The following is a 576,716-nucleotide window of genomic DNA, read 5'->3' as shown; positions in this document are numbered from 1 at the left end:
ACCTTTCCTCTCTCCATTCATTTTCCCCTTGATCTCACCCTCCTCTCCCAAAAATATATGTTCTAGCTTCCTGGAATTTATTTATTTAAAAGTCATCAAAGAGACAGGGGTCCCAGGCTAGATCCAGAAGTTAATGGCTCTTTCTCTCCCTCAAGCTTCTTAGATGATTCTTAACAGCAAAGTGAACAAAAATGGCATAGTATATTTCATTGAAAAGTAGCTAATGAGGATTTACAGAGGCCAGCTAATTTAGTTGGATAAAATCTTATCAGGACATATAAGCAGAACAGTCAGAGGAAAACCTTGAGTTCACATTGTCAATCCCCAAACCTCTTACTTCCTTGCACTCATAGGCTCTAGCTGAAACCCCAATGACTTTAAGTGAACTCCAGTAAACCACTAATCCTTCCTCCTCCACTAATCCATTCTGCATTCCAGCTCTCTATTACAGAGGAAAGGAAAGAGAAAATAAATGTTCCCCTAGCAATTGCAACGATGATCCTACAAAGCATTTTACTGTCTCTGCATTCTCCTATCTGCACTCATTTGTTTATGTATTGGATATTTGATGTGTGTTGCGCATATATTTTATGCAAGGACCTAGACTAAGAAATGGATCTGTAAGGACAGAAAAGGGAGAACATTCGGGTGGTAGAATCCAATCTGAACAAATAGGGCAGAACTGCAGCTTTCACACTGAACACTTGCCATGTATCTGAGTACTGCTTGTAAGAGCCAGGAAATATGATTTAAGGTTAAAAATGATCTTACAACATCATAAGAAATACCATACAAATGTTAACTAAGAACTTTTCGATGAGTTCACCTCTGAATTTTTACTAGTGAGCTATTCCATGGAGGATAAGCAGTGAAGAGATTGATTTATATTTAGAGGCAACTTGGTTTTTGTTTTGTCTTGTTTTGTTTTGTTGTCAGTTGTAGGGCTTGAACTCTGGGCCTGGGTGTTTTCCCTCAGCTCCATAGCTCAAGGCTAGCACTCTACCACTTGAGCCACAGTGCCACTTCTGGTTATCTAATGGTTTATAAGAGTTTCATGGACTTTCCTGCCTGAGCTGGCTTTGAACTGTGATCCTCAAATCTTAGCCTCCTGAGTAGTTAGGATTACAGGCATGAGCCCCCAGTGCCCGGCTAGAGGCCACTTTGAATATAAAACACAAATCTTCAAACAGCAAAATATTAATCAATGTGGGTAAATTCCCATGGAATAAAAGTCACATTAGAGCATATTCCAACTTAGCATAAATATTCTCTAAGGGGAATGAGCTACAGAGAATCAGCAGATTATGTTGTTTTATATTAAGCTTTCTTCTCTTTTGGCTATGCCTGAATAGCCCATATTGAATGCCTAATTAAAACTGGAAGTTAATGTGTCTTAGACACTGCATATACTTTTCTAACCTTCAAAATGGATGTGTGAGATTTACATTACTATTTCAGTTTTAGAGATCAACAAGGAGGAGTATAGATGTTACATTCCTTAACCAAGGTCCACACAAGTAAGCTAACTTGCTCAGTTGCTGGTTCTGTTTTGATAACTCCAGACACCTAAGCATAGCCAAAAGAGACAAGGAAGAGCTCTGGGCCAGACATCCAAAGCTCTCAAGCTTTCTCAGACTTCAGCTTTTAATCCATAAGAGAGTACCTATTAGCTTGGGGCAATTTGGTATCACAGAAAAACGAGCATCTTCCAAGAGAGAGATAACAGGATGTCAGTATGTAGCAGAGATTAGGCACAAACCAAATAACAGACACCTGCCTACGAGCAGGATCACTGATAATGGGAAGCACTTAGAATCCCATGTCATTGCTCAAATCAAAAGATAAAGCAAACTCACTTCAGCCATTTTCTGCTGGCACCAGGCTTTCTCCACATACACCTAGCCAATCATACCCCTGGCACACAATCATAGTTCCCACAAGGCCCAGGGGACCCCACACTCAGTTGTGGTTGATACAAAACCATTGGATAATTTGAGGGTTTCCTAATAAAAGAACTATTCTTCAAGATGTGGCAGGATATAGGGAACCATAATGGATCCCAGAATCTGAGAAATCTAGTGATAGAAGTAGAATTGTTCCCTCGAAGCATAAGACCAGGGGGGGAAATGTGAAGGAGGAAGTGGCACTGTGGGTCAAAGTGGTAGAGGGTTAACCTTGAGCAAAAGAGCTCAGGGACAGCACCTAGGCCCTAAGATCAAGACCCATAACTGACAAAAAAAAAAGCCATACCAAATAAAATGCTGAGAGCTTTACTGGCAATAGGCTTGGTTACATGGCCAGATGGGACCAACCCATGCAACCGAGTAAAGAGGAACAGCAGAGCCAATGTTGGCGGAATTATCTTCACTCATAGGCCATTCTCTTGAAAGTTTTCCTTTAACAGCCCCAGTGGAGATCCAAAGCCAGGAAAATTGTTGGTAAAGCCCATGATACCCAATCTTCTGAGACACCGAATCTGGAGGGCCAACTCCAAGTTGCCCAGCACAATTCTCTGTAGATAGTAACTTTTGTTACTATTATCAATGTCAGTGGTAGCTTACTTATCTTCATATTCCACTGAATATGCATATCACTTCATAAATAATCAATGAAAACAATAGTATTTTTACCTGCCTTTCTTCTCTACTTTTCTGCATTCCAAGACCCCATCCTAAAGTGAGGATGGCTTTTATAGCCCGTGGATCACTGGTGATTGTCTAGTAAAGGAAAATGTTGTTTCTGTCTCTACCCCTCCCCACAATTTGGGTGGTCTTAGTGGAGAATATTCTAGAACAAGATACTTCCAGTAAAGACTACACGTTCTCTACCCCTTTTCCATTGGTCTGAAAGCTGGGAATGGGAGAGTGCATTTATTTTCTCGGGGATGCTTCCAACTCTTTGTGTAGAGCATCAGCAACTTTAATGTGAGTCAGGAACCCAGCTAAGCTATTTAGGGAATTTCTTTACAAGATGTTGGGGGTTGGGGACCAACTACCATTTATTTTAAGGGACTAAAATTGTCAGAAACACTCCAGAGTTGAATCATATTTATGACTAAACGTGGCTGCTCTTTCAATTAGTACTTATTCACTGGCTTTCCCTTACCCTTGTACCATAAAGAATCAGCTGAAGAGGACATTTAGAAAGTGTTAGACACTAGTTTAAAGGCTGACACCAAGAACGTTTTTTCTCCTCATGTTCCCATCCTCACATCTAGCATCTCAAAAAACAGGTCTTTTGTGCTCTGAGGAGGTCATTTTTCTCTTGTTGGAGTATTTGTTTCTGACAAACCTCTCATATGGTTATTGATGGTCTTTTAACCACTAGCAGCTGGGATTCTACTTTTCATTAAAATTTCTCTGGGCATGTTTGCACAAGAAAAAGATGTGCTATGGAGTCTTCAGGCTGGACGGTCATAGGGAGGTCATCTGGTTTGTACCCTGTCCTTTTGTGCTCAGGTTTCCCCATACTAATGGATAACAATCTTCCAGAGAGTGAGGGCCCCAAAGAAGAGAAATTACCCTCTCTTCTAATTTGCCTTGTCTCTCTGTAAGAAAGCAAGCTGCTCTTTTTTGAATCTTGCCTGTTCAGAATTAAAAATGGAAAGTACAATAGTTTAATACATTTTATGACCTTCATGTTTTATTAAATTTCATAAAAGCATTCCATTCAAAAGAGGGTCAGATTTTAAATTAAGGCTCTACAACAAATATTTAAACTCAGATTTAATAAAAAAGTTATTGTGTATTCATGCAATTGCAATTGATTATAGAAGACTTAGGTATTGAAATTTTTAAAGGGTAATAGATATTGTAAATGGATAATAATGTTTAACAGGATACTGAATTTGGTATTTATTTGGCCTATTTTATGTACATTTTGAAAATTTATGGGACAATGGTAATTGTTTTTTACATACAAGTGCTTCACAACTAGAAGGGGCATAATAAATATTGATTGAAAGAATGCATGGATTATGTGAGTAAAAATATCTGCAAACTTTATGCTCTCTTGTGTTATGAGGACTGATACGCTTTAATTAATTCAATGTAACAAAATTTCATAAGGAGTACAATCTGTTCTAACATTAAAACAAGCCGTGAAGGAGCTATATGAAATATTTGTGAGACAACATGTATCCATTCAGGATCTGAGCATTGGGAGCAAGAGATAGGATCTCCACTGACCTAAACCATGGAGAGGCTAACTAAAGACGCCCTACCTCCGTTCCATCTCTAAGAGGAGCTAGATAATTAGATATGACTCAACAAAGTAAGTGAAACTGAAGCATATCTGGAGAAGAACTTCCAACGGAACATATTATATATTCTCTCATTTTAATTATAGCCAGTTTTTAAAGATTGTTAAAAAATTTTTGCCAAATATTCCCAGCAAAGCAATATGCAGACTATTTAAAGGAATTAAACTTAAAGAAATAAACTGCCTCCTTCATGCCCACCTTTCTTTGGGAGAAAAATGTTCCATTGGTTTTGTTTCTAGAAGTTTGACTCCGCAGTATTTAAATAATAGCATTTATGTACTTCCCAGTTATGATTTAATGAGCTCCTTGAATCAATGGATTGGTGTAATTCATATATGCTTTAGAGAATTTTTGACCTTCACTTCTTCACTTCTATTTATTTTATTTTTGGGGGTGTGTTTTTTTTTCTTCATGAAACAGAGCTGGAAAGCCTTTATTAATTTCAATCAAATAAGACTTCAGAGCAAGAACAATAATCACAAATTAAGAGAAATCATAATAAAAATAATAATTTGTGTACATATGTATGCAAGAAAATGTAAAAGGCTTTAATTCCCATGTGCCAGTAAACTACCAAATGTGTGGACAAAACAAATTTTGTCTTATTTTCAAGGAAAGTAATAACATACCCAGTGAAGGTTTAGGAATACATGAATGAGGAAATGTGTTATAGTATAAAGAAACCAAATCTTCTCCAATAGTCAATACCAGGTAGGCAAATATTAATGAAGACTTTACCCTTCAATAACGTGTGAATGGAGAAGGTCGTATGTTGAATGTGCTCACTTACAGCTACAATATATCAATGCACGGCACAAAACTTTGCAGACACATCATTTCTGTCAAAGACATCAGCACTGCACTTCAAAATTCTATCACAAAGAATTTGGCCTTTATGGCAATGCTGGAGAAAGTATTCTAGTGAAGTATGCACTTTGAATTTCTGTAGAAGCAGATGAAATTAAGACTCACGGGGTTGATGGTTTGCATAGAAATAGAAAGCAGAAGTTAGTTCTTTTAAATCCCTTCCCTTGGACAGCCCTGGCATCCTAGCAGTAGACAGGTTAGAATGAAGCTTTTGACACAATTGTTAGGTGTTTCTTGGGTACCTAGTAGCAAAGGTTGACACCTAAGCTATGTACATATTCTAAGTAGTACCCTTGACTTCTGCTGATTTCTGATAAACAGAAAATGCCAGCAAGAAACATAATGACAACTGGCTGCTATGGGCTAGTCTGCGTTGTGTTTCACCTTTCAGCATGTGCACTGTTCCAATCAAGTATATCATCAAGAGGGATGACGGGCAGTCAGGTCACAAATAGAACACAAATGAAAACTGACAAAAGTTTTGCCATTGATTTAAATAGGCTCTAATATGGAACTTAGTTAAAACACTTGGAACTCCTGAACATATTTGGAGAAATACTGTCAATTTACTCTCATGTTTCAAGTCTCTATTTGAAGCACAGTGGGATTTGAGAAACAAGTGATAATACCAGCAGTTTTATGATAAACTAGGATTTTGTGATACAAAAACTTTATCATTTATAAAGAAGTTCATGATTTGCCTACTGAGTTCTTAGTGTCTAAGGAATGTCATTAGACATAATTATCCAGCAGCCATCAAATCATTCTTAATTTTAAAAATGGTATTAGCATAAAGAAATTGTACAAAGGGATTTCAATGGGATATTTACAACACAAATATAATTGACATTGATCAAAAATTAAAAAATATTATTCTTTTTTGACATATATGTTTGATATATGTCACATATATATCATATATATTGTCCATGTCTTGTACACACCATGTACATGTCACACGCACCATGCATATGTCATACATGTGACAAATGGCATGTATGTCACTTATATGCAACCCATGTCCTCATATGTCAAATAGACCATTTATGTCATCTATGTCATGTGTCATGCATGTTTCATATATGCTTAATTTTCATGTCATGTATGCTTCATTTTCACATATGTCCTTTAGTCATTTATGTCATGGATGTCATTTTATATCATATGCGTCATGTATGCCATGTGTCATTTATGCCATGTATGCCATTGATTTCTCATATGTCACATACGCCATTTGTGTCACATTTCATTCATGTCCTGATGCCATGTGTGTTAAGTGAGACATGTATGTCACTTGTGCCTGGTATGTAATTTGTGTTATGTGTGTCATGTATGGGATAGGTCAAATATACAATTTATAGCATGTGTCATATATGTCTTGATGGCATTTGTGTCATATATGTTATATGTGCCATTATGTTATATGTGCCATTTATGTTGTGTGTTTCATGGCATGTGTCACTTATGTCATGAATTCCATATATTCCATGTGTGTGACATGTGACATGTAGGGCATTTCTGTCATGTGCTGCATGTGTCATGTGTCATGTGTATTATTTGCATCATGCAGGCAACATGTGTAATATGTGTCATGAATGCTTCACATATCATGTGTGTTGTCTCAGTTATGGCATGCATTTCATTTATGTCATATATGTTATGTATGTCATACATATCATGTGTGCTGTGTATCATGTATGATATACATAATGCACGACACATGCCATGCATGTCATTTGGTACAAATAACAAATGTCACACATGACATGAATAACACATGTGACATGTGACCCATACACACTACACAAATGACAAACATGACGTACATACACACAACACATATGACATACCTGACACAAATGACAAACATGCCATAACTGGCATGGCATAAATGACAGGCATGCAGTACGTGGTACACCATGACATACAAAACATATATAACATAAATGATATCAATAACATGCACAACACACATGGCATGCCTAGCACACATGTGACACACATGACATAAATGACATAATGGCACAAATGGTATGTGTAACAGAGATGACATACATAAGACAAATGATATATGTGACATGATATACATGTCACGCATGATGCACAACACACATGATGTGTATATAATACATATTATATGCTGCACATGTGACCTAAATCACACATATATGATAGACATGTCATATATATGACATGTCTATATCATGCATGATGTACACAAGCCTTTATTAACTAAAATATAGTCCTTTTATATTTAGGTTTCTGAAGGCTATTATAGAAAATGGCTATTGGCTTTGCAAATATTTCCTCTGAATCTATTATTGTATGATTTTTACTCTCTGTGCTATTTATATTCTTTATTACTTTTATTGATTTGCAGGTGATGAGCTATGCTTGTAATCGTGGAATGATTCCAACTTGATCATTGCATATGATCAGTTAATGTGTCATACAGTTGAGTTTACAAATACCAATCAAGAATTTTGCATCTGTGTTCATCAATATTATTGGTTTGTAATTTTCTACTTTCATTTCATCCTTTTCTAGTTTGATATCAGAGTTAAACAATGTTGAAGGAGTCCTAGTTAAATTCCTTTTTAAAATTTTCTACTTTCTGATATAGTTTGAAGAAGACAGGTATTATTTCTTCCAAATTTGATCAAATACAGCAGTCAATCCATCTAAGTCTGAGTTCTATTTATTGGGATTCTTGTTATTAAAGTTTTAATTTCATTCTTCATTATCAATTTGTTTTAGATTTTAACTCAATTTAGGCAGATAAGTGTTACCTTAGACTCATCGGAATTTGATACATGTTTGTATGATGCTTCATTTTTAATCTTCAGTTGTATTATTATGGTTCTTTTCCTTTCTTCTTTGGTTAGTGAGCTTAAAGCTTGGTCAAAATTTCAAAATGACAATTTTTTGTTCCATTGATTCTTTGAATTTTTTTAGTCTCAATTGAAGCCTTTTCTGCCATATTTTTTTCTAACTACTAAATTAGTTGTTTTATTAATAGCCTTAGGTACATTATAACACTCTTTATTTGAGATCTATCTGATTTCTTAATGTAAGGACTAATTGTCATAAACTTTCTTCTTATCACTCCCTTTACTATGTCTCAAAGGTACTATTATGTAGATTTCCATCTTAATTTAATTGTAAAATTTCTTCTGTTTTCAACAATGAATGACTCATCATTTAGCAAAGTATTATTCATTTTATATGTTTGAATACTCTCTGTGATTTTTTCATATTGATTACTAGTTTTATTCCATTGGGCCTGATAAATTATAAGAAATTCATTATATTCACTTAAAGTTTGTTAACTTTTTGTCTGATAAAATGATTTGTTTTAGAGAAAATTCTATAAGCTGTTGAGGAACATGTATAATTCACAACGGTTTCATAAAATATTCTACAGTCATATATTAAGTCCATTTGACCTAGAGTGTTATTAAGTTCTGAGGTCTTTTAAGTTCTGAGGTCTTTTTTGTTTTGTTTATTTATCTAAATAACCTGTCTACTTGTGAGAATTTGAAATTGCCCAGTATTATTGCCTTAGGGCATATTTCTAGTCTTACATCAAATATGTTTGGTTTATGACATTGGGTACAGTATTTTGCCCATTAATATTTACACTTGTTACATGATATTATTTCATGCCTTCTGGATAATTTCACTTTGAAGTCCTTCTGTATTGTTAGATATTAGCAAAGATTACACCTGCTTGTTTGTGGCTGTGTGTTTTTGAGAAATCTTCTATAATTCTATTACCTTAAGGTTATTTTTATCTTTTTTTAAATTTTAATTTATTGTAAAGATGCTGTACAGAGGGGTTACAGTTACATGAATAAGGTAATGAGTACATTCCTTGTCAAACATTGCTATTCCTTCCTTTGTATTTTGCTAATATCCCTTCCTTCCTCCCCACTCACTCCTCCCCACCAAAGTTGTAAAGTTCATTTCCAAAATAGTGTCTTGTGAGTATCATTGTTACAATGGGTCAGCCTGTGTCCCCTTTCAGTATTTTGTTATTCCCTTCCCCTCCCCCAATTAGATAAATGTATATACAAAATGGAGAGTATACCAAAATCAAATACAGTGATAACAGTGGATATACACTAGGGGGAAGAACATACAAAGAAACAAAAAAAAATCACATAGTACATTAAAAACAACAACAAAGGAAAACCTCTTGTGTCCATATCTTGGGATTCATCTCACTTAGTATCATCTTATATGGTCATATGTACATAGGGAAATAAGAATGGCCAACAGACACATGAAGAAATGCTCAACTTCTCTGGCCATAAATGAAAATCAAAACAGCATTGAGATTCCACCTCACCCCAGTTAGAATGTCTAGAGTCAAGAAATACAACAACAACAGATGCTGGAGGGGATGTGGCCAAAAGGAAATGCTGCTGTACTGTTGGTGGGAGTGGAAACTTGTTCAGCCACTTGGAAGCAGTATGGAGGTTCCTGAAAAGACTCCACATAGAGCTCCCCTATGACCCAGCAATCACACTTCTGGGCATTTACCCAGAAACAAGGCCACACTAAAGCTACCAGCACAACTATGTTTATTGCAGCATTATTCACCATAACTAACATATGGAATCAACCCAGATGCCTTTCAGTAGATGAATGGATCAAGAAAATGTGGTATATATACACAATGGAATTCTATGCCTCCATCAGAGGGCATACCGCCCCATTGTTAGGAAATGGAAAGACTTGGAAAAAATTATATAAAGTGAAGTGAGCCAGACCCAAAGAAATATAGGTCCCATGTTTTCCCTTATTTGCAATAAGTAATATAAATCTAGGATATTTTTTATCTATTTTTCAGTACAAAAATTTTCCTGTAGGCAATAAGTGGTTGTGTCAGGATTTTGAATGCATATGTGATTGCCAGCTTGAACTTTGAATCTAGGCGCTGTCTCTAAGGGTGTTTTGTTTGGTTTTTAATTGCTCATGGCTACCACTTGAGCCACAAATTCTTTTCTGGCTTTAGGGTAGGTAACTGGAGTTAAGAGTCTCAGGAATTTTCCTGTGTGGGCTCCAATCTTCAGCCTCATATCTCAGCCTCTGAAATAGGTAGGATTACGCATGTAAGTCACTGGCACCAGGCCTTGCATCATGATTTTAAATCCAGCTATTCAATCTATGACATTTTATTGGAGAACTGAGACTCCTCACATCTATAGTCACTATTGAAAAGTATGCATTAGACGATTGAAATATAGCATCTGTACTACTGAAGTGTAACATCTGTACTATTGAAATGTATGCATCGCTGCTATTGAAATGTATACATCTCTTCTATTGAAATGTAACATCTGTTACTTTCCAATTTTGCTTTCAATTTATCTAGTGAGATTCATTCTTACTGACATTTTTCTGGTTGTGTTTATTTTCCTCTCACGTTTGTAGAATCTCCTTGTTTGTGTCCTTTGGGTTGAAATCCATGAGTAGCCTTCGTAGTATGCCTCAATTTTGCTTGAGACTAGAAGAAACAAACAGAGGGGCATCTGGGTTGCTTTCATATCTTAGCTATGGTAAATAATGCTGCAATGAGCATAGCTGTGCTGATAGCTTTAGTGTGGCCTTATTCATGATCATTTGAGTAAATGCCCAGGAATGGGGTTGCCAGGTCAGAGAGCAGCTCTATGTTTACTCTTTTGAGGAACTTCCATACTGCTTTCCAGAGTGGTTGAACCAACAGGGTAGTAGCATTCCCTTTTGGCCGCATCCCTGCCTGCATCTACTATTATTTGTTTTCTTCATAAAGGCCATTCTAACTGGAGTGAGGTGGAATCTCAATGTAATTTTGATTTGCATTTCTTTTATGGACAGAGTTGTTGAATATTTCTTTATATGTTTATTGACTATTCTTATCCCCTCTCCAGAGAAGTCTCTTTTTAATTCTTTAGGCCACTTATGAATGGGGTGATTGTTTCTTGGAACATTTGTTTTTTGAGGGTATAATATTTTAAGCTCTAGGTATATTTTTGATATAAGGTCTATTTATTTTCTATTCTTTCTCTTATCCTTTTGAATTGCAACTATATATGCAGCCAATAGTCAAATGCTCTCACATATTTCTTTCTGTTTTATTCATTTTACTTTGTCATCATCTTTTGGTTTGGGTATTTTCTTACATCCTACTTAGGGTACTGTAATCACGTTTCTTGTGCCCAGTCTGCTTTTACATGTAATCACTGTTATATATTAGATTTTGTACTTCTAAAATGTGCATCTAAATTTATTTATTTATTTATTTATTTAGGTACTTAGGTATTTAGTCAGTTAGTTAGTTAGTTAGTTAGCTAGCTAACTAGTTAGTTAGCCTATAATGGGGCTTGAACTTGGCCTGGACACTATCCTGAGCTCCTTTGCTCAAGGATAGCACTCTACTACTTGAACCACAGTGCCAATTCCAGCTTTTTCTGTAATTAATTGGAGATAAGAGTCTCACAGACTTTACTGCCTGCTCTGGCTTCAATGGAATGAGATCCTTAGTTCTCAGCCTCCTGAATAGCTAGGATTACAGGAGTGAAGCACCAGCACTTGGCAACATCTAATTATTTTTAAGCAGATTTTAATACTATGTTTAAATGTTTCATCTTTTTACCTCCTCTATCCATTTTTAAATGTTTTCTTTAGCTTAGTTTTTGTAGATCTTGTCTAATAACTTTAACATCAGTATTATCTTCTAAGAGTGCTTTATCTTCATTGTGAATTATTTTTTCTATTTTATGTCTACTAAGTTTTGCTGGTAGGCTTGACATTTTAAAAATGGTTTGCAGAGTTTGGGAATTTTCATCACCTTGTAAAGTACGTTATATTATTCTAGCAGGTAGGAAGTTGCTGATGAACATGTGTGATTCTTTTCAGGCCTGGTACAAGTTTGGTTAAGGCAAATCTATTTCTATGACTGTTGCTTTGTAACATTGTAACATTTGTAACATATTACTACAGTATGGCCCTTTTAGGATACCTAAGGGTCCAATGTGCTGCTCAAGATACCTCCACTCTGGCTTCCTTTTGTGAGACTTCCATAATCTTTGGCCAGCTCCAAGCCTTAGTATCTGCAGCTATCTGTTCTCCTGTAGTCTCATGATCCATGTTTACAGGAGTTAGTTGGTTTAGGGCCTGTGTGATAGATCCACACAGATATCTTTAGATTCCTCTTCTCTGGCACACCTCCAAAATAACAGTTAATTTTGTAATCTTAAATTCTAATTCTGCTTCCTTTCGCCATTAAGATCACTATTCAACAAAAAGCATCAGAGTCTAGAAAACATTCCAGGAGAAAAGTCTAAGAAATGTGGCTAACATCTCTTACATCTGCCTTCTCTTGAAAAGCACATTTTCTTTGGTTCTTCTCCAATATCTGCAGATAATGACTTGAAACAATTTATATAGGATTCTAGTACCAGTTACTCTGCCATTGCTATGTCTCCTTTTTAAAGGTAAGTTTAAATATATACACCTGGGGTGGAGGGGCGGGGAAGGGGATGGGAAGGGGAAACAAAGGAGGAGGCAACAATGCTTGATAAGAAATGCACTCATTACCTTGCCCATGTAATTGTAACCCCTCTGTACAGTATTTTCACAATAAAAAATAATAAATATATACATTCATAGCATGTATGCTAACTTGCATACTCATGCATATATGTGTGTATGACAGTGGATATAAGCATACAGTCTTGTTTATGTGTATGTGTACATGAATCTGAAAATATACTTATTAATATATACAAGGATGAATGCAACTGTGAACACACATGGATATACAGAGTTACCATCTAATTTATGTTGTTAGGGTTGGCATTGTGTTGTTAGAAGGTGGATGTTTGCATCTCCACTGGTAGATAATTTCTTAGCAACTATGCAAAAAATATACTCTTTATTAACTTGCTACTGTGAATTTCCTGAAATTGACACTTTTAGCAAGATCTTTTAAGGGCAAATTCTAGATCTGACATTAAAGCAGCTATCCATGTCCCAGTCAATGTTCCTTGCATTATATCAAATTGTCTCTCTTCAGCGGGGATTGTCTCTCTCTGCTATTCTTTACTCCATGGCTCCTTTCTGCATAAAATTAGTATTGGCTACTAATTGAGACATTCCAGGAGCCTCTCTGGAGATTGGCTTCCATTCCTTTTCCTTGATTCCAGGCATAAGCTTTTTGAAAGCTTTCCTTTAATTCTTTCTCAAAATAAAAGAGGCTATCATTCACTCAAGCAGGGGGAAGAATAAAAAGAAAAAAAAAACACCATAATGTTCAAATAAGAAAAGGCCAGAATAAATCAGAAAATGAGTGTCATCTCTGCACACATTATTAGTTCAGAGGCCTTCATTTTTCATTCACCCTGTTCTCAATGTACAGTCCCTTCCCAGTCATGGTAGTGTCCAGAGTACCTTGATGCTTTCTTATTCTTGTCTCTTAACTGTGAATTTCTAGTATAATCTCAATTTGAGGTGACAGTGACCCATGACAAGCTAGAAGCTACTCTCCCAAGAGATACTTTTATTTTAACAAGGGATATAAACTTTGAACTACAAAACTCAACATTCCAAAAGAGATGTTTCTAGCATTAGAGAACACGTGGGGATGGACTGAGCCAGAGTGTATGACAAGGCAGGAAAGTCTCTCTTTTTTTTTTTTTTGGGTCCGGTCATGGGGCCTGAACTCTGGGCCTGGGCGCTATCCCTCAGCTCTTCAGCTCAAAGCTAGCGCTCTACCACCTGAGACACAGCGCCACTTCCGGCTTTTTTTCTTTTTGCTTATGTGGTGCTGAGGAATGGAACCCAGGGCCTCAGGCATGCAAGGCAAGCGCTCTACCACTGAGCCACCTTCCCAGCCCAGAAAGTCTCTTTTTTTTGTACCCTGATTTGGTACTAATTTACCATAGTTGAATCTTTAAGGCTTGAAAATACAAGACGGCTATGATTCTGAGATTCTCTCTGAATCCACGTGCACTGCAGATGATACTATTACAAAGTTTAGTTCAACAAAACTGGCTTCTATACTTGGTCGCCAAAGCCATCATTCAGGTAGCAATCAAACTTACCTTTTAAACATATAAGTCACAGTATGTCTCTTCACAGCTAAGTCTCTGGTATCTTCCCTTCTATAAGACTGGACCAGATACGGTTCACTTAAGAGGAGAGGCACTGGATGGGAGCAGGCTGGGCTCTGCTTGTTGTTTTCCCTCTCCCTCTTCAAGCTTGAGTCATGCTTTGTCTGTTGTGCAGAGGTCCAGTTTGCCATACCAGAGGACCATCTGAACACTCCTCCCCTCAGAAGACTGCTTTGTCCTGTCACTCAAGACTCAGTTCCAATATCATCTCCGAGGCTTCCATGAACCACACCACCCCCCTGCATTCCCAGGTTGCATTTCCCTTGGCATGGATTTTGTGTGTGTGGGGGGGGGGGGGAAACTGTAGTCTGAGCCTTCTGTTTCCTATGAGATATCCTCTTTCAGGTTAGTGACCTTTTGTGTTCTATTTCTTTTTGTATGCTAAACAGTAATGAGCATAGACTTATGATTCCAATACAGTGTGTAGAACTCAGAGTTCATGTATCAGTGGACAAATAATATATATATATATATATCTTATATATATATATATATATATATATATATATATAAGAACGACACAGATTTCATAAAATGCCTAAACAGAAAGCCTTGTTTCATTTTCTCTTAGTAGACCTCTTCCACTCCAAAAGTTGCTCTGCTTAAAACAATTTCTTACAACATACGTCCCATGGTTTCCCTTATCTGCAATAACTAGTATACCTCTAGGACAAACAGAAAAGGTCCAAAGCCAGGTACATATGACTATGTAAGATGAGGCTAAGTGAAATGAACCCCAAGATATGGACATAAAAGGTTTCATCTTTGTTACTGTTGTTTTTAATGTACTATGTGATTTTTTTTGTATGTTCTTCCCCCATGGTATAACCTGTTTTCACTGTATTTGATTCTGGTGCCCTGCATCTTGTATATACATTTTTCTAATTTGGGGAGGGGAAGGGAAATAACAAAATGCTGAAACTAAGATACATGTTGACCCATTGTGGCAATGAGATGTACAAGACACTATACTGAAAATGAACTTTACAACTTCAGGGGGGGAGGAGTTGAGGAGGGGGGGAGGGAAGGGATGGTAGGGGAAAATCAAAGGTAACAGTGCTTGATAGGAAATGTGCACATTACCTTACTCATGTAACTGTAACCCCTCTGGACAGTATTTTTACAATAAAAACATAAATAATAAAAATAATCATAATAAAAAATCAATTTCTTACAACAACCTATTTTACTCAGGACAACCATTTTAGTCCTAATTTACTATATTAACTCTCACTTATGCACAGTTTTAACATATTTCTTAGCATATTCTTTTATGGCAAAGATTAGAAGAAGGGGACTCAGAGATGAGAGAAAAGCAGGGCATTTCATAGTTGAAATCGGAGAAAGATAAAGTCTTTTACAAACTCAAAGCTTAGAAGCTTTGCCCATTTAGCTAGGGAAAATGTTGGAGATACAGTTGATTATCTGAAGAACATCATAAAGTTTTATAGAAGAGGTAAATAACTGTAAGAGTCAGATTCATGTTTATATTATTAGAGTCATCTTAGATAACAGGATTATTGCAAACTCCAGATTTCTCAATTGTACCTGACAGAAATAGTCTTCATCTGGGAGACTGTGGGAGTTGATAATCTATGTATAACACATAGTCTTCTCTACCAACACAGAGTAAGTCTTCAGTAAATGTGAGCTACTGTTATAATGATGATAATTTTCATTGTGATGTCCTTGTTTTATAAATAAAAGGATACATTTTATGCAGTAAGTTCTGTGTGTATGCCGCACTATTACTCTTTCTAAGTTTTAATGTAAAATAAAATGTCAAATACCCAAACAATCTGACACAATTCCTATGAATACTAATATGTTTTATTTTTATAACATCTCATATTTTATAAACCCCTTTCCTACTCCCATTTGAGGAGTCACAGCTGCTCACTCACTGGGTAATGTAAAGCTTGAGCAATAGTTTGTAATAAGACTTACCTGTATTCCAGTTCAAGGACTAGCTGCCCCTCTTCAGTCTTAGTGTTTTGTTTGGTCAAATCAGATTTCCTCTGCCAGAAACTACAGCCCCAATTTGTCGTTATAAAAGCTCAAATATTAAAGGTAGGGAAGCCAAGTCTTCATCTTCAAAAGGCAGCTTGAGGTGTCAGTTAAATTTGCTTCCACACACAGATGCTTAACTTGGAGAAATCAAAAATAATGGAGGATTAAAGATTAGGCGCCTACAGTAATTTTGCAAAATGAAGGAATCCCTCAGGTAGAAACATGATCCATGAGCCCAAAACTTTTCAAGTTACAGTCTATAAATATTTGACGTCTTTAAGTTCTAAAGAGGCAAAGGAATTATTCAACCCAGCATGAGGAAAGGTGATGAGGAATAATGGGATGACATTACCAAAGTGAATGCTTCCTCAGTAGGGAGAACAGATAATGCAAGGCTTCACTGAGCATGGAGACTCCTTAGCTTAAAGAGGTGAAACAAAAGGCACTTTGTGGTTACAACTGCTAGCCAAGTTCCTTTGGCTAGTGACCTGCTCAGAGTCCACTGAGTGATTTTAATGGTTCATTCAGCACCTTTTAAATTGATTTTGGTCCGACTGGTCTAAAGACAAATCAGAAATGTGGATGACTTCCTGGCATGTTGACGTCCGCTTCTGCTGTATTTTTCTTATTCATGAATATACCAAATGAATATACCCCATGTATCACTGTTTCTTGTTCTCCTTATGGCTCCTAGAGATGGCTACACAAGGCTATCATATAGCTCTTGGTATTTGTTGTTGTTGTTTTTGTATATATTTCTTATTGTAAAAATACTGTACAGAAGGGTTACAGTTACTTGAGTAAGGTAATGAGTACATTTCTTATCGAACATTGTTACCTCCTCCATTTTTCCTCTACCATCCCTTCCCTCCCCATCTCCCCAACTCCTCCCTCCCTGTTTTTTGTTTTTTGTTTTTTGTTTTTTTTTTTTTTTAACTTTTTGGCAGTCATGGGCTTGAACTCTGGGTCTGGGCGCTGTCCCTCAGCTCTTCAGCTTAAGGCTAGCACTCTACCACTTGAACCACAGTACCATTTCCAGTTTTCTGAGTGTCTTTTTGGAGATAAGAGCCTCACAGACTTTCCTGCCTGGGCTGGCTTCGAACCGTGATCCTCAGATCTCAGCCTCTGGAGTAGCTAGGATTACAGGTGTGAGCCACCAGCGCCCGGCTATCATGCACTTCTTTTTTTTTTTTTTTTTTTTTTTTTTTGGGTCCGGTCGTGGGGCCTGAACTCTGGGCCTGGACGCTGTCCCTCAGCTCTTCAGCTCAAGGCTAGCGCTCTACCACTTGAGCCATAGCGCCACTTTCCGGCTTTTTTCTTTTTGCTTATGTGGTGCTGAGGAATCGAACCCAGGGCCTCGAGCATGCAAGGCAAGCGCTCTACCACTGAGCCACCTTCCCAGCCCTATCATGCACTTCTTAATGAATGTGAACATCACTCCATACAATGGGCCACTGTTCTTGTTAGTACAAGTATGTTTCTTTCTGTTTCCCTTTGCTGACTCTTTACCAATATGTCTTTGTTTTATATTATTAAACACCAAGGACTGCTATTGACTCAGTACCAAACACCAAACTTTGTCTCTTATCCCAGAAACAAAGGTTGCATGATTTCCCTCATTTGTGATAGCTAGAATTTACCTAAAACTCTGTAAGTAAACCCACTAGGTGCTATACAAGTAGTTCCAAATGAGTTAACTAAAGTACAATAGACTCTATGGAGACCTTAGTATAATTCTTTAGAAAGACTACATCAAAGCCCAACAAAATAAGTACCAGGAAATGGGTACTTGCAAAAGGGGGAGTGGGGCCAAGGAGAAAGGAGGGAACCAAGGAAGGGGGAAGCGAGGAGAATGAAATAAAAAATTATTGTATATATCACAAAATTAAGAAAAATAAGGGAAAGAGTAAGTCAAAGGAAGGGGATGAAAATGTTGAAGCGATTATACAGACCAAGGTACATTATACACACAAACTGCTTTGTTAAATGGCAAAAAAAAAAAATCCATAAATATTCTACAGAATTAAGAAAAGTGAAAAAAGGGTTGGGTTGGAGGAGTGGGTGAGAATGTTGAAAGGAATGATATTTATCAAAATGTACTGTATTCATAAACTGCTTTCTCAAATGGCAACTCCTTTGTGCAACTACTTAAAGATAATAGAAGTGTTTTTTTCTTTAAAAAGACACCAAGGAAAGAAGACAAAATTATAAAGAATAACAGGACTAAAGTTAAGACAATTTTGTTGATCAACATTTTATTGATCAACTTTTATTGATCAACATTGAAATTGATGGGGTTATAAACATTAAATGATCCAAAAGAAGCTTTAAAATTTTTCTATATAATTTGCCTTACATGAAGTTCAGAGAATAGGCAAATTCACAGACAAGCAAAGAAGTTACCTAGAGCCAGATGAAGAGAGTAGTGGGAAGTCAATTTGTAATAAGTATGGAAGAGTTTTTTTGGTGTTTTAGTTTTTGAATGATGAAGTTCTGAAGATAAATGATGATGATGATTGTACAACATTTGTGAGTGTACTTACAACTAATATATATATTTCAAGTCATTTAAATGGCCAATTTTATACTTTTGTCTTACCACAGTATAAAGAAGTCATTCCTTGAGGGTTAACCCTAAAAGCAAAGGATTAATTTTCTAGCTACAGATATGTGTTCAATGGAAATTTATTTTCAAATGCCCTCAATATACAACTCATCCTCTAAAATTTATCTAAATTTTATCCAAATTATCTAAAACTTAACAAAGTCTTAGAAGTTATACTCTAATACTTATTAACATTATATATTGGTTTTGGCTTTGTGGTATATATTGTTATGACAAGATAAAATCTACTCATTTGCTAAATCATGCAACTAATACTTTTGGTCATTGACTGGTCAAGAATTGATTTAGATCATGGAAAAGGTGAGGAGGGTAGAAAGAAAGACTTGTGATGTTTGCTTCCATTTTTAGCAAGCTTGCTTGGGAAATAGATGGCATGTCTGCCATCTAGAATGTCCCTTTAAAGCCTGTGTGCTGAAAACTTGGTTGCTAGCTTGGCACCAGTGAGAGGTAATGAAATACTGAGGAGGTGGGTTTAGGAAGGAAAATCCTTCTTAAGAGAGAAGTTAAGCTACTGGAATTAGACCTTTGCAGGAACTCCAGGCCCTCTTCTTGTTTTCATTGCTTCTTGGTCCACATGAGAGAGATGGATTTCTTTGCAACACTTCTACCACAACCAACCACATGCCCCAAACAATGGGATCAAGAGGCCATGAAAGGAAACCTCTGCCTCTGAATCCATAGCCCAAATAAATATTTCTATCTCACACTATGTCTCTGTCTCTGTCTCTCTCTTTCCTTATCAGTTATGGGGCTTGAACTCAGGGCCTTGGCACTGTCCCTGAGATCTTCTCCTCAAGGGTATCTTGAGTACCACTTTGAGCCACAGCTACATTTCTGGTTTCTGGTGGTTAATTGGAGATAAAAGTCTCACGGATTTCCCGCCCTGGCTGGCTTTAAACCACAAAACCCAGATCTCAACCTCCTGAATAGCTAGGATTACAGGCTTGAGCCACCAGCGACTGGCTTCTTCTTTTTTTAAAAAAAATCTCATTTAACTCAACTATTTTGTCTCACTGACAGAAAACTAACATCAACAACAGAAAGAAGTGTTTAAGTGACTATGTGTTGAAGATACCATTGCCATATTTAAGTTGGATCTTGTATTCGAATAGTTTCATAGTTTGGAAAACCTGTTTGCATAAAAGAAGGAAGGCTTTTTTTTTTTTACAAGGATTCTTCATGAGGACTGAACTTTCACAGAAAATAACAGCATATTTACTCTGATTTTATAAATTATATAGACTTTACACAGCTATGTGTGTTAACCATTTTTCATCATTGTGACAAAGTATCTGTGACAAAGCTACTCAAAGGAGGTTTATTTTAGACTAGAGTTTTCTGCTCACAGTCAGTTGGCTTCATTGCTTTGAAGCCTGCAGCAAAGCAAAAACATCATGACTGAGGACTGGGGTGGAGGAAGAAAACTGCTCTCCTCACAGCAGCCAAAACATAGAGGAAGAGGAAAAGGCCAGGTACCATACAGTCTCTTTAAAAACGTACATCTAAGGACTTCTCTCCTCCCACCAGACCCTACCCCTAACAGCCCATTCAATAGGACGTCATCAATAGGATAAACTATTGATGAAGTTTGAGCTTTGGTAATCTAATCACCTCTCAGCATTTCCATTAGCTGAGGACCAAGCTGTCTTTGGGACAGATACTTCATATTCAAACTATCACATTACCCATAATTTAACAGTTTACAAGTGCTATTGATACTATAGTTCTAAAAGGAGATGTAGGATTCTGAGCTTCAGACCTAGAGAACTTCTCAATCTACCGATTATGATCGGTAGATTGTGATCAGGATCAAGTTACTTAATATGTTAAAAAAAATCTCAGTGCTGTCTTCCATAATAGGCAAGAGATACAATAGTCTCTGTGATAGCATATGAAGAACAGTGAGATACAACATCTGCTCAATAAATACTCATTGTCTTCTCTAGCTGTGGTGTATGTAGCTTAGATTGTTATGACATAATGCTGACTGAACCTGTGATTTACTTGGTGTGATCCCTGGTTCTGGCATACCAGTCACCATTACACCACCATTCCTATCTGAAAATAGAAGCTGGCTCTCTGAGATCTGTGTTTGATAATCTTTGTGGTATGGTTTCCAGTAACATGGTTTGATGAAAAGTAAAAGACTGTCTTACATAAAAATGTGTGTGAATATATATAACCATGAAGAAAAGAGGTATTTGCACCATTTTTGAATACTTGAAGTAGTATAAGCTAGTGTCTAACAAAGTGTTAGAGAACAGGGCTCCTACCAGATGTGTGTGAATGACTGGCTATCAATCATTTGTAATTAGTACGCTGTATGTAAATTTATGCAACTTAAGTGCTTGAAAACAATTTATTCTTGTAAGTAGATTAAATTGTCCCTTTTACAATCCTGTTTACATTGGTAATTTATTTAACAGACCTTCAGTTCATTGATGGTAAACTTTACCTCTGCCCAAATTCAAATTCTCTGAGTTTGGCTAAGTGCCATCTGAATTCAGGACGTTATATTGTACTAAGGGAAAAAAGTAGAGTACCAAATTCCATCAATCAAGTGTTGGCTGTCAGTGACAGGAAATTGGCACAGGCACAAGGACCTCTGACCAGATGGTAGACATCTGTGCTTTTCCCATCAACAAGGCCAGGTCAACCAGCCATTCTCTGCCAATAGGCCTCACAAACCAGGGTCTCATATGTGGACTGCTCCTCAGGACTATTAAAATATTTTGGTTATAAACAGCAAAAAGAAAACTGACTCCTTGGGATGCCTTGAGATTTTCTTTTTTTTAAGAAAAAAAAAAAAAGAATCACATCATAGAACATGGGACCAGAGCCAACTCGGATTCCTTGAACATGTTCAAGGCTGGGTTAGTGCCTATGTCTTTGGAGTATAAGGAGATCCATAGGATTCATCTTCCATCAGGTCACTCAAGAAGGTATCCTGGGATGACATCTGTGGATGACGTCCAATTTCTCATGTGAGAACTTGGGTTAATTAAAATATTGGAACTCTCAGCTCCTCTGCAAAATCAGACATATGTTCTTTGGTCCCATTGACTTCCAGGGAAGTTTTGGGGACCCCATGAACCTGAAAAATGAGAATGCACTTCTTGGGCCATAAGAGATCAAGAGCAAGCAGTCTACCACAGATTACTCTACTGGCTTAAGTCCTTGAACTTTCCTGGACAAGAGTAAGTGCTCTGTTGCCCGTGAGCATCATTTCTGTCCTTGCAACCAAAGTCAGGCTTTCCAAATCTGAAATGCTAAAGCCTACGGTATCTAACAGGGTCTTGTTCTGTTCTGGATTTTACACTGCAGCGAGAAGGAATTTGAGCACCAGAGCCATGTCTTCTCATCTTCTTTCACAGGAAGATGCTAAATAAAAATGTGTCAACTGATTCATAGCTCTGACATTTCCACTCCTATTCACAGCCCACTAGGCTGCAGTACTTTTCCCTCAAATCCTCTGGCTGAAATCCTGTTAAAAGGACAAGCAGGATATTTCTATTTTCAGGGCTTGTCAGTAAGCACCAGCTCTGCCAATGCCCACAGATGAATCCTTGCTTTTTTTCTTTTTGGTCTGTGAAAGTGAGGGGACTCCATCACCAGCCTCTCTTACTTAGAGAAAGTCATCATAAAGATTCCAAAACACTTGTAAATCTGACTCTTTCTTTAAAGATGGTTGGTAATGAATTTTGATCACCGAGGTCACAGCAAAAACAGCATCTGAGCAACACAGGGAACAGACAGAGATAAATAAACAGCAATGGAAGAGATCTTACTTATGATTGACATGATAGAAAAGACATGAACATTTAGAGACTTGAGATCTAATTCTACCTCTGCTTATAACTAGCTTTGCAACTTTAAGCAAGTCATTTTATGAAGCATATCCTGTTTCCTTTTTTTCTGGACTAGATCTCTAATGACCCTTCTCAGAGTACCCTCTAGTGATTCCAAGAAGAGAAGATCATGGGTAGAATTCATAAGTTCTCAGAGGGGGGAGTGGCTAGGGGAAGCATGTCAACCAACCTCCAAGTCTTACACACTTTTCTGAAAACCTTTTGAACAAATAAGTTAAAAAATCTGAGTAATTATTCATATTTTAACAGAATCAACTCTGGTATGACAAGCCTCAAAATTCTACCCTGACAAAGCCAAAACTTTAAAGGATGAGCAGGACTCACTAATATATTTGCTTATGCATTCATTCATCTATATATTTGCATATTCACTCTGTCCTTTGACAGATATTTGTTGAGCATCTAGTGTATACTATGAACTCATAGGCACTAAAGCCACAGTCATATACAAAAAGATTTTAAAATCTTGACTTTAATTGACCACAGACCAGCATTCTAATTATTAGATAGATTAGCAGATGATAGATAAGATGAAACTGAAAATCTGAAAAAAGAATAAAATATGAAAAGGATCTAGATGTCCCTAAGTGGAGGAAGGGATCAAGAAATTGTGGTATATATGCACAATGGAAATTTACGCATCCATGAGAAAGAATAATATTGTACCATTTGTAAAAAATGGAAAGACCTGGGGGAAAATTATGTCAAGTGAAGTAAGTCAGGCATAGAGAGACAAAGGATCCATGTTTTCCCTCCTGTGTGGACATTAGATTGAGCTTACAAATTCCTAAGTAAATTGGGTGGTATGCAATTGTATACAAATATATTAACTAAGTGAGACATCAAATAGTATAATTCCTTAGAAAGCCAAAATCGGAGTTCAGCAAAGTAAAACATCGTGAAGTGAGTAGTCAAAAGAGGTGAGGTGGGGTCAAAGGGCAAGGGGTAGAAGAATGAGGATGAGGGAAATGCCAAGAAGAAACCAGTGTATATCCTTCAAAATTAAGAAGAATGAGGGAAGGGGAAGATAGAGGAAGGATGGATAAGAATTTTGAAACAGGTGACACGGATCAGGATATATTTTATTAGTGTATTAATAAACTGCTTTTAAACGGCAACTCTTTTGTACACCTACTTAAAATAATAAAAAAATTTTTTTCTAAAAAGAGAAAAGGATGTAGAGTAAGGAATAAGAAGGTACTGTTTTTGACAGAGAGTCCGGGACGAAGGAGCCAGACGCAGCGGCCGAGCGGATTCTACTCAACACCAGCAAGAACCAACAAAGAGCGGACATCTTCACCCTGCAGCTTGCAGACCAGAGATGACCCAGGATCCAAGACTCGGCACCTGAGACGACCCAGGACCCAAGACTCGGCGTGAGTACAAGCCCGACATCCTCACTCCTCAGGGAGCAGAGGAAGGAAGGCCACCCCTCCCCCCCAGCACCGGTGATCTCCATCTTGGATACCGACAAAGCTCGGAGTTGCTGCTAGCTTCAGCTCAGGCCTTGGAATAAAATGAGTCATTTAGCAGGTCACAAGAACTTAACGCCGAAGTGACCTGCCAGACTCAGCTCCATCCAGGGAAAAGTCACCCAGCTCAGGCGCCAGCCTAGCCTCACTGGGTAACCAGAGCCAGAGGCTGCCCCTCCCTCTAGCAGCCACCACAATCAATTGAAAAACAGAAACCCTGAGAATGGCTCCAGGCTGGGCGCTGTGAGTTATCACAAAATAGCCCCAGGGAAAAGCTACGGTTTGCTGAAAGGCCTCAACTCCACCCAGAACCTAGCCTCATCACCACATCCGCCTCTTTTGTGACTCTCAAAGCAGACCACCATCCCAGAAAACTAACCTGGGAGGGGGATCTCAAAATCTTGGGTAAAGCAGAGCATTTTTCTGCCTCTTCCAACCAACCGACTTAAGAAACCAATCAAGCCACAGGACCTCAAGCTGACCAGAGACTCCAAGAGACTGGTTGCAGACAAAAGGGAAATACAGGATTCTTCCCACTCCTCCCCCCCCCCCAAAAAAAAAAAATCAAAAGACTTTTTTTTTTTTTTCTTCTTTTTTTTTTTTTTTTTTTTTCTTTTTTTTTTTTTTCTCTTTTTTTCTTCTTCTTTTCTTTTTTTTTGCTTGTTTTTTGTTTTTTGTTACCTTATATATATATATATGTATATGTATATAAATTTTTTTCCCTTCTAAAACTTTTATCAATCTTTAATTTTTGCCTCTTCTGAAAAAATAATTGTTTTCCAGTAACTTTTTTTTTCTCATCTTATAATTTTTATTTCAGAATTACGTGAATGAGAGTTTTCCTTTCTTTTCTTGTCTTCTTTCTCTTTTTCTTTCTTTCTTAATTATCTTTTTGTTTTTTATCTAGCTCTACTGAACTTCTGATCTTTTCTTCTCCCTTAAAGCTTTTCACATCTCCTCAATGTCCCTCCCCTTCTCTGAACATACTCACATTCCTCTCTAAATAGACGGTCTTTTAACCTCTATAATAACATTAATTTTTACGTTTCTATTCTTTTTCTGGTCTCTCTTTATTCCCCTTTCCGTCTCTTCTTTCTCTCTCTCTCTCTACTTGCACCCTACCCAACCCATTTCCTGCACTGTGAGTAGGACATAGTTAACTCTCCTTGTGCCTCCCCACACCAATCTATTCCTATTTTTTACCCACATCTCTCACTAATCCTAATAATTTCTGGTTTTCCAAATTCTTTTCTGCGGTTCGAAGTCCTTTAACATATAGTCGTTTGATGTTGAATAGATGTATCTGTTGAACTAGATTGTATCTGTAGACTATTGACTGTACAAATGCAAACTTTGGTTGATGGTTGCCTTAAGATAGTGTTCTAGCACAAAACTGGTGCAATCTTTATCTCAAATGGGCCGAGTAAGCCGGAAAAACACAAGAAAAATGGCAAATTCGGGTATCTCAATTCCCAACCTTGATAATCAGGGATTAGAACAGATAAAGAATAACCCAGAGGAGAGTTCCCAAATAGCTCTACAAACACTAATAGCAAACATGATAAATGAGAGGTTTGACAATGTACAAAGGACTCTGTATGAGCGTGATAGGGAGAGAGAGGAGGCATCCCAGAAGTTTATACAGGAATATCATAAGCGTGAGGAAGCTTCTCAAAAACTGATACAGGATTTGCATGAACAACTTGAGAATACTCAAAGAGAAAGGGAGGAATGGCGTGAGCAGGCAGAGAACACTCAAAGAGAACTGCAGGAATCCCACAGAAGGGAGGAAACTAATCAAAGAGTAATTCACGAATTAAGAGACCAGGTAGAGAATACACAAAGATCACTAAAGACATTCATGGAATCCATTAACAAAGAGCTGAAGGAAGTCAGGGAGACCACAAAGGGAATGTTGAATGGAACCCAACAGAAGGAATGGGAGTCCAAAGAAACCATAACCAATCAACTAAGTGATTTGAGAACAAACACTGAACACCAAATTAAGGAAGTAAAGAAATTCATACAAGACCTAAAACAGAGCTTCAACAAAGAACTTGAAGCCATCAAAGCTGACCAATTAGAAGGAAAAGAGATAAAAAACAAAGTAGAGAGTCTTGACAGCAGGTTAGACCATGCAGAAGATCGAATCTCAGGGATTGAAGACAGCCTAGATATTATAGAGAAAGAACATACAACCATCCAAGACAAGTCCAAGAAATATGATAGGTCTATCCAACACCTGGAGGACACCATCAGAAGGCCCAATTTAAGGATAATGGGTGTAGAGGAGCACCTAGAAACAGAAGTTAATGGTCTAGGAAATTTGTTTAACAGGATCCTAGCAGAGAACTTCCCAAACATACAAAAAGATAGGCCTATTCAGATACAAGAAGCTTTTAGAACCCCAAATAGACCAGACCAGAATAGGACATCCCACCGTCACATTATAATCCACACAGGATCAACCCAGACCAAGGAAAAGATCCTTAAAGCTGTCAAGGAGAAAAGGTTAATCACCTATAAAGGGAAACCAATTAGAATTACCTCAGATTTCTCAGCAGAGACAATCAAAGCAAGAAGAGCCTGGAATGACGTATGCCATGCCCTAAAAACAAACAACTATCAACCAAGAATACTGTACCCAGCTAAACTCTCCTTCATAACTGAAGGCCAAATAAAAACCTTCCATAGCAAAGAAAAATTGAAACAATACATCTCCACCAAACCAGCCCTGCAAAAGATTCTTAAAGATGTCCTACACATAGAAAACCAACAAGAACGCAACAAAGGCCAAGAAACTGCACACAAACTGAGAATCCAAGAACCTTAGGAAGAACCCAGTTTTCACAGCCCCCAAGAAGGTGGATAATATGGCAGGAACTCCCAAATACCTCTCAGTCCTATCTCTTAACGTTAACGGACTGAACTCTCCAATTAAGCGACATAGACTGTCTAGTTGGATTAAAAAACAAGACCCTTCTATCTGCTGCCTGCAGGAGTCACATCTTGCCCGTAAAAACAAACATATTTTCAAGGTTAAAGGCTGGAACAAAATCTACCAAGCAAACGGCCCTCATAAACAGGCGGGAGTTGCAATCCTAATATCAGATAAAATAGACTTCAAATTAAAATTCGTGAGAAGAGATAAAGAAGGTCGCTACATACTAATTAAAGGATCTCTCCTTCAGGAGGATATTACAATTCTAAATATCTATTCGCCAAACAATGGAGCACCCAAATTTATCAAAGAAACACTACTTTCCCTCAAATCCCAGATAGATCCAAAGACATTAATCGTTGGGGATTTTAACACACCACTCTCCCCACTAGATAGATCAACTCGGCAAAAACTCAACAGAGAAACCGCAGATCTAAACAGCTGCATAGATCAACTAGACTTAACAGACATTTACCGAACATTTCACCCAGCAGCATCAGAATACACGTTCTTCTCAGCAGCACATGGAACGTTTTCTAAAATAGACCACATTTTAGGCCACAAAGCAAACTTGTCTAAATTCAGAAACATTGAAGTTATACCTTGCATTCTCTCTGACCACAAGGGAATAAAATTAGAACTCAACACCAAAAGCCACCAAAGAAAGTCCGGTATCACATGGAGGCTGAACAACACACTGCTGAATCATGAGTGGGTCATGGAAGAGATTAGAAAGGAAATTCAAATGTTCATGCTATTCAACAAAAATGAACACACAAATTACCAGCTCCTCTGGGACACAGCAAAGGCAGTACTCAGAGGAAAGTTTATAGCTCTGAGCTCCTACATCAACAAATTGGAGAGATCGGAAACTAACAATTTAATGACACATCTAAACCTCCTTGAAAAAGAGCAGCAAGATAAACCCCAATCCAGTAGACGGAAAGAAATAATCAAAATTAAATCAGAATTAAATGAATTAGAATCCAAAAAAACTATAGAAAGAATCAACAAAACAAAGAGTTGGTTCTTCGAAAAACTTAACAAAATTGACAGACCCTTAGCAAACCTTATCAGAAAAAGGAGAGAGCACACCCAAATTAATAAACTCAGAGATGAGAATGGAAACATCACCACGGAAACAACCAAGATTCAGAACATTATAAGGGAATACTTCTCAAAACTTTATGCTAATAAGTTTGAGAACTTGACAGAAATGGACCTTTTCCTAGCAAATATTGACATGCCAAAACTAAACCAAGATGAGTTAAACCAGCTTAACAGGCCCATATCAAGCATTGAAATAGAAACAGCAATAAGAGACCTCCCAGCTAAGAAAAGTCCAGGACCAGATGGTTTTACAGCGGAATTTTACAAGGCCTTCAAAGCAGAGCTCACACCAATACTCCTCCAACTCTTCAATGAAATTGAAAGAGAAAGCTCACTACCAAACACATTCTATGAAGCCATCATAACCCTCATCCCAAAACCAGGCAGGGACTCATCAAAGAAAGAAAACTATAGACCCATTTCTTTGATGAACATTGATGCAAAACTTCTCAACAAAATTTTGGCCAATCGACTTCAACAATTCATCCAAAAAATCATACACCATGATCAAACAGGATTCATTTCAGGGATGCAAAGCTGGTTCAATATACGCAAATCAATTAATATTATTCATCACATCAACAGGAGCAAGAATAAGAACCACATGGTTATCTCAATAGATGCAGAAAAAGCATTTGACAAGATCCAACACCCCTTTATGATGAAGGTTCTGGAAAAATTAGGAATCCATGGAACATTCCTCAATACAATAAAGGCTGTATATGACAAACCTACAGCCAGCATTATACTCAATGGTGAAAAACTAAAGCCATTTCCTCTTAACTCAGGAACAAGACAAGGATGCCCACTCTCTCCACTTCTCTTCAATCTAGTATTAGAATGCCTAGCTACAGCAATAAGGCAAGATGCAGACATAAAGGGGATCCAAATAGGGAAAGAAGAAATAAAACTCTCCCTCTTTGCAGATGACATGATCTTGTATTTAAAGAATCCCATAGACTCCACTCCCAAATTACTCAAGCTGATTCAAAACTTTGGCAAAGTAGCAGGTTATAAAATTAACCCCCAAAAATCAATGGCTTTTCTATATGCCAACAATGAGAAAAGTGTGGCTGAAATTAGGAAAGCAACTCCATTTGTAATAGCCCCACAAAAAATAAAATACCTAAGAATTAACTTAACCAAAGAAGTGAAGGACCTCTATGATGAAAACTTTAAAATCTTGAAAAAGGAAATCAACACAGAACTTAAAAAATGGCAAAACCTCCCATGCTCCTGGATTGGCAAGATTAACATCGTGAAAATGGCAATACTTCCCAAGGCTATCTACAAATTCAACGCGATACCTATCAAAATTCCACCCTCATTCTTCAAGGAAATAGAGGAGGCAATCCAAAAATTCATATGGAACAATAAAAGACCCCGAATAGCAAAAACGCTCCTCAACGGAAAGAACACTGCTGGAGGAATTTCAATACCAAATTTCAAACTCTACTATAAAGCCATAGTAATCAAAACAGCTTGGTATTGGCATAAGAACAGACCTCAGGACCAATGGAATAGAATTGAAAACCCAGAAATGAACCTACAGACCTATAGCCATCTAATCTTCGATAAGGAAGCTAAAACAATAGAATGGAAGAAAGACAGCCTCTTCAGTAAATGGTGCTGGCAAAATTGGTTAACTACATGTAGAAAACTAAAGCTAGATCCTTATATATCACCCTGCACCAGAATCAACTCCAAATGGATCAAAGACCTTGAACTCAAAGCAGACACTCTGAAAACATTACAGGATGGAATAGGAGAAACCCTAGGTCTCCTTGGCTCAGGTCGAAATTTTCTGAATAGAGACCCGGAAGCACAACAAATCAAAGAAAGGTTGGACAAATGGGATTGCATAAGATTGCAGAGCTTCTGCAGGGCAAATGACATAGCTGGCAAGATCAATAGAAAGCCCACCGATTGGGAGAAGATCTTTACTAGCCATACAACGGACAAAGGTCTCATATCTAAAATATACTTGGAACTCAAAAAATTAAACCACCCAACAACAAATCCTCAAAGAAACAACTGCCCAATAAATAAGTGGGCGAAAGACTTAAAGAGAAGCTTCTCTGAAGAAGAAAGAAGGATGGCCAATAGACACATGAAGAAATGTTCAACATCCCTAGCCATAAAAGAAATGCAAATCAAAACAACATTGAGATATCACCTCACTCCAGTTAGAACAGCAAAAATCAAGAACTCTAATAACAACAGATGCTGGAGGGGATGTGGACAGAAAGGAACCTTACTTCATTGTTGGTGGGAATGTAAACTTGTTCAACCACTTTGGAAAGCAGTATGGAGGTTCCTCAAAAGACTTCACATAGATCTCCCCTATGATCCAGCAATCCCACTTTTGGGCATTTACCCAAATGTTTACAAACAAAACCACACTAAAGCTACCAGCACAACTATGTTTATTGCAGCATTATTTACCATAGCTAAGATATGGAACCAACCCAGATGCCCCTCAGTAGATGAATGGATCAAGAAAATGTGGTATATATACACAATGGAATTCTATGCCTCCATCAGAAAGAATGACATTTCCCCATTTGTTAGGAAATGGAAAGGCTTGGAAAAAATTATATTAAGTGAAGTAAGCCAGGCCCAAAGAAGCATAGGTCCCATGGTCTCCCTTATTTGCAATATCTAGTATAGGTATGAGTCAAGCGGAAAAGGCCAGATAATGTGATGTTAGGAAAATGAACCCTTAAATATGTATTTTAATGTTTTCGTTTCTTTCATGCATGTGTTTCTAATGCATTTATAAGATTATTTCTTTGTTGCTTTGTATGTCCCTCCCCCACAGTGTAACCCCCGCTTTCACTATATTTGATGTCAGTATATCATGTGGAGGAGATGGGGACAAACAAGTCGTTTAAGGATTCAGGTGGACCTGTTGCAACAATGAGAAGTACAAAATGTCATGTCAAAACCAGCTTTACAATGTCGGTGTGGGGGGGGGGGGGAGGGGGGTATAATTGGGTGGGGGGAGGGGGGTAAAATGGGTGGGGGGAGGGGGGAGGCAGGGAAGGGAAGTGAAGGGTAAACAAAGGAGGAGGCTGCAATGCTTGGTAAGAAATGTATGCATTATTCTGCCCATGTAATTGTAGCCCCTCTGTACAATATGTTCTCAAATAAAATAAAATACAATTTAAAAAAAAAAAAAAAAAAAAAAAAAAAAAAGAAGGTACTGTTTTTTGTGTTCCTGATGCGCTTGAGGAACAAGTAAGAAATCAAGTGGCTGGTGTAAGTATGTCCTCCTCCATTTTGACTGAACAACCGCCATCTTAATCCCTTACTCTGAAATCCTGTGGACAGACCAGGCCTGGCCACAATTGCTAACTCCCACCCTTGACCTAGATAGCCTCCAGATGCAGCAGCCGAATATGCCCTTCACCCAGACCTAACTACAACTGTTGCAGTCAGTAAACCCTGCCCTGCATACGTGCTATCTTTGGCCCCAGCTACAACTGCAGAGTACTCCTCACCTCTAATATAAGATGGCCACTTTGCACAAAGACAGGCCTTGTGTCCAGCCCAAAAGTCACAGCCTTATCAGTTTGTTGACAATAAACTTAGCTGTGCATGACTTGGTGTCTGTCTGGTCCTCTGGGCTGGAGCTTTTAATGGGAGTTGAGAGAACCGTGAGGAACGTGGGGAATTGATGTCTGAGCTTTGATAGAGTGACATCTTACAGTGTCTGGTAGGAAAATGGATGTTCGAGCTTTTACTGAGTGAAATGGAAAGTGCCATAGGGTTCTGGGTGGAGGAGCATCATGATCTGATTTACATCTTAGAAGGATCCCTCTGCTGCGCTTGTGAATAAACTGTGTGAAGGCAAGGAAAGGAGCAGAGAGGCAGTTTGGAAGAAATGTAAATAATTCAGAAGAAAATGAATGACTGACATCAACTTATCTGACCTTTTCTGCTTGTCTCAGACATATACTAGTTATTGCAAATAAGGGAAACCATGGGACCTATGTTTCTTTGGGCCTGGCTTACTTCACTTAATATAATTTTTTCCAAGCCTTTCCATTTCCTAACAAATGGGGCAATGTCATTCTTTCTGATGGAGGCATAAAATTCCATTGTGTATGTATACCACATTTTCTTGATCCATTGATCTACTGAGGGGCATCTGGGTTGGTTCCATATCTTAGCTATGGTAAATAATGCTGCAATAAATATAGTTGTGCAGATAAGTTGATGTTAGGTGAAATGAACCCCAAGATAAGTATTCAAATGTTTTTTTTCTTGCGATTGTTTCTAACATAAGATGATTTCTTTGTTGCTTTGTATGACCCTCCTCCATGGTATAAACCCTGCTTTCACTGTATTTGATGTTGGTATAATTTGTGGAGGGGAAGGGCAAAAACAAACTGTTTAAATAGGGACACAGGTGGACCCATTGCAACAATGATATGTACAAGTCGTTTTGTCAAAAAACAAACTTTACAACTTTGGCTGGAGGGGGCGGTGGAGATGGGAAGGGATGGAAAGGGGAAACAATGGAGGAGGCAACAATGCTTGACATGTACTCATTACCTTGCTCATGTAATTGTAACCCTTCTGTACGGTATTTTCACAATAAAAATAAAAAAATAATAAAGAAAAGAAAATGAATGACTGTCAAGCTAGGGAGTCAGCCATGATGAGAAGTGGTCTGGAATCTAGTTATATTTCCATGCTCAAGCTGACTGGTGTTGTTCATGGATTGTGTATGTAGGAAGGATGACTCATAGTATGGAGATTTTGTTTTTTGTAATCTGAGCCTCTGACAGGTGGAGTGGACTTGCCACTTGTGGGTGAGAACATAGGACTTGGGTGGACAGATTCAAACCAAGTGTCTTGTTTCAAATATGTAAAGCTAGAGCTAGGGATAACAGTCTGATTTCCAAACCGGAGTGAGAAGTAGGAAGTTTCAGCTATCTATGTGACGCTCAGAGAGGTCAAATATAAGAATATAAATTTGAGCCTATCAGTATGTAGATAGTATTTTAAAAATTTAGCATTAAAATTCCACAGACAAGAGAAAGCAAATGGAAACAACGATGAAGAAATGAGCCCTGGATCTGGAACATTTAGATGTCAGGACGGTGAGAAGCGAGCAGAACTACCAGATATTTCTAGTTAAGTCCAGACAGAAGAGAAGTTTAACAGAGAATTCCCACTTGTGACACAGGCAACTTTTTCTTCCTTATATGCATTTGTGAATGTCCACCAATAATTTTTCTTACTTTATTGAACATAAGAAATAACTACCCAAATGAAACCAAGCCTAAGTCTATAACTTTCATAAAGACTCAAGGATAGCTTTACTTGGCATCTGTGTGTGTGTGTGTGTGTGTGTGTGTGTGTGTGTGCATATGTGTGTTTGTGTGTGCATATGTGTGTGTGTATATGTGTAAATGAGACAGGCAGAGAGAGAGAGACAGACACATTAGGGGCAAAAGCAGGACAGAATTAACATTTCTAGCTTTAAGGTGCTTTCTCTAGAAAGAAAGGAAAAAGAAGCACTAGTAAGTTATAATAATACACCAAAATAAGTGCAGGAAATGAAAATGGAAAGATTATGTAAGTAGGCAGGTGCTGTGTAGCTGGATAGATCTATAAGGATTGAAAATTAGTGTGACTGTCTTTGGGAATGCTAAGGAATTAATTTATCTTCAAGATACCATGCCCCAGAGACAATTCTTCAGCTATACAAGTACATTCCAGTTTTTTTTTTTTGTTTAAAAATATCCAAGAGTGTTCTATTCTTCAGGATAATCTTTCCCTGGGGCTTTGGCTAGCAATCAAGGTAAAAATGCATCCAGTTCTCCTAATCATTTCACTCATAGCCAGTTCTCTCTTCAAACTCTTAGCTCGTTCATTATCAACCTACCTTTCTTACATAGGATTTTATGTTTTGTCCTTCTGCAATTATGCACTTTATCTGGTCAGATTGTAAGCTATAGGAGAAATTAGACTTGTTTTCACTTTTTCTTCTTGTCCACTACCACAGGAATTTTATGAAATGAATGCTTACCATGCTACCTTAATGGATGCACTACCATCAAATGTTTCTTTATCTGCCATTTCTAGTATTTAACCAGATGGAATACAACTACGAAAAAGTGCAGAGGCACACTCTGCTGTTGTATTTTCTGCTTTGCTGTTGGATGGGATCAAGTAAACCAGCAGCTGACAAGTTGATGTGTCAATTTATGTTCAGAAAATTTTATGAAACTTTCCTCAAAACTGCACCTGCCTCTCAATTTATTCATGAGTAATGACGAATGTCACTAACAAAAAGAGGAAAACAAAGACTCAAGACCTTAGAATGACCATAGAGTTTCTCATCTAGGAAATGATAATGTGGAGAGGGAAAGGGAAAGCTCATAAGATTTATGATAAATGAATGTAAAACAAGACTGACTTGGCTACCCTTTGTGGCTCATGAAGTCTTCGGAAAATTGAGAAATTACATATGTGTATGTGTGTGTGTTTTCTTTCTCCAGAAAAATTTTGCCATATATTTTAGTGTTTTATCCCTATCTACTGATCTAAATCACTGACCATCATGGTCTACATTACCTCTATCTGAGCATGTTGCTGCATTAGCAAGCCCACAAGTCCACAGTAAAGAACAAATATAGTGTTCAAAAGTCCACAAATAAAACCACACAAATAACAATATTTATTACTTACTGTCACAGAAACATGCTATCAACTGAGATATTTGGAAACTTTATTTCTCCAGAAAGCAAGAACAAACCCCCTACATTCTAAAGTTAGCATTTTAAACATTTAATATATTCCCAATTTAGAAAAAAATTACTTAACTTTTTTTATTTATAAAATCATAGTCATTACTTTGGAAATATATCGCAATTTTGAGTGCATTCAAAGTATTCTTCAACTGTGAATCCTTGGAGTCCTTCAACTTCCTCCACCCCAGAGGTGAAGTCAGTCAACTTGTGAGCTATAATATTTGAAGGAGCTTAGTTGCTATCCCACATTGTGCCAGTAGGGAGCAGTGAAATATTCTAGGCATCTCCAGGAAAAGAATTCTCTATATAATGTGCATGTGTGCGTGTATGTGATTTTTCAAAACTATAACAATATCATCATGCAATATGATGACCTTCTCTTTGCTCATTCTGTCCCTTCAGTTTGCTAATTATAGTGAGCAGTGAATAAAGGGATGTTTGATAAGACATTCTGCTAAAGTACTGTCAATATGTGTCCTAAAAAATGGTTATTATTCTATGCATGTGCTCGTATTTATTTATTTGGGCCGGCTTTTGCGGCTCAAGAGCTATCTTAACTACAAATTAAAAAAAAATCTGCTGGGGGGCCGATGGCTTACACCTGTAATCCTAGCTACTCAGGAGGCTGAGATTTGAGGATCATGATTTGAAGACAGCCTGGGCAGAAAAGTCCATGAGACTATGATTAATCACAGAAAAAGCCAAAGTGGAACTGTGGCTCAAGTGGTAGAGTACTAGCCTTGAGCAAAAGAAGTTTAGGCACAGTGCCCAGGCCCAGAGTTCAAGCCTCAGGACCTGCAAAAAAACAAAAACAAAAACAAAAAAACCCCAAAACAACAACAAAAAACCCTACAGTTTACAGGTTTATTGTAGAGCACTTGAAAAATGAATTGAAAGATGTTTGTGTCTGTCTATAATTTCAACATCTACAGACAACCAGAAATAATATATGTCCATATTTTTCTATTTATTTTCCCATTTATAATATATATGCAAAAGTTTGAAGAACAATAAGTAACATTAATATTCATTTATTTGAATTTTTCAGTTCACATATAAGCATACGCATTTCTACAATCTGGAACTTAGAATCATATAGCATCTTTTTTAAAATAAGTTTTTTATTGTAAAGTGGGATCACATGAGCAACTTATGAGTACATTTCTTAACAAGCACTGTTGCCTCCTCCTTTGTTTTTCCCCCTACCATCCCTGCCCTCCCATATCCACGACTACTCCCCCCCAAAGTTGTAAAGTTTGTTTTTCAACATAGCACCTTGTACATCTCATTGTATCTTAAAAGCCCTTCTTTTTAAAATTTTGTTGTCAAGGTAATATACAGAGGGGTTATAGTTACATAAGTAAGGTGGTGTCTAACTTGTTAATCCTTCCCTCATTTTTCTCCCTCTTTCCCTTTCCCAATCCCCACCCCAAGTTGTACAGATCATTTCTAACATATTGTCTTGTAAGTATCGCTGTTGCATAGGTTCCTCTTTTGTCTTTTGTCTCACCATTTTGTTGTTCCCTTTCCCTTCCCCAGTTTAGATAAACATGTAAACAATACCCAGGGTACCCAAATCAAATGTAGTGACAACAAGAGTTTAAACCATAGGGGGAAAGCACAAAAGAAAAAAAGAAAAAGAAAAAGCACAAAAAGAAAAAAGAAATCATTTAGTACATTGAGAACAACAACAACAAACCATTAAAATGAAACTGCAAATGAATAAATTAAGACATTATATCCATCTTTTGGTTGTTACATTAACAACAAGGCTGTAATCCTAACTACTCTGGAGGCTGAGATCTGAGAATCTTAGAAACCAGCTAGGGCAGTAAAGTCCTTGAGACTCTTATCTCCAATTAACTACCAGAAAACCGGAAGTGGTGCTGTGGCTTACAGTGGTAGACCACTAAGCTTAGGTGAAAAAGCTCAGGGACAGTGCCCAGGCCCTGAGTTCAAGCCCCACAATAGACCAAAAAAAAAAAAAAAATACAGACTTTACTGATCAAATTTTTGCTTAACATGTACAATGCTCTGGATTCCACTTCCAGCACTGCAAAAAGAAAAATACACAAAAAGCCAATATCTTTAGCAGGTAAATGTCATAATTGATGTATAATCTCAAATTTAGTTATTAGTTAACAATTCAACGAACATGAGTAGATCAGTTAACTACAAATGCACTTTTATGAATAATACTTGAGAAATAAAGAATTTTCTTATATTTAATCTCTAGAATATGGATAATACTATTATTATGATTCCCATTTTAGATACTAAGAGAATTGAGGTTCAGACTCATCAATCAACATGTCAAAATCACTTAAGAACTAAATAGTTGAGCTGAAATGTGAAATTAAATGTTCTGATTCCAAACTCTTTGTTGCTTTTTAATGTAATGGTACAATCTAGACATTAAACTTCATAAAGAAGATCTACTGTTAAGTGTTCTTATAGTTTTCCTGAAGGTACAAGTTATGTTCATCAGATTAAGCATACAACAACAAAAAAAACATCAGAAATTATTTGAAGATTCAATAGGAACCAGATACTATGCTAAAGGATTTTCATGATCTCCTCCCAGATAGAAGTTGTAGTTTCTTCCATTTTACATGTAAATAAATTGAGGTTCAGAAAGGTCAAATGATAAACTAACTGAGAAAATAGCATCTGCTTTCAGGAAGTCAGGCCACAGGGTCATAATGCTGAATAATGATCCAAATATAACAAACCTTCTTTTCTGAACAATTCAGTAAAGTCTCTGTCATTAAACCTTACATCATCCAGAATATTGGAGGCATCGGAAGAAGAATTATAGAAATTATAACATGTTAGATTATTGATGGTCAAATAGAGACTTCTACTAGACTTTGAATAGACACACAGCTGGATTGATAGTGAAAACAGAACTGTTGTTATACAGATATGAGCAAGAGCAAAATAATAAAGATAGGAAGAAAGAACAATGGGATATTTCTAGGATAATAAGGAAGTACATAGAATTCTGAGACCACAGCTGGAGCAAGTGTTTGAAGCCAGATCATAAAAGCCTAGGAACACCCAGACATTGCTTCTAAACAACATAGAACCACTGATGATCTCTGAGTCTGAGGGTCTCACAATGGTGTGCCACAGAGCTGGAAAAGGGAGGATGTCTAGGTTACTATAATTGGCATTGAGCAGGAGCAGCTGTCAAGAGCTACAACTTAAAAGATCATCTTTGGTTTTGACTACAGAGTGAAGGAAAAGAATCATTGCTGTCCATGGTTCTATTGCAACTATAGCCTGGGGCAAGGTTGGGAGAAAAAAATATAAATGTCAGTCTGATTTCTTCTGTTGAGAAGCAAAAAGGAGAGCATAAACTCTGTTCTGCTTTAAGCAGTGTGAATTTTAGGATTTCCATTTCAATGGCTCTCAAGCCTGGTTGAATGTAAAAGTTACCTGGGACATTGCTCATGAGGATGTGTATGACTCCCCACATCTGGAAACACTGATTCAGTTTCCTTGGGGAGGAGCTTAAACGGGAATTTGATAGGCCCTCTGTTACTCTAATGTTCATGGATAAGTGAAGTTATTCCTTCATCAGAGTATGTTAAAACAAAATCTCCTTCCCAAATTGTTGCTTAAACATAAACTGCTCAACCTCTTCTACCCAGAATTTTTTTGGTTTGTTTTCATTTTTTTGCAGGAGCAGGAGGGAAAGACTTACTCATCTCTTACCTATGCTAAATGTTGAATGAATAGGGAATATTAGTGGAGGAAAATCAGATGAGCCATTAAAGTAGGTCTGGATAGGAAATTTAAACAGATGATCAACTTCCTCCTCTTGTATTTGAGATGTAAGACAAACCAAATCAGGATTTTAAAAAAATCTGAGAGGTGAATTAAAAACTTTTACTCCTTCTCTTGGCTTCTGCAGGAAAATGAAAATAAAAAAATACCGAAGGTGCTGAGTAGAAAAGCACTTTGAGCACTTTAAGTTTCAACAACAATGTGGGAAGGAGAGTTTGTTTTTTTTCTTTAGGTAGTTTTACAAAGGAGCTGCCCTTCAACAGAGCAGTTTATGAATATAGTGCCTTTTGATCAATGTGACCATTTTCAACATTCTCATCACCACCTTTCCACCCACTTTCCTTAATTTTTAGGTTGTATATTAAATTGTTTTTGCCTTTTAATAAAACAATTTATGTATATAATACATCTTGATCTGTGTCGTCCCTTCAGCATCTTTACCCTCCCTCCTTCCATCCATTCTTTTCTCAATTCTGTGGCATATATAATGCATTCTTGCCTATACTCTATTCATTTGCCATGTTCAATCTTCTCCTGGTCTCCTCTTAAGCCGCCTCCTTCTCCCTTCAAGTACCCATTCCCTAGTACTCATTTTGTTAGGCTTTGACGTAGTCATTATAAAGAATTATACTATTGGTGTTTTCTATAGATTCTATTGTACTTTAGCTAATTCATTTATAACCACTTGGGTGCCTCTCAGTGTGCTTAATTCTAGATTTATAGGGACATTCTAGTTTTCACTAATTAAGGAAATCATGCAACTTGTTTCTCTAGGTCTGGCTTACTTCACTTAACATAATCTCTCTGTCTTTCCATTTCCTCATGAATAGTTCAATATCATTCTTTCTGATGGATGAATAGAATTCCATTGTGTATATATACCACATTCTATTTATCATATGTTTTCTTTGATGCACTCCAGCCTTCTAGAAAACATAGACTTTGCTTTTTTTTTCTATCCATCTTTCAAGAACTTCTAATACTCCCATATTCTATTTGGTTGTTCAACACATTGTTGTTGAGTGGTTGTCTTGTATCTCCTAGCTTAGACTATATATAATAGAACTTGACATCAATTTATTCAAGTAGAGACCTCCTAATATACAAGCTGTCACTTCCAGCTTTCCAGCTGAAAGACAAGATGGTTGACAACTATACCAAGGCATTTTATCACCAGTTTTTCAAGGTAGGAAATAGGGATGGAAAATAAGCCAAAGATAATAAGTAATCAGGTCTTGATTCATTCTCTTAATTTCTTTGTGTAATTACTAGAAGAGGCCCTAAAAATTACTGACCAATCCAATCATTTAATCATAGAGGGAGAATGAATAAAAGCCATCCAATTCTTTCATTTGTATAAATTGCACCACAGGCCAGGCTAAATGTTTCCCTAAGATCCTAAAGACCTCTTGTCTTGGTTCCTTGTCAGAAGACTGGAGCAAAACATCAGTGAGTGGAATTTTACATGGTTGCTATAAATGCTGCTTAGAGGAATTGTCTAGATTAACTGTTGGTTTATTGGCAATGTACTATACCGTGGATAAAATTGATAGGGTTAAGTCTGGGCCTTTCTTTCAAAATGCTCCTTTTTCACCATCTAGGTTATTTTAGTCTATATCGTGACCATAATTTTATAAATTGTATATAGAAAAATAATAATAGTTAAACAATTTATGCTAAAAGGCTGATATTCTTGAGATCCAGTCAAATTTATAAAACCATGTTTTATGCATAATCACATACACACACATTTAGCAAGACTAGCTTATGCTGTTAACGATAGCCAAATTCTGATGAGTAGTAGAACTGAGCAAAGAAGAAAGAATAAATTCTTCTGAACTGAATATTGATATTTGAGACCCATAACTTCTTTGAATGAACTGGATTAAATAATTACATGAAGATTATAAGATGCAATTTTCTTTTGATTTTTATAAATTTGCTTTACAGATTTCTTTTCACTCATTCAACAATAATTTATTGAGTACTCATGATATGTCAGGCAAAATGCCAAGTTCCTGACACTAAGATGCTCTCAATCTAGTGAGACAGCATGTAAATACAAAAGATTTTTGAATGATAGGCTTCAATACAAATCATAATAGAAGCCTTGTCAGATGACATAATTCAAACTGATATTTTCTATTTGAGGAAGTTAAGGAAAAGAATTTTTTAATGCTAATGTCATAACTCCTATATATTTAGCTACAAATGATCATGAATTTTTTAATATGAAGACTGGGACTTTATTGCATTGGAGTTTTTTTTACAAGATCTCATATTTGTATTGTTTTATACTATTGCTAGTTTTCTTAGACTTCTTGTTTTCAGAAAAAGTGAAATGTTAAAAATAATTACATCAAAACAGCTTGGTACTGGCACAAGAACAGACCTCAGGACCAATGGAATAGAATTGAAAACCCAGAAATGAACCTACAGACCTATAGCCATCTAATCTTCAATAAGGGAGCTAAAAAAATAGAATGGAAGAAAGACAGCCTCTTCAGTAAATGGTGCTGGCAAAATTGGTTAACTACTTGTAGAAAACTAAAGCTAGATCCTTATATATCACCCAGACCCAGAATCAACTCCAAATGGATCAAAGACCTCAGAGTCAAAGCATACACTCTGAAAACATTACAGGATGGAATAGGAGAAACCCTAGGTCTCCTTGGCACAGGCCAAAATTTTCTTAATAGAGACCCAGAAACACAACAAATCAATGAAATGTTGGACAAATGGAATTGCATGAAATTACAGAGCTTTGGCATTGCAAAGGACATAGCTAGCAAGATTAATAGAAAGCCTACGGGTTGGGAGAAGATCTTCAGTAGCCCTACAATGGGCAAGGGTCTCATATCTAAAATAAACGTGGAACTCAAAAAATTAAATCCCCCAACAATAAATCTTCAAAGAAACAACTGCCCAATAAATAAGTGGGCTAATGACTTAAAGAGAAACTTCTCTGAAGAGGAAAGAAGGATGGCCAATAGACACATGAAGAAATGCTCAACCTCTCTAGCCATAAAAGAAATGCAAATCAAAACAACATTGAGATGCCACCTCACCCCAGTTAGAATGGCTATAATCAAGAACTCTAATAACAACAGATGCTGGAGGGGATGTGGACAAAAGGGAACCTTACTCCATTGTCGGTGGGAGTGTAAACTTGTTCAACCACTTTGGAAAGTAGTATGGAGGTTCCTCAAAAGACTCCACATAGAGCTCCCCTATGACCCAGCAATCCCAGTTTTGAGAATTTACCCAAATGTTCACAAACAAGACCACACTAAAGCTACCAGCACAACCATGTTTATTGAAGCCTTATTTACCATAGCTAAGATATGGAACCAACCCAGATGCCCCTCAGTACATGAATGGATCAAGAAAATGTGGTATATATACACAATGGAATTCTATGCCTCCATCAGAAAGAATGACATTGCCCCATTTGTTAGAAAATGGAAAGACTTGGAAAAAATTATATTAAGTGAAGTAAGCCAGGCGCAACGAAACATAGGTCCCATGGTTTCCCTTATTTGCAATAATAACTAGTATATGTCTGAGTCAAGCAGAAAAGGTCAGTTAAATTGATGTTAGGGAAATGAACCCTAAGATATGTATTCAAATGTTTTTTTCTTTCATGCGATTGTTTCTAACACATTTATAAGATTATTTCTTTGTTGCTTTGAATGTCCCTCCCCCATGGTATAACCCCTGCTTTCACTGAATTTGATGTTGGTATAATTTGTGGAGGGGAAGGGAAAAACAAATTGTTTAACTAGGGATACAGGTGGACCCATTGCAACAATGAGACATACAAGTCGTTATGTCGAAAATGAACTTTACAACTTTGGCGGGGGGGGGGGAGGATGGTTAGGTGGGGGTTGGAGGGCAGATGGGATGGGAAGGGGAAACAAAGGAAGAGGCTACAATGCTTGATAAGAAATGTACTCATTATCTTGCCCATGTAATTGTAACCCCTCTGTACAGTATTTTCACAATAAAAAATAGAATGTTCCAATAAAAATATTACATCAAAACAATTGTAACTTTAGAAATGTCTACCAATTGACTCCAAACTTAGAACTCAGGTGACCCAAGAGAGATTATATTCAGAAGAGAAAGGAAGGAAGGAAAGAAGGAAAGAAGGAAGGAAGGAAGGAAGGAAGGAAGGAAGGAAGGAAGGAAGGAAGGAAGGAAGGAAGGAAGGAAGGAAGGAGAAAGAAAAGCATTGGAAACCATAGAGAGGAGGGCAGAAAATAATAGAGTAACAAGACAACATAGGAAAGCAATATTTAGGTTTTTGGGGTTTTTTTTGCCAGTCCTGGAGCTTGACCTCAAGGCCTGGCACTGTCCTTGAGCCTTTCTGTGCTCAAGGCTAGTGCTCTACCACTTGAGCCACTGTACCACTTCCAGCTTTTTCTGTTTATATGGTACTGAGGAATTGAACCCAGGGCTTCATGCATGCTAGGCAAGCACTCTACCACTAAGACACATTCCCAGCCCTTTTAGTTCTTTTTTAAAATTTAATTTTATTGTCAAGGTGATATACAGGGGAATTACAGTTACATACGTACTGTAATAAGTACATTTCTTGTTGAACTTGTTACCCTTCCCTCATTTTTCTCCCTCTTTCCCTCCCCCTGCAAGTTGTACAGTTCATTTCCAACACATTGTCTGTGAGTATCACTGTTGCATTGGTTCACCCTTTGTCCTTTGTCTCACCATTTTATTGTTCCCTTTCCCTTCCCCAAATCAGATAATCGTGTATATACAAGACACAGGGCACCAAAATCACATACAGTGACAACAGGGGATAAATGAAAGGGGGAAAAAAATGAAAGAGAAAAATAACTTCACACAGTACATAAAAAAGCCTTTTCCTTGCTCCCTTAAGGGCATAGGAAAGCTGAAGACACCATCACAAGGTGAAACACTCAGCTGTTGTGACAGACTGCCAACCTTAGCTGTAAGATAAGCCCACAACTCCCACCAGCCCTAAACCCAGTGTGGAAATTCATGTGACAGTAACTGCTCTTGTGTGCAAGGCTAGCTATAGTGAAGAACCACCTTCTGCCATTTCTCTTATCTTGAAGGGCAATAACAAGGTATCATCTTGAGAGAGGACTACTGTTTTAACTACAAGATGTTCTGGGGGCCTGAAAACAAAACGAAACAAAAAACCCTCTTAGCTTAGCGAGTCTTGAGGCATCCTGTCACAAAGTCTGGGTGGGAAATGGTCATGAGAAGAGAACAAGGAGAGAAATATTATCTAATGTGGCTAGACAGATGGTTCAAGCTGTGGAAGCTATGCTGACAGCATGGGAGACAAGGCAGCGGGAAGCTTTCTGCCTGGCTCGTAGTGATTCCAGTCACCTGAAGCCTGAGCATAACAAGATGACATAAAACCTATGGCTGGCTTAGTAGTTGTCTCCAAAGTTAGCTTCCTGGCTGTCTGTGTTGACTGCTGGGTAGGTCAGAGCCTGCTGGCCAGATCTTCCTAATCAAGTGCAGTATCTACAGTCCCATCCTCCTCCCTATGGTCAACTGCCAGAAAAGGCCTGAAAGTACTAAACGCTTCCCTTGGAAGCTTCAAGCTGGTGTGTGTTTGTGCAGACTCAGGACTGAGGGATCCCACATCCAAACCCTCTGAACCATAGAACTCTCACAGACTCCTCTTCCACAAGAGGAGGTAAACTACTGGATGGATAAACATCGATATTAGCAGGTACAGAGAATGTGCCCTCTCCGTTTCTGATAGCCATCGCTGAACGTGGTACTCTGACTGCTCCCCTGAATTTCTGATACATTTGGAGATCACCCTGATTGGATTCTTGTTGCCTCTGAGCACACAAAATGAAGGAGGAGGAGATGTATGAAAAAAATGGGAGTCTGTTCAGGTAGAAAGCTCCATGCAGCCAACAGAAGCTTCCAGTATACAGACACACAAAAGGGAAACCTTTATACTGGAAGCATGTTTCAAAATTGACGATTGACCCTCTCCAAAGGACTCCAGCTAGTTTACCTTGATCTGAGCAGTGTTGAAGATCAGGCCCAGTACCTTGAACATGAGGCAAATGCTTCACTACTGAGCCATATAGCTGTCTAGTGGTGAGAAATAGCAACTCAAAGCAGCCACTGCATTGTTCTGCATGAATACTGAGACTATTTCAACGAACAGACTACAGGTGATTAAAATTTCCAGCAAATGATGTGGCCTCAGATGTATAAATTCCAACATAAAAATGCAAGTAATATAAAATGGCAAAGCAAGGTGTCTCTTACAAAATTCATTTCCACCATAGTGAAGCTGATGAAATCTCAAACAATAAACTAAAAAGAACAATGATAAACATGATCAAAAAATTGATGAGACCCTGTATAAAAATTTGAATACATTCAAAAATGATACAAGTGAACAGATGAATGAATTCAAGGAGAATCCAAATTAATTGTTGGCACAAAACAAGAAAGGAAATACAGGATATGAAAGAGCAATTTAAGAAAGGTAGAAATCCTGTTTAAAAAATCAAATTAAAGTTCTAGAAATGAAAAGCTCAATAACTTAAATTTTAAAAACTCAATTGAATCCCACTACTGGAATGGAAAAAAATGGAAGTATTGTATCAGGGCCTGATGGTGAAGTAGAGGAATTAGATCAGCAAAAGACAAAATAAAAATAACAAGAATTTGAACAGAACATGAAAAGCTTGGCATGGTACCAAAAGACCAACCCTACAAATCAAGAGTAGATAAGAGGGAGAAGAGATACAAGCAAAGACATAGAAAACACTCAACAGTAGGTGGGAATGTAACTCAAATAAACACTATGGAAATCAGTATAGAGATACTTCAGAAACTAAGACCAGAACTCCCTAGTGACCTGCTATACTACTCTTGGGCATATATCCAAAGAAGTATAAACCAACACACAAACATTATTTATAATAGCCAAACTATGGAATCAGCCTAGGTTTTCAACAACTGAAAATTGGTATTGTGAATGTGAATATTAATCTGCCATAAGGAAGGAAGAAATTGTATCATTTGCAGTAAATGGAGATCTTCATATTGCACGAGAGAATCCAAGCTCAAAAAGCCAAATATTAGCTGGGTGTACTGCATCATACCTATAATCTTAGCTATTCAGCCATCTGAGATGAGGATTGGGGCTCAAAGCCAGCTCAGGCATAAAATTGATGATGCCTGTCCTTAACAAATAGCTTTAGGCAGTGGTACATGTCTATCAGCTCAGTTTCAGAAGGAAGCACAAAACAGAAGGAATTGGTCCAGAAATTAGCATAGGCAAAGGGCAAAAGTATCTCAAAATGACAAATACAAAAAGGTACTGAATATTTAACCCAACAGTAGAGCACCTGCCTACACACTCAAAGTCCTACAAATTCTAGTAGGCCAAACCGCCCCCCCCCAAAAAAAATATTGTTTTCACTCATATGTGCAATCTATACCTAAAATGATGATGATAATAATAACAATAGGACCTAAATATTTAAAAAATGAACAATCTGGGAGAGTGTTAAAATCAAAAGTTAACAGGAGGAAAAATTGGGGGCAAGGATATAAAGAAACTAGTTCCTGCATAGATAACTGGTAGGAACATAAATTACTACTGTTACTTTGGAATAGTTTGGAAGTATCTTCAAAAACCAAAATAATCTTTATGATCTAGAAATGCCAGCCTTTAGTGCTTGTTTCAAAAAAAAGAAGCCTTGTTTTTATATGGAAACCTGTGCATAAATGTTCACAGCTGCTTTATTTGTAATAACCCTAGACTGGAAACACATTCTTCAATTAATGTATACTTAAATAAACAGTGGTTATCCATACCTTTGAATATCATTCAGTAAGAAAAAGGAACAAATTATTGATACGTATAGTTTCAGCCTAATAACACCCCATCTGAACTATTACAGCTATCTGAACACACACTTAAGTGAACCTCAAGGAAATTAATCTGAGTGAAAAGCCAAAGCTGATCACAAAAGGGATACATGGTTTTATTAGGCAATTTTCATATAATAACATAAAGATGGAGACGAGGTTAATAGTTTGCGGGAGTTAGGGACACTGGAGAGAGTAAGGAAAGCGGCAGCAGAAAATTTTGAGGTAGCGGTACTGTTGCATAGCTTAGCAGAGGTTATGCAAAGCAATCTTGTGATAATATTTCAGAGATCTATGCAATATATTCCCCTCACACATAAAACTGAATGCACTGATGAAATTTGAATAAACCCTATACATTATATCCCTGTTGCTATATTATATTCCTGATGTTATATTTCTGGTTTTAGTATTGGACTAGAGTTGTGTAAAGTATTAACAATGGGGGAATCTAGGAGAAAAGGTTGTACTGGATGTCCCTGCTAATTGCTTTCTAGCCTCCTGTGATCTTCACAGCTGCCTACACAGCTAGAGTTATTTCCTAATAAAAAGTTTTATAAACCTTTGTGAATGTGTTACAGTTTCAGTATACTGGATTCATTGTGCCAAGTATCCATGTTCAGCCATGTCTGTCATTGGTGGCAGCCTCTGTGGTGCTAATATTTTGCTAGAATGTAGAAAATCTAGGAAGGATCAACTTAAAATCCAAAGCCACAACACATGTAATGGATACATGTGTCATCCTCAACGGCTGTAAGTGATAGACTTTGTGATACTGCTTCGCAACTCCCTATACACCTTGAGTAGAATGAGTTTTGGCAGGATAAAAGTGTTCATGGTAGATACAAATTGATTATAGTGAGTGATATCTGCCATATGTTCAACCTTAATGTATTAATGCAGCTTTTCTTTAGGGGTGGGTAGTATATATAGCCTATATTGAAATGTGGCATATAGCACATTCCAAAATTAACTACAACCCAAATAGTATCAACAAATATGTTTTTATGTCTAATGCAATGATGAGGGAAAATAGAATTTAAGAAAGTTTTAAAGTCATTCCTAAAGAGTTCACTCCACATTGACAGTTTAAAATAACCTATGTATAGGTAGGGTGGGCAGGATTTGAAGATGGTCATGAAGATGTGGTTTCAGCCAAACTTTCCATCACTGTGACCAACACTTCAGAGAAACAATTTCAAAATAAGAAGGATATAATTTGGTTCAGAGTCTCAGAGGTTTGAGTCCATGGGCCATTGGTTATGTGATTCTGGGTTTGTAGTGGTATGTTGTGGTGGCAGAAGGAAGTGTCAGAGAGTGTCATCCCTTGGTGTTTAGGATGGAGAGAGAAAAACAGAGACAGAGACACAGAGACAGAGAGAGACAGACAGAGACAGAGGCAGAGAGAGGGAGAGAGGGAGAGGAGAGTAGGGAAGGGAGATGAGGATAAAAATTAGAATAGGGTTAAAGATAGTCTCCCAGTGGTCTAGTTCCTCTAACCAGTGCCTTCTCCTAACATTTCCATCACCAGTTTATAAAATCATCACAGTTTGAATTCCTCAGTGGATCGATTTATTCACTAAAGTCCTTACTATCTGATCATTTCCCAAAGTCCACACTTTGAAACATGGCTTACTTCAGGCACCAGGCCTTTAATATATAAACTTTTGGGGAGATACATTTCATGTTCAAAACAAATGCTGTCTTTTACTCATCTCTTCCCTAATGCCTAAACTCCTGTGACCAGAGGATTATTCTCTTCTTTTTATTTGCATAACTCTTTACATACCACAGATTCCCTCATAGGGGAACTTCAAATTAATGACTTCAATTTCCCTGGACAATACAATGACATAGGGCACATCAATGATCACAGGTTTGATTAATACATGGTTAATCTTGATTGTTAACTTGATTGCACTGAGAAGTACCTGAGGGATTAGTAAAGCACACCTACATCTCTCTCTCTCTCTCTTCCTCTCTCTCTCTTCCCCCCCCTCTCTCTCCCTCCCCCCTCTGTTTCCACAGAGAATTAAATGAAGGTAAAGACCCACCCCTATTCCATGGGTTGGGAATAGGATTGAACAAAAACTAAGATGGAGTAGGAAGGTACTCCATGCAGGTCTGCTCCCCTCTTTGCTTTTAGCCAGCTTCAGATGACAGCTCTGCTCCACCACTTCTTTTCATTATAATGTTCCATCTCAGCTCAAGTCCAGAAACATGGAGCCAGTCAACCATAGACTAAAATCCCTGAGTCTGTGAATTGGAATAAATCTTTCATCTTTAAAAAAAATTGTTTTTCTCAAAAACTTGTTACAGTGATGAGAACTAACAAAATTAGGAAGGCCAAAGGTCACCCAGAAAGATGTCAAGGGCAATGCCCTGTGAAAGAAGTAGTAGTCATGCAGATAGGAGATAGAGGGATGACTTACAGAAAACTACATATAGACTAGTGGGTTGAACATGAAAGGTTATGGTGCCTTGTTTCCTCCTTTTAGAACAGGTATGTTTTTGTTAACTCTACCTGTAGTACCAATGGGGGTGGGGGGTAGTAACAATGGGGGGGTGGGGGGAGGGAAGAAGCCCCAGGCTGGACTCATGAAGTGGGGCAGGCCCTCAACCAATGATCCCCATTGATGATGCTGATGATAAACTCGGGAATGTCAAACCCCAACACGGTATGTTTTTCTCCTGTCCTTTATGCATTTTCTGCCTTGGCTTTTAGACATGGGAAGGAACTATTATAAATTTCAGACCCTGGGCTCCTACAAGTTTCATATTCAACCAAGAAAGATAGAATTCTTTTCATGATGGAAAACATCTCTCTAACTCTGTTATAATTCCCTGAAAAACAATAACCTCCTCTTTTTGTTTTCTGTGTCTGACAGGGTTTAGTGTGCTCCTCACAGCAACTGATCAATAAACACTGGTTGACAGTCATGAAGGAAGTAGATTATCATCGTAAGGGTCACTTGCATGCATGAAAACCATTTAGGAACAAAGAGAAGGAAGAGGAGGAGGAGGAGGAGGAGGAGGAGGAGGAGGAGGAGGAGGAGGAGGAGGAGGAGGAGGAGGAGGGGGGGGGAGGAGGAGGAGGAGGAGGAGGAGGAGGAGGAGGAGGAGGAGGAGGAGGAGGAGGAGGAGGAGGAGGAGGAGGAGGAGGAGGAGGAGGAGGAGGAGGAGGAGGGGGGAAAGGATGCTGGATTACAATGGCATAAAACACTATTGCAGCTATGTAGTGAGTTTTATGCTTAGGACTCAGCTTCTTTCTATACCTCTACAGAAGCTTTGGCCTCTCTTTTCTGCATTAGAACATCTTCTGCAAGGCTTTTAGGCTCTCTCCCCATAATGTTGGCCCGAATGTGGCTTTGAGGTCCTGGCACCAACTCCACTTTAGAGCAGTTCTGGCTCTACTGCCTGACACTCTTTGTTTCATTGTCCACATTTCAGTTCCCTTCTCGACGGGGAATGAATATGGAGATCTGGATGGAGCTGAATTTAATGATCCACCACAGCCACACAGTAACCTCTGAGTCTAAAGACTGTTTGGTTAGGGTGGTGTGTTTTGGGAGATTCTTCCCCTGTTTGGAGAAGCGGCTTCTCCATAAGAAAGGATAGGCAGAAGGGACATGGTGGACATCTCCAGAATATGAAAACAATTTTTCCCAGAAATAAATATTGAAGGAATTGTTTAAGTTGCGCATGAAAGGAAATTGCTAAATAACTTTTAGGATATGACTTGAGGCTTGAGGCTCAGGGTTTGAGAACTGCCTTCTATATTCTGTGAGTGCCAGCTTGGCAAGAAAAGACTCTGCTTCAAAAGAACTTGACCTTAAGCCCAGCCCATTGTTCATGGGTGATCCAAGCGCTATGCTTTTGCTCCTTTAATCCCAACTAGGAAGTGGAGGTGGATTTTCCTTGCCACTGGCTCAGGACCCAGATCTTCCAACTGAGATATCAAGGCAAAGAAGCCAGGTAAGTGGCTGCTGCAGCCCTGATGCCCCACACTACTGTTGATCCTGATCTCTTCATCTATTCCCCTCATCCTTGTTGTCTTGGTCCCTGGTGCCTCAGCTGCTCTCTGCACCACATTAAAGACTTGCTGTCTCTATTAACCACCAATAATGCACTAATACATTCATTCTCCTATTACCTCGGACACTAATTTGGTAGTATTGGATAGTGACAGCACATTGATGTTGTTGAAGTTAATGACCCAGCAATTTACAAGATAAGTCACATTAGTAGTCAAATTGATTGTAATCATTGTTTCACTGGAGAGAATCTGCATTAAGTACAGTAGTCTGTGCTCTGTCCTTCACCACCCCATTAACAGAAAGAGACAATCAGAATCTGTGCCCATTAGACCTTCTCTTGCGTTTTTTGCAATGAATATGTTGAGACTTCCACAACTTCCTTAGACAGATGCAAAGCATTTATGAGAAACAATGGAATTTAAGTTTTGGCACTATGAATTCAACTAGGTGACTTGATTAGTTATGATTATTCATTTCTTCCTTTATTGGGGTTTCTATAGATTTCTTGATTTTACCATTATGATTCAAGTAAGAATCATACATCCGATGAGAAGACAGTAGAAATCTGTGGAAATCCTAATGAGTAGAACAACATTTTAGGGCAGGGAGAGGCCAAACTAGACAGAGACAATGTCATAATGTCAATAGAATTGCAAATGGGCATTAAAATACTTGTAATATGTTGATAAATATCAGTGTTCAACTCTTTATCCCTTAATTCATAGTTAGAAAACATAATTTAAAGTATACTTTCCCTTGCAGTTGTGAAATGTAGGCAAATTATTAAACCTTGTTTATTTCCTCCTACATGGAGCTAGCATTGCTGGTCTCACATGTCTTTAATATTATGAGAATAATGAAAGAGGACATAAATGAAACTTACCGGAAGAATGTTCACATATAGTAGGCATTTCAAATAAAAGCTATTTGATTCTGTATCTGATTTAATTTTTAAACAAAATTAAAAGCCATTTGGAGCAAAGATGGAAATAAGGTGAATGGTCAGACTTAGAAATATCATCTGGGTTATAAATAAACAAAGATGTATTCCTGAAATTACTGTCTCATCTTCAGGGTTAGTGTGTGTGTGTGTGTGTGTGTGTGTGTGTGTGTGTGTGTGTGTGTGTGTGTGTGTGTGTGTGTGTGTGTGTGTGTGTGTGTATGCACACATAGGTATGCATATAGCCATGAATGTAAATTAGATCTAAATAAAAGGTAAAGAAGAGAGGTTTTAGAACTTTTTGAGAATGAAGAGACAGCATGGTAGCACATATTAGAAGAGATGGAGCTGAGAACCTGTGGTATAAATGAAGATACTATAAGCTGAAGAGGGAAGGAAGAATTTTATTGCTTTGTGACATGTAGTTGAGTAAGCCTGGATTGGATCTCAGAGGAACTAACTCTTAGAAAAAAATCTTTTTTTCCACCATTTCAACTTTCTAATTTGTCTCCTGGGAAGAATAGCATTTGTTAGACATTCTGGACTCCTTTCTAGGTGCTTAAATTCATTTCTTTGCCTTCATGCAACCTACAAATAACTCTCCTCAGATTACTCAGATTTATTCTTATTCTTCCATCTCCCTGAAACACAGAACCATACCAAATCCTAGTTTCTGCAAATTTGAGACAGCAGCTCTTACTTGGCCTGATACTTAGGCTGTCAGCTGACTTGATGACAACAGATGTGTGTGCTGTCATGGACTGCAAAACATGCCACTAGATTTGGGCCCTTGTGTGACTTCCTACCTGATGTCCTTATGGATAAAACAATGGCATTTGGCATTCCTTCACTCAAACTCTTGCTTTTGTGTTGCCAGAGAGCCTTTGGCTTTCATCATGCCTTACCTGTGACCAAGATGTCTGCTTAATCTACTAGCGTAAGACCCTTTAACAAATGCCAATAGGACAGTTCAAAGCAAAGGCCGATAAAAGCCATTATCAGTAATAATAATAACAATAAATTGGTTCTTTCCAGGCTAAAGAAGTCAGAGGAAAGGGCCTATCAGAACTTGGTGCTTGACTGGAGTGGGAAAGCAACCATGTCTTCTCGAACAACGGCACATATCAATTACAAATAAGATACATGCTTCAGTACCTGCCACTAGTGTAGTCTGGGAAAAATACTTTTCTACTTTTCTATTTTCTCATCATAATTTAAAATGGTTGGGATGCAGTGTTTCTCCTAATTCCTTTTGGTCTCCTTAGTGTATTTGTGGTCAAGAGTCACATGGTTAGGTCTGGTTACTGTACTACAGTGGTGATGTAGGCCACAGAGAACCAGTGCCATCAGGTACACAGATGCAGGCAATAGGGAATGATGTGCAAGGGCAGGTTGTCACAGTTATGGGAGGACTGGTAAAATTTGCTCCTAGGAAGGGTATCAAGTTATAGGTTTTGTTACAGTAGAGTGAAAGAGTGATTCCTACCTGTATTAGTAATAAGCAGGCTCAGTATCTTGAGAGGCTGACAAATGAGTGATGGCAGATCAGGGACCCAGGACTCTTCAGAATCATTGAGATTTTGAAGGTAGACTTCAGAAGTGGCAGAGGACCAGAGATGGTTCACAGAGAACAGGGTAGATGCCAAGCCAGGTATGCTAAGGAATGACATGCTAAAAATGTAAAGAGTGGACACCAAGATTAACCACTATCTGCCCATAGCCTGTCCTACTGTTTTCTTTTTAACCTCCATTTTTTTGGTAGGGTTATGAGGACAGATATAGGGTACATGTGTTCCATCCACACTGGGATCAAAATGCTTAGAAAAGTAGAATACTATTTGCATTTATCAATTTACTCAATATTTTGTCTGCTAGAATTTCTGAAATACTTGCCATGTGATTACTTATTATTTCTTTTTCTGTGACTGTAAGAAGTAAAGCCAAGAGGACTAGAATATGACCTTTACCCCGAAGGATCTTCCAACAAATCATAGCCAATTACAAAGCAGATGATTACAATTTAGTATTGGAGTGGAGATAGCATAGGTGCAATGTCTGTGTATTTTCCATTTCGGGAGTGTGATGCTTGACATGTATCATGGGTTTTGATTGTATTATTTAACATCATATATTGTTTACTATCTAATGTATTGTTATGGAAAGAGGCTGAAATATTCCACTGTAAGGACGTATTGTCAGTTTTTCCTTATGATACCTGCAAAATTTTGCTTTATGTATTTTCAGGGTGTATTTTTGAACACATAGGGATTTAGAATTTTTCTACCTTCCTGTAGGACTGAGTATTTTTGGTATGATTAATGTTACTTTTAATAATTCCCTGTCTTGGACTCTTGTACAGACTGACAATACGGTTACACACTGGCTTTCTTTAGGTCAGTAACTGCCTGACAAATCTTCTTTCCTCTTCTATCATTTTTCAATTTCTCTACATCTGTACTACTGTATATTCTCATAAGTATACTCTCATTTAATTTATTCTGGAGGTATGGAGTTTGGACTCAGGACCTTGTACTTTTCAGGTGCTCTATCACTTGAATGACATCTCTAATCCTTATATTCAATATAAGCATTCTGATCAGTTGTTTTCCTACTTATTATTGGTTTACTGCAGGCTTCAAATTCTTCCAGAATTACCTCATACATGACAGCAGGACTGGTTTTGTTAGAATTGCTTTTTTTCTGTATAGGAGAGACAGAAGTATAGAATTCAGATGAGTTTTTTTTTTCTTTTCCTCTAGCTGTTGCTGTTTTTCTGTTCTAGGATCAAAGCAATAAGATGCTTTCTCTCACCTCTCACTTTGCCCCCGTGTTTCTGGTGCGGGGCCAGTGTGGTTCATGTAAAAATGCTGGAAAAGTAGATAGTAATTTCCTCTTGTCTATGACTCCTGGTGCTTCGGTCTCCTCATACTATTATTCTCCAGCAATTTTTTTTATCTTTTAACAATAATGACATATAATAGCTGAGTGTTTCTTATATTAGCTTGTAGAGCGCTCAGTATCAGCCCCAGATAAGCAAGTGGGACAGAGCACTGTCATTCCTGCTTTCCGTACATCACAAGCTAGTTAGTGTCGTGCACTTCAGTTTCCCCTTGACTTCATGAAAAGTTAGAATTTCATAGCTTACTCATTTCATCGTGCTTTAAGCGTGAAACTATACCTTTTTATTTTTAGCTATTTCCATCTTGAATAAAAGTCAGCTGTCTGTTTTTGTTATTGTTTAATTTGCCAACCTGTTTTTTGTTGTTGTTCTCCTTCTCCCTGAAGATATATTCTTCGGGAGGTTTTTAATATTTTTAGATGTAGATGTAGTAAACATAGTTGATAGTATTGTGTGATATTTATACAACATGAAATCTTTGTGAGTAGATTCTTGCTGTTTGTTGTTTCTGCCAGTGTGCAAATATGTTTGTTTATGTGTGTCATATTTATATTTACTGTGGGTGGGTCATTTCCTTTGGAAATGTAGTTGCATCAGTTCCTCAAATTTTAAGATGAACACATTTTCCTTTAATAAAAGTTTTATTTTTGTTTTTGTATTGTATAAGTTACTAGGACTTCAACCCAGGAGCTTAAGTTTACTGAGTAGTTTTTTTTTGTTGTTTTGTTTTGACACAGCTGTGGCACTTAAGACTTGAGCCATGCCTTCAGGTATGGGTTTTTGCTGGTTAATTGGCAAAAAGAGTCTTGAATATTTGTCTTTCCAGGATGCGTATGAATCCTAATCCTTCATGAGTAGCTAAGATTATAGGTGTTAGCCACCAGCTCAGACAATTTTTCATTTCTTTTCCTGGATTTCCTTTGGGGAACTTGTGGCATAGCTTACTTCAAATCAATTCTAGTATGGTTTGAAGTTTCTTTGATTATCTTGAGATTCAAAAGTGAGATATACACATACACACCTGCCTTTTTAAAACTGGACTCTCTTCATCTATCTCTGTCTCACATTCCTTTTCCTTCCTTCTCCATTTTCATTTTTTTTAATAATGAGGAAATTCTTCCCTACTTCTAGGAGGAGAGCTGTTAGGATAAAAAATTCTAGAGAGATTTTTTTTTCCAGCGCTGAGGACCAAACCCAGGGCCTTGCGCACGTCAGGCGGGAGCCCTTCCACTGGGCTAAACCCCCAGCCCCTCTAGAGAGATTTACTCACACAGAAACCTAAGGACACAGGAAGACAGAAACACTTGAAACCAGGGTTCAAAGAATCAATCCCTTATGATAAATATTATCTCCTTACTGAAGATTATTAGAGAAGATAGACTGTGGCAAGATAGGAAGGCAAGCAGAACTCTTCTAGAGGACCCTCCAATCCCATCTATTAACTAACAAACAAATAACAACTGACCTAGAAGGCTAGCTTGCTTCCAGGTAGGTTGTAAGCAGAAGATTCAGTCATTCACTTGATAGATGGTCTAAGCAATGGAGAGTAGAAACCTAGGCAGAGACAGCAGGATCCTGTCGTCTGGGGACTTGGCTGGGAGTTTCAACTGAGAGGAATGTATTCTATATTATCCAGAGAAGGGTCACTGAGATCTGGCCTGGTTCCATTGCCCATAGCCAATCAGTAGTTCTATGAGCTTGTCTGCATGCTGGTCACTGAAACCTTTTATTCAATAATCTTGTTCCCCATATCCTCCATAGGCCTTCAGCAAAGAACAAATGTTGATCCTACAAATTTTTATGACATAAAAATCTATACCTCTATGACTCTCCCTGAAGCAAGACAGAGTTCAGAGTTTATGAAAATCAATAAAGTTCAAGAAAAGGAATATCACTATAGCATGGTAAATCAGGAACATAAAGAGGGTCAGTTTTCCCCATTTCTTATCTTCTCTTAGTAGTTGAGAACTTCAAGGCTTGAAATGATCTCTCATTAATTCCAGAATTGACCTTTGGAATTCATTACCTTGGCCTTGTTTCAATTGTTCTGATCATGACATAAAAGAAGAGCTTTGCTCTTTCATTCCTTCTGGGGACTCTACTTACATTTGTCACCACTTATAGAACAATAAACCAGCCAAATATTTTCCAGGGACTCCAACAGTAATGAGAACCTAGACTCATGCTAGCCAGTGCAACAGGCTTAGAGAATTAAAGAGCAGTATCAATATTATTTTATTTATTTCAATCTATAAGTAGCTTATATAAAAGATAGAAGGATGGCAAAATGAAGAGAAAGGAAGGGAGGAAAGAAGAGTTGAAAAGGAGAGAAAGGAAGAGGTATTTTAGGATATTTGGTATGCAAATATACTTCCTATGAATTGGCTACAATTTGGTTAAAAGATATAACTTAATTCCCCTTAACAAGAACAAAATTGATAAGTTATGCAAATTATACAGTGTTTTATCAGTTTAAAAATAGGTAAAATACTCCCTCAGAGGACCCAGCACTTTCTTAACACTAACACATCTAAGAACGTCTAACATTTACCATCAAAAAGAGCGTCCCCAGGAAAAGAATAAACACCATTCTTAATGAAATTGATTGAGTAATGACATAGCAAATATTCTTCAGAGACATTTCTGCATTATACAAATGTATAATCTATGGAGGAACGAATAGTACACAATGGGAACACTAGACATGAGAGTGTATGACAGTTCAGGGAAATCACACATGAATTCATGGAAGGAGGGCATGTTTTCCAAGACAAAGGAAATGATGTCACAAGGCAATGCCTTATATACATATTTCAAGTCTTTTAAATGCTTGTAATAAGTACAGAAGGGATACAGGAGCAAAGTGCGTTTTGCTTACTTTACATACCTTTAGGAACAATGTGTTTAAAACTTTGTATCTTTAACTCAGTGGCTAGATAATTGTAAATGCTCATTAAATGGCAGTGATTGAAGTTAGAAAAATATAAGAAAGAAATGTACGTGCTTAGCACTTTGAAGAGTAAAACCAGCTTAACTGAAAAAAAGACTCTCGAATAAAAGAGTTCAAACATCTCCCCAATAGGAGAGCTCTTTTCAAACTCCAACACTAGCAGTGAACAGTCACCTTTTTGAAAGCCCACTTCCTTATTCAACGAGAAGGATAACAATATTTTCTGTACGTCACTCCCAAGAACTTCAAGATTCACACCCTGGTAATGGTACTCTATAGTAGTAGAAAAGCAATAAATATTTGTCAAAATGTATACATGAGATAATGACTATTGCCTTATGAGACAAATGTATAGGTCTCAGGGATTATCATCATAAAAACTACAATTATGTTGTGCCATTCAATTTTGGAACTTCTATCACACACACAAAAGCCATTTTTGTTTATATCTTGGGGCTTGCTGGAAAGCAGTTAGCTTTGAGTCAAGGACAAAGGATATGGTGAGGAAGAAATAAAGATTTTAATCCTTCAGCTCTGGGCATTTGGGGGGTGGGCTATGTCTACAGAGTTTGGTTATTTCTGTAGAAAGTTCTGGGTTTCATAGTATTTGCCAGAGGCTTCTGTGTCAACAGCTGGAATTGATGTGTGTCTAATTTTAACTCAAGTGGTGCAGATATTTATTTTGGGAAGACATGGTCCTTTTGAGAATGGCTGCAATTGCTGGTGGAGTCAAAGCTAAGTTTTTTTTTTCTTTTTTGATGATTTTCCTTAGCTGGTAGGGAAGATTTTTATTAAATGTTTAGCTGTCCAGGATATGGTATTTCTCCTAACATTTTAAAGGATAAATCTGAGAATTTATTTTTAACTCTTAAAGATGCCTTACCTGCTGCATTCCTTCTAAAGTCTGTCTGGTTTAGCCCTCATACATTGCTGAAGGAATGTTAAAACAGTAACCTTTGATTGCATTTAGGGGACCATAGTCTTCTCACTCTCCAAAGAAGGCCAGCTGTGATGAGAAGCAACAGCACTGGACAGATGATCAGAGCAGGAATCCATTCCTAGGTCCTTTACTTAGTAGCATAACTCAGGTACCTCAGAGATACAATCTGATAGGAGCCTCCACTTATTACTGCATCAATTATAAACACACACATACAAATACATTTATATAAAATAATATTGCTTTCCTGACTCTCTCTCTTTATATATATATATGTGTGTGTGTGTGTATGTGTGTGTGTGTGTGTGTGTGTGTGTGTGTGTGTGTGTGTGTGTGTGTGTGTGTGTGTGTGTGTTTTCATGGAGCTTATAGCTCTTACCTCTGAATCTTTTAAGACATGCCTAAGATATTACTCTTGGAATCTATAAGGCCTGATACCATAATAGTTCTTCATACCTCCTTATACTGCTTTAAAGAAGGAAGTGAGCATGGTAAAAACCAAAGAAGAAGAAAGAAAGAAAATGATTAAGTTCCAAAGGATGTTTTCGAGGTAAGGATACTTCCATATAGAAGACAGCAAGCACAATGAAGACCCTAAGTAGGATAACATTACTTCTTGGGAGGGGACTGGCCACCATTTTCTTCCAGAGGGATGAGACTGGTGCATTCACAAAATCTTGAAGGAGTGACTTACTCATAACTAAGTGCTGTGCAGAGGTACCTATGGAGCAACTTTATTGTAAGCACACTCATGTTCAGGATCATTCATTGTAGTCTTTGTTATGTCTAGGGATAAGGCACATGATGCTTTCAACCAAACTAAACCATTTTTAAATTTTCTTTGTCATTATGATAATTTTTACTTCATTAAAATTCCACTTCACAGGAGCACTACTAGTCACATTACAAGAGCATAATAGTCATAGAAAGGTAATGGTTCCATATAGAAGCACACAGCAATAGAATATTTGCATCATCATAGACATTTCTGTTGGACAAGCAGAATTTGTCCTCATAAATATATGTATTCATATTTATAGGTCTATACATGATTTTGCACCTAATGATGAGTTGATTGAGAAAAACATAATGAATATGGCTAGTGAGCTACCAATAATGTCATTCTTTACTATACTAATGCTATTTGTTTAAAGCCTTTAGTAACAAGAGTAAGCTATGAGTTCTTCACTGTTAGTTTCATTCAGAGTAGTACCATCTCTTGTAGTCTAGTAGAACTTCTTGTCCTGATAGAGCAGGAACTTTGACTGACCAGAGTAATGAGTAAGACCTACAAAGTCTACCTTTCAGCAGTAGTAGCAACAATTATAGCAACAATTATACCTCTAGGCATCTATTTTGTTTGAATAAGAAACAACTTTTATAATGATATAGTCTTTAACAGAACAAAATAGATGCAATAGCTTCAGCAATACAAACGTATTTCCTCTTGGTTTGAGGGCTGGAAGTCCTCAAAGATCATTATGCAGGCAGGGTTGGTTTTCCCAGAGGCCTTTCTCCTTGGCTTGAAATGAACTGTCTTCTGCTCACCCATCATGTGGTCTCTTCTCACAGTGGTGAATCTCTAGTGCTCCTTTATGTGTTCACATCTCTAATTTTTATAAGGACAGTAGCCAGATAGAGTTAGAGCTCAACCCAGTGTCCTCATTTTTGCTGTTTTAAAAATCCTTATTATCTGAGTAGAGGTGCATTCTCAAATACTAGGATTTCATATTAGGTGTGAAGAGAACATAGCTTAGCCCATAACAAATATTATCTATAACAGTGGTGAACAAAAATGTACTCATCCCTGATATACCACAAGACTTGGAGTTTTCCTAACAAATTTGTTTTTTATGTGATTGGAGGTCAAATAGAAAAAAAAATCCCAATGGTTTCAGCATTTTATTTCCCTGTACCTGAAGTTTGTTAGGTGTCAGTAGTCATTTTTCCTCACTAAGGATGTTTCAAGCCTAAGCCAAAACATTCTTTCTAAAATCATGAAGATTACAGAAGAAAGTCATCTTGATATTCTCATTCAACATCTTTTCAGTCTCAGGGTCCTTCCCTACAAGATAGAAATAATTACATCTACTTGGTATTTTCAGAGTAATGCCTGTAAATTATCCATCACAAGCCCTACTTTGCAGTCTGTATCCTATGAATCTCTGTTGTAAAAAGAGAAAGCTGGGTCTGAACTAATTTCCTGACATTTTACATTTAAAAAACTTCTTTTTTAAAGAATATTTTCCTTTCACTTTTCTGTTAAGATCCAAAGGCTCAGTCAGTACAGTAAGAGTAATGAAATTAAACATTTTAGTTAGAAGAACACTGGCTTACTTAAGTTTAATGAAAAGCTCAGGAGAATTAGGGTGCAACAATAGGAGACAAAAGATTAATGGTGACCCCTGCTTCGCTAGCTGAGCATGAGTTTGAGGAATCTTCTAGTTAGAAATGACTGTTTCTCTTGGGAGAATTACAGTATTCTTATAATCCATTTGGAAATCCCTGGAGGTGTTTGTCCCGTTATGTGTCTTTCCATTAATTATATCATTCTAAGGAATAACCGAAAAAAGAACACAAATACTTTCTAATTGGAAGGGAGTCTAATCCTAGTTTCCACCCAATGATGACACCTTCCTCCTGCCCCTCAGGAATACAGAATATCAACTCATTATGTGATAAGACATTTTCCCCTTCTAGGAACCATTTATTAAAAATGTCTACCATACATTCAGATAAGCATCTCCCTTCCATCATTTCCAATCCTGGAAGCAATCACCACATCCCCTCACACAGCCTGAAGAATAATTTTGTAAAGCCACAATATGTCCCAGAAAGAGAACAAATTCACTGATTTCATGACAGCATTCATGTTCCATTGGCAGTACTTTTAAAGTGCTGTCCCGAGGCCCATTCTGCAGTTCAAGTTTGCCTATTGTGAATTGAGTCATTCTAGGTGTGTGGGTGAGTCAGATGATGCCAACAGCATGAAGAAGTGGCTGAGTGATTAATGGCCTTGGCTTCTGATTTTAGAGGTTCCCATTAATTACAAGGGATTGAGTCTTTTTCATGAGGCTTCTGTGATAGCTTCTCCTGTCACTTCCTTACTTCCTTTTAAAGTGAATAAGGTGAGCATTTTTAATTTTAAAGCATGGAAATCATTTCTTGTCATTTCCTCTTGGAGCTTTCTGAATGAAATCACATTAAGACACATTTCTTAATCCTGTGTTGGTTGGACAACCCTGAAACAAGAAGGTAAAAAAATGATTAAAATGCCAATGAATGTACTTCTGCAGCTTGGTCTTTGGAGCTGTCTCTATCTTGAAGAATTTTAGGGACAACCTTTAAAAAGGTCTTACCAAAATAAGAATTCCAGCATTGTTGCAATATTAAAGCAATATTGAAGAAATATTAAACTACTGAAGAAAGCTATAGTTGCCACCACCATCATCTTTCTACCATGTAAAGATAATCACATGACAAAAGATAATAGCAGATGTGAACCAGCCCCCAAATGTGAGCAGGATATCTGGGTTCAGATGCTGATTGTACATAAGATTGATTAGCCTCAGTTTTCTTATAAGAAATGAGAATGAAGATTATACAAAGAAGATGAGCAAATATGTATAAATATTAGATTCTCATCTAACTGTTATTCACGTTTCGCTTTGCAATTATGTGTGTGTATGTGTGTGGTGTGCGTGTATCCTAGACATTAGTTATTCTGTAAAAAATTGAGGTCATTTGTTTAGATAAAATTTGTATGGTCAGCAACCAGCTGACCATGGAGTAACATGGTGAGAGGAAAGGATTTGAAACCAGGTATTTCTAGGCTCAACCTCTCACTTTATTTACCAATGTAATCTTGAGTAAACTACTTCACTTCTTAATTTAGTAATGATATTTATTTCATTATATTATGATGAGAATAGAAAAGATTATACAGTACTTACATACATATACATATATGTATATATTAACTACACAATGCTCAGCATTTACTGTTATGAATGTATAAACATTCTCATCCCTCTTACCTCCACCTTCTTTCTCCCTTCCTCCCTCCTTCTTTCCTTCCTTCCCTCCCTCCCTCCTCCCCTCCCTCCCTCCCTTCCTCCCCTCCCTCCCTCCTTTCCTCCCCTCTTTCCCTCCCTTCCTCCATTTTTTTCCTTCCTTCCTGCCTGCCTGCCTGCCTTCCTGCCTTCCTTCCTTCCTTCCTTCCTTCCTTCCTTCCTTCCTTCCTTCCTTCCTTCCTTCCTTCCTTCCTTCCTTCCTGCCTGCCTGCCTGCCTGCCTTCCTTCCTTCCTTCTTTCCTTCTTCTGTAAAACACATTCACTCACTAATGAGCCAGGGTAGAATATATGGTGAGAGATAAAAGAATTGGATTGCAGATTCAGATACAGCCAGAGAACTGCCAGGATAGAAAAATCTATTATGACCTTTCCCATTGGTTAAGCAAAAGGACTTCTGTGGAGAATTTATAATCTCCTTTGATCACACATACCCTCAGGGATTCTCCCTACAGTACAGTGGAGGAGTGGAAGAAACCATAAAGAAGGATCCTTAGCATTCCAGGTTCCCACAATCGCTCTCCTACAACATCTCATCTTCCAGACCAAGACACCCAAAGGAAAATAAACCATTAAGCATTCTGAGCTACTTGAAAAAAAAGATGCCGAGAGTTTTCATTAGACTTGTAAATCACACAGCTAATGAGAGAATTTCAGATTTGGTTTGCCTGAAATCAAAGGGCTCCATGCTTCTCAAGGTAACTGTACTTTGACTTCTTTCTGCTAATATTTCTCTAGCATGGGTATATTTTAAACTACTTAGGAAATTTTGGTCAAATGAGTGAACCAAAACCAAATTGGGTCTTGGTGACTATTCATCTCAGAAGCCATTATAAGTGGACTGGGTAAATAGACACACACCTGGAAAACTCAGATCACACGGGAAGCAGCCCAGGGTTAAGTTGAAGAGCTCTGTAATACAATTTCAGAGGAATGCTACCAGTCTAGACTCCAACAGGACTTGTTGGGGATCTCCAGCAGGTCTTTCTGTGAGGCTTCAAGGCCTCCATTCATTGTCCTTAAAATGTGGATAATGATCATTATACCCTTTTGCTTCACAATGGTATGGTGAAGATTAACACAGATGATAGGTGATTACAACTGTGAACGTGTTACATAAAGACAAAACACTATTATTATCTTCAGTAATGGTATTCTGAAGTCCTGCCATAACTCTCCTAGAGCTCTAATCTACGGGACTACTTCATAATGAGGTCTTTGGGAATTTTACTAACCAAATTTCCTTGGATTCCATTCAAATAGCATCAGAATCATGTTATTAGACAGTGTGAAAAGCTGGAAGCAATCACAATGTGTCTTCTTGCAGAGGGAGGAAAGGGAGTAAAGACGGAGAAGATCCTGCTTCAGATCACCCAGCTACAAAGTAGAAGAGATGACATAGGCACCTATTATAGAAACTGTATTCTGCTGGTATACAAAAGGTTTGTAAACCAAATCCCCATCATGACCACAGCTGCAGATCAACAGCACCCCTCCTTTTATCCTCACCTTAGTGACTAAAGTTCAACTGAAGATTATGTAATTCTGCTATAACAGGCTTGCAGTATAAGCCTGTTTGAAACACACACACACACACACACACACACACACACACACACACACACACACACACACACACACACACACACACACACACACACACACACCATTTCAAAGCATATGAACTTTAACCTGCAGATATCCAGATTCATCATTCTTTGGCAGGAGACTGATGCATATTCTAACTTTTCTTCCCTCTGCTGCAAGCCCTCTTTCCCCACTTTCTCATATGGTAAGTCCCTTCCAGTCACTCCTCATGCAACCTGCTCTCCCCATCCTTGTGCCCTAGTTATAGATGCTTTCTTCTTTACAGTTACATCTTTATTATGACATCTCTACACTATGCAAGTTGGGAGAGGGAGATTGGACTTGACATAACTGACCTTTAATTAAAGTCAATGCCAATCTGAATGTCTACCACATTGTGAAATCATTGAAGAATAAAGCTTCAGGGAAGACTTTCATATAGCAGGAGGAATATGGGAGATATAAGAGATTAGGCAAAGGAGAAGACAATGTTAATTTTTGCTTGTTTGTATGTTGTTTTATGAGACATACAAACCTGTCAACCCTCTTAGGTCATGAAGTTTGTGACAGGAGAGTTCCTGTGTAGTTTTTGGTCCTTGTTTCCATGTTCCTGTGTCTTGGGCACAAACAGGATTCTGTAGGCTGAGGTGTGATGATACCATTAGGTATATTTGTTTTGCAATAGGCACACAGAGAAATTGTTTCTATGTCACTTTTGCTGAATCAAATTATTCCATCTGTCATCTTTCAGTTCCTCTTTCCCCCCCCCCTTTCTCTCTTCCTTCCCATCCTTCTATTGAAGGTAATATCACAGAAGACTATGAGGAAAGTTTGAAGAGGAAAGCTTCAGGTTATTCAGAAGGAACTAAGCAGTTTCTAGAGAAACACTATTTCATCCTAAAGTAAGTAAAGAAAACACTCCTAAAAACAGAGTTCAGAAATACCATAGCCTTGCAAATCTGTCACGTCTACAATATTCTATCAGATATCATAAGATCTATGATAATATGTCTAGGAAAACTGAGGCTAAAGAAGTTTCTATTACATGCATAATTGAACATTCCAGTATTGGAAATTAGGGCGCTCATTGCCTTATTTATGATCACCAGGACCAATGTGCTGCCACAAATGGAGAGAGCCTGGACCTCATTCATATGCTCCTATAGTCACCCATTTGGTGAGGGAAAGAGCCTTAACGGATATGATACTAGATGAAGGAACATGTGACACCTTGACATTATACAGAGTTGAGATAGACAGCAATTTACTAATCATACATACTCATGGTCCAGAGCCTGAGTAAAGGAAAAGGTGTCTTATGGGGGTGTACTCAGCCTAGAGTAACTAAGCCGGGTGGGGGGTGGCAGAGAAGTTCTGTCATTACCAGAAGGGAAAGCGGTCCCTAGGTTCCCTCTGCAGGGTGTAATTGGTTTGTGTGAATAATTCTGCAGGCTGGAGGTGAGGTGAGACACAGGTCAAAAATAAGAAGGTGTGCTGCTATTTCTGGGAACAGACCTAGCCAGGTAAGAAGCCTTTGTGCTGGGTACAGGGACAGCTTTATAGTGTGAGAGGGGCTCACAGGTAGGCCCGTGTGGCCCCCGGAGACTCAAAGGTGTCGGCGTAGTACATGAAAGACTAAACCTTTAATATAACTCCTTCCCTGGGCACACTACATCTGTCTTGCAGAAAATGCTCTAATTCATTGGAACATCCCATTGGGTTTTTGCTCAGATTTTTCTCTCTCACGCAAATAACTGTTCATAAAAGAATCCTGTCAAGGAGCCGGTCTGTCCCTTGATGGGCTGGTAGATAAGGAGACCTGATGTTAATTTATTTGCCTAATGAATAAAATGGTAAAGTCTTAGCTTGGTAAGTGCACCACTTACACCAAGGTCTTTCATTCACATTCTGCTTCATACAATGGACATCGCTGTAGAAACCAATTGAAACTTGTTGGTGTCTGGGATAATGAACTATGTCAGTGCTTCAGAGATGAAAGAATCACAGCAAGGGGAAGTGGCAGCAGAAGAGATGATCTGAGCCAGGCTTACTGGAGATATAGGTCAAAGGAGGTCACCATGGTGCCTCTGTAGGACTGTGTTCCCCAGCGACTGCTACGCTCCAGGTTTTGTTTCCTTTCTATAAGCTTGTAACCTCTGCATCTTGAGATTTTTTAATAAGTTTTTTATTGTGAAAATACTGTACAGAGGGGTTCCCATTACATGAGCAAGGTAATGAGTCCATTTCTTATCCAGCATTGGTGCCTCCTCCTTTGTTTTTCCCCTACCATCCCATCCCTCCCACCTCCTCAACTACACCCTGAATCTTGAGATCTTATTGAAAGCATTTGATTTCTAAAAAATTTTTCATGGTATAACAACTTACAAGACTAGAGATTTAGCTGGATTTCCTAATAGATTTCATGTTATTAGGTTATATTTTTATCTTAATCCCAAACTTTTAATGATTACTGAGATGTACTAAGTGGGAACTTGAGTCTATGAGGAAAAACTGAGTCTGTGTCCTCTCTCGCTATGGATATTGTTTCTTTACCTAAAGTTGCCCACTGGGGTCTTTTAGTGGTCCCATAAACTGTTACCTGGGGACTAAATGATCTCCTCTTTTATATAACTCATTGTATGGGAAAATACAACTTGGGATTTATGTAGCAATAGGAAAGGCCCAAGCTTTAATATATATATATATATATATATATATATATATATATATATATACATACATATATATGTATATATATATACACACATTTACATATACATATAAATGTGTAATATACATACATACATACATACATACATACATACATATAATTGTTATTGTAAAGGTGATGTACAGAGGGTTTATAGTTATATAAGTCAGTAATGAGTACATTTCTTTTTTGTTGTTGTTGGTTGTAGGGCTTGAACTCTGGGTGTGGGCGCTATCCCTCAGCTCTTAAGCTCAAGACAAGCACACAGCGCCACTTTAGGTTTTCTGTGTGGCTTATTGGAGATAAGAGTCTCACGGAGTTTCCTGCCCAGGCTGGCTTTGAACCGTGATCCTCAGATCTCAGCCTCCTGAGTAGCTAGGATTACAGGCGTGAGCCACCGACGCCCGGCTGAGTACATTCCTTTTTGCACAATGTCACTCCTTCCCTCAGTCTCTCCCACTTTTTCACTCCCATCCTCACCTACAGGCTGTATGATTCATTTGCAACATAGTATCTAGTGAGTGTCACGGCTGCGTTTGCTCACCCTCGTCTCACCATTTCTGTGCTTCTCCTTACACTACCAAAGACAGTTACATGAACAAACAAGAAAAAACACAGCAAAGAAAAATATAGACAACTATTGTTTCCATTACTTGGAATTCATTTTGATAAATACCATTTTATCTGATCAAATGTACATAGTTATTGATCCTTCGAGATCCTCTCCTCAGAGTGTCCTCCTTTGGTCTCACTGGATAAATGTCGACAGGCTTGTATACTTATGTCCTAATGTCTTTTTTGTCTTTTAACGTTCAGTGTGCTTATTTGTAGATTTATAGGCTCATTCTAGTTATAGCAAATGAAGGAAACTATGCAGCCCATGTATCTTTGGGTCTGACTTTCTTCACTTAACATAATTTTTCCAAGTCTTTCCATTTCCTAGTGAATAGTACAATATCATTCTTTCTGGTGGAAGAGTAGAATTCTATTGTGCAAAACACCATATTTTCTTGATCCGTTCATCCAGTGAGGGGTGTCTGTGTTGATTCCATTTTTTGACTATGGTAAGCAATGCTACAATGAACATGGGTCTGCTGTTAGTGTTACTATGGCCTTGTTTGTGGTCTATTGGATACGTTTCCAGGAGTGGAATTGCTAGGTCATAGGGAAGCTCCATACTGCTTTCCAGAGGGGTTGAACAAGTTTACATTCCCAACAACACTGTAATAAGTTTCTTTTTCACCACATCTCCTCCAGCATCTGTTATTATTACTTCTTTTAATAATGAACATTCTAACTGGGGTGAAATGGAATCTCAATGTAGTTCTGATTTGCATTTCTTTTATGGCCAGAGATGTTGAATATTTCTTCATGTGTCTATTGGCCATTCTTACTTCTTCTTCTGAGAAATCTCTAAGTCTTTAGCCCATTTTCATTAATTGGGTTGTGGCTTGAGGGTTTATTTGAGGGGGGTATAATTTTTTTAAGGTCTATGTATGTTTTAGATATGAGGCTCTTGGAATGTGGAGGTAGAGCTAACGGGAAAATAGGTAAAATTTTCACCCATTCTGTGGTCTTTTTATTTATCTTGTTAGTTATGTCTAAGCACATATACATAGTAATAAAAACAGCTTGGTTCTGGCATAGGCCTGAGGACCAATAGAACAGAAGACCCAGAAATGAACCCACAGACTTATAGCCACCTAGTATTTCATTAGAGAACCCAAAACACAGGTTGGAAGAATGACAGCCTCTTCAATAAATGGTGGTGCTAAATTGGCTGTCCAAATTCAGAAAATGAAGCTAGATCCTCATATATCAACTTGTACCAGAATCAATTCAAAATAGTTCAAAGATCTCAATGTAAGGCCAGATACCATGAATCTAGTACAGGAAAGGGGGAGGGGAAACACTAGGGCTCCTAGACATAGGTCAGTACTTCCTAAGTACAGATTCAGAATTACAACAAATCAAATAAAGAATAGATACATGAGATTGCATCAAACTGAAGAGTTTCTGTGTGGCAAAAGACATAGCTACCAAGTCTTAATTTCTAATTAAATGCTTCTCAATCCTTCTTGTGAATGAGAATCATTTGTGACTTTTCTTTTGTTTTTCCTTTACATCGGTATCTGTCTTCCTCCTGTTTGAACTGAATCAAAATTTCTAAGGCAGAAAATAGCTGACCTCATGTGTGATTCTCTTACATAGCCAGAGATGAGAATCCTTGATATTTTTTTGCACAGGAAATGTTGGGCAGTGTATGCAATGCTGTGGTAAGCCAGTAAGTTTAAATCAGGGGCCACATGATATCCAGGAGAGTGGATGAATTTAGAAAGGAAAAGAAAAGGTTGCCAAAAGTTGCCCAGAGATTTCAATGGTCCTATCACAAAGAATGCTATATGACTAAGGCAAAAGACATTCCAACTACTCTGATCCGATCCATGTGCCTTGTAGACATGTTTCAGATTGTCACACTGCACTCTATAACTATGTACAGTAATTAGATATCAAATACAAATTAGAAAGTCTCATCATGTTGCCCAGAAAATAAATAAAATAAGCAATAAAGGAGATGGTAGAATAAGGAAGAGGATGGGAATGGACCATTACTCTAAGTAAGACCTATTTTCCCTTTAGCTCTACCTCCACATTCCAAGTGGTAACTGAATTGAGGCTCACAGAAGTCAGTCTGCAGTGGTGTCTGCAGTGGAAGGATGCAGGGCTAAACGGATTCTGAATCCAAGAAAGCTCTAGAGTGAAAGCAATGGTGAATTGAACTAGTCATAATATGTGCCATAGTGTAAGAAATAGATTCTACATAAATTAAATGTACAAATCAATGAATGCTGTGTGTATATATAATACATTATATAGGATATATAACATATATATTGTATATACATATTATACATACAATATTTATCCTACCAATTGCTTTTATTAATAAGTATTAATAAGTAACAATTTAAATTTCACTTGAGGGGTATGAAGAAGTAAAAAATTACTGTTTTCAGTGAATTTTAAAACTCTAGTTTTGGAGCCAAGATTTCATCCCTATATTAGAGTGAGGAGGAATCAAGACATTAGGGTGAGTTAAGTTTATCTCTTCTTGGGTCTTCACATATGTGTTCCTTCCCTCTAGAGATGCCACAGTACGTCTTATTTCCTAACTTCATACCTTCTTTCCTTTTCCCTTTCTCATTAACCCCAATTCCTCAATTACCCTACAGTGCCTGCTTCATTAATGATCCAAGTTCAGTAGCATTTAATTTTTATTTTCCTGACTTTATTTGTCCTCAGAGATTTGTCATCTTATCATTTGCAAATTTACCTTCTGTCTTTAGTGGAATCTTTTGGCTCCCACACTAGATTAGGTCATGTCTTTCCTGTTGCCCATGGATGTCTTCTCCATGCTACTTAACTTGTTTTGATGTACAGAGTTCAACTCATAAGTAGCATAAGTGATGAGAATTGTCAAGGCCACTTCCCAGTCAATAATGAAGAAAAAATAGGATTGGAATGAATAAATACCAGATAAATAACTTTTACTACATTCAGCTCTTGAAGTAGGGCCCTAGATTATCTTACTCTTGTAAAGGCAAATATCTTCACATGATGATTTTCTGATTTTAATTTATGTAATATTTATTGAGTGTTCCCACTGTGTCAGGAAATGTCCTAGGCATCTTACATATACTAAACTATTTTATCCATACAAGCTTTCTGTGATGTAGATCCTTTTGAAACTGTAAGGGCAGAGACTCAAAACAAGATGTATTATATTTACAAAATGGCATGTTGAACTGAAACCCTTTTTACAACTACTTAAGAATAATAATAAAATGAATAAATAGCTAAAAAAACCAAAACAAATGAGCTTAAACCAAATAATCTGGTTTCATAACCTTCAAACACATGTAACCATTATACTATGCTTATGTTGACCAATTATCCTGGTCTTCCTAGACAGGAGTAGGTTCTAGGGATACAAGAATTTTAGTGTTAAAATTGGGAAAAGCATTTGACAAACTGTTAATTTGGTTATTCCAGCTATACCCCAGGATCAGAGTGACTGAAGTGTGGTCTTCAGAGTCACATTTTTCTCTCTTGTTAGGCTCCCACACGAGACTGCCACAACTTGGATGGACTTGAAAAAAGAAAAGTATAAGATACTATTAGAGACTTGAGGGCTGAAATCAAGCTGTAGATGAAGTTAGGGCTTTTTTTCCCTGAAGGCTTTAAGAGAAGCCTTATTTCCTTGTCTGGTAGATGTCTATCTTCATGTTTATATGGAATTCCATATATATGTATATGTATATATATACACACATGTATATATATATTTATACACACATATATGGAATACATATATGCTTCAAATGTTCTCTGATACCTGATGGTATCAGTCATACTAGACTAGAGTTCAATGTATATTAAGTGTATTTCTGTTATTATAATCAAATATCTCAGATTATCAATTTAAAGAAGAAAGTGTATTTGGGTTCCCAGTTTTTAAGGTTTTATTCCTTAGTTGGTTGGCCACATCATAGTGAAAGTGTGTCAGAGGCCCATGTACCTCACAGTCGAGAAAGAAGAGAAAATAAGAGGAAGGGGGATAATTCCTTTTTGAGTCCCCTTTCAGGACACATTCTCAATGATCAGAAGATCTATTAAGCTCCACTTCTTAAATATTTCATTACCTCCAGTTGTACCCAGCTGGAGACCAAGCCTGTTCAATACAAGTATTTTTAGAACACATTTAAGATCCAAACTAAGGTAACCTTAGGTATTTCATTTTAATTTGAACTTTTTCAAGACTTATTTCTAAATAACTTGTGCTATTGTGGGAGGGAAAGTGTTAGAAGTTCAGCCTATAAAATTTGGGAGATAGAATCCAACTTAGAGCAAGGACTATCTGACATCAGGTGTATCTCATGTTCTCCATTTTATTGACTATTTTTTTTAAAGCTAAACTATATTCAGACTCCAGACCAAAACAATTAAACTCACAATTTTGAGCATGGGCCCAAGCATTAGAAAATTCCTTAAAGCTCCCTTTATTATGCAAATATTGAGTCAGGAATGAGCACCAATGTTGTAACTGGGCCAAAGACTTTACAAATGGCAACATCAAGAGGAATAAAGTTGGAGTAAAGAAAAAAGACAAAAAAGTAGAAGGGAAAGTTACTGCCATGTCCTCAGTAGTATGGCCCCCAATAGGGCAGGAGACAGGATCAAGCAAGGAAGTAATTGACAAAAGCAGACTGCTGACTTGGGTCCACCAATCATGGAAGGAGTGTTTTCCGCAGTAGATAATGGAAAGCAGTTCATGAGTGGCTAAGTCCAGGAACTAGATGTAGTCTAGTGTCTGATTGGGAGAATCCTGCAGCCCTCTGCTGCTATCTTTTGTATACATCACAGGTTCAACCAGCCTGCAGCTACCTTCTGTTTAGGAGAAACACTGAGGATGATTCAACAGTGGAAATGTGCGGGCTCCCACAACCCACTTTCAACAGATATGGATTGTTTGAAAACCCAAATTTGTAAAATGGATACATTAGGGAATATTTACTCCACCAAATGATCCACAGTGGGAATCTTTTAAATAGTCTGCTTCCCTTGGGCCAACTGATTTTATTTGCCAGGAACCATTTCACACAATTGTTTTCCATAAGCCCATCTGGCAGGAAGAATTGTGAGCTAACCTTCAGGAAACAATAACTTGTTTATTCTGAGATGAGTTTTGAACTTCACCACATTAAACATACCCTTGTACACTTAGCTGTTTTGTTTTTCACATACAGAATGAGAATCAAACTGGTCCTAACTATTTCAACATTTCATAGTAATGAAATAATATGTGGAAGTGATTAGAAAATTCTAAAATGTTTTAACAAGATACAGTTAAGGAGATCATTAATTGTAGTAATGTGACTTGAGATCTCATGATTCCATTGACATTTAGCTCATAAAATTGGATGTGATAGGGTAGAGATGTTTGTTTAATCAAATGACCTCAAGATGATGTTTAGCAGTATGTGCTCTGATCCAAACTAGGAGACATTCCCCATTTTCACCCCGAAAAATGAGAAAGGCCTTCAGAGAGAGAATACCAGTAGAAGAGAGTGCTGAAAATGGGGTAGGAATTGCAGATGCAACAATGTCCTTCTATAATAGTAAGCAAAGCCAGTAATTGTCCTTTTGTACAATATCGGGAGGCAAACCAGGCCTCCTGGCAGAAGCACATGGAAGTTTGGGCATTCATGAATGGAAAGAATAAAATAAAATTACTAATGAAGACCTTGGAATGGAAGACAATTAGCCCAGCAAAAAAAGGCTAGGATGAATCTGCACAAGTGGGGTACGACAGAAGGGTCCCTAGAGGCTGTTCCAGAACACAGGACAGTGTTGTTGATGACCTTAGGAGAATGTTACCACCAGTCTTTTACTGGTGCTATCCTAGGAACTGATATTTAAATTTCTTCCTACATGGAATTTATAGCTAATTAGTCATAAGGTTATTTTGTGATTAAATATATAACTCATTAAAAATTCACTTTAATCATTCTTTTTGTCTGAATCATAGTCATAAATAATCTCTGGGTCCTGTTACATTGAGAATAGCATTGCCTAACTCTGTGAAGCATGCTGCTAATGCTACAGAGGATACAACTAACTAAGGACCACCATTTCTTACAAAATGCTATTGGATAGAGAGGGATTTGGATCTGTTTAACCTGCAGGGTGCACACCACAGACAGTTCCCACAGCCCTGTCTCAAATGTACCTCTTGTCACTTGTATGGGAAGTTGTAAACTGAGGTCTGGGCAGATCTTCAGGAACCTCTTTTTTTTCCAGCTTAGTGACAGCAGATGAATGCAGGAGTAGATCCCAGAAACAGAGGAGGTCAAACAGATGTGAAGTAGAAATAAAGCATGTGGGAGGTATGACAGGCCAGCTTGCATCTGAAGAATTTATATTTTATGCCAAGCAAGTTGGGAATGAATTTCTTGTAAAGAAGAGGAAGCGAATGAAAATGAGAAGCATTTGTCTGAGAGACAACGCTGAAGGTTTTGAAGAAGGCTTATCAGCTGGCTTGCTTGGAAGCTGTCTCTTCATTTTTTTTTCTGTATCTGTATTTTTAAAGAACTCTCCAGAGATACAACAGGACTGAGTCACATCTGTGAATTTGAGTGGTAAACTGACTTCTCTCAGTGAGTTGCATGAAGGAGAAAATAGGCAATCCAGGGTGTTGAGAGCAACACCCTTCAAATTCCTGAAACCATCACGCATGCTGAACAGTTGCTATCTAGAATCATCTTTTGGATCAGCTGGGAAAATGTCTTTTAAAATAGGGAGCATTTGATGATACATGTGTCTAAACATTATTCTCAGAGTCTGAATTGTCAGACTAATTCCACCTGTTTCTTCAAGCAGGAGAGAGTATGTGTTTTGATGAGCTTGTCTAAAATGTTCTTGATTCTTTTTTGGTCATGGGGCTTGAACTCTGGGACTTGGTGCTGACCCTGAGCTCCTTTTGCTCAAGGCTAGTGATCTACCATTCATGCTACAGATGCACTTCTGGCTTTTTCTCTGATTAATTCGAGATAAGAGTCTCATGGACTTTCCTACCTGGTTAGCTTCTAACCACAATCCTCAGATTTCAGCCTCTTAACTAGCTAAGATTACAAGTATAAGCCACTAGTGTCTGGCTTTACAAGCTTTTAAAAGTAAATTTAGAATGGCCAACTATAGCTTATGTCTACTCTTGCCAGCATTGGACCCTACTATGTACAGAAGGATGGAAAATTATGACTGAAGAGAAGGTTTTCCTGGATATAAAGGTTCTAGGATTTATTATCTGATTCAGATTATATGACTTGGTGTTTTATAGCTTCTTTCTTTCTTTTTTGGTAAACTGTGATATAACCCAAATATTGTTCTACATAAGCACAGTATCCACCAAGACTTAACCCTGACTCAGGATCTATTTTAAATTTAATTGGCTGGGTTTGATATAGATGCTCATCTGCTCTAATAGTCACAGAGTTCAAATTCCAGTCTCACTACTCACCAGGCAGGCTTGCAGTATTTAGCAGTTCACATGAGCTCCCAGCACTATTGGCTGTGTTGGCTATGAGAATCACAATGCCAACATGCCAAAATCCTATAACCATTGGGAGGAACAAACATGCCAATGCTTAAGGACATCATGCAGAGACTCGTTCATAACACTTTCATTATATGCTACTCCTACTATCTCTAGACTAGATGTGGTTACTTTCTCTCTGTTTCAAGGCCTGGAAACATTGGCCCTTCCCTGAGCCGGTTTGCTGAAGGCCCAAAGAGGGCAGCACTAGCCTGTTGGACACTGTGACATCTGTCACTTGCTAGTTTGACCTCCTCACCCTCTTGTGATTAATTAGGCTTGTGTCAGGAACTTAGGGTTACCCATCAGGTTCCTCAGGGAATGTTATGGTCAGCAAGGAAAAGTTATCTAGCTCTATCTGCCTCTGCATTGTGACCATTGACCAGTGAACATCCTTATCTTGCTTCTTAACACTACAAAGAGAGATTTGTCTTTTGGGTTGTGGAACTTGAACTCAGGGCCTGGATGCTGCCCCTTAGCTTTTATGCACAGGGCTAGCACTCTACCGCTTTGACCCACAGTGCCACTTCCATTTTTATGGTGCTTAATTGGAGATAGGAGTCTCAGACCTGTCCTTCCTGGACTGGCTTTGAACTGAGATTTTCAGATCTCAGCCACCTGAGTGGCTAGGATTACATCAAAGAGAGATTATTGCTTTAGTCACTGGAAATATTTTATGTTGATAGTGTGGGATGTACTGACTTCTAAACATATTGACAGTTTCTTTCTTTTCTTTTTTTTTTTTTTACTATGCATCATATACTACTGAAGGACACCATGATTCTTGCTGCTTTTTATGTGTAGTGGGTAGCTCTGGATGCCAGCTCTGCCCTGCACCAAGCATATGTTTCAACAGTAATTCACCACAACCACAGAGAAGGTGAAATAAGCACCTAGAGCCAAAGTTTTCCTGTAATAAACACAAAGGGGAAGGCACAGAGGAAACAGAAGTGACAAAATTTATTACCCTCAAATGATGCCGAATATTGGGTGTCCTAACTGGCTTGAATTGTAACTGCTCTTCTAACCACATATATAGAAGTAGATGACATTTTCATATATAAGTCTGTAATTGCCACCTTTCAAGGTATACCAGTCTGAGTGAACACTCAAGGAGTGGTTTTTGCTTTGAAAACTCTCCATTGAAGTGTAAGAGACCATCTCTTCTTAAGTCTCACCTTTGTATCAAAGTGTCCCAGGAAACCAACATACCTACTGACTGACAGTCATCCAACCTTGCCATGATTTCATAAGGTTCTTATCCTCAGATGTTTTCTTCGTTTGTAATCAGATAAGATGATCTTTGAACTCTCTGCATGGTAAACCAATGAAACTGTACAAAAGACGGAAGCATTGTCATTTCCCTGTTAAATTCTTTTGCTGTAGGTCATGGCTGGCTTGAGCATCTATGTTCTGTTCAGGCTTCTTTTATATACAGGCTTCTTCTATATACTATGTGCTACTTTGTCATTTGTGTAGCTACTTGCAGGTCTGATTGGTGCATCACTGAGGGTCCACTTGTAATCTGCATGGCCAGCTCAGTAACCAGCAAGTTTTTGGACAGCTTAATACAGAGTTCATCGTCTTGATATGACTATACATCAGTGACTTCATACTTATTTTGTGTACTCAGGTATTTTGTGAAGGTATCATCTTTGTCAAGCTTTGTCTTTTTTTTTCTCTCTCTCTCTTTTTTGCAACTTTCTTTTAAGGTAACATAGAATGGTAGATACAATTTGCTATAAATTACCCCCTTTTAATTTTATTACCCAAATTTCTCTAGAGGAATTAAAAAATAATATTATTTCATTCTGAAATATGATTTCAGAAATCATATTTATTTTGCAGAAATTTTAGTAGTTTATTGAATTCTGGGGAAATCCTGACACATTTCAGGAGTTCCCCATCTTAACTCATGAGTAATCTTCCCTTCCACTGAAGTTTGTCCATAACACAAACTATCCAAACCCCAGGGACATGACACATTCTGGAAACCCAACCCCCAGCCCCAGCATGGGGCTTTATCTTTTCTTTGTAATAAAAGCTCTTCCATTCCTTAAAAAAAAAGAAATTTTAGTAGTTTATATAGACAATAGTATATTAGTTCTGGAAGAAACAAGTAGACTTACATATTGGCTAATTATGTATTAGTTTTGTGTCTATGAACAATTTGTTAACCTTTCTGGGCCTCAGTTTCCTCATATGTATTGAAATTGAAATAACAAAAGTGCTGTGTACCTCTTAAAATTTTGTGTTCATTAAATTCAGATAGTTCCAGATAGGATATGACAGATTTTAGTAATATTTTTTTCTTTTTTTTTTAATTTTATTTTATTTGTGAACATACTGTACAGAGGGGTTACAATTACATGGGCAAAATAATGCATACATTTCTTACCAAGCATTGCAGCCTCCTCCTTTGTTTACCCTTCACCTCCCTTCCCAGCCTCCCCCCTCCCCCCCCAATTCTCCCCCCCCTTTAGTAATATTTTTTAGATGTACTTATATTTTAAAGCATATAATTTACTTGCATAAGCCCTTATGTCTTGGTAAAAAGAGATTTGCCTTTGAAAATTTACCATATTGTAATCTAAGTGGTTTGAATATGGCTGATCACAAGAAATCTTCCTCTTTTGATGAAGCATTCAAATCAGGACATTGTTTTGGTAGCGAAGGGTTCCATCCGTGCCTTCAATGATGCTTGTATCTGATGATGGAATTGTAAAATGGGTTTTCAGCAAGAAACCTGCTGCTACACAATTTGTTAAAACACATTAGACATGTAATTCCTGTGCTGCATGGTGTTTAAAAGGTGTTACAGTCTTGGATCAGGACAGTAAGTTTAATGAGGACAGAGGTCCTGTGTGTTTCATTTACCGTTGCGTTGGGGCTCAGCTGGGCACCTGACACACGGTAGAAGCCACAGAACTGTTTGATGACTCAGTACATTATCATTGAAGACAAAAAGTCTGGGAGTCTGACTCATGGAGAAATTAACCATGAACCACTGTTGTCTTTATATGCATTTATTATTTTAACATTTGAGTAGAAAAAAAGCTAAGCTTTGAAAGAAAATGGAGTTGATAAACATCTGTGTCCTTTAGGGTATATGATCAGCTGCGAGACAGGTTGTTGGTGATGAACTTCCTATATGAAATACAGTTTTACCTCATAATTGTTGAAGGTCAATCATCACTGATAGGAAACTTTTGTGGACACTGTTTCTGAAGTGATTCATGCTAAAATTCAGAACTCTGGCTGCCATATGTCACGACCTTGCTCACTAGCATACTCTATCATGGATCCGATGGGTCAACATTGCCAGCGCTGGCTGCCACTCAGCCACTCTCTCTTCCCTGATTCCTCTTTCTTTTGATATTGTTCTTGCTGGTATCAACTCCAAAGCAGTCTGATAAGGCTTTAATCATAGAATCACAGCTGTATTTATTTTTTACAGAATGTCCCTAAGCTTGATAGTTGTTCCATGTATCTCTCTTATTCAGTTTATGACAACTCTTTACAACAAGACATGATGAAGTTCTGCTCAAGACCCTGTTTTCCCTACTACACTTACCTCATGAGATTGGAATAAGTCAAGAATTCCTTTTCCTATAGGTGCTTCTTTATTCTGAACGCCGATCAGAGAAGAGTTATAGGCAGTTATAAGTCCTTGCTTACCAAAAGCACTAGCCAGGGGATTCAGCTATTGGCCAATACCATCTACTAGTGATTCTTCCCAGAAGAAACATCAGGCTGTTAGGAAAACAATACTCAAGGGCCCACCTAGTCTTCTTCCTTGTAGCACAGGGAATAGTTTTCTCTTGGAATCTTGCCATCAATAAAAATACAACCTAAAAAGGACTACATACCACGAGAGAGCTATATGTGAACCATTAGGGTTAAAGGGGTTGGAGAAAAAGGCTCTGGCTCAAATGATAAGTGTCTCAAATAGAGACAGCCACTGAAGTTGATTCTTGCAGCAAGATCATGGAAAGAGAACTAATAAAAAACTAAAGGGTTATCTCACTGTACTGCAGAGTATTTTAAAACAGATCTAAGATTCATCATTTCTTCATATTTAAAGTGAGTATCAGGCCAGATCCTCAGATCTACATGTTCATAAAGCCAGCAGTCATGAATAGGTAAGATTTAGAGAAGGCAAGGTGAGGGACGTGAAAGATAGAAGCTGAAGAACAAAACTTTGAGACATGTTTAGGAAAGGATGAGTGATGAATGAAAGGAGCTAAGAATTAAAAAAGGAAGAATAAACTCCATATACTATGGAAATTTAAGGACTTCATTTTCAGGAGAAAAGTGGTAGATGTACTCAGGGATGCACAGCATTAAATGTTTATACAAGAAACTCACTAACTTATAAGACTTCAAATATATGAGGGATCCTTAGGAGACTCTAGGTTATAAGGTAGCTAGGACTAAATTAACAAGCTAGGTGGTATTCAGTCCTGTAATTGACCTTCTAGTACTTTTTAATTCACTAGAAGTAATTACATTTGTATTTTTATCGTTGCTGTTAGCACTGATGCCAAATATTAAATTTTCCTCAAGTCCAATTTTATTTTCTTGTGGTCTAGGCAAATGTGACATGATTATGTTATCTGAATCTGCTTCAGGAGGCAGTGGCCTGTGTTTTAGTAATTGGGAACAGGTAATAATTACTTGTGAAGGAGTCCTGGAGGAATCTATTGATAAAAGGCATTGCTTTCAGTAGAAGGAGAGGTAAAATGTGAAATACCCAGTAGTTTTTCTCATAGGATTTGTGATGCAGTTATGAACATCAGATTGGCTTATACATTTATAACCAAGAATAAAAACATCATCAGGTACTGGTAACTCATACCTGTAATCCGAACTTCTCATTTGAAGTTTAATGTTTGAAGCTAGTTCAGACAGAAAAGTCCGTGAGATTCTTAGCTCTAATTAACAAGCAAAAAGCTGGAACTGGATCACATGGTAGAGCACCAGGCTTGAGCAAAGAAAGCCAAGATAGGGTAAGAGACTCCGAGTTCAAACCCTAGCACAAACACACATACTCAAAAAGAACAGAAATATTAAGTGTACATCAAATGACTAAAAGGAGATCTTTAGCACTTTGGGAGTGGGAGGGAGAATTCTGGTCAAAGATAGAAGTTTCCATTAGAGTTAGCAAATCAAGATATAGTATTCCCAGATAGATTTGAATTTTGATGAAATAACAAATGATTTTTCACCACAAATTGTTGATGTACCCATGAGACATTCTTAATTCTTAAAACATTTTGTTTATCTGAAATTCAATTTTATGTGAATACTTTACAAATTATCTGAAAACTATAATCAAGGGGAATTTTATTTAAAAAAACAATTAAAACTCACCAGATGCCAGTGGCTCACACCTATATTCCTAGCTAGACACGAAGCTGAGATCTAAGGATCATGAAACCAACACAGGCAGGAAAATCTGTGGGACTCCAATTAATGACCAACAAACAGAAGTGGAGCTGTGACTCAAGTGATAGAGCACTAGCCTTGAGCAAAAAGAAGCTCAGGGATAGCACCTAGGCCCTGCGTTCAAACCCCAGGACCCATGCACAAAGCAAAAAACAATAACAAATAACCTCTACTTTATAGCTTCATAGATGGGAAAATGTTTAGAAGAAAGTGGAAACTTTAGAAGAAAGAAGAAAGCTAGCAAACAGTATGTGAGAGAAGGCTACCATTTACAATGGGATTGGTGCGTAAAGTACACTCCCAAGATTGGAGAACTCACATGGAAGAAAAAGTTGGTTATTAGGAATTCACCATTTAATTACATGGAAATTTGAAACTGATAGGTGCAGTGACCTCTGGGTTGAAGATATGAAAGCTAAGTAGATAAAATCTTTATGAAATTTCATGGACAATTAATGTTGGAAGAAATCTGAACAATCATCATTCCTCTCATTTACAAATGAAGAAAGTGAAAGCATACTCCAAAGTCACAGAGCTTTGATCTCCCAATTCTCAGGCCAATGTTCTTTCCGCTTCATTATGCTGGTTATATTTTTCTTATTTCTCAAACTAGTAGTCCCAAACCAACAATGAGCCAAACCAATAATCTATTGGGACCTGGTGGTGAAAACTAAATCATGAAGTTCTTTGCTAAATTCTATCATGAGTCATTCAGATTACCTCAAACAACTTTGGAAATCTTCCGTGGGTGTTCAGATTTCTCTGAGGCCCAACTTCTTTCATTAGCCCTCCATGGGACAAATTGCTACTGACGTCCTACAAAGTCTAGGGAGACAGTTTTCCTTAAGAGTCTTGCAGTTGTTATTTTCCACAGACAACTAAATTCTCCATACACAGATTTGTGCCAGAAAATAATTTTCCATTTGTATTAATGCCTTAAGAAAGGACTGTCCTAAGTTGAGCACAGAAAGCAGATTTGACTTTGTTGGTAGTGTTATTGTGCCAGTTACTTCACACTCCCACCCCAACCTATCTTATACCACCCTCAAAGACTCTCCCACAAGCCCAGCAGGCACAAGGCATCACGTGACTACCAGGAGTAGCCTACTTTATATCTTTTACTTCCCTTCCTTCCTTCCCTTCCTCCTTCTTTCCTTCCTCCCTCCCTTCTTTCTTTCCTTCCTTCCCTCCTTTCCTCCCTTCTTTCCTTCCCCTCCCTTCTTTCTTTCCTTCCTTCCCTTCCCTCTTTCCTCCCTTCTTTCCTTCCCCTCCCTCCCACCCTTCCTCTCTCCCTTCCTTCCTTCCTTCCCTTCCCCTCCTCCTTCCTCCTTCCTCCTTCCTTCCTTCCTTCCTTACTCCCTCCCTTACTTCCTTTCTTCCTTCCTTTCTTCCTTCTTTTTTATTGGTGCCATTCCCAGGGCTTGAACTTAGGGCCTGGACACTGTCCCTGAGCTTCTTTTTGCTCAAGCCTACCTCTTCCACTTGAGCTACAGCTTTACTTCTACCTTCTTGGTAGTGTATTGGAGATAAGAGTCTCACAGATTTTACTGCTCAGGCAGGCTTTAAATCATGATCTTCACATTGCAGCTTCTTGAGTAGCTAGAATTACATGTGTGAGCACTTGTGGCTACACGACCTACTCAATTTCTTAAGCTAACCAATAGCCATAGCCATCATAAGATCAATTTATTGAAAAGAGTGCAGTAATCATAAGGCTAATTCTGTGTTCCCCTTCCAGATGGGAGAATGTTTACTTGGAAGTAGTATCATTAATGCAATGAAATAATATCCAGTCTAAATGGAAATTCCATCTCAAAAATTATCAGGAAATTGGAAATCGTGTTTTATCTCAGTGTTCACGGATATTGGTAATCAGATTTTGCTGGGTCTCTCTTGCCTGTCCACATATATTTGGTCATATAAATCCATTTCTAATTCATATTTTAAATTAGTGGTTTTGATATCTTTCATTAGCAAATACTATCATGGACTCTAAAAGTTCTAGCTGGGGAAGATTGTTATTAAGAAATTGTGTAATCTCTTCCCTTGATTTTATTCATTAGGAAGCCGAGAACCAGAAAAAACAATCTCAAATACAAAAATCTCAAAAGTTAAAAGCTTCGGAGCCAGGCTGTGACAAAAATCTCATTTCTCCTGTCTTCCAATCCTGCCTTATCCACAGATTGCCTCAACATTGACTAAAATGACTTAATAAAACGTCATCATTAGAATTGTATCACCAACACAAAACAGCTACTAAAGATTACAGCTGGTATTTGGCATTTGTACTATTAAATAAACATTAAATTGGACTATCAACAGTCAAATGCTTTCTCCCAATTTCAGATGAGTAAAGTTACAAAGAGTACTGGATTAATCATACTGCTTTTCAAAGATGAAATGGGAAGCCAGAAACTGCCATTGTTACAATACTCATGTGACTAGCTGCCTGTGCCTGTGAGGTAGAGCCTTTTGTTAGCATCAGAGTTTAACGACTAGATGGTTATTAGGCAGGGATGCTGCATGAGGAATTTTGGAACAGTTGAGAAAGAGAGAGGGAAGGATGGATTTTTCTGTTTCTTCCACTTCTAAAATTTTATAATGATACTTAAATACCAAGGAAAACTTCGTAGTTGGCTGTTTCCATTTAGACAATGACCAAAACAGTAATATCTTGGCATTAGCTAAGGTACCAAACCTTAGTACTCTCTCAAATAAGGAAGACTAGTATCAATTTAGTTTTCCTCACCATGAAGTTTCAAGAGTAAAGGAGATCACCTGAAGAAGGGTATGCAATAGAATGGAGAAACCAGCATACAAATTGATAGTTAGGAATGGGAATTTGATTCAGTAAATGTCCTGGGAGAGATGAATCTGCTATGAGCCCATGTTAATGGGTACTGGAGGGCTGTAAAAGGGACCTAGGCCTTCCAGGCAGTGACAACTATGAAGGTTTAGGACTTACCTTCAACTTGAAGCATGCGTGGAGAATCATATATCATGTTCAATTATTTTCCATTGGTGAAAAGTCCTATTTACATGTAAATCTTTCTTTATTTGAAAATTAAATGTATGTCCTATTTGACATTTGTTTGGTTCTGTGATGCTATAGAGAATCATAGTCTATGTGTCTTCAAAGGCTCTCTCAAGTGGACAGCAGAAAAAAACAAACTGAACCCAAAAGTAGTTCAACCACTTGTCTCTGGAGACAGAGTTAATAAGTGACAGAGCTTTTCACTTAAAAATCAAGGTCTCCTGGCATTATTTCAATTGGGTTATTGTTGGTCACATTTGAAATCATTTGCTGGGTTTCATGTTGAAGGATGTTATGAAGTAAGTCATTGTCTCATGTGAGCATGTGTTTCCAGGACAATGTTTGCATTTGATTCTACTTTTTTCCCACGCCAGTGCAGCCCTGCCCTGGACTGGCAATTTCTATTTTTAAAGCACAGGGTGGATCAGCTATGTACACCTAGGGAATGAGTTTTCTCACTGGCAGGGAGCATGTCACAGTGGATCTCTTCCACCATGTCAGCATCTCTATTAAGAATGACACTCAGTCTACTTTCCCCCTAGCGATGACAGACTCCTGGCCATTTTTCTTCTGTGTCAATAGATTTCCAGGTGACTGACAGGTGGTTGTAAAGGTAATTCCTTCTTGACAATTTCCCCTAAGTCCTCTCCCTTGCTCTTACCATTTTCTTAACCACTCTCTTAAGAGTAATTGTTCTAGAGGGACCATTCTAGAGAGGCTGCACGTTTTCTCTCATTTGCACATTGCTTTCAGAACTGGAAAGAAATGAAACTTCACTAACGTAGAGTCTGCAAGAATCACATCTGGAAAAAAAAGGTAGAACCTAAATGTCAGTCATAAGTTACATACCTCTCTGCTTCTTTCCACTAACAATAGTAACCTCATGTACCTTTTCTCCATGTACAGGTGCTTGTATGTTTATCAATAGGAAATTAAAACAAGAGTAGGTTCTGAGCAAACCCACAGGGTTGGGTCCTAGGACAGAATATGAAAGTTGTATGGAAAAGGGCCATTTAGGTTTAAGATGCATGAGAAAGTATTCCAGAGGTGGATGGGTCATGCTTATGAACAGTTAACAGACAAAAGAAAACATGCAAAAGGCTCTTAAACGAAAAGATGCACATGCTTATATATAATAAGAGAAATGGAAATTAAAATTATACTGCAGTCCTATTTTTTAACTTATCAGATTGGCAAAAGTCCACAAGATCAAAGCATACTCTGGTGTTATGGCTGGAGGAAGCATACATTGCTGGTGGGAATTCAAATTAATACAACTCTTACAAAGGGCAATTTGGTGATATCTCTCAAAATTACAAATGTAAATACCATTTGGCCTACTAATCTTGTTTCTGGAATTTATCCCATAGATAAGCTTACACAGGTGCAAAATGATATACCTACAAGATTGTTCATGGCAGCCTGGTTTGTAATATCAAAACATTGAATACAAACTAGAAGTCTGTTAATAGGGTCTCTAAAATGTATTAAATGGCCTTTTAAAATTTATATAATGAAATAATATATAGCTTTTAAAAGAAAGTCCCCAAGATCCATTAAGAATTACAAAAATGAAGGTGGAATTACCAAGGTCACAATATATTTGGTGATTTGAAAAAATGGAGGGGAGGGGAGAATTTAGAAAAACCTCTGAGAAAGGGTAGGAGGTTTGTTGTGTGTGACCATGTGTAGGCCTTTGTAGGAAGTGAGCAACTGGAGAAAGGGAGTGAGTCTCTTCATTCCTTACATTGTTTGACTTTGTGACTTGAGTTATGAAGGGCTTGTGTTCCACAGAAAATAAGACCACAGACATAAGTTCTTGAATAAGCTGTTTTCTAAGTTGACAGGCAAGAAGGAATAAGACTTGAGTTCAGCAAGTCACACCACCAACTGTTCATGGTGACAGGTTACAACACTGCAGAATATTCTTTGGTGTTGACTTATGATGGGGCCATGGGTTTAGCCACCTTGAAGAGCCTGCTGTGAAGGGTGCTGACAGCTTACTCTTGAAAGGGGTCACACTGTTTGTTCAGAAGAGTAAAACGTGAGGATCTTATCAGTTTTCGCAGCCCTTAATTGGCAGTCTGGGTGACAGGTAACCCTGTCTATTGTGAGGAGCTGATTTTATCTTCAAGTACTTGGTCAAATAAATAGAACTTACTATTGCAGTAGTCTCTAGTGCATAACTTCTTGTTAGCGTCTTATAAAACTCAAGGGAAGAAATAGACTAGATAGTATATCTTTGCAAGTTGGTGAAATTGTGCCAATGAGCAGAGTGCGCAGGAAGTTGGATGGCTGTCTAAGTGGGTTGTCCACTTCTGTCACTCCTAGAGAAGGGATGAGCTCATTCACTGCAAGGAATACTCACAGCTAGTATACTATGCACTGTCAGGAATATTTGTATATGTTAATTCATTGAATTTTCATAGCTACAGTGTGGGATAAATAAGACTTTCATTCAAATCTCTTTTTAAAAAAATAATACTTTATTTTATTGTAAAGGTAATACACAAAGGGGTTACAGTTATATAAGTAAGGTAATGAGTACATTTCTTTTTTGGGGAGTGGGGGGTGGGGAGGTGTCCGGTTGTGGGCCTGAACTCTGGGCCTGGGTGCTGTCCCTCAGCTCTTCAGCTCAAGGCTAGCGCTCTACCACTTGAGCCACAGCACCACTTCTGGCTTTTTCTGCTTATGTGGTGCTGAGGAATCGAACCTAGGGCCTCATGCATGCAAGGCAAGCGCTCTACCACTGAGCCACCTTCCCAGCCCCATGAGTACATTTCTTGTCAAACAGTATTAGCGCCTCCTTTGTTTCTCCCACTTTCCCTCCCCCTGACTTCCTGTCACACACACCCCCTCCAAGTTGTAAAGTTCATTTCCAACATAGTGTCTCGTAAGTATCGCTGTTGCATTGGTTTACCCTTGTCTCTTGTCTCACCATTTTGCTGTTCCTCTTCCTATTGCCAAATCAGATAAACATATATACAAGATACAGGGTATCAAAATCCAAAACAGTGACAACAGGGGATAAACCAAAGGAAAAACATGAAAGAAAAAAGAAATAACTTCACACAGTACATTAAAACAAAACAAAACCCTCTTGTTACCATATATTGGAGTTCATTTTGATTAGCTACATTTTATATGAGCATATGTACATAGCTATTGAGCAATTGTGATCCTCTGCTAGGACTCCTAGACATATACTAATTATTACAAATGAAGGAGATCATGTTTCTTTGGATCTGATTTGCTTCTTAATATGATTTTTTCCAAGTCTTTGCATTTCTTTATGAATGAAGTGATGTCATTCTTTCTGATGGAACCATAGAATTCCATTGTGTACAGATACCACATTTTCTTGATCTGTTCATCTACTGAGGGGCATTTGGGTTGGTTCATATCTTAGCTATAGTAAATAATGCTTTAGTGAATTTAATTGTACTGGTAGCTTTAGTGTGACCTTGTTTGTGATCCTTTGAGTAAATACTCAGGAGTGGGATTGCTGGATCATAGGGAATCTCTCTGTTTAGTCTTTTTTTTTTTTAATTGTGAAAATACCTTAAAGAGGGGTTACAATTACATGGGCAAGATAATGAGTACATTTCTTATCAAGCATTGTTACCCCTTCCCATCCCTTCCCATCTCCCACTCCCTCACTCTTCCACCCCCCAGCCAAAGTTGTATAGTTCGTCTTTTGACGTAATGACAGGTGCAATGGGTCCACCTGTATCCCTATTTAAATGATTTTTTCCCCTTCCCCTCCAAAAATTATTCCAACATCTGAGAAACCTCAATACTGCTTTCCACAGTGGTTGAACCAGTTTACATTCCACCAACAATGTAGTAGCATTCTCTTTTGGTCACATCTCCTCCAGCATCTGTTATTATTTGTTTTCTAGATAATGGTCATTCTAATTAGGGTAAGGTGGATTCTCGGTGTAGTTTTGATTTACTTTTTTTTTTTGGTCAGTTGTGGGGCTTGAATTCTGGGCCTGGGTGCTGTCCCTTAGCTCTTCAGCTCAAGGTGAGCACTCTACCATTTAAACCACAGCACCACTTCCAGTTTTCTGTGAGTAACTAGAGATAAGAGTCTCATGGACTTTCCTGCCAGGGCTGGCTTTGAACCATGATCTCAGATCTCAGCCTCCTGAATAGCTAGAAATACAGGCATAAGGCACCAGCGCCCAGCTTGATTTATATTTCTTTTATGGCCAGAGATGTTGAACATTTCTTTGTATGTCTATTGGCTATTCTTATTTCCTCTCTAGAGAAGTCTCTTTTTAATTCTTTAGCCCACTTCTAAATGGGGTAGTTGTTTCTTTGAGGATTTGTTATTAGAAGATTTAATTTTTTGAACTCCAGGTATATTTTTTATATATGAGGCCCTTGTCTGTGTGTAGCTAGTGAAGATCTTCTCCCAATCTGCAGGCTTTCTATCTTCCTGCTAGCTATGTCCTTTGCCATTAAGAAGCTCTGCAGTTTAATGTGATCCCACTTATCCAGCCTTTCTTTGATTTGTTGTGTTTCTGGATTTTTATTTAAGAAGTTTTTACCTGTGCCAAGAAGTCCTAGCATATCCCCTATCTTTCCTGTAATATTTTCAAGGTATCTGCTCTTAACTTGAGGTCTTTTATCAATTTGGAGCTCATTTTGGTACATGGTATATAAGGATCTAATTTCAGTTTTGTACACATGTATAGCCAATTCTGCCAGCATCATTTGTTGAAGAGGCTGTCTTTCTTCCATCTGATGATTTTGGTTCCTTTATCAAAGATTAGGGGGCCATAGGTCAGTGGAATATTTGCCCTTCAATTATCAGCTTAAATGGCAGTGCCAGAGAAGTCTTCCTTCAGCACTTCCGGATTGAACTTGTGTGTGTCCTGCAGGACTTTAGCCCTCCTCCTCACATTTATACTTTCTCCACTTAGAATACATAGTTGACAACTATGTATTTCTGGGGTTATTTGCATGTGCTTCTTAATTGATATATTTTGCAAGTAATTTATCCTTAGCATAGAGTAGATATGAAATTCATAGTTATTAAATGCTTATCTTCCTGAATGGTTAAATGAGGATGACTAAAGATTATAGATAAAGACAGAATAAGAACACTTGTAGCGATATATCCTGTTTTCACATGAACTTCATCCATTCATACGATCAGAGCTCACTTTAAAAGGGATGCACCATGTTAGAAAAACAAAGGCCTTTAAAGGACTTCCAGTTTGATCCACACCCAAGATAGTAGAAAGAGGAGCTACAGGCAAACAACAAGGCCTGCTGTGAGATAGCTCCAAGATTAGGCTCCACTTCTTTTCTTTCAGGAAGAGGAAGCAATTCAGATATTATTGACATCCATAAACACTTCAGCAAAGCACTTAGAGCCATGGCAAAATTGCATATCAAAATAGAATAAAAGTGAATAGCTATGAAAAATCATTTAATATGGAAACCAGGAAAAAAAAGAGAAAGCATTTCTGCATTCTTAATAAGAAGCAACAGGATCCAGTCTCCACAAAAGAGTAATTGACAATCATATCGGGAAGGAAAGTGATAAGATGAAAACATGAGTAGATGAGGTGAGAGAGAGGTAAGATAACAACTTCAAGAAACACAATAGCAGAAATAAATCACACATTATTAGTATTAAAGAACAAGCAAGATATAATAGAAAATTAAAGTAGTGATGTACAGGACAAAGCTGGGAAGTTTTATCATAATAGGGAACAAAGGCAAATTAAATTATGGAAAATTAGGAGAGAGATAAATGCCTCTGGAAAAGAAATAATGAGAGAATTACTGGCATTCTGGAGGAATGAGAGAGAATAACTAGAATAAAATAAATGACCAAATACGCAACAAAAATAATAGCCAGCTTTTCTCAAGTCTTATTTTTGTGCAGATAGATACTAAAGCCATTTTATATCACAGCCCATTAACTGATCCGTTCCAGCAATGCAGATAAGTGCAATGTTTGTCTCTGTTGTATGAAAGAGGACATTAAGGCACTGATACATGATACATTTACACAGGTTCTGAGGTTCATATTTGGGAGAACCTTTAAGAATATCCTGGATATTTGACCTCAGGGCTGTGGTCTTAATGATCATGATTAATTCAGAAAAAAAAAACATTTATGAGCTGAAGAATGTCTTTGTTTATATAGATGGAGGGGATTAATCACTTTCCCAAGAAAACTGATCACTAGAATGTCCCAAAAAGCTTCCCTCCCGAGAAATTTGTGAAGCAGGTGTAGGCTAGAGTCTTTCATCTCTGACAGATCTTGGTGAATTGTGTTTTATCTTCAATTTTTTTTTCCTAAGACTGATAAAGCCTTCTGAAGAGATGTGTGAGAAGTTCCTGGAAGGCTGGCTTCTACTCAGCCTCTTTGCTTATGTCCTCTACCTTCCCAGCACCATCCATTCCACCTTTATCAATCTATATGGATACTCAACTCACACCCTCAGCTTCCACATGTGATAACAGTGATACATTACATATCCATCCCCATGGCTTTGACACTGGTCAAGTCCTGAGGGCCATTGTAGAGCAGAATGGAGGATGACGGCATCTTACTAACCCTGCTTTCCTCTCTCTTTTCCTGGTCCTCACATCTCTCTTCTTCATTTCCACCAAAGAACTCATGTAGACTAATCTAACACTGTTTTCCAAGGGAACCTGTCTTTGGAATTTTGCCTTCTAGCCCTAGCAATTCATTAATGTACTGTTAAAAAAAACAAATACATAAAACAGAAACAAAGCATAAGGTTTTTCCTGAAAAGTAATTCTGTATTATTCCCACCCTAAGAACATTTTTTTTAAAAAATCTAATGATATGACTTCTAATTTGGTGACATCAAATCTCTGCACATGAAGTCCTAATTTTTTTCTAGTTGGACAATGTTCCCCAGGATAAGTTAAACATGGCTGCCTTGGATTTCAAAAAGGAAAAGAATATAGAATTTTTAGGCAAGCATAGAAGGGCTCAAAAATACATTACTCAAGTATTGCTTTTGAAAAAACCATATTGCTATGACTTACAGATAGATTAATTAAAATAATCACTTATAAATAAGAGGAAATACAATAAATCTACCATTATAAGTAGGGACAAAGTCATGTTGGGTTGTAAATTTTTTTTGTCTAGGTTCTGCATGTGAGCAAAAACATGATATTTGACTTTTTAAGTTTAGCTTAACATGGAACTCTTCAGTTCCATTCAGTCTCCTGCAAGCAACAGAATTTTATTTTTCTTTATGGCTGAACTTATTTGTACAGATGTACAAATGAACATCTGCTTGGAGGATCAGTGAGTGGGAGAGGGGGAAGGAGGTGATGAATGGCTAAATATTATAGAAGCATGTTACTTTACATATGTGTACGTTTATGTATAACACATACATACACACATATAAACACACACGTACATATATGTATATGTGTGTCCATGTATACTATACTTGCATATGCATAAAATATAATGAAACCCACAAACAACTGTTAAAAGGAAAGAGAAAGGGAGCGAAAGGAGGGAGGGAGTTAAGAATTAAGATGGGTGGGGCAAGTTTGATCAAAGTATTTTAAGTGCAAATCCCAAATATCACAATGAACCCCCTTTGTACAGTTAATTTATGCTAACAAAGAAACATTTTAAAATGTGAAAATAATCCCTAGTTGCATGAATTTCAAATCCTGATTCTGTTGTAAGCCAGGCACATGACTGGAGGCATTTTTTTTCTCCCTGTGACTTTGCCCATTGTAGAATGGGGATAATTTTAGCGCTATCTCTTGGAGTCACTATGAGGATCAAGTGGGTCATTATTCTAATTTTTGTAGAATTCTTGGTACCCATGAATATGCAGGTATTGGTTAATTATAAGGAATGTAGATGTTGAAGTATGGAAGGTTGAAAAAGTAACATTGAATTATCTGCTTAAATGTAATTAATACTGAGTAAATTTGTAAACAGTTTGTTTAAAATAACAACCTTGTTAAATAATTTGAATAGTGGACTGTAAAAGTATCAGTTTATATTTTAAAGGATAAAAGAGTCCCAAGGAAAGGCAATAGACGATGCTAAGCCCTGTCTCCTGCCCAGACAGGCCTTATTCCATACTTGATTTTAGTAGTTATAGAAGTATTAACTTGGACTGGGTATAAATCAATTAGAACTTAGTGAAATAATAATTATGAAAAATGAAAGGACATTGCCTAATGATACTGAAAACCGAATATCATTTTTCCAAGCCCCTGGGTCATATAAACTCAGACATTTACTTAGCACAATCCTGACAAGAAAGGAAAGAGTACAGAAGTGTAAATGATAGGCAGAGGGAAGCGATGTGTCTGTGTGGGCTTCAATTTACACATTCCGGCCACTCTAGGATCTCTAGGATGAGGAGACAGGAGTTCATGGAAGGACAGATGCCCGCCCAGTGGATCCAGTGGAGATGTGAATGCCATTCAGGTGCCTCATTCCCCAGCCTCAACATGACTCTGGCTCTCACGTCATCTCTCACACTGCCAAGCATCCACTGTCTACCTCTCAGTGACTAATGCCCTAAATGCCACCAACCCACTGCTGTTTCCTCTCCTTCTCTCCTCCTGAGGATGTAGGCAGTTGGCTTTTGTGTCCTTGTGGGCTGTGTATTCATCTCCTGAGCTCTGAGTCTTTATGTCTTGCTTTCAAACTCTGTCAGATGAGGGCATGATTGGGTGTGTTAGTCACAACTCCTCTGGGTGGCGCTACATGAGTCCTCTGGTCCAGCCATTTTATAAGATCTCCTTGGAATGGGTATGACTTACTGGGCAGAGTGGCAGAGGTACTAAGCCTCAGAAAGGGAGTATGGCTGGGGCAAGCACTGTAGCTTGTCGCATATGTCTAAATCATGAGATTCATGGAATCATGATGTGATCTTTTCAACTACCTCAAAGACAGTGCCCCAAGATGGTACTGAAATTGAAAGTAAGTCCCTCTGAACTTTTTGTTAAATTATTCTCAATTCAGAAAATACCAACATAAATACAGACTAGCATAACATAAACTTCAGTATGAGAAAATAAAAATGACCATATTAATTTCAGGTCAAACAAAACTAAGAGAATTGTTGAAATAAGACATGGGATTTTACTTTTAATTGTGAAAATACCGTTCAGAGGGGTTACAATTACATGGGCAAGATAATGAGTACATTTCTTATCAAGCATTGCTGCCTCCTCCTTTGTTTCCCCTTCTCATTCCTTCCCAACTCCCCCCCCCCCCCCCCGCCCTGCCAAAGTTGTAAAGTTTGTTTTTCAACATAATGACTTGTACATCTCATTGTTGCAATGTTTCTGTTTTAGAGGGGATCTACTAAATTGGCCTTGAACATAGTCTTCCTACCTTAGCCTCCAGATTCCTAGGACTGCATACATGAAGCACCATCCCTTCCTATATAAGGCTTGGTCTTTTTTAATTTTTTTTTTTTTTTTTTTTTTTTGTCGGTCGTGGGGCTTGAACTCTGGGCCTGGGCGCTGTTCCTCAGCTCTTCAGCTCAAAGCGAGCACTCTACCACTTGAGCTACAGCGCCACTTCCATGGCTTGGTCTTTTTTGTTCTGTTTTGTTCTTATTTGGGGGACAGTTCTCACTATGTAAATCGGGCCTCTGTCACTTTCCAAGTGCTGAGATTACAAACATGTGCCACCACAATTGATTGGAAGACCCATTTGCTAGTTGATAAAATATGTCATCTGAAACAGAGATTTACATACTAATAACTTCAAAGTGCTTTTTATTTTGATAGGTCAAAGGGCTTGAATTCAGCTTAGGAGCTATTTCTGAGCATTTTTTTTTTCTGTTTTTTATTGTGAAAATACTGTACAGAGGGGTTACAGTTACATGAGTAAGGTAATGAGTACATTTCTTTTCAATCATTGTTGCCTCCTCCTTTGTTTTTCTCCTATCATCCCTTCCCTCCCACCATCACAACTACCGCCCCCCATCTCACCTAAATTGTAAAGTTTGTTTTTCAACATAGTGTCTTGTACATCTCATTGTTACAATGGGTCAACCTGTATCCCTATTTAAACATTTTGTTTTGTCCTTCCCCTCCTCAAATTACAAATACAGTGAAAACAAGGGTTATACCGTGGGGGAGCAACATACAAAGCAACAAAAAAATCACATGGTACCTTATAAATACATTAGAAACAATAGCAAGAAAGAAATGGAAAGACTTGGAAAAAATTATATTAAGTGAAGTAAGCCAGGCCCAAAGATGCACAGGTCCCATGGTTTCCCTTATTTGCAATAACTAGTATATTTCTGGGACAAGTAGAAAAAGTCAAAACCTATGTACATATAACCAGATAAGATGAAGTTAAGTGAAATGAACCCCAAGATAGGGACACAAGTGGTTGTTTTCTTTCTTGCTATTGTTTCTGAGCATTTTCAGTCAAGGCTAGCAGTGCTCTGCCACTCTGAGCCACAGAACCACTTCTAGTTTTTAGTGGTTAATTGGAGATAAGAGTCTCAGGCCTTTCCTGCCTGGGCTTGCTTTGAACCTCGATCTTCAGATCTCAGCCTCCTGAGTAGCTAAGATTATAGGCATGAGCCACCAGCACCCAGCTTCAAAAGAATTTTAAAAGCCAGACACCGGTGGCTCATGCCTGCAGCCCTAGCCACTCAGGAGGCTGAGATCTGAGGATCACGGTTCAAAGCCAGCCGGGGCAGGAAAGTCCCTGAGACTCTTATCTCCAATAAAAAAAAAAAAAAAAAAACACTAGAAAACTGGAAGTGGTGCTGTGGCTCAATGGGTAGAGGCCTTGAGCTGAAGAGCACAGGGACAGCGCCCAGGCCCAGAGTTCAAACCCCATGACCGACCAAAAAACACAAACAAACAATTTTAAACTCTAGGAGTATATAAGAAAATTTGCTGAAAACAAGATATTTTAATGCATTTATATGACTGGATTGTATAGAGATTAAAAGAACTACAATATAATAATAAATGAAATTAAACAAGAATTTATTTTTCAATATAATTTTTCTAAATTTTTGTTGGTTTAAGAGGAAATCACAAACTGATTGGAAATTACCCAAACTTACTTTAATGATTCTCAAAATATACAGTTTCTGTTTAAAAAATGGAAATTTTGCACAATTAGGTTTTAAAAATTAAGTAATACAAAATGAAAGACCTGAGCTTCTATCTTAATCCAGTTACACTGACCAACATCAGAAATTTGAACACCTAATGTTGGCAGGACGTGAAGAAAAAGGAACTCGACTACATTGTTGGTGGGAATGTAAACTAGTACAACTACTTGGAGCTTCCTCAAAAACACTAAACTTAGACCTTCCATATGACCCAGACAGACCACTCTGGGCATCAACTCAAAACATCATAAGCCAGGATATTGTAAAGACACTAGCACACCCATGCTGATTGTTGTACTCTTCACAATAGCCAAGTTATGGAAACAGCCAGGGTTCCCTGTAATAGATAAGTGGATCCAAAAAATGTGGTACTTATTCACAGTGGAATTTTACACAACCATTAGAATGAATACTACATCATTTGCAGGAAAATGTACAGACCTGGCATCATGTTAAGTTATGTAAACCAAGCTCAGCTCAGAGAGACAAAAGGCTCATGTTTTCTCTCATATGCAGAAGATACATCTAAAATACACTGGGGCATGATAAAGGAGGATACTCTTAGGAGAGGAACACAAAGGCACAATGCCTATGTGCCTCTGATCATATAAAATAATATTTAGAGAAATAAAAAAGAAATGGAAGAAATAAATCAAGTACCCAAGTCAATGAGCTTTAGAAAATTAACACACTAAGCACCAAAAGGAATGAACAATATACAATATAAAAATTAATGAATTATGAAGAAGGAAAATTGGAAAAATAGACCTCAAAAATAATTTCTGGTTCATTAGAAAAAGAAAATCACAGTCAAATAAATGACCCCTGGAAAATCTAATCAAGGAAAAAGATAGCATGGGAATTAAAGGGCAAAATAAAAATAGACACCGCTTTTTAAGCAGCCTAATACTTACTAAAACCCTGTGGTGATAAATTCAAAGAAATGAGTGGTCTTCTTGGAAAAATATACTTTTTGATACTGACTTAAAAAGAAGAAAAAAATAATTGAAAAATTCCCCCAAAGACTCCAGCTGATTTGAAAAATGTGTTATTTCAAACTCTGAAAGGATAAATAGTTCTCCTTATACAGAACACAAAAAAGATGAAAAGTATTTAGTAAGAAGATCAGCTTTAAAACTACTGGAGCCAATATGACTATTTTATAATTATAGAAAAGATATATAGTAATCATAAGCTTTCCTAATCAGAAGCAAATGCAAAATATTTTTAAAAATCCTTTAAAAATTAATACAAATACATTCAAAATGTGTAAAGTGATAATATATATATATATATATATGTAGTAGCCAAACATAAAATGTGTTTTTCTCATGTAAAAAGTCACAACATTTGACTGAAAGGCATCCAATAAGGTTTAATATATGAGAATATGTTGTACTTGCATATAAGAAAACAGACATTATGATAGTTCTTTCCATTGTAAAGTATAGGTAAATTCAATCTGAAGTGATTCTAGAATTTATCTGGAAGAATAGAGGCTATAGATTGCCAAGAGATTTAAAAAAAAAATAAAAATCCTGAGAAAATAATTAAAACAGTAGAGTATTGGTGCTAGACTTGACAGATTGGTGACTTAGAACAGTATAAATGGCCAAAAACAGAGCCTAGTATAGATAAGAATTATGAATACTTAGAGTTGGAAATGTAGCTCCTAGGTCCATCTGTTCATGAGCCCCATGTGATTAAGAGGGTAATGTTTGGACTAGCTCTCATTTCCCCCTCCACCCCCTTGACACATATACCCCACCCATTGTGACTGAAGTGGCCTTTCAGTGCGGCACACATCATTCTGCCCTCTGCCCATACTAATGCAACACTCATGCTTTGCCAACCATAGCTGTGGCATGGAGGCTGATAGTACCCTTCATGTTAGACAGCTCCCTCCTTGAAGATTTCTACACCCCGCCCAGCATTTCGACTTGCTGATTTGAATGAGTTCAGAAGGGGTGGATCAACAATCTTCTCTCATCACCTACAGCTTAATAATTTTATTCACTTTTAAAAAAATTATATCGTTATTAACTTTAAGTAGTTGTACAAAGGAATTATTAGCCAGCAAATTCGTTGTAAGTACAATGAATCTTTTTTTATCTAAAAAATGTATTTTAAATGAAGATGTAGTTATTTTATTATTGTTGTTAATTAGGGGGTTACAATTCTGTAAATCAGGTTATGAGGACAATGTTTCTTGGTCAATCATTCTCCCCATCCCAACCAACCCAAACTCTCCCCTCAATCTCCTGAATTTTACAAGGTATGCATTGAATATTTCATTTTTTTCAATGACCATGTATTAATAATATAAGGGAGTTGTATTCTGATAATTCTATACATGCATTTAGAGTTCTTTGAACATATTCATTCCCCCTACTCTCCATTATGTTACCAATCCTCCCCTCTTTCCTCCTCCCTTTTTCAAAGTGTTTGGAATTTTATTATTCTATTCCTCTTTTTCTTTCTTTCTCTCAAAATGCAAATACTCTACACATATATTCATATACACTCATCTATGTATGTGTATGTATCATAATTAATTTTTATTTATGGCTGAATAGTGTATGTATCATGTTTTCTTTATTTATTCATTAGCTGTTGGGTACCTCAGCTGATTTGCTATTTTGGCTACTTGGAACAGAGCTATAATAAAGATGGGCATCTTTTTTTTTTTTTTTTTTTTTGGTCAGTCGTGGGGCTTGAACTCTGGGCTTGGGCGCTGTCTCTGTGCTCTACCGCTTGAGCCACAGCACCACTTCCAGTTTTCTAGTGGTTTATTGGAGATAAGAGTCTCAGGGACTTTCCTGCCAGGGCTGGCTTTGAACCACGATCCTCAGATCTCAACCTCCTGAGTAGCTAGGATTACAAGTGTGAGCCACCTTCTTGTATTTTGATTTGTACATCTGCAGCTACATGCCCAAGGTATGGTCTACTCATATGGTTGATCTGTTTTTAGCATTTAAAAGAAACTCCATATAGATTTCCGTAGTGGTTGCACTAGTTTCCATTCCCATCAACAAATCCTTACCAGCATTTGTTGTTTAGCCAGAAGATTCTACACTGTATAGCTTGTATGACTAAGTTTTGTCCATCAGAATCACATCTAGTTGCTGAATGCATTCATTTCACAGATGCATGAAATATTTGCCACTTTCTGAGTACTTCAATTATCTATAATGTTCTATTTTAACTACTGCTTAAAATTATCTCTATTTTTATTTCTATCATCATCTTACTATATTGACACTGCTGTGGCATATGCCTGAAATGGTGGCAGTTAATATTGCAAAATAGTTCAAACTTAGTATGGAGAAATTATACACACACACACACACACACACACACACACAAACACATATATATATATATATGAATCAACAGCACCACTGGTGACCATAGTCCTACCTCTTGCTACCAGATGTAGTGGACATAGCATTGCTCTGGAATCTGTCTTGATTCATATGTAAGTTCTTTAACAGAGAAGATTCAACCAAAATAATAAGCTGTCAGAAATCAGAGGAAAAATAAAGGATGAAGGATTGGCTTGTGCTGATGAAAGCAAATAATTACTTAGAATGAGGATAAAGTTAGATATTTATCTTATACAATGTACACAATACAATTCCACATAGAGCATTTTAATTAAATACACTGAAATAAGGGGAAAATAGATACTTATTTCACCTTGCAACAGAAAGCCACTTTTAAAATAAAACAACAGTAGAAGCAGTCGTATATAATAAATGAAATGCTAACTAGGAATAGTTAGTATACTTTCAATTGTGAGTCAAGGATAATTCAAATACTTTCATGTCTTAAACAATATAAATTGTATTGCTTAACAAAACTGGAAACCAGAGGTACAGTAGGTTCTATAGTATTTTCATCCACTGTGTTCAACTTTTTTTTTCCTTTTGTGATGAGTTTCATTCATCACCTTCAACAATTTTGCCTTTCATGTTGGCAAAGTAAATACAATGGGTGTAGGTTTCAAGTGTGCTTGCTATCTTAGCTTGGATTATCCAGAGACTAAAGGCTTTTACTAATACTTTACTAGAAGTAGAATTTTAACTATAATTTAAGGAAAGCAAAAGTAAGGAAAATTGAGACTGAAACAGAAATGTAGGGAGGGACAGAAGAAGCTGGCCTCCACTTGGTAAAAGTTTTCACTGTATCCCTTTGTCTCAAGCTACAGAAATACCTTTGTCGTAGGATAGACCTCAGGAGGGAGAAAAAAATGATTTATTTGCTGTTTGTTACCTGAGCCAAACAACTGCTTCACATAGAGATGTTTTCTTTGAGTTTCCAAGTTGTTCCCATGTGTCATTTCACCACTCCCTTAACATTTCTTGCTTCAATATCAACACAGAAGACCTTGTCCATAAGACAAAAGCTATGCTGTACATAACTCTCAGGTGGTGGCCCCTTGAGGCTGCTCAGACTCTCGATAGGCATGGTTACTTCTGAGGACTCTCGTATGGAAATAACAGTCTTTGCCCTAGAATGAGGAAGAATAGAAGTAAAGATTTCTCAATCTCATAACAGAAATCTGCACCTAATATAGTACTTATTGACCCAATAATTTCTCGTTGAAAGAATATAAATTGTTCTAAAAGCTAACCATCTAGTAATGTACCACATTCACTTTGATCTTACAATGTTTAGTCTACTTCAGCAATGATGAGAAATAAGAAAAAAAAACAATGACCTGAATACACCAATCGTGGTAGACCACAGAATATTTGGGATCATTTGTGGTTAGCTGGGTAGACAGAAAACCTTAAAGTTCAGATGGAACCTTCCAATTCTTGGGACCATGTATGCAAACCCAATCTTAAAGACAATTTTTGGGAAAGAGGTAGAAAAAGAGTGGCCAACTGAGTAAAGTTGAGAATCCTCCTTTATATCACCTTGCTTCTTTTATGTCTCCTTAAAACTATATTCTTGGTGGACCAACACTGATTTTCCATCTCATGTCTGATTTAAAAGGATCCTTAGAATATAACCACATTGAATTATTTTGCAGTACCCTTCCACAGGGAAAGCTGATATTGTCAGGACTTGTAAACATTCTGTAAAATCTGACTGGATTCTCATGTTATCCATTGAGACTCTCTTATGGTTCACTTGACACAAGAAAGAACCCTGGTGTGAAATAACTGCCTTCAAAACAGTCCTGCCTTTGATAGTCAATGTCCTCTATCAGCACCGTTTCTAAGTAACTACAGAAGTCTTAACATACCATTGTAACAGAAAAAAAACCAGTCTATACTCTAAGAAACTTTGCATATGTTATAATACCCACTAAGTTACCTATGCCAATACCCACAGATAAGAAATCACTTGCAATATCTAGTATATGTCTGAGTCAAGCAGAAAAGGTCAGATAAGGTGATGTTGGGGAAATGAACCCTAAGATATGTATTCAAATGCGTTTTTTTTCATGCAACTGTTTCTAACACATTTATAAGATTATTTCTTTGTTGCTTTGTATGTCCCTCCCCCACATTATAACCCCTGCTTTCACTGTATTTGATGTCGGTATAATTTGTGGAGGGGAAGGGAAAAACAAATCATTTAACTAGGGATACAGGTGGACCCATTGCAACAATGAGATGTACAAGTCATTATGTCGAAAACGAACCTTGCAACTTTCGTGCGGGGGAGGGGGGGAGCGGGGACCAGGAGGATTGGGTAGGGGGGCAGGGGGAGGATGGGAAGGGATGGGAAGGGGAAACAAAGGAGGAGGCTACAACGCTTGATAAGAAATGTACTCATTATCTTGCCCATGTAATTGTAACCCCTCTGTACAGTATTTTCACAATAAAAAAAGAAAAAAAAAAGAAATCACTGATTCTTTGCACCTGCTCAGTGATGGTTATCACTAATTCAGCCTGGCCACTGGTCTTGATATGGTTTATACTTTGTCATTTTGCTGAGTACCATTTTTTCCTCTTTGTCTAGTTCTTTGTTTTGATAACTTGCATACAAACCATGTAATCACTGGGACTCTAATCTAGCATGTTCTTGAATTTTTGTCCTTGTCCCTGTATTCTAGCTACTTTTTTCCACAGACCTTGGATGCAGTCTGTCTAGACTGGTATTATCCATAATAGGATTTCCCAGATCCCAAATACCTCCCAACTGAATATTTTTCCTTTTATACCCTCCCAGATTTTTCCACTCCAAAGAACTGTCCCAACCTGCCTCACTGTCCAATCCCTGGTCTCCCTGGAATTGAAATTTCTTTTTCTTGCCCAACCCATTCTGCCTGGGATAACATTCTAGGGGAGGCCAGAATGTGGAATAAGACCCAGAGCTCAAAAGTCATTTGGATATCACCTCCTGGCCCCAGAAGATTCCCAAAAGAAGGAAAGTAGGGGTGATGGCTTTAATTTCTACAGGCACACAGCCACTAACTGGGTCCTAAGCTGGCATTTTCTATACTCCACATTTGAACTTTGCAAAAAAGTTTTACAGGTGCAATAAGAATAATTTATAATTAGCACATTCCCTGTTTAGCAACATCATTTGCATACAAAGTGTTTTTATAATTACTTGAGAATCCTTTGTTGACCTTTTTTCTTGAGCAGTAGGATAAACATTTTCCTGTTTATAGAATAATTTTTCTCTCCAAACTCTTCCTTTTTGATCTTTCTTGAAGAAGCAGCAGATTGACTACAAAAGTCTCCAATCTCTTTGTGCAGGCCAGACAAATAAGTGTTGGCATTTAATCTGACAGATCTCAAAGGGAAACACCATTTTCAACAGTTACTTTAGACTCTTAGGTAGATCTTAAAAATATAGGTTTTTTGCTCCTATCCTACCTGGATGTAATCGAATCTCTGAGTAAAGTCTAATGGTTAAATTCTGAAGAGATGTCCTAGATTGTGGGAACAGCTAGATTTAAATATCACCAGTTTCAGGTTGCTCCTTGTAGAATGTGTACCACTGAGTCAATAACAAAATTAGTCAATGGATCCAACTCATGACTTGTAATGAAGATGGGCTATGGCATTACCATGAAGCTCACCACAAATCCATGTCTCCAGTAGGCCACGCTTCTTGCGGTCATGGAGCTGTGATACTGTATGGGGGGGTCACATTCATTCCAGTTCCACTCTGTTTTCCCACCCCAAAGCAATATTTTCTGCTTCACACTTACACAGAGTAAAGACTTCCTGTGTGAAAGTCTAAGTAAAATGGAAGACTATGAATTAAGTGACTTAAATATATTCTCATCAGACATGATCCAACATAAAGCATCTCTTGACCCATCAACCTTCCCAGGGATCTCAGAAAAATACAGACACTCCAAGTGGAAATTTCACCCATGTACACATCCATGCACAATAACTTCAGAATACCTTGCTCAGAGAGTGGTGTTAAAGTCATACCCCAATGGAAATAACATGTATTTTAGTTCACCAATTTATCTTCAGCTCCTATCTGGCTAATGTTTCTTGGGGACCTCAGTCGGAGCATTCCTTTTTGTCTCTGCCAATTAGGATCTTTAAGGTGCAATTCCGGGCCTTTGCCCAAATGCATATGATCTTTTGTCTTGGCACAGTGATTCTGGGAGCTTGGGAGCTTGTCCTCATTGGTCACATGAGAACTGGGTGTGTCAGGCATAACACATGAAATCACCTGCGTGAGCCAGGTTCTCCACACTGTGACAAACTACCTGAAATGATCTTAAAAGGAAATTTATTTGGGCTCACAGACTCAAAGGTTTCAGTCCATACTTGACTGACTACATTGCTGTGGGTCTGTGATGGAGGGGAACCTCAAGGTGGAAAGGTGTGGCAGACAAAGATGCTCTCCTGCCATGACTGGAAGACAGAGGGAGAGAGAGAGAGACAGAAACACAAAGAGAGACAGAGAAAGAGAAAGGAAAAGAAGTGCTTGAACTAGAAATAACCCCCAAGATCACATTCCCCCATCAACCTATTTCCTCTAATTAGGCCCTCGTAATGGCACAAGCTGGCAAACAAGCCCTCAATATGTGAGTCTTTGAAAGACATTCAAGATGAAAAGTGCAACACCATTTTCTAACCTCACTAGGAAATTTATGTCATAATTAGGAGTGACCAAGTAGAAATAAGATGAAAAGGCGTTGCATAGATCTTGAAACTCTATCTTGCCCCTTCAGAATTGAGGGATGTTTATTCTGGCAAGAAGAGACCTAAGAAACACAAAGCAGCTGCCTGGGGTATTCAATGGACTGTCACTGGGAAGAAGGAATAGCCCCAAAGGAGGAATCATAATATAAATGTGTAAGTAAACTTGGCTATTGAAAAATTCCAACTCCTGAGGATGTTTATATGCTGAACCACGCGTTTTTCTTGTCTCTGCTTCCAACTGTATTTCACTAGATCCTTGTCCCATATCCCTGGACCCCAGTCCCATTTAACTTGACGTCTGTCCTTATTTCACTGGACCCCTGTCCATTTCACTGGATTCCTGTCTCATTCAAAGGAGTAGCAGGTTTCTCCTAATTCTAAAGTTGTCTTATCACTTTCAGCTAACACTCACTCTACTACAGTTCTTTTTTTTTATTATTTTCCTCTTTGTTGTTACTGCACCTGAAGTTGTGGCATCAGAAATATTCTTAGATATTATTCTTTCAGTTTTAATGAAGTATAATTGACATTCTGCCTAGTCTTGAAAGTGTATCTTGAAAATAAGCACTAACTAATTCTCCTTCTTTTTTCTCTGCCACAGTTGCTCTAGTTCTTCGCCTTTCCATAGGAATTTTAAAAATCAGTGTGCCAATTCCTAGAAAAGTGCCTCTGGAGTTTGCAGTAAGTATGGAAGTGAATCCATAGAGATCAACATGTAAACAATATCAAGCCTTGTATTCTACAGATACAGTATCTTTGTCTATTTGGTCAGGACTCATGATATCAGATGCACTATCAATAGTACTTAGTTTACTATGACTCTGGTTCTTATTCCCTCTCTCATTTAATCAGGTGACTACACTAGGTTGAAATATAACATGTTTTTCTTACTGTGGCACACAACTAAAAACTATGAAGCTTCTGAGCTAAAGGATTTCCACACTGCGAAGCTCTGATTCTCTGAAGGAGTAGAAGAATATATTCAGTTATGTCAGTATGTTTATAGCTATTTCTGCAAGTTCCTTAGGTTCCCTTATTAAGTCAAATCTGCTTTGGGTTCCCCAACCTCAGGTAATATTGAGAGAAAATTCTTAGCACAGATTGCTCTGCATGCAGCACACAAGGAAGCCTCATTGTAGACCATGTGAGATTGCTCTGGGACATAACTCAATCCACCAACTTTGTGGCTTTGAAGAAAGCCCAATTCAGAGGACTGACACTAGTGTCTGCTCAACAGCGGTCAGTCAACACAGTTACTTCTCCAGTGCCTTGTACATTGTCAGCAATCTTCTCAAACTGCATTTCATACCCTGAACTTGCTTACCAGCAGCTCATCCATTTGCTTGTTAAGTAAATGTCCTTGAAATAATTCACAGACCAAGACAACATAGGAATCAAAGCTACCTATGCCGACAGTATCAGGGTAATCTAAACTAAAAAAGAGTCCAGAAACAACAGGGAAGGGGTGAGCTGATGGAGAAGACTTCTCTGAGATAGGCTTGGACTAATGTTGAAGGATAAATTGGTTTCAGAGACCGACAGAAAATGGTAAGAGCATTTCAGAGTCAAAAGGCTCATGAATTTCAATGTACCAAACTCATTTTTATCTTCCACTATATATACATTCCAGAAAGTTTAAAAATACCCCAACAAAAACCAGCTTAGTATCTGCTCCAATAGAATCTCTCGAACCGGGGGGTGAGTTCAGAGCCACCAAGAAAGAGTTTTCATCATATCTGAATGCATCGCCATATTTGTAGATCATCAATAACCCTTCTCACTCAACTATTCCATCTCGAAAGCCTGGGGTATACAACAACCACAGGGTTCTACAAGGAACTACATGATAAATAAGACTTTAGACTTTACCTAGCATCTTTTTTTTTTCTAGTTGCTGAGAAAAAGTGTGAGCCAGTAAGAGAAATAAAAGCCCATCAGTTGATAATAGGCAACTTCATAAACAAGGAGTCAGAGCTATATAAAGAAGGAAAACATTCAGGGTCAATAAGAGGTCAGAACAGAACGAGCAGTAATAGAATCAGGGAAGGCATTCTGGAAGAGGCTGATATTTGTGGCTTCTTGTCAAGGATCCTATCATGTTTGACTTCCCTCATTAGTGACTCAGCAAACTTGATTTCAGAGGCTGCCTCTAGGCAGACACTTCCCACTGATAGGCTGTAAATGAAAGTGCTGACGCACTTCCAAGTGGAGTCACGGCTGTTGAACAGCTCTGCAGAGATGAGTGCGTCATTTCCCCCTGAACAATACACCACATTCATGGCTTCGAGTGTGACCATTCATGTTGAAAATGAAATTCCACAGAGTGATCTGCCAGGGGAGGGGGGGGGCAGGAATTATTCAAAGCTACTCACTTAAAGATCTCACTATCTTTTGTGGTTCTCAAGGCTCACAAGAACCTCTCCAGGGTAAATTGGTGTCAATCCAGGCACTGAGAGTTAAAGAAAAATAATGATGAAACCCCCAAAGCTTGCAGGGACATTCTAAAGGCTTCTCTAAAGACCCCAGCTAACATTGATTATAATTAGAACAATTAAATATTAGTGTAAAGGAAAGAACAATGAACTTTATGTTAGAAATGTTGGTGCATTCCTGGTCTTGTCTGTAGTTACTATACTAGATACTTTTTGGTAATTCAGAGATATATATGTATTAGACATGGAGGAAATAATCTGGCCCAAATAAAGTATTTTGGTTAAAAATACAAAAAACATACAAAGAAAAATTCAACAATCACCAGGTTTAGCTCACTCTTAATTAATTAGCAAAGAGATTATTCTATTTAGATTTGTTCTAAATTACAAAATTGAAGTCTTCTTGGACCTTCCTGACTCAATGTTCAATCATCGTCATGATTTTAATGAGCTAGAATCTTCTGGTTTATTTAAAGAATTCTGTGTTATTGGTCATAAATATATAGTTTCTGTGTATTGGAATTGCCATGTTAGGAATAATTTATATGATATTCATCAGTGCTAGATACAAAGTATTATTCTTAAACCTGTTTCTTTCTTATGCTGTTTATTTCTACCATAGTTTTGTGCTTGCTTTACTTCGTTTTTCCTTTATCTAGTAGTCCTTATTCAGTTGATATGATTTTCTTTCTTCTGTTCCTTTCCCTCTTAAATTCATTTGTATGCTATGCTTTTTACTTCTACTCTTTTAATAATTGTTCTTAAATTCTAATATATATATATATATATATATATATATATATATATATATTGCTCTGACTATGATAAAGAGTTACCATGAAACTCCAGTCAATAACTTCTCAATTGTTTTAATTTCATGTGGAAAAAGAATCTCAGATTACATATTAAGAAATATGGGAGCAAATAAAATAGTATGAATGTAAAAAATCTAATATACTCATGCCATGACTAATTTTCTAACAAAATGTATGTATATTTCCATACTTCTTAGAGCTTCTCACTCCCAATGTTCATGCTACTGCTGTCTGGAATTTCAATGCCAATATTTTAGGAGGCGGTACTACAGTTTAAACACAGGGCTAAGCAGGAGCCATGCTCCTATCAATTTTCCCCAAGTAAGGTCTTACATTTCAAGTACGGTCTTACCTTTATGCCCACTCTAGCCTGGACCATGATCCACTTATTTATACTTTCTGCATGAATAGGAACATAGCACTGCATCTAGCATTTTTAATTGTTTGAGATATGGGTCTCTTTTTTAGTCAGGGTTAGCATTATACCACCATCTTCCCAATCCCCACCTCCCAACAAACCTGAATTATACACATGAACCACTCTGCCCAAAACTTTCAAGATAATATAAACAAAAACCAGGTGTTGGTGGTTCACACCTGTAATAATAGATACTAAGATGGCAAGATTTGGAAGATTGTGGTTGAAGGCCTGTTTAGGTCCTATCTCCATAGCCAGCAAAAATCCAGGATAGAGGCATAATTCAAGTTGTAAATTACCAACTTACTTGTAACAAGCACAAGGTTCTGAATTCAAATCTCAGTACCACTAGAAAGGAAGGAAAAGAAAAGAAAAAAAGAAGGGAGAGAAGGAAGGAGGGAGGGAGTGAGGAAGGAAGGAAGGAAGGTAGGAAGGAAGGAAAGAAGTAAAGAAGGAAGGAAGGAAGATGGAAGGAAGGAAGAAAAGAAGGAAGGAAAAGAGAGAGGAAGGGAGGGAAGCATATGTTAATTTACTGTAAATATCTATTTTTATCATCACACATCAATTGCTTTTTAAGTCAATATTTTTTAATCTTACTCCTTAATTTTGAATTTGTTTCTTTTTGTGATGCATTGTATCCTTCAGTAGTCTGTGCACTGAGGATCTCAAATGCTACTCTGATACTTTGAAGGTCTAGAGATGTCTTCATTTTATACTTCTTTGAAGTTACAACAATCTACAGGCACACTCATTTTCCTACAAAATTTGAACAAGCTCTTTTACCAGTGAAGACTGAATCGCTACCCTGACAGTTCTTTATAAGAAACTGTCTCTCCAGGTGCCAGTTGCTTATGCCTGTAAATGTTTGCCTGGGTATGGCCTTGCGTCACTGCTCTGGTTCCTCTACAGTCAGCCTCCAGAGTTGGTAGGATTACAGTTACGAGCCAACAACGCCCAGCTCAAAGATGCTAACTTTCAAACATCAAACTATTTCTATTTCTTTTAATGACAATGTTTCCAGCTCTTTAATTTATTCACTACTTGGGGCATTTTCTCCTGTTCACTTCTGGAAGTCTTTCTTATGATCACTTCATCCATGTCTGCTGTCTCTCTGGATGGAGAGGAGGCCTTTCATTAGCAGGTGAGCTGAAGTCTTCCTTTCTCAGAAAAGTGGCAACTCTATTCTCATTACTTATACCTAATTCCCATTGCCTGGGAAGTAGCCTCTATTGAGAATCTTGACTTTGGTGCTTTGAGCAGACAACAGAGGATGTCCCAATCTATATAAAGTACAAGCTGAGTCATGACTGGAGCACATTATGCTCCCATTTGACACTCCCAAATGGACCATTTGTTCATAAGTGGTCTCACCTCCTTGGAGACTAGAGGAACTAGTCTCAGCCCATGCTCATAGAGTTACTTTCTCTTATTATTCTTGTTTTGTTCTTAATATTTAGTACAGAATTTTAATTAAGATATAAATGAATTTACTGTATTCTCTGTATTCAGTGTTGGGAGAGTACTGTACATGAACTTCATCTGTAAAGGAAAACTCATTTTTCCTGCAGGAAAATGATATTCCAGAGAACTGTAAAGAGCTTACCCAAGCCACAGTCTAATTCTTTCCAATATGCAGATTTCAAAGATGTTCTCCACCTCCAACAAATTTTACCTATGTCACTTTACCTCAAGATTTGATGTTCAAAATGGAGAAAGTGGTACCTGCTTTCCCTGTCTCAGTACATCAGTCTAATAATTGATATCACAAATAATTGTGAATGCATTTTAAAGTTAATATTTAGTTCTCATTGTTATGACCATTTTAATATTCTGATGTGGTGAGTAATATAGATATCTATTTTTTATTGCTAAGAAACTATTTCCTATGTTTTTCTACTGTGAAGTTCACATTGTTCATATGCCATTTCTGTTAGTAAAGCCACTTTTTGCACTAAATAAAAGGAGTGAGATTGTAGCTCCGTGGTAGAGAATTTAGTCCTATGTATAAGGCCTTGAGTTCAAGTTTCAGTACTATAATAGATAGGTAGATAGACAGACAGATAGAAGAGAACTTTGGATGGAAGGTTATATATTAGGATAAACTCAGAAATATAAGAAACAAATTTTAGTTTTTTAATTTGCCATATGGTCTTTTGCATTTAGATTTTGTCTGGGATGTATTTTATAGATTTTATTTTCTTAATAAAACCTTTATATTTCATAAGAAGTTTAAGTTTACATAAAATATTAAACATTATTTCTCAATCAATACCAATTTTCCATGTTCTTAACATCTTAAATCACTCTGTGCCTCTATTCCAATCAATATAAAAATGTTATTCTGAAAAAAAAAATGTTATTCTGCTCAGGTTCAGATATCCATAGCTTCTACCATTTTCTCCTTTAGTATCCCATCTCATCCAGGACATTGTATTACATTGTATCATTACCTCATGTCTCCTTGGGCTCCTCTTGACTCTTTTAGCTTCATATATATATATATAATACCGGACAGAGGAGTTACAGTTACATGAGCAAGGTAATGAATACATTTTTTATTAAGCATTGTTGCCTCCTCCTTGTTTTTCCTCTACCATCCCTTTCCTCCCCACCTCTACAACTACACTTACCCCCCCCCACCTCCTCCACCTAAATTGTAAAGTTTGTTTTTCAACATAGTGTCTTGTACATCTCAATGGGTCAACCTGGGTCTCTATTTAAACATTTTGTTTTTTCTCTTCACCTCCCCAAATTATACTGACATCAAATACAGTAAAAAACAGGGGTTATACCATGGGGGAGGAACATACAAAGCAACAAAAAAATCCTATGGTACCTTAGAACTTAGAAAGTGGAAAAAACACATATGCTTCTGGATTGGAAGGATAAACATCATGAATATGGCAGTACTTCCCAAGGCTATCTACAAATTCAATGCAACACCTATCAATATTCTAACCTCATTCTTCAAGGAAATAGAAGAGGCAATCCAAAAATTCATATGGAACAAGAAAAGATGCCAAATAGCAAAAATGATCCTTAACAGAAAGAACAGTGCTGGAGGAATATCAATACCAAATTTCAAACTCTACTACAAAGCCACTGTAATCAAAACAGCTTGGTACTGTCACAAGAACAGACCTTAGGACCAATGGAATAGCATCAAAAACTCAGAAATGAACACAGACCTATATCCACCTAATCTTCAATAAGGGAGCTAAAGAATAGAATGGAAGAAAGACATCCTCTTCAGTAAATGGTTCTGGCAAAATTTGTTAATCACCTGTAAAAAAAACTAAAGCTAGACCTTATGTATCACCCTGCACCAGACTCAACTCCAAATGGATCGAAGACCTCAGAGTCAAAGCAGACACTCTGAAAACATTACAGAATGGAATAGGATAAACCCTAGGTGTCCTTGGCACAGGCCAAAATTTTTAAAAAAAAAATTTTTTTATTGTGAAAATACTGCACAGAGGGATTACAATTACATAAGCAAGGTAATGAGTACATTTCTTATCAAGCATTGTTGCCTCCTCTTTTGTTTCCCCTTCCCATTCCTTCCAATCTCCCCTGCCACTCCCCAACCCCTTCCCCCCTCCCGCCCCCCCCTGCCCAGACCAAAGTTGTAAAGTTCATTTTTCAATGTAACGACTTTAATAGAGACCCAGAAACACAATCTTTTAGCTTCTGAGCTTTACTATTTATTGTTGAGTTCAACAACTTTGAAGAGTACAAGTTAGGTATCTGTAGATTTGTCTGGTGTTTTAATCTTGATTTGAGTGTAGGACTATAGATTTTAAAAGAAGATCACAGAGATAAACTATCATTCTTTTTTTTTTTCAGTTGTGGGGCTTGAACTCTGGGCCTGGGCACTGTTGCTGAGCTTTTAACTCAAGGCTAGCACTCTACTACTTGAGCCACAGCACCAGTTCTGTTTTTTTGGTGGTTAATTGGAGATAAGAGTATCACTGATGTTCCTGCTCGAGCTAATTTTGAACTGAGAACCTCAGATCTCAGCCTCCCGAGTAGCTAGGATTATAGGCGTGAGCCACCAGCACCTAGCACAAACTTTCATTCTTTAGATCAGTGGTACAAAATGAGGACGCCATTGTTGATGTGTCCACCATCAAGGAAACTTTGCTGAGTTTCTCCAATGTATAGTCACTCACTTTTCCCTGCCTATGCCTTGTACAACGCCCATTTGAAGAAAGCCATCATAAACAGTCCACTTATAGACAAGGGAGTTGTGTTTCTTCTTCTTAAGGGCAGAGAATCTGTAGACATAATTCAGATTTTTTCTGAATGGGAAATTTGTCTATTCTCCCTATTTGTTGATTTGATTATTTTCTTATATAAATGTGGACCCATAGATATTCATTTTATTTTAATATTTAATTTATTTGGCTGCTTAAATTATTCTGACTTAGGCTATTGGAGACTTTCATAATTCTCTGAAACACCTTGTGTGTGTGTGTGTGTGTGTGTGTGTGTGTGTGTGTGTGTGTGTGTGTGTGTGTGTGTGTGTATGTGTGTGTGTGTAAATACTTTCTTCTCTTCTGGCAGTGTGAAATGTGAAATTCTCTTGGCACATTGTGTACATTTCCTATCCCAGACTCCAAATGTGTCCTTTCTCCAAACAGCCAAGATTCCTTTTAGTAAGTGGATTATTGACCAAAAGATAATGTATTGAATTCAACATCAGTAGACATTATTTTCTTTATTTATGTTGCTTATTAAACATATGATATTTTTCTCTGTCAATCTCACAGGGATGTTGAAAAATGATGAGAGGCATGACAAAGACATTTTGATTTCTTTGAAAGAAGAGACTTTTAAAATAAAGAATTGTAATTCCTGGGGGGGAGGTGAATTAGGAAATTTTACAAAGGTAACAATGATTGCCACCTTTCATTGCAAGTTGAGACCACACATGTCTTCTAAAGGTAGGTTTAATATTTAACCATCAAATGGAAAGTTCTGAATATAATAAATTTCAAGAAATAGACTTCTTTTTACTAAAACCAAGGGCACCACCTCAGTAGCTATTAATAAGCCATCTACTGGTTTAAACAAAGAATCTAAACTGTTTATTGTTGCAATATATCTTACATGTGACCAGACTCCAAAGCTTGGTTTTATTTGTAAGGTTCCACAACAGAGTAGTTGCTATAGATATAGCAAAAGCCCAAAGGACAGCATGCTGAGCCTTTGGAAAAACTATGCCATTTCCAAAGGCAAGGAATAGATATTGAAGCTTAAAGGGAGTTGATCCTTAGGATAAAGTCATAGCAAAGGGAAGGTTTTTAGAATACAATCTAAGATTTCACAGAAATCTAGGGACCAATTATGTGATGTTCAAAGGAAACAGTGAATACAATGAGTCTTAGTTTCTACCCTGTGCTTAAGGCAAATATGTGCAAGTCATTCTACACAATGCTGGAAAGTAATGGATGCTCTGTGTGTGTGTGTGTGTGTGTGTGTGTGTGTGTGTGTGTGTGTGTGTGTGTGTGCACGTGTGTGTGTGTGTGTGTGTGTGTGTGCGTGCATGTGTGTGAAAGAGATAATGATAACAAAGAGTTAGAGGGGCTGGGGCTCCAGCTTTCTAATTTTAAGTTGCTTCAGTATGGAAATAATTATAATCTATAACTAACTTGACTTGTCTAACCCACTCTCAAAGAGAAAAGACTAGATCTTCTGGGAAGGATTGATTATGGCCTTTTCTTTCATTGTCTTTCCTACGTGAATTTGGTGATAAACTGTGCTCATGCACCGAACACTTGAGACAACCAATGGAGTTTTCCATCTGCGAAGGCCAGGTGTATGAGCTCTCCTTATCTTCTATCAGCTTGATGACAAAAATGTCTTACGAATATAAGATTTGTAAAAATTTAACCTCTCAGTAATGTGTAAAGAAAGAAAGGGAGGGGGAAAAAAGGAGGAAACAATGTGGCAGAGGGGAGATCAAGCAGAACGAGATAGTCACAGGAAGAATGATCTTCCAATAGTTCTGTCTGAGGCCCCTGAGATGGGTTGTCCGGCTATTTAATAAGAAGCAAATTCTCCAATAAGAAAGCAACCTGGTCCTTCCTCACATATCATTTGACCATCGAGGGAGAGCAGGATGCTAATGAGATTCGCCCTTCAAAAGCAAGTCACCTAGAATGGCAGATGCACTGTAGTGCTTAGGAATCTGAACAGAAAGAGCCAGGAAAGACCCAGTAAGTGAGGATAGCAGACCTCTGGTTATTCAAGCCTCGTCCAAGCTCACCATGGTCTTTGCGTTGACTGCCTGAGAAGAACTCCAAATTCATATGCAGTGTGCTCTCCGTGGTAGTACTGGCAACTCTCCTCAAAGTCATTATTCCAAATCTCAGGAAGAGCTGGCAGGTAAGACACAGCTCTTTCTGACTCTGTCCTTTCTTGCTAACAGTTAGGAAACCTTTTCTACTTGCTCATGGGAGAAATGATTGGCTTCCGAGTCTTTTTCTTTTTCTCTCCAGTCACTACAATAAAAATACATTCGTGTTATATGTGTGGTGTATATATAATAATTTTACTTTTATTAAAATGTTTCAAGTTCTTGTTATTAAACAATATAGAGAATGTGCACATTTTTTTTGAAAATGAAATACTACTTTTGGTGGTGTGCAATGCTGTAGCTGTTACTTCACATACAGCATCTTTCAATTTGTTTGCACTCGAATCCCCTCTGTCCCTCATTTCTACATTAATTTATTTTATAATGTTTAAAAGTTTATCATAACAAAGAGCCATGTACAAGGAAATTGTCTAATTACTCAACCTTATTGCATCAGCTTGAGAAATTATGTAGTTTTGCCCAGAGTATTTTTACCTGAGAGAATGAGTGTGTAAAACACTATGTAGTATGAAAACCCCCACCAGTGGAGGTGCCACAGCATCGAGTATTTACTGCCATGACTGAAGTTAGTTTCTCAAACCTCCAAAAATGACCAACAGTAATTCAGATTTCTTCTTGTGAAAGTTGAGAATATGTGTTATCGTTTGAGGTTTGTCCGTGCTTAGAATATGTGATAATTTTTTATGTTCAATAATACTCCAGCAATGGGCGTGCTATCACCTAATTATTTGTGCATTATTCCAGAGTGTCAGTGAAATCTCTGAAGAGTTAAAAATGAGTTCATTTGGGATACTTAAAGATCAACTTTTCAAGGCTGCTGTCAGTAGAACAAGAGATTATAGTTATAGCTACCTTTGTGCACTAGAAAGTTCTTTAAAAAACTATTCCCATTGCTCAGGCTTTTAAAGAGAAATTTTCTATTCTGCCTGATTGTTTGCTTCCCTTTCACCATAGTGTGATTTTTGAGCTGCTGTGTATGGTTTGCTGCAGACAGTGGAAACATCTGACTGATTTAATTGAGAGTTGAGGCTTGATGACCACTGAGAACATGATACAGTGATGTGTTTAAATTTGGTACAGCTATGGCCTTAAAAGCAGGTGTATTTTTATTTTGTCCTATGAACAACATTCTCAAGAGTAAAGCAGATATTATAAATTTATTATAGCTACAAAGTTGAATGCTAAGTAGCATCAGCAATAAAGGATTGTTAACACATCATTGCCTTATATTCAGGTTAACTGGCTGATGTCAAGGGAAATTTTATTTGGACATGTAAGCCATGATTTTTATATCACTGAGTCAAATTCAATCTATGCATTTTTATGAATAAAGCAACATCCAAATTTTAAGCCTACTTCATGTGTAAAAATGAATGTTTTCTAAGGAAAGTACTTACCCGGCCTTACCAGAAATCACTCTCTGCCTTTTATACTACTAATTTTGCACGAAGAGGTAAGGTCAGGAAGCCAAGTAGAATTGGGTCGGCAAAGAATTGGCTGAGTGAGAAGCTACCTGCCTTGGGTAGCAAGTCCTGAGCTTTGTACAAAAGACTGGTAGGAGATTTAAGAACTGAGGCACATTTGTAGTCCTGTCTATGATCAGAACTAGGTTCCACTTCATGCTGAGCTGGGGGTTAGTCTGTGTTGAAAAGTTTTCCACCTGCATCCCAGCATCCCTAAGAGCAATGGAGGCCATGAAACTCCCCCAAGCAGGACTTCTGCCAGACAGTCTAGAAAGCCAGAGATCAGCATTACCACTCATCCACTGATGGATGATATCCTCACATTAGCAGGCCAAAGGTGATTTAGGTATGATTTGTACAAGTATGGGTTGCATGAACTTTGAGCCAGTGAATGCAAAGGACGGGCTAGACTGTTCTTTTATCAATTACCTGACAGAGGATCTATAATGACTTCATGCTGTAAGTTGCAAAACATTTTATTAGAGTCAACTCTCAATTATCTGGGGACGGAAGGGGCAGAAAGAGCTGGACATCCACATTTGTTGAACAGAGCAATATAATGAGGACTGTTGGGGGTTAAACACAGAAGTAGGGAAAAGGTCATTGCTGTTGTGGTGCTTATGAGCTCTTGATGGAAAAATAGATCGAGCAGGTGCAATTCAAAGATATACCACTCAAGACTTCACTGCTTGCATCCAGGCTAACATCTCATCAGTACAGAACCAATCTGATAGATTTAGAAATCTTTGCAATCTTTCACATATAAAAATGTAAAGATCCTTTGGAAAATGGAGTGCTTCAGGGAGCACGGCCTTACAGAGTAAGCACTTGGCTGGATCAATCCTGGAAAATATACTCACACTTCTCAGTAAGTATGGAGTGAGCACTGCACATGTACAGATCCTGGGGATTCCTGTAAAGGAATCTGCTGCAGGTCTCTCCATACAGTGCAAGAGGACAGAGTATAGGCTAAGAAGAGGAAATTCTGAAGCATGAGCAAGGTAAGAGGGAGAATAATGGTTGAGATCACTAGTCCCATTTGGAGGGCAGTGTTAAAGAGAAAGGTCACCATTAGAGCAGGCATTGGCAAGATGATCCGCAGAAGCTGAGGGGGACATAGAAATAGAGAAGCATCTGTATAGGTGAGATACTGGCCGTTCAAAATAGAATCACTCTTTACAACAAACTAGAAATGATTGTTCCAGTAGATAAGAGGCAAATTCTCATCCACCTTCAATCTATCCACCATATATTCTGTGTCAGCCATTGGGGATGAACAAGGTGCCTTTTTATTTGTGAACTCTTTTCTTATTTTCTTATGACGTGAGTGTATTTGATTAAATAAGTGCTAACTAACAATGTTGATTCAGGAAAATCAGTAATACACACACACACACACACACACACACACACATACACACATATACACATACACCATGTGTACTTGATTTTAAAAGGAGTCTTGCCTTTAATCCACCCAGGTTATCTTTAATGTTCAATAACCTGCAAAATAATTTTATTGTATTCCATTCCGGTTTGGAAATTCTGTGATTATATTTTATAAGCTTTTTTCTTATTTATAATTGGGCATCTATGGTAATTCACTTAGTTCCTAGGGGATATTACTTTCCCTGACTTTGTATGTTTCAAGGAAAGCTGAAATATTACATTTTAAATACAAAAATAATTTGAGCAGTTGAGACCATAGCAGCTGCTGTGCAGATGCTAGTTTGAGGAGCTCCTGACAGAGGCATGCACACACAAGAAGCTAAAGATACCCAAAGGATGCTGAGTTGATACATCATCAGATCAATAATCTGCAAACTGTGAATATGCAGGAAACCAAAGTGTGGTGGTCTTTCAATCCACTATGGAAATAGGGCCTTTATGTGGACTCCAAGAGCATTCTAGCCCAGTGAGTCAATAATTCCCATCACATAATAGAAAAAAATATCACTCATAGGCAATGGAATGCCTAGGGAGTATTCTTCAGTAATCAAGTATCTGGCACAGTAGATTATGCCTTAACTTTACATTCTGTTCTGGGAGCTAATTGGTGAATAACATACAGTTAGGTACATTTACCTACTAGAGTTTATCTCTGCAGCAAATGGAGGGGCTTTACAAGCATTTTAGACTGCAGCAGAGAGAGAAGTAAAACAGGTCACTAGTCAAAGATTCATGTGTCATTTTCTGATGTGATTATTTCTAAACTCTTGTTGGAAAAAAGCAAGCCGTGGAAGCATGGAGAAGAAAAGAGGAAGGTAGAAAGATGATTGGAAAGAATACAGAAACCAGGAATAAAGAAATGAAGGAGGAAGGGAAGAATGGGTAGAAAAAAGAGAAAAAAAAAGAAAGGAAGAGAGGGGAAATATAGACCTAATAGTGTGTGTGTGTGTGTGTGTGTGTGTGTGTGTGTGTGTGTGTGTGTGTGTGTGTGTGTGTGTGTGTGTGTGTGTGTGTGTGTGGTTGGATTTCCATGTCTAGAATTAGCTTCTGAAATGAACATTTAACCCATAGTACTTAATTGTATTTCTAATAGCAACTTCAGCATCAGCTTTCAAACACTAAAAAAAGAAGAATTCTTTGTTAAGAAATGATTTCTAAGCCAGGCTTTAGTGGCTCACACCTATAATCCTACTACTCCACAGGCTGAGACCAGGAGGATCACAGTTCAAAGACAATCTGGGCAGCAAAGTCCAAGCTGAGTGAGTGAAGGAAAGTCTGCACTACGAGAGAGAGAGAGAGAGAGAGAGAGAGAGAGAGAGAGAGAGAGAGAGAGAGAGAGAGAGAGAGAGAGAGAGAGAGAGAGAGAGAGAGAGAGACTGTTTTCTGTTGGCTGCCAATACATAGGACATCCCTGGGGCATAGGGCAGTCATGTGACCTAATGAGTCCTTCATTTCACAATGTATTATTTAGACTAGAAACACCTATACTAGTGCACAGGAAAAGTGGGGAGCTACCTATGTTTCCTTCATTGTAGCTAACATTTGCAGAAATTTTCATAATTTACAGGGCATTTGCAGCAATTACTACAGTTAATTCCCATAATAGTATGATCTTAAATATTAGACTTTCCATTTTTTCAGAGGAGGGAACTACTTTCCAAGCAGGTTAAATAGCCTTTCTTAAGACTGTTCACGTGTCAGCTGTAAAAATGGGACCCAGGGCCAGACCCTTTGACTCTAGATCACCTTCCTCTATCTGGCTTCATCTCCACTGAGCCTTCTGTAGTTACTTCTATAAAGCAGAGAGAGACATGAGTGCCTGAAGGACAAAGCATGCACTTAGAATGTTCTGGGTCATGACTGGCCTCCTTCAATTACTCCAGAGCCAACAAAAATCCTGGTCTTGATGATCTAGATTTACAGTAATTATTTTTAATATAAAATATGCACTATTCTTTCCCTTCCCACCCCCAAACGCAATTCTTTTAAGCATTTCTAACTTCCATAAAGAGACAGCCTTGTCACTGAAACAGAATTTCATATTCATTGCTGAGTGTCAGATCATCAAAAGTGACCCTCCTTATGGATGGTTTTTTTTGAGAGGCACAAGATGGGAGACGTGCAGAACAGGTGGCCAGCTGTGCTTGTTGTAACATCCCTGGTACAAGATGTGGACCAGGTGCTGTGAGGGAGGCAATGAGGAGCAGGTAGTGACCTTACTTGTCAGAGTAATCCACATCTGTTGTGAAACACACTGGCACGTGTTATGGGGAGAGGGAAAGGGGGACTGTAAAGGCAGAGGAAATAGGAGGGCGTGTCCCCCATTTGGAGATCAGAGAGTAAGTTCAATCAAAGGACTTACTTGGGAAATAGTAGATAACGTGTATAAAGAAGAGAGACATAGCAGTGTGGGGGAGAGAGATTGGATTTTCTTCTAAGAAGAATGAGTGTCATGGATGGATGAATGGCAGAGGTAGAAGAGAACTAGGAGTGGAGTTAGACAAATTCAGGAGAGATACGAAAAGTCAGTCAGCATAGGAAGTTGAGGATTGAGAAGACCCGTTACAAGGATCTGGTAGTATTCCAAAGTGCGATAGCATGAATCTTACACATGAAGGAAAATTATTATCATAATGATTTCTACCATTATTGTTAATAAGGAGAACCTGTAATTTTTTTCTAAATGATTTTGAGATGTGTGATTTCAAATGTATTTTGAATAAGTGGTTCTAGATTTTAAAAGGTTTTGAAAAAGTTTAAAAAAGTAATAGAACAAAAATTAAGGAGTTAGTCAAACTACACAAAAGTTATGGGGAGGGAAGTGCATATGGCAGACACCTGAATTTATTCCAAGTAGGTATAAGCATGGATGGAAATATCACAATGAAAATCCTTCATGGTGCCTGAGTGCCAGTGATAATGACTATAAACTTAGCTACTCAGGAGGCTGTGATCTAAGGATCTCAGTTGAAAGCCAGCCCAAGCAAGAAAGCTCATGAGACACTTACCTCCATTTAACCACCAGAAAACTAGAAGTAGAGTTATGGCTCAAGTGGTAGAGCACTAGCCTCAAGCAAAAAGTCCAGGCACAGCACCCAGGCTCTGAGTTCAAGCCCTAGTACTGGCACAAAAAAAGTATATGAACTCAAAAATAAAAGAAAGACAGAAAGACAGGAAGGAAGGAAGGAAGGAAGGAAGGAAGGAAGGAAGGAAGGAAGGAAGGAAGGAAGGAAGGAAGGAAGGAAGGAGAGAGAGAAGAAAGAAAGAAAGAAAGAAAGAAAGAAAGAAAGAAAGAAAGAAAGAAAGAAAGAAAGAAAGAAGGAAAGAAGGAAAGAAGGAAGGAAAGAAGGAAAGAAAGAAAGAAAAGAAAGAAAGAAAGAAAGAAAGAAAGAAAGAAAGAAAGAAAGAAAGAAAGAAAGAAAGAAAGAAAGAATAGTTGAAGAAAGGAATAAAGAATAATGTTCATTGATATATAGCAATTGTCATGGGGTACAGTGGTATTTTGATACATGCATACGATGTATAATGACAAAGTCTATTATCACAAACATTTATCTTCTTTTTTGTGTGTTGGGAGCATTCAAAACCCTTTCTTCCAGCTAATATGAAAGCTTCAATAAATTATTATTTAGAAAAAGTACATAACAGACTTTGTGAGATTTTAATGTGCAAATTATACATTTTCAGTTTCTGAAAGGATAAATGTTGCATTACCTATGTATTTAACCCCTTTTTCTCTCAGCCACGCACCTTTCAGAATTTACAGTCATGACTTTAATCAAAGATTATTTCTGAGCAGTACATAAACAACCTAGATTCAAGTTCAATTAGATGTAATGGCAAATGTTAGACATACATTGACCTCTCTTCTTCACCTTTCTATGTAGTTTGGGGTTTAGAAGATTAAAAGAAACTGTGGGGAAATTTTGGGGTTCTTCATTCATCTGCTATAGAGTTCTGGGCATGTCTTCTCTCAGGCACTACAAGTGAATGGCTACTATGTATTGAATTGTATGTTGTTGTATTGATACGATTTGTTACTGTCCTTTTATAACAGGAAATTATATGCTGGAGAGATGATCAAATGAGAATTTTCTCTACTTTTAACACCTTATATAGGACCTTTAATTACATAATTATAAATGTGTAAGGATGGAATGGGAAAAATAACACTCAATTGAGTAAGAGGTCTTCCTTCTGGCCAGTGTGTGTCTTAAATATTCGTTCAAACAGCTCTCACCCATTGACCCTCTACCCAGGATTTTGTGCACTCAGGTAATGATACTAAAGGAAGAATTTTAAAGTTTGGCAAACAATAACATGTCATACTCCCAAAATTTGTACAGATGAAAATAGAACATCTTCCCCTGAAAGATGTAAAAAATCCAATGGCAATACTGTACTGTTTTGCAAAAAGCAAAGGTTATGATCAAAATGAACTCCAAGAAATGGAAAGAAGTGGTTTTGCCCTTCATTTTTGTTTTTTGTTTTCTTTTCTTTTTGTCTTGTTTGTTCATGTATCTATCTTTGGAATGGTAAGGAGAGGCACAGAAATGGAAGGGCAAAGGGCGAACAAATTTAGCAGTGGTACTCAATAGACATTATGTTGAAAATGAATGATACAATTTGTTGTAACCCCTCTGTACATCACCTTTGTAATAACAATAAAAAAGCAAAGGTGAGATTATAACATACCTACTATGTTTAGATCCTAACCAAGGCATTGTGAACATTATCTCTGAGCATAGAATGGTGGACCCCAGAAAGGGCTCTGGCTTCAGCCAACCCTTGGTTTGACTTTTAGCTCTACTATCTACTAGTAATGAAATTATTTAGATTCTCCAAGTCCCAAATTTTTTGTCTAATTTAACATCCACTTTATAAAGCAGTGTTGACTTAAAGCATGTCATGCATATGGTAAGTGCTCAATAAGTACAGACTTTATTATTACTGCCACATTTTATTATCATTTTAATTTCCCATGTTCTCCAACACACACAAAAAAGATTAAAGCCTGAAATCACACATGTAAACACACACACACACACACACACACACACACACACACACACACATCTACTTAGGAAATTTTGTAAGTAAATTGTTACTTTCAAAGGAACAGAGAATATTTTTTTTTCTAGCTCTGCATAGACCATGACCTCTGCTGTCAGGCAATGCCCATAAGAAATGCTAGAGAAAAATGCTTTAATTTTTTTCTTTGACTTCCACATCTTCCATTTGTTTTTGGAGTTTTAAGTTTGTTTTGCGACCCAAAACAAAAGATGTATAAACAGTATGACCAGCATCTTTTCTATTGCCCGTAGCACAACTCATAGAACGCTGCTTGTCTTTTGCTTCCTTTTCAATCCCACAATTTCTGGCAAGGGTTCTGTTTTCCACAGTGTTTAGTCTACAGAAAAGTAACTAATTTCAGATAAGCAGGAGAAAACACACAAGTCTAAGATGAAGAGTAGAGTAATTTGCAAAGTTCAGGGTAGGTATTCAAAACTGTATGGTTGAAGATGGGTTTGTGACCTTCCAGGAGAAATGTTGACACTAGGCGAAGAACTGCAAGTCATGCCATTGCTCCTTTATTATTCCCATGATTCCACCTACCTCCTGCTCTCCTTGATGTCTTCCTGCCCTTCTGTATCTTTCCTTCCCATCTTCCCTCTTTTCATCCTCTTCTCTCAGCATTCTCTCTGTATCCTCTCTTTTCTTCTTTGTGGGTCATCCTAAACGATGACCCATCTTTGTTGGTCATCATAAATGACATTTGTGACTTTTATTTAGCATTTACTATTGGCCAGACATTGTGCTAATGCCTTATATATGCTACATTTGTATTGCCACATGAAAGTCCAACTTATAGAGCAATACATTTTCTACATAAGGGTGGGACAAGAAAGGAGGAAGGAAGGAAGGAAGGAAGGAAGGAAGGGAGGGAGGGAGAGAGGGAGGGAGGAATGGAGGGAAGGCTGTCAGACGGATTCCTTACAAAGTTTTCAGAGTCTGGTTCATTGGGTGAACTCATCCATCTCACTAGAAATGCCTCTTCTACTATAATAAAAAAAAGCGACATAAATTCACTATGGTGTTACCTTAATGCAATGTATTTTGAGGCATACAGTGAATGGCTTCAATTATGTATGCATGTGGATTTGATATATTAACTTGAAAATAAGCTTCATAGTCTTTTAAATGACATTTTTATTGAATTATACATTGAATTTGCTACAATGGGCGGGACAGTAGAATATTTTACTTATTTATACATTATGTATAATTACAGCCATATAGATAAAACTTGTTTCTATGCTATTTTCACTTTGTGTAATACATGTGTTAGCATTTTTTTGTGCAAACCTACCAAAAACCTTATTCTCAAATTGCAAGAAACTGTAGCAAGGTCTGTGTGAGGTGAGCATGACTATATTATGGTTTTGAAGACTACATTATTGGTTTGAAGCTCAGAAGGACAATGTTACTCCAGAACTGGTTAATCCAGAACCCATAACTTCCCACCTGTATGGCCTTAGACAAAGGCTTTCACCTGTTATGAAGTCCATCAAATTTCCCCTTTGGTAAACATGGGATAGTGACAGTTACCAGCAAGAACTTATCTCTTTCCTCTATCATGATTTCCACTTATTATAATAATGGCTCCCAGTCTATATCGATGCCAATATTGACCCATATCTATATAATTGACTTATGTATGTGTGTTTGTGGTAGTCATACTCACATGTGTCCTACTCATAATCATGCTCATGAGAACACCCATTTATGCCTGACCTTTGAGGTAGCATCAAACCTAAGGGGTATGACATGCTTACATATATTCATTTGAATCTATGTGATACACCATAATGATCTTTTCCTGCTGAGTTATGGAAACTCATTGCATCCCTTTGCTCTGTCTTGGTAACACACCCCATAGATACCACAGATGTACCCTACTGCCATCTAGTGGGGAAGCCCACTTTCCACCCCACAAAGCCCCATCCCAGTTCTAGCCTTCGTTCTGCTAATCATTTTCATCTTATTCAATTTATTTTTATTGTAAATGTGACAGAAGGGTTATAGTGACATAGGTCCAATAATGAGTACATTTCTCTTTGAACAGTGTCACCTCTTTCCTGCTAATCATTTTGAGGCTGCCTCCATCATCATCCAAAATGGCCACCCTGAATTAACTGCTCTGTATCTCTCTTTAGAGTCTTTCCAGTTTTCTTCCTGACTGTTTCTGGATGTGAGCACATCCCACTGGAATATTCCCACCTCCAGAACAAGGAAAAAGCTTGAAGGACTTCAACCTACTGTGCCAACAGGACCTGAATGACTGTAAGTAAAGTATCATTGCTAAGTCCATATCCTCAGAGCCTAGAAGGAAACCTTTTTATCCTGTAAAGTTAGCTTCTCAGGTTCTCTACATTTCGGAATACTTTTTCTCTGTAAAAATACATTTGTTCTTTCCATGAGAATTTTGACATACAAAGAGATGCCATAGGCCAATTGTTTCAAAGAAAGGATACAGCATTGGTCTTCCTCGAACTATAAAGGAATCTAGGTTAGTTGTAGAAATTGTCATTGGTATTAACTGATTAACCCATGAAATATAATCTTTGTTTCCTTTGGGTAGTGGATTTTATGCATCAAAAGGATTAATAGAAGAAAACCAGGTCCTTAGAGATGTGTCTATATTGATAATTTATTATGCGCCTTTCTTATTCCATTTAAAACGTTGAAAGTGATTGAAATGTCATATAGATAAGGTGGAGAATACATATACTAATACTTATCTTGTTATTGGTTAATTAGGCCAAAGAATTAATAAAATGTTATTGAAAAACAGTTACATGATTATCACTGTTCCAAAGTAATGACAAGATAAATTACTTATCCTGTCCAGGTTTCTCACGTAACAAAAGGGCATATGCTAAGTAAGGGGGGAAAGTCAGTCTGCACCCCCCACTCTTTCATCCCTTACTCCAGACATCCTCCAGGACCAAGGACACTACCACTGATCTGATCAATTGCTTTATTGTTTCACATGAGTCATTCCTATACTGGTGATAATTATGCTTTCTGTACCTTTAATAAAAATGATCAGAGCTTTCTACCTAAGAGTCTCCTACATTTTAAGACAAAAGTTAGGATACAAATAGAGAAAGGATAAATGAGAGAAAAGGAGAAGACAGCGTTGATCACTAAATTGGATTTGAGACCAACTTTTTTATTGCAATTTAAGCCAAACCTTGTGGAAGAAGATAGGCATTTAGACCAGAAATAGAGTGTTCTGCCCTCTCTAGATGCACATAGATTAGAAGTGTGTGAATTTGCTCAACAAGACTCATATTATAAATGTTACTCACTTAAAAGCATTGTGTTTGTTTTGGCAAGAGTCAAAACAAGTATGCCCTCCTATTCCTTTGTTTGAAGGGCAAGTATTGGGCATTCCATTTCATTGTTGGAAATCAGAATGTGAGACTCTTGGCAGGGGAGACGCTGAAAGAGGTTTTGAAAGTGCCATGCTTCCATTACTCTGGAAGCAAATGATTTGCAATAAGATTGTTCATCAGTAGAATATATCTGCTCCTCTGAGTCTGACCTCTCATGTCTGTAGCTTTTGTTGGAGTGTTATATTCTGTATCTAATATTTCTTGCTACCACTTGGAAATCATTGTGACTACATTGGTCCTTATTGATAATTTTATGTAGCATAATCCATCACCATGTTGGATATTGGGCAGAGAGCAGGTATTACTTTGTCTTTTACTTGGTGTTCAGACAGCTCTCATTGATTTCTTGGCTTGCATGTTTGTTACATGATGATTTGCACTTTTCCTGTATTGTGTTTATCCAGATTATGTTTCAGGCGAGTCTACAACCTATCATCATTAACAACAAACATTTATTGAACATTTATGGTGTGTGGATCAGGATCCAGGTTAGGTACGGAGGATAATAAGAGGAATTTAATGTGATCCTTACCCTAGAGGATTTTATTATCTATTGGGCTATGCTTGCTCCCTAACACCTCATGCTGAGTGAATACTACAGGTAATAAATAGTCTTGGAGTTCAGAGAAGGCAGTAAATGATGAGGGCTGGATAATCATAAAGGCTTTAGAATTAGATGAAATTTGAGTGATTTTCTAAAGGTATGAAGGCTCTTTTTATAGGATGCTAAATATGAGTTCCTGAATACCGCTGTGTCAGAAAAAGAAGTCATGCCTGTATCTTTAAACTACAGTTGCCTTATTAAGTATTTATAAGCTTAAGACTAAGAGTCAATATTCACCTGCTTTTGAAGTGCTTCTTACAGAGTCCTACGGTGATTATTCTTGTGTATTTCATCTTGCACACCAAGGAAAAGCCAACCAGTCCGATAACTTTATCATGAAACTCCCCTGGCCTATTTGTCAACATTTACGATTGTCTTTTACTTTATCTAAAATTTGCCTTAGTCCCTCCCTTCCTCCCCCGCCCCTACTCAGAAAAATGATCATTCAATGAAGTCTTAAACCACAGTATTTTCAAGGTAAGACTTGGAGTAGAATAAAAGCATGCCTTCTTTGTGCATGCTGCTTCAGAGTGAGAAGGAGAACTTGAGCTTGACCCGGGAGAGTATATTAGTACCCCAAGGGAAATATCCACTTATGAGAAGTTCCAGGCTTTTTCATCTATAAGGAAGAGATGTGCAAACATTTTTGAAGATTGAAAACTTCACTTATTACTTCCATGGGACCCCACTGGTCCAGACAGATATTTGCCTCCGCTTATTGATGGGAATTATCTCAGGAAGAGTGTCTGTGGCAGGATTATCAATGGTCTCAGGACCAAGCCCAAGACTTGTCTAATACCAATTCCTGATTCTTTTTCCATGAGTTTTTCTGTGATTTCTCCTATGTTATTCTTTCTTGAAAAAAAATCTATCATTTACTTTGGATTTGGTGAAATGAGAGTCAGGGAAAAAGTTAAGTCTGTAGTTTCTTCTTTTCATTTCTTCTTGTAGCTTATATTTGGGGACATCTATTACAAACAGCAGGAAGTGTATCCTAAATCTCCAGTAGATTCCAGCCAATTATTAGACATGTGACAAGAGACCAACATGCACATATTCTATGTTAAATGAATCCAATACCAATAGAACATACTTTATAAATGTTCACCTCATTTCCTGTAAGGAGCAGTAGAGTAGCTTGAATTTTCAGTTAAAGATAATTCGAGCTTAGATGTAAGATGATCTAATTTGTGCAAATATTTAGTGAGTTGAAAGTGCAATAGTTCAATAGGAATATTTCCTCTGTCGCAAGCAGCACTTCTGTGTGCCCTCCAAAGCTGGCTCCAGATATGCAGGAAAGTGAACTAGTTTTTCAGAAATTAGGCACTACCCTCCATGTGGTTCTGTCTTGTCTGATTCCTGAACACGTGCTGCCAGTACTTGCTCATTTTGGCAAATGTTACCTATTTGTCTTGTTGGTTGGTTGTTTAGTTGTGTGTGTGTGTGTGTGTGCGTGTGTGTGTGTGTGTGTGTGTGTGTGTGTGTGTGTGTGTGTGTGTGTGTGTGATATTTTCCTCAGACCCTGGAAACTACCATTCCACTTTCAGTCTTTGATAGCTCTGAATACTTGTTACACATGAAACCACAAAACTTTTTTTTGTATCTGTTCCTTTTTTTCTTACTTATTTGACTTAACAAAATAGCTTCATATTTCATCTATATTATAGCACAAGTCAGAATTTCCTTCCTTTTTACACCTAAATAATGTTGATGGGCAGGCATCTACCACATTATGTTTATGTATCATATCAGAATTTGGAGAACAGTAAAATTATCTTTACAACTCCATGGACATCAACATACATATCTGGGTATTTTGGAGTGTCTTAATTTTTCTTATATTATGAACTATCTGATCATTTGACTTAAGGTCTAGAATATGTTTCTTCAAAAGAATATTCCATGTGATCTCAACCAGAAATAGTATGTCTTCTGAAGCAGTTACTAGTTCTAAGGTCAAGTAAAATAATAGCTTAGATTTTTTTTTAAAAAATCAAAACTTTTTTAAGTCTTTAAACTTTAATTCTTCTATAAGGCTTTGAAGTAGCTAGAGACATTCAACCAGTATTCCCCAGGGTGTTAAATCCTAAAAGATGTTCTCCACTAAAGGAGCACCAGAGGTCAAAGAAATTTGTGAGTGTTGCTTCCGGGACCATATACATCCTAGGTTCTCAGGGGATACAGCATTGAAAATTCTCTGAGAATTTTTGCTGCTTTAAAACAAGCAAAAAAAAAAAAGCTTGATTTGTTTTCTTCACCATTTTCCAAGTACATCATCACCCCAAATCATTTCTATGTTATAAACATGCCTTTGAAATATCCTGTATGAAAACAAGGTAAATTTTAAGGGGACAACAAAGAACAGAACAGCTGAGAAAGGGAACAGGTGAGTTCTCTGGAAACTCTGAGCTGAGTGGATTGTGATCTTTAGTTTTCCTATCATTGAGACAAACCACTTATGTTCATAGCCAAATTTCACTGGTGATTCTCTTTAGAATCCTTTAGCTAAACTCAAGAGGTTTATTATTATTATTATTTAGCGAAGGAGGATCTACATAAAAAATTAAAAAGTAAAAACAAAACCACAGTGGCAAATTGATGTAGTAAACAATTTTGTCTAAATTTTTGTGGAAGACGTAACAATGCTATTTAAATAATTTTGTTTGAATAGGATGTTGTTTAAATAAAATATCTCTCATAATCTTTTTTTTAATTTAATTTTATTTGTGAACATACTGTACAGAGGAGTTACAATTACATGGGCAGGATAATGCGTACATTTCTTACCAAGTATTGCAGCCTCCTCCTTTGTTTACCCTTCACATCCCTTCCCAGCTCCCCCTACCCCCAATCCCAATCCTTCTCTTCCCCCCCCCCCCCAGCACCGACGTTGTAAAGCTCGTTTTGGACATGACAACTTGTACTTCTCATTGTTGCAACAGGTCCACCTGTATCCTTAAACAACTGGTTTTTCCCCATCTCCTCCACAAGTTATACTGACATCAAATATAGTGAAAGCAGGGGTTATACTGTGGGGGAGGGACATACAAAGCAACAAAGAGATAATCTTATAAATGCGTTAGAAACACATGCATGAAAGAAAAAAAAACATTAAAATACATATCTAAGGGTTCATTTTCCTGACATCACATTATCTGACCTTTTCTGCTTGATTCATACATATACTAGATATTACAAATAAGGGGAAACCATGGGACCTATGTTTCTTTGGGCCTGGCTTACTTCACTTAATATAATTTTTTCCAAGTTTTTCCATTTCCTAACAAATGGGGCAATGTCATTCTTTCTGATGGAGGCATAGAATTCCATTGTGTATATATACCACATTTTCTTGATCCATTCATCTACTGAGGGGCATCTGGGTTGGTTCCATATCTTAGCTATGGTAAATAATGCTACAATAAACATAGTTGTGCTGGTAGCTTTAGTGTGGTCTTGTTTGTAAACATTTGGGTAAATGCCCAAAAGTGGGATTGCTGGGTCATAGGGGAGTTCTATGTGAAGTCTTTTGAGGAACCTCCAGTTCGAACGGCAAAAATCAAGAACTCTAACAACAACAGATGCTGGAGGGGATGTGGACAGAAAGGAACCTTACTTCATTGTTGGTGGGAATGTAAACTTGTTCAACCACTCTCATAATCTTTTGCTTGTGAAAGAAAAAAACTTATGAATGCAGTTAAGCCCCATCTAGACTTACGTTCACTGCAGAGGACTGCTTATTAGCTATGAGTTCCCCACCTGGGAAAATCAAATGGCGATGAGAAAGAGTTTAAAAGGTGGAAGGAGTTTATCAAAGCCACGAGTAAGATATTCAATTGGAGAAAGATGTATTTTTAAAAAAGCCAAGAGTAAAAACAAAGCCAACCAAACAACAATTTCTCCTTCCCATGATTCTGAAAACCTAAATACCAGTTACTAAATAAAGACTCTTCGTAACTTATTAAATTCCTCATTATTTGTTTTTTATATCTATTTTCCAAATTTTCCAGAATAAACACCTTTAGTTTTCCTTTAAACAAGATATGGGGTTTTGGAGGGGACTAGGAGGCAGGAAATACATTCTCAAACTATATTACATGAAGGCGAGAATCTTACAATGGATGGAAGTGAGCAGACACTATTGACTAACACTGCAGAGGTAGAAAAACAACCAATAAGCAAAGTCATGGACCATGAAGCTCTTCAAAAAGATGGAGTCTTGAAGACTGATGTTTGAAGAATTTTAAGGACTTTGAATCTTAGTTCAGTGATGGACTTTGTGCAGGAAGCTAAGTTCATGTAGTTAGGCATCTTTGTTTTCTGATGGATGGCAGAACACAGTAGCTATTTGGTGAATGTCCAGCTTACATAACATTATTAGATGAGAAAATGAATGATACTGATTCTTTACCCAGTAAAATCTGTCATAATACATTAAGAGGACTTACTTGTTTCTGGTAGTGAGCAAGTAGCTGATTTGGAAGTTGGAAAAATGTAATCTAGTCCTGTTCAAAGTAAGTCATCTGCTCTTAGGTAACTGGTCAAATGCACTGGGTATATCTTACAGGAGACAGTGTCTGAGGAAAACACCATCTAGAAAGAATTGTCAAGCTTCTCCCCCCCCCAATGCAATTATTCAGACTATTTTTATTCACAAACTAAAAGTCATGTTGTTGTTACTCCGTCCTACATATCTGGGTTCTGCTAAGGGGAAAAGTTGTTTAGCAAACAGAATGGTTTTTGTTTGCCATAAATTCTGGAAGTGGCATCTACTAATTCATCAAACTGAGTCAGAGTTTGTAACTTATCTGATTCAGACTTGACCCTGGTCCATAAATGGCTCACAAAGGAACATGTTTATCTCTCTATTGTCATAGGCAGTGGATTTCAGGACAGGACAAGACGCTGTTTGGAATATAGTCACTGTCAACCAGCTGCAGAGAGCTGATAGCCTGCAATTGTGGCCTTTGATTGCTGAACTCAGAGTCGATCTTAAGCTAATTTGAACAAGTTAGGGGATGTAGAGAATTGTGTTATTGCTAGGACTTCCCTCAAAGTGGCACTGATGAAGTGACTTAAGCAAAAGAAATTTGTTTTCTCACAGACCTGGAGAATATAAGGTAGGTCAGGTTTGTTTTCTCCTGATTCCTCATTGTCTGGCTTGCCAATGTCCACTCTTATTCTGTGTCTTCAAATGATCTTTTCTCAGTGTATACGCATCCTTAGTATCTTTTTTGTATGCCTAAACATCTTCTCATAGGCCATCTTAGTGGCCTCACTCTAACATAAAGCCTGTCTCCAAGTACAGTCACATTCTGAGGTCCAGGGCATTATATGTTGAGGTACTGAGGATTCACTATATGCATTTTGGAACAAGACAGTTTAACACAGAACATAGTCATGTGATCAAGCAATTTATTTTTGTACAGTTGACGTTAGATTGGGAAATTCTCTTTTAGATGCCATCTTTGTCCTTTTCTCTCATTCTGCTCCATTGTTCCAGAGTTATCATTCCAGTAGGAGGGAACTATGGCTTTTCACATCTGCTGATTCCACATAGTTAGTGTGTTAAAGTAAAGAAGCACCTTTCATCAGCTGGAATTTGAAAATTCCAGAGGAGTTTCCAACTGGCCTACCTTCTATCAGTTGGTTTTCCATGGACCAATCAGGGTAACAATGGCACTTGCTGAGTTCAGGGTCTTTGGGGGATGAACGATAGATGTTCCTGAAAAAATTTCAAGAATGTGTGAGGTAGGAAAAAGAAGAATTCTTCCAAAGAAGAAAATTCCAGAAGTGTGACCCAAACACTATGTGTTACTAGGGACCTAAAATAATAAAGCCAGTAAAAAGATCCCAGTACAATATAATGAGGACTCTGGATAATGATCGACTCTAACTCTTGGCAGAGCAAATGTGCTTAGTGGGAACACTTGACAGTTTTAGCAAGAGGCGAGGAGGATAAGGGTCAGCAAAGACTTCGCACGGATGATGACTTTAAATACAAGGGAGTGATGAGTAGTCAAGGAAAGTGAGGAATGGAAAAGACATTCAAAGGCTTAAGTGGGAGCTTTAAGGGTGACTGCAGAAATTTCAGCACAGTGGAGAGGAGTGTTACACTGAACCCAATGAATACACATCCTCAAAATAGGCGAACTTGAGAGGCTCACAGTGGATCCAAGGAGAACATACATTTTTGGCTGCTTTCCTGATGAAACAACAATGCTCAGAATTTTCCTAAGATAAAGATGTGAAGAGGGAAAGAGATGGGAAATATGGAAAGTCACATTGGATTTCAGTCCTCTTAGGAAACCTAACATTTCCCATGGCCTGAGTACAGCACCCCTAATCTGTCTCTGGCTGTAACCGAGATGCTGAGCTAGAAACATTCCCACTATGATTCTCAGTTTACTCATTTATTTCAGTTGAAAGAATTTAGACTATATGGACTTTTAGGACCTTGCTGGGTCAGTTGGTTGCTTATCTTTCTGTCCAACAAGTATGTAGCTTGAAAACTGGTTATCGGCTCCATCTGGCCTCAGTACTGACCTGCTTCGGGAATGCAAGAATCCTTATTTGGCTCAGGTCCTATCCATGAAGAACTGCAGACTAGTCATCAGGGCTTAAATGTGAACAATGGAATATAAGTGCAAGATCACCATACTGAGACTGACATGTGAGAAATACAGACAGTTCCAAGGTAAGGACTCCAGGAAAGAGCCACATTTGGATTACAGTAGAGAGAAAAGCTTCACAGAGAAAGTGGGTTGTAGGATGATTCTGATTAGCACAGACAAAGTTAGGAAGGGAGATTATGGAGAAGGAGAGTTGGGCTCCCGCTGAAAGGACAGAAACAAGAAAGTAAAGGAGGCAAAAGACAAAGCTTATTCAAAAGAGAGGCAGTCAGGTACAGTAAAGTCACCAACTGCCCTTCTGATGTCACTGCACACTGTCCTTTCTTAAAACATCCCGGGTCATTTTTGTCCCATCGTTTGACATGTCACTTACGGGGAATCAACTCCTTACAAATTGCTCTTTCTTACACAGAAGTTCTCCCTGTCTGGTATTCCGTAATTCCCATCTAACGCTGAGCTAGTGCCACTGAACACTATTTACTTCTTGTTCAGTCCTAGTCAAGGCTTCAACCAACCTGTGAAGGCTGATAAGGAGCATATGGAAATAACATTTCTAACACTCAAACTTCATTATGGACCCTCATGGCCAGCAGGAGGACATACCACTCACTGTGTCCTTAAGTCTTTGAATGCTCTTAGTGGCCTTATGGGGTGGGGTTTTAATAAAATATTTGTTTGGTGACTATCCTGGAATAGTGTAAATGTTCAAAGATTTAGGGTAGAGTTAGTTTCTAAAGAAAATCTAAAAACATTTTTCTAACTATTAGTAGAAGAAGTTGTTGCTATAGACCAAGCATGACATGCACTTTATAATGAAAAGATGAGGCAAAACTGGCTAGAAGAAGGCAGGAAGCCATAGAAGATTCACAGATTTGGAGCAAGAAAAGAGCAAGGTTCCAACCTTGACCTTATCAAATCCACGGACAAGTTACAATTCCTCTGTACTGCAGTTTGCTTACCGGTAAAGTGAGACTATTGGAAGGACTGTGATAAATATTATACTTCAAAAATATGTCAAGTTCTGGATTGGGGTACAGCTGAATTATAGAGTACTTGTCTAGTATGTGCAGAAACTTGAGTTAACACAGTTCCAATTCAATAAAATATTGTTTTCATGTTTGAGGAGTGAAAACCTATTCCAGCTCTTTTTCCTCCGGCACAGAGTGACTACTTCCATCCACAAAGTTTGACTTACTATGCATTTTAAGTTATCTAGTTAATTTTTCATTTCACTTGTGACCTTCTTTCATTGAAGAACACATACTTAACTCCCATCATATATCAGGCTCAGTGAAGCACAATGAGGCACAGGTGCTATACTCTTTTGCATCCCATATAGAGTAAAACCAGAGAAAAAGTCCTTTATTTCTCCCCTGTATGTTATGGACACTTGGCAAAAACCAGTCAGAAATCCTAGTGTCTGCTAATGGATAGTTGAGAGGAAGTTCAACCCCAGACAGGTTATTCTTTCCAACCGCTATTTCCATTTCAGTGTGTGTGTGTGTGTGTGAGAGAGAGAGAGAGAGAGAGAGAGAGAGAGAGAGAGAGAGAGAGAGAGAGAGAGAGAGAGAGAGAGAGAGAGACAGACAGACAGACAGACAGACAGACAGACAGACAGACAGACAGACAGACAGACAGACAGATAGACAGACAGAGACAGAGAGACAGAGAGACAGAGAGACAGAGACAGAGACAGAGACAGAGAGACAGAGAGAGAAAGAGACAGAGAGACAGAGACAGAGAGACAGAGAGACGGCAGAGAGACAGAGAGACAGAGAGAGACAGAGAGACAGAGAGAGAGAGAAGGTATATTGGGAAGTATATATCCCTTCTCCAACTCCTTATCCAAGATGAATTTCCATTAGAAATCATTACATGAAAGACAGCCACTCTTCCAATGGCCAATGGAAACAGATAGATGCCTTCTTCCAGATCTCTTAATGGCTCTGAGATTCAGCCAGCCCTGCCTGCTGGAGGCAGAGGTCAGCCACCTTGGACAGTCCCTAGGCTGAAGACCCACTTTACCCCCAACCAAGGCTCTAGGCTCTTGTGTGTTGTAGCTGAACTCCGTGGGGGTAACTCTAGGGAAACAGGGCCTTTGTGAACTGTGCCTTTGATGAGAAGCATAATATAAATACAAATTGCTATTCTGTCAGCTTCTGAGGAGCCACTTCAATCCGTTTGGGCACCTTTGATTTTGTTCTCTCTAATTCCATTTCTCCTTTAAAAAATTTAATAAGAGCATGTTTTCATCTGGCCTCAAGGGAGTAATTTATTTATTTAAAGTAATAATAAAGTTTCAGCATAATCCCTAGTTCCCAAGGGGGTAAGGAGACTCTTTGAACAATTTATTTTTCCCATCCTTGAAGTGTGAGGGAGACTGAGAGGCTGCCTTGTGGGGTCCCAGGCCCCACTGCCATGGTAACGGCCAGAGCCTCTGGGCTTCCTGGCCATCAGCCGCTGGGAAGCAGGGAATTGAAAGATGGACTTCTCGCTCTCCCTTTAAGAAACTGGTGAGTAAACTGGCAGCCCACACTTATAGTCCTACTACCTAGGAGGCTAAGATCTGAGGATTGTGGTTCAAAGCCAGGCCGAGTAGGAAAATCTGTGGAACTCTTATTTTTAATTAACCAGAAAATGATAGAAGTAGAGGTGTAGCTCAAGTGGGAGGGCACCAGCCTTGAGAGAAAAAGCTAAGGGACAGTGCCTCGGTTCTAAGTTCAAGTCCCAGTACCAGCACAAAGAGAAAGACAGAGAGACAGAGATGGAGAAGAGGAAGGAAGGAAGGAAAGAAGGAAGGAAGGAAGGAAGGAAGGAAGGAAGGAAGGAAGGAAAGAAGGAAGGAAGGAAGGAAGGAAGGAAGGAAGGAAGGAAGGAAGGAAGGAGGGAGGGAGAGAGGGAGGGAGGGAGGGAGGGAAGGAAGAGCCTGGAGAAGGGAGGGAGGGTTCCAACTCAGTCATGGGATTAGTAACTATAAAATGCTTTATGACCAAGTGGACTCAACGTCCAGAGTGGAAGCTCATATGAAGGAAATCATGAAATCAGATGGGTAGCTGACTGCCTGTGTTTCTTGTTAATACTATAGAATCAGAGCTTGGGCCTCCAAGAGCTAGATGAGTGGACCCAGCTTTGAGAAACAGGAAGAATTCAGAAATCTTGGTCTTTAGTGGGGGATGGAGAGATATGGAAACTACTTCTACTAGAAAAAAAAATTCATCTGCCAGCCAGTGTTTGGACTAGTTGATATGCTTGATGCCACTTACTATTTATTAAAGGAAGGATGCAAAAGAAAAAGAAAGAAGGTTATGTTGGCCCATCTGTCACATCTATATTCAAGGCAAAAGAATGGAGAGTTTGACAGTATCTAATAGAAAACGCTTTTCAGAACCAACCTCTTCCCAACAAAAGCATATTCCTCCAACTCAGGTGAAAAGGGAAGGTAAGCTGAGAAAAGCAGGAATCTGTCTTTCATACTCTGCAGTGCAAGGACAGAATGACTTACACACAAGATGGACATTATTAAGTGTTCAGAAAGAAGAAGAAGATCCTGAAGAGGAGATTTCAGGTACAAAGATGTTTTATCGGCCTGTGGCAGTATACCCCAGACTGTAGAATGAACAGACATTGATCTCTCACAGCTCTGGAGGCTGGGAAGTCCAAGACCAAGCCACCAACATTCAGTCCATTGAAAAGTTTTGTACTGCATCTTCATACAAGAGAAGGTAGCTAGTCAAATAGGAGAAGGCAGCCTCTTTTACAAGGGGCTGAGCCCCCTCAGAGAATGAGGCGTGCTCATGGACTATCTCTTAAAGGTCCTGCCTCTTTTACCCTCCCATGAGCAACACCTGAACTTTAGAAGGGCCACATTCAAACTACAGCAGATGGTACCGCTTGGCAAGGTATGGATCGCCCAAAGTTTGGTGGAGGACTGGTGGGAAAATATACTCCAAAGCCAACTGGGCTTGGATGAGAGCAAAACGAAGGCGCCAAGCTTCGTCTGTACAGGCATGCACTGTTGTTTCCATACCCCTGTCAGCCACATTCTCTGGCTCATAGCTCTAACAAGATGCATATGTTACTTACTTTAATTTGCTAAATTTCAAAGAACTTGTCCCAAGCCTCAGGGCTGGATTCCATTGCAGGAAAAAGGTTCTAGGTTTATATATGCAAGGCTTTGTACTCCATTTTAAGTAGATTGTATCACTGTAAATAGATCATAGAAGAATTCTTCCTTTTCTATTTCTATTTTCTCATTGAGAATGTCTTTTCTATAAGACAAAAGGGGATCTGTCATTGATTAAAGGGGTTAAGAATAAGACCAAGGACAATGGGGGTTGTGCGAGTGACAGGATATAGGGTGATTTATTACAAGTATTGCAACAGTTTCTTTAAAGTGGAACTGTATTTCGGTTAAGAAGAGGAGGAAAAATAGTTCAGGTCATTGGCAAATAATGGTCTAGTTACCATGACAGCGGTGAATCTTAATGAATGTAATGGTCAGAAACCTTTCTAGAGATGGAGGTATTTCCAGCAGGCTTGAGGGAGCACCATGGAAGCCCTTGATGCGGTGATACCTTGCCTTCATTGGTAATTCCCAGTGCTGCCAGATGAGATCCTTTTTGGGTATTGGGTTCATCCAGAATCTCTGCAGGGGATTCTAGTCTTTTGGTGACCTATCATAGATGATGTGCAGATCACTGCCAGTAAGTCAGGACATCGGTCTTCAGTGTTCTTCTGTGACAGAATTATTTTTCCTGAGATGTCTCTGAGCGTGTCCCTTCTCTTCTCAGCTGGAGAACAGATAACATACCCTTTTGTATTCTGCAGACGAGCCAAGAGTCTTTTGTTTCTCACAAGATCTTCTCTTGAACTCATTCCTGGTGTCTGACTGCTTTCTCCACCCTCACTAGACCTAGTTGTGAAATGCCATGCTACACCATTTGACCTAAGAAATCTAGCATCCTTGATCCCCCTGGAACTTCAACAACTTGAGGATGCTTTACACAGGTTGCAAGAAAACAGCCCAGTGGGTGTGACTTAGGCTCTGGCCATCTTGCTGGATGTCACAGTCCTTAGATGTCATTTCTTCAACATATAATGCTCCTCTCCTGTGTGACCATGTCTATTGTCACACAGCCACTAGGAATCTAGCATTGTCCACTCTCCAATGGTCTGGTTAGCCTTTATAGCTCATTCTTCCCTTAATACCATCAATCACTACCTCTCCCAGGAAAGACATCATACAAACTGTTTCAGATTGGACCGTCACCAAACCATGTTTGGTTTGGAAGGTGTGTCATTCCTTTAGTTTGCACTGTGCATCATAAGCCTGTTGTCTTTCAGGAAATAGACAAAGCACAAAATTCAATTTTAAAAGTTTAAGAGTGTATGATGTGACTCACATTTGTTTACCGAGGTTTTCTCTAGTTAACCCTTGTGCTGAATTAGGCCCCAAGGTAGGTGCTCAAATGCACACAAATGCAAGCCAAGTCCTGCCTTTTAGAAAGTTACAAGTTGGGAGTTAATAACTAAGCTTCTAATATGCCACTTGAGAGGCACACCCACAAAACCACAAAGGGATAATGTAATTAAAAATATAATCAAGTAACAGGCTGCATGGCACAGGCTGCTAAGGTTATGTTGAGCCAAGAAGAAGCTGTAAGAAGAGGCTACCGGTTGATTTCCTGCACCCAATAAAATGCCCACATGACATTTTTGCACAGTTCTTGGTTAAAGTATTTTCTTCTTCTCACAATTGTTATCTTTACAGTGGAAAATGACTGACTCCCTTAGCTTCACATTAAGGAACAACTTTTTACCACTGAGACTTGACCAGCAATGGTGGTAAACTCAGGTTGCTGGAACTGCTTATGTAGAATCTAGGTGAGCATCGTTTTTCAGGATTGCAGGATTCCTGTGCTGATAAAGAGATTCCACAAATCAACCATATAAGGTTAGCATTTTTCTAATCTAAATCCACAGACTAACAAAAACACATGATTGGAATGCTGTACTTGCTCAGGGTGAGTTAACCCCACAATCAAAGCTCTTGCTATACAGATTACACAATTCTTTGCCTTTAATAGATGAGTTGTCTTTTTCTTTCTTTTTGTTCTTTTTTTTTCCCCCTGGGTGGGGCTAATGTCTAGAAAGGGAACACGCACTGAACACTGAGGAGCACTGTTAGAAACCAAACACAAAATTTCCATAATTCATGGTCTTGCTTAGAATAAATTTTGAACACGGACATGAAATTTTATACCAAGAAAGGACAGTCCTTGGGGCTCCATAGAGAAACAAAGTTGACCTATGATTGGACTTTGTGTTCAATGTGACTCACTCAGCTCACAGTTTCCTTTGGCTTTCTGGGTTGATTTTTTTTAAGTGCCTCTTGATCTTACTACCTCCCAAGGGTGTCTATCTCTGTGTTCATTTCTCAGGGCTCTTCCCTTCCCACCCCTCCCATGGGCCCAACCATAGCATGTACCAGTGGTCACAGTGGCTTCATGTTCCTACGTGAAGAGACAACAAATGCAATTTGTCTTATCTTCATGCACTGGTCTTCACTTTTATGGATGTTAGTGGAGACTTCAGAGTTCTCTGCCAGAAAAGTAAGGGATTAACTTATTAGAAGAATGATGGCTTACTATTAAATCATGAAAGACCACCTCAACTATTCATTGTGTCCAGAAAACTCTTGTCCTTCAAGGTATTATCAGAAGCCATAGTCAATGGTTGTATATTGAAAATGTAGAATAACTAATACTGATTATTAAATTCCTTTATCTTCCCATCACTATCAGATTATTAAGAATCCCAATAGAATTGTAGATGCAATCCTGGGCTGAGAATATAGCAACTTAGCCACTAAAAATTAGTGCCTAAAATATCTCCAAAAGTCTCATATTGCAGTTGTAAGGTAGAGAAGTATCTGTTACTCTGTTACAAATTTCAGATTCCCATTTATTCCCGACTGTACACAATCTCAGGGAATTCAAATACATGTGCTTATTGGACATCTGATAAGTCTTTCTTCTGCCAAGAATTTTATGACTAAAATAAATTCTAAAAACACCTATTTTAATCTAACTCCTCTATTTTCACATTTAGGATCTGAAATCTCCAAATAGTTAATTGACTTCTAAAACATCATACATATTTTTGGAGATAAAGCTAGAAGAATTGCAGTCATTTAGACAGAATATGGTTAAGTGGGATATAAATTAGAACCACTGCCATAATTATTTTATTTCAGCCATTATAGTCTTCTGGTTTCGACTTTCTGTTTCTAACACAGATCAAGCATTGTCCATCCTAGGCCTGCTTTTTGTGAAGTCCTACCTGACTAGGTGTCACCCATGAGTAACTATTTTCCGTGGTATGAATCATTGATGAGGCAATTCTTATTTTTTATTATTAGCTTTTTTATTTTCAGGAATGTATGTATGTCTGTGTTCAATACTTTATTTAATTCTCTCAACACCCAATGAGTTAGATGAAGAATGTGTTACTAAAGCTCATTATATGGACATCAAATATAGGTAAATATTAACTAATTTTTAATGAGAAAATTTGTCTACTGGTTTCTTTTCTATCAGAGCACAGAAAGATACTTTAGACCCCTTCAAATTTGCTTTGTTTCTGCTCTAGCAAGTGAGTACTCTTTTTGTATGTGTGTGCTGGTGCTGGAGCTTGAACTTGGAGCCTGGGCACTGTCCTTTACCTTTTGGCTCAAGGCTGATGCTCTACCACTGGAGCCACATGTATGAGGTGGCCACCCTTAATTGGCATCCTGTAAAATGCTCAGGTGGAAGCATAAAGAAAAGTAAATGTGTAAAGTGCAAAGGTGTCCACTGGGAGGCAAGGAAAACTCAACTCTGTACGTCATCTGATGGATATGATAGCTTCAGTTATTTTCCATTGATGTCTATTTGGGAAGAAGAATTATGAAGACGGAAAAAATACAGAAGTGTGCACCTTAGTGTAATCACTGAGAGCTATGAGTAAGAAAACGGTTGCACATGAGAATACTAATGCAACCAATACCAGGAATGGGAAGAGAAAGACATCAAGAGAACATAGGAGACTGTGTTGTGTAAGACTATTTTCATCAGCAATGCCTCTGGTAACAACACAAATGCAGAAACAAAGGCAGCTCCATTGGAGAACCACTAATGGACTCCAGCTCTGTGGGAGATGATCGCTTAAGCAAGTTCCATTAGCTCAAATTGTCCTAGTTCCACTAGGACCTCGGTTTCCTCCTTCCTAGAATTTGGAAAAAGAGTTTTAGCCTCTGTTACAAAAATTCTTGAATTAGAAGATGAAGCCTCAGAAGGAAGACTCTCGCCCCTTTGCTAACATGAACACAGAAGAGCCACAGGAGGTGTCTCTGGTTCCTGGAGGCTTGGTTGAGATTCTACAGAAGAGTTTAAGGTTCACAGTGAGGCCAAACCCAGGGGTCCCCACTTCCTTTCCTAGTACCTTGCTCATTTTCCGGTCCACACAGCATGCTCTACTCACTCCTAAAGACTCTGCCTTAACCACATGTTGACTGTCTAATTCTTCATATTTTTAGGGACAGTTCTTAGAAATCATCATCTAAGGGCTCATAGGCATAGCTTTGGAATGCTAGAGTTCCTGCCCTCATTGTAGGAACCTAGAGGTAACAGATGATTTTCCTTCTCCAGACCCTTTCCTGAGAGGCCGGCAGTGAGACCAGGGCTACCTTAGGTTCTAGCGGAGTCTGCAGGGCCCCTGAGCCGGCATTGTCTTGGCTTCTGCAGACTTCCATTGTGGTTAGTAGTATGCATGATAATGGCAGTATAGTTCTTTTCCCTTGAAGATAGCTTTTAAATTTGCTCTGTTGGCCTCTTGATGAAATAGCTTCATGCATATTAATGACATCTTTTATTTACCGAGCAGCACCATTAAGCACTTTGAAATACCAGATTCCATCCAAGGTCTCCAGGGAGACAGGCCAATATCTCTAGACTTACTGGATGAATGGGAAACTGAGGAAACAAAAGCAGCTCAGTAACTTCCTGAAAGCAACACAGAGAGTCCCTGAACTACATATGGTGTCTGCTTAGCAGATGGTCCAGGTCTTGACTGGGCAGAATTATACTGGGCTTTCTGCATGTCCATTCATTCCTATGACAGACTTTTATTGAGCACTTGCCATGTGTACAGCACCAGACAGGGCCCTGAATGGGAAGGGAAATGAAGACAAGACTCACACATGGAAAGGCAGACTGTGTTCCAGGAACCATCAAATCTCTGCCTACCTGACAGAGAGATTAGAGTAAGTCCTAAAGCTGTAACAGCATCACACGATTTAAGATCTTGAAGGATAACGATCTCTAAATGCTCATGTGTCCTGACCCAACATCTCCACTTCTAGAAGAGTCGCCATTGGTAAAATAGGTTGTCTTAGAAAAGATGTCCGTGATACAGTATACCATGGGGCAATGTTATCATTGTTATAGATTGTGTGCATGATCAGAGGATTGAATATATATGTTATGTGTGCTGCTAAAAGATAGGAGTAGACAGGCAGATAGATAGAAGATGACAGACAACTAGAGAAATGTGATTTCCAAAAAATTACACATTGAATTGGTATGTGGGGAGGGATAGAAAGGGAAATATTCTTATTTTTTTAATTTCACATCATTTTTAACTCAGAGTAGCAGCAGTTTTTGTTTGTGTTTCAATATTTAAAAATAAGCTGTTCAGTCCAGGCACTGGTGGCTCACGCTTGTAATCCTAGCTACTCAGGCTGAGATCTGAGGATCACGGTTCAAAGTCAGCCCAGGCAGGAAAGTCCATGAGACTCTGATCACCAATAAAACACCAGAAAACCAGAAGTGGTCCTGGGGTAGAGTGGTAGAGTGCTCGCCTTGAGCTGAAGACCTCAAGGACAGCACCCAGGACCAGAGTTCAAGCCCCATGACCAAAATTTTTTTTAAAGAAAAAGATAAGTAAGCTCAATAGGAAATGGACTCATTACTCATGTAAATGTAACCCCTCTGTACAGTATCTTTACAATAAAAAATATATATTAAAAAATTAAATACCTAAAAAGCGTTGTCCATGCCTTAAAGGTCTTACAAGTTGGGCACAGAAGCTCAAGCCTGTAGTTTTAGCTGTTTGGGAGGCAGAGATCAGGGGATTGTAATCCAAAGCCAGACCAAGCCATAAACAAACAAAAACAATGGTCACAAGGCTTCATCTCAATCAACAGCTAGGAGCAGTGGTGTGCATCTGTGAGCCCAGCTACCAAGGAAGGACAATACCTAGGAACAGTGGCATGTGCTTGCTATCCCCAACACTGGGAAGCAAAAATAAGAAGACTTCAACCCAGGCATGAATATATCTTGAAAATAACCAATTCAAAAAGAGACCAGGAGACATAGCTCAAGCGGTAGAGAACCTACCTAGCAAGAGCCAGGTTCTGAGTTCAGACTCCATTAAAAAAAATCTTACATACAAAGATAAAAGACAATAAAGTGTTGACTATGTTAGCAGGAAGAAGAAAATAAAAGATACTACTAGTCCATGAAGGGCGTTTTCTTGAGAAGACGTGTATGAGTTAAAAAGGCCGCATGCTGAGAGAAAGCGTCACATCAGGAATATGGACCACTGACTTCACGCCTCCTATGGAGCCCTAGCTGTGGTAAAGTTTCTCTCTTACCTCTGGAGCAGCTCCTCTAGGCTCCACTTAACTCAGGAAGAAACCACAAGCCAGTCCTACACCCCCTAAGATAGGAAAGTGTCAGAACAATCCTTCTAGGCTCTGTTCCAAGCCCACTACTACTGCATATAGCATGTAAGGGCTGATGCTAGGAAAGATTTGGCTACCTTGGCTGATGTGAGGGTTCTCCCTCTGAATTGCAGGTGGCACAGTAGAAATTAACTTTGTACTGTGCTCTTGGTGCATGTGTGTGTGTGCAATACCCACTGTGGTCTTGCCACTAACTAAATGCAAACCCTTCTAGTAGAGGAGTAAAAGTGCTGAGTATAAAGCATATGTGGAAGTTGGAGAGGGCTGAGAAGCAGCCTCATTCTAATCTGGAAGCTAGGATGGTTTCATTGGAGAGAAAACACTTGTCCTGAACATGAAAGGAATAGATTTTAAACAGCAGAGAAGGTGGGAAGTGTTATCTAAAAGGAAAGAGTGCAGAATAGTCTAACTCAAATAGCATCTCACACTTCACTAGTTCTTACTCTGCCAGCTACTGTTCTTTTGTGTAGTAGTTTTTAAAAATTATTATTATTTTTATTGGACAGGTGATATATAGAGGGGTTCCGGCTACTGTTCATGCACACACTGAAGGAATCTTCATAGTAATCCAATGAGACAGGTTCTGCTATACTAGTATACAGATGAGGAAACTAAGGCAAGGAGTAGTTAAGTTGTTGTCCTAAGGTCTAAGAGGGAAGAAATGAGGATGTAAGGATTCAAACTTTGGGAGTCTAGCTCCAGTCATGATGTTACTCTCAGAACTTCTAGCTCATGGGCCATAGGAAAGGAGAGGTGAAGAATATCAAAGGCAGAAGGAGCAGGTGCACAGGACAGTGATGGCCCTGTTATGACTATAATCTGGACAGTCACCCCTGGATGGTAAGCAGAGCTGGCCTGGGGTCGCCCTTGGGTGCTGAGTAAAGGCCTCAGAACTAAACTAGAAGGAGTTGGGGGCCATGGACAAGTTTTTGGCAAAGAAGCAATGTGGTCTGTTTGTTGTCTTAGAACAGTACATTTAGCAAAGACTGGAAAGACTAAATTTAGGAAGTGAGAAAATGAAGATTTAGAAGGAGGCACTGAGGACTCAATTAAAATACATCTTGGCAACAAATGGCCCTTTGAGGGGAGAGGCCACCTTCTCCTTGTTTCTGCTTCACTTGCTGTTATGGTGGCTCTGGTGGGAGTGCTTGGGGAAGCCGAATGTGTCTGATCAAGGATAGGTCATAACCAGCCAGAGCTGTCATCTTCAAGACCTTAGTCTCTTCCTGATGTACCCTAGTTTCAAAACCATCCTGCTCCATCAGTTGAGTTGAGACCCTCCCGGTATCAGCTTGAAAATGATTCTAAGTGCCTAAGGCAGTGTTTCAGAGCTCCTTGGGACACAGCAAAACCAAAGCCACCAGCAGTGTTGGCGTCTCCTGCTTGGAATTCTGGGGAAGGGGGTGGGGACAACTGCTGAGGGTCTGGAGGCAAACAGCCTGGCCCACTTTGCTCTGCTCCATTCGTAGTTCCCTTACACTGTAAATCGCAGACATTATAGCCAAGCACTTTCTTTATGGCTTACTTTCATCTTGAAATGTTCCCGTGTTACATTTTCATGTAACTTATGCACCTCGAATGTTGTAAAAACTGCCGTAAAAGTCAATATAAATGCAATAATGTCACGTCAGTCAAAGGCAGCAGAGCAGCCCTTTTGAGCAAACAATTGGGAAACTAGAGGGAAAACTCAATTGCTCCATGTTGCAAATTGATTAAAGATATGAATCAGAAAATTAAAGGGCTTTTGGAGTTTAGGTTATTACTAACTGCTTTACTTTATGGAGCAATTACTTTGATTCTATCTCGAGTCCAGTAAAGTGACTGCCAGCATATGGAGAGATGGCGCCCTGTGTCTTTCTTTATTAATGTGAATTGCTCGAGAAAGAGGCTGAATGAATGCATATGTGCATCTCAGCCACGTGAATTCAGTTCTTAAGCATCTTACGTTAAGCTGTAATATGTAATAGTTTACAGTAAGGGTCACACTTGGATCACCCTAAGCCTGCATTGTCTTCTCATCAGCCAAGAAGGGCAATACTACTTTTCAAGAATAGGGTGTTTCTTTGCATGAGTGTATGTACATGCATATGTATACATATACCATGCATATGTGTGGTATAAACTAGATTGTTCATACATACATATATGTACATATATACCATGCATGTATCTGTATGATATGTGCAGAGAAGGATGATATATTGTTCACATGAACTGATTTGTATTGCCAGTACATACCATACTAAGTACTGGTATGCCATTCTCATTTGATTGTCTCAGCATCTGAAAGCCCATAATTAGATAGCCATTCCTTTGGAGCTTAAACCCTTTTGTCCTGAGTCCCCTTGAATAAGTATCATAGGATCGACTAAACTTGAGCTCAGAGAAAACCTTAGCAATAATTAATTTGGCCCTTTGGGCCCTGGCAGCCAGGAAGCTAAGAGCTAAATTTAATATTCAGTGATAGTAATTACCCTGTGCTGTATCCCTATCCTAGCATGGGGCTGCGCACATTCAGTGGGTGCTCAGGGAAGAAAAGCTGAATAGAGGAATGAGAGATAATGAATAATAGTCACTTTTATTATTGCTTACTGTGAGTGAGAGCTTGCCCGTGTGCCAAGTGTTTCACAAACATTACCATAATTAACCCTAACAATAGCTCTCTCAAGCTATTTTCAAGATCATTTCACAGAAGAGGAAGCAGGCTCAGAGAAGTTAAGTGACTGGCCCATGATTGCCCAGCTTGAACTTCTGCACCAGCACTCTCAAAAAAAAAAAAAAAAAGGAAAGAAAATGAACAAACACCTAGGGTCAGGGGGAGATACACCCAGATAGGGTGCCAAAAGCGACCCCAAGTTAGAAAGTAGTGTTTCCCTTGAGAGTTACTTTGGAAATGCATGGTGCATTGGAATAGATATTAGCTGGCTTCTTCTAGAAAGCAACTTGTCTAAACAAGCAGGACTTAATTGTAAGTGGATCAGAAATTTCAAGTTATCTTTAGGAAAAAAAAATGAATCACACAGAAGCAGTCTTGTTTGGCAACAGAATCACAGGCCAAAATAACCTTAAATATCATGCTGAATGCCCACTTGGTAGTGTCCAAGAGTCAGGGCACCAGAGCATGGGCTTTGTAAGGCGTAGCAGTCCTGCTGACATATGAATCAAAGAGCCACGAATGGTTAGAATTCCCTTGTGCTGACCCCATCTTCACCAGGTAGCCTTCGGGTTTGCTTTGGGCATTTCAGCTATGTCTGCCACATGCAATTTGCTACCCATGTGCAATCTGACTGGTGCAGGAGTTACAATATTTGGGATAAATTAGTGCATAATCACTCTGAGTTATATCAGGTTTCTAAGGTTAACCACTCTTGGCCAGACTACTTCTGTTTGCATGCTGACCAATCTGGTCCCTGGTTCTGCAAGACTGAAAGCACATTCTGGAGAAAAGAGTTCACCAAGTTTTGTCCAGTAAGCCTTGAAGGCCTCAGCAATCTGACTCCTACTTAGTATATGCCTGTCTGAATAACATTTAAATCAGCAAGCTAATTGATAGCGATAGAAGGAGAAAGATGAAACAGGACCTTGGATGACCAGAGGCTGAAGGAATAACATGCTGGCAAGTTATGGAGGAAAGAAGCAGGAATAATCAAAAATTCAATTCTAAATTCTCTACAATATTAGCCAAAGGAAGGCCCTCATCTTTCATTCCAACTAGGACTAAGAGTCATTTTTGTACTATGCATTTTTGACCATGGCAGTGTGGGGAGAAGGTAGCAATGGTACATGCAATGAAATTCAACCTTTTTCTTACTGAATGCTTGACATCTGGGCCATGTCCAGACATATTCAGCACATAGGTATATAAAGGGCATGTTGGGTGCCCTACACATCACTATTCAAAACTTTTTATCAAACTCCTGTGACTCCTTATATCCTAACCTTTTCCACAGGGAGTCCAAGCAAACTATTACAAGCAGAAAAATAAACTTTTACAAGGGAAAGAAACAGTCTACCTGGATTATGTGACTTTCCCAAGTTTCTCTGTTAGAATCAAAACTGAAAAGTGAACTATTGAAATTACAAAGAACTGTCTTCATTCCTGAAATGACAGAATCACACATATGATGCAACCTAAAGATGGTTTTCAGGAAATCAAATAAACAGAACATCACATTTGATGTGTAAATGTTTAACATCTAACCCATCTCCTTCAAGTGTAAGTAGGCCCAATGGAATACCTATACCCAAACATAAGGTAAATTCTAAAGCTATTTCAATATTTTAAGCAAAATTATCTCTTTATTTCAAAGGTTGTTTAAACATTTAACTTCTCAATACACTTAAAATTTGATTGCCTCTTTAGTAAAATTGACTTACACATTTTCCCCATAAACTCATCCATGTATAAGGAAATATAACTGTACTAGAATTAAACCAACAGCTGAAGAGATACTGATGGGAACATAATGGGCCATGGCCTCCTTCAATGGATTGTAGAGAACTAGAATCTGTGGCCTACATAATTTCCAACTGTGGCCAGTTATTTGTCTGTCTTAAGGTTGAAATAACATTGTCTATTCTGTCTTTCTCCCAGAAATACTCTTCTCTTCTGCCTTGGTAGTTCAGATAGAATCATGGCCCCTGAGCAAGTTGGATTCATTCTAGAATCTCACTCTGCTGATCTCACTTGATTGTTCTGCTAATGTGTATCTGACTTAGGTTAACATAATCAAAACACTTATTCAGCATTTTTAAACTTTGGCTTCAATGCAGGAGACATTCTCTAACAATGTGTGTGATGCAAAGCAGTGACCCAGTGTGCAAATATTCTATGATAGGAAAGGACAGAGCTGACACAGGCAGAAATGGAAGAGTGAGAGAAAGAAGGAAGTGGTGGAATTATAATTCCTGACTCCAAGGATCCCTGAGGCTTTTTCCTGCATCTGGACCAACTAATATGTTTTTGGGGGTACCTAGACTAGCTCAGGTACAAATTTTCAATTGTGAGGAATAGATCTCTTCTGATCAATAAGAGTCCATTGACATATCCAATAATTCCTTGTATAGCTGATCACGTGATAGTCTAGATTTAAGCAGTAAATTCCTAGTTGATGAGGCTTACTACATAGAAAAAGAACAGGAGGTAGGGCAAGGGCAAAAGCCTAACATCTTCGACCAGTTTTCATAAGGATAAACTTCACCCCAGATTAAAAACAAAGAAACAAATAAAAAACCTCTTCCAACACTGAAAAAATAAAGTCTCTGTCAGATCAATCCCATTTTGCCCTACCACAGTAAATTTGGGATGCTGTGATTCCATCTTTATTATGTATCTTTATGAAAGTGTGAAGCCCTTGAAAGGTCCTAGACTTTGCAGTAAGGGTCTGATCTGTAAGAGAAAGGGATATGAACTTTATCATTTCTATCCCAGAGAAAAACTAGAGAACTCACCCAGATCCAACCCAGAGTCCTAAGCCCTCACAAGACTCCTGGTGAGCAGAATGCGGAGCTAGAGAAAATAATTGAGCTGATACAAAGTTTCAATTTCCTGACAAGCATTTGAAACTTGGGGTTATATGTTGAGGTAGACTTCAGACTCTCTTAATGGCATTCAGAGACATGGTTCTCCAACCAATTGGAATTCAGGAAATGTTTATCAATGCTGACAGCCACAAGTTCCACCCTGGCCAATTTTAGCTTCTATGACTGGAAATGACTTAGATGTTTGAAATTCTGTAAAACACAGGCTAGTTTTGAAATGGAGCCACAGAATTACAATGGTATTCTGGCTTAGCTCTTAGGCAATTTAGGTCAAAAATCCTTTCACATCCTTTCACTTCCGAAATGGAGAAAGTTTCCCCGAATGTATGAGTGATAACTTCAATACATCTGCTGAGTGGCGGGAAATGAAAGAAGAATTTTTTTAATGATTTATGAATCCGATGGAAATGATATTTTCATTGCTGTTCACTTTCCATAATTTTTCTCTTTTCAATTCCCTTTAGAATCTTTGCAAGGAAATAGAAGAAAGGACCCAGCATCCTCTGGGGGATGCCTCCATGAAAGCAAACACAACCCATGGTCATGTGTCTGTCTGTTTACATGGGTAGGCAACTTTGCTTGGAAGCATCCAATAACTTTTTATAAGTGTACTTGTCTAAGCATCAATAAGAACGAGACTTTACCCACAAACATTTTTGAGGTGTTTTCTTTTGTAAAGAATTTTTATTTTTTTTAAATCTTTGCACAGTATGTAAAATACAGAGAAGTAACATTCGTTGATTCATTTGCTCCTTTTGTTCATAGTTCTATTTAATTATAGTGAGACTTGACTAAACCTCTGTACTATCCCAACAAGGACACTAAGGCTGCGATCAGGGCTGAGGCTTAGTTTCTCTTTGCCCTTAGTGGATATGCAAGGGATGGAATATTGTTAGCTGAATGTACATATGTGAGTGTTTATGTATGTTAATGACTTAATGCTCATTATGAATCAGCTTCAGGCTTGTGATATTTGCCTTCCAAGCATTGTTTTTTTTTTATTTTTAATGTTAACAAAGTCGAAAATACTAAAATACTCATTTGGAAGACAAAATCTAGTCTCAGGGAGGTGAAGTAATTGGCTCCAGTCCCAGTGATTGGGTGGTCACTAGAAGACCATGTGACCTCTCTGGAATTTGTCTCTTATTCTGTCCACTGAACAATCTCTCATCTTCCAGCTGTGACAATTGGCAACAATGACCTTTTTAACTAGTTTCGAAAATGGTGAGGTCATTCTGTGAATCAGAGTTATTGACTAGGTAGCAACAGGCCTAATAGCCCACTGCAGAAAACAAGAATCCTCACGAAGGCCAGATCTGGGATTTGAAACAAAATACAATGGAATGCAAGTTCCATGGAAATTCAAGATTTGCTAATAAGCACTTACAATTACTGAAAGGGCAGTCAAAGAGCATTGGGGATTTAAATCAGGAGCCATCACATACTCTTGCATGTATACAATTTTGAGAGCACATTCTTACAATTCATTTGTGTGTGTGTGTGTGTGTGTGTGTGTGTGAGAGAGAGAGAGAGAGAGAGAGAGAGAGAGAGAGAGAGAGAGAGAGAGAGAGAGAGAGAGAGAGAGAGAGAGAGAGAGAGAGAGAGAGAGCATCTCCAGTACACAGTTTTGAACCCAGGGCCTTGTGTTTGAGGCAGGGATTTTTCTACCTATCTTTCCTTTATAACTGGAAGAACAGGTGCACTCAATTACTCCAAGCTTGTTTGTTGGGATAGGATCTTGCTAACTTTCTTGCCCAGGCCAGCTTCAAATTGCAATCTTCCCAATCTCTGCCTTCTGAGTATCCAAGATTACACATATAAGCCACCACAACCAGCTGAATGAGTACTTACTTATTATTTTAATCCTGCTTTTTTTATCCCATAAACACTTTAACATGCTTGATTATCATATATGGCATACCTCTTTCTTTCCTCCTTTATTCATTAGTTTTCTTAATTTTCTACTTTTTCTTCCTTCTTTTCTTTTGCTTTACTTTTTCTATAATTCTTAGTTTTTCTCTTGCCTTGAGTTTTTCTTCTCCATATTTGTGGTACTCATTTTCTCTTCTAGCTTTTTAACATCTTTCCATTTCTCTTGCCTTCAAAGCACAAACTAGGCTATGACTTTGGTCATTGATGTTGTTGACCTGAACTTGAAAAACAGCCCTGGAGGTCAAAACAGCCAATTTACTTCTGTACTTGTCACAGAAAAACCTTGTCCTACAACTAATTCTTCTGATTTGTTGGGTTTAGGGTTTTGTTTTGTTTTGTTGCTCTGACAAATCTTGAGGGAAGAAAGAAGTGCTATCTTTATAAGTCTGTTTTCCTGAGTTGAAAGCCAGTTGTGAACATTACTGGAAACTTTGAAGATGAGATGCCCGAGGCTAGTTAACTGGGAATAGTTGCAGATCCTAGCAGAAATAGGATTCACATTCATGGCTCTTCTGAAAGATACAATAGAGGCTGTAGAGACCAGCTGAATAGAAAGCTCAAGGAGATTGAGTGAAATAAGGTATACCTTTAAGAGCTGAGCTTTCCTTTCTTTTTTCTATCTCTTTCTCTCATTTCTCTCTCTGTGTGTCTCTAACACACTCTCACAAATACATGTAGCTTATTTTAAAACATCTCATCTCATGCTTCTGCGATACTGTCATGATATAGAACCACTGTCCTTAACCCAAATCCTTCCACATAGCAAGCACCTTGTTCGTGGTAACAGTTGAGACATCCATGCAGAACAATATTCAAAGTCAGAGGTTGCTGGAGGTGTGGCTTAAGTGTAACATGCCTACCTAGGAAGTTCAAAGCCCTGAGTTCATATCCTAGTACCAACAAAAAATTCAAAACCAAAACCAAAGTAAGCTTGATATGATGAAGGCCCTAGGACAGGGGTCAGGAATTTGGATAAAGTTCTGGCTAACTAACCAGCAAGCAAAACAAAAATGCTTAATCTTCATGAACTTAACTTTTCATTCTATAAATAGAAGATGGGCAAGGCAGGTAAAAACCAGATGATCTCTTACCATCAATCTGGGAATGAGTGTTTGTGATTGTGAACATGCAAAATTAACATAATAGGTTAAGATTAGGTTCGTGAAACCCTCATTATTCAGTCACAGGCACTTTCCTGTCGGAAAGATGCACTCTTATTTACTAGATACAAAATGTATTTGTTTCCTAGGATTGGTTTAAGAAAACCCAACATTCTGGGTAGCTTAAACCATATATATTCATCCCACTAATGCTTGAAGTTAGAAGTCTAAGAACAAAGTGTTAACGGGCTTATTTCTTTTGAGGTTTCTCTTCATATTTTTTGCAGATAATCTGTCTTCAGGTATCTCCCATGTCTTCATATTGTCTTCCTTCTATAGGTGTATTCAAATTTCCTCTTCTTATAAAGACATAGCCATGTTCCAGTATAGAGACACACCCTAAAGACATCATTTTAACTTAATTTCCCTTTCAGATGCTCTGCCTTATATGATGAGAGTACAAGGTCACTAGAAGCTAATGCTTCAACACATTGGAAAGACATTTGGGAGAGGCACAATTCAATCCAGAACAGGTAGTGAATACAACGTGAATACAAATAGCAGCCTCTCGTTGACAATGGTGATAGAGTCTCTCCTGATCTGGAGTTTGAAGAAATAGGAAGGCATTAGCTGTAGACTATTAAAAATTATGATGGAGGAAACTTGTCATTCTTCAGAAGAATCTCTGGTCAAATCTATTCTAAAATAATAAACCTTTAGTCTCCATTACAGCAGAGATGTGCTGAATCTTGTGTCAAGCTCTGGATAGGCTAGACTTAGCCCTGGGAGTGTCTGGACAGAACCATAGACTTATTTTGTTCATGGAAAAAAAACACTAAAAATTGATGGTGTCATAAGAGCTGAGATGAAACCTATTTTCACCTAAGCTTGAGACAGTAAAGATGAAGATGAGAGTAGGGGGTTTTGAAAGCATATAGAAACCTTAGAAATTATCTGTAGCTGTGTTTCCTAGAATTTTGCATTTTGCTACCATAATTTTTAAATGAGGTTTTCCAATTTTTGCTTTGCTAAATATCATTAAAATAAACATAGAGAACATATGAGCAACAAGAAGTTTGAAGGATAGAATCCAGAGCCAAAAGTCATTTAAGTTGAATACTTGGTTTTAACAAGCAAACAAAAGTGAAAAATAAAAGCAAAACTTTTCTCCTTCATGCAAATGATGCAAATCTGTGTCATTCTGAAAAGAACATATTTGTGGATCAGGTGCATCTATAGACTGATCTTGATGATCTTTGCTGTTCTAAATCAATGTTCAAATTTCAAAAAATTCAGATTCTTCACAAACCCAATGAGTGGAATGTTTGATAAACATTACAATCAAATGAAATGCTTTGACTTCAAGTTTTGTCTTAGTGTCAACACATTGTGGTAACACAGAGCACTTTCTAAAGGCAAGAGATCTCAGTGGAGACATGTCAAAGGGATGAGGAAGTATGATTGAGCTGGGATACAGAAAAAGTCAGAGAAAGCATCTTATTTAAACACTTAATTTGAACGTGCTACTATAAAAAGCCATTCAAATAGGATAGAAGTTGGGGGTGATCCGGGAAGGAACCAGTAACTGATAAGCAAACAAGCAAAAATATATCTTGAGACCTTCTACCTTTTAGTCTTTTCATGCTTTCCTTCCAAGTCCCTTCCTTTAAGACCTCATTTCCTAGGCTTGACCAACAGGTTCAACTGGAAGACATGTTAAAATGAGACGGTTGGCCTCTACATGCAGAATTTCTGATTCCATTGGTCAAGGTAGGGCCCCTGCACTTACACTGCTACTGTGTTCCCATCGGGGGCTAATGTGACTGGCTTTAAGACCCCACAATGGCAAACTTGGCTCTAGTGCAGTCTGGTAAGGGGAACATCTCCATGCCAGTCTGAGAGGCAGAGGAGATCCTGGGTGGAAATCAGCGGCATAGACTGCAGACCAACAAGCAGCTTCATGAGAGTTCAGAGATCCATGTGGGAAATGAGCAGATTACTTTTACATAATACTTCTTAAAATAGTTGCTGCCTGCATTATGCTGGATGCTTTGAAAAACAGACATTCATTATAACTTTAAAAGTCAAATGACTACAAAAAAAAATCTTAATTTGAAAGCACAGAGCCCAGGCCCTTTAAAATTTGGTGAGCATGTATGATTTTTCCATTAGCAGCTGTTAGGAGGATAATTAAGGATTAAATTTTTATTTAATCACTTTCAGATATGAATATACTTTCCTGCTCCTCTACTCCCACCCCAAGTCATTTGAAAGATGGAATTGAATCTCAGGCTCCAAGTATTATCTTTAGAGAACAAATAGATTTACTTCAATTTTGTAAACTCATTAAAGTGATTTAAGAAATATTTAATTTAATTCCTATTTCCTAAATTAAATTTTCATAGTGAATAGTTTGTGAGTTTTTTTTTTAAAACCGTAGCATTCTTCTCACATACCTGAATGGGCAAGAAAAATTCTACTCCATGTCTAAAAAGAAATCTGAGCAAATAATACCTTCTTTGAATCCAAGACTGGCTTTGTAATTGGTTGAAAGGGCACTATGGGGAATTGAGAACATTTTACAGCAAAATCACAAAATGCTAGAAAGGGCCCTAGATGTCCTCTAATTCCATGGCATTAAGATGAGAAATCCAATGTCCTGAAAGTCATTCATGAGCCTAAGTTCACACAGCCAGGCAGTGTACTACCTGGAATAAATATAAACCATGTTGACCTAGGTGCAGCTCAGATATTCTTTCCAATTAGCCATGTTGCCTCCTCGAAGAACAAATACAAGTCTGGTTTTGTTAGCTGGGTACATTATCATGTCTTTACCATGGTTTTGACTCAAAGTCCTGGGACTCTGCAGAGACATATCGAAACACAGAAGAGTTTGCACGCAACCTGACTGTAGGCACTGGGCATGTGTCACTCCCTTAATATCTCATGCTCAGGAATGATGGATCTAATATGTTGGAAGTTACAGCATATTTTAATCAAATGAGTTGAGATGCTTTAAATCTGGAAAAGAGCCCCCGAGGAGAGGAGGAGAGGGGTGCAAATAGAAACCATTCGACTGTATATTGGGGGAAGATTTTGCTTGCATAAACTATGAAATATTGGACTCCTATTTTAATGTTTTGAAGGCTTAAGAGGCAAAGGATTCTGCTCTTTGGGCAGCATCTGTACTCTTTGCCTTGCATGTGAGGAGAAAAGTACCTCTATTTGAGTGTTTATACCAGGCTTCTCAGTGAAAATAAGGGCCTGGCTTTCAGTCTGCAGCAGGCTGGAGTGGGTCACATGCTTCTCCCTCTCCTCTGCCGCCCCAAGGAGGCCAGCAGTGTCAGCAGGTCCCAGCCAAGCCCTGCTAAACCAGAGGGAAGGGCTTCCCACTGATCCCTCATTGCCCTCACTAGGCAGGCCTGGGCAGCCACCCCAATTGATTCCAGCTGTGCACATCTGGCTGGCCAAGCTGCCTGCATTCACAGCACTATCTGAAAGAGAAGGAGCACAACACTGCTCATCCTCTGCCTCTGTGGTAGCCATTTTTGATGTCACTTTCATAATTGTTTCCTTTCCCAACTTGTGGACTTCTGTCGCCTTTTCCCATGTCCTCATTCGGTCCTCATTCAAATTTCCTTCTGTGTAAACCATTTTCCTTCTCCTTGCTGCAACTTTTTCAGCTGCCCCTTTAGTCCCATCTAATATCTCTCTGGGTCTGTCTCTGGGTCTGTCTCTGTCTCTCTGGGTCTGTCTCTGTGTCTGTCTCTGGGTTTGTCTCTGTCTGTCTCTCTCTCTCTCTGTCTCTCTGTATCGCTCTGGCTCTCTCTGTCTCTCTTTCTGTCTCAATCTATTTTTCTCTCTCTCCTTTTTCTTTTCTCTCTCCTCTAGCTCTCTGATGTTTTTCCTTCCCATCCCTGGCTCACATCCCCACTAGCATCACACCAGAGTTAAGTGGTCATTTGTGTTCCTTTAAAATGGAGAGATCTTGATTTTGCACAGCTGCAAACAGGATTGAGCAAGCCAGTACTTAACAGCTTGGTCTTTTGTGGCCAAAAAAATGGAAGAGTGCATTTGTGTGTGTGTAGCTGCTTTGTCCTGGGTTTCATTGTCCAGCATTCAAGAGCAGATCCTTAATTTGCTGGAGAATCATAGACGAATAGTCCATTTTCTCTAAAAGACTCTTGATTTAAGCCTTCTGAGAGCACTACCTCTGGTCGTGGTTTTGGAAAGTGATTGCCTGTCATCTCCACGATTAGAGTAAACAGCCAGTCTGCTCAGCATCACATGTTTATTTTCCACAGTGGCATTTGTTAGGTCACGTGGTACTCATTTAATTTCCATGACTGACATTCCACAGGTCTGAGATTTCATTCCTTTGGGAGTATTTCAAATACTTGTGGTTTTAACTAGGAAGAATATATATATATATATATATATATATATATATATACACATACATATACGTATATATGTATATACATATATATACATATACGTATGTATGTGTGTATGTGTGTGGAGATATATATATATCCCTGCTGCAAAGGAAGCACTTACACCAGCTGCCCCAACATCCTTTTCAATGACATCTTTGACAGAATTTTGTGATCAACTCCTTTTGCTCTTAATTCTCAAGTTCCTTGAAGACACAGGGATCTCAGACAGTAGGGAAAAGACACAAACATAGGCTTTCCAGATATCTTAAGAGACTTTGACCACCATTGCATCCATGCATTGTTCATTGCATTTTACTTTTGATTTTGATGCATCTTACTTAGTCAATCACTTTACTTTTGATTCCTGATATGTAATTTGGTCTTATCAGCTGAAGTGCTGGAAGATGGTTCTCTGCTAGATTTGGAGACTCGCCATATTGGAGGAACTTGCCTCAATGACCCCAATCTCCCAGAGTCCTGGAGTTTTTTTCTTTTCTTGATGATGAAACTGGTGGTACTCTCCATTTAAAATCCCCTAAATATTAGAGTGTACAAAGGAGAGGAGAATTTTTTTATTGAAGGACTTGGATTATTGATGTCTCACTGGAAGTTAAGTGAAGAAATAGAAATAAACAATGGCTGCTAATTAGGAGTGAAGGATCAGTGTCAGGACCAACCCAAAGCCAAATCAAAAGAAATAGATTACTGTATATCATCTCCATTTCAACCACCCCATCACCTCTTTGAATTCCAATGGAACATGATGGCTTTTCTATGATCTTCTGATTAGAGAATTCCTGATGGGTGTGTCCTAGAAGGGCCAAGAATGGCTTTCTGCATCCTGCCTCTCTCTGTGTGACTCTAACAAACCCAAAGTCTCCCTCCCCACTGGATTATTCTCTGCTAAGGAAGGTAAACTCAATTACATGAAGGCATCTTAACTAATCATGTTTTTGTTTTGCTCTTCTGATGTAGTAATTTCATTTTAACAAAGGCCAAGTTATTAATTATATTCACTATCATTTTGACAGATCCTGGAACCTTCAAGCCCAATAGGAAACTGTCTATCCATAGTTGATGACTGACCTAAGAATCTAATGATTTGCAGCTTTTAGGGCCACAAAGGAAGAAGGGTTAAATTTCAGGACTACTATGTATTAGGGTTTTGGAATGTAGCACTGGAAATGTCCTGCAAGGTCAACTATACACCATATATACACCACAGAGTCTCTCAAACCCTGAGATCCCAGAAGATTACTTCCATTGGTTCAGTCCAAGGAATGGCTTTTCATCATACTTTTCCATGACCTTTGGTTGCTCTTGTCTTTAGATCATGTTCAAATGTGGGGAAGTTATATTTGATTTTATCTCGAAACAAGATCAGAAATCAAATTTTGTTAGACCATGATACTTTTGCCTTCTTTCTTGACACCTTTTCAATTTTTCTGATGGGCTCATCTTTAGTAAAGTGATAATAATTGTGGTAGGTCTCCACCGAAGCTACTGATGGGATATATTGTCAAACAGATGGAAAGTGAACACATAGCTGGTGACTGCCTCTGTTATGATGACCCTAATTTATGAAGTGGCAATTAGATGTATGAAATTATTTGTTCCAGAGTTGATAGAGGCTCTTGAGTTTTAGATAAATTCACATGTCACGGATGAAGTTAAGTTTTGTAGGGAGTTATTCCTAGCTTTTGTGTTTGCCAGTGAGTAACACATGTGTTTTTCAATGCATTCCTGTGGCTATGGTGTCGTTACTGAGACTTTGTACTCCAAATCTTAACTGCTTTCTCTCTGAGTTTAATAAAACTGCTGGTCATCTATTGGCTAAAAAAAGTCAATATTTCAGTCAATTTTAATTTATCGAATAAAGAGCTAATGATTAAATGAAATTATGCAAACCATTCATTTGACAAGTTTAAAAAATAACTTACAATACAGCAATATTATTTTCAATTGGCTTTCTTACTTCTGTGGAGCCCCGACTGAGATTAAAATATTTATAATTTAGAGATTTTCTTCATTTTATTTTTATAGCATGGAACAGATTTCTCCACTTGTGCTCTGTGGAGGAGATCTAAAATCATTGGTATTGTGTAGGAAACAAGACTCACGTTTAAGTATGTTTAGATCATCTACTTTGATTAAAGTCACCAACTTTAAGGATATCTCCCTGTTTTGATATTCATGTGTACTTTTACCTGTGAAGTGAGGGAATTACAAATTTGACCCACAGTACCCTCTCTGAAAGGAATATTATGTAGCATAGATATTAGGAAGGGCCAGGAGGGAACTCCAGAATAAAACACTTTGAAATACATGTTGAAAAACACTATACTAATAATAGAAGCAGCAACAGAAGCAATGATAGTGGTTACAACTATAGCTAGTATTGTGTAAGGACTGGCTAGATGTCAGGCTCTGTCTTTAGCACTTGGCATGTACGGGACACCTATTTCATCCACACCACTATCTTGCAAGACTCTCAAGTCATGAAAAGCATAAAAAACTCATCCAAAGTCATCAGCTCTCCCATTTGGGAAATAGGACTTGAATAATGCAACCTAAATTACATCATGAGCCCCTGTCATTCTGACATTGTGGCTCCATTCCTCTGATCTTGACAGGAAGGTGTCTATCTAGCCAGAAGTAAAGCAGAAAATCAAACAAAGAGCAATTTGGACAATTTCAATACTAGAGTGTCATTCTTTTTTCCCCCTTTTTCAGGGCATAGGGAAGAACAAAATAGGAGGAAATATTATGTTGATGAGGAAATACATACCTCATTCTAGAGTGGGAGATAAAGGTAGCATTTAGATCATTTTTTATAGCACAGTCATAGCCCTCTGCAAAAATTAAAGGATTTGTCATTGTGTTTGAAGTCTATGGGACTTCATTTCATAAAATGGCACCAATGGAATGAGAATAATGATTGCTACAAACTCAGGATTCCAACATGCCTATCTTGTGCTTGGTCAGAAATAATTTAGAACTATGTAACTAGAGAAAATACAAAGAGAAGGAAAGGTAAAGAGTAAAGATAAGGGTGATTCATAAATTGGAGAGATGGCATTTTTCTATGAAATCATACATTTAATAAAGAAGCAAGTTCATCTTTAAGGGCACCAAAAGAGCACTGTATTGTAGATATTGAAAGTGGAGACACCCAGAGGAATATGGCCAAAATGCTTAACAAAGAGGGTAATATTTTATTTCTTTGGTAATTTTCAAACATTGAAGTTCAAGTTGACTCTGAGGATGTATTCTTGAAAGCATACAAAAGAATACAAAGAAATAATCTGAGATAGTGGGTGGAATGACTATTTTTGTCCTCCAGACAGGAAAAATCAGACGGGCAGAGCATAAAGGTTGAAAATGGGACTTGTTATTTCCAAGTCTGCCTTTTCTTATATGGTGCTGACAGGGACTTTTTGGTAGAAGAAGGGTAGGATGGAGGAATGTAAAAAAAAAAACCCAAACAAACAACTAACAACACTCATAGTAACCTCTGGTGGAGTTTAGAAGGAAAAAAACAACTTTCTTGCAGTACGGATCCACACTTTTCCAACTTGGGTTAAATATAGACAGATGGAAAGTTTGCCTAAAGCTAAGTTGTGAAGTAGCACATTGGCTTTAGGATTTTGTGACTCTAGCAATCGCTAGATTCATTCTTTCCTTCTTTTATTATTTTTTATTTATTTCAGAGCTGGGAATGGATCCCAGGGCCTTGGCTCCTGAACTACACCCCTAGTTTTATTGATTGTCCATGTCATTGAGAGGGTCTTGCACTTCAAAACACAGATGTACAGAGCATAGGCCTCTTATTTTTGTGCCACCTTTAGGCTAGCTGAAAAGGTATATGATTTTATACTCAGCAAGGTTAAATATTCTTCTGAATAGTTTTAAGTATTTCAATGCAATTAAAATATTGGAGTATTGGAGAAACCAAGCGATCTTAACCTAAAGCCTGGGCTGTAGGCCATTGCAAATACCAACTTTTATAAACCTACTGCTCACAACAAAAGTGTCAATGCATTAGTCAATAATTATAGTGGGGATTACGAGTCATCCCATTGGTTCTGTCAGCCTTACAAAAAGCTTGTAAAGAAGGGAGGCTAAATCACTTTTGTTCCCAGTTCTGCAACAGAAACAATTAAATAGATGATCTCAAAGTTTTCCCACCAAAAATGATTTGATGAAGTCATACCTAGAATGGCCTCCACCCAGCTGGTCAGACAGCGGCTCCACCTCTGGAAGGATATGCCTCTTTGTAGTCTAAGCAAACAGCCCTGTGAGACCATGTGTAAGCAGACCTGGCCAATACACTAAGAAAGGAAGTAACCATATTTTTGTGGGTTAGACCACATAATTCGAATCTAAAAAATCTGAATATCAGTCACAACAAATCAAGTTACCAAGCAAGTCATACGGGTCCTTAAAAAGGAGAAAAGGCTATTAGCCAAGCCAGGCTAACTGTAAGGCTCTTTCCCATCACGGGCTTCATTCAGGTATATGGCTCCTTTCATTTGCATTGTAGATTAAGCTCACTAAAACTTGATCAAAACATTATTTTTGAGGACACTTCAACCAAAAGTCCTTTATTGTGTAGGCATGCTCACATACACATGCGTGTACACACACACACACACACACACACACACACACACACACACTTCAATATATTAAATGAGAATGTGTTCATACATTTTTGTATCCTTTAATGGCCTTTGAACTGTTTTTAAGGCTCACTGGAAAGTGGAAATTATCTTCATGTAGGTGGTTATTCTCTGAGTACCAAATACCTGTCTCAGGCAGGTGGAAACCTTATACGTACAAGTTACATATACATTAACTTTATTGCAACTGAGAATGCATGATTTTATAGCTCTAGCTATCAGGCTGAAAGTTGAACTGAGTGATTTGAGAACTTCTTGCTGTAATTCAGGGGGAAAATATGTAGTTTATGATCAAACAAACAACAGATTCACATCCTGTATTTTTTGTCACATGTAAGAACATTACCTTATGACTTAATAAGAGAGTGGGGTTACCAGTCTTTTTAAATGAGACACTTATTTGAAGGATGACAAGACAAACAATGTGTACATTTAGATGGTTTTTTGGGCACTGCAAGATTGTTCACCTCTACTAGTGATTGTGTTCTTTTCATTGACAACTTGTCTAGGAACATTTAGTACTTCGTGTTCTGCCAAAAATTCTCACTTTTTACAATATAGACAAGCACAAACTATTCCTGTAAGGTCACTTTGTGACAGACAAGATTGGTACACATTTTTTATAGGAGGTTTATTGACATTCGGTCCTATTCATGGTTTGAACTCTGTCTCACAGCTCAGACCTCTTTTCCATATTCTGTCATCTCCTTTCTTGCCTTTATGATATTTAGCTAACACTCTTCTCTTGTTATCTTCTCTTCTTTGTTTTTCTCAGCTCCTGTATCATGAAGATATAGTACTTCATTCCCCTTTGGTATCTTCCCTTTTAGACTCACTGGTGCCATTGCTGGGAACAGGAGACACTTATAGTAGTATGAGCCTGTATCCAGCAATCATCATTAAGCAGCTACTAGATGCTGGTGCTAAGCACATACCATTAACTAAAATGTTCTAACATCAAAGAATAACAGACTTGTTGTTGCCAAAGTACTCTTGATCTTGTGACTCATGCTCTTCCTTGTCATTTATTTCGTGTGGAGGACACTTGTGACAGGGATATGATCTTTGTTGTTGCAAGGAAAATGAGATATTTATGGAATGTTGTGGGGCAGCTATAATAAGGATCAGGAAAATAAAAGCTGCTAGTAGTTGTGACTTGAGAAATGATTAAATTAAACTGCAAAAAGCACTATGAACTATAACAATAAAAACTGAGCACTGGAGAAAGTGACCTAAGACCAAGAACATTTTGATGATAAAGGTGTTTCTTAGTAACTGTGATGGAAACTGGATCCTTAGCAACATTCAAGACTAGACTTAACAGAATTCTAAAGAGATAAGTTATAGGAGCAGTGTGGCAGGGACTAAAGGATGGTCCTGTTTGGTATATTTCCATCTCAAGTATATGAATATATAAACTCTTTTCCATTATGTAATTTTCTTTTTGTTTTTGTTTTGCAAACTGAGTCTGTTATCTACTATGTAGTACTTGGTTATAAAATGTCCTTACTTTATTTCTGTTTGTTTCATACATATTGGTCGTATTTCCCCCTCCCACTAAGTATAATCTCCATGGAAGGGAGAATAGTGTAAATATTCTTCTATGAATTCCTAGTAGCAGGAATAAAGTTGGCAAATATCTACATGTAAGGATTAATCTTAATGTTAGTTCGAATGGTGAACCTTAATAACAATATGAAAGAAATCAAAAAACATATCTGATGATACAAAATAGCACAAAAATATGGTTTCATATGATATGCATAACATTGTAAATTCACTGTTTAGTACGTAGTTGAAGTAAAAGATATAAGATTTTGCTTTATCTGATATGAAAAGTAATGCTCTTGGATTCCTTGTTTCCTCCTTTTCCCATTTTCTCTTGGGATAACCACACAATTATGTAAAATTTAAATGTGTGATTTGTGACAGATTTGGAAGCATGTAAACACAATTATGGACAGCACAGGCCATCCTTGAGGGCGGTGGACAGATGGTAACAGGCCCTGACTTCTGGCATTTCATCTGGTTGGATAGACATGGGTAGGGAACTGTTACCTACTATGCTTCAGGCTGGCCACAGACCAAGCTTCACAAGAAAAGTGAGGTATGCACCCTAAGAATGATTAGAAGGATCCAGGATCCATCCAGTTAAAAGAGCAAGGATAAAAGAGCAAAATCAGAGGCTTCAAAGGAAGTTCTCTTCGAGGCGGTGGCTTTGCCTCTGACTTTTTTATACTGTTGTTAGTGGTGGCGATATTAGTAATGTGTGTGTGTGTGTGTGTGTGTGTGTGTGTGTGTGTGTGTGTGTGTGTGTGTGTGTGTGTGTGTGTGTGTGTCTGTATACTCCTACTCCCACTGGATGGAAGGAGGCTTGGGTCACTTGTAATGATCATGACAGAAGAAAAGAAAGAAAGGAAAAGCAGTCTTACTTTCAGAGGCAATCTAAATGCTTTCCACTGTCAGATCAAAAAGGGGAAATTATACTTTTGGCTCTTTTTGCCATTTTGTTGATGTCTGATTCCAGTAACTAACTAGTGCCTCCATAAAGGCTACACAGATGAGATCTACAGTATTCTAAATATTTGGTTCAATAACTTTATGTTATAGTTCAGGCACTGAGTCTGAGAAGCTACAAGCACTCATCCTAAGCTGCTTCTAGACAGCTGGAGACAAGACTTGGACTAGAACCCAGGTTTTCTCAGATCCTTCATTATGTATAGTTCTACAGAAAGAACATGGTCATTGCATCAGTAACAAGTATGACATGAGATATTGTCACCAAAAACTGAAATGAGCAATTGTTTAATCTATGCCCTATTCATTCTTAGATCTTTCTGTTAGGGCCTAGGAATAGACAAGCCCAGAGCCTGCAAAAGGAAATCATATGCAGATAATGGTATCATTAATAATACAGTGTACTAAACTAAGAAATGCAATTTCTGGACTTTAGCCCAGGCTAGGTTCATAACCAGACTTTGGGCTTCACTCACTGAAATGAACAAATTCTAAGAGAAGGTAAGAAAACCAAAAGAAATAAACCTTATTGGTTTTAAGCAGATGGAAATTAGCGTTCAACAGGAACTACCATAATTAATTTATAGTAGAAGTGTTTTCCTTTGTGTGTGTATGCATGGATAAGGTAAAACAATTTATAGCAATTTCCTGCTCTGCTTTTCACACATTTACTCATCCTGCAGCTCAGATGGTAGATATTTCCAGGCAAAGAGCACTGGTGATGCTTTGATTGAAAATCAAGCTGCAGATGCAGGGTACAACCTAGCTACAAGAGAAAACAGAAAAGTAGTCTTTATCAGTACTTCATTCTACAATGACATTGAAGAGAAATTAGATTAGCTAACCACTGAGATTTCAGTATGTTTTATATGTATGTAATGAACTACTTAACTTGAATAATTTCAAGACAGGATTTAAACTAGTAGGTGCAAGAAAATGTAATACAAAGTACTGATGCTTCCTCCCCTCTTTAGATTCTGTTGGATTCCACTGTTAATGATTATCAGAAATCCATTGCATTAGTGATGATGCAGCCTACCTTGACAAATGATGACATTTGACAATCAGATCTTCTGAATAGTGCATGGGTGGGAGAGAGGCTGAGGAAAATTAATCAGTTATAATTTGGCTAGATTCTTTTATTCAATGGGTCAATTCAGCAAGATGTGTGTTACTCTAGTTAAATGAAGTCAAACAGACTTTTAAAAAAGAAATTTGAGTCTGTTATAAGAATAACTAGCAGAATACGTTGTTTACATTGTTAATTTCCTTTTATTTCTACTTGTGGGGGAGATGGTTAAATGATACCTTAACTATTATTTGCTAAAGCTAGGACCCAAACGTAGACCTTTTGTTACCTTTTTATAGTTACAGTCTAAGTTTGCACAAGGCTAGGTTTTTTCCCAAATGTTTAATTTTCTACAGTTGTGAATGAAATGTTTTGTTAAGATGATTTTGCTCCTTGTTACCCAAAGAATAGGAAATTGATGTCTCAGTCATTTGTATTTTTTCAGCACAAGATCTGCCAGTCATTAGATATCTGAGTTGGTATTTTTTATTTACTTTTATTGTAAAGATGGCATACAAAGGGGTTGCAGTTACATAATTCAGGTAATGAATACAATTCTTTTTGAACAGTGTCACCTCCTCCCTTATTTTCTCCCAGTTTTTGCTTTCCTAATACCCCTTTCCTTCCCCAAGTTGTATGGTTCATTTCCAACATAGTGTCTAGTGAATATCATTGTTGAATTAGTTCACCCTTTATCCTACTATTTCTGTGCTTCACCTTCTTCTCTTAAAAGTTGGTATTTTTATACCCCAAGTAGTAGAGGGGTTGTCCTCAGATTCAAATTTATAGTTACCTCTTTAGTGGCATTTTAGGCTTTGCCCAAGGATGTCTGACTCACTTAATTCTCTATGATTTCTTGGTAACTCACTTGTCCTCACAAACATCACTGACTCCTCAGTGAACACATCTGAGGCTCTCTTGAGAGTGCTATTTATGGTGTGTGTTTCTTAAGCACAGTGCTTTCCAGAGCACTTTTTCCAGACTTGATTTCTCTGTGATGACTGCATTTGAAGATGTCTACTAGAGAGAAGCAATAAAGTGTAAATTCTCTTCTTAAAAATCTCTCTTTATGATCTTTCCTTTTCTTAGCTTAAAATTGTTGCCCTAAAATACTAACCCCCAAAAAGTATTAATGAACCTACAACCTAGAAGAGTGGTAATAAGCAGAGAAAAGGACCTGCTATTTGGGGGGCTTCGCAGATTATGGGGTGATTTTGACTTTGTTGCTGGATGAAAATGAGTGATAATGAAAAGTATAGGAAAGAAGAAACAAATCTCATTTTTGTAGATTGTTTTATAGATAGATAATAGACAAACAGATACATAAAGGAATATGAGAGATGAAGATCATAGATACATACATGCATGCACACATCACACATTCATAAACATGTAGATAGATCTGTAATCTTAAGGGTAGAAAAGGTCACATATGCTTGATGTCCATAAGACAAATAGTTGTATGTACATCTTATAATAGAAATGTGTAGAATAAACTTGTTAATTACTTACTGAATTGCTGAATAAAGAGGAAGATTTTCAAATCAGCCCTGCTCATTCTTATTTTTCCCTCACATTGCTCCTCTCTCCTGCACAAGATAATGTAAAGACAGTAGGGTATAAAAATGCCTGTAAATCTGTAAGCCACACTGGGGTAGAATGCAACTGGTTATACATCAAGTATCTGACTCTATGAAGAGCTCAAATAGTATAAATCAAAAAGTGTAAGTCAAAGCCCAACAAAATAAGTACCAGGGAATGGGTACTTGCAAGGGGGGGGGTGGCCAAGGCAAGAGGGGGTAGATGAATTGGGGGTGGGAAGGGTGAATAATGCAGTCAAGAATTCATTGTGTCTACCACAAAATTGAGAAAAAATAAGGGAAGGAGTGGGTCAAAGGAGGTTGAAAATTTGAAGGGATGACATAGATCAAGACGCATTGTATATATAAGCTGCTTCATTAAACGGCAACAAAAATTCAACACGTATCCTGATAATTAAGAAAAGTGAGGGAAGGGATGGGTTGGGGGGTGAGAAGGTTGATGGGGTGACATTGATCAAGACACACTATTCATAAACTGCTGTGTTGAATGGCAACTCCTTTGTACAACTATTTAAAGACGATAAATGTATTCCCTGAAAATGTTCATGGAATCTGAAGTACCACAGTGATTAGCTCATTTTAAATTGGTGGTAATATTACTTATTTGTTAGGGCAAATGAAGAGATAACATGGATCAAAGACTTAAAATGGAACATGGCTGTTTCAGTGCTTCCATAAAAGTGAATTCCCTGAGAGGTTTTATTCCTGCAGTTTTATCTCTGTCATCAGGAGGAAGTAGTCTCATTAAAGATAATAATATAATCATTTATTTTTTTACTAATTGAGTGATTGTTTGTTTATTATTTGCAGATAACAATCCCCACCTTCATTGAGTTCAGATTTCAGTGGAAGAGGTCAAGACCATTTTAATAAACAAATACAGAACATGTAGGGTGTTATGTGCTTAGTTTAAAGGCTTTAAAAGGTTTACAAGTGCTAATAAAGCTGATAAGAACAGAAAGACTGAGGAAGAAAGGTGCCTTTTTTTGACAATATGGCCAAGGAAAATGTCTTGGCAAAGATGACATTGAAACAGAGATGTACATCAAAAGAAGAAATAAATCAAGACTTTTCTCTGAGGACAGAGAGCTCCAGACAGTTCTAACAGCTAGTATGAAGGCTTTGAGGTCAGGTGGTTGGGGACAATGGGTCTGATGAGAGTGAATATAGCTAGACAGCTGGGGACGTGGGATGGTCTGGGAAGCTGGGAGAGATCACAGCTTGCAGGTCATGGTAAGAAGCTATTTCACCAGGGTATACTTATGTACTCATCATCTCTCTTGCAAGCTCTCTCCTATGTCTGACCAAGCTGCTTTGCTGATAAAAACTGGGCTGAAGTATAGCCAGGTATAAAATGTTCTGTGTAGTCACCTGATTTTTATTAAAGGTCTATGCACATAATGAGGAGGAAGAACTAAAGGAGGAACTCTGAAGGCTGAAGAAATTAAGCATGGCTTCAGAACATTGGTTTCAGAAGTGCCATTTGAATAGCAGTCTTCTAGATGTACCATGAGATGGAGAACAAATGAAGCAGAATACCAATACTGTGCCAAGTAGCAGCCATAAGATAACAGAAAGCATGGCATATTCAGGAACATTCTTGATGTCTGATTTTTTAAGCCTTCATTTAAGCACATAATTCTCTTTTTAAAAAGTGTTCTACCAAACACATATGAATTAGGTATTGCCTGCTTATATTAGCATTGATTTGGAATGCCATTTGGAACAAGTTAAAAATAAATTTTATCCCTAAACACAGGATGCTGTCATTCGGGACAAGTGAGTTGTCATCAAGCACTTCTCAGTCAAAGTTTCTTTTATTGGTCTGTAACCTCTCATACAAGGCAGAATCACTGCACCAGGGTCCAGGAAAGTCAAGAGCATAAGGATCGAAGTCCAGACCTGGCTTGCACTCTGGCCATGGCTAGCTGCTATAATTCTGCTGTTAATTTCTTGTCTTCTCTATTAGTCTTGTGTCTAATCTTTTCATCTTAATGTGAGTGAGAGTACTCTCATGTCTTTGGCCTTTATTTTCTTGATATTTTCCCTCATTGGTTTAAAACTGTTCCTCAAGTCTACATTATCATAAGCATATCAATTATCTTAGTCTTTCACTGAAGCCAGGCAGTCATTTCAACTCAACTGACACATCTCATCTTGAATTTCCTTGCTGGATTGGCAAAATAATACATAGCATCCCACAATTTCCAGGTGTATCATACATGTGATCCTGGACAAGTGACCACATTTTATGAGTCTAAGAAGTCAAGGACTAAAGGATACATTCTTACTTCAGATATGTATATAAGAAAAAGAAAATGTCAACACTGGCCAAGTGCTGATGGTTTACTCCTGTAATCTTCACTAGTCAGAAGGCTGAAATCTGAGGATCATGGTTCAAACCCAGCCTGAGCAGGAAAGCCCATGAGATTCTTATGTCCAAGTAACTACCAGAAAACTGGAAGTGGCGCTGTGGCTCAAAGTGATAGAGTGCTAGCTTTGAGCAAAAATGCTTAGGGATAGCACCCAGGCCCTAAGTTCAAGCTCCACAACTGACAGAAAAAAAGTAAGTAAGAAAAAAGCCAGCACTGATTATAAAATGCTATGCATTTTAATACACTAATAATTCTGACCCTAGTCAGTTCTACAGATCCTGTGGATAGCCTTCTCCTCAGCAGCTAGAAACCAGCCCCACAGTGGACCACGCTCTGTGCCGGGCACCAAGAAAGCAAAAGGAAGCTGAGAATAGCAGTAAAACCAGAGCAACAATAACAATCTGACATATTTTAGGATAATTACAAAGTAGCATTAGAAAGACCCACAAATTTGTCCACAGTATTTTCCAGTCTAAACAGGTCACTTGAAACATTTCTGATGGATTTATGTTCACAGGTGATGTTTCCTCACACCAGCCAGGCCCCTCTCATATATCACTTTGATGCCTTGCAGTTTAAAAAAAGGGATAAATTCAGTTTAACAGCTTTTCTTTTGCTGTCAACCTGTCAGGAAACAAAATTGACTACATGTTTGTCTTCTGAACTATTTTTGAATGACATGGTGTGGATTTAGTATCTTTTGAGAATTTCATGGGGTGTAGGAGAGCCTACTCTATGCTTTGTTTTAATTCTGTCTTGCTCCATGACGAGGTGAACCATCAGCAGAGAAACAAATTTATCCTTTAGCCATGAGAGTCAGTGTCTCTTCTATGATTCCTTTTATCAAAAAGTTGATAATTTTCAGGGATTTTTATTCTCAGCCCTTACCTGTCTTCAGGATACTTACAGCTATCCCAAGTTACACACACACACACACACACACACACACACACACACACACACACACACACACACACACACACACACACACACACACACTGAAGCAGCTCATGATAATAATAGCTATCACTGATAAAGAATTCAATCTGCAAGCCAGGAAGAGAGGTACAAGCCCATAATCTTAGCTACTAGCTACTTGGGAGGCAGAAATTGAGGGATGACAGCTCATGGCCAGCCAGGATGTAAAAGTTCAAGACATTCCACTTCAAGCAATGGATGAGTCATGCCTGTCATCCCAGTGACAATGGGAAATATGAATAGAAGGATTTCGGTCTGTGTTGGCCTCACATAAAGTAAGAAAACAACCAATACAAAGAAGAACTAATGGAATGGCTCAAGTGGTAGAACACCTGTCTAGCAAATAAATAAATCATTATCAATCTACTTTGCCCAAAACAGTAAATAACCTGAACATGAGCCCTGGTAACATTTTGGTCATGGAAGTTATACTGGGCATTTAAGATATTTAGCAGCAACATAATTAAATATCCCTTAAGCTCTGAAACTTCTTCTTTTTTTTTTTTTTTTTTTTTTTGGTCTGGTCATGGGGCCTGAACTCTGGGCCTGGGCGCTGTCCCTCAGCTCTTCAGCTCAAGGCTAGCGCTCTACCACTTGAGCCACAGCACCACTTCCGGTTTTTTTTTTTGTGGTGTTGAAGAATCGAACCCAGGGCCTCAGGCATGCAAGGCAAGCGCTCTACCACTGAGCCAACTTCCCAGCCCAAGCTCTGAAACTTCTGTAACCAAAAATGTCTCTAGAGATCGCCAAACATAACCTGGGTGAGAATCACTGAGCTTTGTACAATGAACTTTCTACTTATGTGATCCATAACATTTATGCTCAAAACCAGAATAGTACCTTCAAGGGTACATGGCTAATGAGGGTAGAGGTAAGATTTGAGTGAAGCTTTTGTTGTTGTTGTTGTTTTCGTTATTGGTCATAGGGGCTTGAACTCAGGGCCTGGGTGCATCCCTGCGGTTTATGTGTTTGTTTGTTTTCTTGTTGTTGTTCTATTTTTCTCAAAGGTAGTACTATACCACTTTGAGCTACAACTCCATTTCCAGTTTTCTGGCGGTTAATTGGAGATGAGTGTCATGGACTTTCTTGCTTGGGCTGGCAGCTAACTGAGATCCTCAGATCTCAGCCAGCCGAGTAGCTAGAATTACAGGCATGAGCCATCAGCCCCTGACTAAAATGAAGGCTTCTTACATCAATTGTGGTCACACCCTGTGGGTGGCTGGAGCCCAAGTGTTCTACATTTGAACAATGAGAACCATGTATGAGCCTCCCCAGGTCAGGCAGGGCAGGAGATGTCTCTGGGTGTGCAGATGATGGGGGTCAGAGAAACAGTGGATGGCTCAGACTCAGGGGCATAAGGAGAACTGAAAGAGGCATAAGGAAGCGGATAAAGGAAGAGCTGGCACCACACAGTCAGAGAGGGACATTTCCACCACTACCCTGGGGTCTCCGGCCTAGAAGGCCACAGTTTACCCAGCTTTCTATCCCGCCCACACACTAGAATCCATTCTGGGTGACATTTGAACAGGTCCTGGAAGACATTTTCTTTCTGTATGGCTGCCTCTGGCTGAGTTCTCCTGACCCTCAGCCCCTCGGGAGGCATTTGTCATTGAGTTTTCTCTCCTGGAGCACTAAGCAAGCCTGACATGCCACAAACTACAAAGAAAAATAAAGTGCGAGGAAGTGGTGCTTAGCTCCCAATGTCTGCCTTTTGGCCTCTGCTTCTTCCTCTTTTATAATCCCCAAGAGGAAAACCTGGTAAATGCAGCTCTGTCCCTTTCCCCTCAGTTACCACCAGCATCCCAGAATCCCAGTCTTATTGTGCCTTTCTCTTCACTTCACCCTGCCCCACCACCTCCCCCTATTTTGAACAGAATTCCTGTGCATGGTTGTCAATCTGTCACGGAGACCTCCAGGCTCCCTCCTTCCCTCCCCTTGGGCCAAGCTCCACCAACCAACCAGCGCCTCGTTGGCTCTGTCCTGAACATCAGTCTAAACAGTCATTCTGTGTCTGTCAAAATACTGACAGTGCTTCTCCCTGCTCGGAGAGCATCAGATCCCATCTGTATCGCAAACAGTCTTCCAGGTTTATTTTGCCTATCACTTCTGAACACTTGCTATTTAAATTCCAAATTGTATTTCCGGGGTTTAACAGTGTGGCCCTGCTATTTCTTGGAGTTTATTCACTGTATCTCCATTTCAGCTCCCTTATTGGTAGGCTGCTAGGGTCATACACATACATCCACACTGTACATGTGTACACATGCACAGGCATGTCATTAAGGTCTCAGGTCCCAGCGACACCACCATAAATATTAGGAAAGGGTGTCTGTAGCCCCCTAGTTACATGAACAATGATGTGCTTGAGATCATCCCTACATTTGAGTTATTGGGGGGGGGTAGGAGGATAAAATACGGAATAAGTTTAGATTTTTGTTTGTTTTGTCAGGCCCTTTCTAATCAAAATTTAATTATGTGACTTTGCCAGTTGAAATTGAGAATGCTTGTCATCAATCTCTACTCTCTTAGAGGCGGGGGTGAGGGGGTGGGAGGGGGGAGACTGGTAAATAAAACATGCCTATCACTTTATCAGCAGAAACAAGGCTTATTTGATGGCTAAGGAGGTGAAGCGATTCTGCCTATGGCAAGGGGCAGGTCTTCCTTAGGTGACTGACACTTGTCTGCTGATGTGTGACACTTCCAAATTCAACAAGGGTGATGTGCAATGGGGAGAATGAAAATAGAGAAGAAGCAAACAGATTAGGGTCATCTGTTTATCAGAGCTGCAGGGCTCTACTCTGAGATGCCTCTTCTGATTTCTGACCCTCACCCCTGCTCCTTTCCTAGACAGCTGAACTCTTATCTAGACTCTTACCTGAACAGCCTTCTTCTGAGTATGGGTCTAGACCCGTGAATCTTCATCAGTTCTATGTTGGCATAGTTCAGTCCCCTGTGGCAGGGGCCCTCTGTCTAAGGGTTGGCACCCCTGCATTGAGGCAGACCAAAAGATCTGCTGAGCCATGGCTTACCATGCCTGACTGTTGCAAGCTGGCAACAGCACCAGAAGAGAAAAGCTCACCTGAAAGCTTGTCATCTGGGCTGGCCTGGAAAGTCCTATTGGGAATCCACTGTCAGTGAGGAGTGACCAGCAGCTGGGCTGCCTCTGGGGAGAGAGAGAGGGTAAGCCTAAGAGTTACATGGGCAACTTAAGTCTATGACTTGTTTCCTTGTCTGAAGTTATTCCAAGAGTCAGAGCAAAGTCCCTATTCTGAGTGAAGCTAGTGCTGGCATAGGTAATACCTTCCACCATAACATTGCTGGCCCAAATATATATATATATATACACTTTCTTGTCTTCTCATAAAAGCCAATCCATGGGTCTGCCTTCAAAGAGTTAACTCATTGAGGATACAGCATTATTAAAATGTAATAAGTGTTCTGACAGAGGGAAATACCCAGATGAAGTCTTAACCATTCTGGAACACATCTGCACATCTAAGAGACACAGCCCTGGGTGTGTGAACAGGGCAGCTGGTTAAACCACAGAGATGGGATTTCGAGATATGAGGCATCTCCAGGTTAGCATGCGCTGGGCAAAGGCCACTAGATGAGTTGTGTATTTTACTTTTCTTGTTCATTCACTGTTGCTTCCTTTCCTGCCTCATTTACCCGCTCCCCTCTCTATCCTTCTGATCTTTCCTTTTTATCTTTTTACTTACCTTTTGTGCATTTGTTCAAGTGCCACATATAAGATTATTAAAGGTCTAAATATCATAAAAATACTAAAGAAATGTTATGTAGAACGTGAAGAGTAGGAATATAATCAGAGGCCCGTCATTAAGTACACAGGACATGGCTGTATCTCAAAGCTCAGGTCTCATTCTCATTCTCCTCTTCCATCATAGTTAATCAGTACCCCTACTGTATTTGCCTGATCGGTGAGATTCATAATCTATGTAAACTTCTGTAACCCCCAAACTCCTAGAAACCTGCTCTAAGAAAACTCTTCTACCTTTTCTTCAGAAGATCACATGAAGGAAGTTTCTGAACATTTCCAATCTCATTTGTAGTAAAAGCCAAAAATGACTAAAATCTGATACATCACCATCAGGTAGTCAGTCAAACAAACAAACAAACCTACACATCAATAACACAACTCATGATTCTGAAGCTGCTTAATACATGTCAAATTGTCTTCAATAGTATTAAAGTTGACTTATATAGCACTGTATTTCCCAATCTTCTATGGTCTAAGTCCATGGGTTTCTGGTGTGTGCGTGCGTGCGTGCGTGCGTGCGTGCGTGCGTGTGTGTGTGTGTGTGTGTGTGTGTGTGTGTGTGTGTGTGTTTAAGTTTTTCTTTATGTTCTAAATTCAAAAGGAATTGGTTGAAGTGTTGGTTTTTGTGGCGTCACAGATATGGAGAAGTGTTCCACAGGGGGAGGTTCTTTTCTGACCTTGAGAATCTTACATCCTTGCAAAAGTTAAAGCATATGAAATCATTTGGGCCTCTAAAAGCTTTGCTCTCAGACATCTCTAGCCTCCTGTGAACACGGAGCTCTTGAAATGTTTGAACTCAGAAGTGTTGTAGTATAAAACAAACACTAGAATGCAAACCCTTAATATAAAACGTATAATATCACTCATTAAACCTGGTCATATTATTATACACTAAAATCACATTCTTGTACATATTGGGTGAAATTGAATATACTATTAAAATTTATGGCACTTCTTATTTATGTTTTTAATGTGGCCATGAGAAAATTTAAAATAACATATGGTTCATATTTCATGGCTTGCATTATTTTCCATTGGATAATCTATTAGTCAAGGTTTTTGTTACTGTAATGAAGTTCTTGAGGCAGACTACTGTATGAAGAAAATGGGTGTATTTGGTCCACAGTTCTGAAGGTTCAAAGACATAGGACCACCATCAGCTCAGCTCTGGTAAGGGCCCAATAGTAAGAGTGTATAGAAGTACATACAGGAGTGTATACAAGAAGAGGTCCTATTCCAAATAGGAAACCAGGGCTTAGACTCAGGCTTATATAAAGACTGGCTCTCACTAGGTCTGGCATGATTCCACAAGAACTACTTCAGTCCTTGCTGAGGGCATGATCTCAAGGCACAGAGGACCTTCCACTGTCCCTACATTGGTCCTAGAAGGGATGAATTCAAATCATACCCAAACCATAGCAGATAGTTCTCTCTTGGGAATATCAAACAAGATAGGACACAATCAGGCATCACATAATGTAATAACAGTTGCAGGGAAGTGTATATTTGGAGCCTTTTGACCCAGACATATTCCACATCATCTACCCTCTTCGCTCTGTATCATAATGGGGCGGATTCCTTTATATTATGTCCTGGCTTCCATGAGATTTGGTTTTTGTCTGAGTTTGGCCAATGGAAAACTGGAATAGTAGAAGGTAGGAAGAAAGGAAAATCCAGTATCTCTCCTCTTCACATGTTAAAAGGAGGGTTGATAATAGATCTAAATGCTCTTCTTTGTAATTCAGGAATTATTCTACTAGCCACTGCACTGTTTGGGTGCACATTGTGTTTCCCATCTGGCAACAGGGAGCAGAGTCAGAGTTTTATGGATGACATTTCTCAGTGCCTGGGAAGCTCTCTTCTTTGGGCCCATGTTGGACCATGAATTGAGAGATCCTGCTGCTACCCCAGGTTGCCTCAATCTCAGCTTCTAGAGTCACTGGGAAGCTTGGAAAGAGCTAGTTTCTGTGCCCAGTTCTCATCTAACTGGGCTAGTTGGGAGCCAGGCCATAGGCATCATTAAAAAGATCCCTCCATGCCAGGCACTGAGGCTCATGACTAATCTCGACTACTCAGGACACCAAGTTGAAGTTCTTATCTGAGAACTTCCCATTCATTTTTGTTACTTGTTAGCACACAATTGAACATCTCCTTTATCATGGCCCATTAGATCTCTCTTTGTTCATACAATCACATGGCCTTAAGTGGATGTTCAAAGATGTTTAGATTTAGTAATGCATGAACATTTCAAATGTGGTCTTTGAAGTCTTCTCAATTGGCGCCACTTGGTATGGCCCACATGCATGCATTAACAGCTTCCCCAGCACCGTGGCCTCTCTTTTCTGCTTTATTAAAGTTGAACTCACAATGTTTGATTTATACTGTTTTAAGTTGTAGAGTCTGAGATGAAATTCTGAGATAGTGATGTAGATAATAAGAGATTATGTTTACTCTCAATTCATAGAAGACGAGGGAGAATGCTCTCATTTTTGGCTGAATGCTGCCTTCACTTGTCTCATACTGTTTACTCACAGAAAGATGAGGGATTGGAGTTTCTTTTAATTGGCATTCATGGTTCTCATGTATGCCTAACTCAGATGTGCATGTGCACATGTGGTCTGGAGTCTCCAATACATGGTACCTGTAAAATGCTCGTCGATGTTGTAGAAACAATGAAGGGTCTGTGTCTTACCTTGCAAATATGGAGCATGCATTATTCTAAGACTTTGGTTTTCCAAATTGGAACCTGTTATAATAAGTGATAGATTTATGTACATATATTCCACAGGCCACCAAGCCTCAGTGTGAAATCAGGGTGACAATAGAATACATCACTGTTGCCAACAGCCAGCCGGGTATACTTGTTTCCCAGTGGAAAAACGGGCCAGCAGAACTCCTGTCTCATTTGCACACTGTCTCATTTAAAACAAACCAAGCCCACAGAGACTTTTTCCTGAATAGCCTCTGGAAGGTGCCCTGTGTTTCTCCTGTTTGCCTCTATTAGTTGTGGCTGAGGGATGACTGCACACGTGCTCAGGAGAGGGGATTGTTTCCTTGAGGGAGGAGGGATTACCTGACAGCATTAGTTAGAAAGAGGTAGAATCTTATAAATGTTTTGGGAGATATGAGTACAGCTTACATGAACAGCATATTGATTGTTACCATATCACCTCAGAGAAACAAAGGGACTGATGGTTGTATTGGGTGTGGGAGGCCCCTAGGAGCAGCATGCTGTTCAAGGCCATCCTATGCCATGTGGGGAGCAGCAGCTCATGGCCCCACAGAAAGGGCGGTTCCCCATCACAGCATCCTAGCATTGTGGGATTAAGGAAGGAAGCTGAGACCACAGAGTGGCCATAGGACTCAACAATCTCACTTCATCCTCACTTCGCCAGTTCCTGACTCATAGTCTTTCTAGTCTCCTCCTCCCCTTGGCCCTCCTAGCTCTTCTGAGACATTTGGAATATCACTCCTCACCCTTTGCATTGACCTTTTCTCAGGTATCATCAAGTCCTGTCTTTCTGACCTGATGTGGGGCTCTGTGGATAAAATGTGATCTTTATAGGACCTACACTGGCACAGGCAGCTGTGGACATTCTTGACCTTAAGGCTCACTAGAGAGCTACAAATTGCCATCTTTCATGCTCTTGAGTTCTGCCGGGAGCCGGTGAAGTGTTCTCCAGATCTTCTTTTGTCTTTGAAACACTTGTTTCAGCCTTCCATGCTTCCATTTCTCTTCTATGAACAGGGGAAACTCGGGGAGAACCTCACAAAATATTTCCTTCACAGGTCTCCTTTTAACATCATTTAAATCATTTCTATCAAAGTAAGAGGCAAGATCTGAAACTCTTGAGATGATCACTCAGTGGCTTGCTATGTAAGTAGTTTACGTGGAGAGACACAAGTACAAAACCTTGGTCAGGGCCTTCCTGGTTAACAAAATAGAGAAAATGAATTTGTGATAACTTTGATGGAACTATAGCTGCCAAGATCCCATCTGTGGCTGATCACCTCTCCCCCTTTCAACAGTTTCAGTTATACTATTTTAAGCCCATATTGTTAAAAGCCATTTTTCAGAGGCTTTGTGTGACCAGAACATTTTCAGAGGCATGCTGGGATCAGCTCACGGATAAGGCTGCAGGAAACAGAAATAGCAAAGGAGGATGAGCATGGTAGAAACAGTTTACTTTCCTGCTCGTGTAGTGGAAATAATATCAGCTTTAGGTTAGGACATACGGATTCTGTTCCTGGCTCTGCTACTAACTACTAATGTTATCTTATCCCCCTGTTGTCCAACACAGAAGCTACTGGCCACATGTAGCGACAGAGCATTTGAAATGTGGTCAGTCCCAAGTGAGATCTGCTCTAGTATAACACACACACTGGGTTTCAAAGACAAGGGAAAAAAATAAACAACTAAGCAATCTCGTTAAGAATGTTCATATTGGCTACTTGTTTTAATAATATTTTGATATATTGGCTTTTTTAACCTAATCGTTTTAACCTAATTATTCTGTGTTAATACTATGCATTTATGTAAGGATTTAATCATTTTAAATGTTACAATATTATCTATGCTTTTATTTTTTTTCTTTTGCACTGGTGTTGTGGCTTGAGGTCAGGGTCTAGGTGCCACCTCGTGTTTTGAGCTCAAGGCCAGTGCTCTACCACTTGAACCACAGCTCCACTTCCAGTGTTTTGCTTGTTAATTAGAGGTAGGAGTCTCACAGACATTCCTGCTGGGCTGATTTTGAACCACAATCTTTAGATCTCACCCTCTTGAGTAGTTAGGATAGGGCGTGAGTCACTGGCAACCAGCTAAGCTTCTACCTTTTTTTTTTTTTTAAGATACTATACATTGAACTTAAAGCTGTACATTTGCAAATACTGTTTCATTTGAGCTATGCCTCAGCCCTTTTGTTTTTATTTTTGGTCTTTAAATGCAGTCTCACAGACTTTGTCCTGGCTGGCCTTGAACTTCAGATCCTCCTGCTTCTGCTTCCCAAGTCACCAAGACTCAGGGCATATATTATCACACACCTGGCTTGTTTTAGTTTCTTTCTTATTGTGGCTACTAGAGAATTTAAGTTTCACATATGGCTTGCAGTATACTTCTACACAGCACTGCCTTGAACAAACTTGTACAGTTTCCCCAATTTGGAAAATGAAATGCATTAGTGACCCTCTTTGACAAATAGTAACATCCTTACACGAACCACAGCCTCCAAGTTTCATTGACTTACTGGATATTTTCTAAATGATTTCCAGCATTATCAACAAATGTGAAAAGGCAAAACCTTGCAAGTATAAATGGGAAGAGGAGGGAAGAGGGAGGGAACCACAGGGAGTAGAGAGAAGATGGGACAGGGATAAAAGGATCAATCAAATTACACTTTTTGTGTGTATGAAAATGACACAAGGAAACTCATTGTTTTAGGCCATTAATATATGCTTATAAAAGTATATAAGAAATGGTTTCCAGCATAATCCATGAATGTTAAAGACTGGAATAGAGAACATCTGCTGTGAGGTTTTGTGTTAGCATACATGCCCTACACAGATACAAAATCACATTTGCTGCTTCCTGCCCTCAAGTAGCAAATACTGAGGCTGGGGGGGAAGGGAATGCAGTGAACACATAAGATGTCGAAACACTAACCAGCTGTGAAGAATATACATCCATGTGTGAGCAACCATCCCATTAGTTGTTCTCACTCACCATTGAGAATGTACAGGCTTTCGTAGGTCCAGAGCACTTCAGATTGGAAGATTATTTCCAGAAAGTAGTACAAGAGAGGAGAGAAGCAAAGATAAGAAAACCATTGCCCTTTCTCCAGTAGATAATTACATGATGCTTGAGGATTGGGTGTGGATTAGTTAAGTGGTGTCAGAATATACCATCCAGCACATTATCTTTCTCTTGAGAACACTCCCTTTATTTATTTTTCCCCCAGCAAGATTGGGAATTTCAAGAAGTGATGCACATTGCTCCTGGCTGCTCAGAAGCTTAGACATTTTTCTTCTAACTCTCAAGTGTGGGAAACAAGAGATGTTGGCACCTTCCACAGCAACAGAGAATTATGATAGAAAATCCTGGTAGCGAAGAACAGCAAAAGCACGCAGCGTGTGACTCTCTTCAGGGAGAGAAAAAAAAGCAGTAGTTGAAACCCCTCCTTGGCATGCTGGGGATATTCCCAATCAGCTTTGTGAATTTCCATTCCTCCCTGCTCAAGGACAAATACCCCTTCAGCAGAGGCAGCATCGAATCCAAGCTTATATAGAAGTTGCAGTGATGAATCAATTCAACTGTCATTGTGCTATGCTGGGTTCCTCCAGAGAGGGAGGAAATAAACCTTTGGAGAAAACCATGAACTGGCCAATATTCTCTCTCTCCTTGGAAGTTCTCCTCCCAGATAATTCAGGAAATAACATCTCAGAAGTTCCCTTCTTGGTGTGTGTGGTGTTTTTAAATCCTTTCTAATGGCTAAGAAGGTAATTCCTTTCAGTCATTTGCTATGTGCAGCCCTCCCTTTTCCTGGCAGAGACAGTGTATGCACTCTATTAGAGCATTTTTTCCTTCATATAATGGCACCAATTAAATTACCTTGCAGCCCGACCTTAATCTGGCAGGAATGATTATTCCATGAAACAGTTAGGGCTCTAATTGACATGAAGTGCCTGCAAAATATGTCTTTTGCAGCAACCCCTGTCAAAGTCACATTGATATGCTAATCCCTATAGCTGGCAGAATCACTTCATAAAGAGAGACATTGAAAATTGAATTATTTCAATTTCAGTACCTAGGAATCTAGTGATCTGTCTGTATATGTAACTAAGTAGGTGCAATACTTTATATGGGTAAACAGCTGTACTAGGGCGTTGCCATGGAAACTGCTTGACTCATGGCAGTTGTGTTAGTGATGAAGTCATTAGCAGTGTGAAATGTACTTTGAGGTTGTCAAGTGTAACACTCCAGGAATATTTCAGTGGTATTAGTGGAGCCTTTTCATTTACATAATTTAGGCTTTCACACATGATCTCATTATGGTCTAAGAAAGGAGTGGATTGTGGGGGCAATTGTACCCAGACCAGATGAATCCCCATTATGCCATTCAATTATTATTCTTTCTCCTTAAATAGGGTCCCCTAAATAAATCTTATGGGAAATTGATAACTCCCTTGGAACAATGAAACTCTGTTGGTATAGGACAGGCCAGACTGGCCCACACACTGCCTATGCAGTTAGAAACCAGCTACTTCTGTTTTGGCGTTTCACTGACCCTGTGAGCTAAGAAATAAAACCTGGAGACATTGGTTTTAATTGATGTGCAATGAAATATTGTCCCCCTTCATGCACATCTCTAGTGGCTCTTTAAGGAATCCCTACTGAGGATGTGATATGCAAATACTTCAAGTTTAGAAAATGTCCTCTGTGTCTAATAACAAGCATTCTTGCTATTCCCACACACTAACACATGCCTCAGTTTTCTCCAGCTTTCCAGATTCAGTTCTGAATTATTTCTGTTTTGTGAAATCATACCAACCTGAATCAGACCCCAAGGAACCTTTGAGAAAAGGGACTGGAGACATGTGTAGACAGTAATGCCATCATTTAGAGTAAGGAGACATTGTCTCACCTTTTAGACATACTAGACATTCCTATGTGCACATAGGTAGATGAGCTTCTAACGTCATCTCAGTGTTTACTTTGATGTTATACTTTTAATTAATTTGTTCATGTATTTACCCAACAAATTCTTGTTGATTCTCTGTAAAGTAAAGGTGTTCTCAGTGCTTGCTTGGGATAAAATAGAAATTGTAATGGACACAGACCCTTGTCTTCATGAAACTCAGTTTCGTGGGGAAGAAGACATGCATTGGAATGTATGTGTATGGTGAGTGATAAGAACCAGAAACAATGAAACCCTGCCCACCCAACTATCCACAATGTGCCATTTCAGCTGAGAACTGGGGAAGGAAGGGCTCAGCCAGAGGAAGCAGAAGGAACCACTTTTCACAGGAGACATTGACATGATGATGGTCTGGCCAGAGGAGTTTGATGAGACCAAGGTGAGGTCAAGGGAAGAGTTCATTTAGGCCTCACCCTGGCAAGGAAAATAGATTCCTTGTTAAAAGGGTCAGTGTGCTTATTGTGCTGATCATTCAGATAAGCGGTGATTTAGCAGAGATGCCATCCACACAGGATGAGAATTCTCACATGCACAAATAAAAACACAATGTCAGAAATCTCCAATGGCATAAATCTCAAATAGTACAACTTATGTACACACACACACACACACACACACACACACACATCTCTCTACATGTAATCCAGACTGAAATTGTGGATCACCTCTCTGTTTCTATAGTGAATTTGTAAAAGAACCATCACATACTGCAAAATTTAAGAATGTTCAAGTTGCCTATCAAGTTCCTTCTATTTAAAAGAGATTAATATTCATAATACTTTAAATTACCTCTAGATTACTTATACTTAATATATGATACATTCTTTATAAATAATTGTTACATTGTGTTAAGGGGATAATAACAAGAAAAAAGAGTTCATGCATGTTCAGTACAGATAAATTTTTTCCCAAATATTTTTAATTTGGAATTAGTTTAATCCATTGATGCAGAGCCTATTGTAACAGAGAGCTGAAAAAAGTATGTGTGTGTGTATATATATATATGTACATCTATAAGATATATACATATATATACATAATACACACATATAAGATATATACATATATATATACATAATACACACATATATAATCCTCATGTATCTGCTGTTAGATATTACTCAGGGGTTGGAGGTATGGCTCAGATGGTAGAAAGCCAGTCAATGAGCAAAAGTGTCAGATATGGAGTTCAAGTCCCAGTCTCGGACAAAACCAAGTAGATATTTCACTCAATAAAGGGACTTTCCGTCTACTCCCATAGAACCTAGAGTCATTTATTTTTCTTCCCTTAACTTCCAGATATAGTTTATTTGAAAAGAAAATACCCCATACTTTGCATGTGCTTTGTCAATCTGAGCTGTGAACTAATATTAGCTACTGTTAATACTTGAATACTCACTCCTGTTTCAGCTTTAAAGAGCAAGGACAGCTGTTATTTGTTTTGCATACCTCAGCTATCTTTGAGACATGCTCTATAGATATTATAGAAGTTTCTGCAAGGAACATATGTGAAATATAACTAATAGAAATCATGGTATGAATCAATCCAAAAAATTCTTAAGTGCCCATTAAGCTTAACTTTTTCTACAGGGGAGTTTTGAAAATGCTAATAGCTATGACCTGAAAATTATTCCCATATTCAAAGATATTAATCAAATATATATAACACACTTGTGAAATCACGCAATGCATGTCCATATCTTAGAGTCCTGCTTCAAAGATCAAACTTGAATTTGTGTAACTCTAAATTCCTAAGCTCAGTTGATCATAGATCTCTCTCCAAAATCCATGCCATTTTTTTTTATCAAAGATTTCTCGACACCTAGGAAACACAGCTTGAGAAACTGCAGTCATTTCTAAGCATTTATTGTCGGTACTAGAGTCTGAACTCAGGGCTACTTGAGCCACTCTCTCAAACTTAAAAAAAAAAATCTAAATCGTGCTTATTTGCTCTCCACTTTTTGAAAGCAGGATACCTTCTTTAAAGTAAATCCTTAATGAGCCATCATCGTTTTCATTCCATTCCATTACTCATTCATGAAGCACATATCGATTATCTCCAGTGGGCAGGTAGTATACTGGGAATCTATAGTTCAAAGGAAGTAGCGGATAAGAGAGCCCATACTTGCATGGTAATAGGGTGGATGCTGATGGAGTTGTGTCCTGAGACCACCTTGGCGCCTGACTCAGAGATACGAGCACATCCAATTCTGTTTTGAACCAGTGGTAGACTATGATATATACATCAATAATAGGTGATTTTTCAACTTTGTATGTTGTTCTGCATCATTCTTCAAGTCTCGGTTCCCTGTAAGTGTAGTTCATATACATTTTTAAAGTGTCTTTTCGGGGAATTGAACAGCGCCCACAGAAAGGCAGCCACTTACAACACTGAGTACTTCATTGGTGCCTGTGATCATGACGCGCGTTGTTCTGAGTTATCATACAACTGCCCGTGGTGATTGTCAAAGAAGTATCCCTCCTCTACCAGTTTCCTATATCTGAAAAAAGAGAACCGGGCAAGAGCCCATTACGGTTTCCTAGATGTGCTTCTTTAGAAAAGGTCACAGCACAGCCACTACTGGATAAGAATCAGCACATTTCTCGGAAGCAATCCCAATCCGTTCCATCAGTCCTCCCAGCGAGGCATGTCATGTTCTTCCCATTTTTGCAGCCTTATCTAGCCACAGCCTGCCTTTTTGCCTCGATAACTGATTTCTGCTCCATCAATTGCATTGGCTGTGGAAACTATCTGAAGGACGGCAGGAATGGGTAAAAGATCAGATTTATACATTTCTTCTTTGGTGTCTTTTTTTTATCCTGAAAACACCTAGTTAGATGCTGCCTTTAATGATTTGGCCACAAGCTACTAAGTTAACCTCTAAGTTAACTATCTGCCAAATGGGAATAACAACTAATACTGGTCTCAAGGGGTTACTGTGAACATAAATGAAATAACAGAGCACACTTTGGCAGGGGGGAATCTAGCGAGGAGAAAACACTCAAGAATGTGAGCTATATTTTCACGCATTGTCCAGGCAAGTTTAGAATTCATTTGAGAAGTCTTACTATCCACTTTGAGTTAAATAAGGATTTAGTGCACGGCAGACATGTAATTAAGCAAATATTTGTTAACTACCATGGTTTTTCAAGGCTTTGCACAGAGCTCTGGAGAAATAAAAGTAAACAGATAGCAATCCTGTCTCCATAGGAAAGCATCAATGAATAAATGACCTCAGAGTTGAATCCTGGGCTGGGTCCTGAGACGGAATGGAATAGATACAAATGAACAGAAAAATATTCATCTTTCAAGGTAACTTTGTTGCTGGGTATACATTGCAACTTTTTTTGTACCAGGCTAGAACTTGGACTCAGGGCCTGAATGCAGTTCTTTAGTTTTGTCTCTCAAGGCTGGCACTCTACCACTTGAGCCATAGCTCTACTTAGGTTTTTTTGTGGTTAAGATATGAGTCTCATAGGCTTTTCTGCCCACGTTGCTTTGAACCACAATCCTCAGAAATCAGTCTCCTAAAACACTAGGGTTACAAGTGTAAACAACCAATGCCCAGCCATATAACAGCTTTTGATTCAAGAAAATGTTAGGATAGCTATCTGGTGACAAAAGTGTTTTTGTAGCATTAAATAGGGAAGCTAAATGTGAAAACTACCTGTCTACATCTACCACTCGGGAGTCAGTTGTCTGTTTTGGATCAGCTAAGCCAGTATCTTGGTCCTTTATACCTTCTGTGTAATCAAAACTGCATCCTGGGATCTGGCAGTCAACCTTCCATCTGGAATTTTCTGCTGAGCCTATTCATTACAAGTAATTGCTTTCTCCTCCAATCAACACTCCAGGCCCATGGATGAAAGTAGATAGGTCCCTGGCTCTGTTTTCTAGGGATACAAGAGAGGAGTGGTTTCTGGCAAGAGGTAGTCTTCACTTTTCTAGTTCAGGGAGAAATGTTAAGACAACTTCTTTTCTGAATGTACTTTTCCCAGGGCAGCCATCATAAAAGTGTCAGTCTCTGCTGGCTGTGGTATTTTTCTCCTTTTCAAATATCCTATTGTTCTTTTCACATTTATGGTTTCCTTTATGCCTCTTTGATAGCTTCTTTTTGAAGCCATGTAAGATATTTTGATACTGAGTTAGGAAGCCAGATGTGAGACCCTCTATTATTCTGCCTCTTATTTTGATTTAAAGTTACATGCTTCCCTAAGGAAGAAAACAATAAAGATACATTGCTGGGAGAAGGAAAAAATGTAGGAAGATGAAAAGGAACCTATTTCACTAGAGAATGAGAGAAGAAGGATATTGAGTATGAACAATCAATACAAGAGATCATGAGTGACAACATAGGTAGTCTATTAACCCAAGAATGCCTTGTTAGATGACTGTATTTCTTCAAGGTGCAGCAAGTATTGGAAGACAGTCTAAAAAATGTGATTTCTCATGATATGTTGTCTAATTCAGTGTAATCATCATCTTTTATGTATTAATTATAGCTTAGTCTCACATTTTGAATAAAGGAAGAGCTGACATCTTATCAGGACAGATTTGATGAGCATTCTCTGACAAGATTCATATCTGGAATGGCATTTTGAATATTGCATCGTCTATGGACAAATGTGGGTAGAAGTATTTACGTGGTAATTGTGAACACGTGCATGTTAGTCCCAGACCCTTTATGTGGGAATTTGCCAACAATGATGCAGGCAGCAGGAACCAAAGAAGCACTAATGCTAATCTCTGTTCATGCTAGCTGTGAATTTAGGAAAAATTCTCTTATCCATTCTGCATCTCAGTCACTTCATCTTTGCAATGAGAGTAAAGCTAGCCACTGTTGGCCTTCAGGTTTATTTTGGAGGATTTTGGGGGATGAGGTATGAGAAAGCAGGTTTATAAATTTAATGGTTAAACAATGTGTGCCAATCTCTAAGACACAAGGGAGACCATTCCTTTGCTGAACAAGTAGATCCATCATGGCCCCGACTTCCTCAAGGTCTAGGCAAGGCATTTCTGTGCATATCAGGCACTCAACCCATGGGACTGACCAAATGGCCTGACTGCCTGGTACAGACATCACCCTGAAGGAGAGACTTTACAATCCTATTTAGGAGACAGATAAAATGTGACAAGCCACTCACTCAAAAGGTCAAAATAAGTTCACTATAAAGACAAAGAGACATTATATGCCTGTCTCTCCATTTAGAAGTAGAAAAATTCTTTAAAGACAAATTTGCTTAAGCCACCATTGGAGCTATATAAAACCTAGAATCATAACATAATATTTTCTGTATGTATATTGCTTTCAACTAGACACAAGCATTTCTTTTTTAAATTCCTGACATTCTGTAAAGTAGCAAAGGAGATAACTTAAGATTTGGAAAATGTGTTCCTGCACCATTTGTCTGAAGAGACGATCCAGTAATTGGTAGAGTCACATCAGGAAAGCAGGTCACTCAGGGCAATGACTATTGCTGTTATTTAGAGTAAAGGCTAATGAAATACTCATTTAGTTAAAGTGGATTGTTTGCTTTGTTTTCCCCATGATGCTGACTTAACCAGGTAGCATGCAAAAATTTACTAGGATTCCAGGCTACTGTACACCTATCCAAGGGCAATATCAGAGAAAACCATGGTGCTCAGGCCTGCCTTTTCTGTCCTGATCAGATCCTTTCCTGATGCATCTTCTTCTTCCACAGCCCATGACCCTTGTAGGCTGAATTTTTCTTCCTTTCACTTAAATTGGTAAACCTTATTAAAGACCACCTGTCTACTGATTCCAATTAAGGTTAAGGTACATCAGAGTGTGATTAATGTTTGATTACATATTGACATCAATTTAAACTAATTTAATTATAAAAAATTAAGTAGATATACTCTATATACTCTATGAAATAGATGTACTGTCTCCTAAAGTCAACCTCTTATGTGATTCTCTAGGTGAGAAGAAAGGGAGATTTCTCTGATCAAATTGCATAGGAGGAATGAGAGATTTAATGCCACCCTCCCGCCAAAAACCTGGCTTGATTCTTTTCTTTTTTCAGATGACAATGACATCTTTTACATTCTCAAGAGGGAAGTTATTCTGGAAAGCATTTGTATTGTCAATGACACGATCTAGAGCTACGTGACCCATCAATTGAAAAGCCATTGCTTAACTGTAAGAAAATCCACATGTGCATGCACACACACACACACACACACACACACACACACACACACACACACACACACACACACACACACACACACACAGATAAACCTCATTGTGAACCTGTTGGCCAAAACCCAGTTTCATCTTGGAAATTAGATTATTTGATATTTTAGGAATTTATGGAAGAGCTACAGTTCAGTCTGAGTCCAGAGTAGCTCAGCTCCCAATAAAGAAACCATTGAGGTATATTCTAATAAGGCAGGTCAAGTTAAGCTGCCATTGGAAATAAGAACTCATTTTTTTTTCTAGTGACTATCAGTATTTGAACATTAGCAAGTTTCTGTGTTCTAATCACAAGAAACTAGGTACCAAAGCTTCTCATGCCAGGATGCCTGTTGTCTTTTTTTGAGATCCTTGCTGTTGTTATTTGATATAAATTTGATATAAATGAGATCTGAAGAAAATCTAGGAGAATGGCATTTGTAGAATACTTGGGAGCCAGAGGTGATCTCATTTGTTTGATTTGCTATTTCCTTGCAGCTATTAATATAGGGGCACTGACCATATATTTTGTCATTTGTAGTTCTTTTAAGAAGTATATATTCAGATTATTTGTTCATTTTTTAGTTGGCTTCTTGGTTTTTTATTGTCAATTTTTTGAGGTTTTTTTTTTTTTATAAATTCTGGTTATTATTCTTTTACCAGATGAATAGTTGGCAATAATTTTCTCTCCTTCACTCTGTTGCTTATTTCTTTTGGATAGAAACTTTTTTAGTTTTATATAATCCCGTTAGTCTATTTTTGCTTGTTTCCTGTGCTTTGGGGATCATATGTAAAATATCATTGTCTGAATGTTTCCCTATGCTTTCTCCTATGGATTTCATGGTTTCAAATCTTGCACTTAGGTTTTTGATTGATTTTGATTGATTTTTTTTTCTGTACATGGTTGGAGACAAGGATCAGATTACAATAACCAGTTTTCCCAGCAGTGTTCATTGAAAAGGCTGGCTTTTACTCTGCTGTATGGCTTTGGCATTTTTGTTTAGAGTCGATTGACTATAGACAAATAAGTTTGTTTCTGGGATCTCTGACTGTACTATTGATATGTGTGTATACTTTTATGCTGTACCATGCTGTTCTCACTACTATGGCTCCTAAATCAGGAATTGTGATATCTCTATGTTCTTCTTATTCAATTACTTTGGCTATTTGGATCTCTTGTGTTTCTGTATGAAATTTAGGCTTGTTTTTATCTAGCTCTATGAAAAATTTTATTGGTATCTTTTTATTATTATCTTTAAGTAGTTGTATAAATTAGTTGTCCATTTATTAGTATAAGGCATCTTGTTCAATGTCACCCTGATTAAAGATACTGTGTACAGAGGGATTACAGCTACATGAGCAAGGTAATGAGTACATTTCCTATTGATCATTGTTACCCTTCCTTTGTTTTTCCCCTAACATCCCTTCCCTTCCCTCCTCCCCAATTCCTCCCTTCCCCCCACCAAAGTTGTAAAGTTCATTTTCAACAACATAGTGTCTTGTCCATCTCATTGTTACAATGGGCCAACCTGTACCCTTATTTCAGCATTTTATTATTTCCCTTCCCCTCCCCAAAGTAGAAAAATGTATATATAAGAAACCAGAATCAAATACAGTGAAAACACATAGTACATTCTAAGTACATTAAAAACAACAGCAAGAAAGATAAAACTTCTTCTGCCCTTATCTTGGAGTTCATTTCACTTAGCATCATCTTATATGGTCATATGTACCTAGCTTTTGACCTTTACTGCTTGTCCTAGACAAATACTAGTTATTGCAAATAAAAGATACCACCGGAGCTATTTCTTTGGACCTGGCTTACTTCACTTAATATAATTTTCATTCCTTAGCAGAAAGAACAGTGCTAGAGGAATATCAATACCAAATTTCAAACTCTACTACAAAGCCATAGTAATCAAAACAGCTTGGTACTAGAACAAGAACAGACTTGAGGACCAATGGAATAGAATTGAAAACCCAGAAATGAACCCACAGACCTGTAGTCACCTAATCTTTGATAAGGGAGCTAAAAAAATAGAATGGAAGAAAGCCTCTTCAGTAAATAGTGCTAGCAAAATTGGTTAAACACCTGTAGAAAACTAAAGCTAGATCCTTATATATCACCCTGCACTAGAATCAACTCCAAATGGATCAAAGACCTCAAAGTCAAAGAGGACATCCTTGAAAACATTACAGGAAGGAACAGGAGAAACTCTAGGGCTGTTTGGCACAGGCCAAAATTTTCTTAATAAAGACCCAGAAATACAACAAATCAAAGAAAGGCTGGACAAATGGGATTGCATGAAATTGCAGAGATTCTGCATGACAAAGGACATAGCTAGCAAGATCAATAGCAAGCTCACAGATTGGGAGAAGATCTTTACTAGCCATACAAAGGACAAGGGTGTCTCATATCTAAAATATACTTAGAATTCAAAAAATTTAATCCTCTAACAACAAATCCTCAAAAAAAGCAACTGCCTGATTAATAAGTGGGCTAAAGACTTAAAGAGAGACTTTTCTGAAGAGGAAATAAGAATGGTCAACACACATGAAGAAATGCTCAACTTCTCTAGCCATAAAAGAAATGCAAATCAAAACAATATTGAGGGCTGGGAAGGTGGCTCAGTGGTACAGTGCTTGCCTTGCATGAATGAGGCCTTGGGTTTGATTCCTCAGCACCACATAAGCAGAAAAAGCCAGAAATGGTGCTGTGGCTCGAGTTGTAGGGTGCTAGACTTGAGCTGAAGAGCTGTGGGACAGCACCCAGTCCCAGAGTTCAGGCCCCACAACCAGCAAAAAAAGAAAAAAAAAAAGAACAAAAATTGAGATTCCACCTCAACCCAGTTAGAAAGGCTATAATTAAGAAATCTAATAACAACAACAGATACTGGAGGGGATGTGGCCAAAAGGGAATGCTACTATACTGTTGGTAAGACTGCAAACTTGTTCAGCCACTTTGTAAAGCAGTATGGAGGTTCCTCAAAAAACTCCACATAGAGCTCCCTATGGCCCAGCAATCCCACTTTGGGGCATTTACCCCAATGATCGCAAATAAGGCCATACTAAAGCTACCAGCACAACTATGTTTATCGCAGCATTATTCACCATAGCTAAGATATGAACCAACCCAGATGCCCCTCAGTAGATGAATGGATCAAGAAAATGTGGTATATATGATACCACCCCATTTGTTAAGGAAATGGAAAGATCTGGAAAAAAGTATATTAAGTGAAGTAAGCCAGGCCCCAAAAAACATAGGTCTCATGTTTTCTCTTATCTACAATAATTAGTTTATGTCTAGGACAAACAGAAAAGGTCAAAAGCTAGGTACATATGACCATTTAAGCTGATGCTAAGCAAAATGAACCCCAAGATAGGGACACAAGAGATTTTATCTTTCTTGCTGTTGTTTTTATTGTACTTATAATGTACTATGTGATTTTTTTTGTTTCTTTGTATGTTCTTCCCCCATGGTATAACCCCTATTGTCACTGTACTTGATGCCGGTGCCCTGCATCTTATATATACATTTTTCTAATTTGGGGAAGGGAAGAGAAATAGCAAAATGCTGAAATAAGAATACAGGATGACCCACTGTAACAATGAGATGTACAAGACACTATGTTGAAAATGGACTTTACAACTTTAGGGCAAGTGAGGAGTTGGAGAGGTGGGGAGAAAAGGGGTGGTAGGGGAAAAACAAAGTAGGGGGTAACAATGCTCAATAGGAAATGGACTCATTACCTTGCTCATGTAACAGTAACCCCTCTGTACAGTATCTTTACAATAATATATATATATATATATATATAAAATTAGAAAAAGAAATGCAAATCAAGACAACATTGAGATTCCACCTCTCCCCAGTTAGAAAGGCTATAATTAAGAAATCTAACAACAACAGATGCTGGAGGGGATGTGGCCAAAAGGGAACCCTATTGTATTGTCGGTGGAAATGTAAACTTGTTCAACAACTTTGGAAAGCAATATGGAGGTTCCTCAAAAGATTCCACATAGAGCTCCCCTATGGCCCAGCAATCCCACTTTGAGGCATTTACCCAAATGATCACAAACAAGGCCATACTGAAGCTAGCAGCACAACTATGTTTATTACAGCATTATTTACCATAGTTAAGATATGGAACCAACCCATGCTCCTCAGTAGATGAATGGATCAAGAAAATGTGATATATATATGGATATATATATATATATAATGGAATTCTATGCCTCCATTATTGATATCTTAATGAAGAATTCATTGAATCTATAAACTGCTTTGGGTGCTAGACACACTTTTTGAAACAGTAAGTCTCTAGTCCACAAACAGAAAAGTTTTGTCTATCTTCCTGTCTTCAATTTCTTTCAATGCAATTTAATTTTTTTCATTGTATATCTCTTTCACTTCTACTTCCCTGTAAGAAATCATTTGAAAGGCAGAAACCTGAGTGTGTGTGGTCAAATATAAAATAAATACTTTCCCCCTGATCTGTGACCTGGTATGGAAATGGAGTGAATCCTGATAGGAAGAATTGGTGGTATTATAGGGTGGGAGCAGTACAATATCTAGGCAAAAGGTAGGGCAGAAAAAATTACTCTTTGGGAAATAAGCAGCAGCCCTAAATAGAAGTATATATAAAGGATGGAGTCTTAGGTCTCTAATGCTCTTTTAAGACACCTAGGAGCAAATCAAACCAATAAGCTGTTGGTTCATAGGACTTTGAAATTTGAATCTTGAATTGTACTTGGATATTATCAAGTTCAATATCTTCACCTTGGGAGTCTAGACCGAATCTTCTATTTGAGATATTCTAGCAACCAAGCACATTGTTTCCTGAGGTTCCTGTTTGTTTCTAATGGGTTTTGCTGTTAGGACTTCTCTCCTCCTCACTATACGAAAACTTTTGTTCTTCCTTCCTTCTACCTCAATCCTCTCCCTCCAACTCACTATGCTTTGCTCTAGCCCCATCTGACCATCACATTTCCAGCCACTACTGGAAACGCAACTCTTATTTAGGCTTACTATCTTCCTAAGTTACCAGCTTGCTGGTTCTTTATATTAATTGCCATGTATAGCAAAGACATTTTTTTGCTCTTTGCCAGATTTCTCCTCAGCCTTATTATTGTTCAGAAACCATAAAACTGAAAACTGTATTTTTATGACTCCAAGTGACCTTCAGAATTCTAGACACGACTGACTCCTGCTTGGCTATAATATTTTGGCTCATTAATTTCAGAGAAGATATTCTGATGTATAATTTTATTAAGTTTCTGAGGATTTTTAATACTGTGTTTCTAAATATGATGAACTTCCCTCCACCAAATTTTAATTAGGGAGCATATTAAATCCTCAATTAATGCATGCAGTAATGCATATTTAATATCCAATAACATTTGATCAAATTCCTTCCAGAGGGAGGGACAGAGATATTATGGCTCCTTGGTTCTCAATGACCAAAAGAAGAGCCACATCTGCTTTTCAATCTTCCCTTGCCAGTCGAGGAGAACCTACTATAAGTTATTGGTCAGGAACACAATTAACACTCTCATTATTAGCTTCCCCACTGGAGTGAGAGGCGAGTTCTGCCTTTGGGGTGTATAAGAGGAACAGCAAAGATTTTCTGAACAAGCCACTCCTAAACATAGGAAGGAACTTTTTTAACTATGTGCTGTAAAGATTCCTCTTTCTACCTCTGTTCCATTGCCTTCTGCATGAAATCATGTTTTCTGCAAACTTTTTCTCTAAAGATCCCTGAACTAAATATTTTACCCTGTGAGGGCCATCCATCTCTGTCAGAATTAAACAACTCTGCCATTGAAATATGACGGTAACAATAAACAAGATATAAATAAATGAAAATGGTTATATTCTGATAACACTATATTGGTGAACACTGAATTTTGACTTTCATATTTTTATACATTACAAAACTTTCTCCTTTTATTTCTCCAACCACTAAAGAAAGCAAAAATGACTGAGTGCTGGTGACTCACATCTATAGTCCCATATACTCACGAGGCTGAAATCTGTAAGTTGGCAGTTTGAAGCTAGCCAGAGCGAAAAAGTCATGAGACTCCATTTTCAAAACAACCACCAAAAAGCCAGATTGTAAGCATGGCTCAGGTGGCAGAGAATTAGCTGGGCAAGCAAACAACACAAGAGTAATACTCTAAGTTCAAACCCCAGTACTGGAAAAAAAAATGTTAAATTTAAACATGTAAAAATCATTCCTAATTCAGTCAATAGCCATAGTTTTCTAATTCCAGACTGAGTACAAAGAATTTGGAAACCTGAGAAGTTATTCATTTAAACTGTGTCACTAGGGCCACCAAGAGGAAAAGCACTGCATTATCTTAGGGACCAGTTTCTTTACTTATAAAATGAGAGTTTGCGTTGGATGGCAATCAAGATCTTGTTCTAAAGATGAGTGATTTCTTCCCCATGAGTAACTTGTGCTTCATGAGAAACTCTTTCTAGAGGCCATAAGAGCCATCTTGTTCTCATTTCTCTTTTCCTCTTAAGGCAATCCTTTCTTGCTATTGTCAGAAGACTAATTAGAAGTAGGGAAAGTAGCTAGGCAAGCTCAGAAGTGCTGGTGGCTCATGGCCTGCCAGGTGGGAGAAGAGCTTCATTCTTTTCTTGTCTGCCACAGGAAAGAATGCTTCCTCTGGCCTCTGGAACCTCCATTCTCCTGAGAGCTTCTGAATCTTTGTCCAGAAAACTTACCCAGGGATATTAAGCCTACAAAAATCAGAGACAAATAGCATGATTATAAGATAACAAATACACTTCTATCAATAGCTGGCTCCCATGATTAAAGAAGCCAAAGGTGAAGGAACTCAGTCCATCACCTCTTTGGTTCTCTGTCCTGGACATAGCTAGGTTTCTCCCAACATGCTTTTCTTCCTGTCAAAACCTATCTTCAGGATAAGGACATGCTGGCGAATCATGTTAAGAAGCGCTGTTGAAAACGTATAACTCCAGAGAAAGCTAGTTGAATTAGGCCTTGATAACTATTAGAAACAACCAACATTTGATTAGATGCTTATTGCATGCTAAGTTCTGTACATATGTGCTCATGTGTGCATGCGTGCGCCCACAACATGTGCATATTTTCACCCTAAAATCTTCATTTTGCAAATTCACAAGATAAAGAATCTTAGAAATGTGCTCACCACCTAGGAAGCAGCAGAATAGCTTGAATCCAACTAAGCAATCTGTCTCCATAGGGCAAGCCATTAGCCATTATATCATCATGCCTCTTGAATCACAGAATGTGGAGAGTCAAGACAAAGATGAAGATGCTTATGTGAAAGAGCTCAACTGACACACTTGTATCCCTCATCCTCTGCTGATGCTCCCTGTGTCTCTGTGTGAGGCTGTCTCTCCAGTCATATGCTTCTGCTTCCTTCCCTTAGTCACAGTTCCCTCAGAAAAGGACCCTTGTGTTGTGGATTCCAGAAAGTGATGCAGATTTTCCTTAGAGATGTTGATTCTGCCTCTTTCCCTTCCTGTCAGGTTGCCTGCCCATCCTTTGCAGTGTGAATTTATCCAGATGGCCAAATAATAACTTCATTGTAAAAATAATTGGTTAACTAAAGCTAATATTTATGATTTCTACCCGAGATTCTCTTCCCCCCTGTTCTGAACATAACCAAAACACAACACTTTAAAATGCCACTACAGCCATCTGTTATTTTATATCGGTTCTTGACGTCATTTGAGTGGCTTGGATATTTTGGAATTTCCATAACTGAGATAGCACAAGAAGCATTTTAGAAAATGTGACGACCATTGAACAAAAGCTCTGACTGCAAAAGGCTCCATTTCTCTCCATTCTTCCCATCGTTATTCTCCACATCTCATTTCTAAGAATGTCTGATAGGTGAACTTTCAGCTGGTGTTTTGTAGATTCTTGGCCCAGTGATTGAAAGACTCATTTGTTAGATTTATTTGTCTCTCTTTCTAATAATGAATTTCTCCTCAAATTCTGCCCTCTGGAATTGCACAGAAGAGGGGCGGGGCATGTTGCAAACCTTTAAAATAATAAACATATCTCTGCAGAGACTTCCTTATCCTGTAGCTAGCAATCTTCACAGGCTTCTCATTGATTACACAATTTTTGTTCATCTTTCTCCCAACACACCTATTAGGTTGTCATATCATTTAACCTTCAGAACTTCTTGTGAATAGAAAGGACATTATGATTCCCATTTTACAGATGAGGAAACTGACACTAAGATAGATGAATTGTGTTCAAATCAATCCCTGGCTTCCTTGCAGTACAGTAGAAAGTCATTCTTTGTTCACTGTTTCTGTGTACTGTTACCTGCTTATAGCATAGGACCATGTGATAAAGTTACTCCAAGTTGTAGTTTTCATTTTCTTGTTTATATTTTCTTTTTATTTTGCTCTCTGGATTTTTACCTTTCTACAAGAACTATGATATAATCAAAGCAATAGCTGTGCAGAGCTAGACTGCTTGGGTTCAAACCTCAGTTCTGACACTTAATATGTGGTGACCTTGAACAAGTTACTCATATTCTTTGTCTCAATTTCTTCATCTGCAAAATGCACATTTTATGCTTTTTTTAATAAGCTATGGCCACATCGTTCCCTGAGCTGTTCTTCGGAGCCTAATAGCAACATCCGAAAGGCTGCACGGGGCTTTCTCTTCACCCATACTCAGTTCAATCCCACTTTGCCAGCCTAATAAACATAGCATTATTTTGTGCAAAAATAAATAAATAAGCACACTCAAAACATTATTGTTTCTAATTTATGTTAGAGTGCTGAACACTAAGGTTCGTTAAAGCTAACAACTTGAACAAGCCACACAGTCCACCCTTGGATGCCAAGTCTTGGCCAGGAGTTTAAATTTGGTCCACTACCATCAGCCATTAGCTATTAATTGCTACACATTGGCTCATGAAGAAGGCACCATGAGATATTCATGAGAAAAACATTTGCATTTGTTAATGTTGGTAGAGCTAAGGGACAAGGAACTAGGCTTAGAGTTTGGAATTTTGACACCTTAGGGTGTATAATGGTCATGTGCAACATGTCAGTCTCCATCACAGCAAGACATAATCATGTAGTACTTTGGAGAGAGTCTACTCCACACCCTCAATTTGCCTGCCATAAATAAGGGAGCATTTGAAGACCATAGCCACATCCCAGGGGGGAGGCCAAAGAATCTTGTCAGAGCCTAAATTGTAGAAGTAGAAAGTCAACTGTATTCTAAAAATGAGTTCAAAGAGATAAATCTTGCCAGCCTAAAAAAAAAGGAATGGATGTATCCTAGGCAGGAATAAAAAGATTTCCTGGCCAATGAGGATTAGGTAGATGTTGAAAGTCAAGGTAGATCAGCTAATATAGAAAAAAAAAAGAAAAAAGAAACTGGTGGGGCCCAGCAGGCTGAATGTCAATAAGACTGCTAGGATGATTCCTTGACATACACAGGCTAGAGAAGGTCATGGCATTTCTGTTAGTGCTGCTTATTGGTTTAGGGGGGACCCAAGATGGTGGTTTCTAATCAGTTCTAGAAGACAGAGGTTGCAGACAGGGCTTGTCTATGTTTTATTGTAGGTCTCCCAGCTTCAGACTCTAGAAGTGCTGAAGAAGAAGGTATAAGATTTAGTCCTTGCTTCAGACTTTGTAGCTAATTAGAGAATAAGAACATGTATGAGAAAAGGCATCATATAGAAAAAGGCTTTATATACACAGGGCCTAGGTAGACAAAATGAGAGAGACAGAGTCAAAGACAGAGACAGAAAGAATATTTGGTATGGAGTCCATGGTTGGAATGCAGTGGGACGCTGAGCAAATTGGCTGCATCTCATCTATAAGCTATATCAGCACACTTCTACAGTACTGCTATATCTTAGGTACTAACACTCTTATCTAACAACTCTGTACTTTGGTCAGATCATTATAAATGAATATAATCATAGAATCTACATTATTTGGAGATTAACATAGCTATAAACTTTAGAGTAGGGTTTCCTTATAACACATACCCAATAAATGTGAGTTTTATTAATTTTATTACTAGGTTAGGGAAATTGGGTATGTGAGTACTGTGAAAGGCAAGAAACTAAGATCTGGGGTGGGAGATGTTTCTTGTTTTCTTAAATGCAGCAAGATCTCTGATCCTTCTATGGGTTACCTTCAGAATGGAAAAAAAACACTGCTTTTCCCAAAATGACAGCTTCATTTTCAATGAAAATGATGCTAATTACTGGGTATTGACCCAAGATGAATTTGTCTTTGATGAACTACACACTGCTCTTCTGAAAACCTCGCCAAATCATCTCAAATACCAGGAAGTATGGGGTAATGCAGCAAATGGGGGGAAAATGTGTATCAGGAAAAATTATTGCTACAAAAATATTTTCAGTAAGTTTGTTCCCTTCATAAGTAGTGTGAATGGAATGGCTCAGCAATCAGCTGAAAGCTCGATCTTCGCTGTGGGCTAATTGCTCGTCTGGTTAGTGCAGAATTTAATTTGTGCTATTGTGCAGGCAAGGCTGAGAGTGTGAAATAAACAATGTGTGTTAATTTCACGTTTTCCAGTCTACTTAGCCAGAGAGAGCTTGGGCTCCTCTCAGGCCTCAGCTACCCCTCCTCTGCTTTCCTCTCCAAGCATTCAGGCCACCAAGTGGTAGGGTTCTTGACACAGAACCAGAGGCTCAGGCAAGTTGCTGGCCTGAGCAGTGATACTGACCATACATCCTAGTCATCTCATGTGTAAGGTTGAGATAATTCTTCAATGGACTTCTTGCTCTCAAGTTTGTTGAGGCCCTTAGTGGCTTTCACTACAGGCAAATGAAGAGCTACCATTTTGGAGAACATCCCAGTCAAATGAATTGATGCATTAAGGTGATTCTACTTTGTGGATACCTCTAATACAGCAGAGGTTTCATTAGAAAAAGGGAGAAAAATGTTACTTTTAGGAAGAAACTTGGAGGCCTCCTTTTCTGTTTCCCCAAGGATTTAGAGCCAGACCGGCAATGAGATGTTCTTGCTGTCTCCCTTAAGACTGAAGGGCTTGAGAACTAACAGAAGACATCTGTTCGGGGTCATAGAGCTTGACCAGGCCTAGAACTTAAGACCTACATTTTTTTTTACCAGGCCTGGAAAGTAAGCTAGATGATCTGTGCTTTTTTATATGTGTGTGTGCTGGTCCTGGGGCTTAAACTTGGGGCCTAGGTACTGTCCCTGAGCCCGTTTGCCTAAGGTCAGCCCTCTATCACTTAATGTCACAGCTCCACATTCAACTTTTTTGGAGTAGTTTATCTGTAGCCTTTTGGACTTTTCTGCCTGGGTTGGCTTCAAACAGAGATCCTCAACGTGTAGAAAAGGTCAAAAGCTATGTACATATGATCATATAAGATGATGTTAAGCAAACTGAACCCCAAGATAAGGACACAAATATTTTTTCTGTCTTGCTATTGTTTCTAACATATGTATAATGTACCATGTGATTTTTTTGTTTCTTTATATGTTCTTCTCCCATGGTATAACACCTGTTTTCACTGTATTTGATGTTGGTGCCCTGCATCTTGTATATACATTTCTCTAATTCAGGGGAAGGCAAAAAACAAAATCCTTAAATAGGGATACAGGTTGACCCATTGTAACAATGAGATGTACAAAACACTATGTTGAAAACAAACTTTACAACTTTGGGGGGAGGTCGTTGTGGAGGTGGGAGGAAAGGGATGATAGGGGAAAAAACAAAGGAGGAGGCAACAATGCTCAATAAGAAATGTACTCATTACCTTGCTTATGTAACTGTAACCCCTCTGTTCAGTATTTTTACAATATAAAAACATACAGAAAAAGAAAAAGAAAAAGGAGATCCTCAGATCTCAGCCTCCTGAGTAGCTGGAATTACAGGTGTGCGCCATTGATGACTGACTCAAATGAGATGAGATGTTCAATAGCCAGTTTGTCCACAGAAAACATAAATCACATCCTCCAAATAATATTGTATACGATTGCCTAAGCTACTTACCTCCCACTGCCTCAGTTTCTACATGTATAAAATGGGGATAACGGTATATAGTCCTCCAGGTTACTGTAATTCACAGAGATAACACAAAGTCTAGTTCACAGACATAGCACACCTAGAACAGTGCCAGACATAAAGTCCCCAGTAAACACTAGCTATGAATGGTATTATCGTTCAGGACATCCTAAATCTCCAAACTATTCTTACCATAAGACTGTTTTTGTACATGTAATCTGATACTCTTTTTCCCCCAGAAAGAGGACTTCTGTTGCCTTCCCTCCAGTTTTTCACTTCATCCTGATTTTATGATTGAAATTATGAGGAACATTCCAATCTCAGCAAAATACCTGAGGTCCTCTTTCAATTGAGAGTAGAACAGAAGATCTACCATCATGGATGCAAGCCTTGCCATGACAGAGAGCTTGCTTGATTTGTCCCCCATCTCCCTAGTGAGCAGCACAGGTATCACACCTGCCCTAAAGCACCAGAGCCCACAGGGAGAGGCTGTGCCACACAGGAATCCGTGGCTTCAAGGCTTCAGAGGCCAAGAAGCAAGTGTAGAAATACCTCCTTGCCCTTTGAGCTTCCCTTCTTCATGACAATGACTTTTGTTGGTTGTTACTATTTTCCAAGAAGGAAGCTCCAGACAGCCAACACCAATATTTGTGCACCCCTCAATCAAGGAGTGTTCACTCACAGGCCCTGCAAGAAGCAAGATTTCCTCCTGTATACCCACAGCAAAACTGAGAAATAGGTACTCCTCTCATTGGCTAGAGACAAAACTGAGATACAAAGAAATTGAGGAATCTGAACAAGGATTTGAATGGTCCCAAACTGTCTTAGATCATAACATATCCTACTAAGGTTCTGCGGGACTATAAACATAAAAGAACTTGTAATATAGATAGAGCATTGAAACAGTTAAGACACACTCTACCTGTCCACATACGGTGTCAAAGTAGCAGCTGGTGTTTATTGAGGTATGTACTGGACATAGCACTGCTTTGAAAAACCTCAGGAGACCTCAGTTTGTATAGTCCACCAGTAGGAGTTAGCTCTTAAACAAAGACATTTGCAAATGGCTGAATAGTTTACAGTGTAAAATGTTTGGAAGAAAGGGTTCTATGTGCTGTGAGAGGGTCTAACAGAGGGACTTATTATAAGTGAGAACATCAAACATATCCCTTCCAAAGTGTCATTTTAGCTGAGATTTCAAAGGTGAGATGAGCAAGAGCTGACAAATGTAAAAAAGACTGGAATCTAGAGAATGAGGATTTCTGGTCAATCAGGAAGAAATTGGAGCTGTAGAGAAACACCCCTAACTGAAGCAGCCAGCTGAGTGCCTCCGGCTTTCCTCATTCTTTTGGGGGGCTTTCTGGAGCCTCTGGGCCCCACACTTGGGATACTCTGGGCTGAGCAGATGGCGCCCCTTCCGTCCCCACCCCTGGCTTATTGTGAATGACGTTTTCCACAGCTTTATGTGAACTCAGCCTCTTGCTTTGCCCACTTCCTTCTTTTCATCATCATGGGGGTCCCTGGACCACATGAGTAGCATGCTCTGGTTCACATGCTTGTCTGAACCCCATCTCCATTTGGATCTTTCATTTGGATCTCCCCCTCCCCATCCTCCACAGACGCTAGGACCTGAGAAAGACTGTAAATTGTATACATTATTTCCTTTTTGATTAGGTGAATAAATAACTTGATTGAGACGGGCTTGTTTGGAGGGCGCTGCTGGCAGGCTTCCAGGAGAGGGAGGCAGCTGGCTCCCAAGCACAGGGGGACCGCAACAAAGGCACAGGGGACGGACACATGCAGGGAGGCTTGGGACCCAGCCTGGCTCCAGCAGGGCACTGGCTAGACACATTTTGGGGAACATGCTTTACCTTTTCCTTGGGAGATTCAGATTTGGACTCATAGAATCAGCACGGGGGACAGTGGACCCAGCTCTTGCTCTCATGCAGGACAAGCTTCAGCTGGGAGGAAGTGGTCACAGGTTCAGGACAGCTGCAGGGGGTAGACAACGCAAGTGAGAACATTTGGGGCCTATGATGAACTGGTGAGCAGTTCTCCACATAGGAGAACAGTGAGTTTTAGAAAAGGCCCTTTGCAGGGGGAGTGTGCAGGTATATAAGAGAATTGTGTATGGAACACATTTGCTTGACCCGAAGCCTCCTCATCCCTCCTCATTTTCTAAATGTAAGCTGGGATGTTTGCACTCCTCTCTAAGAGACACTGTTGAACACATATGCTAACTGGGTGGAAAACGTCATGGTCTTTCCCACAATGGTTGGCTGTGTGTTCTCGGAGCCCCTACTATTACCCTACTTACACCTTTAGCATGGTAGGGACTGTGTATCTGTGTGTCCCATGGAGTAGCCTAGCAGCAGAACTGGAACCAGGACCCTCTTGTCAATCAGTCTGGCACCTACGAGGTGTTTCACACCTAGGAAGTATAAATACATACTGTTGAGCAAATGAACAAGTCAGTCTGGGATTCTGAAAAATGATCCCAGTTGTAGACTTTCCCTGGGTCCTATACTTTTTCCAACAAATACTTTATTCTTATTCTTACCATCCAGATCCCCAGATCTGTAGCTGCCAACATTCACCAAAGCATCAAACTGCGCTCATCTCAATCACTGACCTGGGGGGTGGGAAGGCGGGTTGCTGAAGGTAAATCACTCCAGAAGGATATATGTCTCCTGCTCCCACAGTGCTGGGTTTTCTCCTTTGCACTAGTACAAACAGAACACCAGCAACGAATCAGCTTTTCTCCTGCTATTTGTAAGGAGAGAGGAGGAAGTTACACTTGTTTTAAAGGAGGAAGGATTTATTTTGGTGCTGGGTTTCAGGTGGTTCAGTCCATGGTCACTTGGATCCATATTTTTTGGCCCATACTGAAACGAAATATCATGGTGGAGGGATTATATAGCAAAGGAACTTCCTCATCCATGGCAGGTAGGTAGGGAGGAGAGAGACAGAGACACATAGAAAGGTACAGAGAGAGAGAGACAGACAGACAGACAGATAGACAGAGACAGAGAGACGGACAGAGACAGAGAAACAGAAGAAACAGAGGCATAGATAGATAAAAACACACAGAGAGAGAAACAGAGATAGAGACAGGCCCTGGCAATTACCCAATCCCCCCATGGATATGCCTCTATTGTCACCTTCAACTAAGTCTCACCTCCACAAATGTCCAGAACCTGCTGAAACAGTGCCACCAGCTGTGGACCCAAGCATTAACACTGGAGCCTGTGCAGCACACTTCACATTCAACCCATAACATTCAGAGACAGTTTATCTTATGGAAGGCTTGGTACCTTGGCAAAACAGAATTCCATGTGCTATGATCCAGTAAACGTTTTTCTTTTCCCCCAACAGTCAAGACCAGACTCTATCATTACATTTCTGTGAGACCTCAGGCAGATTCATTAAAATGACCTGAATGTTTCCAGTTTATTTAATAATGATTGCAAGAATATTGAACATTGCTTCCACAAATATAGCCCTTTAAATATTTACAGAACTTATCATATAGTTTATCTCTCCAAGGTAAGTAGAGTAGTAGAGTAGTTGAATCACACTTAAATGAACTCTAGATTAGTTACTTTCTCATTTTTGTTATGTAGCTTTCAGTTTCTAAGAGGTGTGAGTTCAAACTTTTGTAACCTTTAAACCTTGTGTAAGGTATCTTAAGTAGGTAGGTTTCATTAGGTAGCTGGTGAAGAGAGTACCACGCAATATTCAGGCCAGAAAAGAAGTGAACGGCTGTAGCCCCTCGCCGCAGCCCCCTCCCCCCACCCCTGCCATGCAGGGTGGACCTACATTGCTTTGGGCCTGGCTTTCTGGTGCCCTACAACTTGTATATACACTTTTCTAATTTGGGGAGGGGAAGGGAAAAAACAAAATGCTTAAATAGGGATACAGGTTGACCCATTGTAACAATGAGATGCACAAAACACTATGTTGAAAACAAACTTTACAACTTGGGGGTGAGGGAGGGAGGGAGGAGTTGGGGAGGCAGGGAGGGAAGAAATGATAGGGGAAAAACAAAGGAGGAGGTAACAATGCTCAATAGGAAATGCACTCATTACCTTACTCATGAAACTGTAACCCCTCTGTACACTATTTTTACAATAAAAAGTATTAAAAAAAAAACAAAATAGATTGAATTCATTCACAAAGATGATAAAAAAGAAAATCCAAAGTAATTTATCCTTCAAAGACAGAACTACCTGATGTAGAAACTTCTCAGTTATGGTGGTATGGAGGTTTTAGTTTTAGTTTTTTTTAATTCTGAAAATACCGCACAGAGGGGTTATAATTACATGGGCAAGGTAATGAGTACATTTCTTATCAAGCATTGTTGCCTCCTTCTTTGTTTCCTCTTCCCATCCCTTCCCATCTTCCCCCCTCCCCCTTTCTCCCCTGACCCCCCCAGCCAAAGTTGTAAAGTTTGTTTTTCCACAATGTCATTCTTTCTGATGGAGGCATAGAATTTCATTGTGTACATATACCACATTTTCTTGATCCATTCATCTACTGAAGGGCATCTGGGTTGGTTCCATATCTTAGCTATGGTAAATAATGTTTCAATAAACATAGTTGTGCTGGTAGCTTTAGTATGGTCTTGTTTGTGATCATTTGGGTAAATGACCAAAAGGGGGATTGCTGGATCATACAGGAACTCTATGTGGAGTCTTTTGAGGAACCTCCATAGTACTTTCCAAAGTGGTTAAACAAGTTTACAATGCAGTAAGGTTCCCTTCTGTCCACATCCCCTCCAGCATCTGTAGTTATTAGAGTTCTTGATTATAGCCATTCTAACTGGGATGAGGTGGTATCTCAAGGTTGTTTTGGTTTGCATTTCTTTTATGGCTAGGGAGGTTGAGCATTTCTTCATGTGTCTACTGGCCATCTTTCTTTCCTCTTCAGAGAAGTTCTCTTTAAGTCTTTAGCCCACTTATTTATTGGGCAGTTGTTCTGACAAAGTGTCTTCTTATCAGCTAAACGTCATGGAACAGGGCTGCTAATCACTTTCATTGTGTCAGGCTGACCTTGCCATGTGTAGTAGCCCTAACACAGGGTCTTTTGAACATGGTAGGAATCCTGAACGTATCAATGCTGGACACATACTTGAGTCTCAATTAAGGACAGAGCTCAAGTACTTGCAGCCATGTTACATAAACTGCTATGTAATATGGTAAGACCGAAATCCTGGTTTTGTATATTATTTGGAAATATGAGGCTTACAGAGGAAGAGCCATTTGCTCAGGGAACACACAGAGTTCAATTGTCAGGACATGTGGCTACACCAGCCACTCTCTGTAGGAAGGGAAGCTGACTTCCCATTTGAATTGCCTTTAAACTTTGACTAGGTTGGCATCTGAATGTTTGTTATATCATCAGTGTTTGTGGGCTTGAACTGAGTGGAAACCTTATGATTTCACATGGAAAGAATTCTGGGCAAGAAGACAGTGTAGCAGGGTACTAGATATAATCCCTAGTGAGGGAATTTCTTCCATAATCTGGGCCTGCTTCCTCACTTTCACTCCAAAGAATTGGTTGGGAAAGTGGTTCTCACTGTTTGGTCCAAGGACCAACTACATCCAAATCTCCTAAGTCTGTGTTTATACAGTGAATCCTTGAGTTTTCCCAAGATCTAGTGAATCAGAATATTATGGCTTGAGAGATAAAAGCCAGCTCATGAAGAAATCTTAGCAAGTGATTGTTCTGTATACTAAGACTCAACAAATACAATCCCAGAAACAGATGATCTCTCAGCTTTTGCCCAGTATCATCTTCTGATGTTATGGATATAATTACTACAAGGTCCACAAGGAACAATAGCTAGGAACAAAACACATTCAGCCTTTTTATTTTTATTCCTCATTCATCTGTCTCAGTGCTGCATAGGAAGGGGATACACTTTAGTCCATTCTATGGGGTACTTCAGTTGTAGATTCATCTTGAAGTTCAGAGACAAAGCAACAGGGAGAGAGACACAGAGAAAGAGAAAGAAAGAGAGAGAGAGAGCCTATAAACAGCAGTACCAGAATTATCCTCCAGCGCCCGCATTATTATAAAGAAGAGCTGACACAGCAGAGTCCGGGGGATGCTATGTGTCTACAGTGCACTAATCACGGAGGCAGGCAGGCTAAATGCAAAGAGAACATTTGCACAAACAGCACCTGTACTGAGCAGTCATCTGCTATTTTTAGAGTTGCTGCAAAGAACAGAGGGACATTTGGAGAGGCTCCCAAAGGGCACAGTCAGTAGGAGGGTGGAGAGGTTTGGGCACAGTCCACGTAGCTGACTCTCTAATGCCCTGTCAAACTGAGTCATTGAAAACCTGGGCAGTCTGACATTTTCAATTGGGTTTGTGTTTTGGCTGAGATGGATACAGAGCTGGGAGAACAGGAACAAAAGAGTTATTCTAATTGATCAGTGATGGGTTTGATTGTAGAGCACATTCTTAAAAGTTTAGATGATTTTGAGACCAGAAAATGAAAGAACAGCTTGTTCTCCAGAGTTTATTCTGGAGCAGACCGAAGTGGGAATAAATGGCAAAAAAAAATTATCTCATTCATTTTATCCAGCTGCAACCATGTGGCCTTAGTTGAGACTCTTGTTCCTTACATTCATGAATAGCATAAATCATACAATGTAGTGGTGGATAAATGTTGAGTAGATCAGGATAGTCAGAACCTACAGGTTGGATGTGTTGGACATTTAAAAAGAGCACTGACTCACAACATCAATTCTTATTTTCAAATAAAGAATGACAATGAACACTAATTGAAGGCTTAAAGAAACATTGTCACAAATGGGTCTACCGACAGTTGTCTGAAGGTATGAACTCCATACAGAAAGGTAACATGGACGTTCCCCGCATTCTGACACAGGAATTCCCCATCAAAGTGAGCACATTGATTTTTATAAATGTTACACATTTGTTTGACCTTTCAGGTAGATCCAAAACACATCAGGTCAGCAAAGGTCATTTTTTGATCTTCCTCCTCCCCTTGTTCCACTTGCAATTAAGAAATTCTCCTCTTCTCAAGAAATCTTGGATTGAACTCTAATTAGGCCCTCAATTTCACCTAGTCAATTGTGAATTAGTAAAAGAGTCTTCCTTAAGCCTAAAGCTCTAGCCTGCACTGCTATCTCTTCACACAGTTGACTTTGAACCCTGAATACCTGCCTCTAAACTCTGAGCTTTCTCTACTATATCAGAGACTCTGAGGCTTCTGCAGTTAGAGGGACCTTCATGTTAATGAGCATAACCTGTTATTCTCATTGCTTGAATTGGTAAACTGGACATAGCAAGAATCTTTTTCTATTAACCTTTTTGAAGTATAAAATTAAACTATAAAGAGGATTCCAAATTGAAACAATTGTCTTTAAATAATGCTTGTCAATAAAACACACAAAAATACCTGCTGACACCCCACTTTTGGGCATTTACCCAAATTATCATAAACAAGGCCACACGAAAGCTACCAGCATGACTATGTTAATTGCAGCATTATTTACCATAGCTAAGATATGGAACCAACCAAGATGCCCCTCAGTAGATGAATGGATCAAGAAAATGTGGTATATATACACAATGGAATTCTATGCTTCCATCAGAAAGAATGACATTGCCCCATTTGTTAGAAAATGGAAAGACTTGAAAACAATTATATTAAATGAAGTAAGCAAGGCCCAAAGAAACATAGGTCCCATGGTTTCCCTTATTTGCAATAATTAGTATGTCTGAGTCAAGCAGAAAAGGTCAGATAAGTTGATGTTAGGGAAATGAAACCTAAGATATGTATTCAAATGTTTTTTTTTCTTTCAGGTGATTGTTTCTAACATATTTATAAGATGATATCTTTGTTGCTTTGTATGTCCCTCCCCCATGGTATAACCCCTGCTTTCACTGTATTTGATGTTGGTATAATTTGTGGAGGGGAAGGGAAAAAACAAATCGTTTAAATAGGGATACAGGTGGATCCATTGGAACAATGAGATATACAAGTCGTTATGTGGAAAAATGAACTTTACATCTTTGGTGGGGGGGGAGGATTGGGTGGGGGGACAGAGGGAGGATGGGAAGGGATGAGAAGGGGAAACAAAGGAGGAGGCTACAATGCTTGATAAGCAATGTACTCATTATCTTGCCCATGTAATTGTAACCCCTCTATATAGTATTTTCATAATAAAAAAAATATCTGCTGGCTGTATGCTAACCGGAAGTAGTGTTGAAGTATGTAAGTCAGAACTTGTGGCCCTCACAAAGCTATTTGCAGAGAGTAAACAAGTTGTGATGGAAATCCACCTAAGATTCTGCTTCATTAATTCCATATATGTTCATTAGTGCATTGTAATGAATGCAAACACTTGATCCTGTTAGAATAGCAATATCTATTGAACTAACTATTCACAGAACTGTGAAACAACAAGACTTGTCTCCTATAATACTCACCCTGTTCCCAATTTCTTTCTCTACTGCTTCTCGCTTGGATCAGGCCTTTCCCCAGACAGCCAGCACTGTATGAAACACTTCCTTTAGAGTCTTGCTCTCCACCAGCTGCTGTATTCCCCCTTAACATACTTGCCCATAATGATTTAATAAGTTCGGTGAGGGCATAGAGGAAAAGGAGGAAAGGGAGGTTTAAGCAGATCTATCTTCCTACATCTAGCCACATTTTTCTCTCCTTATGATTATTTTTGCTTCCATTGTGGCTCTTTCAAATTCTACTTTATATTAGTTTGAACCCTATAAAACTGTAATTTCTGAAGGTCAAAAGCAGTCAAATATTGGCAATTTAATAGGGCTCAACATAATGGCATTGAGTCTACGTGTTCTGGAACTTGATGATGTACCATGGGATCTAGGTATTTCTTAGATAGTCATCCAAATAAATTCAGGTCCTTGTCTCAAAGTGCTTGCTTGCCAAAACAAGTTTCAAATACCTGTATATGCCTTGACTCTTTTCCTTACCTCCAAACACAATGGTTTCTGAGGCTTTTGCACTAATAAATGTTGAGAAGTAGCAGGTTTTTCTTTCCATTTTCATTGCCCTTCCCAGAGCTGACTGGTGAACTATACTTAGCACTCTGTGTAAAACACATGCACTAAGGATCTCAAGTTTAATGGCAATGGGTAGAGAGCAAAAGACCAAGTGCAGAAAAAAAAATTATTATTGAATAGTAAAAAAAAAAAAAAAGATACTGTGCTTAGTGGTTAGGAGGATGTATGACCATTGTGAAATTAGATATTTACCTTTGCATACCCTGCATTCATTAGGAAATGCTCATTGTGTTGAACATTCTAGCTGTTCCATAAGTATTCATTGAATCAAACTAGAGCTGGGGTCCTTTTTAAAGGACCCCAGTAGTAAAGCCATAATGGTGGATGCCAGACCCCCCTTCTCCAAGCTATTTTTGAAACACAATATGGAGGCAGCCGGTGAATCTTGGTATTTGCCAAACAAACTTTCATCCAAGAATTTTCAATGTTTTTCCTCTGCTCCGCACCCAAGTAATCTCCAACAATTATTTTAAGCAAGATTCACATTTTTGTCTTTTTTTTTAATTCCTCACTTAAGAACTCCAAAAGCAAAGTAAACAAGAAGTCAAAAAGTTGGAGCCTTTGAACAGCATCCTGGCTTCACCCCATGAATTCGCACACTTCCAGTTTTTGCAAGACAGGGCTCAGCTCCCCTTCTAGTACCCCACCGCCATCCCCTCCTTCCAGAAGCTGTTACCCTATCCCAAGAAATTCCAGCAAGTCCCTCGGAACAAAGACTGGCAGTCAACTAAATTCCCAGTCTGGACTGCGAATAGGATGTAATTAGTGAGAGAGGTTTGTGAAATTCATTTCTGAATACTACGAATATTTTTATCTTTTAACCCTCACCTCCATGACAACCTCCTTCTGGCCACCCCTCCCCCAAATGCCTCCACACAATCTCTTTGCAAAGTCAAGTCTGACCTTTAGATTGAGATGTTCTCTGTTGCAATGTGTTGGAATATGTTTCAACACGGTAACTCCAGATCTATTTACTAAACTGTTTGGCACATTCAGCACATCCTGGGGGAATTGTTGGCAGGACCTGCAGTGTGTTTTCCACTCCTCCCTGATGCATTACCAGACATAAGGTCATCCCAGTCTAGCAGAGATGGGTGCTGCACGGGGCTCATTACCTCACAGCAAGCCAGCCAGATGAGGCCGTGGGATGTTTTCTCTTCATCATTCAAGCTTGAAAGGAAACTGTCAGCCTCCACTTGCTCTTAAAACAATGAAAATTTAGGTGACAGTATTCTCATTAGCTCAATGGAAATGAAGGATTCTGGGCAATGACATCCCCCCCTTTTGTAACCATACTAACTACTCTACCTCTAGCATCATTCTAGAAACTAAGACACCAGATGGGCCACAGCATCTGGGGAAAGGGTTGTGAACATAGCAGTGACCATACTTCTTCAGATGACCAGACACTTCTAGGACACACAGATTTGGAGCTAAGGAAAATGGGTTGTTTTATTTTGTTCAGTCTCTTTTTGATAGATAATAGGTTTTTCACTGTCTCTTCTTTGCTGGAAGTGGATACATGTATAGAATTGTCCTCTTGTGACCTATATGCATTCACACCATCTGAAACTAGGCAAAGGTATCATTACATTGACAAATCCTCTTCCCAGAAGAAACTCAAGCAAAAGCAACAAGTACAGATCCAATTCCTTAACTTACATTGCAGAATTCTAATTTATGAGGGTTTGGTGACTATTTGATGAACCACTGGGATAATGGGCAGAATTATCATAGCCCTGGTAGTTTCTTACATTTTTTATAGCACAATATAGCACACTATCTCCTTATCTGAGCCTTCTAAGTAGTCTTGTTTAATGGTCATGGGAGGTAGTTGATCTCTCTCCCTTTAAAAAAAATAAAATCATAGGAATTCTAGTACAAGGCTAACCAGTAAAGGCTAACCGAGGATGTATAGGAACATATCAAGACTCTTGTTTTGAAAATGTATTCACCTGGCCACTCTCTTAACTCCCTGGCTTCTTGGTGTCCCCCTACCTCCACATACAGAATCTGAATAAGTAAGGTTAAGACTCCAAGGTCAAATATTTTCAAGAAAACACTCTACATGTATCTGAGACACCCTCTGATTTATAATACTGCTCCAGAATAAAGCTAATGCTTTAAATAGTGACATCACCAACTAGAGCCATGAACAATGGCAGGGCCTGAATCAGATCCAGATCCTTGTGGAACCCAGTGGAACCTTCCTTCACACTTCCCATCATTTTTTCTGAATTAATGAGGGAATTGTCAAGGTGATGATATTTACTTTTTACCCATATGTTCAATTTCCTAGGGAAAAAAGAACCAATAAGAGATGCTCAGTCCACACCTAATAAAAGATACCCATAAAGCTCCAATACCACAATCTTCTCTTGTAAGCATTTCTACTCAAATGCATGTTCTCAACAGGTTTACTCTCAATCTCAAAATTCAACTCAGATTCCCATCAACAAGGGTTCCCTCTTTCTCTTAAGGACACTTCTTTTTGATTCTCTGCCAACTATAAAAATATTCCATTGAATATTCATATTGTCAATAACCTAAAATATGTCAGCAAGTGCTGGCAAAGAAGAGTAAGATTTCCAGGCTGTACAAAAGTGATGTTGAAAGAAGAGCAAACAAATCTCCTCCCACACCTCTCTGTCCCTTCAACCATCATCTTCCTTTGTGTAATTCTTCTGCTCCTCTCACACCAGCATAAAAGAAGGCCAGGGATTGCTCACCATCATAGAATCCCATTGTACAAGAGGGTAGCGTGAGGGGCTGGGAAGGTGGCTCAGTGGTAGAATGCTTGCCTTGCATGCATGAGGCCCTGGGTTCGATTCCTCAGCACCACATAAGCAAAAAGAAAAAAAACCAGAAGTGGCGCTATGGCTCAAGTGGTAGAGTGCTAGCCTTGAGCTGAAGAGCTGAGGGACAGTGCCCAAGCCCAGAGTTCAGGCTCCATGACCAGACCCCCCCCCAAAAAAAAGAACATGAAGAGAAGGAGGGAAGGGGTAGCATTGTCTAAAAGTAAATGTACTCTTTACCTGACTTATGTAACTCTAACCCCTCTGTATAACACCTTTATAATAACAATATAAAAAAGGAAAGAAAAATCAAGTGGAAAGTAAGAAAACAGTTTCATAAGTATTTTTTTTCCTGAAAATCATTGAACTCTATGCTCTGCATCCTCATTTTCTCTTCTTTCCAAGCCTGAATAATGAGGCTTTAATTCTTGCTGCTTCTGTGAAAGCAAGTAAGTATCTTTGCTTCCTGGAGCTGATTTTGTCTGCATAGCAAGACGAGTGTGGTCCTAGACACCTTGTGAGGAGCATCCCAGGAGAAACAGATTGTGGCCTACATAGGACGTCTGTATCATTCTTAATACTAACCACAGGCCAGAAACAAGGATGATGGACAAAGTCAAAAAAAAGCAGCACTGAACAAAAGCCAGCCCTGTCAGGATCTTTACAAGGCTTTAGTTGCTCTGAGGTTATGCCCTTATGCAGCTCTTGGGTTCATATAAGACAACTGAGTTCAGAGCCCCCTCGGGGGCTGTGCCAACTTCTTGGAGGGCTATTTGGGCATCACAACGTTGGTAACATAACAAAAAGATTAAATTTGTGATTGGTCTAGAATAAATCCCAAGGAAATCTCTCCTCTTTTCTTATTATGTAAGAAGCACATTCTTAGCACTTGAAATGGGAGCTACTAAGGGTGATGGTGGAAAATTTGGGGGGAGGGTCCAAGTGGTTTTTATGAAAAGCAAAGGAATTATGGAAAGCACATTGCAAGTCTTGTTATTTTTTTATAATATGTTCCAAACCCAAACAAAGTCGAAAAAAAAATAAGTGTGCAAAAGCAAACCTTAAACCATTTTGCGAATCCCTCCCTAAGTTTCACATTTCTCCAGTGAGGCTCGCATTCCTTTATTCAGATTCCAAAAGTAGAGATAATTTGTTCCAAATGTTTCCAAAGCCAACCAGCAGAAAGGCCTAACGATTTTTCCAGAACTGGAGAAAACTGTGAAATCTTCTGCACGCTAATGGAGCATTCAAAAAGGAAAGGAAAAGGGAGGCAAGTGAGGGGAAAGAAAAAAAATGTTTTGATGCTCTGTTTGTTTATTCTGTGATAGTTACAGCTCTTTGACAAGGTCTACAAAGTCATGTTGATTGCACGTGCCTTATTTCCTCTGCAAAGGTGGAATTTCTTTTCTGATAGGGGAGCAGATTGTGATGAGGAAAATGGTCATGTAATTACATATTTTTTGAAAGATGATGAGGAAGCTCATTTCAAAGAGACTCAACCTGGGGTTGCTGGAGAAGAATGAATGTGCATACGTGTCAGCTGAGGCACACCCAGCCTCAGCCACAAACCCTTCTCCCTCCTTAACACCTCTTCAGAAATCCATTGATTTGCAAATTATAATTCCCTTTGCTAATAGAAAAGACTGTCTCCCAATAAGGCCTCCATAGAAGTGTGCATGGGACCCTTGGGATTGACAACATAGGCAAATTCTAAGGAGAAAGCAAAATTACATGAAAGTTATAAAAAAAAAAAAGGTTGTTTTTGTTTATGTTTTGGGGCTTTGTTGTTGTTGTTTGCTAGACTGTTACCAGACAGTGATGCTATCCAGTAGTTTAAACACGTGTGTCTCATCTATACTGTGAGATTCTGTGTTGCTGCAAGTCTGAAAGTGCATCTTCCTCATCTTCACAACTCTCAGCATAGTGATTGGTCAACAGTAAATGTGTATTTGGGGGAGGGAGGAAAGAGAATGGGCAAGTTAATGTATATTAGCCCATTCTATTGGCATGGATCTAAAGAAAGCTTAGTCAAATTCAACTAAGAAGATAGCTAGTTCAGATTTCAAGCTATTATGGTTTGTGAAGTTATATGTGCAAAATTTAGGACTTATTATTATTATTATTATTATTATTATTATTTATCACATTCATCATTTGCTGAAGTTGTAATTATGTGCTATGTACAGTGACAAGTGTTGTTCATTCATATCTCTCTTCCGAACAACTCTGCAAATAGGAAATGAATATCTCATTTTTCAAAAAAGGAAACTGAGGCTTAATGAATTCATATCCTTGTACTTCAGTGACTAAATCTGAGTCAGAACCAGCTTAATTGATCATCTGAGACTTGAAAATATGCAGAGGTGTTCTCATAGCCAGTGCATTCAATGGCACTAGGATTGTGACTCTGTATGTTTGCATCACCTCAAGACAGATTTCCGTTCTTGACTTCTATCCATGCCCCTAAGTCTGATCTGCAGGACTTGAATTTATGGTTAGAGGCAAAAGACTATAGATACCTCAGAGACATCCATCACTAGTCTTGAGGCTGCATTGCAGAGTATGTGGGCTTCTGCTAGAAGACTAGATAAACATTTCTCTGCATGAGTGTTGATAGGGCATGATTGCTATGATATGAGAAAGAACAGCTGTGAAGTCATAGATGTGCTGCAATCGGGTGATTCTTTACTGTCCCAACCATAATCATCATTTATCACTCAACCTCACACACATAAGATCCTCTTCTCCCTTCCCCCAAGTCGTCTCCAGTTACAGGAAGATCCTTGGTAGAATCTTTCATTGCTGTTCACTAACTAGAGGACCTCTCTTTGTGAGTCTCCATTTCTTGACCCAAGTTTAGAATAACCTCTGTCTTCCTGAAGTTTTGTGATTATCATAACAACGAAAGTACTTAAATAACACACCACAAGTGTACAGGTGGTTCATGCATAATCAGAAAGCATATGGTATAAATTATAACTTGTCATAAATACATAATCAAATAAGATAAACATAATTGGTTTTGTCCAAAATTTTGTTATGTATTTTGATAAAAGAATTAGAAGTCTATATGATATAGCTTTTACTATTAAACAGAGTAGGTAAAACTAATGAGCAAAATTGATTTTTTACAGCTAGATGGAATAGGATAAAGACAGGAACCAAATTAATTTTCTTCTTTTTTTTTTTTTGTCCGGGTCGTGGGGCCTGAACTCTGGGGGCCTGGGCACTGTCCCTCAGCTCTTCAGCTCACGGCTAGCGCTCTACCACTTGAGCCACAGTGCCATTTCCGGCTTTTTTCTTTTTGCTTATGTGGTGCTGGGAATCGAACCCAGGGCCTCAGGCATGCAAGGCAAGCGCTCTACCACTGAGCCACCTTTCCAGCCCCTTAATTTTCTTCTTATTATTGCCTTTCTCCATCTTTAGTGATATTTGAAAGTTTACATCTTTCCATGTTACTTTTAGATTTTAATAAACAATTTCATTCCCAATATTAGTGTGACTACTAAATATTTTCCCCATTCTAGCAGAACTCAAGATGAAGAAGGATATACAATCTATCTTTATACTTTTCCTTATATCCCCTCCTTCTTAAGAAAAATCTCAATGAGAAAAAAGTCACTTCTCCTCTACCTTCTTTCTCATAAAGTCTCATTTTACCTGGTCCAAGAAAGAGCAACCAGTGACAGGCAGTAGAGTCAAGATTAGCCACTGCTTTAGCTTCCTAGAGCTGTCAATGAAGTGCTACAAGAACAAAAATCTATTTTCTCACAATTCTGGAGGCTGAAAGTCTGAGATCAAGATATTGATTGACAGGGTTGGTTCTTGTGGCTGCTCTGAGGGACAATCTATTCTCAGACTCTCTCTTAGCTTCTGGTGGTTGCCAGAAACCCTTGCTATTCCTTGGCTTGTTAATGCATCGCACTATCTCCCCCTGACTTTGAATGGCTGGCTGTCCTCTATATGTCTCTTTGTGTGTCCTCTGACCTTTTTTTAAATAAGGACATTAGGCATTGGACTTAGAATCCTTTAGAATCCAGTAATCTACCCAAGCTGTCACTTGGTCATATCTACAAGATCCCATTTACAAATGAGCTCATATAAATAGCAGCTATTCAGAATTTAGAATTAGAATTAGAATTCGTAATAGCAGAATTTCAACATATGTACTTTATGTACAAGGTTTGAGACAAAGGCATACAATTCATCCCAGAACAACCATCCTCTTAACATGTCCTGCGTAGATGTTCAGGTAGCCTTTCTAGACTATATGGATACCTGTCAAGTGTCATGGCACATTCCTCTGATCCCTACATTCCAGAGACTTTGCATTAGATTTTACTGCCAAATCTGTAGACAAATGGAATTATGTGTATTCTTTTTTGTTTTTCTTTGCTTTTAAGACAGGGGTTCATCTCTTTTGTAATGTGTGCTAACATAGTAAAGTCTCTTATAAAAAAAATCTCCCTATACAGATGCAATAGTGTTCTAAAAGTGCATCAAAATTCTAACAAATTCCTCTTTCTTTTCTCACTCAGTCAGATCAAAGAACAACTCTCTCATATTTTTATTATTTGCTTCTCTTAATATTTGCTATTTCATATATTCATAGATTATGGTACCTCCGTGTACCCCTATGCATATAATCTTTAATGTTCTAACCTTTTTCATCTCTTTCTTCATTTTAACATTCTTCATTCTTGATATATTTAGTTTCCTATACCAGCAACACAAAAACAAACAAATCCTTGTTTTTCTGAATATTTCATACATATTCCAGACATCATAACTTTACTTATAAATAAGAAGTGACCTCCTTTAATAACCATATTTGGACCTTACCTGGATGAGATTAAAGTGAGAACATCAGCTCTATCCAGAGATGGCAGTGATGTGTGCTGAAGAACTTAGCTATTTGAAACTGATAAATACAGACCCCTTCAAAAATCTATCTCTAATCTCTCTTCTAAAACATCTCCTTGTGAAAGTTAAGATAAAATATCCCACTCTGCTAATATGGTGGATTGATCCATTTTCATTTGCCTGGAATTCCCCTTGACCATAAATTTTGTGCTTCAAATACTTAGTAAGTACTCACTAATGATGTAGGATACAAGTGGATGTTGTAGAAATGTCTTTCTAAAGGATTCTAAGATAGAGTGCTTGCCTAGCATTCATGAGGCCATGGGTTCAATTTCTCAGCACCACATAAATAGAAAAAGGCTGAAAGTGGTATTATGGCTCAAGTGGTAGAGTGCTCTCCTTGAACAAAAGCAGCTCAGGGACAGCACACAGGCCCTGACTTCAAGCCCCAGGATCGGCAAAAAAAAAAAAGGCTTCCAAGATTTAAAAAAAGGGGGGGCAGGAAATAAGACATATTCCTAATTCAATGATAACTAAAAACCCAAAGAAGTATTAAAAACTTTCAGAGTTGACAAACACTTCTCCAAACTGACAACTAGCATTCTGGCTTGAAGAGAAATTTAAGAAACTATGTTTCTACACTAAATCACACAGCTTAAACTGGAATAAAAGTCCTGGCAGCCAATTAGATGATGCATTTTTACTTGACGAGAAGAGTAGAACAGCGTAAAGGAACTGGGCCTATGGACATGTACACAATGAATTTCACAGCCATGTTGTTCAAGACTCACGCCACCTTTGGGAGCAAATGCAGCCATTCAAATCCTGAGTATGAGGCTTTCCGTTTCAAAGTTCTTTCCTCAAGAATTCATAAAAATGCAGCTGGGTGAATGGGCTAAAACTATAGAAGGTCTGGCAATTTATCATCCAGCCAGGCTTTTCTCCAACTCAATTCAGCTGTTTTCTTTTTGTTAATAATTGAGTGTTTAGGGCAGCTTGTGGTTTCAGGTTATCTCCTTCCTCAGCCAAATTATACTCCCAAATGTATCGATATCTTCCGGAGGATCATATCCATTGACAGAAGAAATTATTTGCCTTCTCAGAGGATCAAGCAGAGTGGTCTGGAACTGAGAGATGAAAATATTTAGATAGAGACAAAAAAATCCTTATTTATAGTAATGGCTACATAATAAAACAGAGCCATGACTGACCTGTCTCCAAGAGTGAATCTGTTGGACTTGGGGCAGTCAGAAAGAGGTAGGGCAGGAATAAGGCATAATGCAGGAAGTCATAGCTAAATAGCACTTTATGAGAATATTTTTGAAATCCATAGTGTTGGATTATAATGGCATTTGTTTCATAATGACAGTGGAATTCATATTCTATAGTATACATAGAAATTGGTCTTGAAAAGAATTGTGGAATCAATGACTTACGTTTACTTAATCCATGAATCTTTGTTGAAGGCTCAGGAAGAACATGACTCCATCCTGAGCGTAATGAAAAACATAAAGGTGTAAATCCTTGCTCTGCACCTAAAAAGATATGCCATCCATAACCCACCAGCCCTCAACACACCTTCTCAGAAGGAATAGCAGAGTATCATGTGACTGGCTGATTGTGCTCATTCCGGGCAATGAGATCTTGACTCCATTCATTAATTTAGTAAGTGTTTATTGGGTGTCAAATACTGAGCTATGGACTAAGCCCACCCAATATCCACACCTATTAAAAAATAATATTTGGGATCGTTGTATAACTTAATAGAGTGTCAGTTGAGATCAACTGAGTCCAATTATAAAATGAGAACTATGTGTAGTTTATGGGCCCTACTGGTATACAATACACTAAAAAGACACCTAACTGGTCTGGCACTGGTCTCAGTTTGCTCTTACCACTAATAATTTAAGGAAAAGGGATTATTTTCTGGATTGTACTGCATGCTAATCTACATAGCCCACCTTGCTTTATTGCCTTGGTCACTGCTGATTATTTACATTCATCTGGGCTTCTCATAGCACAGGGCACGTATACCACTCCCATGCCACCTGCTAATTGTGGGGTCTGCTTGGAAACCGAGTTCTACCCATTTCCCTCCACCTTTTATCCCAATAAGTGCTCACTTTTTGACTTTTACACAAGTGTCTCACACTTAACATACACAATTTAAATTTGGACAGATACACCCTTACACCCTGTCCATGATCAAAATAGTGAACAACCTACATCCCGTGAAAGTTACCCCTCCCCTTAGTAATCCCTCCACTCTATATTTTTGCCCTTCTTCCCCTACTGCTGTGACAGGTAACTGCCACTCTACCTGCTTTCTGCCACCGCAGATAAATTCGCATCCTTAGAGTTTTCTTTGTATAATCAGAATCACATTGTGTGAATCCGTTTTCCTCCTCCTCTGCCTCCTCCTCCTCTGCCTCCACCTCCCCTTCCTCTTCCTTCTCCCTCTCTTCCCCCTCTCTCTTTTTCTCTCTCTCCCCACCCTTAATTTTTTCATCTAGTTTCATTTGCTCAGCATAATGGCATTAAGATTCACCTAAAATGAATGATACAGATATATTCATTTGAGGACATCATTTAAAAAGTAGAGAGCCTTTGATTACTGCGGAGGAAAGAGGCATAAAATGAGACCATATTCAGATGTTCTGGGTATAATCTCCAGACTTGCATGATAATATCATCCATTTAAGCCAGTAGAATTGATGTCATTAATAGTTGGTAATAACGAAAGAAAGAATCATAATCAAGAAAAGGTCAATTTGTGGTGTTTATTTTCTAATTAGGAAGACATGGAAATGCAGAAACGTCTTCCAGAATAGCTAGAATTGTTTTGAATACTGAAGCCCATAGAAGGCTTCCTCGATTGTCTGGAAAACTTGCGGTGCCAGATGAATCCTTCCCAAAGGGTTCCGAGTAGCCAAGGTTTTGTTGTGTTCCCCTTAAGGGGTTCCTGCTCCCAGCCAAGAGAGAGGAGTTGCTTCTCCCTGACTCATTGGATAAATGGCTCCTTTTAGAGAAAGGTGCTAAACACTGGCTGGTTCCCTGGCCAGAACAGGTAGATGAATCTCTGGGTGTCCACAGCATCTTTGCAAGCTTAATGGGGCAATAACGAGGAGAAAATGGCTTAATCTGTGTTTTGGCTTCCTTCTAGCCACGCTGGTTGGAGTACAGAGAAACTGTAACTTTAGAAAATCAAGTCATAAAATGGGTGTGGTTTTTATTCTTTTTAATATGGCTGGTTTTGGCAAGAGTAAAAGAGATCCTAAAGGAAGGAGCCAATGCCTGCCAGCATTAGCTCTGAAAATGGTCTACTTAATTAGAAGTGAGAGGTAAGAAGGACATACAGCATATGCCACCTGGACACCTTGCTTTTATTTTGCCTTATTTGTAAGGAAAACATTTTTTAAGTGAATCCAAAAGAAACAAAAAGGTACTTAAACAGGGGAGAATGTCCTCTGGGTGGTAGCCTAACTGAATATAAAAGGTGAGGGAGAGAGCTGAAAGAAAGGAGCAGGCAGCAGAGCTCCTTATTAACATTAGTCTGCCATGGTTAATAATCCTGCATTGGGCAGGAGGCGAGATGATCTCTAAGGGCCTTTTCTCACTCAGAGATTCCAAGATGCTGATATTTATGGCGCAATATTTAGAACCTATAAATCAACTGCTCTCTGAAGGTGTGCCTTATAATGTCTCTTTTATTTCATCAGTTTTCCCTCTGGATTTTGCCTCCTTCCCTGTTACCTCATTGCCAACAGAGCAGGAAGAGTGCAATTCATAGATCCCTGAATAACATCTGGAGGATATGTGTTGGCCTCAAGCTCTAAACAGATGTTCTGGGACTATTCCTTTGGCCCTATGTTTCACATGGAAACGTAACAATAACTGCCTATGATGGCTCCCACTGTCCTCAAACATCATAGTCTGGATGGAATTCAGCATCCTTCATCAGCTGGCCTCTAATGGTTGCACAGTCCAACTGCACAAATGCTCAAGGTCAAGTCCTTAAATCAGTTGATTGTCCAATAAGCATTTTCTGACCATATAATATGTATTTACCTTTTTGTCAGGCATTGAAGGGGTTCCAAGGAAAAGAGAATATATTTTTTGTTAGTCCTGGGGCTTGAACTCAGGGCCTGGGCACTGTCCCTGAAGCCCATAGAAGGCTTCCTCAACACTTGAACCACAGTACTACTTCTAGCCTTTTCTGTGTATGTGGTACTGAGGAATCAAACCCAGGGCTTCATGCGCACTAGGCAAGCATTCTACCACTAAGCCACATTCTCAGCCCATGAGAATACATTTTTTAATTTAATTTTTTGGCAAAGCACTGTACAGAAGGGTTAGCTACATATGTAAGGTCATGGGGACATTTCTTGTCAAACATTGTTACCCACCTCCCTCATTTTTCTCCCACTTTCCCTTCTCCACCAATCCTCCCCGTCCCCCTACCGCCTGCAAGTTGTAAAGTTCATTTCCAACATATTGTCTTATACGTATTGCTATTGCATTACATTTTTATACTCAAGATATTTGTAGGCAATTTTTAAAAGTACATTAGACTATATGCTCTTAGGCTATCTAACCATATACTAGGGTGAGTACATCCAGCTCAACATGGTATAGGAGTTTACAACAGGAATTCCAAAAGACATAAGTATTCAAGAGCACTTTTGGTATAGTCCTACACTTGGACTGGACTGTGAAGGATGGGAATTGAATGAGGGTCATGAAGAAGAAACAATCCAGCAAGAGGCATAGAATTCTTTGCCAACTGCTGATCTAGTTATTTTGAGCAGGTAGTGATAACTTCCAAAGTTAGAGGTGGGAGCAATCCATAGGTCCATTTTCCTACTAATTTGTTTACAGGTGTCAGAATTGTGAGCTAATATCTAATTCTGAATGCATACACAATTTTATCAGCAGCCCCGTATGAGAACAATCACACAAGACAATGTGAGTACCTGCCCTGCTCCTTTGTCCTTGGATGAAAACATGCCCCGGGGCAGGTGCAGCAGTGTTCTCCTGGCAGGGTTCCATAACTCCCTCTCCAACTGACCAGTGAAGACAGCATGGCAATACCATTCCAAAGTGAGGAGAAAACCTGTCTCACTTGGCCCTACAACCTCATTTACCTACCTGTACTATCCTGTAATCCAATAACAAAAGACAAAAGTTATCTAACCTCTTTAATTAACAAAGCCATTGGTCATAACCCAAAGTAAGGACAATGGAAGGCTCAGTAGGTGCCTCTGGTTTTATGCGTGCTGACTAAGGTCTTGTAAATACTGAGCAAATACATTCATATCTTCTTGATGAAGAAACTACAAATAGTGTTGCCTCTAGAGGAAAGATTAAAATACACACACACACACACACACACACACACACACACACATACACACACACATTATACTGTCTGTGTCAGTGCATCTTGAAGTCTGTGACTAGACAAAGAAGAGCATGATTAGAACAAGGGGAAAGGGAAAGACCATCGGTTGAGCAATGGAGGATGTTAAGAGAGGAAATAATAGGTTATATAGATAGAGAGATAATTTTGGCAGTTTGGTTACAGTTTGAGCAGGCTTAATGTGTTAGCCTATGTTCAGGATGACAATATGATTTATTGTCCAATGAGGGTATTAAGCACAGTAAAAGGGAGCACTGTTCATAATAACACCAGAACCTGGATAGAAACTGTTCCTATCCCAAACAAACTAAGCAATAATGCATGGAAGAAGACATAGGAATCTGCATTAATGAAGAGTCACCCATTGAACACCAGAGTATAGCCTGTATTCTGGTTTACCTAGGCTCAGCAAAGGTTGCTTTGGGTAGCATGATAGGTCACATAAGCTGCCTGGGAGGGAAACTATCTTTGATATACTTTAATTATCTGAGACTTCTTGGCCTGCAGCTCATTTGGAATCCTACCTTTCTTGGAATCTTTTGAATGTATTCCACTTACATCCCCCAACTTTGCCTTGTTTATCACAGGAAGAAAACTACATCCTCTTTGTTAACATGACCTTGGGGAATTACCTCTCTGGCCTTAAGATTCAGCAACTACTGTGTGCTTGTGGAAAGTTTCCCCTGTGTTGTATTATTCCTCATATGAAGTACAGGACTTGCCCATCTACCAAATAAAGAGTTGACTACTTATCTTACTTTTATCACAGAGTTTATAAAAATAAATAAGATGAGAAAAAAAATCCCTGATAAGTCAGAGAATTGGTGATACTGCTTTTGAGACTGAAGAAACTTCAAAAGAAGCACAGTCAAGCCAGGGCTCTTGAGGTACACTGTTGGACGTGAAATCTGAGTCTTTCCAATAGAGATAATGCAAAAACTATTTCAGAACTTTTGGGTTCCAAACTTACACTTCCTTGTTCTTGGGGAAGATAGAGATTCTGAGGCTTAAACTAAGATCTGAGAGATAAGAGAAAGAGAAGTAGAGAATGAGTTCTGGGGAAGGCAGGGAGGTGGCAGAACTAGCCAGGGAACCCTCTGAAATAAGGGAGACAATGGGTACATGTCGCTGGGTGGAGAATGAAGGAGAATGTAGTTGGGAGACATACACAAGAGCCATTCCATGCTGGGCCCTGTGGAATTTTAATTGTAGAAAAGGGCAGGTCAGGTTTACATTGGGAGGTATCATGTCAGCTTTGGAGAAATGTACAGAGCAATCAGAGTGAATACAAGGACCTGAGAGAGTATGACTAGGGTTCTGTAGGAATATGGTATAGGTATACGGGTATGTCTGTGTGTGTCTGATTCTTGCTGACTCAAATGGAGAGACACAATGATTGAAGAGGTCTGTAAGGAAGAAATTTGGCCAGGACTTGGTGATGAACTCAGCATAACAAAGTAATCATGATCTGGCCCTCATTTCAGAGACCTACTCATGACAAGGCCTTCCAGGGTAGAGAGCCTCTGAAACTCAAGCTTTGTACCTAAGACCTAAAGATTTTCAACCTTCTTGGGTAGTCATTAAATCAAACCTTCCCTCATTCTTTCTCTGCTACTTGCGTCATCTAATCTGCTTCAGGGTATGGTTTTACCCGCCTCTTACCCACATTAATTCTCTAGGGTACTTCCTTTCAGTACTGTGGGAAATGTTCAATTCATTTCTATAAGTGAAGCCCTGACTCCACTCCAAGGGAAGTCTCCAGGGCTACCTTTATTTACTGCAGATTTCTTCAAGACCTGCCTATCTCCCTGCTCTGGGGATCCACATTCGAAATGAGTGAACAGAAGAGGCGGGTCTTATTTGTTTGGGTTGCATTCTGCCTGTCAAGTGTGTTGGTTCAAGTCAGCTAAAGGTAATCAATAATGTTAGGGGTCAAGGTGCTGCCTGAATGGGGCTCCTTATTGATTAGGGTCTATTTTCTCTTGTGTCATCTTACTACTTCTGCCTCTTGTGATGCCCACAGCACAGAGCTGGTCCTGTGATTCAGCGTCCCTGCCATCCAATTAAAATGCTTTACTATCTTCTGTTTTTATCTTGCCTTTGTAATTGGATTCCTAGTTTCTCAATTTTCATGGCAGCAAAGGGAGGGGGGAATGAGAGCAACTATCTGATAAAAATAAAACGGTATGATTTAATTTCTGCTGAAGGGATGCTCGCTTGCCTTTATGAGGCCTTTGAAAGGGTTCTCAAGTCCCTGGCTCAGTCAGATGGTGGCTCCATGGTTCCTTCTGGGTAATCAGAGGGTCTTAGAAATAGCAAATGCCATAAGATCAGAAACATTGAAAATCATCAAATACATGGAGGATCCAGGAGGGACAATTTGTGAGGTGATGACAGGAATAGATTTTGTGTGACAGCAATAGCTGTTTATGTGAGACCCCCCCAGCATCCTATAACTATAGTCCCAGGGGACATAGGGGAGAGGAAAGAAAGCACAGTGGAGAAGATCCTACAAGGCTACCTTTTCCTAAGAAAGCAAACAATCGTGATACAATTTGTATATAAAAAGCTATGATTAGCTGGCCAGTTAGGTTTCATAAACTGTAATATTCCAATTTTGGTTTAACGATGCAAAGGGGCAACATATAAGAAAGCTTTCCATGTAATCTTCTAGTTCAAACCTGTCACAATCATTATCATCATCATATTATTACTTTTTCTAGGATTCACTGTGCCTGACAGTCTCCTATACACATCATTTACCAATTAAATAAGTAAATAGCTGTATATTATCAATTCAGTGGGCAATTACTCAACTTCTGTACATTGCAACACTAATTCCCCACTACTAACTGGGTCCTTGGCTAGTACTGGAACTACCTGCTAAGAAATGTTGACCCCAAAAGCTAAGGGCTAAGTCCCACAAGACTATCTTACTTCCTTTTTTTTTTTTTTTTTTGTCAGTCATGGGGCCTGAAATCAGGGCCTGGGTGCTTTCCCTTAGCAATATCAGCTCAAGGCTAGCACTCTACCACTTGAGCCACAGCACCACTTCTGGCTTTTTCTGCTTATATGGTGTTGAGGAATCGAACCCAGGACCTCATGCATTCAAGGCAAGCATTCTACCACTGAGCCACCTTCCCAGCCCCATCTTACTTCTTACATTACCTCTGACTCCTAAGTAGCTTCAAATACCTTTTGCTGGTTGACTACAAATTCAGGACTTCCTCCAACGTTCTCAGGATTCCATAATTCACTAAAACAATTGCAGACCTCAAGAAAGCTCTATATTTTCAAACATAGCTTACTTTAAAAGGTATAAATGAACAGCCAGATTAAGCAGCATTACAGTGAGGTCTAGAAGAATCTGAACACAAGATACTTTACTGTGGAAAGTGACCAATGCCAGAGGAGTAGTCAAAAGAACAGGGTCAGTAAGCAGTTTTCCTGTGCAACAAGCCCAGAGTGTGAAAATACAGAAAGACATTCGCAAGAAGCAAATGCAATGAGAAGAGCCTCAGAACCATTCTGAATCCACTCTGTGCTTCTTATTATGAAGGAAGACAGAATTGGATGTTTCCATTATTCACTCACTTTCAAGTATATATGTGTGTGTGTGTGTGTGTGTGTGTGTGTGTGTGTGTGTGTGTGTGTGTGTGTGTGTGTGTGTGTGTGTATACATATATATATTATTGAGATCTCTTCTATGCTAGGAACTCAACAGGTGTCAGAAAGGCAGAGAATTTTTTAAAGGCTCTCCTTTCCCTCTAACAATGACACTGAAACCACATGATAAACATGTATTCAGCAGAGAGGCCTATACATGCACATCCATGCACTTAGTGCTCTGCTAACACTGCCCTACAAAACAACAGCTCTAACTGCTTTCCCTTTGGTTTATTACCCTGTTATTTCTAATTCTCAGGCAAGCCTCTCTCATCAGTTAGTCCCTCTGGACTTAATTTATGAACTTGGTCCATGTGCACTGATCCTTATCCATTGTAGGGCCATTTTGCTCAACCCTCTTTGACAGATTTGTGAGTTCTGACCATTTTTACATTATGCAATGGCTCATATGCACGTCATCCTACCTCCCTGTGAGAGTTAAGGTAGGGAAAACACTCAGAAGAGCTGCAGGAATATAAAATACTGCAACTTCAAACTTACTAGAAAATGCCAAACTTCTTGCCAAACAGAAGTATCAGTTTGCATGATCATGAACTGGAGTGAGAACTCCCATCACCCTATCTTTGCAGACACTTGGAATTGTCAGACTTTTAAGTGTTTGCCAATATGATATGCAAGAAATTATTTCACTGTAGAAGTATACATATTTTGTGTGCACCAGTACTGGGACTAAGGCTTTTTGCTCAAGGATACTGTCCAACCACTTGAGTCATACCTCCACTTATGCCATTTGCTGGTTAACTAGAGTTAAGAGTGTCTCAGATTTAGGTGCTCAATCTGACTTTGAATTCTAATCCTCAGATCTCAGCCCCCCTCAATAGCTGGTATAACATGCATGAGCCACCAGTACCAGGAATTTCTCGCTGTTCTTTAATTTATAGTCAAGGATTTCACCTTCTATTTAGACATTTGTTGGTTATTTGTATTTTCTTTCTGTGAATTGTCTATTTTTACACATTTCTCGGTATCAAAAAAAATCTCACCTACCTTAATTCATAATGACAATTTCTTTCTTTTTTCTTGGTGTATTTAAGTCTTTAATCTTCCCAACATTAATTCACATTCATGGCATGAAGAAGGTACCTAATGTCCATTTCCATACCAAAACTGGGACAACTTGGCCTTCATCTTTGAATATGTCAGGCCACCTCTCTCAGCATTCCAGAAAAACACAAGAGTCTGCTTCTGTTCTCCATTTATCTCCATGCTAATACAGTTTCATGAGTATATCAGTTACCTTTCAGTCACTACAACAAAATACCTGAAACCATTAGCCAATAGAGAGAAAATATTCATTTTAGGGAACATATTTTGGTTGACAGATGGCAATGACATAGAGTGTTTGGTAGAACAAATTGCTTACTTACATCATGGTCCAGAGAAAAAGAGGAAGAAGTGAGGACCGAGCCTGGAATATTATGTCTGTGATTCAAGTTATTTGGGAGGCAGAAATAGGAGTATCACAGTTTCAGGCTACTTGAAGCAAAAGAAATTAGTTTTAAAAAGAAACTCTATCTCACAAAACATTAAATCAGCTGTAGGAGTACATACCTATAATCTCAGTTACACAAGAGGTAGAGGTAGGAGTATTGCCATCTGAGACCAGGCTAGGCAAAGAACATGTGACCCTATCTGAATTATAACTAAAGCAAATAGGTCTGGAGGCATGACTAAAGCAGTAGAGCACTTGTCTAGCAAACACAAGGCCCTGAGTTCAAACCTCATTACTGAGAAGAAAAAAAAGAGTCAGTCAACCACACACCCTTAATGGCCTAAGAACTTCCCAATGGCTCTGCTTCTCCACCACCGAAGAATGTAAGACTCAACCAAATCATTTTCTATTCTAAAATGCTCTAATTATATATGCTTCCTAAGCAACCTGGGTATGATAGCAATGATTTGTTAAAATTAATAAATAAGGATACAGAAGCTCGGAGAAGTCAAGTGGCTTGGCCAGGATTACACTATAGGAAAATTAAAAAGCAAAGCTTGGTAATTCAGGTTATAAAAATCCAACTCAAGCATCCCTTTCCTGTATCATCCTGTCTCCTATTTCTTTGCACTCAGAGCAGTCGTGTGGCTCTGCCTTTCTTTCTGCATGACTAGTCATGGGAAAGATGAAGCCCCTTCCAGAATTCAGCAGCCGTGGTAGGAGCTCTAGTGGCAGAAGTTTGGGCTTGCTTCAGACTCCCACTGGCCTCTTATGTTGGTGACAAACCTTTAGATAACCCAAGAGAAAGGGTGGGGTATGTAATACAATCCATGTTTAATCTATGCTTAATCTAGTTTATGATGGGGTTTCCATGTGTTCTGCCCAGTTACTCTCTGCTCATTTTGATTTCTTGTTGTTAAAAGGTGCTTTGTGTTCCTTGTCTATTTGGACACAGCAAATCATATTTGGAAGGACTATCAGTTCATCAAGAAGCAACACTTGATCAACAACACATGGTCAGCCTAGGAATTATGTCAAGTGGAAGAGACATTGCATAATGAGGAGTGCATAGAGAGGTTCTAAGGCTGGCCAGTTTTTCTTTGCAGCCACATAAAGTATTTTCAGTCTAAAAAGTGACATGTTGCAAGGGTAGAGGCATGGTTCAATTGGTAGAGCATCAGTCAATGAGTGAAAAGATCAGGTACCAAGTTTTAATTCTGATCTCAAGCAAAAAGGAAAAAAAGTGGCATGTTCAGCCCACCAACTGCTGCATGCAGTTAGTTCCTGCCTGTAATCCTAGCTATTAAGGAGGCTGGTATCTGAGGACCACAGTTTGAAGCTAGCCCAGGGCAGACAAATCTGAGCAACTCTTATTTCCAACTAAACAGGGGGAAATGCCAGAGGTAGTAAGTGGCTCAAGTGATGGAGCTGAGCCAAAAAGCTAAGAGGGAGCACCCAGGCTCTGAGTGCAAGCCTCATTAAAAAGAAGAGAAACAGAGACATATAAGAAGGAAGGAGGGAAGGAAGAAAAGAAGAAAGGAGGGAAGGAAGGAAGGAAGGAGGGAAGGAAGGAAGGAAAAAAGAAAGCAAGGAAGCAAGAAAGCAAGGAAGCAAGAAGAAAGAAAGAAAGAAAGAAAGAAAGAAAAGAAAGAAAGAAAGAAAGAAAGAAAGAAAGAAAGAAAGAAAGAAAGAAAGAAAGAAAGAAAGAAAGAAAGAAAGAAAGAAAGGCGGAAGGAAGGAAAGGGGGTTCTGTTTAAGAAAAGTCTGCTAGCACGCCTTTTTCCCTGCCCCATATGTTGATTGGATGGCCATGTTCCAGCCCCCTCCTGGGGATAGAATAGATATCAAAGGGCCTCCTAGGCAGTAGACAAGCACATCCGTTCCAGAACACAGCAAAGGTCAAGCAGAGACAGGCAGCAACAGTTGTCCATGGGTTGCACTGGGCATTTCAATTCTGGCACGTGGTGCACTGAATTCAGCAATTATGAGAAACCTGCACAAACATAACCCATGTTGGTTACAGCATTCTTGTCTCCTGGGCATTTCCCCAAATGTTTTCGTTGAATTATCCAAGGTACTGTCATCTCTAGATTGTAAAAAATTAAAAGGCAAGGAAGTGGAACATGGAGGAAGATTAAGAGAAGGAAGTAGGCATAACTAAGCTGAAAAGAAATATCAAGAGGCCTGAAAGCCTTCCCTTTTTCTATGCCAGGTAACTTGTCAGAAAGACAACATTGAAATGCACTAATGGTGAGAAAATGATGGCTTAAAATAGTGTGACTACTCGAAAGAATCAGTATTCTCAACTTTTTGTTCATCAGATACTCTGTGTCTAGCCCAACTCTGAAAAGGACTGAAGACAAAAAGAAAATAAGTTAGTACAGCTTTCACACTTAGGACAATAGAGATAAAAAAGACAAGACATCTCTAGAACAGTTTGATGAGACTAGTGATATGCTCTAAGAATTCAGGGAAGGGAGCATTTCCTATGATCTAAAGTAACCAAACAGCCAGAGAATGAGTGAGAAATGGATTTAGAATATTTTCTCCAAAGTGAATAAATGTCACTAAAAAAAAAATGAATCAAGCCCTCCAGATCATAATGTGTTGCTGAGATGCACTAAACAAATCAAACAAATGAGCTCAAAGCTCAAGGTCACAAGAATACACATTCGTCTTGGGGGGCAGGGAGAGGAATTCCTCAGAAAGAGGCTCAGGCCTTTTTCCTGGTGTGTGCCTGATAATTAAGAATCTTAGTGAAATGCCCAGTATCTGGGGAATGATCAATAGTGGGGGCCCAAGGAGTGTGTAGCTGGACTGGTTAATGTCACTGGTTACACATTAGGTACCTAATTGATGTGGCTTCTCAGGATGTGTTAATGTCACTGATGCACACCACTTTCCTATAACTGAGCTTAATGGTTCATCTTTTGATTTCTGCTTCACTCCCACACAATGTTATTTAAATAAGACCCTATTAGGAGATTTATTTATCACAAGAAAGAGATTTATCCAGGAAAAAAAATCCATTGAGACATAGCAGTTCCCTTTTTCGGAGATACCATAATAAAGAAGACAATAGCAATATTTTTACTGTTTAGGTCGATACAATTATAGGATGGGAGAAAGCAAGAAGCAAAAAATATAAATTTCACACTCAGTGACCTAGTAATTTGTCAGTCATTATCTGCATTAAACCTAATGCATCCTCTGGGAATAGAACAGAGGATATCAGAAAAAATGTCAACATTTCTGTCCTGGTCATACCCCTCACTCCACCCCATCTTCTTCTGTATTCTTTCTCCATTTTTTTCTGCTGTGTTTAATTGTCTTTGTCTTCTCAATTTCTGTGCTGTTCTGATGAGTGTGTGATTTTTTTTTGTCATTTATTCTGATACCAAGTGCTCAAACATAATCTCTTTTTTTCTTTCCCAATGATTGTTCTGTATTTTCTGAAAGAACTGGAAGAAATGGGCCAGTAGATAGTGGCAGAAAAATCTTGATCAGTTGAATTTTTATACTGTGGGAGAAGAAGGAAACTCTATCTTCCCTGGGCATAAATAGCATAAAAGTTTCCTTTTTTTCCCTTCCATGCTAGTTTATTCCACTCCTCTGATTCACCCTTAATTCTGCAAATCCATAGTGCCTACTATATTTTTAGCCAAGTATTGACCTTGAAAAGCCTATGAAATAGGAAAAGAAGAAAAAAGAAAATTGTTCTTTCCAGGAATTTGCAATGTAAATGAAGAGATGGGGTATATGAAAAAAAGAAGTAAGAAAGACTCTGTGTTAGCATTATCCCCACCTCTGGCCCTCGACTCCACCCAAACCTGAGCTCCTCCCTGCCCTAGAGTTCCTGCCATATAGCTGATCACTCCCTCTCTTCCCCCAGACCTATCTGAACAAGCCACTAGCCCCAGAGCTACCCACCTGGATGAGGGCAGAGCCATATTGCTCCTTCTCCAGAGGGATATATGGCCCCTCTAATAAACCTTATAATAATCTTTCTCCTGTGCCTGCCCACCTCCATGTGGCTCCCCAGGATGGTTGTGATGTATCCTAACACACACTGTGGAGTTAGATTGGGCTGAGATGTGAGAAAGGGAGCAGGGGTAACTATTGTATCCAAGTATCAGGAGGCATGAACACATTGGAGGACTTGCCGAGAGGGAGCAAGGCATAAGATGATCAGAGGGGAGGTATATGAGGTCAATGTCAAAACTTTCACAGTCTGTTGAACAGAGTAATCTGACAAAAAGCGATAGCCACAAAACCTCATGGACTGTGGCGGGAAGTGGTAGAGATTGCTATACCAGTGAGTTATGAGATTGGCCCATTCAAACCCCACATTCTCTAGTGTGATAGTAGATGCTTTAGGAGTCTTCAGAAGATAGCATTCATGAGTGCTTCACTACCAGAAGGCTTCAAGGTAAAACCAAGTTGGATCCTGTTTAAGCACCTCTCTGCAGAGCAGACATGGGGCATGGCATTCTAGCGAGGAAACCACACATGCAGAAAACCAGTCACCCTCCCAAACACCCCTACACTTACATGCATGTAACTGCCATTCTTTCTTCTTACATTCTGTCTGGGGAAAAAAAAGTTGTTCTGTTCTAGGCAGAGAAAAAATAGCCTTCATGACCTGTTCACCCATCACCCAAAGAACAAAAGGAAGCCAAGGTGGAAGACTAAATTTGAAAATGTATTCCTTTATTGTTTTTCTCTTTTGTCTTCTCATTTTGTTCTTTAATCTTCCAGAAGACTTAGGCACTGGAAATAAGATCCATAATGAGATGCAAAGATAGGTACAGTCTTTGTCTTCAGAGAACTTATATTCTATCAGAGAAGATTGACATTTGCCAAATAACATCACAAATATATACTTATAAGTGACATCAAATGAAATACTAGCAGGTAAAAGAAAGTCCAGTGCTAGATTGTGGTAAAGAAAGGCAAGGCAGGCTTCCCTGAGCAAGTTGAGCTCAGATCAAAGGCTGAGTTGGTAAAGAGATAAGAGAGGTAGCAATAAAGATAATGAAGAAAGGAGAAGAAGAAAATATTAAATAATATTCTAGAAAGAGAAAGTAACATATACAAAAGGAGTTGGACAATAGCATCAGCAAGGAATTGGGGGAGAGGGGAGAAATGTTTAGGTAACACCAGCAATCATTCATCTTCATGATGATAGAAAAATATTGAGCCAGATTTATGATTCATGACCAGACATACAAGAGAGAAATTGTTACAAACTAAAGAAATATGAAAGCCTTGTATGTCAATGCATATTTTGTCTTGAATTTATACAATTCTTGGAAAAGATATGAAAGTTTATGTTCATCTGGTAGGCCAATTGGGTTCAAGTCATATTTATGACTTGGGTCATCTGACCTGGTATAACACAAGTTTCTGGAGACCCAGGCAGAAACTAAACATTAAAATTACCATTATCCATGTGCTGGTGGCTCACACCTATAATTCTAGCTACTCAGGAGGCTGAGATCTAAGGATTGTGGCTCAAAGCCAGCCCAGGCAGAAAAATCCAGAGACACTCTTATCTCCAATTGACCACCAGAAAAACCTAAAGTGATGCTATGGCTCAAAGTGGTAGTATACTAACCTTGAGTGAAAAAGCTCAGGGGAAGAGCCCAGGCCCCCAAGTCCAAGCCTTACAACTGACAAAATAAATAAATAAATAAAATTTCAGTCATCTATTTATTATTCAAACATGCATTACCTCTAGTGACCTGGGCCCATAAATTGGTTCCCTTTCTACCACACCTTTAAGACTAAACTGAACTGGAGGAACAAATTTCAAGTAGGGAAGAATACTAGATTGGATAGGGAAATGATGGATATATTTATGAAAACCTGAGTATAATAAGCATTTGTAACTAGTAGGCTACTAGTTTTCTTCTTACTACGTACCAAGACTATATGTAGGCACCTGGTTTATCCAGTCCTTTATATTAGTCTAACTATGATTGGTTTTGGCTGGTTTTATTATAAGAGCTTAGAACTTTACCTTAACTAGAGAGATAAGATGGGTTTCTAGTTGTTTGGTCATTTCTGGGATTAAAAAGGGGATTGGATGAGAACTCTTCAAAGAATACAATGGTAAAGATGTTGGGAAGTGTTTATGACTGAGTAATCTGCTATTATGAGAAAGTGGCAAAACTCAAGTTCCTTTCTAAAATATTGAAAGTGGATGGAGGTAATTTCTTTGAAGGAGTAGAGTGGAGGTAAGCTGTAAAACAAATGACTAATTGTCCTCTTTCACATCAATACTAAGTAAATATAAAGACAAATTACCCACAGTATAACCACTAGAAGTCGCTGATTTAAGCTTATCTAAGCTATTGATGTTCCCTGGATCGCCAGTCCAACTTGTTAGCATTTTATTTACCAAATCGATAGGTTTCAAGAATTCCCAGTGAATCAATCATCAAAGCATGTAGACATTGGAAACAGATTTCTGAGGAAAGTTGAAAAATAGATGGGGTCAGGATGCATTGGCTTCTGAATTACTGATGGTAGCAAAGGTAGCTGTGACTTATTATTCTACTTCCAACATCAATCCTTCTTGAGTCAGATCTACCATGTCATGTGATTGACACACACAAAAAAAAGCTTCAGGGAGAGTCTGACTTGTAGAGGCCCCCAGTTCAGAAGAATAAACATGTAAGCATGTTCTCAGGCACCAAGGGCCCCTGATCTCTATCTGGTGAAGCCAGTAGCCATTCCACAGCTGGTCATCCCTAGTTATATAGCAGAGCCTGTTCTCAGTGCTTAGGTAAACTCATGACTTTGGTAATGGCCAGAAGAAATAAAAGACCAACCCAGAGAAGATGTTTTCAGAATTGCAGGCCTTATAGGTCTATTGCTCAGTGACTCAACCTCCAAATCACCTCTGTGATTTCCTCCTATTAACATCTCAGGATTTTCACCCAAGTGTACTGCGAAGAACAAAGAAAATTCCCTTAAGGGTGTTAGTAACTAACAACTTCATATTGCTAAGAAGTATGATATCTTAAATGAAGTATACATGGATGGCACTGAGGTGTTGCAACTTCTAGAAGAACCACTAGAAGTTGACCTACCTTTGAGATGAGGAAAGGAGCTCCTTGACCTCCTAGATCTATGACTAGGGGCAGAGTTGCTCATTTTAGTCTCTTTGTGTCCAAATGTCCTTGCGTATAAAATGGTAAGGCCCACACCCTACTCTTGTGGGGAGATAACGGAAGCAAAGGATAGGTTTTGGCTCATGTTTGCTCAGTAACAACGTTCATGACTCAGGTCACGATTCTAACCCCACACAGATATAAAACCATTTTTTTCTCTGGCTACCAAGGAAGGTGGGAGAGAGGACATAATTGGGGATAGGGAGCATACATGTTTGCCCACACTCACATAACCAGGGCCTATATAAATCTTCCTGTACTGTACATTCAGACAGATCATTTGGATACAAACAACCCAACTAAACATTATGGTCAGAAACTCTCCTCCTGTCTGAGTCGAGGGTGGCCTGACCAGTGAGCCTGGTCAGGTTTAGTGCTAGAAACCAGTTGAGGCCCAAGGGGAGATTGGGAGCCCAGAGTGGGGCAAGGAAAGATGCAAGGAAAGAGCTGAGCGGAGGAGACAAGAGAAGAAAGGCAAAAGAAGCCCAGACAGTGGTGCTGAGACATAGCTAATCTGGAATCGCTGTGAACACCTGAGGCTCTGGGGATAGCTCTGGCGGGGAAGCGGGGAGGCCTTTGTGGACATGACAAGTTTCTGACTACATTATGAGATAGCAAAACCCAAGTTCTGCTCAGCATACTATGACTTCTGGTGCATGAAAATCTCAAAGGATGGTTTCTGTGGAGCCCTAGGCTTGTCCTCTACCTTCTCCTAGCCTTAGTTTATAGTGTATGCATTAGGCTTAGTTAAATATATGGGTATAAAACTAGTTTGTTTTCTGTGATAGCTTACTATTGTGGTGACAGTGATTATATTTGTAAAATATGATAATGAATAATAGCAAAGCCCAGACAATAAAATTTTGCTTGATTTACAGAATGTCCCTACGGTACAATTGAATCCCATTTGTAGATGCCATAGAAAAAAACTTACACCTCAGCATAGGTGGTAACAAATTGGACTTATAGGATATGGGTTAGAGAGTAGAAAGATACAGGAAAAACTCAAATCCAGACCTGAAAGCTAACTTTCCTTAAAGTCATGGCAAGAGGAAATAAAAATGTGGTTTACGTGGTTGGTATGACCATCTAGATCTGGAAAGCAGAAGTCTATATCAGGTCTTAAGTCCAGATTTGAGAAGCCATTTGTCCTGAAAGATCAAGGGCCAGGGATCTGGTACTTAGCTGAGTTGCCATGGTGACATGATGGGTAGAAGGATGGTGGGACAGGGTACTCCCATGGTACTCCTATGGATTTTGCTTATTCATTTAATTGAACTTATATGCATTCTAGAACTGCAGGACCTTCTGTAAGATGCTGGCTCTGGGTATGAGGAGAAGGAAAGAAACAGAGATAAGAAAGGAACCAGGAGCAGTAGCTGAGGGTCAGTACTGAACAGAGGTTCCGCTTCCAATATTCCCTCTCATGTTCTCTGACACAGTAACCTTGGGGTATATGTTTTTTCTTGTCCTTGAAGCTATCTGACAGATTAAGAAATCAGATCAATGCCCAGGAGTGGCTGGCATTGCTAGGTCCCTGGAAGCTCTATATTTAGTCTTTTGAGGAATCTCCATATTGCTTTCCAGAGTGGTTGAACAAGTTTACATTCCCACCAACAGTGTAGTAGTGTTCCCTTTTGGCCACATATTCATCAGCATTTGTTGTTAGATTTCTTGATAATGGCCATTCTAACTGGGATGAGGAATTCCAATGTTGTTCTGATTTGCATTTCTTTTATGGCCAGAGATGTTGAACATTTCTTCATGTGTCATTAGCCATTCTTATTTCTTTTTCTGAGAAGTCTGTCTTGGAGCCTTTAGCTCATTTATTAATTGGGTTGTGTTTCAATGAACAACTTGTGGGTGGGGAGGGAAGGGAAAATTGGGAGAGATTGAGGGAAAGAGTGGCACTGTTCAAAAAGAAATGTACTTAATACTTGAAGTATGCAACTGTAACCCCTCTCCATATCACATTTACAATAATAATATATATGATAGATAGATAGATAGATAGATAGATAGATAGATAGATAGATAGATAGATAGATAGATAGATAGATAGATAGGAAATTAGAGAGGGAAAATAGGGATGGAATTAGAAGGAAAAAGAGAAAAATAAGAGCCAGACTGTAGATCCAGGTCTTCTGAAGCTACTATGGGAGATGTGAGGAGAAACCCACATGGCCCTGCAAAAGCTCTGTCCTAGTGGACTCTGTCCTCAGGTTGTCAAGGGAGAGTAGCAGGAAGGGGCTAGAGGAAAGGTTAAGGCTTCCACCTCTTGGTGAAAGTCTAGGATCCTTGCCATAGCTCAAGAAAACCCAGAAAGCCCCAGGCTCTGTGACATGAAACTTTTGGAAAACACAAATGTTAATAAAAAGAAAAAAAAATCTCTTTGGATACATGATAAAGATCCCGAATCAGTACAGATGAGAAGGCAGGGGCCATGTAATCTCCCCAATCAAGGTGGTTTAATTGTGCTTATCTTCAGTTTAAGAAAAAAAATAAATTCTGCAGAGAGAGAGGGGAGGGAGGGAGGAAAGTACAGAGGGAGGGAGGAAGAGCGGGAGGGAGGAAGGGATGGAGGGAGGAATAGAGAAAGATAGGAGATTTTGGTTGTCTACCCTTTGTTCTCAGTAAAGTATCCAAATGAGAGTTTCACTTTTGGATACTTTAAAATCTCCAAAACTTTGCCAGAGGGTGAATGGCATGCTCAGAATAGAAGCAGTACAAGCCTGCTTTGTTTCCCTGGTCAAAGCCTGTTTACCACGTGCATCGATTACTTTTGCAGCCACACTCCCTAATGAGGTTATGTGGCCAGTGATTAATGATGCTTGGACTTCCGCCCAATGGTATTGTTATGACAGATGATGCTTCACCCACTCTACATTGCTATTGGCACTTATTCTTACCAAGAACAAGGCCCCAAGGCCACTCACTGGTTCTTCAAGCCGCTGGGTTTGGACCCTTCTTGGTGTTAGCAGTATTTCCTTGGCCTCAGCTAAAACTGTGAAGCTGGAATCATGTTTTTGAGATGTGTATGCCAATACTGGGGCTTATACTCAGGGCTTCATGCTCTCCCCTGGCTTTTTTCACTCAGTCTTGAGTGAATCATCTAGCATTTTGCTGGTTAATTTGAGATAAGCGTCTTGTGGGCTTTTCTGCCCAAGCTGGCTTCAAATCTCCATCCTCAGATTTCAGCCTCCTGAGTTGCCAGGATTATAGGCATGACCCACCAATGTCCCATGGAAATGGGAATCTTAATAAGAATTCCCAGCACCCCAGAGCCCACCAGAGAAAAATAATGAAACACTGAGTCGTAAGGTGTGACTAAGATCAAGACACTTTTCCTTCTCCATAATTAAATGTATAGCGTGTGAGCAACATGTCACAATGCAGAGAAAACAACATCACCTTTGAGCAACAATGTCAAGCCTGATTTCTCACTCTTCCGGGTATGTGGCCTTGGGCAAGTTAATGGACATTTACAAAACAGAAGCAAAGATCCCTACCTGCACCTCACACGTAGCTTTCTCTCAGTTGCCCTGAATCTTCCTTCATGTTGATAGCTACAGTTGGATGTATCAAGAAGATAAGATTTGAGGTGAAAAGTATTCAGAAGTAGTTGGCTAATTCAGGAGACTTGACACGGGATTCTAGGCATACGTTAAAATGAAGGACTTTGCACAGGGCCAACATGGCATATGGAAAGAGATGGAAGATGAACTAGGAAGACAGGTCCAATCAGATAGAAGAGAGAAAAGGACCTACAAACCCTCACACCTCGCACTTCTTCCAAGGTGTCCCCAGGTCAGTAGCTTCTGCTTCTCCTCTTCTCTGCCTTCTCTGCCCTTCTGTAAAGCCAATTAACCTCTAGCCCTGTGGGACCGGTACCTGTGGGCAGAAGGCCCTGGAGCCTGGAACAGTTTTCTCTAGCTAGGCGATAAGGAATGTCCTCCCAGACAGGCCCAGGCTGCACACTTCAAAGCACCAGGCTGGGCCTCTGTGATCAGGTGCTTATCTCCAGGTGTTCACTGGAGGGGAGGTCATGAAAAATCAACACCAATCAGGGCAGTTTCCTTGGAAGCTGAAATTATCTTACAGGCATCTCGGAGCAGGTGCAGGGCTATTTTGGGCCAGCAATCACTGCGTGCAGAGGAGGGAGCATCGCTTCTGCTCTTGAACCAGGCAGCAGCCTGGAAAGCACCAATTACTGCAAACCGCTTCCAGCTCATTATGTCTGTGCTGCTGCAAAACAGAGCAGCCCCTGGCAGGGTCTGCTCTGGACCACCAGTAAGGGCTTCTATCCAACTGATGAATGATAGGGACTCAGATTGCTGGTCTGCAAAAGAGCTTTCCTTGCCGACAGAATAGAATTCACATCTTTTCGTTTGGAAGATAAGGCCCCTATGTGTCCAAACTCTATTCAGCTTCTGCTCTAAATCTTGGCCCAAATTCCTGGTTGGACCTAGCTTCTCCAGTCCAGACCCTGTACATCTGTTAGGAGATGGCTTCATTATAGCCTAGTTCAGCTGACCTACAGCCTGAGCTACCCTTCTCGTGGTCCTGCCTTTTCAGATCTGTCTTTTCACTTCCCCAGGATTTCCTTCTTCATAGAGGACACTTCCTTCCCTCGTAACCATCCCAGACCCACACAATCTCCCTTGGTCGCTCTTTCCTGCCATTGTTGCAACCGCAGAAGTCAGTAATGCATCCATGTAGACTCTCCATTGGCAACAATACCTTCCCCAAGGGTCTCATCATCTCTTCCCGAATGGCAGTTATATACTTCTTTGAATTAGAGTATTCAGACATTCAATGAGCAGTAAGTAACATATAGTTGTAAAAAAATGCCACTAAAGACAATTTTGAACAAGTATTAACCACAGAGTTTAACTCTTGGAATGTAACATGGTGCCACATTCTAAACTTGGTCCCTCAAATGAGTTTAGAATGGAAAGTGACTCTCTTGGTCTACATTCTCATGCTTTCATAAGCTCTCAGATTAAAGCCTAGGCACCATAAGTATTAATTCTCTTCCTTTTTCTCTTAACACTAGGTCATCTCTTCCTACCTTTCAAATAGCTAGTCATTCAAACCACTGATGCCAGTTATATACATAGGATAATGGCTTCTGGAAGCTCATACTGTCTCCCCAGACAGTCTGTTTCAGAGGACAAGCCCTGCCTTATTCATGGATCCATCCCTAGACAGCTTAGAAAGTGGGTGCTTGGTATGTGTTCTGTTTGCCGGAAGGCTCTCCAGCTGGTGGTCTGGTTTCCAAGGAAGGGAAACACGGAGTTGATAAATCAAGTTGTTAGAATAGGTGTCCACCATTCCTGCCTTTGAGAAAGCAGCAATCTAAAAATATACCACAGAGAGAAAGGGCAATTGAAAAGACAAGAACAAAGAGTAGACCAGTATTTAAAAATAGCACACAGAACAGGAAAGTGAGTTCTTGTAGTGTCACACGCTGAAAGTTGGTCTAAAGAAGTCTCCCCTCATTTCTCCCTCAGTGGCATCCCTAATTCCTTTCTTTTATCTATTCACTTATTCCCTTCTGATAATTAAGCCTTAAAAATTAAAAAGAATCCAGTGGTCAGCATTCATGTCCAACACTTTTTCTGTCCCTTGAAACTGTGTAACACATTGTGGGTTTTCCACAAATCTGAAAGTCCCTTCTCTTTCCTCTGAAACAGGAGACCAGATAGCAATCTGGGTTCTTCTGTTAAAACACTGATGAAGTTACCTGCATTGTAGTCAGTGTGTGTGTGTGTGTGTGTGTGTGTGTGTGTGTGTGTGTGTGTGTGTGTGTGTGTGTGTGTGTGTGTGTGTGTGTGTACGTTAGAGTACAAAGCCCTCAGTAAAGGAGACTGCACTGCATTCATCCCCTAACAACCACAGGATACTGTGTGATGCTCTTGGAATAAGAGGGTGGCCTTTTGCTGAAGGAATGAGCTAGCTATTATTTGATCCTCTCTGGGCTTGCAAGCCTGTGGAAACACTGATATTAATAACTATGTTTTGGTCCCACGTAATTGTCACCTACACACCCAGACTGCCTGCCAAACAATAACTATCAGAATTAGGAAGGAAGCAAAGGGGCACCTTGGCAATTTTATTGAATGGAGTCTCAAAGAGAGCCTTAATATATAAAACAGGTGAGGCAGTTTAAAACTTGGAGGATTGGCAGGCCTGGCTCTGGTACCTGGAGAGGACTTGGAAAAACTCTGAGGGCCCCCAGAGCTCATGCTTGGAAACAAGAGGCGATCTGTGGCACCATAGCCCGAGTGAACAGATTGCAACCTCAGAAACATACTGCCTGTTCACCTGGGTTGCTTTCTGCTCTCTAATTCATAGTCTGAGATTCTATGTAGGATTGTGCTTGGAATAAAACATCTTTCAACATTTACAAAAAAGCTGGAAAACCGCTAGATCACAACGAAGTTTAAACCTCATTGATCAGTAGAATGAAGTACCACCATGTCACATCCCATCTTTTCCCCAGGAGCTTCCTTTTACCACCGCTCCTAGAGTGGCTCTTGACTATGTATTAGTAAGAAATAGAACCTGAGCTAGGTGATGTGGCTGCCAGCTGACCTCCTCCACTAAGCAGTGGGAGGAAGCTCCCTCAGGTTTCACTGGCTGAATGTGATTGCGAGCTGAGATCTTAACATCTGGACCAACTTCCTAGTATGATAGATGAAGAGATTCCCTATAGATTACACACCGCCAAGTGATTTACCCAAGAGCCAGACACTTTTACTCTGTAGTCTTTGCATGCCTAACAAATGTAAAGAGGCAATCTTACACTAAAAGAAACAGTAAAATAAAAAAAAATGTGGAACATTAGCCACTTCCAGGGAAGGTCATGCTCTGTTCCAAGAAGGGAGAGAGGAAATCAGTTTCTTCCAAAGTCCAGGCTTGGGGGACAGGTCAACCTTCTCTGTACCTATACACAAATCAGTGCTTGAGTCATTCTTTTTTCTGATGAACTTCTAATAGTTTCAGCCAAAAGACAGGGGTCATGAACTTCAAGCCAAATATATAACTCCCACCTGTCCAGGTTACCTGCCCCTGATGAGTGCTGGATGGGTTGGTGCTGGGTGGAGCTGCTCTCCACAGTTTGAGCTCCATGGGAGCTCTCTGTGGGATGCCAGCCTCACAGTGTCCAGTGAAATAGAATCCACCCCATGCAGGCACTTTTCTGCCTGCTCACATCCATTCCCATCTGCCCTTTGCCTGCCCTCCTGGATACCGTCGCCCCCACCAAATCAACAGTGCTGTATTTCCCAAACCCTATTCCACAGCTATATTATTTGATGCAGCCCCCTCCGAAATACCTTGAATGGTCCCCCTTTTTTATCATTCCCATTTTCTGCAAACTCCAGCTGCTCCTCTGAAACCATCCAAATCTAATTAACCACAGAAGCTGGAGTTAGAGAGAGTGGCTCCCTTTCAGGTCCTTAGCATACCCATTCAGGCCTTCTTTCAATATGGGCACAAAACCAGGAATTTCTAATAATTGTATCTATGGGGCTGGAAGGGAGAAAAAAAGAAAAGAAAAGAAAAGGAAAGAAAGCTGCTAATAAGTAGGTCTGTGAAAGGAGGGAGATCAGCCCCTCATATGAACTTGGCAGCCTGGCCCCGAGGAACTTGGACACAATGCCATAGGGGATCTCAAAGCTTAGCCCCCTGACTCAAATCTTGTGAGAACATACCCAGGCTGTGAATAGAAGCTGGAGTTTCAGCTCTAAATTGTCCCAGCTCAGACTCATTGAAATGTCTTCTCACAGAATTAAAAGAGAAGAGGGCCGGGAAAGTTTGCTGAATATCAATGAGGCTGTGCTTAGAAGTGCAAGATGGAGAAACCCAGATTTTATTCCTGAATGACATGGATTAAGACAAAAGAACACATTGGGTCTCTGCCAGGTGGCCCTGATGGGAAAGGATTGGGCTCCTCAGGAAGCTGTCCAGGATGGAACTTACCTAGCTGAACACTATTTCCTGGAATGTCCCACAGGTTATAGGGGTTTGGGAAACCACCCACTGAGTGCTCACAACTCCTTCAGCAGATGAGCAGAGGCTCTGAGAGAACTGAAAGCTTTGGCACACTCTTTCTTCTTTCCTGCCTCCCTGCCACCTCCTCAGAATGGCTATGAAGATTTTTCAAATGCTTTGTTGTAAAGAGATGATGTACAAATAAATAACCATACCCATCCCTCCTCACCTGTTTCAAGCCCAATGTCTCTGCAAAACCCCTCCATCTCAGTCAACCTCTTGCTCTGCCCTATTGCTCTTGGTGCCACTTTCCCTGTGGGTCAGCTGGGCTCTGGCTGTGTTTGGATATTTTATTCCCTGCACTGGATGGTCAAGTCCAAGGGCCCAGAGATTGCCTCTTTAACTTCTGCTATTCCCTACAATTCCTTAGGCTTATAAGGTCTTTAATAAATATCATCTGAGGAGAAAAATGACTGCTGCAAGCTGAAACTGAAGTCAGCTCTTTTAATTTTGAGAACAATTAAACAGTTCATTACAAGACACTTAAAGGCTCATTTCAGTGTTTGGCTTCTTATTTTGATCATTGCTGGGGTGAAAGTGCAAACTTAAGAGGTTTCTCTTTGCAGTTTCTCTTGTCAGAGGTGGGAAAATCCTAAAAATAATCAATCTGTTACTTTATGTTATACACAAATGTATATATACTAGGAAAGGTAGCAGATATGAGAAGCCACTGCAAGAAAAAAAAATCTGTTATTGTTTGGAAAAATGTTGGTGGTCTCATAAAGAAAAAGAACTGCAGGGTATTGCATTGCTTGTCTGCAGCATAAACTAGGCAAACAAGCAATGCTTTAAATGGTGCTGGACAGTTAGCAAGTATGACATTCCAGGCTCATTTTTGTGATGGGTGTTCTACTGAATTCTCTTTCCAGGAGTGGAAGAGTGTTCTCTCTTTCAGAAGAAATCTGGTCACAAGACCACACTACTGAGTTTTTACTGAAAAATTCTACTGTACCTTTCACTCTTGGTCACATCTTTCTCTATGTAACAGTGCTATGAAGTCCAAGGGACAGTTCCTGATAGAATGAGTGACAGAAATGGAACAAAATGAATCATAAGCTTGGGAAAATGTATAGAATCCTCTTCGTATAGCATCTCCAGAAGGTAAATAAGAACAATGGACTCTCACTGAGTGAGGAATACAGGGCTCTTCTTTCCCTGTTCTCTGCTCTGTGTCCTCTCACCAACTCTCAGACCCTAGGCCATGAACTTCCTAAGCCCCCTATAGCTCAAAAGAGACCATACAATATCTTCTCTTTCTTCCAGCATCTCACCTTTGGAGTTCTAGTCAACAATTCTGGCCGCGGATTCTTTCTTTTTCTAGTTCTTTGGCCTTGTGAGATCATTCCCGGTACTTGTTTTTATGATCTTATCTGAGAAATGGACACTCTAGGAAGTTTTTACTTTATATACCTTACAGTCCAGTTATGAAGCCCAGTGAGATCATATGTATTAAGTGTTTTATTGATCCATTATTCCACTTATTTATTTGATATTTTGTTCAACACTTACTATGTGCTAGGCACTAGCTACCTGGAAAAGAGCAAAACAGGTGCACAGCTCTGCTTTTGTGGAAATAGAAGGACACCAAACTCAAAACAAAATATATAACCATATGATTCCTAAGGTCTGGTGGTCTTTGCTACCTTATTATTTAGAGAAGCTATTGAGGATAAGAGGAGAGAGTTCTTTTTTAATCAGGCGCAAGGTCACAGAAATTGAAGGTCACCTATAGCTCTTGCCTCAGTGCTCTTCCTCTGTCCCACTTGGGTGAAATTTTGACAAGTAGGAGACACTAGTGTGGTGGTTATAATCACATGTGAATTGCAAGGCCTAGATTCAAATCACAACTCCACTACCTAGCCAATTGCAAGCACCTTATGAATTACCTTTTATTAGTATTACTATTGTTAGGGGTGATTTTTTTTTTCCAGGCCAGTGAATGGTCTTTCTCTTACATACTCAGGGCACATAAATTGTCTAATTAGCCAGTGTATGGTGGCATCTGGGGCTGGATAATCCCAGAGGCAGACTAAGCACATGGACCTAAATAAAGCAAAAAGAACCACAGAGTGGGAAAACAAGTCTACTTCAGAAAACTTTGTTTTATAAACAAAAAGGTTCTCCAACATGGACAGAGTAAGCATCATTTTTGGTTTTGTTTTCTCTCCTATGGGATGTATAATGAAGCAGAAAATCACTGCCTCCCTTATCAGGTATCTAAACCAAAAATCCTGGCTTCCACAGCCAGGCTCCTAATTTAGCTCCCTGTCTACTTAACCATAGCCATAACCATCACCATGCTGAGTGCTCTGCTTCTTCCAGGGCCTCTTTCCTGGCTCCTTCTACCATTGGTCTGCTCCCCTTGGCTCTCCCCAGTGTGAACTAGTTGGCTCAGCTCAAGAAAGGTTTATGATGAGGTGAAACTATGGGTTCTTTATAGCCAACTGCTAGACCAAAGTGGGAAAGCCATGCCTAAGCATTGATAAAAGCAAAGGTATTAATGCAGCTCATGCTGGGTACACTATTTCCGCACTAGCTAAAGCATACCATTTGAAATACATAAGGTGGAGTCCTAGCACACTCTGAACTGGAGAACTCTCTATCACTTTTTTACCACCTTGCTCAGGGTCTTTCTTCTTCTACTGTTTTCTCCTCTCCCATCACCTAGGAGCTTCCAACTAGCTGCCTTTTGACTGCCTGGGGAAACTACTTGTCAGGATAAACCTGTTATCTCCAAACATGTGTTTGAATCTTTCTCTTCCTTCCTTACCTCCACTTTTTGCTGGTGTGCATCTCCCATGACTGTAGCTAAACTATCTTCAGTGCCATATTTGTGGACATGAAAGCATTCATGACTGGCCAGGCATTGGTGGCTCACTCCTGTGTCCTAGCAACTCAGGACACTGAGATGTGAGGATCTCAGTGATTTGAAGCCAGCCCAGCAGAAAAGCCCATGAGACTCTTATCCCCAATTAACCAGCAGAAAACTGGAAGTGGTGCCATGGCTTCAAGGGGTAGAGCACTAGCCTTGAGCAAAAGAGTTCAAGCTTCTGAGTTCAAGCCCCATGACTGACAAAAAATAAAAAACCAAACACTTCATGGCTGAAAGATTTGATCTGTATCATCCTATACACTTAAGAATGGCAAAGAGCTTATATGTAGAGGTAGTCTAAAAGGACAAGTAATAGAACAAACCAGTGTGAGAGCAGTTTAAGAACAAGGTCTGAAACTAGCTCTTATCTTTCTTGTTGCTGTTCAGGTTGGTTGTGGGGCCTGAAATCTGGGCCTAGGCACTGTCCCTCAGCTCTTCAGCTCAAGGCTAGTGCCCTACCACTTGAGCCGCGGCACCACTTTCAGCTTTTTTCTGCTTATGTGGTGGGTGATGAGGAATCAAACACAGGGCCTCATGTATTCAAGGCAAGCACTCTACCCTGAGCCACCTTCCTATATCCTGCTCTTATCTTTTTAAATCACACAGCAGGCCAAAGCCACGCATAAGAGAGAAATAAAATTTATCAGATCCACAGTTCCATTTAGCCGTATGGCAGACAACCAGTTATTCACCAGTATGTAAACAAAGAAAAAAGGTCACTTTGGGAATTTTCACTTGTGTTTTGTATTGTGGATCAGTAGCTTTCAGAGTTTCAGTTTGGGATAAGAGGAGGAATTCTGCCCTCTATCCTGTCCATCTTATCATCATGAAAAACATCTGCCAAGAAGGCAAACGGACTTGACCAAAATTCCACTAGTTCCCTAGTTTGGGATTTCTGATTGTCACAGCAAGATTGGAGCTGTGTGTTTGGGTGAAACTACTAAGATTTCAAATTTGTAAGATGAATGAGGTTTCCTATAGATTGTGGGAACAATGAGAACCCTTGGCTTCAATAACTTTGTCTATGGTTTGGGGGGCTGTCAGAAACAAGCTAAATCTATGCCCAAGAACCAAAGCAAACTTCTTGAAAAAGTCTTTGGTGTATATAAACAATTACCACCTTCTCATTTGAATAACACATTGACTAAATGAGAAAGCAGGCTGGGATGTTGTCAACTTGTGGTCTTAACTTAGCAGTGAGTGACATCATATCCTTGCCAAGGTCACTTTCTCCCACTGATGCTTTGAAACTGGCTTATACTAACACAACTATATGCATCTTTTCCCAACTTCTATTTCAATAATTTCATGTTGGTAGCATGAAATAAATCCTCATGCAAGTATATACACCTTGAAAATCTGCAAAGGCTGCAAATCAGAGATTGTTGTTGAGCTGGTGTACCAGCGCTATTCCTTCCCAGGGACTAAATTTATTCTGCTATCAGAAGCTATCTGGTCCAACCTACTTCTGGCTTCCAAGTTTTAATCAGAGCAAAGTGCTAGTTCTTTATCTAGAAAAAGAGGTACGGAAGACTTGAGGCTCTTTTTGATGAAGAAAAGCAGCATCTTGAGTTCCTGGTTACTACCTTGGATTGGAAACAGCAAGGTCTGAGTAGCTGTGACCTTTCACATTCCTATGCTTCTCTGAGCATTTATTTCTTATCCTTTCTGTGCAGATCCAGGAGAAGACAGATCTTCTGAACATATGTAGCTTGGGAGAGAGGCAGGGACATAGACCAATGTTTTCTCATTGACCTGAAGATTTTTTGTAGGATTTAAGATCAGTGTTAATGAGAATCCACTGAAAGAGGCTCATGTTTCCTTTGACTACGTACTTCAGTTTGTTGCTGTTGAGTTTCATGATATTAGAATTTATACAGAAGGAAGCATGAATTGAGCACATGAGAGTACAGGAGGGAAAACAGAATATTCAAAATAACATCCATATCCTTGTATCCCAAGAACCAAGAAATCATGGTCCCTTTGAGGCATCTTTAGCTTTTCCCTGGGCACAAGAGCCAGAGACTGATATATGGGTAGAGTTGATGATCACTTTCATGACAAGATTTAAGGAAAAACCCGTAGAATATTTCCTGCCACATTAGGCACATGGCTTTATAATGTCGTTTCCCTTGTTAAGCATTTGGGAAGTCGGATTTATTATCTCTGCTTAACAATCCATGAAACTTTGCAAATGTCAAAGCTAGAAAGGTTTGAGGCCTCCAGTGTTGAGGTCAGTGAGGAAGAGTCATAGAGACAAAGAAGATATTAAAAAAAAAAGAGCTAGTGAAGATGAAAGGAATTGAAACAAATCTCAACTTCCCCCAAATTCTTTTTTATTGGCTTGGCTTAACTCTTTGTTCCTCTCACACCAATCAGAAATTGGTGTTTATTAGATATCACAAGTAATTCTTAATGGCCAATAACCACAAAATATCCAAATTGAAGGAACTCTTTTTCTACAACTTTTGGCCTTGGAACAGTGGAATGTCAGTGGAATGGCAGGTTTAAGAAGCAGTACATTTTCAACATCTTCAGTTAAGCTGAGCAGCAACTTGGTTTGTTAGGGCTGTTACAATGAGAGCTCTTCAATTAAGAGGATGTTTACAAAGGAAAAGCTGAGATTCTGCTTTTAGTGAAAGAAATGATTGTCTATGTCTCAGTCAATATATAAAAAGCAGCAATGAAAAAAAAAAACCACCGGCTGGGAAGGTGGCTCAGTGGTAGAGTGCTTGCCTTGCATGCCTGAGGCCCTGGGTTCGATTCCTCAGCACCACATAAGCAAAAAGAAAAAAGCCGGAAGTGGCGTTGTGGCTAAAGTGGTATAGCACTAGCCTTGAGCTGAAGAGCTGAGGGGCAGAGTCCAAGCCCAGAGTTCAGGCCCCACTAACGGACCCAAAAAAAAAGAAAGAAAAAAACCCACTATTGCTCATCTTTTCCTTGCTAAAATGCCACCATTGAAAAGAGCAGAGAGAAAAAATGGCATTGCCACTCAAGCTTGATGAACAAGATTTGGTCTCTAGTTTTTATCTTTCACTGTCTTTCTACTGAACAAAGAGTGTTCCTTGGTTTCTTCTATCTTTTTTTTAGGAAAGTCATTTTTCAAACTAATTCACAAACATGATTTAACATGATGCCCAACAGAGATGCCTTGGCATTTTAAGCAAGATCGGTAGACTAGATATGATGGCACACATCTGTAATCCCAGCACTCCAGAGGATGATATGAGAAGATTATGAATTTGAGGTTATTCTAGACTACATAATGAATTGGAAGCCAGCCTGCATCACTTATTTGTTTGTTTAAACAAGTAAACAACAACAAAATGTTATTAGGAAAATGTGTGGCTGGATCCAAGGAAATGTATACTTATTGGTGAAATCCCAAATATTGGACATAGGGCTATTATACAAGGATAGATTGATTTAAGGGTAGTACTCAAAGAGAAGGTAAACTGAAATTAATTTTAAATACATACAAGTTTTATGCTAGGATCATTGTCATATTATTTTTGTTCAATCAATAATAAAAGCAAAGCTTGGCAAAAGGTGTGGCATTTTTTCATACTTCACAAATGTGATTTAATAGGTGTGTATTAAAAAAATTAAATATATGCTTTTGATCCAGAATGTTTCCATTTGTAATTACCTGCTATATACCAGGCATAGTGCTAATCTCTGAGGAAACTATGGGAAACTAAACAGCCATGGTAACTGTACAGCTCAATTCAGTGCACACAACCTTCCAGTGCATACAGTATGCACTGTACTCTCATAATGAGCACAGAATTATTGCTACAGTGTTAGAGTTGATTCTCAAGGAAGGATAAGAAAATAGCAAAATGAAAACGGTTACCAGCCTTATTCAGGAGGTTGAGATCTGAGGATCATAGTTCAAAACTAGCCTAGACAGACATTTTAGAGTCTCTTATCTCCAATTAAGCAGCAAAAAGCCAGAAGTGGAGAAGAGCAGAAAGCTATGAGTTCAAGACCCAGAAGCAGCATGAAATGGAAAAACCCGCAAAAGTATTATTGGAAGACACTCTTAGTTCCAATTGGATTCTTGGTGCAACTATAGACAAGAATTAATACTTTAGCCTCTCTAGAAAAAGTCTTCTGATCATGAGCACTTGAGAATCAAGTTGAGCCTTTCTCCACCTTTTCCTTTCTTGTTCCCAGCATGACTATAAGGAAGCACAAAAAAATAACAGCAATGATATTAATCTCCTTCTTGGAAAAGGGATATAAAGGCTAACACACAGGAGAAGCTTAGCTTCCATTATTCTGTCCCTTTGTGTAAAGGATCCTCCATAAGCCCCAAGGAGTATCAGCCACAGGGAAAAATTCCGACAGGCCTGAGGAAAAAGTGCTGGCAAGGAAGTGAATCAGGCAACTCTATCATCTGCTCCGTGGGAGAAGAGACTGGTGAGCTCAGAGCCCTGTTTTTCCCTTAACAGATGTAAGAAAGGAGCCGGAAAAGGTCAGAGATAAATACAGCCCTCACTTTGTTCTGCATATTCAAAAGAACCTCTCTAAAGAAAGACTTAAAATATATGTGTATTCACTCAACCTTTTCTTGTGGGGTGGGCATAGGGTTCCAGATACAGCCATGAAAGGGTCACTGAGGAAATCTTTACAGGTTTGTAAAACAACAGAGCTTGTAAGCAGAGACACCCCTCCCCATAAAAGTATACTTCACTAGACACCCATCTATTCCGTTGCGGGGGACGCGGGGTGGGGAGGGAGATGTAGAAAAGCTTGGAAATAGCACACTATCTTGAGAAATCACTCCCAGAAGGGAGCCTGAAATTCATAGGGAGACTGGAACATTGTCATCTGAGGCGGCTGGAATTGGAAACAGTCCAATATGTTATCATGGCTGACATCCCCGAGCATAATCAGAAATTCCTTTGAATTATGTGGGGGAAGTCTTTCTGTATTGTCAGCCCAGATCCCCCCGTGAAGAAATAGCATGAAATGAGTCACAGGGAAATGTCAGCGTTGGAGCAGCCTCCCATCACCAATGACTTGGATAGAGAAAGACAGGCCAAAGAGATGGTGGGTGAGCTTACCTGTTGTCCACTCAGACCAACACCTTTGGTAAACCCAAAGCAAAACCTCCCAAAGCAAAGGGGCCCCACACCCTAGAGAAGATCCTCATTTCTTCAACATAGGTCAAAAGGGGAAATCTTGTAACATAAGACTTCTACCTCGTTTCTAAAAAACAGACTCCACTTGCCTTTTTTAACCATAATCTTATGTCCTTCTGTCCAACAAACTGGACTGTCTTCCATTCTCAAAATCATATTATACTTCAAGAACCACTTCAAATTCCACCTGAGCACAGGGTATTCAGCTACAGTGAGTGAGCTCTTGTCTTACGATTCTTTTCATGCTCATAATATCGTCCCATACTGTATCAGTAGTAACTAATAATAGTAATAACAAAAATCTCTAACATCAAACTAAACTAATATAATTATGCAATCTATTGAGTGAATAAACAGCATATTATTTAATCCTTTTCAGAGAGGAATAGACTGAGGCCTGTCTGCATAAAATTAACATACCTAAGATTACATAGAGAGAGCTGAGATACACATTTCAGTCCTTTAGGATCCACATTCTATTCTCCTACCCTATGCCTTTCTGTTTCCCTTCCTGTTTGCTTACGATCTGCTTCCAAAGAAAGAATTGATATATGCTCCTTGTTCACATCTGAACTAAAGACAAAGTTCAAAAAGCCAGTTGTGAAGGCTGGTTACCTCTGTGTCTGACCATTTTCTTTATTCAATGCCTGTATTCCAAATACTAAGATGTTCCCTACTTTCTTTACAAGTAACTTCATTATTGAGTAGGAATGTGAGAATGAACTTTAAAAGAGGACCTAACAGAACTATCAATATTCTTGAGTAGAACTAGAAGAATATTATCTTCTTAGATGAGATGTTGGTTGGGAATTAGAGTCTAAAATTAAATGTTATGGTGAGTAATTCTATCAGATAACAAAAGTTTCTAAATTATAATCACAGAGTCATTGCCTATTAGGCAGAACTGGAGATGACTAAAAGAGCAGATTGCTTAGCTCTCTTTGTTATAGATGGGAAATCTGAGATTAAAACACCATGTGCTTGGCTATTCAGAGGGTCACAGCCAGATTGGTATAGTTTTAGTAGAAATGGGTAAAGTATCAACCCATAAAGGAAACATGGAGAGTTTAAAGCTTCTCCAATATTAGTGTGTGTGCAGATCCTTTGGGATCACGTCAACATGTAAATTCTAATTCAATAGGCCCAGGGTGGGGCCTGGGATTCAGCATTCCTAACAAGTTCCCATATGATAGTCTATAGATGGCTCATAAGGTAGCCAAGATCTAAACCAGCACCATCTTATAGAAACACAAGGTGAACCTCAGCCAAGATCTAAACCAGCACCATCTTACAGAAACACAAGGTGAACCTCCTACCTACTTCTAAATATTCTAGTAGCCACATTTTTAAAGTTTAAGGGGAAATTTCTTATGTTTTTTATTGTAAAAATACTGTACAGAGGGGTTACAGTTACATGAGCAAGGTAATGAGTACATTTCCTATCAAGCATTGTTACCTCCTCTTTTGTTTTTCCCCTACCATCCCTTCCCTCCCACCTCCACATATTATTCCTTTAAAACATATTACTATAACATGTGATTAGCATAGGATATAATTAAATATTTTACATTCTTTTTATATTTTTTATTGTAAAGATACTGTATAGAGGGGTTACAGTTACATGAGTAATTAGTACATTTATTATTGAGCATTGTTACCTCCTTTGTTCGTTTTCAACATAGTGTCTTGTACATCTCATTGTTACAATGGGTCAACCTGTATCCTTGTTTCAGCATTTTGTTATTTCCCCTTCTCCTCCCAAAATTAGAAAGAAATGTATAAAAACAATAGCAAGAAAGAAAAAAACCACTGTGTCCCTATCTTAGGGTTCATTTTGCTTAATATCATTTTATATGGTCATATGGACATAACATTTGACCTTTTCCATTTGTCCTAGAAATATACTAGTTATTGCAAATAAGGGAAACCATGGGACCTATGTTTCTTTGGGCCTGGCTTCACTTAATATTTTTTTTTCAAGTCTTTCCATTTCCTAACAAATGAGGTGAAGTCATTCTTTCTGATGGAGATATAGAATTCCATTGTATAACCCGTTTTCACTGTATTTGATTTCAGTGCCCTGCATCTTGTATATACACATTTTTCTAATTTGGGGAGGGGAAGGGAAATAACAAAATGTTTAAATAAGGATACAGGTTGACTCATTGTAACAATGAAATGTACAAGACACTATGTTAAAAACGAACTCTACAACTTTGGTGGAGGGGGAAGGAGGAGGAGTTGGGGAGGTGGGGATGGAAGGGATGGTAGGGGGGAAACAAAGGAGGAGGTAATAATGCTCAATAGGAAATGTACTCATTACCTTACTCATGTAACTGTAACCCCTCTGTACAGTATTTTTACAATAAAAACATATATTAAAACTTTTAATGTATTTACAAGATACAGGGCACTGGAATTAAATACAGTGAAAACAGGGGTTATACCATGAGGAAGAACATACAAAAGAAACCAAAAAAATAATCACATGGTACATTAAAAACAACAGTGACAAAGATAAAACCTCTTGTGTCCCTATCTTGGGGTTCATTTCACTTAGCATCATCTAATAAGGTCATATGTACATAGCTCTTGACCTTTTCTGCTTTAAATATTTTACATTCATTTGTGACATTAAAAGTCTTTGACATCTCTTTAAAATTTCAATATAATGTCGATTAGTCCATTTCAATTGTCTTGTAGCAAAAGGCCATTAGACACAAGTATCCTGTCTCCTAGAGTCTTTTTCACTTGGGAGTTTTGAAACCCAAATAGACCAACTCCTTCCTAAGAACAGGGCTGGCTACTCTGCTTGTACCATGGCACTATGGCCAGTTTTGATCACAAAAGGAACAGATAGCCCAGGAAGTTTGATTGATTAATTATTTCCTGCCCTTCCCTTTTAAGGGAGGACATCTCCTTTCCCCATTAATTTCCCACATATACATTATTCAATGCAGGGCTCTGCATTAAGTATGGTTCTAGATTAGAAGCTCCCAAACTTCTTTTTCCAAGAACCTATGGTTTTTATTCCCTCCTGTATTTACTGAACTTATTTCCCAAAATATTCTGTTTCCTTTCTTCTTCATTTCTGAAGCCTTCCCTCATTTCCCCTTTTAAAACCCCATTAATCACCTCCACACTCTGGAGTCACCTTCAGACTCCTTTCAGATGGAGAATCCCGAGAGAAACACCAGAACCCAGTGAAGGAAAACTGAGAGCACTATCTCCCATGTTTCCATTTGGACATACCCACAGAATCCATATTTATGTTTATGCACATCCCTGAGAAAAATAGCCCATGGCCAAAGTATTAAGTTTCTAAGGAAGAGTGTAGTATGGCAGATTAGGTTCTAAGATTAAACAGTCTATGATCAAACATCAGCTTAGCATGTGAGTGGTATGTAAATTCTCCAAGCTTCAGGCTCTGTCTCCTAATAGCAAAGAGGTGAAATGGGACAATCTAAGTAAAGAACTTATGATATTATTCCTACATAGTGCCAATCAGTTGCAAGTTACTAACAAGTCTAAACTTCAGGCTTTGCCTCCTAATGTCAATCATGTGAAATGATATAATCCAAGTCAATACTTTATGGTAATATTCTATATAATGTCAATCAGTTGTAAATTACTAATAAGTTGGTAATTTTTGAACTGTAAGGAAAAGGCTTGAACTTCACAGTAGGGCTCAGCCAGAAGGAAGGCTTGGACTCACTTTGGACTCTGCTGCATTTGGAACAAAACCATTTTTCTTTCACATTAGACATCTAATCATGCTAACCTCTAGATCTTCTGGTTATGTGTTTTCTTATGCCTATCTCTGATGTTCCTCTCCTACCTCCACTGCCCTGTACTCTCTGTTCTCTTGTTTCTTTAAGCATCTGTCTAGGCACAAGTCTTTACTGAGAACCCCACAAAGGGATCTGCTGAGTAAGGAGTTTATCTCTATGCTTCCCGAAGTCACTCTTGTGCAGTTTGCAAATAAACTTCTCCACTGGAAGAAGAACAAATAATTCATAATTGGCAATCTGCATAATGAGTGATGCATCTATGCAAATATAACATTTGGAATAATCTATTAATATCTCAACTGTGATGTCTGTGGGCCACCACTTCCCATGCTAAAGAGTCAGAGCCAAATATTTTTGACTCCTCTTTAGGTGAGGAGAGAGAATGACAAGCTGCTGTCTTCTTAGGGCTCCAATTAGCAATCTGGAGACCACCAGAGTTGGAAGGAATCCCAAGAACTGTTGTAGCCCCTCTCCTACCCTGAGTTTTCACATTAAGAAGGCAAAGTCAGAACAACCAAGTGGAAGATCCTCTCTACCTCAGAGATATTCATAGGAAGGCAGAACCAAGGTGCAGACTTTTATGCCTATTTCCTCCCTGAGATGCCAGGAGGTTTCCCCTGCTGATGAGCTTTGACTATTGCAGACTTCCATGTGGAATTGTCACTAGCTCTACTTCCTGCCTTCTATCCCTCTGGGTTGAGCTTCTTGTGCTAATCTACACTTCTAATATATGGAGCCAAATCCTTTGATGGCAAAACCAAAGGAATGGAGAACCCAAGTCAAAAGCATCTGATCCCCAAAATAGTGACTATTTATGAATTCAGGTAATGATAACTTGGGTTGGTCTGAGCCCTTTTTCTCTGGAAGTAGTAGAAGTAGTCTCTATCTCCCTCTCCATCTATCCCTCTTTCTCTCACTCCATCTCCATCTCTTTCTTTCTCTCACACACACACACTCTCTCTCCCCTCTCTCTCTCTCTCTCTCTCTCTCTCTCTCTCTCTCTCTCTCTCTCTCTCTCTCTCTCTCTCTCTCTCTCTCTCTCTCTCTCTCTCTCTCTCTCTCTTCTCTTGAATTAAAATCTTCAGAGTTACAAAAAGTAACATTACCAGCACTGAGAAACTGGGAGTCAAACCCTGTGAGCACCCATTACTATTTTCTCCCAATCCCTTCTTGTTTTATTGTAAAGATGCTGTACAGAGGGGTTACAGTTACATGAGTAAGGCAATGAGTACATTTCTTGTCAAGCATTGTTACCCCCTCCCAATCCCTTCTATCATTCTTTTCTCTCCAGGAATCCTTAGTAGCCTTGCCACTTCAATAATGCTCCTCCCCTTCCCCAGATAGTGATTTTCTCTGTCTCCCAAATGTCTCACATATCTACATACCTCCTGACAAGGTAGAGAGAGGAACTCTGGTGAGGGCCAGAACCATCAATGGCTCTATCAAATAATTAGCCATTGTCCAAGTTGCAAGAGTAGAATGCAGATGAATGGGCTTCACCATGACATGAACACTTATAAGCTATCCACAGTCTTTTATCTTTCTTTAAGGTACAAGGCAAAGGGTTCTTCCTCACTGATGCTTTCCTGAATGTGAGCTCACTTCTCAGGAAGTGAATTAACAATATCTACTTCTACTCTAGCTTGTGCAGGCCACCATTTTGCTTGACACAGTTTGTACTGTGCTGAGCTGTTTACATTTCTCTTCCACAATAGATTGTAAATCTCTTTGTCTCCTTGAGCACCTTTAACAGTGTCTGCCCCTCAAATAAATGTTCTTACTACTCATGGACAAATGACAGCATCAGTAAGTTAAACCTCTTAAGACTTCAATTCCTGCATCAGAAAAATGCGATGCTTGGTTGGACATTCCTAACTTAATTGTATTGTATTTTTCTCCTAAATTTAATTTTATGATTCCAAAACAATGCTTGCTACCGGCTATGTATCCAGCTTCTTCAAAACTTTATTGAGAATTAAGGAATATAAGAGTCCTGCCCAAGCTCCTAGAGGCTAGAATTAAAAACAAATACTTAGAAGAGCCGCATTCTAGGATAGTCGGGGTAAGCTATAACTCGTGTGCAACAGATGAAATACAGCAAGCTGGGCATTTGAAGGTGGTTCTGAATGTCAGTGTGATGGGTGCAGGGTGGGAACATACTGAGAGGAGGTGACTACGTGAGCCAAAGTGTGGCTTCGGGGCTAGCACAAATAACCTCCTATCTATGAAAGAAGCACGGCAGCGTCTGGAGCTGTGTATCCTGAATTCTGACTGTTGATTCATTAAGAGACATTGACAGCTAGAGTTTGGGTTCTTTCCTCTTACTCATATGTTTTGCATCTCACATTCTACCCACTCTTTCCTAAAATAGATTCTGTCTCTCCCATCTTACTGAAACATGTTGTCACCCTTGCTGTCCTCTCAGAATGTTCCTTTACTTCCTGTTTCCTTTAGAACATGGCTCATCTCACTACCTCTATTGCCCAAACAGCCCACTATGATCTAGTGTATCTCTTCTGTCAGGCAATGATGATACTTTCTGAAGTTCACCAAGACATCTATGTCAAAAACCAAAGTCGCTGCTCACTTCCAGTCCTCCTTGACCTGTGATGCTATTGGATCTATGGGTCACCAGCCCACCTCTCTTCAATGTCTCCTCTAGTTTCTAGAGCCTATTCAATGAAGACTTTGTCAGAAATACCTATTTCGGTCTTATATATTGTTTTCTTCTCTTCATTTATTCCTAAACACAATTACTTCCATTCACTAAGAATCTCTACACTCGTCTCTTGACAAATACATCTTTTCCTATGAGATTGGTATACGAAACAAGCATATTTCTGGATGATTTGTAAATTGTGGTATAAACTTGAACTTATATCTCAGTTTAAGACGTTGACTTCCAACTGCCAAATACATAAGCTCTCAGCCTGGTGTCCTAACAGCACCTAAAATCAGTATCTAAAACCAGCTTCGCTTATTTCCTCTCTACCAAGCTCTTCTTCCCTGTCCCTTTCCCTTACTTTTCACTCAACCTCCTTGATCATCCTTATTCCAGATCTTAAGTCTCATAGGTTTTCCCTTTTCAGCCTCAAAATAGGTCTATTGACTTTATTTGCCCACCCTTTGGCTTGGGTATTCTCTACATCCCAAACTCCTGACTTGTCACACCCACTCCCAATCCACTCAAAACTGGCAGGGGCACCTTTCCTATGCTATGGCTATGATTATCCCTCTTCTCTCAATTCCTGTCTTCTATCATTCTCTGTTACCTAATGAACTTCAGTTCTTAGTCTGGCCTATCCAACTCTTACTCAATGCCCTCATCTTAAACTGCCTCCAATACTTACTCAGTCTCCCAAGTACAAGGATCTTTACTACTTCCCGAAGGCTTCTACACACTCTCATTTCTGCAGCTTAATCATCTGTTTTCCTGGAGGATCCTGTTCTCTATTATCGCCATAAAAATACACACACATCTTTCAAATTTCCTGAAACATTGCATTTGCTTCTTGAACTCAGAAACAGTATAATCCTTATCTCTTTATTTCTTCTCTAAGGCACTTAGATATTTTGACTTTGAATTTATAGTTATTTATCTATACATTCCCAACTAGACAGTAAGGCTAGAGGCTCAGTCTCATGAATTTCTGAATTCTCTGGAGTATTTAGTATAACGTCTTAAAGGCTTCTATTAAGATATGAATTGAGTTGAACTGAACTGAATTGAATTATTGGTAAAGAGATCTGATGGCAACAACTTTATTCCAGGTCTCTAGAGTAAAATCTTTGGAGAACTATTTCTTGAGAAGAATCTATGAGCTATTATAGCACACTTAACATTTAGAATTGAACTTGGATGGCCATCCTCTATCTCTAGTGAAAACTGATTTCAAAGGATTCTGGAAGTACTTTTTACAACTCTGAGATAACATGAGAGGAGCGAATTATTCATTAGAAAGTGTCTTGTGCTGGACATCAATTTTGCTGAATTCTAATTTCCTCATGCAGCCATGTTAATGGCTGGACAGTTTACTAATGCTTTGTGTGAGGTTAAAAATTAGATTATAATATAATTCCTATTCTCATGTTTAAGATCTTGATAGAATTCCAAGGAAGGAGCTATGTCTTTTTTATGTACCAAATTATCCACAGAGATAAGAACACCTAAGTTCTTCATAAATTTTTATCAAATGAACCAAAGAGCAAACTAAATTAAAATCCAAGTTAATGAATAATCAAATATTAAAAAGGAAACACATAAAAGGGGCATTATCTTATTCGCCCTTGATTTCCCACATTCCATGCCAAAGCCTAACACAGTGCCTGAAAAGACCTAAATGTGAATGTTAGAGATGGAACACAGATATCATGAGGCACAAACTTCACCTGGATCTGCTTTCAAGTGTCCTCCATAAAATGTCTCCCAGGTTACTTAAATTCCCTCCAGAATAGTAAGCTTACATTGTTGGATAGATTTCCATGTTAAAAAGACAATTCCTATATTGAGCCCAAAGTTGGCTGCTTATAAATTCCACCCACTGGTCCTAATTCTGCCTCCAAAGCAACATTGTGAAAGTCTATTTTCTCTTCCGTGTGATGGCCTTTCCCATGTCTGGCAACAACTATCACATTTCACCATGTGGAACTTTTCTTTAAGCTAACTGCCCTCCTCCCCTTTCCCTTAACCTTTTTCTTTCCACCTGGTTTTGAAACCACTTTTCAGTTACTACCTCTTTTATCCAAGTGCATTCCATTGATCCTCTTTAAAAAAAAAAAAGTACACAGATCTGCGCAAAATACCTGTATAGTTAGTTACTTTCTACAGTCAGAGTCAATTCACCACTTAATGAAGTCTAAGATAACATCAAGCATCAATTGTTTTCAGTACTCATGTTTGCATACAGGGCATCATGCTTGATAGGTAGGCTGAACCATGTATCCAGACCTGAATGGATCAAACGTTATTGAAGATGCATTATTGTATGTTCCTTCTAAGTGTCTGCTTATGTTAAATCTAGAATGGGTAATTCTAGATAAAAATCCTTTTCTACTCTGATTTTACAGTTATTATAGATTTGCTCATAATCCAAACAAGTGCCATTCATGTTCTACATTTCACTCATGGACCTGTATGGTATTTAAGAACAGGGCACGTCACTAACCAGCATAGGAACCATAGGTAAACCACTTGTCATCTCACCGGCCAATGGAAGAGTCATGCTCAGCCTACCATCCTCATTGAAGTAATATAAGGCTCAATTGAAGTCATTTCATTTAAAAGGTTATGTGATAAGTTAAAATAGAGATTCAAATAGAAAATAGCTCCTTAAACCCAAGTGTCTTTCACTACCACCTGATGGCTGTACTATACTATGTGCCTTTCTCTTGTGCTGGTAGTGGGTTTTCTTGTATTGATGGCCTGTGAAGGGTAAGACCAACCCTTACTAACTATGTGATTTTGGAAATTCACTTAAGCTTTAGAAAACCATCAATGCTCTCCAACCAAAGACCAACAGGAACACACCTACAGTTGAACTAGATAGAATTACCATTCTTGGTAGCCAAGAACACACATCACAAGAACCATGGGGCCTGTTGGTAATAGTGTTAGACACAAACTATATGATGAGAGTCTTCGTTGATTTTGTTCAATATTAGATGCTATAAGAAGTAGAGAAAAGTAATATATTTGTGCTGAAAATAAAGATCCATCTTCAACTAGTAAAGAAGAAGTCACCAGTTCTACTCAAGAGAGAAGGAGGTTTGTTTGGTATTTTATGAGTGGCACAGTGGACTTGTTTTGACAAAATTATGAAGTATCCTTGATTTGTCTCGCTTTCTCGTGTTCTCAGAGTAACTTCACATGAAGGTGTATTCTCTGAGGCTGTTTATGGCAATAGGAAAATAATACTTACAAGAAAAATCAATAGGACAAAAAAAGCACTCAGAGTGCTTTTGGAGATCAGGAGCTGCTCCTTTTTCTTTCTCAAAATCAGTTTAACTATATTTTGAACTTGAATCTCAACTACTTCATCTAGACAATACAGAAATAATAACCCTCAACCTGTTGTTACAAAGCAAATGGCCATACTTATAAAAAAATGTTTGATCAACCCCAAAATTGATTGATCAGCATGTGCTGCCTTGTCTAGCTCTTGATCTCCAAGATCTGGGCCTCATAGACTTTTGGGGGGATTTCCTGGGATATGATGCTAGGATATTATCCCACAATTTATAGCTTCACAGCTTGAGTTCTCTGAGAAAGCTGCTCTAGAACCCTCCTAATAAACCTCTCTTCATAATTGAAGTTAGCCAGAACTCTACTCTTGTTAAACTATGTAATACTGAGTTCTCTGGAAAGATAAAACCTGGAAGGCCCAAATCCATCTTCTTACATAATGCAGCTGGAGAGTAATTATTGGCATACATCTGGTTAAACAATTACAGACTCTTTAAATTTGATTTGGAAAATATGAAATATATACTTGAGCACACCTTTTTTTATGTGAAAGAATTAAGGACCAGAGATAGGTGTATCTCCTGAACTCAGTTTCTATGATTTTTTTAACCACAATCACACTAAAATACATAAACTACAAGACATAGACTGAGTCTTTGCTTCTAGAACCCAACTTCAAATAATGGAAGATTTTTGAACTTAAGTCAATATTTCCTCTTTCTTCTTTGTCTTACGCATAGTTCTTGTCATGTCAATTATATGGAATAAAAGCTCCTTATGAGACAGACTGACTGGAGACATTTGTATCTCAGTTTAAGTAACATTTGACTCTACTTGATGTGAGGATATATACAGAAATTAAATACAAGCTCTATTTTGAAATAGCATGTATTTTTTTTACAGAAAGATAATTCATACCCCTAACTACCATGCTCATAGACAGATGCTCCTTGCCTTATTAAGGCTTTGACTCCTTGTAAATAATTTATATCTTTGTTTTTAAGTTTTTTTTCATTATTATTGCCCTTAACTAATTGTATGAAGGAATAGACATTTAACAAAGCAGTTTGTGATTATAATGCACCATGACCAATGTCACCCTTTCAATGTTTTACCCATACCTCCCCAACATACCCCTTCCCTTGCTCTGGGTTTTTCTTTTTCTTCTTTTTTTTTTTTTTACTTTTCTTTTTGTCTGAGATTGGAACTCGAACTCAGTACCTGATGCTTTCACACATTGGCTGGCACTCTACCAAGTCATGCCTCCAACCCCTCTTCTCTCTTCCTTTTCTCCTCTTCATTCATCTACCTCTTTTTTTGGGGGGGGGGTCTGGTCATGGGGCCTGAACTCTGGGCCTGGACGCTGTCCCTCAGCTCTTCAGCTTAAGGCTAACGCTCTACCACTTGAGCCACAGCACCACTTCCAGCTTTTTTCTTTTTTCTTATGTGGTGCTGAGGAATCGAACCCAGGGCCTCATGTATGCAAGGCAAGCGCTCTACCACTGAGCCACCTTCCCAGCCCCGATCATCTATCTCTTTCTCTTGATCCCACCCTACCCTTGCAAAGATCTACTCCCTGGTGTTTACATTGTTGAACTTTGGAATTCTGTTCTAAGGACAATGCTATTTGAGTTCTCTCTTAAATCTACTATATTTCAGTTAATACATTTATTTACACTTGTGTACCACTGGTTAATTCTAGTTTTCACATATAAGGAAAAACATTTAACATTTGTCTCTTTTGGGGCCTAACCTACTTCAATTTCTTTAAATTTTTTCCAAGTCTTTCCATTTCTTTATAAATGGTACAATATCATTCTTTCTAATTGATGAATAAAATTCCATTGTGCATATATACCATATTTTCTTGGTCCATTCATTTGAAATATAGTAAGTTAAAAATACAATTTAAAAAATTCAGGCTCATGCCTGTAATCCTGGCTACTTAGGAGCCTGAGATTAGGGGATCATGGTTCAAAGCCAGCCCTGGCAAGAAAGTTCATGAGACTCTTATCTCTAATAAACTACTAGGAAAAAGCTGGAAGTGGTGCTGTGGCTCAAGTGGTAGAGTACTAGCAGTAAGCACAGAGAGGCTCAAGGATACAGTCCAAGCCCTGAGTTCAAACCCCAGGATTGGCAAAAAGAAAAGGGAAAAAAAATCGTTAGGTAGTACAATGGGATTGCTGCACTATGGGATTTCATTTGATCTGAAGGTATAGAGAAGACTTCCTATAAAACAGATACTTTTGCTGGCTCTGACATCTACATGGCTTGGTCTGTAATAATAGCTCACCAGCATACAGATTCTACATAGCATTTAACTCCTCACTGGTACTTGGAGACTCAGGGACTCTATGAGTTATAAGAAGTATCCAGGTATGAAGATGAATGCCTGTAATTCAGATATTTGGTTGAAGCAGGAGAATCACATTTTTAAAGCAGGAGAATCACATTTTAAGACTGGGCAAAGCAAGTGAGACCTATCTCAAGAACAAAATCAAAATAAGGTGTCTGGATGTATAGATTCACTTATAGAGCACTGGCCTAGCAAATGGGAGGCTCTGCTTCATTTTTCCATACTGAAAGAAAAAGGAGAGGGAAGACAGGAACAAACAAAGGAACAAACGAAGGAAAATACAAAGGAAGGAACAAAGGAATTATGCACATATAATTACTCTGTGTAACTGTAATGTTTGAAGACACAGTATTCAATTAATTATAATCTTGTGTTAAACAATTTTGTCTAACTGTTCTCTAACATGGGTGTTCTGAGCACATCTAAGGTAGGATGGGTTAAGCTGTGATGCTCAGGTACACTTACGAATTGATTTTAAATTTATAATATTTTCAGCTCAGCATCAGTTTATTGGGACTAAACCTTATCATATGCCAAGAAGCATTTATATTTATGGCCATGACCATCAAGATAATATATAGCAAAGGAGGAGCTGACTTTAGAAGTGCAAATGACCTTTAGAAGTGTCTAGTCCTGTGATGGAAAACAGTTTTGGACTCTAGAAAAAGCCCTTTAGTCAGATGTGGTCATGCACACCTGTAATGCCTGTTACTCATGAGCTGATGTATGAGGATCTTCAGTTTGAGGCTAGCCTGGGATACATAGTGAGACTGTCCAAGAACAAAACAAAACAAAAATCTCTTAGGCTGATTGATAAAGGCTGACTCAAATGCACTAGTAAGAATTCTGAGTCAAGTTTAGTAAAGAGAAGGCCATGATCTCATAGCAATTTCTACTATGAACACAGACTGCTGGCCTTCATTTGTGATATACTCTTCCCTCTTTGATATATTATAAACCACTGGTTTGACAAGGCAAGTGACTTATCCAAGATAACACATGATTGATTAATGAGAAAAGTATGCTCACTACCCAGGTCTCCTGATTCCAAGCTGTGCTTTCCCAAAGTCCTATGTGGCTTCTAGAAGCACCTGGGAAACTCTATGCAACTTGTATGTGGAAAATTGAGAAAATTGGCCCATTGAATATGAAAACAACTCAGCTGCAGGTGGAAAATATAGTGGCCATATGGAATCTCCTTCAGTCAAAAGCATTTCAAATCTTCATCCAGCTCAAAAAATGCCAGAGGCTGAGCATAAAAGGCTGGCTATGATTTTACTCCAAGCCTTCACCCAGCTGGTACAGGAGTCTCTTCTATAGCTTCCCTGATGGCTCTCAACAAAAATTTTGATAGGCAAGATTTATATTTATTAGATTCTCACCTCTCTGGCTTTTTCTATTTCTACCTTACTTCTTTTTTTTTTAATTGTGAAAATACCATTCAGAGGGGTTACAATTACATGGGCATGCTTCTTGAGGCTCTTCTTCTTGGCCTCCAGGTGTCCATATCCCTCATGATAGTCTGGATCCAATTTAGATCTGCCACCCAGCCTTAATCTTTCTCCAAGTGGTTTCATGACCCCCCCCAAATTCCACATTATCTCAGCTGGATGTTACAGGAAGGCAACCTGAAAAATAGTTTTCAGTGACTGCCACGGACTCTGATTTCTCAGGATTCTTTTGTTTCCTTCACTTTTGAAACCATCAATTCCCTTTTCTTTTTCCTCCTGAAGACCTCAAGGGAGCCCTGAGCACAACATGGAGTGAGACAGATAAATGAGGTTAATCTGAGATTCGTTTGCAGGACAGATATCCAGAGAGGGACCAAGATCAAGGGCACATCCCCAGAAAATGAACCAGTTCAGAGAGCAAGGAAAGTCTCTGGGCTGAGCAAGGAGAAAGAGAACCACTTTTAGCAGGTCATGCTAGCACAAGAAATATTCAGGGAAATGGAGATCGGAGATAAATTGCACTTATTTGAAAGTAGAAGAGCTGGGACTAGAAGCCTTTGCACTTTCTCTTAACCCATTAGAAACTAACACTGTGCCTTCAATGAGGACATAAAGCATGGCCCAGCCACATAGGCCCACCCCTCTCCTGGATGCTACCTGTTGCTCTCACCTCTAGCAGTTGATGACTTTACCTTCAAAATGAAGGAATAGCCCCGTTGAGCAGATTCTCTTCTTGTAAAATGAATGGATCAGACCATTGTTCTCTAATCGGCTTACTAATTCTAGAATTCTCTGTTCCTCGATAGAAATCAGCTTACCAACTCCCTAAAGGAAACACTCCATACTATCTTAGAGCTTCAATGGCTGCCCCATAAGTCACCCCCCAAACTTGCTTTAGCCTATTTATGAATAAAGGGAGGGATTTGAGATCCACTGTTAGCCGCTGCTGCCCTCTGCTGGGTGGTATGTAGCCAACTACCCCACAAGGTGTTCTGTCCCTCCCACCCCTTACCTTCTGTTGCCCAACAGCTGCCTTGGTTTGCCCTGATGGTGACCTGTCTTGCATGTCTTACTGCAAGTGGAAAATCACAAAGAACCTAAGGACTTAGGAGGGTGTGTTCGTGTGCAAGTTTTCCCAAGAGCTAGGCATGTGATCATAAACCCAAATGACAGTTGTCCCTATTAGATAAAAGGACCTTCAGCCAGACCACACCGTTGAAAACCTTACCTAGGTTCTCAGCATAGTGGCCCCATCAAGCCAGCCTCAAGCTTCTCCTGCCTTTTATTATTAATGAGCTAAAATGCAGAAGCAAAATGGGCATAAGTGGATGGCAGGAGAACATCAGGATCTTGTAATTGTTCCCCTCAGAGATGAAAACGGAAGCTGAAAAACATCTGCACACTGAAATCTGCTCCCATGTACTAAGTGGGCCAAGAAAACCTGTAACCACGAAGTGGGGCTAATTTACTGCTGTAATCACCAGCATCCAATCTGAAGCCAGACATTATCTTAAAGTACACACCAGTTCCAGGTGGTGCACAGTAAATGTTTGATTAGCGCTACCAAATTCCCAGCAACTTGATAAGCTTGAAAGTGTAGGAATCATAGCCTGAACACCGGTAGAGTTAGGCTGCTGCTAGCTCCACAGCAAAGTGCTTACCTTTGGGCCACAATCTTCCCAGAAACACCTCTTCCCCAGGTGCTGAAATGCTACGTTTACATAAGTGGACAAAGAAACTCAGCAGGGATGAGGGCAAGTCCATTGAGAGGGTAAGGAAGGAAATGGTGTCTAAACAAAATAGAGCATGAGTCGGGGTTTAGGAAAACCTACATAATATTTATCTGCTGGATGTATTTTGAATCAGTCCTCATGTGCCAGGACATGATTGCCATCATTCGCTCCCCATTTTTCAGGTGATAGAGCAGAGGTTAAAGTGACTGTCTCATCATGTTTTAGCTTTAAAAAATGTAGAGTCATGAGTTGAACCCTGGACTGACTCAAAAGCCCTCCACAGACATGGTTCAGAAGGAATCAAGGTTTAAATAACACACAACAGATGTTGCTGTGTTCTAGAAGTTACATAGGACATTGGCATCAGAAAACATGGGACAATGCAGACTTGAACCACCAACACCTTCACTTAGCCTCTTCAGCCATTCCCCCAGAACAAAATTAAGTCTTGAGGGTAAAGCAGAAAGCACAAAGCCTTTCCTGAAGAAGCTATGGTCTCCTTGAAGGAGAGGAGACTGTTCAGGGTGAGCAGTGAGAAAGGGTTCGGGACCCAGAGCTGCATTTGACACACAAGAATGATTTGGTAAGTTAGAAAAGGAGGTCCTGGATGAGAAGCCACATCTGTCCAGCTGGAGTTGGTTCAAAAATTGCAAACTAGGGACTGGGAAGGTGGCTCAGTGGTAGAGCACTTGCTTTGCATGCTCGAGGCCCTGGATTCAATTCCTCAGCACCACATAAGAAAAAAGCCAGAAGTGGCACTGTGGCTCAAGTGGTAGAGTGCTAGCCTTGAGCTGAAGAGCTGAGGGACAACCCCATGCCCAGAGTTCCGGCCCCACGACAGGACCCCCCCAAAAAAATTGCAAACTACTTTTTGGCTAGCTTTTAAAATTCAAAGTGAAAGGTCAAATGTCTCATGGAAATTTCATACCCCAAGCCCATAGATTGAAGAAGAAAGAGCATTAAAATTGGGGAAGGAGGGACGTGGAACAGATTGGTGACAAGGAAATAAGGTTTGGTAACTTCCACAGTTGGAGGTTTATTTCCTTCACTGTCTTCTGGATTCAAGGACCTCAGGAGGGTCTTGGAAAACCAGATCTAACTCCAAGCTTGCAGTCAAAAGGTGCATAGCACCCCCTAATGGAGCCAAGCCTTCCCTGTGTCCCTGGCTTCTGTTCCAGGATAGCTCACCTTGGCTGGGTTCTAGCCCCCAAAGACCTGCTTCGGGGCAGGGGGCATATCTTCATGAACAGGTGAGCTAAATGCTGATAATACATATCCCAGACTCTTCTTTCACTCAACAGCTGCCAAGACTCCTGCTCCAGAAGTAGAACAACCTCCCTACTGACAAGCAAGGGTTGTGGACCAGGATGGGATTTCAGCCTTTGTAAAGACATTAACTGGTGGTAGGACCTTGAACCCATGACTCCACATCATCTTTGGGGTTGATAATACTGATCTCCCTGAGAGTGATGGTGACAGTTCCTACAGTCCTTTTGACATAAAACCAGACATCCTGGCGACAAGTCGGAAGAGATGATCTGGGGGTACAGGAGAAAGCTGACTTTACTACATATTTTATGTTTTTAAAATAAAGAAATTTATATGAATTTTGTCCAGTCAATAACTAACAAAATAATTTACACCACACATGAAATAACTGAAGGGAGGGCAATCCAAGGTTACTACTTGTAAGAAGTGTATAAAATCAGGTACATGTTTTGTCCATAGGAGAAACAGAAAAATAGTGGAATCCCTCATGAGGTCAAATTCTACGTGAGGAGGACATTTTTGACCTGATTTTTAAAATCAGTATATGACTTGGAAAGGCTCAAAGAGAGAGGATGTCTTGGATAATCTAAAGTACGCCTTGCTTCTGTGTTACAGAAACCATGAGCCTGAAATGAAGCCTTCCTTTACCACCGCTGGAGAAGAGTTTCGTTTCTCAGGGCTTGACAGCAAGAGCTGTCAGAATTATTAGAATAGACAGGGCATGGCTTCATAGCATATTCTATTCCTTTCTGGCAGCTGAGCTACTCTAAGCCAGTTCCCTTCAGTGTTCCAAGATTGGGACTAGCTGGGGTTGGAGACATTCAGATACTGAGACCCAGACCCTCTTGCCCTTCTTGGTCATCCATCCTCCTTTCCATCCCCCAAGAGAACATTTAAGAATAGGAATTCTACCCCATGCTTTTCATGCCAGACAGAAGAGCATCTTGGCACTTTCATGGAAGAGAGGTACAAGACACAACCTCCTCTGTGTGCGCTGGGAATACAGAGGGCTAGCAGAGGCCACAGGTGCATAAAAGTACATCCTTGTGAGTGATAGGATGGGAAAGCAAAAGGAATTGTTTGCATCCAAATTGTTGCTCCTTCAGAGAAGGCCTGTCACTGTGCTAGTGGCATATAATGAAGATTTTAAAATATTGAATAAATAATTAAGAGGAGACAGAAGTAAAATATTCATATATAAATATGTGCATATAAATAGAGAGTGTAATTTAGCATGGATAGTATTAAAGTTAACTCTTTGAGAAACAATAATAAAACCTTTAGATTTTCCCATTGTTTCTGGGTGTTAAAGGTTGAATTGGCAAATAATAACGTTGTTTGTATCAGGTATGATGTGATGTTTTAATATATTTGCACATTATAGAGTGACCAAAACAAAGTAATTGACATATCCAGTACCCCAAACGTTTGCTATTTTGTAGGGATAAGGACATTTAAAATGACTGCTTAGAGTTATCTTGAAATACACAGTGCACTTTTATTAACTATAGAAATCTTACCATGCGATAAACACCAGAACTTAATCTCCCTAACTATAACCTGGAACATCTGGAGCAAGGACTTCCTGTGCACAATCCACCCCTACCAACCTCATGTCTTAAACACCCTCTGGTGATGATTTTCTGCTCTCCCATTACTTTGTCCTTCTTTTAAGCATCCACATATAAGCATGCAAATGAGATCATACAATATTGATCTCTCTGAGCCTGGCTTATTTAATTTATCATCATGTATTCATGATCCATCTGTGTGGCTGCAGATGATAGAATGTCTCTCTTTCTTTTTGTTTTTTCACGTTTTTAAATTATCTTTAAGTAGTTGAACAAAGCCGTTTATGAATACAACATATTTTGATCCATGTCATTCCTTTCAAGATTCTCTCCCATCCCTACCCTACACACCTCTTTCCTCTCTCTTCTTAATTTCATAGGATGTACGTTGAACTCTTGACTGCTTTTCTCCCCTTCATTCTTCTACCCTTTTCCCCTTGGCCCCACCCCATCCCTTTCAAGTCCCTGCTTCCCAGTGTTTATTTTGTTGAACTTTGACTTTTCCTTTTCTAAAGAATTACACTATTTGAGTTCCTCCTTGAATCTACTATGATTTAGATAATACATCTGTATACACTTCCATACTGCACAGTATATTTACTTGCAAGTTAAGCTAAGTCTAGCTTCCACATGTAAGAAAACACATGCACCATTGTGTCTCTGGACCTGAATTACTTCACTTAACATGACTTCCCCAAGTCTTCTCCTTTGTAAGGCTGGATGACAGTCCACTTCATTTACATATCAGATTGTAAAAATCAATTTTTCCATTGATAGACATTTAAGCTGTCTTCATATTTTGGCAATTGTGAATTAAGTTGCAATGAACAAGAGAGTAAAAGAGCCTCTGACCTATGGATTTTAATGCTATTATATGTGATAAGTAGTGGTATTTCTTTTTTTCTTTTTTTAAAATTATTTTTATTGTGAACATACTGTACAGAGGGGTTACAATTACATGGGCAAGATAATGAGTACATTTCTTATCAAGCATTGTTGCCTCCTCCTTTGTTTCCCCTTCCCATCCCTTCCCATCTTCCCCCACACACACACCCCCAAATCCCCCCCCACCAGGCCAAAATTGTAAAGTTTGTTTTTTGACATAACGTCTTGTACCTCTCATTGTTCCAATGGGTCCACCTGTATCCCTATTTAAATAATTGGTTTTTTCCCTTCCCCTCCACAAATTATACCAACATCAAACACAGTGAAACAGGGGTTATACTGTGGGGGAGGGACATACAAAGCAACAAAGATATCATCTTATAAATATGTTAGAAACAATTGCAAGAAAGAAAAAACATTTGACTCCTTATCTTGGGGGTCATTTTGCCTAACATCAACTTATCTGATCGTTTCTGCTTGTCTCAGACATATACTAGTAATTGCAAATAAGGGAAACCATGGGACCTATGTTTCTTTGGGCCTGGCTTACTTCACTTAATATAATTTTTTCCCAAGTCTTTCCATTTCCTAACAAATGGGGCAATGTCATTCTTTCTCATGGAGGCATAGAATTCCATTGTTATATATACCACATTTTCTTGATCCATTCATCTACTGAGGGGCATCTGGGTTGGTTCCATATCTTAGCTATGGTAAATAATGCTGCAATAAACATAGTTGTGCTCATAGCTTTAGTGTGGCCTTGTTTGTGATCATTTCTGTAAATGCCCAAAAGTGGGATTGCTGGGTCATAGGGGAGCTCTATGTGGAGTCTTTTGAGGAAACTCCATATTGCCTTCCAAAGTGGTTGAACAAGTTTACACTCCCACCAACAATGAAGTAAGGTTCCCTTCTGTCCACATCTCCTCCAGCATCTGTTGTTACTAGATTTCTTGATTACAGCCATTCTAACTGGGATGAGGTGGTATCTCAAGGTTGTTTTGATTTGCATTTCTTTTATGGCTAGAGAGGTTGAGCATTTCTTCATGTGTCTATTGGCCATCCTTCTTTCCTCTTCAGAGAAGTTTCTCTTTAAGTTTTAGCCCACTTATTTATTGGGCAATTGTTTCTTTGAAGATTTGTTGTTGGGGGATTTAATTTTTTGAGTTCCAGGTATATTTTAGATATGAGACCCTTGTCTGTTGTATGGCTAGTGAAGATCTTCTCCCAATCCATGGGCTTTCTATTGATCTTTCTAGCTATGTCCTTTGTCCTGCAGAAGCTCTGCAATTTCATGCAATCCCATTTGTCCAACTTTTCTTTGATTTGTTGTGTTTCTGGGTCTCTATGAAGAAAATTTCGGCCTGTGCCAAGGAGACCTAGGGTTTCTCCTATTACATCCTATAATGTTTTCAGGGTGTCTGCTTTGACTCCCAGATCTTTGATCCATTTGGAATTGATTCTGGTGCAGGGTGATATATAAGGATCTAGCTTTAATTTTCTGCAAGTAGTTAACCAATTTTACCAGCACCATTTACTGAAGAGGCTGTCTTTCTTCCATTCTATTTTTTTTAGCTCTCTTATCGAAAATTAGATGGCTATATATCTGTGGGTTCATTTCTGGGTTTTCAATTCTATTCCATTGGTCCTGAGGTCTGTTCTTGTGCCAGTACCATGCTGTTTTGATTACTATGGCTTTGTAGTAGAGTTTGAAATTTGGTATTGATATTCCTCCAGCACTGTTCTTTCTGTTGAGGATCATTTTAGCTATTCAGTGTCTTTTATTGTTCCATATGAATTTTTGGATTGCCTCTTCTATTTCCTTGAAGAATGAGGATGGAATATTGATAGGTATTGCGTTGAATTTGTAGATGGCCTTGGGAAGTATTGCGATTTTCACGATGTTGATCCTTCCAATCCAAGAGCATGGGAGGTTTTTCCACTTTCTAAGTTCTGTTTTGATTTCCTTTTTCAGGTTTTTAAAGTTTTCATCATAGAGGTCCTTCACTTCTTTGGTTAAGTTAATGCCTAGGTATTTTATTTTTTGTGGGGCTATTACGAATGGAGTTGCTTTCCTGATTTCAGCCACGCTTTTCTCGTTGTTGGTTTACAGAAAAGCCATTGCTTTTTGATGATTAATTTTATACCCTGCTACTTTGCCAAAGTTTTGAATCAGCTTGAGTAAGTTGGGAGTGGAGTCCATGGGATTCTTTAAATACAAGACCATGTCATCTGCACAGAGGGAGAGTTTTACTTCATCTTTCCCTATTTGGATCCCTTTTATGTCTGCATCTTGTCTTATTGCTATAGCTAGGCATTCTAATACTAAATTGAAGAGAAGTAGAGATAGTGGACATCCTTGTCTCATTCCTGAGTAAGGGGAAATGGCTTTAGTTTTTCACTATTAAGTATAATGCTGGCTGTAGGTTTGTCATATACAGCCTTTATTGTATTGAGGAATGTTCCCTGGATTCCTAATTTTTCCAGAACCTTCATCATAAAGGGGTGTTGGATCTTGCCAAATGCTTTTTCTGCATCTTTTGAGATAACCATGTGGTTCTTTTATTTATTTATTTATTTTTTATTTTTTATTTTTTGGATCTGGTCGTGGGGTCTGAACTCTGGGCCTGGGCGCAATCCTTCAGCTCTTCAGCTCAAGGCTAGCGTTCTACCACTTGAGCCACAGTGCCACTTCCAGCTTTTTTCTTTTTGCTTATGTGGTGCTGAGGAATCGAACCCATGGCCTCATGCATGCAAGGCAAGTGCTCTACTACTGAGCCACCTTCCCAGCCCCAACCATGTGGTTCTTATCCTTGCTTTTTTTGATGTGATGAATTATATTAATTGATTTGTGTATATTGAACCAGCTTTGCATCCCTGAAATGAATCCTATTTGATCGTGGTGTATGAATTTTTGGATGAATTGTTGAAGTCTATGGGCCAAAATTTTGTTGAGAAGTTTTGCATCATGTTCATCAAAGAAATGGGTCTATAGTTCTCTTTCTTTGACGAGAAGTAGTGGTATTTCTGAAGCACAGACTAGTTCTATTTTTAGTGTCTGGAGAAGGCTTCATATTATTCATCCAAAATGACTAATATTTTGTAAAACCACCACTAATGTATAATGGTCCCATTGTTCACATCCTATCCCTTGTATTCTTTCACTTTTCCACCAGTCTAACAGGTGTGAGGTGACATCTCATTGTGGTTTTGATTTGTATTTCGCTGGTGGTTAGGTTGAGAAGTCTTTCATTTATCCATTGGCCAGTTGTATTTTATCTTTTGAGAGATGTCTATTTAATTCATTTGCCCATTTTTAATAAATTTCCTTGTTTTCTTGTAATTCCGTGGTTTGAATTCCTTGGGTGTTTTGGATATTAGGCCTTGACAGAATATTTGTAGTTACAATATTTTCTCTCAATCCATGGGCTGTGCCTTTACTTTGTCATTGTTTCTTTTGCTATGAAGAAGCTCCTCAGTTTGATACCCTCATACTTGTTTATTTTTGTTCCCCCTGCTTGTCATTTGGGGGTCATATCCAAGAAGTCTCTGCCCAAGACAATATCCAGGAATTTTGTTCCACATTTTTTCTGGTCTTACATATAAGTCTTGAATGCATGTTTAATTGATTTTTGCATACGAATAACAAAATGAAAGACCAAAATACATCATATGATCACCAAAGCAGAGGCAGAAAAAAGCATATGACAAAATTTAGTCTCACTCCATGACAAAAACTCTCAACACAGGGGTATAGAAAGACTATTCCTCAACCCAATAAAGGCTATATGACAATTCCACAGCTACTTTCATACTTCAGGGGAGAAAAGTTGAATTCTTTATTTTAAATTAGGAACAAATCAAGGATGCCACTCTAACCATTTCTATTCAATACATTTTGATGAAAATCTTTCTAAAACATGTCACATCTATGTGGGCCTTGATCAGTGTGAGTCAGAAAAAACTATTTGATGGAAATCGTTTTTCTTACCAGTCATGAGGCTGCCTGTGGAAACGCATAGCCTGACTCGAGGAATGGAATCTGTGTATTAATTGCAGGATTGGCTTTCAACTCGCTTTTTAAAATAAATTTAATTATTGGCTTGATGGCTTCTAATTTTTCTTTCTCATAAATATTGATGACAGTTTTCACCCACATGATTTCTTGAACCATATAATATAGCTCTCTTTCCTCAAAAGTAATGGTCAACTTAGGGGCTGAATGATACTTTTCCAAAACAATTATCTCACTCTTCATTAAATCTGTTTATCAAATACTGCTCCTTATATTAAAATAGTGGACATTTTTGCAGTACAAATGAGTTTCCAGAATAAATGTACCATTCCTGCATTGATATTCAGAGTCTTGAATAGATTTAAAATTATCATTCTATCTTCTTTGGATTAAATTAATTGATATACAGCAAAAACTGTAACTATTAGGATGTTGCTACCAAAGGTGTTTTAAATAGCTGAGCAACTAAAGAACTAAAATATGCTTTCGTTCTAAGCAGGGGTTGGTGTACCCAGGTGGCCCTAATAGAAAGTCTTAGTCTGTCCTGCTTCCTTGTCAGTAGACTTCTCAAGATGTCCACTGAACAAATGGTTACACTATCACTGCCTCAAGTGCACATAGGTAGGGCTCCAACAATGGTAAATGAAGACCTCTGACAGCCACTAAACTTTATGATAAAAATGACTCCATTGTGTAGTTTCTCAGAACTGTCTGCCCCACATACTTGTCAGTAAATTCACTTATTCATTTATTTATTCACCATTAGGATAAATCTACATTGAGCAGCTGCTAAATGTCAGGCATTGCTCTGAACAAAGAGACAAAAATTCTATCTTGAAGAAGCTGCAAGAGACAATGAAGGATACTGCATACATAAAAAAAGAGTTTATACAAAATGTCAGGGAAGGAGTTAGGAGGTTAGTGGGAGAGGGGAAGGGACTAGTTTTAAGAGGGACAGACAGTTCTGAAAGATCTAAAGGAAATGATAACAATGAGTACCTTTTATTGAACGGCCACTAGGACCAGGACCAGCATCACTAAGTGAGAGTCTGTTATATTCTGTTATATATAACACTTCTGTTATATTCATTCCACACATGAGGTAAGCACTATGCAAAATGGTTTTTTTAATGTGCTAAGATGGGGCTGGGAAGGTGGCTCAGTGGTAGAGCGCTTGCCTTGCATGCATGAGGCTCTGGGTTCGATTCCTCAGTACTACATAAGCAGAAAAAGCCAGAAGTGGCACTGTGGCTCAAGTGGTAGAGTGCTAGCCTTGAGCTGAAGGGCTGAGGGACAGCGCCCAGGCCCAGAGTTCAGGCCCCACAACCGACACAAAAAAAAACTGTCCTCTGATCTGAACCCCAGGATTCTCACCACTTCATTGTCTCACCTTCTTGGAATGAGTAAAACCACATATAGGGCCCCTCAGGAAACTTGGGGGAACTATGTGTCTTTGCCAACACTGACAGCCATCATAAGCACACATACACATCCTCTGCCTGTGTTTGTCTGGGTTTTGTTCTTTTGTCTAGGGTTTACTTCTATGTTGATATATGAGTTCTCATGGCTAAATATTTAGGAGGGGAATTGAAAACACAGTCAAATGAGCTCTCATAGACTTAGTGTGTTTCTTCTTAGCAAAGCTTGGTAATCGTGCATAATGTTGACCCCGAGTTCATCATAAAATGTCAGATTACATTTAGTAGCTCTGTTTAAAATGGCTCAATGTAAAATATTTTAAGGGTATTTTCGACCAAAATGGCTATTTGCTATAAGCAATATATAGTATACTGACATAAAGAATTACTTTATGGCTTTCAATTTCACTTCAAAATAAAAACAATCAGGAATTCCATTCTTTAAGTTTTTGGATTAAACTTGTTTTCTTTTAAGAGCAGATTTGTTTTTCAGGGTTCGTAATTTCAAGGCCAGCTTGTGTTCTATAACAAGACTCTGTCTCAAAAATAATACAAATCACAAACCTTTAGAAGAGAAATAATCAGAATTGAGCCCACAAACTGAGAGTCCTGTCCTTACCAATGCTGAGATTGCCACCTCTTTCTCTCTCTTCCTCTAAGTCACCTGGGAGGAACTCAAGAGCCCAAGATGGACTCTTCAGATCTGGAGTTGGAAAGGAATGCAACCAAAGACATTGAGTCAAATCTACTAGTGGATGGGAGGAAATATCACTCAAACCATCTTGACCACTAGTCATCTGACTTCTGCCTGAATAAGAAGATGAAATGCTCAGTCAGTGTTGGCAGTAGAGATCTTTCTATTATAGAATGAAACTGCCCATATCTGCAATAACTAGTATATGTCTAAGACAAGCAGAAGAAGTCAAAAGCTATGTACATATGACCATATAACCTGATGCTAAGCAAAATGAACCCCAAGATAGGGACACAAGAGGTTCTATCTTTGTTGCTGTTCTTCTTAATATACTTATAATGTGATTTCTTGTTTCTTTTGTATATTCTTCCCACATGGTACAATCCCTGTTGTCACTGTACTTGATTCTGGTGCCCTGCATCTTGTATATACATTTTTCTAATTTGGGGAGGGGAAGGGAAATAACAAAATGCTGAAATAAGGATACAGAATGACCCATTGTAGCAATGAGATGTACAAGACAGTATGTAGACAGTATGTTGAAAACGAACTTTACAACTTTGTGAGGGAGGGGGAGGGGCAGGAGGAGTTGGGGTGGTGGGGAAATGGGGAGGAAAGGGATGGTAGGAGAAATATAAAGGAGGGTGTAACAATGCTCCATAGGAAATGGACTCTTACCTTGCTCATGTAACTGTAAACCCTCTGCACAGTATCTTTACAATAAAAACATATATTAAAATGAGAAAAAGAATAAAAACTGTTTTTAGCAAATTATTCCTTACATGAAATTACAGTCTGACCCTTACATCTTTCATGCATTTCTTCTGGTTTGCTTAACGGATTGGCAAGGAAGAAATTACTTATTTCTATATAGGAGGATGCCTTTCAAGTATTCGATGGTGATGATGATGATGAAGATGATGATATAAATCACCTACCTGCTGGTTTATATAATTTTAAACATTAATCCTAAAGAGGTTTAGGAAGTTTTGTGTATTGAGTGATTATTTCATGCCAATAGCTTACAAAAACAATCTTGTTCTTTTTTAATTAAGTTTTTTATTGTGAAAATATTGTACAGAGGGGTTACAGTTATATGAGCAAGGTAATGAGTACATTTCTTATCCAGCATTGTTGCCTCCTCCTTTGTTTTTCCCCTACCATTCCTTCCCTCCCTCCTCAGCTACATATCTCCAACCCCCCAACTCCCCACCCCTGCCTAAATAGTAAAGTTTGTTTTACAACATAGTGTCTTGTACATCTCATTGTTGCAATGGGTCCACCTGTATCCCTATTTAAACAATTTGTTTTTTCCTATCCCCTCCCCAATTATACCAACATCAAATACAGTGAAAACAAGGGTTATACCGTGGGGGAGGGACATACAAAGCACCAAAAAAAATTACATAGTACCTTATAAATACGTTAGAAACAATAGCAAGTTAGAAAAAAAAAAAAAAAACACTTGTGTCCCTATCTTGGAGTTCATTTTGCTTCACATCATCGTATCTAACCTGTTCTACTTGTCCCAGACATATAGTAGTTATTGCAAATAAGGGAAACCATGGGACCTATGTTTCTTTGGGCCTGGCTTACCTCACATAATATAATTTTTTCCAAGTCTTTCCATTTCCTAACAAATGGGGCAATGTCATTCTTTCTGATGGGAGTCATACAATTCCATTGTGTATATACACCACATGTTATTGATCCATTCATCTACTGAGGGGCATCTGGGTTGGTTCTATATCTTAGCTATGGTAAATAATGCTGCAATAAACATAGTTGTGCTGGTAGCTTTAGTATGGTCTTGTTTGTGATCATTCGGGTAAATGCCCAAATCTTGTTTTAAAAAGCAAGAGGCCACTGAGGTGAAATGGACAGGGTGAAACCTACATAATTTGAAAATAGCAGAACCAGAATTCTAATAGATCCCCATCAACTTCTCTTCTTCCTACTACTCTAAAGGGAATATGTAATTAACTTTAAGGATGGATGATAATTTCTTATCTAAATTAGAACATAAGTCAAGACCCTGGGGAAAAAAACAAGACAGGATGGACAGGTCACTTTCAGACTGTTTCAAGGACAAAATACCATTAATTATTGGGCATAGTTTCAGAAAAAAAATAGTAAAGACAAAAGAATGGAAAGCAGGGATTGGTAAAGATATTGGTACAACAAGAGAAGTACTATTCACAATAGCTAAAAAGTAGAAATAACCCAATGTCAATTAATGGATCAACAGATAAACAAAATACTTTATATAAAGACAATGGAATATTATTCTACTATAAAAAGCATGAAATTTTGACATGCTATAGCATGAATGAACCCTGAGGATGTTATGAAAAGTTAATATGCCAGTCATACTAGGACAAATGCAGAGTGATTCCACTTGTATAATGTTTTCTGAGAAGCTGAAGGATAGTTGTCAGACATTAGGGGAAGTAAGAATGAATAGTTGTGTTCAATGTATGCAAGGTTGTAATTTGGTGTGATGGTTATACAACAATTGGAATGCGCTTACTGCAACTGATTAGATATTTGAAATGGTTAAAATGATAAATTTTATGTTGAATGTATTTTATCATAATAAAAGTAATATAATTAAATAACCAAAAGATAATATAATTGCACTTACTAGATGCTGTGACTCATATCACTTTTTTGGGGGGGGGTTCATTTTGCTTTACATTACATTCTCTTTTTTTTTATTGTGAAAATACTGTACAGAAGGGTTATAAATACATGGGCAAGACAATGAGTACATTTCTTATCAAGATTTGTAGCTTCCTCCTTTGTTTCCCCATCCCTTCCCATCCTCTCCCCACCACCCCATCCAGTACTCCTTCCCCCCTCCACCAAAGTTGTAAAGTTCATTTTCGACATAACAACTTGTATGTCTCATTGTTGCAATGGATCCACCTGTATCCCTATTTAAGCAATTTGTTTTTCCCTTCCCCTCCACAAATTATACCAACCTTAAATACAGTGAAAGCAGGGGTTATACCGTGGGGGAGGCACATACAAAGCAACAAAGAAATAATCTTATAAATGTGTTAGAAGCAATCACCTGAAAGAAAAAAAACATTTGAATACATATCTTAGGGTTCATTTCCCTAAAATCTACTTATGTGACCTTTTCTGCTTGAGTCAGATATATACTAGTTATTGCAAATAAGGGAAACCATGGGACCTATGTTTCGTTGGGCCTGGCTTACTTCACTTAATATAATTTTTTCCAAGTCTTTCCATTTCCTAACAAATGGGGCAATGTCATTCTTTCTCATGGAGGCATAGAATTCCATCGTGTATACATACCACATTTTCTTGATCCATTCATCTACTGAGGGGCATCTGGGTTGGTTCCATATCTTAGTTATGGTAAATAATGCTGCAATAAACATAGTTGTGCTGGTAGCTTTAGGGTGGCCTTGTTTGTGATCATTTGGGTAAATGCCCAAAAGTGGGATTGCTGGGTCATAGGGGAGCTCTATGTGGAGTCTTTTGAGGAAACTCCATACTGCTTTCCAAAGTGGTAGAACAAGTTTACACTCCCACCAACAATGAAGTAAGGTTCCCTTCTGTCCACATCCCCTCCAACATCTGTAGTTATTAGAGTTCTTGATTATAGCCATTCTATCTGGGGTGAGGTAGTATCTCAAGGTTGTTTTGATTTGCATTTCTTTTATGGCTAGAGAGATTGAGCATTTCTTCATGTGTCTATTGGCCATTCTTCTTTCCTCTTCAGAGAAGTTTCTCTTTAAGCTTTAGCCCACTTATTTATTGGGCAATTGTTTCTTTGAAGATTTGTTGTTGGGGGATTTAATTTTTTGAGTTCCAGGTATATTTTAGATATGAGACCTTTGTCTGTTGTATGGCTAGTGAAGATCTTCTCCAATCCATAGGCTTTCTATTGATCTTGCTAGCTATGTCCTTTGTCATGCAGAATCCCTGCAATTTCATGCAATCCCATTTGTCCAACCTTTCTTTGATTTGTTGTGTTTCTGGGTCTCTATTAAGAAAATTTCGGCCTGCGCCAAGGAGACCTAGGGTTTCTCCTATTACATCCTGTAATCTTTTCAGAGTGTCTGCTTTGAGTCCGAGGTCTTTGATCCATTTGGAGTGGATTCTGGTGCAGGGTGATATATAAAGATCTAGCTTTAATTTTCTGCAAGTAGTTAACCAATTTTACCAGCACCATTTACTGAAAAGGCTGTCTTTCTTCCATTCTATTTTTTAGCTCTCTTATCGAAAACTAGATGGCTATATATCTGTGGGTTCATTTCTGGGTTTTCAATTCTATTCCATTGGTCCTGAGGTCTGTTCTTGTGCCAGTACCAAGCTGTTTTGATTACTATGGCTTTGTAGTAGAGTTTGAAATTTGGTATTGATATTCCTCCAGCACTGTTCTTTCTGTTGAGGATCGTTTTAGCTATTCAGTGTCTTTTATTGTTCCATATGAATTTTTGGATTGCCTCTTCTATTTCCTTGAAGAATGAGGATGGAATATTGATAGGTATCGCATTGAATTTGTAGATAGCCTTGGAAAGTATTGCCATTGTCACGATGCTGATCTTTCCAGTCCAGGAGCATGGGAGGTTTTGCACTCATAGCACTTAATCATCATAAGTGATCCCAACAAGTATGTCCCATTCTTACCCTCAGTTTTTGGAGTAAGATCTCTAGGCAGAAAGGAGGTAAGAAATCTACATGTGCATGTTCACAAAACCCAGGACTGGAGTCAGAACTTGAACCCAGGAAGTCTGGTTTTTTTTATGATCTTATATTATACTTGGCTAAAGCCATTCGGACACTTCAGGAAGTAAGGTGCATTCCTGGGGTCAGTGTGGAAGGCCTCGAAAAAGAAGATTTGCAGCCCAGAGTCTGAGCTGTTCAGACGATGAGCTCTTGAGTCTGCACAAGAGCCTAATGGCTGACCCAGCCTTTGACATGTCAGCCACATTTCCCAGCTAGGCAGTGTTTAGAGTTTGCCTCTAGTTCTAAACACTTTGCCAGAGTCTCATAAATATACCAGATGTGGAGATCCAGCTGGAGTCCATTGACAAGAAGGCCATGTGGGTGAAATGCCACATCCTTGGCTTTGGCTGTTGTTTGGCACAGAAGAAGTTGGGAAGTTTCCTAGGGGTACGTGATATTTTTTTATTTTTGTGTTTTTACTTCCTACTATTATTCTGTTTAGTGGAATCATGGGAAGGGGAGAAAGAATATACATTATTATAAGACTTGGGATTCTTTTGGGCATTTACCCAAATGTTTACAAACAAGACCACACTAAAGCTACCAGCACAACTATGTTTATTGCAGCATTATTTACCCTAGCTAAGATATGGAACCAACCCAGATTCCCCTCAGTAGATGAATGGATCAAGAAAATGTGGTATATATACACAATGAAATTCTATGCCTCCATCAGAAAGAATGACATTGCCCCATTTGTTAGGAAATGGAAAGGTTTGGAAAAAATTATATTAAGTGAAGTAAGCCAAGCCCAAAGAAACATAGGTCCCATGGTTTCCCTTATTTGCAATATCTAGTATATGTATGAGTCAAGCAGGAAAGGTCAGATAATGTGATGTTAGGAAAATGAACCCTTAGATATGTATTTAAATGTTTTTTTTCTTTCATGCATTTGTTTCTAACTCATTTATAAGATTATTTCTTTGTAGCTTTGTATGTCCCTCCCCCACAGTATAACCCCTGCTTTCACTATATTTGATGTCGGTGTAATTTGTGGAGGAGATGGGGAAAAACAAGTCGTTTAAGGATACAGGTGGACCCGATGCAACTATGAGAAGTACAAGTTGTCATGTCAAAAACGAACTTTACAACTTTGGTGTGTGGGGGGGGGGGTAAGAGATTGGGTAGGAGGGTGGGGGGAGGCTGGGAAGGGGTGTGAAGGGTAAATAAAAGAGGAAGCTGCAATGCTTGATAAGAAATGTACTCATTATCTTGCCCATGTAATTGTAACCCCTCTGTATAGTATGTTCACAAAAAATAAAAATAAAAAAAAGACTTGGGATTTTTCCATTTGATCTATTTTCCCCCACTTTTCAGGTTTTTCTTCTATTGGCTGCCACCCACACTCTACCAACCACACAGGAAGACAACTGGCAAAATTATGTTTGGAGTTAGAAGGTTCCGCTTATGCTACTATTCCTTGGGAGGGATTTGCAAATTAGAGTTTCATACCAAGAGCCAAGTGACAGAGCTGCACTCTCAACATTGTCTTTTTGCTTCTCTTCCTGTTCATAGCTAGAGGTCATAGTTCATTAGAGTTGTCTACAACCCCAAAGGTCCACAGATCCAAGGCAACTGTGTAATCATCATTTGTAGACATATCACAGTCAGCTATAATTCAAGTTCTGAGTAGCTTTTTGCTACCAAGAGTTGAAGTATGGAAGTTTAGGAAAAGAAAAATCTTAATAAGATCTGAAACAAATTCAGATTTACCAGAAAGTTGCTAGAATTGTGTGTCTAGCATACTGTTTATGCCAGCTCCAATCAAAGGACTTCTCATGGGCTAGTGATGTCATTTATAGCAAAAGTGACTAATCCAGAATTGGGAGCTACACTTAGATCTGGAATTGCCCTTTCTTTCTATCCTTCAGTGTCTTGTTCTTGATGGCTTCCTCAATTATTAAGCAGTCACCTTGTAGACTATTCTTTAACTTGAGTTATTCTATAGATTACTCCTGATTAGACCCAGGTTTGACCTTGAGGGTAGAAATATCCCAGAAGTAGCAATCCTTCTTCTCTTAGACATTATCTCAGGTGATGTCAGCGTTAACTGGTCCCATTCCCATTGATTATGCTTTGACCACTTGATGAAGGTGGTGTTTTCCAGACATTTTGACTACATTTTTCCGCCTTGCACTTAAGTATTTCATATGGAGATACTTTAAGACCTCTTTAATTATCCCATTATGACTACTAATTTTAATCCCATTGATACCTTTTACCAGAGTTAGTTATTATTATAAATGGTTGCCAACTGGTCATTTACCAATTCCATCAATTCTTTCACAGTTTATTGGTTGGCATTTTGCTTTAAGAAAGCTTCGTTCTCTCAGGATGTTCTTAATAGATTTTTTTTTTCAAATTTATATCAATGTTGGCTTATGGATTTCTTTTTTTCTATCTATCTTGTTTTATTTTCATTTGTTTGTTACTCAGATTTTCCGGTACTGAGTGAACTCAGAGACTCTTGCCTTTTAGACAGGTGCTCTATCACTTAAACTATACCTCCAGTCCTTTCATTCACTGGTTATTTTTGAGCAAAGGTTTTGCTTTATATCCAGGCCAGCCTAGTCTGCAATCCTACTTGCACACTTCCCCCATAGCCAGGATAACAACCATTGATTGATTTTCATTGGCTCTAAATCAACCATTTTTTGTTCTTCCCCTCCCAACTAGGATCACAGGCCGGAGCCAGAGTTCCTGGCTTAAATATTTCTTATATATTTACATTTTATGTCCCCTCCCCAAATAAATAACATAGACATTTCAGGCTATTAAAACAGAAATCCTTGTCCTCACTAATAAATTTAAAGACATATAGCAATTACCTAAGAAAAAAAGTCAAAGGAGATTATGTATTATGGCCTTAGGCTTAAGAAACTTACAGTCAGGAAGGAAATGGCAGGAGACTAAAGCTGGTGGCTGTGGTCAGGAGAATAGTGAAAATGACAGAACTTTGTAGTCCAGCCAAAAGCTCAGCGCATTTCATTCTGATAATAACCATCTCTATCAGGTTTTAAATACAAAAATGACTGGCCTATCTTCTATTGTTCAAAGATCACACTGGTTATAGAATGAAGAAATAATTTTGCATTTGAGAATTTTAGCAGTAATCCTTATACTGAGGTTATTTTGAGGGAGAGAAAAAGAGAGTGAGAGATGGCTTAATGATTTTGAAGATATTTTGGGGATAGATGTCATGGGGTAAGGGGTAAGGAATATCAGGACAGATTCTCAGGTTATTGTTTTTAGGGAATTGGTGCTGAACCTATCTGGCTTCAAATCCACTCTTAAAAGGCTTTGGTATCCCTACATGGCCAGAGACTAAGAATAAGGCTTTGGAGTGAATATGGACTTAGAGTTACTTTATAAAATCTGTCTACCTGTCCCAGCCTACTAGCAACCCAAATCCCCTTCAGCAAAACCCCCTTGACACCCAAGACAAAGGCTGACAATGCCTGTGGAGGTTTTAGCAGGGGTGCTCCCACAAAAGCTCAGGAATGAGAATCACATTCAGCCTCTCATTCAACACCCCTCCCTTCCTTTCCTCCCACAAAAATGTTTCTTTTTGTAATTGTCTATAAAAGATTATTGTCTGCATTTTATTTAATTATTCTGTATGAAGTAATTATGAGAGAATAATCAGCCAGTTCCCTGATAATAGGCATTTCATAAAAGAACACAAAAGACACTAATAAAGGCAGAGCCAGCCCTCATCGCTGTCATTATTAGTTTCTCTACATCTTTAATTTTCCTACATTTTTATTGTTTGCCTGAAATTAATTGTCCATTTCTTTCCCCAATCAGGTTTATTGCAAGTGGGCTGCTTCTAGATAGTTATACCATTTGTGTGTTTATCTGGCAAATGGCCCAATAGATCTTGTCAGCACTGAACTATCTACGTAGGAGCCTAGAAGGAAAAGAATCATAAAAGACATTCTGTCTTAGGACTCATAAAGACCTTGCAAGAATTCACAAGTCTCTACCATGACACTCCTATCTGCTATCTTTGTTTTACAAGTGAGGAATCTGAGCCACTGGGAAGTATTTCCACAGCTTGTTAGTGACAGGGAACTTACATTTCCTACATAAATCCAGAATGGTGAAAATACAGCATGACTTAACTGTCCTGCACTGACGTTTAGCTTCTGATCCTAGGCATGAGCCATTTCACAGACTGCTGTCTGCGGCTTGTTCACCAATCTTGTTGCATATTACTAGGAAAGGTTCACCTTTAATTCTTTGTTCCTTAAAAACAGAATCTTATTATGAATCAGTGACTTCAGTATCATCACAGAACCTATTAGTTAACTTAGGATACTATACAAAGTACCATGGACTGAATGGCTTAAATAACAAAAACACATTTGCTCACAGTTTTGGAATCTTGAAGTCTAAGCTCAAGATACTGGCAGGGTTGATTTCCCGTGAGGCCTCTTTCCTTTTCACTCAGGTGGCTGCCTTCTCAGTTTGTCTTCACATAGGGTTTCCTCTCTGCAAGATCATAATGTGCATTCCTTTTCTTATTGGTTTACCAGCCCTATCAGATTAAGACTCATTTGTATAGCTTCAAGTAACTTTAATCCCCAACTTAAAGTCTCCATCTCCAAATATGGTAGCATTAGTAGCTCAGGCTTTTGATGGGGATTTTAGGAGGCCACAAATTCATCTTCTGACAGCAGAATAATCAAATTCTATCATAAAACCTTTGATGTTGTTGATTTTTTAAATGGAAACAATTCATTGGAGGATACAATGGTATGTAATAGCAGTGGGTCACAGACCCGAGGATGTTTTCCAAGCTCTGAAGTCTGGTTGTCCTGAGCAATCTGCATGTCTAGACCTTCTTCCTCAGCTGGCTGGGAGACTGTATGGTCAGTTCAGATGAGGCATAGCAGGGAAACGTACACTTCACAAGCTGGTTCATGATCTCAGCCTCCTTCATCAGCTCTCTGGGATGAGAGCGCATTACAGAAACAGATTCTCTGGTACAGGGCACCTGCTCAATCAGAGATGAATGAATAAATGAATGAATGAATGATCTACAGATTAGATTTGATCCCCTAGATTCCCTGCTTAAAAGACCTTAGCAAGTACACTTTACCTTGTGGGGTAAGGTGGGCTATTTAGTCGTGACTTTTCTGGCTAACCTCTGCAAGCCATGGTGCTTCACACTCAGACAATGGTACCTTTCTCCAAGAAAAAAAAAGCAGAAGGATATCTGAGACCAACTCTGAGATACAAAGTATGGAGGGAAAGATGTGGGGGAACAGAGCCAGTCAACACGCCAAAGTCAAGGGAGATACAGTCGGCACAGAGTTGACCCTGAGAGAGAAGCAAGACCCCCGTGCACATCAGCCAGAAATAGAACAGTGCCAAGTACTGAGCCAGAGGGCAAAATCAATTTGTCCTTTCTAATTCTTCATAATGGAGGCATTTGAACGCAGTCTACAGTACAGACTTATTTCTTCATACTGAGTTTTTTTTAATTATTGTTATTCTAAAGCTGATGTACAGAGCATACGGACTGAGTTATGGTTTGGAGCTGGTCTTTCCTTCCACCTCACAATCTTCTGACTTCCCCTGACAGGGAGCAGACTAACTCAAGTCCTAAGAAGAAAACTCCTGGAAGGTTAGGTGAAGGAAGAGACCTTCTAGAGCCCGATGGCAGTGTTTCTTTCCCTCCTCACTCCAAAGAGTTCCATCACTGAATCTCTACCATTCCTCAACCACTGGGTACAAAGCAAGACATTCCACCTCACTTAGAACAACAACAGAGTTACTGATCAGATATCAACTTTAAAAATCTGGTGCAGGACATAGTCGCAGCCCTGACATATATAGTCACTCAATGCCATGAGACCTGAAGCCACATATGGTATGCCTCTGGTGACTTCCCAAAATGATGACTTCCAGATCTAGTCTATGGTATGAACATCTCCACTACTATTTGCTTTATTATTGCTTATGTCAAGTTAAGATACATCTAGTAGAAATGGAACTGTCTTTCTTGGGGATAAAACACAAATGTTTTAATCTTCACAGTTAATATCATTGCTAAGGAAGTCAAGTTGGCATATGTTTTCAATAACCACTAAGATCATATCTCTCCTTGTCTCTCTCTTTCAGTAATTCTAGGAGAGGAAAGCATTCAAAATATTGTATTTTCCATCCTCAAGCCTATTGATGTCATGTAGCACCTACAATTAATGAGTAGTACTTATGAGGATCTGAGTCATTACAGCAAAAGCATTTAATTCTATTCTTCTCCAACATAGTGATTTAATCCACCCTGAGTTAAGCCAGAGCTGTAGCACACCTTTGCTGAATAGAGTACCATGAGATAACATGGTTTGTCCGAATGACAGCAATTTTGCATATGTACATAGCAGTTTCCAGGCTCAGATCTCCAAGAGTTGATTCTCACATGGTAATTGATGGTACCTCTAAGCGTTACATTAAACATTTAATTGAACAGTTAAATGTGGATTAATGAGGCCATTAATTAATACAGCAGGGAAGGCTGCAATTCTTATCTGTGGGCCACAGAGAGGATTTCCTCACACCATGTATTTGAAAGTTCAAAATTGAGAAGCTGTTGGGAGTGGGTAAAAAAAAAACCTAAAAGAATGTGATATGAGTAGAAATAACATATGGCTGGCAGGAAGAAGATCCAGAATTTGGAAATATGAGTTGGAAGGCTTACTGCTAATCTTGGTCTAACTTTGAATAAGTCACTTTATCTCTCAGGCTTTGATTTTCTTATCTGAAGATACATGTGTGTATATACATTATACATATATATTATTGTCCCTAATATTTTTGTGTTTAAACAGGGCTCTAAACCTATGACTTTAATCCAGTTGATTCTGCAAGTGGCCCAGTTAGTTATTCATTCAAGTATATGTGTTGGGCTTTTCTCATCAAACTTTTAGTTCAAAGCTCCAGCTCTGCAAGTTGTAGAAAGAAATGGGAGACCCACAGTATAACCCCTGCTTTCACTGTATTTGATGTCGGTATAATTTGTGGAGGGGAAGGGGAAAAACAAGTCGTTTAAATAAGGATACAGGTGTACCCGTTGCAACAATGAGAAGTACAAGTTGTCATGTCGAAAACGAACTTTACAACTTTGGTGGGGGTGGGGGGAGGATTGGATGGGGGGGGAAGGCTTGGAAGGGATGGGAAGGGGAAACAAAGGAGGAGGCTACAATGCTTGATAAGAAATGTACTCATTATCTTGCCCATGTAATTGTAACCTCTCTGTACAGTTTTTTCACAATAAAAAAAAAAAGAAATGGGAGAAACGCAAGAGCACAGGACTTGATTCACACGTGCAATCTCCTACGCTAGAACTCCTTCCACTTCCTTCTATAGAGAAGAATTGTTATGAGAATTAAATGAAGTTTAACACTTCAAAATAATTCTATAACACAAGCATAGTGAAGGGGGTATTGTGTTGCATTTTGTGATTATAAACTAAGTTTACAGCTCCATAGCACACAGATTCAGTTTCCCAAACCATGCCACCTCTAACTTCTCTCATTACCATCCACTCAGCAATATACCTTGACCCAGAGTAAATTAAGTCCCAGAGTTTTACACCAAAAACAGAGATGAAAGTTCTCATGGAACAGTAATTTGTGTGTGATGGGCTAGTAGGGTGCTATGGGAAGAACACTGAGGGCAACTCAGTCTAGAATGCAGAGTGAATGTCAATGAAGGTCAACCATCTGCCAGCTAGCGCTGAGGGAATCCCTGTGTGAAGGGGTTTGCTGCTACTCACACCCACACACAAGAATTTGAGGCCAGTGTCAACAAATGTAATTTTTAATAGATAACAAAAATTGGACATGACATCAAGTTTACTTTTCATAGAATGTAATTTCTTAAAACCAGAAACCTATTCTTAGTTTGTTCAGGTTTTTGTGGTTGTTGCTATCCTAAATGTCTTTTGTAAATAATTAGGGAACAGATAAACAGAACTTTGTGCCTATCCTAAAGAAGATTAAGGTCCAGTGGGAAAGCTAACACTCTGCGTTAAAAAAAAATCATCATCAAAATCCACAGCCCTAATATAATGAAATCATGTCATTTGTAGGAAAAACAAATACAACAGGACAACATTATATTCAGTGAAACAAGACAAGCTCAAAAAGAAATATATATAAATATATATAAATATATATTTCTCAAAAAGAAATATATATATGAATACATATATATGAATACATATATGAATATGGATGAATACATATATGAATATATATATGAATTCATCTATATTCATATATATATATATATTCATTCATGTGGGGAAACTAGACCTAAAAGACATATACATTCATGAACATGCATGTAAGTACATATACATAATTACTTTTATGGATAAACTTAGGTTCATGTTTAAGAAGAAAAGAAGGGAAATGGGGAGAGAAAAGAGGGGGAACAGTTATGATGTAATACATTCAAAGTATATATGATGACAACATAAAACTCAATGAAAGCTATTCATGCAGAGAAGGGTGATGTAGAAAAAGAAAATATTCTTTGAAACAAAATAAAGAAAGAAAAAAAGAAATTACTGCAAACAGTATACAAAAAAAAAACTCTTGTTCCCTGTTGTTACTATTTCTTTTTAATTTCTGTACCCTTTGTCTTATGGATAAGTTTCTCTAATTTGGGGAAGGGAAGGGAATCACAGAAATGGTGGGACAAAAGGTGGACAAATGCAACAGTGATACTAGATACTATGTTGGAAATGAACGTTACAACTTGGGGGGGAAGGGGAATCAGGAAGGGCGGAAAATGGGTGAAAATGAGGGAGGGGGTAACACTGCTCAAAAAGAAATGTACTCATGACCTTTCTTATGTAACCATAACCCCTCTGTACATCACCTTTAGAATAAAAAAAATTTTAATATTCTTTGTCAGGGGTAGTGGTGGAAGGGGATTGGGCAAACAAAGGACAATGGAGACATTGAATGCTGCCAAAATAGATTCTTTGCAAATCTGAAAATGTGACAATGAGACCTGTTGAAAAAGCTTTAGAAGGGGTGGAAGGGGGATATGAGGAGTGATAGAAGGGATGAGATTGATTCAAATACATGTACATACGTGTGAAAATGTAACCTTGGGCTATAAATGATGTCGATCAACAAATCAGTGGTAGTGTTTCATGGGCATTTTGTGAGGGTGAATGGGACTATGTAATCTTATAGCCATGAAAAACCCTGTGGCTATCCTAACAGAGAATGAGAAGCATATGTAGGTCTGTACATAAAGAGCAGAGACCTGTGCCTGGAACAAAGAAGGATTCAATGAAATGGAATGAATATCCTTATTACTAAATAGAGACGAAAGCCGGGCACCGGTGGCTCACACCTGTAATCCTAGCTACTCAGGTGGCTGAGATCTGAGGATCATGGTTCAAAGCCAGCCTGGGCAGGAAAGTCCATGAGACTCTTATCTCCAATAATCCACTAGAAAACTGGAAGTGGTGCTGTGACTCAAGCGGTAGAGCACTCACCTTGAGCTGAAGAACACAGAGACAGCACCCAAGCCCAGAGTTCAAACCCCACGACCGACTAAATAAATAAATAAATAGAGACATAAAAACTTGCTTGTTTGCTGTGCATGTAACAAGTCAATCATGGCAAGCCCCAATTTATTGTGTAGATGGTAGGTGAGCTATGACTTGATCAAAGAAGTGTGTTTGGGTTTTATGTCTAACATTCAGTGTGTATCATTGTAAAACCCAATGGAGAGATGAATTGGGGTCTAATCCCACACCTTTCCTTGGAAGGTACTTGGTTGAAAAATAGCCTTAATTCAATAAGAAACAATGCCATATTCAGAATTGTCCAAGATTTTTGGAATTCTAAAATAATGAGTGGCTTGGGGACAGAGGAGTCTTCTGAGTATATCAAATACATGAAGAAAGAAACTCTTCTCTTATTGCTTCTCTCATCATTTTCTTCTCTCTTCCTATCCATCCAATCATGTATCCAGTGGGGTCTGAATCAGAACATTTGGGAGCACATTGCAATCCCTTTTCTCACAGAGAAGTTAGTCCTCAGAATCAGATCACCATGGAAACCATGGACCTTTCTAGATCCCAGGAACTGTGCAATAAAATAAGGATATAAATGTTGAGAAATACATCCTATACCTTCAAGGATCTCATAGTCTCAGAAGCAAGCTTTCTTTACAAAGCCCTAGCCTTCCTCTGACTCCATTTCAGGCTATCTCCTATTCAGAGTGTCCAATTTGTTAACTTTCTCTCAGGAAAGAGGCTGACCAACTTCTTTCTACTAACGGCTTCATGTTTAACTTCTCCAACCACAGGGGTGCCTGTTTTTTTAAAAGGAGATGGAAAAGCAAAAGCAAAACAGGTGATCTCAAGAAGTTTTAGACATTCTTGAAAAGATGGGTGGAGCAAATTTTAATAAATAAATTTGGTGACCCCAAAATAAACTAGAAGCATGGCTATCAAATAGAACTTGATCAAGACACCTGTTAACCCACTTCATAGTTTTACAGAAAGGCCTTATTTTTTGAAATTACTTTTTATCAAAGGCTAATGGCGAAGTAAAATGTTACTTCAGAACAGAATCGAAGCTCAGGGGAGGAGATATGTTTCTCTCGGTCTTTCTGATTTTAGATCACTCAGTCCTTCTGGTGGAATTCCCCCATATTCTGGGATATGATCACATACTGAATTTGTCCATCAAAGTTCACTAATTGAGCCATTTATACTGTTAGACAGTATATGTCAAACATTATTTTTAATTTGAGTGGAACCATCAACCCATTAGATGTTTCTGTCATTCTAGATAACTGCAGAGGCAATGGCCCTCTCAGATTTCCAAGTGGTAAAGGATTGCCACTTCAAACAGTTCAAATCTTTCCCAATTTTTATTTAGAAAACTGATAATGGTTGAAATAAGCCACAGGGGGTCAAAGAGTCAGGTGGCAAGGGAGCTTATACCCGAGATGAGAAAACCTTTGCTACCTGCTGGTTTAATAGGCTGTCCTTATTTCTAATGGGACTTGAGTGGAGCTGAAAACGAGGCAGAGACACCATATCAGAGCGATCTTAACATTGAACCATCTGACATGGGGTCTGTGGGGGATATTTCATCATTGTCTTCTTGACCTTTGGCCCCTGAGACTTACAGCCCATCATTTCCAGGAAGCAGCAACTAAAAAAGCCATTTGTTCCCATCGAATGTACCTGTCCTGATGTGCTGTCAACAGCTCTTTGCATTGCTAACTGTGCCAAGGGAAAACAATTGATGCCAGCAAACTCAGATTTCTAACCACCTCTTTTATTTTTGTCACTCCTGGTGCTAATGATGACCTATATTCTCTACCATAATGATTATCTTAAAAGTCTTTTTGGCTTTGAAGAGAGCGTTTGAGTCCTAAGTGCCTGTATTGTGAAGGAATATAATATGGAGAGGTCTATTATCTTAGAATTCATTCCCCTATTTTTTTCTTTTTTCAGGCAGTGCTGTAAATTAAACCGCTTGAGTTAGCTTTGTAGGTTTCTTTTTTCTTTCCTTTTTTTTTTTTTTTTTTTGCATACACAGCAAGGATAACTACACCTCAGATTTATGAGCATTGTGAACAGGTTGCCATAGCAACCACTCTGGCTGCTCTACACCAAATAACCTTGTCATGTGAGCGTTTATCACAGGAACATCAAGGACTGGATTGCACTGTACGCTCTTTGGCTAAACAGCAGGATTTTTCTGAATAATAATTGGTCATGGCCTTTTATTCCACCAGTCAGAGTTAATCATCCTCGGAATCTGAAATTAACCATAATGCATTCAACGCACAGAAGTGCAGCCATTCAAAAATTCCTCTTTGGAGGAAGAAAACTTTCCAGTGATCTTTGCTCTTTGTTATCTGTGATCATTGTTGTTATTGTTATTGTCATTATTATTAGAAAGGCTTAATAAGAGAAGGGAAAGGATTTGAGAATGAAATATAGAACTCATTAATATGATATAAGTAAAGTGAGCATGTTAAACTAGCCTATTATTTACTAGAAATAAAAGATAATTTAAACTCTCAGCAAAACCAGCAGGTTTTTTTTCTTTCAAATTACCTTTCTAGGACATTTGATCATTTGAATGGATTTTATTAGGCTAATTTATTTTCCATAGATTCATGTGCTAACGCACACTCAGAAATCTCAATGTACCTTTGATGTATCATCTTAGAAGCAAAAATGAGTAGGGTGTAAAAGATCAGCAAGATCCCAGCACCTACATACCATATGGGTATGTAGTGTGCCTGAGACACTTGTGTGCGTGCCCACAAACCCACAGGACAGACTTTAGAAAGAGCATAATTATATCACATGGTTACAGCTGACTCCCTATCACAGGGAATTATTTCAGAGCTGGGGGTAGATAGGCTAAAAAGTAGACAGTATTTTATGCCTTAGAAGAGTAGTTCTCTGGCCTCTTCAAGGATGCCTCATCAGATTTTAAGGGTGGTCCCAAACTTCAGCAACTTTGCCAATTCATGGCTTTTTTGTGCATCTTCTTTTCTTAAAACAGTATTTATTTTACTGTAAAGGTTATGTACAGAGGGGTTACACTTATGTAACTCAGGTAAAAGACTATATTTCTTTTTTGAGTACATTTGTCTTCTTGTTTTCCCCTTCTGTTTCCACTCACAATTTTTTTAAGTTTATTGTAAAAGTTGAGGTACAGAGAGGTTACAGCTACATAAGTCAGAGAGTGAGTACATTTCTTTTTCTTTTTTTTCACTTATTTTTTTTATTGTGAAAATACCATACAGAGGGGTTACAATTACATGAGCAAGGTAATGAGTACATTTCCTATCAAGCATTGTTGCCTCCTCCTTTGTTTCCCTTTACCATCCCTTCTCATCCACCCCACACCTCCACCCCACTCCAAAGTTGTAAAGTTTGTTTTTCAACATAACGACTTGTACATCTCATTGTTGCAATGGGTCCACCTGTGTCCCTATTTAAACAATTTGTTTTTTTTCCCTTCCCCTCCCCAAATTATACCAACATCAAATAGAGTGAAAACAGGGGTTAGACCGTGGGGGAGGGACATACAAAGCAACAAGGAAATCATCTTATAAATATGTTAGGAACAATAGCAAGAAAGAAAAACCATTTGAGTCCTTATCTCAGGGTTCATGTTGCCTAACATCAACTTATTTGACCATTTCTGCTTGTCTTAGACATATTCTAGTTATTGCAAATAAGGAAAACCATGGGACCTATGTTTCTTTGGGCCTGGTTTACTTTACTTAATATAATTTTTTCCAAGTCTTTCCATTTCCTAACAAATAGGGCAGTGTCATTCTTTCTGATGGAGGCATAGAATTCCAGTGTGTATATATACCACATTATTTTTTTGATCCATTCATCGACTGAGGGGCATCTGGGTTGGTTCCATATACATTTCTTTTTAAAGTGTTTACCCCACTCTTTCATTTTCTCCCAACTTTTCTCCTCCAGACTTCCCTTCCTCCCCCCGCAACTTGTACTATTCATTTCAACATAGTGTTTAATGAGCATCACTGCTGCATTTTTCACCTTGTACCACCATTTCTGTGCCCTCCTTAACCCTCCCAAAGACAGATAAATGATCAAACAAGACAAAAGGAAGAGAAAACATGAACAGCAATAAAGACAATAAAAGCCCTCTTGCTTCCATTTCCTGGAGTTCATTTTGATAAATATTATTTTATATGATGGGCTGCACATAGCTATTGTGCCTTTGTGACCCTCTCCTAAGAATATCCTCCCTTGATCTTACTTTGTGTGAATACCTAGAAACCTGTATGATTTATCATGTTTGTTTAGGCATCATAACACTTCCTCTTTTTGCAAAAGTTCTCTTTTATCTCTTCTTTTTCACATTTTCCTAAGTCTTATTTCTTACAGACCTCCCGTGATCATTATTGTTGATGATGATTGTCATGCCTTACCTCTGCTGGAAATCTCCCAGGGAAGAATTTCATAAATCAAAAAAGAATACTTTCAAAAGATTGATTGAAAGAGGATAAGATTTCTTTTAAGCTCTCATCCAGTCATACCTTCAAGGGTGCTACCACTTCACCAACTTCCGAGACTGTCTTTTATGAGAAAGAGCTGCAGTAAATTCAGTGAAATGAAGCTAAATGATTAGATTTGGGAAGCTTTGGAATGCAGCTATTTACGGAAATAGCACCATTCATCTCATGTCATTTTCCTGCTATTGTCTTTGCTGTTGTACTTTTTAAAAATCAATTTCCATGGAGGCAAGCAGTAAGCTAAGTTTTGGGAAAAGCAAGAAAACTAACAAGCAGTGGGGATACCTTCATTAATTTATTTATCTACTCTATATTAATATCTTTCAAAAATGCCAACTATAATACTGGATGCTATGGGTAAAACAGCAGTGAAGGTGACCTGATTCTCATCCTCTGGCTACTGCTCACTTAGGGGTGGACAGTCTTTTTGTTTTTGTCGGTCGTGGGGCTTGAACTCTGGGCCTGGGCGCTGTCCCTCAGCTCTTTAGCTCAAGGCAAGCACTCTACCACTTGAGCCACAGCACCACTTCTGTTTTTCTGGTGGTTTATTGGAGATAAGAGTCTCAGGGACTTTCATGCCTGGGCTGGCCTTGAAGCATGATCCTCAGATCTCAGCCTCCTGAGTAGCTAGGATTACAGGCATGAGCCACTGACACCTAGCAGGGGTGGACAGTCTTCATGGAATTGTGTGTGAAGTCCATAACTCAGAGTGCACACCTTGACCAGTGATGCCAAGGGCTCTTTGGTCCTGATAGCAAAGTACAGTATGTGTAGATGAGGTTTGAAACAGTAATAGAAAGGAAGATGATTCTCTCTTCGATGCTCCTTAACTCTTCTATATTCTTGAACATCAAATTACAGAGAAAATTTTTATTATAATTGTGTTATTGGGTTATGATTCTGGAATCTGTTAAAATATACATATACATACATATATATATATATATATATATATATATATATATATATATATATATATATACTTATTTATTTTCCGGGGCTGGGAAGGTTTCTCAGTGGTAGAGTGCTTGCCTTGCAAGCATGAGGCCAGGATTCAATTTCTCAGCACCACATAAGCAGAAATAGCCAAAAGTAGTGCTGTGGCTCAAGTGGTAGAGCACTACCCTTGAGCTGAAGAGCTGAGGGACAGCGCCCAGGCCCAGAATTCAGGCCCCACAACCGACCAAAAAAAAAAATCCAACTTCCCTCCTTTATTAATGTAAGACGTATGAGGACAAAAAGTCATGTGTCCTGTGTACTTCCAGTAGAGTGAGCATTCTTTTTGCTATGGATTCTTAATTTCTCCTAAGTAGAACAAGTGCCTCTGTCTGAGTAATTTTGTATTATTTAAAGCTGCATAATAAATTATTTCAAAACATAATGGCTTCATCAGTGATAATTTAATATTTCTTAAGATTTCTATTAGTCATAAATCCAGTGCAAGAAAGTTCTAGTGTAAAATCTCGTAAGAGTCTGCAGACAGACCTCCTTGGGACTAATGTCAACTGAAAATTGAAGATTCACTCCCAAAATGGTTCATTTAAATGGCTGTCAAAGTGACGCTGGCTATTGGTGGGCATCCTCTGTTCTTCAGTACCTGAGTATCTCCACTTGAATGTCCTTATAACAGAGGGGCTGACACCAAACTGGAAGCTTTTATGAGCCATCCTTGAAAAATCATTCCCTACCACTTCCGGCATAGTCCACTCATCATGTATGATACTCTATTTCAGTGAGGGAAGGAGTTACACAAGGAGTGAACTCCAGGATCCATGGAGTAGTTATGAGTGTCTTGGGGACTAGATATCATAGTAGTACTATAGCTTTTAGCTCATATATGGATGTGTGAGTTTCTGGTATACAGAAGAAAGACTCCTTGTTTTTTTCTCAAAAACTAGATATTTTCTTTTTTTATTGTGAAAATACTGTACAGAGGGGTTACAATTACATGGGCAAGACAATGAGTACATTACTTATCAAGCATTGTAGCCTCCTCCTTTGTTTCCCCTTCCCATCCCTTCCCATGCTCCTCCCACCCCCTATCCAAGCTTCCTCCTCCCCCCCACCAAAGTTGTAAAGTTCGTTTGTCCACATAACAACTTGTACCTCTCATTGTTGCAATGGGTCCACCTGTATCCCTATTTAAACGATTTGTTTTTTCCCTTCCCCTCCACAAATTATACAGATATCAAATACAGTGAAAGCAGGGGTTATACTGTGGGGGAGGGACATACAAAGCAACAAAGAAATAATCTTATAAATGTGTTAGAAAAAGCACCTGAAAGAAAAAAATATTTGAATACATATCTTAGGGTTCATTTCCCTAAAATCTACTAATCTGACCTTTTCTGCTTGACTCAGACATACACTAATTATTGCAAATAAGGGAAACCATGGGACCTAAGTTTCTTTGGGCCTGGCTTACTTCACTTAATATAATTTTTTTCAAGTCTTTCCATTTCCTAACAAATGGGGCAATGTCATTCTTTCTCATGGAGGATAGAATTCCATTGTGTATACATACCACATTTTCTTGATCCATTCATCTATTGAGGGGCATCTGGGTTGGTTCCATATCTTAGCTATGGTAAATAATGCTGCAATAAACATAGTTGTGCTGGTAGCTATAGTACAGTCTTGTTTGTGATCATATGGATGAATGCCCAAAAGTGGACTTGCTGGTCATAGGGGACCTCTATGTGGAGTCTTTTGAGGAACCTCCATACTGCCTTCCAAAGTGGTTGAACAAGTTTACACTCCCACCAACAATGAAGTAAGGTTCCCTTCTGGCCACATCCCCTCCAGCATCTGTTGTTATTAGAGTTCTTGATTATAGCCATTCTAACTGGGGTGAGGTGGTATCTCAATGTTGTTTTGATTTGCATTTCTTTTATGGCTAGAGAGGTTGAGCATTTCTTCATGTGTCTATTGGCCATCCTTCTTTCCTCTTCAGAGTAGTTTCTCTTTAAGTCTTTAGCCTACTTATTTATTGGGCAATTGTTTCTTTGAAGATTTATTGTTGGGGGATTTAATTTTTTGAGTTCCAGGTATATTTTAGATATGAGACCCTTGTCTGTTGTATGGCTAGTGAAGATCTTCTCCCAATCCGTGGGCTTTCTATTGATCTTGCTAGCTATGTCCTTTGTCATGCAGAATCTCTGCAATTTCATGCAATCTCATTTGTCCAGCCTTTCTTTGATTTGTTGTATTTCTGGGTCTTTATTAAGAAAATTTCGGCCTGTGCCAAGGAGACCTAGGGTTTCTCCTATTCCATCCAGTAATGTTTTCAGGGTGTCTGCTTTGACTCCCAGGTCTTTGATCCATTTGGAGTTGATTCTGGTGTAGGGTGATATATAAAGATCTAGCTTTAAAACTAGATATTTTCTATCTATATCCATATGTACTTAGTAGAGAATTCTTTTGACACAATCTAGAATAATAGTTACAATAGAGCATGGTGGTCAAGCTATTTTAAGCATGCATAAAAACATTCCATTTTCTATTTTAGCTTAAACTTATCTGGGTGTTTACTTGCAAATCTTTTGATGTAAGATCAATGAATTTTTAAATAAGGATATTCCACATTATGTTTTCTATAGTACCATTTATTTAGCCTAGTTCTAGCTCTTTTAAAATATGTCAATAACATAAAGTGGATTTTCTGAGCTATCTAAATGCAGAATTCATCAAGACCCTATAATTTCTAGCTAAAGTCTTAGAGTTGTCACACACACTCAATTCAACATCAATTCTTTTTTTTATCAACTTCACATTTACTGACTCTTTCCAAAGCAATCAACTTAGTTTTTATAGAAACAACAACCTTCTTTGCATTCATATTTCATAATTTTGCATAATATTTAAATATATTACATAACTTATAATTACAACCAGCATAGAAGGTTTGAGAACAAACAATTGATTCTTAGAAAGCACTTAACAGGTAAGAATGCATGATATCAGATTCCTAGAGAGGAGTAAGGTAGTCTAAAAGATACATAAGGATATATTGAAGATGAAATGGTAGAATTACTTAAAATTAGGTCATGTGTTAAGGCAAAGTTATGGTAATTTGTACTTAATTTACATGTCTATAAAATGTGGATTAAAATGACTGGACTTGTATTAATTTCCCTAAAATTAAAACTCTGTACAAATAACTGCATTGGCCATGTAGTTTACCAGGCTAGCACAGATTACCAATGAGCCCACAATACTCTTACTAATAATGCAGGACATATCTGAGGTCAATGAAGAACCTGAAGACTAAGTAGGTAAATGCTTAAGAGTTAATTATGCTTGATCTCAAAATTTAGGGTGATGATGTAGAACAATCTTCAATCCAAAGCTGAATGACAAACATTAAGCATGTCAATACCAGTCTCCGTGAGCAATGTAGGTTTCATGGAAGAAAGTAAATTGACTTGGATTTTGAGCAGCATCTGAAATGTTCAGCAGGATGGGAGGTTATACCATGGGTGTAAGAATTAGTGAGGAAGACAGGAATGTTTGTGGAATAGCCAGGATAACATGGAAAAGGAAAGCTGGAGATATGACCACTTGCAGAAGACAGGTCGAGGAGGCCCAGCAGTTTGGGTTCACTGTTTTAAGACATGAGAGTTTTCTACACAGAGAAGTACTGTGAATGACAAGACGTTTGAGAACTATCAACCTGGCAAGAGGCATATGGACAGATTTAAGTAGATTCAGGGCCAGTTTTCAGGATGTTAGAGTGATTGGATTTGAGATTTAGAAACTTCCTGTTAGAGGTAGAATCTGTGAAAATAGAGATCTCAGTAGAAAGATAAAAAACTAAAGTTAAGGCCAAAGATGGGAAAAATGATGATATAGTGATATCAATCAAGATGTATTGTGCTTACAAACTGATTTGTTCAATGGAAACCACTTTGTACAACTCCTTTAAAAATAATAAAAACAGAATAATACAAAAGGAACCAAAGACAGAGGATGCAAGGTTATGAATCAGCTATGAAAGTTTAAGTCTAGGTAAATAGGAGAAGAAATAGGTTCCACCAACATGATATGAACACTTGTGAAGGGGAGCCAGTATGCATGAAGGAGTGAAGAATACAAAGTTAGACAGAATATGAAGTGAGAGTTGCAGAAAACAATGTTTTCTCTCTTAAGGGACCAGATCCTCCATCTTTCCTTTATGAATATCTATTTAGGCAAGAGGCACTTAGGCCTTATATAAGTATGTGCTTACTTCAGTCTAGTTTTTATTTTGCCCTCACATGTAAATTCAGCCTGGCTCCCTCAATCTCCTATTTCTGCTTTTTCCTCCTAACTTTTCTACCCATCCCATTACCTTACATTTCCCCCTCATTAAGGATGGCAGGCCCTCCATTAGGATTCACACTCTGCGGTGTCATACATCGTTTAAATATCTTTATCATTTTCCCATTGGGAAAAATAGTAATTGATGGTTCTTCCATTTATCTTCTCTCTCTCTCTCTATGCTCCGTTTGGGGAAAAGATGACAGTTTCAAATAGCTCATTATTTATTTTCCACTCAGGTTCAAGTTGGATTCCAGCACCATCCTTCTAGGGACCCAGACTTCTCACAATCCCATAATGTTTTATGAGCGGTTTTACAATCCAGACGCTGTTTTATCATGTCCTTCTGAAAGGTGGTTATGTGGATTGTCAGGAAACAGGAGCTGAAAGACAGAGTAATCTGTGACAGCTTGACAGTTGCTTCACAACCCTGGCCTGGTGAGAGTTTTTTTTTTTTTTTTTGCTCAGGAGTGCCTGTGTGGCAGTCACTGAGGTGAGAGGCAATGAACACACATGTTCTAAAATGCTCTTGAATTTAATAACAGAAGTTGCATTAGAACATACTAATAGACGATTCCTCTATGAGTATCTAGACTATTTTATTTTATCAATAAAAACTTAAACTCAATATGGAATGTGCTCAGCCAAGGAGATACACCACACACATACAGAGAGAGAAAGAGAGAGAGAGAGAGAGAGAGAGAGAGAGAGAGAGAGAGAGAGAGAGAGAATGAGATAATGAGAGAGAGAGAGAGAGAGAGAGAGAGAGAGAGAGAGAGAGAGAGAGAGAGAGAGAGAGAGAGAGAGAGAACAGCCATCCTTTGGGCTGGAAACCCAGAGAATAAAAAAGACATCCTCTTTAAAAAATCACAAATTATGACATCCAGCCTGTCTTTTCAATGGCCCTAAAAAGAATAACAGCAACAAAAATATTTCCAGAGATGATGGGGTACAGTATTTCTCACTTTATGGGTTTTTGTTGTTGTTGTTGTTGAGAAAACAAAGTAAACAGAAGTCCTGGTAATTAATGTGCCATCATTGCATCCTTAGTGTTGCTGCTTAAGTGTTCCATATTTGATTTACCTAGTCAGATTGCATCATTTTGTCCACAATTTACTGAGTCAATGTGCAGGATTTTTTTCCCATCTTTTATTTATTTCTTGTTGGTTTTCCTACAAGAGCGAGGAGTAGCTTTATTCCACTGCATTTAAGGTATGCCACACTTGGGGGTGGTTTCGGGAGAAATCTCTCAGACAAGCAGGGAAAGGGGAGGGGAAAGAACTCTGGGCAGATGGGATTTCCTGTAATAAAATGGGGTTAGGGAGTACAGTGTTTAAATGGCATGAGGTGAAACACAATAAAAAGACCTCTGAACCTGGACCTGGGATCTGATTCTGATTTTGCTACCAAATTGACCTTTATGAGCCTTCATGTTTTGGTGTGTGTGTGAGTTGGTTATGTAGAATCAGAGACCCCACTTTGCTCTTATATCCTAGGATCGTGGGGAAACTTTGGACCTGGGAGATGGTGAACAATGAATGTTGAGAACATGGGTAGAAGGGGAATGCGAAAAAGAGGCTAATGGGAAACATATGGTGGACAACTAGCAGCAGGAAGAAAGGGGGTCGGGTCAGTGGGCTCTGAGGGTCCCCAGGAAGGTTTCCAGAAGAAAACTGTTCCAATCCTACAACTGAGCAGCAGCGCAAAAAGTTCAACACCTAAAACTTACCTTTTCATTGCTGTTCAGAGAGGAGCAATTCATTATCAGCTATGACCACTGACTTTTCAAAACACCTTTGTGAAGTAGGCGGATTCTAATAATAAGTGTTTACAAATGAGGTAACTGAGGTGGTAGGGAAGTAAGAGGCTTCCCAGAATTTATGGCTTATGGTTTGTTGGGACAAGACCCAAAGTTTCTTACATCCTAGTCATATGTCCATTCCAACTCAGTTTGCTAAAGAAACCACTCATATTTCTATAGTTTTTTTTAATGTGTTATAAAACCATTACTTCATTAATCCCTTTCAGCTGGGAATTGAATGAGCTATTTCTTCTGTTTTAGAGATGAGGAAACTGAGGCCTAGGGAAATTAAATGAATGTCCCTGAGTCTCCTATTCATTCAACAATTCTCGTTGCATGACCATGCCCCAAGTACTTCCCAGATGCAGCTCCAATAGCAAAGTCAAATTTGATCTCCAAGTGTCTTAACGGTGTATCAGTGCTTTAACTGTTATGTTTTTTAGGTACAAGTAAAAATTCTCAAAAAGGAGCTTCTAAATATGACAGGGACAAAATGACCCTGACAATGCTAATAATGGCACTCAAGTGCTGGTTCTCCATTGCTCACTGCTAGCTCCAGAATTAAAGACTTAACTGACCTGAAACAATTTTAAGTAATAGGAGAAGGCAAACCTAGCATGTGATAGGGGAATCTGGTGTTCGGGCTTCAAGTTCAACATAAAATAGGCAGAGCTTGTATAAATGTTGTTCAAACTCCTATGGCCTTTCCCCCTCTCAGCACCATGGTTCCATAGCCTCCTTGTCTCTCAAGCTGTACCCTTGATTCAGTCCCAGTAAGTTGCTCATCAGTGGGTCATCAGTACATTGAAGGAACAGAACATCACAAGGACAGAGGCTGGGTGGTTTTAATGCTGTCTATCAAACACCTGCCATGGAAGAGACTATTAACTCAATGGAACTGAAATTCTACCTCTAAGAACACACCCAAAAACATGCTCACTAACCTGCCTTATGTAACTGTAACCCTTCTTTCGCCACCCTTATAATGACAATAAAAAATATAAATATTCTTAGGGAAAATACCCACATTTTTGAGTACCTTTCAAATAACATGACGTACCTTGCAGTATGGTCCCCTGTTGTCCAGAGCTTTCTAGTTTACAAACAGTGAATTAAGTTTTCACTAGCCTCGAAGCAATCCATTCCCACATTTCCTGTAGGTCAATAACATAGCCCTAGTATATTATTTTTTTAAAAAAAAGAGGAGATGATTTTCATTTGTCTGAAAACTATCTGCTATCCTACACCGCAGAAATGGTGCTTCTCATGCGTCTCATTCATTATCACCCAGGACACTCTTTGAGCAACTGGACATGAAAGCAAATTTGTTCAGAGCCACCCACACTCCCTTCTCTAGTTCCTTCATGATTAAAGAGACAGCAAACCCTTGGGCACAAAGGGAAGTCTGTGCCCAGGAAAGTAAGCCATGCCAACTCTCAGCTGCCTCCCCCGCCCCCCGTATCTCTCTTCTTGCCTTGGGCACCTTCTTCCTGGACTCTCCTCTTAAACTTCAGCAACACATGAGTCTGACTCCAAATCAAGTCCTCTTCCTCTTCTGGCCCTTCTGAGACCATCCCAGTGCTGCTCTTCAGCCTCTTCCTTCCTTGGCTATCACAGTAAATCTTTCTATTCCTGACTGAGAGTTATCTATTGCCATTATTTACCTTGAATTGCTACCTAACTTGACATGAGTATAATTGTAACTTGTTACCTGGAATGTAGGCTCTATGAAGTCAGATGACACCCCCACCCCATTACTTTTCTTCTCTATGCTTTATATTAGCTGACAAAATTTGGCTTCAAAATGAACTTCCAAAATGAGCATACCCTTATTTCAACATTTAGAGCTGCATGTGCTAAGTACCTATGTATTCAATGGAATAACAGCTCTCAAGAAAAAAATTGGACATTTTCTGAGGAAAACAGAGCACTGTGCCAAAGTCTTGGCTGTGCCCTAGGGAACACGCATTGGTCACACATGCTGTATGAAGAAGTACCTTCTTTGCAGATTGTGGACCACCCATCACAGCAGCAGGAAATCCAGTCATCTGCTGTCTTCCTCAGGGGATAACTACATCACAACCATCTCCGTTCACCTCTTAAGATGCCAAATGTATTCATTCTTCCTTCAACATGGAGCTAGGGAAATATTTATATTGGCTGAGACAAGATGGTGGGTCATTTTACTCAGTTAATTGTGGCCACATCATTCCAAAATACTTGCCTGAGGGACTTAAGGAGCAGAAAAGTGGATGCCCCCAGCACCCTTCACTGGAAGAATATGGAAGTGATCTTTGTATTTGTCATAGAAGAAACCAAATCCCTGATCTGACATTCACTTAATTTTTCTTTATGGGGAAAGCTGTTGACTTCTCTCATTAGTAGGCTGGGCGGGGAGAGAGGGAAGGGCATTGGCCTGAAAATCAAGAGGTCTGGCTCTCACGCTGGCCCTGTGCCCACTCCATTCCATTCTTTCCATTGGGACCACACCACATGCACACCTGCTGGTCACCTAATGCCAAGCAATGGGTTCATCTAGATGGCAGCACTTCACTTGAAGACCACCCTGAAGTTTCTGCTGTCACTAATGCTTTCTCCTTAAAAGTATTGGCACCAAGAAGTCAACATCTAAGATACATGGAGTATGTGCAGAAAGGGTCAGGGTACCACCCAGAGGCCTTGAAACTCAGTTCTGTCACACGCTGTCCACAGAGCTAGATGTGGCTGGGAAAGTCTTTTAAGTCTTTGTTTCTTTGTCCATAAGAAATAATGACTCAGATAACCCTGACCTGCCTCTTGTGAGTATCATATGAGATTAGAAATGTGACCATATTTTAGAAGTGATATGAAGAAACAGATAGGTGTCAGCACATCATCATGCAAAACAACAACAACAAAAAACCCAACATGACCCAGCAACCCACTTCTGGGCATTTACCCAAATGATCACAAACAAGGTCATAATAAAGCTACCAGCACAACTATGTTTATCACAGCATTATTCACCATAGCTAAGATATGGAACCAACCCAGATGCCCCTCAGCAAATGAATGAATCAAGAGAAAATCTGGTGTGTGTGTGTGTGTGTGTGTGTGTGTGTGTGTGTGTGTGTGTGTGTGTGTGTGTGTGTGTGTGTGTGTGTGTGTGTGTGTGTAAGAATTATATGTTTCCATCAGAAAGAATGATACCACCCCATTTGTTAGGAATTGGAAAGACTTAGAAAAAAATCATATTAAGTAAGGTAAGACAGACCCAAAGAAATATTGGTCCCATGGTTTCCCTTATTTGCAATAATATCTTGAATAATCTTATCAGATGAACTGAAAAGCTTAAAAGCTATGTAGATCTGACCATATAAGATGATGCTGTATGTTCTTCTCCCTATGGTATATCCCCCATAGTCACCATATATGATTTTGGTGTCCTGCATTTATCTAATTTGGGAAGGGGAAGAGGAATAACAAAATGCTGAAACAAGGCTAAAGGATGACCCATTGCAACAATGATACTCACAAGACACTATGTTGGAAAGGAACTTTTCAACTTGGGGCAGGGGAGGAGCAGGGAAGGTAGGGAAGGGAAGAGATAGTAGGGAAGAAAACAAAGGAGGGGTAACAATGCTCAACAAGAAATATACTTATTACCTTACTCATGTAACCCTAACTCCTCGTATAGCATCTTTACAATAAAATAAAATTTAAAAAGCAAAAACAGAGCTACCTGAGACATGATGTCTGGTTCTAGCGTGGCTACCAGCGTGTGATCTCAGGTGAGCCATAATGTCTCTTCAGATTTCCCCTGTCCTCATCTGTCAAATTTAGATTGAAATCTTTCCCACAAGGGTGCAGTGAAGATCTGAGACAGTGTAGATGGAACAGCACTGATGAGAATACAACACTGTATTCAAGGAGATTTTTTTTTAAAGTTCAGTTTTGAGCAAGTCTATCTTGATTGAAGGCCCTTCATTCTGTGTAAAATACTCAACCTCCTAAAAGAGAGTTCCAGAGGGACAGATTCTATGTAAATTACCCCACCACTGCACCTGCCTTACCTCTGAAACTTGCACCTTCTAATGCAAAGAGCACCAGCTTGGGGATTAAGGACGGAAGCTAGACACTTTCAGGGAAAACTCACAACACAATCTCCCAGAGATGGCATATATTTTAGCAATATCGTATCTAATTCAAATAAAACAACACCTCTCAAGGACATGGTGTCACTCTTCAGGTTGTTAGATAGAAATGATCCATGTTTAAGAAGCTATAAAATAGCAACCACAGACCATAACTTTAAAATAAAAAAAACTGTACCATGGAATTGTAACAGGAAACATAAAGTATGCATTGTTGGAAGTATGGAGTAGAGATGGTATTAGTAAGAATATAAAGTGGTAGACAGTACCAACAAGCAAGAAGCATAGATGTCAGAGAAAGAGTTTATGGGAACCTCTCAGATACATACCTGTGAAGTTGGTCCTAGACCAGGAATTGTAATTAGGAAGAAGGGAATCGTGCTAAGGTGAGATGATGACCTGGATAGGAAGGTAAGAAGGGAAAAGAAGAATCAGTCAAATGCTAAGACTGAACTTATAAAAGAACACCATCTCTTTGACCAGGCACCAATGGCACACCGGTAATCTCAGCTACTCAGGAGTCTGAGATCTGAGGATCATGGTGTGAAAGCAGCCCAGGCAAGAAAATCCATGAAATCCTAATCTCCAATAAACCAACACAGAGCCACAAACAGAGGTTTGGCTCAAGTGGTAGAGCAAAATTCCTAGAGCAAAATTCCTCAGGAATGGTGCCCAGACCAGCACACGCACACAAGCACACACGCGCGCGCGCGCGCGCGCGCGCACACACACACACACACACACACACACACGATCCCATCCTATTTACCACCAAGTCCAAAGAAGAAAAACTAAATAAAATTTCTATCGGGGTTCTAACAACCACAGAATACATAGAAATTCAATTTCTCCCAAGGCATTCATCATCAGTAAATGGTAAAGCCTGAAGAGAAAAAGTTTAATCTATAACTTAATTCTCACTAATCAAGTCTTTCATATTATGGACTGCAAGCAGCTTCTAGGACACCCATTTAAAGCCAGAGAGGCCTCTCTGGCCTTGCCAATACCAGAGTCAAATTAGCATGCATTTTAGTATGCATTTTAGTATACACATCAGCCTTACAAATTGTGTCTGGTCTTTGACAACAGTCCTGAATAAGATGGCAGAAGAGTTTGACTTTGATGCCACTGGGTCCTCTGGAAATCTCCCTCTCTGGCTCCCTGAAGTAAAGTATCCCTCATATTCAGGAAAGAGTTATAGTGAAGGAACAGAATGAACATGATTCCTTTTGTGAAGGTTATTTTTGTCACTCCCTAAAGAATCAGAGGCACTCACTTAAAAAGGAACAAGTTGCTGTGGCCTAATTATGTTTTAAGACTTATAGAAGCTCAATAATTGGCCTTAATTAACTGCACTATCTCTTGCTTCTCCATTCATCTATTTTCATCTCAGCCTCCATTCTCAGAACACACAGATTAAGCAATTCCTATTCGGAATGGGTCTTTCTCTACAACTCCATCTCTCTTCCAAAGTTTAATCCATTCAGGAAAGCAGAGTGGTAGCTTTAGCAAAAGTCTTAGAACCTTTTGCTTAAGAATTGCTCAAAAATCATGATTTTTACAGATTCCCCAAATCACATGGCAGGTTGGCAGCTGAACTAGAACAAGACCAATTTCCAAATTACAAATGTCCATTCTATAGATTTAATTTTTTTTTTGCCGGTCCTGGGGCTTGAACTCAGGGACTCTGCACTGTCCTTGAGCCTCTCTGTGCTCAAAGCAAGCATTCTACCATTTGAGCCATGACACCACTTCCAACTTTTTCTGTTTATATGGTACTGAAGAATTGAACCCAACGTTTCCTGCATGCAAGGCAAGCACTCTACCACTAAGCCACTTTCCCAACCCTATAGGATTTTTAAAATTACTATCTTTAAGTAGTTGTACAAAGGAATTTCATCTAATAAAGCAACCTGAACATTTCACATTTGTTAAGTATTTGCTTCAAAGGAATAAGGGAAAAGCATACAACATGGTTTTTACCCCATTGGCTATAATTCAAGTTGGATAAACAAAATATACACAAGGGAAGTGTAAGGGATACGGTGATCACTCATACAGCATTCACTAAGGATTCCACAGAAGGAGAGACTGACTCCTCTGGGGAACAGGAGGACAAAAACAGAAGATTGAAAAAGCCAGTTGTCAGCAGAGTAGAATCCAGACACAGAAAGTGTGCAGAGGTGGGAGCTTCCTGAGGTGGTAAGAAGGAAATCTGTTTAATGCTCTCAGTGGATCAATGGGGCCAACATGTATCATATGCCCCCTAAGAGATATTTTAGCCCTTTTCCAGTGTGAGCCCATGTCTAATAAGATTTCTGCAGTTGGCTGTGGATGAGTGTTTCATTAGAAGAGAAAGTAAATAATCCAGGAAGAGTGTTTAGAACCCAGGCATGGGATAAATATTTAGAGATGGATGATGAAGTGGGGAGAAGATCTTATATAATCTACCTGAGATCTCTGACTTTTCACTTGGAAGCAATTACATACCATTTCATTTGGATTGGCAACTAGACAAGGTTCAGGCTGATGGGGCAGAAGGCAGAGCTCTCTACATGGGAATCTTTGTATTGAAGCTTGAGAGGGACCACTAGACCCTCTTCTCAAAGGATTTATGGGTATTGTATGTTTTGAAAGAATTAAGGCGCCATGTAAAATAGAAAAATGTATTCTACATCTAGCAAGGGAATGAGATGTGTGTGTGCGTGTGTGTGTGCGTGTGTGTGTGTGTGTGTGTGTGTGCACTGTCTGATTAAGGAATGGACCCTATGTTAGTAGTTAGCTAAGCCTCTATATCTTAGTTTATTTATGGTGAAATAAAGATAGACGCATGGTAAGTTCTATCCAGCTGTGTTATCAAAAATAAATAAATAAAAGTAAATAAGATTTTAAAAAAAGTGTTCACATAGTGTTCAGCACACCATTTGTACACAGCATTTCAGCATTCTTTTCCTATTTTCTGTTGCTAGGGAGTAGAATTTTGGGAGGGAACTGGACATGGAAGCAAAGTGGGCAGAAAGGAAAGCCTGGCCTCAGCCTGAAGAGATAACACAGATAGAACTTGGCAGTTCCGTGTGCAAGAATACATGTGCTGTGCGCTGTAGGCAGTGGGAATCAACTGTACTCACAGGTCGGAGAGCATGGTGCAGAACTTACGGTTTTTCCATCATCGTCCATTGCTTAGTCCCAAGCACTGGGCTTTGAAAGGGGTCAGGGTACTCAGCATGAGACAGTGCACTCAATAAGAGGTAGGAAGTAGGAAGAATAAATTGGGAAGAAGGGGAAACACAGCCCTGATTAGAACTCTTGGCCTTTCGAGGGTCTTTATTCTGCCAACAGAGCCTCTTTTGGTTAGATGACTTGACAATGGAAGAAAGTACAAAGCCAGTCACTGAGAACACACCACTGTGGTTTACACAGTCAAAGAGAGAGAGGAAAATGAAGCACAAAGCTTCGCTGTTGAGTATCATCCCCTCAGCGAGACAATGCCTTGTTTGAATATTTGTTGTTACTCACTATTTGTTTTTGTTCCAAGCAGCCATTAACCTCCTACGATTCTCCATCTTTTATAATAAAAATAGCAGTGTTAGAAGGGATAACAACACTCCCAGCACGGGACCCTCCTCGTGCAGTGTTCTGCATGGCAATGAAGGAATGAAAATGACAAGCCACTCCTGTGCAGAATGATAAGGCCACAGGGGCAGGCAGGAGGCAGGTGACTAAAGCAAGCTTCCGGCGCAGATTTGGAGAAATTGTCATTAAAATAGCATTCTCCAAAAAGAAGTATTTGGAAGAATAAAGGGGTGATTAATTAACAAGTGCTGTAGAATACTCAGTTGTTGATGAGACCTTGCTCACACAGTACACAGCTTGCAATTAGAGCAGTCCACTGGTGTACATTGTAACCCAGAAGTTCAGTGCATCTGGGAAACAGCCAGAGTGACTCCTAGTCAGAGATGCAGGGCTGAGAGGAAGTCACCAACTCCAGCCTTGGTCACAACCCTGCGTCGCAGACTCCAATCTTTCATCCTGAATGCCATCTTGGAAGTTAAGAGTGATAGCCTGATTGCAGTGAGGTCCCCTTCATAGATCCATTTGGCCTTTAGCCAGCCTTTTATATTTATCCTGAGTTTTATGGATGCTTAGGACAGCCCAACAGGAGACATCTGATCCCAAGATCAGAGACAATGGCCCATTGACTGAGACTAAGCTAAGTGTCTGTGGTGTGTGACCCTAGGCTATCCAAGGGCTAAGATTTTTTTAAGTGGATCTTGATTCTCACATATTAGCAAATTAATCTGTCATGTATATTTTTTCTCAAAATAAATGAATACATGAAAAGATACATGAGAGACTAACAGTCTCTTCTGTTGCCACAGCAGATTTTCAAAATGGTTTCTTCTTTTCCTCTACTCCTCTAGCCCCTCCGCACTCCTCACTCTGGAGTGGGCTCTGTCCACTTTTCCCTTATCTCTCCTCACCATAAATCTTCACCTTGATGAACTATATTCTTAGTGTGGATTCTATAGACAACGTTCCCCCACCCATGATTAACTGAGGGTAGTAGACCACCTCCTTAGCTTACCACAGCCTCACTTTCTCCCTTATATTCCCATAATTCTTCTATGATGAATACGTGAATCCTAAACATTTTTAAGCCTCTTCTCAAATCCTTTCCACCTTCTCTAATTCTCCAAATGGGTATGCAAAAGTCAGGTTCCGCTCTAATTGTGCAAAACCTTTTTTTTCTACTATGCTCCTCCAACTTGTACCTGCTACTAGTAATATAAATCGCTCAGCACCTGATATGAAATGAATGCATGTTTGTTAGATCACATTATCTTAAAGTTTCCTGATATCTAGATTTCGAGTTGGGAAGAAGTTTAAGTTAACCTGATTCAAACCAAGATGATGTGGATGTTATTTAAAGTCACAGGAAAAATCAAACCCTGAGTGATGACAATAAGCCTGTGGAATAGCATAGTGGTCCTTAGGGAAGACTGAAGATGGCAATAGCTTACATAGTTCTGTGGGTGTGGGAGGGGGTACTCAGGGCCTGGGCACTCTCCCTGAGCTTTTTTGCTCAAGTCTAACACTCTATCACTTAAGCCAAAGCTCTACTTCCAGATTTTTGGTAGTTTGTTGCAGATAAAAGTCTCACAGACTTTTCTGCCTGGGCTGGCTTCAAACCATAATCCTCAGATCACAGTGTCTTGAGTTGCTAGGATTATAGGCATGAACCACCCTTGTTAGCTCTTAAATAGCTATTAGGAAGAAAAGAAAAGATAGCTTTGTTCCTGTGAGAGAGGGAAAGTGGACTGTGATGGGACAGAGGTCATTCTAGACAACTTCTCACTTGCTTCAGTTCACTTGAGGATCTTAGTCTTTATTCCCCCTGCATCTTTGCTCAACATCAGTTAGTCTTCTCTTACTCATAGATCTTCTTCCCCATTTCTGTGGTTCTTCCCCTGAACTTGGAAGAATACTCCCTCTACCCCTTAATCCTTCCAGTTCTGAGTCACTGAGGACCTCATGATCTGAACACTTCCCTCTGACTTTGTAGATTGCCTTCTATGTTTTCGCACCTAATGCATGACCCTTGGAAACAGATACAGGACCTTCCTTTCCTTTATTTGTTCTGTTCCAGCCACAGACACAGTTCTTAAGTAGCATTTGTTCCAAGACTGGTGAATTGAGAGTTACTCTTACAATTGAAGGTGATCCTCCAATGCTATGGAGAGATTCCAGTCTGACAACTCTGAGATGTCACAACAAAAAAAAATCCTGTTCGGTCAAGGAATGAATTATAAGCCTTCTATTGTGTATAATTGAAAGGCTAGCAGGTTAACTCAAGCACATTTTCAGAGCTTTGCTGTTGATATTTTGTACAATTTTAGATCATTTAAGTCCATTAAACTATTTCATACATGTAGATTGAACTAGTGGAGATCTGGGATTTCTTGGGCAGATCCAAATGCAGGGAACACCCAAAAGCCAAGGCAGTCCTGGGAATTGCTGTGTTGTTAGCAGGTTTACTAACTGGCAGCCTGGAGGCAATCTATTTTATTAAGAGATTGAAAAATAGTTTAAAAAACCAGCATGTGAAGATTTCAATCAGAAACAGATGGGCACTTTTTAAACTGCAATTGGTTTCTAAAGAATGGGCAAGATAAGAATTGATAGAGGTGAATAGCTATCAAAACGTGGGATGAAAAAAAAAAGAAGAAGCAAATTGCCACCTACTTGAAGTGAATAGCACTTGTAATGTAATGGGTTTTAAACTTTAAAATTGTTTTGTACTATGACATACATAACAGTGGAAGTCAGGATTGAGAGTGTCTATTGGGTTATTTTTTCCAATGGAAGATTGCCTGTTTGGTATTTGAATAATAATCTCCATATAAAAATATGGTAATGTAATTATGCTAACTAGTATTTTCTATAATTCAAGACTCTGTTTATAATAATATATCATATTTTGCAGTCAGGTAGGAATCCATTTGTGCCCTCCACCTGGGCCCATAGATAGAGAAAGGAACCTTAATATACAGTTCTCTGCAATCTGGTCCTCTCTGGAGTTAAGAGTTTCCTAGAAGGTAATGCAGTAAATCTTACCAGAAATACCTTCATTTACCAGAAGCTGTCAAGAGATGACTCTGATTCCTTTAAAATTTTACAGATAAACTTGCTTTGACAAAACACTCAGATAAAAATATGTTGGCATAAAGATATTAGCCAAACCCAATGGCAAAGGAAGTTAAGAGAGAGTTTTAAATTACTTTTGAGAAAATACAGAGGATGGGTCAATTACATGTTATTACCAGTATGTTGTTGGAAAGTTTATGTGTGAAAAATGACAGCTATACTGTCAACTGCATCACATACACCAAAAAGCACAAATTGATAAGTTGTACAAGGATTTACGGTCAATATATTCTCTCTTAAATTGGAATTGTGCTTCAAAAAAATTGACAAGACAAATCTGCTGTTTTTTTTTTATACTAAGAACATCAGCAATGGTGGATCTTCTAGGACTTTCCTGCCTATGACTGGTACATGAAATTCCAAATTATCAATGAACGAAAAAAAGTAGTCCATTGTGATACTGCTTTATCCCAGGACTTTGTAACTTACTAACTACAGTAGACAAGAGCCTTAAACTAAGATACAAAAGGCTACAATTTAAGTGATAAATGTATCACTTAAATCTATCATAAATATAGGAAATATATTTTAATTCAAACTGGTTTCCATAACTAATAAAATGAACCAAATTTAACCTTACAGCATAAATTCCTAGGTTGAAATAAATTCCTATGTTCAATTTCTAAAAAAATAATCATAGTTAAGGAAGTACATAACAGGGAAGATGTGTCTAAAAGCAGCATACAACATCCCACAGGAGCTTTGAAAGCATTTGAGTTCTATTAATAGTAATACCATAACACTGAACTTAACACACTTGAAGTTTCGTGTTAGTATGGGGTGGCCTCTTTTCCATAAACAAGTTGATAAATTGAAGTACAATGTCCAGAATGGTGAGAGAAGTATATCTATAGGAAAGAAGTTTTTTTCATGTTGAAACATCTTAGGGAGAATCAGATAAATGAGAAAATGGATTTATTCTGGATGACTTTAGAGAGTAGATATAGTACTAAGTAACAGCCTGACCTTCATCTCCATTCTCCAATGATCGCAAAGCCAGGTGAATCTCTTAACTAGGCCAAGCAATGACAATAGGCCCTCCATGGAGGAAAACATCAAAAGGGAGAGAATTTAAGGAAAAAAGAAAAACAAAACATCAGAGGACAATTCTTTCAGAATTAGAGACAAAACCCTTCTGAATGTCTCAGAGGACAATTCTTTCAGAATTAGAGACAAAACCCTTCTGAATGTCTTCCTTCTCTTACATTCTATCACTTTTCCCCCTCTTCCCTTATTTAAGAGCTTCCTTTATAATTTTCTTTTTCTTCCCATGGGTGTCTTGGAAATAATGATTTGACCAGAAGTGTGTTGGCTCAAGCCTCCTGCAGCCCCTGCTTACCTATCTATTTTTGTTCCACCATGGTGACAGGTGATTTGAGGTGATGATAAATCCATGCATTTAAAGTCTTGATTGCTTGAATAAATAGATTGGATAGCTTCAGTAATTAGGTAATTAAAGCAAAATGGAGACACCAGTGGAGCTGGAGGCTGAGAAAGGTTTACTAGACCTTTCATTTTGCAAAAGCCAAAACCAAATCTACAGGAATGCCAAAAAAAAAAAAAACATTATATAGTGACAGTGAAGTTGTATACAAGGTAGAGAAGACTTGGAACTCTTATGGAACTGAGATGTAAAAATAAAAACCAAAATACTCTTGAACTTCTTTGTTTTCCAAAGCATATTGGTTACTCCTTAGGATTCCAGGTGGACCAAAAAAGAGACAAAAGTCCCCTTCTTAAAAAAGTGCTTTCCACTGCCCTGCCCACCCTTTTGCTTTCACGCATGCACACACAGACATGGCCCTCTGCTTTGTCCTTGCTTCTCATCTTCTTTCCAGTTCCCTCTCATGCTTAGCTCCATTACACATGGTCCTTGAGGGTTACAGTGATACTCTAAAATATGTTAAAAATGTAAACTGTATTAAAGAACCACCAGGGAAGGATGAAGAGATATAGACACTGCTGTTAGCACCAAACCCCAAGAAAGCAGAAGACAGTAGGGCCACAATGCAGGCACGCCTTTGTTTCTAGGTGGCAAAATCTACCTTGTGGAGAAATTTATTTATTTAGGACCCAGTTAGGCTCCTCGCCAAGAAGAGACAGGTATACCTACCATATAAAGAGCCCTGGAAAGGTCCAACCCCACTCAAGCTCCCCACCTAAGAGCTGGTACATTCAGCCCCCCTGCCACCCCCCATTTTATGTAGCTCCATCTGTCACCCCTACCTACTACCATCAGCCTGGAAAGAAGTTGTTAAGTGATGAGCAGAGAAAACATAACCCCCACCACCACCACCACTTCAGCAACAGTACAGAGGTTGCTATCATCATACGAGTCTTCCCGTGGTTGACACTGTGAGAATCACATCGTTTCATCTGAGCCCTGAAAGATCACCCATTGTTTTTCATTTTTTTGATGAGGAAATGGGTACTGCAGAGGATGAGTAACTTCTTGGCAGATAATATCTCTCAAAAGGAAGATTAGCACTCATACTCTGAGAAAAACATACTCGTAATGTAGCTTGACTTCCTATCACCCTCCAACCTGCAATATTATACATCCAGCCAGACATTCCTAGGGCATTTACTACATACAAGCGACTGTGCTAAGAAAACGATAGACGTGAACAGTAATATGGTGTCTGCAAGGACATTATGAGACAAAAATAAAGACATCCAGTAAGTACAAAGTATAGTGATTTTGTTGCATGTGGCAAGTACCTAGCAATTATTTGTTGAATTTGATTAAATAAAATCACTTGAGCTAAACCTCTAAATCATGCCTTTGAGAGCAAGCCACAAATCAGCATTTCCCTGCAGGATTGGCTTAGGCGGGGGGGGGGGGGGGGTGGAAGAGGCAGAGTATATATAGTGTTCCTATTGCAACCACAGGCCTACCTGAAAAACAAAAAGAAATGTGTGTGCTAGTCCTGGAGATTGAGCTCCTGGTCTGGGTGCTGTCCCTGAGCTTTTTTGCTCAAAACTAGCATTGTACCACTTGAGCCACAGTTCCATTTCTGAATGTGTGTGTGTGTGTGTGTGTGTGAGAGAGAGAGAGAGAGAGAGAGAGAGAGAGAGAGAGAGAGAGAGAGAGAGAGAGAGATTAATTGGAGATAAAAGTCTCAGACTTTCCTGCCTGGGCTGACTTCAAACCATGATCTTTTGCTCTCAGCCTCCTGTGTAGCTTGAATACAGACATGAACCACTGGCATCCAGCTAAAATATTTTTTACTCCAAAACTAAGAGAATTTACTTTCTGTTATCTGTATCCACATACACTTGTTTGAGAAAGTTCCAGAGAAATTTTAAAGAAAGGCTGTGTGTGCGTGTGTGTGTGTTCATTCCCATGTGTGTACAAGAAAAAGTAAGTGAGAAATCTTTTATTAGACTGGCTGCTTAAGATGATTTTTGGTAGCCAAAGCAACTGGGGTTTTTTTAGGAAAGAAAAAACACCCTATCCTGCTGGAGGCATCCTTCTGGAGGCTAAGCAATACCATTGCCACACAAACAAGCTGTGAATGAATCTTGTCCCTCAGATTAGAAAGTAGGAGTAAAAATATTCCAGTGATATAGCCAGAAAATGAAAAGTTCACATTGATCCTAGGAAATGGATGGGAAAACCGGCTTTTGATGCCAAGAGGGGTAATCTGGTGCTTAATTGTTCATCAGGGAGCTAGGGGCCACACAGGTGGGGTTCATTATCTCCCACATCAGACACTGGGCACTCTGCACAATATCATCTTTGCTTTGCCCAATATAGGAGCAGCATGGAGCTACCAGAAGACAGGGTCTAAAACCCTCAGCCTTCTATCACACATCAAATTCTCAAACTGGGACACCTATAACCATGGTCCCAGAATTATCAACTATGTCTGGCAAATTAGCCTTGTGAAAACTCATTTTGTCACCCATAAAGCAAGGTGAATAATAGAATCCATATCCAAGATAAAGCCCTTGGAGCCACTCAGAACACAGACATTGTGCCCGTAAAGGAAAACAATTGGTGTTATTGTCACTTGGAGTCATAGGTGAGAATCTGCCAGGAATGAAGAACAGTGAGCAACTTGAGTCCTTGAGCCTCTGGCCGGGGTTAAGTCTCCAGGCTCTGGAGTCGATTCCTGAGCCAAACAAAGAGCTTCCTGTCTGAGGACTGCCAAGGCTGCCCTGTTGGTGCTGTATTACGTTCTGATCTGGTTTTGATCTGGTATTGACCTTCTTCATTTATGGCCACCTGGTTTTTCCTGACCTCTGAGCTGGACTATTGGCTTGGAACTGCCTGCCCCCATGATTACCTGTTTCTGATTCTCTTCTTGTAGACATCTATGTCCTTGCCTTTTCTACAAGGTTCTTTGACTGCCTCCTAACCTGTTATGTTCCTGCCTGGTTTAGAAGAGAACAAAGCCTTTTTGTCCAAAGATAATTTTACATCTTTTTTTTTTAGTTTGGCAAAAGCTGATATGCTAAGGATAACTCTGAAATGGCCTCCTGGGGAAGGACATGAAAATTAAGTGATTTCTAACTGAAATCACACCCAAACCCCCAGCCATTTTACAGACCTGAGGACCCCCCATCCCCACTTTTGTCCACCCAACAAAAACCCTGAAACAAGAGCACCATAGGCTTTGAGGCATGACCCCCATATATGTACTTGGCTTCAGAATAGAAAGAGGCTGGCAAAGATTGAAACCAGTGGTCCTCTTACCACAGAGATCAGAACTGAGAGGATGTTTCAGTTTTAAACTCGACTTATTTTCCTATATCTAAAATGTTCAAAAATACACCCTCTCAAAAACAATATGAAAGCATGCATTGCATTTGGACTCTTCAAATGCCTTCCCTGGGCTAAACAAATAGAATAAAATGAATTGAGAAGACTGAAGTAGGAAATTTTATTTTTCTAATGTCAGTCCTTGGCATTTGACTTGGTTCTGCTGACTGCTAGAGGAGGAGAAACACAGAAGAAATAGAAGCCAGACCTCAAGATGAGACTGAGGCCTAGGAGTTCAGCTACTCTGTCCCAGGAGACAACTTGCATTATGCCTGGTTTGCCATGAGGAAATATTTGGCCCTTTCTATTTCACCAGCATAGCATCCTAGGTATACACAACAGAACATGCAGAACAGTGACCAAATATAAGAAAATACTGTTTCTTACCAGCTCTGTGACTTTGAGCAAGTTCTTTAGACTCTCTGGACTTTAGTTTCCTGGTGACAAATGAGGATAACAGGGTTCAAAGATGTTGGATTGGTATTTTAGGCTGCCATACTCAAATGGTTTAAGTAACAGTAATTTATGTCTTAGAGTTCTATAAGCTAGACATAGTAATCAAGGTTCTGGTGAGATGAGTTTCTTCTTAGACTATAAGGATGATTCTATGCATGCCTCACCCATAGCTCCCAGTAGAGTCTGGGTATCTGTGGCATTCCTTGACATCATTATCCTTTGCCTTCATTTCCATATGGAATATGTGCTTGTCTCCCTCTGTACCTGTCTTTGTGTTCAAATTTCTTCTTTTTATGAACATCTGATACTGGATCATGGGCTCACCTTATTACATACCTTAAACTAATTGTATTTGCAATGTTCCTCTTTCCAGATAAAAATAAACATATTCTGATACCCTGGAGACTTGGGTTTTGATCTATGAATGATGAGAAGACACAATCAACCCATAATGGGCTCATTGTAAAAATTAGAAAGTGAGACATAGATAAAGCTTTTTTTAACTCAGTCCTCATTACAAAGTAAGTAATCAATAAATGAAGTTAATACTATTAAGTCCTCCTTTGCCAAAAATGCATTTTAACTAGGCTAGATAGTTAGAAAAACAGTACCTGATATATGTCAGCCATCCATCTAAGTGACCCAGGTTATGTGTAGATATGTTGGAGCCAAGGGAAATAATATCTTTGAGAACTTTTAGGTTGTGTCTATACAATGCTGACACTCAGACTACTGGACTGGCATGTGTATAGTGATATATGAATATGTTTTGAAAAAGAATTGGGAAAGCTTCTTTAATCTAAAATCTATCCTCTCTGAAATTTAACCATGGTATTTATCCTTAACTTAAATTAAGAGCCTCCCCAATGTATTCATTTCCAGGTACTCTCATCTCATCCTGAATGAGTGTACAAGGCATTACATTTCTTTGAAACACAGTTATGGACAGCAGAATACAGGGGGCTTTGAAAGGGAAGGAAGAAAGCTGGTCACTAGTGGCTCATGCCTGTAGTCCTACCTGCTTAGGAGGCTGAGATCTGAGGATTACAGTTCAAAGCCATTCCGGGCAGAAAAGTACATGAGACTCTTATCTCCAATTAACCTTCCCAAGACCAGGCTGGGGCTCAAAGTGGTAGAGCACTAGCCTTAAGCACAAAAGCTCAGGAACAGTGCCAAGCCATGTGTTTAAGCCCATGACCACCAAAAAAAATAAAATAAAATAATAAAACAGGAAAGAAGGAAGGGAGGGAGGAAGGAAGGAAGGAAGGAAGGAAGGAAGGAAGGAAGGAAGGAAGGAAGGAAGGAAGGAAGGAAGGAAGGAAGGAAGGCTTAGACCCAGTATAGAAAAAATAGGCTGGATTTGAAACATGAAATTACTGAAGAGTACACCTGGAAAGGGGCTACTAGATGTTAGACACTCAGAGAGAGGAAGTGAAATAGTGAAATTCACCAACTTTGCAAATGTGCCTCTATCATAAACAAAGAAGGCTGAAGTCCTCCATGAAACTGTCAGTTGTATTTGGAAGTCAGATTTTGTCCATCAGTGGAAAACCTAAATCCTTGGTCTAGGGTTTCTGAGATACTGACAGCACTTGTGGACTTAAGCTAAATTAGTGTGGGCCTGTGAGTCTGGAGACAGAGGCTCTGCACCCTGCTCTGAAGCACCTTTGGTGGATGAGCATAAGCAAATTTCCTTCCTTGGGCTGTGGTAACTTCATCTGCATAATGAGTGGCTGGACTACTTTCTCCCTATGGATCCTGCTGTCTCTGACAGTTGCATCCCATCCTGGCTTAGGCCAACCCCCAAATCAGTTAGGAATGTTGGTGGATTTTAAGTAGCAGGACAGACAATGATGTCTTCAGCCTAGGTTTCTTCCTGCCTGGGATATGGGTGCACTTGGTTGTTTGTCTGCAGCTGGCTTTTGGAAGGGAGAAAAAGAGGAAAGAGAAACTGCCTTTGTAAGAAAGGAACTAGAGCAAGGTGCCATCTGATGATATCAGACTTACTCATGTCTTGTCTTTGCAGCGTGGAAAGGAGATTGTGTTGAACAGTGTGAGTGAATCTGATGAATTAAAGCAATATGATTAAAAGGATGAAACTAGAGGCTCAGCTTCCTCTATTTTATTTTGTCTGGTTTTTTGTTTGTTTGTTTTTGGCAATACTGGAGTTTGAATTCAGGTCCGTGTACATAGCAGGCAGGCATTCTTACAACTAAGCCATTCCTCCAGCCCTTAAAAAATAAAGGGGGGAGGTGTCTCACTGCTTGAGTGTGTGCACGGACTGTAATCCATCCATTGTAAGCTTACCCTTAGGGCTACAAGATGTACATATCACTATATCCAGATCGTCATTAGGAAGGGGTTTCGTAAATTTTTCCTGCCTAGAATGGCCTTCAACCACAATCATCTCAGTTTCATTCTCAGACTTATTCTCCCATTGCTGAGATGAACTATTTTGTTTTTGTGGGTTTATTTTTTTTTCTCTTAGAATTTTGTATTGCATAAATCCAAATTTTTAAAACTAGAAAGAAATAAATTAGGACTGATAAGAACAACTGCCCCAGGAGCAGGCTTGCTAGTACACTTGTAGTTTGGCAAGGTCCTAACATAGCACAGAAAAGTTCCACTCCCAGCGCTACTAAATACTCTCCAGCCACCCAAACCTCTCCTCTGACACGCACAAGGCAGCAGTTTGCCAACCAGTCTGCCTCAGCTCATCCCCAATAGTTTCAGCCTCTTCATAAACAACTCAAGATTAACAAGCTAGCTGGTGAACTCCATAACTATAACTATATATGAAGTTTTAAAATATTCTTTCTGCCTGCCAAAGGTGTAACTCTTTAATATAAGACAGGAAACTACTACCAAGCCAAAAACATACCTTTCCAAACCAAAATCCCCCTCCCCCGCCCCCGATGTCTTGTTGGCCCCTCCCTGTAGTCTTACTTTAGATCTTGGTAAAGAGGACCCTTATCCTAAAACTAGAGCAGGGGGACGAAGATAGGAGATAAAAGAAAAGAAAAAAACAGTCAGTACTGGTTTAGAATCAAATACTAAACCTACCAGAAGCTGGAAAGCAGTGTTACATGAGAATGTTGGTACCTGATGATACCAGAAATCATATCATGCTCTCTTTAAAAGTGGTGGCCAAGGAAGATGCCATACCTACAATCCTAGCTCCTTGGGAAGTGGAAATTGATTGGATTGTAGTTCAAGGCCAGTGCCAGCAAAAAAAAAAAAATTGTGAGACTCCATCTTTGCCAATGGCTAAGTGCAGTGGCAAGTACTTGCCATACCAACTATAGGGGAAACACACTGACTGGGTGTGGTGGTGCATGCCACCACAGTGATGCTTGGAAGCACAAATAGAAAGATCACAGTCCAGGCTGGCAGGGCATAAAGTGAGATCCCCATCTCAAGAACAGCCAATACAAAAAGGTCTTGCCAAATAACTAGCTTAAGTTGTAGAATACCTGCCTTGTAAGCAAAATGCCTTGAGTCCAAATCCCAGGACTGCACCTATCCCATTAAAAAAAATGCCCAGTGGTAAGGTTTGTGAGGGCTGTGATCCTACAACTCTCTTAAAACATTTCATGTCTTGAGACTATGAAAGTAGAGGGCTCACTGATAAGGCATCCATCAGCCCCACGTAATTGGATCACTTAGTCAACTCAGTTAACAGTCCATGTCCTTTAGTGAATTCATATTAGAGAGCCAGTACCTAGTAAAATAGCTGGTACTAAGTATGTGCTTCAGAAATATTTGTTAAGTGAATTAATCAATGAATAAATGGATAAATGAAGCAGTGAATAAATGGAATCATGAGAGAAGACATGAATAATTCGATAAGAACCTGGAAGATCAGAAAGGTACAGATAAAGTATCAGCTCTTCATGCCAAATTGACCTAGTTTTTAAGAGGCAGTAGATGTTTTTGATGAAGTATCCAACTGTTTATTCCATACAGGCAAACCAAAGATGCCTGTGCTTTGATCTTTCCATCATTTGCTAGGTCAACTGAGGGAGGTTCCTGAACCCCTTTATGCTTCAGTATTTTTTTCATCTTCAGAACAATTTTAATTCTAGCAACCACTGAACTCCAATGAATAGTGGGAAAATGGAATGAGAGAACACAGGAACATTTGTTGCAGTTAATAGCATATAAGATGAGGCTGGATGAGAATAGAGTTGATTCTCACACATCAAAGATGTAACAGAAAGTTACCTTGATGGAATCATTTCAAGAAGTAGAATGAGGCCCTTCTTTTTTAAATATTATCTCTCTGACCTGAAGTGTGCCTAAAATTCTTACTGTTAGAATTTTCTTTGGGCTAAAGAAAATATCCAGAGATGGCCCAGTGGTGACATGTGTAGGAGAACACATTCAGCCATTAGCCACTGGTTACTTGGCAAATTTCAACCCCCTTCAAAGGATAAAGCAATATGCATGGTCATTAAAACTTTGACTTGAATCCCTGGATTCAAAATTACATTATATAATTTACTAGCTGTGTGGCCTTAGGCAAATTAGTTAATTTTTCTGTCGCTTCATGTTACAACTTCTAAAGAGTTAATATTACTGTCCTTTTGGTGTTACCATGGGGATAACATGAGTTAATGTGTGTGAAACTGCTTGCTACCTGGTTTATGTTCAGTCATAGGAAGTGATCATTATTAATATGATTTTCTTCTCCTTGAAGATGTTCATTAGAACATTGTTATGGACAGAATAGTTTTCTTACTGGAAAATTTCATACATTGAAGCCCTAACCTTTAATCTGTTGGTTTTAGGGAACAGGGTTCTTGGGAAGTGATTGTATTTAGGTGAGGTCATTAGTAAGGCTACTCGAGGCAATCAGCATACTTTTAATCATCTTCATAAGACAATGGATCTCTTTCTCTATCAGGTAAGGACAGAGTGAGAAAATGGCTACCTGGAAGCTAGGAAGAGGGCTCTAATTAGAACCCAAACATGCTGCCATCTGGTCCCACTCTTCAGCCTTTAGAGTAGTGAGAAATAACTGCCTTTTGGGGGAGGGGATCCGGTCGTGGGGCCTGAACTCTGGGCCTGGGCGCTGTCCCTCAGCTCTTCAGCTCAAGGCTAGCACTCTACCACTTGAGCCACAGCGCCACTTGCAGGTTTTTTTCTTTTTCTGCTTATGTGGTGCTGAGGAATCGAACCCAGGGCCTCATACATGCAAGGCAAGCACTCTACCACTGAGCCACCTTCCCAGCCACAGAAATAACTGCCTTTTAAAAGCTATTTTTAAGTGATAGATGCTTGAGTTGACGTGAAAGCTAATTCTCAAAATTTTTCAACAGTTTTGGAACAACAGCAGTATTGTTGAAACAAGTTCCAGCAACTCAAAGTGACTGCTTTGGAAGGATGTGGATCTCTTCCACCCCACACAAATTAATGCAGTATTCAGTTGGTTCTACTACAGGGAAGGCTAGAATGAACAGAAGTGTAGGGTAGGTCACTTGAAAGAGGTAGTCTCAAAATGAGATTCATAGAGATGAATAAGATGAGAAGGGAAATGGGGAGAGTTATTTCTACAGCCTATGGCTGTCACCATTTTCATGTTCCTGTGGCTACCTACCTACCTCTCCCTCCTCACTCCTCAGCCTCCACCTATAATGAAGGTAAGGAAGGGAGATTTCTAATCCTCTAGAAATCTGTTTGCAGTTTATTAACTTATAGAATTTACAGTTGGAGATACTAGAAGACTGCTTGATATGTTTTGTTTCCTAGCTATAGCTTCTGGAATCAGTAACTTCTCCTGGAAGGTATCCAGACCCAAACCCCAAGCTAGAGGATGTAAGGGCCCATAGACTCTATTCTTTCTCTGTTTTTAGAACTCATATTTCTCACCAGGCGCTGGTGGCTCACATCTGTAATCCTAACTACTCAGGAAGTTGAGATATGAGGATCAAAGCCAGCCTGGGGAGAAAAGTCCACATGAGTCTCTTATCTCTAATTAACTACACAAAAACTGAAATGGAGCTGTGGCTCAAAGTGGTAACACTAACCTTGAGCAAAAAAACCCAGGAGCAATGCCCAGGCTATGAGTTCAAGCCCCACAACAGAAAGAAAGAAAGAAAGAAAGAAAGAAAGAAAGAAAGAAAGAAAGAGAGAAAGGAAAGAAAGAAAGAAAGAAAGAAAGAAAGAAAGAAAGAAAGAAAGAAAGAAAGAAAGAAAGAAAGAAAGAAAGAAAGAAAGAGAAAAAGAAAGAAAGAGAAAAAGAAAGGAAGGAAGGAAGGAAGGAAGGAAGGAAGGAAGGAAGGAAGGAAGGAAGGAAGGAAGGAAGGAAGGAAGGAAGGAAGGCAGACAGGCAGGCAGGCAGGCAGGCAGGCAGGCAGGCAGGCAAGACAGATTTTTTTCTCTTTGCTCTGAAACCTTGCCTGGCTTCTTTGCCTGAAGATAGGATCAAAGTCACTGTAGTCCACCTCAAGATATCCAGATAATCTACTTTCATTTTCCAAAAGAAGAATGGAGGTGGGAGAGAAGTGGAGGAAGAGACACATGGAAAACAATTTAAAACAATATCATATTTGGGTTGCAGCAGAAAAAAGGGTTAAATGGAGATTTTCTTCTCATATCTTATTGAGATCATTTTATGGCTCCAATCTCAAGGGAAATGAGGAGTTTGCACATTTGCTGTTTCCTATCAGCAGACCATCTGTAAGCACCACCTTTCACAAAGAGCTTATGCCTTAACTGGTCACTTTATCATTGTAATATATGTCTGGGAAATCAAAAACCAGCTGTTATAAAGCTATAAACTGGAGACTTTATTATGCATTGTTTATCATCACTTTAGTATCTGGAGATCATAATGCATGGACTTTGAGATCTATCTGTATTGCCAAGGAGGCCAAAGTTTATTTCCCTAATAATATGCAAATGGAGCCTTTATACCAGATAATGAATAATCACTTTAGATTAAAGGCTGAATTTCCTTTTAGTGGTACTGGCAGTGCAGCCTTTTGCATGAAGTTAATAATTAATTTAAAGAATTACCACTTCAGTGAGCCCTGCTTACATTATTTATTAAGTGTAATTAAAGTATTTATTAGTCATATAATAAATGAGGGACAACCCCCAACACCTTCGCAATGTTGGAAAATAATCAGAGACTATGTTTATCTGTAAAAACAAGGCTGAATATGGCTCAAGTGTGTTAACAGATTATTTGCAATCATTCAGGGTATTATCAGTATATACCAGCAATGGGTATATGTCTAGCATGCCCACCAGCTTCCACAAATAGGAAAACAGATGCTTTGGTGTTTTCTCACTGTTAATTTGGGTTTCTTGACTTAGGAACTAAAAGGGATTTCTTAGTTCAAGGGAATACTGGCCCCCCAGTCTTTTAAGTTGCTTGCTACACAAAATAGTTGGTCTAACATGGTATCTTGGAATTTTTGAAAGATTGCATCATCCATAATTAAAATGATCATATACCTCACAATCTTAAGAACAGAAGATGTTTTTCTTGATTGTGGTAGGTAAACTGAAGGGTTGTAGGTCAATAAGGTCTAAATCTCCAAAAGTTAAAATGGCTTTCTTAATCCACCTAGCTGGGTTGCCTGTAACAATGAAAGATATACAATGACATTGAAAACAATCAAATACATGAGAATCAGCTTCCATTGTTGACTGCTGCTCAACCCATACGATTGTAGATAAAACCTAGACCCCTGCCCTTCCTCAATTTATAGCAAATTAGACTATACAGTCTTTTCTACTAGACTCTCTCCATCCAGAAATGACAGCTCCCTTCTCTGATTACCACTTGGCTCACACCTCTCTTGGGTCACATCTCCCTGACTCTCAATATCTTCATTCATGGATTTATTTTTTAACTCCAGTCCATAAAGAAAATTTAAACTCCTTAAAGAAAGAGACTGTACTTGCTGGGTTTGTGGGATTTTTTATTTAAATTTCTTCCAACATTCTTACCCAGAATCTTGCTAAAAGTAGGTACCCTATAAATATTTACTAAATATATTTATAGTTGGAAAGTAATATGTCTTATCTTTTGGATGAAGGTGAGAGTGTGAAATCTCAATCCAGGATCACTGACCAGAATCTGCTACTGAGCAGCAGATGGGCCTGTGGAGTGGACATAAGTGTTAGGAGAATGTGATCAGCAGGCAGCCATCCCAGGAGCCATTTAGGTCAGCCATGGGAATCACATAAGTGTGGGATGAACTAGTCAATCAATGCACAACATCTCCAGGCCCATTTCAGACAGGTTAGCACTTCCTTAGTCTTACAGTGCCACACTCAGTCTTTTGAACCTTTTATCTGGACTTTCCTGACAAAACAGAATAAACACCACTGAAATGTATATAGGTCAAGACTTTCCCAAGGTTACTCAGCTGGTTAACGGTCCCCTTGCAAATCCCACTTCACCAGCTATCTTTTCTCTAACCACCTCTCTCATTGTGAACACTCATCTTGTCCATGCCTCTCCTCTCATCTTGACCCTTTGCTTCCAATGCAGAAATGTCCTGCTCTCCCAGGAAAGGGGATTGCATTCTTTTCTTCCTACCTGTTCCAGGAGCTGGGCACACAGTCAGGATTCAGCCAACTGATCTCACTCAGTTGTCCCTGACCTTTTTGCTCCTCTCTGTCTGCTTCACTCACCGCTTTTGCCCAGCGCCCCCCTCACCAAATCACATCTGAAGAGTACATTGTGACTTATCAACTTATCAGAACAAACCATTGTATTATAAAACAAGAAAGGCATTGAGATAAGGTCAGAGTGAAAAAGGGTTAAGTGGAATCTGAAGGAGGAAGAAAACAAAAACAAGAATCAAATTTCACATTTAAATAACAGCCAATACTACCTGACCCAGACTTGTGGTCTTCCAAATTGATTTGTCTTTGGGCCCCTTTCCAGAGCTGTTTCTAGGCGACCGACAGGTTGGCCGTATATCATGTGCACCTCAGCCTCGTGCTGTGGCAGCCTCCTCCTAACCTCTTAATCAAACCAAGAGCTGGGGCATGGAGACAAGATACACGATCACTTACAGAAACACCCAGTTGGCGTCGGTCCCACAAACCATCTGCCCGTCTCACTATGGTCAGGCTGTCTGCTAATGCCCCCTTCTCCCATGAGCCATTTATACATTTCCACATTCTTTTCTTTTTAAAAAAAAGTAGAAAACAAATAGTTGTTATTGGACGTGCTCTGCTTGGCAGCAGCTGTGAATCACAAAGTAGGAAATTAGTCCAAGATGGAGTCAGACAGCACCTTCTCTGCTTGGTGGACAGAGGCCCAAATTGCTGATCTAGCTTCATTTGATCCTGACTCTTTTATTCATCTATAAATTTGACACAGCCTTGTTAGGAAACATCTTGCTGTTGTGCATTTTCCCATTCTTTTTGTGCTCCCAAAGGGTAAGGCCTTTGCTTCAGTCATAACCCAGGGTCAACATTTCTTCTTGGCCTTGTCAGAAGATAATCAGTCTGAAGACATTACAACTTGAGAGTGATCTACAATTTAGTAGCAGCAGGGATGGGAGGGGGATAATAGAGGTTTGACATGATTCCCTTTAGCTTGTCACTATTTACCAAAGTCAGTAATAGATCACAGATACAGACTAGTGAACAGAAGCAGATGAACTTGGGGTGAGACTTTTGCCCATCATTTGTCATTCCATTCAATAGAACGTGGGAGATAACATCATACTCTCTGAAGACGAAATACACTATCACTGTGTCTGCAAGACAGCACTCTGACAATCCAATCCTTATATAATCAACAAGTTGGTATTGACTAAATCCTCTCTGCCTCAATTGGAATCCCTCTACCAGATCTATAGCAGAATCTGAGATAAAGATTTGATGACAAACTGTTTACTCAAAAATTGTAGTATGGAGGTTCCTAAAAAAACTACACATATAACTATCTTGTTCCTAAAAAAACTACACATATAACTATCTTATAATCTAGCAACACCATTCCTCAGCATTTGTCCAAAAGATGACAAATTAAAATGCAACAAAACCACTAGCACAACCATGTTCATTGCAGCATTATTCATCATAACCAAGGTATAGAAACAGCCCAGATGTCCCTCAATGGATGAATAGATTGAGAAAATGTGAGCTATATGTATATATGTATATGTATATATGTATGTATATGTGTGTATATATGTATACATAATGAAATTTTACTCATCCATCAGAAAGAATGATATTGTATCATTTGTAAAGAAATGAAAATATCTGAGTACGTGTAGCTGTGGCTCAAGTAGTAGAGCACTAGCCTTAAGCTGAAGTGCTCAGGGACAGTGCCCAAGCCCAGAGTTCAAGCCCCATGACTGACAAAAAAACACACACACACAAACAAAAATATCTGGAAAAATTGTTAAGTGAAGTAAGATGGACCCAAAGAGAAAAAAAGATACATTTTCCCCTCATATGTAGAAGCTGGAACTAGTTTATAAACATTTAAGTAAATATGTTGGGTACTATGCAAGTATATACAAATGTATTAACTGAAATATGGCCAATTCAAGGGAGAATTTAGCATAATTCTTTAGAAAAAGTCAAAGTTCAACAAAATAAACACTAGGAAGCAGGTACTTGAAAGGAGTGGGGTGTGGTGAAGAAAAAAAGAGAGTAAATGAATGAAGAAGAGAAGAGGAGGAGAATGCAGTCAAGAATTCAATGCATATCCTACAAAATTAAGAAGAGAGGGTAAAGTGTTGGGTTGGGAGGGGTGAATGAGAATGTAGGATCGAAGCATTGTATTTATAAATTGCTTTGTTAAATGACAACTCCTTTGTACAACTACTTACAGATAATTTTTTAAAAAATTACAGGTAACACCAGACAAGAGTTAGGGAAAGCAATAGAGGGAGAGAAGTCTGTAATAGAGGATCTGGCATCTATCCAGCTATAGGGTCTCTGGAGCTGAACTCTCAGGGAAACTCTGGGAATTCTGGTAATGCCAAACACACAGCTCAGAAACATTTCAAGAGGTAAAGGAGCTGTGTTGCTTGTGCACCAGCTCTCATGAATCAACTGTCAACTGTTGGAGGGCTGTTATAGGAAGTGGGAATTATCTGAAACTCTGTTCTTCCATATACATTGACAGCAAGTTTTCATCATTTATGTTTGGAGAAGAGCCCGTAAGCAGAGGGAAGCAGACATTGGCAGTTGTTAAATTATCTACTCTGTACAAAATTTTCCATGAATATGGGCATGGCCCTGAAAGTACCTGCTACAAAGGCTATCTTTAAGAAAGGAGCCTCTGAAGCCAGGTGTCAGTGGCTCGTGCCTATAATCCTAGCTACTCAAAAGACTGAGATCTGGAAGTTTGTAGCTCAAAGCCAGCTGGAACAGAAAAGCTCATGAAACTTTATCTCCAAATAACCAGCTAAATGCTGGACTGGAAGCATAGTTCAAGTGGTAGAATACCATCCACAAGCAAAGAAAGTACACATGCGCAAGGCCCTGAGTTTAAGTCCCAGTACTTCAAAAAAAGGAAGAGGAGGAAGAGGAAGAGAAGGAGGAAGAAGGGCGGACTAGGAGGAGGAAAAGGAAGAGAAGGAAGAAAGAGACTCTGGGATAGCAAGAATTTCAAGATACATATTCTAGGTTCTTTACACAGTCAAGTCAAAATAATATAACTATCAAAAATCAATCCAATGATCAAAACCAAATATCACAGTAAAATAAAAAACATCTAGAAGTTTGAGAGAAGGAAAAAATAACTATGCATCAGCTGCAGGGGGGGGAGAGGGAGGATGGAAATCAATTCGAATCTGAAGCATGAGTAAAGATAAAACCATAAAATCCATTCTAAATATTGGTTATGAAGATCAAATAAGTAAATTAGAAAATTGAGATTTACCAATTTGAGATAGATTATCACCTAAGTGATAGTTTATCCGTATTCACAATTTTATTCCAGTAAGTCATTCTTCGTTTAATTCTTCATATCGTAACTCAATTGTCAAAGATACTTGGATCAGATGACATTTCCTCTTGGGAGTATGGCTCAGGTGGTAAATTGATTTCCTTTCTTACCTGAAAGTTTTAACTTATTTATTGTTAGCTCAAAATAATTGTACAAGGAGATTTCAATGTAACATGTTCATTTATTTATACAACACATTTTGACGAGCGTCACTCCTTCCATTGTTCTTCTTCTTCTCACCTATACCTTTCCCTACCAGTTTCATCAAGTTCCCTAGTCCTAACTAAAATTTTCAAGAATCATTAGTCATTCATTAACGAACTACTCAAAGGCCCACATACACTCTACTTAGAAGAGTGTTTTGCTGGTTACATGAATTTACTGCTTCTTGATCTGACATTCCTTCAAGCCACATCTTAGTTAGCAGTGACACTTTAGGACTTGGTAGATACTCATGGAAAGGGTGGTGCAGCCGGGGCCAAGTCTGCTACTGTCTCTGTGATTGAAGACCAAATGCCTGTGTAAGAGATATTCTTGGCTCCTAATTTGACCTGGATGGGAGTCAAGTCAATAGCGAAGGGGTTTAATCAAGAGCTTGGACTTAGAGAAGCCTGCATATGAAACCTTTGTCTTCCACTTGAGGAAACTTGACCCCTACCAGCCGCAGTGGAGATACATGTTATTCCATTGCTATATTCTCAAGATTAATATCAAAAGGAAGAGTGACTTTTAAAGTATGTACAACAAAACATGAAACACTAAAAATGCAATGATGATTTTTGAAAAATGAAATGCACTTGTGCATTGTGCTATCGTGTGTGTATGTGTGCATGTGTGCATGCTTCAAATTCACTCACCACTAGTACCTCCTCCAGTTCCCCTCCTCCCTACCATTGACTTCTCTCCCACCAGTTCCTTTTACACTCATGTCTCATTATTATTCTAAATGCAACAAAACAAAAATTGAACTTTAGGTTAATGTCATAGAAATTAGGGTTTAAAAATATGACATTTTATGTGTTTACTACTTTTCTTGTCATTTGTATTTTTTTCTCCAATGTCACAAACCTGAACAACACTGTAATTCTTTATGAGAGCTGCTTCTGGAATAACCACTCTCTGATTCTGGCAGTAGGTCATAAGTCAAGACCATGAGGGGCTAAGATGCTGGCAAGAAAAGGGCAAGGTCAGACATGTAAAAATGGCTACAGGGAAATGTCTAAAAGCTGGGGAGTTTAGTTAAGGTCCAGAGTAGTTTCTGAGGAGTTCTTCCAGCAGCATCAGAGATCAGCAAAGAATAGGACTCAACCTGGGGCAATATATGATCAAGAAAGCACATATTGCCTGGACAACAACTTGACCTAGAACTAGTGACCATGCACTTATTCTTAACTCTTGCTGCCTTAGTAACAGTAAACAGCCTGTTTATAATTACATTGAGACAGCTGTGTAGCCCAATACTTACCAGGATTGGGCTCATACTGGCTGTGAGTAGTGTTCTTTTTTTTTTTCACTTAAAAATTCAAACTTGGAGGCATGGCTCAGGTGGTAGAGTGTCAGCCAATGAGTGAAAGGGTCAGTACTGAGTTTGAGCACTAGTCTCAGACAATAGGAAGGAAGGAAGGAAGGAAGGAAAATCAACCCTTAAAAAAATTAAAACCTGCTTGGTGCTGGTGGCTCATGCCTGTAATCCCAGCTATTCAGGAGGCTGAGATCTGAGGATCACAGTTCAAAGCCAACCCAGGCAGGAAACCCCATGAGACTTGTCTCCAAATAACTACCAGAAAACTGGAAGTGACACTGTGGCTCAAGTGGTAGAGCACTCTCCTTGAACTGAAGCGCTGAGGACAGCGCCCAGGCCCAGAGTTCAAGCCCCACGACCAACAAAAAAGAAATGAAAATTAAAATTGTTTAATAAAAAATTAAAGCCTATCTACTCAATCTATCTGCTTAAGAAAACCCACCTAAAGTGTTTCCTTCTACCCTGTTTCTCTTCCAAAGCAAGGAAGAATGGCCAAAAGCTTTCCTTCCCGTCTGAACCTGGTCTCTGGCACCAACCTATCCAGAATTTAGAATGAGGAACTTTCGCTCTTTTCTAGCACATAATGAGCTTGGCAGAGGCTTCACAAACACCTTGGTTCTCAAGACAAATCAGATCACAATACAACATTTTTATGGTACTGAGATTTGAGCTCCCTCACACTTGCTTACCTAACATATACAGGGCTCCAGATGTAACCTCAGCACCAAAAACAAAAACAAAATCCATCATGTGCAAAATACCAAAATTTTCAATAACAAGAATATTTGGAGAGGTGCTGTGTCAAACCAGACTGGAGCCTAGAATGGAAGGAAAAACCAATAAAGAGCTTAACTTTAGGTAGAATTCTCATGTTCCATTCATTTTGAATTTTTAATTAATTTCCATGTTTTAAAAACATTGCATTAAAATATTATTTATCTTGATTCCTGAGTGTTGTGGCACCATCTTAAATCCTGTGCCTCAGGCTAGTGCTATTCTAAATGAATAACAGCAGCTGCACATATTATATTCTCATAAGATAGGGACTAAAGTGGACGACACACCATATGTTCACAGGTACACAGAACTATCCTTCCTTTCCCTCGTCCCAATACAATCAAAGATGCTTAGAGCTGAAAACATCCATTGAAATACACTAGTCTCCAATTTTCTTTTTATGTGAGAATCAAAATACATCCTAGAGTTGGTGAGTACACCATCCACACAGTGATTTGGAGCTAGCTTTCACTCATTCATTACTTACCAAATTTGGAGGGAAGATGTTATTTTTGTATGGGTGGTGGGGACTGAACCTCAGGCCTATCACATGCTAAGAGCTTGCTCTATCAGTAAGCACCACACATAGCCATTAACTTAGCAAATGTTTCTTGACCATCTCTATTTCCTCCTCCTCCTCAATGCTGGGAATAGTGTAAATGAACAAGAGAGACAATGTGCATGCTTTTGTACAATAGCCACTCTAGTGGCTAGGAAACAGGAAATAGCCAATTAAGTGCATATATTCAAGTACATATGTCAGATAAGGAAGAGCTATGAAAAAGTTGAAGCAAGGTGAAAAAGGGAAAGTGATGGAGTAATGAAGAGATTATTTTGTGTTTTGTGGTTACTTTACATAAGACACTCATGTAGGACTTTTCTGGAAATATAGCTCTAAGAAAGCATGTAAATAAAGTACAGAATGGAGAAAGCATGCAAGGGAGGGAGGGGAAGCTGGTCCTATGGCATATTAGGCTAGATGCTTCTTTAGGGAGAAGGGCTGAGCTGTGCATTATGAGAGGTTTTAGAAGCTCCTTAACCCCTAATCTGCTGCAAGACAATGCAGTTATAACAACAGAAAGGGTTTCTAAGCCCTGACAAGTATGCATGAAGGGTAAAATTGTCTCCAGTTCAGAACTATGAACCAGAAGAGGAAGAGGAACTGCAAAGACCTGAAATAGACCAAGCTTCTCACAGCTCGGAGCCATCTGAAGCCATCAATTCTACCTGGACTTGATTGCCATGGCTCTGCAGGTGACACCACTACACACACTGCCTGAATATAGTTCCCATTGTCGTGGGTCCCCATCCACCCACAAGAGTAGAAAGCTCCCTGGGTACAGATATCTAGCCTCACAGTTCTGTATTTTAAAAGCCTGGGATCCTCCCTACAATAAATGGACACCTTTCCCCCTGCTTACTCCTTCTGAGTAGAGATGCTTTCTCCCAGAGCCTGAGCTGTGGAGAGATATGTTTCCAAGCTACAGCCCAACCCAACCCATGTCCCTTGTGAATTCTCTGCTGTAGGTACTAAAGGGTGTACAGCTTTCTCAAAGGGACAGCGTGTGACAAAAGTTCACCTTCCACTCAATTAACCTTGAGAGAGAAGGTTTCCTCTTTTTTTTTTCCTTTACTCTCCCAAGAGACTTTTTTTCCTATGACCTTTTTGAAGCATCTTATTTTCTGGGCAAAAAGCCAAATGATACACTCTCTTCCCAGCTGCAGGGCTGTGGCAGATTTTCAAAGCTGAGGTAAAGACAGCCTTTGGAATAAATGCAAGGTGGGCAGTGGAATTGTGGGAGCGTGAGACATGCTTTATTATTCCAGTCCAGATGTGCCTGGAGAGACAGGGCCTTTGCAGAGGATATGCCTGAAGGACCCAAGAGATGCAGGAACCTAGAGACCTCAGGGCTGCCGGGCACTTCCCCCAATTAGGAAGCACACATGAATACAAATTTCAAAAAAAATCAATTCCACTTTGGGTGAAAGTTGAATATTAATAAGTCGTAGCAAAGCACATCTTGCATAGTACTTTGCAATAGATGAAGAGCTTTTTTAATGTTTAATATCATCAAGTTTCAGATTCAGCTATCAAATGAGATTGAATTTCAGTTAAGGGTGGATCAATAGAGTACAATAAATAGAGGTAGCCCTTTCCAACCAGTCTGTATGGCAATGCTATCCCAAAGCCTTCTACTCATCTTAGCTGCTCAGCATCTCTCATTGGGTAGATCCCTGGTGGTGTGTTCACAGAGGAACCGCATGCAAAGGTCTCCAAAGGCAATTTCCTATATTGCAAAGGAATAAATCAAGGGAAGAATGCAAACTAGCCCCATTTTCTTGTGACACTCTGCCGTTGCCAGCAGAGATGCTTTTGGGAAATGGACTAGGCTTCCTGTGTGCCACAGTTTTGCTTCATGTTTCTGAAGGCTAGAAGCAACTGAGTTCTAGAATCCTATACATATTGTTTGAAAATAACATACTACAGAAGGTCTCCAGGTGGTGGCATTTGATGGGAGGGGGATAAGGAGGATGGAGGAGTGAGGATAGGGGTGGGGAGACCAAAGAGTTATGATGGGAAGTCAGGGATGTTCTGTGGATTAAAGAAGCCAGGCAAGCCACAGTCACAAATACAGAATCAGGAGCTGGATTGCCCAGATTCCAATTCCAGCTTTCCGTTTGTGTAACCTTAGACAAGTCACTTGATCTCACTAGGTACCTGTTTTCTTGTTTATAAAATGCAAACAATGAAAGCAGCTACTCTTCGTGGGCATGGGTGGAAGAATTCTGAACTCAGAATCTGGAGTCAGGTGCTGTCCAATAAAAATATCCACCTGAGAGACGTGACAGGGTTGCCATGTGTGGGTCATCCTAGGAGAAGAGCATGGAGAGAAATATTGATGTGATCCCTCCACACTTAAGGGATCAAGAAAGAGCCTAGACTGGGGGCTTTTAGCTTTATCTCTGAAGGAAGACAAATGTAAAAGACATTCCTGCCACCCTCCTGAAGCCCCTAGAGTGAACTGAGCAGCACAGAGGAACATTCTAGAGACATTTGCTACAATGGACATTAATATAAAAGCCTCTTTTAGTCCTAGTTCTTATCATTAGTTTCTTTTTGCTGTCATAAGGTCAAGGACCAGTGATTTGTCTTCCATGAAAATGTTTTTCTTGGACCATTAGGAGATGGAAATTGTCATCATTGCAAAATCCAAGGAACCCTAGCAGCTTCTGGGGAGGTTTTCTACACTCAGGCAGTGAAAACCTTCCCCAGTCTCTCCATTCTCCTGCCTAAGAGCTTCCTTTTCTTCCTGACTGTGCTTGGAAGAATGAACGCATGATGCACTGGATTTTATTAGACATCTCTACTGAAAGTTGAATATTAGCCCTTTCCACCTCAATGAATTAGGGAAGTTTAGATTGAATCTTGTTTTTCCCCTCATCTTGCAACATAAGGACCTAAAATTTAGAGAGGCATTTAGCCTACCAAGCACATTGACTAGTCATGTGACCCTAAGTACCAGTCTCCTTATGTTTGTGGAGCTGTGTGGGAGAAACTAAGGATAGAGCCCCTTGTCAAGATAAGTCTGGGTAACCATCCCTCGTGATCTTTCTCAGTCTCAGCAATACAAAGAAACCCACAAAATTTTTGGTATTGTGAGTATACAAAAAGCTATCCTTTCAGGTACAGTAATAGGTGAGACAGAATAATGGTTATGAGATACAATCAGTACTCCGGGTACTGGGGCAAGATCTGAAATGGACAGACTACATGGCCATCAGCTCTAGGTGAAGGTTGGCGTGTGAAGATCTTTTAATCAGCATAACACATCTGCTGAGTGATTTTTTGAAATCAATCATTAAATCCTCATTTTTCTCACACAGTTGCAAAGGGTACTGTCTCTGGAGAAGCTTCCATACTTTTCCTCTCCCAAGGGCACCCCTCTCCTAAGATGCAAGGAAATTATTGTCTTCAGGTATAGACGATGTAGTTGTAAAGCAAAGGTGCTCTGCTTCTGGAGACTTCTCTGAGTTCCATTAGTTTCCTCACAGACTCTCATTTTTTCTACTTTGTTTCCAGGTGATTTATCAGGAACATTTCATCCTTGTAGTATCTTTCTTGACTTCTTTGTTTATCTGTGTGTGCTTGTCGGGGAGGGGGAGTGTACTGGGGCAATTTTTGAATAGTAGCCCTTTCCACCTCAATGAATTAGGGAAGTTTAGATTGAATCTTGTTTTTCCCTCATCTTGCAACATAAGGACGTAAAATTTAGAGAGACATTTAGCCTACCAAGCACATTGACTAGTCATGTGACCCTAAGTACCAGTCTCATTGTTGCTCAAGGCTGATACTCTACCACTTGAACCACAGCTCTACACTTTTCAGAAAGCCTCCCATATGATCACACCAGGGACCATTGTGATGCTACATAAGTGTCTGCTGTGTCTGCTGTGTCTGCTGTGTCTCCTGTATGACCTACAGAACATCTCCTAGTTACACCTCAGGGCCCTTACCAGAGCAACACATGGAAAACACATGGTGGGCAGTCCTCTCTGTGTTAGTCAGCCTTCTCATTGCTGTGCCAAAATATCTGACATGTCAAATTAAGGGAAGAAAGATTTATTTTAGCACAAGTTTCAGAGGCTTCTGCCCACTATCCTCGGCTCTGTTGATTCTGAGCCCCTGGGCCCATAATGAGGCAGAATATTGTGGTGGCTGGAGCATATGCCATGGCAGAGGCTGGTCACCTCATGGTGGACAGGAAGTACTAAAAAAGGACTGGGGGAGAGGGAAAGTAGGGAAAAATGAGAGAGGGGTAACAAGTTGGGCAAGAAATTTACACACTACTACCTTGTTTGTGTAACTGTAACCCCTCTGTACATCACCTTCACAATAAAATCAAAAATAAATTTTGAAAAGGAACTGATGATGCAAAATAAACCCCCTACGACAAGCCCTACCTCCTACCTTTTAACCCCTTCTCAATAATGCCATCATACTATGAATCCATCAAAGGATTAATCCATTGATTGTGTAAGAACTGTCAAGATTCAGTCAGTTCCCCAAAGCCCAACAGCTGGCAACCAAGCCCCAAATACATGAACCTGTCAGGGTAGAAAACATTTTTCATTGTCTTTGTGTAGTTGATACACAGAGGGATTACAGTTACATGAATCAGGTACAATCAGCACAATTGTTTTTGAACCATGTCTCCCTTCCATCACTCTCTCCTATTCTTTCCCTCCTGTCCCCACCCATAAGATATGCAGATCATTTTCCTCATGGTGCCTAGTGAGCATCACTGTTGTATTTGTTCATCCTGTTCCACCTTTTATGTGCCCTCCTTGTCCCTCCCAAATGCAAACAAACTAACAAAAGGGAAAGAAAACAAAAACAAAACACAGCAACAGTAGCTACTCAAGAATGTCTCTTGTTTCCTTTTCTTGGAGTTCATATCATAAAATATTATTTTATATGATCATCTGTAAATAGTTATTGAGCCTTTGCCCACCATCCTAAACATAGCCTCCTTTGGCCTCTGTATGTTAATGACTAGAATCCTGCACAATTTATCCTGCCCTAGTGTTATTTATTTATTTTAGTCATTCAATATGTTTCCCCGTAGATTTATAGGCACATTCTAGTTACCACAAATGATGGAAACCACACAGCCTGTGTTTCTTTGTCTCTGGTTTACTTAGCGTAATACAATAGTGTTCAAGTCTTTCTATTTCCTTACAAATGGTACAATATCATTCTTACTGATGGATGGGTAGAATTTCATATATACATATTTATTTATATATATATATTTATATATATATATATATATATGCCACATTTTCTTGATCCATTCATCCACTGAGGGACATCTAGGTTGATTCCATATCTTGGCTATGGCAAACAATGCTGCAAGAAACTTGTTTATGCTAGTGACTTTAGTTTGGCCTGATTTGTCATCCATTAGATAAATGGAAAAATATCCCATGCTTTGGGTTGGAAAGAATTAACATAGTAGAAATGGTAATTCTGCCCAGAGCAATATGCAAATTCAATGCAAAAACATCAAAATCCCAACTTTCTTCAAAGAAATAGAGAAATCAATCCAAACATTCATATGGAAGAATAAAAGACCCGGAATATCGAAAAAACAACCTTTAGCATGAAGAACAGCACTGGAAGAATATCAATACCAAATTTCAAGCAAAGCCATAGTAACAAAAACAGGTTGGTACTGGCACAAGAGTAGCAGGCATTTTATATTCAAATCAAAGCACCCTTTTTAACACATATTCTTAGTCCTTAGTCATTACCCACCAACTATCCAAGTCTAATGTTGGTCCTACCCAAATCTACTCTTGTTTAGGACTCTGGACTTCTTAGATTTTCTTAATATTCAACATTTCTCTCTAAGACAGAGCCATGGGGTTCTGAGGTATTGAGAGACCACTATCATAAAGGTATGGGTAATCTATTTCATTCTCAAGCATAGTACCACCTAAGAGGGATTACTAATGACTTGTCTCAGGGATGGTTTTACCATGGTTCCATGCCAAGCAACCACCACAATGAGGTAGAGAGAACATAAAGGGTAAGAGTATTTACCAATGGCACTCTACAAATCATTCAGTGACTTCTGACCTGGTCTTCTCACCACCACCTCCATGCTTCCACTTCTAACAAAGACTTCCAATGAAAGTGCTGTCTCTGTGTGCCCTCACCAGGAGCACCGACTGAACAATGTAGGGCTAGGCCAGAATTTGTAATTTGGGGACCTTTTTGACTACTCTTGAACACCCTCCATCATAGAAGTGTCCTTTGTGAAAATTCCAACTTAAGAAAACAATGGTGGGAGGTCTGGGTTATAAGAGAAACTACAAAAGCACTATTAAAGTTCATGAAACCAAACAATAAAGGCTATGCATTAAATGAAAAAAAACTTTGCACATATCTTAAATTAGTAATAATGGGTACTAATAAGTTCTTCACTATTAATTCCATTTACCATTTCCTTCTCTCTGGAAACTTCACATTTGCCCTCCCCCACAGTTTTAATGAGATACTTGTAAACCTATTTTGCTTTGTTGCAGAAAATATTCACCCTAAGAAACATTTGGAATAAGTAGGCTTGGACCTTGGGTATCTTTAAGATTTTATTGTCTTCTGCCTTATGGGTCTTGCTGTGTGACTTGGACACTGGAAAGAGAAAAGCTTTAGTGTGCTCTTATTTAACTTACTTGGCCAAGCTGAATGGGTACTTCTCATATCTTTGCTCCTATCTAGTGTAACTACACCATGTAACTACACCAATCCTTCTATCAAGATTTCAATGTCAGTCCTATTCACAGAGGTCATGTGAAACCAAGACTGTGTCCTCCAGTTTACTTTCATTGTTCCCCAAAAAGCTCAACTATGTCTTCCCCTCCTTTATTCCTATTTGCTACCTTTATTTTGTATCATTGCCATGAATGATACTTGCAGGTCACAGTGGGTCTAGATAACTGAGCATATGGGCAGAGGTCAAACTGAGTGGACTAGAAGGTAGTGTTGTGCTGAAGGAACTTAGCAAGGAAAGGCACTGTGATCTCAAAGATCATCCTATGTATTGAGAACCAGAAGGCCAGGTGAGGATGAATCCAAGTGACAGGTCATCTCCAGGATTCACTTAAACTGAGCTTAAGTGTTCAACTCATTAATGAGCATTGCATTTGTCTTTCTCCTCCCCTGTCAGGAACAATGTTCTGAGACATCCTTGGGTAGCAGCAGACTAATTAATCTCCTTTTATTAGGGCCTCATCTAATTTATGGAGCAAAACTCTGGGATGTATTTTTTTAAATCTGCTAGGATACCTCATACAATTTTTGAGATCAAAATGTCTAGAATAAATTTAGCTCTGCAAACAGGTAGTTCTAAAACAAACTGTGCAGCCACAGCCAGCCCTCACATGTAGACAGAACTCATCAATGCCCATGTGATACGATGTGAAGGGCAAATAAAAAAAAAAACCTTATATTGCACACAAGTGTCTAAAATTACACCATTTGAGAGTAATCACATATTTGGGTTAAGGAGCATTATGCATCTTCAGCATTTTTTTAAAGACAAAAAAATCCAAAAGAGATTGCAACCCGTCAATTCTTCATAATTACTGTGAATTAATAGTAGATTGTTTTCCTTCCAAGGGAAGGCTGAAGTGACATGCGCCCTAGGATCATTGCAGGTGGGAATTAAAAAGGAAAGACAGGGTGGGAGGAAAGCTGAGCACAGAGTAGAAAGTGTAAGAAAAGAACCTAACATTTTTCCCAGCTGTCAGTCTTCCTGCAAGAAACTTGGCCTTCTCCGAACCCCAGAAGACATCAAGTTATCATTAAAAGAGTGACAAACTCCAAGCAAAACAAATCAATGTTTCTGTTTTCATAAATCCGTAGAAAACAACATTTCCTTTTCCCTCTTCAGCAGTTTCAAACACAGGACAAATATTTTCCTATGACTCCATAAATCTAGAGTCTGTTGAGCTACAGGGAATTTCTTCTTCAACCGTCCCCCATAACAACCTGGAAAAGGGAAATAAAACCTCAGTACCAAAGGCATAGACTTTTAGAGCATGCTGACTTACTGGAGCCAAGCCCTGGTTTCCATGGAGAGACCACAGGTCGGAGTTCTGCATTCCAAGCAAGCGAGGGACCTGTACACCTTCTGGCAGGGCCCATAAATTCCCCAGCTTTAGGGCCCCTTTGTCAGGCTGCCAGGCAGGAGGTATATATTGTCCACTAGAGTCTGAGGGTTCCAGGATATGTGATTTGAAATGTTGTCCCGGAAGAATATAGTTGGGAGGTTGTTCTGCTTCAGCGACTCTTCCAGGTAATTGAAATGTAGCCCTTTAAGTACCTGGACAATTCTGAAGTTTTAATTATTTAGGTGGAAAGTATTCTAAGCGCTAGTGAATACTCCTTGAGAGGCCTGTGGTAGAAAAATGCTTTGAAAGCAGGTGGACTGATGTCTGATTCCCAGTTCTACCCTGAAAATGTGAATCAATCTGTAAAGGTTTTGCCCAAGTTTTATTTTGTTTGGTTTGGTTTTAACATCTTTGCAACTTTATTTCCTTGCTGACAACAAAAAAATAAGATAATGCCTAATTTGTATGTTTTTGTGACATTATCAATGAAGCAATTAGCAAACTGCCAAGCATTTAATAATATATGGCCTCTGCTGTGGATGTGAGCATCATTAGGCCTAGTCCTCCCCTTTCAAAACAAAACATGGGTGAACTCGAGTTAATTTTTGTTTTCCTTGTGATAACTGATGATCACCTTTTATAATGTACTCTGAAACAGAATGCTTTTGGAGGTCCACAAACTGGATAGGTAGGATCAACCCCAAATAAACAGTCCGATCTGTTATGAAGTGAGGCACCTCTCTCTCCCTATGCAAACCCTTGCATCTTTAACTGCCTGAGTTCTTGTAAATGAGAAGTCGTTGGGTAGAGTGGTGAAGTGTAGAGATGGACTTTGTCACTACTAGTCTGGATTCAAATACAGCAGTGATATTCACTAGACACTATGTTGACAATGAACTAGACAACTTGTGGAGGAGAGGGGTCTGAAGGGAAAAATAAAACTGGGAGAAAACCAGGGAAAAGGTGACGCTGCTCAAAAATAAATGCACTCATTATCTGACTTATGCAACCCCTCTGTACATCACCTTTACCATATAACAATTTTTTTTAAGTCTGAATTCAAAGTCAGGTGCCAGTGGCTCAGACCTGTGATTCTAGCCAGTCATGATGCTGGGATCAGAAGGCCCAAGCTTGCTGAGTCGTTTAGAGTAAATCAGCCTCTCAAATTTCAAATTTCCAACATGAAGAATTTGGAATGAGTAACTTCACAAGTCTCCATCAGCCCCCAAATCCTATCAACTAGAGGAAGAGGAGAGAGACAGAGACAGTGACAGAGACAGAGACAGGGACAGAGACAGAGACAGAAAGATAGACAGAAAAAAGCTGTGACTGTTTACAGAACTCATCAGTATCTTAAATGTCAGCTCTCAGCCTGTACCAGACAAATGATCTTCTTATAAAGAAGTCTCACTGGTGAACTCGTTACAATACTTCAAAGAAGGTAGACAAACCACCTTTAAAAAAAAAAATAGAAGAAGGAAAGAAGGGAGAAAGGAAGGAAGATGGAGAGTGGAATGGTGGGTGGCACGTGTCAAGGTGTGTGCAGGAGGCGTGGTGCGGTGTGCAATTTTTATTTGTATTTTGTGCTGCTCTGTCTTCCCTTGTGGGAACTGCCGGAAGTCTGGAGGGCCGTGTGCAAATCTGCGCCATGTCAGTTTCACTCTCGGAGCAGTCCATCTTCTCCGGAGTGTGTGTGACCTTTGCAGGTTGTCACATCCCGGGCACGGCACCAAGCGATCCTCCGCAGGGGCTGGCGTGGGGGAGCGGGCCCCGAGCCGCGGGGCGGGGCGCACGGCAGTTTCCGGGCCCTGTGCCAACCTCCAGATAATTGCAGGCAGCGGGAGAGAGGTGGTCGAGGTTGGCGGAGCCTGTCTCTGATGGATAGATTGTCCCTTTCTCGCCGAGACAGCATCATGGCAGCGAGAGGGGCAGGGAGGAGGGGAGCGGGAAGAAGGCCACGGGGAAGCAAGGCAGCATCGGTGAGAGACAGGAACAGACAATGGATGATAGCTACAGAGCGAGCAGGAAAGAGGAGACGCGATGCAGGTACCAGAGGAGAGCGAGACAGGCAGAAGAGGCTCAGGGACAGAGGAACAAATGCCACCTGCACAAAAAGCAAAGAGGAAGGGAAGGCAAGCTCCGTGATACATGGACATCCTTGATCAACCCTGGGTATATCTGGGGGTTCTACAGGAAGGCCGGGCTGCCAATGTCAACAGCCAACAGAGGAAGGAGGAGGAAATAAAGGCAAGCTACCCCACTCCACCCCACCCCCAATACACACAACCACACTGTGCTGTTGGCAGCTCTGGTGTCAGGAAAGCAGCCAGGCTTGCCTTCCAGACTACGTGTCTTCGAACTCCAAGGTCAGGGCAGTGACAAGGCTGAGCTGGAGTCCACAGCAGGCTGATCTCTCCTTTCCTCTGCTGGTGGTCACCCATGGCAGCACATTCAAGAGCAGATATTGCTTCCCTTCCTCCCTGTTTGCCTCCCTTCCTCCATCCATCCTTTCCTTCTCTCCCTTCCTCTGAACCCTACCTGAGGAAAACCATAAAGGCCCATCTGGACAGTGGGCGGCCAGGTTTGGCCAGCCAGGTGGGAGCTATATTGCTAAATATAGCTGTCAGGTTGTAAATGTGACAACTGCACAGGAAATGTTAAGGAAAGTGTCTTCTTGGCTAAAACATGAGGAGGGGTGGATAATTCCTATTTAAACCATAGCATTAGGAAAGCTCCCACTGAGCTACACTTTCACCTCTTTTTCTTTCTTACTTTGAAACAAGGGTCTCACTAAGTTGCAAACTTGCAGTCCTCCCATCTCAAGTCCCCTCAGAGTTGACATTAAGGCATGTGCCACCAGATCTAGCCAGTGGCTCTTTGAACAAATATAGTATGGTTTTAAGAGACAAAGCTAGACAAGTGGATGGAAGCTGAGTGAAAGAGTGGGTGAAATTCAGGATGTAGTAAGCAGTGACTGCAGATGTTTGAGGAGAAAAGGAGGTGACCCAGTCCCTTGCACAACTCTGTAAATGAATGAATTCTTACTGATTCTTCTGTGAGCAAATATTCATTGTGTGTCCACTGTGACCCTTGTCTTAGCTAGACAGATGACAGACACATTGATGAACAAAGCCGACTGAGACTCCTGCCCTGGTGGAGCTCCAGTTTGTGCTGGGATGTATGCATTTTACCTCTCATTGACTGATGAAGGGACAGTCCATATGGCTGGGAATTTCAGGGTTCCAAGTGAGCTAGCAATCTACCTATATGGAGCCCAGAGGACTGCTATGTACAGACACCTAGTCAGCACACAGTGTAAAGGCAGCTCAGACTTGTGATAGGAGAAGTCACCAACAGAAGGGATTTTATTAGCCATAATTCTCTTGGATACAATGAGCAAATCAAAGCGACTTAAGCAGTGAAAGGTAACTTAAAGACTCCTATAGACAAACTCCTGAAAACCCAGGGGTGGGAAATGGTCTGGTGACTAACTAGAATTTAATACTACCCACTCCTCAATCCCTGTTTATGTTTTTCTTTGGATGTTATACCATTTCCTCCGTTTGGCCGTTGTTGAGAATTTGGTACCACCTTCTCCAATCCCATAGTCTCATGGTGGGCTTTCTCACTTTGACACTCCCAGAAAAGGACCCAATGACCCCCTTTGACCTCTCTTGCTCACCAGTTGGGCAAATGTCATAGCCAGAGAGATAAGGTTCTATGTTGCACCCAGGCTGGGTTACTGGACTCCTTTATAGTTGGTGGGAAAGCAGGAGGAAGTAGGGAAACTAATAGCTAGCCACTACTAGAATTTAAGCAACTAAAATTCACTTCACCTATAGGCACTGATGGCTTATACCTGTAATCCTAGCTACTGAGGAAGCTGAGGTATGAGAATCACCGTTCAAAGCCAGCCCTGTCAGGGAAGTCCATGAGACTCTTATCCCCAAATTAGCCACCATTTTAAAATGCCAGAGGCAGAGCTGTGGTGCAAATGGTAGAGTGTTAGCCTTGAGCTAAAAAGCTCAGGGACAGCACCAGGCACTGATTAAGCCCCAGGACTAGTGTGCTAGTGTGCTCTCCCTCTCTTTCTCTCTTTCCCCCACCCTCTCTCTCTCCTGCTCCCCTTTTCTTCCCCCTCTCTCCCTCTCTTTCTCTCTCCTCCCCCTGCCCCCCTCTCTCTCTCTCTTTCTCTTTCTCCCATTTTACCTAAAAGACAACTATGCTGAACAATGACCTTAGCATTTCATTCAACTGGGATAGAAATGTTACTTTATTTCTTTTGGCAGAAATTATAAAGTGATACCATTGAACAATTTAGAGAAAGTTAAAACCCTCTCTAATAAGCTCTCCGGGAGGAAGCTATAGTGTGGAGGTATGAGGGGCAAGGTCAATTAACACAAAACGACACACAAGCAAGTTCCAGGGCTCAAAGAGAGCCACACAGATGACCTCTGCCTGTCTTTGCAGATCAGAAAAGCAAAGCTACCAGCCCCTCTGCCACCAGCCTCCACCCTCTCTTCCCAGCAGGACAGGAAACTTGGTCAGAAGCAGTGCCTTCAGTTGGAGGCTCTTCATTAGCTGAGAAGGCCAGCCCTGCAGGAATCCCCAAGCTAAGGAACAAGAACAATTTGAAAGGATGCAGGAGGCATTAAGCCAGAATGGTTCTCCTGGGGGTGGCAGAGCTAAGTGGAAATGCAGGCAGAGAACCAAGGAGGGAAGGAGTGGGGCCATCACTCAGAGAAGAAAACAAATGCTTACCATCAGGGAAGAAGGCAATATCTTCACCAAGAAGACGAAATCAAAACAAAATGAAGAGAAATTTGAGCCAAATCAAGGCTTTAAAAGCATACATTCGCACTTTAGAGAGAATTTCTAGGAGGTTAGGGAAGTGTCACAGTTTGCACCAAAGTAAAGAATATTGAACCAGAAGCAGAAGCTGGAAGGGTGGGGTGGGTCTTGGCCTGTGTGGTTTTGGACTCTTGACTTTATTTCCACATTGATGAAATGAATTGACAACCTTCACTTTGCCCAGTTTCATACCAGGGTCCACTGAGATGATGGGGAGAAAACAGTTTTTAAAATATTATGAATCTCCATTAAATTTAATTAGGGTAGGTGATTAATTAGAAAATGACAGTCTGAAATTGGGTCAGTCTAACCAAGCAAAGGAGGAGGAAGCTGTTGAAGGCTTAATACTCAGGTGAGCTGGTATCCTGCTAAATGACAAGGGCAGAAGCAATAGATTCTATGTTTTTTAAAAAGAGCATGTAGCTGCTGAATATCTACTATATTTTCAGTCCCTTGCAAGATGACAACGATGGTGTAGAAGACTCACATAATCTAATCCCTGATCCTTACTATCTGATGAAATAAAACATGCACAAATAAAGTGCAACTCACACCATGAATTAAGAGGGAAAACCAGGCAGAGGTATTGATAATACATGTCAGACAGCTCTAAGAGAGATCTGCAGGCTGATGAGCCTTATCTTGAAGGGGGATTTGGATAGGTAGGTAGAAGAATGTGGTAAAATCATTAAGGTGCAGGTCACAAAAGCCATGGAGATGATACAGATATTTGGCATGACTGGCAGGATATTTGGTGTGGATAAAAACTGTAGGTGACAGTAATGGACAATCATTTTTGAAAGGGCACCATGTCTAGTTTGTAGAAAAATTGATTGCTAAAAAAGTAACTCGTTAGAGGACACAGAAGCTGGTTTGACTAACTGGTAAATGAATGTGGAGACAGACTCCTGAACCAACAGGGGAGGTGAGGATGGTAGGAAAATACTCAAGAGAAAGAAGCTCAGGGATTCAGGAGGTAAAGGTCAAGTGGTAGCAGAGGAAAGACATAATAATAGGAGATATTCAGCAGGCTTTGATAGCTAATTATACATAAGGAATGAAGAAAATGAGGTATTGTGATTGCCTCAGTGTTGAACAAATGTATTAATTATGATGCTGTGTGAGTGTGTACTAATTGTGTCTTATGTCTGGTGGGGGCTGGAGGAAAAGAGACCTTCTTGGAGGAAGTGAGATGTTCATGAGATCTTAAAGGTTATATTCACTTGCTTTTAGCACGAATAAAAGCCTTCAGGAAAGGGAAACATCATGGGCCAAGACAAAGGCAAAGAGAGGTACAAAACAGAGCCTCCAATGTGGGAGATGTATCTGAACAAATGAAAGGTAGGAGAAGGCTAGAGAGCTACTAGGCAGTGTCAGATTATTAAGGAACCTGGGTTTACACCACAGATAGAGAGACCTCTAGGGAAAATATGTAAAAGAACAAAGGGAAATCCTCAGATTTTCTTATTGCTGTTTGTAGAAGTATAGGGAATTGAAATTTATAATGATCTACTAATTAAACATAATGTGACTACTAAAGCATCCTGTGATAATGGTATCTATCTCTTACTGGTCACACATTGCTGCCCATTACCTTTCCATGTAATTCCTTTTAGCTCAGTCAAGGTGTTCTGATATTGTTTGGTGCCTCAGTCTTCATAATTTTTTTTTCAGTCTTCAGAATGTTTAGAGGATCATTGTAGGCTGTAATAATGTTTTTACCTTTGGGTGATATACAGTTTGGGATCCTGAACTCAATTTTGTCTGTTTGGCTTTGCCTAGCAGGTCTTTGTCCATTCTTGCATTTTTAACTTTCCAGTTGAATTTTAATTTTATCTCTTGGTAACAGCATATAATTGTTTGCTTTGTAATAATTTTTACAGGTTTTCTTTTACTATCATGGATATCCTTGGTCTTAGTCTTAACATCACATATTTTCTATTTATATTGTTGCCTTTTAAAAAATTTACATATGGTCTGTGGTTTGCTTTAATGTGGGCTGCATGTGGATATATAAGATATATCAAAATGTTTTTAAGATGCTTTGTTATCCTTAATTGGTTATCTTTATAATAAGATATAATATACATAATCTTTTGTGTCCTCTGTAATTATTGATAGTTTTATAAGATCATGAAGCTTTCTTACATTCCTCTCCAGCTTCATTCCTTCTCCACTAAATAATGGTGATGATGAAGATGATGAAGATGATGATGACATTTCTACTAATTTTAACTTATACCTTTTTAAAAATTTTTTATAAATCTTTAAATGGTTGCACAGGGCAATACAATCTAATGTGCAGATTCATGTGCATCTTTATCAGAGTCAGCCCTTCCATCACTCTCCCCCATCTACCCTATCCCTTCCTCTTGAGTTATACCAAGTTTCCTACTTCTTTTTTCACTTATGTATATTGACTATTATGATGATATTCATCCCCCGTCCCTCTTTCCACGCATTTACTTCTCTCCTATTAGCCCCTGTCTAATTTTTAATACAGATTTCCTTCCACTACTTTATTAGCCTTAAGTGTAGTGACTTTTCATATTTTGCTGCTTGAGAATTTCTTTCTTTCCCTCACTTAAATTTGTTAGCTTCAGTGTTTTAAATGTTATTGTTCATTCATTATTCTCTGACCAAAATCAACAGTTTATTTTTCAACTTAATCCTATACTAAAGTCATTAAAATGCATCTCCAGTTTCTGCCATTACCTCTTCATTCTCAACTGATGGTTGAAAATCAACCTCTAGTGTCTTTAAGACAGCTCCAGTTGCCTCATTTCTCTGGGTCATATGAGTTTTTTGTAGCAGTTGTAATTGAACAATAGTTTGAACATAAATAATTTTTGTGCATGTTTCATTCCTTAGAAGTTTTGTAGACATTACATTGCTATGAAAAGCCTTGGAACTAACTTAATTTTGTCCTGTTGGAAACACGTTTTTCATTTGCTTTTGCTTTATTTTGTTTGTATTAGGTTTTGTTTGTTTGGATGGCCAAAGAATCTCTCATCAAATTTAGGGTTGGTATTTGGGGATTAATTTTTCCCATAGTTTATGTTTCATTGCTTGTTGTGTTTTTCTTTACTTTGGATTTAAATTTATTTTTTTTACTTCTGAAAAGGTTTTTTGTTATCATATTCTTTTAAATACATTTTCTGTTCTATTTTTTTATGTTCTTTTCTGAAGTTCTTTGTTAGTACACAACCATAGATATATTGGGATCCATTTTATCTTTCATGTCTATCAGATTCTTTATTAATCTTTTTATCCTTTTTTTTTTTAGTTTTTTTCTTCAGTACTAAGAACCAAAGTCAGGTCCTTGTACCTGTTAGGCATGCACTCTTCCACTGAATTAAATTCCCAACCCTTCTCAATCCTTTTAAACTGTACATTACCATCATTATGGGCTTACTTCATTCTGTCTTTGTAGTAACAGCAGTATCCAGTATCATTTTTGTTGTTTCTATTGTGTCCCCAACTTTGGGGACAATTTTTTGTTTATCCTATACCTCTTTCCTGAGCTAGCTTTCAGGTAACTCATTGCTTTATCTCTTTCACTGGAGGTTATATTTTATAAGTAGTTTTCTTAAGAATTTTTTTCTTTGTTGGTTCTGTAATGATTTTGTTGACATAGCTCCTTTTTGCTTGATGACCACACAATATGGTATGTGCTCTTTGTCTATTTGTTTCCTCTGATTATTGTCTTCTATAATATCTTTGTCAAGTTCTTCCGTTAGTTTGATTTTTGATTCTGCTCTATTTCTGAACCAGCCATTTTGCTGCTTTATGGTGGGAAGAGCTAACCTATACAACAATCAACACTGTCTCTATGCTTTTAGAGCTAAATTTTATAGATGTAGGGTCATTTCTGTGTATATGTGCACATGTTAATTTTCCAGAAGAAAGAAGAGACTTGACAATGAGAATGTTGATTAATATAGTATCATTTTTCTCCAATATACTTGCTTACAGAGCATGTCTGTTTTGTCTTCTTTATTCAACTTCCCCTAATTCCAATGGAGTCAAAGAGGTACAGCCACCCATTTGCTTAGAAAGTGTTCCTTCTCTCCTCTCACAATTGTGGCATCTGCCAGCTTTGTCTTTAGCAGCAGACGTCTTCCAGCAAAACTCCCTACCCAGATTGAGATTTTATTTCTTTTTTTTTTTTTTGGCAACCCTTTTTCTTTTATTTTTTTTTATTGTGAAAATACTGTACAGAGAGGTTACAATTACTTGGGCAAGATAATGAGTACATTTCTTATCAAGCATTGTTGCCTCCTCCTTTGTTTCCCCTTCCCATCCTTTCCCATCCTCCCCCCACTCCCCACCCAATCCCCCCCGTACCAAAGTTGTAAAGTTCATTTTCAATATTTTATTGTGATAATACTGTACAGAGGAGTTACAGTTACATGAGCAAGGTAATGAGTACATTTCTTATCCTGTTTTCCCTAGTGTTTTGGACTGAACTCGAAGTTAAGTAGGCAGGTCTATTTAAACACTACTGTCTTAAAAGTAGAAGTCCCTTTTAAGAGACTGTGCATCCCTCCATGGCATCTCTGAACCTCCAGCATCTGGTACTATATCCAGGAAAGACGTTTCACGTCTCTTCAACAGAGCCTCAACAAAGAATCTTCCTTATTCTTCCCTATGATGGTACAGGAAGGCATAATTCCCAGTGCTTTTTATTTGGTTTAGATATTTCTGACATCCCCCACAGCCTTTGTTGTATCTTCTTAACATCTTGCTCTTTCTGTCTAAGCCAAGTCAGAGTACCTTGCACAGAGGAAACAATAAATTCTACAGAAGTACTTCATATAGTGTGTGCTTTCTTTTTAACACTAATCTGGTAGCAAGTCTCCGTTTTTATGGATGTATAAAAGTGGACACTTATCTCAGTCCTTGTGAATTCCACGGAACTCTCCTGACTGGGTGTAAAGTTGTGGACACCCTCCATAAGAAAGGATCAGTACAGATCTGTCAGTAGAAAAAGCAGAGATCAGATTTCTCTATGTTTGTTTTTGGGAGAGAGGACTTTGACTCAAAGAACTATCCCTCAGATCCTTTGAGAACAGCTCTTTGCTTTGTTATTCTTTCTGTGTGTTCTTTTTTGGCGGGGGGACTCTAACTCATTTAATTCTGATTTAATTTTAATTATTTGTTGCCATATATTAGGTTAGGATTTGGCTTGTTGTCCTTTTCAAGGAGATTAAAGTACATCCTTACATTGTTGGTTTGAGATTTCTCCAATTTGTTGATGTAGGTACTCAGAGCTATAAATTTTCCTCTGAGTACGGCCTTTGCTGTGTCCCAGAGGAGCTGGTATTTTGTGTGTTCATTTTTGTTAAGTACCATAAACATTTGAATTTCTGTTTTGATCTCTCCAATGACCCACTGGTGACTCAATAATGTGTTGTTCAATCACTATGCATTACAGGATTTTCTATGGTGGTTTTTGGTGATGACCTCTAATTTTATTCCACTGTTGTGGGATAGAATACAGAGAATTATTTCAATATTTCTGAGTTTGCACAGATATTCTTTGTGTCCTAAAATGTGATCTATTTTGGAGAATGATCCATGTATATTCTGATGTTACTAGATGAAATATTCTGTAGATGCCTGTTAAATCTAGTTCATCTATGCAATTGTTTAGTTCTGAAATTCCTCTCTTGAGTTTTTGCCATGTTGATCTATCCGGAGGAGACCGTGGTATGTTAATGTCACCAATAATCAATGTGTTTGGATCTATGTGTGTTTTTAGGGTAGATAGTGTTTGTTTGATGAAGTTGAGTGCTCTGGTATTTAATGTATAGACATTTAGGATTGTTATGTCCTCCTGTAGGACAGATCCCTTTATTAATATGTAACAACTTTCTTTGTCTCTTCTCACTAATTTTAATTGAAGTCTATTTTATCTGATATTAGGATTGCAACTCCACCCTGTTTATGGTGGCCATGTACTTGGTAGATTTTACTGCAGCCTTTCACCTTCAGAGTATGTTTGGTTTTGTGGGAAAGATGTGTCCCTTGAAGACAGAAGATAGATCTTGCCTTTTGATCCAACTAGTCAGTCTGTATCATTTAATTGGAGAGTTAAGTCCATTAATGTTGAGCTCCCTCATTATTTAAAGCTTAACTTTCAAAATTCAGTGTGAGTAAAACAAAAAAAATCCTCTAGCAATAAGCAAAGTTCTCTTCTTCCCTTTCTTAGAGAAAGATTTAGACTCACCAAGAGAACAAGGCAGACAGACCCAAAGCCCAAACACCCGAACCACCAGAAGCTGGTGGTTGGGAAATAGTTGAAGACACAGGCACTAGCTGAATTGCCAGAATGGCTCCAAGAAGTTTTGTGTGAGACTTGAAGGAAGAACTCATTCCAAAACTCAAGAGGAAAGGAAAAATCAGACCCAGGCTCACAGGAAATGTTTTATAATAATGCAATCTCCAGGGCAAGAAGATGAGGACTTAGGGAGAGTAGGCAAACTGTGTAGCTCTTTTACCTCCCCCTGTGCTTGTGCATTGTGGCCAATGAGGCACTAGTAATTTCTCTTAGTTATTTCATTTATGGCAAGGACTTTGGGTCTATGTCTGGTCATAATGGTGATCTATGTATGCCATCTACAGTGGGCATGGTTAATGAATCCTATTTTATTTCTTAATTAAGAATTTGAAATGACCTCAAATTACCACAATTAACATGGATTTTTCTTCCTCATTTATTTACTTATTTAGATGCATGAAATTGCACCCTTAGCTTAAACCAACCACAGCATTCAGAGCCTGTTAAAATATATAGCATTCATTAAAATATTTATTCCTTACCAGTGATCTGGAGATGGTGGTGGTATTTATGTATACAAAAATGCTTTTTCAAAGACTATCCATTGAATTCAGTCCATCCAGCTTGGTAGCATAAAATTTCACTTTATTGACAGACCTTTCTATTACTTAAATACACTTAATATTTTCAAAGTAGACTGTTATGCTGACTTAACTTGCAGTATTATGAGGTTTCCTTTCAAAGACTTCAAAACTATAAGCATCATCACATTTTCAGAATGTCAATGTTCACTAAAAGATAAGAATAACCATTTTAAGGTGGAATTTATCAGACTGGTTTAAAAACAAAAATGCTTTGAATACTGTTTAGCATCAAATTATGTATTAGTTTCCAAGATTTGACCTTACTTTTCATTCTTGGGTTTTTGCTTTAAGTTTTGATTTCTAACTAGTTTATATGGAGTCAAAGCTCAAAAAGGGATGATTGGATTCATTCAAAACTACACTTCAGTACAGCATCCTTACAATAAAGTGAATTAAAAAAAAATACTTCAAACTATACCCAGCAGGAACATAAATGTGTACAACCCAACAAGAAAGCAATTAAGAAGCAGTTTATTTATTTATTCATTTTTTTGTCGGTAATGGATCTTGAACACTGGGCTTGGGCGCTATCCCTCAGCTCTTCAGCTCAAGGCAAGCGCTCTACCTTTGAATCACAGAGCCACTTCCAGTTTTCTAGTGGTTTATTGGAGATAAGAGTCTGATGGACTTTTCTGACTGGGCTGGCTTAGAACAATGATCCTCAGATCTCAGCCTCCTGAGTAGCTAGGATTACAGGCGTGAGGAGCTGGTGCCGGGCTTAAGAAGCAGTTTATTAAAAGTCTTAAAAGATGTATATCTTTTGAAATCCAGATAGTCCACCTCAAGGAATTTATCCTTAGGATAAAACAAGAATACATGTTAGATTTAGCTACAATTATATTTATAATATCCTTGATAATAATAGAAAAAAAATGTGCAACAAGAAAAAATTAGGTGTATTATGGCAAACCTTATATTGGAATGTTAAATAATTGCTTTAAAAAAAACTATGTTGTTTATGCTTGTTCTGCATAGTTGTATCGTATTTATCACCATTTCTGCAGATCAGGGACATGGGCATAACATTCCTGGGTGATCTCACTTGGACCTTTCACCAAACTGCAATGAGGATCTTTAGGATCATAGTCTTCTCCAAGTTTAACTTAGATGTTGTCTACTTTCAAGCTCATTGGAGTGGTGGTTGACAGGATTTAGTTACTCCTGGGCTGTCAGTCAGAAGTATCCCTTAGTTCCTTGAATTATAGGCATTTCTACAGAGCAGTTCATGACATGACAGATGACTTTCTCACAGCCAGCAAGCCAAAGAACAAGACAGGATGAACAAGCTAGAAGACAAAGTCTTTTTGCTACCAGATCTCAGAAATGACATCTTTACCCTTTGCCCTACTCTTACTAGCAAGAAGCCAAAGGTCCAGCCCACATTCATGGGCATTGGATTGCATGATTACACAACAAGGTGAACAACAGGGTAACCAGATCATTGGGAACAATTTGAGATACTGCTGCCACACAGTTAAAGTTTATGGGCAAAGGAATTCATGACATCGTATTCAATTAGACAAATTATATCACAAAACAGTATGCATAGTTCAACCTCTGTGTTTAGAATAAAATCAATTTGTTCGTGTATACATAAATATTTATAAAAAACAATCTTAAGTGTTTCATGGATTAGTAGTAGTTATATCTGGATAGTGAGATGACAAATGAGTTGTGGTCCTGATTCTTAATCTGTGTTTTTTCTAAAATAAACTTATTGCTTATAATTTTTAAAGTAAAACCAGTTAAATATTCCAGTGTTTCTGACCTCCACTATCTTTACAGGGATATTTCTTGCTTACTACTACTTGAAAACAACTAAATAGAAACTTGCAAGACTACAGTGGCCAACGATACTGTGAAATTGTGAGTAATGTTCTAGAACTTGTTGCTGTGTTTGTGGCTTCTAAAACATCTGCTATTATCAATAATGCTACAATGAGAAATTAAAATTACTTTTACTTTCTTTTATTTTTTGTCGGTTGTGGGGCTTGAACTCTGGGCTTGGGTGCTGTCCCTGCGCTCTTCAGCTCAAGGCGAGAGTCTACCGTTTGAGCCACAGCGCTCAAGCGGTTTTCTAGTGGTTTATTGGAGATAAAGAGTCTCACGGACTTTCATGCCAGGGCTGGCTTTGAACTGTGACCCTCACATCTCAGCCTCCTGAGTAGCTAGGATTACAGGCATGAGCCACCGGCTCACGGCTACTTTTATCTTCTTAAATCCCTGAGATCACTTGGGACCACAAGTCAATTGACTTGGGAGAGGGGTAGCCTTATGAAGATCTTTTTCCCCTTGAGCCAGTGTTTTTTCCTTCTTAATTCTTGTTGCTTCCAGAAATGAGCTACCATAATCATGTAGCCATCTCCTCTGCAAAATTCCAAAGAGATTGATCCTCTTTATATGTCAAAACTAGATGAACAGATCTGACACTGCTGAACATAATTATAAGTTTGGAAAGGGAGAAGGGATGAGGGAGAGAGAAAATGGAACCATTAATAATCTTCACACTTCATTAGTTTTCCTGCCTCATGCCACCAGGAGGGCCTGCATTGGGATGCCACTATTCAGGTTTGGAATGACTTCTTCAGCAATGTAAATGTTATCTTAAGGTCACTTACTGATGAAAACTACTATATTGCCAAGCACAGATTTCTTGGTTGTTTGACAAGCAGACCAGCTGCTTTATACCTGTACAGAGCACAAATGAAACTACTCAGTATGGGCAAGATAGGTGTGGGAGATGAGGAAGGAAAGTAATAGTCCCAAAGATGAAGGGAGATTAGCACCAAGTCTAAATATTAGTGGACTTCTTTCTATTGGGATCTATAATAAAATAGCTATTAAAAATGACATCCAGATCTTGGATCCTTTTCCCTCAAGTAAAGTCCAAATTAACACTTATCCAAGTGGTGATTCAGAAACCTATATGACTCCTGTCTGTGGTTTGACCATCTTCTAAGACCTCTGAGATTGATTTTGGATCCTCTACATCTCACTGGTTGTCAGAGAAGAAAGTGAAGATGATACAGTAACTCCTCTCTGCCTACTTGACACATTCTAGTTACATGGGCCCTCTTTCATGTAAGAGGCCTTGAGGTAGTCCCTGGATGGCAATTCCTTTCCAATGACTCCACTCTGTGAAAGGGAAACATACCCATAGACCCTGACCTGAAAAACTGCAGAGGTAGAAAGTCCCCACTTCCCTGTAAATTTAGTGGAAATTCATACATTGTACTTACAATGACTCATTGGATAGTGAATAATTCTTCCCCACATAAGAGAACTTCCCATACCAACCATACCTCCTTTTCATGATTAAGACAAGTAACTCGTATAAGGTTCTAAGAAGTCAAGGCTGTTCTCTACGGGAAGCTATAGGAATATATGCCAATGCTTGGAGCCAATAGAATTCCATGGAAGCCATCAAACACTACCAGTATTCACATAACCTCAGAGTAGAAGGATAAACAGTGGTGTTGGTCAGAGTAGAAGGATAAACAGTGGTGTTGGTGTTGAGTAGAGACCAGCCCTTCAGCCCTAGATCTGCCACTGACTGCTGCAATAACGAAAGCAATTTAAGCTGGGCATGGTCACTCCAGCCTATTGTTCTAGCTACTTGGAATATTGAGATCTGTGGATCACAGTTCAAGACAAGCCAGGCATAGACATTCACAAGACTCCATCTCAATCAATGTTGCATATCTGTCATCTCAGTGACAAAAGGAAGCACAAATAAGAGGATGGAATTCTAGGATAGTCCAAGAATAATAGTGAGATCATATCTTGAAATAATCAGTGCAAAAGAGGTGATAAGTGTGGTTCAAATGGACGAGTTCCTGCTTAGCAAATGTGAGGACCTAAATTCAATCTACAGCACCACCAAAAACAAAAACTAAAGAGTGACTTCATTTTCTAATATGTCAAATGAAGTAGATGTTTCTGGAAATGACAGGTGTATGCCACTGCATCCACTCATCATTCATTTTTTTATAGCTAAGATAACAGGAATGGACTGGGAAGGTGGCTCAGTGGTAGAGAGCTTGCCTTGCATGCCTGAGGCCCTGGGTTCAATTCCTCAGCACCACATAAGCAAAAAGAAAAAAGCCGGAAGTGGTGCTGTGGCTCAAGTGGTAGAGTGCTAGCCTTGAGCTGAAGAGCTGAGGGACAGCACCCAGGCCCAGCGTTCAGGACCCATGACCAGACCCCCCCCCAAAAAAAGATAACAGGCAGGCACCACTGCATCCAGCCATTGAATGAGATGAAGTCTCATGCACTTAAAGTATAAAGGAGTCAAATAAGGCTCTATTTTTATTCTAGTGATCTTTTGAGAGGCTCCTTTAATCCCTTGGTCTCCTCCTCCATCTTCAAAATGGTGTCAACATTATATCTCTCAGACTATTCTTGTATAGTCATATTTCTGGCCAAGTTTGGGAATTTTCCACTTTGAAGGACTCACATAATTAGACTGAATTCAGAAATTTTAGTCACATCTGCAAAGCCTCTTTTGCTATGTAAGGCAATGTGCATGAGTTCCTGGGGGTTGAAGGCCAGCACATCTTTGAGAAAGAATATCATTATTCTGTCTACCATGTAGAGTGAAAAAGGAAGATAGTCAATCAAGAGTTGGTTGATTGAAAAAGAAATAGCTATGACATTCCAGGCCCAGAGGAATCAGTCTCTGCGATGGAGGGTTGTGTGTTACAAGTAAAACTGGTCTCAGGGTCAACTTCTACAAGGAAAGAAAAGGATAAGAGACAGCAATGTGCGGAGGAAAAAGTAGGTTTTAGCTCATCACAGGTCCCATTTAACTCTATGAAGATTACCAGAATGGGATGACCCTTCAGAATTCTCATAAAGATCTGGGTCTTTAAGATCTTTTTCTTCTGGTTGCTAAGACCATGTCAAATAATCACAGTCCATGGGCTTTCCTGTGCAGAAAAGGTGTGACAAATCAGCTTTCCTCTGCCAAGGATAACTCCCAATAGCTAAAATAACATGTCCTTCATTCTAAGCAAGCAATCACAGTTACATTATAGCTTTCTTAAACTTCCTGTTTCCATGTGGAACCAATTAAGAGAGTTGGTCGTGGTATGTTTTGGAACAAAACTTGACTGACATATCTCACAGAATGAAATCCTAGATGTAGAACTTTCAAATCAGAAAGAAAGGAGTCATGTGTTTCATGTGTACCTTATGGTACACATGAAGAAGAAGAGTGGGAGGCCTTTAAGGTTGCGTGAACAAGGAATCAGGAGCAAACATGGATAGCATGGGGATAGGAGAATGGGATTGGTTCACAAATAGTATTGATTCTAGCATTTAAAACAATTTGACAATATATTCTGGGTACTAAGATCCAGAGCCAATTCAGAAATGTAGGCCTCCATCCAAAACACAGCAAATAAGAGGTCCTTAGAAGAGACTAAGGGCAGTCTAAGTCATATAGATAATGGCTTAGCATCTTGAAATTTTCCATGAGGTACTGGTCCAGAGAATAGAGCCTGAGATCAGCCGGGGGGATAGCTGGAAAGTAAATAAGAAATCTGGTTTTGGCAAAACTAAGATAAAGCAAGAACTTGATTACCAAGGAAAAGGGCATTCTGTGTTAGATTAAGTGAGTGGGCTGCACGTAGTATCATCTGGCCCATGAATGCCATTTGGCCCGAGCCCAAGTCTGATCCTGGCACAGGAGTAAGAGATACATCCGTTTGTCTGAGTAGCAAGGGTTAGAAAGATGTGGGGCAGAGGCGTATGCTCCCTCCAGGGGAGGTGCTTTTCACGGGACATCCAGGCTGACTTCAGTATTCATTATAATTGAGTGGTGTCTGCACTAAGCAAGGAGGGACAAAGACAAATTTGTTCCCATCCCCAAATCCCCAAGATTCTCACTCTCTCCGGCATGCGCTGAGCTCAGTGTGCATAAAGGCAGGTCAGTGGCCACTTTGTTGTAGACCTGCTCAACCACCTCCACCTCTCTTCTGTCTTGTTGCCAATCTAAAGGAACTAGTATTTAAGAAAAAGATTTATAAGCACAGGTGGTAGTTCAAGCCTATGATCTAGCTTCTTGGAGAAAGGTTGAGGAACCATGGGAAACCATTGAGCTAACCTGGGAAAAATTAAGTTTGTGAGAGTCCATCTTACTCAGTGGCTGGGCACGATGGCGCGTGTCTATCATCCGCAGCACGAGTAGGAGAGTCTCAGCCCAGGCCAGTCTGGGAATGAAGCATGACTATACTTCAGAAATAACCAATGATACAGATGCAAGAAGGGTCTGGGGACATAACTCAAGTGGTAAAATACCTGTTTTGCAAGCATGACATTCTACATTCAATCCCTAGTACCACAAACAAAGAGAGAGAGAGACTTCCAACCAGATGATGCTACATACATCTATAATGCTAGCACTCAGGAGGCTAAAACAAGAGAAACATGAGTTAAATACTAGCATGAGCTACATTTTTAATTAAAAAATAAATAGGAAGGAAGGCAGGAAGGCAGGCAGGAAGAAAGGAAGGAAGGCAGGAAGGCAGGAAGGAAGGAGGGAAGGAAAGAAGGAAGGAAGGAAGGAAGGAAGGAAGGAAGGAAGGAAGGAAGGAAGGAAGGAAGGAAGGAGTGTATCTCAGTGGTAGCATCCCACCTAGCATTCACAAGGCCCTGGGTTCCATCCCAGTACCATTAGAAAGATTTTTCAAAATGCTGACATGCCATTTACACAAACATAACACACAAAACCATGTTCTCAATTATCCTTGGATTCAAATATGTGCATGCACAGGGAAAGAGCAAAAGGCACAGCAAAAGATGCAAACAAGTTCAGGAAAATAATTTACCAGAAGAAAGAGCAAAATAAGTGCAAGAAAGATATTATGAGGGTTCCCTAAAATTTTCTTTAACTAAATTAAAATGAAAATAAAATCATTGATGTGTTTGCATTATAATATTCGGAGACATAGACACTTAGTGTTTGATAGTAAACAATGCAGAAAGGAAACGTTCATCATCAACTGCCTTGCCTTCCTCTGGTGGAAATGAGAAGACAGTGGGGAACAGAGTCTGCAGGAGAGCCAGACTGACAGCTTTAAAAATTAGTTTGGCTTCGGATTTCTGCTCGTGCACATGCCGTGAGACAGCTATACGTGCAAGAGCATCAAGGGCATGGAAGCAGTCCTACCAAGCAAGGTGGTCTAGAAGCACCAGGGACCTGGCCAGACCCAGCGTAGCCAGGCATCCAGTGGTGAGGAGCGATGCCCAGAAATACCAAATGGCATAAATATGACATGATTGTGTTTTTCTCACGTAAAATATGTTCAGGCAAACAAACTGACTAAAGGAAGGTATAACCCAGAAGTCTAAAGGTGTAACCCCTCTGAACTACTAAGGGAATTTTTTAAACAAAATTAGTACTAGGAAGTGAAACATGTCTGGAACAGAGAGCAAGAGATGTACAGGAATAGAGGGAGGAAAGATAAGTAAATGCAGTCATTATAGTCGACGTGCATTATGTGACATTTGAACTGCAGAACTTGAGGGTCGGGATGGGAGGTGGGAAAATGGAGGGTGAACAATGGAAGGGGTGACATTGATTAAGATGGACTGTACTCATAACCTGACTAATGAGATTGTACAACTTTTTGTACCACTACCTGATAATAAAATTTTTAAGAAGGAACAAACCAAAGACGTGCAGAGGTCAGCGCTACAAGGCTGGAGTGGTCCCCGAGACTCAAGTACTTCCTACTTGGCCATGGGGTCCCTCTGGCTCTCCATGGGGGACTTTCTGATTCAACTCAGCAGTTGCATGTCCAAGTTATCCAAAACAGAAAGAAGGGGGAGTGTGGAGGCTGAAATGGTTTCTATTGGCTCTCTATACTCCTCTAAAAATTCCTGCCTGGAAGTCTTTCATCAGGGTAGGCTAAGAAAGATCATCTTTAATTCAACCAGTGAATGGATCCAGATGAAAAGTTGATGTTTCTATTGCTCAGGAAGAAGTCTTCACACTGCCTTCCTGATCGCAAGCCTTCTGTCCTTTCTGTGAGCCAACAGTTCGCAGTGACTACAGCAGTCAGTAACTCAGGTTTCCATGGAGCAGAGGTTGCTTCCTCTGGTCAAGACTATTCCAGTCCATGCAAGAAAGAGCCTTGTGATGCTTTCCCCAGAGCAGCCAATCAGCTTTACTAATCATTGCTTCACATTTCAGACTTGGAACAATTACACTTGATGCCTTTGTCTACCTATTCACCTATCACAGAGAAAATGAGTCAGTGACTTGGGACTTTGAGGAGGCTGCCTATGCGGTGTGGTTTGGCCTCTGAAAACCTCCAGAACATCTTCTAGTAGAAAGGCAAGTCAGAGAATTATAGGGGAGAGGATTGCTTCATATGTGCTGTGAGATCTCTTTGAACCTGAACACATTCCCTTAGTTCTAGAGGTTATATCTCTGGGAAAGGCATTAAAATTAAATTGTAAGAAAACTGTGCCTCAGAAATACCATAAAAGTTCATTCTTGTTCAAGACCCACACAAAAAAAGCTTAAACAACAGAAATTGTCAATACAATCTTCTTTGTAATTATAACATGATATATCTATCTGTATACAATGTAGTGCAGGCTTTCTAAAAGACTTAGCAATTCAATAAATCAACAACAAAGAAAACAATTGCCCAAATACATTTCTAAATGTACTACCAAGATTACTTCCAGGAGGATTTCATAAGACTAGAGACTCAGGGGACAGCTAGAAGACCAGTGTCTGGTACTGAGAAAGAGAACCAGCTGGGAAGGGCAGAGAGAGCTACCAGATGCCCAGAGGTAAGAAGGCTGGTCCTGAATGCAAAGGATAGCAGCACTGAGTGGGTGGCATGGCTGTCTTCCTGTTGCAAGCACTTTAAGTTCTATGGAGACAGAATTGGCAGGAAACATGCAAGAAGCTCACACTTTTCCCTGTATCTTTGCCTCTTCCTCCCATCTCCATTCCTGCACCAGCACAGTCTCAAATCTACCCTGATATCAACACTCCAGCATCTACCCACTCCTGTCTCCTAATTAGGCTCTCTCTCTCACCTTCTCTCCACCTGCTCTCTCCCTTTCAATTAGATGCTAGCAACGAGCACATTATCTCCTATTTTTAAGGACAAGAGAAAAGAGAGAGAAAACTTTCCTTAGTCTCATTCGTCTCTGCCCCCATCAAACTAGCATTCTCCCTAATTGCCAGATTTTAAAGAAGTATTCCAAACTCATTCTCTCTTTCCCCTCCTTTATCACCCCACAGTCTGCTTCCACAATTCCACAAATATCTCTTTGACTTCATGGTATGCCAAGTTGTCTATGCCCTTAGCCTCAATAGTAATGTCTCCATTTAACCATTGCCTAGATCCAAGGCCCTGTCCTTTTAGTCTCCTCACAAGCCTTGACACTGCCTTCCTGATCTCAAGCCTTCTGTCCCCGGAAGCAGCCTTTTGTACAAAGTGAAACTGCGATATCATGTGACAGTTTTATGTTGCTTTTTAACCACATGTTTCTGACAAGTCCTTGGCCTCCAAGGATGCTATAATGCATTGAAGAATTTTGTCAGACACCAGAGCCCATATTTCTTATACCAGTGTCCATGACATAGTGTGATCTTGGGCAAGTCATCTCTTTAAGCCAAAGTTACTTCCCCTCTAAAACTATTTTAAATTCTTCTCTGTCTCATGGGCTTGTTGTAAAGGTCTAATCAAATCAGGAATCTGAGCCACTTTGCAAATACCAAAGTACAAATGTCCCGACCTTCCCTGCCTTATGATTTTTCAATTTTAAAATGGTGTGAAAGCAATACACACTCAGTAGAAACCACGCTTTGGATTTTGATTTTTCTCTGGGCCAGCAATATGCTGTACAATTCTCTCTGCAATGCTAAGTAGTGGCAGCAAGCCACAGCTCCCAATCACAAGTGATCATGAGAGGAAACAACTGATACTCTACCGTGTACTGGGTTGCTAGGCTGTGGCACCTAACTGCATTTTCAACTTACATTATTTTCAATTTACGATAAGATTATCTGGATGCAACTTAATCATAAGTCAAGGAGCAGCTACCCTATACAGAAATGATTGATATTTTTAAAAAGTCACTAGTCAATAACCTTGGAGGTAGTCTCTGTTAGGGAGAGAGACTAGTAAGATGTCCATTTGTTTTTATCCTATCTTGAGCAAATCTGGTTATGATTTGACCTGGGTCCATTTTCTAGACTGGAGATGATAACAGCTATTCTAGCCACTTCTTACAGCTAGCATTAATACCAAATGAAATAATGAATGTGGAGGGATGTTGCCACTCAGCAAATCTGCAATGCTCGCCATTCTCATCTTTTCCTTTGTTCCTCTCCAAATGCATTAATTAAGCACCCTGCGCCCAGCAGAAGGCTGTACTCCCAAGAATCCCATGGTGCCCAATGATGGAACTTTCCTACCAACTACCTCCAGAATCAATTAGTGAGTTAATCATGGATAATGCAATAATAAGAAGTAGCCAATAATAAATTGATGATATTTGGCTATGTTTTAATTTTATAAGGGGAAAATGGCGATAAGACTACAATGGATGAAAGAGAGATTATCTTTTGAAGAAATGATCACTCCTCCTGGCCATTTGCCCTATATTTGAACCCACTCCAAGTCTCATTGGTGTCTCTCTGGCGTCTAGGAGTATTACAAGATGCTTTGTGACTTGAAATCCTGGCTTTTACTCTGATGCAGAGTGTCTACAATCTCTAATAGATGTGCCTAAGTTTCCAGGTCCCCATGGCATCTGGAACCATCACTTATTTCTTGATCTCAGCTACTATTCGTAAGGAGAAGCTAGGTTACTGCCAGAATCAGATACCGAGCAAGAAGCGTTTTTATAAATCTCCTGAACCTCCATTGCAGAGGTGAGATGAGATGAAATCAGAGGTTAGGCAATGTGTGCAAGGAAAGAGAGAATAAAGAAGGGAAGAGAAGCTGACAATTGTTGATCCACGGACATGAGCTGTATTTTTATAATCAAGCATATCCTAAGATAAAACAATACCCTGTGGTATGAGTTTATAGTCCTATTAACCAACAAAGGACGCAAGGGCAAAACATTTCCCAGGATCACAAGGAGGTAAGAAACAGAAGAGATTCCAAATGCTGAGCCAATTCTACTTGGGGAAGCTAACTCATCAAAGGTGTCAAAGTTTATTCTACATGCCAGACACACACAGAAAAATATACACTGACTATCCATGTATGTCCTGTCCATGAACATTCCACCACCCTAAGAAATTTTATTTTTATGGTACTATTGTTGAGTTAAAAGACCTCAATCTGAGACTGAGTTTTACCAGCTTTGTGAACTCATCTACAAAATAAGCCTCTTGTCTCTGTGAGAAATGTATACATGTCTATATAGGTCCAATGTTTTTTGTGAAAAATGTCTACACTATGACACATTGTTAAGGAAGGGTGCCATTATCTCTGAAGGGTATTTCCCTGGCACTATAGAGGTCCCTGGCACTACATAAAAATGGAATGATGTCCAGAACACAGCCAATGTCTGATGCTGAATTTCAACTATGGGGTTGTTTAATAACTTCCTATGATTCTAGTTGTCCCAGAGATGTGGGTAGAGCTAAGTTTCCCTAAGTTGGTAGCCTGTCTGTGCCCTAGAATAAAGTACCAGAGTAGGAGGAAGCCTGCAGGTCTTGAGTAAAGAAAAACCATCCTGAGAGGTGAACTTCAACTCTGCTTTTTCACCCCTTCTCCCTGGATGTGACATCCTGGTTTTATGGACTCCTCCCCCCAAAAGAGTATAACTCCTAAGATCCTAAACATGAATAAACTCAGTATTGGATGTGACTAGATTTTCTATACACCTATAGAATCACAGAGTTCCAATAAGTCATCCATAAAGTCAGGGCAGCATCCTCCTGTGAGTTCCCATAGCTAATTTCCCATCATGAGCCTTAATATCAGACAGAAGATCTATGGGTTTTTAGACAGTTTCCCCTTGGAAGATTGAGATTTAGGAATAGGAGTAGGGAAGAAATGTACCTTTATGACAAACTCCCTGCTTGTTTCCAATGTATATGATCCTTGGAAAATGAAACAAAACTTTGAAAATTGTTTTACAATTATACACTAGAATTAACCTGCTTATATGCCTAAGTCACCCTCAGAATGGAAGTTTCTCTAGGGCTGGAGCTTATTTCTGTCTCCTCCTTGTACCCCTAGAACCTGGCAGAACACATGGCACCCTGGATGTTCAATTAGGCTCAGCAGACTAAGAAGGCCATAAAATATACCTTGTTCTCATAGTAACAGTTGCATATGTAGAGTTTATGTTGTTGACAAAGGGTGTGTCATAAACACAGGCAATGTTACTGAGTCATGGGCACCATCTTCAACAAACCAAAAGATACCCAGATCTAGTCCTGGCCATTTATAGTGTCTCTAGCAACATTTGAATTAGCAAAACCACGTAGAAATCATTTCTGCACAGCTCAGCTAGTCAACATAATGAAGTTCTCCATATACTCCTTGTGTTGAGGAAGGGAAGAATAAGGATTAACTGTAATAATCCAGGTTTTGTGATTCATCCATATTGATCCCAGAATCCAGACCAAAGTCTCCAAATTTTGTAGGCAGGGTATCTTCCAAGTTACAAGATTCTGAGAACTAGCTGTGCTTCTTATTTTGTTTGTAAAGATCCGTCAATGCTTTCTTTCTTTTCAATGGTGTGTCTGCTTGCTGACAAGAAAAATCTTGTCAGGAAGCATCATTTTAAAGTTCCCTGCACAACTCTTTTCAGAGACCTGGCCCATGGAAAGTCTTCCCTAGACCTCCTAAAACTCATAAGAGTTGATTAGATATGTGTTCGCTATTGAAGTATGCTAATCATGTCTCCTTCAGGTCAAATTAATGAAGCAGGAGAGTAGTTGTATTTGTGACAGTTACTTCTGGGGTTTTTTTGTTGTTGTTTGTTTGTTGGAGGGACTAGAACCCTTGCCTCTGCCCTGGAATTACGATACTTGGAGGTGGACTTTATAGACTTGGGGGAACGGGCTGCAGTGAATTTCAAGGAAGAAACTCTACAAAGTAGAGTTCCTCCACAATTGTGTACATTAACCAAGATGAAATTGTTCTGTGCTCTACACTCCCTGAGCCTGGTTCTCTTTAGCAATGCCACAGCCCTTCCCAGATAAATGCTTAGCAAATCACACTAATCTAAACTAACCTTGTGTTTTGTTTTTATTTTTCCCTCTTCCTTTCTCTGTTTCTTCTATTTTGGATTGTTTGCCATTGTAACTCTCCTGTTTCAATTTTTTCTGCCTCTTCAGACATTCCAACTACTCTATTAGGCTTTGGTTTTGGTGAAAAAAATGTTCCACTTCCATTTTTATGTTTCATGCAAAGTCCCATGCTCACTTTCTTGACAACTCTAGTCAGAATGATAAATGACAGACCCTAATGGGCAGACAACAGTGGATCCCAATAACGGGCTGCACCCCTTTTCTCCCTTGCCCACCTATGCCAATAAGCTGGAAATGAATCTCTCTGATGGTTTACATGATGATTTGCTTTGGCCTATCTGGTGTCATGGATTCAGGATAATTTCCCCCAGTAAAAATAGCTCTCTCATAATGCTACCACACCATAGAAGTAGATAAGACAAAGAATTCTATTTTTCAGGCTTGAATCTTAAGTATTTAAGATCAGACTGACTTAACTAAGTAAGTTAGCAACGGATCCCTTTCTTGGCTTCCTGTCTCTTGATCTAATGGTCTTTAGTCCTTAGTTCCTCCTGATTGCACTTCTTTTGGGGTTATCAAGCATTCATAAGGAGGCTGATGTGTCCTTAGTAGGATGGAAGGAAAGGAGAAAGAAATCTCTGTTTTGATCTTCTGGAATGTTCCAATAGTTCCAGCTGTGGCTACAGTTCATGACTATGGGGATATTTCTTTTGCTTATTTATTTTTCTTTTGAAAGATTCTATCTAGATTCCAGCAAACTTTCCAGCAAACATTATTTTGAGGCAGCTGAGGAAGGAATGGCTATTCTTTTCCCCATCATATGTCCCTAAAATAACAGGAGGGAAGAGGGGATGCAAAGCCTTCGGGGTCCCCTTGAACTACTGAGGATAGCGTAATGAATTGGCTAGTCATAAACGATTTGCTCCTGAGTTCCAAGTGATATGGTAATGAATTGCCAACGAGCCATTAGCCAGACTGCAGCCATATGGTAAGGGATAGGACCCTGACACATTGTAGCCATACTGTGGGTTTGTCTTTGTAATTGTTCCCATCCAGAACCTTCCCAACTCTATGGCTGCTAATTAACATCCTGTTTAAGCTTCTGTTGTCAAAACTAATCATGTGTTATTTTTATGCAGTAAGGTCTTTCTCTTATCTGATTAGTAATAGTGACCGTTAAGAAATGAAAATGTGTTTGAGCTAACATAAAAACATTGGAGTTTCACATCTTGCATTATCCAGTGGGCACTCAAGCTGAGCAGCACTGGACTATAGTAGTAACTCAATCCAGGAGCTTATTAAAACCAACAAATTATCATCTTCCCCACAGATACACAAATGAGGATTCAGTCCATTAGTTTCACCATTGTTCTTCCTTTGTGTGGACATTAGTCTAGTTAGATCTTTCACAAAAATATATGGATTTTATTATAATTGTGATGATAATTTTAAAAACTAGGATAAGGAGATTCATTTCTTAGAATAAGGTATGCTTTTAAATATCTACCAGATCCCTGTTAGTTTGATGACATGGTGAGATTTTGGAAAGAATAGTGTTTCTCCTTCCTTCCTTCCTTCCTTCCTTCCTTCCTTCCTTCCTTCCTTCCTTCCTTCCTTCCTTCCTTCCTTTCTCTTTTTCTTTCTTTCTGTTTCATTCTTTCAGCTTATCTCCCATTTCCTTACTTCCTTCATTGGTTTCCTTAGTAGTTACCCAATCAGAGCTAGAGAAAAGAAAAAGTTTTGAGGAAAAAGTAGAGGTGTCCTAGGAAGAAAGGGGAATGAAGAATTACTAGGAGTAAATAAGAAAATGTAAAAGGAAAAAATTTATAAAGAATTTATCATGGGGCATACAAGAGGAAATGTCCAATGTTCATATAATCCAGGGAAAATCTAGTCTTAAGCTTCCTCACCACTAAGGTGTAGGGGAGAGAAGAGAATCCCTTTATTTTCACCACCACCCCCCGCCCCACCCACACACAGCTTCTAGTAGCCTTTCTCACTACAACTGACCATCATTCATGTAAACTGAGTTCCCTTTCCTAACAGTTAACAATATGGGAAGGAGGAGGCCAAGGAGAGAATACATAGAGGTGAGGAAGTCCACAGAGTCATAGTCCCTTTGTGTGCTCCTGGTGTCTCACATCCTATAAGACTCAGTGGGAACATCCACTATGTTTCACAACTTTCTGATTTCTCCCTGCATCAAAGTACAGCACCCCAGAAACAGCCAATGTGTTAATTGCAAGGTCAGGCCAGTGTCTTCCATGGCATCTGCGACATGGTATAATGCAAACAGATTTCCATATGTGATCCCTTCCAGTAGTCCTCGGCCCCCGAGCACCCATATCACGTGAGAAAACGGCTTCTCGGGAGATGCTGACATTTTAATTGGAAGCATCTGTCGCCTTTTCTGTTATTTTTGGCCAGGTTTGGTTTATTTGTATGAGCCGATGTTTGTGTACAGGCCCGCCTACATGGTTCACAAAGCCTAGTGTTGCCTCCCCTCTCATTTTCTTCTCAAGTAGCCAATCGGGATGTGTGACAGAGCTATTTGCCTTCACCCCCAACTGTCCTGATGTGTATTTCTCTCAGGAGAATCAGATGGGGAGGGCCAAGCTGAGACAGAAAAGCACCTTCCTGGATAATCTGTTTTGGGAAAAGAGGCCTACTTACTGCTTACTGTGAAGAGTCTCTTAGGCATGCACAGGAGCTCCAAGCTGTGAGATGCCAAGCCCAGACTGAAATTCTCCCAACTCTGGTTCAAACACTACCTGAGGCCTCCATTCCCAGGACTCATCAGAACTTTCCTCCCAGAAGCCTCTAGGACCATGCCTTCTATATCTCTCCTTTTTCATAAAACCCAACTTTCTTAACTCTGTTCACCCCAGTCACCTTCCAAAACTGTCCTATAGAGTCTTGTGGCCAGATCATACATCAGCAGTGCTCAGCAACCTAGGTGTGCACGTGCGCGCACACACACACACACACACACACACAGATATAGACACACACACACACATCCTAGGATATATCCTTCTGGAACCTCAGAATATGAAATGATTTTGAATAAGGGTGTATGAGGTAACAACCTCAAGATAAAATCATCCGAGATAGGATGAGCCTTAACCCTAAATCCAATGATTGAAGAGAAAGAAAATGAAGTGGCAAAGAGAAACAAAAGGGTTTGTGAAGACAGAAACAAAGACTACAGTGATTGGCCATGAGCTAAGAAATGTCAGGAGCCATGAGAAGCCTGAAAAGGCAAAATGATCTTTCCCTAGTCTACAGAAGGAGCATGATTTGGGACTTCTAGTCCCCTGGAACTGGTAAGAGAATACATTTCTGTTATTTTAGGTCACTGAGTTTATTAATCATTTTTCGCAGCAGTCCTTGGGCTAGTGTTAGTTATATGGTAACAAAATTCTAAGGATGAAGGAGAATTAGAATCTGCCCTGGATTTGAAGTAGAGGCTCTGACTTTCCTCCCTGGTCTGCCACACAGCTGTGTCCCCTTAGGGAGACCATTTGATTATCCAACCTCAAATCCTAGCCAGTACATTGAAGGAAGAGGTGTCATGTCTGTGATCCCTTGCAGCTAACTGTTGTCTATTTCAAGTTACAACCACTTAAGATGATGACACTGTAACCTGATGGAGCTGAATCTCCACTCTGACATGTGGCATGAAAGGGACATCACAGATCAGTGGAAAGGAAGGGACAAGGACCACTGCAGAGGAGGTGGTTTCTGAGCCCAATAGCAGGTGGATAAAACACAGGAGTAGAGAGCATGAGAGACAGAAGTCAGAGGAGCAGATGATTCAGTGATTGGATGAGTGAGTAACCATGAGGACACAAGCTGGGTCCCAGCATGAAAGCAAGTTCTTTGCTTTGTACCTCAAAGGCTCTCACCCCTAGATGGCCTGGGTTGTTCTCATAGAGGGGTGCCAGGGCTGAAGACTTTCAGAAGTTCCATTGGGATGAACTCTTGGTACATGTATCTGACCTGAGCCCACACAGCTGCTTCTTTATGGGATACAAGCTTTTATGCATGTAGGCTGATATCCACTGCAAGACAGAGAAGGAGCAATGCTAATTCAGTGTTTGGATCGGAAAGGCTCTCTAGTCCTAGGAGAGATCTCCCTCCTCTTCTGAACAGATGCAGAAACTTATGCCTAAAAGGAGGGAGTTGCCCCAAATCCCATAGCTGGTAAAGGGCACAGCTAAGCCGAGACTATATTTCTCGGACACCTCCTCACGATATTTCTCAGGTTCCTATCTCAGCTCTGTCATTTATGGGTGATATAGGGTGAGACACTTAGCTTCTTTGAGCCTTGAAACTAGAAAACTGGAGCCATAAGGGCAAGTAATTTTTAGGGCTCACAGTATACTGTTTACATTCATTCTTGTGTTTAAACCTGACATTGTCAGGTTCTGTGTTTTAGAGTTGGAGTCACTAGAACTTCTTTGTTGTAGGAGAGAAAAATGAGTTTCCATATGATCAAATAACTGCCTTGTGGCCGAGTGCTGGTGGCTTATGCCTGTAATCCTAGCTACTCAGGAGGCTGAGATCTAAGGTTAGCAGTTCAAAACCAGCCTGGGAAAGAAAGTCCATGAGGCACTTATCTCCAATTAGCCACCAGAAAACCAGAAGTAGCGCTGTGGCTCAACTGTAGAGTGCTAGCCTTGAGCTGAAGAGCTGAGGGACAGTACCCAGTCCCAACAAAATAAATAAATGCCTTGTGATCACATGTGCCTGGCTTATCCTATGCACATCCTCTCCTTCCCCATCCCAGCTGTGCTCAGCATAGGCCTGAAGGAATGAGAAAGAAGATGAACTGAGGAGCAAGCTTCCCACTATCAGGCACCTTCAAAGGTGTCTCTAATCCCCATATACCACCAAAGGAGTACAGAAGTGCATCGCTGTGCCTGCAGGAAGTTGCCTGCCTACTCCTTTATGAGATGTCACAATGTCACATTTCCCCCTGGCTCTGAAATGACTCAGACCAATGCCCCTGCTAGCTGCAAGTCCATTCAGCACTCCACCAAGAAAGAAGCATTAAGATTACCAGAGCCCATCTCAGTATAGAGAGCTGAACCCTGGAAATCAGAGAAGCAGCTTACTGGGAGAGGTGACAGCTCATTAGCTTGTTCTTGTCCCACTTGCCCAGCAGAGCAGTATCTCCAGCTGACATTTGCAAAGGCCATTCCCCTCACTTTGCATTCAGGATACTTCTCCACCAGCCAGAGCTCCAAGCAGGCTGCACTGTTAGATATGTCTGTGGATACACACTCATTCATACATGCACATCAAGATCTGTTGTTTAAAATAAGACTTCTTAATTCTGTTCCTTCTCTCATGGAAATCAATAGAGTCATGCATAGGGCAGAAGCCAAGAAAGCAGACATCCACACCATATGATTTTGCAATCATCAGAAAGGTCCCTTTTCTTAGCTCCTGTATTAACTGCCCTTTCATTGTTTCTGGGTCACCTCCTGCCAAGTGCCTTCCTCTTCTCCCCAGCCTCCTGCAGGGGGGTGTTACCTAGACCTGACATTTTGGCACTGACCTATCCTTGGCATTTATTTCTATCCAAAGTAGCACTTTGTCATATCTAGTCTTGCATTATATTTAAGTGTTTACAATGTGAGGAAATTTGCTTCCCAGAGAAGGAATTAACTTTCTGGAGGCAGTGGATCTCTGGAATATAGTACTTAATCTATCCCTTTTTCAGACTCTCTTATATACTCAAAGGTAGATCTTCTCAGCATAACCTTTTCCTAGAAGACCTTTGCCCACTATGTAGACCCCTGTCTTCAAAGACCCACTTCAAATACGTAATTTTTTACATCAGTAGCCCCATCCCCTACTCTAGGCAGAACAAGTCACCCTGTGCTTGCTTCTGCAGCCCTTTGCATTCAATTTTGTTTTTGCCTCTCATAGTCATTCAAATGGCCCTTACTTGAAGATAAGTACTAAATGTGTAGGTCCTCTAACCAAGACGAGTCTGCAGATCAAGCTTGGATTTCAAGTGCATACACTTTACAAGGAAGGAAAGAGGAGCTAGAGAGATAAGGAAGGGGAAAGTAACACAAATTTAGTTCAAATTCTACCAAAAAGCTGGATGCTGGTGGCTCATGCCTGTAATCCTAGCTACGTGGGTGGCTGAGATCTGAGGATCATGGTTCAAAGCCAGCGTATCTCCAATTAACCACCAAAAAACCAGAAGTTGTACTGTAGCTCAAAGTGGTAAACTGCTAGTCTTTAGTGAAAAAGCTCAGGGACAACACCCAGACCCTGAATTCAAGCCCCACGACAGATAGGTGGAAAAAAATTCTCCCCAAAATTCTCCCATTTGTATACTACCACCTGAAAAGAATCACATTAAAAAGCTTCCCCTTGAGAAGAAGAAAACAGATCCAATACAATGTCTAGATACCAGGGATTCGCTTTGGTAGGCTAAGTACTATGGCAGGAAAATGCTCAGTGGATAAGTCATATTTGAAACAAGTAAGTAGAAGTATTGAGACCTTAAGTCATCAGTGTATTCATGGCAGGGCCTAGTAGCAGAAAGAAGAAAGTTCAAGACACTGTTTCAAACCCAAAAGAGAATGAGGAACCTGGTCAGGTAAACTGAGGCAGGAGCCCAGAGGTATGTGTAAGAGCACATTTCAAGGTAAAAAAGAAATGACTGGGGACTGAATGCCAGTGTCTGATGGATACCCCCTGAGCAACAGACTGATTCCAATCCCCATCCAATGACAGAAGTTATTTCTTGAGTTCAGTGAGTCCCTGTTCTCATCATGTGTGGCTCAAGAATTTAGGTAAACTTGCCTAGCATGGAAGGAATGGAAAATTAGGAGGCAAATCCTGGTAGGTAGTTACCTAGACCAAGGAGAAGAGACCTTTCTCAATCTTACATCTCCTAGACCCAGCAAATTGCTTCACCCAAATTAAATAGGAAAAGGTTGTCCAAGTGCAGGTTATAGGAGAGAAAGGCTTCCAGATGCCTTTCCATCTTTTTGGCAGGTAACTCGGAGCTTTCCTGGCCAAGCCTTGTTTACTGGAACCCTTTAGTTCAGCGCCATGGAGAAAGTACAATTCCCTTCCTTGCACTGTTGCTCATTACCAAGAAAAATGACGGCTTGATGGTCTTCCAGCAAGAGAGAACAATCTGTTTCACTTGAAAGTTTGGTAATTGATTAGGGCAATAGATTTTCTTCAGGGCAGCCTCTCTGGGAGAGTCTGGCTAGGGCACAAGATTTACATACATCAGCCTCACTCTGCTTTGCAAGTTTGTCTTAGAGGATGAGATCACAAGGCCATTAGTGGAATGAGGGGTGGGCTGGGAGGGTGGGAAGGCAGAGTGGAATTCCCAGACATCATTTCTCAACAAGGAGGGCCATGACTAGTTCAGAATGCTTTCAAGTACTTTTATGTCAGTGACTTTTAGGTAAATCCCGCAAGGTCCTCAATCAGAGAAGTATTCAATGATGGTTAAACTATTCCATGGCTGCACCCCCACTCAGCAAAGTGACATCCGGAGCATTTGTATCATAGGCTCTATAAAGGCTAGCTTTTAGCAAACACTAACTAGCTACTTCAGACATCATCTGGGGCACAGCCTGATCTTATTCTACCTGCTCAACCCAAACTCTGTTTCTCACTTTCTCCATGTGTCTCTGAATTTTTCCAACCTGTCATTGATCCCAATAGGGAAAAAATCATATTATCTTTTTCTCAGGGGATGTTTCACTTGAAGCTTCATCACCAATTCTCTGACAAAGAAATTCCCAGCAATGTTGAGTTGGGGGTGGTAGAAAGAAAGTATGCCAAGGGTAAAGATGCAGCATTGAAATGGTGTTGCACACTCCATTGTACAATGGGACTCCCTTTCTTTGATCATGACCTCACCCTTGCGTGTTTAGACTTTACCTTCATATAAGTAAAATTTGGTGGGCTCCAGATATCTGAGCATCTCCAGTAAGAGTCCACACTGTGACCTCATAACAGTAGGGTGACAAAGATCTGTCTCCAGGGTGGCCTAATGAAATGAAATACTTAGCATCGTTCTTGCTGTCTCTAGTCAAGTTCATGATAGAAAAACTTTCTCCCTTGACCAGATGAAATGGACCAAATTTCTACAATGACCCAAAGACAACAGAACAGCATCCCTCACCCCACCACTATCCCACACAGAATCGGGGAGTGGGGGAGAGGGGATCTGAAACCTTTTACACCCCTCCTAGGGAATAGATCCTACTGGTTCTACCCTACAGTTCTCAGTCTTATCTCTGGAATTTAAAATTTAGATCTAATCTGACTACTGGCACCAACCAGAAAATGGACAAACAAATACTTTCTCCAAAGATGATACCACAGAGATAGAGAGATTTGAGAAGATGTAAAGCTGACTTTGTAGATGGGCATGCTTTATTAGAAAAGTGCTGCAGATGTCTGGCGAATATTCTAAGCTAGACCTGATCTGTGTTACATGTGCACAAGGTGGCATTGAGAAGCATATCCATCAGCTAGCAGACTTTGTTGAGCATCTATAACATACAAGGCTTAATTCTATGTGGTACACAAAGATGAATAAGGCCCAATTCATGTCTTTCAAATGCAGGTGGAAAAAGATCCCTGGAGTAACTGTGGTAAAATTCCTACTGCTTACACAGCAAGGAAGTACCTATTAACATGTCACTGCTGTCCATTAAAATGTTGAGTGACATATTAATAAACAGATTTATTCCTACCCATTGTGAGTCTGAACACAGCAATGATTTTTTTTAAATCAATGGAGAGACCAGCGTGGAAGGAGAAAAAAATAAGAGATGGATTTCCAGATCTCTCTGCTCAAACAGCAAGAGCTATTATCTTTAATATCTTCTGTTTTAGATGGAAAGCAGACTCCATAATAGTTCATTTGAAAGTGAATAAAAGATCCTTTTGGCTGCTTATGAGCAAAACATCAGAAATCCACTGGACTAGCTGATATTGAAGGTCTTTCTGCACTCTGGGGTGGTTGTTTTGTTACTGTCTATATTGAGTTTCTGTCATGTTCAGGACATTATATTCCATGCAGCAAAGTAGATAGACATGTAAGGCAGAGTCCACAGCTTCAAGCAGCTTATCCAGCTCCAAGATTAGCCATGAGGTCAAGTAAGTATTTGGAAAAGCCTGAGAAGGAAGAGATCAGAAAGGGTTGCTGGGAGCAGAGAACACCCAGAGGAATGGAACTCCAGCCATGAAAGGTGAACAGGGAAAAGAAAGAGAGGAGGAGGTGAACTACAGAAATAGCACTTTTTCTTCTTTCCGTAGCTTCTCTCACAGTGTTATCTGTGAACTGAGCCACAGACACACAGAGGGAAATACAATTGGGATGGTACTTGCTTTCCTGGTACATCATACAATTGGATGTGACATGCGCAGCTCACCAAAAGCCACAGTGGACTTAGAGCCCAGATCCACTTGGTGGGCTCACAAGAGAGGAGCAAGCTTTTCCCATGAATTCATGTGAGTCTAGTTAGCATGGGGAAGTCTGCCCAAGTCAGCAGCAGGGCAGACAAAATGACCTTCTGAAGCAACTTCTCATGAGACGCAGTCATGGCTGACTGGGCTTGGCTGGAATTCCGAGACATTCCAGTATTGGCACAGAGCAGGCCCTCACCCCAGTCAGGCTGACCTCAGCTTTCCCCCTCCCAACAATTACGCCTTCTGGTCTCCAAAGCAAGCCCTGTTGTGGGTAACCCTTGGAAGTGACATGCCGCTTTCTGATGGGAATAAAAGAGTCTAAAGTGGCCAACAGGCTTCTCAGCAGGAGGGTTTGTTATTCTTTTAATTGTGGCATTAAACCTCAGCTAGCATTACATAAACATGCATGCTAGTATCCAACTTGCAGAAGTAGCTTCTTTTAACAGACTTCATCATGGTCAGGCCTGGTCTCTTCAGTGGTGAAGGCAGCTACCAGTACTTGGCTATGAGCTGTAAATCCTGGAACTCCATTATTCCCACCCTGCCTTCCCAGAGCTTTCTCACCTGATACTCGAAAGGCTACCTTTGGGATTTGGGGCATTCTATTGAAAACTGTAATTGCTTTCCATGGGAAGGAATACTACTAAGTTCAGAGAAGCACAAAAAAAAAGTCCCTGATTTCAGAAAAGAATTAATAAATAAGCAGCTTCCTCAAAAGGGCAACCATTATAAGACTAATGTACTTTCTTACTACTGTTGAAGAACATTGAACTAAGTGTTCAAAATAATGTTTTGACACTGGGTGCTGGTGGCTTATGCTTGTAATCCTCACTACTCAGGAGGCTGAAATCTGAAGACCATGGTTCAAAGCCAACCCAGCTAGACAAATCCAAGAGACTCTTACCTCCAACTAATCACAAAAAGCCATAATTAGATGTATGGCTTGAGTGGTAGAGCCACACCTTGAATTCAAAAAGTTAAGCATGCGTACAGGGCCCTGAGTACCAATATAAATGTTTTGAAAAATATTTTGAATAATGTTCAAACTAATTCCATATCCTAACTTTGACATCTTAAAATCTAAATCTTAACATTAAAACAAGGAACAATAGTAATGAGTACAACACGATTTATTCTGTTTATATTCTATCTTATAGAATAAGAATTAGGATATCTAATATATCCTTCCAGCTGCAATCCCATTTTTTAAAGAACTTGTTACCCATTACATCACACAGCTCTTGCTTATGCCAAGACGTCTGAAACATGTTTGTGACGGTTCATCTCACTACATAGCTAAGGCAAGCAGAGTCCCCATCCTCCGTGTCCTCCACACTTTAACTTGTAGACTTTATTAAAAGGCTGTGAGTTTTGCTAGGTGCTAGTATCTCACACCTGTAATGCTAGCTACTCTATAGGCTGAGATCTGAAAATCACCGATCCAATCACTGATCCCGCCATGCAGGAATGTCCAGCAGACTCATATCTCCATTAACCACTAAAAAGCTAGAAGTAGAGCTGTGGCTCCACTTTGTAGAGCAAAAAAGCTAAGGGAGAGCACCCAGACCCGGAATTCAAGCCAGAGTACTTACACATAAAAGAACACTGTGAAAAGGCCAAGGGACTAGCCCCCCCCCCAAAAAAAAGAATATTGATGAAACAATGATAGCTATGATGAAAATCCTTTCAAATGTATGCTAATTTATGTACTTCTTATATACTTCCTAATGCAGAATTGGAACACATGATTTGAATATAGAGCAAAGTAAGTCAAATCAGACACTCCATGTTAAACTTTTAAATCATGTTCACAAAATGCATATTTTTCTGATAAAAAGCAAGAATTTTTAATAAAATGTGTGCCTATTACAATTAAAAAAGAACACTGTGGTTTAAAAAATAAGTAATAATCCATGTTTTTTTAAATCATAAATACAGGCTAGATGCCAGCCGCTCATGCCCATCATCTTGGCCTGATCTCATGAGCCTGAGATCCAGACAATCACATCTTCAGGCCAGCTCAGACCAAAAAGTCTGTGTCTGTCTCCAAAATAACCATCAAATAGCCACACTAGAAGTATGGCTCAAGTGGTAGAGTACCAGCCAAGCAAACAAATTAATTAAGCTTTGTGTTCAAACTCTGGTATCAGCAAAACTTTTAAAAAAATCATTTATCCATTATATGCATCCATTGTCAATATTTCCATAACTCTTTCATGACAGCATTTGTATTCATTTATTGATTCATAGATTCATACAATCTAGTAAACAACTGGTAGAAACAAAAGATTCCCAATCCAGGTTCACCATCTAGAAGTGAAATGAGCACATCAATAAGTAAAAGCAGTCCTACAACGGCCTAGGCTGAATAGTGACAGAGAAAGCACAGAGGAGGGACCTCTCACTTGCCTAGGGAGCCAGAAAAAGCTTTAAAATGAAGTGGCTCAAACTAATGGTGTTTGGATTCGGCCAAGGATTAAAGTGATATGACCAAAGTTTCCTCTTCCTTTGTATCCTTTAAAAAAAAAAAAGAGAAATAGTTCTAGGAGATGAAGGTTGAAATGTTTTTCTAGTTTTTTCCCTTATAAAATAGAACAGGAGGAGCTCAGGTTTTTGGACATTTCTTCATCAGAATGCCCCCACAGCCCTTTCTCTCTAGAGAGCCAAGCCAAGGGCATGCAAGCTGGTTTGCACAGGTGTCAGGGAAAAACGAGATGTGTCCACTGTGCTTCTGGCAAGCAGAAAACCCCTGCTGGCATGGGGCCAACCTGGTGGCATGCAAGTAATGTAATACACAATCTAAATGCAAGCGTTTGGGGCCTGTTTGGGGAATCAATTAACAATAAGCATACACATCCATTTACAAAATAGCAGTATGCTAGAGGATACCCACATGGTAATTGGAAACTAAAATAATACCAGGCAGACTAATCATTTTTTAAAAGTCTTCTCTAAAAAGCCAAGAATAATATTAAGAAAGTAAAATTTTTAAAAATGTCGTCCATCTGCAGAGTTATATCCTAAGGGATACAAGGCAAAACACACTAACAAGCAACTGAATCCGTATATAAATGAACTGAAATTCACAAAGGCAAGAAAAAGCAAAGAGGGGTGGGATTAAAAAAAAAATCTCCCTTGTAGATTAGCTGCCCTGAATCAAGCACGGTTCCATTTGATCGCTTTCTGTAAGAGATGGGATCGTCTGAGGCATGACCCTCAGGGAAATTATTCTTTATCTGCCCATTCATAGGGTGCCCAGCATTAATTCTGAACCTAGATCAACCTTTCTCATTTCCATACCCTCATGCCCACAGGTGAACCCCCACGCATATACACCCACACATCACTTGTTCAACCCTAGTAGGAATCCTAAGCATGTCATTTATTGTTAGCTGCTAACTAGAGGAAAGACCTGGTAGAAAACTAATTGGGATAAAAAAATAAGCAAAACAAAAGAAGAGAAGAGTTTGTAAACCACACCTAAGAACTTGACCACCAAAAAAAAAAAAAAAACCAAAGATAAATACCTACTGGCTGATAGCTCTGAGAACATAAGGTAATGATTCAGAGAAATTCCCCTTATATTGTGGCGTTTTGATCTGATCTCAGGAGTCTGTGGTCTAGAAGCTTTGTGGTGGTAAGATCGCTTTGGGTTTTATACCAAGGTGATATCTCTCAGTGACACCAGGGAAGGTGGATGAACAGGTGGATGAACAGGTGGATATCCCAGGTAGCATCAGGCTACTTGACCAACTCACCTGGGTATCTGTAAGCCTTTCCAAGCATAAATAGGATCTAGTAGTTACTGGCATTTGCACACACTAAAAATTATACCTGTGGTATGTGTTGAGCTATTTGGGCCATGGGATATGACTTGGTTAATTCCTAGAGGGTAGAAACTATGTTTGCTTTGCCCTTAAAAACTCAAAGAATGCTTTGACTCTTGGAATGAGCCGCTTCAGCCGGTTGATCTCAATGCCTAGCACTACTCTCTCCATCGGTATGGATAATCTGGATGCTATAGAAACCCATCACCAAATAGATGTTGAGTCCCCACCAAGGGTAAAGTCCTTCAAAATATGAGTATAGTACACAACTGCTGATAGATCACCTGATAAAGAACTGGAACAAACAGGCTGTGAGTCCAGTCCACATGTGGACTTGCTGTCCATTGATCACAAGGATGGCACTTACCTGGTCTCTGTTCTGATCAGAGATAGATCAGGGGGGAGAGGAGATCTGGGGAAACAGACACACAAGCCCATCCCTTCCTGGAGGCTTCCTGCAATAGCCATAATCAGGATAACATCAGTTTATGTTTGCACTGGGTTTTGCCATTTTAGTAAACTTTTCCCTTATCTTCTCACAATTACCTACAAATTAGATAATTGTTTCTTCTAGGTCTACAGGGAAGGAAATGGGTGTTCCCAGAGGTTAAGTGAATGACCCTAGGTCACACAGCTGGATGCCTGAGAACCCACATTTTTCTGATGTAGCAATCTCATGTTCTTCTCCAGGATATCCCACTGCTTCTAATTCTGTGGGCTACACCTCATCAAGATGGAAACTCCCAGAAAACCTACTTATCTACAAAGTTTTAACTTATTTTACAGATAATTTTTCCATAAATTTTAATTTAAAGAAACAAAAACGAAAGAAATGCAATTTTAAAGACATGGAGTCAATCATTCAAAAGTTATAAATCAGCCCACAGTACTATGTGAAAGTATCATGCCAGGCACTGTAAACATTAGGAGAGATATTCACAAGCTACACCCACAGCCGCATGGCAGGTACCTTCCATCACTCTAGGTCATTGTCAGATGATCTATTAATAGCCATATGCTGTACACTGAGTTATTTTACCTGTTTGTGAATAGTATTTTTATAACCCTAAAAAATCTGAAATAACTTCAAATTTGAGCAATGGTTCAAATATAGTTCCTTGTAAGTTCATGTAGTGATACATTATACCGAATTTTAAACAGTGGTATAGATTTATGCTTACTACATGGAAATAGATCTGTCTTGTATTATGAATAAATAAAGAGAACAGCCATTACCTGTCATTCTACCAACAAGAGAATAATCCCATTTTTGAAGGGATTTTTTTAAAGAGTTGGTATTATTTCTGGCTCAACTGATGCTTAAAATTCATTTTATTCCCTCAACTAACAATTTGCAAAATTTAATGTTCAGAATCACTTGGTGGGAGGCATCAGAAGGCAGATATCTACAAAATCAGAGTCTCTGAAACGGGGCTGTGAAATCTGTACTTGTACCAAACAAGCAGGTAATTTGGAGTTTCCAACTAAGGGGGAGGAGAGGAGGAGGTGTAGCTGGTGATGAGTATAACTCATCCCATCATTGGAAGGAGAGAAGCATGTGGCCTTAGATAGCACCATTGCTCCCTGATCAGATGTCTTGTTTGGGGTGGTTTGTCATGGTGGGGAGGTTGAATTCTATCCTGCCTTGATTTTGGGTCTCCTGAGCAAATAAAGCTGCCTCTTACCATCTGACCTTCAGCTTATCATGTCTGTGGAGATGACAATCCTTCACTTCAGCATCCCCACTACCATTTGAAAGCCACAGCAAATGAAAGCAAGCTTTACTGAAGGATGGGCACATGTTGGAGTTGGGACAGTATATATACTCAAAGCACTTTACATATATGCATGAAATTTAAAACTGTTTTAAGAAGTGGGTAGGAGGATTGGCAAGAATGGTGGAGGGGGGTAGGTTTGATCAAGGTATCTTGTATGGGAAGACAACTTTGTGCAACTAACAGATGCTAATAAAAATCTTTTGGGGGGAGGAGGGAGAAACGGAAAGTGCTATAGGAATTCTGGCATCATTGGTTTCTGGATCTGCAGTGCTGTAGAAAAACAAATGTCTTACCTTTAACCTTGTTACCTAATACAGTGCAACACTGGAAGCATAAATACCACACACCATGAGAAAATGTCCGGCTCATAGAGATAAACTCGAAAAGGTGGCCACTAAAGGCCTTGCCCTTATCATTGAAGTCCAGGGTGAGTTTTAACCCTGTCACCTTAGGTACAACCACTTCCTGGCACCATCCCTCAGTTCTTGTCTCTTGTTCGGCTGCAGATGGCCCAGAGCTCAGGGCCGGAACAATCCCACATAACTCACTACCGGGAATGGAAATGCCACAAGCACATTTAATTCTACTCTGACAGTTCCCGGGAAACAGGCCTACTTCTCCATCGACCTCTAAAATAAGCTGATGGTTTTGGTAATAGGACTTTCTCAGGAAATTCCATTCATCTATTCATTCATTCATTCTGGACCATAGATATTTATTGATTTTTTTTACACTGCTCTTGTTGCTGCTGCTGTAGTTGTTTGCTGTATGAGGATTTCTGTTTGCTTGCTCAGCTTGCTTTCTTGGGGATCTCATCTGATTTCTCAATTTTTACTGACATGTAGGTCATTAGAAAACTATATTACCCAACAGCTATACCTCATTGCCTTGGACAATAGAATTGAGTGGACATTGTGTCAAAGATACCTGGCTTACACAGTCTGAAATGCTTGAGGTTCTTGTCATTGCTAAATTCCAATGCAGAGAATAGCAAGACATTTCACACATGTAGGCTAGCCAGGCACTGGTGGCTCACGCCTGCTATCCTACCTACTCAGGAAGCTAAGATCTGAAGATCAAACATGGTTTGAAGCCAGCCCAGGGAGGAAAGCTCATGAGACCCTTATCTCTAATTAACCAGCAAAAAGCCTGAATTGGTGGTGTGGCTCAAATGGTAGAACACCAGCCTTGAGTGAAAAAACTAAGGGACAGGACCCAGACCCTGAATTCAAGCTCAAATAAATAAATACATAGCATTCAAAGTTTGAATATAGAAGGGTCTTTCCAGGACTCTATGAATGCTCTTTCTGTGGAAAATTGTGGTCTACAACAATCATTAAGGTAATTGGAGAATCTCTGTTTTCTCAACTGGCAAGGAAAAAACTCAGACTCAATTTGAGGAAAAGATTAAATAAAGAAAGGAAATTCCAATGACTCTCTCCAACCTCTGATGCTATGTTGAGTCTGGGAAACCCAGCCCAGACAACTCTACTGATGTGGGTAAATAGCACAAGGCCCTCAAGGCACCACCAATCCAAGCCTTCACTGATCACCATAACTCCAAAAGCTCCCTTAACTTAGTCTCAGAGACCTGGCTCGAACAATGCATCCTTACAACCTGCCCATGACCCTCCTCTGCCCTGCTGCAGCAGGTTGCTTGACCTGTAAGATCTTTCTCTAGGATTGGTACTCCCTTTCTCCAGGATATCTAGTTCTCTGGCCAAGTGTTCTAGCCCTGACCCAATACTAGAACCTTTGTGAGCATTTTTATCATTTGATGCTCACATCCTTTCCCTGAAGATGGTTTAACCACCTTTGGGAGATGCAGAGAAGTTAACTAATTTACCCCCAAATCATCCTTTGCAAGAAGTGGAATTGAAATTAAACCTCAGGACTGCATAGAAATTTTGAGCTCAGCCGGGCGCTGGTGGCTCACGCCTGTAATCCTAGCTACTCAGGAGGCTGAGATCTGAGGATCGCGGTTCAAAGCCAGCCCGGGCAGGAGAGACCGTGAGGCTCCTATCTCCAATAAACCACCAGAAAACCGGAAGTGGCGCTGTAGCTCAAGTGGTAGAGTGCTCGTCTTGAGCTGAAGAGCTGAGGGACAGCGCCCAGGCCCAGAGTTCAAGACCCACGACCGACAAAAAAAAAAAAAAAAAAAAAGAAATTTTGAGCTCAGTTGAATACACGAGGCAGTATCTAATACCTATCTTTCTCAGCTGTAATTAGTAGGTGCTCCTTAAGTAACATTATTACTCCTACTCTCAGTCTTGAGCTGTGGGTCCTAACTGTGAACTAAGCTGCCTTCCCATTGGACTTGGAGCAGAGAGCATGCTTTCCTCACTTATTCCTCTTAGCAACCCAGCCAGTGTTGGCCACATGGGTTTCATGTTTATGGGATCCTCAATAAATGTTTCCTGAACCTACACTGAACCTTCACTGAGCCTTGAAGACCTGGCAGAATTTGAAAAGTGGGACAATGAGACAAAGTATAAGCAGGAAGAAGGATGTACCCTGACACAGTGTCAGGCCAGCCTAGCTGGAACCAAGGAAAGATGAAAGATTAGATACAGGTCTCAGGGAAGCTTAAAGCAAACCGAACACCTGCGGTAGGCAAGTTTCTCATCCTGTCCATTGTGCTCACATAGGAGGCAGACAGGTGACATATGAAACATTTCCTCTTCTTACATCAGGGCACATTTAGAGAGAGATGAGAGGTATCTTGATGGAAAGAACACAGGCCTGGTACGAAAACACATAGATAGAGAGCTAACTTGACCAAGCCTGTCCATAACTCACCTGCCTTCTCTGGTCTCAGTCACTCTACCTATCAGGCATTATAACCCTGCCATTCTTTACCTAAATGAAGCTTATAGTCAGAATAGCTTTTCTTACAACCCAAGCACTACTTGATTTTTCTTCCACCAAAAATAAAAAAAAAAACTGTTCTGAGTCCAAATTGGTATAATTCACCAAGAAGAGCTAAATCTAAAATGGAAATCAGAAGAACTCCTGAAACCACAGGTAAGGGAAAGGCCAGGGGGGCAGGATCCAGGAATGTAGCAACTCTTGGTTACAGCTGGACTGCTCCAGGAGTAGTACTTGCTTCTAGATCCCTGTACATGGTTCAAGGCTGGAGGCAGGCATTCAAGGCTTCTAATCCCTGACCCAAATTATGACAAAGATAAGTAATGAAGCCAAGAAGGATCTCTCTGAAAGTATTCATTCTCTTCCCAGCAGTTCTTTCTTTTCTTCTTCTTCTTCTTCTTCTTCTTCTTCTTCTTCTTCTTCTTCTTCTTCTTCTTCTTCTTCTTCTTCTTCTTCTTCTTCTTCTTCTTCTTCTCCTTCTCCTTCTCCTTCTCCTCCTTCTCCTTCTCCTTCTCCTTCTCCTTCTCCTTCTCCTTCTCCTTCTCCTTCTCCTTCTCCTTCTCCTTCTCCTTCTCCTTCTCCTTCTCCTTCTCCTTCTCCTTCTCCTTCTCCTTCTTCTTCTTCTTCTTCTTCTTGTCAGTAGTAGGGCTTAAACTCTGGGCCTGGGCGCTGTCCCTCAGCAATTCAGCTCAAGGCAGGTGCCCTACCATTTAAGCCACAGCACCACCTCCAGTTTTCTGAGTGGTTTATTGTAGATAAGAGTCTCACGGATTTTTCCTGCCCAGGCTGGCTTTGAACTGCAATCCTCAGATCTCAGCCTCCTGAGTACAGGCATTAGCCACTGGTGCTTGGCTTCCCAGTAATTATTAAAGTGAAAGATACCTATCCAATCAGCCTTCTAGCTTATTCTTCAGGATGTCCAGGCACTTCTCTCCAGAGTGATTGCAAAAATCTCATTTCCTTAACTGGCCACTTCAGAGATAGGCTGGGTGGCCATGGGCTTCTATTCTATATCTGCAGATCCTCTGTTCCAACTGTCTCATCCATGAAGACTTACCTGACAATGTCCACACTAGTTCCTGAGACTACTGGGAAATGGCTGGTTCCAGCCATTCTGCTTGCTTTCTAACATTCCTTCACATGCTTCCTGCTTCTGCAGACTTTCAGCTTTCTACTCCTCCCTCGCCTTTACTCTATGCTTCTTCTAGAGATCAAGTCTGTCTAGTTCCTCAGTTGTCCTCTGAGAGTCCTTAGCACATCTCCTGTGATTACCAGCTCATTCCTCCACCTCCTGTTCTGCATACTTCACTCTTGACCTAGCATTTTGCCACTAGTGAGGCTCAGTAAACAACTATAAGTGAAGGAATCCAGAACATTCTAAATTGATGCACCAGAAGATGGAGTTCATATATGTTGATAAAAATGTTAAATTTATTTTTACACAAAGAACATTTAAGAAGTCAGGGGTTTGTGTTGACTGACTAGAGAATTCTGGGTTGTCTTCCCTGTCAAATTGTTCCCACCCTTACATACTCCAAACTTAGGAAACTTGGTTCAAAGCACCAACTAGATCCTCTTACATGAAGATCATGTTTAATATCCAAGTATATTAAAGCCATTATTCCACTTAAGGCTGTAATGTAATGTGAAAATAACACAAGACTTGGGTTACAAGCTTAGCTTTTGCCATTTACCAGGCTCCACTGATTGAGCAAGTCTCTTAACTTTAGCCCCTCATTCATGAAACAGATTATGTTTACTTGAAAGCACTGTTGTCATGATCAAATAGGAGAAAGCACACAGTGCTCGTTTCAGTAATGGGTACTGAAGAATTGTTGAACTTCCTCCCACTGATCCCTACATCTTTGCAGAGAGCCCCAGAATGGGCCTGACTGACCTTCACCCTTAACAGATAACCCCAAGAATCAGTGGATACCTTGTGTAAATACATTGGTGGTTAATCACAGAACTAAGCAAATGAAGAAAGGATTTTGCAGGACTGGCTCTGACATTCTTTCTCCCAGGAAAGGTCAAATGGATTGGGATAAAAATGAATAATTAACAACACTGCTGATACAGTTGGCCCTGCATTTTTTGAGCTATGTCCTTTCTTCTACCACTTCCAAGATCCCTAGGGACATACAGCTTAGATGTTCCTTGGCTCCATCTCCCTTGGTCATTAGTTATTAACTCCTTGACTTGCATTGAATGTGTGCCAAAGCCCTTGGCCCAGACACAAAGTGGCTTCTATTAAACACTAGTGATAAAAAAAATATGCTTCTATCCCCCATGATAATTTCAAAGTCCTCACAAATGTAACTGGCCTAATTTGTTGTGCATTCTAATTAGCATTATACAGATCTACTCAAGAATTACTTTCACATTTTATCTAATGCTCCTAAGACCAGTATTATATTTTCTATTGAAATTGATGACTACAGAATTGCAGAAAGTCAAGTTTTCAGAAGATGTGCCATTTTTTTTCAAGCAGTTGGAAGCCATTTTATTTTGAGGCATTTGATGGAATTCAATAGTTTCAGTACTACTTCATTCTGCAACAAGTCTTGCTAAAAATCCATCCACAAGGTCAAAGAGTTTTGTAAGAAAAAGGAGGGAGAAGTTTTTTAAAAAAAAATTCTAAGTAGTCAATAAAGACATTGCTTCACTTAGATAACCAAAGAAACAAGCAGTAAGTACTGAGAAGAACCTGTCTGTCCAGTATAAGAAATATTTGCAGAGAATGAACTTACATAGCAACTGTAGGGACTTCGATTATGCAGGGAGAGTCTTTATTATAGTGTAGTTTGCCTGCACAACCATTTTCTTCCCAACAGTGACCCCTCATGGTTTATACTCACTGGATTCCCTGTCCAACTGAAGGGAATTAAAAATAATTTTACTTTGCCACCATAATATGCGAGAACTCTTTGTGACATGGCTAGAAGTCATTGTCATGATACCTTGACTCTACGGTAAAAGATTAATTCCAAAATATAATATCTTATTGGGAAGTGAACTCCTCTGAAAATGTTAACTGTTAACCAATAGACTGGTACCATCAATATCCCTACCAATCAATAAAGCCAGACTACCTGTACCTGGCACTGTAGAGACATAGAAGAAAGAATCATAGGCTATCTGAGTCAAATAATTTATAATTTACTTAAAAAGATAAACTAACCAAAAAAATCCAGTAAATGGAAAGCAGTAGAGCCATGTCAGTGCGTCAGATAAGAAGCATATTGGAGTGAACTTGAAAGGTCAGAGAGAGGTCACAGAGTATATAATATTAGAGAACTGAGCTATAAACAAGGGGAGCTGGGTAGAATGTCTGACTTAGCTGGAATGGAAAGTTCATGCAGAGGAAGAAGGTAAAATTAATTGTGAACAGGGGAGGTAGAGCAAGATCACAAAGACAGTAAAATCTATGCTAAGAGGAATAGATTTTTAACTTTTTTATAGTAATTTGGAGTAAGGACTTTGTAGGCAAGGAAGGAGTTGCTAAGAAATTCACTGCGACCCTCCAGAGAATATAAATAGAGGAAATAAAATTAAAGGAGGAGAAATTCAACAGGAAAGAATAGTTTTGAAGATAAGAGTAATAGATGCTAGGTGGATAATAATGGAAAATTATAACCATAAAATGTCAGAGCTACAAGGATTTTAGGAATAATCAGACATTGATATGTTCTCGGTTTCATTACATCTGTGTTTGAAGATTTCAAACTCATCTTAGAAATGGGTCCCAAAATGTATCCTTTTTGTTTAGAAAGCACAAGATGGTTCTAGATTTAAACAGCATGGGTATCTATTGAAAGCTGCAATTAAGCTATCACTATCATCACTTTTGTTCCCATTTTGACTTCAAAATCTACATTAGCTTGAAACATTCACTAGCATCCTGACAACTAAGGATCTTACCAATCACCTTACTTAGATGAAGGATCTTGAGACAACTGCATTAACTAGAAGTTCTTACCCCACAGGGTCATAAATCACAGCTGTATTCTATTTCAGGTTAGTTCATGAATTAATCATCTATACGATTGTAAGATCATTTTATATAATCTATCTTCCAATGCATGCACACACATACACACATGCATGCACACATGTATGTGTACCTCAGTCTGAACCCTAGAACCATGGGAGATTTTGGAGATACAAGAATGAACAAGCCCTGATCCTACCACCAAAGTTATTTAGAGTAGAGCTAACTGTGTACAGTTAGCTGTACACAGTATCAGTCCATGCTAGACAACATCTAAGGAAAGCTAATGCCCATTTTTCCATTCCCTACATGCTATTTCATCAAAAAGTAAAGACTAAACTGGGCACTGGTAGCTCATGGCTATAATCCTAGCTACTCAGGAGGCTGAGATCTGAGTATCTCAGTTCAAAGCCAGCCCCGGCAGGAAAGTCGGTGAGATTCTTATCTCCAATTAACCACCAGAAAACCAGAAGTGGCTCTGTAGCTCATGTGGTAGAGCACTTGCCTTAAGCTGAAGAGCTCAGGGACAGTGCCCAGGCCCAGAGTTCAAGCCCATGACCACAAAAAAAAAAAAAGAAAGGCAGAAAGAAAGAAAGAAAGAAAGGCAGAAAGAAAGGCAGAAAGAAAGAAAGAAAGAAAGAAAGAAAGAAAGAAAGAAAGAAAGAAAGAAAGAAAGAAAGAAAGAAAGAAAGAAAGAAAGAAAGAAAGAAAGAAAAAGAAAGAAAGAAAGACCTGGAAGTGGAGCTGTGGCTCAAGTGGTAAAACACTAGCCTTGAGCACAAAAGGTTAGAGACAGCATCAAGGACCTGCGTTAAAGCTCCTGGCCCTGAGTTAAAGCTCCTGGACTGGCACACAAAAAAGTGAAGACTAATTCATCTTCTCTGGGGAGACCTCATGACGTTTTTTATTAATTGTATTTTTATTATCGTTATATAGTGTGCAAAGAAGTTACCATTCAAAAAATCCATTTAGGAGCACCATGCATCTTGATAGATGTCACCCCCTTTCATCATCTTACCCCACTTCTAACTGTACCCCTTCCCTCAATTTTAAAAAAAATTTTTTGTAGGACATGCATTGATTTTTATTACTGCATCCCACTTCCCTCCAATAAATTGAAATGACATGTCAATTCCCAGGCCTAACTTTTTCTACTTAGGACATCACCTGCCATGCTATAAAAAAAAAAAAAAAAAAAAAAGTAGAAGAGTTTGAAATGATCAGATACCACATAGGAAAAGAAGACACGCAGAGGAGAATCTAGGCCCTATGTGAGCAAAGCTATAGGTACCTTCCAGCCCAGCCTTCAATTGAATATAACTAAGCCATATTAGAAAACAAAAGAGCCACACAGGCAAGAGCCCTGCCCAAATTCACAACCCACAGAATCCTGAGAAATAATAAATCTTTGTTTTGTCTTATTCATTAGAAAGTAATAGATAACTGAAACAAAATCTGTAGTAGAAAGATGAACTCAATCATAGTAGATAGTCTGGGAGAGAGAAAAACCTTTTTCCAAATTAGTTTACATCCCTCTGTGGTTCACTTTCTTATTGGCTGATCTAAGTATTTATCTATACAGCCCTATAAATGCAACCATGGAAATGGGGAAAACAGGAAGAAATGGAATTTATAAATCCTACAACATAGCCTGGTACTTTGTTGAGCACTAGATAGCTTTTCTTAAGAGTAAGGCTACATCTTCTATTTCTTTGAGCCCCTCCTAGTAAAGAACTCTACATATTCTGGCAGGGACATAAGAGACCATCAATAAAAACAAGTGGATTCATTTCCTAAGCTTATCACAATGTCAATTCCCAGCTTGTTCCCCCCTCTCCCTCCTGTCACATGGAAACCCAAAACTGAAGGTGAATTAAAGTCAATTTCCAGCAAGAGAAAAGGAGTTTGACTTGATGGAACAGCCCAAGGTACAGAAGCACAGGTGAAATAATCATCTCACAGATGCTTTCCAGAATACCTCTCCTATGTGGTATTTCCTCTCTGAAATTCTTTGATGGGAAGTTGTATTGTGCCAGATAATTTAAAGTAAATGGGTGCCTAGCGTGTGCTTTTCTACACTCTTCATTTTTTCTATACTCTTCCATTTTTCCCCAAACTTGGTCAAAGTAATCCCAAACGTCAGCTCATTCACCAAGATGGTCTCACTCATTGTTTACTAAAGAAGTTGCACTGATATAGAACTATTTTCTGAAAAGAAGACCACTATTTACTTGGTGCCCCTTACTTTGTTCAATGAATCTTACGAAAGAGTGACACTATACCTAAGTTAATTTGTCAGAAATAAAACATTATGATCAACTGAGCATGGCATTGTAGATCAATAATCCCAATATTTGAGAAGCTGAGACGGGAGAATTACAAATTCAAGGCCAGACTGGGTTTCAGGCTCTATCACCCCTCCCGTGAAAAATTGAAAATTTCAAAACTTCTTTATTCCCATTCCTTCCTAAAGAGTTTGTTTCTTGAATATCTGCTATGTTTTAGAGAGTGCAGTCCAAGAGATAAGAAACCCCACAGAGAGATTACATAGAAATACAAATCAAGATTCCTGTGCTGAATGGCTTTCACCAACAGTTATCGGTTTTAGTAAGTTTTGTTAACAATCCTTTGGAGAGATTATTTCCTTCCTACTTTCTCATAAAGCAAAGATGACTCTGACTGTGGCCTTTTCACTGTAGCCCATTATTATGCAGTGCAAAAATCTCATAGGGAACCAAATTACTGTTGCTACTACCTTGTCCTAATGTCTGTGTCCACTGAAATGCCATGGATTAGTGTGATTTCATGTTGAGATTTTTAATCTTACGCTACTTCATACCTAATGCCGATGGTTCTCATAACCCACCTTCTATTCTGGTTCTCCACATCTCGACTACTGGAAGTTTTGGAAACCACCTATATCTAAACCATCTGTGCCTATGTGTCACAAACAAGTCTATAAGGTGCCTCATAAGAGCTGAAGTATAAAGGAAGTTATGTGGGCTTTACTTTTTGTAAAAAAAAAAAAAAAAAAAAAATCCTGTGAGAAGCTATTTCATCTCTTCAGAAAGTCTTTAAGCTTGTACGTGGAGTCAGTGTCTGAATCACTATTAGTCTGACCTCTGAATAAATGAAGCACTGAAATAGCATTTTGGCATCAGCCTTAGTAAGATAAAGCATTCTTTCCAGCCACGGCTGAAGGACCCACAAGTATTCTGCTTCAGAGAAGTTTCTACAAAATCGGGACGATTTCAAGTTCAGATGCATTCTTTGAAAGCTGGTTGCTTCACTCAATTCACATAATGACTTTCAAGATCTGGATAAATTAACACACTTGACTGTTACATCACCTCTTGGTGAGGGAGAATTCACTGGAAATCATCCTCCTTTTGTTCAGGGGCCAAGTTCAGAGATGGCCTCTCAGATAGGCCAAACCATGCCACTGATGAGTCTGGAGCAGTGAGCTCATCCCAACCAGGAGACTGAATTTGCTCACTACCTTTTCTAAAGACTAACTCTGTCCCCGGTAGGCTTTGTTGGTTTGTTTTATTTTGCTTTGCTTTTTGGAAGCACTAGCCTTATGCTAACTAGTAAGCCATTCTAAGCTCTTGAGCCATATACTACTATTCAGGTTGTTTGGCTTTAGTTATTGAATTACTTTTGTTGTTGATTTTGTTAGTCGTGGGGGCTGAACTCTGGGCCTGGGCACTGTCCCTCAGCTTTTCAGATCTAGGCTAGCACTCTACCATTAGAGCCACAGTGCCACCTCTGGCTTTTTCTGCTTATGTGGTGCTGAGAATCGAACCCAGGACCTCATGCATGCGAAGCAAGCACTCTACCACTGAGCCACCTTTTCAGCCCCATGAGTTACTATTTCTGAGATAGGGCTTCACTTTTGCCTAGAGTACTACTAGACAACAATTCTCCTACTCGTGCCTCTCTCCTGCCTTGGATTACAAATGTGAGCCACTATACCTGACTTGCTTGCTGAAATGGAGTCTTGTTAACTTTTTGTCAGCCATAGCCTTGAATAGCAATCTCCTGATCTCTCCTCCTGAGTAGCTAGGATTATAGGTGTTTTATAAAGCCAAACATGCCAGGCCCAAGAACCCAAATGAAGAATAATATGAAAAGGAAACAAATGCCTTCGTTCAAAGTCTTGATCTATTTTAGCTTTGAGGTTTCACACTAAGTGAAGAGAGATGTGGCAAAAGTATGATTTTGCTCAGAAATTTTGCTAAAGAAGCAACAACACAGCCTTGGAGCTGGGAGAGATGCTAAGGCTTCATTTCACATGCTTGCCTTCTGAAATTTTCATTCTCTCTTTCATCATCACTGGGGAGCAATTCTTGATGAATCCCCACTGAAGTGGAAGGCTAGTTCTACAGCAGAGTTGTAAGTCTTAGGAAGAGGGAACTAGAAGGTCACAAGGACTAATACTTAAATTCAACAACCTAAATTAGTGAGTGAGGGGAAAAAGTAGCTCAGAGAAGTATGGATAGGACCTTGCCCAGAACAGTAAAACTGATTCACAGCTAGGAAGAACTAAAACTCATCTGCAGAATTCACATAGTGTGTATTATGACTTTATAAGCTTCTTCATTTTGTCTCACCACTTGAGATAAAGGCTTTATAAATTTAATTGTCTAATGAATAATTCTAACAAAGAAGTATCCTAAAACACTAGCATGTCAGGCTTCACAGGAACTTAGAAGTTCATCCAGTCCTACCCTCGCATTGGGTAGACATTCTTCCAGCTCAAGTGAAGGACAAGTTAGAGCTTTGTGGAAAAGTGGTAGTGGGACCATCATTAGCCCAATCCTCCATTTGATGAAAGACAATCCTGACTTCGGCCAGAGAGAACTGGCCAACTCATAGATCAGTTATGGGTAGAATATTCCCAGCCCTATGTGCTGTTAGCTGTAGCACAGAGAGCCTGTGAGGTCACTAATGGGAAGGAAAATACAGCCTTCAAACATTAGCCTACTGTAAAATCACTATTCACTGGAATTCTCAGGAAATTTGGTATTCTAGTTAAATGGATCAGCTTATTAATGAGAGTTGGGGCCTGGTCCATTTCTACACTTGCCCACTTTCCCATCTGCTATGATAACTGATACTTCATGGAGATGTAACTAGAAAGCTTTTTCTATATCCTGGGTTTGGGAAAAAATTTAAAATATTGTATTCTCATTTTTCTTTACTAGTCCATCAAGTCAAGTGAGCACCACTGGGCTTGGTTTTCTGATAAAGGATTCTTTAAGCACATATAACACTTGCTATTAATGATAAAACTTGGATAGATCACATACTTTTGTTGTTATTTTTGACATTTCCAATGTGTGCTGAATGTAGCCAATGGACAAAGATTTGTTGAAAAAAATACAATTTGTTTTTATCCTCCTCTGACCTGAAATGTGTGCAGTGGGAATAAGGCTGAGGAACAGCTCCATGTCCCATAGTCCATACATGCCCAGTACCTTAATGCTATTCTGGTTGAATGCTCCCAACAACACTGCACAGTACACATTTCCATCTTCATCTTTCAGACAAGGAATCTAAAGTTCAAGGAGATTAAAGAACTTGCCCAATTAAAAAAAAACTTAATAATCCAAAAGGAGAAAGAGAAAGAAAATTTTTTAAAAAAAGAACTTGCCTAAGATTATACAGTCAGAAATGGTAGGGCTGGGATTTGAACCCACTGTGCAATCAGTGGCTCTGGATGTTTGCTTTGACTTTGAAGCTCAGCAGTCCTGCAAGGAGGAGTTGTTGGTCCTTAAATTGTTTTGGCCTGGGTCTCAGTTTTCTCATTTATAAGTTAGTCAGAGGAAAGACTAGTCCCCCTTCTTATTACATAGTCCTTATCCACCAGCATGAGTGTCTTTTCTGTCAGAGGCCAACTTGGAACAACAGGCAATGGAGACGGATCTGTTTCTTGTCCTCTGATGACATTTAATTGAAGAGACAATATGGCAGTGGATGAAGGAGTCAAGAACATATGAATTTGATATTTTGTCTACATCTCTTAAGCCCATAGAATGTATGTGGGTTGTGAAAGAAAAATCCAGAGGTGCCCTTTCCTCCCACAGATAGAACCTTTAAATCGAGATGGTAAAAGCATTGAGTTTCTTTGCACTAAACCATCCACAGGGGCTTCTTGGAAGAGGTAGATTTAGTTCATTGAGTTTGAGAGGGCAGAGATTAGAAATGGAGAAGATTAGAAATGTTGTCAATCCATGGTCTGTTATTGCTGAGAAAAAACACTGAGGCAAGGGTGGATGGTCTTGAAGAAGGCAGCATGAGGTATGTGCCCATTTCCTAGGACTTCCAAAACAAAACCACAAACTGAGTGACTTAAAGCAACATAAACTGATTCTTTCACAGCTTGGGAATTACAAGTCCAAAATCAAGGGATTGGCAGGGATGGTCAGAGGGCTGTGAAAGGAAGTCTGTTCCATACTTACAACTGACCATGGCTAGCAATCTGGGCGTTCCTTAGCCTGCAGATGTCACTTTAATCTCTGCCTCTGTCTCCCTGTGTGACACCAGTCATATCGGTTAGGGTTCCACCTCTCCCCAGTATGATCTCAACTTCATTTAGTGAATTACACCTACAACAGTTCTATTTTCAAATAAGGTCATCTAAGGTATAGGAAGTTGGGACTGAAGTTCAACTCCTGACCAAATAAGAGAAGCAGAGAGACTGCAGGTGAATGGCAGCCAAAAACTGAATTACAAGAAAAGATCCAGGTTTGCTGAGTAGTAAGGCCAATGAAACTGATAACCAGACTCCAGAGGCAGATCATCCAGACTAGATGCTGAGGCTGGAACATTTACACAGACCTTCAAGGACCCTGGGTCTAGATGAGAAAGGAACTGAATCTGCTAAGCCACAACTGAGACCAAGCACAAGAGCTCCAAGAGTGGTGTTTCCTCTCCATTCTGCTTACTACCCTCACTCCTTTCCTCCTTTCTTCATGAAACACCACTAACCACCATCCTGTTTTAAGCACATAATTTCAGATCACCTGTACTAGATGCTGGAGATTCAGCAGCAACAAAACAAACAATAATAGCAATAAAAGACACTGCTTTCATGGGGCTGCATACACACTAACAGAAATGGACAATAAGCATAATACATGAGTCACCTAAGCCTGTTGAAATCTGAAACACTATGTAAAGGGAGAAACAATGAGAACAGATTAATGAGGTACATGGGATCAGGAGACTGGACTGCAAATTTTAAGGTGGTTGTTAGAATAAACCTTATGGGAAAGGGGAGCTGAGCAAAGACTTGAAGGTGCAGAATTGGGGATGAGTGGCAGAGAGGAGAGCTGGCATAAAGCCCTAAAGTGGCCAGAAACCTGGCAACAAAAGGGACAGTTTGGCTGGCAAGGAGGGAGCCAAGGGAGAAAGAAGGAGGAGATGAAGTAGTAGAGGCCAGGAGAGCAGCCTTGAAGGCAATTTAAAGACTTTTAGGTGGAAGAGGGGCTAGTAGAAGAAAAACAAAGGAGGTGGTAACAATGCTCCACAAGAAACGTACTCATTACCTTCCTGATGTAACTGGGACTTCTCTGTACAGCATCTTTACAAGAAAATAAATTTTTTTTTTAAAAAGGCTTTTGCCCTGTACACATTATATGCCATTAGTTGAATCTGATTCAGGCGAACGTCATAATCAGGCTTACATTGGATTGAGACCCGAGCTACCAGGCAGAGAATAAACTATGTCAGACATATGTGGAAGCAAGAAGCAGACAGAAAACTATGTTACCACAACTGAGATGAAACAGTGGGGAATGAGGTTGGGAAAATAAATAGAAGATGATTTTCTGAAATATAGGGAAGACATAAAAATGAAACCACAAGACACACAATTCTGGAGTTCAGCAAAGAAGGTGGGGCTAGAAGTAAAAATTCAGTGTTGTAAACATATAGATGGTGTTTGCATTAGCTATCATCTGCTGTCATATTTTACATCAAAACTTAGAAACCCAGCCAGGCATGGTGGTACATGCCTGTAATGCTACCATTCAGGAAGCTGAGATAAGAAGATCATAAATTCAAGGCCAGCCAGGGCTACTTAGCAGAAACCCTGTCTAAAAGAAATAAATAAAACTCAGAAACTAAAATAACACTCATTGGCTTCCACAATTTCTGAGGGTTGTAATGTTAGAACAGCTTAATTGAGTAGCTCTGGCTCAGGGCTCTAATGAAGTTGAAATGAAGCTGCTGTCTATGGGTATAGTGTTTTCAAGGCTGAACTAGGGTTGGAGAATTCACTTGCAAGCTCATCACCTGGTTGTTGGCAAGTCTTAGCTCCTAGCTGGCTGTTTATCTAAGGCTGGAGTTTGTGACCCTCCTCATGACAGTTTGCACCCTCCAGAGTAAATCTAAAGGAAGGGAAAAAGACAAAAGTCACAGTCTTCCTGATAACCTAATCTCCTAGGTGACATACTATCATTTCAGCCACATTCTCTTATTCACACCCAACACTCTGGTACTACATGACAGGTACAGAACCCAAATAACAGGGGATGAAGGGGCCATCTTAGATGAGTCAAGCTATTGTATTATTTGAAGCTAAGTAATGGGGAAATATCATGAAAGAACTCCACTTTGGTCCTTTCTCTTTCTTTCTTTATTTTTTTCAATTTCTCTTCCCTCCTTCCTGATAAATAATGCCAGATGACCTCCTATATATACAACAGGCCCCTATGAAGCCCGTGGGGTCAGAGAAGATTTACACCTAGTCTTTATTTGTGAGGAGCCCATGGAATTGGTAAGGCATCCAGATACACAAATAACCAACCCCAGCACCACAGTGCTACAAAAACTAGACAGAGAGTTAGGTGGATGTGGGAATTCAGGGAAATTTCACTTCCTGGAAGAACGTGTAGTTACTAATGACCAATCATGATGGAGCTACAACAGCCAGAAACAGCTGCAGGGAGAAAGTTGGGCCCGAATAAGAGGACCATTGTACTTATGGGAAAGGTGAACTCCTACCTTCCCCCACATTCTGGGCTTGGCTTTGCCTGAAAGACTATATGACAATTTCCTTACTTCTAGAAACCTTTTCAGGACCAAGTATACTCTCTTTCATCAGATCTGGAAGGCTCAACAGGCCAGGCTACCAGAGTGTATGAGTTCAAACACCCAGTATTTCTCTCTCCACACAGGTAGGAATTGCTACAGCCCAGTCTCAGAGTTGATGATCAGATCAAATCCAGACTCTGACTCTATCCCCACATCAGCCAGCCCCTCCTGGAGTCCCGCCAGGCAGCTCCATCGATCCCAGACCATGCAGGAGAGAGTCCTTTGAAATACTGCTGCCTCTTCCTAGGCCTGTTCCCCTCGCCCCCATGGTGTCATTTCCAAATCCATTACATTCCAATGGCTTTGGGATCTTTTAATTACATGTGACGAAACCTTGCTGTTGCTGGAATTAGACAGCCTGTGTTGACAATTTATAGGCCTCAGCTTTCACGCAGGCAGGGTAATAAATAACATGAAATGGGCCCTTCAGTATTAAAAACTTCAGAGCTACCCACTAAGCTATGACAGAAATGTGGGGTGGGGGTGCGGAATGAAAAGGGTAAAAAAAATTTTTTAAAAAAACAGTAATGTCTGTGTCTCATATGTTTAAAATACTGTATGTGAAACAGGGAATGTCAAAAATACGGGGTGTGGAGCAATAGGCAACTCGTAAAATTTTATCTCTGGTATGAGGATTTCCAGCCATATAATGAGGCCTTTCCTTTCGTTCCCTTCCCCCCACCCCTCTTTTTCGTAATCCTGGGCACTTCATGCTTGATGAGGTGACTGAGAGGGCAGTTAGCTGGCACACCATGCTGTGGCTTCCCCAGATTTAATAACAGGATAAGAATCTCAGGGTAAAACAGCCCTCAGCTCCCCATTCAGATTCTCCTCTAGCTCCTTGCTCAGACTTGGTCTCTTCCTCACACCCCTTCTCGCTTACCAAACCAAGTTCCTAGTCCCTTCCACTCAACTACATTTTTCCCACCCAAGTAAGTGTCCAAGGCTTCTCTTGAGCTTATACAAAACCTGCCCTAAGGTGACCACATTGTGAATGGAAAATGTCACCTGGAGGAGGCATCAGGCACCCACATGTTCATAGGCTGAACCTGTCCTGTCCCCAGGCTAGGACAAGAAAATGTTCTAAATCTTTTTTCCTATGTTCTCCCTCTTAGCACCTAGCATAGCATGGGGCACAATGAAAAACTCTATAATGCCTTGTCCTGGCCTTAAGATGTCAAGAAAAGAAACGGCATGAGAAAGAGCACTGAGAGAGAAAGGATGGAGCTAGAGTAGAAGAAGAAATGTCTTATCTCAGGACGTGGATTTAGGAAGAGCCCAGGATGCCTCAATCCCTCTGAAGTCTCCTCACAGGGAAATACTGCAAATGGACATCTAGGAATCAGAGATAATCTGTGCATCTTAATGTCAGAAGTCTTTGTTTTTTTTCCCTGTGTTCTTCCACTGCCGCAATTTAGCTCTGTGAGTGTACACATCAGCTGCCACTACCAGTGACTGATGAGCCCAGTCATGAGATTACATTGGTCCATATTACTTCTTTGCATCTTTAGGCAAATCTCCCAGGTCAAGACCATCCCTCAAAGACATCTAACCACCTCAGAAACAGGCTGGCCTAGAATCAGGTGTCTATGCTAGTCCAATTATCCAGTCTTGCATACTTAAATACATGTTATATCACTGAACTACCCAGTCAGGCCCTAATAGTTGTATTCAGATAAACTCACAGTTACAAAAACCCTTAGTGGCAGGGAATATGATGGGGGGAAGAGGTGGAACCAGTTGGAATGCAATATGAACATGTGTGGGATATAACAATAAAATCTCCCTTGTATAACTAATGTAAGCCAATAATTATTTAATTATTTTAAAATAGCCTCACTTAAGAAAATACCATAGTCCTGGAACTTTGAAGGGAAAATACATCCATAGATACCTTTATAAATTATATTTTATATATTTTATCCACATATGGATCACTAAATGACATTTATAAACATTAAAATATAAACTACTTGTTCATTGATGGCCCATTATCTTGTAGACCACTAATGCAATATGCTTGCCATTTGAAAGTACTAGACTAGAAGACATCTACACCCCTTTCCTATATTAATATTCTCTGAAAAGCAGTTCTATTCTGTGAGCATCGGACACACCTTGAACCTTTCCCTCTTCCTCTCACCTTCCTGAAGCATAATCATATGCAACTTTAATACTCCATGAATCCCTCAGTACACAAAAGATCTAACATAGCTGGCCTGCAAATGCTATCCTTAGACAACCTTGCAGGGTTGGCCTTTGGCTTGTGTCTGGGAACTTAGAATTTACCAGTATTCCCATCCTTGCTGGGAGGCTGTCTCACTGTGCCCAAAATGTTTGAGTGAGTCCTGAAAGGTTCAAGCAAATGAGTGAACTTAGAAGTGGTCCTGTGGATCCTATACACAACTTCCTTCCATGCCTATGCCAGCCTCTAGTTTTCCTAAACTGCAGCCCTTTTACAACTTAAATATATACATTACACATACACATTTAACTCTCTCTTTTGTTTTGTTAATTAACACAAAACTACTAGTAATATCTGGGCTCTCTCTCCCATTCATTAAGCTTCTCTGTAAACTCAGCATTTCTTATACAGGTTTAAATGTTATTTATATTTGTCCCTAAGGCTACCTTTTTCATAGTAATTGTCCTAAGTTTCTTTTGTAAAAAAAAATATAAAAACAAATATTTGGAAGCAATATGTGGTTATTATAGAAATAATTTAGAAAATAGAAACGAAAAGGAAAATTTTTAAATTAGGCTGGAGATATGACTTAAGTTGTGGAGCATTTGCCTAGGAAACATAAGACCCTGAGTTTAAACCTCAGTACTGGTGACAACAATGAAAATCATCCATGGTTCCTGAATCAAGAATAATGCCTTATTTTTATTCCTGTAGTCATAAATAACTTTTGTTAAAATGTTATCACAGCTCACATTATTTACCATTTTCACTTACTGCACCATAAAGATATTACCATATGATTGCTTATTTATCAGTAATATAATTTTATTTGTTTATCATCTATGTGTTTATTTATGTTTATTTCTTAGAGGTACTGGGGTTTGAACTCAGAGCCTTGCACTTGCTCAGTAAGTGTTCTCACATTAGCCATACCTCCAGCTACTTTTACATATTTTTTTCAATACTGAGGATTAAATCCAGAGATGTGTGCACTCTAGGCAAGTCCTCCTCCAATTATCTACATCCCCAGCTCAATAATGTTACTTTAATTATTACACAATATTTCATTAAATTGGATATCCCTAACTAGTGACTCTCAAGCTAAACACCACCTGTACACACCCTTTAAGTCACATGGCATTACCCAGCAATGCTTACAGATAATGTTATAATTCGTTGTCAAGGTCTAAATATTGAGAGACTTTACCTAAAAGACCATAATTGCAGATTTTCTTCATAAACTAGTAATTCCACCTTCCAGCTGCGCTGCATGGGTGGCACTGAGAGAAAGCTCCTGGAAATTTCTATCTGCTGGGTCCCAACCATTCTCTGGGACCTCCTTAAAACAAAGCTGAAGTCCACTTTCTATTTATCATATTATTGGGATAACTGTCTTTCACTGCAGTCAAAAGGGAAGCAAAATGTGTCTTGTCTTCGCATGTTTATCAAAAACTGAGCCAAAAGAGTCAAATAAGGAAGGTGTGTGGTTCAAGAAAATAGAAGGCAATGTATTTCTATAATCTGTGATCCAGAGAACTCACAATGAGCCAAAGGGGTATTTTATTTATTTAGGTATACATTACAATATCTAATGCTTTCAGATAATGACAACCTTACCTCACACTAATTTTTGATACCATTTCATCTTTGCAAAGGTAAGTTTTCATTAGTTGCTATGTTAAAAACACAAGTACATGAGGGAAATAAGCCATAGAACTAGAAGTGAGGGTAGGCATGTCCAATAGGATTCTACATTAATTGAACAATGTCCAACAGTTGCACATATCTCATTAGTAAATAATTATGTTTATTTATGACAAAATATATTTTTTTCTTTTAAATTATGTGTAATATTTTTTCCAAACAGCTCCTAAGCTGTTAGGATATAAATAGTCATTAACTTGGAATTACATACTTAATAAAGCTAATATGAAGTATTTATTTTGGCCTTAAAGTACTATAAAACTATTATTGGGACAAGTGGAGAATTATCAGCGAACCTTTGAAGAACTCTAAAGAGGATGTGTTGACTGATGGCACTTGTAGTTAGTCTCTATTCATTCACATGGTCATCATGCCAAGAGGGATTGTGTTGCCTGTATCTGACATATGTACAGCTGGTTCCTGAGACACAATCCTCTACTTTGACTTCAGAATCTGTCCTTTGAAAAGTGAGTTTGTATATTTTTCTGGACTAGTGATCACAATACGCAGTATGCAATTTTCTTGCTCTGATTGCAGTAGCAGCTACCCATAGCCCAGTGATCATGAGGAGAAACCACCAGCACACAGTAGCGTGTTGTGTTGCTAAGCCAGGATGTTTGGAAGGGTACCATACAGTTAACTTAAAACGGGTTCATTGGGACCCATTGAAAGTTGAAGAATATGATAGCCTGCCTGGCTCCTATGTCTAGGACATTTACATTGTTTTGTTTTGTTTTTTACTGTTTGATAGAGGAGCATCTTCAAAGCTAATATTCTCCACATTCTTTGTTCTTGTTGTTTATAATGCACTATGTGGTTTTTTTTGTTTGTTTCATTTGTATGTTCTTCTCCCTATAGTATATACATCCCCTGTTGTCACTGTATTTGATTTTGGTACCCTGCATCTTGTATATACATTTATCTAGTTTGAGGAGGGGAAGGGGAATAACAAAATGCTGAAACAAGGACACAGGATGACCCATTGAAACAATGAAACTCACAAGACACTATGTTGGAAATGAACTTTACAACCTGGGGGAGGGGGGAATAGGGGAGGTGTGGAGGGAAGAAAAACAAAGGAGGGAGTAATAATGCTTGACAAGAAATATACTCATTACCTTATTCATGTAACTGTAACCACTCTGTACAGAATTTTTACAATAAAATGAAATCTTTTTTAAAAAGATGAAGTCCTCTGTTAAGCTCCTAGAAGAATTGCTCTAAGTCCAAGATTATACAAATTTTTAAGGCTCTCAACCTGATCTCCAGATGGTTTCAGCCACAATTGAGAATTCTGAAGATACAGCAGACTGCTGGACAGGAGTGATGCTGGACATGATGTGGAAACTGAGCTGAAATTAATTGAGTAGAAGCAAATCAGATTGGCACTTTAAAAGCGCTCGGCTCTGTTTGTACTTTGCTTTGTCTGAGGTGGCCTTCCCTCCTAACCCAGGCCCTGGAAGCAGCAGACAATATCACCACAAGTGAGATCTCACTATAGAAAGCAAAATTATGGGCAATTCTTGTTTTTAATTGTGAAAATACCATAGAGAGGGGTTACAATTACATGGGCAAGGTAATGAGTACATTTCTTATCAAGCCTTGTTGCTTCCTCCTTTGTTTCCCCTTCTCATCCCTTCCCATCTCCCTCAAACCCCCCAACCACCCCATGCCAAAGTTGTAAAGTTCATTTTTGGCATAATATCTTGTACATTTCATTGTTGCAATGGGTCCACCTGTATCCCTATTTAAACAATTTGTTTAAGCCAGACCCAAAGAAACATAGGTCCCATGGTTTCCCTTATTTGCAATAACTAGTATATGTCTGAGACAAGCAGAAAAGGCCAGATAAATTGATGTTAAGCGAAATGAACCCCAAGATAAGGACTCAAATTTTTTTTCTTTCTTGAGATTGTTTCTAACATATTTATAAGATATTTCTTTGTTGCTTTGTATGTCCCTCCCCCATGGTATAACCCATGTTTTCACTGTATTTGATGTTGGTATAATCGTGGGCAATTCTTTCCCAAAAACTTACCTGAGCCCTGAAAGGTCAGAGTTTAGCATCAAGGAACTGATTTTGAAGCTAGACTGACTTCAAATGCACCAGTGACTAATTGCTAATCTTGCTCACATGACTTCAACTTCTTTACCTCAGTATCTCATATTTAAAATGGGAATAATAATAAAAAAAAACTACAGAACAAGGTTGTATACACACTGGGACATGATAAATTATACAGGTCTCTACACATTCACATACAGTGAGACCAAAGGAGGATATTCTTAGGAGAGGAGCACAAAGGCATGAAACATATGTGCATCTGATCATTTAAATTAACATTTATCAAAAAGAACTCCTGGAAATGGAAACAAGAGGATTTTTTCTTTCTTGCTGTCTTTGTTTTCTTTTCCTTTTGTATTGTTTGTTCATTTATCTGTCTTTGGGAGGATAAATGGGAGAGGCACAGAAATGGTGGGTCAAAGGGTGAATAAATGCAGCAGTGGTATCCAGTCTTCTTGACCCCATATTTATTCACCTTTAAAACAAAGATGATGGCTGGGGCTGGTGGCTCATGCCTGTAATCCCAGCTATGCAAGAGGCTGAGAGCTGAGGATCATGGTTCAAAGCCAGCCTGGGCAAGAAAGTCCATAAGACTCTTCAAATAAGCACCAAATAAGCCAGAAGTAGAGCTGTGGCTCAAGTGTGAGAATGCTGGTGTTGAGCAAAATAGCTCAGGGACAGCTCCCAGACTCTTAGTTCAAGCTTCAGAACCAACAAAAATAAACAAATTTTTAAAAAAAATTAAGCCAGGCACTGGTGACTCACGCCTATAATCCTAGCTACTCAGGAGGCTTAGATCTGATTCAAAGCCAGCCTGGGCAGGAAAGTCTGTGAGGCTCTTATCTCCAATTAACCACCAGAAAACCAGAAATGGTTCTGTGGCTCAGTGGTAGAAAACTAGCATTGAGCAAAGAGCTCAGTGACAGCTCCCAGACCCCAAGTTCAAGCCCTATGACCGACAAAAATATTAATGAATTAATTAATAAAAGAATGGTAATGCGATGCTATCTATGAGATGCTTAGATGAGATAATCTTCATGAACATGAGTAGTAAGATAAATATATAAATGCATGGGGTGTTTAACCGTAACTCCTCTGTACAGCATCTTTATAAGAAAATAAAATTTAAAAAATAAAATAAAATAAATGTAAGGGATTTTAATTGAGAAGTTGAAATGCACTGTGCATTGACCTGACCCAGAAAGACCCTGAAAGGACAGATCAGAGGAAGGATTGGAGAACAAGAAACCAGATCTCTGGCCTCTCATGCAGTCTTTCAACAATTTGATGGTGACCTAGAGGAAGTCAGGACACAGGGCACTGGATCGAGGGGGCAGGCCTAGATAGTAGGTGCGGATGTCTCCAGCAAGTCCTGAGAAGGCCCTATGCATCCAGTTAAAGATGAAAAGGGACCCCAGAAAGAACTAAGACAGCACTCCTGATCAACTCCAGAAGACTACCAAAGGTTGACCCTTTCCCATCTTCCTTCCTTCCTTCCACTTGCTTCATTCCAGGATTTGGGATGTGTGCCACAGACTGAGTGGAAACAAAATGGTTCAAAGGTTCAAAATGTGACCATAAGGCGCCACTCTCTAAAGTGAAGTAAAGTAGGCACTAGGCTTTTGGTCCATCATTGGTCCATCTTCAATGGACACTTGGAGCCAGTAAACTCTGGTAGCCCAAACAAAAAAAAAGATTTAAAAAGCCATGATGTGCTGGGATCACAATTTATTCAAACTACTGTTATACAGATGTGCTACAAGCATGTCAAGGCCAAAACTAGCCAAGAAATGGGAAGCCTTTGGGAGAAAGGAGCAACTGCCTTCCAAAATACCAAACATTATCTCCATGTAGCCTAGGCTCTGCCTCTTTTCCTTAGACAGGAGACAGCTCGTTCCCAAGACACTTGTGAGCAAGGAGAGGGAGAGAGAGGGAAGTAGGGGGAAAGAAATCCATTCCATCTTGCTGCTTTCCATCTATATATCTCAATGGAGCATGGGCAAATTGTTTTGCCTAATGAATGTTGCCACCTAATGTAGAGGCAAAACTACCAGTGGGAAGATGAGCCTCGTTACTACAGGAGACCACTTTTCCTGTCCTGAAGTTTGGACTGAGTCAAGGGAGGGAGGAGCAGCTATGTCCTTCCCTAAGAGTAATAAGCCCTTGAACCTGCAGTGACTTCCATATTTCAAGCTCTTTTGCAGCCATTTTTATAGTTGGCTCATCCAATGAAGTGGGTGGGTCTGATGTTACTTTCTCTATGTTTCAGAGGATAAAACTAAGGACCAAAGGAGTAAGATTGGACAAAGTCACAAAGGACTAAATGGATATATATATATATATCCTGGCTTCTCAATGTTTTCCATATACGTGTGTGTGTGTGTGTGTGTGTGTGTGTGTGTATACACACATATATATAGTTTTTAACAATACAGAAGGCCCTGAGGCCTTGAAGGATACCAACAACACACTCAACTGTGGAACAATGGGAATGGATAATTGAAATTGAGTCAAAGGAAATCCTATATCACAGAGAGGAGGAGAATGAATAGGCTTCATTACCAAAGAGAAATTCAAAGGAACCTATTACAATTTGAACATTAATTAAGGAAACAGAGATGGAGTCTGTAGCTGAGCAATCAAGGTTCCTACCTTTCCTGTATACATCTCCTAGGCCTCAATCACACAGAACCACCACAGCTACTCCCTGAGTGCACCAAGTGCCCTCTGCCTCCATGACCCCTGTTTCATCTTCTTCCTAAACCTCAGGTAAAAAAAAATAAAAACATAATTTTTGAAATCCTACATTGTTTTTAAAATCTCATGTTGAGCTGGGCGCTAGTGGATCACTCATAATTCTAGCTACTCAGGAGGCTGAGATCCGAGAATCATGGTTCAAAGCCAGCCCAGGCAGAAAAGTCCCCAAAAGTCTCTTATCTCCAATTAACCACTCAAAAACCGAGAGTGGCACTATGGCTCAAGTGGTAGAGCACTAACCTTGAGCAAAAAGAGGCTCAGGGACAGCACTCAGGCCCTGAGTTCAAGGCCCAAAACCCAACAAACAAAACAATCTCATGTTGTTAATTATTCTCTCCCTTAAATTCATTCATAAATGTTCATATTCCTCCCCATGTAAGGCCAGCCTTCCTCTCTTTGAAGGTAGGAATTGTAACAGATATATCACTACATGCCCAACATCTGCCAGTGTGCCTGGCACCTCATTGGCGTGGACACAAAATAGGCAATGATGTAGAAGATTCTAATTCCATACTCCAGAGCTCATGGACATACTTAGCAAAGCAGAAAAAGTATAGGTGAACTATTAAATTCTGATAGCTTCACTGATATAGGATTCTAAGGAGGACACAAATCAGAGCTGTTCATGGAAGGTCTAAAGAGGCTCAGAGAAAGAGAAGATCTTACACAGTGTTCCAAGTCTCTATTGAAGGCCTCCTCCTGACTTGCTTCTTGTGGTAGCTTCAGGATGAACATGAGGCACAGTCCCCCCAGTTACCAGGCTGAGAGGTACCAAGTCAGCACTTGAGAAGGAAAACAGAAAGTATTATTAATGGCTAAAGAACTGTCCATTCAGATGTTGAAATTTTAGCAAAAGGAGGGTAATCAGGAAGACTTCATGGGGTAGGAGACATGAGCTGGACTTTGGGTTATATTCACATGCCAAAAGGCTACATGCTTAAACTAATGAGCAAGCATGAGCAGGTGCAAAAATGAAAATGACTTAGAACATGTCCATCTTTTACTCTAGGACAAATTGCACCAGACACAGACAAGAGATGAATAAATGACACCTTCCCTTGCACCCAAGATACTGGTATGGTATTTTTTTCTTAATATAGAGATATTGAAACAAAAAAAAAAAAAGAAAAGAACTCCAGATGGATTTGCAGCACAGTGGGGAAAGGAGCGGTGTGCTGGCAGATGGCTATTTCAGCTGCATATGAGTAAAAATAATTTCAACTCCCCAATACCCAGGACTGCTCTGAACTTGTGAAAACCTCTCAAGGAAAAGCTGCAGTGTGATGCTCAAAGCACAGAGCTGTAGCAGATGGGGGCTGAGGATTTGGAGTCACCAACAAGAAAATATCTACTGCTGTTGGGGCAACAGAGCCTGGCTATTTGGGGAGTGGCTCCCTTCAGACCAGGTTCTGTCAGGGCTAGCCTTTGGTTTAGCCCAAGCTGAGGGAAGAACTCCTGACATTACTTTCTGTACCCTGGGGGAGAAGGGGAAGTGCGATGAATCACTTACGTGAGGACCAGCAAGTATGGGAGCTGCAAGATGAACACATGGGGGAGGAGAAAATAAGCAGAAGGGAAGAGGACAAGGAGCTACTCATGGGAGGGGCAGTTGATCCAGAAGAAAGCAGAGCAATGGCTTTGAAAGTTGTCACTTCTGGGTGTTTGATAACTGTGGATGTTGTCAGACTAGCTTCACAGTGGCAAGCTGGTTTTGTCTGTAGTGAATGTCATTTACACTGTAGCTCAGAGCTAAGAGGAGCCGTACATAGAAACCCACTTTGTCATCTGACTTCCATATTCTGGAATATTGATCTTTGCCAAACTTAGCTGTAGGAGTCACAAGAGTGAACCAACCACAGAAGTAGAGAGGTCAGCCAGCCGGTGGCCCTGAACAACATGAAAAAAAAAATCAGCCTTTTTTCTAGAGACCCAGTGTCAAGGAACAGACATGGTAGGTCGCAACCAGATGAAGCTATGGCTATTCCCTGAAGAACTGAAACTCCAGAGGAATCATTTAGAACAAGAGGGATTTATTGGACCTATAGGTCCTCTAAGCTCTCATCAGGAAGGGTAGAAAGGGAGGCTGTTGGAATTTGTCATGGCCCAGATTCCTGTCCTCCTGCATCTTTGTGGCTTTTCCTTCCATTTCCTACCACCCTCTTCCCCATGGTCCTCAAACTGGAAATACTCATTCTTGTCAGAAATATACAACTGAATCATACTGGATGTCACAGCGGCTGCCCTGGACAGGGTATCTGTTTGCAAGTTGCTGATATTCTAGTAGAGGAACAAAGACAAATATCAATAAGCATGAAGTCAGGTAGTGCCAGGTTCTGTGGGAAACACAAAATGGACCCAGAGGATGAGAGTGCTGGGGTGGGTATTAGCTGCATTGCACAAGATGGGATGGAATGTCAACTTTAATGAACAGTGACCTGGAAGGGGGAAGACACAAAGCTATTTGAACACCCAGAGCAGGTAGTAGCAGGTGCAAATGCTACGTCAGTCACTCACCCAGTGTGAAGAACAGCAAGGGGAATGGGATCTGGGGAACTCAGGCTAGATGAGCAAAAGAGAGAAAAGCAGAGGAAGTTCACAGCACACGGCCCTAGCAAGGACTTCACATGTTGGAGGGAGATGATGGGAATTTTCACTAAGAATCTGTCATTTTAAAAGGACCACTGGCTGCAGTGCTGGGGTGGGGAGACAGAAGGAAGAAGAAGCATGCTTAGGCTATGGTAGCAATTGAGGTAAGAGATGATGGTGTCATGGCTAGGATGGAGTAGACGATGATCACCCAAACTACATACAGTTCAAAAGGAACTTACATATGTGGAGCAAAAGCAAAGAAACAAACTACCCTGCTCAAACAGCCCTCCTCTGCACTAAGCAAAGTCTCTTTCATTATGATAACAGCATCTGTTAATTAGACACTTAATGTCTGCTCTCCTAAATGAATTCACAATGTCCAAATCCCACCAGCATCCCCATACCTTTGAAAAAGAGAGCATATTCAGACAAATGACTTTCAGGCCCTCTATTGTATTGTGGTCCAAAAATAAGAACTAAACGTTTAATTCCCCCACTTTTGTCCATTCTCTAGACCTCCAAGGCCCTATCTCCTTAGTCTTTCTGCTCAATGGAGTCTAGTAAGTTCGAGTGGGTGCAGTGGTCCACTGATGTCAATGATAACCAAGCAAGATTCATAATCTGGAATTGACCCATAGCTGGGATTTGAAAAATCCAAGATCTGCCTGAAAATGTAGGCAAAATGTATATGAATGAGTAAACTATGAGGTTAGCCTTCAGTAGACTCTCAATGGCACTTTACTAAGAAAGAAAAGGGGCAGAAAGCTAAGAATCACAGGTTGTAATGACCTAGTCCACCCAGGTACCAAATGTCTCAACAAGAACTTTTCAGACCTGTTAGAAATGTAGATGTCAGTGTACCCCAAAAGAAGAAGGGAGCTGCACAAGCTGCAGATAAAATGCAACATGTCCGGTTCTAGAACATAACTTTCTTTCCCTCCTAAAGTCATTCGTGAATGTCACCTAGAGTATGCTCAATAAGTATTTGTGGAATGAAAAAGTCTACACATGCATTCCCATCCAAGAAGTCACAGAAAAGCATGGGTCTATGTGCCACAAGATTATTCAAAAGGAACACATGTATGTGGTGTAAAAATAAAGAAACAAAAAAAGCCAAAGGCTGTTTGCTACCCTTGGATAAATCACACTTGATTTGAAGGTCAAGAGCATTACAATGCCCCACTTCACAGAGGTGTGTGAAGGCTGAAGCTTGTGGTAGTGTAGAAGAATGTGTAGGGTATAATTATGCACCCCTTCAGCATTCCTGTTGCCTTCTATGCCATGTAAAACAATGTGTCACAGTCCCATACAGTCAAAGCAGTAATTTACAAGAGTCAGCAACTCTGCAGGGCAGGTAGGCCATATTTCAAAACGGAAAAGGAGTTGGGGGACGAAGGGGGGAGAAGCCAGCCGATCAATTTACAAAGATCCTGCTTCTCTGCCACTCTGCTGACCTTTCGGGCAAGACCTAATGCCAATTAGCTCAGTTATAAAGTCCATAATTCTTGTGGGGAAGACCGTGTGTAGCACATGATCATTTTACAACGTTTGCCCTAATTTGCAGCCCCCAAACATGGACTCCTGGGGCTGCGGGGTGGGGGTGGGGGGAGTTTGTTGGCAAGCAGCGGGAGCAGCTGGAAGGGATCACAGAGCACAATTACCGTCTGCGCATGGCCACATCTGGAAAACAGCTCCGAGCTGGCCTTAAAACAGCATTAATGAAGAATGGAACTTTGTGCTGGGAAGATGGGGTGGGGGAAGGTGGGGGGGGGGGAGGTGCCCTCCTGTCCAACATGGTGGGAATGAAAATACAACAAAGAGAACAGCAGGCAGGCATAAAAACCAAATCCAGGGAGAAGAGGGTGTTGACAAGAGAGAGAGGCAGCAGAGATGCTGTTACTTTAGCGACATATCCAAATCAAGGCATTTTTGCCATCTTGAAACTCCAGCAGCTGGCCCTTTGCACATCGACCAAGCCAGCATGTGTCTATAATGTGACATAATACGGGCTATCTGGTAGATTCCCAAGTAAAAGAAAATACATGAACAGTTCCTAAATTTGATCACCGAACCTCCACTTTTTTGGTCGGAAAGTCCCTTCCCCAAAGATGGATTTGAAAATCCAAACAGACATTTAGGACACCAGACACGTAGTAATAGTTTCCCAAGAAAATATTCATTGAGTGGACCCATACTGAAGGAAGCTGAAAGAGTAAATCGATTTGTGACTGACCAAATTAATTAGCAAGTTCAGATCTCTGATTTCTCAGCTGCAAGGTTTGTACTAGGCCAGTGATTCTCAACTGTTAATAGTGGACAGAAAAAGTGGAATGTCAGTCTAAGGGGAAGAAACTGGTCCCATGGGAAAGGAAGAAGGTCACACTTATTTTCAAAAAGAACATTCAATAGTATAATACAGCTTTATATTTGGAAAAACTAAGTATTCATCTTAGGATATATATATATATGCTCCCCCAAAGAATAAAGAACTAAACAGAAGCTTCCTGACTAGTAAGGATTCATAAACTGACTAAATTGAAAATGGTCACTTCCCATCCCATCCATATTCTGGATATTCTTTATTTCAAGAGGAAGGAAAGGATATTTATTCTATCATTGGTCAAAAGAAAAGGACTGAAATTAGATAGATAGACTAGAGACTCTGCAGCTCCAGTCTCTTCCATTTGGCTTCAGCTAATTCATCTATTTCACTTCATCATGACAAACCAGGAGTTTGGGTCCCTGAGGTCTAAGTGCCCTTAAAGGAACAACCAGAACAAATTACGAAGAAAAGAAGGATTTGGTGGTATACATCAGTTTTGCCCTCTTACTCTTGGTTGACCAATATCACATCCTTGGAACATCACATAGGAACAGAAGGGTGTCAAGGCCCACTGTCTTAGCCCATTCAGATTATTACAACAGATTACCATGGGCTGAGTAGCTGATAAACAAAAGAACTTTATTTCCTAGTATTTAGGAAGTTGGAAGTCTAAACTCAGAGTGCCAGCATAATCTATTTTCGGGGAGGGCCCTCTTCTGGGTTACAACTCAGGAGCTATCTGGATCCCTTATAGAATGGCACTAATAGCATTCATGGGAGTTCTTCCCTATAACTTAATCACTTCAGAGTCCCTACCTCCTACTGCTATATCACTTTCAGGAGTTGAAAGTTCAAACACACCATCCACTTTATCATATGTTTCAGTGTTTCCCTGAAAATCCTGGAGAAGAGACCAAAGAAATTCACCCCCACCACTAAGGCAGAAATTCCCTCCTTCAGATCAGACAGACCATGCTTCAGGCTCTGCTGAGATACCCCCCACCCAGTAGACTGCAGAAAGTAAGGCCTTCATACTGACTGGGGTTAAGTTTTATCTCAGCCTCCTACAATCTAAGTGACTCTGAACAACTTACTTCATTTTTTCTATGTCTTCATTTCCTTTTATGTTAAGTGATAATAATGCTACCTAAATCACAAAACTGTGGAAAGATGAGATTGTGTAAGTTAATACAATTTCTCAGCTTCTTAGAAGTACATATTTTTATATGTGTGTGTGTGTGTGTGTGTGTGTGTGTGTGTGTGTGTGTGTGTGTGTGCAGGACAATGTCTATTTATGACCTTGTATGCAATCTGTGGATAGCCAGGTTCAAGGATGGGTTGGGTGTGTAGTCTAAAAGTGATGTGGGCAATTGTTTGGTACAGAGCACCCACAGAGAACCATGTTTGGATTTAACCTACTCCTGAGAGTAGGCCCCTCCTATCCGGCTATTGCCAATATTAAATGTAAAGGATTTATGCATACAAGACATCTTTGAGACACTCTTACCCAAACCAAGCATTCCCAGGTGTTACAAATAAACTCAAAATGACATCTTAAAAGTTGAAGGTACCTGAGTTTCAGGCTACAACTGTTTATAGCACACATATATAAGTGTTCATGAAGGAATTGGCTATGGAACAATTGGCTATGATCTTTGCTTGGCATCTAGTCTTCAACCATTGGGAAACTTTTACATTCTTAGTTGGTACTTTTTAATCTGTTTTAAATTGACACCAAAATCATGCATATTTATGGGGCATTGTATGATTTTTCAATACTTACATCCCCATGTGTAATAATCAGATGAAAGTAATTGACACATCCATCATCTCAGACATTTATCCTTTCTTTGTGTTGGGAACATTCAAAATTCTCTCTGTTTTGAAATACGCAATTAATTGTGCTCAACCAGAGCTACCAATTATGCTATGGAACATTAGAAGTCATTCCTCCAGTAGACCTCATAAAGATACAGAGTAGAACCAGGGTTCCATTCTCAACCTACACTATCCACTAGATACTGGACTGCAGCTATTTCATACTCTCCATACCTCCTCCACCCTCACCCTCTGCCCTATTGAGAAATTGTGAAACTATGATCAGTTCCCTCTAGTCCCTGGATGTTCTCTCTTTAAAAGTTTGCCTGACACGATTAGGCCAGGCTGCCAAGCCTTATTCAAGAGTTGTATTTATGTCCCTGGGAGCCCTGGCACACTGCAAGCTCAGGTTCTATAGCTATGTGCTATTGAAGTTTCCAAGGCAAAGCATGTAACAGCTGAATCTGATTCACATTCTACTCTTACCTCCCAAAAATAGCCCCAAAGTCTACCTCCTTCAGGATCCCCATTCCCAAGTAGTCTGCAGTTGGATTACTGGTGAGACGTAAGACATGCCAGAGGTATTGGGGGCCTGGGATCAGTGGATAGGCTTCTTCTCCTGGTGAGACCTCCTCTGGAACTTGAGCTGTTCTGTCCATCTTTGTGCTTGCAAGGGGCATAGCAATAGCTTCTTGTCCACTTAATTAATCCCACTTAGGGACTAGTCACCGTCCAAAGGCAGGTTAGGCACCCTCCCTAGACGGGCATGTGAACAGACCCACAAAGGTATCTCCTTCTAACCCCTGGTAAGTTAGCCAGTGCCTAAGGATCTTGTTATTTCCATGAGTGATTCAGTTATCCCTGGCCCCACCCAGGGTGGGCACTCATAGGCACCCAGAACTACTGCAGGCATAAATACTTCAAGCATTATCAAGGGCATGCCATGGCCTGCGAGGATGACCCGCCAAGTCATTCCCCTTCCTGGCCCCTAATCTTCTTGTCTACCTCATCTCCCTTCTAGCCATTCTGTCATGTCACTGTACTCCAGCTTTCTTAACTCTTTATTCAGCATCTTTCTCTTTTTCCTTCATCAGTTCAAGTCCTACCTGTGTCCCAAGATTGAGGTCAAAAGCTACTTTCTCCATCAACTTCCAGGGATTGCGACTGTAAGTGAGATCACTCCCCTCTGGTGGCATTTATGATATTCATGTCACCAGGCTAAACTTGTCTTATCTGCTCAATCTGAAAATACAATGTATCCCATCCACCCCATCTGAAGTATAAAAGCTTCGGTCACAGGTGCCAGGCCACGAAGGTAGAAATGAAAAAGGAAGGGCCCTGGTGACAAGATCCTCAAAGGAAGCCATGGTGGGATCTAAGTGTATCCTAGGAGTATAAGTACAGTGATTCAGCGCCTAGTAAATGTAGAGCAGGGGAGAAGCCATCTCCACAGAAACGAATGTACAGGTGTTGCACATGTTATGAAGGGATTAGTAATAAGTTTATCTTCCTTGGGATGGGAGAGAAGTATAAACATGGGTGCTGAAGCCAGGTGCTGATTGCCTGTTATTCCTATACCAGCAAGAGCATGAAAAGGTCTAATTCCCTCATGTGCCCATTTGACCAGAGACACCAGTAGCAAGGTGTTCCTTGACCACTAAGGATTCTATCCTCCCCACACATCAACAAGTACTTTGAGTTCCTTTTGTGCCCATAATTACGCTAGGTTGGAATTACAGTCCAAGTACAATCAGTTCCATCAGGTGATTCAGAACAAAAGAAAACATAAAACACTTGGATATAGGAAGCTCATTTCTTCACTAACTCACTCACTCACATGTTCATTGTCTACCCTAGCCTACATTTGTCTGGCAACTACAATGTAGTGATTATACATATTTGGAGAACACCCAAGGGTTGATAAATGTTTGCATATATTATTCAGTTAAACCTCGGCAGTCTAGCCAAGTTGTATCATCACTTTCTTAGAAATAAGAAAGCTTAGCCTCATGCTAAATGGACTTTGCCCAAGCCAAAAGGCCATTTCTATACTAACAGATGTGGAACCCCTCCCCTCCCTCCTGCTGCCCCTAAAAGTCCTCTCTCCATGCTGGAATTCCTTACCACTACTCTCTTTTCCACCCATGAACCTTAGGACTTTAGCCTGGTTATCCTTCCCAGTCATGGTCTCTAACTCTTAAGAGCCTTCTCCAAACCTAGGACAGGCTAGAGATTTGGTTGTTGATTCTGAGTGAATCCCTGATCATCTCTATTTCCTCTGAAACAAGCAGTCCCCATGCATTTTGTAAAATCATATCAGGAATATCATAGAGGAATGTGAAGCAAAGACAAAAATTAAAAAGAACAGGCAGTCATGAGGAAGTTTAAAGCAATGTAAAAGAAACTTTTTAGGAACTCTTTATGCATGGGTAATGGCAGAAAAGAACAAAAGACATGTCTGGCAAAAGCAAGATCTTACTACTCAAGAGGCTGAGATCTGAGGATCATGGTTCAAAGCCAGCCTGGGCAGGAAAGTCCATGAGACTCTTATCTCCAATAAACGACCAGAAAACTGGAAGTGACACAGGCTCAAGTGGTAGAGCACTCACCTTAAGCTGAAGAGCTCAGGGACAGAGCTCAGACCCAGAGTTCAAGCCCCATGATCAACCAAAAAAAAAAAAAAAAAAAAAAGGAAGACCTGAGGCTTACTTTCATTTTGGGTGAACTTCACCCATCTTGCCCACCCAAACCACTGATGGATTAGGAGCTGCCAGATCCTGAACACTCACCTAGCCTGGAAAGCATCAAGGCAATAGATAATTGAGTATTTAACTCCTCCAGTTCCTCAATGAGAGCAGGAAATGTTTCTTTCTCTTGTTCTATTTCTTCCTACTTTAACCCTGTCATACTAAAATTCTTGCTAAACCTTTGAGAGAGGTAGGAAGGAAGAAGGGAGGAATGGAAAGAAAGAGAGAGGAAAGAAAAGCAAGCAATACACAAAGAAAGGAGGGAAGGAAGGAAGAAAGGAAGGAAGGAAGGAAGGAAGGAAGAAAGGAAGGAAGGATTAGGGAAGGAAGGAAGGATTAGGGAAGGAAGGAAAGATGGATGGATGGAAGAAAAGGAGGGAGGGAGGAAGGAGGGAAGGGGGAAGGAAGGAAAAGAAGCTGGCTAGTGTTAGCACTGATCTTCTTTGAGATGAGAATGAAGCCAGCCTCTTCCATGGCCTCACTCTCACTTTTAGAGTCCAAAGGTTGCATTTCTGCTTATCCTCACCTCTCTCCAGGAAGACTACCTTTTACCTCATTCTGGAAATCTTGAACCATTATAGTAAACCCATCAGACTCACAGAGGAACACTAGGTCCATTGTTATTATTCCTGTCCATTCTACTTGGCACCAAAAAGTCAAACTGAGGTCATTCCCTAACAGGGAGATACAAAGATGAGGTCTCGTCCCTGTCACCAAGACATAAGCAACAGCACAGAGTCGCGTGTGGCTAAAGCCAAAACAAGCAGTACAGATAAGAATTCTGAGGGGGGCTGGGAGAAGGGACCAGGAGTGAGGGAATGAGGGCTGGGTGGAGAGAAAGCATCACCAGAGACAGTGACTGGACAAGGCAGAGGAGTTTGTGGTTGAGGATGTGCTGTAAAAGCAGCTTGCTGCTAGGAGGACTTCTAGAAGGAAAGAGGATCGGAAATGAGCACCATAAGTTTGGAGGACAGTAAAGAAGCCGGGTGAAACAAAGGGCAAAGTGCCTGTGGGGTGAGGACAAAGGGCCAGCAGCACAGGCAGCAGGAGGCTCAGGGGCCATGCTCAGGCCTCAAGCTACCCTCCTATTCCCCATAGTCTTGCTGAGTCTGCAAAGCTCCTGGAGAGCCTGGCAGCAACAGGAGGGACCGGCTTGCCTATTGCCAGGGCTGTTAAGCCCAGGCCATGTGTGCCAAGGACCCGGCTCCAAGGGTCCTCTATCACTTCCACCCACATTTTCCAACTGACCAAGGACAGACGATGAGAAAAGGGAAATCAGTTCAGCCATGAGCCAAGACAAAGGCAGCTGGCTGGGACATCCCGACTGCCTCTCACCTCCCACTCACCCAGTCACTAAGCAGTACTGTCACATCTTAAACACTGGCCTAGTTGCTTTGCTTCTTTGCTTGCTTGAGACAAGGTCTTGTGATGAAGCCCAGACGGGTCTGGAAGTTATAATCCTTCTGCCTCGGCCTCTCGAGTGCTAGAATTACAGGTATGCACCACCAGACCTGGTCCTTAGCTTCTGATTCTTATAGTGAAAGGAAAAACATATCCAGAAGAATAAATCCAACACTGGGACTCTACCACCTCTTTTCTCTCCTTCCCTCTCCAGTGGCAATTCCTAGGATGAACTACGTGTATTTCCTTCTAATCTATGTTCACACACAAATATGTTCATATAGATCCATGGGATGTTTCATGGTGTTGGTTGAGTGCCACTGAAGTTACATAAATTGTGTCTTAACAGACATAACTGCTCTACAACTTGTCTTCTTTATTGGTTCCTCATCGCTGGACGCTGAGCTTAGGTAGTGCTTATTTGTTTAATAGTGAGCAGTGCAGTTTGAAATCTTGGTGCTCCATTCCAAAGGCACATAGATCTTCCCTGTGTAGGGAGAATGTTGGGAATTTCGAGTCCATTATGTATGGAGCAGCAACCTACATGCTGCGGTTAACAGATGCAGAGGAGTTCTTGCCTTGAGCTTACAATCTGCAGTAGGGATCAGCCTATTAGAAAGCTGTATGTTAAGCTCTAGGGCAGTGCTCAGACATAAATAAGAGACTGTGCAGTTAACCTGGGTAGATAGACAGATTAAAGGAGAAAATTGACATGGGCATGGCTTTTACTAGTAAGGCTTTCCTAAAAGAACTTGATCCTGATTTTAAAAAGAAAGAAAGAAAACATGGGAGTTAAGCTTGGTGGCTAGAAGAGAGGACATTCTTGGTGGGAGGAACAGCAGGAGCAAGTGCCCTGGGGCAGGACTAAGCATGGAATGTGAGCTGTCTGGTCTGGCTGGGATGAACTTGGATCCATCCTCCCATTTTCAAACTTGGGCTCAGCTCTATATTCGGGATGATGTCCATGTGGCTTGTTGCCCTGGGCAGGCAGCCCGGGTGGTATTTTTCCATTACCCTGAGAAGTTCAGTCACTTGTTGATAGCAATGTGACCATTCAAGGAGAAAACAATTAGGGATGCTGAGCCCTTGGCCCCAAGAGAGGAGGGAGAGAGGGAAGGGGAAAAAAAATTCTCTCTGGAGGGAAAAGGCCGGGTGGGAAACGTCCAAGAGGGTAATTGGTAAATATTATTGTTTCAGTCCCTGTTTGCTTGCTCTGCTCAGGCCCCTCTGCAAGTGGTGCATTTAAATCACACTGTCTGACTTTGGCAGGTTTAATTGAGTCGCCACTGAAAAAGAAATTATCCCTGTGCTATTAATTTTTATAGTTCCTAGGGGCTTTTAAAAAGTGTTTGGATTTTCTAGGTCTTTGAAAATGAAAACATTAAATTTTATTAAAAGGAAATGCAGGAAGGGGTTGGCAGGGCCCAGCCAGACTCTGACAAGATGGTTGGTGGGAAGGCTGCGTGGTAAAAGTTTTGCTCCACGTAGAGTAAAAGGCAGGTGGTCTCTGTGGGTGTGTGATGTCAGCCAGAACCACGTGACCCTCATGGCGGGTACCACATGGGGCCACTCCAGGTTCTGTCCTTATGCCTCAAATCTCTGCTGGCAGCCACAGTTCAATCAACAGGCTGGAAGACAGAGTTCTCTGCAGAGGGTGAGCTGATAAGGAAAATAGAGTTTGTCAGGCCTAAAGCTCTCTTGCTGTTGGAGACTCTCATGAAGAAAATGAATTCAGAATCACAAGTGCAAAATTATATTTGAAAGCAAAATTCCATCAAGAAAAGCAAAAGTCACAACAAACTAAAAAGCTGACAAATTCCACAGGCACCATAAAATTTAGGATAACTGACACAGCTGTAATATTTTCCTCCCCACTGCTTTTTTTTTTTTTTTTTTGTCTCCCAGCACTTTGATCATCTCTTTAAATGACTATGCTTTTTTTTTCAACATCATTTTTTATAGAGTGAACCTGGAGATAATTCAGTCTCCCTCCTCTAACAAGTTGATCAAATTTTGTAGTTTATTATTCACGGCTTGCAAAGGTTTCTTGCAGCCTTGTAATTCGTCACTTGGTAATGGCAGGCGAATTTTCAGGATTGCTATTAACTTTGTAAAAACCCCTGTCAACTATCTCTCTATATGAGCTATGTGATTTCAGAGCATTTCGACTTTTCTTTTATAGTGACAAATCTAAAATGCTCTTTGAATTTATGAAAACTTACTAACCAGATTGTCATCGAAGTCCTCATGATAGCAGTATCTAATGAGTCTTATGTTATCTCTGTCAAGGTCGGTATTCCCTGTCAAATCAGCAAGACATTAAAGCATGGGGATTCTGATAAATTCTATGGTGCCAATTCCTATCAAAAAAGAAACAAGAAGAACAGTGCATTTATAATTGTATTACTTTGCATGATCTAGTGTTTTCTTGACAAGAGAGAGCTTCGATTTTGACCAGGCAATGATGAGAATCCTCTGCTTATAAGATGGGAGAAATTTCCCAACCAATTGGTTTTTGGCTCTATGCATTTTAAAGCTTGTTTTTTTTTTCTTCTTTTTTGCCATCCATGAACTTTCAATGCCAGATGTTGTAAGACACATGCCCTCCTGTCTCCCCATCATTTCAAGTCCTCTTCCACTTGATACTACAGGGAATGAGGCTGTCCACAAGGACAGCATCTTTCTTCTACCTAATAGCTGTGACATATGAGTTACACACAGATAACTAAGCACCATGCACATATATGACATAGGTCACTGAAATCCAACCAAACACCCATAATTCATCTGCCCCTTACTAATTTCCAAAGTGCCACTCCCATGTCATCCATTGTGAGGAAGGAATAACAGCAGGGAAATCAGAGGTGAAAGAAACAATGGTACCCACAGCCTTTAATGGCTAACATGCCCCACTTTCACAAACTCCATAAAAATTTAACAATCACATAAACTCATTGTGCTGGTAAGTGACCCTGAAGTTGAAGCAAAAGTAGCCTTACAAGAGATTCACTGCTAATTGGAAGAAAGTGAGGGAAGGAGTGATATTGTCCAAAAGAAATGTACTCATTTCCCTGACTTATACAACTGTAACCCCTCTGTACATCACCTTTATAATAACAATAAAAGAATAAAGAAATCTCCAAAATGAAAAAAAAAATTTTCCACTGAGGAAGAGCTTGAGGGGAGGGCCTTGAACCTACGCTATCCAGGAATTAACTATGTATTTTGAGAACAAAAAATGGCAAGGAGAATGCCAATGAATCCAAGGACAGTCTACCTCCCACTGCCAAGATAGCACTCTGCTGCCATAAATCATCCCAACAACACTGACTCCTGCCTTGCCTTTTTACTTTGGCCCTTCAGGTCTGTCCCCCTGTAGAATCACAAGGCATCATGTGAGAAGATGAAGGAAGGGGAGATGAGTGTTTTACAGTAGGCTGTGTGCTGCTTCTTTAAGGAAATGGAGCAGGTGTAGGTAACTTTTGCTGCAGAAGTAAGAACTCTAGATGGTTTATACACCACTTCTGGGAATAAAATAAGAATGAGGAGTAACTCAAATTACTTTACATTTAAAAAAAAAACAGGAGGAGGAGGAGGAGGAAGAGGAGGAATTGTCATAGCAAGTTCACATGTCTATCCCTGTGCTGGGTATCCATTAGTCCCAACTCCACTTGTCATATTTCTGATCATACCCATTCCACAGACTAACACAGTGAGGCTTATTGAAGTTGAAGAGTTTGCCCAAGGACACAGCTAATGTAGCAGGCCAGGACTTCAGTTCAGATAGTTTGCTCTTAACCACTATGGAATATCACCTTCCAGAAAAGAAAGTAGGATAATTCTCCCATATATATGTAGCCTTAGTCAGACCCCCCTAAACTCTAAATAGAAAAAAATGTCTGCCCTCACCCTAGATTCACCATAATCCACATGTGCGCGTGCGCGCGCGCACACACACACACACACACACACACACACACACACACACATATACACTTCACACACACACACACACACACACACACACACACACACACACACACACACACACACACACACACACACACACACACACCATGTCTCTGTCGTCATCTACTCACATCCAGCCAGACATCTTTCTTTGTAATTGTTCTTCTTCAGACAATTAAGGCTTCAGCTAGCTGGTTGCAGATTTCTGCTTCCCATTTCATCTCTACAGGGACTTCAATATTTACAGCTCTTGTCCCTCCATACTTCGGTGTATTAAAGGAAGAATCTGGGTCAGGTCTATTAGAGGCATTGGCCAGAGTGGGAAAGCAAGGTAAAGGGCTTTTAAAGTGTGTGTGTCTCTGTGTGTGTGTGTGTGTGTGTGTGTGTGTGAAGTGTGTGTGTGTGTGTGTGAAGTGTGTGTGTGTGTGTGTGTGTGTGTGTGTGTGTGTGTGTGCTTCAGGTATTTTCCAATGACAAGGAAAGTTGCAACCTTATGTGTGGTCAGTCAGAGTGGGAGCCTAGTGATTTAGTGGAGCTGAGGATTTGAGGAGATCTAGAAGCAAGCCACTCTATCACTTTGTCTCGTTTTATAGCTGAGCACTCCATGGGCATTCCTGTGTACATGCGCAAGCAACTCACATGGAGATAAAGGGCCTGGGAGTCGGTCCCACAAAGCTGAGGGTACAGTGCTGAATCTTTACTGCTGGAGAGCCCCCTTGCTCCTGCAAAGAAATAATGCCAATGCCTCCTCCCCAGCTGAACTCATAAATCTCCTGCCTGTGGGAACAGGGCCCACCCTTCCAAGCAGAGATAGACAGAGATGCTGGCCCAGACACACAGAGTGTGGAAACTTCCACTGGCCTGCATTTGACCTCTCTACCTCCAAGTGTTTGCATCTTAAAGGGACCCTGGCTGCTAGAGAGCAAGCTGGCTGGACAGCCCAGATCTGTCCACTGATTTCAAGCTGTTGTCTTTGGATGGAAGAAAGCTGCTCTGTTTTATCCAAATGCCTGGAATGCTTGAAAATTGGAGGGGGAATCAGAGTGTCCCTTCAAATGAGAAGTGTGGGGTTATTCTTGCCTTATTACTTAAAAAAAGCTAACTCATGTGTAAGAATTATCCAGGAAAGAATGGGTCACTCTGGAGAATGTGAAGGAGCTCTGACTCCTGGTCACTGATCCTCTGCTTTGAGCAACTTGTCTACCTCTCTGGGCCTCTGCTTTTGCTCACTACTACTCTAGACTTATCTGTAGTATGATGATTAATATGTTCAAGAAAAAAATACTTTTATCAAATGGAGTCCTTGGATGGCAGTGTTAAGCAGAGGCCAGCACCATCTACCTATGTACCACAATAGATACTTTTAAATGGTCACTTGCCTCAAGAAGGCTCCTGAAGAAACAGTCTAAACCTGTGTAAACACAGATAACTTCATGAATCATAGGTCCTCTCCCAGAGAAGACCATACAGATATGAAAATGGGCAGCACTCCTTCCTCACAGACTGTAATACACTTCTGGGTCCTGTCTCACACCAAAGGAAATATCAGACTTTACCTGGGCTGTTCTTTCTCTAGTTCTTCTTCTTAAATTTTCTGCAATCAAAGGTGAAGGGTGGGGGTAGGAGGGGTGTTGTGTTGTCCTAAGACTCTAATCCACCCATTCAAGGAAGTGCTCAACTTGTAATTGTGAGAGGACCCCAGGGGCAGTAAACACCCAACAAGGCAGCACCAGCATCCACTCATTCTGAGCCGCCTCCTCCCTGTGTCATGCTAAGTGACTCTTCATAGTCACAGCCATCTTCAGGCTTTATCTGGTCCATGAGTTTTGCAGCCTATGGCCTGGGGATTGTGTCAACAATGAGCTCTAAGAGGGCAGCTAGTGTGTTGCTACCTTGTGTTTGGTGATTTGATGGCCTACGTGGTGCCTCTGTCAGAAAAGAGACTGGCCTGGCCTGGAATGTGCTGTGTAGAGGATTATGGAAGTCAGTGGTGCTGTTGGCGCGTGACCGTGTTGAGTTCCCCACTCATCCTGATAGAGTCAAGCGTGTGGCTAATGAGTTGTGAGCAAAAGGATCATGTCGTTATCAAGCTAAAGCATCTCATTGTTGAGACAAGGTATCAGAAAGCATCCTTTTATCTGTAGTGTGATGATCAATATGTTCAAGAAAAAAATTACTTTTATCAAATGGAGTCCTTGGATAGCAGTGTTAAGCAGAGGCCAGCACCACCTACCTATGTACCACATTAGACACTTAGTGTGTGGAAGAACTAAGTTTTGGTGGTTTGAACCGGCAGAAAGTTGGAGGTTGTTACAGCAGCACCACTTTAACCCACTCTGACAGAGGCAGAAATGTAAGGCAGATAGATCTAGAATCCTGGCTACGGCTAGTTATGCTCTGAATGCCAGCCATAACTCCCATTTCTCCCTGAACAATCTAAATTGTGCTTCTAACATTTCACTGATGAGGACATCAGACTTTAACTGTACCCCATGTGAATTCCCCCATTCTCGACTCTCAATACTTAGCTTCAAGCATCTATTTCTGCTTATTGTCACCTACCCGTAGCTCCCCTATGAGAAAGCACACCACTCTCCTCCAGTCATTTTTTAAAATGATCCTTATGTACAAGGGAGGTGTCATTTAACAAAGCAGTATATGAATATTATGTATCTTGATCTGTGTCACCCCCTTCAACAATCTTATCTTCCTTTAACTTCTCCCTTCCCCTTACATTTCTTAATTTTCTGGTATATACAATGGATTCTTTTTTTTTAGGTTTTTTTTTTAATTGTGAGAATACCTACAGAGGGGTTACAATTACATGGACAAAATAACAAGTACATTTCTTATCAAGTATTGTTGCCTCTTCTTTGTTTCCCCTTCCCATCCTTTCACATACTCCCCGCACTTCCCCCCACCCGATCCTCCCCACCCCCCACCAAAGTTGTAAAGTTCATTTTTCGACATAACGACTTGTACATCTCATTGTTGCAATGGGTCCACCTGTATCCCTAGTTAAACAATTTGTTTTTTCCCTTCCCCTCCCCAAATTATACCAACATCAAATACAGTGAAAGCAGGGGTTATACCATGGGGGAGGGACATACAAAGCAACATAGAAATCATCTTATAAATATGCTGGAAACAATTGCATGAAAGAAAAAAACATTTGAATACTTATCTTGGGGTCCATTCCCCTAACATCAACTTTACAATGGAGTCTTGACTGCAATCTTCCTCCTTCCCTCCTTCATCATCTACCTCTCTCCTTTTACCACCTGCTTGCAAGTACCCATTTCTTGGCACTTATTACATTGGGTTTTGACTTCGTCTTTCTTTTTAAAAAATTGTTTGAGCTCTCCAGAGCATTTATTATCATTATTTAATTTGTTTGAACTGCTTGCGTACTACCCAGCATGTTTACTTATAGATTTATAGGTGCATTCTAGCTACACTGCCTCTCCACTGGTTCCATACCAATAACCTATAAATGCTCCCAAGTTCCTTCCTATTTGAAATGAAATCACCTCTTAACCTTGGACCAACATCTTTACTCTGGTCTAAATGATTCATCACCATACCAGTTCTACCCCTTTGGAATCCACTAGGAACTTCTTATAAAACAAAATTCAAGATTCAGAGATCAAATGCGTTAAAAAAAAAAAAAAAAGCAACCTGGAATGTATTTAATCCAGACTTCCTATCTCATCACTGGCCAATCATAGCCATCTCAGACCAATACATCTCAGAGATCGATATTCTATGAAATAGGGATTTCAAGGGGAAAGTTCGCCTTCACTGGCTGCATGTAAGTAATTAGGTAAGTGGCAGTGACAATGGAGCTGATTTACTGTGAAATGTTCGTGTCATTACGGTAAAATTATTCAGCTCACTAAATAATCTTTCTGCCAAGAATGCAGCCACACACTGATCCATATGCCAAATTACAGTGGAAGACACAGTCCCGGGATGGAAGTCAAATGTCCTTGGGACCCTTGGCAGCTAAGGATGACCAGTAATATGGTTTTGAATTAGTCACTTCCTTCTTCATGCTTTGCTTTGCTGCCTACCCATTCCACCCTTCATCAAGAGAGTCTAAGAGCTCAGCAATGGCCTTTAAAACTGAGTCTTTGAATCTTTGTCATGATTCTTTTCTTTGGTTAAATTATACTTGTCAAAAATGAAGCAAGCATCAAAACTGTGCCAGTTTGTTGCAGATAAGTTTTTTAAAGGGGGGAAGGAGGAGGTCCTTAATCCTGTAGCAAGTGTGTGCTATCATGTGGGTGGGGTCTGCTGGTGAGGAGTTGATGTGGACAGGTGCAGGGTTAACATCTCAACAGAAAGGAAACTTAGGAATAACACAGTCCTCTACTATTACCCCACATCCATCTCTTAAAGCCCTGTGACCTTACACTTGTTGCTTAACCACTTTGGTTTTACAATTGATGACTTCTTTCATGTTCTCAAAGGCCAAGGCTACAGATAACCTAAACTGCAAGGAATAAGGTCTTTTTAGATTATAGGTCTTGTTACCTAATCTAAGTCATAAGGCCATCCATGCCTACATGTATCTAGATACTAGGGATTGAGAATTAACATCTTAGAGAAAGCACATTATACATAAGTCACTTGATGCTCTCTTCCATCATGCTATCTGGTTCTCACAATACTCTTATCCTCAGTTCCTCCTGCTTGGGGTTATGTGCCTCTGGCTATATAGTACACAGAGCAGACAGGTCTGTACCAAAGTACCATTTAATACTTGCTGATATTAGGAAGCAAGAACAAGAAGAAGAGTAAGGAACTTGAACCTATAAGTAATGTTTTCTTGCTTATTCTATAAACACAAATGAATTATGGAGGCTATTTGTCTCTCTACACTAGAATAAAGACAACATAAGACTAGAAACTTTTGAGCATTGTTTTGTGTTGAATCCCAGGTGCCTATAGTGGTGGCATGCATGTAAGTAAGCACTCAGTGGTACTGGATGAAGCGATTAATGTATATCCCATATAAATTTTTAACTAAAATTTGAAGCTCAGAGGAAATAATACATCATCAAAGGCATGTCACATTCTCTTATGACATTGAAGCACTTCCTAGAGACTGATTAACCTCATTTTCTACACCAGAAAGTAGAGCTCTAGATAAATACAAAATATACTCAACCTGTAATGAACAGAGACCAGACAAGATATATGTCCATGTGGCAAATGCTTACTTAATAAAGTCTGTGGTCATGCTTTTTTTTTTTTTTTTTTTTTTTTGTCGGTCATGGGGCTTGAACTTTGGGCTTAGGCACTTTCCCTGAGCTCTTCAGCTCAAGGCAAGCGCTCTACTGCTTGAGCCACAGCGCCACTTTCTGTGGTCATGCTTTTAAATACAGTGAAGTCACAGGGACTCTTGCCCCAGCTGGGTTTTTTTCCTCGTAGCCTCATTCTTTGTTCTGGAAAACTGTCCACACCCCAGCCATATCTGGTGTCCTTCCCTTCAACAAAATGTCATGAAAAATGCCAGTTTTCCTTCTGGAACCTGACAACAAGCCTTCCATCCTTCCCAAAACCCAGGGATGTACTAGAAGCTGTTTGGGGGCTGCTGCAGGGAGAAAAGTATAAAAATAAACGGGATAGCTATAAAATTCTAAGAAATCAGACATATTTACAGTTCTGGTTCTGATTTGTAGTTCCTGATTTCTCTCTGAGCATATGCCAAAGTCTTCAGATGCTGGATCCATAGGTCTTTACACTATTCCACTTGTGGGCCAAAATACAATATTGTCTTCTTCTTTTCTATACTCTTCAATATCTCAACCAGTAGCATGCTGGTCTACCAGACTTCCAGCCTGCTAAGGCCAGGAAAAACTCATCCATTATTGAAAAGCCACCAAAAATCAGAGACAACTGCTACCTGAAACAATAGAAACATCATCTCCTCACTGAGCTTAGGGCATAGTACAGGTAGTTGGGGTGGATGAACCTTATTTAATATCTACAATCATGACACCTGTTAGATCCTCTGGGGTAGTGGTCACAGTCTTGGCTGCATACTAAAATCTCTTGATTTGGTGGAACTTTTAAAACATCCCCATCCATGTATCCCTGGACACCATTAAAGAAAAATCTCTAGGACAGAATCCAGATACTTAGTAATATTAGTATATATCTATTACTGAGAACAACTGCTATGAAGAACTCGCTTTCTTCCATCTTGGGCATCTGAAACTTTGGTTATACTAATCTTTACGAACTGCTTGATTTAATTAACACTTGTACATTTAGGCTGGATCCATTGAGTCATCTATGAAAAATTCCCAAAATGGGTGTCAAGGGTTCAGACATTACCTCTGTATTATTCCCAAAAGCTTGTAAGAAGATGGTCCCAACACATCACCAGGCAAACACATATGCACTGACCCTAGAAAACTATGAAACATAGCCAGTGGCCTCTTCTATGCATGATCTCTCTAATGGTTTCCAGGTTCCTTTACCTCCCTTTATGACTGTCAATACTTTGTCTCTACACCCAACTCCCGATAGTTGACCTGCTCACACCGCCCCCACTCCACCCACGCAACCCCTACTTTTAGACTTCATTTTTAATGTTGGAATTCATGTACCTGGACTGACTCAGAGACGGAGACTGAACTGACTATTCATACCTCCATAGCCTGTGTTTGAGTCTCTGTTCAAGATCCATCTTTGATATATCAGTTACTACACTCCAATCTCGGAGGCTGCTTCCTCTTCTGAGCTTATTACTTTTCATATGGATCACTTACTTGGGAGACTTGCATATTCAGTGTGGGAAAAAATATATGTGTTTCCCTTCTGAATACACATGGCAACAACTTAAACACGGCAAAATCCAGTATGTCTTGTTGCGCAATCCAACATAATATCATGAAACCATGAAAACCCTGGTTCCTCTGATGCTGAGAGGTTAAAAGAAAATCCTGTTAGGATGTGCATCCAATGAGTTGTTTGATCTTTACAACAAAATGCTGGCCACCAGCCAAAAAACTAAAAAGAGAATAGCCCATCTTCTGTCACTAAGATAGAAAAACAGACATGAGAAAACTAGAACTCAGAACAGATTTCACAGCCTTTTAACAACTGAGCTAAAAGCAAAATTCAGTGTCTATACTGACAGCTCTGTATTTGTACAATTTAATACTGAGGTTCTCAAGCTTTGGCTTTCATCAGAATCTCCTGGATATTCAAACAATCCTCTAAGCTGCATCCTGATAAACACACGTCAGGAGATGATGATGATCATGGCCAGAAGCATATATTTCAGTGCTCTAATATAGACTGTCTCTGAAAAGATGTAAGATAGAAACAGAGATTCCTGCCCCCTAGGAAAAAAATGTTAGAAAAGCAAAACAAATATCATATGGAAATAATGAGAAACAATAAATAGCTGAACCTATTTATTCCAACAAATGCTTGTCTACAATGGTAATTTACTGTAAATTATAAATAAAATCTTAACATTACAATAGAGAAATCATTCTTAGTGTGAATTCAGGCCAAAATAGCAATGTGTTCAAAGGAATTTAAATAAATTGAGACATGATAGATGTATAATAGATTAGCGATAACCCAATGGAATGATTTTTTTAAGACAAAAAAAATGAAAGCCAGACCACCCATGAGCTTTGAAAATTCCCTTACATAAAAAGAGGTGGCAACAAATCAATTTATCCCTCTACTGATCTTTCTAGCACTTACTCAATGGTGATCAATTGCTATAAATCATGAAATCTGGTGGCAAATGTGTGGCATAATAAGTGGCCCTACAAAGACCTCTTGTATATATACTACTTCATTTTAGAGATAAAATTTACCAATTGGAAAATATGGAGACCAATGTTGAAATTAACAAAGGAGGAGGCAACAATGCTCCATAGGAAACATACTCATTACCTTGCTCATGTAACTGTAACCCCTCTGTACAGTATTTTTACAATAAAAAAACTTAAAAAATAAAGACATGACTTTATATCTGTAACCAACTGGCCTGTTAGTAGATGCCAGAAGGTGAATTATTTAAACAAAATTGTTTAAAAGAAATATTTAAACTGTTAGGTGGATGAATGAATGGTCTCTAAGGAGTTTAACTTAAACAGATCTTTAAAAATTAGTAGGAATGGGAAGGGTAGAGAAGACAAAGAATGGTATTCAAGAAAAGATAAGTATCATGAGTGAACCAAAATAAAGGAACCTGTCCACCCACATGCACACATACATATGTGTGTTGTATATATACAAGGAAGCAGAGGGAATATGATCATTGAAGAGCAGTAAAGGGGCTCATACTATCACAAGTACATGGAGGAGAAGAGGATAATGGTAGGAGGGAGGCTAAGAAAAATAAATTGGGTCCAAATATGTCATTGCTGACTCTTGGCCTGAGAAGATTCCAGAGGGGAGTTAAATTGGAAGCAATTTATTCCATAAATGCCATTCTGCTTTCAAAGGTAGTGCTGGAGAAAGCTTGACCTCCCTGTAGACTGAAAAACATACCTTTCTTCTGGCCTGTGCATAGACCCTCTCCTAGCATTTTCAGATGCAGGTACAAGTACATAAGGAGCCTCACATATGCCATTTGGCTCAATGAAGTTTAAATCAAGATGACAAATTTCAAATACAGTATGCTCTCTTCTCCTTCACTGACAAATGCACCTTTAGAAAAGCATAGAAATTCAAGTATGAATTTCAAATTCTCAAAATCCTCAGCTTTTCTGTAACAAAGCTGGAGAGTCCTGGTCCGTACCCCTTTTATTTCTCATCCTTGGCTTCAATTCCACATTTTATGAGCCATGGGCACACACGTGTGAACACCCCAGGCCATATATACAAGCTCCTCCAAAGACACTTATACATAGCCATTGCTCAGCCACTCTTAGGCTGCATGCTCTATTCAAGAAGAACAGATCAAAAAGAAGGCCTATTCAGTCCATGAAAGTGGCTCTGGAACCATTTTCTTGAGAAATTGCTTATGTTAGATGACAGAAGTAAAGTCAAGAAGAGAACTGTGGACTGCAGGTAAACCCATATCTCAGCCCCTGTTTGTTTCTGCCCCATGGGGAGAGACAGAGTAGGAAACTCAGGTTAGGATCTTCCCCTAACTAACATGAGGATGATTTAACCCCTGAGCTATAGTGACTCTAGATTATACTGTCTCAACCCAATGACGACCAATCCCCTCCCTCCACACTCCTGCCATTCTCTCCACATTAGAAACTCTTCCTTTCTAGCTGCAGATGGAAAGGCCACAAAATCAAAATGCCTGTCAATGCACTCAGATCCACCTTTTGATGGAGAGTTCAGTCTATGGGGAGCCCAGCCAAACACAATGTCCTGCAGGGGTTTCACCTGCACAGATTGAATCCATCCTTCATGGCTCCCTCCCCACTCCATCGCAGATGAAGGGCTTCAGAAGCTCATCTCATCGCTTCCTTTTTAATCTCCATGTGAGCACTCGTGCCCTACTTCAAGTGCGCCAAGGTAATTTTAAAGAACACCTCATTTTGCTTTCATTTTGCTCTGCCCTGGCCTCCCCATAAATCAGGACTGAGGCAAACTTGAGAGAACTGGGCTAATCAAGACTTCAATCTCAAGAAATGTTTAAATATAAATCAAAAGAGTGGAAGGCTCTCCAGATCCTCAATTTTCTTTGAAAGCCTAGTTTGTCTTGTTTTCTTTCTTTCTTTTTTTTTCTTTCCTCCTCCACTTTTTCCCCCTGATTGGCCATGCTGAGCTCTGAATTTCATCCTGGTGCCCTTAGAAATATTTCCAAATAGTTTTAGATGTTTTCTTTTAGGCACCATACCAAGCGATACAAGACGGCTATTACTGGTGCCCTGAGGGGGTGTGGGCACATAGAGCAATCTATAGCATCTTGCTAGAAGTAGAGGGATTTCAAATTTTAGGCATAAACAGTAATTCAGCAGTCAAAAGACTAAGAGGAAAAAAACAGCAGAACTGTGACTTTGATCTTCTCTCCTGTTTCATATACCTATCGCCATAGAACAAATGATCCAAACTTAATGCTAAAACACAACAGTTCTTTATGATGATGATCTCTCATGGTTCTAGGGTTTGACTGGCAGTCTTGCTTAAGGTCTTTACTACAGAGACAGTCAGAGGGTGACTGAGAAAGAACATGGATCTTTAGAAGGGCTCCCTCACATATCTGTCTACTGGGCTGAGAATGCTGGAATAGCTGGGGTTTCTTCGGTAAATGCCCCCCTCTTTTGTAATCCCTCTGCGTGATCCCTCTAGAACACCACATTTCTCGCATGGTGTTTTAGAACACACATTTTATTATTCAAGGAGAGCTCATAACCTGCCTTCGATGAACCAGGAACCAACTGCCATTGTAAAAATGGCCTGTTAGGTTTACTAATCCCAAATGGAAGGGATGAGCCACAACTGTGGGAAGCCAAAGAAAAGACACCAGCCTCAGGACTGGGGTAGAGGTGGCTTGAAATACGGGCAAAATGTTTGCATATTTATGTAGAAAGAAGTAGTCAAGGCAAGATATGCTTAGAATTCGCTGGTATGAGTAATTTTAGTGGACTGTTTGGTACAGGGGCTGTGCCCAGTTGACTGTAAAAGGCTTTGGGGTGATATAGGCATGTGAATAGACCAACCAGGAGTGAAATCTCTATAATGGGGATGGGCTCTGGGCTATTGGTTTGCATGTGAAAGGCACATGCCTAGAAGAGTTGTGTGCTATCTGTAGAGTATGCTCTTGCAGGGAGACATAGATGCACCCAGCCAGCAAGACCTCCAATGTCAAAGAATCAATGTGTTAGTAGTCACCTTTCTCTGTGACAAGACACCTGAGAAATTCAACTTAGGGTAGACATTGGCTCATGATTTCAAAGGTTTCAATCAATGATGCACCGCTCCACTGCTTTTGGGTCCAAGGTAAGATTGAATATCATGGCAGGAACATGTGGAAGAATAAAGCTTCTTACTTCATGATAGCTAGAAAACAGAAAATAAGAACACAAAGGTGGAAAACAAGATATATCCCTCAAAGATTACCCTTCAACTAAATTTAAAAAAAAACACTCACACAAGCCTGGAAGTATCTTAAGATTATTTTTTGTCCCTCAGAAAAGCAAACAGGCCAGGTGCTGGTAGCTCACACCAGTCATTTCTAGCTACTTGGGGAAATAAAGATCAGGAAGATTTTGGTTTAAGGCCATTCCAAGCTCCTTATCCCCGCAAAGTGAGACATCTTCTCAAAAGAAAATGCTGAGCATGGGTGGTCCGTGCCCATCATACCAGCTATGGTTGGCAATGTAAATAGGAGGATCATGGTCCAAGTCTTTCCTGGCAAAAAGCAAGACTATAATTCAAAAACTAACCAGAGCATAGAGCGCTAGCCTTGAGCTGAAGAGCTGAGGGACAGCGCCCAGGCCCAGAGTTCAGGCCCCACGACCGGACCCCAAAAAAAAAAAAACTCAGGGACAGCGCCAAGCACTGACTGAAGCCCCAGGACTAGAACAGACACAGAAATTATAATTATTGGGAAGGGATGTGAAGGGCAAACAAAGGAGGAGGCTGCAATGCTTGGTAAGAAATGTACGCATTACCCTGCCCATGTAATTGTAACTCCTCTGTACAGTATGTTCACAAATAAAATTAAATTAAATTTAAAAAAAAACTAACCAGAGCAAAAAAGGTTGAAGGTGTGGCTGTGGCTAAGGTGCATGCCAGCCTTGCAAGCATGAAGTACTGAGCTGAAACTCCTGTACCACTAAAAGAAATTTTCTTCCTTCCCCTCAGGCCCCTCAGCCCCTACCAGCTCCCCTATCAAAAGGCTCTGCTCTTCTTTGTCTCCCACACTGTTCTGCTCTGGGAGCCCACTTTCTCCATGCTCCTCTTCTGACTTCTCATCTATTTAGAGATGGGAAAATGGAGGCACAGGAGATAATGTCACAAAACCAGTAAAGGGCAAAGAAAGAGACTGCGAGTAAAAGGAAATATTCATGCATCTATTCTCCCTAACCCCTCCCACACTATTCTTTTCTCTCTCCTTCAATGAAGAAAAACATGGCCTAAAGGACTATGAGTAGAACCCAGGCCATGGGACCATACAGCCAGAGAATCATAGGGGACAATACAGAAGCCGATCTCCAGGGGCAGTGTTAAGGCCTCCGGAAACTAGGGGCAGAGCATCTCCCATAAATACAGTGGCAGAGGAAAGAGAAAGGTAAGGCAGTACTTGAAGGAAGATATTGGGCAAGCTAGAGACAGGAAGAGAGAAACAAGCATATTTGCTGGCTAGAAGAAAATTGCTGCTGAAGGAGAAGTGAAGACGGATGAGAGGTGATAAACAGGCAAAGCCAGGCTGAGGAGAAGGAACAAGTTATTAGGCAGAAGGCCTGGCTGCTCTGTAAAGAAGCTAGAAGGAGCAGATGCCATCTTCCTTTGTAATGGCAGACAGCAGGGAAGCCCAAAAGAAGAAATGCTGCCCTCATTCCCCCACTGTGCACTCAGCCTGTTGAATTACCCTTCTGTCTTCAGACCCTTCCTGGGCCCCTCCAGGGGTCTCCACACCTGCAGCCCCAGATTCTGTGGGAATGTTCTACTTCTCAAAAAACCTGCCTTTCTTTCCTCCTGTGTGTCTACAGCCTCTTTCCACCCTGCAGTTCAAGGTGATGATGTTAACTACTTTGTCACCGGCCAGCCCATAGTTTGAAACTGGTGTCCCCATGACTGTTCACCACCCTGTGCCCTTCCCTCTGAGTTTGTTGTGTTTTGTTAACTAAATATGTTCTGTTCCAGATCGGTCCATGTCTACTATTGCCTCCTGATGTATTGATCAGAGAACCAATTGCTATAGAAGGGACATGGGGTATAAGGCATGCAGGAGCACCTCGGCTGCACTCCTCAGCCAGCGCTTAAACCCTATCACCTGTTGTCCATTTGGATCTATGAAGGACAGGCATTAGTGTTCCCATCTCACAGACAAATCAGCTGAGGTGGCCAAAGGGTGAAACCACATGTGTGTCATGCAGGCCATTCATAGAAGGACAGCTGACTTGTTCTGCACCTCCACACGCAGGATGCCTCCTCTCCTAGATTTCTTCTCTGTTTTAGAAAGCAAAACACAGGCAGGCGGAACCAGCGGGGGGAATCACTACAAGTATTTGTGGGTGTGGAAGGTTTGTAAGCTAGAAACGAAGCAAATGTTCCACCGAGAGAAGAGAACCATTCAGTGGTCTTTATGGAATTAAGGTGGAAAGGAAATGGGAGCTATCTTTGGGCCTGTGGTGGGGACAGGTGATCACAACTTCAAGGGTATTTGGAAGACTGGAGAAGAGATATAGAAGTAGGAGAGCTCTGTGGTCCAACTCAGATGGCTTAAGGCAGAGAAAGAAAAACAAGTTAAAAGCTAGCAGAGGAAGCAGAAGAGCCTTCAGAGTAGGATAATGATAAATAAAATAAAGGTCAAAAGAACATGCAACTCATCTTCTTGTTCAGAGTATCTTTGCTTCTGAACCACTCATCTCTGCAACAGTAAGAATTTCAATGAAGACAATGAGCAATGAAGGGTCCCCCAGGGACTCTTGGTCCAGGCTAAGGGGCCGTCCTCTCTAGTATCTAAATACTACAGCTCCTGATCCTAGAAGGGATCCAGACCGCCACCTCATCAACTACTAGGAAAATGGTATTGTCCAGAGATGCTGGGAAACATGCAGACTTTTTGGACCCTGGGTCAGAGATTCTGCATTTGGGATCTTAGAATCCGAGCAGGGGTCTAAAGTGCACAGACGAAAAGACTTTTGTTTTCTTTCTTTCTTCCCTGCTTTTTTTTTCAACCTAAGCAATTTCTACTTTCCCATAATGAAAAGTCCCTGAGTAAACTATACTGAGCTAAAATGTCCTTTGTGCTCCCAAAGTGCCCCATGAATAACCTCAATCACAGCATTTATGACCTATTGAAAATATCAGTGAGTGAGTCTATTTCTCCAATGAAACCAAAGCTGATAAGCTTAAGCTTTGGTTTTTCTATAATAAGCAACTGGCCATTTGTGATTCTGACCAAAATCACCTTTATAAAAAATTAATTATTCAGTTTATTTTACAAAAAAATAGAATATCCTCCAGTCAAATGCCTAAAACTTAAGAAAAAAGAACATAAAACAATAAGTATGGTAAATAGACACAAAGCATCTAGTCTAAATTTCTCATTTTGGATATGAAGGAAGCAGACAAGGTCCATGTGCCTTGGGCCCTAGGTTCTATCACCAAAAGAAAAAAAAAGAAAGAATGAATATATATATATGTATATATGGAATATGGGAAAGTATATGTACATATGTGCAGAATATATGAATAGATATGGAATATATATATGAGGAAACCGAGGTCCAGAGAGGGGATGATGCCATCACATTCCAAGCTTCTGACCACCTCTGTACTCCACCACACTTTCCCATAATGTTAGTAACGTCACTACCTTCTCTGTGACATCCACACCAGTGGGCATAGATCCTGTATCATCTTTACACAACATCTCCCAAGAGGTGCACAATTCCCCCTGGGAAAACTCCAAATGAAACAATGGAGCCCTCCAGCCCCACCTGTGGAATCTCAGGTCCACCTCTGGGCAGAGGAAAGCCCATGTCCAGACTGATGTCACCACCTACCAAGAGTCCAGCACCAAAGCTTTGTTTCCTAGATGAAACCAGGCCCCTTGGGACATGAGCCTTTAAGGTTTGTTGTATGTTCTTCTCTTTATTGGAAAGAGACAATGAGAAAGGGGGAAAGAAACAAGGAGAGAATATACACATGTGATCTTTCCTCAATGTGTCTCAGCGTCTTGCTTCTCAGACTATGGCAACCTCAAGCCACCTGGGAACCTCATTCCATCTGAAATAGTCTTCCTCAGCTTCTCTCCTGACAAATTCCTCTTCATTCTTAAAGTCCCAGCCCAAATATCCCTTCCTTCCTGAATCTTTCCCTGCTCCTATCTGATCACTGTAGGCTACCTTATTCATTAAGCCTCAACTTCAGACTGCCATCATCTGCCTAAACTTTTCTGTTTTATTAGCAAAAGTATTGAGACACTCCTGAGTGTCTCAAGAACAGGATTGTGATTTATTCATCTTTAAATACAGATAGTTCAAAATAGTAGCTTATACCTACTACTTTTTCAATGATCATTGATAAATGAAATCATATAGATACGAAAAGAAAGGTGCAGAGGAAAATACCAACTTTAACCTTCATAGCCAAGGAAGAAATCCAGCCAGAAAAGAAATCTAGGAAGGGGAAACATCTAGAAAACACCAGAAATATAAACCAAGACACAATATGTTGCTAAACCAGTTCTCCAAAGAACAAAAATAAAATAAAAGCTGAAACCCTTATTTGTAGCACCTGCCAATTTCCATGGTGTAAAATCTTCCATCATGGAAAGTCATACTAATGTCATACTACCAACCTCCTTCATTAAAGACATAATTTGTGAAGGGCACACAACTGGTATAAGATAGCTTTAGCACACCATTGAACATAAAATACATATGTGATTTTTTAGTTGCCTTATAACATTAAAAATTCTAAAAGAATCTGCACAGGTTAAATATTTATTTAGCCCAATTTATATCCAAGATACTTTTTTGTCGGATATGGGGCTTGAACTCTGGGCCTGGGTGCTGTCTCTGAGCTCTTCAGCTCAAGGCTAGCACTCTACCACTTGAGCCACAGAGACACTTCTGGCATTTTTTGCTTATGTGGTGCTGAGGAATCAAACCCAGGGCCTCATGCATGCAAGGCAAGCATTCTACCACTGAGCCACCTTCCCAGCCCAAGATATTTTTTAAAATGAATCTTGCTAGGTGCTGGTAGCTTATGCCTATAATTCTAGCTACTCAAGAGGCTGAGATTGAAAGATTACAGTTTGAAGTAAGCCCAGGCAAGGAAATCCATGAGACTTTTATCTCCATTAACCACCAAAAATCCAGAAGTGGAGCTGTGGCTTAAGTGGTACAGAATTAGTTTTGAGCAACTCTAATAACAACAGATGCTGGAGGGGATGTGGACAGAAGGGGACCTACTGCATTGTTGGTGGGAATGTAAACTTGTTCAACCACTTTGGAAAGTAGTATGGATGTTCCTCAAAAGACTCCACATAGAGCTCCCCTATGACCCAGCAATCCCGCTTTTGGGCATTTACCCAAATGATCACAAACAAGACCCATACTAAAGCTACCAGCACAACTATGTTTATTGCAGCATTATTTACCATAGCTAAGATCTGGAACCAACCCAAATGCCCCTCAGGAGATGAATGGATCAAGAAAATGTGGTATATATACACCATGGAATTCTGTGCCTCCATCAGAAAGAATGACATTGCCCCATTTGTTAGGGAATGGAAGGACTTGGGAAAAAGTATATTAAGTGAAGTAAGCCAGGCCCAAAGAAACATAGGTCCCATGGTTTCCCTTATTTGCAATAACTAGTATATGTCTGAGACAAGCAGAAATGGTCAGATAAGTTGATGTTAGGCAAAATGAACCCCAAGATAAGTATTCAGATTTTTTTCTTTCTTGCAATTGTTTCTAATGTATTTATAAGATGATTTCTTTGTTGCTTGTATGTCCCTCCCCCACGGTATAACCCCTGCTTTCACTGTATTTGATGTTGGTATAATTTGGGGAGGGGAAGGGAAAAAAGAAATTGTTTAAATAGGGATACATGTGGACCCATCACAACAATGAAGTGTACAAGACATTATGTCAAAAAACAAACTTTACAACTTTGGCAGGGGGAGGGAGTGGAGATGGGAGGGCAGGGATGGGAAGGGGAAACAAAGGAGGAGGCAACAATACTTGATAAGAAATGTATTCATTACCTTGCTCATATAATTGTAACCCCTCTGTATGGTATTTTCACAATTAAAAAACTTATTAATGAAAAAAAAATTAACCTTGAGCAATAAAACCTCAGGGATAAAGCCCTGAGTTCAAGCCCAGGACTGGCACATACACAGACACAGACAAACAAACACACTTATTTTACATTCTGGATTTCAGGTCAAGTCTTAAAACAACCCTTTTTATATTCTGAAGTTCATCTTGGACAGGCTGCATGTGATAGTGGCAATGAATTGCAGGTCTTGAGTCACAAAATCAGAGACACTCAGAAGCCAAGCGTTTTTCGAATTTTATTAGTAATAGCCATTTTTAAAACTAGTGTTGCATTTTTACAACTTCAGGCAGAAATTATGCTGGTCCCATTGGATAGAGTCACTTAGGAAAAGGCCAGAATTGTTGGACCTTCTCAGGTTCTTCTGTTCTTCTCATTCATCTGCCTGTCTGTCAGGATCTTATGCTGCATGCCTGGCTTTACCACATTGTCATCCTGCTTTCCCTGAGATTGAAGGCAGCTAATGAACGACCAGCTGGCTCTTCCCTGTGCTATACCTGGCAGTTTAGTCTCAGAACTGGCTTTCCTTCCAGAACTGCCTCCAACCATATGATTGTCAGATCAAATGGGAGCATGGAGAAAGATGCTTGGTTTTTCAGGAGCAAGATGTGAAAAATTCAGAGTTTAGAAACATACCTGCTAGTTAGAGGAAGAGAACATACACCCATCTTTTTTGACAAAGGAGTTATGAAACTTCTGAGTAGTAACTGGGGCATCAGAAGCTGTGAGTTCTGGCTCCAATGCTGGATAATCTTCAGAAAAAAACCCTTAATCTCTGTAGATGAGTGGATATTTCTGTAATATGACATTGAAAATCCCACAGCAGGCTTCTGAACAGAAAGCAAAATGTTGTCTATCAAAGTGCACTGAGTGAAATGTTAAATGCTGGAATATTGAGATCAAAAGCAGCAGACCATGAAGGAGGAGGTGATACACAGAACAAAAACAGGAGAACCTGTCCAAAATAGGCTATGAGCCCTTTTTCTGACAATTAAAACAAAAGGAACAATCTGGGTGATTACTAAAAGTTAGATTGTGTCACCATCTACCATCTTCCAATGGTTTTCTATCTCCCTCAGAGTCCAATTTCTCCATTTACCACCCAAACAGAACCTCCTACCACATTTGCCCCTTAAACTAAGCTTCAATGCCTCTGGTCTTCTTGCTCACTCAAATAACATTTCAGTGAATAGCTCCTCTCTTTACAATGGTAACTCGCTCAATAAGAAATGTACTCATTACCTTACTTATGTAACTGTAACCCCTCTGTGCAATATTTTTACAATAAAAATATACCAAAAAATATACAGATAAATAAATAAAATGGTAACTAACCCTCTCCCTTATCTAATTTACTTCTTAGCCATTAGTTATTACTTCCTAAGAAAGCATATAATTTTCTTATGTATTTTGACATTTGTCTCTCCTCTTTAGACTATTAGCTCCATAAACACAGGAATTGTAGCCTACTTTCTTAATCTTAGTTTCTCAAGTGCCTAAAACAGCACAAAGTAACAACTCATAAATATTGGCTGACTGGATAAATAAAAGAATAGAGACCACTTGGGCTCTACAATTCCAAGATTATAACTTCTTACAATGCAAATTAACAGAGGGTTAAGATTTGAGATTCATTCCATTTCATGGGTTACTCCTCTCTCCAAGTTCTGCGTCCAGAGTACAAAAGTAAGATCCCCAAAGGGTTTCTCTGTGAATGAGATTATTCCTCATTTACAGCCCTGCTCCATTCTCTCCCAGCTCCAGAAACTCCAAAACAACCAAATACATGTAAAAGGACTGAAGATGTGACTCAAGTGGTACAGTACTTACTCAGCAAGTTGAAGAGTCTAAGTTCAAACATAAATACATATGTAAATAAATAAAATTGAAAACCTATACATGTGTATGAATGAGAATAATGTTATAGGAAAAAGGTTATATTTTAATTATTTTTACTCTATAACTTTTTAAAATTTTTTGTATACTTTTTATTGTTATTATAAAGGTAATGTACAGAGGGGTTATAGTCACCTAAGTGAGATAGAGAGTACATTTCTTTTTGAACAATGTCACCCCTGCCCTTCCTCTCTCCCAGTTTTTCCCTCCCACAAGTTGTATAGTTCATTTTCAACAAGGTAGTTTCAATTTTGTTTAATGTATGTTTTTATTGTAAAGATACTGAACAGAGGGGTTACAGTTACATGAGCAAGGTAATGAGCACACCTCCTATCAAGCATTGTTACCCCCTCCTTTGTTTTCCCCCTACCATCCTTTCCCCCCTCACCTCCCCCACTTCTTCCTCCCTGGCCCCAAGCTGTAAAGTTCATTTGCAACATAGTGTCCTGTACACTTCATTGTTACAATGGGTCAACCTGTATCCTTATTTCAGCATTTTGTTATTTCCTTTCCCCTCCCCAAATTAGAAAAATGTATATATAAGATGCAGGGCACCATAATTAAACACAGTGAAAACAGGGGTTATACCATGGGGGAGGAACATACAAAAGAAACAAAAAAATCACACAGTATAAGTACATTAAAAACAACAGCAACAAAGGTTCAATTTTATTTTATATTTTAACTATGCATTCAGAAGCTCACTACCCTTACTGATTGAACATATCTTATAACATGTTATGAAACTGTTACTTTCACACACACACATATTAGCACACTTTTAGTGTGCCAGCACTCGGGTTGAGAACTCCATACACAGAACCCTCTTTGGAGCATATGGTTATAAAGCATGTAATTAATTAGTAAATTGATTAATCAGAGAATTTCTATCCTCTTTATCCTTTTTTTATTTTGAACTGCAACATGCATTCCCAAAAGGTAACCATCAAATTCACCATAGGTAACTATCAAATTCATTGTTACCCATCAAATTCACCATAGCACCAAAGGCTGGATGAGCAGAAGATAGGTGATCTGAGATATAGATGCCTGAAAGGACTCAACAGCCATCTACCCCTGCCCTTGTAAAGCTATTGAGACAGAAGAGATCAGCTTTGGGATTTCTGAAGTGGAGTGACTAGCCCAGGCCCACACAGCTAGGAACAGCAGGAAAAGTAGTAGTGGTAAAAAGCTATGTGAAGGTGTCCTCATTACCACCATGCTGGTACCATGCATGTGCACCCTGAAGAATAGTACAGAAGGAAAGTACCTCTTCATCTCATTGCAATTCTCATGCCCTTGCTAGAAGGAACAAAATGACATAATTATCCTCTTTGTAGATAGAACAAGATGCAACTGAGTGATTTAGACCATGTGTTGGATGGGAGGATGGGGCTGGTTGAGAATGCTAGGTTGGTCCAATTTTAACCACTGAAAAGCTGAGGTGAACATGATAATGGAAGGACTTCCATCAAAATAGAGATTTGAGAATAGAATGGAGACCAGAAAAAGCAAGGAACAGAATGAGGATTTGGATTCCATAGGAGGGACAGCTTACTGATCTTGTCTCTCTGGAATTAGAGGAAATTGGCAGGAGGACATATGGGCTCCAGATCTCTGAAAGGACCTGGGCCAAAGCCGGATAGTAGCCAGTCAGGGGCCCTGTTGAGATCTCCGGAGCTTGTGGAGCATTTGGGCTGGGTGGCCTCTGCAATCCCTCCCAAGTCTAAAGTTCAGCAATTCTATGCAGAGTGAACTTGGCCTTGGGTTTGCTCCCTGGGAAACCAGAAAGTGTTTCTCCCACCCACTTGGCTGGAGACATGCCCTCCAATGAAGTCATCCCGAGCAATAGCAACTAAATGTCTTCCATCCTAAAGATGGAATGAGAAGAAACAGTCTTCAGTCATGTGACTTCTGCTGGACCTATGAAAAACTTCCTCTCTCGTGAGCATTGAGGTGGCTTTCTGTTGCCAGAGGGTGTTTTTAAAGCGCTTGTATGGGTAATCTCTGAAGAGAAAGTGGGGACCCACGTACCCCAGAGCTTTGGATAAAGCACTGGAGGCAGGGGAATGGATGCCATGGCCTCCTGTAATTCCTACCATCCCATTCCAACGACAGACAGTTCTATGATTAGACCATTAGAGGGCCCAGAGGTGGTTTAGCTTCATTTCTCCCATTCTAGTGATTGAATACTTTTTTTTAATCCTATAAACCCGAAACCATAATTCTTTTACTGCAAAGGAAAAGGCAGGACAGTCATGCATGGTTTGGAATGAGGGAGTTGTGGGATGGAGGTTAAAGGAAGAGGAAGGGGTGTTTAGCTTGTGGTCATTCTTTCTCGTTAAGGGTTGACGGTTAAGGGTGGGGGGCGTTAAATGTGGAGTTAGATGACTGAACAAAAGCAGATCGAAAGACAAAAAAAGAATGTGAACGAACTCAAGCCTGCAGTTTTCTGATACACAGAAGGGAAACCCAAACTCCGCTCATTATGGCGCATATTTATGTCAGATCATAACATTAAATTACAACTCTGCAGCCTTGGCCAGGACTGTGGAGTTCTTCCCATGTGCTTTCAATTAAGGGTGTTTGAAGTTGCTCTGGATATTTATTTGTAGGGGATTTACTGCGCAGAACGATTAAAGTTTGTTCTTGTTAGGAGTTTGGGGCTAGTTTGGGGGGTGGGTGTGATGGAAAGAGAAAGAGTTAGCTAGACAGAAGAAGGGGCTGCAAGATCCTCCAAATAAATTTGTGTATATGTTTTTAAACACACACACACACATACACACACACACACACAAGGGCCCTTTGTTTTTAACATGGAGAGGGGCTCACATCTCTGACTGTGATTTTGTTTATAGGAAATCCTTTATAATGCACGTTTAGTGTTTCCATATGGAATTCTCATAGGACACTTCCCCACACCCCTTTCTACCACCACCCCCGTTTTGTGTTTTTTTTTTTATTTGGATAAGGCAAGAGAAAAGGGACTGTACATTCCAAAGATTCATAGTCATTCCGGATCAAATTCAATGGATTTTGGCAAGAGTTGAAAAACCCAGATGCAGGGTTTCAGCCTCCCGCTGAGCCGCCTCCAGCTGCGGGTGTCTGGTGGAGGCACTTTGTAAAATCATGAAAACCCTATTAAATTCATGAAATATGATATACTGTCGTTTCAGACTAACTTTCCATTGAACTGTCCACCAAGAGAGAATTTGGTTAGCTTGCCGAAGAAGGGGGAGGTGGCAAAGTTGGGGCAGGGGAAGGAGGGAGGGAGAAGTTACTGTTGGTAAAAGGGCATAGTGTTTAGAATTCAGAAGAGGTTGCAAATTTCTGTGTCTGGGTATGAGATCCCCTCAGAGCCCAGCACGGCCAGGCTTTGTTGAGGTTGGTGTCCACTCCCTAGCTGGTGACTATCCTAACATGTCCATTTAACTGGGGAATGATTGGTTTAAGAGTCCAGCAGGCCTTGGCAGACATGTGGGTTCCACCTCTTCCTCTTGTTTTACAGCTGAGGTGAGAGGGGAGAAATTTACCCAAGGTCCAGCAAATTGAAAACCTAGGACTACTGAATCCTAATGTGATTCTTTACCAAGGCACATTCCCTTCCCCGGATAAAGGAGAGAAAATCTTTCACTTAGAGCATTGGCTCCCTTTTTGCCTCCATTCAGAGCTGTTGACAATGACAACTTTTTTTTTTTTTTTTTGCATGGACTCATAGGCCCAGACTCCCTCCAGCTATGCAAACAACCCATCCTAAAGAAATTGGGCACTCTCAGTTCATTTCCTATTGGACTATAATTCACATCATAAAACGGTTGCATGTTGATTTTCAAACAGAACAGAGCAAGGAGTCCCTGGAGGTGAATTGGGTTTGCTTTCTGGAAACCACCTCAGGACATGGGCAATTGCAGGGGCTCACGTGGATACAGTTTTCCTTGCCTGAAGCCAAGTGGGGCCCTTCTTCTGGCACCCTGGAGATCTAAAAGCCCTGCTTCCTGGAATTCAAGAGTATGCATAAACATGGGGAACCATTTGTCACCCTTGCAATGGTCCCTGAAATATGGATGTCACACATTGAAACAAGCAACATCTCTGACCCAACTGCCAGGGGCAGCTTCATGCACAGAAAATGATCAGAATAAAAGGTGACATTGATTGAATACTTACAAAGTGCTGGGGATCGGTCCTAAAGCCCAGACATGAATGAAATCATTTCACCCTAACAACCCCACTGTGATACTCTTTTTCCCATTCTGCAGACAAAAAAAAAACCTGAGGTAACTGCTTCAGGTCTCATACCTAGATAAGTTCACATAGCTGACCTAATGACTAAGTCAGTCCTTGAACCTTGTCAGCAAGCTGGAGCCTGACTCTCAAACACTTCCCTTTCCATACCTATCCCTACAATCACCCCAACAGAACTGAATCTTCCCAGTGCTCATGTCATATAAGAGAGTGCAGAAAAACTACAGTAAGTGAAGTAAGCCATACTCAAAGAAACATAGGTCCCATGGTTTCCCTTATCTGCAATAACTAGTATACGTCTAGGACAAGCAGAAAGGTCAAAAGCTATGTACATATGATCACATAACCTGATGCTAAGCAAAATGAACCCCAAAATAGGGACACAAGAGGCTTTATCTTTGTTACTGTACTTCTTAATGTACCATGTGAATTTTTTTTGTTTCTTTGTATGTTCTTCCCCCATGGTACAACCCCTGTTGTCACTATAATTGATTCTGGTGTCCTGCATCTTGTATATACATTTTTCGAATCTGGGGAGGGGAAGGGAAATAACAAAATGCTGAAATAAGGATACAGGTTGACCCATTGTAACAATGAGATGTACAAGACACTATGTTGAAAATGAATTTTACAACTTTGCAGGTGGGGGGGTGGGAGAGGAGAGGGAGGAGTTAGGCAGGTGGGGAAATGGGGAAGAAAGGGATGGTAGGGGAAAAATAAAGGAGGGTGAAACAATGCTCCATAGGAAATGGACTCATTATCTTGTTCATGTGATTGTAACCCCTCTGTACAGTATCTTTACAATAAAAATAATTAACAAAATGAAAGAAGGAAAGAAGGAAGGAAGGAAGGAAGGAAGGAAGGAAGGAAAGAAGGAAAGAAGAAGGGAAATTAAAAGTTTAGTTAGAGGGTAAAGATGATAGGTAGGAATGGGAGAAATGGGGAAGAATGATCGAAGTTGTAACATTGAACATGATGAATTGAACTCATAAACTGACCTTTTGAATTGAAAATCCTTGGCACAAGTAATAGAAATAAATAAATAAATAGAAAAGTTGAAAAAAAAGAGTGCAGATTGTATTTTATTTTGTTTACAAATAAATAATTCACAGTTACCTGGCAAACATTCTACCACTTGAGCAGTGCCCGCCACCATTTTTGCTTTTTTAGTTCTTTTTTAGATAGAGTCTCACACGTTTGCACAGGGAAGGCAGGCCTCAGACCACAGTCTTCCTACCTTGGCCTTCCATGTAACTGGACCCATAGAGATGCATCCCTAATGTTATATACACTGCCTCAAGCCCTGGTTCTCCAATCTCCATCTCCCAAGTAGCTGTCATTACAGTCCTGCACCATCATCACCTAGCCTGGCCTATTTTTTTTAGTCTTTTTTTAAAATTTTTTTGTGAACATACTGTACAGAGGGGTTACAATTACATGGGCAAGATAATGAGTACATTTCTTATCAAGCATTGCAGCCTCCTCCTTTGTTTGCCCTTCACATCCCTTCCCAGCTTCCCCCGCCCCCCCACCCAATCCTCCCACACACACACACCAAAGTTGTAAAGTTTGTTTTCGACTTGACAACTTGTACTTCTCATTGTTGCAATGGGTCAAGGCCAAAGAAACATAGGTCCCATGGTTTCCCTTATTTGCAATATCTAATATATGTATGAGTCAAGCAGAAAAGGTCAGATAAGTTGATGTTAGGAAAATGAACCCTTAGATATGTATTTAAATGTTTTTTCTTTCATGCATTTGTTTCTAACGCAATTATAAGATTATTACTTTGTTGCTTTAAGGATACAGGTGGGCCTGGCCTATATTTTAATTAAGCATTTCATACTCTCTGGTTACATTTTTGATATGCAGATTCCCCTGAGAGCGGTGCATCTAAAGTCCTTGGCCGTGCACATGTTCAAAGGTGCTACTGAAATGCACATTTACAGGTCTGCATTCAGCAGCTCTGTGGAAGAGCCTCCAAATGCATATTTCTAAGAAGCTCTAGGACCCTGGCAACAGTTAAAGAAAGAGAAGCTGTAGCTATTTACATGGTGGCTTCTGCTACCAAGAGAGGGACCTTAGATATATTAAGAACCCTGCTGTATTACATCTGAGGTACAGGCAACCTATCAAACAGGGCAACTGGGAAAGCAAAAGGCTTGTTGTCTATATTGCAGCTGTGGTCAAGGCTCATCCAATTTACACTCAATGGTGGAACTAGTAGATTTCCAAGCTGCCAAGTGTCAGGCCTAGGAAACATGTAGTCTTTGAGGCCACTAGAAGCACTTTGTTTTTCATCTTTGCAGCAATCAATGGCACAAGATCACCATTCAGATCTCTATATCCTTGTGAGAGGCAGTAATTAATGCATAGCTAACACTGGGGACAAGAATGGTCAACACCAGAGCTCTCCTTTCCATCCTCCAGGGATGATGGCTAACAAATAACTGGCCCAAAAGTATCATTCCCCCCTCTTGCTTATCCACTTGGGCAGACATTCAACCTTTCTAGTTTCATTTGTTTAATGTGTAAAACAAGATCATACTCAATGATCTTTCAATGTCTTCCTGCCATCCCATCTCAAGCCATGTGGCTATAAGCCTTCCATAATAGATAAATAAAAATATAACCAATTATATTCTGACGTCATTGTTGCCGCATCGGAAATATAAGATAGAACCGGTCTTGTTTCCAGCTGGACATTGAGTATCATAAAAACACAACTTCCCCTTGAACCTTTCCAGTCTACACTTTGGAGAGCAGATGTGGATAGATTGGTTCCTCACAGCTGCCAGGTATGCTACTGGGGACCCCAGACTAGAAGATGGGGGTCTAGCACTCTGGAGCTCTACCTCCCAGGCAAAACATGCCATACTGTATTCCTATTAGCTCTGGAGGTCTTGCATAGCCAAAAGCAACAGGCATTTGAGAGCAAGAAGGAGAAGAACTTGACTCATGGCCTGCTGTGTCTGGTTCTCTGCCAAGGGAAGGCAGAGGACTGCAGTTTAATACGGGCTAGGTCAGTCCAGTAGACAGTTCAAATCCAACAGCTTTGGACCCAATCCTAACTTTCTGAGCTCTTATGAACTTTCAACCTCAGTGGCATTTAACATTACTATGGGTGTTAGTCCTTAGAAGACTAGGCACAGAGAAAGTAACAGTAAGGTGAAGATATTCCCTGGAGTGAGTATTGGCCCAAAATCAACAATCAATGTCTCTTCTCCAACCAGACAGAGAACATAGCTCAAATGGTAATAGCATGAGGCCCTGAATACCACCAAAATAAACAAATAAACCATAAAATAAAGTCAGCTAATTATGGCCCTTAGTCACATCTACAGGGCTGTTCACACGAATGTCTGGGCTAGCATTTAGTCAATAAACTGGGATTGAAAGCCTTATCATAAAATCCATCACAGCTACTGGTTGCTCAGCTTCTACCTACCTCTCCTCTGTCTGACTCCTCTACACCTGCAGCTCCATATGTAACCCCCTGGTGTCCCCATCCTCCAAAATGGCCCTTGTAACAACTGTCAACCCAATCCCATCCAGACCTCAAATGAATCTCAAAGAAAGATGAAAAGCATATCTTCTGTCACTTCTCAATTGAGTCCTAGAAATGGTCTCTACCCTGGCCTCTCTGCGTCCTGGTCCACATGATAAAGACAGTGTCTTTCAGCCAGATGCTAGTGGCTCATATTCATAATCCTAGCTACTTAGGAGGCTAAATTTTGAAGATCACTGTTGGCTGAATTTGAAGCCAATCTGGGCAGGAAAGTCTGTGAGACTCTTTACCTCTAATAAATTACCTACCCACCCACCCCCCCCCAAAAGCTAGAAATGGAGCTCTGGCTCAAGTGGTAAAGTTCTATCCTTGAGTAAAAAACACTCAGGGACAGCATATAGACCCTGAGTTCAAACCACACAAACTGACACACACACACACACACACACACACACACACACACACACACACACACACACACACACACACACACACACACACAAAGACAAGTCTCTTTCTAAGCTACAGATCTAGACCAGCCCTTTCTGTGCTAAGATTCTCTCTGCTTCTGTCTACCAGCCTTCCAGGTAAATCATTTGGTCCTCAAAACTGCATCCAGACTGGCTTCTATGTCCATTTTTCCCACTTTGCTGCAATCACACTGTGCTTTTAGGGTCCCTAGAACTGGTCACACAAGCGCAGTCCTCAGTGTGCAGGCAACGGGTTCCTGTGACTTTCGCCCATTTCACCACTGAAGTCAGGCCCCAAGCACTCCCAATACCTGTGCTTCCTCAATGCATGGCAACCTACCTGCCATCCTACCTTCCCCCAAACATACCCAGCACCTAGCCCCACACCCATCTGGCTCATAATGTGAGTGTCAATATGTACTGGTTGAATCTGCAGGTACAACATTTCCTAGTAAAACGATCCTGGCTTGCTCCTTCCTTCCCCTATCTAATTCTAGTAGCCCTCCTCTTTTGCTTCCTCTTTCCAGAGTTCAATTGGAAATTTATTGGGGTGAAGGAGTGATTTTTCCTTCTCCCTCTGCCTTCCTTGTCAATTTGAGGACTGCTCTGAGCAATAATCATGTCATGATCATTTATGAACTAAAAGTTATGGTTGGAGAAATAGACACCGGAACTGAAAGGCATAGGCTACTGCTGCCAAGAGGATGAGGTAGGTGGATGGGAGGCAGGGAGGACCTAGATCTCAGCAGAGAAAAGATGGATAGGCCAAGGCATATCTTAGAAACATCCTCCAGGGGAAGTGTGGCTATAAGATAGAGATACCAGACACTGAGCTGTTTCTGGACAGCACTTTCAATGTGATGTGAGAGATAGAACTAAGCAGGGACACAGGTGAAACCAAGAGAATCAACACAATTTCTCTTTTGAGGATCCAAATCTGTGGTGAAAATAGAAAGTCTATCTATAGGGGCAGGTGTTCTACCCTTTTTAAAGATGAGATGACTTTTGATTCACCATCTTTTATCCATCCGATAACCACAAATATTACTTGAGTATGTGACTTGAAACAACTCTTCAGTGTGAGTGACATGCAGAGCCTTCTTGTCAATGGGCAGATCCTGGGATATCAGGTAGTATACGTGATCTGAGAAAAGTTTGGAGGGGGCTACAATTGCTCTAGTGCCCCTAGCCATCAAGGGGCATAGTATTCTAAGCAGAGGGAAGGTACGATGGGCTTGGAGCAGGAATGCTATGACATGCTCAAGTCAAGGGGTAAGAGATCACCTAAAGAAATAGGCAAAGGCAGGTCATTAACTTCAGTAGGTCATGAAAGGGTTTTGGCTTGTGTCTGAGTAATCCGGCAAGTCACAGGAGGAGTTCTGAGCAGTAGAAGGACCACTCTGGATATATGAAGGGGTTGGGAGTGAATGGAAGACAGACTTAGAAGAATGCAAATAAAACTGATCCAGCCCCATTTCCATGTCTAGGTAAAAGATAACAGTGCCTTACGCTTGGACACTTGGCCACCAAGGTGATTTTTTTTAAAAAATTACAGTTATTTCAGAGAGAAAGTGAATAGGAAGTGCTGCTGCATTAGGGTGACTGGTGTGAATGAGAGAGATCAGAGCACAAAAGAAGTGACAGTCCCTTCCCTGAGACTGGAGGGCCTCCCAGGAGATCAAGTTTATAGAGTGCAGGCCAGGTAGAATACAACAGAGGTGCATTGCACAGCTTATGTTTTACTACACGGAGCTCTATGGATGGCCCGCCTACACTTTTAATACCTCATACACAATTACACCTGAGAACCAGACATCCTCTCTGGCCTTACGACCAGCTATGTCAGGGCTCCACAGTAAGGGTATGTTTGCCCATGTAAGTTATCTCTGCTGCACTTTACCCATCACAACGGATTACCCAGAGGCCCCTCGCTCCACAGTTGAAATGATCTCTCCATAGAGAGATAGATAACAAGACATTGAGACATGGGAGCTTAAGATGAGAGGTAATAGAGAGGAAAGAGAGACTCAGGGCAATGGGGTATGGGTACCCAGGCACTCCCCCCGCACCTCCCATAGCTCTCTTAGGATGTCTGTATTAGCAGAACTACATTATGACTTGTGAGGGCCCCAGGCACTTTGCTTTTTGTAAGTCCCTTCTTCCATAAAAAAATATTAAAAAATTACATTTTATGACTGTATTGGTATCAAGACAAATATAACACCAGCTGGTTTCTCTGCATTTTATTCTTCTGATTTTTTAAAAGAAATTAAAGTCATTTTCATGGGCTCCTAAAAATACCATGAGCTCAAGTCACATTGCCTGCTGTGTGTGCCCAAAAGCTAAGTGTGCCCTGTATACAAGAAGGAAAGATGTGGTTCTGGCTTAGCTACAGACATTGGGAGACTTGAGTCCCTCCCCTGACCCTTCCCACAAGTCGCTCTGAGATCTCTGAACACCTACTGCCTTTTATTCCTCTTAGAAGTGACAGGATAAGACATTTCTGCCTTCTAGCAGGCACTGTTCACAATCCTAACAAAAACACAGAGACCTCTCTCTTCATTTCCAACTTTCCACCCCAAGGGAAGACTCTTCCCCTACCTATGACATTAAACTTATTTTCTTCTCCTGGATCCCCTCCTCTCATCAAATCATGGGCTGATATGTACAGCCACTGGTCTCCAAAAGGCGACCATAAAACCATAATGAGTGGGGAGATACCAACGTGAAAATGACAGAGAGAAAGTCATAAACATTCGAATAAATATGTAAATATAAACAAGTCTATAAACCAAACCCTGGAGGTATTTTCAACACATAATGCGGCATTTATATCTCTTACTTGGCACAGCAGAACTTTCAAAGGAAATTCATTTAATTCTATTGCTCATACCCTAGCCCATCCAGGAGGAATTGCTAATAACCAGCACCATTACAGCCTCTTCACAATGGAGGGCTCATTTCAGAAGCTCATTCTTTAATTCATTATCATGCTGGCAAGGAGTTGAATCTCAGTGCATGTGGCCGCGGGACAAGTGGGTTCGGCGAGATGCCTGACACAGGCCGGGCCCAACCTGCTCTGACTTTTAAAGAAGTAGTTACTACTTCATTGCCTAGTGGAAAGTAGCTAGACAGAAATTAGGAAGAAAGCAGATAATGCTCTGTTTTGCTATGGGCTAGATGAAGGGAGAAACCTCCTCCCAAGCAGCAAGGTGGTAGCCTGCGCACCACACAATGAGGTAGGCAACCCTGGTCACCCTGGTTCCAACAGGCACTGGGAGGGGCCTTGCAGGTCCTTGCTTGTCTAACCCTCCATGACCATCTATGAGGTAGACACAGGGCTGGCCTCAGAATTTGGAGCCCCAGTGCAAAATGAAAATGGAGGCTCTTGTTCAAGAAGCAGGGGGGAAATGATACAGTTAAAGATGGAAAAGTATAGATCACTTTTTTCTTTTTGTAGGTCTCTCTCTTCCTTTCTCTCTCTCTCTCTCTCTCTCTCTCTCTCTCTCTCTCTCTCTCTCTCTCTCTCTCTCTCTCTCTCTCTCTCTCTCTCTCTCTCTCTCTCTCTCTCTCTCTCTCTCTCTCTCTCTCTCTCTCTCTCTCTCTCTCTTGCTTTTCCCACCCCCCTCTCTCCCATCCTGCACTTAGGATGTTTTACTTGCTAGTGATTTTTGCCTATCCCTTCAGCACAGGGTTACTGCCTAGGTCAGTGAAGATCCTTAAAGGCCCTAAGGAACCTCACCCTGTAACTCTTCCCTCATGAAGGGCCACTAGTGGCCAGGTTTTTCCAGCAACCAGCCATCAGATTGCTACACCATAACCAACCAGGAATGGAGGAGATGAACACGGCACCTCCCCTTCCCAAAGGCCTCCCACCCACAGACATACACCAAGATGTACTGGATCCCTGTGTTGGATTAAGATGCTTCAGAGTTCGTGCACCTGGCTCTGATTGTGTTCAGCACCTGTCTATGCTTCTGCATGAAGGAGAGCATGGATAGAAGGCTTCTGGAGGAATCCTTCACTGATAGATTGGTGGGGGGGGGCGCAAAATTAAGCAGCTGAGAACCAGGAGATGCAAAGGAGGGAGGGGTGAGTTTGAGCAGAGGTCTCAAGTTGAGACAAAGCTTTAAGATTTTTTTGAATAATTGGAGCTATTTGAATTGTTATGAGTTTCAGGATGGTGACTATAGAGCCCATTTGTGTGCTGGGCCATCTACATTGGCACTGGCAACATACCCATGAAGCCAGTCCTGCATCAATTTTATCATCATCTCGTTTTGTAGATGGGAGAACTCCAGCTCTGCAGTCTGTCCAAAATCATAATGTCAGAAGTAGAGGCACCAAGATTTAGATTCAGTCTCTGACCACCAGAACCACCTTCTTTACCCCTTTCTGAGATGTTCCTTGTTCTACTCAATTAGCTGCCTTTCCACAGCTTATCAGGGGCGTGCTGCATGCTCTGATCATGTTATGGCAATCTGATGGCTGGTGTCAGGGAAACCTAGTTACCAGTGGGCCCTTTGCAAGCAGATTATACTGCCCAGCCTGCACCATCATGCTGACTCTTCCTCCCACCCATCCACTTGGTAACTTATGCCCCATGTTATCCTCTCAATTTTAGCCCAACCAGCCACTCAGGGAATCAAAAATGCTCCTACATATTTATAAATATAGACATTCAGTGTCTAGTAGGAGAACTCAACCCAGAACCCAGACCTTCATTCCCAGACTTTGCCCAACCCCTCTCTTAAGAAGCTAGTCTTGGCCCTGGATTTCCAGAAAGGATAGTGGACATGCTTTGCAACAGAACTGCACTGTGGCCATATCGCAAATGAGGGATAGGTTGGACCAGTTCATCACTCAGGTCCCTTGGGACTGTAATGTCTTCTGGGTCTGGGTACACCACTTTGATTTCACCACCTTAACTCCAGGAGGCTTTTTTCCCTTGTGTCTGTTCAGTCTCACAGACTAGCTTTCACAAGAAATCCCCTGGCCTACCCCAAGCAGAGGTGTGTTCAATGAATGCCACTGGGGAAAAGTCAATGCAATGTTTTCTTTTTTAATCAGTGGGTCAGACTTACCCATTAAGGAGTCATGGACTTGAGGTATGACCTTGGATTGCAACGTTGTAGTGACCTTGAACCTTTAAGGTTTTCCTGTTGACCTAGAGTGACTATTACTTCTTTGGCAGGGTTGGAAGAATTTCATTTGGTCTTATCTAAGAAATATCTGAGGGCTGAGAAGGTGGCTCAGTGGTAGAGTGCTTGCCTTGCATGCTCAAGGACCTGGGTTCGATTCCTCAGCACCACATAAGCAAAAAGAAAAAAGCCGGAAGTGGCACTGTGGCTCAAGTTGTAGAGCGCTAGCCTTGAGCTGAAGAGCTGAGGGACAGCGCCCAGGCCCAGAGTTCAGGCCCCACGACCGGACCCAAAAAAAAAAAAAAATCTGATTATATTAAGTGAAGTAAGCATAGGTCCCATGGTTTCCCTTGTTTGCAATATCTAGTATAGGTATGAGACAAGCGGAAAAGGTCAGATAATGTGATGTTAGGAAAATGAACCCTTAAATATGTATTTTAATGTTTTCATTTCTTTCATGCATGTGTTTCTAACGCATTTATAAGATTATTTCTTTGTTGCTTTGTATGTCCCTCCCCCACAGTTGTAACCCCCGCTTTCACTATATTTGATGTCAGTATAACATGTGGAGGAGATGGGGACAAACAAGTCGTTTAAGGATTCAGGTGGACCTGTTGCAACAATGAGAAGTACAAAATGTCATGTCAAAACCAGCTTTACAATGTCGGTGTGGGGGGGGGGGAGGGGGGTATAATTGGGTGGGGGGAGGGGGGAGGCTGGGAAGGGAGGTGAAGGGTAAACAAAGGAGGAGGCTGCAATGCTTGGTAAGAAATGTATGCATTATCCTGCCCATGTAATTGTAGCCCCTCTGTACAATATGTTCTCAAATAAAATAAAATAAAATTTAAAAATATATATATATTATATTCTATATAATTATAATATTATACCTGCTTATATAATATTAAATAATATTATATAATATATACTAAATAATATATAATATAAGTATATTCTATAACTATATAATATATAATTATTCTATAATATAATATATAATTATATAATGTTATACATAACATTATATAATTTTATAGTATATAGCATATTATATTATATAGATATACTAAAGCAGATATTATAATATCTGATATTATGTTATAAACAATATTATATAATATTTAAATAATACTATATTATATATTATTCAATATTATATATAATACATTGTATACTATTGTATATTATAATATTATATACTACATAATATATAATATTATATTTAAAATAGTATATAATACACTATACTATAACATATAATTATGATATTATAATATCTGCTTTGGCATAACTAGCAGCCAGAGCCATGTAGGTGAGGGCAAAAACAGTTGTACATGCTGCCCAGACTTCTTTTTTCTGAGACTCAGGGTTTGCTCTTCACCCAGATAAAGGCAAATGTATTCAATTTCATGCAATAGCAAAAGACCATGAATAAATCATCCAGCAGTCAGTGGTAAAGAGCACTAGGTGAGTCAATGTATATAAAATGCTCAGCACAGGCCCTGGTGCCTCGTGCCTGTAATGCTAGATAATCTGGAGGCTGAAATCTGAGGATCATGGTTTGAAGCTTGCCCAGTAAGTAAAACCCACAAAACTCTTATCTCCAATTAACTACCAAAAATAAACCAGAAGTGCAGCTGTGACTCAAGTGGTACAGCGCTAGAAGCTCAGAGGCAGATCCCAGACCCAGAGTTCAAGTACCAGGATTGGCACAGTGCCTGAGACATATTAACTAATGTTAGTGCCCAAAGAAAGTTTAATCTTAACTGGGGAAAGTGGGCAGAGTAACTTGTCACTCATTTTTTAGTAGGAATTACAGTATTTACTCTGCAGGGGAAGAGATGTGAAGGCACAGTATACCCTAGTGAAGACTGGGTAAAAAGGATCTGTAAGGCAGGATAAAGTGTTAAGGACAAATATTAGCCAGGAACAGTGACTCATGCCTGTAGTCTTGAGAGGATCATGGTTAAGGCTCACTAATGAGTCTTGCCCTGAGAACAACAGGCCCTTGCAAGAGATCAGAAGGTCTTATTTGAGTTCTTTCAGAGAACTCGTCTCTTTAAAAGCATTCTCTTCCTTTCTATCTCATTGCTAAATGCTAGTGCTTCCTCATTGCAAAGAACAAATACTTTGTGCTCTCTCCAGAGCAGAATTTGGTTCACACTCCCAGCTGATGAGCGTAAACACTTTGACTGAATTCAAATTCCCATCAATTGGTGTTGTATCAAATATCCGTCAGCATAACCGGCCAAGTCGATTAGACACCTGGTCTTCTGAGTTATCTAACTTGTAATTTACGAAAACAAATTTCTTTAATCAAGACAAAAATAACACTCCAATTTAGTTAGCAACTCACTGATAAATTCTTTTATAAAAAACAAAAAAAAAGTACATTTTGTCAAATGACTGAATCCACAGAGGCGATCCAGTTACCAAAAAGGAGCAGTATTGAACAGCGGTGTCTACTTGTTGAACCAGAAGCAAAATGAGCATCAGAAATGATCATTAAACACCCACACAAATAGTGAGAAACGGATCCCATGAGACGTGCCACCTCCAATTGCAGCTATTTTGTGCTTCAAAGAGCACTTTTCTATTCTTTCTAGAAACCTATCCTCCTTGTCTTTTTCTTTGTCCATAGTTGATAAGGCTGGTATAATGTCCCAAGAATGATCTTGTCTACACCCTGGATGCCCCATCAACAATGAATTGCAGATGTCTAGGTCATTGAAAACTAAATATTCCCAAATGTGTTAGGTGTTCCTTAAATGTGGCAGTACCTCAAATTAATTCTGAAAAATGTGATTCTTACCCAGGTCTGGTGAATTTTGATTTATACAAGGGTCAATGAGTTATATTTTAGAGATGAACTAGAGGGTTAAGATATATGCTTTGTTCAAATCGACACCATTGAGCCTGGCCTTTACCACTCTCCTCTTCCCTCTGCCTTTATTCTTTCCCCAGACTTCAGCACCTGTTGCTCCCCCTCTCTCTTTCCAGGATACCCAGGGCCCTAATACTATTCCAGAGCTCTACCAGCAAGGGAATCATTTAACAGATAATCACACCAAAATGTCATTGACTTGATATGCTAACTCTTTCCAGAGCTACCTGTTTTTTCCAAAAGAGCATACTGCAGGTCTATGCTCTGACAAGGAATGAATCACTAATGGTATAACTTCTTCAGATGCCAGCCAATAACGAGAGAGCTTCTAACAGCAGGCAAATGTGGTTTTAACAAAACCAGGTATTTGAAGAACTATCTAGCTTAGAGAACCAGATCACGTTCTCTCTTGAATGCATTCATACAGAATTAAGTGGCCCACTTTTGTCCAACTCAGATTTTCCACTGGTTGGATTTCTTCCTGGTCACAGACATGTCTGCAACAGGAATAAGCTGATGATTTATTACTAGTCATTCACCACCTACAATTCACTTTTCCAATTTTCTTCTGTTGCCTATACCGTGACACTCTGTCAATCCCTATGGTTTATTGACTGAGTTTGGATGGCTAGGGTAAACAAATTACCTCAAGAGGGACTATGGTACAAAGGGCGTTTCTTGCCGGGTTCTAAAGGATGGAATTGTGTGTGATCCAATTGGTCCTAATGTCAGAAGGCAATTTGCCATCACAAGTATGCAGAGTACCATAACACAAATTAGCAGCAGCAGAATTTTTTGTGGAGTTCAATTTTATTTAACATTGTTGCTTTGTTTACTAAGTATCTGAAAATATCTATACCAAATAATTCAAATCATTTTGCAACTAAAATAAAGTGCCTTAAACCATGAAGTCTGTTTTCTTAAAGTACATTGAAAATATACTGCATGGAATAACCCTGCTCTATAACTGCATCAGGTCCATGGGTGACTGAATTCCATTCTTTCTTCTTTTGTTGGTGTCAGTCCTGGGGCTTGAGCTCCAGGCTTGGGTGCTATCCCTGAGCATTTTTGCTCAAGGCTAATATTCTGCCACTTTTGCTTCTGGATTTGGGGTGGTTAATTGAAGATAAGAGTCTTGTGGACTTCTCTACACAATCTGGCTTCAAACCTGCAATCCTCAGATCTCAGCCTTCTGAGTAGCTACAGAGTAGCTCATGCCTGTAGGCACCCAGCTGGAATCTCTATTTTTATGTCACTTTGGAGTATGTGTGTTTGGTCTAGAAAAAGTCTGTGCATGGTTCAATGGTCTCTAAATTCATTGCTTGTACTTCTGCCTTAAAAATATATTCTTCAGACCCCTCAGTGTCTATTTAATTATCAATTAGATGCATAAATTTCTATTAGCCAATAAATATATCAAAGTACTACACACACTTAGGTGAGGTTCAACTTTAAGAGCAATGAATGTCAATCCTTATTTAAAGAAACTTAATTTTGACATTTTGGAGAACTGTAACTACATAGAGTGTCGCTGACTTTACTTCACAATGTGGCCGGTGATGAGTTTATAATCAGAACTAAGAAGGCAATAATCTTTCACTTTCTTGTGGATTGTTTGGGCTCCCATTGGTCTTTGAAAGAATATTACTGAGGGGCTGGGAAGGTGGCTCAGTGGTAGAGCGCTTGCCTTGCATGCCTGAGGCCCTGGGTTTAATTCCTCAGCACCACATAAGTAAAAAGAAAAAAGCCAGAAGTGGCGCTGTGGCTCAAGTGGTAGAGTGCTAGCCTTGAGATGAAGAGCTGAGGGACAGCACCCAGGCCCAGAGTTCAGGCCCCACGACCGGACCCCCCACAAAAAAAGAATATTTCTGAGTGTCCATTTTGAACACTCAGACTTTTGTGCCCTGAGACTCTTCCATTCTTCCCAGAATGATCATCATGATCATCATCATCAGCAGCAGCAGCAGCAGCAGCAGCATGTAAATGATTTATCTGGATTTATCCAGACAGTCTGGCTCCAGAGCCTATATAAGCAACCACCATCCTCTTAACTTTGCAATGCTGATACAAATTAGGTAAGCTCCATATGTGATAAGTAACAATCTAAAAGATGATCTGAGTCAGGACACTTTACATGAAATGCTAGCAAAGCTCAACTGGCTCATGCCTATAATCCGAGCTGAGATTTGAGGATCATGGATCAAATCCAGCCGAGGCAGGAGACTCTTATCTCCATTTAACCACCAAAATTGCCAGAAGTGGAAATGTGGCTCCAGTGGTACAGCACTAGCCTTGAACTAAAAAGGCACAGCACTCAAGCTCAAGTTCTTGCACAAAACAAAATAGGAAAACAAAATTAAATAAGTAAAAATATACATAGGTATTCTATTAACATCTATCTACACCCTATAGGACTGCCTTATATACCCTTGTGGGTAAAGTCCCTATGATGGGGCTATGGCCTCCTGTATGACAGGGGGGAAAGAGGATCACTAAGATGTATAGACTTTATGCCCTGCCCAACGTGAATGAGGAAGCATTTACAGAGCCTTAAAGGAAAGATGATAGGCTCTAACATATTCTAACAGTATTATTCTGGACACATTAAAGGGTCGATTGTGGAGGATGAGCAGATAGTAGGAATTACAGAAGGAGAAATTATTGTGGTCTGATTTCAGGCTGCAACCCTTACACTTGAGAGAAATGGGCAGGTCCACAGTATAGTAAATATGGGCTTGTTAAAGAAACTTGCCCAAGATCACCCAGCTAGGAAGCTAAATTTAGATCTCAGGTCTCCTCGCTCCCATGCAATGCTTTTTCTTCTGATTTACGGTGTCAAAGAACACCTGGTCCCTCTGTTTCATCTTCTCTCGGGGAAGTAAGTGATCAGGAAACGAGCACAGGACAGCAGCTTGCAGCCTCCAGCAGGGTGACAAAGGAATGCAATGGGGAAGAAAGCACTCTGCCTTTTCCAGATGGATCTGTCTTTGCTGGATCCATGAGGGGACGCCCACACTGAAAAAAACACATGCCTGGCTGAGAATACATGCAAGCCCAAGTAACTATCATCCAACCCATAGAAGGTGGGAGATGATGAACTATCAATTTGTGGTGGGGGAGGGAGGAGGGAAAGAGCAGATACTCAACACCTTCCACTCAAGTGTTCTCACCTGTCCTTCTTAGCTGTTGAAAATCCTTATTCCTTTATGCTAAAAAGTGTCCTCCTTCCCAAACTTCCTTTTAAATTACCCTTCCCTCCCTTCCATCTCACAGAACACTCTGGTTTTCAGAGATCATCTACCAGTAGGGTTCAGCATAGGAAACAGAAACCACTGTAAGAAGGATTGTAAATATTTAAGGGCTTACAAAATTTGGAGTGAGATTTCAGGAGGGAAACAATAATATTGAGTTCAATCTCCCGCCACCATATTTCAGAAGCAGGAAATCAGAACTGTGACACCTCCTGTCAAACCCCACAAAACTAGCACCTGAGGCCTGGCTGAGTGACAGGAAAATAGTGTATGTCTAAGGCCTTATTTCATTAGAAAATTAGTCAAGGAGTCTTTTTCTCCATCTTCTCTATTTCTGCCTAAGTGCATATAAGTGACAAAGTCTTTGTTTTTCTAAAACTCCACGTGCAAAGGATGCTGAGAAACAACTTTTAGCTATCTCATGTATTATAATATACCTTATTAAGAGGGAATGCCAAACTACAGATTCCACCACCAGAATTTTCCACTTTTTGTAGTGCTGGCTTAGTGGTTATGAAATGCTTTCATTTAGGCTTATCACGGAAGGTTTCTATTCCTCCTTCAATTTTGAGGGATAAATTGTTTCTAGCCTGAAACTACATCAGTCCATGCTCTTCTGCCCTTTGGGATTCCTTCTGAGAGATCTTCTGTTGTTTGATACGTTTGCCTTTGCTAGAAACTTGAAAATTCTCTCTTGCAGTTTTTGGTATTCTTTCCTTATTCTCTATGCTTGGCATTTTGATATAATATGATATGGACATTCTTTTTGGTTGTGTTTTGGGGGTTCTAAATGCCTTGGATGTTCATTTGTTTCCCTAGATTTGGAGACATTTTATGCTATAATTTCATTTCTATGCTTTTAGTCTATATCTTAGTTTTCTGTTCTACACCACAGATTTGTATGATTAAGCATACCCTGTATTAACCATTCTAGTCATAACTATGTGTTCATTGCTATATGTTCATTATATGTTCATTGCTATCTGAGTGTAATAATTCCTAATTTGTCTTCAAGCCCTGATATGCTTTATTTTATCTGCTCTAGTCTAATGGTAATGTTTTCTGATTTTATTTGACTTACTGAGCTTTCCATCTCCAAGAATTAGTTTGTTGTGTTGCTAGGTTTGTTTGGTTTTCTAACTCTATTTCCTTGTTTAATTTCTTGTCCATATTGTGGGGTTTCTTATCCAAGTCTTGAACTGACTTTTTTACTTCATTCACTTGTTTTATTTGAATCCTCTTTGAAACCACTGATATTTTTTAACTAGGCTTCTGAATTCTTTGGGTGGCATTTCAATAACTTTAGTATCTTTGGATTCAATTATTGAAGAGTTATTAACTTTTGCAGCAACCATGCCCCCTTGCTTTTTTCATATTTCTTGCAGTCTATGATGGAATTTGCTTATCAATTGGTATAGAGATCTCTTCTAGCTCTCTTAAGAGCTTACGCTCTGGTATCACTCAGAAAGGAGAAAACAAACCCTGTAGCTGCAACAACATCTGGACAAACCTGGTACAAAATTAAGTAGGAACCAAATAGAAGCAACTACTATGCAACCAATAACCATAGAAAAGAAAGTGGCATTAAAACAAAAATAAAAAATAAACTACTCAGAAAAAGCCAAAAAAAAAAAAGAAAATGGCAAAATAATGTAGAACAAACCATTATGCAAAATGAACAAAGGTAAACGTAATAATGATGGAATAATGAAATAAAGGCAGGACAGAGAAATGGAAAAAGAAGGAAATTAAGTGAAAGTAAGAAAGAAAAGTAAATAGAAGAAGGAAGAAAAAGAATATGAAGAAAAGAAAAGAGCAAGAGATTTTTAAAACTCCAATTACAAAATAAAGAAAACAAATTCATTGAAATAGTTAAAGGTAAGGTGAGAAATAAAAACAAAAAAATAAAAATAAAAACATGATTTTTTGCCAATTTTTTTATTGTGATTAAGTGGTTACATAATTTCCCAAATTTCCCAAATGCTTAGTTAAAGTCACAAACACATTCTAACTTTCATGGAGCAAATTGTCTATTATAGTCTATAATATTTATGAGTTCTATGAGCTTTGCAATACAGTTTTAAAATAAAATAGATCCCATGATTTTCCTTATCTGTAATAAATAGTATATGTCTAGAACAAGCAGAAAAGGTCAAAAGCTATGTACATATGACCATAAGCAAAATGAACCCCAAGATAGGGACACAAGTGGTTTCATCTTTGTTGCTGTTCTTTTTAATGTACTTATAATGTACTATGTGAGATTTTTTTTTGTTTCTTTGTATGTTCTTCCCCCATGGTATAACTCTTGTTGTAACTATATTTGACTCCAGTGTCCTGCATCTTGTATATACATTTTTCTAATTAGGGGAGGGGAAGGGAAATAACGAAATGCTGAAATAAGGATACAGGATGACCCATTGTAAGAATGAGATGTACAGGACACTATGTTGAAAATGAACTTTACAATTTTGCAGGAGGTGGGGGGGTTGGGGAGGGAGTTGGGGAGTTGGGGAGGGAAGGTATGATGATAAGGGAAAAATAAAGGAAGATGTAACAATGCTCAATAGGAAATGGACTCATTACCTTGCTCATGTAACTGTAACCCCTTTGTATCATATCTTTACAATAAAAATATATAACAAAAATAAAAAGAATATTAAAAGTATACTTAATAAATTGAATAGGATTCCTTCCTGGTGCTTTACTATTGGAATAACTGGTTCTGGGGGAGGAACAATCATGAATCATAGCTGCAGTCAGTTATTCCTCTCTGTTGCCACTGTCAGTACTGAATGCAGAGTAAGGACCAAACTGGACAAATGTCTGTTGTCAGTATCAGGCCTGCATTTTGAAGCATCCATTCTTTGCATAGTGGGAGATACTGCTGATCATAATGAACTTCGTAGCTGAGCAGGTTCCCTTTCACTCCAGAAGCTCTAGCTTATGTACCCCAGGACAGCAAATGTCCAAGCCAAGGGATGTTCCCAACATGCTTTACAGAGACGGGGAGACAAATAGAACAATGAGTTCTGCATTGGAGGGGAAAGACAAAGAACTTAGGCACTCTGCTTACCCGTCTCTGTGCTTCCAAACTGTCCAGTAGTAAACCACCCTGTGGTTGTGACTTCGCTTCTCTTCCCGCAGGGAGTAAGGCTTGGTATTGTGTACTGTCTCCTACTTGTCTCTAAATTAACTTGTTTTTGTGGGGGGGGGGGGGGTTAGCTATTTTTTCACCTCTTTCTTGATTCCTGATGCTCTTCCTCTCCTTCCTCAGAATTTAGGCTCTTCTGTGTTACCCTGACTCTTCTTATTCATAGTTACATAGAGAGAGAGGAAGGGATGGGGAAAGGAAATGGAAGGGGAAGGAAGGAGAAAGGAAAATAAACAAAGGGAAAGGGGAAAGGAAAAGTGTAGACTTCCTAAATATTTTACTTCAGCAAATTCTCTCATTAAATCTTTGGTGGTTGAAGCAATCTCAGAAAAGATGGAAGGAAGGATGACAGAAGTTGATCATTGTTGACACTTGTTGCCTGTCAGGCCATGTACTGGGCCCTCTGTACATTGCCACCGTCCCCCCTTCACAGAGGAGAAATCTTTGTCCAACATGGCAGTAGGTAGCAGAGCCAGGGTTTGGCCATACTTCTTTTGGCCTCCACCCACTGTGACTGTCCTGGTCATCAACCACTTAATCCTCCTTTTAGAAACATCTTTACAGAATTCACAAGCTCATTTTCTTTTCCAGTACTTTCCAGACAAATTCTGTCTTTTCAAATTCTTGGCTTTGCATATAGCCAACCTATCTGTCCCATTACCTCCTCAGTCAAGCTTCAGATGGGATCAGATGACAAGCACCTTGTGAAATGACTTCATCCAGTTCCAGATCGCATGCATTGCTCATTTTTGTAAAAGTGGAGATCTGGGTAGACACAAAGAAGGAGAAAAGGCAGAATTAAGGTGGAATTGTTAAGTTCTATGCTAGCTCTACTCTGCTTTTCCCTCTTAAGTAGCTGGTCCAGATAAATCTATTTTGAAGCCTAGCAGATTTGTTAGGAGCCATTGGGCAAATTGACCTCATTTTAAGGTGGATTATTGTTCCTTCCTTAACAGGATTCATGAAATAAGAGATGGGGAGGATTAAAGGGAGTATCCTCACCATGAAATCTTCCTCAGCTCAAAGACCATTGCCCCTAAAGAATAGGGCCATGGGGTTGGAGTACCCACCTGCCTCATATTCTATCTCCTCTCAACCTTATTCTCCTACCTTCCCAGAACATCCTTGACCTCTAGCTCTCCAATCTTTCCTCCTATGAGTTCCCTCTCCATTTGCTCCTCCCTCTCCTCCTTTTTTTTAGTTCTTTTCTCTTTATTCTTCTTTACACTTCTTTCTTGGATCTGGCTCTAAGTCCTTCCTCCTTCTGACATTTCCTTCCTTCTTGCTCAATTCAACTACATTCTCATTACTTCCATTAATGTCTCCTTCCACTCCAGGTAGGTTTTTCTCTGTTCTCTATTCAGACCAACTTACCATTTGACTATGAATGGTCTTTGTGAGTGCTCTTCATCTCAGTCTTCACTATTACCTATACCCACAGCTGAAGTCTACAGCAGCGCTGCATGAGGACAGCTTTGACTTGTGTCAACATGGATCTCGAGGACCTGTATTTCTGTCCTCCTGAGCAAATGAACAAGACATCTGTCTCCTTTCTCTTTGCTCATATTTGGAATTACAGAGCAAAAAGAGCATACCAGATGTCAATAGACTATACATTTTTTTCCTAAAGTCATATACTACCTATAACCATTTCCTTGGGAGAGGATCATTATGATGACGGTGAGCAAGCTACATGGGAATGTGGGAAGCAAGGATTTAGCTCCTATAGACTACAATATAGGCTAAAATTACTGAGGTGTTTACCACTCCATTTTATCAGGAGACAGAGGGTGTAAATGGTGCTTAATTTAAGTCAAAAGTCTAGCTTTTGTTAAATTTTGTTTTTGCTAAATCTAATCTGGGTTTTCTGGTTTCCTGAATGTTTCGACCAGTAAGCAAGAATTCTGAAATCAGTGAGGATTGTTTCCAGGCCTCTTCCTCTATCCCACCCTCTCTTTACATGTTCTCTACATCCAAAGCCCATCTCTTGCAGCACACTGAACTTGTCCTAAAAGAGCCAAGGACTCCCATGGCTCTCCTTCAAATGCAGATCCTGTTTCTTGGGTGGAGTTGAGAGCCTGCTTTCCTAACTGTCCAGGCAAAGCTGATCCTCAACTTCCACCTGGAGTAAAATGTGCACAATAGGAAGATTTAAGTAGCAAGGCCAGGACTTGTAGCTATCAGCTGCACATGAACATTACTTGTGGGAATGTTTTAAAATTCCATGAGCTGGAATTCCACTGTAGCTCAGTAATGAAGTTCTTGCAGAGAGATACAGAGAAAGAGACAGAGACAGAGACAGACCCACAGTGGGAGAAAGACAGAGAGATGGAATCCATATATTATCCCTCATGATCCCACAGCCCAAAGCAGCCATTACAGACTCAAAATTTCTACCCTGAAATTTTTATTTTAAAAATAAAAAAGGGTAGGACTGGGGAGTACAGCTCAGTGGTAGAACACCTGCCTAAAATATAAAAGGATGCATTAACTTTCATTTAAGCCATATTTGCTTAAGTGCACAACAATTATCTGTATAAAGATATTGTGGAGATGGAAATAGAAATTTAATTCCCTTCACCTCTCATTAACATTCCACAAAATTCCTGTGTACCCTGAGCCTGGACCTTTTGATCCTGGCTCAAAAGTCTCATGCTCAAAGGCAAACTTTTCCAGCTCAAAAAGCAAGAATCTCAGCTGTGGAGACCCTCAGAACATATTGGGTTAGGGACATGATAAAGTAGTATTTTAAAATAATGCATCCATCACTAATGTCAAGGTGAGAAGAACTGGGGAACAGAAGTCAGGAAAGTCAGCGTCTAGCCGACTCTCCTCAGGGTCTGGGGAGAGTGTGGCTTTATCCAGCAGAGGTACTTGAAGGGAAACATGATGGCTGGAATTGCCAATGATGGGATGTAATGACTCAGGGACCAGTCATCCCATTTTCAAGTATTAGCTGATCAGGATGTAGCTACCACCCCCTAGATCCCTTCCCAGTCAAAAGCTAGTATCTCAGGAGATGAAGCAAAGAGCTGGGCTCTTCCCCACAACCACAGCAGACTTTTGCATCCATTCAGCTAAGGAATAGAGTTCCCTGGCCAGGCCTGATTAGAGTCTCAGCTGCAGTACCCCAGCCCAGACCCTTGCAGAAGAACCCAGAAAGTCAGAACCTTAGACCAAATTCAGATGACCCAGAAGAGGCTACTCTGGCTCTGACCCTGCTCCACCCAACCTGACCTTCTGGCCAGTGAGTCAGCCTGTTCTCAGCCCAGATCGGACTAGAGCTGCCAAGAAAAGCTCGGAGCCACCCTTCATAAATGATAATGAGTCAACTCTTATGCAATGAACCCAGAGAAGGACCTTCACCTTAACCTAGTCAGCGGACTATTCGTCCATCCTATCTAGTGATCCTAGTGACCCAACCTGTCTCAACAAACTCCCATCAGGAGAATGCAGATCCTCATGGTGGGATGGCAAAGGATTGGCCTTGTCTGATGAGCCAGACCAAAGGAAACTCTAGAGAACATCCTCTGAGAAAGGAAGACTTGGGATCAGCCTTTAAAGTACTCTAGGTGGGAAAAAGGTTCATGGGTCCTGTGCAGACATGAGGGACAGAACTAAAACTAGCAAGGGATAAAAGTTCAGTGGGGAATTGGTGTCAGCTACCTAGATACAAGAGTTTCCAGTAATCACAACAATTAACAGCAAGGACAGCCAGCCTCAGGGGCTAGGGGACCTCAGCCACACAGGTAGACCTCAATCATCAGAGGTGTTAGAGAAGAGAGGAAAAACAACATCCACTTGGATCTTGAGGATATAAAACTTTGTGGAAACTTTTCCTTGTATCAATTGCAAGGTCTTGGGCAACACCAATCAGTTTAACAAATATTTGTGGGAACTTGCTAGTCTATTTTCTTCCTTCAGCGATGTAGTAACCTCCAAATGCAGAAGATGATATAAATTAAGTCATTTCAAACACATTTCCACCCCCGGGCAAGTCACCTATATGCTTAAACCCAAAAGATTATAGAAGAGAGAGAGCTTGGGTCTGGGAAGTTGGCTCAGTGGTAGAGTGCTTACTTTGTATGCATGAGGCCCTGGGTTCAATTCCTCTGTACCACATAAGCAAAAAAAAAAGCCAGAAGTGGAGCTGTGGCTCAAGTGGTAGGGTGCTATTCTTGAGCTGAAGAGCTGAGGGACAGCGCCCAAGCCTAGAGTTCAGGCCCCATGACCAACAGAGAGAGAGAGAGAGAGAGAGAGAGAGAGAGAGAGAGAGAGAGAGAGAGAGAGAGAGAGAGAAGAGAGAGAGAGAGAGAGAGAGAGAGAGAGAGAGAGAGAGAGAGAGAGCTTTGACTCCTACTATTTATATCAACAAATTGAAAATCAAAACAAAAAGGCATAAGCACAGGAACTTTACCACCCAAGGAAGCAGACAAATGCTTGATGGGGCTCCATCTCCCCTTTGGCCATAAGCATATTTTTTGCATTTCCACTAGGAATTAATGGTCTTGTAGGGAAAAACAATTTCAAACGAGCATAATCTAGTAGGAGCCCCTTTTATAAACACTAGAAGAACAACTGGGGTCTATGCCTGCATGTCTGATTGCTGACACCTCTCCCCACGGGCAAACAGTGTTCACACTGAGACTTCCTGGCACAAACCAGAGATATCTTCAGGAATTGCTTTGGCATGAGATGTGTTTCTCTTCCTTTCCTGCTGATCCGAGTCCTGACTCAAACCCTGAGCCTCATGTTTCCAACATTGGGAAGGCAAATTACTGGGCTTAGCATCTGCCATCACTTTTCCTTAGTACTTAGGGTTTGATCATTGTCTCTCTCCCCAACATTCAAAATAGTTCTTTGTAGAAGACACCTGGAACTTTCTGCTCTGTTCCTTCCAAGGGAGTCAATGGGCACATAGTAGGTACTCAACAAGAGAATTCTGAGAGCATGGGGCAGCTAGTGTGCTCAGGGAGCCTTGTTTTCTGGAGAGATACAGGGCTGATCCAAAGAGCTTTTCTGTCTATAATTCTGAGAGAGAAGAGAAGGTGTGGGCAGCCAAGGAGTGAGGGAGAACGCCAGGCAGATCATTATGTGTTCTTGGAAGCAGGTTTAATGGACTGGCTCCTAATGGCATTGGGAACAGACTCTGAGGCTCTCAGACAGGACGTGGCTGGAGCAGGAATTCCATGTCCAGTTCTAACAAGTGGCAATGCCTTATGGAAACTTTTGAAAGAGGTTCTGTTTTAGACTAGCCAGCTTGAGCTTCCTCTCGTTGCTCTAGCCATCTCCCCTTGCAATTGGAAGCCCAAGAGGAGGGGAAATGAAAATCACTAACCTCTTCCTACTATATGCCAGGAACTAAGTCAGCAATTTGATTACCCTAAGAATCCTAGGTTGCCCTTTGAAGAGAGTGACAAAGAAGCCCAGGCGCTTCCAGCCGCTGGGGCCTCTTTCCAAACACAGCGACCTTCTCTCTTTATAAGGCCATTTTTACTTCGCATCTCACTCCTGCCCTCAAGCCAAAATTCCCCCATTTTAACAGGATAAACATTCCCATGACAAAGGAACACTATGTTCCCTAGAGAAACATATCATTCCTGCCGAGGCTTTGTGGGTTTGGGAAACAGTGTTGGGCTGAGGACCTGGACCTAGGACTTATGGGCCAGCCACTGAGCTCTGAAGACCCTAGCTGTGCCCAACAATGCCATGGAAATAAGAAGGGAGCCCAGGTCAGGATATTTGTTCTAATGTGTCTCTGCACCATACAGCCAGTCCTTTGGGTCTCTCCTTCCTATAGACACCATAATGGCAAGATGAGCATCCTTTGGGAAGTAGAGAGAACTATATCTGCATGACAACCAGCTCCAGTTTACTTTTCTATAAGAGTGGAGAAGCAAGTGTCCTTTTAGAGTAGAGAGTACTTCCCTTATATGAACACTCATTCTTTTCTTATTTCAATGAACATTCATCCAGGATATGTGCCAGGCTTTCTGCTGGATGGCACAGCTACAGAAACTAAGAAGGAAACAATCCCTGTTCGTGTGTGTGTGTGTGTGTGTGTGTGTGTGTGTGTGTGTGTGTGTGTGTTGGTACTAGAGCTTGAACTCAGGACCTAATGCTTTCAATTGGCTCTTTTGCTCAAGACTACTGCTCTCTCACTTGAGCCAAATCCACTTCCAGTTAATTGGAAATTAATTGGCAGTTAATTGGAAATAAGAGTCTCACAGACTTTTCTGCCTAGGCTAGGTTCAAAGTGAGATCCTCAAATCTCAGCCTCCTGAATAGCTAGGATTACAGGTGTGACCCACTAGTGCCTGATCCACAGTCTCTATTCTTAAGGGGCTCCTGGCATATATACATTTTTCATCAAAAGAAACATAAACATATTTGAGGTCTTTTGGTTAAGCAACAGTTTCTAAATATACTCATTGCCAACTTGAACCTGTGCAGCATCTATTCAAAACACATCACTTTATGTCTTTGGGCTTACTAATTATGCTGTGCATTGTTACAATTTTAACATATTTAGGATCAGGGTGCAGCTTACAATTGACTTTGGCAGCTCTTTCTTCTGCTTTTGTGAGACATCATCATGTATCTTAGAGACAATAGCAACTTGGAGTCAATGAACTATGCTTAAAAAATAACTATTGTTATCATTTTTCAACTGGACTTTTAATGGATTTTAACACAAGTTCTTCCCAGAACATGACTAGTTCATCTAGACATCTGCCAACCTCCCTTACTTTTCATGTGGAAATTTTTACTAAGGGTCCAGGGCTGCTATACCAGCTTCTGGCCACCAGAGGGGGAGAGCACATTGGAAAGGACAGATTTCTAGGCTCCTTGTGATGATCTCTCCTGCATCTAGCATACTCTTCCAGGGTAGTGTTCCCCATATCTCACTGCAGGATCAGAAGAGAGGAAAAGTCCTCTGTTCCAGAGCATCATCAGTATGATCATGTGCTGGATTTAAATGATGTCTTAGGTCCACATAAGAATTATCTGTGGCTTGATAAACTACTTCTGGAAGTGAAGACAGGTGCTAATCAAGACAAAGGTCTAGCATGCTGTATACACGAGCTGGTGGGTGGCCCATATTGGTCTGAAACCATTAGGGATTCCCACAGTGACTTGGAAAGTTCTCCAAAGAAGCGTTCCCACTTTGGAAACCACCTGGAGCTTTACTTACAATCCTTTCCTTCTCCTCCTCCATCCTTCCCTCCTTTCCTCTTTTCCTTTCTTCTTTCCTTCCTCCTCATTTCTCTTTCCCTCTAACCTTCCCTTCCTGTCTCCTTTCCTTCCTCATTTCCTTCCCTCTTTTCTTCCTTTCATCTAATACATATTTATTGAACACTTACAATGTACTATGCACTGTGCTAGGAGCTATGGTCATAGCAATATACACAACAAAGTCACTGTTCTTATGAATCTTGACTTCTGAGGTGGGTGAGGTTTGCACAAATATGTACATATGAATTCTACAAAGAAAAATGCTGAGTTCCATGGGAATGTGTAAGGAACAGGAGTATTGGGGGAAAGATGGCTCTGAGAAGGCTTCTCCAACAGGGGGAAAGTGGGATAAAGGCCACCAGGTAAGAAGAAGGATGAAGAACAAAACATGAAGGCATCTAGATGTTGTCTGAAAGCATGGTGTAATTTAGAGGGCTTGGAGAGTGGTGGAGAAGGCAGCATTGTAGCTAACTCCTGAGTCATTTGTGCTGGAACATCAGTGAAAATGGTCTAGAGAGAGCTTTTCAGGATGACCATATGTGCAGGAGGCTAGCCAGCCTAGGGCAGGTGAAGAAGCATACGTAAAGAGGATCAGCTGTTAAAGCTAACCAGTGTGTTCAAGAGGGTGGTAAGTCTGGGAATATCCTTGAGCAGTCTAGTTGAGATGAGGACTGAAGACTGGATCTGCAAACCAGAATGGAGTGAGCTACCAACAAGCATTAATTTGGGGATGACAATCATCAACATGAAAGTAAAGCTGTCTATTCTGTTTAAAAAGCTGTTTCTTAGCCATGCTAGGCTGTTTGGTGAAAACATGGAAAAGCTAGGTTTATCCTGGCTGATGTTTTTCCATAAAGGCATGAAGGAAGGAGAGTGGAACAAGGGAATCGAAAGAAGCAAAATGATATGCCTTTAAATCTATCCTGGTCAAGGCGAGAAAGGAAGATGGATGGAGAATATGAGTCAAGTCTCCAGAAAGTCAGAGAACTTCAAGTTATTGGAGGTAGTGGCCAGAGGACAGATCTGACTTTGGAGATTTCAGAGTGTTTATATGGGGCTCATGCTTCTGCTACAGTAACTGATGGCTGGAAAGAAAGGTAGAAATTGCCCATGGAGATGAAAACCCAGAGAAGAGGCCAATGAGCTATCTATCTGGATATGAAAGTTACTTAGAATTATTGGAGTCTAAGAGATTTTAGGAGTACCTAAAGTCTTCACTGGATAAGAGAGGGAGCAGAAATTCAGTAACTGCGGTAAGCAGCTGGTAGGAGGAATGATCAGATGGTATGAGCTCCAAGGAAGAGAGGTTTTACACAACCTGGTGAGGGGTGGAAGCCACAGCGAAGAATTCTTCTTGTTGGGAAGAGGAGAGGAACTAGCCTGGGAAAATGGTACTAATGCAAGATTTGACGGGGGGGGGGGGCTTCATCCCATTTGGAAGAGACCTCTGCAACCCTTGAGCAGTGTCTATAATGGTCAGAGTAAGGAATGCTAGCACTCACATGAAGGATCAGCAGCCTCTGTCCTAAAATAAATACATAAATACATGCATACATACATACATACATACATACATACATACATACATACATACATACATACATACATACATACATGATTTCTGAAACTCAGGGCAGGTAATTCAAATCAATGGGGGAAAATTCTAGGTCATAAGTAAGAGAAAAAGGCAAATAAGAATGGCTAGAATAACTGAATAGAAAGAAGAATGTAGCACTGCCAGTGGGTTACAAGATGAAACAGGAAACAGATAAGCAGTGGTACGCCAAAAGCAAGTCATGGCGTAAATCCTAGGCTGATTGTGGGGAAGAGAAAAAGAGTTCCACATGGAGGGGAAAGATCTCCCACCCAGCCCAAATGCACCTGTCTTCCAATAGAACATGCCACAATGTTGTACTACTCCTAGGAAAGGCTAGGAGATGGGCTAAACAGGGCTCAGAGGACAGGGGGACTGAGGGGATGGGAAGTCAAACTGAAACAAGATTATCTCCATAGCAACTTAGAAAATGTTTCTTTTAGGCCCTAGACTAGTACTGGGTGCATATGTATGTATCAAGTGGAAAATACTGTATATATTAAAATAATGAGAAAAATGAAAAGTGAAGAGGAAAATACATCAGTTATCAGAAAGTAGAGACTTCTAACTAGTTGAAGCAGAATTGAACTTTATTCTAGGTGGGGATATTTTGAAAAGTAAAGCCATATGGATAGAAGAATGGCCTCTGGCCACTGTGGCAATGCCAGCTTCAAGAGTTGGAGATAAAAATACATTTGTGTCATTATTCATCCCCCCATGTCACACTCCAATCCCCCTCGGGTGTCATTATAGCCTCAGCTGAGTCCCTTTGTGTCCCCATTCTCATTCACCTGCTCTTTCTCTTTCCCTTTCACCAGTCACATGACAGATGAGTGACCACTCCCTGAAGATGTCTGACAGCCACAGCAGCCCTCTCCTGCCAGAGCCTAATTCCAGCAGATACAAATTCTATGAATCAGAGCCAAGCAGCCCTACCTGGCCTTCAAACTCCCAAGATACACATCCAGCCCTGCCCTTGCTGGAAATGCCTGAAGAAAAGGTGAGCAATGTCCCCCTCCAGGTTGTTTCACAGGAAAAGGATTGAGGGACAAGAAGTAAATGGTGCTGCTTTCTCAGATTCCCAATAGACTCAGTATTGGCCAGGGAAATGCCAATAGGAGACCAGACTCATATCCATGATGGGTCTTACCTGGCCTTCGATAAGAGCATGCAGCTCTGTGTAAGACCTGAATTTAAGGACAAGTTGAGAATACACACCAGGCTTTAAATCAATGTCCAACATCATTGCCCTTAGACTTGCTCCCCTGAATGACCCTGTGGGCCTGAGGAAAAAATGGTGTTTGTTAGAATGCAAGCGATTGGTCATCTGAACACAGAACAGAGGTAGACTGGTTGGCTTGAAAAGGAAAAAGGGATACAAAACTGCTAAGAGATGTTTTATGGGATATAATGTTCACACTGTGTCAGTCAGACTTTCCATGACTGTAACAAATACCTGAGAGAAACTCTTCAAAAGAGGAAAGATACATTTCAATTCATGGTTCCAACTTACGGTTAACCAGCTCTGTTTCTGTAGGTTGTAAAGGAATCATGGCAGAAGAGTAAGACAGAGGGGAAAGCTGCTCAAAATAAGGCAGCCAGGAAACATTCTCTCTGCTTCCCAATTGCCCTCCAAGAATATACACCACCAAGCACCTACTTCCTCCATATATGCCCTGCCTTTTAATTTTCATCACTTCCCAATAATGCCATTAAATTATGAGTGCTCCATAGATTCATCCATGAGAAGTTATTGTCCTCATGATACAATCATTTTCCAAAAGCCCCATCAGCTGGCATCCAAGCCTTTAACAATTAGCCCTGTGGACACAATCCAGATACATATCATGACATGTAACGTAAAATCTATTCTCTTAAACTAATCACTTAAATGATCTTAAATATAAAGCTGTGCAAACATCACTATACTCTAATTCCAAAATATTTATATTAACTGAAGAAAATAAAAAGCCCATATCCAAAAATAGTCACCTCCTATTCCACACCCTCCATCAACTGACAACCACCAATATACTTTCTGCTCCTAAAGATTTACCTAACAATGGATATGTCACATAAATGGAATCATAATTTGTGACCTTCTGTCATTCATCATAACATTTCCAAGTTCATCCATGTTGTAGCATGATGTAGTACTTCATTTCCTTTTAAACGAAACAGTATTTCACTATGTAAATATAACAGTTTATCTGCTCATCATCTGCTTTTATAAATAATGTGGCTATGAACATCCATGTACAGATTTTTATGTGATCCTAGTTCATATGACTTTATGTGTAACATTTTAGTTAACTACTAACCTTTTCCCAAAGCAACTGCATCACTTTACAGTCTCACTAGTAATATATGAAATGCTAACTTCCCTATATCTTCACCAAAACTTATTAGTCATCCTTCTTACTATATAGCCCTGGTATTACCCTTACTATATAGCCCTATATAGCATCTCATGGTGATTTGACATTTGATTGATATTTTCCTAGTGACAATGAGATTGAACATCATTTCAAGTGCTTGCTAACCAATGGTGTTTTCTTTGGGAAAAATATCTTTTCAAATCATTTGCCTTTTTACTATTGAACTACAGTAGTTTTGTATACTAGACCCTTACCAGATGTATGATTTGAAAATAATTTCTCCAACATCATAGGGTTTGTTTTCTTTCTTGATAATGTTCTTTGAACCCTTTGAAAACTCTGATTAAATTCTATATATCTTTTTTTCCTTTGTGTAAACTTTTATCTTATCTTAAGAATCAATTTTATTCTGCAAGGCCATGAAGATTTATGCACAGGGCTTTATCTTATTCAGATATTTTACTCATTATGAGCTAATTTTTGTACATAGTATTAAAGAGCCCAAATTCAATCTATTCAATATGGACATGCTAGTTGATTCACGATTATCTGTTGAAAAGACTATTCTTTCTCTACTGGAACGTCTATCAAAAATCAATAGAACATAGATATATAAGGTCATTCTTGGACTCAATTCTATTTCATTGAATCATATATTTATCTTCATGCCAGTGTCAATCTTATATAGTTTTCTAGTACATTTTGAAATTAAGAAAAATGCATCATCCAATTTTGTTCCTATATTTTTTCAAAAAAATTTTGTCTATGGTGGCACTCTTGTATTTTGTATAAGTTTTAGGATCAGGTTTTTCATTTCTGTGGGGAAAAGTAAATATGACTAGGATTTTGATAGGAATTGTGATGTAACTGTAGATTGATTTGGGGACTGTTGCCATTTTAACAAGGTAAATCTTCAAATCCATGAATATAGGTCAATCGTCCATTTATTTAGGTCTTCAATTTCTTCCAATAGTACTTTGTAGCTTTCAGCATGAAAGACTTGCACATTTTCTGTTAACTCTGTCTTCAATTATTTTACATTTATTATAGTAATATATTACATATTCTTAAGTTTTTGATGCTACCAGAAATACCATGTTTTTAATTTTATTTTTAGATTGTTTTTGCCAGTATATAGCAATATAATTGATTTGTATATTGCTTTAGCCTGGAACCTTGCTGAACTTGTTCATATAATTATTTAATAGGTGATTTTGCAGATAAGGATTTTCAATATGAAAAATATACCATCTGCAAATAGAGATGCAATCTGGATTTAACATTTTCTTTTATAATCAAGGTTCCTTTTGTTCCTTGTCCTTGCCTAATTGCTTGGACTAGAATATCTAGTACAATGTTGAATAGAAACAGCAAGAACAGACATCCTTGTCTTGTTCCTGATCTAACAGGGAAAATATGCCCAGTCTTTCACCATTAAGGGTGACATTAACTGTGGGATTTTAGTAAATGTTCCTTATCAATTTGGGGGATTTTTCCTTCTATTCCTAGTTTATTGTAGGTTAGCCATGTTTCAAGTACTCAGAAGCTATATGCACTAATAGCTAAAATATTGAACAGCAGAGCTTTATAACGATAAGCTATGACTGAGCTGTCCAGGTACAGGATTGAAGGAGATGTGAACTTGACTGTGAAAAGTAATTTGTCCTTATGTACATTACTCCTCAATGGATGTAAGCATTTACTTTAATTACAAATTTAGACAATGTACCACAGTCATGTTCATAGCACCTGACATTTCAATCACTAACACAAATTGGCTTTCCCAGGAATTTGACACTATTATGGAGACTAGCCAGTAAGAAATGTTTCTGAAGTCAGCCTCTGGAACCAACGTTTATGGAAGAGGAAGGACTGTAGGATTAAACAAAAGGAGAAACTGAGCTGTGAGACAATCACAGTTGTAGGCCTTGACTAATCCTGTGATGAGCTCTAGAACAGGAATAGCCTTACAGAATTGTCCTGAGTGGGGCAAGAAGGTCCCCTACATTCACTCATTACTAGTTTGAAGTTATAACAGGTATTGGATCTAATGTATATACATAAATCACATTTTTAAATACTGTGATAAATGCATCTCAGTATAAGTGGTTTTCTCTGTAATCTTACTTATTTTATATATTTCCCAATATTATTCTGAGGAGAAGTCCATAGGCTTCAGTAAAGTACTAAAAAGAAATGGATCAAGAAAATGGTTAAGAAATTCAGTTATAGGAATATGTAGTACTGGAAAATGGATTTGCATTATGAGGTACCCAGACAGCTGGAGACCATTGACATGGATCTCACCTTTGTCTTATTATCCTTTACCTCTAATAGAGATAGATGGATAGATAGATAGATAGATAGATAGATAGATAGATAGATAGATAGATAGATAGATAGATAGATAGATAGATAATGTATATACATATACACATATGTATTCACACACACACACACACACTAGCCAGGTTCACACCTGTATCTACTCAAGAGGCTGAGATCTGAGGATTGTGGTTCAAAGCCAGAACAACCACAAAAGTCCCCATGAAACTCTTATCTCCAATTAACCACTCAAAAACTGGTAGTGGAGCTATGACTCAAAGTGGAAGAGTGCTAGCTTGAGGAAAAGAGCTCAGAGACAATGCCCAAGCCCTGATTTCAAGCCCCCATGGCCGACAAAAAAGAAAATGCTTCTGCTTTCTAAAAGAAATATATAGTATTAAGTATGGCAGTGCATGACTATGGTCCCAGCACTTGGGAATCTAAGGCAGGAGGATCAAGCTGGGCTGTATAGCAAGAGCCTGCCACAGAAGTAAAATAAGACAGATTATTTTATATCTTCTTGTGGTTTTCCCTGAAAGGACCTCCGATCATCTGATGAAGACAGCCACATTGTGAAAATTGAAAAATCCAATGAAAGGAGTAAAAGGAGAGAAAGTGAGGCGTCCCACAGAGGCTCTGCGGGCCGGGGAGGCTTCAGCCTCTTCCAAGCAGTGGGCTACCTCACAGGCGAGATGAAGGAGTGCAGGAACTGGCTGAAAGGTAAGCAAATGCCCAGCAAAGAAGTGAGGGGCTGGGTCACAGCTATCCTTCCAGGTTGGACACAAAGGTTACTTCCTCTCTCCCAGGACAAGAAAGAGCTCCTATGACCAGGGGAAGCTTCAGCCCTCAGTCAACTCCAGGTGGGCAGAATATATGCACTAGCCTGGAATCCGCATAATTTGGAAATTAAATGCATTTCCCTAATTTAACAATATGTAAGCTGTTTCCCAAATAAGCTGAATGGCCACTTGTTCCACTGCCATTTATGTGCCAAATTGGCATCACCCTCCCCAAGGGCTCCGTGGTTCTTTCCTTTTTTCATTTCTTCTTTGAATTAAATGCTCCCCCATTTGATCCTACTTGCCCCAACCAGCATGAGTTGTCCTGGAAACCAAAGCTGAGAAGGTGGAAAACTGTACATCCCCTCGTGTACACCTGGCTTCCTCCACGTCCCAATTCAATCATCGTTTTCACAGCTGTGCTAAAACAATTTCTTTTCCAGCTTCCTTTCTTCAGGCGACTTTCTTTGCTGTTCAGATACTTTCCCTCAACTGAGCCATAGAACACTACACAAAAAGAGGCTTTCTTTCCCTCTTCATCCCTTCCCTTGGGTCAATGTATTTCCCAGGAATGCTCTTGGGCCTTTCTTGCCAAGAAAGCCAATGGCTGGAACTGTGTTAAATTGTTCTCAGCATGGTGCCTCCGCCTATATGGTAAAAAGAACTACCACCTGCTGAAGACTAACTGCTGGGCTACTGAGATATTTGGACTAAATGCCAATCCCCACTCCCAAGCCTCTACTTCTTCAGCCGGGCCAGGTTGAATGAGGGGAAGTGTCCTGGTTCCTGTGAGCCTTGACTGTCATGCCAATCAGTGGTACAGTGAGGACAGCAAGGGCAGGACCCCACTGATGGCTCTGTCTGTCTCTTGTAGATAAGCCCCTGGCCCTCCAGTTCCTAGACTGGTTCCTGAGGGGAACTGCTCAGGTGATGTTTGTCAACAACCCACTCAGTGGGCTCATCATCTTCATAGGACTTCTGATCCAGAATCCCTGGTGGGCACTTGCTGGGGCTCTAGGGACAGCTGTCTCGACTTTAACTGCCCTCATCTTAAGCCAGGACAGGTGAGTTTGTCTCTATGGGTCTCTTGGGAAGACGCATATGGCAGATAGGTGAAGTGTTTACTCAAGCAGTCAGCAAACCTTATCCGAGCAGACGGCCAAATCTCCTGAGTCAACTTTGAGCAGATCACTGGAAGTCCCTACAGAATCGTCTTGCTCTGGCTCACAGCAAGGCAGAGCATCAAGCTTCTTTGGCTGTGGATTATACTCAAAACACTCCCTCTGAAGTAGAAGCAGAAGGACACTTAAGACATTCTTCTCTCATGGAGATTAGAATCTAGTTTGAGGAGAGAAGATGAATGAGCAAATAAACATCTCAAAATGACACAAGACAGTAAATACTCAAGAGTTCAGAGAAGTCAGACATATCTGCGTGTTGGAAAGATGGAAGAATGAACTCATCTTTTCTTTGCACGAGTGTCTCGGGCTGCTAGGTGTAGAAGGAAGTGGAAGTCTCAAATGTAGCACAGGAGGAGAGCAGGAAGGAGAGGGGAAAGAGGGACGGGAAGGAAAGGCAAGAGGGCAAAAAGGAGGGGGGAGGAGAGGGAAAGAGGGGAGAAGGAGGGAAGAGAGAGAGAAACGGGGGGGAAGGAAATGCAAAGCTCTGTCCAGGGCAGGGTGTCGATGTTTTCTATTAAATTGGGAAGTGGGTGGAGGGCACTGAGGTCCGTCTGCCAGCCAGTGCCTGTGTGCACAGGCCGGGAATGATTGCCATTGTGGTACCCAATGTTCTCCGGGGCTGATGTTCAGGTGTTTCCTCTGTCTGAGCCATCTGAGTGCCCCCCACCCATTTCACAGTGTGGGGGTGGGGGACAAAGGGGAGAGACCCATGCATAGATCTAGTCCTCGTTTTGTTTCAGAAAAGAAATCTGAGGGCACTACACCTCTCTTCCTGATCCAGACCCTGACCTACACTGCCCAGATTAGACAAAGTGTGTCATTTTACTTCTAAATCAGTGAGAGTAATCAAGGGCAGGTGTGTGGAGACAGTCATTGAGAAAGGAGTTGGTAACTCTGTGGCTGTCCAACATTCATTGCCTGGGCTGATTTTTTTGTCTCATTATTAAAGGAATTGTCTAAATTAAGGAGATCTTAGAGGTCCAAGAGGGAAGGTCCTCAGGGGCATCACCAAATTCCAACAAAAAGTGACTGTTTCCCCTAGGTCAGCCATCGCCTCCGGACTCCACGGCTACAACGGGATGCTCGTGGGGCTGCTGATAGCTGTGTTCTCCAAGAAGGCAGACTACTACTGGTGGCTGCTGTTTCCAGTGATCTTCACAACCATGGCCTGGTGAGAATCCTCCTTCTCTCTTCTTCCAATCCCACAGGGCCCCACAGTGCTTGCATCTTTCACTGGACAGGGATGGATGCACACCATTGTCGGCCCAGATCTTTACAGACGATGCTTTGCCCAGCTGGACACTGTGAAGACCCCCAAATCCTGGAAGGTGGGGATGTGAAATAAGAAGAGGGCCTTCTTAAGACCTCATGCCCTTATTACATGACTAGAGACTAACATTCATTGAGCTGTCCCTAAACAAGGGAAGGTTTATATTTGTTCCTGAGGGAAAACTGAAGCATAGGGAGTTTTATTCATCTGTTATATTCTATCCAAGTTTCTAATGCTGCCTTTCTGAATCTGAAGTCTGTGCTATAAAATCCAGGTTGCCTGGGGGTCATCGATTACCAGCATAGTCAAGACTCAAAGCTGAAAACTCACCTGTGATAGAACCAGACATCTTACTTAGAAAAGACAGACCTATAAGAAGCATGGGATCTTTGAACTAGCACTATCTGTTGAAATCAGGGAAGAGTTAGGAACAAATAATCATTGAGTCTAGGGCATGCTCAGCCATCCATGCATATTGTCCTTCATCATTTCATTTACAGCAGGTCAGTGGTGTATCCATCTCAATGGCGTGCCTGCTGTCCTGAGAGTCCCTGTCCCCAAACCTCTGACTTCCCATGTATATACCACATTCGTCTTAACTTCTCTCAGACATGCAGATTTATTCTGGTTCCTAGTAATAAAGCAGGCATGGTGATTTATTTTGAACATCTCCAAGAAGTAAATGTCTTTCATTGGTTTCAAAGTCTGGAGTTACTAAAAATCAGTTAGTTTAATTTAGCTTAAGTACTGTTTCATTACTTTTTAGTAGTGCTTGCAAATAAATTCCTACATTAAGCATTCCTGGCCATTTATTTTTCTTCTTGGGTTTTTTTTTTCTTTCTTAATCCATTGGGACAAAAGGATAAGTCAGTCATTTCTATGGGGATTTCTGTAATGGTTCCCATACTCACTCCACCCCCCATACCCTGTGGAGAGCAGAAATTTGTTCTTATTTGCATACATCTGGTTTATAACTATGTAGATGAAGCTCCTCAGCACAGCCCCTGAGCAATGACACTGGATGGCAGTTAGACTTCAGTGTCCTCTCTTTCCAATTCCCAAAGACAGAAAACAGCAATGCTCTACCCTGGGTAGGCTGCTAGGTTCATTCAGTCCTTGAAGTTCAGTTTAAGTAGGGTGGGTACTCATAGTGGCATTATCCCGCTTTATCCAAAACACTAGATTTGAGAGACTCTCTCGGCTGAGTGCGGGGACTAACACAGATACTGGGAATTGCTTTGAACAGGGAAATGTATCTACTCTCTGAGAGTTTATTTACAAACAAACTCAGAAACTAGTAAATAAAAGAAAGTCATTTCAGGAAGTGACACCAGGCTTACGTGGTCAGGGAAGGCCATTTTGCAGATGAAACATTTCAGCTCACACCTAAATGACAGGAGATACCTGCCATCTGCAGATGTGGTTGAAGGATGCTGCAGGTAGACAAGCCTAACCAGGGAAGTGGGAGGTGTTCACAGAACAGACAAGAACAAGGAGGCTGAGACGTCGTGGGTGGGAAGTAACAAGAAGTGAAGGCCAAGTAGGTGAGATGAGGGCTCATCCACCCCAAAGATGCAATATGTCTTCCAACTTTTATTACAACTGTAGTAAAAAATGCAAAACAGCTAAAGGGTTTTAAGCAGAGATTTTAAACAGGGTTTTAAGTATGATCAGATGGCAAATGTTCTACAGACTTATAAACCAAATGATCATCTGATCTTTTTTTTTTTTTTTTGCCAGGTTTGAACTCAGCCTGGGCACTGTCCCTGAACTTTTTCAGCTCAAAGCTGAAAAAGCCACACCTCTGCTTCCAGCTTTTTGGTGATTAATTGTAGACAAAAGTCTCATGGACTTTGTTGCCGGGGCTATTTTTAAACTACATTCCTCACATCTCAGCCTCCTGAGTAGCTAGGATTGCAAGCATGAAGCCATTTCTATTTTTTTTAATGGAGTGAAGCTCAGTGATTAAGCTAAAACTAATCAAGAAGCAGGCATGAAAAATGTGAAATAGTTCTCAATAGTAGAGAGCACAGCAAATTAAAGGGAGAAGAGTTTTAAAGATAGAAGACAGTATAGCATTTCATAGACTGATATGAATCACTGTGAGGGGCGGGGTGGAGAATTGAGGCTTCAGGAGAATTGAGAAAGAGGAGAGTATCACCAGAGGAATGTCTTTGAGACAGATCCATTCCAAAGAACAAGGAAGAGAATTGTCTGAGGAAGGGACAGGGACACTTTCATCAAATACAAGAGACAGAATATGTGGGACCAAAGCAAGTAAGGTATGGATTCTTAGGGTTGTGAAAACAAAACTTTTATCATCTGATCATTTCGATTTTTTAATGAAGTAAAAGCCAGTGATAGGCTAAAACTAAATAAGAAGCAGACAGTGAAAATGTGAAATAGATCTCGGTGTGTTGAAGAGTTAATATGCTGGAGATCCAGAATAGGGCTTTTCAAGCAAGCCTAGGTACCCAGATGAGATGCAGAAATTAATTAAAGCTAGGCCATTCAATTACATCACAGGAATTTGTGTTTTGTCCAGCCACCTCTGAGGTAAGGAATGGCAGTGCTAGGAATCTAGGAATCCATTCCTGGGAAAACTGAATATAAGGGAAATTAATTTTGTAATATTGCTCACTCATCCTATAAACATAAAAGCCAGCTCAATCTATTTCCAAAGGAGACCAAGAAGCCTGGGGATACAAGCGACTAGAGGTTCCATGTCACTTGACAGTTCCCAAGTGTTCTTAGTAGTTTTACTGAGTCCAAACCTGTGTATTTGCTTATGGACATGCAGCTTTCTCCTATATGGTCAGACTCAAAATAATGTTATCATAGTGTAAGGCAGTAGCTGGTGTACATTTGATGATCGAAAAGCATAATCACATTTTGTAAAAAAAAATCATATTTTGTTCGATATTTTTGTCTCAAGGATCAGAAAATGATTTGAACTCATTTTAATAGCCTATTCAAGATGTATCTTTCAAATACATTTCACCAATCCGTGAGCTTAACATGAACACCTTGTTTCCAAATCCCCGATCAACAGACTACTGGAATCTCCAGGATCCAGAAATGATTGCAACAAGGAGAGGGGATGGTGGATAGCACAGCGGCCAGAGGTGATGAGACAGCGTCTCCCTAACGATGCTCATAATGATTAACCCTTTCTCCCTTCCATCTTCAGCCCAGTGATTACTAGTGCTTTGAATTCCGTCTTCAGCAAGTGGGACCTTCCAGTCTTCACACTGCCCTTCAATATTGCCGTGACACTGTACCTGGCAGCCACAGGCCACTACAACCTCTTCTTCCCCATGACACTGGTGGAGCCTGTTTCTTCAGTGCCCAACATCACCTGGACAGAGATTGAAATGCCTTTGGTAAGTTACCCAGTGGTAATGAGCTGTAACCCCTAGATCCTACTGCACACCTAGTTAGCCAGATTATAGCTTACCCACGGCCCATGTGATAGGCCTCAGCAGTGCATAAAAATGGTGGCTCCTTCATCCAGTGAACCCTTTAGCAAATCTCTATTGAACATCTAACATGTGCCAGGCACTTTTTCAGATATTAGGCATACACGGAGAATAACATCCCTACACTCATGAAACCTACACACCACACATAGAAAGAGAAAAGCAAATCCAGTGAATAGGTAAATGTTCAACTGGTGTCACAGGATGGCTGTGGTTTACTGAAAAATATTAGATAACATAGGCAATTTGATAAAAAAAAAAAGAATGAGAAACTAATGCAAATATTTTATTTTTTATTTATTTTTTAATGGTGAAAATACTGTACAGAGGGGTTACAATTACATGGGCAAGATAATGAGTACATTTCTTATCAAGCATTGTTGCCTCCTCCTTTGTTTCCCCTTCCCATCTCTTCCCATCTTATATTAAGAAGCAAGTTACTATGTAACATGCTTTTCTAAGCCCTGATTGTTATATTAACTCATGCCACCCTCACAATAACCCAAAACTGTAGGTACTAATATTATTCCTGACTGCAGTTTTTCATCTGCAGGACAACAGCAGTTACCCAATGCAGCTAAACATGCAGCTAGCACCTGTGCTAACACCTGGGAAGTCTGGGAGCCTCATCTTTGAACCACTACTCCCGCAGTCCCCATCAGATCATATGCCCTCAGCTTGAATAAACACAGTGAGATGAAACTCACTACTTCTCAAAGCAGCCCCAGCCCAATATGGGACACTATTAAGTGTTGGAGGGTTCTTTACATTCCTCACAAATCCATTTCCCCTTATATATCACCTGGGGATTCTAGTTCTGCAGTCTAGAATACTTGAAGATAACTGCTTGCACGATAGTCTTTTAACATGGTTAAACCGTAATCCATGTCCTCCAATGGTATGTCTATGAAAGGACTTTGGGGCCCTGGTTGCCAAGTCATTCCTGTGGTCTAGGTGTGCCCAAGCTCCAAGAAAATTTCTGTTGGTGCTCAACTGTACAGTCTCCACCCCCAGGATCCTCCAGGGCCAGCAACGCTCTAACTCTAAACGCATCAGGAAAGCAAATGCTCCTTTGCTTCTGGAGCAAATGCTAGGGCACACAAACACTTTCTAAAGATTTTTACCTTGTCCCATTTTACCTTTGACCCAGATTACAATGGAATAAGATCAGAGGCAGACTTGGGGCCTATACTGAAGGGCCCATCAAGGAAAGCCCTCCTGGCTGATGCAAAGCAGCCAGGATAGAAGCAGAGACCAAATTGGGACAGAACTGTCAAGGATAAGCCCTGGGCCATGTAGACTCACTGTCCTGATCCCTACCCTGGAGGGCATTATCCAAAGGACAGCCAGAGGCTCGTGTGGCACCCCACACTGAGAAGCTGCACCAGCATGATGAAGGTCACTGGGAAGAGATGTCTCCTGTTTGTCTTCCAAATATACAACTAGGAAATATGGGCACCTTGAGGCCCCACTCTCTCATCTCCCCATTAGCCCATCACTCAAAACCAGCATCCGTCCATCCCACACGAACTGCATCTATCTGAAGTTTGAAGTATCAGTACCATTTCCTCTTTCTCTAAAGCAACAGGGTCAAAGGACTTGTTTTGTTCAACTAGAGTGTTGTTACATGAGCATTATAAGAAGAATAACAAGTCCAGGTGCTCAGTAAATTTCCACCACATACCTGACTGCTTTCTGCCCCAGGATGTCAGCTGCGGCCTGGAGAGTAGTGTGGTCTGGGGCAAGGTTACCTTGGTGCATGGCCTCCTAGATAAAATATGGATCCCAGCAGCGTCATTCTAAACCCAGGCTCTATTCCAAGGCCCCTTGTCCCCTCATTCCTCTCATTCTTGACTGCTTGGGGCTCTCCACCTGTGTCCCTGGATGGAAATGGTAGCATTTCCATCCCCTCAGCACTCTGCATTCCTCAGATGTTGGCAAGTCATGGGATGTTTGTTGAGCAGATTTCCAGCATGTTCCGTACACATAAGCTAAGTTCTCCAGTCTGGTACAAAATGTCTTATAGATTTCTACAAATAACACCAGGCCCCATCCTGCCTTTCATATGTTTATAGTTGGGTTTGGTTATGGCATTTGGAGACAAAGGGTGACCAAAACTTGAACGCTAAGACTCTTTCAAACACAATTCCCTAAAGAAATAAGGCTGGTTCCAAAATCAAGCCAAGATATCACTAAGAACACACTTTCATTCCAAGATGCAACTGACTCCCCAGGTCCATAGCTGATTATCTATACTTAATCCAGGGGCCCCCAAACTCTACTGTACCTTAGCTCATAGCAGTCAAACCAGAGTGTCTCTGAAGGAGCCAGGCATCCGTGTGTCTGAAAGCTTTCCAGGGGATTCCAACGTATAGAAAGGTGTGGGACCCACAGGACCAATAGTACACCTTAATTGAGCACTTCCTGTGTAGCCAGCCATAAAGAACCTATCCTCGTAGAGAGTCAGAGAACCTAGTAACGGAGAAAAGCACTCCAGAATGTTACAGCAGGAAGGTCATCTGCCAGGCCAGGCTCACTTGGAATGTGGACACGACATGCCTAGGGTCATACAATAAGCACAATACATAATACTCCCTAGATTCTACATTCCCAGGCCAAGACTCACCCTACTGTAGTCTCCCTCTTTTCGTCTTTGCCCTCAAAAGACTCCATCTGGCCAGAGGAAGATCATCTGATATCAGTTCCCAACTCATCATTATCAGCCACTCTCAGGCTCACCAACACTTATTCAGTTTTTTGTTCAAGCCAAAATCTGTGCTCCCAGAGAGGAGCAGAAATGTCTTCTCCTTCCAAATGTCCCATTACTTCCCAATGTAGTGCTCAATGGCAGCACCCACAAAGAGGACTTACTAATGGATTCTCAATGGAGAGATAGTAAGTGACCTTAAATTAGGGGTCAACTCAAGTGGCCACAGGTCACTCTAGCTATTCCTTTTCCTCACAGCCATCAAAGTGTCCCAGGATATTTCCACTACGTCTAGTAGAATATTTGAGATTTCAGGAAGTCTATAGAAAATCCCCTCACACCGGAAGCCCTCAATGGCAGCCTAGACGAAGGTACATTCTGACTCCCCCAAAACTTCTCATAGCAGACGCCATCTCCTCAGAAGCATCCATGCCTGGCCCCCATGTTAAGGGCTCCATCTGACTGCATGAGGGATGCTGGATGCCTGGTAGGTGGTGGAGTGAGGAGCTATTTGTTCCAGCTCGTTCCCTCCCCTACTTTCTCTCACACTGGAGAGCACGGTCATCCATCTGTTCCACCCCATTACCTTTCCAGGAATGGCTTGGGCCCTAGGCCTGTGGCCAGGTCTTCACATTATCAACCCACACTCCAGTGACCTGCATTCTGTTGGCTTTGCAGTTGCTACAAACCATCCCCGTAGGGATCGGCCAGGTGTACGGCTGTGACAATCCCTGGACAGGTGGTTTGATCCTGGTGGCTCTGTTCATCTCCTCACCACTCATCTGCCTGCATGCAGCCATTGGATCCATCATCGGGATGCTAGCAGGTAGGATGGAACCCTGTGCTGCAAGGAGATCTCTGCAATCGTTTTCTAAGCTCATCTTTCCCCTGTGCACAGCAAAAATTCTAGACTTACTCTCTTTGATGGAGTTTTAAAACACTGTCAGTGGTAGGGATTTACTTTTTCCTTGCCTGAGCCACCAAATAGAGCAGACTGCAGTAGCAAGATACATGGATAGATGCAAGGGACCTGCATGCTGTGCCCTGCAACTAAGGATAGAGGAGAATAAATGAGTGGAGAATGGGTAGGTGACCGGGTACCAGCTTGGGTGCACATGGCCCAGCACTTTGAAGGTTTGAATAAGCTGAACAGAAAAGGCCTTCTAAAAGTTGGATTGGCATTGCCCAAACACCACTTCCCATCCCTAGACATATGTGTATGTGTGTGTATACACATTTATCCATGGCTCTATTCTTTCTCTTAATAGTCTGAAAAGTGGGTAGGAGGTATTGGAAGAGAATTTTCTTTACATATTCCAATGCTTTGCAAAATGACTTTTGGAGGCAGAATTTTAATTTTTCCCCATTGGAAGTAACTTTAAACTCATTAAAAATTACATAAACAAAAGTAATCCAAGAGGTGCCCATTGCTTCTTTACCCAAAATCACTTAATGTTCATGCGGTGCCCCTTTGCTGGAACACCCCACTCTCTACATTTATCGGTGTGTACACACACAAGTTTGCTGCACCCCTTGAAACAGAGCATTAAGTTGTCATCTTGCCTGCTGAATATGCAGCTGCTCTGGCTAAGAGGGGGTGGCTGACCTCCCCTCCTAGGCTACCCCAGAAATAGTCCCGCCTCTGTGAAGACAGGGGCTTTGGAAAACAGTTCAGAGACCACTGCCTTCTGCTCACTTGGGAATCCTCTGTGTCATCTTGTTCCACAGCTCTGACAGTGGCCACCCCCTTCGAGACGATCTACGTGGGCCTCTGGAGCTACAACTGCGTCCTTTCCTGTATTGCCATCGGGGGCATGTTCTATGCCCTTACCTGGCAGACCCACCTGCTGGCCCTTGTCTGTGGTTGGTATTTGGGAGAGGGACAGCCAAGTCGCTCTGGTTATTCTCCCCCTCATTGGTGAGATGCCTGTGCTAGCCCCTCCCCAGATCAGTGAGAACAGCAAAATGTGTATATTGACCCCAACTCTAGCTACAGCCATTATGGAAGTGGGAGGGAATATGTAAGCACTAATCTCTGCCTCAGAGAATGCACAGTGAGGTGAGAGAGAGCTACAAGATAGCAAAGAACATGAGACAACTAGCAGATGTCAGGATAGACTGCAGACACTGAGGCGGCAGGAAAGCACACAAGACCATGTTCTTTATGTGGACTTCGTGGTCAGCCAGGGCAGTGGCTGAGGCCAGGGGGCGGGGGGAGAGGGGGCGGGAGGGAATCAGGTTTGACGGAGCTGACTCTTACAGTCTTTTCTTCTCCCCAGCTTTGTTCTGTGCCTACATGGGAGCAGCTCTTTCCAACATGATGGCCGTGGTAAGTTTGGACTCTTCCTGACAGTGTTCCCTCTCAGCTTCCAGACACCTGGGGTCTGTTGGAGAATCCTGAGCAGGTTATAGAATATGGTACTATACCCGATGCTTCTGTCAAGGTTTATTCAAGGTTCAGCTGGAAAATAATTTTGTACATGGACCTCTCGGGGTGGGGGGGGGGGTGTATGTGTGTGTACTAAAAGGAAAAGAGCACAATGTATGAGTATTGGAGAACAGAGTTGGATAAATAAAGCTGAGGGGAAATGTCATCTCTAAGCCTTGTGCTCAGAGAGACCAACACTTCAGATCTCTTGACTAGCTATGATGATGTTCTGAATCCAGTAACACCAGTGTCTTCACCAGGAGTACCCATCTTCAACCCCTACACATCATTCTCCCAAGTCTCTGGCCCAGTACAAGAGATCTGGGCCTGTACACTGGCCCTGAGCTCTTCAGCTCCAGGCTAGCGCTCTACCACATAAGCCACAGCACCACTTCTGGCTTTTTCTGCTTAGGTGGTGTTGAGGAATCAAACCCAGGGCCTCATGAATGCAAGGCAAGCACTCTACACTGAGCCACATCCCTGCCCCCAGAAACGTTCTTTAGACACCAATGTTTTCATTTCCAGGTTGGTGTGCCATCAGGTACCTGGGCCTTCTGCCTCTCCTCACTCATCTTCCTGCTCCTAACAACCAACAACCCCGCCATCTACAAGCTCCCACTCAGTAAAGTCACCTACCCAGAGGCCAACCGCATCTGGTACCTGACGATGAAGAGCAGTGAGGAAGAGAAGTCTCCCAGCGGTGATTAGCCCAGCTCCAGGCCGAAATGTTTTTGCCTGGCTCCCTGTGGGCTCCACTTTGGGGCCATCTGCTCAGCACTCACCTTCTCTGCCTTTCTTTGCACCTGTATCGAATCAAGCACACCTGTGCCTTCCTCTCCCTGAGGCTGATTCTCCCCCTCTGTTCAAATTTTCATAACCATCCTGTGTACATTATTAAAGGAAGTTGGTGATGAGACTATCAGAGATAGAAATAAGGAGTCTGATTTACATGTTGTCGACATAAAACCAAAATCTTTTGGAAAAATAAATAAGAGATTATCTTAGCCAGATGCCAGTGGCTCATACTTGTAATCCTAGCTACTCAGAAAGTGCGATCTGAGGATCATGGTTTGAAGCCAGCCCCTGCAGGAAAGTCCATGAGCCTCTTATCTCTAGTTAACCACCAGAAAACCATAAATGGAGTATGGTTCAACATGGTAGAATGTTAGCCTTGAGTGAAAAAAACTCAGGGATAATGCCCAGGCCCTGAGTTCAAGCCCCACAAATAAAAAAAGAGAGATGATCTTCTTGACCTAAGTAATAGATGCTATAGAACTGAACTTGCTGAGTGGCTCTTGGGCAGACATGGAAGTGGGAGTTGAGTTAAAGACACCTGCTAGAAGGCGAAGGTATCCACTGTGGCACCTATTGCCATACATAGAAAAAGAGGAATTGCTGTATGCAGACACAGGAATTTTACAGTGATAGAGCTTGGACAATTAGAGCACTGCTCGTATTTAAATGAGCAGTCTTGAACATTCAAGTGTTCACGTCTAGTAGTAGTCAAGGCCTCTTTCCCTAAGACTCATGATCAAAAGTCAATTTCTTCATTACTGTGTAAAATAAAATGCCAAATAGATTACCCCAAGAAAATATTCCATTTCTCCAATGCTCTGAGCCTGTAAAATTCTTTCACTACTTCCCTCTCCAGTCCCTTAGTCCTTAAGACACTTGTACTTTTCCAACCATCTCCCACCCTACATTTGTCTGAGATTACTGATCATTTTGAATGTGTTCTCCTTACAGCATTCCTCTTCTTTTTATAAGAATCCTTACTTAACCCTGAATTATACATTCCCAATGTTTCTGTGTCCGTTTGGAGTTCATCAATTTAACTAAGTATTCTTAGTAAAAATCATTCTTACCTCTTTTTTTTGTTGTCTTCTGTCTTCCAGTCTCTGTTCTGATTCATTCATTACTTGTGTAGAACTCATTCATCTGAGTATTTTATTCAAATAATGCATGAGGGAATATGCATGTCTACAAATGGCATTTTGGTTGAATATCAAGTCTCTGGAGTTCAACCAACTCCCTCAGTTTTCTGTAGATTTTCTTCCTTCATCTTCTATCTCCCAGATTTTATAAATGAGAAGTGAGTCTGAGGCCAAGCTCATTCATTTTCTTTATAAGTAGCCTAGGCTTTCTTTCTGGATAAGATACTCTTTGGACTTCAGAAATTTTAGGAACTTCAGAAATTTTAGGAAATTAAGACCAAATGTTGTTTCATCTAATGAATCTTCTTTTGACCTATAAGCTCATGCTTTTCTTTAGCTCAGAGACTTTTCTTCTAATATGTGTTTGTTACCTTTTCTCCATCTCTTCCATCTTCTGTCTCTGGAATTCCTGTCGCCATATGCTGGTGGTCCCTGTTCTCAGCCAAGTTGCTTCACTATTTTTTACCATGTTTGCCCTACATTTAGATGTAGAGCATCTTGGCCTTCAAGCCACTGCATCAGGTTCCAACACTAACTTTCTTTTCTTTGGCTTGATAGATACATCAAAATTGTTGATTGGGGGGAAAAAACACATTTCATGAAACTTGAGGGATGGGGGCTGAAGTTGAATCCCCATGTCGATATCTATTATTTTGTTATTGTAGTCTATCTCCAGTTTTCTCTGAGTTCAGATACAACTTCTGGTAACTTATGGCATCAAAATTCAACCAGTTTTCCCATCCCCTTGTGTTGGTTTCCCAAGGCTGTCGATGTTCACAACCATGTGGCCTGACCTCATTCACTCATTCATCCAGAAGACACTGCATGAACAACTATTAATGTGTTACTCAGTCCCCAGGACTGACAGTAAGTCAGGAAAGAATCAGACAAGTCCCTGTCTTCAAGGAATTCATTTTGCAAGGATGTTGTTGGCCAGATGAATATTCTCACCTTAGATAGAGGCAAAGCTAGACTGCTGACACACACTGGTGTTCCCAATTTGAGGAAATTACCTGGTCAGTTTGGTCCTCTGTTTAAGAATGGTATCGTGTATATTTTAAGAATTCCAAGAGAAATCCTGTGCCTTTACACCTCCTAGTCACCTGTTTCCATTACCTGCTACCCAAACATACCCAGCCATCCCTTTGACTCAAGGCTTTGAATCTGTTAAAATGTAAACAGTCTCGAGAAAGTAACACAGGAAGCATGATCAGTCACTTGCATCTTTGGTGGAAGAAGTCATTTCTGAGAATAGGTGTGATGAAAAGGGAAGGGAGTGTACAAAGAAAACACAGGCAGCACATTCTGAGACAATCTTTGGCAAAAGCCAGCATGCAGAGACAGGCCAAATAGGGTGAGTGAGGGGCTGCAATGCACTTGTCCCATTGGGAATGGCACTGGGGCTGCACTGGGAGGCAGAGACAGACAGTTCAAGGCTAGATTGGACTACATAGTGTGATTCTGTGTCAAGAAGAAGAGGAAGGGGTCTGGGAAGGTGGCTCAGTGGTAGAGCGCTTGCCTTGCATGCCTGAGGCCCTGGGTTCGATTCCTCAGCACCACATAAGCAAAAAGAAAAAAGCCAGAAGTGGTGCTGTGGCTCAAGTAGTAGAGCGCTAGCCTTGAGCTGAAGAGCTGAGGAACAGCGCCCAGGCCCAGAGTTCAGGGCCCACGACTGGACCAAAAAAAAAAAAAAAGAGGAAGGAGGAAGAGGAGGAAGAGGAGGAGGAGGAGGAGGAGGAGGAGGGGGAAGAGGAACAGGAGGAGGAACAGGAGGAGGGGGAGGAGGAAGAGGGTGAACATGGTAGCAAATACCTGTACTCCTCCTCACTACAGAGTAGGCAGAGGTAAAAGGCTCAGCATCTCAAGCCTGGCAAAAATAACTAAAGTAGCCAGGCACTGGTGGCTCTCTCCTGTAATCCTAGTTACTTGGGAAGCTGAGATCTGAAGATCATAGTTTAGAGCCAACCTGGGCAGGAAAGTCCATAAAACTCTTGTCTCCTATTAACCACCACCTTGAGCTGTGGCTCAAGCACTAGAGTGCTAGCCTTGATTTAAAAAAAAAAAAAAAAAAAAAGTCCAGAGACAGTGCCCAGGCCCTAAATTCAAGCTCCAGGATTGGCACAAGAGAAAGAAAGGAAGGAAGGAAGGAAGGAAGGAAGGAAGGAAGGAAGGAAGGAAGGAAGGAAGGAAGGAAGGAAGAAAGAAAGAAAGAAAGAAAGAAAGAAAGAAAGAAAGAAAGAAAGAAAGAAAGAAAGAAAGAAAGAAAGAAAGGAAAGAAAGAAAGGACTGAGGGCATGGCTAAAGTGGCAGAGCACTTGCCTAGCAAGCAAGAGGCCCTGAGTTCAAATTCCAGTACTGTTAACAAAGAAAAGGAGGAGGGGAAAAAGGAGAAAGAAGATGAGGAGGTGGGAGGAGGAGGAAAATGTGGAGGAAAAGGGGAGAAGTGAGAAAGAGGAAGAGGAGGAGGAGGAATAATAGTGGCAAAAGCCATAGCTATCTGCTGTAAGAACAATCTGTGATTAAAGAACACAGCAGAGTATGGGGATGAGGAAATAAGCAAGGAGAACTTGAATCTGTGGGGAGCAGGGCTCTAGAACAACGCAAGTTTCCTGAGCAATGATGTCTCCTATAAAACTGAGTTCCTGGCGCAAACAATGCTGGAGTAGCTGCAAACTTTTGTGGTGCTTGCTTTGGCAGGCTGGGCCAGGTGATCACTATAGCCTCTGTCTTCCAAGTTTCCCTGATTCTCTATGGCTCTGAATCTTCAGAAGGACAAGGAGGAAATATCACTAAGGTGGCAAAAATATAAGGATATAGAGGCCAAAGTTACCAAAAATGTACTGTGGGTAATATTTTTTCTCCTTCCTTAAGCTTTTCCTAAGGCTTCACCAGTTAGCCACCTGGTGATCACTTTACCAGAATACCCAATATGTTTGCTGGTGTGGACACAGTATCACTCAACTTGGCCTTGTGTTTGACCTGCTTCTCCCACCCCTCTGTCCTTTGCCCTCTGCCCTCTGACCATTTCTTCTTCCATTCACCTTTGTAAGATCCAGCCACCCCTTAAAAGTCTGCCGGGCCTGCCTCTGTGCCTATACCAAACCAGTGTGTCCCTGTTTGTTTGTGCTTCTTATATGAGCCTGAGCTGTTTTTCCCTTGGGTCTTAAAGCTGTCCATGGGGATCACTACCATCTGAAGACCAGGTGGAGGATTGCACGTTCAGTGTGAGCATGATTTCTACTCGATAAACCACAGTCTCATTGGGCAACTTCAAAGGCATTTGCATTTATGTGAGGTGGTGTGGGTTGTTGTTTGTTTTTGTTTTTTTAACTTTCCTGGTTGTTCCTGCCTCTAGCCATTTGGGTAAAATAGACGAATCCACAGGGACCCCTTCCACCTCAAATGGAACTAGGAATGGGGAGGGGGGAGGTGGAGAGATGGGGTGAGAAGTCCTTGTTAACCCTTGGTGAATTGACAACTAGGAGCCCCAGCCTCTTCCTACCACTGTATTAGCTACTAGAGAAAAAGATGAAGCAAAGGATGCTGTACTTTGGAGCACTTCTAGCTCCACATTTCCTGGATAGCAATTCTAATCCTTTCCCCAGGAGGAAATCTGACCAAGCCAAAGTTGAGTCAAATTTACCTCAATGTGGTTGGGGATGTAGAGTTGAAGGAATACATAGCATTATGAAGGAACCATCATTCTGAAGTGAAAGTCAATAAGCATAAATAGATCTAAGAGTTGTAACCTTCAGCAGGGCCTCTTAGACACAAGATTCCATCTTGGTCTTTGGCTTTGGAAGGCAGCACATGATTGTTCCACTTTAAACCTACTGTGTATCACTGGCAGATAGCTGTACTTCCGAGAAGCAGAGCTCCATTTAGCTTATGGGACTAGTGTGAACTTCCTGGATAGCTTCTTCCAGGAGCCAATTTGATTGCCTATTGTTCACAAATGGCATCTCTCTGTGATGCCTGGAGTAGATGGATGCTTTAGGGAGTTAGAATGAGCGCACTGTGAGTTCGGGAGCCCTTAGGAAAAAAACAGAACAAGAGGGCAAAGTGCTAAGCAAGAGATTAAGTGGCGGGGATCCACTTAAACCAGAGCAAGAGGGCAAAGAGCAAGCCAAGAGATTAAGTGACCAAGGGACAAATCAAAGGGGAAGGTTCTAGTGTGGTCAGCGGCTTTCAACTAGCAGGAAGGCCTGTGCACAAGGAACTGGCCTACTCTCCACATGCTCCTTGCTTCTCCCTGGAATGCTGGGCCCTTTGGACTCCCCCACCCCCTTTGTTTGTTTTCCTTCCTCAGAAAGCCCTTCGTGATCAGGGACCCCCCCCCTTCCTTCTTTGGCAGTTCCAGATACCTGGCTCGGTGGGAAGGGGAGCTTTGACGTCAAGGGGGAGTTTGTCTACTCGGGTGGAGCTAACATCCTTGGTATGAAGTTTTGTTTCCGATCCTGACGAAGCCATCTCCCTCCAACACTGGGATTGATGACCCATCATACTTGCAGAGCCAAACAAAACATGTTTTCACTGGGCCCCTTCCCCAACTCCAGCCCTCCAGGGCCCATAGCCTCCTGGGACTGGGAAGGGCAAGCAAGCTTCCTTAATATATATAAAGCCAAGATCTTTTCTGGACGCTGGGGTTATCAGACTATGCTCTTCTTGATCTGAGAGGGGCAGATTGAGCCCCCAGGATCCCAGTCAACAATAGTGAGGAGAAACAATCTGCAAATTTCCACAGAACCAGAAAGACGGCATCTAGTATTGGGCTGTGCAAAAATTTCCATTGAGCCACTGATGACAACACAGCCTGTACCCTGCCTGTCGGAGAATTAAGGGAGATTATTGAGGTTGGAAGGCAAATTGCCCCCTAAGGAGACAACACTTAGATAATTATTTAAAGGCGAGAGCTGGAGCCAGAATTCTAATAAGTAGATGTAACCAGGGAGACAACAGGGAAGCAACTAGATGATCCTGAGCACTACCCTTTAAGGAAAGCTGCCTGGTCAGCCCAGGTGAGAAGCCCATAGTGTCTGGGCACCTCTTCTCCCCCAAGGGAGTTAGCCCTCAAGCAAGAAGACCAGAACAGAGAAGACTGCTGAAGACAGGCATTTCTTTCTGTCTTCTCCCTCCTCCATGGTATCCTTTCTCAGCTGGCAAGTGTACACCACCTATGGGTTTAGGGCATGCAAATTAGTAAATTTACAGAAAGTCAGAAAGAGGGTGGGCACGTGGACTCAGGCAGGTAAGAGGGTTCAGGTTTAGGAGAAGTCACAGCAACTGGACTCAAGAACCAACTGGAAAGAAGCTCCTTCTCAAATCCTGATGGTCTAGAGTCCTCCAGACCTGTGCAGAAATCTAAAGGAGCCCAGGTAAGAGATTCTCGGGGAGATAGAGAGCCATGTAGATGCCCCCCCCATGGAACTGTTGGGTTTCTCAAAGGGAAAACATGGTTCTTTGTTTCATGGAGCTGCATCAAGGGAAGGCTGTGGGGGAATGGGAAACTTACCAAGAACTCCAGAGAGAATCTAGATCTTAGAAGCTTCAAGCTAAAAGGACACTTAAATATTTATAATTCAAGCCCTTTATTTTATAGATGAGGAAACTATAGCTTTCCCATAGACTTATCCAAGTTGTTAAAGAGCCTGGCAAAGGTCCACATGTCCTAAGGCACAACACTGGACACGCTTCTTGCTCAACTCTTCTTGCTCACCTACTCATGGCCAATTGGCCTTCAAATTCCTTTTCCCATTCTTGTGCCCACTGGATGAGTTTTTCTGTGATTTGTCATCCTTTCCACAATTCTATGACCCACAGCTCTAATATTATGTGGTCCCCAGAGCAAAGCAGTAGTGAGTTGCTCTGAGACGCAAAGTCTGGTTAATGAGATAGAAGTTGAAAAATCTTCTGCCAAGGGTCCATCATCCACTGCTTCCTGGGCCAAAGCACTTGCTCCAAACTGCTTGACTCACTTGCTCAGGTTCCATCCCTCCTATAGATACACCAATAGAACCGGACCATCCCTGTCCACTACTTCATACATGTCTTAACATTTCAGCTTCTCAACAACCTATCTCCTGGGTGCCCCCCTTCCCTCTGGAAGACAGAAATGGACCACAAGGCCAACATTTCAATATATTGACATTATTAGGTCAGAGAATGGGCAGCCTCATAAGGTATGGGATCTCCAAAACTGACACTAAAGGATTTGAGCCTTGGCAACATTGGCTCAGGAAAAGCTATCCTGCAACTCTTAGATCTACCTATGGCCTCTGCCCACTGTCAACAGCCTGGTCTTGATGCACCCTTTTTTCCAAATGTGTATAATTTCCACACTCTTCTGTGTGATTGGAGGGAAAAGATAAGTTTACCCTAAAGTGTTACTCTGACTAATTTTGCTAATTTTGAGTTTCTGGATCCCTGTGCTATAAAGGATTCTGAAGCTGTGTCTAAACTTGTTGGGGAACAGTACTGTAACCCACAGATAATGAAGAGGGAGCACAGGAGAGGATATAGGGGAAAAGGATACAGAAATGTGGCCACGGGATAAGAATCTAGTATACAATTGCCCAAGGCCTCTCAGTGGATGTCTGAAATGTAATAATACATAGATGATTGTTTTTATAACTTTGGTTCTTCTTTGGAGATATGAAAATTAATAATTTTTCATTTTAAAAGTCTCAAACCTCTGATATATTTGGAAGGCTCCAACTCTTTAGAACAACTACATTCAAAAACAAAGCATCAAATTCAACCACTGTGTGGCCTCACATACACCTCTTCTCTCTGGACCTCAGTTTCCTTCTACCAGTGCCTGGACACAAAAATCACTTGGTTGAGGAAAACTTCTAAGTGGTTTCGTTAGGTTGTAAAACAACCTAATAGTAAGTTATGGCACCAGATTTTGCCATGGGCTTTAAAGATAAATCTTTCCAAATGGTATCAGTGGTTTTGTGACTTTTAAATTTTAAAACTATTAATTATTTCATATTCCCAAAAGAATATAAAATTCTACTACAGTCTAGCCAGGCACTAGTGGCTCATGCCTGTAATACTAGCTTCCTCAGGAGGCTGGGATCTGAGGCTTATGGTTTGAAGCCAAGTTGGACAGAAAAGTCCATGAGAGTCTTACCTCCAGTTAATCACCAAAAAGCCAAAATTGTGGCTGTAGCTCAAGTGGTAGAACACTAGCCTTCGATGAAAAAGGGTACTCTGGCCTATGGAAGACTCTTTAATTTCATTTGTGAGCTCAGCATAACATATTGTAGAATCTCATTTAAATTAGATTTCAACTCATTTCTTTCTATTAATGTCTTCCCCATGGAGTGAGCCAATGACACCAAAAGAAACAAAATTCAGGTAAGTCCATTGGCAACTAATGAGCTGTGTAGGGAAGAAGAGAGGTTAAGGAATTTGAAATTGACTATGAGAATGAATCTCACTTATTTCAAGGTTACAGCCACTTACACTTTATCTTCATAAAAAAAAGCAAAAGTTGTCTTATTGATTAAAAGGTTAAAGCTGCCAAGTAACTTATATAGAAGTGTTCCTGTGATCAGATCTTCTTCTTTATCCTATCTTTCAACCCACGTTCCAGCCCAGTTATATTAGGAAGTTATATTGGGAAGATTTTCTCGAGGAAAGGGAGCCATGTAAAGAGAATTGGCTTCTAGAATATTCAGTTAGGCTTTTGCCTTCAAAAGTACAGTTGAATTGACAGACCAAAACTAAAACATTTAGTGGATGTGAAGGTTAGGGAAATAAATGTGTAATGTCTAGACCTTGCTGTATCAATAGCTGTGAGGCTCTGGGCAAGCCACTCCATCTCTCCAGGTCTCCTCCACTTCTCAATCTGTAACTGAAAGGGCTGAGCTAGAAATTTTCAAAAGCCTTTTCCAACATTTAAGGCCTCATACATAGAATGGTTATTGAAAATGTCCTCTAAACACAACTTCACAGAAGAGGGAGGTCACTCTATTTTCCACCAAGTATCTTTCTCTCTTTCTTTCTCTTTCTTTCATTCCTTTTTCTTCCTTCTTTCTTCCTTTTTTCTTCCTTCCTTCTTGCCTTTCTTCTTTCCTTCTTTCCTTCTTTCTTTCTTTCTTTTTTTTCTGTCCTTCACACATATAGTAGCCCAGGAAATTACAAATCATAGTGCAAAGCTCAATACAGGAACATATCTATTCAAATTGTTCCCAAAACATAATCATGAAAAATTAGCTATAAAGAAAATCAAATTATATAGTGTGTGCCTCTTCAACATAAAAAGTCACTCCAGACTTACAGCTAAGAAATTACCTTGTGAGCAAGTATATCTACAAACAGCAGATCCAACAAGTAGACAACTCAAAGAACCAAAGGGGCATGACAGATAAGTCTCGATGGATATTGTGGATATTTTGGATATTGTGAGTGGTATATGGACAGTGATTCGCCCTCAGAGAGAATGAAAGTGGCCAGACCTAAGAAAGATAAGTTGAAAAAAGTGTGTAGGAATGTTCATGTTTGCATTCATGTCAGAAGTGTGCATAGGTCATCTTTTCTGTTCTGAAAAATGTCACATAGAGAGTGAGTTTGTTTTGTTCCCTCAAGGAAATTGTAATAATCCTCAAATCTTTATTTTTATCACAAATCTTTTTTTAACCACTGATGATGCTCATGGCTGGCATTTCTTTGTGTTAAAACTCAAGAAAGGCATAAGTATTTTAGGATCACCACTCCCTAGCCAGGTGCTGGTGGCTCACACCTATAATCCTAGCTACTCAGAAGGCTAAAATCTGAGGATCACGGTTCAAAGCCAGCCTGGGCAAGAAAGTTCATGAGACTCTTATCTCTAATTTAACATCAAAAAAGATAGAAGTAGAGCTGTGGCTCAAGTGGTAAAGCATTGCCCTAAGTTCAAGCCTTAGGACTGTTGCACGCACGCACACATACACACACACACACACACACACACACACACACACACACACACACACACACTGATTCTGAACAAATCCCTCCAGCTGGTAAGTGTTCTTTTTCTGAGTCAGTGGGAAGATCACTGGATTCTTGCCTATTAAAACACCGGCTAGTGGCAATCCTCGAGGGCAGGGACCGTGCTCCTGAAATAGTTCTGAACAGCCCCCGGCGTGAAGCTACATGAATTGGGATGCTTAATAAGGCTTGTTAGAGCAGGGGACAGCAGAAGTTCCTATGCCAGTTGGGCATGCCAAGGAGCCACTCAGCTGCTCAAGGGTGACCACAGGTTACTGAGGACAGAGCTCCCCAACTGTGTGCCACAGCATACTTACAGATGTTCTGAGAGAGCCAGACACTTGGCTCTCCAGGAAGCCAGGTGGGCCCACCCTGGCCCAGCCTCTGCACCATGCCACAAGAGTACACTTTCTATGTGTGCATGTCTCTATTTTTAATTTTTTATTGTTATTATAAAGGTGATGTTCAGGGTGGGGGAGTTACAGTTGCATGAGCCAGGTAAAGAGTCCATCTCTTTTTGGACTCTTGCCTTCTCCCAATTTTTTCCTCCCACCCCTACCCACAAGCTGTATGGCTCATTTTCAACCTAGTGTCCAGTGAGTACCATTGCTGCATTTGTGTGTGTTTCCTCTCTTATTAATTGACCTCTTCCAGCTACTCTTGTAGACTGTCTAGAAATCTGGTTGGTTGATTGGCCACAGAGGGCCAGTCATGTTATTACCAAGGAACATTTATCCAAGGAACACTGGGAAAGATCAACCAAAAACCCTATAAGACTCATTCTGTGAAAGCCTTTCACCACTAGATCAATATTTATCAAGCATTTAACATTTATCATATGATTTATTTTTTTAAGTTTCAGATCTTGGAATAGTCAATAGCTATTGGCTAACAATAGCCAATAGCATTGTTAATTACACCTTTCAGAAGTTGAAATTCATAGAATAACTATCTCTTATTAATTTATTCACAAAGCAGTTCTGCATGCATGCCTACTGTGTGCCAGATTTGTGGGAGGTGCTAGAGAGGCCATAAGTTTGCCATGAGAAATCCTGGCTATCAAAGAACTCACCATCAGACAAAGGGTGAACAAATGCAGCAGTGATATTCACTAGACACCATGTTGAAAATAAACTATACAATGTGTGGGTGGGGGTGGGAGAGAAACACTGGGAGAGAACAAGAAAAACGGTGACATTGTTCAAAAAGAAATGTACTCTTTACAGACTTAGGTAACCATAACCTCTCTGTACATCACCAATAACAATGAATTAATGAGAACAAAAAAAGAATTCAACTCACCACTAGGTAAATCAAGAACATGTAATTCAATCTCTGGTGGGTAAGAGTCAGTGCAGATGGGTGTAAAATACCAGATGTCTTCTAAAGATAAGGGGCCACTAACCCTGGAGCAAGGGACCTAGAGCCACCAAAGACAAATGTCTTCCTCATGAAGAGGGCTGAAGGGTGAGCTCTGTGAAGTTATTTCCCAGAGTATTTCACAAGCATGATTTCAATGCATTACATGAGAAAGAAGTAGCAGCTGTCCCTGTGGGATATCTACCACCCCTTTCAAATTGAGTGTTCCAGGCCAGACCTTCAAGAGCTGCAGATTTCTTTCTGGGGTATTGCTTGCCTGCAATTGAGGAAACATGTCAATGATGTGTATATGACTTGCAAAAGGCCAGGCAAAAATCAGTGACTTCTGGTTTTCAACCAGTGTTGTTTCCCCACCGTACCAGTGGTCCATCTCGTGTCTAGAACAGTTGCTTAGACATGCTTGTGGTTTTCTTGGAATTGTCCTTGAGCCCTTATGAAAATATTGAAAACTGATTGTAGAGGCCAGGGGTAAACTGCACCACCTTTCATTGTAAGGGTTATCACAGCCTTTGCGATGCTGGTTATTTCATCGTCAGTCTTCTGTGGTCGCCACTGTCTTGACTTCTCATTCTCAATTCTTGGCCAGCACAGCTTTACGTTAGCCTTCTTGAGTGGTCTGTACTTCTGCATTTCAATTTTTCCCATGCAGGGAAGCTGCCTTGCTGGGCACTGGTGGCTCACTCCTGTATATTCCTAGCTACTTGGGAGGCTGAGATCTGAGGATCGGGGTTCAAAGCCAGCCGGAGCAGGAAAGCTCATGAGACTCTAATCTCCAATAAATTACTCAGAAAAAAAAAAGCCAGAAGTGGCGCTGTGGTTCAAGTGGTAGAGCACTAACCTATAGCCCAAAAAGGCTCAGGGACAGAACCCGGGCCCAGAATTCTAGCCCCAAAGAAAGCTGCCTCTTGCTTAGTTTGATATGGTTTGGTTTAGTTTTAGTTTAATTTCAGTATTAGGATTTAAACAGGGCTTTGAACTAGTTAAGATACTCTACCATCTGAAACATACCCTTCCCTGCTTCTTGTTTTTTATTTTTTGAGGCTGGGCCATCAACTAACTGTTGGAACATGGTAATTTGTGGTCCTGAGTCATATATCTGGGCTCTGAGAAGGCACAGAATCTGGGATGCTAATTGTGAAGCATCAGAGAGGGCAGGCTGGACCACCAGTCTTCCACAGCTATCTAGAGATGGATAGCTCCACCTCCCCAGCAATCTCTCACCTATTTTACCCACAGACCTCCTTCAGTAAACCTAGCTCTCTCTCCCTCTGTTTCTATGACAAACTCATGGGAAAAAATCAAAAATATATGTTTTTTTTTTTTTGGGGGGGGGTCCGGTCATGGGCCTGAACTCTGGGCCTGGGCGCTGTCCCTCAGCTCTTCAGCTCAAGGCTAGCTCTCTACCACTTGAGCCACAGCACCACTTCTGGCTTTTTTTTTCTGCTTATGTGGTGCTGCGGAATCGAATCCAGGGCCTCATGCATGCAAGGCAAGCGCTCTACCACTGAGCCACCTTCCCAGCCCCAAAATACATATTTTAACAATCAACTACTTTCCATGTTTATATGGCCATTCATTTCAAATAAGCAATGCTTTGGGTTACTAAACTGAAACTCTCTCTTCATGCATAGAAAAATAAGAGATTCATAAATGCCATTTTTAGTAGCCTTTGCTAGCCAGAATCAGGTCTGGGGCTAAAGAGAAAACCTTTTTTCTGACCTAAGCAGGCCTGTGTCGCGTGGTTCCCTGCAGCTGGAGAGAAGTGACTGGGAGTCAATGATGAAGAGGCCCACTGCAGGTCCTGGCTCTGCTGTGACTCATGAACTATGTGTCCGGCTGAACTGAGCTCTGTAGGGAAATAGATTATGATTCTGAAAATGGACTATGATTCTCCCACCCAGTTCTGAGTTTATGATACCAAGATTAAAATATAGATCTTCGAGGGGTGGCAGGGGGAAGCTGGCACCTAACATGAGAAGCAATGGCTCAATAGAGGTATCTTTCAGGCCTAGAGGTGCCTGGGAACTGGCACTATTAACAAAATCCCTGCTTTGCCAGGTAGTATAAAGCTATCTCTTCCATAAATTCCCCAATGACCCTTCGTAGACCCTCCATAGACCCTTGTCTTTTGGCTATAACAGTATCCATCTGATACAGTTCAAGCACAAGTGAAAGAGCCAAATGAATTAACTTAGAAAGTATGTACATTTAATAGTGCAAATGTGTTCTACTATTCCAGGTAGCCACTGGGCCTTCTGATTCTGTTGTTCAAAAAGAACTCCATGTAGAGCATATTTAACCTTCATGCCTTAGGGATTAACAAATACTCCAATCAGCAGGCCATGGGTGGGACTAGAGGCACGGACTTTCACAAGTGATTTAATGCCAGCTGTGATAGCCTTAGGAAATATTGTGCCTAGTGGTAAGAGTGGCCTCTGCCCTAGTGTGTGGCCATTGAAGACAATGTAATATAGAAGAGAACGTACTCCAAACTCTTGCTTCTCCATAGCTTGGTACTTGTCAATCTTTAATACGCACAGACATCATTTGGAACCTTGTTGAAATACAAATCCCAATTCCATCACTCTGGGCTAAAGCCTGGGATTGCATTGCTAACAAGCTCCCAGCCGATGCTAATGCTGGTCCAGAGGCCGGGATTTGAGTAGCAAGACTCTCTATCAGTATTTCTCAGCCCCAGCTGCATATTAGAGCCACAGGGATTAAAACCTTTAATCTCTTTAATAGGTATGGAATAGGGCTTGGGCAAAATTTTTCAAGCATCCGGGTAATCTAACATGCAGCCACAGGTTGGGTAGGAGGTATTGTCTGAAGGGTAGTGACTCAACAGCCAGCCCAGGGGCAGCCACCTGTTCCTGCTGGTACAAAGTGTCATTAAATATGTTTAAGGCCAGCTCATCCATCTCTTGACCCAGAGGTAACTCAAGTTCCTATGGGAGAGGACGTAGAAGTTGTCATGGGAGAATTGGAGGCACAGGTGTTTTATGTAAGGACTGATCCAGTTACTACTCTAGCTTCCAGGCTGTCCACGCTCTCCTCTGCAGCTTCTGACTGTATTCTTCCTGGCTCTCCGCTTGGCTCTCGGGGTGTGGACCAGGGAGGACACTGACCTGTCTTTTCTTGCCCTGGCTAGGCAGCGGTGGGGAGGAGCTGCCCACAGCAGGCCCCAAGGCTGAGGAGGGCTCCGAGGCCGTGCTCCCCAGGCGCAGGAGTGTGTTCCACATCGAGTGGTCATCTATTCGGAGGAGAAGCAAAGGTGTGCGTGTGCTCCCTCTCTTCTCGGCCTCTGGTCTCCTGTTCTAATGAACAGGAACAATGAGAGTCCCTCCTTTGCAGGCTGGTGGGGGGGGGCCGTGGGGGGCACTGGGAGGAGGGGTTCCTCATACCGAAACACTGACCACACTGATCACTCATGTGATGGGGGTTGTGATTGGTGACAGGCAGTGGGCATTTTGGGGACTAAGCCAGAGCGTGACCACACACGGGAACTACCTGCATCTCACCCCCCCCCCCCCAGGTTAATGCAATTCATCGAGAGATGCATTCTGGGCTAGCCTCCGAATCTTTTAGAGATCTTTATGAGGTTCTAGTCTGAAACCAACTCAAAAGCCACTGTGCATGCCAGAGTGTGTTAGTGGACACCTGTAATTATAGCACTCAATTGGCTGGCACAGAAAAAAAAAATCACTGAGTTCTTACTATGTAGCAAGACCCTGCCAAAAAAAAAAAAAACATAAAATAAATGGAAACACTAGTAGAAGAGGCTAGAGATAAAAAGGTATCACCTAAGACACTGATATGGGTGTCCAAGACACAGGAACTGATCAAAGGGAATGATGGAGGGGGTTCTCAAAGGCCAGAAGCAAGGCCCAGAGGATAGCAAAAACTAAGCAGCTGACAAAGCCAGAAACTTGGACTTGGAAGATGAGGGCAGGTTTGGGCAAACAGGAAGAACCTGGTGCAGGGGGGAGTATCCCCGTGAAGACAGGAATGAGGACCAATCCACTTCCACCCAACCTCAGAGAGGAGCAGGCCTGCCCAGAGGCACACAGCCAGTAGATGTGACTTCCGTCCCATGCCCCCCAGACAGTGCTTTAATGACAGTCTTCCTCCAATTTCCTAATCTCATCACTTCATATGGCATCAGCCATACCAGAGCAATGGGCCTGGAGTGCTTATAGGAAAACCTACCCAATGGACAGGGCATTGCAGATACTCAAGAGGTTTCTTGAGCCCTGGAGCTTATCTTTAATAGTGTGAAAGAGCATGGTTTGTCTCAAAAAGTCTTCTTACTATCTCTTAGGATTCTAGGTGGGATAAGACATAGTAAGTCTTGCACAGGGCACAGGACTTGGTTGCAGATGAGTGAAACCTGGCAGGCAGCGGGAGCTCCAGAAATAAGTAGCTGGTTAGTCGGAACACACACACACACACACACACACACACACACACACACACACACACACACACACACACACACACACACACACACACACACACACACACACACATTAGAGGAATCCTATCTTGCTTCCCACTCTTCCTTCCAAAGCTTTCAAAATTAATTTGTTGTTCCTACATGTCCCAGTCACAATGTCCCAATCTCACTGCCATTTGTAGTCTGAACTCCTTCCAAAAATGGTGCTTAGACACCATTCACAGGCTTGAATGGCCAATTCAGTCTTAAAATACATACAGTGGATGGGGGCTGCTATTCTCATACTTGACCACAGGAGGGAACCAGAGCACCAAGACTGAAACTTCCACGGACCTGATCTTTTTGCCAATACCTCCATCGCTGATGGAATTGGTCACACTTAGAAAAGGCACCCATAATAGCTAAGAATAGAGTCACATTACCGGAGTTTTCTAGAATTACAAGGATACACCAAAACGTGTTTGAAGTCGCCCCATAGATACCATTTTTTCTGATCCAAACTTCAATTGCTATTAAAACACTAAAATCACACAAAGAAAAAGGAGGGGAAAGGAACCCAAAGCCCACACAGCCTGAGCTCATCTGGCTAGTGAGAGGCATAGACAAGTTCAAACCTAGATCCTGCATGGCTCAGACAAGCTATGACTTTATGAGGAATAAGCAGAGGATTTCTACAATACCCCTGTTCCCTTCTCTGTACACTTACAAATTCTCCATGCAGCAAAGGAGAAAGAGCCCTGGATTCAGGGATCACAGACAAACCATTGTCCCCCTGGGATGCTGTTTCCTCATCTAAAAAAATAAGGGGGTTGAGCTAAGTCAGGGCTTTTTAATTAAGGATCGTTGAAGTCTCTGCACTCAACTGTATTCCTCAAGGAGAGGATGTAAATAAAATTCTGACCCGAAAAGGAAAAGAGGAGACTTTTCAGCTACAAAATTATAGGTTTTATATGTCCTTGTGAAACGGAAGTGCCTGTTAGTCTAATCTGAACCGTGCAGGAAATCCCTTCTAAGGTGTCCCAACTAACAATTCTCCTTCCCTTCAACTCCAGTGTTTGGGAAAGGTGAGCACCAGGAAAGACAAGCCAAAGAGTCATTCTCCTATCTATACCGGAAGCCAGCGGTGGAGCTGCTTGTGAGTATCCACTGGCCCAAGGGACTGAGCTTCCAACAGGCTAACAGAGCTGAGAGCCAGCAAGGAGGTTCTGGTTGTAGGCAAAGTTTACTTGAACTTATTCTCAGAAATGTAATTATTTGGATTTTTTTGTAATGTCTATTCTTTTTCAGTTTACTTTGTGAACTTTCTAGTTCCTTTGAATTTTATATTATCAGATTTCCTCCTAAATCAAACATTTAGGGAGTAAAACTCAGTCATTTTCAAAGACAGCATTTTTTATATGGTCAATTCCTGACCTTGATGTTCATGAACAATTAAAATTTAAAGACTAGACATTATGCGGGGGGTGGGGGGAGGGAGTGATGGTTTCTTCTAGAATAGTGAAAGTAACATTTTAAATAAAATAGGTAATTGATACAATCTGGAAAAAATCTAAATATTCATGGTGAAATCTCAATGCCACCATTTGACCTTGATCTTTGTAAAGAAGACCTTCTGCACGCCTGAGTCCTCACACGCAAAGGAATCATCTTCTTGTACATCATGGTGCTTTCCAGTATTGAATGAGGTGACAGACATGCCAAACAAAACAAATGACCCCAGTCTACAGAAACAGGGATAATTAAATTGTAGATTAAAAAAAATCCACAGTGCAACTTTAGCTTGGTTCTCAAAGGGCCACAAAGTCACTTCTCATGGAAAACCACCGAACATGGACAATTCTTGCTCATCTCTTGTCCCTGCACAGGATCTAGACACCATGGAGGAGAGTTCTGAGATCAAGGTAGAAGCCAACATGTCCAGGACTTCGTGGATTCAGAGTTCCATGGCTGCTGGGGGGAAAAGGGTCAGCAGAGCCCTCAGCTACATCACAGGAGAGATGAAGGAATGTGGAGAGGGTCTTAAAGGTACAGTGCTATTAAAGCACCCCTGAAAAGTTTGTCTTGGTCATGGAAACACTTTACCAAGGAATTCTTTGGACCATCTGGGTTCTGTTCTTAGGGTCATCCAGGGAAGCTGAGAAATCTACAATTATAACAATATAAATATAAATATAAATACCAGTACATGTGTGTGTGTGTGAGAGAGAGAGACAGACAGACAGAGACAGAGACACAGAGAGACAGACAGACACAGAGAGACAGACAGAGACAGAGAGACAGACAGAGACAGAGAGACAGACAGAGACAGGCAGACAGACAGACAGAGAGAAAGCTCTCATTTTGAAATAGAGAATTTTTATTTTTCCAAATAGCTCATTCAAATGAGCAAAATTAATGCTGGGTTTCCACAGCCAGCGTTCTAGGAGAAATGTTCACTAGATGGCTCACTGAAGAACCATCTATTAGGCCAGTGGGTCGTCTACCAACCCCTGGGCCTCCGCTCACAGGTTTAATGACCTTTATGCAGTAAGAAGGTTTTTCTGGAAAGTTTATGGCACCCTGTTAGGAGGCACAGGTAGTGCAGGGCACCTACCCTAAGTGCAGGAGGTGACATCAGACTGGCAACAAGTTTTCTAGGCCAACACTGTCTCTCTAGGGCTTTTTATTTACCCTTTTCTATGGCAGGTAACAGCCCGCAGCTGACTCCCTGAAAACTTACTTGTTTTGCAGGGAGATTCTTACACACACACACACACACACACACACACACACACACACACACACACACACACACACACACAGCCTACCCCCCCAGGCCTGGCCCATGCTTACACCAAGCACTTACTGACTTCCTCCGTTTCAGACAAATCCCCAGTGTTCCAGTTTCTCGACTGGGTGCTCCGCGGCACATCTCAGGTGATGTTTGTGAACAACCCCCTCAGCGGCATCCTCATCATCCTTGGCCTCTTCGTCCAGAACCCCTGGTGGGCCATCTCCGGCTGCCTGGGCACCATTGTATCCACCTTGACCGCCCTGGTCCTGAGCCAGGACAAGTAAGGCCCTCCAGACCCATTCCTCAAAGGACCATTCTCCTCCCTCTCACCTTCCCCTCAAAACAGGACACTAGCTAGGCACTGGGGGCCTCAAACATGTGATCCTAGCTCCTCAGGATCAATTTGAAGCCAGCCCAGGTAGACAAATCCAAGAAACCCTTATCTCCAATTGAGCAGCAAAAAGTCAGAAATGGAGGTGTGGCTCGAGTGATAGAGCATCAGTAGGTGTGGCTCGAGTGATAGAGCATCAGTTTTGATTGAAAAAGCCAAACAAGAATGTCAAGCCCTGAGTTCAAGCCCCAGTACCAGGAAGAAAAGGAAAAGGCCCTAGTAACCAAAAGTAATTGCCCCCTGAATCTTTTTCATACAACCCTATTATGTAGGAAATGTAAAGGTCATTGGGCTGATATCCTCCTTCCCCACTCCCAGAAGGGTGACCTCTTTGAGAAAACCCTGACTGGAAATAAAGAAAACTTTAAATACACAAGGGCCATTCCCACTCTTACCAGCTCCATCCTCATTTCCCCAGGTCGGCAATAGCAGCGGGGCTCCATGGCTACAATGGGGTGCTGGTGGGGCTGCTGATGGCCGTGTTCTCAGACAAGGGTGATTATTACTGGTGGCTTCTGCTCCCCGTCATTGTTATGTCTATGTCTTGGTAAGTTTGTTTCTGAGGTTGTGGGTTCCGGGCAAAGGGCCAACCCCATTTTTATCCTCATCCCATCGAAAGAACTATTTGTTTTGCCTGTATATCAGAAACTCCGACTTGCAATAAAAACCAACATTACACAGAGACAACACAAGGCTGGGTCATGTATAAATGACATCTCCTTAGTTACCCTTCCTTCTCTGGTTAAGATTGTAACCGGGTTCTGATCACACCCCACCAGAGCACAGAAGACCACTAAGGTTAAGAGCTGCAACACAGGGTCCTTTCAGTTTCTAGAAATCTTATCACCTCTGCTCTCCAAGCTTTTCTCTTAGCCTAGGCCTCCTGATCAGACCATCAGACCTGATCAGATCATCTTCCAGGGCAGACCAAGGACCAACCACAGGCAGATCCCTCAGAACACAAGGCCCCTCCCTTGCTTCCAGAAATTGCAGGGCTTTCTGACCACTCTTGACCATTCAAAAAAAAACCAGTGTAGTGATTACCTCCCCTCAGTTCCCCAAAACTTTTCTTACTCCTCCTGCCTGAGGCTAGAACTCAGTCTCTTCCAGAAAGTTTTGAGACTGCCAGGAAACTCTGGAATTGAGTGTGGGCCTCCTGCCCTGTCTCTTCAGAGTGGAGTTCCCAAGAAAGGCCTGATTAGAGCAGAACAGGCCTGGGGGAGATGGCCAGCAAACTGCTTTATTCCAAGAAAACTAGACCTCATGTATGCTACTGCGCCATCTTGTGTTAGGGCCAGGTATCTGCCTGACTGCTTTTGCTTCTTCCTCTAGCCCCATTCTCTCCAGTGCCCTGAGCACCATCTTCAGCAAGTGGGACCTTCCAGTCTTCACACTGCCCTTCAATATCGCTGTGACCCTGTACCTGGCAGCCACCGGCCACTACAACCTCTTCTTCCCCACGACGCTGCTGCAGCCTGCATCTGCTGTCCCTAATCTCACCTGGTCAGAGATCCAAGTGCCCTTGGTAGGTATTATGGAAGGAGGAAGGGCAGTGTTTATGAAATGCTCGATGCCATTTACTTACTTGACCCATCTGAAACATCCACAGGTGACACTTATTAACAACTACACAGCACTAAGCACTTGAATACTTATCCCGTTCTTGTCTCTTTATAAGAGCTGAAGTGCTATTTCTGCCCATTGTGTCATCAATTAGAACAAAACAGGGGTCAGGATAAGAAACTTACCCCAAGTGGCTCCCACCTGTAATCCTAGCTACTCAGGAGACTGAGATCTGAGGACCACAGTTCAAACTCAGCCAAGGCAGGAAAAGTACATGACACTCATTCAAAAAGCCAGAACCAGAACTGTGCCTCAAGAGGCAACATGCCAGCCTTGAGTGTAAAAGCTAAGAGACAGGGCCCAGGGCCTGAGTTCAAGTACCAGTACAAGCCCAAAGAGAGAGGGGGAGGGAGGATGAAAGAGGGAGAGGGAGAGGTTCCATAGAAAGTTCCGGAGAAAATCACAGAAGAACAAAGCCAAGACTAGAACAACAGCCTCTGGACTTCAGGCTTACCTTCTTTGCTGTTTTTTGTTTAAGAGTCTCTTGCGTATGCTTTGGTCCAGTTTTAATGCAACTTACCCTGTTACTTTCATTCGGTTGCATTGAATAATTAAAGGTATCCACACCTTGCTATTATGTATTGGCTTAAGAAGTCCCTGTTTTTAAGAACTCTCCAGAGTTTTCTTCCATTTGCTTTTGAGGCATGCTTCTATATTAAAGCTCAGATTATCCTCCATTTAGAAACACATACAGCAGAGTTCAAGTTAAGATGACAAAGTTTTGCTCCACTTACGGCTAAGCTATTTGAACAGAAATGTCTCGGAAACCTGTTACACGATGTTAGTGTTATTTTTGAGAGGCTAAAGTAGGGGGATCATGGGTTCAGGGCCAGCCTGGGATACACAGCAAGACCTTGTAAAAAAAAAAAAAGAAAAGAAAAGAAAAACAAGGGGCTGGGAGTGTGGCTTAGTGGCAAAGTGCTTGCCTCGCATACATGAAGCCCTGGGTTCGATTCCTCAGTACCACAAACACAGAAAAAGCCAGAAGTGACACTGTGGTTCAAGTGGTAGAGTGCTAGCCTTGAGAAAAAAACAAGCTCAGGGACAATGCCCAGGCCCTGAGTTCAAGCCCCAGGACTGGCAAAAAGAAAAAAGAAAAACAAAACAGCATGCTGAACCTTTTATAGAAGAGGTCTAAATTGTCTCTTTAAGCTCCATAGCAAACAAGTGGCCCTGCTCTTCCTACAGCTTTTGAGAGCCATCCCTGTCGGAATCGGCCAGGTATACGGCTGCGATAACCCCTGGACTGGAGGCATCTTCCTCATAGCTCTGCTTGTATCTTCGCCGCTCATTTGCTTGCATGCAGCCATTGGATCCACCATGGGGATGTTAGCAGGTCTGTGTCTCCACTCCCCCAAGTTAATGGGCTCTAGGGACAGTTGTGCCTGCTGGCAGCCCCAAGGAACGTGGTGACATGTGTCTTTAACACTGGATCAAATTCCTGGAAACTTTCCCCTTCTATTATATTCGACTTATAGTGCTAATGCCTTCATGCTCCTCCGTGCAACACCTTAGTGTAACTTTAAAGTCAGAAAGAGTTTGCTTTCCAGACACAGTTTTAAGTCTTATCTCCAATGACAAAAGGAAGGAAAGGGGTGTGTGTGTGTGTGTGTGTGTGTGTGTGTGTGTGTGTCTAAGGAAGGACAATCAGACTTCAGGGTCTTTACTCAAAGTGTTTCTTCAGCTCATTACAACTAGCCACTAATAGTCAGGTGGCTCTATATATTTACGTCTTTCTTTTCTTTCAATAAAATCAGAAGCTCTGTTTTTAAAATAAATGGCTGATTCTGTGCTTTGAGCACTGTGGAGGCTTGGGACGGGCGGGTGAGCTCTAAAAGACCCAAAGTCAACACAGACACCCTTCTCCCACAGCTCTCAGCATTGCCACGCCCTTTGACTCCATCTACTTTGGCCTTTGTGGCTTCAACAGCACGCTCGCCTGCATCGCCATCGGAGGCATGTTCTACGTCATCACCTGGCAGACACACATCTTGGCCATTGCCTGCTGTAGGTACCACTGACAGAATTCCCTTCCATCTCAGATGATACTAGATCTATCCCCAAAACAACCGCAAGAATGAAAGAGAGAGGGAAGGAGGGAGGAACGGAGGAAGGGGGAGGGAACAGGGAGGGAGAGGGAGGGAGAGAAAGGTAAAGAGAAGGAGGGAGGGAAAGAGAAAGAAAGAGAGAAAGGAAGGAAGGAAGGAAGGAGGGAAGGAAGGAAGGAAGGAAGGAAGGAAGGAAGGAAGGAAGGAAGGAAGGAAGGAAGGAAGGAAGGAAGGGAAAAAAGAAAGAGTGAGTAATAACCACTTAGAAAACCACTTCTGGCTAGAACTGGGCAGTTTACATCATACAAAACAATAAAGCTGAAACCTCCATGTATTGACCATCAACCCCTTCAAGTGATCCCTCCTGGTTGCATATTTGTTCAGAGTCCTCAGATTGACTAGAACAATTTGGTTTGTTTTCATATGCTTATAAACTTTCATCATATTCTTGAAATTATCCAAATCAAAACCAAATAAAATTCATTTGGACTAAGAGACTTAAAACAGAGATGCCATTTCCATATATCTGTAGATAATGAGATTTAGATATAAACTTTAACAAAAATAAGTGTACATTATAAAACTTCTAAACTATCCTTTGCTAGATATGTTCTGGATCAGAAATGTGAGTTTCCTTAATTTACTTTGAAGATGTTTTCATTTCCATTCTATGACAGTCAATACAAAGCTGTAAAAAACAAATTCTAAACTAGATATGAAGGGTAAAGTTGCTGTCTTTTCCTTTCTTCCCTTCTAAAATTGTTTTCTGCCACCCCAAAATTTCAATCGAAGTCTAGCATAGCATAGTTACTTAAGAAATAAGAGCTGTCAGATTGACCAAATGAAAGGTAAGGTGGCCCACCTAGCACCTACTGCTAAGTAGGCACTTTTAAATACCTCATCTCTACCCCAACACCAACTCTCCATGATTGGTATTATTATTTTACCTGGCAAAAGAGGGGGAAAATGTATCAATGATCAGAGTCAGGACTCGACTAAGAGGAGGGAGGCAGCTCATATGCAACATTAAAGGTGCTCAGTGTCAGGACCATGTAAGCAATGAGTGAGGTTCCCCTTCCTCCTAGGACAGCAAAGGAGATGCTCCTGGCATCTAGTAAGGAGAGGCCAGGGATGCTGCTACACATCCTCCAACTCAGGGGGCAGCCGCCCAGCAAGGAACATTGATGGTGCCACACCTGCGAAACCTGACGGGTGCATCTCATTGTAATGTTCACTGTAAAGTACTCAGATGCTATTGCTGCCCCGTTTCACAGATGAGGGACTGAAGCAATGGGAGTCAAATCAATGATCCAGAGTCAGGCAGGTCTGTTATACCATTCTCCTTCCTGAAGCCAGGGCTCCCTCTAGAGGTGGAAGAGAAAAAGATCCAGGGTACCTGGGCCTTTGTCATAGTCCCGCAGCCAGTGCTGCTCTGCACATAAGGCAGCATGCCATGTTTCCTTCTTTCCTGTCTCTCTCCTGACTCTTCAAGCCCTGCATACATGAGTGTGTGGGAGGTTTTCAGAGGTTTCCCTGGTCACAGGTAGAAGTTGATCAAGACCGGGAGGGTGAGGAGCATGTGAAGGAGGCCTTCAACTCCTGCCCAGCAACCATGGGAGAGTTGAATGGAATCGAGCTCGGCATAGGCCACTCTCTGAGCCTCCACTCTTCGCAGGCTGAGCTCTGGTCTTCACAATGCTTGGGTGGACCCCTTTCCTCTTCCTGCCTCTTCCTAACCTCGGGCTGCAGCACCCTGTGAGGAAGAACACACTGTGGCCAGATGGCCACAGCTCTGTCAGCCACAGAACGCTGGGCAAGCTACCTCCACGCTCAGTGCCTCACACTGCCTGTGCTCGCCTCCTAGAGCTGGTGTCAGCATCAAATCAGATCATCCGTGGGTACCACCTCTAACGTCTAACGAATGGCAGGAAGCGTCAGCCCTGAGATCTGTATTCAAAGAAATGAATGAGGACGCAGCTGTGCCAAGGGCAGCATGGCCTCTTATTTCCTTCCAGAGAAGGAAGCTGGCTGGTGGAACCCAGGAAACTTGCCTGCCCTATACCCTACTTTATCTAATCCATTCCTGTATTTCCTCTCCTCTTCCACCTTGAATCCTCACCTTAAAAACAATGGGATGGGGGCTGGGAAGGTGGCTCAGTGGTAGAGTGCATGCATGAGACCCTGGGTTCGATTCCTCAGCACCACGTAAGCAGAAAAAGCCAGAAGTGGTGCTGTGGCCCCAGTGGTGGAGCACTAGCCTTGAGCTGAAGAGCTGAGGGACAGTGCCCAGGCCCAGAGTTCAGCCCCCAAATCCAACAAAAAAAAAAAAGAAGGGATCTTTCTACCTCACAAATAGACAACCCAGTGGTGTTATTTAACCTCTTGGAGCCTCAGTTTTCTTGCAAAATAAAGACTATGCCAGTGCTTGCATTTTAGGAATGCTGAAGGCTACAGAGAGTGTGGCTATGTGCTGGGTGTGTAGTCATTCTCTAATAAAGGTTAGCGTTGTTAGTATCCCAAAGACAGCTGGGATGTGCTCTCTTGAGAAATTAAGGCTCCAGATGCAAAGCCCAATTACACTGGCCCATTTTCATCGCCTCTGACTTCTCTTCCCAGCAGGCTCTTCTCAGCAGCCCGCTTGGTCATGCCCTCCCTTGCACAGCCTGAGAGACAGGGCAGTAGGCCTATTTGGTTTTCCTCGAGTTTACAGGATGTTGCTAGTCCCTTGAAACCCATATTATGTTAATACCTTGTGATGAAATATTCCAGCAGGGACTTCTGGGATTCACTTGCCTTCACTGTATAGTAAAATTTTCATTTATGGTTTATGCTGTTAAATGTTCCTTTACTGGAATGCAAGGTGGTGAGACCCAAGAGAACTGTAACAGCTAAATTCTGGCCCTTTTTTAACAAAGTTCATCTGCTGTCTTAGCAATGCAGGCATTTGCATGGAATTTAACACTTTTAAAGCTGCCAAGCACAAACACGACTTGGTTGGTATTCGTTGAATCTGAGAGATGGCATTTGTAGCATACAATGAATGAAGAGAGACCGTGGGGATTAAGCTTGGGATGATGGTAAAGCATCACTGACTGTTTATGGTTGGTTCTTCTTCCAGCACTGTTTGCAGCCTACCTGGGTGCTGCTCTAGCCAACATGTTGTCTGTGGTAAGTCTCTGGGGGCTACAAACATGCCCACGTGCTCCCTCAATTTCCCAGCCCCTGAGCATCACAACCCTTCCTCCCAGAACCCTTCCCAACTTCCATCTATTCTTGCATCAAGTCCCACTGCTCACCTTAACACTTTAGGCCACAGGAACTCAAATGTCAATGGCAGGTCAATCAAATGCCATTGTCAGCGGCAGTGGAGCTCTTTATCGAGCAATCTGAAGAGCACCATCTTGAAAATCTAACCCCTTTCTATTTTACCATCCTCCAGAACTATTTTCCTTCTTCACTCCTGGCTTGCAAGTCAGGGCACATTTGTCCCATAGGAACTATCATCTTTGCACAGAGAGACTGGTGTCATCAGCAAGGGCTTTAGGAAACAGTGCAAGGACAAACCCTAACCAATCAGAGAGAAGTGTGGGCTGGTGGCTTATGGGCACACACAGCAGTCTCAGCAACCTATTCTTTGTCTGGGCCTAGTCTGGGTGTTCTGTGAGGTCAGGAACAGCCACCTGGCCAGCGTAGGCCTGGTATACAGTGCTCAAAGCTCAGCTCACAGCCAGTGTCTCCCTGTTTTAGACAGAGATATAAGAGAAGGTTCACATGGAAGGGGAAGGTTCATCAGTCCTGCAAATGGGAAAGGCATAGACACTCCACTCACATCTGTTTAAATCTCCAAGGAAAACAGATGATTTGGACTTAGCCTCAGAACGTATTTTCTAAGCACATTTAGCCTTCTCTTATACTATCCTACAAACAAAATTAGGTTCACTTCCTGTGTGCCCTCTCTGTTGATGATGTTTCGCTGACCACTGTCAGGAAAGTTCAGGCTCTTGACAGACCCAGGAGTTCCTCATTGAGGAACAGGATATAAAGATGTTGAACTACATTTATGAAACTGTTTGAGCCCTCCTCAGAAGAGCACTTGTGAGCCATATTCTTTTGCTCTCTAACTGGTGTGCATATGTGCAGCCCTGGGTCTTCAACAATGCAGCCATCTGCTTGATGGCAATCATGTCCTGAGGACCATTTATTGAATACTTAGTGTACACAAAGCACCAGCTCTCTGAGTCAGTATTGTTACTCCCGGCTGCTGAGGAAATAGGCCTCAGAAGGCTGAAATGATGATAACAAGGGGATACAATCTGAGATTTGGATCTGGGTCTGTGGAGTCCTCACATCCTTTCTACTGTAGGACTCCACCCAGCACTGTGTGCTTTCTCAGTGGGGCTTTGGTGGCAAGACTCCCTGAGTGGAAATCAGGGCTCACAGGAATTCCTATGGCCTTGTGCTGGCACTGTTCTTGTTCTCCAAAGCCCTCCCAGCATCTTTGGGCTTACACCTGGCCAATGTCATTTACTCCCTTGATGCTACCTGCGGCTCCTACATTTGGGGGAGGTGGGACGTGATTTGATCTACCTCATAGTTACATTCATAGGCTGTCTGCAAACTGTCCACTGGAGCCATCTCAAATGAAGAGTATGCTCAAAGGAGGAGGATATAAATATCCTTGATCATCTCAAGGAATAAAAAGCAAGTCAGGATGAGAAAGAGACATGGGACCTGAGAGCACTTCAGAAGAGAGGCAGCTACTCTTCATCTCCATTTCTCAGGAACAAGGCCAGGAGTCTCTGTAAAGGGTTTCTGCTGCTGTCAGCTTGTAAATGATACCATCTCTGTGTGGTTTTCCAGGCCTTTCAGTTCAAGAGCTCTATAGATAAAGTGTTGGTGCCTATGAGTTCTCATTCTCAAAAGAGGAATTCTATTGGCCCAAATTGTGGGCCTAAGGGATGCTGTGTTTGAGTCAAGTGTCTACGCCTGAGTCAAGTGTGTATGTCTACTCCAATCTATGACATGAGAAAAACGTCTTGAGATACAAGGAGTCCAAAGACACTCCTTCAACAGGGCTTCCGAAAGCAGGCACAGAACTATCACAGCTCCTACAACCAGATGAATAGCCTGACCAGATTCCCCCTCCCCCCCAAAAAAACCATGTCTTCTATGTAAAGACATATTAAGCCCTATTACCATTCCAATAGCTATACTTTGAAGAGTATGTCTTTACCTGTTCCAATGCAGACTGTCACCAGTGACATACATGATTTTATTTATATTGGCAGCCAGTCCAACATTCCCCTTAGCAATGCCCACAAAGCATCTCTCTTCTTTCCAGGGTTGAGGGGATTTATAATGGCTAATTAAACAAGCTCTAGGGTTTTTTGTTTGTTTGTTTAGTTTGGGTGTGTGTGTATCTGTGTGTGTGTGTGTTCACGTGACTGAAGCACTTCTCCTGTCGCTCTCCTTCCAGTTTGGATTACCACCATGCACATGGCCCTTCTGCCTCTCAGCACTCACCTTCCTGCTCCTGACGACCAACAACCCCGCCATCTACAAGCTCCCCCTCAGCAAAGTCACCTACCCAGAGGCCAACCGCATCTACTTCCTATCCCAAGAGAGAAACAGAAGGGCATCGACCATAACAAAGTACCAGGCCTATGATGTCTCTTAAGTTGCCAGTTCCAAAACACATCACTGTAAATGTAGCTGTGATCAGGTAGCTGAAGACCTCTTTTAACTTCCCCTTGAAGGTCCACCCCAGAAGACCTCTTTAACTCCCCCATCAAGCACAGGAAATGTGTGGGCTGTCACCCTCCAGGAACCTCTCTAAGACACACAACAATTGCCAAAGCTCTGTTTGGTTCAACTTCGTACTCACAGCTAGCTCTATGAATACACCCTTTAACGGGGACTTTCTAGTCACACCACTCACTCATGTAATATAGCACAGTGCCAGAAAATGGTCTAGTCTAGAATGCAAGAGAGTTGGACACACACACACACACACACACACACACACACACACACACACACACACACACACACACACACACACACACACACACACACACACACACACACACACACACACACACACACACACACACACACACACACACACACACACACACACACACACACACACACCAGCTCAGCCACTAATCAGTTCCATCTGTCTCAGGCAAGTCCTTCCTGAGCCATCTTAGCCTTGATTTCTTATTGGCAGGGATTTCTTTATGACAGGAAGGGTCTTTAAAACCTCTTCTGCTTCTGAAGCACAGATTCTTCTCTGTCTCCTGTAAATTGATCAAATCAGCATGACCAGCAAGCAGCAAGTAATTGCCGAGTTGAGAAACAGATGGAAGGGTTACCCAGAGGAGAGGCAGAAAGTGTTGATGTTTGGGGGTGCGGGGGGACTGGGAGAGAAGGGGAGTCTTCTTGGGTCATGGAAAAGTATCTCCAGAGTGGGGATTAGAAACTGAGCGTGTCAATGTGCCTTCCTTTACGTAACAGAAATGTTCCTGGGAATATTCTTCAATAATATCTGATCATTTCCAGCATCGAAATCATACTGTGAAGCAATTATTTCTTTTTGTAATTCTCATAGCTACACTCACATTAAACTGTTTAAATTTCAAGTTGGTGTCAGGCTTTTCTTTAAATGGGGCTCGTCTATGTGCACACATTCTGCCCATTTGTGGGAAACCCCTTCATGTGTCTGAAAGGAGACAAGGGTGGGCTAAGAATAATCAGAAGAGAGCCAGGTGTGATAGCTTATATCTGGAATCCTAGCTTCTTAGAAGGCTGAAATTGGGAGAGTCATGGTTTGCAAACCAGCTCAGACAAAAAGTGTATGAGAACAGAAAAAGCTAGGCACAGTGATTCGTGCATATCATCCGAACTAGCATGGGAAGCAGAAACGGAAGGACCATAATCCAGGTTAGCCTGGGCAAAAAGTGAGAACTTACATCAAACATAACTGAAGTGGGGCTGGTAAGGTGGCATGCCTTGTATGCATGAGGCCCTGGGTTCGATTCCTCAGTACCACATAAGCAGAAAAAGGCGGAAGTTGGTGCTATGGCTCAAGTGGTAGAGCACTAGCCTTGAGCTGAAGAGCTGATGGACAGCGCCCAGGCCCAGAATTCAGGCTCCAAAAAATAATAAAATAATAACCAAAGCAAAAGAGGTTTGGAGGTATGGCTCAAGTGGTAGAGCGCCCGCCTAGCAAGTGGGGGGCTCTGAGTTCAAACATGAGCAGCTCAAAAATAATGACCAGAATAGGGCTTGAGAAGAAGAGGAGGTGTACAGCAATGACTGGACATTGCTGTCCTAATTCACAGGCCTTCTCTATGGAAAGACCCATGGTCCAGCTCTCCCACCCTTCTCCAGAGGCACACTAGCCTTTCCTAGCCACACTGAGATGCCAACACATACTTCCAGTTCAGCATGATCAGTGATGGCATAAGAAGAGGGAGAAGGCAGGCGCCAGTGGCTCACGCCTGTAATCCTAGCTACTCAGGAGGCTGAGATCTGAGGATCGCGGTTCAAAGCCAGCCAGGCAGGAAAGACCCTGAGACTCTTATCTCCAATAAACCACTCAGAAAACCGGAAGCGATACTGTGGCTCAAGTGGTAGAGCACTAGCCTTAAGCTGAAGAGATGAGGGAGAGTGCCCGGGCCCAGAGTTGAAGCCCCACAACCGACAAAAAAAAGGGGGGGCAGAAAAGGGGAGGGAGAGAGGCCCTTTACAAACACAGCTTTAAGGACGAATTACATTTTAATCAAAATCCATCCTTTAAAAAAAAAAAAAAGAAAACTACTTTTAGCCAGGTACCTATGGCTCATGCCTGTAATCCTAACTATTCAGGAGGCTGAGATCTGAGGACCTTGGTTTGAAGCCAGCCCAGGCAATAAAGTCCATAAGACTCTTAACTCCAGTTAACCACAAAAAAGCTGGAAATGGAGCTGTAGCTCAAGTGGTCGAATGCCAGCCTCAAGCAAAAGAGCTAAGGGACAGTGTGCAGGCCCTGTGTTCAAGCCTCAGCACCAGTATATATTTGTTTTAATAAGTGTGGGGCTTGAACTCAGGGCCTGGTGCTATCCATGAGGTTTTGTTGTTGCTGTTCAAGGCTAGCATTCTACCACCTTGAGCCATAGCACCACATCCAGTGTTCTGGTGGTTAATTGAAGACAAGAATCTCATGGACTCTTCTGCCCGGGCTGGCTTCAAACAGTAATCCTCAGATCTCAGCCTCCTGAGTAGTTAGGATTACAGGCGTGAGCCACCAGTGCCCAGCTTCAACGTATTGTTTTAAGCTGGTTTCCATGTTTACCTTTTCTCTCTCTCTCTGGTCTGAGATTCCAGCCATCTCTCACCAGCCCAGGAAGGAGCACTAGGCCGTATGTCTCTCTCTTGCAGCCTGTTTTGACCTCTTCAGGAACATGGAGTTCTTCGTGCAAGCGAATTCTCCATGTAGGAAACTGGAATGACTCATAGCCCATAGCTACCTCTGAGTCTGTGATCACACCTTGAGGCCAAGAAGGTCTCAGCCTATAGTTTAATGACCATAGAATTGTAGCTCTCTGAGGATCAAGCATCCAGAAATTTCACCAGAAGGCTGTTTATGCTCACAGCTCACTCAGCTGCCCCAGAACCTCCAAGTGATGACATCAAACTATTAAAAGTACTGGTTCTCATGCATTTCCACCAAAGCCTTATAATCTAGTTTTATTAAAAGCAGAAACCCCACCATATGCATACTATTCTGATTATTGACCACTAATAAAACCCTTCAGCTGGTCTAAGTACTTCAATATCCTTGCCTATAAAGCAAACTGTGTTGGCCCAGGATTCCAGGCAAAGTGGAAATAGACGGGGTGAGAGAATGCAACTCATGAAAATATGTCACGTCTACAGGACAGCAGAGTAATGGATCCAGTCCCACCCTTCAATTGGGCATCAACAGAAGAGAACCGGAACCAACCCCACCACCAACTCCCGAAGAGTATTGTCTCAGCACCATGCAGCAACATCACACTGAGAGCATAAAATCAGCCGTGGTGGGAGTATTACTACCACAGAGACTGGCAGAGTCTCTGGGCGCGTACATAAAATAACAACACCCATTTTGCAAATACACATACATACAAAAAGTACACTGGAATGTGGGAGAGCAAACCAAATGTGACCTAAAAATAAAAATGCATGCCATCATGGATATTCTCAAGAGAGAGGCCTCGCCGGAGACAATGGACCCTCCAAAGCCTAAGTCACATGATTAACGCAATCCTGTCAGGAAGTAAGTAAATAAATAAATAATACGAGGGACAAACATGCAGTTGCAATGCCACAGAACTAGCTCATGTGTGACAGAGTAGCCCTGAGAACGATTTGGTCGAGTAACCGGCTGCAGCAAATTCCTGCCCCATGCTCTCTTAACCTTTACAGAATCCAATCACTTCTCATGGCTGGTGTTCAAGGAAAAAACTCTTAATTTTAATTGGGAGGGGGGTGGTCACTCATGAGACCTGAACTCTGGGCCTGGGCGCTGTCCCTCAGCTCTTCAGCTCAAGGTTGGCACTCTACCACTTGAGCCACAGCACCACTTCTGAGGAATCGAACCCAGGGCCTCATGCATACAAGGCAAGCACTCTACCACTGAGCCACCTTCCCAGCCCCGGAAAGAACTCTTAGATATGGTTTTTACCATCTAACCCTCACATTCGTATCAGGGGCATTCACAGCAAGCCCCAGCATGCAATCTTCTGCAGCCAGCTCTTTCTCCAGAGCTTCTGCAGCTTGAATCCCTCAAGCCATGAAACAGTCTCAGGTGAGGCAGGTAGATGGCAAATCAGCGGTTGTTAGACCATAGTGTGTACCACATTCACCACTGGAGTTTATTTAACAGACAGGGCCCTCATGCACAGAGTTAGAGGCAGCAGATCTGGGACAGAGCCTGGCAATCTGCATTTCTAAGCTCTTCTCAGGCCGTGCTACCACTGTGAGTCTGAGGGCCCTCTTCCAGACTCACTAGTGTAAACTCTGAACTAAGATCGTTGGCCTAAATACCTCTTTGCCCTTCATTGCATGGTGTAGGAAACAGCTTGCAAACGCTCATTCAGACAGGAATCACCTGTGTTCCTCAGAGCTGAAGATTTAGACTCAGTAGATCCAGATGGAGCCTTCCAAAAACTCGTATTACACAAGGTCTTGCATTTGAGATCATTACATAGTCTCCTACTCCTTGACAGAAGAGAATCGTTCTACCCTGGACGAATCAGCAGTGGGATTGGGCCGTGTGTGTTTTTAAAGCTCCTGCAGTATTCTAATGAGCAGCCAGGGCCAAAAACACGTTGGGGATTGTTTCCTAGGTCCCAGTGCCTCCAATCAGAGTCACTCCTGGAGGTTCTCAACCCCCTATCTGGGTCCCCAGTGGGTTGTGTGTAAGGTGCAGACAGTCCACAGAGAAGCACGGAGAACTGAAGGCAGAAGGCAGATGTACAACACAGAGATCCCTCAACTATGAAGCCTATCTCTTTCTCAGACTTGTACCCTGTTAGAAACTAAATAAAGAAAACTGAAGCCACTTACCAGAAACATCCGGTTCAGTAGACCAAGCAGACAAACAAGCTCTTGCATTGGCCTGGAAGTCTGCTAAGCGAACGTAGTGGTCCTGACAAGGAGAAGGAAAGCAACGAGGTCGCCAGGAGCCCCTCCAACCACATGGCACTGGGTCTGGCAGTTCAGGCCTGGTGGAGTCCTGGGGCTGCCAATAAGATACGGCCATGGGCCTGTGAGCAGGTAGGAATGGAGAGCTGCGTGGGGGTGGGGCTCGAAGGTGGGAGGTGTGCAGAGGTGCTGACAGCGGCTGCTGAGGATGGGCATGAGCTGTGATGGCCCTGGAGAGCAGCTGGCAGGAAGCTGGCAGCCAGTAGATAAGAGGGAAAGGAGTAGAAGAAAAGCAGAACACACAGACACAAGTGAAAGAGCAAAGGCCATGGGCCTGGTGGTAAGGAAAGGAAGAGGGAACACAGATTGGTTGTCATGTACAAGTTAAGAAGGCTCTAGAACTCTGAAAACTTCCCAGGGGGGCTGGGATGGGACAGGGACGCGAGGTGGCTCTCACTCCTCCCGTTACCACTTGCTTGCTTCTTGTGGGGTACGTCTGAGACACGAGGATCTACTATGCTGTTGGAGAGAGACCGGCATCTGTAGCTTGGCCTGAGCATAGGAGACTTGACCAGGCAGGGAGATAGGCAATTCATGCAGCCACGTATGTAAAAATCACCATGCTCAGGCCTGGCCCACACACTCCATGGAAGATAAAGAGGCATGCCTCATGCCATCAGCATTCGGCCGAGGGAAGCTGAAGGAAGAAGGTTTTCGAGAAAGTGGGAGGAGCCCCGAGGCAGCATGACTGTCATAGAGGTTGTCTCCGCCCCTAGAGTCAGAGGTGATCTGCAATTGGCTCAGTTCTTGAGCTCTAAGTCTGGATGTTTATCCTGTACTCCTAGTCTCTCTAAAGACCTGTAGAAGCTGCACATGGTGGCGCACACCTATAACCTAATCTCGCTGAGAGACATGAATACCCACTAAGTTTCTGACAAGCCTGGCATAGAGCAGGACAGCTCAGGGCACAAGTTCAAAGTGTAGATCTCGGGCATGGCTGCTACACCCACCTCCCTTCCTGGCCTCCTGTCTATCTTGTTTTTCTTTTCTCTGGTCTTGGGGCTTGAACTCTGGGCCTGGGCACTGTCCCTGAGGTCTTCAGTTCAAGGCTAGCATTCTACCACTTGAGCCACATCACCACTTCCAGTTTTCTGCATGTTTTATTGGACATAAGAATCTCATGGACTTTCCTGCCCAGGCTGGCTTTGAACTGCAATCCTTAGATCTCAGCCTCCTGAGTGGCTGGGATTACAGGCATGAGCCACCATGCCTGCCTCCCCCTAGCAGGCCCTCACTCAGCCCCAGGCTTTCCACAGACACAGACTCTAAGCCCTTTGAGCATGGATGGGGTTCTATACATCCCTGAACCCTGGCACACCCACCAGGTTGAGTGAAAGATCGACTTCTCTTAGGGTATATTTCTAAGGAGCTGGAATTTTGTAATTACACTTTTGTGAGGAAACAGATCAGTTGGAATGTTACTGAAACATATCAACTTGATTTTTGAATATTAAGCCAACAAGATAGTTGACAGTTGTGTGTTTTGTTGACTCTTTTGTCTATAACCAGGTCAGAATAGATACAAGACAGCAACATGTGAGTGCTTGTGAATTTCCTCTAGCATTCCCTTAGCAGTTTCTTTTTTTTTTTTTTTTTTTTTTTTTTTTGGGTCCGGTCGTGGGGCCTGAACTCTGGGCCTGGGCACTGTCCCTCAGCTCTTCAGCTCAAAGCTAGCGCTCTACCACTTGAGCCACAGCGCCACTTCCGGCTTTTTTCTTATGTGGTGCTGAGGAATCGAACCCAGGGCCTTGAGCATGCAAGGCAAGTGCTCTACCACTGAGCCACCTTCCCAGCCCAATCCTTTAGCAGTTTCTTTTAGGAGCTCCGTCTTTACTTTGCAGCTAAAATAATTATCAATGTATTTTAGTTTGATTTTATTTTATTTTCCTGTGCTGGGGATTGAACCCAGGATATTCTATGTGCTAGTCAAGTGCTTCACCATTGAATTACAACACCAACTCTTGGGTTTTAGAGACAAGGTCTCATTCTGCAGCTCAACCTGGCTCAGCTGTATACCTGCACACAGGTTGAAGTACTCATTGTTAAGCTACATAGTAACGATGTTTTCTTGTGTTGCTTTGTTTTGTGTAAGTGCAGTCTAAGAACTACCTCCATTAGGATCACATGGATTTCTATTGTCCCCTCAGACCAAACCAGACTCTAGGGTGGAGCCCAGACTCTTATCCTCACGCTCTCTGCAAATCAAAGTTTGAGGACAGTGCTCAGTTCATTGCCTGTCAGAGAGAAAGATGGAGGTAGAGGCTGATAAACATTTAGAATCAAGAAAGCTCTTCTCACCTGGTACTGTTGGCTCACGCCTGTAATACTCACTACTCAGGAGGCTGAGACCTGAGGATCGCAGTTTAAAAGTCAGCCAGGCAGGAAAGTCCATGAGACTCTTTTTTTGGTATACATTTTTATTGTAAAAATATTGTACAAAAGGGTTACAGTTACATGCATATGGTAATGAGTACATTTCCTATTGAGCATTGTTACCTCCTCCTTTGTTTTTCCCATACCATCCCTTCCTCCACAGCTCCTCTTCCCTTCCCCAATTCCTCCTCCCCCCAAGTTGTAAAGTTTGTTTTCAACATAGTGTCTTGTACATCTCATTGTTACAATGGGTCAACCTGTATCCTTATGACAGCATTTTGTTATTTCCCTTCCTCTCCCCAAATTAGAAAAATAGATATACAAGATGCAGAGCACGGGAATCAAAGACAGTGAGAACAGGGTTATACCATAGGGGAAGAACATACAAAAGAAACAAAAAAATCACATAGTACATTATAAATACATTAAAAAACAATAGCAAAAGAGAAAATCACTTGTGTCCCGAGACTCTTATCTCCAGTTAACCACCAGAAAACCAGAAGTGGAGCTGTAGCTCAAGTGGTAGAGTGTTCGCCCTGAGCTGAAGCTCAAGGATAGAGCCCAGGCCCACAGGTGAAGCCCCACCACAAAAAAAAAAGAAAGCTTTTCTGTACCAAACTCCTCTCCTCTCCTGTCCCAGTCTGCACACACCCCTTTATGTTGCTTAAGAATCCAGTCTGTGAAGGCTGGATGTGATCCAGGGTTGGGGGGAAGGGGGGGAGGGGGGGAGGCGCGAGGGGACATCCCTTGGCTTGTGATACTTTCAAATTGTCACCAGAGGGCGCCAGAGCACTTCCGAAAGTCACACACAAGGCTCCAATTGTTTCATGTTCTTTTTCCAAGCAGACTGACCCATCTGCAAGAGGAAATTGAAGTACTTGAGAGCGCATAGCTGCTAATAAAAGAGCTTATGAGGCCTGAGGTACGTATTTGATGCCAAGATCTCATCCTAACAGGCAATTAATACAGACCTGTTACAATTCTATTCAAACTGAAATAAGATCGAGAGGTAAACCTCCTTGACAAGCTCCTGGCTATTATTCTACGATGAATCAGTGGTTTGCACAGATGGGAAACCAGAAATCCTGATTTATACACATAATTTTTAATATTTTATTATTAACAAAGCTAAGTTCAATTATAGCTGTCTTTCACCCATGTACTCAGAAAGCTTCCCATCTCCTCTGAAGTTTTCAGTCCTGACACTGCTCTTGGGCATGCAATACAGCTCATAGCTCCAGAAGACATGTTAGAAAAATGGCACCCTCTCCAACAGGCTGGCCCCACCCCCATACTGCCCATTCCACCCAACCAGCTGTCTTTCTCTAATATACGCTGGTTGTTTTTCCAAAAGCATTATTTAAACTTCATTCTCCTAGTCACTGGGCTATAATCCACATCATTAATTCAATCTGTGAAGGTATCATAGTACCCTGGTGATGGAATTGGGAATGGTGCTCGGGATGATGGTACAGGTGTGGCAGCATTGACAATGTTGAAGGTGGTGATGGTAGACATAGGAACGCTGGAGGTGGTAGAGTCGGGGATGGTAGACATAGAGATGGTGGCAGTGGTAGAATCAGAGATAGTCAAGATGAGGTAGACTTGAGGATGGAGGAAATGGCTGTGACATTGGCTAGGTGGACTTCATTCATAGTAGTATCTACTTAGCATCCTTCTGCGGTTTTATCTGCATGAAGGATAAAACCCAAACTCCTGAGCTTGACACGTAAGCTGCTCATGAGCCAGTTATTGCTTGTGTTTTTGGCCTTTCTCCCACCCACACATGCCTACACATACATATACACTTACACTCATGAAGCCTTTCCACGTTAGAATATTCTTTCAGCCTCACACTAAGTGTGTATGTTTTATTCTGCTATTTGTGCCATAAGATGGAGACCATTACACATGGCTGCCTGCGGGCCCTTGCTTATCTCCTTGCTGGGGGCTTCACATGTACCATCTCATCAGGACCACTGAGTGGGCCATCCCATTTGAAAGTAAAGGAAGTCGAAGAAAAGTTCAAATGGACTTATCCCAGATCTACCTATTTTGATGCTCAGAAGCTTCAGAACCAGCGTTTCAGTCATCTGTCATCTTCCTAAAAGGATCAGCCTAAGCAAATGCACTGGGAAGAGAATCGGGACAGTTAGTCCTAAAGTACTTCATTCCAGATCCCATTAAAAACTAATAAAAGCCAAGTGCCAGTGACTCACACCTGTAGTCTTAGCTACTCAGGAGGCTGAGGTTTGAGAATTACTGACCAAAGCCAACCCAGGCAGGAAAGTCTGTATGACTCGTATCTCTAACTAACCACCAAAAAGCCAGAGGAGGGCTGGAGTGTAGCTCAGTGGCAACGTGCTTGCACAGTAAGTGCAACATCCTGGGTTCCATTCCCAGTGCCAAAAAAGAAAAGAAATACAGTTAAAAAAAGCCAGAGATGGAACTGTAGCTCTAGTGGTAGAGAGCTAGCTGTAAGCAAAAAAAAAAAAAAAAGCTTAGGGACACTGCTCAAGCCCAGAGTTCAAGCCTTGGGATGGGAATGTTGTGTGTTCTCTCTTCTGCGTTTCTGTAAATGCAGAAGAGATGCTTGATGCTTCATGTGGGTGTTTGGTAGCCCTGGTATTTTCCATTAGAGGAAATGTACTGGACGCATTGATGATGTGTTAGTGACCCTTCACTTTGGGTCCCAGTGTTACTCAGATGTTTGGGATTCTACATTGACCTTCTGACCTGCCCACTACCTCAGGCAAAGCACAGCAGGAGGCCCCAGGAGGCCCTGAGACAACTAGCCTGTGTGTGCACGTTCCTCCTTTATTTAGAGAGGCCTCTGAGCTCCCGGGAGAAGTGTGGAGCAGATGTCACCCACAGCCACCCCTCGGCCCGACCTCTAAGCTTGGCTGAGCTACCTGGGTTCGTAGCCTCCCTCTGGAATCTGCAGGTACAGAACCTGAAGCCATTGCACACCCTAGACGTGGAAGGCTGGGTGCACCTTCACGCCACTGCTCGCTTGTCCTGGGCAGGTCACTTTGCCAACCCTGTTCTTCCTCAGCGATTTGTTTTTGGGAGGAAGGAAGGGAGAGCACTAGAAATTGAACTTAAAGTCTCCTGTTTTCCAAGCAGGTGCTCTGCCACTTGGGTCATGCCTCTAGCTCCTTTTTGCCTTGGTTATTTTTTTTAGAAGGATCTTACCTTATGCTTAGTGATCCTACCTGTACCTCCCTATATTGCTAGGGATGGCAGGCACATACCACCATAACTAGCCATGGTGTAAACCAGTCTCATGAGCATCTTTGTGTCTGGGCTTGAACCCAAATCCCCAAAGCTCTGCTTCCCAAGTCCCTAGGATTATAGGGTTGAGACACCTACTGTGCGCAGCTCTACTTCCTTAGCTTTAAAAAGAAAAGAAAAGGTAATAAAGAATTACGTGCCCCCTCCATCCCATCAAAATATAAGGTCTGAGGACAAATCAGAGCCATCAGAGCCAAGTGGAGAGAGAGAGCTTGTGTCAGGGAGCAATGAATAAAGCCATTCCTTCTCACCATCCTCCTGCCTTCCCCGGATACCCTGCTATCCCCAAGGACACATTGGCTCTACTTTTCCTGCCACTCCTGTGAAAACAGTCCCCAAATTCAATACCGCCATCTTCCCAGACTTACCCAGGGCTGACTCCCGAATCACCTACCACATTCTGGATATCCTGGGCGTTTCTACCCACCCGCGCAGAGATCTCAAACACAGCCTCACGAGACAGATGCTTGGCTGCCTGCCATGTGGAGCACAGGCTCCACACCATCATCTGAACACATAATAGATGTCCCTTAGGGACCTATCACAAGCTTAGGGCAAGATAAATATTTACCAGCATCCAGATGAAGAAAAACATCATCAGCACTCAGAATTTCCACTGGGGAACCAGCAGCCTGACTCCGGTCACTCTACCTGGCTTTGAAGCTGGGCTAAATGGAATCCTGTGGCCCCTTCTCCCATCCGTGGTGGCGATGGGATGGAACACGGTGCCGTCCCTAGTGACCAAGAGAGGAGACAGCAACCATTCATCCTCTTTGAGTCTCTCTCTGTCTCTCAATCAACATCACGAGCTCATGAGCTCCATTCATACCCCGTGTGGATTATTTACCCATTCTACTCTCCAAGGCCCATGGGGTCATGTCCCATTTGGGGCTCTTCTGAGTACTGCTGTCTGAGACCTTGTTCTACGTATGTGGGTTGTGAACGTGCTTGCATTTCCAGCAGGTGTGGTCCTAGGAAGGAGATGCAGTGTGGAAAGTGTGGCAAGTGTGGGAAGCGACAGTGCCTGTGTATGCCTACCAGCCCCACCTGTGACTGACGGTCACCCCACTTCCTCAGTGCCCTTTTGAATCACTCTTCCTCCACCCTATGTCCATTGGTAGTTCTTTCCCTCCCCCATTTTATCTCTGATTTGCAGACCTTTCCCTGTTGGTACTATCCTACCACAGAGCCTATGGGCTCCTAGAGAGCTGCCCTGGCTCCAAACCTTCAGCCACACATAAGTGACTCTCCAATAATTGCCCTGAATGCTGCCTTCACTGTGGCACTGTGCTGGACACAGAACCTCAGAGCTCCTCCTCTTCTGTTCCTGTACAGCTAGACCTGTTCCTTTGCCTTGCTTTGTGCATTCACAGTAAACTGCTCAGGGATCAAACAGACCCCTTCAGTGCTGCTTTTGTAATTGATGGTGTCATTTCCCAATGTTTTAATTCTCCTTCTGGTAAATCTCAGGCTGCAGCCTGCCTAGCAGGAAAACCATCCTTTTTTTTTTGTTGTTAGTTCTGTAAGAAGCACCCCAACCCAGCCCACTGCAGTTAGTGGCAACGGAGCTTTAGAGAGTTTGTTTCTAGGCACCGTAGTTTCCAGAGAGGCCGCAACTTGTAAAGAGCTCTTTTGAAATTCTAATGATCTGGCAGGTATTTCATGACTTTTTGTAACAGACAGCTACTACTTCTTACTAGCTAGTAACTTCTATTTGATCCAAAATCAGGCAGAAATTTGGGTATTGACTAGATGAGGGAAAAGCTGATAGCCAAAAGAAATTTCTTCTTTCCCAAACTTCTCCTCCATGAGATCAACCTCCTCAATCAGCTACAATTATCAGTCACCTGCCACACACAGTTAGAGGTACAAAGTGCTAGATTCCACCTATCATTATAGAGAGCTTAGGAAGGCATGCAAAATAGAGATGACACAGTTTGTTTAAGTCTCAGTCTATTTTTTAAAAAATATATTTGGAGGCAGTCTTGAAATGTGACTCAGGCTAGACCCAAATCCTCCTTGCCTCAGCCTCCTGAATGCTGGACTATAGGTGTGTATCACCACTCCTGCCTGTTTCGCTCAGACTTTGAGAAGGAAAATGAGATTTCTGGGTTTATGGTTTGCATATAGTTTGTTAAAGTTACTACTTGAACATGGACTTTATGCAAAGGACCTCAACACATTCACATTCCTATTGCCCCATAATTTGGAACTTAGCAGTATTTCATTATTTCAGATATTTTTCTGTTCACTGTGGCTCAAGTGGTAGAACCCTTGCGTAGCAAGTGCAAGTCCCTTAGTTCAATCCTCAATACCTCTCCTGCCAAAAGCAACAAACAAACTTACAATCGTAACTACTCAAGAGGCTGAGATCTGAGAATCACAGTTCAAAGTCAGCCCAGGCAGATTAAAAAAATGTAAAAGAATCTTAAACTCCAATGAACCAGAAAAAAACTGGAAGTCCAGTGCAGTTCAAGTGGTAAAGGGCCAACCATAAGCAGAAAAAGCTGAATGAGAGCATAAAGCCTGAGTTCAAGCCCCAGTAGTGGCGTATATACACACACACAAAGCCCACTGAGGTTTACATTTACATATTTGTATTATATTTAGTTTTATTGTCAAGGTGATGTACAGAAGGGTTTACAGTTACGTAAGTAAGGGAGTAAGTACATTTCTCGTTGAACTTGTTACCCCCTCCCTCATTTTTCCTTCTTTCCCTCCCCCAACCCCCTAGTTGAACAGATCATTTCCAACACAGTGTCTTGTGAATATCCTTGCTGCATTGGTTCCCCCTTAGTCCTTTGTCTCAGCCTTCTTTTGTTCGCCTCCCCTTCCCTAATTCAGATAAACATATATACAATACCCAGGGTACCAAAATCAAATAAAATGACAACAGGTGATTAAACCATTGGGGGGAAAAAAACACAAAAGAAAAAAGAAATCACATGGTACATTACAAACAACAACAACAAACAAACAACCTCCTGTGTCCATGTCTTGGAGTTCATTTCCCTTAGCCTTATCTTACATGGTCATATGTACGTAGCTATTGAGCTATTCTGCTCATCTGCTAAGGTTGCATATTCTCCTTTTATAATGAAGTATTTTTCTTAGGACACTATCTGATGCTGAGCCCGTTGGTGGGGCTGGGGTGTCTGGAGTCAGGTAACCTGAGAGGATAGCTGTCAGAGCGCACTTGCAGTTCTGATGCCTTCTACAACATAAAAGAGCATTGCTCTCCAGAGCACACAGGGCTAAAGGCTGTGACTCACAGCGCACACCCTCCTGTGCCATCCACAGCTCTCCACAACCCCGCAACACCAGCACTCAGTCCACCCATGCTCAGGGCCCTCCCCGGAAACCCTCTCCACACCTTCATTCAGTGCTACTCAGATATAAAGGGCCTTTCTAGGCCCAAATCCTCCCTACACCTCCCGCTGCCTTCATTACTGATCTACCCCAAACTCTTTAACCCTAAATCAAGTCTGCCTACAAGGTAGCATTTAATTGTATACCATCTGGTATTATGAACAACTACCAGGTCTTGATCAAACTTGACAAGCACCTGACCCTCCCTGAGAGAGACGGTGCGGTGGACTTACTCTTGAGCAGATGAGATTACAAACCCTCTCTCAGGAAGCACCATTCCCCTCCATGTCAGTACTGCTCACAGTCAGCCTTGACTGTGACATACGCTCCTTTGCATCTCATCCATGTACCAGGATCTGCAAACTGACTTCTCATACCATCTGCCAGTATCTAGAGGACTCATCTAGATTTACAGTCGCATGGGAACAGGGAAGGAGGGGATGATGGGAGAGGCCCTTAGCATGGCCTCCAACCTGAGGATAAGGGGTTGAATCCCAGATACCAGGAAGCAGTGAACTGGCCAACGTATGAGGAGTCCACAGGCAATTCTTGTAAAAGGGAGGCCTTGGGGACCGTAGGCCTCCCTTGATTACACTGGCCTGTTTGGCGGCTGGGATTGGGAAACTATCCTCTGTTGCCTGCACCAATCACTAACATGGAGGCTCTGGAGAAGTGAAGCTTCTTTTCTGCTTACTACCCTCAGAATGGCCTAGGTATCCCCCCCCTCCCCCGAACTAGACAATCTACAAACCTGGTGTTAAAGACTTGGACCTGCCCTGCTGCAGGGCATCCCCAAAGGCAAGCCGAACATCTGAGACAACAGAGTGCTGGCTGCTTGCCCCTATAGATGGCTGACCTGAAGCGGGAGCGGGTGAGCAAGGGCCATCCACGTTTATCCCCAGTGGTAGAGGCTCTGCCCCTTAGACTAGACGTTCCTGTAATAATGCTGGAGCCTGCTCTTAGGGGAAATAGGCTCCTACTTACTCCTTCCCCAAAAGTACCATGCTCCCTCTTAGTTAAGTACCACACAAGAGCCTGACCGACCTGTCAAGTCCCTGGAGTCATTCACCCATTTTATTCATGCAGTGACTCAACACGTATCTCCTGAGAACCTTAATGACCACACACTGAACCCAATGCTGGGACTAAGCAATGCACAAAAACAGCCCGGATTCCACACCCCGGAAGCTTGTAGGCCAGTGAACAAGTACAATAAAGCAAAGACTCACAAAATTGTGTGATGGCAAATAATGATAAGCACTATAAGAGAAAAGAAAAATACTCCGAGTGACGCAGGCCGATCATTACAGCTCTCCCCCGAAGATTCACCTTTCCCTCCTGATTGGTAGGATTTGTTTTCTGGGTATCTTGTTTGATTGGTTAGTTGTTGTTGTTGTCACTGTATTTTAAGATGGGATTTCACTATGTAGTCTAACTCGAGAGGTTTCTACCTTGAGATCCTCCTGCCTGAGCCTCCTGAATGGGCTACCACGTTCAGCCATCTACAGTGAATCTCTGTGGGAGACATTCACCCACTCACCATGGAGTGCAGAGGGCAGCCAATAGGAAGGCAGATGTCCTTGGCAAATGTGCATTCAACTAGTCTATTGCTGTAATGTAGGGCTAAGGAAAGTACAGGTGCAGACCTGACAGAGTGGCTCAAGTCTCTAATCCTAGCTATTGGGCAAATAGAGATCAGAGGGATCAAAGTTCAATTGCAGCCTAGGAAAACAGTTAACAATGTCTTAGCTTAATTAATATGCCAGGTGTGGTAGGCAGTGGACACCTATCACCCCAACTATGTGGGAGGCATAAATAAAAAGGTTGTAGTCTGAGGTCAATCCCATGCAAAAATGGAAGGCGTAGGGCTGGGAAGGTGGCTCAGTGGTAGAGCACTTGCCTTGCATGCCTGAGGCCCTGGAAGTGGCGCTGTGGCTCAAGTGGTAGAGCGCTAGCCTTGAGCTGAAGAGCTGAGGGACAGCACCCAGGCACAGAGCTCAGGCCCCATGACCAGCAGAAAGAAAACAAAAAAAGGCCGGCCTTACCTGGGGGGAAAAATGCAAGATAGAGTTGGAGACATGGTTCATGTGGTATAAAAGATGAAACATGCAGTATGGAAGGGCCGTAAGAAAGATGCTTAAAGAAGATCAAGACTGGGAACAAGTGGGGAGGGGCAAGGGGGTGTTCCTGAAGTGCTGAGCAGGACACAAAGACCTCAGGCTGGACCACAGGGGCTTCAGCCAAGACTCCTGGGCTGGAGGAAGCCCGCCCTATGCGTGCAAGCTGCAAACTCTCCTGACCTATGATAATCCTTCATGCTGATTGATGGCCATGAGGCATCATCCACCAAGCTTAGTGAAGCAACTGGTATCCAGCAGAGGGCGGAGCCTGATGGAGCGATTTGATGGAGTCAGGTGGAATGACTGGACAACAGGTTTTGCCTACAGCACTGCTTTCCACAGGTGTGGCCCAGACTGTGCCAGCGCAGTCTCTGCTGCCAGCTGGAAGACAACCACAATTCACTTGGCTCACCATAGCATCCCCAGCCGAGACGCTGGAATCTGTAAACTGTCACCACTCCAGGAGCCTGAATTGATTCCTTCTCTTCAAGACTCTTAGAGCAGGGCTCCCAAGTGCAGTATACACACAGATCTCTCGGGGACTTAGTTAAAATGCAACTCTGATTCAGAAGGTCCCAGGAAGACTGCGATGCTCATTTCCAACAAATTCCCAGATATTCAAAGCTGCTTGTCTGTCCGCTTTTGGAGTTGCACGAGTTGGAGAACATTAGCCTGAGTGAATTGAAGTTAAGCCTTCATCTCTATTTCAGGGAGAACTTGGTCAGATCCATCATCTGATCCTGACTCAGGAAGCATGTTTGTTTTTGTTTGTTGTTTTTGTTTGTTGTTTCGTTTTTGTGCCAATCCTAGGGCTTGGACTCAGGGCCTACAAGCTGTCTGTAAGCTTTTTCATTCAAGACTAGCACTCTTCCACTTGAGCACCACTTCCAGCTTTTTTGCTAGTTAATTAGAGATAAGAGCCTCACAGACTTTCCTGCCAGGGCTGGTTTCAAACCACGATCCTCATATTGCAGCCTCCTTAATAGTAGGATTACAAGCATGAGCCACTAGCATCGGCTACTTGTTTTATTTTTGCTTGTTTGTTTTGTTTTGTTTTAATTCTGTGTCTGCTATGTAGCCTTGAACTTGCGAGCCTCCTATTTCAACCTCCAGAATGCTGGGGGGTACAGGTGTGTACCACTACCTGAGCCTAAGAAGTAACAATGGCATCAGTTTGTACAATGGCTGAAATAAGGAGGTTGGAAATAAGAACTGTAGTTGGAAAGAATAGCACAAACTACCTTTTCTTGAATGTGCTTCTTATGTGCTATGATCTTGTTTGATCTTTCCATTTGGCAAGGCAGATATTATTAATCTCCATTAATTTTATAGTAAAATTAAGGTTCAGAAAGTTTAACTCATTTTCCCTGTGGTATTATTGCTGGTTGAAAACTTGAGCTTGGTCAAACTCAAATATACATCTGATCCATGGTGTAAAAGTGTGAAATCAGGGTTAATTGGATTCACCCCCAGTGCTTCTTACCTTTACCTTGGTTTTGTTTTTAATCCTATACCTCAAACCAAGCACATTAGACTCGCTAAAGAAGGGACAGTATATTTTCAAAACTCCCCAAATATTAGCAGATAAGCCTCAGAATAATTTCTTTAGTGCCCCTCCTCTACCCAGTAATGAGACAATTGAGAAGCTGAAGGGTGATATATCCATCTTGTTAGAACCTGAACTAGTGCATATGTATACCCACTCCAGGACTGTTCAATAAACTAACGAAACATAAACTAGTGTCATAAGGTTAAATAGAATGGGAGAGGAAGGAAAAGGAGGGAGCTTGCCAAGGGAAACTAGAGAGAAGAATTGAGAATCAAACCAACTTGAGAAGCAATACACATTTAAGAGAACAGAGAACTCCAAAAGATAGAAAATTTCACCAAATGAAAATTCTTAGTATTAAAAATAACATCTCAGTCAGGCACCAGTAGTTCAGGCCTGTGATCCTAGCTACTCAGGAGCCTTATATCTGAGAATCAAGATTTGAGGCCAGCTGAGAAAGACAAATCCAACAGATTCTTATCTCCAATTAATCAACAAAAAGCCAGAAGTGGAGGTGTGGCTCCAATAGCCAGTTGCCAGTCTTGAGCAAAAACAAAAAGCCAAATGAGATCTTTAGGCCCTGAGTTCAAGCCTCAGTACCCAGACATACTCAACACAAAAAGAATACATCTCATATGTCTATGAATCTTCTTGTACTTCATAATAGGTTGGGATTATTTTAAAGTGATAAAGCAGAACACACTTAATAAATAAAACCGAAGAAGAAGAAAAAAGCTGTGACTCCTCTAGGAACTTCAGGACATCATCTCTTGTATAACTGAACTGAAAGACTAATGCAGACATCATCTCCTCCAACAGAAGGTTGGGATTACAAAGCAAAGCTCAGAGTATCTTCACTACAACAGCATCCTCTAGGTAACTTCTCTTTACCCTTCAAAGACTGATAGAGATACTGTTTTAAAATAAGTTTCTCCTAGGAGATAAAAAGTTACTGAGAAATTAGTTAATTTACACAGTAGATTCCCAGAATAACTACTTTAATCCCTTCTGGCAGAGGTGGCTCCAATGACCTCCCATTAGGCACCTCCTCTTAAAAGTTCCATCACCTCTTAATATCACAATACTGGGGGCTAAGCTTCCAGCACACAAGCCTTCACATCTAAACCACAGCAGGTATTGTTTTGTTCATCTCATCAGCCTGCTTGTCTCTGATCGGACTCAAGGTTTAACTCACTGTCCACCTTTTTGTGGGCTTAATTATGAGACCACAGATCTAGAGTTGCTATAGCGCTGATATAAATTTCTGACTAAATTTGCCAGTTCAAGAAGTTGGAAGATGTAGCATAATTAGTCCAGTTTCAGAAAGCACTGAAAGAAAGGCATTGAACGATACATTCAGGGACATTTCAAAACACTGGGAGCACATGTGGTGGGACTAGTTGTCTCTGCAGCCTGGGGGCTCTCTCCACAGCCACAGATGGGGCAGCGACATCACCTGACACCATGCAAAATGGGCAAGCTCTGCATTGCTACCTGTTTGGGGGTTCCCTACAGGCTCACAGTTGCACCCCTTCTGGTGTTAAGATCAGGAAGTAGCTCCTCCCCAGTTCAAGCTGGAAGGAGAGACTCATTCAAGAATTCCTGAGGACAAGCCAACACAAGCACAGGGGAGACACAGCTGGGTAGCTTTCTGTGGGCATTACATGGACCACCCCTCCTCACAACCTTATGAAGGAAGCAAACTTACCCGGCTTTACAGTGAGGAATGTGAGGTCCACAGAGAGTGAGTAACATACCAAAGTTTACATAACTGGTAAGGATCCAAGTCAAGACTCAAACCCAGGGTTAGTTGACCTGAAAGCCCACACACTTTAGATTATCTGATGCGTCGTGTATGACGAGGCTGCATTTTGTGACCTGCACTTAAGGTGTGGTTTTACTGGGCCCTGGGCAGAGAGTAAGGAGGGAGGGGGCAAAAGGAAATAAGATTCCTCCACATACTCAACCTGACCAATCAGGGCCAGGGACCAGAAGGCGATGGTACCACGTGTTGGTAGCACCAGGAGGAAGTCTGTAATTGCATGTTGATGATTGTGTTCATTGACGTAATGAATGAATGAAGTAAACATCTGGACAGAAGTGGCAATACCAGACAGCAATAGAGAAGTTAACAGTACATATTTGGATGTTACATTCTAGGGGAAGTAATTTAACATCTCTGGACTTCAATTTCCTCTCATGCAAAATAAGAATGATATTATTTACTGCAAAAGATTTTTGCAGTGGCTGTACAGTTAAGTACACAGCATAAGACTGGATGTGGGACAACAGGCAACCAGAGCAAATGTTCTGTCAGTCTCATCTTCATGATCACTATCACTATTATTATTGCAATGAGGGATTGTGTCTCATTTGCTTACTGAATCTCTGGAGATGCACTAATGCAATTCCTTTCATTCCCAAAGTTAGCCCCACTTGCTCCTCTTGTGACTCATTTTCCAACTTCAGGTGACTCTAGAGTTTGTTTGTTTTCTCCTCATTTTACCAAAGAGAAATGTCAGAGAAATTCACCTGCATCTCAAACTTTCTGAAGTGAGCCTAGACGCTCTAGGCTCCTCCTCCAAACACAGAGGCCTGGACGGAGGGAATTCTGATGGGGTAAGGACATGGAGCCCTGTGGTCTGGCAAGTGTCCAGTGGGTGGAGCCCGAGAGCCCTCTGCAGCCAGGCTGCATACCGATAAGGACTATCTGCACATCCAGCCATCCACTGGGCAAGGGAAGGCAGCGATGAAAGGAAAGCAGGCCACAGATGTGGCAGATGCACAGCTCTCGGTGGGAAGCCTTGTAAATTCTGCACTCACACCAGTGCACCTGAGTTGTAAGATGTCTGCCATGACGGAACAAGTCACCAAACTGGCATTTCAGAAGAAGCACAAGAAGAAAGAGAGTTTTCCATTTTAGATTTTCCCTGCTCTGGAATGTTTTTACCTCCTAACTTTTAAAGCAGCAGAGTCCCTCCCCTCATCTCCTCTCCCACGGGGATTTTTACCTGGAAAGAGGAACAAGGTTCCAAGCAAACATTTCTCTTTTAGCTTTCTACTCAGTGGAGCAAAGGGTGAACAGAAAACAACCTGTATTCTTGTCACTATACCACTCAGGGTCTTGCTGTTCATACACCTGGGCAGAAACTGTCAAGTCTAAGAACATTCCACCCTGAAACCAGCTACTTGGCTCTGGAATCTGCTCTGCTCTACTGTCCTGTGGTTTGTAGTTTAAAAAAATGCCATCCCACTTTTTCTGGCTTACAACTCTTTGCAAAAAGTATTTCACGGGGGAGGTTAGGGGTAGAAGAGATAGCATGGAAGATAAAAGGATGGATTTGAGTAGAAGTAGCGTGACGCAAAAACAACAGAACACCGCGGAAACATGGCAAAGCAATTGGCAACATGTCAACTTCAGAGAAAGAAGAGGGACATGAGGTGCCGGAAGCAAAGACCAGCTTCTCCAGCACTGCCTTCGCATTGGTGGCTGAAGTGGGAGGAGAAAGTGCTCAGACTTGCAGAATGGGGCTCTGGGCATAAAAGGGTGAGGTGCCTGCCTGCTTCTAATAGAGCCTGGCAGGTCTTTATCAGCCATTGCCTGCTGCCACCGGAAAGCCAGCGGGCGGGTAAGTGCCCTCTTCATTTCTATTAATTGCTAACTGTTCATTGTTGGGTCTTGTCTTCTGAGTCCTCTATTTACACTCTTTTAAGTGACAGAAGAAGAGTTTGAACTCAAATGTGTCTGATTCCAGAATGTGTACTTATTTATTATTAATAGTGCATGTTAATTATCCAAAGTTCTGAGTTTTACTGTGACACATATGCATGCGTGTATGGTACCTTGATCATGCCTACTTTCCCTTCTGCTCTCGCTTAATCTCCTCTCTCTCTTGTGTGTACACCTCTCCATGCCAGCCCCCCCAACACACACTTTTAGGTGCTATTAGTAGGACTTGAACTCATGCATTGTACTAAGGGCATTGTCCCTTAGGGTTTTTTGTTTTGGTTTAGTTTTTGGTGGGTTTTTTGTTTTGTTTTGTTTTGTTTTGTTTTGTTGCTCAAAGCTAGCAATCTACCACTTGAACCACAGCTTCACTTATGGTGTTTTGCTGGTTAATTGAAAAGAAGAATCTCATGCACTTTCTTGCCCAAGTTGGCTTCAAATTACAATCCTAAGATCTTGGCCTCCTGGGTAGCTAGGATTAGAGGCATGAGCCACAGTACCAAGTACCCTCTATCCCCCTTTTGAATTGTTGTCTTGAATTGTTGCAACTGGATAGAAGCAGCAAAGTCAGAGTTCTGGTAGACTAGAGAGTAATTCACCAAAGCCATAGGCTTCTTCCTGAAAAGCTAAAAGTCAGGTCTTTTATGTATGATTTCTGAAGCAGGAGGGAAATGTTCCTGAGCTTCATGCTGATCATTTTCTGCAAGGTGACCACTTGAGGCACTGAATGACCCCAAATGACTAAATAATCCATAGCATTAGAACTTTTGAGCTATGCTTTTCACATATGTAGCATTGAAGAGAAGGATATATGATCCAATAGAAAAGAGGCAGAGTGTCCTATTATGGATTTATGGATCCAGCATGTGCTGGCATGCTGAAGCATACACATAGTGTATGCTTGTGTGCCCATGGGAAGAACCTCTCTGTCATAGCAAAGTCACCATTTCAGCAGCTTCCTGCAGCCACACTCTCTGGCATGGACGAGCCAAGGCCCCAAGAAGCAGAGTCTTCTGAGGAAGGCCGTGTTTTAATCAGGAGGCCTGGCTACCTGACAGTGGTTTTGTTTGTTTGCTTGCTTGTTTGTGATTACAATGAGAACTGAGGACTCACAGCCATTACAATCAGAAACCACCTAAAATAAAGGTTATAATAAGTACTAAATAAATGTCAACACAGCCAGGCTTGAAAAAAATATGGCACACCAAGAATATTTAATTTCTTCCTTCTAAATCTATATCCAAAAATTTGTGTAGTATTTTGTATTTGTAGTATTGATGATAATGACTATATTCCTCTCTTCCTCTCTATTGAAGGATTCTTTTTGAAGTAATACTTTCAGGCCTCTCCAATTGTATGAATTCCTAATATATACTGATAAGAGAATGACTTTCATATGATGAAATGAAACAAGAGATGACCAGATGAATTGAAATCTCGACGTTACCATGATTAGTATGTCAAGCATTGCCTCTTTTCTAGTGATCTGGGTTTTAAAAACAAACAAACAACTTTCCAACTCCCTCCAGAAAGTTCACCAGTTACAGCTTCCAGAATATTCTTGTAGCCTTGTCTGTGATGCAGGAGAGAGAAAGCATTGCTTTGAGGTATGGGGAGATATTTAATAGAAAGCAGTTGTTTCCCACAAGGATATAGACTGAAGTTAAGGCAAGCTGAGCCCTTTCTGTGTTACAATTCCATCTTCCACTCCAGGAACCCTAGCCAGAAATACAGCCTGCTGTGTTGCGTGCATCACTGGATCCAGGCCGTGACCCTGCCAATCAGAAGCAGCTCCCTTGGTTTGTTGGCTAGAATAGAATCCTGGACAACCCTGGCAGGGTCTGCCTCCAGCCTGGACCACAAAGAACCAGCATGCCTTACCCATTCTCTGCGGCTCACTCTGCCTGCAGCTGGATGGGTGAACTTGGATACACCCTGGGAACCTGCTTTTATTTTATAGAAAATTCAAGTTTGAACCATGTGGTCTCCAAATTTCCACATAGTTTACAGGTTTTCCATCTCTTGGCTCAAGGGTGTGGGTTTTTCTTTTTGTTGTTGTTGTTGTTGTTTTGCCAGTCCTAGGATTTGAACTCTGAACCTGGGCACTGTCCCTGAGCTTCTTTTTGCTCAAGGCTAGCATTCTACCACTTGAGCCACAGCACCACTTCTGGCTTTTTTGAGTAGTTTATTGGAGATAAGAGTTTTATGGACTTCCTTGCCTGGGCTGGCTTTGAACCACGATCCTTAGATCTCAACCTCCTGAGTAGGATTACAGGTGGGAGCCACTGGCGCTTAGCAAGGATGTGGTTTGAAGTTGTGTATGATTTGGGGGTGAGAGGAGGTTGGCACAGAACCCATTGGTCTTTTTCATCCCTTTTCTCTTTCATTCTAGCTTTTGTTGCTGTTGTTGTTCTGTTTTTGTTGTTGTTGTTGTTTTACTTAACTTCGAGTATATCCATCCATTTTCTTAATGTTCTTTATCCCCATTTTTATTAGCATAAGGGTATTCCCATTTATGAATGTGATGTACTTTGACCAAATGTACTCCCTTCATTACCCCTTCTTATCTTCCCTCCCTTTGGTGTTTCTTCTTATCAAAAGAGAAACTCATAATGCAACCCTCAGAAACATTGTAAGTTCACACACACATACATACACATACACACATATACACATGCACACACAATATTTTTCTAAGACATATTAGAAATGTTTTTCATGGACTTTAAAAAATCACCTTGATCAAGTTTTCTAGCTTCAGAACAAATGAGCTGACGAAAATAAAAATACAATAAATGGAAAGGAAAGAAATAAATGTCACGCATGGAATTTCTGAAGGAACAATGATATCATTGGGTGTAATGGAAGAGGAAAAAGGAAGGGGGAAGGGAGAAAGGAAGAAAGTTATTAAAACCCACCATACCTGTTGAATTCAACTAATAATTGTTTACTGTTTGCACAGCAATATTTTATTCAGGTGCAAGAAAATAAGTCACTTTTTTGTGCTGGTATCGGGGCTTGCACTCAGGATCTTGGCACTGCCCTTTAATTATTTCACTCAAGGATGTGCTCTACCACTTAAGCCACAGGTTCCATTTCTGGCTTTTTGATGGTTAATTGGAGGTAAGACTCTCACAGACTTTCTACCCAGGCTGGCATTGAACTTTGAACCTCAATCCTTAGATTTCAGAATCCTGAGTAGCTATGATTGCAGGAGTGAGCCGCTGGCATCTGGCTTGCTGCCAATTTTTAAAACAAAAGAAAATGCATATTCCATTTGTGTAGTCAACTCTGCTCCTTCCCCCGAAAACCCTTTGCTGATGGGGATATATGCCTTCTGTATTAGAGAGTCTGTGCAGGGCAGAGCCTTCCTCTCCCGAAGCACATCGGACTTGCTTCCCCTGACGGCTTGGGGCCTTTCCTATGCTCATCAGAGCTACAACTTCCTGTTCGCTCCCATGCCCTTTGTCATGTATGGAGACAGAGGAAAGATGAACAATTGATGATACCCATCATGGTCCTCTTGGGATGGACCCTTTTGAAAATAAAGTTGGTGGGGCAGCAGAAGGAGCTTCGCTAAGGCTGGCCCTGGCCCCGAGGTGGTAAAGATAAGTATGCTTCCCCTCTGCTTCAGGGGACCTGGGAGCCTGCGCTGAGCTCTGCTGGGATGGGGTAGGAGGGATCCCCAAGTTCTGCTGAGCACAGGGTTGTGGCCTGACTCAAAAAGTCATATCACAGCCAGGCGCGGCTGGTGCGTACCTGTAATCCTAGCTACTGAGGCAGCTGAGTTCTGAGGATCCTGGTTTGAAGCCAGCTCAGGCAGGAAAGTTCGTAAGACTCTTATTTCTAATGAACTAGCAAAAGGCCAGAAGTGAAGCTGTGGCTCAAGCAGCCTTGAGCAAAAAAACTGAAGAACAATACCCTGGTCTTGTGTTTAAGTACCAGTACAGGCACACAAACACACACACATACACACACACACACACACACACGCACACACACACACACACACACACACACCCACACACACACACACACACACACACACACACGGCATTGCCATAGGTTTAGAGCACTTCTACCAGGCTATGGCATTTTGACAAGTTTTGAAAAGTTAGGAAAACACAGGCTGGGGTTTTCTATTCCTCCTACTTCTATTAAAGTTCCTTTTCCTTTATTGTTCTCTCCTCTCAGGGGAACTGTAACAGACGGACCTTTTACCTGAGAGTCAGGATCAGTTCTTCTACTGGGCATTTTATCCACCCTAATATGTGTGGATCTTTAAAGTGCCAGTTAGAAAAGCAAATCTAGCATTATAAAATTTCAGCATGAGCTACACTTTTAAGTGATTGATTGCTTTCCTTCCTCAGTTTTCACGCCCTAGTTCTACAGCAGGTAGCAGATTTCCCAGGTGTTGCAAAAGGATTCATTTAGAATAAATGGTTTCTAAGGTCTCTGGAACTCAACTTCGGTCTGCTCAAGGCAGCAAGCCCCTCTCTCTAGGATATCAAAGCCCTTCCCCCAACCATCCAAGCATGTGACTACTGGAGGCACAAATCATAATAAAGTTGTGGATTTGGCCAAAAATAATTTAGTGTTTACTTAGCTTTGGGTGTTTCACCGGTGACTCAGATCATTCTGGTTCTCAATCGTGTCTGGCCAGTTATATTATCAGGTTTTGCATCAGTATCTCCAAAATCTCTTAGGTGATAGGGTATTTGACATTCTCTCAAATTTGCTGGAGATTTGGAAAGCATAAATTTGGTTATTCTGGAATTTGGGGGAGAACATCATTTCTATGGTTTCCTTTGTCTGCCAATTTTAGGACCTGATAGTTTAGCTATAGAAATTCTGCAGAGTTGAAACTTTAGGCTTTGGTCATGGCCCAGGCTAAAGCCTGTATATGTCATGATTCTGCATGGCTTGAAAATTAGTCAGTGTTGCTGAGGAAGGGGCTTAGCATGCAATATTTTCAATTATGAAAATTTAAAAAAGAAATATCTTAGCCAGGTGCTGATCTGTAATCCTGGCTACTTAGGAAGCAATGATCTGAGGATTGTGGTTCAAAGCCAGCCTGGGCAGGAAAGTCCTTGAGACTCTTATTTCCAAGTTACTACCAGAAAACTGGAAGTGAAGCTGTGGCTCAACGTGGTAGAGTGCTAACCAGGCCCTTTGTTCAAGTGCCATGATTGACAAAGGGCGGAGAAAGATCTGAAAATAAAAAATAGTCACCACTTAGATGACTAAATAACAGGGAATTTCTCACAAATTCTTTTTCAGTTTCATATATTTAATGAGAGAGCTAAATAAGCACCAGGTAGATTTAGGTTGGATTGCCAGCTCCCTACAGTTTTCCACATAAGAAATTCTCTTTTTGTATTAGCATACTTTATTTGCACAAGGGGGAGGAGATAATAACATTTTCACCGATGCATACAATGTATCCTAATTGACTTCCCTCCTCTATCATTCTCCTTCAATATAAAAAATTCATAAAGCAAAGATTCATTGGGTCAGGTGTGTTGGTGCACACATTTAATCCCAGCATGTGGTACACACAGTCCGAAGAATTGTGAGTTAAAAGCCAGACTGGGCTACATAGGTAGGCCCTATCTCATTACCACTCACCTCAGATTAAAAAAATAACTCATGGGAAGTCTCACCGATGTTGACATCTAGCATTGTTTTGCCAAAACGGAATCACTTCGGTCTAGAATGTATTATTTAAATAGTTCGCATTTTGCGGAACAATTAATGGTCTCCATTGTTTAGAAAGTATGATGATCAGTTGGACACTGAAAAACACAATGAAAGAATAATAGTTACCCAATAATAAATCAGGTACACATGTTGGTTTCTGCACTGAGATTCATAGAAACCAAAACTAGAGTCGGGATGTTTTGATTTTTTTAGGATAGTAACCTATTTTCTGTAAATATCTATGTGTTAGGTATGATCAATGAAACAGTGTTCTAGCCAAAATTAGCCTGGAACTCTTCTTGGGAAAAAACTGGCTGGTCTATCTGTCTGTGTGGGCTTTGGTCATGTCTTTTATAGCTATGGCTTCAACATGTCACAGTTATGCTTCTCAGGATGGAATTCAGTGATTCCCACCAGCCAGGATACGTTCTGGGCTTTTCTTGCACAGTCTAGCTGGTTTGCTGCTGTCTTTCTCCCATTACCTACTTCAGACATTATGTCACTGGTATTCTTTTATATCTGCCATTGGCACTATGAAACCTTCATTTTTACCTACATAGTACCATATTCTGGAAATGCTGATGATACTCACCTATTGCATACTTATGAAAAATAGTGAGCACAAGTTACAGTTCTATCATTTGTATTTTCCCAGGGTATGCTTAGTAATTAGGTTTTGTACCTTCTTATGCTGTGTAATCTGAACTTCTCTACCTTTATGGAATTGTTTTCTTGCTTCTTCGTATGTATTTAAATAAGAGATTTTAAAAGAAGATGTGAGATATTTATAAGGACAAATTCTAGCAGTCTTGGACTTGCAAAGTGGAGGTCAGGGATTCTTAGGCTGTGTCAACACATACAAACTTTTCTTCCCTTTCAAAATCTTAAGTAAAAGATTTTACCTGTGTCTTGATTAAGAAATGAATTTAAAAAGTCTGCCAGTCTTACAAAGTAACTAGCCAGTCTGCATTAAGGAGCAGGAAGTTTTGAAGCCTGATTTCTTGCTCTTTCTATTGCCAGTATGAAGCTTAAGCACTTAGTTTTAGCTCTTTCTGTATTATTATTTGCTTCATTATGCTAATATCAACTGTTTTTCTTTCTTCTCAACTAGACTAAGCTCCTTGAGTGCAGCAAGTAGGACCTCAGTAATTGCTTGTTGAACTAGAAAGTGAACCTTATGATATTATAAATCAGAACCTTATCATGGTCATATTTAAGATACTGAGGACAAAGGCAGTGTAGAATTTGGGACCATAGAAATTCCATGGTATTTCAGAAGGAAAAGAGTATTCTCTCGGTCCAACAGGACATCATGGTCCAGATGCATGCGTTTACACTCACCTTTTGTGAGGCTTCAATGTGAATAGGAATATTTATGAACTCTGTCTTTCCTTCAAGGAGCCAGAGGAAGAGGCAGCCATGGAAGACTCGACCATGGTTAAACTAGACCAGAGTACAAACCAGGTTTCCACAGGTCGGGGGAGAAGGTGCGTCCCCAAAGCACTTGGTTATGTCACCGGTGACATGAGAGAATTAGCCAACTGGCTTAAAGGTATTTACATGTTCATTTCTTGGAGAGATGGGAGAAATGGCTTTGAGAAATGTTGTGTAGTATTTCTACTGATATCTTGAGTTGTATTCCCTAGTCATTATTCTCCATGTTTCTACTTTAATCTTTTGTCTTGAAAACTTTTTCAAGTTAGTTTTTCCCCCCAATGGGGGAGACAGTCAGGGCCAGGGCCCTATTCATAGTATAGAAAACACCTGTCCCTATGTTCTAATTTCATTACTTAAAAAAAATTGGTGAGTACTGGTGGCTCACGCTTATAATCCTAGCTATTCAGGAGGCTGAGATCTGAGGATCATGGATAGAAGCCAGCCAAGGTAGAAAATCTGGGAGACTTATCTCCAATTAACTACCAAAAGGCAGCAAGTAGGGCTGTGACTCGAAGTGTCAGAGTGCTAGCCTTTGAGCAAAAATGCTCAGGATCAAGTGCCCAGGCCCTGAGTTCAAGCCCCACAGCCAACAAATAAAATAAATACATAAATATATAATAAAAAATAAAAATGTAACTGAGCAACTTGGAAAGCAGAAGCAGGAGAATCTAGCATTCAAATTCAGCTCAGCCAAAATTAGCAAGATTATCTTGGAACAAAATTCAAATAAAAGGATTGGGCTATAACTCAAGTTATTCCTTTGCCTTGTTCACATTGCTGGGTTCAGTCCCCAGTACTGCAAGAGGCGGGAAGAAAAAAAGAGAACGAGGGAAATGGAGAGAGGGAAGGAAAGAGGAAGGAAGTGAGCAGGAAGAAAAAAGAGGAGGAGGAAGAGGAAGGGAGGGAGGAAAGGAAAGAAAAGACCAAATGAAAAAATGGAAAGGAAGAAAAATGAAAAATTTACTATTTGTTCCTTTGGTTTGACAATCTGTACTTCTGAGCACAGCAAATAAGTACACTAGATACTATTTTCTGAACATCAAGAAACTAGATGATTTCAGGGGTCTGGGCGCTTTAAGGAGTATCAAAATATGTTTTCCTTCCAGAGGATGCTAATGCCTTTGTTCAGAGCAGGCCTTAGTATTGGGCAGGACCACCATTCACCCTGTCACATCCTCCACTCTGCTCATTTCTCTCTTCCAGGTAAGCCTGTGGTGCTTCAGTTCATAGACTGGTTTCTTCGAGGCATATCCCAAGTGGTGTTTGTCAGCAACCCCATCAGTGGGATCCTGATTGTGGTGGGACTCCTGATCCAGAACCCATGGTGGGCTCTCAATGGTTGCTTGGCAACAGTGATCTCTACTCTGACAGCCCTCTTGCTCAGTCAAGACAGGTAGGCACATGTCTTCATGCCAGTTTGCTCCCTTTCTCAGACCCTAGCCAGACAGCCATCATGCACAATGGTGATAAAGCCACACCCTGCCCCGGAAGTAACAACCTTTATTCCATAGAACTCTATTTGCCTTTAGTCAGAGGCCAGGAAACCATTTATAGTGTCTTATCCTTAGTATCTGAGTAAGTGACCAGAGATAGATGTAGTAACCAGAAACTCAGCTATTAGTTATCTCTAGGAGATCTTTAAGGATTGATAAAAATTATTTATTAGCATTTCGGGGCGGGAGTGGGGGGAACAAACATGAGTTCATGTTGTCTTTTTTTTAAACTTCTAACATCATCATGTTCTAGTATTGAGATTGAAAGATTGGTCTCTGTATCAAAAAAGCAGTGCCTAAAATGTGAAATCATTGCACAAGTTTGGAATGATGGGTGATTTCTGTCTTTCTTTGTGTGTAGTTTCTCACTCAACAAGGAACTTCTACAATGTGACAATAAACACGAAACCATGTCACTCTCCCGTCTATAATCCCTCAAATGCTCCTGCAGAATTTGAATTCTTTAACTCCCTTCATGGCCCCTCTTCTCATTTTTCCAATGGTATCTCACTCAGAAAAGTCCTCGAAGCCCAGCTATCCCCATTCACCACTCTTGGGGTCCAGGAGTCCCCAGAGTCCCCCCAGCTCTGCATATGGACAGGGATGGAAAGTCTTAATGATTTAATAGTAACCCCCTTTATATCTTGTTCCCATGATCAGTTTATCTAACTCATTCTTCATGGACAATTCAAAAGTTAGCTCAGCTTCTGAAGATAGGAATACCCACAAATTGTAGGACTATGCCATTCCAAATAGTCCTTCATTGTTTTCCTTCAATGAAACACCAACCTCATCTCTGGGGCAGGTATTATTGACAAGATAAGTCATAGTTACATGTGCTAGTTTTAAAGCTCCTTTATTTTCCCTGGTCCTAAAAGACCCTATTCAAATGATAATACCATTTGAGGTGAATACATGTCTTCTGGAGGTTTTAACTGAGGCATTCCACAACCTGTGGACGTTGCCATTCATTTCCCATGGACCAAACTCAAGCCCAAAATCCCCAAGCCTACTGTTGAGAGGACAAGACTTTGCACAACTCTCATTGTCATTATGTGCAGTCCCAATTTCCGGTAACAATCATATAAATTATATTGACTCTCACATTCCCTGAACAGGAAGTCTCACCCCTAATGTTTTCAAGCCGATGAATGCATGTGATGTCATCTTATCTCTTCTACTGGTGCCTCTGAGGCCAGTTAGAAACAAGCCAAGAAACTCTTATACCCACTCCTGCCAGCTCCCACCAGCCCCTGTCATCTGACCACCAGCTGCAGCCCTTCCCCTCAGGCCCTGGGTTTGACTTCATCCACTCTCTTCATCATCTTTATCCATGCCCAGTGTCTCTGCAAACATGGCCCTTGAGTTCCTGGCTTTTGGGAAGCAGAGACTATGCCCTTCACAGTGCCACACGTTGTCAACTCTAAGAGCCCTGGGGGAGCTGGGGCTGCTTGTCAGCCTGGTCTTATTCTATGGGTTGTCTGCTTCCCAATTAGGAAATGGAGGTCATCATAGCCAGAGTGCAAGCCCACCCATAGGATAATCTTCAGAAGCAAAGTTACATACAAGCAGAGGGGGTTAAAAAAAACCCATATACTAAGTTTTTTTTAAAAAGTAGGTTTTTTTTGTTTACAACAACTTGGAAATGTGTGTTTAGAGAACAAAATGCAAGCAAAGGACCACAAAGCTGTATGCTAAGGTATTATGAAAAGGAATTTCCCATTTTAGGAATCGTACATCTCTTACCAAAGGAATCAGATTTAGGAGACTTCCATATGTCAAAACTTCTATTCTCAGAGGCCCTTCATGTTTTAAAATAAGTCATAAGACTGTATGCAGGAAAGTATAAAGGAATGCCTTTCTTGTTCCCTTATCAGTCTCTGTAGAGCTGTCCTTGGCTCTGACACCTGTGGAGGCCATTATTTTAAGTGCCCATCTGTGCTTTTATCTATATATATTGTACTTGATTTGGGTATTGATATTCATATGATGCCCTTGATAGGAAATGCATAACTAAATATAATTGTGTTTTCTAAATATGAGTGTGATTGGTACCTTACAGGTATAATTTATGTGCAAGTCTAACCCAAGTCCACCTGAACGCTGTCTGTGCTGTGCCTTTTCCCCACAGGTCAGCCATAGCAGCTGGACTTCAAGGCTACAATGCCACCTTGGTGGGCATTCTCATGGCTGTCTTCTCAGACAAGGGTGACTATTTCTGGTGGCTGCTATTCCCCGTGTCTGTTATGTCCATGACATGGTAAGTTGTACTTAGTTTTCAAAATGCCTTTAAAAAGTTGTGGAGGGAGGAAGAAATGAGGAGTTGGTTATTTTGTGAACTAACAAGTGTTCTGTGAATGGATGGGAACTGTACAACAATGAGAATGTATTGTGTCAATGAACGACAACTTGAACCAGTTAAGTGGAAAATTGTAGGTTATGTACTTTGGTATGATTTTATAATGAATTGAAAATGTTTGATTTCTGTTATCCCTACTAGAAAAGAAACAATCCCTTAAAAAGGTGTCTGTTTCCTTACAGCCAGTTTAAGTGATTTGGCCTTGTGATAGATTCTCCTACATGTATACCAACACTGTCCCCTCATCCAGAAGAACTCAGAGTCTTAACTACATACTGGCACAGGTGCAACCACAGGATACACCCACATTACCATCAAGATGGATGGAATTACTCTCATCTGCTGTCTAGATGACAAAACTATTGAATCTCCCCAGGTCATCCTAAGTAGTGTCCACACTTGAACATGATGAGGACTTATTAAGGCAAATAGATGGCTGCCTCCCCGGAGGTTCTGATCAAGTCCACTGGGTAGAGCCTGAGAATTGGTATTCTAACAGTGCCCTGATGATGCTGATATGGCTGGTTTAGGAAGTCCATTTAAGAACCACCATGAGTATAGGCCCCATTCAAATAATTTCCTAATGGGATGTAAAGTTTTGTAAAGCACACCAGCCCCATTTTTTTTGACTCAGTTCAATCCCTTTCAAAAAACCTGAATCCTTCAAACTATTTTCTATGTTGACATCATCTTAAATTGTTTTTTCTTTCTAGAAGCAAACATTTCTGTCTCCCATATTTAGAATATATAATTCTAAAAGGCACATGAGTAAAACATATAGCCCATTACAGACAGGGTCTGTAGGAGGGCCCATGAACACCCTGGCTGCACGCACATTGTAGCTGCACACACAGGTACGTGGAGGGCCTGTCAACAGCATCATCCTCCCCAAGAGATAACCAACGAGGTCAGAGGTCATGGCAAGTTGAGTGTTTACCATAGCTCCCACAAGTAGGAAATCTATTCTGCTCTTAAACAATGGCTTCTTGATTGGGTAAATAAAAGAATAACACAAGAGGCCCAAGCATGTAAAACAATCCTACCTTCGCAGATCAGGGAACTGAGGATGAGTGTCTTACCTGAAGTTACAAAGTTTATCCACAGATCCAAGATATAAGCTCTATGTAAACTCTACGCTGATCCTCCATGCCATGCACCTACATCCTGCCTTGAGCAATTTTCCCCAAAAACATAGATACAAATAGGAAAGATATGTGGAATTATATATGCCAAACTCAGAATCTTGGTTATCTGATGTAGGGGAGAGGGATTATGATCATATAGTGTTACACAAAGCACTTTAATTATATTTTATCAAGTACTTCATTTTTTTCAGTCTTTGTTGGTGGTGGTGGTGGTCATGGGGTTTGAACTTGGGGCCTGGGCACTGACCCTGAGGGATTTTGCTCAAGACTAGCATTCTAACACTTTTAGCTACAGTGCCATTTCCTGTTTTCTGGTGGTTAATTGGAGATAAGAGTCTCTCAAACTTTCCTGCCCTGGCTGGGTTTGAACCACGATCCTCAGGTCTCAGTCTCCTGAGTAGCTAGGATCACAGGCATGAGCCACCAGTGCCCTTTGTTTTTGTTTTTGTTTTTGTTTCCATCTCTCTATGTAATTTACTCTGAGAAGCCCCAGAATTTTCTTTTCAAAATCCAAGTATATTAACAGTTGGTTTTTAAACTTGTATTTTGGAATTACTATCTCTATGATAAAACTGATTCTACACTTTCATTCTGTGGGAGGTTTGTCCACACAGCACATCAGGGGCCTAATTGACAGAGGAAACAAAACTCCTCCATGGTATAGAGTGATTCATTTGGTCAATCTTCTTCTTGTCAACACATGAGGATTCTTCTATTCTGTTCCTTTTTAGCCCAGTTTTCTCAAGTGCATTGTGCTCCGTGTTCAGCAAGTGGGATCTTCCCGTCTTCACGCTTCCTTTCAACATGGCACTATCAATGTATCTTGCAGCCACAGGACATTATAATCCATTCTTCCCAAGCAAATTGTTCACACCTGTAACCTCTGTCCCCAATATCACCTGGTCGGAGCTCAGTGCCCTAGAGGTAAGATACACTGTCTTCTCATATTCGCTCTGCCTCTGGGAGTCACACATGTTCTTCTGGTTCATTGCCCGTTGAGAGATTTCTAGATTCTCAGCTGTCTGGTGGCCTATATGTCTTCATCCTGTCATTCCTGTTCTACCCCAGAACTGGGAGAGTTTTTGTTTTGTTTCTAAATGACTATTTGGTCAAAGTCAAACTCCTTCCTTTCTTTTCTAAATGCTAGCAGTACCAAGTCCATCAGAAGTCAGATACTGTCTTGTGAGCTTGACCTTTGTTTGGGCAGGTGTGATGGGGCCTCCTACCTAAGTTAAGTCTAGGCCTGATCTGCTTCCGCCAGTCAAAATAGTTGGATGCTTACTCTTTGAGTTCATCACAGAACATCTCTGAGCTATGCTCTTTTGGGGCCAGGCAACTAGAGTATGTGTAATAGTCCAAGGTTCCCAAGCTTTGCTAAGCATCAGAATTACCTGGGAAAAAATTTTAATGGTCAAACTGGATCCATCTCAGACCCTATATAATTTATAATCCCTGGAGATGGGGCCTGGGAACCTAAATTAACAAGCATACCAAATTATGGTGCAAGCCAAGAATATGAGAATCACTGTACCATGTATCTCTTCATAGGAAGTTATGGAGACAGTACAAACTTTCAAAAACCTGGTGAGCCCCCATCAAATTCCAGCTCTTCCTCCTTGTGTTTGCAGCACAAATCTGCTGGTGTTGTTTCGCCTTTGTTTGAGATTTTGTGAGATAAGGTCTCACTAGGTAGCCCAGACTAGCGTTGAACTCACTACCCTTCTGCCTCAGCCTGCCTAGTGCTGAGATTATAGAGGTGTGCAAGCATGCCTGGCAGTGGTCTCATTTTTGCACTTGCTTTTGCAGCTTTTGAAGTCACTTCCTGTGGGGGTTGGTCAGATATATGGCTGCGATAACCCATGGACAGGGAGCATTTTCTTATGTGCCATTCTGCTGTCATCCCCACTCATGTGTCTGCATGCTGCCATTGGATCATTGCTGGGGGTAGTGGCAGGTAAGCACAGACTCATTGCCAAATACTGATGATCTCTTCCACTCATACATGGTCTCAGGTATCTTCTATGCTCCAGACATTTCTTGAGGCCTCTGCTTCTAGGGACCAGTGGGAGCTCTCAAGATACTTCCCCTAAACCCCACAACCTCCCCCAGACACATTGCCACTTGTCATGGACACTTCTGCCATTTGTCCAACACTCTGATCACTTCTATCTTGTCGAGCAGGACTCAGCCTTTCATCTCCATTTGAGAACATCTACTCTGGACTCTGGGGTTTTAACAGTTCTCTCGCTTGCATTGCAATTGGAGGAATGTTCGTAGCACTGACCTGGCAAGCCCACCTCCTGGCTCTTGCCTGTGGTGAGTATCTCACAAATGGAGTTTGGGAAGAAGAAGTTTGTTCATGTCAGTGGGGTTGAAGTCAAAGACAAGCAGAAGTGGGGGTGAGGGGGAGACTATATGAGCAATTAGAGCTGGAATTCTAGTTTAGTTTACTAAGAAAGTGCCTGCCCAAAGCAAGTGATGTTCTCCTTCTCTGAGAGTACTAAAGCCATCTTTACTCACCTTCTTGGTTATTGTGAACATGGGGAGGTGGCATTGAGTCCTATTAGCCATTCTATATTCTATATATTTGGCGGGGGAAGGGGGTGACACATTTGACTTGTCCTGTATTCATGCTTGCTATTGAATCGTAAACATTAAAAAGAAGTAACTCAAGCTAAATAGAGAACCATGTTTCTGAGGAAGCATTAGGATTACATGATCCATCCAGCTGTCTCAAACTGGAGTGTGTAACAGTTTCACCTAGAGTGCTTGTTAAAACACAGATCATTGGAGCTCAAGCTAGGTCTGATCCAGTATTAGAGGCAGGGGAGAATTTGCATCTCTAACAAGTTCCTCAGTGGAACTGGTGCTGCTGACCTAAAGACCACATGTTGAGACCACATGTTATTAATTCTTTCTCATCTCCAGCATTCTAGCTAGACCCTGCTGTAAGGTATATTAAGTAGGTAGGTTTCATTCAGTAGCCAATGAAGAGAGCACCATGTGCTATTCAGGCAGGAAAAGAAGTTTATTTCCTGAACTGCTGCCCGCCCCTCCATGCATGGTGGAGAGGCATGGTCAAAAAGGGAGACCCACCCCCAGGCCAGGACTTATCTAGGCCAGAGATAGGAAGAGGTATGACCAGGTAGGGGAAAAGGTGTGGCCACATTGGATGTGGATGTGACCTCAGGGCCTGGGACCCTCCAGTGGTCAGTTGGGAGGCCTGACCAGAGGCAGCCCAGGATGTAACCTAGAGAAAGGTGACTGCTTCCAGATGTGCCAGTTACCTAGGTAACACAGATACTGGGTAGAAAATTAGCCAAGATGTAGGAAGGTACAGGGCCTGCATGGTCCAGGGCAGAACTTACACCTGCCTACAGAGCTGGAAGAAAATCTAGAGACCTCCAGTCCATCTTCTCATTGTACTTTTGGATATCTTGAGTGTACAAAGATTAAAGGAAGTCCTGAAGAGAATTTTGACTGGGTTTTATTGGAGTAAAACCTCCAGAACTATCTTATTACCCTAAGCTAGTTCTGTGTGGTAGTCTTCAGGCCCTTCTGGCAAATCCTTAGATTAAAACAGACCTTAAGATATTTGAATCTGAAAATTGCCTGAATATCTCAAGCTGTTAGAAAGGGAAGACATGGGGCTGGAAAGGTGGTTCAGTGGTAGAGCGCTTGCCTTGCATGCCTGAGGCCCTGGGTTCGATTCCTCAACACCACATAAGCAAAAAGAAAAAAGCCGGAAGTGGCGCAATGGCTCAAGAGGTAGAGCGCTAGCCTTGAGCTGAAGAGCTGAGGGACAGTGCCCAGGCCCAGAATTCAGGCCCCATGACCAGACCAAAAAAAAAAAAAGAAAGAAAGAAAGGGAAGACAATTTACCCACCCACAGCCTCTGGCACCCCCACTGAGAACAAATAAAAGCATTTAAGGTAATGAAAAGGGAGTGACACTTTCTTAGAGACAAAAAGGTGAAAGGACAGTGGAATGTGGATAATTATAGGTAATCTAATGGAAATACATCTCCAGTCCCCCTCATCTCTAATCCCTGACAACCAAATTGCCATTCACATGATGGAACCTGCCATTGACACACACACTGTGGAATTCTTACCCAAGATGGAAAACAGATAGGACCAACGTTTAGACGGCTCTGTTCCACTTTGACCTACACTATAACAAGGCTAAAAGAACTCAGGTTGCTGTATGTTGCCATTTAATATTTTACCTGTTTCTTTGCAGTTCTTCAGGTGATTGTTTATACAGCCTTTAAATTTTCCTCTTTCTCTCTTTCTCTTTTCCCGCTCTCCGTGTGTGTGTGTGTGTATGTGTGTGTGTGTGTGTGTGTGTGTGTGTGTGTGTGTGTGTGTGTGTGTGTGTTAGTACTGGGGCTTAAAGGGACAAAACACTCTCACTTAGCTATTGTGTCTTGAGGCTGGTGTTCTACCACTTGAGCTATACCTCTACTTCTGGCTTTTTGATGGTTAATTGATTATAAAAGTCTCTCAGATTTGTCTGCCCAGACTAGCTTTTAACTGAGATCCTCAGATCTCAGTCTCCTGAGTAGACAGGTTTATAGGCACAAGCCACTGGCACCCAGTAGTAATTTTTTACATCCCTTTTCTACCAACCCTTGTGATTACATTAGGACCATTCACAGGATCCTGTGTAGTGAGAAATTCACCCATCCTACTACTTTGTGCAAGTTTCTTCACATATATGCCTAGAAATCAAACTGATAGCTCAAAGAGAATGCCACTTTTAATTCCCAGAGGTGCCAAGTTATCCCTAAGGGGTGCTATCCATTCCCAGCATTGCTAACAGTATGGGAGGGTGCTCATTCAATCTTGCTGGGTCCTATCAGACTTTGTAATGTCTGCATGTGGGGGGGGGCATTGTACAGCAAGTCACACATGTAAAATGCCACAGCAAATTTCCTTTTGTCCACACAACACCAACACTGTCAAATAACCTGGTCTGCAAAGGCAAATAACTAACAGACATTGATGAGAGAGTTATTCTTTTATTCATTCCAACTGTCTTTATCAGAAAGAGGACTTAGGGAACTGATGGCACGTGGCAGAGCTGCCTCTCCAGTCTCTGGATCAGAACCTGTGAAGCGAAGGCATGTCTGGAAGCAGTAAACACATTCTACATCTCATCAGTGGCTGCGTTGTCAGAGTAGGACTTATATATAGCAATCCATTTCGCAAGGTTGTTGTCTATGAAGAGTTGAGATCCAGTCTCTTTCTAGGATATTTTCTCTTCACCAGCTAGCAAGAACACTTTCAGGGAATCAATCACCTATACACTGACATCTCGTGTGGAAGAACACTCTCTCATGTAAGGCTTTCCCACTTCTCCTTAGCTAGCCATCTACCAAGGTCAGTAAGAGTTTGACACTCTTACTGTGGAGAGAAACACAACTTAGACTTGGAGATCACTCCCAAACAGCATGATAGTATAAAACAAAAGTGCACCTTAGAAGTGCTGTGGGCGTTTAAAAGGAAAAATGGCCATAAGATCTCATGAGCTTAGGTTAGGGCAGTATAGCAGCAGAGCTGGTACTCAAGAGAGCGAGGCAGACTGTGGCTGATGAGTGAATGAGTTGGATCTTAAAATGACTTAAATTGATGACATCAAAGAGGGAAATTCTTTCCAGCACTAGCCATGAGTACCCTTCTGCTCAGAGTGGTTTCTCAAGAACATCATGAAAGGGATGAACTCACAGATGCTATTTCTGGAAATACTTGAGCAAGACTCTGTCTCCAAAATAAAAGAGTACATTTGACAAACATGATTCCTTTTTTTTTTGTAGCCCTGTTCACTGCCTACCTTGGAGCCAGCATGACACACCTAATGGCTATGGTAAGTTTGCTTCTGTTTATCACTCAGCACGATTGATCAGCTGTCAGTGACAAGGAAAACGCTCTCAAAGGCCATCTGGCAGCATCTAATGGCATGACCTATGGTTGTAAATCCCTCCCCGCTTCTGCTAGGCTCTGTGCTGTGAGTGGGTTGAAGCAGTCCCTGGTTCTCTCAGCAGCTCACAAAGATCTGGGAAGGTCTACATAGAGACACAGCATCCCTATGATGAGAAACCAATGACCCATTACAGGCATTCATGATAGAGGAATACATCAGAACATTGTGGAGCCCTTCACATTCTCAGAAAGAAAGTTCACAGCACTAATCCATGGGCCAGAACTAGACAAGCAGCACAACAGAGTCACCTAAAAAGATTTTGAGCAGGGTGCTGTAGCTCACACCTGTAGTCCTAGCTACTCAGGAGGCTGAGATCTGAGGATTATGGATCAAAGCCAGCCCAGGCAGGAAAGTCCATGTGACTCTTATCTCTAATTAACCACCAGAAGTAGAGCTGTGGCTCAAAGTGGTAGAGCACTAGCCTTGAGCCCAAAAGCACAGGGACAGCATCCAGGCCGTAAGTTCAAGCCTCAACTATGACTAAAAAAAAAAAAAAAAAAAAAAAAGATTTTGGAAACGATAGATCCTTAGGCCCTGTTCTTTACTGTGCTCACAGAATAGCTCTTGTATGATGTGTGTGTGTGCACCACGTGTGTGTATACCACACATGTGTGTCTATGTGTGTGTGTTCAATTCACCTACATGAGTGTGATATGCAATCATGTAATCATGCTTGGGTACCCTAAACCCCATTATACCCCATGGGGTTCGTACACAGAATCAGAGTCAGTCAATAGAGTATGTGCAGAATTTTGTGAACAGCACAGAGGACATGCAATCAAGCAACTTGAAGTCTATCTACAACAAGTAGAGGCCTAGATTTAGACTGAGTAGCAGTCAGACAGATCTCCCTGGGATTGACTTATCAGAGAAGGTCTTGTGGATTTAAGTGGTCCAGGAACCATTAGTAGTTTGCTAAATGTCATCTCTATGCTGAGTGTCATTGTTCCACATCTAGTGTGCTACGTCTGAATGTATGAGGAGAAAGAGTCGCACAAAGTAGAGATGTAACTAAGCATCACAAACAATGAAAACATTTCAAGTGCAAAAATGCTCTTAAACTAGGACTCTGTGGGCATAAGTAGAATCTAAAGCAATGCCCCCAAATGACTCTTCTCCATGGGTGAAAGTTCAGAGTGGTACTTGGTACAGATTTGCGTTCAGATGGGCTCTCAACAGTTTTGTCTTTTCTTCCCCAGGCCAGGTTGCCAGCTTGTACCTGGTCCTTCTGTTTGGCTACACTGTTATTCCTCTTGCTGACCACGAAAAACCCCAACATCTACAGAATGCCACTCAGCAAAGTCACTTATCCTGAAGAGAACCGAATCTTCTACCTCCAAGTCAAGAAAAGGATGGTTGAAAGTCCTCTGTAAGAGCAATCCCGCCCTCAGCCATGGTCACAGGTCATTTCTAACAATAGCTCCAATTGACTTCTGGGGGCCCAGCCACTCTTGTTCTGCACCAGGAACAATTTTCATACTAATGACCAGCCGATCTTTTCTTTTGCCTACTGCTTGCTTTTCTTTAGACTTCAGGAATATCCTTGCACATCTGGGAGCCACATCCAGATGATGTGCTCTAGTATGGAATCTTAAGCCCCAGTGGGGTGTGGCACTGAGACTGTAATGTATTTATAGAGCCAAAGGGCTCTGTCAGAAAAAGGAAATGAAAGTAGAATAATCCTTGATATTTATTGATATTCTTGATGTTTAGTTGGCCAGAAGATGTTAACAGTATTAAAAGTTAAGCTCTGTAAACCAACTAAACCTTACAGAATGCACAGTCACAAAAGCAAAGTCAATCCAGACTTCTCAGATATGCTGTTTGTCTTTTTTAAAAGTCAGTGTGGGTTACACATTGCAGCTGTGGTCTACGTGGTGGGAGGGACGAGGCTGACTCAAGGGCTTAAGCAACTTGAAGCTATTGGAGCTCTGCAGCAGACTAGCCCCCATGCTAGTATGTGTTTGTGCACATGCATGTGTGTACACATACATGCACATGTATGTGATTGTCTTTCAGGAAGATGGTTGGTTTTGTTTCTGGCTGGCAAACTGCAGGAGGGAGAAAAGGATTTATTTCTATCAATATTGTTCTGTATTGCCACTTCTCTTGGAACTTGCAATGGAATTTTTTGGTAGAATTCTTTTTTTTTTTTAACAAGAAAAGAGTTGTTTACAGTGAGATAAGATAAGAAAGGTTCTCGGCTTAACCAGTTCTTAGATATTAAAGAAACTTTACATATTTATAAAATATTCCACAGTTATTTTGACTTAAATCCCTATGTTGATTTTGTAAATGCCATCAACACAGAATCATGCTTAGCCTCTAGAACCCTTTGAAGTCACATTTTTTGTTGTTATTTTGAGGATGTCTTATAAACACTGCTAAAGTTAGGTTGCTCATAGTTACAACTTTCAGAAGTTGTTGAATATCTTCTTTCTTTCTTTCTTTCTCTCACTCTCTCTCTTTCTTTCTTCCTTTCTTCTTCCTTTCTCCTTTCTTCTTCCTTTCTTTCTTTCTTTCTTTCTTTCTTTCTTTCTTTCTTTCTTTCTTTCTTTCTTTCTTTCTCTTTCTTTTTTGCCAGTCCCAGGGCTTGAGCTCAAGGCCCAGGCACCGTCCCTGAGCTTCTTTTGCTCAAGTCTAGCACTCTACCACTCGAGCCACAGTGCCACTTTTGGCTTTTTCCGTTTCTGTTTCTGTGGTATTGAAGAATCAAACCCAGAGCTTCATACAAGCACTCCACCATGAAGCTATATTCCCAGTCTGAATTTCTTTTTTAAAACACAGCTGGGCATTGATAGCTCATGCTCGTCATCCTAACAACTCAGGAGGTTAAGATCTGAGGACTGCAGTTCAAAGCCAGCCCAGGCAGAAAAGTCCACGAGACTCTTATCTCTAACCACAAGAAAACTAGAAGTGCTGCTGTGGCTCAAGTGGTAGAGCACTTACCTTGAGCTGAAGAGCTGAGGGACAGCACCCAGGCCCAGAATTCAAGTCCTATGACTGACCACAAAAAAAAAGAAAAAAGAAAAAATCCAGCCCAGGCAGTTAAGTCCAGGAGACTTTTATCTCCAATTAACTACCAAAAAGAGGCCTAGCCTTGACCAAAAAGCTCAGAGTCAGCATCCAGGCTGAGTTCAAGGCCAGGACTGGCGCAAATATATACATACACATACAAAAGTTATTATTTTTCACACTCAGTATGCTCTCTCAGACTAGTAGTATTAACACAACCACAAGGAAATACTGACAAGAAATTGTCCTGTTTTCCTTTTTCTTTTCCTTAGCACAACCAAATACACTAAGAGGGCAATGGGTAGCTATTGTCATTCACCTCAATTTACTCCAGTGTCCTGCAGCCTAGAAAAGTGAAACTTAAAAATCCTAAAGATTGGGGCTGGGAAGGTGGCTCAGTGGTAGACCACATGCCTTGCATGCCAGAGGCCCTGGGTTCGATTCCTCAGTACCACATAAGTAAAAAGAAAAAAGCCGGAAGTGGCGCTGTGGCTCAAGTGGTAGAGCGCTAGCCTTGAGCTGAAGAGCTGAGGGACAGCGCCCAGGCCCAGAGTTCAGGCCCCGTCACCGGACCAAAAAAAAAAAAAAACCTAAATATTTTTCCTGCTGGGTATGTTGGTACTCACCTTTAATCCTGGGACAGGAAACTAAGCCAGGAAGGTCACTGAGTTTCAGGCCATTCTGGGCTACATAGTAACATCTGATCTACCAAAAAGCACTCTTCCAGTGCTCTGTGTACAATATACAGTTTGCTGAATGGAGAAACAGAAATGAAAGTGTTTGCTAATCAATAAATACTTCAGGGAGAAGTCCACTTCTTCCTTTTCTTAAGAAAACAAGCAAATGCTGTTCCAAATCAAACCAGTGATCAAAAACCTTTTGAAATCATGAATTTACAATTGTCATACATTTGTGGTATTCCTATAGAAAAAAATGGAATTATCAAAGCTTGAAATCTTCCTTGCTAGGGAATTTGTGAAATAAATATGAGTTAGAGAGAACTAGGTGCCAGTGACTTGCACCTATATTCCTAGCTATTCAGGAAGCTAAGGGGTGTGGTTTGAAGGCAGCCTAGCAGACAAATCTGAGAGACTCTTACCTCCCATTAGCTAGAGAAAAGCTACAATTGGGAGTGTGACTCAAGTGCTAACCTTGAGCAGAAAAGCCAAGCAAGGAGTGTAAAGCCCTACCTACATTCAAGCCCCAGTACCAGCACCAAAAATAAATAAATTAAGTTGGGGTGACAAAAAAGCAAGTATAACCAAAGCTCCCCAGGAGTGAAGCATCTGGACCATAACTGACTGTCTACCTTAGTCTTCTGAACAGAGCTCTGATTTGTTAATGGTGGCATCTTTGAAATAAGGTAAATAAAATGCAGCATTCAGCAGCATAAGAGGAGTCATGATAGTGCTAAAAAGCCAGGGCAAGGATCGTGACGATACTAAGAAGCCACGGCAAGAAACTGCTAGACAAACTCACAAAGGCCCCTAAAAAAAAGAATTTAGGACAGGAGGTAGTTTGTGGGCAGCCAATTCTATTCTGAGTGGTGGGCCTGGTGCCTACATTTTTTCTTTCTTTCTTTTTTTTTTTTTTTTTGCCTACAACCAGATATTTAGTTTCTTTATTCTGCTTCTGTATTTTGCTTGGCTTGCAAAACATAGGAGAGTTGGAAAGATTTCATTTGTATGACTCCTCCCCCCATTTGGGGGTATAAAAACTCCACTTGTACTATTCTGGGCTGCTTCTGGGTTCTGGAGACCTAGGAGTAGTCCTGGCCAGTTATAATTGGCTATTGACAAATTTCCTTTCACTACTAAATTTCCTTATAATCAGGATTCGGTTTTTGAGTCGGTGGTCTGTATCCTGGGGATTTTTCAACTCATTACATCTTATATGATCTACACATAGGGATGCTTTTAAGGTTGTAGATTGTCTTATTTAAATGATACTAATTTCCTCAAGCTATTTTTTTACTAAGTTCTAATAAGAATTCTTAGAGAGTATTCATTTATATGTATATGTGTGTATATATACACATACTTTTACTGTTCTCTGTATAACATTCTTACGTATGCATATGAATAAATTATACTCATAGCTCAATCTCCTGTCTTGTGTCTTTTATAGTTATTGTGGATAGGAGCAATCACATGTGTACATGTGTATCACTTACATCCCATGTGCTAGAATCTTAGTCCTTTCTTATGCATGGCACTAACCCTAGATCAGTAGCTGAGCAAACCTTATTCAATTTCAGAGTGATAGGCTCATCCCCTTGGGTATCCTCCCAACTTCCATTGTTCTTTGGGATCAGAATGAGCTGCAGCTATTCAGGACACCTTCCTAAAACCATGGGGTTGACAACCAGCTCTTTTTAAGCATTCCTGGGGGTCCTGAATACCTTTACAAGGGCAATCCCAGAGGTCAGCTTTCTGGTACAAGCCACCACTCAGAATGTTATGTCCTAAAGTTGAAGCCCTCGTGTCATTCTATCTCTGTTACCACAAGCACTTCTCTTCTACCTGCTTTCACCTTAGTTAGAATACTTGGGAAAACAAAAAACAAAACCATGGTGAGAATGGAAATGTACTTCAACAAGTCTCAGTCTTGAATCTCAAAGAAGCCCAAACAGGAAGCAAATCCTACCACAGGATTTCCCCCCACAGAAGTGTCCTCTGTCCCAATCATGTCTCTTCTACCTACTGTTTCAAGATAAACTTACCAGCATGTTCTAACTTTCATCTGAGAGAGGAAGAAAAAAATAAGCCAGGTTGTAAAATCGAGACACTATATACATACTTTCATTACAGGTGGCTTCTTTTTTGCTCTCTAAGAAACAGAAGACAGCGTGTCAGTAAAACAGGGCATGCATGCCAGTTAGAATCCTTTGAGCTGTGTAATAGGATGCCTGGTTGAAAGTGGTTTAAGCAAGACGAATGACATTCTGAAAAGCAGGAAGTCAGAGGTTTGGTGCAGCTGCACAACCGTGTCATCAAGGGTGCAATCTCTCCTATCCACTACATCATCCTTAGCACCCACAGGAGGCTCCACTTCCATCCTTGGACTTGTCTCATAACCCCCACATGTCTGCCCTCATCATGACATCAAAATAGCACCAAGAAGAGGACAATCAAAGTTGCAAGACAGTTATAACCATATTCTCCCTCCCTTCTTTGTCTCTCTCTCTCCCCCTCCGTCCCTCCCTCCTTTTCCCTTTCTTCCCTCCTCATTCTCCTTTTCCTTTTTTTTTATTGTGAAAATACTGTACAGAGGGGTTACAATTACATGGGCAAGATAATGAGTACATTTCTTATCAAGCATTGTAGCCTCCTCCTTTGTTTCCCCTTCCCATCCCTTCCCATCCTCCCCCCAACCCCCATCTCCTTTTCCTTTTTAATAAGGAAAGAAATCTTTCCCAAGTTTTTTTTTATTTGGGGTCCGGTTGTGGGGCCTGAACTCTGGGCCTGGGCGCTGTCCCTCAGCTCTTCAGCTCAAGGCTAGCGCTCTACCACTTGAGCCACAGCATCACTTCTGCCTTTTTTCTTTTTGCTTATGTGGTGCTGAGGAATTGAACCCAGGGCCTCATGCATGCAAGGCAAGCACTCTACTACTGAGCCACCTTCCCAGCCCCTTTCCCAAGTTTTACCCCCAAATCTTACCATTTTTTTTGGCATAGCTAGGTCTTATGGCTATGCCTAGCTGTAAACCATGAATGTGGTATCACCCCTTTCCATTGCAATGGCTGAGCTCTGCCATAGTGGAGCAAAATCAACAGGAAGTCAATATGTCTGCCATCAGAATACATAGTACCACCATAGAATAGCAGTAGCTATGTGCCCACACCGGACAGGGCCAAGTGGTAATAGCCAAGATTGCTCACCAAGGGCTTTGAGGTAAGAGATCTATGCCATGACCTTTTACACAAAGATAATTTGTGTACTGCTTGCTGGAATATTCCCAAAGTATGCTCCAACTCCATATGAGGTTGTACAGCCTGTGACCAACAAATTCTAAACAAAGAACCAATACGATAATGATCACAAGGAAAGTTTAGGGGCAATTAGTGCCGTCATTTATTATCTTGATCAAAGAGTTGAAGCTTCTAAATCATTCTGTATCAGAAGGGGCCACTGGAAATTGTTGCATTTCAATTCAGTTCCAGCTCAATGGAGCACTGAAAACAAGTATCCAACATTTTCTGGTTCATGGTCCCAAATAAACAATAAGAAATCCAGTTTCCTGTTTGGGTTGGGTCCATTGGATACTAGCCCATCCAAGTGTTGAATTATATTACAATGACATGCAAGGAATGGGAAGGGAAGAAATGAAGCACAGAGGAAAGTTGGAGCAGTGCCAGGAAACATGGCTAAATTTAAGTCCCTTAGACCACAGGAAACAACGGCAGCTAGGACATGAGTCAGTGGTCCAAAGGCAAATGCATCTCAGGGTAATAAATATACACAGACAGTTCACAGGACTGGCCAAGCCAACAAGGAGGCCTTTCTGCATCCTGAGACTCCCAGGAGAGGTTAAATCTATATTATCAAATACAATAGGATCTAGCAATGGAAGCCATGTTGAAATGAAGTAGTCAATCTGAGAGCTACCTTACATGTAAAGTACACAATGGATTTTATCCAAGACCCAAAGAAAGGTAAAATATCTCAATAATTGTTGTATTGATTAAAGTTGAAATGACAATGCTTTGGATACATTGTATTGAATACAATTTTACTTTTTAATTTCATTTTAAAACTTTATTCAGTGTGGCCCTTCTAAAATTTTAAATTACATGCATAACTTGGATTTGTGCACTATATTCTATTAGACCTCACATTACTTTTCTGTTTCTAAATTAGACTGTGCTGCAGTCTTCGACTGTTTATGGTTTACAGTCTTCAAAGTAACTTGGCAGGTACTGAGCTGATGGAATTCAAACTTCTAAAAAATTCATTCTACCCTTCCCTTAAACAGAATGCATATGCAGGGTGCTGGTGGCTATAATCCTAGCTACTCAAGAGGTTGAGATCTGAGGATCATGGTTTGAAGCCAGCCCAAGCAGGAAAAAAATCCATGAGACTACCAAAAAAAATACTAGCTAGAAAGCCAGAAGTGGAGCCATGGCTCTAGTGGTAGAACACCAGCCTTGAGCTCAAAGGACAATATCCAGCCCCTGAGTTCAAGCCCTAGGATGACACAATAAAAAAGAAAAGAAGGGGAAGAAAGAAGAAGGAAGAAGTATGAAAGAAGAAGGAAGAAGGAAGAAGAAGAAGAGGAAGAAGAGGAAGAAGAGGAAGAAGAGGAAGAAGAGGAAGAGGAAGAAGAAGAAGAAGAAGAAGAAGAAGAAGAAGAAGAAGAAGAAGAAGAAGAAGAAGAAGAAGAAGAAGAAGAAGAAGAAGAAGAAGAAGAAGAAGAAGAAGAAGAAGAAGAAGGAAAAGAAGAAGAAGAAGAAGAAGAAGAAGAAGAAGAAGAAGAAGAAGAAGAAGAAGAAGAAGAAGAAGAAGAAGAAGAAGAAGAAGAAGAAGAAGAAGAAGAAGAAGAAGAAGAAGAAGAAGAAGAAGAAGAAGAAGAAGAAGAAGAAGAAGAAGAAGAAGAAGAAGAAGAAGAAGAAGAAAAGAAGAAAAGAAGAAGAAGAAGAAGAAGAAGAAGAAGAAGAAGAAGAAGAAGAAGAAGAAGAAGAAGAAGAAAAGAAGAAAGGAGGAGGAGAAGGAGGAGGAGGAAGAGGATGAGGAGGAGGAAGGAGGAGGAAGGAGGAGGAAGGAGGAGGAAGGAGGAGGGGGAGGGGAAGGAGGAGGAGAAAACAACAACAAAAAATGCATAAATGGGTGCTGGGAAGGCAGCTCAGTGGTACAGTGCTTGCCTTGCATGCATGAGGCCCTGGGTTCGATTCCATAGCACTATATAAGCAGAAAAGGCCGCAAGTGGCATTGTGGCTCAAGTGGTAGAGCACTAGCCTTGAGCTGAAGAGCTAAAGGACAGCACCCAGGCCCAGAGTTTAGGCCCATGACCGACAAAAAAAAAAGCATAAATGAGACACATTTCCTGGTTTACACTGTGAAGACAGGGCTTGCTGATCCTGAAATATCTGTCTCAAATCCATCAGCTCAAAGACTACAAATGTCAATTTCTATCTTTCAGCAATGTTATGTCCTAGGTACCTTGAGGATGGCATGTTTCAAAATAATCATAACACAGCTACAAAAGGGAAGAAACTTATTTCCTTTGTGTAATACAATTATTCTGAAGCTGATCTCTGAAAAGGGGACTTCAAACAGAAGGCCACCAAATGGGCTTCCTCTCAGTGTGACCACATACAATAACACTTTCATATGGATTGATAAATTTCCATCAGTCAAAAACAGTGAAAAAATTCAAACTTTTGGGTATAAAGCAACTGGGAATAGTGGGGACTATGACAAGTTGAAGATTGCACACTTGTACCTAAAATCATTCATATTCAGATTTTTTTAACACTATACTGACCCAAAAAAAGGCTCATTTGGGGGCTGGATTTCTTCTGTGGGCTCCATTTTGCAAGTTCTGATCCCAAGCACTTCTTACAATCAACCATAAACACTTACCAAAATTGTGTATAAGGACCTTTCAAAATATGTGCAGTTTTAGCAGGCACTGGCGATTCATACCCATAATCAGAGCTACTCAGGAGGCTGAGATCTGAAAGCCAGTCTTAGTAAAATAAAAGTCCATCTGTGAAACAATCTCAAATTAAGCAGCAAAGAGCTGGAAGTGGAAATATGGCTCAAATAGAGCACCAGCCTTGAATGAAAAGGATAAGGGAGAACAGGAGACCCAAGTTCAAATCCTGGGACCTCCCACCCTCTCACCCCCATGCACACACAATTCAACTGTTCTGTTCTATGTTGGACCTGGTAAATTTGAATCCTTTATGGCCCTAAGATGATGTGAATGGACTCTCCTTCATAAAAGCAACTTCAAGTTCAAAAACCTCAAGAGAGACTTAGAGGCTAGAATAATTGAGGCTAACTTCCAGAAAGAAATGCAATCTGACCCTTGTTCTAGCCCGACCTTGGTTGGAAGCTCATTTGAGCTCCTTTGGGAGCTCAAAGCCACTGTTAGAGTGGTTGTGAAACCTTTGCTGTGTCCTGAGATTTACAGTGAAAGGATGTAAGGTTGTTGCTATGCAAAAGCACCTTTTTCTAATCAAAGAAAAATCTCTATTTATTCTTTACAAACCATCACTTCTTTCCACTTTAGGTGAATGAGGAGTGTGCCAGCGCTGGCATCAGGACCACTGCAGTGGATCATGTAATATGTGACCTGAAGAGAACCAAGACTGGTCCCTCTAAGGATGCCCTCACCAGACACCCATCATGAAATCTAAAATGTCCTCACTCATTCTCTTGAGTTTCCAGCAAAAGAATATTCTGTGAGAAAATCAGCATATTAAGATCCTCAGATATTAAAGCCCTAGTCAAATTACCGCCTTTCTGGTCTCCTCCCACTTGGGATCAAAAAAAGTTCTGTGGGGAGGGGATCCAGAAGGATTTGTTTTGATGGACAAAGTCACAGAATCAGGACATTGGACATGCAAAGAAATGGAGGAGGAGGAGGCGGAGGAGGAGGAGGAGGAGGAGGAGGAGGAGGGGGAAGAGGAGGGGGGATGAAGAGGAGGAGGAAGAAGAGGGGAAAGAGGAGGGGGGAGGAGGAGGGGAGAAGGGGGAGGGGGAGGAGGGGGAAGAGGAGGAGGAGGAGGAGGAGGAGGAGGAGGAGGAGGAGGAGGAGGAGGAGGAGGAGGAGGAGGAGGAGGAGGAGGAGGAGGAGGAGGAGGAGGAGGAGGAGGAGGAGGAGGAGGAGGAGGAGAACATCACGGATATAAAGAGAACATCAAGGACAGTGCATGTGCCACTGAACGCACCCCAGCAGGAAGGGAGGATGTGTGTGGAAGAGCAGGATATGTGTGGTGGAATCAGGCAAGCCTGTGGGTTAAACTCCCCTCTGTCATGATGTGGTTACTTCCTCAGAACTCCAACATGGCTTGTTCCAATGGCCAACTGTTTGTGTCCTCCCAGCATGCTTTCCTTCTTATTCTGGCGACAGTACCTCCCTTTTCCTTGAGGAGTCTCCTCTTTCCCCACACATGGGTCTCCCTCAGAGCTACCAGCTTCCAGATCCTAGTCTGACACAGCAGAGTTATGCGACTCAGAACTAGTCAGTGATAGGATTCCAATCATAAGGAGAAAACAAGGGAGGAGCGTAGGATAACCACCTAGAACAACGGGGGTGCTTGGGACGTGAAAGAAACAAGTTGGGAGAGGGGACTCCACACAGCAGCTCCCCCAAGGCAGTGGGCCATAACGGAGGGTGATTTGTGTGGCAAATGATAACTCAAAGCATGAGTCAATGAAGTGACTCCAGTGGGAAAAATGGATAGTGAGAAGATAAAAGAAAACCTTAACTGCAACAGAAGGAAAAAAGACCAGAGAGGTAGGAGGAAAGCCAGGAGAGTAGGTACCACAGGATCCCAAGGAAGTACAGACTTGAAGGAATGCTGATTCATGAATGCTGACACACACACATGTAATCCCAGAGTCAGTATTGTGAATTTGAGGTCAGCCTGGAACATATGGGACTCTGTCGAGGAAGTAAAAAGGAAGAGTGATTTGGTAGGCAAGAAAGCTAGGACACCTCCACTAGTTCTAAACCAACTTCTAACCTGATACTTTGCCCTTAACACATGTACATGACTATCACTGTGTGCACATTAAACAAAATGTTTGGCTTCCAAGTTCCTTGTTGATGCCCCTTAACATCAAGATCTTCTTCCTTCTTAAGCGTCTTCCTGCAGACCAACAATCCAATTCCTTTAGGCAAGATGACCCTTCTTCATCCTCCGTAGGTCCCCCTCCTCTTCCCATTGAACCCTCTATCATTGCAAAGAAAAAATAAAGTCATCAAAAGAATCTCTAACGTGAACATAAGGAAAGAAGAGATTTATCATAACATTAGAAAGAAGGCTTGTCAGGGGAGAACCCAACCTCTCTTTGGCCTCCCTGATATTTCTTTTCCATCTTCTGTCCATTGCTTCCTATACAAACCAGCAGAAGGCCAGCTGTGTTAGCCCAGTGTGGACAGATGCCTTTCCCCACTCCCTGCCCCAGCAGCCTTCATACTCAATACTCTCTGAATTTAGAGGTAACTTGACAGTTTTCCTTTGAAGCAATATTAGACATTTACTTATCTTTCCAGAAAGAAAAAAATATGTCACAACACATAAAACATTAGTATATGAAATATTGCTCCCAGCTCTTCCTACACATCAGTCTTCCTATTGGAATACTCTCTCTCCTGAGCTGTTCATCCCATCTCCTATTTTCTTCTGGTCCTGTTCTTCTTCTTACCTAAGAATCCATTGACATGGAAATTTGCTCCAATCCTGCCTGCCTAACTGAGGTTTGACTGTGTTGATCAGAGTCAATTATGATCAGATCAACCATGTTCATCAGAAAAAATCACCCAAAAAGACAAATTTCCCCTTCCTTATTATGCAGCGGCTTTTAAAACACTAGACTGCTTCCTGTGTCCTGGTATGGCCCTCGTGTGCCTTGTCCAGAGAATGTGCCATTTCCTAGCAGCTTTGGGAAAAGTAGAAAAGTCAGAGTCTGCAAGATGCCATTACTCAGTCTTTGTTCTAGGTCCCAGGTGGGACTGTCAAGGAAGGGCAGTCACATCCTGTGGCCTGTCCCAAGGCCACAGAGACAGGATTGTGTTGCAGATGAGGTTCCACATGCTGACATCCACTTCCCCTCCACCCACCTTGGTCATGCCATTCCTCATCTCATTTCCAACCTCCAACTCCAATCTAGAAAGGGCTCTCTCCTCTTCTTGACCCAGCTAATGCTATCTAGCCTTCCTAAGTTTATTTCAAGTTCAAGCCATACCCCTTTTCTTCCAGTATTCATGAATGGTAAACATATGTTCTTCCTCTAGAAACAAAGTGGGAAAATGGAATAATTGGTGAACTCCATCCGTTTTGTCTTCCCACCCCAACATTATTTTTAAATTCCTGCAGGGCAGAAAGTATGTGCAGTCTCCTTTGGAATGGCCCCCACCACTATGCCGAGTAAAGAACAAGGTAAATGGAGAACTCATGATGAATAATATCTTCTGAGTTAGAGGAAGGATGTGTCATCATTCAATGATCTCTTAATAATTAACAATATTAGTCTCTATTATTAAGCTTATCTTAGACTAAAGAGAACAAGACACCCAGGGGATGCTCTGGAAGACGATACAAGCTTACAAAAACACTCTTGAACAGGGTTCTGCCCTTGTTGGGGAAGTTGACCCACTCTGAGCTTGCCTGAGAGCCTCAAGGTCAAGGGAACTGTTGAATAGCAGGCAAAGGGGAAGACTTTGTCTGTAACTCTGAATTGAGCTGGAGGAAGTCTGGGAGAAGAAAGGTGGAACACTGGGCTGCTCAAAGTTGGGTGCCCAACAAGGAACACCACACATCTGAACTCCATTGTCACCCCTAGCCCAACCCTCTTGGAAAGCATAAAGCCCTCGGGGGTTGGGCTTGGGCTCGACAAGCCCTCAAAAGGATTGCTCAGTGCCAGGAAGCGTCCTAAGGCCAAAAGGGCAGAATTCTCACTGTCCTGATGTGACTTCAGGCCGAGCGAGCCTGGGCCACAAGGAAGCCCAACCTAGTTCTTCCTGGCCAGGGCAGGGCAGCTCTCACCTACAGGTAATTTGCAGCTGCCTGTTATAGGACTGTTAAAACTTATTTAGGGTAAAAATAATTTTTCTCTCTTTCTTTCTTTCTTTCTTTCTTTCTTCCTTCCTTTCTTTCTTCCTTCCTTACTTCCTGTTTCTTTCTCTTTCTTTCTTCCTTCCTCTTTTTTCTTTCTTTCTTCCTTCCTTCCTTTCTTTCTCTTTCTTTCTCCTTTCCTTTCTCTTCATTTCTTTCTTTTCCTCCCTCCCTCCCTCCCTCCCCTCCTTCCTTCTTTCCTTCCTTACCTTCCTGCCTTCCTGCCTTCCTTCCTTTCTTTTTTCTGGGGCTAGAGATTGAATCCAGGGCATTGTACTTGTTAGCCAACAGCTCTACCACTTAAGCTATGTTCCTAGATTTTTTAATTTGTTTTTGAGGTAAGGTCTCAATAATTTTGCTCTGCCAGACACCAGTGGCTCATGCCTATAATCCTAGCTACTCATGAAGCTGAGCTGTGAGGATCAAAGTTCAAAGCCAGCCCAGGAAGGAAAGTCCATGAAATTATGCTCTCCAATTAACCACAAAAGGCCAGGTGGTGCTGTGGTTTAAGTGGTACAGCACATTAGCCTTGAGCATAAAAGCTCAGGGACAGCATCCAAGCCCAGAGTTCAAGCCACAGTACTGGCATGAAACAAAACAAAACAACAAGAACAACAGCAACAAACCTTTACTCTGCTGCCCTTGAACCTATGATTTTCCTGCCTTCTTCTCCTCAGTTGCTGAGACTAGAGCTATCCACCACCATGCCTGGCAAAAAAGTGATTTATTTTTTATTTCTATTTTTTTGCCAGTCCCGGGGCTTGAACTCAAGGTCTAGGCACTGTCCTGAGCTTCTTTTGTTCAAGGCTAGCACTCTACCACTTGAGCCACAGCTCCACTTCTGGCTTTTTCTGTTTATGTTATACTGAGGAATCAGGGCTTCATGCATGCAATGCAGCACTCTACCACTAAGCCACATTCCCAGTCCCAGTGATTTTTAAAATGCAAAGCCACTTCACACTACTTCCTTTCCCTTTACATAGTTGAAAGCAGACACTGAAATGTTGGGATTTTTTTTTTTCTGGTCCTGGGGCTTGAATTCAGGGCCAGGGCTCTGTCCTTGAGCCTCTCTATGTTCAAGGCTAGCACTCTACCTCTTGAGCAACAGCTCCACTTCTGGCTTTTTCTGAGTAGTGTACTGGTGATAAGATTCTCACAGATTTTCCTGCCCAGGCTGGCTTTGAACCGTGATCCTCAGATCTCAGGCTCCTGAGTAGTTAGGACTATAGGCCACCAAGACCCAGCTGATGTTGGGATTTTTGAAGGAATGGGAAAGGGTAAGGCTCCTTGTATTCTTAGAAAGGATACCTTGTCTGGGAAGGAGTATGGTAGCTCTGGTTGCTTGATGGTTTCCTTAGTTTACCTGCTTGGCTTTGGCAGCTGTACTTCCTCTCTATCTCTCGGTTGTTCATCTGAAAGAAAAAGTTCAAGCATAGCAATGGTTTTCAAGGTAGCCCCTAGACCATCAACATCAGCCTCACCTGGGAATGGCTAAAATGCAAGGGCCAACCCTAGACCTGCTGAATCAGGAGCTGGGCAACAGACATAGCAATGTGACATTTTAAAAATGCATTAATTTTTATTATAAAATAATGCACAAGAGTTTACAATTCCACAAGTCAGGTTATGAGGACATCTTGATCAGTAACCTCTACCATCATTCTCCCCCATTTCCCCCCTCCCTTCCCTCAAGTTACCTGCTTCAATTTTTACATCATGTACATTGAATATAATGACTACGTTTGTTCACCTTTTCTCCCTCCTTGTCACCTCCACATTGCCCTCATCCCCAAACATGCTTTATAAAAAGACTTTATGGTCTTTAAGTAGTTGTACAAAGGAGTTGTCATTTCACAAGCATTTATGAATACAATATATCTAAACCAATGTTACCCCTTCCCACATTCTCACCCATTCCTCCTCTACACACCTCTTCCCTTACTCCTGTTAATTTTGTAGGATATACATTGGATTCTTGACTGCATTCTTCCATTCTTCCCCTCTTCATTTGTCCACCATTTTCCCCGATTAACAAGCATTCCAAGTGATTCTGATTCATACTCAAGTTCTGAACCAAATGATCCTGGAATCGTATTTGCTAATGTAACTCATAAGGCTACCCCAACTCCTTACTAATCTAGTGTCTCTGTAACACTCCCATTTCTTACATCAACAGGCCTTCTCATCTCCATAAATGTGCACCTGTTCTTTGAATCAGCCTACAGACATGCTCTTTCTTCTGAAATAGACTTTTTGTCTTCTATTACTGATCTCCTGTCTGTTCTTAAAGACTTGTTTTAGGGGTGGGTCACTTCTTTAATAAAAATGCCTCATGTTTTCTCCCTGCTAGATCAGGTGTCTTCCTTCTCTGCTCTTGTGGCATCCATTTACCACCATCCATTTACCACCCTTATCAGGTCTCTCACCAGACTGAGCTAGGGTGAAGACAAAAGCTGGAAATCTCCTTCTTTCCCTCTCTCTCTCAATACTCCTCTCTTCATATAATGCCCACATAGTTTGTCTTCATAAATGTCATTAAGTGAGTGAGTAAATAGATGTCTTCAAATTCTGTTCTTGGCTCCTGAGGGCTCTGATTCTTTTTAGTCTCTTATCACTGGTTTTTCGTGCCCTTCACATTATATATTCCCAATAATCACTTGATCCATCAGCGCTTATTTCTCTTGGCAATTTTTTTGTAGTGTATCATGTAATCTAAGTTCTTTCATATCTCTCAGCCCATTTGAGCCACTCAAGTCTGGTGAATTATGTTTCAGTAGGATTGTTTTAGTCATTCTAACAGCAGAGAAATAACTTGGGTATTAAATTATTTCCCTCATTTCCTATTTCTAGGAAAAAATTGTTTAGGATCTTTTCTGTGTAAGGAATTGTGATAGACACGCAGAAGATACCAGAATTATTGTGACAAAGAACCTATATTCTGTGAACAAAAGAACATCAGCCAAATAACCCCAGATTAAAACAGTGCATAATAAATCCAGTCTTTGATAAGTCAGTCCACCTGGCTCCAGATGTTTGGTGGGCAGAGAAATGACATGTGTCAAAATAGAGAAAACATAATGATTGCAGAGGCATAAGTATTGTAGAGACAGAAATCAAAGGATAACCAGATAGAGGAGGATTTGAATGAATGTAAGAAGAGGGACTCAGAGAAGAAAAAAAGGAATAATAAATTGAGAAATGAACAGAGACAGGAACACTTGGTCAGGGGTAGCATTCAGCATCTTTTTTTCTGGATAAGATTTCCATTTGCGCTACCAGTCACCCAAACAATCTATGATCCCTTTAGCTTCAGATGGTTTGTGCCACTCAGACAACTAAGCTAAAGCTTTGTGTGAAGGCAATTTACTTCTAGTGTACTTTAGTCCCACAACACAGCCATTTAGAGCTGCCGAGTCATTAACCAGAGGCTCCATCCTGGAAAAGGAAACAGTAGTTCCAGTTTAGAGCCCCTCACTATTCAAAAACTTTTAAAATATCTTATTTCTTAACCTCTTCTTCAGATCAGCAAATGCTTCATGGACAAAGCCCTAAATGCCAAGCTCAATTCTCTGGATCATCTTCTACATATTGGCAAATTCCTAATATTTCATTAGGTTTTTGTTGTTGCTGTAATAGGGTAATTTTTTAATCCAGGAAATAGAAATGTGTTTTTTTCTATTGTGTTGTTATTGTTGGTGGTGTTGTGTTTTCATTTTTTTTATACTTTGGGGGGAGGGGAAGAACAAGGGCACAGAAATGGAAAGAGGAAGGATGAACTAACGCAGTCATGACATTCAGTATGTACTATGGAAAATGAACTATGCAACTTATAGGCAGGGACAGGAGAGAAAGGAGATGTTGAAAGGAGATGTCACTAATCAGGATTCATTGTATTCATAAACTGTATGTGAAATGGTACTTCCTTTGTACACCTATCTAAATGAAGATATTAATAATAAATATTCAATTATATATATATATTATTCATCTAATGGTTTTAGTTGCCTTCAAAGGGAAGTCTGGTCCATATTACCTGGTTTGCTTCCTCTAGAAGCAGAAGCCTAACAGGGGCCCTGGACAGAGATGGGGGTCCGAATTTTTGAGGAGCAGAGACATGAACAGGGAAATGAATCAGAAGTAGCATATAGAAGTGGGGGGGGATTGGTACAGAGGTCTATAAAAAAGTAAGAACACAAGAAAGGTATTTTTAGCAAATTTCTTTCCTTTCTCCAAACAGCATAAAGGATCAAAGAATTTATTGGGTTAATGCTCAGATTCATACTTCTAATCCTAGTTAAACCCATGACATTTCAAAAACCAGGTACCATTGTCTAACTTAGTTAATTGCTTCCTTGTTGGGGAGCCTCCCATTCCAATGATAAACCCTGCCAAGAGAAAGGGAAACCTAAACCACAGATGGATTAGCCCCACTCCAAAAGCGCTGAACCACTGTCCCTGCTCTCAGAAGGACACCGAGCCAAGCTGGGCCGTGAGTGAGGTCAGGAGACGGAGCCTGCTCCGCTATGGAAAAAGTCCAGAGCAGAAGCAGAAGCTCAGAGCGGAGGCAGTTGAGCTCCCTGGCTGCCTGTCCTCCAGGGCTGCAGTACGGGAGCATATGCTGACTCAGGACGATGATTTAGACATGTTTTAGCCAAGGTATCGTCCCAACACTCCCCATAGAGAAACTCAATGTAGAAAATAAATCTGAATCATTTTGATGAGTTTCTACCTATCCACCTGCCTGACTGGCGCCTCCAGATCTTTGACAGTGCACAGCTGCGTGTTTCTGATGTAGCACTGAATGACAAGGGGAAACTGAGCTCTCCCTGGTAGAACATAAGCAGCTTGTTCTAGAAGTGGTGATAGGTCATGCTGCCTGAATGAAGCCTACATCTAGGACTATTTACAGGACTATTTCCCCACAAATAGAGATCAGAAGATGGGAGTGGAAGGTTATTTGTTAAACTACAAAGCAGTAGCCATATTGGTTGCTTAGGAGACCAAAGACATAAGACGTCAGCACAAACAGAAGTAGGTAAAGCCAGCTTCATGAAAGAGGTAGCCAAGAGAGAAATGCGCTCAAGGTAGACCCATAGCTCCATTTCTCCCAAAGGACGCTAGACAGTGTCTAGAGTGGCTTTGTACAATCACAGTCTACAGGGAGGGAAGTTATGTAGTATCTAGTAGGCAGTGATGTTGGAAAAAAAAAAGTCTTCTAGTATTCAGGAAAGACCTCCAAAATAGAAAAGCCTAATAATGTCCATAATGTCAATAGTCCATAATGTCAAGTTGTTTACTATTGAATCCATAGAAAGAAAGCCAGATAGATGTGGTGGTGCTCTGAACAGAACACAGAAGTGGGAAGGAACAATGAGTTCCTTGGCATCAGAGAATAGCCCAACTGTAGTGGTACATACTTGTAACTACAGTATACAAGAGACTAAGGCAGAAAGATGGCGAGTTCAAGGTCAGCCTAGGCTGACCCAATGTCAAAAAAATGAATAAAGGAAGGGAAGGAGGTAAAAGAAAGGAATGGAAAGTAGAAAAGAAATGGAGAGGAGAAGAAAAGAAACAAAGAAAAATAATAAACTCGGATATGATGCTGATGTTAAGAAAAGGAGGGGAGAAGGGAGGATTGGGTGGGGGGACGGGGGGAGGATGGAAGGGATGGGAAGGGGAAACAAAGGAGGAGGCTACAATGCTTGATAAGAAATGTACTCATTATCTTGCCCATGTAATTGTAACCCCTCTGTATAGCATTTTCACAATAAAAAAAAAAAATTTTAAAGGGAGGGGAGGGAATGGGGGAGGGGGAGGAGCAGGGGAGAGCAGACAAGAGACTTAGTTTGTCTGTCTTACTTTGTGTATTACCAACTCACATCAGTAGCTGTCTAGTGAATGGCTGTTTGTTGATAAATGAATGAACATTGGCCGTTCTTCAATTGTATCCTAGCTCTTTGACAGCATAGTCCGTTTCCCAAAATAAAGAGCACTGATGAGGACTTTGCTTCCTGGTTTCCCCTACCAGGATATTGTATCATCCTAAGTCTCCAGGACAGGAAAGAAGCATCTCTTATTCAGCCTCTTAAATTTACTCCCATTCTTAACATAGCCTGCCCAACCCTCACCAATCTCCTCTTCGTGATGCTATTTTGCTGGGTCTCACAACTAAAAAGGGTCCTATCCCTCACTCTTTCTGAGCAGGCAAGTAACAGGTTCTCAGAAATCATGTTTGTATTCACATCTTTGAGACTCTCAGCAGATCAGCACAACCTGCCAGCTTCCATTCTGTTCTTTTGGTTTTGCTTTGGTACCAGAACTGGGATTTGAACTCAGGGCCTAGATGCTGTCCCTGAGCTTTTTTACTCAAAATTCATATTCTACCACTTGTGTCACAACTACACTTCCTGCTTTTTGGTGGCTAATTGGAGATAAACAGTCTCATGGACTTTCTTGCCTAGGCTGACTTCAAACTACAATCCTTAACTCTCAGCCTCCTGAATAACCAGAATTATAGGTGTGAGCCACCCATGCCTGGCAAGAACTATTCTTATTACTGGGAGAAGTGAAATTGCTGGTTCTCTTGGTGCCCACACATTCCCAGTATGGAACCTGAGGCCTACAAACATCCCACGCTCTTTGGGAAGACAATGACAGGGACCCTGTGGGTCCAGTTCCATCACACCCCTTATTATGCATATCCTGATGAGAGACATCTTGAAATCCAGTTGCTTCCCAGTCCTCAATACCATCTATTTTACTGTGTACAAAGATTGGGCAGTGAAACAGCGAATTCGGACCTGGGTAAGCCTCAAGGCTTCCGGGCTCCATAAACAATGTATCCAAGAAACAGCAAAAGGCTAAACAACTGTCAGAGCACCCAAAGCCAAGACACTGTCTATGGCTCACCTCCACCCAGTCCTCCGCTCTATGATCCCCACACCCATTTCCCACCCCCAACTCCACCCCTCACCTCGCCTCACCCCAACCCCTGCTCCCCTTTCAGTCCTCACTACCAACCTCCTTTGCTTCTTACCTAACACTTTCATAAGATTTGCTATCAGTTACTGAGCCCTCAATCTAATACAGCTCCTGGAGGGCATTGTCTCTTTCTCTGACCGTAGGTGAAAAAGAAATATGGGAATGAAAGTTCAAAGCCAACCCTGGCAGGAAAAAACCCTTCTCCAATTAACCAGCAGAATACTGGAAATAGAGTTGTGGCTCAAAGTGGTAGAGCACTAGCTTTGTACAAAAAAGAGCTCAGAGGCAGGGCTCTGGCCTTGAGTTCAAGCCCCAGGACTGACCCAAAAGAAAGTTATCCTTCACAAAACTTATTTGAGGCTCCTGGGCAGAATTTTGTATGATGCTTATTATAGGGTATCAGAGCATTCTTCCATAGTACTCCAAGGATTTCTGAACATTATGTCCTTCACAGACACCCAACCTTGACTCTCAGATCATCTTATCCGATCCCTCAGATGAACCCACGGTATTCAGTAAATGTACCCAGGATTACAGGACTAAGTACAAGAAATAAACAGGTTTTTTGTTTTGTTTTGTTTTGTTTTTGTTCATGGGGCCTGAACTCAGCCTGGGTGCTGTCCCTCAGCTCTTCAGCTCAAGGCTAGCACTCTACCACTTGAGCCACAGCGCAACTTCTGGCTTTTTCTGCTTATGTGGTGCTGAGGAATTGAACCCAGGGCCTCATGCATGCAAGGCAAGCACCCTACCACTGAGCCACCTTCCCAGCCCCAAGAAATAAACAGTTCTTAATTCCAGATCAGTTCCATTATGTAGTCCAGAACTTACCACCATATAGCCAAGCTAGACTCAAATTAGCTACCTCCAATTTTAGTCTAAGTGCTAGGGTTATAAGTATATACCACCATACCTGGCTATTTTGCCTTCTTCTTTTAAAATAAGCAACTAATGTATCATTGGAATCATAGTAATACTGATAAATCACAGAAAATGAGACATAAGTAAATAGATTTCCTTAAGGAAAGGAAGTCATGTGTGAAAGATCCTCTGGATCATTTCCAACGTAGAGCCCGAAGCCCTCCTCCCCCCAACCCCTCTGCAAAGCTCTTTTCCTTCTCTAGGAAAGCCAACTGGCATCAGCGGCAGTCACTATCTATTGTTCTTAAGCATGGTACACCATGTTTTTGTGTCCCTTCCAATCAGTTGTATATGTGCCCCAAGAATAGTTACAGGACAATGTTGACCTATGGTCATGCCCTGGATAGCCATCTGCAGTCTACCCATCATGGAAAGAATTCCTTTCACCCCCAAGAGCAGTCCCTACTGAAGGTAGGACAGCCACATTGCACGCTCTGATCAACAGAAGGTATAAAGGGGGGACTCAGAGAATAAGAACTTTTGTATGTCATAGTTCTTGTTGTCCATAATAAAAAATCAACACTGACTAACTTAGATGGAAAAAAAGAACACATTGATAGATGGCAAAGGACAGGAACTAGGTGTGGAAAACAGAAAGACCAGGTGGTAGTACAACCTCAGGGGACAGTTTAGATGCAGCTCCTGAGGCCACTTCTCCACCTTCACTGATAAGTAATCCCAGCTTGTCCCTCCCAGGTTCACAGTCCAGGTGGAATCCTCCACATGGCCTAGCCTCATCATAGACCTACCCTAAGCTGTCTAGGGCAGGAGAGGAGCTGACCCCTAAGAAGGGAACTCTGAATTTCCATGAGGTCCACAAACTGGAAGATTTCCCAAAGA

At 40.4% G+C, this 576,716-nt stretch overlaps 2 protein-coding genes across 8 annotated transcripts; both read left to right on the top strand.

Annotated features, from left to right (window-relative positions):
• The first annotated feature begins 112,534 nt into the window (after positions 1 to 112,534).
• Positions 112,535 to 515,532, top strand: Slc14a2 (solute carrier family 14 member 2). Of its 6 annotated transcripts, XM_070029240.1 has the most exons (24): positions 112,535 to 112,879; positions 123,001 to 123,127; positions 352,355 to 352,435; positions 404,576 to 404,641; positions 411,391 to 411,462; positions 469,576 to 469,757; positions 474,000 to 474,180; positions 475,114 to 475,303; positions 476,463 to 476,591; positions 479,881 to 480,073; positions 483,555 to 483,702; positions 484,605 to 484,739; positions 485,156 to 485,205; positions 485,830 to 486,004; positions 500,749 to 500,871; positions 503,106 to 503,188; positions 503,919 to 504,078; positions 504,917 to 505,106; positions 505,636 to 505,764; positions 506,550 to 506,742; positions 507,993 to 508,176; positions 508,713 to 508,847; positions 512,007 to 512,056; positions 514,365 to 515,532. In XM_070029240.1, the coding sequence occupies exons 6-24, from the start codon at positions 469,587 to 469,589 to the stop codon at positions 514,563 to 514,565; spliced, it is 2,820 nt and encodes a 939-aa protein (XP_069885341.1). In that variant the 5' UTR covers positions 112,535 to 112,879; positions 123,001 to 123,127; positions 352,355 to 352,435; positions 404,576 to 404,641; positions 411,391 to 411,462; positions 469,576 to 469,586; the 3' UTR covers positions 514,566 to 515,532. The 6 variants fall into 6 exon arrangements, with proteins under 6 accessions (XP_069885341.1, XP_069885342.1, XP_069885340.1 ...); XM_070029241.1 differs by lacking the exon at positions 404,576 to 404,641; XM_070029239.1 differs by lacking the exon at positions 411,391 to 411,462.
• Positions 515,533 to 535,883: 20,351 nt separating this feature from the next.
• On the top strand, positions 535,884 to 564,650 carry Slc14a1 (solute carrier family 14 member 1 (Kidd blood group)). Of its 2 annotated transcripts, XM_070029235.1 has the most exons (10): positions 535,884 to 535,956; positions 543,153 to 543,306; positions 544,395 to 544,584; positions 546,816 to 546,944; positions 548,920 to 549,112; positions 549,995 to 550,142; positions 550,370 to 550,504; positions 554,007 to 554,056; positions 555,373 to 555,542; positions 564,425 to 564,650. In XM_070029235.1, exons 2-10 carry the CDS (start codon positions 543,174 to 543,176, stop codon positions 564,426 to 564,428), a joined length of 1,152 nt encoding a protein of 383 aa, XP_069885336.1. In that variant the 5' UTR covers positions 535,884 to 535,956; positions 543,153 to 543,173; the 3' UTR covers positions 564,429 to 564,650. The 2 variants fall into 2 exon arrangements, with proteins under 2 accessions (XP_069885336.1, XP_069885337.1); XM_070029236.1 differs by lacking the exon at positions 564,425 to 564,650 and having other exon boundaries at positions 535,909 to 535,956; positions 555,373 to 559,274.
• Positions 564,651 to 576,716: the final 12,066 nt, after the last annotated feature.

The sequence above is a fragment of the Dipodomys merriami genome, unplaced genomic scaffold (genome assembly GCF_024711535.1).
Source record: "Dipodomys merriami isolate MVZ:Mamm:240054 unplaced genomic scaffold, mDipMer1.0.p SCAF_2, whole genome shotgun sequence".
NCBI lineage: Eukaryota > Metazoa > Chordata > Mammalia > Rodentia > Heteromyidae > Dipodomys > Dipodomys merriami.
The sequence above is the reverse complement of the archived record's forward strand: the minus strand, read 5'-3'. Positions and strand labels throughout refer to the sequence as shown.

Excerpts from the sequence above, each read along its gene's own strand:
- Slc14a2 (XM_070029241.1), top strand. The coding sequence starts at position 469,587 with ATGAGTGACCACTCCCTGAAGATGTCTGACAGCCACAGCAGCCCTCTC. Across the intron at positions 505,765-506,549 it reads ATTGTTATGTCTATGTCTTG|CCCCATTCTCTCCAGTGCCC; the intron begins GTAAGTTTGTTT and ends TTCTTCCTCTAG. Across the intron at positions 508,177-508,712 it reads CACCATGGGGATGTTAGCAG|CTCTCAGCATTGCCACGCCC; the intron begins GTCTGTGTCTCC and ends CTTCTCCCACAG.
- Slc14a1 (XM_070029235.1), top strand. The coding sequence starts at position 543,174 with ATGGAAGACTCGACCATGGTTAAACTAGACCAGAGTACAAACCAGGTT. Across the intron at positions 546,945-548,919 it reads TCTGTTATGTCCATGACATG|CCCAGTTTTCTCAAGTGCAT; the intron begins GTAAGTTGTACT and ends GTTCCTTTTTAG. Across the intron at positions 554,057-555,372 it reads TGACACACCTAATGGCTATG|GCCAGGTTGCCAGCTTGTAC; the intron begins GTAAGTTTGCTT and ends TTTCTTCCCCAG.